The sequence below is a fragment of the Pelobates fuscus genome, chromosome 2 (assembly GCF_036172605.1).
Source record: "Pelobates fuscus isolate aPelFus1 chromosome 2, aPelFus1.pri, whole genome shotgun sequence".
Lineage (NCBI taxonomy): Eukaryota > Metazoa > Chordata > Amphibia > Anura > Pelobatidae > Pelobates > Pelobates fuscus.
The window spans coordinates 234,426,103-235,002,818 of NC_086318.1; the positions used below are offsets into that span (position 1 = coordinate 234,426,103).

Below are 576,716 nucleotides of genomic sequence, written 5' to 3' on the forward strand. Positions count from 1 at the left end.
ACATAGTTTATAACCAGAAAAGTAAAAAAAAAAAAAGATAAACATGTTCCCATTACATTTCTCAGAATCCACCAGTGTGATTCAATATTCCAAATAAACACAGATTAATTAAAAATTCCCTTTTTGGGGTTCTCATTTTTTGGATGTTCTGTTTTAGTATTTTTTATTTATGTTATTTTTTTTTTATTTTTTTTTTAAATAAAGCAAAAAACGTTGCCTGAGGGGATATGATAACATTATACAAATATATTCGGGGGCAATACAAACCATTGTGTGGAAATCTATTCACAAACTGGTCTTTACATAGGACACGAGGTCATGCGTTTAGACTGGAAGAAATAAGATTTTGTCTAAGGCAAAGGAAAGTTTTTTTACTGTAATAACAATAAGGATGTGGAATTCTCAGCCTGAATAAGTGGTTTTATAAAAGTCCATACAGATGTTCAAACAGCAACTAGATGCATACTTGCAAAAACAGAATATTTAAGGATATAATCTTTCAATGTAGGGTAATAGCTGCTTGATCCAAGCAGGGGCGTACCTAGAGCATTTGGCACCCGGGGCGGACCCTGAGTGTGGCCCCCATAATAAAAATGTAAGAAAACACACATTTGTAAACTGCTTGTAAAATTTGTAAAATGCGCCAGTTTTGTAGAAGGGGGAAGACCAGTGCTTTTGTAGAAAGGGGCTGGTGAGAACCTTCTAGAAAACTCCTGCCCTGCCCCTTTCTACAAAGCCCCTTGTCTCGCCCTTCATATAAAAACCCTGCACCCCGATCACATAAATGTCATACACTCCCTACACATAAAAACCCTGCACCCCAATCACATAAATTTCATTCACTCCCTACACATAAAAATCCTGCACACCCCCTTAATAAAAAAACCCTGCACACCCCCTTAATAAAAAAACAAAAACGTGCACAACCCCTCTTAATAACAAAAAACCTGCACACCCCCCTTATAAAAACCCTGTACACCCCCTTAACAAAAAAACAAAAATCTGCAGTGCACATCCTCCCTTAATAAATAGAATACTGCAACCCCCTTAATCAAAAAGAACCTGCACCCCCATTATTTAAACCTCCCCCTTTAATTCTTTAATCCACAGCCCCCTTTAATTAATCCACACCCCCCTTAATTAATCCACATACCCCTTAATACACCCCCCTTAATTAATCCACACCCCCCTTAATTAATACACCCCCCTCAATTAATACACACACCCCTTGATTAATCCTCACTGCCCCTTAATGAATACACCCCCCTTAATTAATACACCCCCCTTAATTAATACACCCCATTAATTAATACACCCCTTTAATTAATCCTCACTCCCCTTAATTAATACACCCCCTTAATTAATCCTCACTTTCCCTTAATTAATACACTCCCCTTAATTAATACACCCCCCCTTAATTAATACACCCCCCTTAATTAATCCACACCCCCCCTTAATTAATACACCCCCTTAATTAATCCTCACTGCCCCTTAATTAATCCACCCCCCTTAATTAATCCTCACTCCCCCTTAATTAATCCACCCCCCTTAATTAATCCTCACTCCCCCTTAATTAATACACCCCCCTTAATTAATCCACACCCCCCTTAATTAATACACCCCCTTAATTAATCCTCACACCCCCTTAATTAATCCACACCCCCTTAATACACCCCCTTAATTAATACTCACCCCCATTAATTAATACACCCCCTTAATTAATCCTCACATCCGCTTAATTAACACACACCCTTAATTAATCCTCACTCCCCTTAATTAATACCCCCCCTAAATTAATACACCCCCCTAAATTAATACACATCCCTTAATTAATCCTCACTCCCCCCTTAATTAATACAGCCCCCTTAATTAATCCACACACCCCTTAATTAATCCACCCCCTTAATTAATACACCCCCTTAATTAATCCTCACACCCCCCTTAATTAATCCACACCCCCTTAATACACCCCCTTAATTAATACTCACCCCCATAATTAATACACCCCCCTTAATTAATCCTCACTCCCCCTTAATTAATACACCCCCTTAATTAATCCACACACCCCTTAATTAATACACCCCCTTACTTAATCCTCACACCCCCCTTAATTAATCCACACACCCTTAATACACCCCCTTAATTAATACTCACCCCCATTAATTAATACACCCCCCTTAATTAATCCTCACTCCCCCCTTAATTAATACAGCCCCCTTAATTAATCCATACTCCCCTTAATTAATCCACCCCCCCTTAATTAATACACCCCCTTAATTAATCCTCACACACCCTTAATTAATCTACACCCCCTTAATACACCCCCTTAATTAATACTCACCCCCATTAATTAATACACCCCCCTTAATTAATCCTCACTCCCCCCTTAATTAATACACCCCCTTAATTAATACACCCCCTTAATTAATCCACACACCCCTTAATTAATACACCCCCTTAATTAATCCTCACACCCCCCTTAATTAATCCACACCCCCTTAATACACCCCCTTAATTAATACTCACCCCCATTAATTAATACACCCCCCTTAATTAATCCTCACTCCCCCCTTAATTAATACAGCCCCCTTAATTAATCCACACACCCCTTAATTAATCCACCCCCTTAATTAATACTCACCCCCATTAATTAATACACCCCCTTAATTAATCCACACCCCCCTTAATTAATCCACACCCCCTTAATACACCCCCTTAATTAATACTCACCCCCATTAATTAATACACCCCCCTTAATTAATCCTCACTCCCCCCTTAATTAATACAGCCCCCTTAATTAATCCACACACCCCTTAATTAATCCACCCCCTTAATTAATACTCACCCCCATTAATTAATACACCCCCCTTAATTAATCCACACCCCCCTTAATTAATCCACACCCCCCTTAATTAATACACCCCCTTAATTAGCCACACCCCCCTTAATTAATACACCCCCTTAATTAATACTCACACCCCCCTTAATTAATCCACCCCCCTTAATTAATCCACACCCCCCTTAATTAATCCACACCCCCCTTAATTAATCCACACCCCCCTTAATTAATACACCCCCTTAATTAGCCACACCCCCTTAATTAATACACCCCCTTAATTAATCCTCACACCCCCCTTAATTAATCCACACCCCCTTAACCCCTTAAGGACCAAACGTCTGGAATAAAAGGGAATCATGACGTGTCAGACATGTCATGTGTCCTTAAGGGGTTAATTAATACTCACCCCCATTAATTAATACACCCCCCTTAATTAATCCTCACCCCTTTAATTAAACCTCCCTCCCCTTCTTTAATTAATCCACTATCCACCCCCCTTTAATTAATTTAGCCCCATCACATAAAATGACTACTCACATTTTGATGATGCCTTGACCGCCTGAATATCCGTGAAGGCGGGCTGACGGCGCTGCGCACGACGTCATCATGTTGCGCGACGTCACGGCCCGGAACTCTCCTCCCCCTTCTCCTTGAATTAAGTCCCGCCGGGCGCAAAGGTGCTAGTTGAATTCCTCTCCACCTCCTCTATCTTCCCTTTCAAAATGCGCACTGCTAGGTGATACTGGGACCGAGAGTGTTCTGGTTAAAGTTTCAGCAGACCGCTCCAGAGATCCATAGTGTTTGGAGGTTGCTCCCGATCAATGATGCCGTGTCACTGGAGCCTCTCTGAGGGTCTGTAGTAGTCCTGGGGCTGCTAGGAAGGGAGGCACGGATGGGAGTGGGTGGTATAGTGAATATAGCTCTTTCTAGAGTAGGTGTCAGGATTACAATTGATGCAACACACAGTATTAGTATCACACTTAGGAATAAGGATAATGTCTAACCAGACCTTAGAATGGCTGGACTTAACCGTAACGGACCGTTTCAGCACACAAGGGGTTAAAATCCGTTTAGGCAATATTCCCCTTTCAGATATAAAGGCAGCTTCAGTAAACCACCAAACTCCCGAACTGAATACAAGGGAATGCTCCAAACTCCCGAACTGCATACAAACTAGCACTCCAAACTCCCGAACCGGAACCTCACGAATAGCTGCTAGCAGACGAATAGGAAAAGCATCCAAGCGGCTTACACTCCTAGCAATCAGTCTCTATCAGCATACAGTAAATCCCCCAAAGACGAGACAAAGCTCCGTGTTGAGGGTCAAGCAGTGATCTGGTTTATTGAGGGCTACTTGCCCAGTATTTATGCAGGTCTCCCACCTGGTGGACACTCCCCTAGGGGACCAGATGGGAGACTGTAACACAGACAGATTCAGACACACAGAAGTAAAACATCCCCACAATGCATCCTAATTTCCCTCCCTCTATCCTGGAGATAATTGGGAAGTAATCCAATTATCTCCCAGGACAGAGGCAAAACGCCATTATACACGTGGGGACACAAAGACAGTAAAATACTTTAAAATAGACAAAGTTACTTTTAATACATAAAATACAGACATGTCATATATCCCCAGATAGCTGGGATCTGAGCGCACATAACTACCGAATAGCGCTCAGATCCTATTCACACAGTTCAATTGCCATGGAGCCAAAGTCTTTAATTACACGAATAGGCTCCATGGCATAGCTATCTGGGTTAAAAGATTTACTGAAGTAAAGTGCCGATCAATTCAGCGTTCGGCTAAACAGCCACGAATAGAAGCAGGGAAGGCTGGAGACTCAGCAGTGCCTGCACGTAAAAGTGTCCGCTTTTAGTGCACTGATTCTGGGCTGAGCACTGCTGGCTGTGGGGAGCTCCATAACACCGCCACCTAGCGGCCGCTAAGTGTAACTGCGGCCACCCAGTAACAGTCAATTAAGCTGCGGTTAACCACAGCTACTGGGTGGTCAATTGACGGCACACGCTAGCTTCCCGGTGGTCGCGCCTTCGTGTGGCTTTCGGCAAGTTAACAGGGGAACACATAGGGACTGTACAGGCAGGGAAATAAACCGAACAACAGACGAATGAAGGGAAAATAAATGTAATCCATATACAGACAGTTCTGTTACATTAACGTACCAGAGAATAGTCAAAATACTAGCCGAGGTCAGGAACACAGAACAAAAAACAGTTGCAAGGAATAGCCAAAAGTCAGTGATACCAGAATTCAGGGAAGCCAGAACTAATTAAGGACAGAAGATAACCACTACTGCTAGCCTAATCACACATCAATCTCTAGATCGTTATAGATTGCACTTGACGTTTTGGTAAACTTTGTTATTACTATATATCTCTTCCTTATATACTCCACTATACTTAGGGGTTTATTCATTCTAAACCCAAACACAATCTATATCACAATTTCACTGCACTGGTATTTGTTACAGAGCGCGGATGGAGTGTGGCTTAAAAAGAAACCAAGAGGGCTGCACTCACCTGAACATGCATACATTATAGGGTGCTGCTGGGGCCAAAATATACAAAATACAGAATCCAGCACACTCGCTTATTAACTAAACAGTGAATATCAAATCTTAGAGATTATTACAGGTGCCTCATTCCAGGACCCTATTTAGCCTTGACTTGCAGAGAGTCCCAGTAAGGAAGTATTTCCCAAGTAAGTGGATTAATCTCATAAGAGCAAGCATTAGGCTGCTACTAGGATAGGACCTGCCGAATATGGGGTACTTTGACGTAGTTGGCAGGCTTATGCAATGTATGATCATATCATGTAACTAAACCCCCATTATTTTTTGCCTAGGTGAGGTGTTTTTAAATAAAACTATTACAATCTCTAAGATTTGAAATCACTGTTTAGTTAATAAGCGAGTGCGCTAGATTCTGTATTTTATATATATACCAAAAAATAGGGTGCACTCTAAGGCTTTTTTAATCAATGTAAATACAATCCAAAAAATAAAACCACAATAAATAAAATGAATTTGTGCAGGAATATATCAGTGTGTCTGTCTGTCAGAGTGTGTTAGTGTAATTGTCAGCGAGAGTGTGTCTGTCAGTGAATGTGTCTGTAATTGAGAGTGGGACTGTCAGTGAGTGTGTGTAGGTGTCAGTGTGTATCTGTGTGTGTTTCAGTGTGTATGTGCGCGGCAGTGTATGTGCACCCATCAATCCAACACCAACTGTGCATACAAACACATTCAAAAACAAACACTAAGCACAAGTACACCACTGCTTTCAAAAAGCAACAGTTTATACAAACATACAACTGCATTCAAATGCCAACACTACACACAAATACATATGTAACATACATACATTCAAATACACAAAACATGCTTACATTTGCCAGTTATTTTTTCATATTGCGTTAATAAGTGTTTACTCAAAAAAATTGCAATGCACTTTGTCATTGCTTACAAATACTTTATTAGATATACCAAAATATAGTACAATAACATACAAATACTAAATAAAGCGACCAAAACAAAAAAGCACATATACAAGAATAATACCACCAGTAATCAAGCCTGGGACAGAACACAAGTCACCAATTGGGAATGAAGAGGAATGAAGCTGAGCTAAACGGTGCTAGGGACCAGAGCCACACTTATTTATGCTGTACAAATACATCATGCATTTACACATAGAGTCTCCATACAAATATACACATGCAGTAAGACACCAACAAACTATTGCTTTCACACATACCAGCAATGCATACACTGAGACACTAATAAACACCTAAATTGACAAACTATGCTGCATTATAAAAAATTAATCCCTACGTTGGCACATAAATTCTAAAACTACACTCAGATCAGGGCCAGCCCAAGACATTGTCCTAGTCCAAAGATGAAATGCAGAAAAAACAGACTCACATCAATTAAAATGTGCAGTGTGTGCAGTGAATGTAGTGTGTGTAGCGAATGCTTTGTGTGTGTGTGTGTGTGTATGTGTGTATAGTGGATGAAGAGTGTGTGTAGTGGACAGGGCTGCCACCAGAAATTTTGGGGCCCCTAACTCAGCTCAGGGTCTGGGCCCCCTGGGGCCCGCCTTCAATCCCACCCACAGGGTCCGCCTCCAAATCCCGCCCACAGGAATACACACACAGACACAAAAACACACACTGATACAAAAGGACACAGATACACACAAACACACAAACATATACATACTAACAAACACACATACTGAAACAGACATACACACATATAGGCATACATACTGACACACACATACTGAGACATACACACATATACAGACACACAGGCATACATAGTGACAGATAGACATATACTAACATACATACAGACACACATGCATGAGGACATACACATACTTACACCGACATACATACATACACACAGACATACATTCATTCATACTGGCATACATACATATATACATACATACAGACATACTGACAGACATACATTCATACAGACAGACATACAGGCACTGACATCCATAGAAACATAGAATGTGACGGCAGATAAGAACCATTCAGCCCATCTAGTCAGCCCAATTTTCTAAATACTTTCATTAGTCCATCTTATAGTTAGGATAGCCTTATGCCTATCCCACGCATGCTTAAACTCCTTTACTGTGTTAACCTCTACCACCTCAGCTGGAAGGCTATTCCATGCATCCACTACCCTCTCAGTAAAGTAATACTTCCTGATATATTTTTTTTAAACCTTTGTCCCTCTAATTTAAGACTCTTGTTGTGGTAGTTTTTCTTCTTTTAAATATAGTCTCCTCCTTTATTGTGTTGATTCCCCCTTGTCTCGTCTTTCCTCCAAGCTATACATGTTAAGATCCTTTAACCTTTCCTGGTAAGTTTTGTCCTTCAATCCATGAACCAGTTGAGTAGCCCTTCTCTGAACTCTCTCTAAGGTATCAATATCCTTCTGAAGATATGGTCTCCAGTACTGCGTACAATACTCCAAGTGAGGTCTCACCAGTGTTCTGTACAATAGCATCAGGACCGGTGCTAGGATTTTTAGTTACACAGGCGAAGAGGCATTTTGGTGCCCCCCACCCTCGTTTAAAATAAGGTTCATACAAACACAGAAATAATCATACAGAGACAGACAGAGACATACATGCATATAAAGACATACATACAGAGGCATACCGTCATACAGACACATACATACTTACATAGACATACAGAAACATACATACAGAGACATCCAGGCATACAGACACATACATACATACATAGACATACAGAAACATACATACAGAGACATCCAGGCATACAGACACATACATACATACAGAGACATACAGGCATACAAAGACATACACGCATACAGAGACATACCGTCATACAGACACATACATATATACAGGTATACAGAGACATACAGGCATACAGACACATACGTACAAAGACATACAGGCATACAGATACATACATTTGTACATACAGAGACATACAGGCATACAGACACATACATTTGTACATACAGAGACATACAGGCATACGGACACATACATTTGTACATACAGAGACATACAGGCATACAGAAACATACAGACACATACATTTTGTACAGACATACAGGCATACAGAGACATACAGGCATACAGAAACATACATACAAAGCCATACAGGCATACAGAGGCCTACATACATACAGAGACATACATACATACAGAGACATACACAATTACATACTTACATCAGTTCAATCTTGTCCCCTGGATGCATGCTGTCTGGCTCCTTGGAGTCCTGTCCTGCAGCCCAGCCCCATCACTGGCCGCCAGCCGTGCTGTGTGGTACACAGGGAGCAGGGATATGATGTCATTCATATCCTCGCCCCCTCCACACAGCCTGCGGCAGACACCAGGGTAGGTGCTGTGGCGTACACATGACCCATGGGGCCCCAGTGCGCAAATTGATCCGTGCTCCCCCCCCCTCTCGCGCTTACTTTGCGCGGGCCGGGGCCGCAACACATGGCGGCGGGCACCTGGTCGCAGGGGTTGCAGGGCCGTGACCCCTGCGACCGCGGTATGTACGCCAGTGCATGCAGATGCACACACACTTAAAGGACCACTACAGACACCCAGATCACATCAGCTCAATGAAGTGGTCTGGGTGTCAGGTCCCTCTAGTTTTAACCCTGCAGCTGAAAACATAGCAGTTTCAGAGAAACTGCTATGTTTCACCGAGGGTTAATCCAGCCTCTAGTGGATGTCTCACTGACAGCCACTAGAGGAGCTTCCGCTATTCTAAAACACTGAACGTCCATAGGAAAGCATTGAGTAATGCTTTCCTATGGGCGGTTTGAATGCGTGCACGGCAAGGGCATTCGGAGCTGAGAGGCGGAGGAATCCCCAGCGCCAAGGGAGAAAGGCAAGTGCTGAAGACACACACTCTCACGAACAGATGCATACACACCAGCTAACGGACACACATTTACTGACAGACACACTCAGCGACAGACAGACATACACACTCACTGACAAACACACACTCACTAATACACACACAAACACACTCAGTAAGAGACACACAGTAACACAATCACTGACACTCACTAGCAGACACACTCACTGACACACTAGCAGACACACACTGACACTCACTAGCAGACACACTCACTGACACTAGCAGACACACTCACTGACACTAGCAGACACACTCACTGACACTAGCAGACACACTCACTGACACTAGCAGACACACTCACTGACACTAGCAGACACACTCACTGACACTCACTAGCAGACGCACACACTCACACTCACTAGCAGACGCACACACTCACACTCACTAGCAGACACACTCACTGACACTCACTAGCAGACACACACAATGACACTCACTAGCAGACACACTCACTGACGCTCACTAGCAGACACACTCACTGACGCTCACTAGCAGACACACACACTGACGCTCACTAGCAGACACACACACTGACGCTCACTAGCAGACACACACACTGACGCTCACTAGCAGACACACTCACTGACGCTCACTAGCAGACACACTCACTGACACTCACTAGCAGACACACTCACTGACACTCACTAGCAGACACACTCACTGACGCTCACTAGCAGACACACTCACTGACGCTCACTAGCAGACACACACACTGACGCTCACTAGCAGACACACTCACTGACGCTCACTAGCAGACACACTCACTGACACTCACTAGCAGACGCACACACTCACACTCACTAGCAGACGCACACACTCACACTCACTAGCAGACACACTCACTGACACTCACTAGCAGACACACACAATGACACTCACTAGCAGACACACTCACTGACGCTCACTAGCAGACACACTCACTGACGCTCACTAGCAGACACACACACTCACACTCACTAGCAGACACACTCACTGACGCTCACTAGCAGACACACACACTCACACTCACTAGCAGACACACTCACTGACACTCACTAGCAGACACACTCACTGACACTCACTAGCAGACACACTCACTGACACTCACTAGCAGACACACTCACTGACGCTCACTAGCAGACACACTCACTGACGCTCACTAGCAGACACACACACTGACGCTCACTAGCAGACACACTCACTGACGCTCTCTAGCAGACACACTCACTGACGCTCACTAGCAGACACACTCACTGACACTCACTAGCAGACACACACACTGACGCTCACTAGCAGACACACACACTGACGCTCACTAGCAGACACACACACTGACGCTCACTAGCAGACACACACACTGACGCTCACTAGCAGACACACACACTGACGCTCACTAGCAGACACACACACACACACTAACACTCACACTAACACATGTTTTTTTTTTTAATTTAATCCCCCAGCCTCCTTACCTTTTTGGAGTGCTGAAGGGATTCCCTGGGGTCCAGTGGTGCTGCTGGGCTCCTGGGCTCCTTGGCTGGCTCCCTGGCTCCCTTGGTGGCTGGCTGGCTGGCTCCCTTGGTGGCTGGCTGGCTCCCTGGCTCCCTTGGTGGCTGGCTGGCTCCCTGGCTCCCTTGGTGGCTGGCTGGCTGGCTCCCGGGCGGGCGCGAGGGAGCACTCTCCCATGTGGGCTTCCTCTTCAGCTCCCTCGCGCACCGCGTAGGGATGCCGGCGCCGGAAGATGACGTCCTCTTCCGGCTCCGGTATCAGTATACGGCGCGCGAGGGAGCTGAAGAGGAAGCACACATGGGAGAGTGCTCCCTCGCGCGCCCGCAAAACCGGGCGCTCGGCCACGCTACAACAGGTCGTCGGTTGGAGGGGAGCGCAGTGCGCTTCCCTCCTTCCGGTCAGCCTGATTTTGCGCCCCCAGGGCCGGTGCGCCCTAAGGCGGCCGCCTGGGCCGCCTTATGGTAGCGCCGGCCCTGAATAGCATGAGAACTTCCCTCTTTCTACTGCTAATACCTCTCCCTATACAACCACGCATTCTGCTAGCATTTCCTGCTGCTCTATTACATTGTCTGCCTACCTTTAAGACATCAGAAATAATTACCCCTAATTCCCTTTCCTTAGATGTTGAGGATAGGACTCTATCAAATATTCTGTACTCTGCCCTTGGGTTTTTACGTCCAAGATGCATTATCTTGCACTTATCCACATTAAATGTCAGTTGCCACAACTCTGACCATTTTTCTAGTTTTCTTTTCATTTGCTATTTGGCTTATCCCTCCTGGAACATCAACCCTGTTACATATCTTAGTATCATCAGCAAAAAGACATACCTTACCATCAAGACCTTCTGCAAAATCACTAATAAAAATATTAAAGAGAATGGGTCCAAGTACAGATCCCTGAGGTAGCCCACTGGTGACAAGCCCAAGCTTCGAATATACTCAATTGACTACAACCCTCTGTTGCCTGTCACTCAACCACTGCCTTACCCATCCAACAATATTGGAATCCAAACTTAAAGATTGCAGTTTATTGATAAGCCTTCTATGTGCGACAGTGTCAAAAGCCTTACTGAAATCTAGGTAAGCAATGTCTACGGCACCACCCTGATCTATAATTTTAGTTACCCAATCAAACAAATCAATAAGATTAGTTTGGCATGATCTCCCTGAAGTAAACCTATGTTGTCTTTGATCTTGAAATCCATGTGTTTTTAGATGTTCAACAATCATATCCTTTAACATGATTTCCATCACTTTGACCACTACTGAAGTAAGGCTTACTGGCCTATAGTTGCCTGACTCCTCCCTATTACCTTTCTTGTGAATGGGCACAACATTTGCTAACTTCCAATCTTCTGGGACTACTCCTGTTAACAACGATTGGTTAAATAAATCTGTTAATGGTTTTGCTAGTACACCACTAAGCTCTTTTAATAGCTTTGGGTGTATTCCATCAGGTCCCATTGACTTATTTGCCTTTACTTTTGACAGTTGAAATAGAACTTCATCTGTAAACTCACGTGTAATACAGGGAGTGCAGAATTATTAGGCAAGTTGTATTTTTGAGGATTAATTTTATTATTGAACAACAACCATGTTCTCAACGAACCCAAAAAACTCATTAATATCAAAGCGGAATATTTTTGGAAGTAGTTTTAGTTTGTTTTTAGTTATAGATATTTTAGGGGGATATCTGTGTGTGCAGGTGACTATTACTGTGCATAATTATTAGGCAACTTAACAAAAAACAAATATATACCCATTTCAATTATTTATTTTTACCAGTGAAACCAATATAACATCTCAACATTCACAAATATACATTTCTGACATTCAAAAACATAACAGAAACAAATCAGTGACCAATATAGCCACCTGTCTTTGCAAGGACACTCAAAAGCCTGCCATCCATGGATTCTGTCAGTGTTTTGATCTGTTCACCATCAACATTGCGTGCAGCAGCAACCACAGCCTCCCAGACACTGTTCAGAGAGGTGTACTGTTTTCCCTCCTTGTAAATCTCACATTTGATGATGGACCACAGGTTCTCAATGGGGTTCAGATCAGGTGAACAAGGAGGCCATGTCATTAGATTTTCTTCTTTTATACCCTTTCTTGCCAGCCACGCTGTGGAGTACTTGGACGCGTGTGATGGAGCATTGTCCTGCATGAAAATCATGTTTTTCTTGAAGGATGCAGACTTCTTCCTGTACCACTGCTTGAAGAAGGTGTCTTCCAGAAACTGGCAGTAGGACTGGGAGTTGAGCTTGACTCCATCCTCAACCCGAAAAGGCCCCACAAGCTCATCTTTGATGATACCAGCCCAAACTAGTACTTCACCTCCACCTTGCTGGCGTCTGAGTCGGACTGGAGCTCTCTGCCCTTTACCAATCCATCCATCTGGCCCATCAAGACTCACTCTCATTTCATCAGTCCATAAAACCTTAGAAAAATCAGTCTTGAGATATTTCTTGGCCCAGTCTTGACGTTTCAGCTTGTGTGTCTTGTTCAGTGGTGGTCGTCTTTCAGCCTTTCTTACCTTGGCCATGTCTCTGAGTATTGCACACCTTGTGCTTTTGGGCACTCCAGTGATGTTGCAGCTCTGAAATATGGCCAAACTGGTGGCAAGTGGCATCTTGGCAGCTGCACGCTTTACTTTTCTCAGTTCATGGGCAGTTATTTTGTGCCTTGGTTTCTCCACACGCTTCTTGCAACCCTGTTGACTATTTTGAATGAAACGCTTGATTGTTCGATGATCACGCTTCAGAAGCTTTGCAATTTTAAGAGTGCTGCATCCCTCTGCAAGATATCTCACTATTTTTTCTGAGCCTGTCAAGTCCTTCTTTTGACCCATTTTGCCAAAGGAAAGGAAGTTGCCTAATAATTATGCGCACCTGATATAGGGTGTTGATGTCATTAGACCACACCCCTTCTCATTACAGAGATGCACATCACCTAATATGCTTATTTGGTAGTAGGCTTTCGAGCCTATACAGCTTGGAGTAAGACAACATGCATAAAGAGGATGATGTGGTCAAAATACTCATTTGCCTAATAATTCTGCACTCCCTGTAAATTACTCATTTATCCTTTTTCTTAACTGAGCTCCCTTTCCTTCATTTTCATCTGTAAATACCGAACAAAAATAATCATTGAGGCAGTCAGCCAGACCTTTATCCTCTTCTACATACCTTCCATCTTTTGTTTTTTAATCTAACTAATCCTTGTTTTATTTTTCTTCTCTCATTTATGTATCTAAAAAAAGATTTGTCCCCCTTTTTTTACTGACTGTGCTATTTTCTCTTCTGTGTGTGATTTGGAAGCTTTTATAACTTGCTAAGCCTCTTTCTGCCTAATCTTATAGATCATTCTGTCTTCCTCGCTCTGTTTTTTTTTATAATTACTAAATGCTAACTTTTTGTTTTTTACTATTTTGGCCACATCTGCGGAGTACCACAGTGGTTTCTTAATTTTTTTATTTAACTGACAAGCCTAATGCAATTTTATGTTGCCTTCAGTAGTGCAACCTTTAAATAATCCCATTTCTCTTGGACTCCATTTAAATTGCTCCAGTCTGATTATGACTCCTTTACACATATTCTAATTTTAGAAAAGTCAGTTTGTTTATGTGTGGTGTGACTCAGTCACTGTTCTTATATTAAACCACACTGACTGGTGATCACTGGAACTTTCTAAACTTCCTAAACTTTCACCTACAGTAATATCTGATACCAAATCTCAATTTGTTAACACTAAATCTAATATGGCCTCTTTACGAGATGGCTCCTCAATGACTTGTTTTAGAGAGAATCCCAGTAGGGAGTTTAGAATATGTCTGCTCCTGGCACAAGCAGCTATTTTTGTTTTCCAATTCACATCAGGAAGATTAAAGTCACCCATGATGATAACTTCCCCCTTCATTGTCATTTTAGCTATTTCCTCAACTAGTAGATTATCTAACTCTTCGATTTGTCCTGGGGGCCTATAAATCACACCTACACGAGTTACTGTGTGATTACCAAATTCTAACGTAACCCAAACGGACTCTATGTTCACCTCACTAACTTTTATTAGGCTAGATTTTATGCTATCCTTCACATACAGGGCCGCCTTCCCTGTCTTTTCTATATAAAGAGTACCCTGGTATTGCTATGTCCCAGTCATTTTTCTCATTATTCCATGTCTCAGTAACAGCGACTAAATCTACACTATCAGTTGCCATTATTGCCACAAGTTCATGGATCTTATTCCCTAAACTGCTAGCATTTGTAGACATGACTCTAAGCTTATCATTTTTTAACACACTTGCTACAGGCACCTTCTGTCCTTGTTTTGGGGGACAATTGGATTGATGTTTTATCACCCTTTCCCCCCCCCCCCCCCTCCTAGTTTAAATACATCCTAGCAAAACCTCTGAACTGCTCACTGAGAAAATTTGTTGCCTTTTGAGAAAGATGCAAACCATCTTTTTGTACAGTTTATTTCCATTCCAAACAGAGCTACCATGATAAATAAAGCCAAATCCTTGCTCCCGACACCATTCACCAAGCCACAAGTTAAAGTCCCTAATACGCGTCCGCCTGTCGTGTGTTATGCACAGGCAGAACTTCAAAGAATGACAGTGTGGAAGCAACCTGCCGTATATCATTGGCAAAAACACTAAAAACTTCCTTAACCTCTGAAACCTCATTGCAAGCCAAGTCATTTGTCCCTAGATGGACAAGTACATCCAATTTCCTTTCCTGCTTTGCTCGCTTAACAATATTACAGATACGTCTCCTGTCTCTGCGAGCAGTAGTTCCGGGAGGACACCTCAAAAGATCACCATTGTCCATCTCCACACCTCTTATGATGGAATCCCCCAACAACAACTGCTTTTTATTAGGCCTCACCAAGCCTGTCTCCACAACACCACTACCCTCAGTGCCTGAGCCTGTCTCCATAACACCACTAGCCTCAGTGCCTGAGCCTGTCTCCACAGCACCACTAGCCTCAGTGCCCCTCTCCACAACACCACTAGCCTCAGTGCCTCTCTCGACAACACCACTACCCTCAGTGCCTTTTTCCACAACACCACTACCCTCAGTGCCTGTCTCCAAAACACCATTACACTCTGAAAGTGCAGAAAATGAATTATGTAGAGCAACAGACTGTGCAATATGCCTTTTTTTTTTTTTTTTTGTACTAAATCTTCATTGTTTAATGGAAAGTGTCAGCAAGTACAGAGCTTGGTTAATTTTTTTTTTTTTTTTTTTATTCTTTATTTTTGTTGTGCATATTATGACAAAAGAGCTTGCACAGCCACGACAGCATGGGCAAGTACAATAATGACATTAGGGAGAGACATCATCATGGCATACGTAAAAACAGCACAATTTTTTAAAGTTAAAGAAATCTAGATGTTAACAGTGTACGTTCACGTTTAGTTGAAGTAAGTTATACTTAAGAGGAAACAGGCTTGAAGAACCGGCGTATAGACAGGCGTAGAAAAACAAGCTTTGAAAACAGGCTTATTGATCAGGCTTGGGAAACAGGCTTATGGCTCAGGTATATGAGTCAGGTTTAGAGATCAGGTTTAGAGATCAGGTTTATAGATCAGGTTTAGAGATCAGGTTTAGAGATCAGATTTACAAATCGAGATTGGAAATCAGGCGTATAAGACAGGTTTAAAGATCACGCTTATAAAGCCGGCTCAAAGAGCAGGCGTAGAGAATGTGTCTCATAGCAGTTTAACAGTTTAAACAATAATACCTCATATTATCTCCAGTTTATCTCCAGAATATCTCCAACCACACACTTAGAAGCAGCACTCTCCAGAATATCTCCAACCACACACTTAGAAGCAGCACTCTCCAGAATATCTCCAACCACACACTTAGAAGCAGCACTTAGATGAAGCAACCAAGCTATATTAGCCAAGCTAATGACAACAACCCTTATATAAATCCTAAAATCACCACCCACTAGGAATGAATAACACCTGGGTAGGCCTCTGCTTATTTGCAAACAATAGCTAATTAAACAGCAATCAATAGAAAGTAGCTAACTAATCAAATCAAATGCCTTATAATTACCAACAGGAAATCAAACCTTGTGCAATCAGTAACCTTTTCCTACAGATGAATCTTACCTGTAACAGTAAAAAAGAAAACTCTTAGCACAAATCTTAGACAGTTGAAGCTTCTGTAAAACTCTGCAGAATATCTCCAACCACACACTTAGAAGCAGCACTTAGATGAAGCAACCAAGCTATAACACACATACATACATTCATAATGGCATACATTCATACTGGCATACATGCATATATACAGACATACTGACATACATACATACATACATTCATACATACTGACATACATGCATACTGACATCCATACACACATACACACAGACATACGTTCATAATGACATGCAGACATACATTCATACTGACATACATGCATACATACAGACATACATTCATAATGACATACATACATATATGCATATATACATAATGACAGGGGACCTCAAACTTTTTAAACAGGGGGCCAGTTCACGGTCCCTCAGACACTGTTGGGGGCCGGACAATAAACAATATGAACGAATTCCTATGCACACTGCACACACATGCATAAGGACATAAATACACACACACACACATACTGACATACATACATATATAAACAGACAGACACAGACATATACATATTGAAATACATACAGATACATACACACAGACAGACATGCATACATACACATACTGACTTACACACACAGACATACATACTGACATAGATACACACACACAAACATGCTGACATACATACTGACAGACACACATACATACATACACACATACATACTGACATACTGACACACATACATACATACTGACACACATACATAGATACATACTGACATACACACATACATACACACACATAGATACATACTGACATACACACATACATACACACACATAAATAGATACATACTGACATACACACATACATACACACACATAAATACTGACATACTTACACACACACATACATAAATACATACTGACATACACACATACATACTGACATACATACATAGATACATACTGACATACACACATACATACTTACCTTATTTTTGCAGGTGGAAGGCTGTGGCTGATGAGAGTCGGCGTGGCTCCCACGGCCTGGCTTTCTTCCCTCTCGCACGGTGCGGAGGGGAGGGAGCTGGGAGGAAGTGACGGCCACTTCCTCCCAGCAGAACTTTGCGGCTAGAATTTTTTTTAAAGGGGCCCGGTCGCGCTACTGCACGACCGCAGCGCTGACCAGGCCACTGAAGATATAGGGTCCATCGGGTGGCCCTAAGTGCGTGGGCCACCCGATAGGCCCCAACAGCGTGCGGGCCCCGGTGCAACTGCACCGGCGGCAGTTCTGCCGCTACACGTGGGGTTGTCACCCCCTGATGGCGGCCCTGGTAGTGGATGCAGTGTGTGTAGCGAATGCATTGTGTGTGTATAGTGGATGCAGAGTGTGTGTATGTGTGTATAGTGAATGAAGTGCTTGTGTAGAGGATGCAGTGTATGTGTGTAGTGGTTGCAAAGTGTGTGTTCATGTAGTGGCTGCAGTATCTGTATCTCTCTTATTTGGCTGCCGTTTTTACTGTAAGTAACTGTCAAAGTATTGTACAAGCGCTGAATTTCCCTCTGCTTTTATTCTGATGCAGTATTTGTGTTGTGGATGCAATGTGTGTAGTGGATGCCGTGTCTTTTTTTGTTGTGGATACATTGTGTGTAGTGGATGCAATGTCTGTTTTTGTGTAGTGCATGAAGTGTGTGTTTGTGTAGTGGAAACAGTGTATCTAGTGGATGCAGTGTCTGTGTAGTGCATGTAGTTTGTGTGTGTAGTGTAATGCAGTGTCTGTGTTTGCATAGTGCATGTTGTGGATGCAGTGTCTGCTGTAAATGCAGTGTATGTGTAGTGGATGTAGTATTTGTGTAGTGAATCTAATGTGTGTAGTGGCTGCAGTGTTTGCAGTTGATGAAGTGTCTGTGTTTGTGCAGTGCATGTAATGTGTTTTTATGATGTTGGATAATATTGGGCTTATTCCTGGGGATGTGCATGGGCAAAAAATGTGGTTCGCTTCAGTTTGGAAATTCGGGTAAGAAAAAAAAACTGTCCCTTTCGGCAATTCTGCACTTGTGAATTTCAGCACTTCAGAATTTGGAACATCTATAGGGCTCCCTACCCCTAACCCCTAACCCCAACCCTAACCCTACCACAACCCTAACCCTAACCCGGTCATCATTCACGTAATTATCCCTCCTTTTCTTGTTTTGCCACTTTTCAGAAATCCAAAGAACTTTGGCACTTCCGAAATTCAGCACTTCGGATATTTGGAAGCATCCAAATGTCCGAATTGCCCGGAATTCGGCCGAAATTACATTTGGAATGAAATGAATTGCACATGTCTACTTATTCCCTCTCACTGCCTCTTACCTGTGGCCAGGAAGTCTGGACACTAGATTCCCTGGTGGTCCGGTGGCACAATGGAGTTTACTGTTTAGGATACTGAAGATGGGGCTCTGGAGTCTCATCTTTCACCTCCAGCAGTAGGTCCTCTCCTGTCACGAGCTGCAAGAGTGTTGCCATGGCAATCTGCAGCAACACTCTTGCAGCTCATGAGAGGAGAGGACCTACTGCTGGAGGTGAGAGATGAGACTCCAGGGCCCCTCTTCATTGTACAAGCCAGCTGCATATATATATATATATATATATTTATAGTGTGTGGATATATATATCAGTACTCGCTACATATATATGCAAATAGGCATCCCGGGCCCCGTACAGCAGAATAGTTAAAGTGTACAGGTGCTGCAAAATGGCGCTTCTGACAAAGTGCCGCCTGGGGCGGGAACCATGCATTGGAAGGCCCTGATTCAGATACACCACTGCATTAACATTCTTGATGTACATCATTGTTACTTAACCTTTTATAGTATGGCGTTACTAGTTCAGCCCAAAAGGGGCAGCAAGTTAATGGCAGGTCAGGCTTGCATGAATGCCAACCAGGGGCCTTTCCATTATTCAGGCAGGCCCATTGAGGGGAGGACATGCAGGGAGCACTGTTTCAGGGTTCCATGGGGGTTCCTAGTGCACTGAGTGCATCCCATGACACACTTGTGCTGTGTTTGTTGGAAACAGTGCTCCCTGCATGTCCTCCCCTCAAGCGGGACACCGAGGAACTAATGTGGAACCCGAAATCGGGACAATAGGGAGCCATGAAAATATAATCTATAATAAGATAATTTCTTTACACAGACTGATTTCCAAACACATTTATTATAGTTTAAAGACATTACTGTGAGTATTATTGCTGTGGAGCTCTCTTACACACTCAGACACACCAATAATATGGAGCTATTAAAATAGAGGGTCCACGGGATGTGGACAGTTGAGAGGTGTGCCATTATATATACATAACCTCTATTACCTCTGCTTCTCCTTATTGTTTACTGTTTAATTTTCTCTATCTCTGTCTGTGAGCCTATAACTATCTGCCTAAATATCTTTCTGACTCTGTGGCCCCACCCTTTGGTTATTCACTAAAATGGGAGGTATGGAGAACTGACAATGGTATTTCAAAGTTAAAGACAAAATAAACCGAAAATCTTTTTCAATCGTATTTATTATGTTTGCCTAAAATGTGCAATTCCTCTGTCAGTTATCCTCAATTATATGTTTAGTGAATAACCCCCTTTAATAAAAATTATTATGTGTTTGCGCAAGGTCTTTAATTTAATGTGTTCCTTGACAATTAAAAATGTCACTCCTCATTACTATTTCAAATTCAGTCTTGAAAAAGTAATGCGAATAATGTTACAAAAAAACGTATTTAGGGATATGAAAACTATGTACTAACATTCACATTGGACTTGTTTCCAAGGATGTTGCAATCATTTACCAACAAGTCAGTAATCTTTAAAATGAACGTTAGCGACTACTGAAAAGTTTCATGTTACAAAATGGAACATTTTACGTGTAAGCAGCTGGTTATTAATGGCTGCTGAATGTTTTAGCCTGTCCCTCAGAAATAATAGGCCTTGTCAAATCCTAAATGTAAAGTGTAAAAGACAAACTAGTTCTTGGTTTTAAAAACAAACTAGCTACTGTAACCTAGCAATAAGTTTTAGTTGAGAAAAAGGCACATACTGTGATAAATGTGAGACTGGAGAAGTCATTACAATTTGGGGAAACCACTTAAAGCATTCGTTGTGTTGAGCTATTTCAATTGCGTTTGTTTGATTGGCTTATTGCAAACAGCTGAAAGTCTGTAAATATTGAAAATAAACCTGATTTCAATAGGGGTTGAATCATTTTGATTACAACTGTACATTGCATAAGCCTGCCACAACACTAATGTACCCTATTTTTGGCAGGTCCTATCCTAGCAAACTAGTGCCTGCTCTTATGAGATTAAATAGACACTAAAGTCACCCAGACCACTTTAGCTCATTGAAGTGGTCTGGGTACAGTGTTCCTATCGCCCTTAGTACTGCAATGTAAAACGTAGTTTTAGAGAAATGTTTACATTGCAACACTAAGACAGCCTCTTATGGCTGTCTACCAAACAGCCACTAGAGGCGCTTCCTGTTTGCTAGGTGACTTTAGGTCACCTCGCTGACACCGGATGTCCTCACGTTTTGCATAAGGACATCCAGTGTCAATTAAATCCCCATAGCATGACGCTGGAGAAGGAAGATGGAACGCCAACCCAGAGCCAAGGGACATGGGCACACACACACGTTTAACTTACCTTTTTTCTTCCTTCAGTGCTGCACATACAAACACAGATACCCACACCGGCACATACAAACACAGATACACACACTTTGACACACCGATACACACACCTTGACACACTCGGTGTGTCAAGATGTGTGTATCTGTGTGTCAGTGTGTGTATTTGTGTGCCACTATGTGCCAGTGTGTGTGTGTGTGTGTATCTGTGTGTCAGATACAAACACACACACACACACACACACACACACACACAGATACACACACTGGCACATACAAACACAGATACACACACCTTGACACACACTGGCACAAACAAAGACAGATACACACACTTTGACACACAGATACACACACTATGGCACACAGATACATACACACATAGATACACAGTGTGTGTTAAGGTGTGTGTATCTGTGTGCCACTATGTATCTGTGTGTCACTATGAGACACAGATACACACTTTGCCACACAGATACACACTGTGTGTTAAGGTGTGTGTATCTGTGTGTCAAGGAGTGTGTATCTGTGTGTCACTATGTGCCAGTGTGTATCTGTTTCACAATGACTCACTGACACACAGATACACACACTGACACGGCACACACAAACACAAATACACACCTTGATACACAGACACACACCAGCGCATACAAACACAGATACAGACACCTTGACACACAGATACATACATGCACACACACACAAATACACACTGTGTGTCAAGGTGTGTGTATCTGTGTGCCACTATGTGCCAGTGTGTGTGTGTATCACACTTGCACATACAAACACAGATACACACACCTTGACACACAGACACACACTAGCACATACAACGGCGCAAAACTGTTTCCTAGTTTGTTGGGTTTCAATAATTTCTAGGTATATATAGTACACATTTTACATGAACATGATGACTAATAAAATATTATTTGCTCTCATGAGCTTTAGAGTCAGAGTTTGGTTACGGCACACTGAAATTAGTTGTACTCATCGCCAGGTCTTACAGAGCTTACAGTCCTAGCATTTAATATGTTGGCTGCTCCTTCGAGCACAGGGTTAAATCTATTATAATAGGATACTAGCTTTTTGTATCTACTGAGATGAAAATTGCGACAAAACAGACATGTTTTTCATGATATTGTTTTCATATGTCGATGAGGCTTGGATATTGTTTGTTACTGACTAAATTTCTAGTAGTGGTTAATATTGCACTAACATGTCCTGTACCTACTTTAAGTAGACCTATCTGTTGCCTTAGAGATAATGTGATAATCCTAACGTCATTCTTCTGATTTTGTGATATCTGCTACTTAAAGGAACACTATAGTCACCTAAATTACTTTAGCTAAATAAAGCAGTTTTAGTGTATAGATCATTCCCCTGCAATTTCGCTGCTCAATTCACTGTCATTTAGGAGTTAAATCACTTTGTTTCTGTTTATGCAGCCCTAGCCACACCTCCCCTGGCTATGATTGACAGAGCCTGCATGAAAAATAAAAACTGGTTTCACTTTCAAACAGATGTGATTTACCTTAAATAGTTGTATCTCAATCTCTAAATTGAACTTTAATCACATACAGGAGGCTCTTGTAGGGTCTAGAAAGCCATTAACATAGCAGGGGGTAAGAAAATCTTAATTAAACAGAACTTGCAATAAAGAAAGCCTAAATAGGGCTCTCTTTACAGGAAGTGTTTATGGAAGGCTGTGCAAGTCACATGCAGGGAGGTGTGACTAGGGTTCATAAACAAAGGGATTTAACTCCTAGATGGCAGAGGATTGAGCAGTGAGGCTGCAGGGGTATGTTCTAAACACCAAAACTGCTTCATTAAGTTGTTCAGGTGACTATAGTGTCCCTTTAATGTTTTGCATTTATTTGCTAATGACAATTTGATGTCATACATCAATAGATGTATATTCAATGAACTTTGAATGACAAAAATAATGTATACTGTAATTACTTTATGTTGTTTATGTTATACTACATTTTGACTGTTATGTTTTATTGTTACATATACACTCTTCTATTCCTCTCAATTAGAGAAAATGTGCCACTGGATCAAGTGCCCTGGTACGATCATCTCAGCTTTGGTAGTCTACTGCCACCCACTGGTAATTGCTGGTATGAGTGAGAATTATTAACAATGCTGCAGCTGTCATGCCAAATTCAAATCCCCATGGGATACCCACAAAGAAAAATAATCAAGTTAGGTGTTTATTCAGACGAGGTGGGTTTAACTCAAATATACTTTTCTAAATTTTCTTTTAATCTTACATTAGTTACTCATATTAATGACTGTGACAAAATAGTCACTGTGTAGGTGTGCAATTTTACTCAACGCAACTCAGCTTGCTGGCATGTGGACTGCACAGCTGGTTTCATTTATTATTGCTTAACTTTGCTTAACTAATAAAATGAGGATCCTCTTTGTGAGCTTTACTGCTCTCCGAGGAAGCAGTTAAAGGACCATTAAAGTCACCCAGGCCACTTCACCTCAATGCTGACAGCGGTCCTGTCAGTTTAGTCAATCAAATTAAATATTTCTGTTTTACTTTGAAGGATTAAACACACCTTGCTTTCACTGCAATGGCCTACTAAAACGTGGTCATGTGATGTTGCATCCCGCAAAGTGAAGCATTGATTCAATGCTTCCCTCTGGGGAAGCTTGGATGCATGCACATTGTCGCGCATGAGCACCAGATCCCCAATGCTTCTTGATGAGGAGTATTGGATTGGAGCATTGCGGAGGATGCCATGCTTCCTCCATGACGTTGTGTGACGAAGAGAGGTAAGCAGCACTGAGAGAACCTCGGCACTGAAAAAAAGGGAAGTAGAAGGCTTTATTTTATTATTTTTATGGCACACACAGGTGTGTTGGGTAACTTCCTTTGCATTCCTAAAGTTTTAGTGTTCCTCTAAATACAAATCATAATATTTCCACATACAGGCAAATACCATGTGCATAAAATCATATGTTATGTTTGACAAAGGCAGAGTTATTTTATCATATACTATGGCACAAAAGGTGACAAACAAATGGAAAATGTCAAAATGCCCTTAATTTTTTTTTTTTTTACTTTTGTGGGAACAATCTTAAGTGGCGGGATGGTAAACTAATCCAAAAGAAACATGGTTCCAGTAATATTTAGAAACTGTAATATGAGTACTGTCTATATCCATGTTCACTTATAACAAGCAGAGCTCAAAAAAGGAAAATTAGATTACACCCAAAGTGTAAGCATCTTAGGAAGTCCATGTGGATAGCTGAAAAGCAGATTAGATTATCAAACCAAACTCCTAGTCTGGTGCAGTGGTGCTATAAGACCCATACTCACACCATCAGAATGTCCAGAGATGGTGACCAAGTCTTGGAATTAGGTTTATGGCGAACATCCAAATTCATCTCCACTTGGTGCTATAAGCCGATAGCCGATAGCCACTCACACTAGTGCTGATTTGTAGATGTGGCAAGATTTCCTCACAAACCGGAATGGCTGGTCTTCAATCCCCCCATGATGGACAATTAATCTATAATCTGCGAAGATGCTGCAGCCCTGGTTTGCTATGGTGATGACTGGGTAAGGGAATATTAGCCCCTAGAAACCAGAGGGTTAATACAGGGAGTGCAGAATTATTAGGCAAGTTGTATTTTTGAGGATTAATTTTATTATTGAACAACAACCATGTTCTCAATGAACCCAAAAAACTCATTAAAATCAAAGCTGAAGGGGGCGGAGCCTGACTGCTGATCGGATCAGACACACTCTGTCTGAGCTCCCGCATCAGAACTCGGAAAATCGGTGCCAACGGAAAGCCAAAAGCAGCCACTGACACACATTGGCAACCACATTGCTCCCCAGCTGCTGGTGCACACGGGGATAGCACACACGACCTGTTTGGACTTGAAGTAACCCGACAAAAGCCTGAGGCCTGATGGAGCTTGAGCTGGGACGAGACGGCTGCTCTCCCAGGTCTCCGACCGGCGACTCGCTGTCCCCCCCCCCCCTCTGGACCGGTGGGGGTTATCCCGGTCCCCACAAGCAGCTCCTACTACACTGAGCGGGGTCCGAACAGCCGCCCTGCCGTGGAGCGGTTCCCGGGTAGCTCCCCTCAAGATGGCCACCGTAGACCAGCCACGTGCTAACCTAATGAGCAAAGTAAGGCCGCGCACAGAGGGAGCCTTGCCGCAGCATCTAGCCACCATGACAGACAGCTCCTGGGACCAGGCAACTGCCATCCCTACGAAGCTACTGATAGAGCTTACCTGTAGCGAACAGAGAAAAGCGAGGCGGAAAAAGAGCGGGACCCATATGGACATTTTTCATCACACGGACACACAGCTGTACATGGAGGGCCTACTCAAGCGGAAGCACACCGGTGAGGAAAATCAGAAACCGAGACCTCCGACACGGCATAATTGTCACCGCGGAAGACGCCATCCTAACCGGACCCGCAACCGAACCCATCCAGGAGAAACCGCTGCCTCCTACGAGCGAGAAACATCTTGCTACCTCCATCAGCGGGAATCTGCATCGGCCCGGGGCTATGAGGAGGACTTGCCTGGACTCTGCCTCTCGTGGACATGCCGGCTTCCGAACCAGGGTATCGGATGAACTGGGGTATACTCCCCAGCACAACACGTTGGACTACCCCACTGATCCCCTACATACTTACCTGCACGCACAGTCTCACCGGCACAAAATAAAACAGAGCACACTCCTTCCACATGCAGACATCCACACGCTGGCACGGAACAACAAACCCTAACCTGCAGCACCTCACTACGCACAGGTCACAGAGTGAAACACACAGCATGACCTGACGCCCATGCAGACACATTTCAGCACCTACACTGATAGTTCAAACTGCTTAGTGAACACATGTACCTCCACACACTGCAGCTACCTAGCATAACACAAGTAACACTCATAGACTTGCATGTTCCTCTTTACGTTATATTGTGTAACCTGTACTATCTAACAGTGACATCTCAATGCTTTACTCAATCTATGGCGTGGATACTCAGGTCTGTTAATTTTGTGCAATTGTATGTGATTGTTCCTCCATGCGTTTCTGGGGTGTTATAACCCTATAATGTGTCTCAGTTACGCACTCTGCTTGTTGCCTATATAGGACATTTTGAACAGACGTGTTTGGTTTGGATTACTTGCTAGTTCCTACTATCTAACAATAGGTGCAGTGTATTTGACAGCTCACGTGTATTAACCGTACACAGCCGTATATTCCTTTATTGAAATGTATACACAAAGCGTGTAATTTTTACTCTGCACTGACACAACAAAGAATGTCAAACAACGCTAGATTGGGGCACTAAAGCACCAACCTCAGACCAAACCCAAGAAGTAATAGTGTACTGGCTGCCAACTTACCAAACAACCATAACAGCGTGGTTTAGGCTATTGCACTTTGGGCGCATGTTTTACTGCAAAGGTTCAACACCCTCGCTCTAGGCACCGAACCACAGAGCAACACAAATATCAGTTTAACCTACCCTGTACCGTAGTGCAGCTCCTACCTACTTGGGGCAACCCCAACACATGCCTCCATAGAATAATATTAAGCAACGTGCCAAAAACCCTGGGCTAATCACACCCATGCTGTAAGTGTAATCAAAGCTTCGCCTGCTACCATAGCATGCTTTTACTGTTATATGTTTTTCAAGTATTATTTTCACTATATGCCATAATTGTCGCTGGCCTGTTTCAACATATTAACAAAATGAGCATACATACACTGGTTCAGCCCTAGCAACACTAATCACGTAGGTTCAGGCGGTGTTCAACTCGCACATGCTCCTGGTTCAAAATGTTTCTTAAATTACTCGATAAACTTAAACGTGTACCACTCTTGTTTCATATAAAAAAATGTGTGCATTCATGTCAATATGCCTGTACTGTTAACTTCACTGTTTATTCTCATCTCGCTTATCCTGCTGTGGCATAGCGAGACCGCTTGTTACCCTCATGCACATCAAAAATAAAGAATTTAAAAAAAAAATCAAAGCTGAATATTTTTGGAAGTAGTTTTTAGTTTGTTTTTAGTTTTAGCTATTTTAGGGGGATATCTGTGTGTGCAGGTGACTATTACTGTGCATAATTATTAGGCAACTTAACAAAAAACAAATATATACCCATTTCAATTATTTATTTTTACCAGTGAAACCAATATAATGTCAGGGTACCTGTAGTCTCTACCCCTGAGACGGGTAGAGACTTAGACGTTTTTCCATCCAGACGGCATGATTCTCCCGTTCCTCGCGGTCCCCTCGCGCATGTAAACGCCGGCCGCGAGAGAGCTATGCCTTTTTGTAACGTGACGTTTAATAGTCGACGTCATGACGCTATTCTAGCCCGACCTGTCAGTCAAATCCCGGACACGAATCAGGTCTCGGCGGAGGCGTGATTAGTCTCTAGAACCAGGGTATTTAAGGGAGCTCTCAGCATTTGCTCATTGCCCTGTCGTGGTTCTAGCCAGCCTAGTCACACAGTGCTCTTGTATTCTCTTGTCTTTTGGTTCTGACCCGGCTTTGTTATTACTTACCTGTCTTCTCTGTTATCCTTGACCCGGCTTGTCTCTCGCTTACCTGTCTTCTCGTTCCCTCGACCTCGGCTTGTCCCTGACCATTCTATACGTAGTATTACGTTAAGTCCGGCCATTCTAAGGTCCGGTATACGTATCTGCTACTCTTTGTACTCTGCGTGTTGGATCCCTGTCCCGATCCTGACATATAACATCTCAACATTCACAAATATACATTTCTGCCATTCAAAAACAAAACAAAAACAAATCAGTGACCAATATAGCCACCTTTCTTTGCAAGGACACTCAAAAGCCTGCCATCCATGGATTCTGGCAGTGTTTTGATCTGTTCACCATCAACATTGCGTGCAAAAGCAACCACAGCCTCCCAGACACTGTTCAGAGAGGTGTACTGTTTTCCCTCCTTGTAAATCTCACATTTGATGATGGACCATAGGTTCTCAATGGGGTTCAGATCAGGTGAACAAGGAGGCCATGTCATTAGATTTTCTTCTTTTATACCCTTTCTTGCCAGCCACGCTGTGGAGTACTTGGACGCATGTGATGGAGCATTGTCCTGCATGAAAATCATGTTTTTCTTGAAGGATGCAGACTTCTTCCTGTACCACTGCTTGAAGAAGGTGTCTTCCAGAAACTGGCAGTAGGACTGGGAGTTGAGCTTGACTCCATCCTCAACCCGAAAAGGCCCCACAAGCTCATCTTTTATGATACCAGCCCAAACCAGTACTGCACCTCCACCTTGCTGGCGTCTGAGTCGGACTGGAGCTCTCTGCCCTTTACCAATCCAGCCACGGGCCCATCCATCTGGCCCATCAAGACTCACTCTCATTTCATCAGTCCATAAAACCTTAGAAAAATCAGTCTTGAGATATTTCTTGGCCCAGTCTTGACGTTTCAGCTTGTGTGTCTTGTTCGGTGGTGGTCGTCTTTCAGCCTTTCTTACCTTGGCCATGTCTCTGAGTATTGCACACCTTGTGCTTTTGGGCACTCCAGTGATGTTGCAGCTCTGAAATATGGCCAAACTGGTGGCAAGTGGCATCTTGGCAGCTGCACGCTTGACTTTTCTCAGTTCATGGGCAGTTATTTTGCGCCTTGGTTTTTTCACACGCTTCTTGCAACCCTGTTGACTATTTTGAATGAAACGCTTGATTGTTCGATGATCACGCTTCAGAAGCTTTGCAATTTTAAGAGTGCTGCATCCCTCTGCAAGATATCTCACTATTTTTGACTTTTCTGAGCCTGTCAAGTCCTTCTTTTGACCCATTTTGCCAAAGGAAAGGAAGTTGCCTAATAATTATGCACACCTGATATAGGGTGTTGATGTCATTAGACCACACCCCTTCTCATTACAGAGATGCACATCACCTAATTTGCTTAATTGGTAGTAGGCTTTCGAGCCTATACAGCTTGGAGTAAGACAACATGCATAAAGAGGATGATGTGGTCAAAATACTCATTTGCCTAATAATTCTGCACTCCCTGTACGTAATAAAAAAAAAAATCTACACACCATCAGAAGTCTTATTTGTTCTAATTCTTCTGTTCTTCAGCCCTCAGACTGCACTGCAATAATAAATAATCCATCTTCACTTGTTAAAGAGAATCATAGTAAACGGTGTCACATTGAGCTATTACACTGAATGTACATCCACTTATTCCTTATTTATTTCAGACCTTGCTTATAGCTGTACCAACATACGTACAAAGAAATTTCAATTACTTTTGAAATCCTATATCTGGACCAAAGCCATGACCCATACCAAGATATCACTTTCTCCACAGTGCTTCCTTTTGCATATGCTTCTTCCATTAGTCCGGGGTTCTACAAAACCTTTATTGCTTCACATCATTTTAGCATCTCAAGCAAATATAGAGAGGCACTGGAAATCGTCAGAAATTCCTCCAAATCCCCTTATCCTCCTGTCAGTTTAATCAACTAGAACACTAACACAACACACACACTACATTCACTGACACAACACACACTGCATACACTAACACAACACACACTCTGCATACACTGACACAACACACACACACTGTATACACTAACACAACACACACACACTGCATACACTAACACAACACACACACTGACACAACACACACTGCATACACTAATACAACACACACTGCATACACTAACACACACAGCATACACTAATACACACACTGCATACACTAACACACACACTGCATACACTAACACAACACACATACTGCATACACTAACAACACACACACACTGCATACACTAATACAACACTCACACTGCATACACTAACACACACACGGCATACACTAATACACACACTGCATACACTAACACACACACTGCATACACTAACACAACACACATACTGCATACACTAACACACACACACTGCATACACTAATACAACACTCACACTGCATACACTAACACACACAGTGCATACACTAATACACTAATACAATACACACACTGCATTCACTAATACAATATGCACTCTGCATACACTACACACTAACACACTCACCACATCCACTATACTGACACACACTCTGCATTCGCTACACATTAACACACTCTGCATCTGCTACACACTAACACACTCTCTGCATTCACTACACATTAACACTCGGCATTCACTACACTAACACACACTCTGCAAAAAAATCTCAAGCAAATATAGAGAGGCACTGGAAATCGTCAGAAATTCCTCCAAATCCCCTTATCCTCCTATCAGTTTAATCAACTAGAACACTAACACAACACACACACTACATACACTGACACAACACATACTGCATACACTAACACAACACACACACTGCATACACTAACACAACACACACACCGCATACACTAACACAACACACACACACTGCATACACTAACACAACACACACTACATACACTAACACAACACACACTCTGCATACACTGACACAACACACACTGCATACACTAATACAACACACACTGCATACACTAACACACACTGCATACACTAATACAAAACACGCTGCATACACTAACACACACACTGCATACACTAACACAACACACATACTGCATACACTAACACAACACACACACTGCATACACTAATACAACACTCACACTGCATACATTAACACACACAGTGCATACACTAATACACTAATACAATACACACACTGCATTCACTAATACAACATGCACTCTGCATACACTACACACTAACACACTCACCACATCCACTATACTGACACACACTATGCATTCGCTACACATTAACACACTCTGCATTCACTACACTAACACACACTCTGCATCCGCTACACACTAACACACTCTCTGCATTCACTACACATTAACACTCGGCATTCACTACACTAGCACACACTCTGCATCCGCTACACACTAACACACTCTCTGCATTCACTACACATTAACGCACTCTCTGCATTCACTACACTAACACACTCTCTGCATTCACTACACATTAGCACACACTCTGCATTCACTACAAATTTACACACACACTACGTTCATTACACTGACACACTCTGCATTCATTACACCCTAACACACACTCTGCATTTATTACACACTAACACACTCTCTGCATTTATTACACACTAACACACACTCTGCATTCACTAAACTATGCACACACTCTGGATTCACTATACTAACACACCCTCTGCATTCACTACACTAACATACACTCTGCATCAACTGTACACACAGCATCCACTACACAAACATCCTGTATTCACAGTACACACACTACATCCACCACAAATTGAAACACTCTGCATTCACTATACACAGACACTGCGTCTAATACACACACTACATCCACTACAGACACTGCATCCACTAAACACATTTAATCTAGTACATACAAACACTACATCCACTACACAAACACACACTACATCACTGTACACACACTACATCCACTACTCAAACACACTCTGCGTTCACTATACACACTGCATCCGCTACACAAACACACACTCTGCATTCACTGCACAAACAGTATCTAATACACACAAACACTACATCCATTACACACATTCTAATTCACTTCCACTATACACACCACATTCAGTCCCGCATCATTGTCAGCGGACTAGGTAGGGCGTGGGCGGGCCCGGGAGGGAGGGGGCGGGCCCAGACCTTGTGCTTTGTCAGGGGCCCCAAAATTTCTGATGGCAGCCCTGACTAGAAACAATGAGGAGATGGCGCACAGAATGCTGGGTTTCCAGGAGAAATTCTATACTATACGAAGACAGTCCATCATGCTCAGCTCTCCCTCATTGTCTCTCCTAATTTCCCCTCCCGCCCCATCTTCCTTTTTTGTTTCTTCACCTTCTTTTACTAGGGCAAGTGTATTCATTGTAATAGTTTGGCAAGCCATGTTGTATGCAATATTCTGTCTATAGGATAATCAAGCATAACACTGTATTACAACAAATAAAACTGTAAAACAGTAGGTGTATAGGAGCTTTACAATTCACTTGTTAGGGTGGTATGTTATTTTTAGATGTTTCCCCAATCACCTTAAAGTGCAAATAAGTAGCAAAAACAGCTATAGTTGATAAAAACAACCAATCACTTAAAGCAAATAATATTAATATAGAGGTATAACATAGGTGCACTACATAGTAATAAATTGTGCAATAACTTCGTATACAATAAGTATTCCCCATTAGACATAACATATCAAATTTGAAAAACATACAAAATAGAGAATATATATTGTAATACAATAGAAGTCAAATAAAGGCAATGATTAAGAATAACAAAGTCATTACACTGGCTGGCTTAGTAACTTACATTTTATATGAATGTATGTTACTTGATTGTTGTAAGTGTTGCAAATGCTTACAGCTGAATCCTGTCTATGTTTGTATACTTTTTATTTGAAATTGTGTAACATTCTTCTTCTTTCACTGGGTAAGTATATTCCTACTTAGGCAATACTGTGCTTCGGAACTTCGGCACTTTGACACCTCGGAACTTCGGCAACTTCGGAACTTCGGCACTTCGGCACTACTACACTTCGGAAATTCGGTAATTTCGGCACTTTGGGACTTCAGCAATTCGGCACTTCAGCAATTCAACTATTCGGACATTCGGAAGCACCCGAATATCTGAATTACCTGAAATTCGGCCGAATTTTAATTTGGACCGAAACGAATTGCACATGTCTACCTCTTACCACCCCCCCTCTTGTGACATCAGGCTCAAAGTCCCTAGCATGAAATTTGCTCCTAGGTTCCTTGGACCTTTTCGTGTCCTTCGTAGGATCAATCCTGGTGCGTACTCTCTGGCCCTTTTGGCCTCCTTGAAAATTGCTTATACCTTTGCTTATACCTTTCATGTGTCCTTGCTCAAACCTCTTGTTTGCAATAAGAGGAAGAGGAGAGTCTTGGGGAGAGGAAGAGGAGAGTCTGGGGCAGAGAAGGAGGAGGAGATGCTGAGGGGAGAAAGGAAGAGGAGAATCTGGGAGAGATGAAGAGGAGAATTTGGAGGAGAGTCTGGGGGGAGAATGGGAGAGAAGTAGGGGGAGATGCTGGAGGGGAGAAGGGGAGAGGAGGAGATGCTGGGAGGGGAGTAGGGGAGAGGAAGAGGAGAATCTGGGGAAGAGGAGGAGGAGAATCTAGGGGGAGAGGAGGAGATGTTGGGGGGGAGAAGGGTAGAGGAGGAGGAGGAGGACATGCTGGGGGAGAGGGAGATATGCTGTGTGTAGAGAAGGGAAGATGCTGGGGGGAGAGAAGAGGAGCATTAGTTTGGACAACTGAATGAGTTGTTTTTTCTAAACTTAAGCCTCAGTATTCAGGTTTAATTGCCGTGTTGGCACTTTGAAGAAAAAAAGTTGGTATGTATTGTGGTTTGGGTACTCAGGCTAGAAAAGGTTCAGCATCACTGGCCAAGAATGTCCCTTCTGAGTGAATACAGATCCAGAGTGATTATCCCCTCCTGCACAAAGTACCACTGTCTCACCCAAGCACTAGTCGAGAGCTAGTGAAGGGTGAAGAAGAACTGGTTTTATTGAGCAAGGCACACAGATTTATACCCAGATCACCAGCATGAGGTCTCCATTTATAGACGCCCATTCATCTCTGTGTCTTGGAGATAACCAGAGGGTCCATCACAGCTAGTTTTATGTTAAATTTAAAATTAACTCTGAATTCTATCTTTAGTGAATAACTGTTTGACATTTTTGTAGTGTTCTCTCCAGAGAAGCAATATTTTGCTCACACTATGTTATCTTTTGTTTTAGGTGCGAATAGTGCCTGTCTTCCAACAGGGCCTGCAGTTTTAAGCTCGAAGACCGGCCTGTAAAACTGTTCTATGAAGACGGGATAGTCGCAAAAAGCTCACCAGGACCAGACACTAATTTCATCGAACTCTGTGTCGGCCTGGTCTCATGCAGCTGCCCAGTGAAACTACAGCCGGTCTTACTCCATGAATTTAATAGTTACAAGAGTGCTTTTTGGAGGGGAGGTAGAAGAAAGAGAGAGATGCCTAATCACTACCTAGGAGCCACAGGGAGCCCTCCTTCTCCATGCTATAAACAGCTAATTTCAATGACAGGCCCTTAATAGTAGCAGCCTGCAACTCCGTGTCGGATCGCCTATAGCCGGTCAAACTTCATTGGACTATTTCTGGGGCTAGGCACATTGGAACTTTACTTGGGTAAAGATATAATCTTTATGAAATACTCATTTTGACTGTGTTGGAATTTAATTGAAATTGGAAATTCCAATTCAATTTCTTTGAAATTCTAACTCAGTCAAAAGGTATACAGAGACAAATTATAGACTTAGACTCAGGAGGGAGTCTGTGTGAATGCAGACAGTTGTCACCAATGACAGCTGCAGGGAATTGGCAGTGTCTATGGGGGCTGCGGGATGCTTCATAGACTTCAATTCTGTACACTTGCGCATGTGTGAGAGTACAGCAACGATGTTGGCTCTGGAGGAAAGTGGAAAATAGCCGCGCCTGTGAAGGACTGGTACAGGTAAGTCAATCTCACCTGTACCTGCCCCCCCAGCCACAAATTCGGCAAAGTCCCCAGAAAGTGAGAGAACTGCTTCAGAAAGGTCAAACTCTGTGATTCTCTCGCAAACAGGCAAGTCGAAGAGTTGCCGTGTGTTACCATGGCAATGCTCTGACACAGCGCTGTGCTTGTGGGAAGAAAAGAGTGAAGTTAGTCTGCAGCTCCTCCGGCTGCAGTGCATGCACCACCACAGCTCACAAACCCACACTGCACGCCTGTCAGGATTACAAGTTGATCCAGCACGCAGAATGGCCGGACTTAACATATCCTAGAATAGTAAAACTACTTGCCGAGGTCAGGAACACAGAATTAGACACAACGATTAAGGAAAGCCAAAGGTCAAGGATACCAGAATTCAGGGAAGTCAAAACGAAGCCAAAATCAAATACCAGAAAATCAAGATCAGGAACGCACTCTCTAATTACCATCAGGATGAAACCACAAAAGGCCAATGAGCAAAAGGAGAATTGAGTTTAAATACCCCTCCTGTGGATCCGATTGGCCGTAACCAGGTTTCCATGTGCATGATTGCTGCTCAGCACAAACCCTCCTGTGGATCTGATTGGCCATATCCGGCCTTTGACCCCAAAAGCAATTACAAGGTTTCCATGTGCATGATTGCTGCTCGGCACAACTTTTCCTGTCAGGACTTTAAATGCCATTAACCACATTTTTCTGTTCGGATGAATACGTGACAACACCTGACACACACTACACACCAGAGGCGGCTCTCTAATTAGGCGATTTAGGCGGCCGCCTAAGGCCTCGCGCAGTCAGGGGCCTCGCGGCCGCCTAAATCGCCTGAGGGCAGACTGACATGTCGGGTTCTCGGTCTATGACCGAGGACCCGACACAGGAGGGGGCCCGGCGGCTTGCTCTTAGTGCCGCCGGGTGCGAGGCCCCTCCTGTCAGGCCGCCTGGGGAGAGAGCCTGCCTCAGTCTGCAGCTCCGCCGGGTGTGAGCTGCAGACTGAGGTCTCGCGATCTCCAGCCAATCAGAGCGTTGCCGCGGGTTACCACGGCAACGCTCTGAATGGAAATCGCGAGACTTTCCCCATGTGGTCTGCAGCTCTGCATCCAGCGGAGCTGCAGACCGGAAATCCCACTGGACCACCAGGGAGCCATCCAGGACACTGGACCACCAGGGACAGATTGACCCCACCGGACCACCAGGGAAAAAGGTACATTTTGACCCCCCCCTCACCCTGTCATCCCACATGTCACCCCCCTCACCCCATCTCACCCTGTCACACCCCCACCCCATCTCACCTTATCACCCCCCCACCCCATCTCACACTGTCACCCCCCACCCCATCTGACCCTGTCACCCCCCACCCCATCTGACCCTGTCACCCCCCACCCCATCTCACCCTGTCACACCCCCACCCCATCTCACCCTATCACCCCCCACCCCATCTCACACTGTCACCCCCCCACCCCATCTCACCCTGTCACCCCCCACCCCATCTGACCCTGTCACCCCCCACCCCATCTCACCCTGTCACACCCCCACCCCATCTCACCCTGTCACACCCCCACCCCATCTCACCCTATCACCCCCCACCCCATCTCACACTGTCACCCCCCCACCCCATAACACCCTGTCACCCCCCACCCCATCTCACCCTGTCACCCCCCCACCCCATCTCACCCTATCATCCCCCACCCCATCTCACACTGTCACCCCCCCACCCCATCTCACCCTGTCACCCCCCACCCCATCTCACACTGTCACCCCTCCACCCCATCTCACCCTGTCACCCCCCCACCCCATCTCACCCTGTCACCCCCCACCCCATCTCACCCTGTCACCCCCCACCCCATCTCACCCTGTCACCCCCCCTCACCCCATCTCACCATCTCACCCCATCTCACCCTGTCACCCCATCTCACCCTGTCACCCCATCTCACCCTGTCACCCCATCTCACCCTGTCGCCACCCCATCTCACCCTGTCGCCACCCCATCTCACCCTGTCGCCCCCCCTCACCCCATCTCACCCTGTCACCCCCCCTCACCCCATCTCTCCCTGTCGCCCCCCTCACCCCATCTCACCCTGTCACCCCCCCTCACCCTGCCACACCACTTCTCACCACCTTACACCCTGCCACCTCACCCTGTCACCCCCTCACCCTGCCACACCACTTCTCACCACCTTACACCCTGCCACCTCACCCTGTCACCCCCTCACCCTGCCACTTCACCCTGTCATCCCTCTCTCACACTGCTACCCCACCTGTCACCCCGTCACCCTGCCACCCCACCTGTCACCCCCATCTCACCCTGCCACCCCACCTGTCACCCCCTTTCACCCTGTCACCCCCCTCTCACGCTGCCACCCCACCTGTCAGTCCCTGCCACCCCACCTGTCACCCCCTCTCACCCCACCTCTCACCCTGCCACCCCACCTGTCACCCCCTCTCACCCCACCTCTCACCCTGTAACCCTGTCACCCCACCTCTTACTCTGTCACCCACCCTGTGACCCCCACACTGTCACCCACCCTGTCAACCCCCTCATACTGTCACCCCCCTCATACTGTCACCCCCTCTCACCATGTCACCCCCTCTCACCCTGCCACCCCCTCACCCATCCTCCCCTCTCACCCCACATCTGACCCTGTCACTCACCCTGCCACCCCACCTGTCACCCTGCCACCCCACCTGTCACCCCCTCATACTGTCGCCCCCTCTCACCCTGTTACCCCCTCTCACCCTGCCACCCCACCTGTCACCCCCCTCACCCTGCCTCCCCTCTCACCCCACATCTGAACTGTCACTCACCCTGCCACCCCACCTGTCACCCCCTCTCACCCTGCCACCTCACCTGTCACCCCCTCTCACTCTGCCACCTCACCTGTCACCCCCTTTCACCCTGTCACCCCCCTCTCACACTGCCACCCCACCTGTCAGTCCCTGCCACCCCACCTGTCACCCCCTCTCACCCCACCTCTCACCCTGCCACCCCACCTCTCACCCTGCCACCCCACCTGTCACCCCCTCTCACCCCACCTCTCACCCTGTAACCCTGTCACCCCACCTCTTACTCTGTCACCCACCCTGTGACCCCCACACTGTCACCCACCCTGGCACTCCCCACACACTGTCACCCCCCTCTCACCATGTCACCCCCTTTCACCCTGCCACCCCTCACCCTTCCTCCCCTCTCACCCCACATCTGACCCTGTCACTCACCCTGCCACCCCACCTGTCACCCTGCCACCCCACCTGTCACCCCCTAATACTGTCGCCCCCTCTCACCCTGTTACCCCCTCTCACCCTGCCATCCCACCTGTCACCCCCTCACCCTGCCTCCCCTCTCACCCCACATCTGACCCTGTCACTTACCCTGCCACCCCACCTGTCACCCCCTCTCACCCTGCCACCTCACCTGTCACCCCCTTTCACTCTGCCACCTCACCTGTCACCCCACCTCTTACTCTGTCACCCACCCTGTGACCCCCCACACTATGTCACCCACCTTACTCTGTCAACTTACCCTGTCACTCCCCACACACCGTCACCCCACCTCACACTGTCACCCTCTCTCACCCCACATATGACCCTGTCACTCACCCTGCCACCCCACCTGTCACCCTGCCACCTCACCTGTCACCCCCTCTCACCCTGCCACCTCACCTGTCACCCCCTATGTCATTTTCCCACACACTCTGTCACCTCTCTCCACACACACTGTCACCTACCTCCACACACACTGTCACCTACCTCCATACACACTGTCACCTACCTCCATACACACTGTCACCTACCTCCATACACACTATCGCTCCCTCTAAACACATGGGCACCACTCTGCGCACTCTGGCACCCTCCTGCTCTTTTACACTCACCCTGCCACAGTTACTCCTTTACTCACCCTGTCACCCCCGAAAGGCAATCATTCTACACAGTACACACTGTCATAAAACATAGCGTCGCCATGAACTTAATGCCAAAGGCCAGTACACAAACATACACATGCTCAGGGAAACATACATACAAATACAAAGATACTCACTGCCAGACACACACTCTCAGGTACACACAGGTAAATGCACAATGCAACGATGTATACAAAGACTAGTTCTCTATATCCAGTACTGCAAGCTTCCTTTCAATATATCTACAGCTTCTTATATACACACACACAAGTCAACTGCAATTTTTTTCCAATAATGGTGTTAGTGGGGGCCTCATGTATGAATTTCGCCTAAGGCCTCGCCAAGTCTAGAGCCGCCACTGCTACACACCCTCACACATACCCTGCACCCCCTCACACACACTGCAAATAGCAACATCATCAATACCAGCTAACAACACCTCACCAAAGAGAAGCAGTTCCAGCCATCACATATGAGTGATACAATTAAATGTTTGACCAAATACAGCAGGCTAATTTTTAAGTTGATAATTTTGTATGGCCTGGGAATGATGTTATAAATATCCAAATGGCCCTTGGCAGATAAAAGGTTCCCCACGCAGCTAAAATGTTCCCCACCACTGCTCTAATGTATGACCAGAGATAAATCTTGTTTTGCACGTAAAGGTAACAATTTTAAGACTAAAGTGATACAGCATTTCAAGGAAAAAGACCAATTGAGAAATACAACTCTAGTCACAATCTGCACCCTGAATACCTGAATATATTATTTCTTTTATTTGACTTTAGAACAGTACCTAGGTTACAGTTAATTTCATGCAATGTTTTCAACTGATGCTGTGAAAATGAGCAACACACCACCTGATCAAACAGCCACTATAATTAAAAGCAAATATTTTTCTAAAGACTATGAGGACTACACGATTGTTTCTTAAGCTATGTACACTTCTATATTTTGTAAAGCATTGCAAAAAGCAAATAATAGCTATCTTACATGATTCCTTCAGCATTTGTACTGTAAGTCATCAGGCTGGGGTTTTCTGAAGGGATGTATTCCCTATGTGGAGAGATGATGTTCACTCCTCCCTTTCTGTGGAGTTTATTAGAGTAACACTCAAAGCACCATAACCAGGGCCGTCTTTAATATCGATTGGACCCTGGGCAAGCATTTACTTGGGCCCCCTGGACCTGGTCGCCCCACTCCGTGGCATGCAATCATGTCTTCCACATCAACCTAGTGGCAGAATTAATGTAGAGAGGGTCCTGGTGCAAGGAAATGTTTTTGCCCCCACACCCCCCCTCTAACACAAGAGCGGCAAAAAGATAGATACCCATCTTTCCCCAACTCGCACAATGCTATGTCAGTTGGGTACCTACCATTTGGTCATCCTTGCATGGTTGTATCTGTGAGCATTTTTTTGCATTTGAATATAACTAAATAATCCAAGAGAAAGCAGTAACCCACACTGGAACAAATCTATTAGTCTAAATCCTAATCAGGACAGGTGGCTAGACTGTTCCCTAACAGCATCTCTATTTTCAGCTGCTTTCTAGCTATGCCCTAATTATTTGCCAGCCAGCCACCAGTCCTGATGAAAAATCAAATAAACAAACTGCCTAATTGCAATGTGAGTCTACTTGCGCACCCGATGTACATTTCACCTGGTCAGTGATAACAGGATCATCAGGAGTGACAACATACTTGCATTGCTGGGGGTTTAGATCCCCCTTCTACCCCATTGGCAAGGGATTCTTTTGACTGTATTCATACAGGAACTCCCGAACCTGCTCCAATTTTTATGTAACTGTTTTGGGCTTCCACCTCATGGCTGTCCGGTCAGTAAGAACTTTACCCCGATGCCGATTCTCTTCTACCGAACGGATCTGAGCGCTATTTGGTCAACTTTGGCACTCGGATTTAGGCTATCCAGGGATACATTACCTCAGTCCTCAGGCCGTGCTGCCTGAATAAATATGGCTTACCTTTGGTCTTGTGAACGACCCTCTGCTGGTTCGGGGGATGAACTGCAGCCCCTATAAATAAATTATTAAACCATGACATCATAAGCTTAAATGGACCACGTCATTTAGGTGACCCAATGCTATTTGGGGTCGCAGAGATAAAGTGGACCAATGGGAACTCGTTTGAACCTATTTAAGGCTTGTTTTAGCCTCCATTCATTGCCCTATCGTAGTTTCTTGTTAGATCTTCATTTAGTGCTCCTAGAGATTTTCTTGTGATTTCCTGTGTTTGACCTCGGCTTCGTATTTGACTTGTGATTTCTGGTATCCTGACCCGGCTTTGTCTTGACTTGTGTATTTCTGTATCCCTGACCTTGATTTGTTCTTAACCTTAATTCTCACTAATTTAATATGTTAAGTTCGACCATTCTAAGGCTCGGTAATACGTCTTTCGAATACACCTTTTGTGGGTTTCCTATTTTCTGCATGTTGGGGTCCGACTCCCGTGACAATAATACATGTGGGGTTCTTGTGAATATTGGGGGTACTTTTGGGGGATTCTGAATACATTTAGTATGTTTCTCTGTAACTGAAAGATAATTGAGTTACAGTTTCCTGACTCAAATATCTCCCAGACACAGGGACGCCAAGGAGTGGCTTGCTATACAGGGAGTGCAGAATTATTAGGCAAATGAGTATTTTGACCACATCATCCTCTTTATGCATGTTGTCTTACTCCAAGCTGTATAGGCTCGAAAGCCTACTACCAATTAAGCATATTAGGTGATGTGCATCTCTGTAATGAGAAGGGGTGTGGTCTAATGACATCAACACCCTATATCAGGTGTGCATAATTATTAGGCAACTTCCTTTCCTTTGGCAAAATGGGTCAAAAGAAGGGCTTGACAGGCTCAGAAAAGTCAAAAATAGTGAGATATCTTGCAGAGGGATGCAGCACTCTTAAAATTGCAAAGCTTCTGAAGCGTGATCATCGAACAATCAAGCGTTTCATTCAAAATAGTCAACAGGGTCGCAAGAAGCGTGTGGAGAAACCAAGGCGCAAAATAACTGCCCATGAACTGAGAAAAGTCAAGCGTGCAACTGCCAAGATGCCACTTGCCACCAGTTTGGCCATATATCAGAGCTGCAACATCACTGGAGTGCCCAAAAGCACAAGGTGTGCAATACTCAGAGACATGGCCAAGGTAAGAAAGGCTGAAAGACGACCATCACTGAACAAGACACACAAGCTGAAACGTCAAGACTGGGCCAAGAAATATCTCAAGACTGATTTTTCTAAGGTTTTATGGACTGATGAAATGAGAGTGAGTCTTGATGGGCCAGATGGATGGGCCCGTGGCTGGATTGGTAAAGGGCAGAGAGCTCCAGTCCGACTCAGACGCCAGCAAGGTGGAGGTGGAGTACTGGTTTGGGCTGGTATCATCAAAGATGAGCTTGTGGGGCCTTTTCGTGTTGAGGATGGAGTCAAGCTCAACTCCCAGTCCTACTGCCAGTTTCTGGAAGACACCTTCTTCAAGCAGTGGTACAGGAAGAAGTCTGCATCCTTCAAGAAAAACATGATTTTCATGCAGGACAATGCTCCATCACACGCGTCCAAGTACTCCACAGCGTGGCTGGCAAGAAAGGGTATAAAAGAAGAAAATCTAATGACATGGCCTCCTTGTTCACCTGATCTGAACCCCATTGAGAACCTGTGGTCCATCATCAAATGTGAGATTTACAAGGAGGGAAAACAGTACACCTATCTGAACAGTGTCTGGGAGGCTGTGGTTGCTGCTGCACGCAATGTTGATGGTGAACAGATCAAAACACTGACAGAATCCATGGATGGCAGGCTTTTGAGTGTCTTTGCAAAGAAAGGTGGCTATATTGGTCACTGATTTGTTTTTGTTATGTTTTTGAATGTCAGAAATGTATATTTGTGAATGTTGAGATGTTATATTGGTTTCACTGGTAAAAATAAATAATTGAAATGGGTATATATTTGTTTTTTGTTAAGTTGCCTAATAATTATGCACAGTAATAGTGTTACGGACCGTTTCAGCATAAAAGGGGAAAAATCCGTTTAGGCGATAATCCCCTTTTCCCAAAAAGGCACAGCTACTGTAAAAGCACCAAAACTCACGAACTGGATATAGGTGAATAAGGTAGCACTCCGGCTGGAACCTCACGAATAGCTGCTAGCAGACAAACAGGAAAAGCAGACAACAGCTTACACTCCTAGCAGTCAATCTCCAGCAGCATACAGCGAATCCCCCCCAAGAACGAGACAAGGCTCCGTGTTGAGGGTCAAGCAGTGGTCTGAGGTGCTGGCACCCAGCCTGGTTTTTATTACATGAGTACACATACAGGCCACACCCAGGGGGAGGCATAAAATAACCAATAACATAGATGTTACCTCCCACACATCCCCTCCCCTTAGTGTGACACTTAATCCCATTATGTGTACAGTTCAAAATATACTTTCACACAACTTTCATAACTTTACAACCATACATCGTATCCACATAACAATCACATATTCAGACTCAGCATACTTTAAACATAACCACTCTCAAAAATCATACAAATCCCTCCAGTAAGTAAAAAGTTATACGAAAGTCCTTTTATGACCGACCGCAAGCACCTTTTCTTGCCCAAAACAGTTCCATGGATTTGGGCTGTGCGGTCGGTCACTTTCTAGCATAAAAACGGCTAAGTCCCGTTCGAAGTATGGCCGGTACTTCGACTTTAGTCGAAGTGTCGAAGTGAAGTCGATGGTACGGGTCGGTGGTGTTCGAGTTAAAATGGCCGCCGCCACGTGGTCCTTTGTCCGATGCCGGTCACTTCGACGACTTCGACAACTTCGGAACCTCCGGCACTTCGGTAACTTCGGCACTTCGGCTGCATCCGAAGTGCCCTATAAAAAGTGTCAATTCTTCTCCCCTAGTAATAAAAGGGCCGAACACTGTTTGTAAAGGGCCCAATCTCCCAGGGCCATAGTCCAAAGGCAGCAGGCAGGCAACCAGGCTCCTCCAATACAATGTGGCGAGATTGGTTTCGTCACAAATAGTCACCTGCACACACAGATATCCCCCTAAAATAGCTATAACTAAAAACAAACTAAAAACTACTTCCAAAAATATTCAGCTTTGATATTAATGAGTTTTTTGGGTTCATTGAGAACATGGTTGTTGTTCAATAATAAAATTAATCCTCAAAAATACAACTTGCCTAATAATTCTGCACTCCCTGTATTCTTGTATGGAGACCCCATGCTGGGAGTCTGTGTATAAATTGAGCATGTTGTGCCTGAATAAACCAGATGACTTTCAGAACTATGTCTCGTCTAGTTACTGGGGGGGATACGAGTTATAATCACACAAGATCACTCTCTGGCTGAGAGTGAAAATAGCAGAGGTAACTAGTCGTGTTACCCAAAGTCAGCTGCACACATACATACTTACACAGTGTCAGGATCGGGACAGGGATCCAACACGCAGAGTACAAACAGGTACAGGATACGTATACCGGACCTTAGAATGGCCGGACTAACGTACGGAGAATATAGAGAATGGTCAGAGACAAGCCGAGGTCGAGGGAACGAGAGGACAGGTAAGCGAGGAACAAGCCGGGTCAAGGATAACAGAGGTAAACAGAGTAAGTCAAACAAGCCGGGTCGGAACCAAAGGGATAACTGAAAACACCAGAGCACTGTGTGACTAGGCAGGCTAGAACCCCGACAGGGCAATGAGCAGATGAGAGAAGCAAGTTTATATACCCTGGCTCGGAAGGATAGACACGCCTCCGACGAGTCCTGATTGGTCTCTAAAGGATTGAGTGACAGGTCGTTCCGGATTGGAGTCATGACGTCGGCCTCCGGACGTCCTGCTATAAAAGGAAGTGACTCCCTCGCAGCCGGCGTTTATGTGACCGGGTGGACCGCGAGGAACAGAGGAAACAGACCGTCCGGAAGGATAGACGTCTAAGTCTCTACCTCTCTCGGAGGTAGAGACTTCAGGTACCCTGACAGTACCCCCCCTCTCAGATACGCCCACCGGGCGGAAGGAACTGGGACGAGATGGGAAGCGGGAGTGAAACGCCCTGCGGAGACGAGGAGCATGAACATCCTCTTGAGGAACCCAACTCCTCTCCTCAGGACCATATCCCTTCCAATCGACCAGATTTTGTACTCTCCCCCGGGAGATTCGAGAATCAATAATAGAGTTAACTTCATACTCCTCCTGACCCTCCACCTGAAGAGAGCGAGGAGGGGCTGTTGTGGAGGAAAATCTGTTACATACTAGTGGTTTCAGCAATGAAACATGAAATGAGTTAGGGATGCGTAAGGCAGTTGGAAGAGCTAGACGATACGCAACTGGATTGATTCGAGTCAACACCCTGTAAGGTCCAATATAACGAGGAGCGAACTTCATGGAAGGCACTTTTAAACGGATGTTTCTTGTGCTCAACCATACTCTATCACCTGGAACAAACACCGGAGCCGCCCTTCTACGTTTATCAGCGTGTCTTTTAACCAGCATAGAATTGTGCAGAAGAATTTGTCGAGTTTGATCCCACAACTTCCTCAAATTGGCAACATGAACATCAACCGACGGCACCCCCTGGGAAGGAGAAGCCGAAGGAAGAATAGATGGATGAAAGCCATAATTCATGAAGAAGGGGCTTGAATGAGTAGAATCGCAAACGAGATTGTTGTGTGCAAACTCCGCCCAAGGAATCAAACCGACCCAATCGTCCTGGTGTTCGGAAACAAAACAGCGTAAATATTGTTCAATTTTCTGGTTAGTACGTTCAGCAGCTCCGTTAGACTGAGGATGATAGGCAGAAGAAAAGTTCAATTTGATACCAAGTTGAGAACAGAAGGACCTCCAAAAATGGGAAATAAATTGGGAGCCTCTGTCAGATACAATTTGGGAGGGTATCCCATGTAGACGAAAAATCTCCCTTGCGAATATCTCTGCCAATTCAGGAGAAGATGGAAGTTTAGGCAGAGGAACGAAGTGAGCCATCTTGGTGAATCTGTCAACCACGGTGAGGATAACAGTCTGTTTTTTAGAGATAGGTAGATCGACAATAAAGTCCATGGCCAAACAAGACCATGGTTTCTCTGGAACCTCTAAGGGATGCAGGAATCCACATGGGAGCGTATGAGGTTGTTTGGTCTTAGTACAAACTCACATGCAGCGATGAAATCTTTAGTTTCCTTACGTAAAGCAGGCCACCAGAAGTCTTTAGAGATCAAAGCATACGTCTTGCGAATACCAGGATGTCCCGCCATCTTGCTGTTATGGAAACACTGCAACAGCTCCAGTTGAAGAGCAGGAGGAACGAAATGTCGACCCTCAGGAGTCTGTTTAGGTGCTAGTTGTTGCAGCTTAATGATCTCGGCCAGTAACGGGGAATGAATCCTGAGATTCGTATTAGCAACAATATTGCATTTCGGAACTATAGAAGAAAGAACCGGTTCAGATATAGTAGAAGGTTCATATTGGCGAGACAAAGCATCGGCTTTAGAGTTCTTAGAACCAGGTCTGTAAGTAAGCACATAATTGAAATGAGTCAGGAATAAGGACCAACGAGCTTGCCTAGAGGACAAACGCTTGGCCTCCCCAATATAGGACAAGTTCTTGTGGTCCGTCAAAATAGTAACCGGATGTAAGGTCCCCTCCAATAGATGTCTCCACTCTTTTAAGTCTTTAATGACCGCTAGCAGTTCCCTGTCTCCGATGTCATATCTGCTCTCAGGCCCAGAAAGTTTCTTGGAAAAAAAACCACAAGGATGTAACGGTTTATCCACCCCCAACCTTTGCGACAGAACGGCACCTACTCCTGTCTCAGAGGCATCGACCTCGAGTAGGAACGGCAAAGTCGTATCAGGATGGACTAATATTGGAGCAGAAGCAAAAAGTTCTTTGAGATTCTTGAAAGCAACGAGAGCTTCAGTAGACCAAGTCTTAGTATCAGCCCCTTGTTTGGTCATATTGGTAATGGGTGCAATAATAGAAGAGTAACCCTTAATGAAGCGCCTATAATAATTGGAGAAACCAATAAACCTCTGAATAGCCTTGAGTCCCTTAGGCAATGGCCAATCTAAAATAGACTGGAGTTTGTCAGGATCCATCTTAAAGCCTTCCCCAGAAATCACGTATCCAAGAAAGTCTATCTGGGTCTGGTCAAAACTGCATTTCTCCAATTTACAGTATAAACCGTGTTGCAGAAGTTTGTGTAATACCTTTCTGACTTGTCTATGGTGGGTCTCAATCTCTCTAGAGTGTATGAGTATGTCATCCAGGTACACAATAACACAATCATGTTGAAATTCCCTAAGAACTTCGTTAATCAGGTCCTGAAATACTGCCGGTGCGTTACAAAGACCAAAAGGCATGACTGTGTACTCATAATGCCCATAGCGGGTATTAAACGCTGTCTTCCACTCGTGACCTTGCTGGATTCTCACCAAGTTATATGCCCCTCTGAGGTCCAACTTGGTGAAAATCTTAGAGCCCTTTAGCCGATCAAAGAGCTCGGTAATCAAGGGGATCGGATAGGCATTTCTGATGGTTATTTTATTCAAACCTCGGTAATCGATACAAGGTCTGAGTGAACCATCCTTCTTTTTAACAAAAAAAAATCCAGCCCCGGCAGGAGAAGAGGATCTCCTAATGAATCCCTTGTCTAAATTCTCCCGAATATACTCCTCTAAAACAGAATTCTCTTTCGTGGATAGAGGATATACATTGCCCCTGGGAGGCATGGTGCCAGGCAATAGATTAATTTTACAATCAAAGGTCCTGTGTGGAGGTAGTGTATCAGCGTTCTTCTTGTCGAATACTGCTTTTAAGTCCAGGTACAGAGAGGGTATCTGTATCCCCGTAGACTGGGTAGAACTACCTGGTGTGTTAATTAAAGCCAATGGGGACACCCTGCGTAAACACCTCTCCTGACAACCCTGGCCCCATGAGAGTATCTCCCCTAACTCCCAATCGATAATAGGGTTATGTCTCTTTAACCATGGGTACCCCAGGACTATTGGAACAGAAGGAGACGAAATGAGCATAAGTGATAAGTTCTCCTCGTGTAAGATACCAACAGTTAAGTTAATGGGTATAGTCTCACGAGAGATAACAGGCTCAAGTAAAGGTCTACCATCTATGGCCTCAACGGCCAAGGGTGTATCCCTTAACTGGGATGGGATAGTGTGTTTAGTAGCAAAGGCTTGGTCGATAAAATTCTCAGCAGCTCCGGAATCTATCAAGGCCATGGTCTTTAGTACTCCCTTCTCCCACGTTAAAGAAACTGGTAGCAGAAGCCTGTGATCTTTATAATTATGAGTAGAGGACAAAATAGAAACACCCAAGGCCTGTCCTCTAGAGAAAATTAGGTGCGGGCGTTTCCCGAGCAAATAGGACAATTAAAGCGCAAGTGACCTCTGACTCCACAATACATACATAATCCCTCCCTTCTCCTGTACTGTCTCTCCTCTTCTGAGAGGCGAGTATTGCCTATCTGCATAGGTTCAGGAAACAGTGAGTTATTGGAATCAGGACTTTGAAATGCGGGGGCTAATTTAAAGGCAGGTCTAAGGTTCCTCTCTCGAGTGTTCTGTCTCTCTCTTAGACGCTCATCAATACGAGAAATGAACGAAATTAAATCTTCTAAATTCTCAGGGAGCTCCCTAGTAGCAACCTCGTCAAGGATAACATCTGATAACCCGTTCAAAAATACATCTATATAAGCCTGCTCATTCCACTTGACTTCTGCCGCCAGAGACCTGAACTCTAGTGCATAATCCACAAGTGTTCGGTTCTCCTGTCTCAGGCGCAACAGTAATCTGGCTGCATTGACCTTTCTACCAGGGGGGTCAAAAGTTCTTCTAAAGGCAGCTACAAAGGCATTATAATTATATACCAACGGGTTATCGTTCTCCCATAATGGGTTGGCCCATCTCAGAGCTTTCTCTATGAGTAAGGTGATAATAAATCCAACCTTTGCCCTATCTGTAGGATAGGAGCGAGGTTGCAATTCAAAGTGAATACTGATCTGGTTTAAAAAACCACGACACTTCTCAGGTGAACCACCATAACGTACTGGTGGGGTAATACGGGAAGAGGCACCTACAGTGGCTACCTCTAGGCCTGAACTTACAGAGGAAATAGAAGTAGTACGCGTCTCCTCTGGTGGATTATTAGCACGAGATAATAACGCCTGTAGTGCTAAGGCCATCTGATCCATTCTGTGTTCCATGGCGTCAAACCTGGAATCAGAGGGACCAACCTGACTGTTAGTACCTGCAGGATCCATTGGCCCTGTCGTAATGTCAGGATCGGGACAGGGATCCAACACGCAGAGTACAAACAGGTACAGGATACGTATACCGGACCTTAGAATGGCCGGACTAACGTACGGAGAATATAGAGAATGGTCAGAGACAAGCCGAGGTCGAGGGAACGAGAGGACAGGTAAGCGAGGAACAAGCCGGGTCAAGGATAACAGAGGTAAACAGAGTAAGTCAAACAAGCCGGGTCGGAACCAAAGGGATAACTGAAAACACCAGAGCACTGTGTGACTAGGCAGGCTAGAACCACGACAGGGCAATGAGCAGATGAGAGAAGCAAGTTTAAATACCCTGGCTCGGAAGGATAGACACGCCTCCGACGAGTCCTGATTGGTCTCTAAAGGATTGAGTGACAGGTCGTTCCGGATTGACGTCATGACGTCGGCCTCCGGACGTCCTGCTATAAAAGGAAGTGACTCCCTCGCGGCCGGCGTTTATGTGACCGGGTGGACCGCGAGGAACAGAGGAAACAGACCGTCCGGAAGGATAGACGTCTAAGTCTCTACCTCTCTCGGAGGTAGAGACTTCAGGTACCCTGACACACAGATATACATTAAAACATAGCTACACACGTAAACACACTGAACATGCACACACCTTGATAAACAGATACACACACTGACACATACATACACACTCAGATACACACTGACACCCAGATACACACACTGACACATGCACAAATACACACTTACACAGATTTACATACACATTAAAACACAGATACACATATACAGAGAGAGAAAAAAGCATTTGATCCCCTGCTGATTTTGAACATTTGCCCATTGAAAAATAAAAAAGATCAGTCTATAATTTTAATGGTAGGTGTTTTTTAACAGTGAGAGAGAGAATAAAAATTAAAAAAAAAGAATCCAGAAGAATGCATGTCACAAAAGTTAGAAATTGAATTGCACCTAAACAGATACATACAACCAGATACATACATATATACTCAGACCCAGCTACAACACATGTATTAGGATCAGTTTCCATAAATTTATTCACTCTCCTGTTTCCTTACCTTTTGGATGCAGAAGGGTGGCTTCCCTGACGTCCAGTGGGAGCTGTCTGACCAAGCCTGATGGAAGTGTGTGCTCCCGCTGCCTCTTCCCCACACGGGCGCCTTGTTAATTGTGATAAAGTGATCTGAACTCACTTCTTCCCAGCAGGCCACGAGAGAACAAGCAAAATAATAGGGGATCAGTCTGGAGCAGTATCAACATTGTGGCTCCAGGTGCCGCAGCCCACCTATTTAGGTGGGCCAGTTCACTTGTGGGCAGCGGGCCCACGGGAGTAACTGGGGCCAGGGCAGGTGCCCTGTTTGCCTTGCCTTGAAGATGGTCCTGACCATAACCACTACAGCCGCTTTAGTGGTTATGGTGCCAGGAGCTCCTGGTGTTCGCCCAATGTAAGCAGTCAAACAGTTACACTGCTCCCTGCCTCCCCGTAGTCCCCGAAGTTTACCGACTGAACTAAACTTGGCAGTGCAGTGCTTTGCTCATTCTCTAAGAGTGGATTTAGCTCAGGAGAGCTAATGGAAGACACATTTAAGACTAGGCTTGACAATTTTGCTTGGAATCTAGGGGCCAACTACAAAAGTTATTAGCCAGGTTTTTTTTTTTTTTTTAAACTAACAAAGATTAATTTTCAACGACAAAAATACAATTCTTAAAGTATCACTACAGGGAGTGCAGAATTATTAGGCAAGTTGTATTTTTGAGGATTAATTTTATTATTGAACAACAACCATGTTCTCAATGAACCCAAAAAACTCATTAATATCAAAGCTGAATATTTTTGGAAGTAGTTTTTAGTTTGTTTTTAGTTTTAGCTATTTTAGGGGGATATCTGTGTGTGCAGGTGACTATTACTGTGCATAATTATTAGGCAACTTAACAAAAAACAAATATATACCCATTTCAATTCTTTATTTTTACCAGTGAAACCAATATAACATCTCAACATTCACAAATATACATTTCTGACATTCAAAAACAAAACAAAAACAAATCAGTGACCAATATAGCCACCTTTCTTTGCAAGGACACTCAAAAGCCTGCCATCCATGGATTCTGTCAGTGTTTTGATCTGTTCACCATCAACATTGCGTGCAGAAGCAACCACAGCCTCCCAGACACTGTTCAGAGAGGTGTACTGTTTTCCCTCCTTGTAAATCTCACATTTGATGATGGACCACAGGTTCTCAATGGGGTTCAGATCAGGTGAACAAGGAGGCCATGTCATTAGATTTTCTTCTTTTATACCCTTTCTTGCCAGCCACGCTGTGGAGTACTTGGACGCGTGTGATGGAGCATTGTCCTGCATGAAAATCATGTTTTTCTTGAAGGATGCAGACTTCTTCCTGTACCACTGCTTGAAGAAGGTGTCTTCCAGAAACTGGCAGTAGGACTGGGAGTTGAGCTTGACTCCATCCTCAACCCGAAAAGGCCCCACAAGCTCATCTTTGATGATACCAGCCCAAACCAGTACTTCACCTCCACCTTGCTGGCGTCTGAGTCGGACTGGAGCTCTCTGCCCTTTACCAATCCACTCATGGGCCCATCCATCTGGCCCATCAAGACTCACTCTCATTTCATCAGTCCATAAAACCTTAGAAAAATCAGTCTTGAGATATTTCTTGGCCCAGTCTTTATTTTTTCTTGGCCCAGATCTAGGTCTGCTATCAAGTTGTTCAGTCTTTTCTTGGCCCAGTCAATTACTTAACTTCTGGAAGTAGAGGGATTGTGTCCCCAGCTCTCCTCAGAGGCGGTTGCTTCAGTGAATGGTTGCCGAGAGTGCTGGTAGTTGTCTGTGATGAAGAGAGATGTTGGGGACTTGAATATTCCTCCAGTCCGGTCTAGTAGCGAGTGGTCGTCTCACCGAGGTATGTGAGCCGGTGAGTTTGGCGCGGTACGCGTTTCAATAATCCAGCGTCTATCAGCTGGTGCAGTCGCATTAAATAGCCGACCGCGGCAATGGGGGTGTGGCTAAGCTCCGTCAAACCCGGAAGCATGAGGAGACATCGGGAGGCTTAAGGCCTGACAGTACCCCCACCCTAATGAGCAACCTCAGGGTGCTATCTCAACATGGTTTAGAAGGGTAGCGTCTATGAAAAGCAGAAATCAATTTATCAGCATGGATTCCAGAGGAGTTTTCCCAAGTATCTTCATCAAGTCCATATCCCTTCCATCTAATGAGGTATTGTAATGAGCCACGATGAATCCTTGAATCAAGAATTTTCTGAATCTTGTATTCTTCTTCATCCTGGACTAAAACAGGATCAGGAGAGGTAGTTACAGCTCCATGGAAAGGATGAGGATGATGAGTTTTAAGTAAGGATACATGGAAAACAGGATGAATTTTCAAAGTAGATGGAAGCTTCAATTCAACAACATTACAGTTGATTATTATCGGCTTATCTGAAGCTGTAAAGGATGAACTATCTAGAATAGAACTCCCTACTACTTTGAATGCTCTGATTCATCTATCGATCAGCATTGACAGAAGGCTTAGAGAAAGAAAGGCCGAAAAGGCTCTCTCAACTTCAACTGGGAAAAAATCATTTCATCCTCCAAAGCCTTCTGACAACCCATCCTTACCAATCGAACCTATGGAAATAGGGGTAATAAGAAGTCCCCTCACTCCTGAAGAGAAGAACCGAAGACGTCAATTAAACCTATGCATGTATTGTGCTTCTCAAGATCATTTGGTCTCTGATTGTCCTTTATTGAAACGGATAAAGGGCAGTAGGCAGACTCATGCCTCTTCCATCCTAAGTGCACTCCCCTCTACAGCAAATACTCAAATGTCCCCTATCATTCTCATATTACAGTGGGACAATAAAAGAATTATGACCAAGGCTGTCATCAATTCCGGTGCAAATGGAGTATTCATCGACTCAGCCTTTGTAACAAAGAATAAAATTCCTTGTATTCGTAAAAGAACTTCTGTTCCTGTTAGAGTGATTGACGGGTCCCTCATTTCATCGGGACCAATACTTCATGAAACCATCCCTCTAAAAGTAACCACCAATCATACTCATACTGAAAATCTTATATTTGATGTTATCTCATCACCTCTCTATCCCATCATAATAGGGATCAACTGGTTAAGGAACCACAACCCTCACATTTCTTGGTCTCCCTTCTCTCTAAACCTTTAACTCCCATTATTGTAAAGAAACATGTTTACAACAAATTCCCATTCTTCAGATCTCCAAAGAACCAACTATACCTTCTTGTTATTCAGACTTTTCAGACGTATTCAGTAAAAAAGAAGCTGAAACGCTCCCACCTCATCGTTCCTACGATTGTCCTATAGACCTCATACCTGGTGCCCCAGTACCTTTTGGGCACATCTACCCTCTCTCTGAGGCTGAATTGCAAATTCTCAAAGAATATCTGGATGAAAACCTACGGAAAGGGTTCATTAGACCCTCTAGTTCACCTGCAGCCTCAAGTATGTTTTTTGTGAGAAACAAAGACCAGACTATACGTCCTATCATTGATTACAGAGCTTTAAACAAAATAACAGTTAAAAATCGTTATCCTCTTCCCCTCATCAATGAACTTGTTGAACGATTAAAAACTGCTACCATCTACACTAAGCTTGACCTTCGCGGGGCATATAACCTCATCAGGATAAAAGCTAATGATGAATGGAAAACTGCTTTCCGAACAAGATATGGCCTCTTCGAATATCTGGTGATGCCTTTTGGCCTCTGCAACGCCCCTGCAACTTTTCAACATTTCATAAATGATATCTTTAGAGACCTATTGGACGTCTGTGTTATCATTTATTTAGATGATATTCTCATATACTCCAACACTCCTGATGAACATAGAAAACATGTCAGATGGGTGTTATCCAGACTCAGAACTCACAAACTATTCGCTAAACCCGAAAAATGTATTTTTCACGTCAAAGAAATAACCTTCTTAGGTTATGTTATTTCCCCTCATTCAATAAGTATGGATAATTCAAAAGTCGATTGTATCATCAACTGGCCTGTTCCCTCTACAGTAAAAGAATTACAGCGATTTCTAGGGTTCGCCAACTTCTACAGAAAATTTATTAAAAACTACTCTGAGATAGCTCACCCACTCAATAAACTTAACAGTAAAAAACATCCCTTCAATTGGAACGAGAAGGCTCAAACTGCCTTCAATGAATTAAAGAGAAAGTTTACAACAGCTCCTGTTCTTCAACTTCCAAATCCTTCATATCTTTATGTCCTTGAAACGGATGCTTCGGAAATTGCAATTGGAGCTGTCCTTTCTCAACATAAAACTCCTCAGGAACCTCTTCATCCTGTCGCCTTCTTCTCACGATCATTATCTCCTGCCGAAAAGAATTATCCTATAGGGGAAAAAGAATTATTAAGTATGAAAGTGGCTTTAGAAACCTGGAGACACCTTCTTGAAGGTGCTCAGAACTCTTTAATCGTATATACTGACCATAAAAATCTCGAATATCTTCACTCCAATAAAACACTGTCTGCCCGACAAGTAAGATGGAATCTCTTTTTTTCTCGGTTCAACTTCCAAATCGTCTTTAGACCTGGGTCTAGAAACAAAAAGGCAGATGCCCTTTCCAGGATCTACAAAGACACTATATTTGAACCTCCTCCGCCTACAGTCATTGGAATTTTATCTTCTCTTATTGACGACATTAAAGATCTCAGTGAAGATGCTCTTGAACTTCCTAAATCAATTAAATTATCCAAGAAAAACGGTCTCTACTATTTCAAAGACCGGATTTACGTACCTCCCTCTTTCAGAATTAAAGTACTCGAATTTATTCATGATTCTCCTCTGGCAGTTCATCCAGGTATAAAAAAGACCCTTGAATTGTCTAAAAGATACTATTGGTGGCCTCGTCAAGACCAAACTATTAAATCTTATGTCAAATCTTGTTCTATATGCCAAAGATCCAAACATGTCCATCATCAACCATTCGGTCAATTATTGAATTTACCGATTCCTGAACGACCTTGGCAATCCATTTCTATGGACTTCTTGGTGGAACTACCTCCTTCTCATCATCATACCACCATTTTAGTGGTAGTAGACCGCTTCACGAAAATGTCTCATTTTATTCCTTTAAAGAAGTTACCCTCATCCTCTGAACTTTCAAAAATATTCCTTGACAACATAGTTAAACTTCATGGACTGCCAGACGAAATCATTTCAGACCGAGGAACTCAATTTACCTCCAAATTCTGGAATGCATTATGTGCTACTCTTCATATCCAACGTAAACTATCATCTGCATATTATCCTCAAACAGATGGACAAACTGAAAGAGTCAACCAATGCTTAGAGCAATATCTACGATGTTATTGCTCTCACTTACAAGACGATTGGATAACATGGTTACCCATGGCAGAATTCGCATACAATAACTATTTTCATACCAGCAGCAAAATGACTCAATTTCTATCCAATTATGGATTTCATCCCTCCTCATTTCCTGCTCAGACAGTTTCTTCATCTAACCTCTCCGATTCGAATCAAATCTCTCATATGTCCTCTTTATTCAAGAAATTGCATGAAAATCTAGAATTGGCCTCCTCCAATCAAAAGAAGTTTTTCGACACAAAAAGACAACCGTCACCCTCTTATGAAATCGGTGATCTTGTCTGGCTTTCCTCAAGGAACATCTCTACAAACCGTCCATCAAAGAAATTAAGTTCCCTTTTTCTTGGTCCTTTTCCAATAATATCGGTTATCAACCGTAATGTTGTTAAATTGAAACTTCCACCTACTTTGAAGCTACATCCTGTTTTTCATGTGTCCTTGCTAAAGCCTCATCATCCTGACCCTTTCCAAAGAAATGTCACTACTTCTCCTGATCCCATATTGGTCCAGGGTGAAGAAGAATACGAAATTCAAAGTATACTGGATTCAAGGATCCATCGTGGCTCTTTACAATACCTCATCAGATGGAAAGGATATGGAATTGATGAAGATACATGGGAAAACTCCTCTGTCGTTCATGCTGACAAATTGATTTCCAAATTTCACAAGCGTTACCCTTCTAAACCAAGTCAATAGGACCCAGAGGTTGCTCATTAAGGAGAGGGTACTGTCATACCTTAACTATGGTATCCTCTTACTTCCTGGTTCCACGGAGCTTAGCCACACCCCTTTATGAGACGGTCTCCTTATTTAATCCGACCGCACCAGCTGATCGACGCTGGATTATTGAACTACGTTCCGTACTCACGAACCGGCTACAACATCGTTGTGAAAGCCCTCTGTTACCGGACCGGACGACTTCAAGTTCCCTTCACCTCTCCTCATCCACGACTAAAGCTGAACTCTCTCCATTCAGGATAACCGCCTCTGAGGAGATCTCGGGAACCAGTGTTCTATGTGCCGGAAGCTAAGTAAAACCTCTGTGATAAGCGTTGCATCTCAAAGCTGTTATTTCCTGTCTCCAAAGTCCTTCGATAAAACAAACCAATTACAGCTAACTTCAACTCATACTTTATATCAGTTAGCTGCATCTGTCTTGCTTCAGTTAAAGCCTATGGAACAGCTATTGTAACTTCTTATCACCTAATTCATTAACACTACTAAGAGACTCTTTCTGATTCAGTGTCTGCTAATTACTACCGTTTACTACTTAAAGCTACAGTGCCTGTAATTGTGGACTTCAGTTATCGTTTACTACTTAAAGCTACAGTGCCTGTAATTGTGGACTTCAGTTATCGTTTACTACTTAAAGCTACAGTGCCTGTAATTGTGGACTTCAGTTATCGTTTACTAATTAAAGCTACAGTGCCTGTAATTGTGGACTTCAGTTATCGTTTACTACTTAAAGCTACAGTGCCTGTAATTGTGGACTTCAGTTATCGTTTACTAATTAAAGCTACAGTGCCTGTAATTGTGGACTTCAGTTATCGTTTACTACTTAAAGCTACAGTGCCTGTAATTGTGGACTTCAGTTATCGTTTACTACTTAAAGCTACAGTGCCTGTAATTGTGGACTTCAGTTATCGTTTACTAATTAAAGCTACAGTACCTGTAAATTGGATTTAAAGTCAATACCTTTTACTTTTTATAATAAATATTCAAACTATAAGAAATCTGCAGTTGTGTTCCTTCATAACAAATGTTTAGACGTGACAACAGGTACAGCTGAACTTGAATAATACTTGATTTGAGGAAAGCTGTAGCAGGCTTGCTGGAGAACTTGATAGCAGACTTTAGTAAGTTGAAATAAAGCTTTAACATTGTTAGCTCTTAACTCAGAGACTGTAAATTACTTAACTTCTGGAAGTAGAGGGATTGTGTCCCCAGCTCTCCTCAGAGGCGGTTGCTTCAGTGAATGGTTGCCGAGAGTGCTGGTAGTTGTCTGTGATGAAGAGAGATGTTGGGGACTTGAATATTCCTCCAGTCCGGTCTAGTAGCGAGTGGTCGTCTCACCGAGGTATGTGAGCCGGTGAGTTTGGCGCGGTACGCGTTTCAATAATCCAGCGTCTATCAGCTGGTGCGGTCGCATTAAATAGCCGACCGCGGCAATGGGGGTGTGGCTAAGCTCCGTCAAACCCGGAAGCATGAGGAGACATCGGGAGGCTTAAGGCCTGACACTTTCTTACCTTGGCCAGGTCTCTGAGTATTGCACACCTTGTGCTTTTGGGCACTCCAGTGACTTTTCTGAGCCTGTCAAGTCCTTCTTTTGACCCATTTTGCCAAAGGAAAGAAAGTTGCCTAATAATTATGCACACCTGATATAGGGTGTTGATGTCATTAGACCGCACCCCTTCTCATTACAGAGATGCACATCACCTAATATGCTTAATTGGTAGTAGGCTTTCGAGCCTATACAGCTTGGAGTAAGACAACATGCATAAAGAGGATGATGTGGTCAAAATACTCATTTGCCTAATAATTCTGCACTCCCTGTATAGTCACCAGAACTACTACAGCTTAATGTAGTGGTTCTGGTGTTTATAACCTGTGCGTGTAGACTTTTCAATGTCAACACTGCCTTTTCAGATAAACTGCTGTGTTTACATTGCTGTCTAGTAACACCTCTAGTGACAGTCACATAGATGGCCACTAGAGGTGATTTCTAGTCCAGTGCTGCACCATGTGCATGCTCTCTGCATGGAGGTGCTGAATGTTTTCCATAGAGATTCACTGATTCAATGTTCCCCATAGAGATGAATTGGCATCCGTCAGCCGGCAACCTCCACACTCCCCGGGCTAACAAACACCCAGGCGGCAATCCAAAATTCCTAGTTGCCATGGTGACCTGGCACCTGGGATTTGTCAAGCCCTGATCTAGGAGTTTTCGAATCTCCATACCAGAACAGACGAGGCAAGGAGACGCTACTGGTGGGGACAGGTTATGGTGCTTGGAGTGTTCATTTAACAAAAATAATAAAGTTCAATTAATATAAATATGAATGGTTAAAATGAGCTATTTTCGCAGCTTGGTTATTTAAGCGTATGTTCTACCATTTAGATTTCAATATGCTACAGTTTGGAGTTTAGTGGATAAGCTTTGTAATATCGTCTGCATTGCACCACATTTGCATTACCTTGCTTTAATCCTGAATGTAAGTCACTTCAAAATAGTTCTCCCAAATGCTGTTGACAAAATGCCGAGATGTTTGCTGCTTGCACACAAAGTCAAATATAGATAGAACACCATTCACCCCAGCAGAAAAAGCAAGTACCCCCACGACTAGCATTGACATTAGTGCTGCTATAAGCATGAGAGGGAAGCTTGCTGGCAAAACAGTCCTATTTTCAAAGCAAGGTGTTCACAATGATATTGGTAGTTCCTTTGTTGTCCGTTTAGAGCAGGGGTGCCCAAAAGGTAGATTCCCTACATGTTTTAAAACTACATTATGTTTTTTTTGGGCACCTCTGATTTAGAGTAAGATTTTCAGTAACAAAAACCGGGTTCAATAAAAAACTTTCTTTGGTTTGTATAGTAATAGAAAAAGGAGTCGAACTAATGGTGGTAGCTGCTGTTAGCAGCAGATGCCACCTACCAATCTCAAACAGTCCAGGACATTATGACAGATCATAAAAAAAAAAAAGAAAAAGAAAAAAAATGAGACCAGAATTAGAAATTAGCCATTTTGCCCTCCCCTCAGTTTGTCCTCCATGCCCGCCCTTCCATTCCACCGAGGACTGCTGAGAGAATTTTGACTCAACAATGGAATGGAGGTAAGTTTATTATTCACAAATTTATATGATATATTTTTTTACGTTTGTGGGGGCATACTACCTGTAAGGCCTATTTCTGAATCTGAAGCTTCTTTGTCGGTATTTCATAGTATTAAGAAACACTTGCGACAAAAATGGGAATATACTCACCATAATTAACGCAGCCACGTCAATCCAAACTCGCTTGGCAGGCCATCGTTCTTAAACTGATGTATCTATGTCAGTTTTAATGCCCTCTGGTCAAAGTCAGTGCAGCGTTATTTTCAAAATGTTGTATTATTCTGGCTCCAAATTAACTTAATTGATGTTAGTTGTAATCTCAGCACCCTTTTACAGGATTTAGAGAGTGGAATCCGAATTTCATATTGTGTAAGCACAAAATTGATGCAAATGTGATGCATGGGTTCAGGTCTATTTCTACCCATGTTTGCTTACTCTCAGTCTTAGAAACTCTGAGTTCCTGGCTCTTTGCCTAATATTTTGATTTGGATTTCGATTGACCCTAGTTTGTCTTGGACTATGATTATTATATCCGGTATGCCTGACCTGGAAAGCCTTAGTTAAATTTAGTGCTGTTATTTCAGTTTCCTATCTAGCGTTAAGCCCCACCACCCTAAGTATTGGTAATACGCATTTCTATCCTTTCCTCCTGTGCGTTTGTTAGGTTGCTGTCTTGTATCTTGCTGAAGGATTTTCTGTTTCCTCACATCTCATCAGAAAGGGTTACTTTAACCAAAAACTATCTAAAGAATATTCCACTAAATTGTGAATGGTCGGGAATTCATAGGGAATTTAAAATATCAGATTCGGAAAATACTCAGACAGCTGATTTTGCTATACAGCTAATTTGGGTTAAAATTTAAAGTTCAAATGGGAATAAAAAAAATCACATTAGTCAATAGTCCTTATAGCGAAAGTGGCCAAAGTGCTAGGCCACGTAGTTGACTTAAAAAAAGGCTTTGAACATGTTTCATATATCCCAAAATTGGGAGGTATGCAGACTGGGATGGGTGGACGGTCCTGAGAGGTCGGAATCGCCAGTGACCGTTTTCCAACCGAAGAAGCCTGACTGGCCGACGCCTGACCTGCAGGACCTTGCAGAGAGTGATGTTGAAGCATCTAACAATGCGCTCACGCTATGCTGCCTGAGAACGACTATCAGGTGTCTCTAGATGTGAGACACCAGGGAACTAAAACTGGACTGTCCTGCAAAATCAGGACTGATTGAGGTCCTGGTGCTGAGGGAAGTATATCAAAAAACCTGCAAGTGAGTTCTGGGCAAAACCTTTCTCAAATGAAGATTTTTGGGTCACAATGCTTTGCATATATAAATATATGATAGTAAGACGTTAGATTCAAAATGGGAGAGAGTAGAGTAGAAGACATCAGAAAAGTCGAAGAACTGATCCTATTAGCAGAATATAGAAGCCAGGCCTACACGAAGACCTGGTTCCACTGGCTTCAATGGCTCTCGAGGCGAAACGCTATGGTAACGTGAAGGTCTAAAATCTGGGACCTGGCTGGGCGCCGGGGGGCAAGGCCCACCCTCACTCCTTATCTGACCCTCTGGTCACTACCCAACCTCCCTTTTTTTCCCTCTCTCTTTCTTCTTTCCTCCCCTCTCTTTCTCTCGCGTCTCCATCCATCTCCCTTATTCCCTACTTGGGAGGGCACCATTTACATGCCCAGTCACATATCTGAAACAGAGACCCCACATACAAAATGTATGGAACACTCACCCTGATTGCCTGAGAGCAACCCCCCCCCCCCCCCCCCTTAGGGGATGACAATCACAAACTCAACGTTACTCGATAAAGATGCTTTGAGCCATGCTTACAGAAATAACCCTTTAGAAGCAAACTCCAAGTCGACACAGAAAGCACGGGCGAGACAACTGTAGTTCACGTAACTTTAGCCATGATGTTGTCAGGGCCGTCTTTAATATCGATTAGAACATGGGCAAGCATTTGCTTGAGCCCCCTGTACCCTGCCCCCCCCCCCCCCTCTCCCAACCCCTCTCTCCTGCAATCACGGCCTCCACCCCAACCTACTGATGTAGAGAGGGGCTGTGGTGCAAGAATGTGTTTGGGTCTCCCCTATTGTGCAAGAGTGGAGAAAAGCTAGATACCCATCTGGCGTACAACTCCCACGATGCTATGCCAGCTGGGGATCTACCATTTGGCCATTCTTGTAGAGTTGTATATGTGAGCAGTGTTTGTGAATTTGAATTTAAGCATGTTTTTGTATAGAGTATGTGTGTGCATGTAGGGGTGTACTTGTATGTACTGTTACCATTACAGTGTACTTGTGTGTAGTGTTTGCGTTTGAATACAGGGGTGTGTGTTTGTATGTAGTATTGGCTTTTAAATGCAGTTGGGCTTTTTGTATTGAGTTGGTGTTTGTATATAATTTTAGTGTTTTAATAAAGGGGTGTGCTTGTATGTAACGTTTATAATTGCATGCAGGGGTGTGTTTGGATGTAGTGTTGTCTTTTAAATGCACAGGTACATTTGTATGTAGTATTGGTGAGTGAAGGGCGTGTTTGTTTGCCTGGATAGATACACACACTGGAAGATACACACACTCAGAAACATAGATACACACTGATACAGACACTGGTGCACACACACAGATACACACACTGGCACATCCACACAAAGGGATACACTGTCACAGATATGTACACACACTCAGATACACACAGGTTTACATGCAGGGGTGTTTTTGTGTGCAGTATTGGTGTTGGAATGCTGGGATGTATGCATTGCCACATACACAGATGCACACTTACACAAACACTGAGATACACACAAGAACGCAGACACACATGGAGGGGTGTATTTGTGTGCAGCGTTAGCGTATGTGTGTGCAGTGTTGGCATTGGAATGCTGGGATGAATACATAGACACAGACACACACACACACAGAGTCAGATATACACATATTGACACACACACAGTCAGATAAACACACTCATATAGCCAGATGCACTGACTCAGACCCAGGTCTACACATATATCAATTTACATTATATTTTAGCCACCCTCTTGTCTCCTTACCTTTTGGGTACAGAAGGGTGGCTTCCCTGGGGTCCAGTGGGAGCTGGAGGGCCAAGGCTGATGGGAGTCTGACTTCCTCAGTCCCTCTCCTCCAACTGTGTATGCCTCCTCCACCTCCCCATCGGCACTCTGATACTTGGGAGCAGGGCCGGCCTTAGGGGTGGGCGAGCTGCTCCCTGTGGCCGACAAAGCTCACACATGGCTGGCCTTTATTAAAAACAATAATAATAATTTGCGGAGCTTAACGTGCGGCGGGGAGGGGCTAAAGCGCCAGAAAACTGCTGCAGGGGAAGCAGGAAGGAGTCCCTGCTTCCCCACCAAACAGTCTCCAGGAGCTGCACTGCCTCCACAATGAACTCCACAGGTAACTGTGTGATTGTCAGTGTGAGTGTGACTGTCTGCCTGTGTGTCTGTGTGTGTGTCTGCCTGTGTGTATGACTGTGTGTGTGTGTGTGTGTGTGTATGACTGTCTGTCTGTGTGTATGTCTGTGTGTGTGTGTATGACTGCCTGTGTGTGTCTGTGTGTGTGTGTGTATGTGTGACTGTCTGCCTGTGTGTGTGTGTGTGTTTGACTGTCTGCCTCTGTGTGTCTGTGTGCATGACTATCTGCCTCTGTGTGTGTGTCTGTGTGTGTTTTCGAATGTCTGCCTCTGTGTCTGTGTGTGTGTGACTGTCTGCCTGTGTGTGTCTGTGTGTGTGTGTGACTGTCTGCCTGTGTGTGTGTGTGTGTGTGTGACTGTCTGCCTGTGTGTGTGTCTGTGTGCATGACTGTCTGCCTCTGTGTGTGTCTGTGTGCATGACTGTCTGCCTCTGTGTGTGTCTGTGTGCATGACTATCTGCCTCTGTGTGTGTGTGTGTGTGTGTGTGTGTGTGTGACTGTCTGCCTGTGTTTGTGTCTGTGTGTATGACTGCCTGCCTCTGTGTGTGTGTGTATGACTGTCTGCCTCTGTGTGTGTGTGTGTCTGTCTGCCTGTGTGTGTGTATGACTGTGTGTGTGTCTGTGTGCATGACTGTCTGCCTCTGTGTGTGTATGACTGCCTGTGTGTGTGCATGACTGCCTGTGTGTCTGTGTGCATGACTGTCTGTGTGTGTGCGCATGACTGTCTGCTTGTGTGTGTGTGCGTGACTGTCTGCCTGTGTGTGTGACTGTCTGCCTGTGTGTGTGTGTGACTGTCTGCCTGTGTGTGTGTGGATGTCTTCCTGTGTGTGTATGGCCGTCTGGCTGTGTGTGTGTGTGTGTGTGTATCACATACAACCAATACACGCATATCACACACTGTTAATACACCCATTACAAATATCGCACACAGCCAACACATAGCATACATATCACACACAGTCATCACACCTACTATCACATACACAGACAACACAAACATTAGATCATACATGGATGACGGGTGGGGGGCGCTGTGAAGATTTTTCGCACAGGGCATCTAAAGGCCTAAGGCCGGCCCTGCTTGGGAGGAAGTGATCTCACCTCACTTCCTCCCAGCAGGCAACATGAAAGGGGCCTAGGCCAGAGCACTCTTAATTAATTTCACTCTTAATTAATTGATTACATCAGGTGCTGCAGTCCACAGGATTTGGATGCCGGCAGGGGTCCCACGGAACAGCTACTTTGGGCCCCCCCAGGGGTAACTGGGGCCGAGGCAGCTGCCCCTTTTGCCCCCCTTTAAAGATGGCCCTGCATGTTGTACTCTGCCATTTATGTTCCTTTTGTAACTTCATGCATGCCTACTGTCACTGATTCAAACTTGTCAATAAAATCTCATCTTTGAAATAAAATAAAAAAAATAAAAAACACAAAATGTAAGAGAGGAATCTTTCTTGTATATGACAAGAACGGTCCTCCTTATCTAGTGTATTATCATGGCACTAGAAAGGTTCTTAAACACAGACTTGTAAAATGTATTACAAAGAAAGCTGTTGAAAACCAAACTCAAACGGATCTATTGCATGATGAAGAGAATTCCCAAAGAGAGCACTTCACCTTCTGTACTGAAAACTAATAATGCAAAGTAGTGTGCTCAGAAGAGATCCAAACCTCATATAGTGAGGAAAATGTTGAGACAAGGAATGATCATGGAACACGTTACCCTAAGAGAAATAGAAAAATTCTCTAGTACTTGGAAGACTATAGGGGTTATTAACTACACACCAGATTTTGTCCTAAAATTAAACAGAATTCTGACTACATTGACAATTTTCACATTTACTAATGCCAAATACGGTCAGAATTTAGTTCGGTTGAGTGAATCTGCAGCAATTGCCTGGATGCATTTGGTGACCTGGATCAAAGTTGGTACCCTAGCCACACCTGATTCAAAGATAATAAGCCCTTCATGGGAGAACATGGATTAACTTTAGTGCATTGAGTGTTTTATTTTTTTCCTGTGTATTAGTTTTATTCATCTCCCCCTTAGTATTCTTCAGTTGAAGGTGGTAGGTAGGGTGATTTCTTTTTAATACGGCTAGCTAGGGGATTGGGGACCCCTAGCCACCCTGTGGTGGGGGCAGGACATGCCACTATTGGGGGGTGGGCAATTGCATGTCTTCCCTGTATCTGCAGTGTTTCAAAGCAAAACTCAGACAGACTCCAAGCACCATGACTACTTCAAATCACTTTATATAGGATGAGGTAGAGGCAAAAAATGCCTACAAAATATAAACAAAAACAAGTTAGACCTGTGTTGCAGATAGTCCACACTGAAGTCCCAACAGTGTATATACAACCAAAAAACAAACAAGAGTCCTGCGCATCCAGTATAGGTGTGCACACCCAGGTGCTACCACAATTTATTTGAAGACAAAGTTAAAACAGCAAACGTTTCGAGCAGCAGCCCTTTCTCAATGCTAATGTCCTCAAATAAATTGTGGTAGCACCTGGGTGTGCACACCTATACTGGATGCGCAGGACTCTTGTTTGTTTTTTGGTTACTACTTCAAATCAAGTCATGGTGCTTGAAGTAATCCTTTAGCCCTTAGAGCACTTACATTTTGAAGTGTTTCAGGGGCCTGGAGTGTCCCTTTAACCCCTTCAGGACGCAGGACGGTTCAGGACCGTCCTCGGCATTTTTGCGTTGACGACCGAGGACGGTCCTGAACCGTCCTAACGGAAAACGGGCGGCAGGAGCGATCGGCGAAAACTTCCGCCAAAATCACGTTGTTACTATCTGCCTGGCATCCCAGGCAGATAGTAACAGCCAATTGCGGCATGTGAGCGATCCGCGATCGCTCACAATTGGCTGGTGTCAAAGTGGGTGTTACAAACACTCACTTTGACACTGATCTCTGCCTCTCTCCCCTCTGTAGCGTTTTGTGAGGCGAGAGAGACAGAGATCGTGATATATTGTTGCAGCAGGTGTTCCAGAGTTGTCAAAAGTATCTGTAGTGAAAAAAAAAAAATCCCTTTTTAACCCCTTCCCTGCCAGATCTGTTACAGAGTGCATTTGTACTGTCTGTATTTTTTTTTTGCCATTAAGGGTTAACTTTATTTTAAAGATCTGTGTCTTAGACTGTCTTAGACTGTCGTAGTCTGTCGTAGTCTGTCGTAGTCTGTCGTAGTCTGTCATAGTCTGTCATAGCCTGTCGTAGTCTGTCGTAGTCAGTCAGTTTCCTTCCCCCAAATCTCCATTAGATTTTTTAAACAGGAGTTAGTTTAGGGATTACTGTTTTAGTCTGTTTTAGTGTTAAAAAAAAAAAAAAAAAATATATATATAAAAAAAAAAATATAAAAAAAAAATTGTGTTTAGTATTTTGTTAGTTTAGTCTGTTAGTGTGAAACATGCAGCGCATGTACAGCTTGGAGGAGGCATATGCCTTCTTGGCGTCAGACTCTGACGCCACTGACACTGCGTCCGATTTTGACCCAGGTCAGTTTAGCAGCACGTCTAGTGACATGTCGTCATCTGTGTGTGAGCCAGCTGCTAAAAGAAGCTGTGCTCCCCCTGTTACGCCAAATGTGGAGGAGGACTGGGTACCTCCACAGTCAGCTGAGCCCAACATCCCCCCTTTTAGTGCCAACGCAGGCATTAATGTGAATGTGGTTGACTTCTCCCCTACACAATATATGGAGCTATTTTTAGGGGATACCATCTGGGAGGAGATTGTTTCCCAGACTAATTTATACGCTAGTCAATTTATTGAGACCAATCCAGGTAGCTATACAGTCAGGGAGCATGCTTGGCATCCCACAGATGTCCCTGAACTTAAAAAATTCTGGGCGCTTACCATGCTCATGGGGATAATAAAGAAGCCATCAATCCGCTCTTACTGGAGCAACAACCCAATTTGTTCGACTCCTATATTCTCCCAAACAATGCCTAGACCAAGATATGAGCTGCTGCTGAGATACTTACATTTCAACGACAACACGCTCTGTCACCCCAGAGATCACCCCCAATATGATAGGCTTCATAAAATTCGCCCTCTGGTAGACCATCTTCAGAACAGATTTTCTGAAGTTTATACCCCCCAACAAAATGTATCTATTGATGAGTCCCTAATGAAATATAAAGGGAGATTAGGGTTCAAACAGTATATCCCCTCAAAGTGGTCTAGGTATGGCATTAAAGTATACAAACTGTGCGAGAGCGAAAGTGGCTACACATTTGCCTTTCGTATATATGAGGGGAAAGATGCTCAACTGAACCCTCCTGGCTTTCCTGACTCTCTGGGGACAAGTGGGAAACTGGTTTGGGACCTACTGTTCCCCTTGTTCAATAAGGGTTACCCCCTTTATGTGGACAACTTTTACAGCAGTGTCCACTTGTTTAAAATTCTTTATAGTTTGCAGACACTGGCCTGCGGCACTGTAAGAAGAAATGCCAGGGATTTCCCCAGACCGCTCATAGAGGCCAAATTAAAAAAAGGTGAATGCAAATTCCTGCGCAAAGCTGAACTGCTTGCGCTAAAATTTAAGGACAGGAAGGATGTGCACATGCTGACAACCATACATAACGAAGGCATGTCAGACGTCACTGTCCGAGGCAGGGTACAGACAAAACCGGTTTGCATCAGGGCTTATAACAGGCACATGGGGGTTGTTGATTTGGCTGATCAGCTAATGCAGCCTTATCTTATCTTAAGAAAGACAAAAGCCTGGTATAAAAAGGTGGCTATTTACCTGTTGCAAGTAGCAACACATAATTCATTTTTACTCTTTAAAAAAATTAATCCAGGAAGAACCACCTTTCTCCAATTTCAGCTCAAGCTGATTTCCACAATAATTTATGGAGATGGTCAAGTACCAACAACGGTGCAAGAGGAGCCCAGACATTTTATTTTTAAGATACCGCCAACACAAAAAAAAAAGAAATCCCCAGAAACGTTGCCGGGTCTGTTATAAAAAAGGGAAAAGGACAGACACCCCTTTTCACTGTCCCGATTGCCCTACAAAACCTGGACTGTGTATCGGAGCATGTTTTAAGGTCTACCACACAGAAAATACATTTTTATAATACTTGTTCCTGATTTTTTTTGTATTTTTTTATTTTGAAAGTGGCAAATTTCTGTTAGTCAGTATCCTTCCCCCAAATCTCCAGTTAGATTCTTTTTGCAGGAGTTAGTTTACAGATTGCTGCTAACGGAAGTTTTAGTCTCATTTAGTTTGTTTTTATCAGTTTTAGTCTGTTTTTAGTATAAAAAAAAAAATTGTGTGTTAGTAACTGTGTTAGTCAGACTCTGACGCCACTGACACTGCATCCGATTTTGACCCAGGTCAGTTTTCTGACACATCTAGTGACATGTCATCTGTGTGTGAGCCAGCTGCAAAAAGAAGCTGTGCTTTCTCTGCTACGCCGAATGTGGAGGAGGAACGGGTTTCTCCACAGTCAGCTGAGCCCCAAATCCCCCCTTTTAGTGCCAACACAGGTATTAATGTCAATGTGGATGACTTCTCCCCTATGCAATATATGGAGCTATTTTTAGGGGATACCATCTGGGAGGAGATTGCTCCCCAGACTAATTTATATGCTACCCAATTTATTGATACCAATCCAGATAGCTATGCAGTCAGGGAGGAGCGTGCTTGGCATCCCACAGATGTCGCTGAACTTAAAAAATTCTGGGCTCTTACAATTCTCATGGGGATTATAAAGAAGCCATCTATTACTGGAGCACCAACCCAATCTGTTCTAGTCCAGTGTACTCTCAAACCATGTCTAGAACAAGATATGAGCTGCTGCTGAGATACTTACATTTCAATGAAAATACCCTCTGTCACCCCAGAGATCACACTCAATATGATAGGCTTCATAAAATACGCCCACTGGTAGACCATCTTCAGCACAAATTTACTGAAGTTTATACTCCACAAATTTTTTGATCTATTGATGAATCGTTAATGAAAAATAAAGGCAGATTAGGATACAAACAATACATCCTCTCAAAGCGCTTTAGGTATGGCGTAAAATTCTACAAACTGTGCGAGAGCGAAAGTGGCTATTCATTTGCCTTTCGTATATATGAGGGGAAATATGGTCAACTGGACCCTCCTGGCTGTACTGACTCTCTGGGGACAAGTGGGAAACTTGTTTTTGACTTACTGATCCCCTTGTTCAATAAGAGTTACCACCTTTATGTGGACAACTTTTATAGCATTGTCCGTTTGTTTCAAACTCTTTAGGGTTTCTAGATACTGGCCTGTGGCATTGTGAGAAGATATGCCAAGGATTTTCCCAGACCTTTTATAGAGGCCAAATAAAAAAAAAAGTGAATGTAAAGGTCTGCACAAAGCTAAAGTGCTTGCAATAAAATTTAAGGACAGGAAGGATGTTAATATACTAACCACCATCCATGACGAAAGCATGTCAGACGTCACTGTCCGAGGCAGAGTACAGACCAAACCTGTTTGCATCAGGGCTTATAAAATGCACATGGGGGTGTTTATTTGGCTGATTAGCTGACGCAGCCATATCTTATCTTAAGAAAGACAAAAACCTGGTATAAAAAGGTGGCTATCTACCTGATGCAAGTAGCGACACATAATTCATTTTTACTCTTTAAAAAAATAAATCCAGAAAGAAACACCTTTCTCCAATTTCAGTTCAAGCTGATTTCCACAATAATTTATGGAGATGGTTGGAGAAGTTTCAACAATGGTGCCAGAGGAGTCCAGACATTTTATTTTTAAGATACCGCCAACTGCAAAAAAACACAAATCCCCTGAAATGTTGCTGGGTCTGTTATAAAAAAGGGAAAACGACAGACACCCCTTTGCACAGTTTTTTTTTCTTTTGAAAGCAGCACATTATAGTTAGTCAGTTTCCTTCCCCCAAATCTCCACTTAGATTCTTTTTGCAGGAGTTAGTTTAGAGAATGCTGCTAAAGGTGCATTTGATACCTGCACATTTGGTTAAAAAAGTTTTATGGTAGTAACATATAACTGGCTGGCCAAAACCAGATGACGTGTGCATAAAAAGCAGAATTCAAAAATTACCACCATGCACGTTCTCTGAAATTTGTTTAGCACAATGGTTGGGGGAAGGATGTGAAAACACCTCATATACAATACCCTGGAATGTCTACTTTATAAAAATATTAACTTTCATGATGTTAACATTAACTGGGGGATGCAAAAATATGCCAAACTGAAGATAGGCCAAGCATACCTATATATGAAGTTGAAAAACTGATATGTACAAGTCTCGATTGTGGCCTTTTAGCCCCCAAACAACCCAGCAAACCTATGCATGGGTGATATCACTGTACTCAGGAGATGTTGCTGAACACATATTGGGGTGTTGTTTGGCAGTGATACATAACAGGACCTGTTAATACATGCCTAAAGTACAATGTATGTGTCAAAAAACACGAAGAAAATTACTACCCAAAAGTTTGCCAAAGGCTGGTGGTAGAATTATTGCATGAAAAGTATTAAACTACCACCATTCAAAATACCCTGAGTTGTCTACTTTTCAAAAATATATGGTTTGATGGGGGTAAAATAAATTGGCCCAAATAGGACAGGGGCGCCGGTTTACTACATGTCAAAATTCCAAGTTGGAAAATGGATATGCGCACCTGCCAGATTGGGCCTTTTAGCCCCCAAACAATCTGACAAGCCTATGCATGGGTGGTATCACTGTACTCAGGAGATGTTGCTGAACACATATTGGCGTGTTGTTTGGCAGTGACACATAACACGATCTGTTAATTCATGCCTAAAGTACAATGTGTGTGAAAAAAACACACAAAAAAGGACTACCTAAATGTTTGAAAAAGTCTGGTGGTAGAATTAGTGCATGGAAAGTGTTAAAAAAACACCATTTGAAATACCCTAGGGTGTCTACTTTCCAAAAATATATGGTTTGGTGGGGGTAAAATACATTGGCCGGCTTTACAAATGTCCCAAATAGGACATGTGCGCAGGTTGACTACTTGTCAAAATTCCAAGTTGAAAAATGGATATGCGCACCTGTCAGATTGGGCCTTTTAGCCCCCAAACAATCTGACAAGCCTATGCATGGGTGGTATCACTGTACTCAGGAGATGTTGCTGAACACATATTGGCGTGTTGTTTGGCAGTGACACATAACACGATCTGTTAATTCATGCCTAAAGTACAATGTGTGTGAAAAAAAACACACAAAAAAGGACTACCTAAATGTTTGAAAAAGTCTGGTGGTCGAATTAGTGCATGGAAAGTGTTAAAAAGCCACCATTTGAAATACCCTAGGGTGTCTACTTTCCAAAAATATATGGTTTGGTGGGGGTAAAATACATTGGCCGGCTTTACAAATGTCCCAAATAGGACATGTGCGCAGGTTGACTACATGTCAAAATTCCAAGTTGGAAAATGGATATGCGCACCTACCAAATTGGGCCTTTTAGCCCCCAAACAACTCAACAAGCCTATGCATGGGTGGTATCACTGTACTCGGGAGATGTTGCTGAACATATATTAGTGTGTTTTTTGGCAGCAAGACATAACAGGATCTGTAAGTTTATACCTGAATTGCAATGTATGTGAAAAAAAATAAAAAATACCTATGTGAAGTTTGGCATAGACTGGTGGTAAAATGGATGCATAGAAAGTGTCAAAATATACTTAGATAAATACCCTGGGTTGTCTACTTTAAAAAATATATATACATGTGGAGTGTTTTCCAGAGATTTATGACAGATAATAGTGTTACAATGTCACGAGTGATACATTTTTAAAATGTATGTTTTGAAACCGCCATATCCTACTTGTACCTATAGCCCTATAACTTGCAAAAAAAAAGCAAAAAATCATGTAAACACTGGGTATTTTTAAACTCAGGACAACATTTTGAATCTATTTAGCAGTTTTTTTTCATTCGCTTTTGTAGATGAGTAAAAGATTTTCCAAGTAAAAGTCAAAAAACACGTTTTTTTTCAATTTTTTATCATATTTTTTCATTTTTTTAAAATTAAATTACATGAGATTATATAAATAATGGTATGTAAAGAAAGCCCCTTTTGTCCTGAAAAAAACAATATATAATTTGTATGGGAGCAATAAATGAGAGAGTGGAAAATTACAGCTAAACACAAACACCACAAAAGTGTCAAAAAGATGCCTGTCGCAAATGTACAACATCGCAAAAAAAGTCCAGTCCTTAAGGGGTTAAACCTTGATTCTGTGCACAACTAAAACACAAACACAATTCGATAAAGGAGTTTAATTCACCAACACAATCTGACTGCCAAAAAGGAGTGTAATACTACATTTAGCCAAAGAACACTTAAACGGGAGGACAATTAAAAGAAACCTGTGGAGGTGAGAGAGTAAACACAAAATAAAATCTCTACAAGAAACAATAACATAAAAATAAACCAGATACTAGCTAGGTACATGAAAGCGAGGCTTGGAACGCAGCGTACTTTGCTCCTATCCTGGGAGTGTCCTTTACCCCACTCCTCTTCCTGCAACCTCTGGCAGTACTTTGTCCCCATCGCTAGAGGTCGCCCTTGGCCTGTAACCAGTGACCGCGCTCTCCTGGCAGTACCCAGTGTCAGGCTCCACCCCCTGCCCGCTCACAGGGTTCTGTCAGAGTAGCCGGTGTTGACGGCTCGGGCACGTCATTTCCCCAAAACCAAGCAGCATTTCCCTGCATTGGGCCCCAGTTGCCTGACTCCCAGACAGGTTGATATGCCCTGGTTGCTATGGCAGCAGGAGGTGGCATTACCCGGGCTATCCGGATCCCTGGCAGGCACGGCTATGCAGTGGAGTTCTCTCCGTACATCCCATCTCGCTTGGCATGTGCAGCCTCACAGAACTATGGCATCTCAGGTGAACGAGGACTGTCTAGCTGTGTTTAATATATGTAACTATTGCTATTAGTGAGCAGGTGGGGTCTGCTGCATGTGGAGTGTTCAGTGTGTGTGAGTATTGCATTTAGGAATCTGTGTCCGAAATAGAAATGTAGGAAATATATAAAAAAACAACAAAATACAAAAACCGAATATAATAAAAACAACCCCCCCCCCCAAAAACAAACAAAACAAAAATAAACTGAATCACAGTTACATCTGATCTCTCACCAAAGCAGGAAGTGACCGCTATTCACATAAAGGGACAGTCTAAGCAACCATACCAACTTTGCATTATTGTGCATAGTGTCTCACTGACACTGAGCAGTGTGTGCTCCTGCAGGGGTTGGCTGGATTAAAGATGTGAAAGGAGGAATGTGAACTTTTTCATCTGCCTTCCAAATGCATTTAAATTCTGCATGCAGCATGTGCTGCCTGGACAGATATCTCCCAGTTCCACTCTGGTTCTTGAAAAAGTCCAAGTGGTCAGTGACTTGAGAGATCACTACATGTGATCTGCATTTGTGAGTCTTGCTGTTTGTTTATACCAGGCTTCCCCAAACTACGACTCTCCAGATGTTGTTGAACTACAACTCCCATGATTCTATGAATGAAATGGGCTGAGCATCATGGGAGTTGTAGTTCAGCAACATCTGGAGGGCTGGAGTTTGGGGAAGCCTGGTTTATACATTGATAGCGGCTGCAATATGGCTTATATCTGCTTATTTAGCTTTTACATTTATTTTAACTACTAAGTGGAAGTGGATGTGGGGCTAAACATCCCTTACACCCCTACTGATCAGGCAGAATTTTACTTTATTATATTTCCTTATATCTCCAAAAAATCAGCACTGTTGCTGCTCAACAGCAGGATTTGAATCACCCCAGCCCCTTGCAATTACTGAAAGAAGATGTGGAGCACAGGGCTACAGAACCAAATCCTGGTCTGTATGCCAGTCATGAAGGGCTAACAGTGCATGTTTACACTTGAGGGAGTGAAATTCCTCATTATCTAGCCAGCATCACAGGGGAGACATTAGTTTATCTTCCCTTACACTTCTTAAAAATGGTTGAATAATAACAAGAGGTATGCACCTGTAGATTAATAGCACCAAAACCTTTGCATTAAGCTATAGTGGTTATGGTACATACAGTGTCTATATAGCAAAGCTGAACACTATATATAATACCAATAGTGCATTTTATAAATAGTAACGCATGATAGAAAGCACATGCTCTTGTGGCACAGATCTAAAAGGGGTTAAATTTAATAGGCATACTGGAAAAGATGAGACTTAAAGGATTACTCCAATGTCCATTACTGCTTCTGCTTTTTAAAGTGGTCATGGAGGAAGGAATCTGGCTATGCAGTGATTTAGTTTGAAGTGTTGCCCAACTAGATTAATTAAAGGGACACTCCAGGCACCCAGACCACTTCTGCCCATTGGAGTGGTCTGGGTGCCAACTCCCACTACCCTTAACCCTGCAACTGTAATTATTGCAGTATTCATAAACTGCAATAATTACATTGCAGGGTTACCTCCTCCTCTAGTGGCTGTCTACTAGACAGCCACAAGAGGGCTATCCGGGATTCTAGCACAGGTTTTCTGTGCTAGAGCGTTGCTGGACGTCCTCACGCTATGTGAGGACCTCCAGCGTCGCTAAAATCCCCATAGGAAAGCATTGAAAAGCATTTTCAATGCTTTCCTATGGAGAGGTCTAATGCGCGTGCAAGGCATTTCCGCGCATGTGCATTAGGTCTCCCCAGCCAGCGGGCGTGATTAGTCTCCCCGCCGGCTGACGTGATGAAGGGGAGGAGCGGCGGCGGAGGAAGAAGTAGCGATGAGGGACATTGTCGCTGCCTTTGGTAAGTGACTGAAGGGGTTTTCACCCCTTCAGCAACCAGGGATAGGAGGTGTGAGGGAGAGGGGACCTGCAGTGACAGGAAAACGGATTGTTTTCCTGGCACTGGAGAGTCTCTTTAACACTTGTGTGCCAGGGTGCTAGTGTTCGGCACACATCACATTGGAAGCCCAGAACTCTGTTCTGGACTGACTAACATCAGTTCTTAGCATATTGTAATGTCTATCATCAGTGTACGCTGCATACTGGCGACAGACGTCATGTGATGCTCCCTCTTGCATGCAGAGATTGATGTTTTCCTACCCACCTACCTCTTGATCGTCTCTGTTTAGTTTTCTTTCTTAATCACCCTCCCTTCCTCTTGCCGGGACACACACTGTGAGCCGGCTAAATGGTCCAATCAAATGCTTCTTTATGAGAAGCCTTTGATTGGACCGTGCGCCAGCTGCCGTGACGTCACAAGGGAGAGTTAAACGCAGTGCCGGGCTTCACCCAGCACTGGATTAAGATGAGTAAAATTTATTTTAAAATGTATATACCCTTTATTCACTGTAAATTACTCATTGGTTACTCCTACAGGGTTTCTCACTAAAGTGAGTATTCAAAGTGAATGTCAAATTTATGGTCAAAGTAGCCAAACTGAAAGCTTAGCTGGCTTAAAGAATTTTTCCAGCTCGGCTATTTTGACCGTATTTTTAAAATTTATCTTAAAATTCTCATTTTAATGAATGACCTTGCTAATGTTTCTCATTCAATTGTTTTTTGTCTTACTTACACATGACTATATGTTTTCCCTAAATCAGAGTGGTAATCCAAGCACATACCTCTTGCTCACTGTGCCTAGAGGGTTATCAGCTACATCTTAATAAGGATGCCTGACAAAGGCCAAATTATTGTATGGGGTTAAGTAGACCAGATCTGTCAGCATTTTGTTTGTAGTTTGTAGTTCAGACTGATATGCAAATAGTACAGCTTCCCTCAGTAGTGTAAAAGACCCGAGTGGGGACTAAACAAAAGGAAAAACAAGAGTTTTATAAATTCTTTTCTTGGTGCAAATCCTAATTTTATCCTTTATGAATTAAAGGAGCACTATGTATTCCTGACACTACAATTTGTAAACCGCCGTTTAGGTGACTACCCCCTGCCCCCTTGTTCTTGGTTAAAAAGGTATAAAACCTTTTTCCAGCGCCTCACTCTGCCCCGCCTCCTTGGCTTAGGTAATCAAACTTGATGATCTCAGCCAATCCAATGCTTTCCCCTTAGGATAACATTGAAAGGCTATTGCGCATGCGTGCCAAAATGTCACGCTGTGCGAATCAGCATCTTCTCATAGAGAAACGTTCAGCACCTCCTTGCAAAGCTGGCGTTGGAGACTGCCACTAGAGATGTTCCTAGGCAGTAATGTTAAACACTGCCTTTTCAGAGAAGAGGCAATGTTTACATTAAAAAGCTTGCAGGGACAGGCAGTAGAGACCAGAACCACTCCAGTAAGCTGTAGTTGTTTTGGTGACTATAGTATCCTTTTAAAATTCAGATTTTCTCAAGTTCTTTGCCTACTCTACCTATTGTGTTTAAAATTATTTTGTCTGTAAATTAATTGTATAACTTCTCTGTGTAACTGTAAAGTTCTACAGAATACATTGGTGCAATATAAATGCTAGTAATTATAATTTGATTTTACAATTAAAAAAAAATGTGTGTATGTATATGTGTGTGTTTTTTTTCCTATATTGAAAGAATGACCGTTATACAGCTGGAAATAACTTATTTTTAATCCTGTGCAGGTTGTGGAACTCTGATTGTTTTAGAACAAAATGACGCTGGACTTGTTATTATTAAAAGGTAATACTTTTTTAAAATTATATTACAAAATCAGTTATGCTATAACTGATAAAATACACTGTTTGAGACCAAATGCATGATGGTTTAATGTAATAATTAGCACTTTGGCTTAATTATTTCAATTTCTCCTATTTGATGTGTAATAGTAAGAACTAACATAATTATAGTAAAATAAATGAATTATTAAAGTCTGTCTGTCACTTTTCAGTATTTCAAAAAGATACAATGAAATACCGATTCTGACCTTGTTAAATTTCAACGCAATTCAAAGATTCCATAAGACAAAGTATAAACAATACAATTTTCTGGTAAATCTGAGGTTGACAAAAGGAAATTGACGGTTGTGGGATTTAGACATCAGTCTGTGGAGGCAAAGTGCCATGTGGGACCCTATATAAACACCAATCATAAACTCTAGCTCATGTGCGAGAGTACAGCACTGATGTGGCTCCTGACATTTGAAATGAGGAGGTCAAAATGATCTACACATAGATCTCTGCTACTGAATATGTTTTCTGCTACCGAAAGCTCTAATGGACACTGTATTTATTCTCTTTTGTTATATTTGGTATAGCTTTGATTGGACTGATGCTTTGTATGATGTGACATGGAGTGAAGTGAGTGAAAATATCCTGGTAACGTCAAGTGGAGATGGAAGTCTTCAATTATGGGACACTTCAAAGCCCCAGGGTCCACTGCAGATCTTTAAAGAACACACACAAGAGGTAAAGAGACACTTATAAAAACTATCAAATAAAACTTTAGAGACCCTTCAGTAATCAGCTGCTCTCTTGGTGACAAATCCAGTTTTCTGTCAAGAGATTATAGATTAGTTTGATCAAAAATAATGCTCTCCCTGGCACTAATAGCCGATAACCCCTGTGCAGCTTGACACAATTATACTTCCACGTTATATGAATTATCCTATCCAACATTGGGCAGCAATAGTAGGATGGGAGTGTTGGAGGGCAGGTTAGCTCACTGCTTCCAGCTTGTTATTGACTTGCATAATTGGGTGGATTTGTACAAATAATGCATATGTATTATATACTCATAATCCATCCGGATACAGTGTGGCCAAACTGTAGGTGCCTGTGAGAGGCTCTTTAAACCGGATTTGTCACTTTCAGAGGTTTTCTATATTTGGTGACAGATCCTGCTAGGGTCCGGTGGCGGCCGTGACATGCAGAGAAAGGCAAATTTTACTTATCTGAAGCTGTCCCTGTCTGCGACTGCCATTTTTTCTGGGGGACCTTCTTAAGTTCCTGTTATGTCACCTGCCAAGAGCTGTGTCAGTGCCGTACTCTTGTGCATAGAAAGGAAAATAATCACCATTTGCTCTTTGGTAAAAGTGTTCCCTTGGGACACTCAGCAAATATTAAAGATACAAAGAAAACCAAAAGGAAGAAAACTTGTGTAGATCACCAAAGGTGAAAAATAAAATGGTACAACCTGTATAGTAATCTGTGGAGTACACTATGAAAATGTATATCTAGGGGAGCAAAAAGAGAATCTAGTGCAATACAATCAGCACAAGAGAGGGGGTGGTAGAGAACTCACTAGATGTTAAAAAATTCAGGCATGTCTTCCTCAATAATGGGGTAAATCCGCTGGTGGAAAAGAACATCTTCCAAAGAAACAGACTTCTTCATACAGGTTTATATTCTTTTCTCAAAATAAGAAAGTAAAAGGAAAAGAGAGTGCAGATTGTATAAAAGTAACACATTTATTGATACAAATTGCATTTACAGGATGTCAAATGTCAGACAGCATGTCTCCACACAAGAGGTGGTATCCAGGTCTTCAACAGATTGCAGGAAAAAAATCTCAGGATTAAAAATGCAAAAAAAAAAAAAAAAAAAGAAAAATAAGGTTGATACACAATCCTTCTGGACTTCCTGTATAAATAGATATACATTTTCATAGCGTACTCCACCAATTTACTATACAGGTTGTACCATTTTATTTTTCACCTTTGGTGATCTACACACGTTTTCTTCCTTTTGGTTTTCTTTATATCTTTAGTATTCTTGTGCATGTGTGAGAATACAACACTGCGGTCTATGGAGGATCCTATGAGAGCTTCCATAGATTAATGCCTGCAACCCAGAGCCATCACTTGCTCTGCCGTTTGTCAACATTGTTTTTGACCTAGTTACATTTTAGATTATAATTTAAGCATATGATAAAGTCATTTGTCTATGCTTCTGTCTGTTGTTCCTTTTTTGTTGTTTGTACACAATTGTCAGCAACATCCATACTTCAAGGGCTCAACCACTAGATGGTGGTGGCTCTTAAAGGACCACTATAGTGCCAGTAAAACAAACTTGTTTTCCTGGCACTATGTAGTCCTAAGGTCCCCCCCCAACCTCATGGCCCCCTTCCCGCTGGGCTGAAGGGGTTGAAACCCCTTCAGCCACTTACCTTTCCTCATCCTGCCGACTTCAGCGTGCGCATTTAAATTGCCCATAGGAAAGCATTACTCAATGCTTTACTATGGACGTTAGCGTTTTCTCACTGTGATTTTCACAGTGAGAATTGCGGAAGCGGCCTCTAGTGGCTGTCAGTGAGACAGCCACTAGAGGCTGGATTAACCCTAAGTTAAACATAGTAGTTTATCTGAAACTGCTATGTTTTCAGCTGCAGGGTTAAAACTAGAGGGACCTGGCACCCAGACCACTTCATTGAGCTGAAGTGGTCTGGGTGCCTATAGTGGTCCATTACGTATTGCTATGCCCTTGCTATTTGTCAATATTTTCATGCCCATGGTGGGAAAGTGAACTTGAAATTGGAACAGTTCTTCTATATTAATGATGGTTAACTTGAGCACTTTCCTTTAGTACATTGTCTCTTTTAATCAAAAAGCTATTGTGGGATGTATTTAGGGTGCCATTACTGTTCCATATAAATCCAGTCATTCTGTTTTTTTTTTTCCTTTCCTTAAAGCAGCACTGTCATGCCGAATCCCATTTTTTTTTTTAACCCCACTCCCGCCTCCACTACATCCAATTGACCCCCTTGTCACCCCCAAATGCCCCTAAGCCCCCCACATTACCTATTTTTTATTCTTTATTTTCTGCCCCGATCTTTATTCAGGGCGCCGCCATCTTTGTGTGGGTAGATGAAGTCCCTGTGGGACACGTCATCTGCCCACACTAGATAGACTGTGAGATTCCCGCACATGCCCAGTGAAACACCTGGGCATGCGAACAGGAATTTCACCTATTCATTCATTCATCAGACAGACGAATGAATGAATAGAAAAATCAAACGAACAAACAAACATCAGTGTTAGTTTGTTCGTTCAGTTTATTACAAGGAGGGAGCTACCGGCTTGCAGCTCCCTCCTTGTAATATGTAAAGACAGAAGCGGCAGGGAGCAATGCTCCCCGCCACTTCATAAGCCCCTCAGTGCAATATGACCCCCTTAATAGCATAAGGGAGATTAAAATCTCCCCAATGCCCCTACTCGCTATACCGCGAGTAGGGGCATGTCCACTAAACAGTGAGCAGCCTGTGGCTGCTCACTGTAAAAAAAAATGGTAATGGGGGGGGGGGGGGGGGGACCTACTGTCCTCCCCCCCCGGCACTAAGTCAATTCCCCCACCCATCAAGGTGACTAGGGGTCCCCAAGCCCCTAGTCACCTAACCCCCACCCAAATAAAAATGCCCCTACCTACCCCCCTCACCCTAAAAAATAGTGAGGGGGGAATAAAATTGCTAACCTGTAAAGTAAAATTAAACTTACCATTCGACGTCTTCTTTTTTCTAAAATCTTCATTTTTCAGCCCCAAAAAAGGCCAAAAACCCGACGAAAAAGAAAAAATCAGAGCGCAAAAAAAATAATCCATCTTCACCCATGGAGGGCTCCGCGCAGACTGAGCTCCGCAGGGCGGGGGAAGGCTTATAAAGCCTTGCCCGGCCCTGCAATTAGGCTAAGAACATTCTGATTGGTGGGTTTAAGCTAATCAGAGTGCTCTTTGTCATTTTACACAGCGTGGGAAAATTCCAAAGAACTTTCCCATGCTGAGTAAAATGACACAGAGCACTGTGATTGGATGGATTTCAAGCCACCCAATCACAGTGCTCTGTGTCATTTTACAAGCGTGGGAAAATTCTTTGGAATTTTCCCACGCTGTGTAAAATGACACAGAGCACTCTGATTGGCTTAAATCAACCAATCAAAGTGTTCTAAGCCTAATTGCAGGGCGGGGCAAGGCTTTATAAGCCTTGACCCGCCCTGCGGAGCTCAGGATGCGGCGTGCCCTCGAAGGGCGAACATGGATTAATTTTTTTTTCCCCTCGTTTTTTTTTTTTTTTTTTTTAAAGTGCGACGGGTATGATGGATTTTTATTTGGCCTTTTTGGGGGCTGAAGAAAGAAGATTTTAGAAAAAAGAAGATGGCAAATGGTAAGTTTAATTTTTTTTTTTTTTTTTACAGGTTAGTTATTTTATTCCCCCCTCACTATTTTTAGGGTGAGGGGGTAGGTAGGGGATAGTTTGTTTTGGGTGGGGTGGGGGGGTGACTAGGGGCTTGGGACCCCTAGTCACCTTGATTGGGGGGGGAGTTTCATTTAGGGCCCCCACCCACCGCTCAGGGGTGGGGAGGACAGTAGGTCCCCCCCCTTATTGTTTTATTAGGGCCCCCACCCACCGCTCAGGGGTGGGGGCCGGGGGGGGGGAGGACAGTAGGTCCCCCTCTCTATCTTTATTTAGGGCTCCCACCCACCGCTCAGGGGTGGGGGCCGGGGGGGGGGAGGACAGTAGGTCCCCCTCTCTATCTTTATTTAGGGCTCCCACCCACCGCTCAGGAGTGGGGGCCGGGGGGGGAGGACAGTAGGTCCCCCTCTCTATCTTTATTTAGGGCCCCCACCCACCGCTCAGGGGTGGGGGCCATGGGGGAGGACAGTAAGCCCCCCCCCCTTATTCTTTTATTAGGGCCCCCACCCACCGCGCAGGGGTGGGGGCCAGGGGGGAGGACAGTAGGTCCCCCCCCTTATTGCTTTATTAGGGTCCCCACCCACCGCGCAGGGGTGGGGGCCAGGGGGGGAGGACAGTAGGTCCCCCCCTTATTCTTTTGTTAGGGCCCACACCCACTGCTCAGGGTTGGGGGCCAGGGGGGAGGACAGTAGGTCCCCCCCCCTTATTGTTTTATTAGTGCCCCCACCCACCGCGCAGGGTTGGGGGCCAGGGGGGGGAGGACAGTAGGTCCCCCCCTTATTGTTTTATTAGGGCCCCCACCCACCGCGCAGGGGTTGGGGGCCAGGGGGGGAGGACAGTAGGTCCCCCCCTTATTCTTTTGTTAGGGCCCCCACCCACTGCTCAGGGTTGGTGGCCAGGGGGGAGGACAGTAGGTCCCCCCCCTTATTGTTTTATTAGTGCCCCCACCCACCGCGCAGGGGTGGGGGCCAGGGGGGAGGACAGTAGGTCCCCCCCTTACTGTTTTATTAGGGCCCCCACACACCGCGCAGGGGTGTGGGCCAGGGGGGGAGGACAGTAGGTCCCTCCCCTTATTGTTTTATTAGGGCCCCCACCCACCGCGCAGGGGTGGGGGCCAGGGGGGGAGGACAGTAGGTCCCCCCCTTATTGTTTTATTAGCGCCCCCACCCACCGCGCAGGGGTGGGGGCCAGGGGGGGGAGGACAGTAGGTGGGGGTTATTAGGTTTTTTGTTTTTTACATTAAGCAGTTATAGGCTGCTCACTGCTTACTACACATTCCCCTACTCGCGATATAGCGAGTAGGGGCATATTATTTACTAATACTAAGTAATCTTTACTTAGTATTAGTAAATTTGGCTGAAAGACCAATTTAGGTCTTTCAGCCTTTTAGTAGATAGTAGATGCAGCCGCGGCAATGAATAGGATCGGAGTTTCATTCATTAGAATGAAATTCCGATACGAACAAAGTACCGAATTGCATCCTAACACGAATGGAGAAACTCTTCTCATTATGTTAGGATGCAATTCGGCAGTTTTGCCGGCGTTCTGTCTAAGTGACAGGACGTTCGGCAATACTGACAGGAAGCATTGTGGGAACAGGGAGGAAAGCTAGGGATCATGGGAAAATTGCTCTGACCAGCGGAAATGAAGCACACTTTGCTCCTCCGCTGGTCAAGCGGAGGAATCCTCCATAAGGCAAAGAGTCCCTACTTTGTCTTATGATTTTAAAGAAAACTAAAGAAGACAGGAAGAAAAGAATAACAGATCCCTAGAGAGGGGGAGAAGAGGAAGAGATTGAGGAAAGGTAAGTTCGGCATGACAGTGCCGCTTTAAAGGGGCAGTATAACCATTTCATCTCATTGAATTGGTTATAGTGCCTGGAGTCCTTTGGAGGTATTCCTTCATTCAGTGTTAAACATTTTCGAGCATAGATTACACATTTCCTTGAAGCCATACCAATGCATGCCTGCAAAGGGCACTGTGATAGGCTGAATACAGTCAGCCGACACCCTCAGCCAATTACAGCCGCCCTTTGCTGTTCATACTAATGCATCCACTTTAGCCCAAACAGCATTTGTTGCTGAATGGAAAGACCGCACCAGGGGACCACAGCAGGGGTAATTATCATTAACTCTGGACTGATCATATTAACTGATGTTATTAACACTAATCAGCCCTGACATAGTGCCACTGGGGAGGAGAATGGATTGTGTTACATTTTATTGTTACGAGCACCCCATGCAGGAGAATTCACATCTGAGGAGTATAAATATATATGATATGTGCTCAATTATGGTGTTCTGTTTTACCCTTACATTAAGCTTTGGCTAATAGTTGGGGGAAAGAACTATACTCTCTTCTGTGGATACTACAATAAGATTAAAAAAAAAAAAAAAAAAAAAAAAAATCCCTTTGTAGACTAATCAGAGCTCTCTCATTGGGAGATGGCAGCGTATCGGATGCTCTTGATAGCACAGAGGAAGCTGACCTGGCAGAGATACTTGTTCTGAGCACAGGGGCTACATCTCCCATAATCCTCTTACAGCCACAATGCTGGCAGGGAATCGGGAGAAAATTAGTCCACAACATCTGTAGTGCTCTGGAATACAACACTATAACTTGTTTTAACCTTTTTAACGAGATGTTCTGCCATATTTAAAAACAAATGGGGGCGCTATCTGCTAAACAGAGCCCTCATTAGGTATCCTTAAGTGTAGAAATCTCACATAAGGGTACAAATTTAAGGAGTTATCTACTAAACTGCTGACACATCAACATTAAGAAATGTTTACTGTCCTTTTGAGGGATTACTTTATTTATGGATACCAACTTATGTAGCTATCTACTATGCACATTTTCATGCACGCATAAATACACTTTCTGACAACACACAATAACATGCACACTATCGCAGACTTATACGGACACCCATGTATCGTCATGTGGGTAGGCAGGTGCCTACTGTGCAAAGAACTGTAAGCCTGTTCAATTAATACCCACCAGCACTGGCACTCTAGGGGGGGACATTCAGGGGAAGGAATAATCGGGTGGGGGAATTACCGCCCCTCACTCTCTTTAAGCAAAGCTATAGCAGTTCAGACAAAGCATGGCAAGCATTGCAGATGAGGAGCTGAAATAGTCATTGTTTCATTTCTCCTCTTTCTTGTATGCTTTTTCTTTGCTGACAGCCAGGTGCAAACAGGAAGCTGTGAAGGAGATGCCCAGTTGCAGATAAAGAGGTGTGGATTTCTACATTTAATTATATGTTTCACCTCTCAAATACTTATTTATTAAATATAGTGATAAGGAAACATTAAAGGGTTTCTCTAACCCTTTTTCGTTGTTATTAGAATAATGACGTATTGGCATTATTCTGTAGGTCTTCTCTAGGGATCGACCGATTATCGGTCTGGCCGATATTATCGGACGTTATTGTGTTTTTTCAGCAATAACAGTATCGGCCAATAAATATACCGATAATGCAGACTAGGGCCGCCATCAGGGTCCTGGTGGGCCCATGGCAGTCCTGGGGGGCCCAGCACACTCTTACTTACCTTTCCAGCAGCTCCCTTCAGCTCCCCTGTCTAACTCTCGCGAATCCCGCGGCTGTCAGAGTGTTGCCACGGGTTATCATGGCACTGCTCCGCACGGCACACAGGCCGAGAGAGTTAGACAGGGGAGCTAAAGGCAAGATAAGTAAGAGTGTGCTGGGCCCCCCAGGACCGCTGTGGGCCCCCCAGGGAATGCCGTATCCCCCTCCCCATTTTACATACATTACATACCTACACAAATACTCACTGCACAAACACACACTCTGCATTCATTATATACACACACTACACAAACACACTGCATTCACTATACACATACTACACAAACACACTGCATTCACTATACACAAACACACACACACACTGCGTTCACTATACAGACACTACACACACATACACTCTGCATTCATTATATACACACTACACAAAAACACACACTTTGCATTCATTATATACACACTACACAAACACACACACTCTGCTGCATTCATAATATACACACACTACACAAACACACTGTATTCACTATACACACACTACTCACTGCATTCACTATACACGCACTACACAAGCACACACTGCATTCACTATATGCACATTACACAAACACACACTGCATCCATTATATACACACTACACAAACACACACGGCATCCAGTATACACACATTACACAAACACACACTGCATCCACTTTACACACACTACACAAACACACTGTATTCACTATACACACACTACTCACTGCATTCACTATACACACACTACATACACACACTGCATTTACTATATACACATTACACAAACACACACGGCATCCAGTAAACACACATTACACAAACACACACTGCATCCACTTTACACACACTACACAAACACACTGCATTCACCATAGATGCATTATATACACACTACACTAACACACACTACATTCACTATACACACACTACACAAACACACACACTGCATTCACTAATTAAATACTCTCATATATTTTGTGCATTTACCTTAATTAAAAAATAATTAGCAAAAAAATAAATCAATAATAAACATGTTCAGTTAACAGTAGATTTGTGTAGAAATAGTTTATTTTTTCAAAATGGTAAATGTACAGAATATCGGTATTGGTAAGTTATCGGCTATCAGCCTGAAAGTTCACAGATTATCGGTATCGGCTCTAAAAAAATCAATATCGATCCCTAGTCTCCTCCAAAAGAAACGTTAAAGGAGCATTTTAAAACAAGGTTTTACTTACATTAATCCAGTGCCGGGTGAAGTTCCCAGCACTGAAACACTGCATATACATACCCCTACCACTATGACCACTTAAAAAAGCAGCAGTGGTCATGGTGGTTGGAGTAACCCTTTAAGTCAGTGTTCCACAGCTGGTGTGTACTGCAACACTGTGCTAAGTGCGCTGTCTGGTGCAGCATTTGGGGGTTAATCAGGTATCCCATACACTTAGGGAAAACCCGATAGGCAGACTGGTTTGATCAGAAGCCCTGTCGGGTGCTTTCGGCACCGCTTGGAAGCTGGGAGGCCCATAGAGGGTAGGAGGGAGAGCAGAAACATGTATTCCTGACCCTATAGTGTTAACACCACCATCTAGCCCACCTGGGCCCCTCATACCTCCATAAATATAGTAAAAATCTTACTGTATTCAAACCTGAAGCTGTAACTCTGCATGCTGTTAGACTCAGAAAAACAAGCAGCCTGCTGACATCATCAGAAGTGGTAGCCTGATCCAATCACAGTGCTTCCCCATAGGATTGCCAGAGACTGACAAAGAGGCAGATCAGGGGCAGAGCCAGCATGATTCAAACACAGCCCTGGTCAATCACCATCTCCTCATAGAGATGAATTGAATCAATGAATCTCTATGAGGAATGTTCAGTGACTGCATGCAGAGGCAGGAGACACTGAATGTTTGGATGCATTTTAGGCAGCCAAGACCCAGGAAGGATCTCTAACGGCTTTCTGAGGAGTGGCCAGTGAAGTTATCATTAGGCTGTAATGTAAACACTGCATTTTCTCTAAAAAGACAGTGTTTACAGCAAAAGGCCTGAAGGTAATGATTCTACTCACCAGAACAAATTCAATAAGCTGTAGTTGTTCTGGTGACTGTAGTGTCTCTTTAAATAGTGACCTTTATACAAGCTTCCACCTATATTAACACAGCTATTGCACAAGCCTGGAGCGTAAGTATGAATACATAGGCTTCTTGTGACCCTTGGTGTCAGTGGATAAAAAGGCATTTGGAAGTCATGCCAGATTAAATCTCACATTTCTTATTTCTGGGAACTGGTAGACAAACTCTATGAACCTATTCACATTAATCCCCCAGTAAGTTAATAGGAGCATGCACTCAAGTGATCATGTATCTTTGGTTAATATAGCTGTGTGAGAAGGATCATTACTTGCAGCATAGCTTGCATTTCTAGGAGTAGGAGGTTAAACACATATATATTAGTAGGAAAATAGGCACAGTAGTAATGAAGTATTATATCATATCTTACTTTGCATTCATAGTAATTACTGGGATATCTACATATTATAGCAGAAAACAGTTACATCTGGATACAGCATATGTACATAAAATAACTTGTAGAGCATGTTTTTAAATAGCATTGCGGAGAAGATAATTTCAATGCACCTGTCATACTGACTGGGAATAGCTCCTCGAAGCAAGTGGGAAATTACTGCCTTGATGATAATAATTAAAGATTATAGAAGAGAAATATGATGTGCCTTTCTATAGCTTTTTCTGCAGAGGTGTTACATTTTTCAATTCATCTGTTCTTAAAACAAAACTCTTTTCTTTTCTCTTCTCGCTAATGCTGAATTTGCATATAGAAGTCTATTACTTTTTAAGAAAACTCCATTGTGGAATACTTTTGGGAGAAGCACTGACATAAATATGTGGCTTGGGAAGCTGTAGTATAAAACATTTTAAGTTACAGATGCTACCATATGCACCCCACAATTATTTAAATGCATTCCCGCAGCCCAAACTTAGGCTTGTATTAAAAGAAGACTCTTGGCACTATGACTACTTCATCAAAATGCTCCCCATTCACAAAACGGCATGAGACGTATATCATTTTCTCAAGCCATTTTGAGAATGGGTATATATGGATTTGCTTAGAGCATCAGCTGACGCTTTAAGCGAATTAGTGGCACCCCTGTCTATAGCTTTCTGTTTTAAATATCAGAGAAAAATAGGAGAGGGGCATAGCTAAATAACACTGGATTCAAGACTTTGGGGTTAAACAGTAACCCCAAAAGGTAAGCCAGTTCCAGAACCACTTCCTCCAAATGAAGTGGTTATGGTGCTTGGAGATTCTCTTTAATGAGCATTATATTTATAGACTGTGCTAGCATTATTGCCAGCAAGTGTATAGATTTTAATTTAATGCCATGTTCAAAATATGGTACCTCTCCGACTTGTCATTCAATCCTTGGCATTAAACCTGTGTACTGGCAATACACAGGTCTAATGTCGAGGAGTGAGTGACAAGGACAGCAAAAGAACCCTCCCCTAGGCAGTTCTCATGCTCCCTGTCACACTGCTACTCCCAACGCAGATGTTCTCCACACTTTGTGGGGGATTATATAACATTGTGACGCCAATGCGCTGGCAGTGAAGCCAGCATGTCTACGTCATAGTGGAGGATTTCGTAAGTGAACCCAAGCAGGGCCAATCCCATCAGAATGGAGCCATTTACTCGTCAAGTGCAAAATACGGTAGTAGTAGTAATGTGTAAAAAAAAAAAAAAAAAAAAATCAAATATGAACTAGTAAATGACATAACTGTAAATCTTTTCACAAATTACAACTATTTTAGCCCTTTAGTTTATTGATCACATGTTAAAATTACATGTTTATAAGTTTCTTTTAACAGGTTGTTATTTGAAAGTTCTATATGTTGCGCCTTTTTATTACTGATCACAGAGGTGCAATTTGCTATCTTGGTTTGTGATGATTAAAGGGACACTCCTTGGAACCAATACAACTTGCATTTGAATGATTTATCCTCATTAATAATCTGTATTTTTTGCATGCTCAAACCTTTATAGTTTTTGCACAAAATAAATGTTTTGCAGAATGCTGCACCATAAGGCTACCTCCGTAGCCATGTACCTCATACTAGAACAACTTATTTTTCAAAGATATGCACACGGTCTCGGCCCCCAAAAGTACTGAGCAAGCTTCTTTTAATTCACAGACTAACTGCAGACAGTCAGAGAAACTGCCAAAAGATATATCCTTACTATATGTTCCCCCTCCAATCCTTCTAATGCAGTTTTTTGTTGTTGTTTAGATTATTCAATACTGTCAGTGGAGGGGGCGGGGCCGGGCCGCCGAGCGGCAACCATCCTTGCCGGCTCCGGCAACAAGGGACACAAAATGCACGCAAACGGGCACAAAACCTACCACAACACCCACGAAAAGACGAGCAATCAAGAGGTGAGGCACCCGGGAACAGAGAGCCGTGATACCAACCCGACAGGCAACGCCATCGGAGCACGGCAAGCCCCAGAAGCCTGAGACAAGCTACACGAGCAGGCAACAGGAAGAGGAGAAGCAGGAGAAACGGCCCGGTCCCGTTCCCCCCCCACCCGGCCGGGGGGGTGATCCCGGCCCAAGAGTCAATGCTTCCGAAACTGGAGATGGGGACATGCCAGACACACAAGGTATGCCCACATGGAGCTAAAATGGCCGACGGACGCTCCACGTTAATACAGTGAGGGGCAACCTGCGCGCACGTGACTGAGGCCCAGGCTGAGAACTCCCGGCCCCCAGAACGGAGAGTCCCGTGACTGAGCCCCAAGGGCGGCGCACCGGTCGGCACGGAGCTGGCTCTGACCTCTGGATTCGGGGGTGGTCCAGAGAATATGCCCCCACATCTGTGAGCCCTGTGGCGCTAGAGGGTGCGGACCCCTCGGCGGACCGGTGGCCGGAGGGACGCACACCGGCGCCATGTATGAGACGGGAGGCGGGAGAGGCAAGTCGGGACTGGAGCTCCAGGGGGGCTCTACTGCAGCTGGGGAGGTGCAGGAGGCTGGAGCCCTGGCTGATCCTACGGGGGGGGGAGAAGCTAGATAACTGTGGCCTCTGAGTGCCCACAGCGCGGTGGAGCTTACCGCGGGCACGGACGCAAGCCTTGGGGGGGAAGAAGGGGGACCTGCCGTGACAGGAGGAGCTGGGGGGACTCAGGCGGGAACAACTGACCCACTGAGCGCACACAAACCCCGTAATAACCTACGGTGCAGCCATACTGGAGAGTAGCCCGCGGACACACTAACTAAGCAGCTGGAAGCCTTGGACAGTCCTCTCACACAGGGCGCCAAAATCACCAGCCCCAGTGAAGCGACTCAAATTTTCCATTTTTTGTTTTCCTTCTTTTCTTATACCTGCATTGTTTAAGACGGCTCAGAGGATTGACAGGGCCACCTTGTATAGCTCATATATATATATATATATATTTTTTTATTCTAAAATTGCATTTACTTCCTAAGGGGTTAACATAACTATGCAAGAGATCAATATAAATATGCCGGTCCTTCATGAATGCAGGGAATAATATTCCAATCTCCACACTCATAAATGTTCATACATTGCATATGTTCTCTTCTAATCTATATAGATCTTTGTTAGAGATCAGACCGCGCAATAGAGTATGATCATTTCATTTAGAATTCATATGGCGGCTCGCCTAAGGAGAGTTTCTTGATGCATACTAGGATGTTCTGTCTATACACATTTTTAAATTCATGATTGCTGCGAAAATTTTCTTACTCTGTCATGTAGAAACTGTTTAAGTTGCCTAGTTGCCAGTGGAAATTGCACATTTGTTTTGCTTAAAAATGCAAAAATGCTCCTACAGGGGCTAATGTTACCATATGCGATTACCGTACCGCACACTGTATTGAATTTCATTAAATGCCTGTATATTCTGACGTATATGCCTCTGCGCAGGCAACCATATACTACATCTATCACCCGGTATTATGCCTGCTCATGCTTTTTTGTGACGTCAATAAAAATATTCAAAACAATACTGTCAGTGGAGTTGGATGCATTCCTTTTTGATACGGAAGTCTTTTTCTGGAGTGATGGGGCATGGCTAAAGAGGCAGGCTTCTGGTGCGGCGTTCTGCAAAGCTATTATTTTATGCAAAAACTATAAAGATTTGAACCAAAACCTATTAAATGCATTGACATATTGGTGCCCAGACTGTCTATTTAAGGCACAATTAAGTCAAAGCATTCCTAATGTTTTTTTTGTTTTGTTTTTTTCTTCCATTTTGACACAGTTTGCATTGTTTAGAGTTTATTTATGTATTGCAGCTAGTTATTGCATTCCTCCTTAGTGTAATCTGTGTATTACAAATAATTTTAAGGCACAGAGTTTACAGGACATTGTATTGGCTTGCCCATTGGGCAGCCATAACAAGTAGATTTGCTTAGGGTAAAACAGGTACTATTTGGTGGCAAAGCCTAAATAAGGTTTAATCACCATGGAAATCAATAGAACTTTCAGCATTTAGCCTTTTGCACCAAAAATAACATCTCTTTTGCTTCTTTAAATCGCCAATATGTCTAATTCTTTGTTATAACCCAGAGATACTGGCTTACATCTGAATTTGTTTTTTAGGTCTACACAGTTGATTGGAGTCAGACGCGAGGAGAGCAGTTGTTGGTATCTGGCTCCTGGGATCATACTGCTAAGCTGGTCAGTAAAGAATAAAAATTAATACAATGTTTGCGTAACTAGGCTTAGCGTTGAGTATTTATTAAACTGAGTTATGCTGAGTGTAGGACTGGCATACACAATTTAGGCCATAAGAGGTGAATTAAAGAACAAAATCTCAGCTTGGCTCTATTGGAGATTTTGAGTGTCTTACTTTATAATGAAGAGAAGTCTTCAAGAGAAGTCTGTACATTTATAAAGCTCAATCATTTGAATGCTCACTCAAACATAATTCTCCCATAGAATTATTTTTTTTTTTATTTTCCTTTTTTTTTGTAGGCAAGATTGGTCGATGTATTATTACTGTGCACGCCTCTGTTTATCAGGACTGTGGTCGGAAGGTGCCTTGCCATAGGCATAGGAGGGGTTTGGGTAGGGGAGCGGGTGTTGTATGCGCACTGTCAGACACCATGCTCTCCCCTTTATATAATAAGTATAAAATATAGTGAAAGGCTGGTTTTACAGGGGGTCCTTGGGCACTGGGTTGATAGTACTGTAGAGTTTTGGGTGTTCAAGGGCTACTTAGATAAGTGGTAAATACAGGTGGGAATTGTCAGGCCTCTTGAACAAGACCTTTCCTAAAATAACGACAACTAAAACTTAAAACATTTTTAAGACAAAACCTGTTCTAAGCAAGGCCTAGAACCATCTCGAACCAGAATTGAAGCTATGGAGTTTGTCCCATCTGTCACTTCCTTGGTTGTGTGATTAATACTTCCAAGTGTGTTGTTTCACAAATGTATCCCATATGTGTTTGGCTTCAACCGCTGTAGGATTTGGTTTGATATATTTGCTAGCTATACATTCATATTCATAATTCATTGAGATTTGGTTGAGTAGGGCTTGTTTCGTGGGTGAGTGTGGCTGTTTCCATGCTCTAGCAATAAGGGTAACTGCCGAGATGAGTACCTGAAATATCATTTGTCTCTCTGTTTTGGGTCTAGAGGTGATGTGTATAAAGAGGATTCCCTGTTTCGGTGTCAATGTGTATGGTTGTCGTAAAAGATTGGCAATCACCTCTTCCACCATTTCCCAATAAGATGCAAGGACAGGGCACTAACACCAAATGTGGTACATTGTCCCCCAGTCTGCACACCCTCTCCAGCATGTGCTCGGAGGCCCTGGGTACATCCTGGAAAGCCTGTCCAGAACCATGTACCAACTGTATTGGAGTTTTCTCATAATCTCAAGTGGGATGCAGTAGTAGTGCAGCACAGGCTATATTCCAAGTCAGCTCATCTATGGTGTGGCCCAGGTCTCTCTGCCAGGCCTTCCTAAATTTCGCGGGTGTGTCTGAGTTTTGTGTCACCAGGAGGGCGTATATCAGGGATAGGATTCTATTAGGCGGCCTGTCTGTGAGGCATAGTTATTCTAGGGTTCTAATATGGGGTGTTGTGGGTCTCATGTCTGTGGTTATGGTAGAGACAAAGGACTTCAGTTGAAGATATGAGAAGATTGCTCTGACAAGTAGTTCAAATTTGGTTTGCAGCTCAGGGAACGTTAGTATCCTATCTCCTTCGTACACATGCCGGAGTTGTGTACATCCCCCTGCCACCGTGAGGGTGTGGTCAAATGTTGGGATACCCACCGAAATGCTTTGTAGTGGCATATCCTGTTTAGTTGGCCCGACCATACTCATTGAGGCCCTGACCGTGTCACAAGTTTTTATTATCAAGATTGTTGTCGGCAGCATACCTGAGTATTTCGGTCTCAGCTTTTTTGATAGTCAATAGTGCTGCTCTATGGTATGATTTCACTTTTCGTAGGCTCAGACCCCCATCTTTTATCGGTTTTGGTAGGAGTCTTGTGGCCACCCTCACTTTGCGGTTTGCCCATATAAAGCAGACAAAAGTTTCTGTATAGTGTATAAATATGATCCAGGTAGTTGGATTGGTATAGTGCACAGTAGGTATTGTAGTTTGGGGAGTAATATCATATTTACTGCCCCTAGTCTACCCAACCACGAGAGATATTTGCCCTCCTATATCTGAAGCGTGTCCGTGAATATTTTTATTAATTTAATTTTAGAATTTAGTTTAACCCCTTAAGGACCAAACTTCTGGAATAAAAGGGAATCATGACATGTCACACGTCATGTGTCCTTAAGGGGTTAAACAGGTTGGACAAGTGGGGAAGTATTTGATGCCTAGAAAGGTGTGGTCTCGTCTCCAGTCAAACGGGAATGTTTCACCTGGGTGCGTCTGCATGGACTTGTAAGCCCATCGCTTGGGATTTTGTGACATTTCGTACATGAAGGCTGTGTTGGCATGTATGGGTATTCCGCTAGCATTCTTGAAAAGTATTATGGTCCTGTATTCCAAACCTGCAGCCAAAATATTCAACTCCGGGTTTCTGTCACGATCTTTTCAGATAACGAATGGTACCAGGCAGGGGTGCCCGTTATCTCCATTAATATTTATCCTGTGCATGGAACCTCTAATTAGACACATTAAAATTGAACACGTGATCGTGGGCCTGAAAACACCGATAGGGATCCAAAAAATAGCCCTTTTTGCGGATGATGTCCTCTTATTTTTAACACAACCGGAGGCAACAATACCGAAACTAATAGCATTGCTGGAGAGATACGGGAAGTTGTCGTATTATAAAAACAATGCCAAGAAAACACAAGCGTTAGCAATAGGGCTCGCTTCCCCCACACTTGCCCGCATGAAAACACAATACCCCTTTGATTGGAGAAAAAACTCTCTTTCCTACCTGGGCATTAAGCTGCCAGCAACACATTCGGCGATAATAAGGGAACATCACATCCCGCTCATAAACAAACTAAGGCATGGGAAGACAAAATAATGACGCTGCCACACATACTATATCTTTTTCGCACTCTGCCCATTTCAATCCCGAATCCTATTCTAAAGAAATTTCAGGCTTTAATTAACGCACACATTTGGAAACGGAAACCCCCAAGGATAGAACAAAGTTCACTGTGGTGTCCATTTACAAAAGGCGTATTAGGCATACCCAATATCAAATTATACTACAAAGCCTCAATAATGGCACAGGGACTCACAATCCTTGAGCGACCATCTCCTCCGGTATGGCTAGCGTTAGAAAATGCATGTATGCCCACGGGAACACTCCCACTAGCCCTCTGGGCAGGAACAAAGCTTCCCAAGTCCAACTCTGTGCTACCAATCACGGAAACATTGCTCCAAGTGTGGAAGCAGACTACCCCGTTATTTTTACAAGGGAATGACATGCTTCTTGCAGCACCATTACAAGCACTAACTGCCCGAACGACAAACCTGCAGATAGAACCTTGGCTACGACAGGGGGTTCACCATGTACGCTCCTTACTGACTAATACGGGTATCAAATCATTCCCGGATATAGCTTGGGAGTACCAATTACCGCTACGGGAACTGTTCCCCTACTTAAGAATTAGGAACATTGTACAGGAACGCAAGCTCAGATTACACGATACCAACCTATTACTACCGTTTCTCCATAAATGTATGGGGAAACTACCAAAGGTAAAAGCGCTGTCCTTATGTTATACCACACTCTCACTCCAAGACATAACATCAAAATCCTCGTATATGTCGAGATGGGAAATGGATATAGGGAAACAGTTCCTAGTAACCTCCTGGTACCAGGCTCAAAGAAAAACAAAACAGGCCTCCCATAGCCTCTCTCAGTGGGAATCATTTTGCAAATTAACCATGCGTTGGTATCTGGTCCCGTCCAGGCTAGCCCACATCTACCCAGGGACGAATAACTTATGCTGGAGATGTCACAGGCAAGAAGGAACCCTCTATCATATATTTTGGACGTGCCCAAAGATTGTTGTATTGTGGCAAGCTATAGCGAAGCTTCTCAGTAATAGTTTGGGGATCAAGGTACCAATGAGACCAGCATGCTTCATACTACATATTTTCCTGAACTCTCTTCCCGTAGATGAGATTTATTTATTGATTCACTGCCTAATGGCGACCAAAACTGCAATAGCCCACAGGTGGAAACCCGAACTAGCGCCCACAATGACAGAAACTCTAGATAGAATTGACTCGGCGTACACATATGAACGCATGGCAGGTCGACTAAATGGTAGTCAAAACAAACAAGTAACAAGGTGGCACAGATGGGTGGAATATAGGAAGGAGGAATAATAATAAAAAGAGGCCTAAGCTCTTCTAAGGTAATACAGGAGACCTCAAAATGTCTAAACCAAAGCATACCAATTGCTGTCCCCCTTTCCCTCCTCTCTCCCTAACCCCATCATTAAGTTAAAACTAGTTATCACAAGGCTAACGTCAGTAACTGTGAGCAAAGAATAAGCACTTAGATGAATCACTTGAATCGAGTTCTGATAGTTACATGACCACAAGCTACTGACAATGACTTATGTACAAAATGCTTAAAGGAACCTATGTGATGTAAGATGTGTTATGTACCAATGTCCCCCCCTTCCTTGTTCCCTTTTTCTTTTCTGTATCCCTTCATCCTTATTGAATAACTCCATGTAATCAAAAAATAAAATACATTGGAAAAAAAAAAGTTACCCATACATGCCTGAAACATGTGTTAAGGAATAGACACTCAGTCAGTTCAACTCTCCGCTACCCTTGTGGCTTGGACTGCGGTTCGATACCCCAGCTCCTGAGGTACTTGACTCCTTCCTCAGGCGTCTATATGGTTGTTGTCCTACCATTTCTCTGCACCACCTGCTTTACAGGGTAGCCCCATCTATATGGAAGGCATTGTTGTCTGAGTTATTCAGTAATCGCTGTGAAGGCCCTCCAGCACCTAAGTATGTATGCAGAGATATCTGCAGAGATATCTGCATAGATCGAGGTGACTTGGTAAGTGGGCGGTAGGTCTGTTTTGTTGTTAATCCTGTCCGACCTCATAATAGTTTCCTTGATGTGGAAGTAGTGTAGGTGCATGCATCAGGACATTGTGGGGTGTATCTGCCAGCAGGAAGGATGGTTTCGACACTCTGTGTGCCCTATCCATGAGCATGTCCTGGTATTTGTCTGGGATTAAAGCCTTGAACAGCCCCGTAAGATATGCTTGGAGGTCTGTCGGCACCACAGTTTCGGTGATGCTTTTGCTGAAGAGGTTATTATGCCGTCCCTTGTCCTCCATGTCGGCCACCTTTCCCTATTAGGCATCCATTCTGGCCAGGAGACCCTCCACTTTAGTTGCCAGGTCGTTATGGGCCACTGTATGTTGCGCATCTTGTCTTCTATTGTGGACGTTCTTTTGCCCAGTTCTCGAAGGTTGGTGTGCAGGCTTTCGAGGGAGTTGTGGAATGTTTGCTGGAGCTTGTTGGACATAGCAAAGAGGATGGTCTGGAGTATTCCCAGTATTTTGTGGAGATTGTCCCCTTTCTGGGTCACTATTTTCGCTGCGGTAAGGCTTGGTAGCACGGAGCTTCAGCTACATGCGACCTCTCTCTCTGAGATCCAGGACACGCCCCCAGAATTACTGATTTTAATACCTCTCCAGAGGAACATTGCCGGCAGATCACAGTGATTATAGTACACATGCTCACCCACCAAATACTTCTCTATTCTTCGGTGAAGTTGTTTAATCTCTATGTTTCTGGATGTCACTAGTGATCATCTCCCAGAGATGGAGAGGCTGTCTTGCTGTTAATTTTGTTTTATTTTAATTCATTCATTCATTTACAGGAACAGTGGATCCAGAAATCTGAAACTGATATTCAACACTCCAGAACTATTAACAAATGTATTTATTTATGTGTCCCTTTTAAATTTATTTTTTCCAAATCGGAATATGTGTATATGTATTATTTATATAATATGATGTCTAGATGACAAGGTCACCTTTAGTTAGAGATATATTACCATATATAACTATAAATCTGGTAAAGCATCATGGCAAGCATAATAAGGACCTACTGATGGCCACCTCTGTTGTAAAATGTAGATGAGATTAGAGAAAAGATGACATATTTTCAGTTAAAGGGATACTATAGTGCCAGTAATACAAAGCTGTATTCCTGGCATTATAGCGCCCTCTAATTATGTATTTTACTCAGTGCTGTCATGCCATTTCCTCATCACAAGTTCAGTTTAAAGTTATTGGTGGGTAAATGTAGTGACTATTTTTCTTTTAAAGGAACACTAAAGAATCAGGAATTCAAACTCGTATTCCTCACGCTTTAGTGTCCCTTGTTATTTAGCACCCCTTTAAACCTATAAACCTTTTTTTCCAGCTCTGAGGCTCCCTCAGCACCACTTAGCTCTCATCCACCCATGATGTTTGCGTTTACAGAGTCATTAAATCAGTGCTTTTCTATGGGAGGGGGGGGGGAGGGGAGTGCGGGGGCAGAGGGGTTCTGCGTCATGCCATGGCATGCCTCCATTGGCTGTCAATGTAACTGCCACTGGAAGTGTGTTTTAACCCTTCACAGTAAACCAGGTCAGCCAATAATCAAGTTACACATAAGATGTGAGGATACAAGTGAAACTTAAACACTGAAGGCTAGTTTACATTCTGAATGGATCTTGGCTTTTAGGAGAAAGATCAGATGATAAAAATCCTGTTTGTGTCTTCATAACTTTTGTTGGTGTAGTGATGTCCAGTATGACCAGTGGAGTGCCATTTGAAATTGAAAAGTGCTTTTATCCGCATAGTTTTTATTTAAATTGGTGGTCTTTTTACATAAGCCTGAGGTTTTGTTAACAAGTTGAAATGGGCCTGTCATCAGAATATTTTTCTATCCTCTACAGTGTAGCACTTTATAACTACTTCACAGCACGGCTTTTGTTGATCGTATTTAAATTCATTATTATTATTTTTTTTTAATACAAATGGAATAAAATCTTTCTTGTTCACTTGGAAATCCTTTGATCACCTTAATCAGATATTTCAAATTTGTTCCTCTTCCTTGCACTGTGCAATTTGTGAAGCTAATCCGTTCCACTATAGGAATAATATCACCAAATTATGTAACTAGGAATGATACTTTAGATGTATCATGTATCTTGGGGTCTAGATGCTTTTGGCTTTATTTTTGTACTTTCTTTTTCCCATGACTGTATATTGTTAGATATAATTATCATGAAACCACGATCAACAAAAACAAGTAGTATACATTTTTTTTTTAAAATTCTTTATTTTTGCGTGCATGAAAAAATAACAAGCGGGCTCGTCATGCCCCAACAGCTTGACAAGCATATAAACAAACATTTAGCCATTAGGTAGCATGGAGATTATTCTGCACAGTTTTTATATTAGTATTTGAGTAAACTATGAAACAGGGTGAATATGGACAAACGCAAATTTTTTGTACGTGAAAATAGAGTGCCCTGGTTTGATATAATGCACTTTGTAAAATAACAGTACACATAAGGGACAAACAAGTAATCGGTTAATAAGCAAGGTTATTGAGGCACGTACAAAGCTAGGGTACAAGAGTTATGGGAGACCACAGCGTTTTTGTCTACTGCACAGCAAGTAACTCATATAGGTGTGGGCCAGAAGGTGGTTCTGCAGTATAGAGGCTGCAGCCTTAGTAGGTAGATTATGCTTAGGCACATAACATATAGATAAACAGCGAATGGGCAAACAATGCGTGAGAAAACAGTGTATGGGCAAGTAGTGCATGGGCAAGTAGAGCACCCATTAAATAAACATATCAGATTAGAAGAGAAGGTATGGTTGTTGTTCTTGCCAGGTAAGTCCCACACCGTGAGCAAGCTGTCAGCTGGAACGCGGGTAGTTGCATCCCCTCATCCGATGCCATTAATATGCTTCAATAGGTAGTCTGTTTGATAGCCCGTTCTGGTGACTCCTTTCATCCTCCATCTGGTCTGCGCCAAGTGTCGGTCCTCTTTGTGGGTTTCCCAGCTTGGTTGATTGCCACTGCTGTACCTTAGGTGAGCTGCTTCCACTGCTCTATGTGAGGGATGACCCTGCCGGGCTCCAATTGCTAGTCGCTGCAGTTTGAGGCTTTTCATCTGTGATCCACGTCTGATCGCCGTGGGTTGCGCTCCCTAGCCTCTAGTTTCCTGTGGCCGATCTCGCTTTCCAAGGGGCCCTTGCCTGGGTGGGCTAGAAGGGCTCCACCATCTAATTGAGCGGGAGCAAGTTTGTGTGCTGTGTCTTTGGCGTTTAGGCGCCAGCCGCTTGCGTCTTCGCCTCCCTGGTGTCGAGTGGGGGATGCTTGGTGGAAGCCCAACTCTGCATCCCCTGTCCTTTATGCCTATCAGGGGGATCTTGGCTTGGCTTGTAAAGGTGGCAGGCAAGGTATGTTCTCGGGCAGATAGCTTTTCCCAGAATCGGGCAAATAGGGAGTCCAGAGCCTGCAGGAGCGGGTCCACGTGTGTCGGAGGAGGCTGAGGGAAGGCATCAGACCCCGGCGTGGCGGCCATCTTAAGAAGTAGGCCACAACCCTCCAGCTTTTCAGTAGTGTTACTGTGCCGTCGCTTTAGCCACCAGAGTGACCCGGTGGGGACCGGGATATCCCCTGCCGGTCCAAAAGGGGGGGGGGGGGGGGAGGAGTTCGGGGCTCTGATGTTCCACAATTCAAATAGCCCGGGCCCATAAAATTATTTTTTCTAAAAAAATATGCTTTTAACAAAACCTTTTTTGTTTTAATTTTTTTAATTTTTATATTTAACAATGTGACCATCTTTTCTAAAATATTAAAGTGTTACCTCAAACACCATGACCACTAGAGTGATTTGAAGTATTCATGGTGTATGGACAATGCATATACCGAGTTTAGGGTGACTATAGGCATCAAAACAACTTTAGTTTAATAAAGCAGTTTTAGTGTATAGATTATGCCCCTGCTGTCTCACTGCTCAATTTTCTGCCATTTAGAGTTTAAATCACTTTGTTTATACATCCCTAGTCTCATCTCCCTACGTGGAACTCACATAGCCTTAAATTGAATCAGTGCTTTCCCATGGGGATTTCACTGATGCAAAGCATGAGGATGTCCAGCATCAGTTAGGCGACCAAAAATCCAGTAAAATCCTGGAAGCCCCTCTAGTGCCCCTCTAGTTACACTAAGGAAAACAGGGACAGTGCACCCAGGCCACTTTGATGAGCTGAAGTGGTTTTGGTGCCTATAGTGTCCCTTTAACTCTGGCTCTCTTAATAACCTGCTAGACCCTGCTGGTGCCTCTTGTAAACAATTAAAGTTGGATTTACAGAGCAGAAGATAGCACAATTCTAAAGTTAGTAAGATCTGATTGAAAATAAAACTGTTTTTTTTTTTCTAATGCAGGCTGTGTGAGTCACAGCCAGGGGAGGTGTGGTTAGGGCTGAATGAACAGAAACAATAGTGATTTAACTCCGAAGTGGCAGGGAATTAGACAGTGAGATTGTGGGGGCATGATCTATACACCAAACTGCTTCATTAATTTAAAAGTTGTTTTGATGCCTTTAGTATCCCTTGAACCCACAGATGCCAGGTGTTATAGGGGCGCCATTACACATGCTCGAACAAATGTTCCAAGCTGGCCAATGTCAATTCTGAGCTATTTGTTATTGCACAGTATGCCATTTATTGGTTAAGAATTGTCAGATAGCATTCTGAGCCAATGAATGGCAACTCTGCAGAAGTCGGAAAAGCGTCACCTAGGAGAAGAGTGAGCCTCAGAGCCCAGCGCATACCCAGGTAAGATGGCACACTGTTGCTAAATGGTTTGCCCTATTATCAGGGAACTGAGCCAGGGTACTCCTCCATCACACAATGCTTCAAGTAACCCTTGAAGCCTAGTAGATTAATTGTTTATTCGTTTAGGAACAATATTAAATCCATGATTTTTGCATTTTCAAAGTTAAATTAAGACTGTTTTACAATTTAATGATTGAGTTCTGTAGGCCTTTTTAGTATGGGAAAGTCAGTGGATATGTGTTAAAGTAAAATTTGGCTTGACATCAACAATTTCTGACTCAAACATACCCCTTTAAAATGAGAGCATGTTATTCTCTGCCAGCGAGTGCTTGGTTCATAGAGCTGGAACCCTTGACGGTAACAAGGATGCCTTCAGGGCATTTAAAAGAATGTTGACAGAGCATAAACATAATAAATTTCTAGCCCTGATCATTTACACTCAATGATGTGGAAATCAAAACTAATGTAAGACTGCAGCATTGACCAAAACTTTAAAAAAGTTCTGATCATAAGAATTTCCACTTCAGGGAAAGCTGAAATAGGCAGAAGTCAACATAGCTGCCATCTCCAAGTCTCTAGGTACAGCCAAGCAAATGGCAAACAATGTCCTTATTTTTCTACATTGACTGTAAAAAGTCCATTTCATAAAGAACTTCCTGGCATTTAAAAGTAAAGTCTGTTTGACCTGAGTGATATCTTGAAGCACTACCTCCCATCTATTCTATATTCAGAATGACACTGACACTTTTTCCCCATGAAGTTGCAGAGGTCCCAAGTGGAGGTACTGCGGAATGTGCCCCTTTCAGGAATAATAAGACAAATAAGCTAAAATATATTATCAGGCGGTAGGAAAATGTTTGCATTATTAACATTACATTTTTAGCATGTACCTTACTCATTGAAGTGTGATGTAAGCTGTCTATCTTTCATTTGTCTTCCATTGCAGTGGGATCCCTCTGTTGCAAAGGCTCTGTGCACTTTCACTGGTCATGAAAACATCATCTACAGTACAATATGGTCTCCACATATACCTGGCTGCTTTGCTTCTGCCTCAGGTAGAACCCTCATCTTTTTCTTTCTGTTTTGTATTATTTTATTATTAAGATGTTGAAGAAAATGGATTTTCCCCTTTTACTATACAATAGAGGCATTTTTTTTCTCAAAACTTTGTTTATACTTATTGTGCAGTTTATTATTTACTAACATGAGAATCCAAAGAGAATTCCCAATGTAAAACCAGAGCAGCTGAGTTAAAGACATAGCTGACACAAAATGTTTCCTGTTCATCAATTTTGGCCTTAAATTTGAGATTCACATTTAATATTTTGCTCTAAGAACACTTACAGGGTTATTCACTAAGCTGAGTATTCAATGTTCTCATCCTTCTGAAAATTGAGAAGAAAATGTATCTGAAATGTATTTTCCCTTTAGTCCTTATTGTACAGGTTCTTCGTTAAAGGGACACTATATGCACCAAAACAACTTTAGCTTAATGAAGCAGTTTTGGTTTATAGATCATGCCGCTGCAGTCTCACTGCTGAAATCTGGGCTATTTATGCAGCCCTAGTCACACCACCCTGCATGTGACTTACACAGCCTTCCTACACACTTCCTGTAAAGAGAGATCTAATGTTTACATTCCCCTTTTTTTTGTGCAAATTCTGTTTAATTTAGAATTTCTTATCACCTGCTCTGATAATATCTTGCTAGACCCTGCAGGAGCCTCCTTTATGTTATTCAAGTTACAGAGCAGAAGATAAAAACTTGTTTGTATTCCTAGCACTATAGTGCCCATTTAAATATGCGCGATTCTCCTACTTGAGAGATACACTGTTATAATATGGGATTCATAACTCGTAACTGTTTTGCCTTGGGCAGTACAGTCCTGAATTTGAGGTCCTTTTCAGTTGTCTTATTTTTGGGGAGACCAGGTTCCCAGAAAGTATAGAATAAGCATATTATGACATGCGTCTCTACAAACTGCTCTCAGGGCATTCATGCCATGTTCTTTGTGCATGTCCAGGCCTGAGTGAGGCCCTCTATTAGTGACATCAACAGTGGAGTCCCTGACAAGCCCCCTTACAGGCTCAACGTCCTGTCTAAGATAAACAGGCAAATATGGTCAATTTGTCCGATTGTACAGCGCTCAGGAATTGTTCGTTCTTTATAAATAATAATAATTACAAAATTCAAACAAAAAAAGCCAAGCTGTGTTTGTCATGGATATGGAGAATTTTTATAAACTAGTTTGTTTTGCCTAAATGTTAAGTTAATTTTAAAATCCATCACAGTTCACTGTTAAAAAAAAAAATACTGTGATTTTAAATATCTTCTCCGTTTGCAGATTACTTAATCTGTCCACTAGGTGGTAGTACAATGTGTTTGAAATGATATGCTTGGTCTTAGACTGAAAAAAAAATGTTTGTCGAACAGAGTTTGGCTGACTTCATGAGAACATGGTGCACTAATCACCAAGATCCTGGTGGGCCCTATAATAATTTTAATTCTATTTGACATCTGCAGATGTTTTATTCTGTGATGGTTTATGTCACAGCAGCTTTCCATTTTGCATTTCTGTAAATATCATGTTGAGCAATGCTAAGGCTCTACATATTGCATATGGACCTATTGACCACAAACTTCTGAAGTGTACAATATTTGAAGTAGTATATTTTCACTTGTATACTGCTTCCTGCTTTCATATGCACAAAATGTCTTACTGGATATCTTTATATAAGAAACCGTTTGAGAATTCAACTTTGATTGACTATTTAAAATTGTTCAGAAATTACTACGAGCCTTAATTCTTGTTTATGGAGATCTTGCTTTGTACTGCTATGACTAACATACTTTGAATAAACAGGCAAATTAAATTCTTCATTTTTTAAGCCGATTAATTAAAATTTTGATTCCTCCCAATTTGTTAATGTTTACAAAACATTTTCGGAATTCATTTTCAAACAGGTTTTTGAGATAAGTAATTTGCACAGGTGTCTTCTTCATGCATCCGCTCCTGTTGATTTATTTAACTAACTTATTAAACTTTCTATATTTGCTTTGGAAAAAAATTATATTGAGATTATTTTGTAGATAACGACATTTATTGGCAGTATAAGAGAAAGAAGAGGTTTATTGTGAAGTGCAGTAGTAGTGCAGTTAATAAGTATATAATTGATGTTCACTGCTCCGTCTTTGATTTCATGCTACAGTTTAGCTTGATTTTATTATCGAATAACTAACACAGTTGTGAAGACTTAGAAATGTGACAGCGTTACCAAAGTCTTTTTTGCAACAACTAAATGTCTTTGGGAAGTTTGTTTCGGTTCTGTAATTCTGCCTTTTTTATTTTAGCAGTTGCTGAATTGTTGTAAATTTGAAATGCTATTAAGCTGTGAAACCAATGTAGATGGGCATCCAAGTCGGCAAAAATAAAACATTTCATAACTATATGTAATCAGTTATCAATAACTAGATTTTTTTTTTTTTAAACTGCTGTCCAATAGCTCTACACCTATAGCTCAAACTGCTAGTTCTTTTTTCTCAAGTTGTAAGGAGGTATGCTTTCTGAACACTTGCCTAATACCAATGTTGAGTCCTTACTATAAAATCTTCCTTGCAATTAACATTTACTTTGCCTGTACATGATTATACATTTCAATTTCTTGGTGCCCAAGTGCTACACAAATATACATGCAATATTGGCTGTGTTAATGCTGTGTGGGAGTTCTGTAGGTGCATACCTAATCAACACCATATATGTGCTCCAGTGCTACAATATACATACTGTAGACAATATCAAGGGATTCCCACAATTTCTACAGAATGGGTGTAGTGACACTGGCTGCATACCCTCAGATGTCTGATTGTGTGCACGTCGTGGCGTGTTAAAGAACTGACTATTTTGAAAAAGATAAGACTTTATTACGACATTAAAAACACAGTACGTTCTTTTTTCATTGGGCTTAATCATGAATTGTTTAATTTACCTCTTTGCAACTGACCCAATGGCACAATCACACATCCATGTTAAACAAAGAAAGAGGGCTGGATTTTCTAAGCAAAATCCAGATTTACTCTGCTTGCTGAATTGCAATTTTCCAACAGACTTCACTTGAAGTATTGTTATTAATAAGCAGAGTAAAACCTTACTCTTTTTAAAATAATCCAGCCCATAATCTCTAGCTAAGCAGGGCTGCCATCAGAAATTTTGGGGCCCCTGACACAGCTCAAGGTCTGGGCCCCCCGCGCCTGCACCCGAGTCCCCCCCCCCCCCCCCCCCGAGTCTGCCCACAGGGATGCAGTGTCTGAAGGGCCGGTGCAAGGATTTTTGCCGCCCTAGGCAAAAGTAAAGTTTGCCGCCCCCCCATGTGACATCACAGTGCCCCACCCATATGATCTGCCATGTTAACTAACACAGTGCTGCAGTGCCGCCGTGTTTACAATAAAAGGCCTGCAGGGACAGGCTATAGACACCAGAACCACTGCATTAAGCTGCAGTGGTTCTGGGGACTATAGTGTCCCTTTAATGTGAGGTAAATTAAAGATTAGTGCCACGAATAATATACTAGATTGCCTACTTACAACCAGATGAGGATGATGATGGGCTTCAGCTGCCGTCTGGCTCCACTGGTCTGGTGTAGAACAGGCTCTCTGGAGGCGGTTTGTAACTGTGGTCACAAAAATCAATGTTCTGGGAGAACGAGAAGCAGCTCCATTTTTTGAGGGCCCTTTACACAGCTCAAGGTCTGGGTCCAAGGGTCCACCTTCATGTTCCACCAATGAGTTTGTTCACAGGGGTGTGTGTGTGTGTGGGGGGGGATGTCCTGATGTGTGTAAGGAATGCATTGTGTGAATCTTTGTTTGTATGTGTAAGGGCTGCAAGGTGAGTTTGTGTATGTATGGGATGCAGTGTGTGTTTCTGTAAGGGATGCACTGAGTGTGTGGAAGGGGTGCATTGTGTGTTGCTGTGTGTAAGGGATGCATTGCTTGTGTATGTGTGTCTGTGTGTAATGCATTGTGTGTTTTTCTGTGTGCAAGGGGTGCATTGTGTGTGTGTATGTGATGGATGTCAATCTCTCCCCCTACCCCCGTCAATTTCCTTCTATTCCCCCCCTCCAATTTCCTTCTTCTCCCCCTCCCTCTCATTTCCTTCTTCTCCCCCTCCCTCTCATTTCCTTCTTCTCCCCCTCCCTCTCATTTCCTTCTTCTCCCCCTCCCTCTCATTTCCTTCTTCTCCCCCTCCCTCTCATTTCCTTCTTCTCCCCCTCCCTCTCATTTCCTTCTTCTCCCCCTCCCTCTCATTTCCTTCTTCTCCCCCTCCCTCTCATTTCCTTCTTCTCCCCCTCCCTCTCATTTCCTTCTTCTCCCCCTCCCTCTCATTTCCTTCTTCTCCCCCTCCCTCTCATTTCCTTCTTCTCCCCCTCCCTCTCATTTCCTTCTTCTCCCCCTCCCTCTCATTTCCTTCTCCCCCTCCCTCTCATTGCCTTCTCCCCCCTCCAATTTCCTTCCTTCTCCCCCCTCCAATTTCCTTCCTTCTCCCCCTCCAATTTCCTTCCTTCTCCCCCCTCCAATTTCCTTCCTTCTCCCCCCTCCAATTTCCTTATTCTCCCCCCTCCAATTTCCTTCCTTCTCCCCCCTCCAATTTCCTTCCTTCTCCCCCCTCCAATTTCCTTCCTTCTCCCCCCTCCAATTTCCTTCCTTCTCCCCCCCTCCAATTTCCTTCCTTCTCCCCCCCTCCAATTTCCTTCCTCTCCCCCCTTCAATTTCCTTCCTCCCTCCCCCTCCAATTTCCTTCCTCCCTCCCCCCTCCAATTTCCTTCCTCCCTCCCCCCTCAAATTTCCTTCCTCCCTCCCCCTCAAATTTCCTTCCTCTCCCCCCCTCAAATTTCCTTCCTCTCCCCCCTCCCTCAAATTTCCTTCCTCTCCCCCCTCCCTCAAATTTCCTTCCTCTCCCCCTCCCTCAAATTTCCTTCCTCCCCCCTCAAATGTCCTCCCTTCCTCTCCCCCCCTCAAATGTCCTCCCTTCCTCTCCCCCCTCAAATGTCCTCCCTTCCTCTCCCCCCTCCCTCAAATTTCCTTCCTCTCCCCCCTCAAATTTCCTCCCTTCCTCTCCTCCCCTCAAATGTCCTCCCTTCCTCTCCACCCTCAAATGTCCTCCCTTCCTCTCCCCCTCCCTCAAATTTCCTCCCTTCCTCTCCCCCTCCCTCAAATTTCCTCCCTTCCTCTCCCCCCTCCCTCAAATTTCCTCCCTTCCTCTCCCCCCTCCCTCAAATTTCCTCCCTTCCTCTCCCCCCTCAAATTCCTACCTCTCCCTCCCCTCCCTCAAATTTCCTTCCTCTCCCCCCCAAATTTCCTTCCTCTCCCCCCCAAATTTCCTTCCTCTCCCCCCCAAATTTCCTACCTTCCTCTCCCCCCCAAATTTCCTTCCTCTCCCCCCATCAAATTTCCTCCCTTCCTCTCCCCCCCAAATTTCCTCCCTCCCTCTCCCCCCCACTCCTCAAATTTCCTCCCTTCCCTCCCTCTCCCCCCACTCATTCAAATTTCCTCCCTCTCCCCCCACTCCCTCAAATTTCCTCCCTTCCCTCCCTCTCCCCCCCACTCATTCATATTTCCTCCCTCCCCCCTCCCTCAAATTTCCTGCCTTCCCTCTCCCCCCCACTCATTCAAATTCCCCCCCACCCCCACCCACTCAAATTTCCTCCCTTCCCTCCCTCTCCCCCCCACTCATTCATATTTCCTCCCTCCCCCCTCCCTCAAATTTCCTGCCTTCCCTCTCCCCCCCACTCATTCAAATCCCCCCCCCTCCCCCACCCACTCAAATTTCCTGACACCCGGTGACCCGGCCTGCGCGCGAGGGAGCACTCTCCTCTGAGTGCTTCCTCTTCAGCTCCCTCGCGCGCCGCGTACTGATGCCGGAGCCGGAAGATGACGTCATCTTCCGGCTCCGGCATCAGTACGGTGCGCGAGGGAGCTGAAGAGGAAGCACTCAGAGGAGAGTGCTCCCTCGCGCGCCCGCCGGGTGTCAGCAGGGCCAGCCTCTGGGGGGCCCTGAGGTGACCGGCTGCTGGGCCCCCCAGGAGAAGAGGCTGGCCCAGTGGGAACATACCGGGGTCGCAGGGCCCCCTGCGACCCGGTATGTTCCCACTGAATGTGGGGCCCGGACGACCTGAGCAGTCCGGGCCCCCCAGGACCGCCGGGCCCATGACAACCGTTGCGGTTGTCATGCCCTGATGGCGGCCCTGTAGCTAAGCATCTGCATCACCACACATTTAGGCCAATCCACATCTCTAAGCAAATATTCATATACCATACATGAAAACTGGACCTATTCAACAGTCTCAATGGAAGAAAATTCTCTGGAGCTCTGTGTGTCACATGTAGACATTTAGGTTGCTGTGTTTTGAGACTGTGTATGGTAAAATCACATCAATGAGGCTTGCACTCTACACTTCACTTAAGGTGTAGTTGTGGGTGCAGACACCAGGCAGCCTGCCCCAGGCTTATACACTCCAACATCAATGGAGATAAGGGCTACAACACCAGTCTCAAGTATTGAAGTGTTGCTTTATTTCACTATCACCAAACGTCACCAAGACCTAGCTGATCAAAAAGTTTCCGTGCCCACTTTTCTGATGGTGGGACAAAGTATCGATAGCTAAGACTGGTATTGAGGCTGTGTGGTGGACTTCTTCTAGTGAAGTGACGTCACCAGGGATTCCCTTTTCCCACCATGTAAGCCCCAGAGTGATTGTAGCCCTTATTCCAATTCATCAGCCGAGGTTTGATGCAGGGTAAAAAAAGGACTTTTTATACCACAATCTCCAACAGGAGGTCATCATGAACACAATACATTTAGCAATCCTGGCACCTTGGTGCCTGGGACATAACTTAATCAAATAAGATAATCAAGAAAATAGGTCGCCTAACAACAATGTTCCCCCAAAGCACACTTAACCCTTCAAGTATCCGCAAACTTCTCTTATCTGGCACAGAGTATTTAGGCTACTGTGTGGAAAGTTCCTATCACAAAAGATGACTGATGATGGCTAAAGGCTGGATACCTTGTCACCTCGCTGATTACCCTGCCAGATAGAGCCCTGTTTGGTTGTGCTGGAGCCAAGAGCTACAACAATGAAGTTGGACCGGACCACTGCAATCCCGAGATTTTCTCTACATTTTCATGAGATTCCTGAATAGCTCCCAGTCGGACGTGCTCTGCCTGCCAAAGCTTTTTGCCCTGAGGCTCTCTGGGTGGTTGCTGTAGCTCTCTTAGCAAAGAGGCGCAGCAGGAAGGTGTTGGCACTGTGAGTATAGTTGGTGGCGGGGAGTCCTGCACCAGTCCATAGTGACCATCACAAGCTGTTTTCACCATTAAATTTGAAAGAATGTATTTGCAAACTAGTAACTGGAGACCAGAAATAACTCTAGACAGGTAATAAAAGCCAAACCTTACTTGTCTACTAAACAATAATGGGCAAGATCGGAAACTAAGACCAACATAAACCAGGCAAACGCACCCAGAGCAAAATTAAAAAGGCCTGCCTAAGTGAACAAGCTTATACTTTAGAGAAGTTTGTGATGTCTCAGAGCTCCCATTTATTAAGAAAAACTAAGCCTTCGAAAGACCAAAAAGACTTTGTGCTCATGACCTTTGCTGAGAAACTAGTGAGAGAGAGAGAGAGAGAGAGAGAGGTAGGAGAGACACCCCTCTATACTTGGGAAGGGCTCCCAATAGCAAGCATTATTGGTGTTTACAAATTTCTAGTTATCAATGTACATAAAAAAATAAATGAAATAAATACATATACAAAATACCATAAAAAAGACCGCATTCCAGGTACTTCAGTAGCCGTTTAAAAATAAAACATAACTTTTATTTCATTGTATCCACTAAAATGTCAAAGTTTCAGTTTATTTGAAATACTCTAATCAGGACACTTTTCATCAGTTTGTCCTGATGAAAGTTTTTCAAGTAAACTGAAACATCGATATTTTAGTGGATACAATGAAATAAAAGTTATGTTTTATTTTTAAACTGCTATTGAAGTCCCTGGAGTGCGGTCTTTTTCTGGTAATTTGTGCCGACCAGCACCGGGCATTACACATTATACCCTGGAGTGCAGGTTTTTTGACTATGTGTACAAATTGGTTACTGTGTAGAGTGCGCTTATAAGTACAATTAAGTGTAAAGAAGCAGCTACACACTCTAATGGGTGCTCTCTTACCCCCACTAAATGCAATATGGAACCAGAGTGAATTTAGTGTAGTCTGGATAAAGTATCCAGATTATACTAGTCAAATGAGTGGAGCGCTGAAAATATACACTTACCCTAAAATAGGGTTTAAAATTCAGCTGTGCATTGGTACATACATAGGAAACAACGAAAATAAAACACAATATAGTGTGAATCCACAAATGATGGTGTATTATAGTGAGGTTTTAAATGGTTAAACTCACATGGATTAGAGCCTCAAAAGGACAGGCTCGAATCACTTGCACTTTTTGACTATGTGTATATGTGTATATACGTGCTTATATATAGCGTCTCTGCTGTTTGCATTTTTTGCTTAAAGTAAAAGTCGCTAACTACCTCTACTTCCAAACAAAATATGTAGGTTTGGTTGGTATAAGTCCTATATTATTGTTTAGTGTATTCAAATTTCTCAGCTTTTGATTTGCTATTGGTCTAAGGGGGGTATTGCGAAAGGAAAAAAAAAATCCCATTTTAGATAAGTACTTTCAGTATTTGTTTGTTTAAAAATAAAAAATAAAAGTCTAATTGTTTTGCCCATTTGTTTAGACGTGTATTACGATGTAGGGAAAAGTGTGTATTACTGTCGCACCTGTTAGTAATCAAAAGACTTATCGCAGACACTACCAAAGATCTATCCTCCTCTCAAACAAAAGCAAGTTAAGCAGTCTCTAAAAGATTTAGATCATTGGCTAATAATAAACAAGGCTCTTGATGATAATTTGGTACTTTTTATATGGCTCTAACAAAGCATTACATGAACAAACAAGAAGCAGGCGTGCTGACACCAAAACAAGATCTCTTTGTAGTGTGTGGGGACTAATTGGATGTAGTCCCTAATTTAAGTTGTCTGTTTCTAGGTTACTGATCTATGGTTTTACAAGGTACAAGACACTGTGACACGGCCTTAGCATATTGTAATTAATAGATAATTGCTACTTTTGTCTTTAAGAGAATAAAAATGTTTCACTGATAAAGTACAAGAAATATATATATATATATACATATATATTTTTTTTATTAAAGGGACACTATAGTCACCTGAACAACTTCAGCTTAATGAGGTTGTTCAGGTGAGTGCTACAGCTACCCGGAGCCTTTTTCTTGTAAGCACTGTATTTTCTGAGAAAATGCAGTGTTTACATTGGAAGCTTGGAACACCTCTTGTTGCAGTCAATCAGACGGCCACCAGAGGGACTTCCGAGTTCAGAGGCCCTAAAAAGGCCTCTCGTTCGATGCATTCTGGGTGAATGCATCAGACGGGCTATCAGCACACAAAGCACTGTGAACGCGCTTTGTGTGCTGACAGCCTGTCAGCACTGCTGTGGGCGTGGCTTCAGCTGACAGCTTCAGCTTCAGCTGACAGCTGAAGCCCGAACCCACAGGGACGCTTACGGTCCACAATAGTGGTTGAAGGGGGGGGGGGGGGAGACCTACTCTCCTTCCCCCCCCGGCCCCCCCCGCTGTGCGGCGGGTGGGGGCCCTAAAATTATCAATAAGGGGGGGGGACCTACTGTCCCCCCCCCCCCCCCCGCCCCCACCCCTGTGCGGCGGGTGGGGGCCCTAAAATTATCAATAAGGGGGGGACCTACTGTCCCCCCCCCCGGCCCCCACCCCTGTGCGGCGGGTGGGGGCCCTAAAATTATCAATAAGGGGGGGACCTATTGTCCCCCCCCGGCCCCCACCCCTGAGCGGTGGGTGGGGGCCCTAAAATTATCGATAAGGGGGGGACCTACTGTCCCCCCCGGCCCCCACCCCTGTGCGGCGGGTGGGGGCCCTAAAATTATCAATAAGGGGTGGACCTACTGTCCCCCCCCAGCCCCCACCCCTGTGCGGCGGGTGGGGGCCCTAAAATTATCAATAAGGGGGGGACCTACTGTCCCCCCCCGGCCCCCACCCCTGTGCGGTGGGTGGGGGCCCTAAAATTATCAATAAGGGGGGGACCTATTGTCCCCCCCCGGCCCCCACCCCTGAGCGGTGGGTGGGGGCCCTAAAATGATCAATAAGGGGGGGACCTACTGTCCCCCCCGGCCCCCACCCCTGAGCGGTGGGTGGGGGCCCTAAATACAAAGGGGGGGGGACCCTAGTTAACCCTCCCCCCCCCAAAAAAAAATTATCTCCCTACCTACCCCCCTCACCCTAAAAATAATGAGGGGGGGAACATTAACTAAAAACCTGTAAAAAAAAATAAAAATAAAAAGAGATAAAAAAAACTTACCATTCGATGTTTTCTTTCTTCTAAAATCTTCTTTCTTCAGCCCAAAAAAGGCCAAATAAAAATCCATAATAACCGACGCAATTAAAAAAAAAAAAAAAAAAAAAAACGAGCGCAAAAAAAATAATCCATCTTCACCCATGGAGGGCTCCGCGCAGACTGAGCTCCGCAGGGTGGGGAAGGCTTATAAAGCCTTGCCCCGCCTTGCAATTAGGCTAAGAACACTCTGATTGGTGGGTTTAAACCAATCAGAGTGCTCTTTGTCATCTTACAAGCGTGGGAAAGTTCTTTGGAATTTTCCCACGCTTGTAAAATGACACAAAGCACTGTGATTGGATGGATTTCAAGCCATCCAATCACAGTGCTCTGTGTCATTTTACAAGCGTGGGAAAGTTCTTTGGAATTTTCCCACGCTTGTAAAATGACATAGAGCCCTGTGCGGCGGGTGGGGGCCGGGGGGGGACAGTAGGTCCCCCCCTTATTGATAATTGTAGGGCCCCCACCCGCCGCTCAGGGGTGGGGGCCGGGGGGGACAGTAGGTCCCCCCCTCATTGATAATTTTAGGGCCCCCACCCGCCGCACAGGGGTGGGGGCCGGGGGGGGACAGTAGGTCCCCCCCTTATTGATAATTGTAGGGCCCCCACCCACCGCTCAGGGGTGGGGGCCGGGGGGGGACAGTAGGTCCCCCCCTCATTGATAATTTTAGGGCCCCCACCCGCCGCTCAGGGGTGGGGGCCGGGGGGGGGACAGTAGCCCCCCCCCTTATCGATAATTTTAGGGCCCCCACCCACCGCTCAGGGGTGGGGGCCGGGGGGGACAATAGGTCCCCCCCTTATTGATAATTTTAGGGCCCCCACCCGCCGCACAGGGGTGGGGGCCGGGGGGGACAGTAGGTCCCCCCCCTTATTGATAATTTTAGAAAGCGAGCTGAGCTGTCAGTCAGACAGCTCAGCTCGCGAACGCGCATTCCGCGCACATGCGCGGTAAAGCGCTCAGGTTCTTCATAGGGCGGCATTCAATGCCGCTCTATGAAGAACGCGATTGGTCCAGCGCGAAGCCGTCCCATTGGGCCCCGCGATTTCGTCATTTTGACGAAAAAGGGGGCGCGGCCTAGCGGGGAGCTCGGCGCTGGAACGGAGGTAAGTTTTTAATATAAAAACATCGGGGGGCGTGGCTTGGACACGGAGCGAGCTGGACGTGTTTGCCTAGAGCTCCGCTCCGCCGCACCGCTAACCAGCAAACATTAGCAATTATATTCGATCAAACGCAAATATAAGATATCCCATTTGCTCCCAGGGATGGACAGGAGGCAACAACAGAAGAAAACCCAAAAAAAGGGCCAGGAATCTGGTACATCCGTGGCAGAATTCTTCGCCACGCGAGCTGCGACCCCAGATCGCCAAGATGGCGGCGGTGGCGGGAAGGAGGGAGGTGAGGAGCCAGCGCTCGGGACCAATACTGCGGGTCCTCAGAGCACTCCGGACACAGCCCAAATTCTCACCTCGCTAGCCGAAGTGAAATCGTTCTTGGCCGGTGAGATCGACCGAGCCGTCAAGCTGCTGCGGGATGAAATCCAGACCCTGGGAGACCGCACCTCGAGACTGGAAACAAGGCTGGAAACTACGACGAAGGCCCATAATACGGCCGTCTCGCAGATTAACCAATTGACTGCCAGGATGGAGGCAGCAGAACTGACTATTGAGGACATGGCGAACAGATCACGCCGCAATAATATTCGACTGAGGGGCCTCCCAGAAAACGCGGGAGAGGGCCCTGTGGCGGCCATTGTCTCTGAAATCCTGAAACCCTTACTGCCTGACATCCCTGAACACCAATGGCATATTGACAGGGCCCACAGAGCTCTGCGAGCTAGAAGGCCGGATGCCAACTACCCCAGGGACATTATCATAAGGTTCCTGCATTACCAAACAAAAGAAGCCGTCCTTAAGAAGAGCAGGGAGGCCCGAATCACTTTCCAGGGGGCTGATTTATCTGTATTCCAAGACTTAGCGCCCACTACCCTACAGAGGAGAAGAGACTGGAGGCCCATTACGGAGGCGCTACGAGATGCGGGTATCCGGTACGCCTGGGGATACCCCTTCAAGCTGCTGGCGTTCAAAGAGGGGAGAACATATGTCCTTCACCCTGGATCGGATGCACGGGCCTTCTTCCAGGCAATGGAATTGCCGGCCCCTGAGGGAATCCCCAAGATGGCAACGGAGTCTGGAGCCCTACAGCCCCTACCGAGAGAATGGTATACCGTTGGAGAATGAGGTACTGGGGCACAACACATTTCACAGGATAGTGACTGTCCATGCACAGCTCAACGGGTGTTTGGATGGGGGGACTGAGCCGGCTGACTTGGGGGGGGTACGGGGAGCGGGACATTACATCCCAGCAAGGGGTGTGGGCGAACACTTCCATACGATCGGGGTCAGACTCTGAGCACTGGACATCCCGTATAATAATAATAATAATAAAAATGAAGCTGTTTGGGCGGGGGATGGGGGAAGGGGGATCTGAGACTTGCCGAGATGGGTGTTGGGGAACTAGTCTTTGATCGGGGCCCAGAATACTGAGTAGTATTGTATCCCATATACCATGTGTTTCTATGTCGATCCAATCCATAGCCATGCTGCCAGACCCCAGGCCCGGTCTCTCTCTTAAACTGTACGATCACGTAACAAATAAGAAAACTAAAAATAGGGGGAGAAAACAAAAAACAAAAAACAAAAAAAAAAAAAAAAAAAAAAAAAAAAAACACAAAAAACAAAGAACAAAAAATTAAAAAGGGGAGAAAAACAAAAAAAAAGGAAGGGGGACAAAAGAGGGGGGGTAAAATACGAGGTAGACTAGAGTACCTTCGACCCAGTTGGTCACAGAGCCCCCACTATTGCGTATTGCAGATTGTAGGTGAGGGGTCGCGCCCGGCCCGGGTGTATGGGAGGGGTTGGCCGGGAGGAACGGGTTTGGGGGAGACAATGTAAGCACCGTATTTTTGATTTTTGATGTATGTCTGTACTCGCTGACTAGGATTAGCATGCTTGAAAGCCACATGGTCCACAGACCTACCCTAGGTGCCTCAGTAGTGGCCAAACACTTCACCCAAGAGTTTTGAGAGGGTTGGCCCACGGGCCAGCGTAGACGACCCTGGGGGTGGGTTAAGGTTAAGGGTATCTCCCATCTTTTATTGCCTAACTTGGGTACCCAATGTTTAAATGATTATGCTGCAAGTACAGCGCTCCCCACATGGGTGACCCCACATGCTTATGGGTCGGCGCCCCGCTTCCCGCGGCGGCCCCCCCCCCCCGGGCCCTTGATCACGTGCAGGGAGTTCACCCTCCCCCTCCGCTCCATATTGTGCCCATGCACCCCACGAAAAGGGCGTCCCTCAGCTGAGCTCGGAACAACTATAGGGGTACCGAAGTGAACGAGCCTAGGAGTTAGCCCTATGACCCGGGGGAAGGGGTACTTGGGTGGTGTTGGAATGTGGATAATTATGTATGTACCGTACCTATGTTGAGTGCATGTACACGATATTTTTTGACCCACCCGCTTGTGAACCCACTGGATTGCCTCCTAGAACCCGCGGCCCAGCCCCACAGCAGCCATCTACCCCACCCGGAAGTGTTAGCAGGGATGGCCCACTGAGCCCCACACCTAACTACATAACTAGTTGGAAGTGCTTACATTGATAGTACAGTATTCCCCCACTGGATAAACATAATCGTTACCGCTAGATCACTGTCCCCCCCCCCCCCCCCCCGAGATGCGGCTCCTTGCCTTTCCGCCCTACAGAATCACATATCCGGACCCCTCCCTGGGACACATTTACATGTAAAAGAATTACAAACATCGAACTGACATACAGCTTTGGAAGCGGTGCGGTCCTGCCACGGCTTTGTAACCCGAAGTCCGTATGGTACCCGGCTGGGTACTATTTGTGGCCGCAAGGACGACACCCCACATGGAACTGGCGATTAGTAAGTCCAGTTTTTTTTATTTTTATTTTTCTTCCTTTCTCTTCCTTCTTCTTCTCTTCTCTATCTACCCTTGTCTCTCTCTCCCCCCCCTATGTACCCTCATTCCTGTCCCCCCCCCCCGGTATGCGATAGTCTCAGAGGCGGAGGTTCTCCTTATGACTCTAATGATCGATATATCCTATAGCGCTGGGGACGGTCGGATAGGGAACCCAGTACCAGGCTACGAGCGGCAATCACCGCAACAGATATGGCTCTAAAACTACTTTCCATAAATGTTAAAGGCTTGAACGCCCCTAGAAAGAGGCGCCTCATGCTTAGAGAGATCAAACGGCACAATCCTGACGTAGCTCTCATTCAAGAGACACATATTTCGCAAAACACGACGCTTCGCATTAGAGACAATACTTACCCTATATCCTACGAGGCTAGATCACACCGCAAACACAACGGGGTGGCTAGCTTGATACACAACAGGTGCCCGATCCAAATACACTCCACGGACATAGATACTGACGGCAGGTTCCTCATACTGTCGGGGACACTGTACTCTCATTCAATACACTTAATCAATGTGTATGCCCCTAACACGCCGGACGCAAAATTCTGGGAGACATTGACAGATAAAATTAAGGCCCTACCGTACGGCATGTTAATCATGGGGGGCGACTTTAATGCCACACCGTGCCCAGCAACAGACAGAAGCACCAAGACGGGCACCCAGAGGTCACAGGGCAGGGGGGGTCAGGACAGAATGCTGCATGGCTTTCTCCAAAACACCAACCTGATTGACGTGTGGCGGGCCCAGCATCCCGGAGAACTCGACTACACCTTTTATTCCGCTCCACACGGTACCTACTCGAGGATCGATTACTTCCTCGTTAACGATACAAGCATGGCAAAGGTAAAAGAGACCGCAATAGGTTCTATTACTTGGTCAGACCACGCCGAAGTCACCCTGACGCTGGACCACCTGTGCGCAGCAGCACCTTGGAACTGGAGGATGAGCCCACATCTGTTGCGCGACGAGGACTCCAAAGATGAAATACGCACCGACATACAAAACTACTTTCACGACAACGAAACGGAGGATGTGGCCTCCACCACGGTATGGGCGGCCCATAAAGCTGTGATCAGGGGCACATGCATCAAACTTGCAACGAGGAAGAAAGCTCACAAGGCCAAAGAGGTACACAGACTACTGGGGGAATTGAGGAAAGCAGAGCAGAGACATAAAACAGCTCCAACCCCCCAACTCACCGAGCAAGTGCAAAAGATCAGGCGATCCTTGACAACTGTACTAATGGATGACACCATAAAAGCCCTTAATTGGACCAAGAGAACATATTATGAACACTCGAACAAAATGGACACCTTATTAGCCAGAACCCTGAGACCAAGGCACAACCGGGCCCCAATCACTGCAATTAAACACAGAGACGGAACGTTGAAAAATACCCCAGCAGAGGTGGCACAGGTGTTCACCGACTATTATAAGAAGCTGTACAACCACACACCCCGGTCTCAAACGTCTCAGGCTGAAGCTGACAGGCAAATGCAAAATTTTGTGCGGGACCTAGACCTACCAAAACTCACGATGGCATCATCACAGCTCCTCGGAGAAGCTATAACAAGGGAGGAAGTAGAAAGGGCTATAGCAGGCCTGAAAGGTAACAAGGCACCGGGACCAGATGGCTTCGACGGGACGTACTACAAGTCCTTTAAAGAGGAATTGTCCCCACATCTAGCGCGAGTATTCAATGACCTCATGGAAGGCGGCAACACGGACAGCAGTATGTCGCTTGCTAACATAATTCTCCTCCAGAAACCGGGCAAGGATCCACTACTCCCAGATAACTACAGGCCCATTTCGCTGATTAATCAAGATATTAAAATCCTGGCGAAGATACTAGCGGACCGGTTGAACCCAGTGTTGAAAACTCTGATCCACCCTGACCAAGTAGGGTTCGTGCCAGACAGACAGCTATTTGAAAACACCCGGAGAAACATAAATTTAATATGGCGACAGAGGGCTTCTACCACCCCCACGCTACTGGTCTCGCTGGACGCAGAGAAGGCCTTTGATAGGGTCGAGTGGCCGTACCTCTTCGACCTACTGAAACACCTGAACTTCCCCGAACGCTACGTGACATCGATAAAGGCCATGTACAATCAGGCCTCTGCGCAGATTAGGATGACGGGAGCTGGACCTCAACCCTTTTTTCTGAAGAATGGAACCAGACAAGGCTGCCCCCTCTCCCCCCTCCTATTTGTGCTGTCGCTTGAGCCGCTCATGCAAGCCATGCGACAACACCCCCTGATTACAGGGATCGATGTAGGGGGCCAAGAGTTTCTCGCCTCCGCCTACGCAGATGACGTTTTGCTGACCCTCACGAACCCCATAGCATCCATGACGGCACTCAGAGGCCTCCTGACCCAGTTCGGGGCCTTCTCTGGCTACAAGGCGAACCTGGATAAATCAAGTGCCCTCCCGCTCGGCATGACACCAGAGGACATAAAGACCGTACAGGTAACTCACAACACTCCGATAGTACGTGACCATCTTAAGTACCTGGGAGTACGCCTACCTGCAGACCCAAAAGATTTACATCACCTGAACTATACCCAGCTGATCAAGACACTCATACATGACATGGACAATTGGCAAGACAAACCCATTTCCTGGATAGGGCGCATTCACACAGTAAAAATGAACATCCTACCAAGAATACTGTTTCTATTCCAGGCGTTACCTGTCAGACTACTCAAATCAGACCTGGCACACCTCCAGAAAGCAATCGGAGACTTCATCTGGCACAACCGCAGACACAGGATATCCAGGAATGTACTATATAGACAGAAACAGAGGGGAGGGCTGGGCCTGCCACACCTTTACTCCTACTACCTGGCAGCGCAATTGGCACAGACCGCTATGTGGCATTCTCCCCTGGGGGCCAGACGGTGGGTTGACCTGGAGTCGCTTATGACAGGGGCCGACCTCCCGCAGTATCATATGTGGGTGCGCAAAGAAGCCAGGCCTATCCTGAGGACGACCTGCCCAGCGATACTGAATTCCCTAACCCTATGGGACTCATATGCCCATAAATATAACTTGACATCTAGGCACTCACCCATGACCCCCATACTGAGGAACAGGGACTTCCCCCCGGGCATGGCGGCTAGGGATTTCGCTAACATAGAGACGGCAGGTATACAGAGAATCTGCCATATGTATGAACATAAGAAACTAGTCCCCTTTGACACACTTCAACAGCGAACACACCTCACCCCAGCAGACTTCTTCCGGTATTTACAGATCAGAGACTACGTCCAACGGACTGGCATTCGACAGGCGGCGACCACCCCTCTAACATTCTATGAAAGAATGTGTCTGACTGAGCATACACGAAAAGGTTTAATTACCACCATGTATGCACACATATGCTCGGAATCAAAAGAGTGGGGACCACTGACATATACGGAGGCATGGGAAAGAGACCTGGGAGAGGTACTAGAGGGGGAGGAATGGAGGGACATATGGGAAGCCAACCAAAAAGTATCCATAAGTGTCACACTGCAGGAGCAATCCTACAAAACAATGTTCAGGTGGTACACCACCCCTGTCACATTACACCGCATGGGCCAGACACCCACTGACGACTGTTGGAGGGATTGCGGACACAAGGGTACATACCTCCACATGTGGTGGGATTGCCCCAAAGCTCAGACATTCTGGACTAAAATCCATCACTTAGTCAATGGTATATTCCATAAGGCACCAGACCTCAACCCATGGACATATCTCCTGAACAGACCGGTAGACAATTGGACTAGAGTTGAACAAACATTACTGCATAAAATTACGCTGGCAGCCAGGAGATCGATGGCACAAACGTGGCTCCAAACAGACTTACCAACCACCCAGAGAGTAATAGGCAACATAAAAGAGGTACACCTAATGGATAGTCTGACGGCCAGATTGAAAGGCACCACACCGAAATTTGACAGAGTATGGGAACCATGGCACGGCTATGTACACCCGGTCACCGCCTAAAACACCACATGACGATATTAGTACGATAAAAAATACGATCATTGCCAAGCAGCTCTGAGACGTTGCATCCGAATATCCCCATCTACCCTGTGCCCCCCTCCCCCCCTCTCCTTCTTGCCCCCCCCCTTTTTTCTTTTCTTTTCTTCTCTATCCTCCTTTTTTCTTCCCTCTCCACTCTTAATCTCATATAGTTTTTTATACTTCCGATACACAGCAACAATGTATTACCACGCTACATGACCCAAATCGCACTTTACACTCATAGCGCACTACAAGATAGGCGCAAGGCTAGGTGCACTAAGGTAAACCCCCTCTACTAAGGGATGAGGCAACCCTATTTGGTTACAATGCACGAAGTTATGTATACTATGTTGTGTTACACGGTTGTTCCTTTCTCCGAATGGTATCTTCACCACGATAGCCTGCGGATTTATAAAAAGACAAAAACCCCTGGCGGACTGAGATAGTGATGACGTCAAGCCACAAGTGGCATTTTCTTCTTTAAAGTTTATGTACAGTAATTCCTGGCTGTTATTTCTACAAGTTTATATATACTTTATGGCTTCTGCGTAAGCCTGTGCATTGTTTTCATTTCTCTATGTCCGACAGGATGCAAAAATAAAGTATTTAAAAAAAAAAAAAAAAAATATATAAAAACATCGAATTTTTTTTTTTTTAATTAATGAAAGTTCATATAAAAACAAGAAGGAAGGCTGGGGGACCTGTCTTTCTTGCTTTTATATGGTGACTATAGAGTCCCTTTAAGCTTGGTATACATTTTGGAAAAAAGAGGCTTTGAAGCAGTTTCATATGTGAATTACAAGTACATAAAATTTATTTATCTATGGGTGTAATTGTTATACCCTCTGTTCATCTTCTGAAAAACAAACAGTGCTAGCCTTCACCAAACGTCTTCTTTAAAGGGTTTAAAACTATGTTGCAAATTGTGGATATGTTTCTAAAGTCTTCTGTCCGTTATGTTTAGCTACACAAACAGGGTTATACACTAAAGTGAGAATTGTCAGGAATTCAATGTGAATTTCAAATGTAAAACCATTCTCCCACTCAGCTATGCTTCCAGTTTGGTTAAATTTGGCCCTAAATTTAAATTGCAAAAAAAGGTCAAATATTGTAATAATGCAAGCGAATATTTATGAAAGGTACAAAAGATACAAAATGTCAGGGTCGCCTTTTTAATATCGAATTGAGCCCTTTTTTGCCACAGGGCAGGCTTGATCTGTTGAGGAAGTTGATTCAGTATGATGTGTAGAGTGTTTCTGAGTGACAGTGACTAATGTTGACACCAGTGCTTCACCAGGTTAGGTCAAGAGGAAGGCTGAACTTGATGGATGCAAGTCTCTTTTCAGCTATGTAACTATGTAAGACGACCAGAAGTGGATACCTAGTCAGAATCACTCATTCTATCTCCTCTTACAGATTATCACTTGCAGTGAGTTCTGGTGATTGGTCAGGACATTGTTACAAGCTAAATTATCTGACAAGTGAATTCATCCATTTATGGTCAATGCTGGCATGGAGTATTGCAGTGGTGTTCATATATTTATGACATCCAAACATGGTATTACTTTTCTCAATGAACCCAGTGTCAGTGCTTTGGATTTCTCCATACCTAAGTCCTTTGATCCATTCAACCTGCATGCACCATAATTTATTAGCACAGGCATCCAAAGAAAAGTTGTATTATGTTAGGTTGTTTACTGCCATGCTAAATGTGTGCCAAGGTACTACAATTTATACATGCTGCTATGGTTCTTTTTTTACACTGTTCTATTGGGAAGTCAGTTGACTGGTACTCATATGAAAGTTTGAAGCTCAAAAAAGAAACAGCCACATAGCAGTTTTTTGTCTGGCATATCTGCTGTAAAGGAAATTCAATGTTTGCCTTGCATGGATAACTATCAAATAGTTGAGAATATTTTTTTTTCTTTTTTTTGCTCCATTATGTAACAAGAAAAAAGACTACCTGTGTGTTTAGTTTTCAGCTAGTACATGGAATACTGCATTAGTAGTTAGTTTTAAACTTAAAACAAATCTTTTTTTATAGCAGCATGATAAAGTATTCACTGGTGAGTAGCAAGCATTAATTACCATGAATATTTTAAATAGATGGGGCGGGGCCTGACATCCAAGATGGCCAGACGTGCTTTCCACTAGCTCCTGGCACATGGTGCTATAAATCAATGACTAAAGCTGACATTCTGACACCAGACGACCCAAAAAGCACATAAGCGGCTATCTCGAACCGAGCATCTTGAAAAATCTGGCACAGGACACCCTGCTTACCAGCATTCACGTCCATCATCTTTGAGGCCTACTGGGCTGGCACACGGGCAACGTCGAGAGGCGGCCGATCTCCCGGGGCAGTGTGCAGGCTCTGTGGCAGCATCCAGGGGGTCCTGTTACCCACCACCCTCCCCCTCTGGACCGGCGGGGGATATCCCGCTCCCCACTGGGCAAACTTTATCCCGCTGAGCAGGAGACTCCAGCAGACTTACAAGCAGCGTGGCGCGACCAAGATGGTCACCATGCACAAACCTCAACCACACCAAGCGGGCCTGGAGTGGAAAGAACACTTCAACGCAAAATTTGAGGAGATATGCCAGAGGTTCTGGGAACGCCTGAAATACAGAGCTGGGGCCAACATGCATGGAACCGCAACTCAGAACGCCTGACCGCACTTGTACCCCACTCGGGGGGAAGCTCCGCGAAAGGGCACTCACCTCTGCTCCTGCTGACAGATCCGTGGCTCCCCGGAGCCGACCTGCTGCACATTGCTGCAAACGCAAGAATCGCACATGTGCTCCCCGAAAGGTGCCCAAAAGGAGATGGCGCAAAAAGCAGCTACGACGGACGGCTCCACTTCATCCACCAGTGTGTTCCCGCTATCACTCACCTCACCAGCAAGAGGATCTGCTCCCTCGCCTCCAGCACGACAAGCCTGAACGCAAGATCCTCAACTTATGCTGCTGGGAGTGCAGGTCTGCAGCTCTGCAACCGCAAACCCCAGCGGAAACCTGGGCTGACTGTGGGGGAAAGATCGGAACAGACTCTCCGGGAACTTTAGCTGCAAGTAGGGGCATTGGTTAGGAGGCATGTCAGTGTCTTGCAGGGCTGGGTTGTTAAAATGCTGTTCTCATAGTTCATAATGCCTGCTATCAATTAGTTGTCTCCCTCTTCTATAATGAGCTACTCACCCAGCTGCAGTAACAGCCCAATATATTTAACCAGTGGAATTTATCATTCTGTTGTTTTCTATTTATTTTATTAATCCTACAGTTACCTACTTTATAGCTTGATTGAGTATATACTGTATGACACATCTCATTGTCTGACATATCTAGCAAGCTCCTTGTCTCCGCTCACACAGGATAGCCATGTTCTAGGGATTAATATCTTAGTGGATGTGTTTTACTCTGTTTTCTTTGGTTGTTAAATCCTATGTTTATCTCATGACATAGCTCAGAACACTTCTAGACACACACCAAGAAATTATTAATTTCAACCTTAATTATTAATTTCAACCTGTATACTCATCTTATACCCACACTTACGCTACTTTGATGTTTTGTACTGAAGTCAAGCATGATTATTATAAAAAATTGTGCAGTCTTAATCTATGCCATATGTATGTTCACTATGAGACGCTGATACCAGCTATTGTGGCATTACCAGCATGTTTGTACCCTTTATGCACACAAAAATAAAGAATTCAAAAAAAGAAAATAATATTTTAAATATACTGCTGTGCAATCATAATATTTTTTTATTAATTTAAAAAAATAATTTCTTGTCTCCACACAGCAGCTCTGAAAGGTCACGTTTCAGCAATTTTCACATAATGCCAAGTATAACATGCCAATATGCACAGACCTCATTTCTGTGTGCTCCTTTCAAATAACATGCAGGTTTACAAGACAATGTACATGTTTTGAATGAACCAATGATCAGCTTCTGGCAGCCCTTTCTTTCTAGTGGAGCTCTTCAGCGCTACATTGGCTCTGCTTTAGTGTTTGGAATCTCTCTGACAGCATGAAGTGTTGAAATGCAATAAAACAACTGACGACTCTTAATTAAATTTACTGATGTGCAAAATCCTCACTGCCTAAAACAACATTAGAAAAATGTATTTATAGGGACACTATAAACTACTTTAGCTTAATGGAGTAGTTTGAGTGCATTGGTCATGCAACTGCAGTCTCACTGCTCAATTCTCTGCCATTCAGTAGTTACATCAATTTGCTTATACAGCCCAAGTAACACCTCCCTGCATGTGACTTATCTAGCCTTCCTAAACACTTCCTGTAAAGAGATCTAATTCCTGTATTGCATAGTCTGTTTAATCTTATTTGTAATTTCTTATATCCTGCTCTTTCATGTATGTGCGATTAAAGTTCAATTTATAGAGCAGGAGATAAAGACTTGTAAAGTAAAGTAAGCATGCAGTGTTGTCAAATCTGATTGATTGATTGAAAATGAACCCATTTTTCATGTTGACTATGTGAGTCAGAGTCAGAGGAGGTGTGGCTAGGGCTGTTTAAAGGATCACTATAGGTTCAGGAACACAAACATGTATTCCTGACCCTATAGTGAAAACCCACCATCAAGGTCACTTGACCCCACCTCAGTCATAGCTCATGAAAATGTGAGTGTAATACATTCTATTATTCTACCACTACTCATTTTAAACACTCTGCACGATTGGTCCTTTCCCTTTGTGTTTTCCATATCACGAGACGATTTGAAGTATCACAGACAGAGGATACACTCTACCAGTGGAACCTGTGGAACAGACATTTTATTCTCTGATATATATTGGGACTAATTTTTATTGTTTAAAATTTTTTATATATTTTTTATTTTTCTATTTTGTTTTAATTTTGGCGCAGCCTTTCTCTCTTCCTATTGGATAGTCATATTTTAATAACTATACATCCTACAGCGAAGAGCTTTATATTGTGAGAATCACAAGGCCCAGACCTACATTTTGATGCACAGTATGTCTCTGAAGTATTAAAAATGAAGGCACATTCATGCCACCCTCTGAAGTCCTGAGCGCACTACCGCGCATGCGCACGGTGTGCGCGGCCCCGAGCTGAGCTGACTGACAGCTCAGCTCAATGTCCTTGCTCGCCCCCTCCCCTCTGCTGACAGGCGTTATAGAGAAGGTGCGCACACAGTGCCTTCTCTCTCCTGCACACTGACGTGTACAAGGCCTTTTTAGGGCCCTACATGATAGGAAGTCCCTCTGGTTGCTGTCTGAGGGACGGCCACTGGAGGTATTCCTATCAATCAATTTAAACACTGTATTTTCTCTGAAAATACAGTGTTTACATTAGATTGCCTGCAGGGAGCTATAGATCTCACCTGAACAACTACATTAAGCTGCGCACAAGCATGCGCACAAGGGAGCAATGACGCTTCCAAATGGAAGCGTCTGATTGCTCCCTGCTCGCGCCCGCCTGTTTCGTCATTTTGACGAAATAGGGGGCGCTGCTTCACGAGGCTCCCGCCGCTGGAACCAGGTGAGTAAAATCCTCTGCCTGGAGAGTCCCTTTAACCACCAGCAAGATTAGAGTGTCATTTAAAAAACAAAAAAATATGTTTTTATTTTAAATCATATATTTGCATTGGAAACCTACAGAAAAATTGGGTGTAAATATACGAAAGTGGCATTGTTGTGTTCATGCAATTCTAGAAGTGTGCCCCCTGCAGTCACACTCCATTAAATTACTTTTGTTTCTGTTTAAAGGGACACTATAGTCACCAAAACAACTACAGCTTAATGTAGTTGCTCTTGTGAGTATAATAGCTCTCTTCAGTCATTTTCATGTAAACACTGCACAGAAAATTGCCCCTAGGGACACCTCCAAGTGGTCACTCCTTAGATGGCCACTAGAGGGGCTTCCTGGCTCAGGGCTGCACAGTAAGTTCAGCATGCCCACCCTCTGCATTTTCCTCAGCTTTAAGGTTAAAACAGACTTTGGATGTTGGTTCTTTGTATTTTGTGAAATGGTTTTCAAGAAGTGTGACAAAAAATCTTGTCACATCATTGTGCTACAGGTGTGTTTTTTGTTGTTAAACTTCTCAAACAGACTGGAATGAGGCAAAGTGGTTATGGTGTGTAGAAAGTTCCATTTAAGGAACAGCTTTTTAAGCTACTCAAGAGAAACTCAATGCGGCAAAGCCGCCTGCTGGCAAAATATAAATAAGTCTGTGCCCAGCAACAGATAAATGTTTTCATAGATGCATGATTTTCTACAACACTAAGGCAGACCACAGGAAACAATGGCACCCAAACGCCTAACATATAGAAAGTTCATTCATGGAACCATATATTCATCTTGGTGCTGGGCTCAATAATACTGAAATGACAAACCCAGCAGCCGCTTCCTTCCATGTGGATTCTGTTCATTTTCTTACTGCATGTTGGTAAGAACTTATTGTCAGTGCTGAATAAGACTAAATATTTTCTTTCCCTGCTTTACTGATAATATAAATGTTTAAAAGCAGCATTTATATATTAATTGGAATTTACATATACACTTTTTAATAGAGCTTAAGGATAACATATAACTAAAGGCTTTTTTTCCCCATTCTTATTTGTTCTATTTGTTGCTTTTTAATTATTTTATATAAAAGGATTTTGTAATCACAATATTACCTAATTGCTGGATGGATTAAGCATTGAGTGAGAAATAGTTTCTTACTAGTAATCTGTGCTGTGTATTTAGAATTGGAAATATAGGGTTTGTCGCTATAGTTTTTTTATTTTTTGAACATGTCATTTTCGGATGGCTCACTTCCTTAAACTTTACCTGTCCAAACCTAAACTTATGGTCTTACCTCCCTCAAGTTGCTACTTCCGTGTCTGTCTCCCTCCAAGTTAATGACTCTACCATCAGCTTTACCTCACAGGCTCGATGCCTAGGCATTCTCTTTGACTCCACAGTCTACAATGAATGCGGCTGCAAGGCTCATCTTCCTGTGTGCCCGTACCACCCACGCCTCCTCCCTCTGTCAGTCCCTATATTCACTTCCTGTAAGATATGGGGCTCAATTTAAAATTCTGGTACTTGCCTACAAATCTCTACATAATGTTGCTTCAACCTACTCTCCCTAATACTCAAATACGTCTAGGCATTTACGCTCTGCCTAAGACCTATGTCCATCCTCTGTTCATACTCCCATCTCTGACGCTCACCTTCACAATTTCTCTAGGGCTGCACCGTTCCTGTCGAACTCCCTTCCATTTTCCGTTAGATTTTCACCCAGTCTTCGTTCGGTCAAAAATTAATTGAAAACCCACTTCTTCAGGATAGCATTTCAATAAAACTGTTAATAGCTTTCCCTCCCCGCACTCTGATTCCTCTCCTTCAACTGTCATAAAAACAAAACAATACAATACAATACAATATAATACAAAAAACACTACGCCCTCAGGAAATACTCTTCTAGCACAGTATTTGACAAATTTGTTTGGAATCTAGAAGCCAGCTAAAAAAGTTAAGATCCAGTTTTTTTTTTTTTTTTTTTTAAACTAGCAAAGTTGCATTTTTAATTTTGAGAAATTGCAGGTGTTAAAGGGACACTAGTCACCAGAACCACTACAGATTAGTTTAGTTGTTTTGGTGCCTATAGTCTGTCCCTGTAGCCTTTTCAATGTAAATGCTGCATTTCCAGAGAAAAGGCAGTTTTGTACATTGCTGCCTACTAAGACCTCTAGTGAGAGTCTCTCAAACGGTCACTACAGTCCTGTGTCAGTGCTGCACAGTGTGTGCAGCATCTATGTTCGGCGACTCCATGCTCTGCACCCAGTGCAGTAAAATTGCTGCTAACACCCCTTTCTAATTCTTGCTCTTCTCATATTCATCTGTCTGAAACGGCTCTTCTCAGATTTCTGTTATTTTTTAAGACACAGCAGTTTCCTGCAGCCACAAGGTACACTGCCCTCCCAGGACACTATAGTGCCCATTTAATGTATTTAATAAGGAAGAGTTAATTGATTATAAGTGGTTCCTTGAGCCTAAAGAATATGACGTGCATGTCCTAATTAACGACACATTGAAGTATGAGGACAGAATTCTGACCCAGAGGTTAAAAATGACTAAACTTATATTGTTTATAATAATGTTGAACTTTTTCATATAACTGTGGCAGAGAGTGGCATTAAGTTTGTGTTCAGTGCTGCAGTATTAGATTCCTAGCCGCCAAAATGATCAAGGACGATATTTCTTTTACTGGTGTAGGGATAGGGGAATTTGAGGAATAAACCAGTTACAGCAGACACGGCCCAAGACAAACTCTCCCTAGTAGACAATTGGAAGCCATGGGAACTACACTATAAAAACTTCCTAGATAATACTACCACTGCTGATATTCGTAACAATACGGCACTAGATGTGCAATATTCCCCCCTAGCATGTAGCATGTAGGATACATGACATGTTATTTAAGACTAAATGCAATTGCTTATATATAAGGAATAATTGACGACAGGCCGTTGAATTATTAGAAAAATAATGCACACCCGAGGTGGTAATGCGGTCACGACGGGAAGCAGAGTGGCCGTTACACCTCGGGTGTGCATTATTTTTTCTAATAATTCAACGGCCTGGAGTCAATTATTCCGCTTATACTACAGTTACCACACCTCAAAACATTGTTCAGATGATGTATTTCAAGACGTTTGTCAAGTTTTTGTCATTAAAACCCTCTTGTATGTAGGACTAATTTCTTACGCAACTGTAATGCGGTCAAGACCTGTCTGGAACTACTTTATCCATGCGTCTCCCTGAAAATAATGCACACCTTAGAACATTCGTCAACCAATCAGATTGAAGCATTCAACGGCCCTGTAGTATAAGCAAGAATACTAGAGGTTTAGATGCTCATTAAAAACACATTCTTTAATTTTAGCTTTTGCTAAATTTGGCCTATTCTTGTTTTCATATATTATTAGTATTATTATATTAACAGAAGGGTTGATGGCCTTGCTGAATGAGCTTACATGCTACAGAGGGTGGGATATATTGACATAAAAGGAAACAGTAGAGAAGAAAATTAGATTGCCAGATTACAGGGCTCGACAAATCCCAGGCGCCAGGTCGCCATGGCAACTAGAAATTTCACCCCGGCGCCTGGGATTTGTCAGCCCTTTACCTAAAGCGGCCGGCTGGGCAAACAATGGAGCTACAGCTACCCCATAGCGCCGTATTACTGCCCATAGTCCTTCTTCTTCAGCATAGAGCAGCCAATAGTGTAATATGCTGCCTGTTGCCGACGACTGTCAGCTGTTGGGTGCACGGGGTTACTGCTGTGTAATCAGAGCTCCCAAGCAATAAACACAGCTTGTTGCAGGCAGGGGATGCCTGGGCTGGTATCTGGGCTGCCCCCCAGCCTGTTAATCGGACGTTCTCCAAAGAGTTCAGTGAGGAGCCTGTGCATCACATTGCAAGGCTCTCCTGCTCACCCTACACACCAGGGATATGAAGGACACTGGATCATAGCTTACACACGTTTTCTCCAGTAGGGTAGTTATTTTGTGTGTATGTACATTTTTTGCTACAGTATTTGTGACAGTGTGTGTAAGTGATAGTGTGTATTAAAGAGAGTGTGTGTCCATTCAGTGCAAGTCATCAGAACAAGGTAAAGCTCCTGGATATTGAAATCTATTGTGCTGTGGGTGTTTTGGGTGTATTGTTGAAATGTAACATCTTTTTTTAAAATTATTACATTAATTCAATATGAAGATAAATGCAGTAGTCCCAATAAGGATTTTAATGTATTTTATTTTGTTTTGTAAGAAAATGTGTGTGATTTTTAGTTGGTAGATCCTGTCGAGCTGGTTACTTGCGAATTAAATCACAACACAAAAAATTGTGTGGGCACCCCTCATATATTATATAGTACCCATAATGATATTATTGTGCACTATTTTTTGCATTATAATTCTGCTGACTACATGCTTATTTTAAACCTTTTTTTTATTGTTTAAAAATGAATTTTAATTGGCCCAATAGCCTTTATTAAACCAGTTGATATACTGATGTCACTAGCAATTTCAGGGCTGATAAGATAACACAGGAGCCTAAGAGGATGTCCTCCAGCTGCATTGAGTCTGATCAATGTCTTGCTAACAAAGAAACTGCTCATCTGGAAAATGTGATTAAAGAAATGACATAAATAACAATGGCCAAGTGCTTGAAAAGGATGTAATGAGTCATTGTAGTGCTGCTACTGAAGTTCATTTTACTACCTGGAAATCAGTGATTTGCTGCTCAGAATCTCAATGGAAAAGAACACACATGTATGTAATGTCAATATACATAGGGTATTGCAATGTTTCTTTTGTATTTAATACTCCTCAAACTCATTAGTGTATTGTATGCAATGTACTTGTTTAATTTTAGGGTACTCGACCTTTGGACGCACATGTTGTGCCTTTTATGTTTTGTGTCTCTTGGCTCCAGTGTGTGGAAATACCCAATAAATTGATCTGCTGTTTTAAAGTTTGGCACTAAAGCCATTTTCTTCTGTCTTCCATTTCCATTGAAGGTCAAAATGCCTTCCTAAAGAACTACAAATGACTGGATGTTGATGTGTTACATTTCTCTTAGTAAACTACTGCTTTTTCTGGTCTCAAAAATTGATGAAAATTACAATATATCAGATTTCAGTTATTTGTTTTGCATCATATGTATCAATTATACACACGGTTAGTGTCCCCAAACTGGTTGTTGAATTGTACAAAAAATGTTACAGTAACAAAATGGGCATTCCTTATGTGTCGTGCCCAATCATGAGGTATTGGATACTCAAAAAGCAAGAGGTACCTGCTGTACCAAGTAAAAAAAACAGTTGTCATCAACATTTTCACTTTATTTATTTTTTTAATTGTGTTTTATAAAATGTAATTTTTTTTGTAAATTTATGTATATTTGTTTTTTTGGAGAAAATTTCATTTTATTTTTTTTGTCTGGCTAAGCAGCCGTGTTGTGTCGTATTCTAATGTTCTCTGATCGCTGCTGAAATGCTGCTAGTAAGGGTGCACAGGGCAATGCTGTGATTGTTCTGTGTGAATCTGCAGTAGCAAAGCATGAGGACATCCAGCATCGTTTCACCGAATCAAATTCTGTGAAATTGTAGGAAGTGCCTTTAGTGGCTGTCTGTTAGACAGCCACTACAGGCAGTGTTATCACTGCAGTGTTTCTAAAATGGCAATGTTTTACATTGCAGAGTTAAGGGAATAGACCTCTTTAATGAGATGACGTGGTCTGGGTCCCTATCGTGTCTCCTTAACAGCCAAGGAAGTCGGCCCTTCCTTGAAAAGATTTATAGTGTGTAGAACTAAAATGGATGCCCCATTAGCAAAAGTACTATTCAAAGCCACAATGCATACCTCATACATTTCAAATTGACAAAGGTTAGTGGGGTGTGGCCAGGGAATGGATTGTTCTGAGAGATTGTTGGTGATTTAGTAATGGCAAATTATGCAGTTTAAATGTAATTTAGAACAAGCACAATGTATCTTATTTACACAAACTGATTTCTAAACACATTTATTGTAGTTTAAATACACATTACTGTGAGTATTATTGCTGTGCACTCTGTTATACACTCAGACACACCACCAATATAGAGCTTTTAGAAAAGAGGGGCATTAGGATAGAAAAGAGGGACACAATGACTTCCCGTCCTAAATAGGGACACTTGGAAGATACGCATAAGGTGTCATAAAATATTGCATTTGACAACTTTTGGTGTGGATTAAAGTGAGACATTTAAAACCATCTGCTGACATGTCCCCTATGTAGATATGACCAAGTGTTTACTATATGATAACATACTTTGTTTAGCTATTTTTACTTTTGTGCTTGAAATGTTTTACCTGTAATTGAACTGCTGTCTACTTGTTTATGAAATTACATGTTATGAAGTGTATTTCATGTTCGGTTGCAAGCAGGCAGCTATACGTTTTTGCATCTGCTAATGCTGGCATTTTCAAACATTTGGCTTGCATTGTAGCAACATCCTCATTGTACTCTAAAACTAGCTGTATCACAGTTGTTGAACACACTATATCTCTGCCTTAGTGGTTTGCCAGTCGGTTAACATAGGAGAACAGCCAATTTTATTTTAAAATTGTAAGCATAAGATCTTAATAACCATTATGCGGCTTTATTGTCCAGCTAATCTAAAATAGTATTGTAAGACACTATGCCCTTAAGAAAACTTCAGAAGTCTTAAATACTCTGCCTATAGCTTTATCTGCTAAACTGAGCAGGACGTTCCATGGAATTGCTTTATTTCAGCTTTGATCATGTTAGTAAATTATGGCTATTTCTCATTTCTCTAATTATATACAATTCACTAATTTCATAGCCGACTGACTTTGAAGATGGAAAAATTGTGAACTATTTTTGATTATTTCTGATATGAAATTCCACATTTACAGTGCTAAATAAGAGTGTGGCACATCTTCCACTTATGCAAGGTCTATAATGACACTGAGTTGTTGAAATCATCATTACTCCTGTGTTTGCAAAATCTCAACTATTTATGCATTCATAAAGAGTTTAGCAGGTTTGGATTTGAGCATTATTCTTGGGGAATTTATGAAGACTATGTGTGGGAATTTAGGGTTTATCGTTAAAGCAGAATTTTAATATTATTTCACAAACCTGGTAGCCAAGTGAAAGTTGGGGATGAAAGTTTTATTTATTTATTTTGTTTTACTTTTTTTTAAATTTACATTTTATGCCTAGCTATCATGGTACAGCCAGAGCATACCATGCATATATTCTTTTTAATTCCAGCATTATTTATCATGAATTCCTCCAAACCATCCTGATTTCTGTGGGGAAGTAATGTTTTTTTGTCTTCTGTCCTGCTGTCCTAACTTTGTTCCCTGGTGTCCCCAAAAAATGTAACACAAGCACATTATTACATCCTCTTCCGATGCACTCTAGGCACTGACACTCTCTACCTAATCTGCCCTCTGTTGGCTGGCCTGTTTGATTGGCAGACAACCTGGGCATTGTGATACTGGCATGCCCCTTTCCAATGGCCTGCTGCTCGTGATGTCAAAATTGGAGGGGGGTTAGGCCAATGAAGTAATACATGCTTGACCTTCCCTAAATCTTACCTTCTACATTATCTTACCCTACCAGGAAGGTACAGCTTGCCCTAGACTTGTTTTTTTGGTTACAGATATAAATGTTGTGTTTTGTAACTAAAACTAATTTACATTTCTGAAAGGCTGGAAACTACAGAGAAACTTTTTATTTTTTTGGTCCCAGGTACCATCACATGGGATGCTCCAGTTTATTAAATAACACTAAAGTTGCCAGTGTTTTGGCATCATTCATGATACACTTGGTAGTATGCTTTATTTATATAGAGAGTATTACAAATCTATAATGTCTATTATGCAGGACCTACTTGGAAATTATCGACCAAATAAATGTACCTTTGGTGGTTAAATGTTTTGATATCTTATAATATTATATCTTATTGTATCAATCAGATACTTATGAATGTTCTTACATTGAAGAAACCAAGAAATGGTTGAGATCCTCAGCCAGTCCCTTGTCTCACATTGCTTAAAATGCTAAACTAATGAACATCTACTTTCATGAGCGAAATAACTATATTACCATACAGGCATGCCTAAATGTGCTGCAAAGGAATATAAAAGCCAAACAAATACTGTTCACATAGGTTAACTGGAGCAAGCAGCTGTTTCCACTTGTTAAAATGGGTTGTCCATTGAAATGTTTAGGAAAATTGCTATACAGTTAAACCTGTCTCTTAGAATTCAGTCGTGAGTCTATTTTTTTGTAATTTTTTTTTGTAACCTTACATGTTTGGAACTGAAGTTGAATGGATGTTGCCAAAACGCTCTTATTCTTTCGATACTGTTCTTATAGTAGTTTGTGATTCTTTGAATATAACGGGAATTGTCTGTGAGCACAGGTATTTGATGAATTCTGAATATGAGAAATTGCATTCATTGTAAGACTTTCAGCTCACCGTGTAAAACAAGGCTTATAGTGGCTGCTGCTGATTGTCGGTCCTCTCTCGGCTTTCTATTTTTCTCACCCATCCAACATGAAGCACTTTGGGTAATTCAGAATCATTTTGTTCGGGGGCTCGTCTGAGCAGCTGCTGCAAAAGTATGAGGGAAAAAATAACAGGGCGCAAACAAGTTATGATTAGTAAGGCGTTATTTTTGCTGTGAGAATAATGCAACAATCAAGTTTTAAGGACAGATAAATATGTATGAGCGTTGGTTGTTGACACTATACAGTATTGAAAGATATTTACAAGAGTATACCATCATTGTTTCATGTGCTCATTACATGATATTCAGAACTCATTCTAGGGATCTTTTTTTGTGTTTGGCAGATATGGTAATTAAAGTCTTTATTCCCTTTCAAATGCCAATGATATTTATGTTATAAAAAAAAAAAAAAAAAAGTGAAAACAAAAGGGGATTACCCAGTGACATAATATTGTGCTTGGAACAAAATAAACTTTGCTTGATATAGAAAGTAATAACATGTGCTGTAAAGCCATATTGGACCTCAATGGCATTTCAGAATTGTCAAGATTTGGTCACTGGGTAATTTATATTTACATTTGTAAAGTAAAGCTTTTTTCAGTATATTTAGTGAATATAATATTTCTCAAATCTCCGCTATAAACAGTGAATTTGTACATTAACATTTTAATAAATATCTATAATTTATTTTTGCATAATAAGAAATGCTTTCCTTTCTTTTTCTCCCTGTGCATTACGTCCTCCATTGGCGTAATGGTGTGGGAGGAGGAGACTGATCCAATTCTCTATACATTTGTCTATATAGCCCTTGTCACAGCTCCTTGCATGTAACTTTCACTGCCTTCCTTAACACTTCCTGTATACAGAGATCTAATGTTTAAACTTCCTTTTTCGCACAGTACGTTTAAGGATTTTTTTTTTTTTTTTTTTTTTTTTTTTTATTCTTTATTTTGGTTGTGCAATAAAAATTAACATACAGTCCCGCAGAGCCACGACAGCAGCTGCAGGTGTGTCACAGTATACATTATCACGACATTTAGTTGCACAGTTTTTGTGTAGTGAGTAATCAGTTAATACTATTCTTGTCCCATTATGGGTATGTTTGTGGTCCGTCTTTGTGTCAAGTAGATTTAGTCAACTCGGCATTTCCGGTGGAGAGATGCTAGTGTGGGAAGACTTGGGGGGAAACACATCAGTGAATGTATTGCAAGGTATATCCCTTGTATGTGTCCATCCTGTGGTTTATGGGATATCTGTCCTGGGTCCCTGATGGGCCTCGGGTAGTGTGGTCTGATTGTGCCCTTACAGCTCACGGACGGAGAGTTTGGCTGGTGGGTAGGTTGTCTGTGTGCGTCTTTGTTGAGTCTCTGTTCGGGCAACGGTCTAACGGGTGGTTATACCAGGCCGACATCCCCTTCTATCTGGTTAGGCAGGAAAGTCTGTTAGTTAAGGAGCGTGTGAGCATATGTCGCCTATGAGGTGCCTCGGTCTGAGATCTCTTTGCGCGTTGTGTGCGCGCTGCAGTGTGGCCAGAGCCCTCACTGTCGTCCACCCAATTATGTCGTAGTGCCCTACGTCTCTTAGTTGCGTGTCTATATGGGGGGGGGGGGGGGTTGACTGATAGGTGTTCACTGTCTATGTGTCCCCTTGTGGCCGCCTATGTCCCTATTGGTGTTGGCCTAAAGAACAGCACAAATAACATAAAGTCTTAATAACGAGAAAACAAAAAAAGGAAAAGATTATTAAGTAATGAGTACAGTAATACTGGACCCATGTTCAGTGTCAGTGTCTCTGGCCTTGTCTGGTTCCGTAGCAATGATGACAGGGCAGTCTCGATGCGTGGTGTGGGGTGAGTATATATGTTGGGCCTGTGTGGTCCTGGGTACGCCTCAGAGCCTCCTGCCCCTCTGCTGGAGCCGGGAAGCCCTCGATCAAGAGAGTCTTATGGTGGGTCTTGCCGCCCTAGATGCTGTGCTTCTCCATTGTTTCTAGCTCTGCCTTTCTGTTTCGGGCCTGTGTCCACTGCCCTCGGGGTTGTCACTTGCTGTGTTGTGGTGCGCTGGTCCGTCAGCGGGAGGCTCCGTAGGAACTCCGTGTGGTCCTCGGAGGCCGTCAGCGTGTGTATCGTGTCTCCCAGTGACACCACCAAGGTACCCGACAGTCCCCATCGGTACCTGATTCCCCGGTCTCGCAGGATCCGGGTTACGGGTGTGAACTTGCGCCGGTTGAGGAGGATCGCAAAGGGTATGTCTTCATATATCGAGATCCTGCAGTTAGCTATTAGTAGGCTCGGTTTTTGCCTGGCACGGGCCATAATGGAGGTCTTCGCATTAATGTCTTTGGTCACGGCTATGATGTCCCGTGGCGCATCTACGGGTGCTGTAGGAGCCTTGCGTACTCTGAAAGCTGTGACAATAGTTGGTGTTCCGCCGTCCTCCTTGATCCCAAGTGCTTGTAGGATTTCGCGGGTGAAATCTTGCAAGGCTTCTGGGCCCACCGTTTCAGGCACCCCACGGATCCTAACATTCCTTTGTCGGTGCCGTGATTCCAGGGAGGTTACAGTGCGGGATAGGCTCTGTACTTGTTGGGTTAGTATGTCTATGCGGGTATTCGTGTCTTCTAGTGTTTTACCTCTTTCTTCGTCCTTGGTCTCTATGGCTCCCATGCGGTGTCTCAGGCCCCCGATCTCTTCTTGTACCCCAGCGAGGTCCGATTTCCACACCTCCCTTAAGTCTCGGAGGAGATTTTTTATGTCTCCTTTAGTAGAGGGGGATTTGTCAGAGTCTGAATCCGTCCTCTGGTACACTCTGCCGTAAGCCTGGGGTGCTTGGGCCGTCTCCTCATCTTGCGACGGCTCAGAGTCGCTGGAGCCGCGCGGATCTCCGGGCGCCATGTTTGGTCGGGCCTGTGAGGATGGCCTGGTAAAGGATAGGCGAATATCAGAGTGGCTGGCACCCTCTGCTTGTGTAATCTTCCTATTTCTTCGGCCCATCTCTCTCGGGGTAAGTTACCCGGGTGCTGTAATCGTCGTGGGTGATGCACTTTAGGGCGAAAAAGTTAATTTTTGTCTCTGTAGAGCGGGAGCTCTGCAAAAGCACGACCGCTCAGTAGCTCAGCTAACCACGCCCCAAGGATTTTTGACACCTTTTGTAAAGGCTGACTCTGAAGCCCATACAATACTGACACTTACAGAGTTATTCACTAAAACAGAATTTAAAATAAATTTAAAATTGTAAATAAATTTAAAATGTAAGCTGTAATTGTTCTAGTGACTATAATATCCCTTTAACCCCTTAAGGACACATGACATGTGTGACATGTCAAGATTCCCTTTTATTCCAGAAGTTTGGTCCTTAAGGGGTTAATCATTACTAACTGTATAAAGCTACTTGTTACATAGTTACATCGCTGACTTGCGGCCATCAAGTTCAGCCTTCCTCACATATGTTTTTCCTGTTGATCCAAAAGAAGGTAAAACCTAGTCTGAAGCGCTTCCAATTTTGCAACAAACTAGGAAAAAAATCCTTCATGACCCTGAAATAGCAGTCAAATGTCTCCTTGGATCAAGCAGCAATTGCCCCACTAATTAGAAATGATATCCCTGTATGTTATGTTTTTGCAAGTATTTATCCAATTGCAGTTTAAACATCTGTATGGACTCTGATAAAACCACCTCTTCAAGCAGAGAATTCCATATCCTTATTGCTCTTACTGTAAAAAACCTTTTCTTTGCCTTAGATGAAATCTCTTTTCTTCCAGCCTAAATGTGTGACCTTGTGTCCTATGTATAGCCCTGTTTATGAATAGATTTCCAGATAATGGTTTGTACTGGCCCCCGAATATATTTGTATAATGTTATCATATCCCCTCTCAGGTGCCGTTTTTTCCAAACTAAAGAGTTTTATATTTTTTAATCTTTCTTCGTAAATAAAATGCTCCATTCCTTTTATCAATTTTGTAGCTCATCTCTGCACTTTTTCTAGTGCCACGATATCCTTCTTTAGAACAGGTGCCCAAAATTGCAGAGCATATACAAGGAGTGGTCTTACCAACGATTTATAAAGAGGCAAAATTATATTTTCATCCTGATAACTTATGCCCCTATTTATACATGACAAAACCTTACTGGCCTTAGCAACTGCAGATTGACATTGCATATTGCTGCTTAGTTTGTTGTATATAACAATTCCCAAATCCTTCTCGTGTGTGGTTATCCCTAATTCACTACCATTTAGGTGCATTCTTGACCCTGAATTGCATAACCTTGCATTTCTCTACGTTAAATTTCATCTGCCATTTTAGTGCCCAGTCCCCCAATCTATCCAAATCCCTCTGCAGCAAAGCAATATCCTGCTTACATTTTATTACTTTACAAAGATTTTTGTCATCTGCAAATACTGATACATGGCTTTCAATGCCTATTTAAAGATCATTTATAAATATGTTAAATAGAAGCGGTCCCAAAACAGAACCCTGAGGGACACCACTTACCACTTTTGTCCAGCCTGAACATTTACCATTAATGACAACTCGTTGAACGCTATCCTTAAGCCAATATTTTAGACCAATTTCTTTTAGTTTGAAGACTAACATATTGTGAGGAACCGTATCAAATGCTTTGGCAAAATACAAGTAGATCACATCCACTGCAACACCCTGATCTATATTTCTACTTACTTTGTCATAGAATGCAATTAGGTTATTTTGACATGACCCATGTTTCATAAAACCATGCTGATTATTGCTAATAACAAAGTTCTTTCCAATGAATTCCTAAATATTATCCCTTAATAGCCGTTCAAATAATTTCCCAGTCACAGAAGTTAAGCTCACAGGTCTATAATTTCCAGGCAAGGATTTTGAACCCTTTTTAATATGGGAACACCTGCCTTCCTCCATAGTTACCATTGATATATAGTTAATCAATCTCCAGCTTCAGTTATTCTGTAGTGTGTTGCGTTTATATAGATACTATGTTTTAAATAATACATATCCTTTCTCTCCCTTCAGTGTAGCTATTTCTCCACCATTGTTTTCCATCATATTTAATGTCTCCCTTCATGTCAACATAATTGCCACTATGGATACCGCACTCTCCTGGATCCCAGGGTGCAACCGGGCCTAAGATTGGGCAATCCTCACGATGTGTTTGTAAGAATTGCCCAACCTCAGGCCCAGTTGGGCATTCCTCACAACTCATTGGACAATGTTTAAACCATGTTTTGGCCCACAACAGGGCCTTTGTCAAGCTTTGTTGTTTTCATTCTGCTGGCTTGACAAAGGCCGAAACGTTGTTTTGATTCTGCTCCAATAAATCTGTCCACTGGATTGAACTTGAGTGCCTGGACCATGATTACATTTTTGTAAATCCCTTCATGTCAACAACCTCTCTTTCCTCTCTACCTATATCCCCTATTATTCCAGTTCCTCTCACAGTTTACACAGGGTCCTTTATTAACATATCCACTATGTTTTCCTTTTATGTTTGTTACATCTGTTCATTTCATGTTCTTTACCCACTGTTTTTCATATTATATCATTATCATCTTATATCGTCTCTTCTTTCCTCCCATTCATTCAAGCTTCCCATATAAATGTAAGTTGGTTTATTAAGCGAGTGTGTGTCAGGTTGCTAAATACTGGGTGAGGGGTGGGAGGGGTAACTCCTAATTAAATAGAATAACCAAAGTAAATGAACAGTGGTAAAAAGGGGAAGAAGAGCCAAGTAAAACGGTTGGCTCTACACTAACCCTTCATACAATAAGACAACCCAAATATAAAACCTTAACTTTTATTAAGATCTATTAAATAGATAAAAATTAATAATCTTAATCATGACAAAAAATCTTAGTAAAGTAATAAAACCTCTGTGAAGTTGAAACTAAATATTGGTTATATAGTAACTATCCACCCATATCAAGTTAGAAAGCAAAAAACATACAAATGTAGCTACCATCTACAAATGTAACTACTATCTAAATACTTAGTATACAGAAGAGAAAAGACAAATATTGTACAGATAGAACTGCTATATGTCCTACATAACTGTCAAGTCCAAATATCTCGCCAAATATTTCCATAAGCTATATATATATAATTTTATTTATTTATTATTATTTATAACCCTGTGGTATATATTGACACTATTTAAATGCCTCTTTATCATGTTTTATTGTTATGTGTATATATACTGTACAATCATTTTAAATGGTTTCGAACACATTTTATGACAGAGAAAGCAGGTATGATGAACAAAAAATGGATGCTGCGTAAACATCTGTTTATTATCAGTAACAGAACAGCTAGCAATATATTTGCAATGTGAAACTGCAGTGGCATAGATTTAATGGCTTCACAAATAGAATTTTAAGTTATGGTTTGCTGTTATCATGTCTTCTGTAACATATTTCTAATTTCCAGCATGGAGAGATGTAATGCAAAGAAAATTTTCCTCAAAAGAGGAAGTGTGATACAAAAGCGCCCCACTGGCCAAATACAATTTTTTTTATTTATTTTTTTAAATCACTGTATAGTAGATACAAACAGCTACCTGGAATCAATTATGGACTACATGAGTACTAAATAAGTACCTATTCATTAAACATTACATAAAACAATAAACTGATATCGAGTAGTATTGCACTAACAAAAGTCCAGTCAGTAACTTTACCAAGATGCTAGGTATATATGGGGCTCTGAATCAGGTGAGCTTAACAAAATACTTGCACTGTTATTTCTACATATTACACTAGTTTGTTCTCCTCTCTATCTCCTTTGAGATTAAAAACTTCATGGTGTAGTGCTGCATAAAGAGCATGACTGCATAATAGATTGAGACATATATTTAGGCTTTCTGGTGTCCCACTTTTGGAATGCCGATATTGGGGAATATGAATGTTTTATATAGTTGGTGCTTGTTTTTAAACATTTCTTGATAATCCAATTAAAAGAACACTATAGTAACTCTATAGTAACCACTATTTTGTAGGGATCAACCGATTATCGGTCTGGCCAATACTATTGGCCGATATTCGGTATTTGCGGCAATATCGGTATTGGCCTATATAGATAGCGATGTTGCCGATAATGCAGACCAGGACCGCCTGGCCCATGACAAGCCCGGCGGTCTTGGAGTGCCCACAGCAATCCCTTACTTACCTTCCCAGCAGCTCCCTTCAGCTCCCCTGTCTAAATCTTGCGAGTCTCGCGGCCATCACAGCGTTGCCACAGGTTACCATGGCAATGCTCTGCGCGGCATACTGGCCGCGATAGTTAGACAGGGTAGCTGAAGGGAGCTGTTGGGAAGGTAAGGAGGAGCTTACTGCGGGCCCCCACTGCACAGTCCATGCCACCGGACCACCAGGGAATGCTATACCCACTCCCCCAATGCCCCCAGCCAAGTAAGAAGCAGGGAGGGGGGACTAAAAAAATTATATTATTATTTAAAAATAAATAAAAATAAAAATGCCCTCCCCATTTTACACACATTACATACCTACACAAACACACACACACACACACACACTCTGCATTATATAAACACACTACATTCACTATACACACTCTACAAACACACACACACACACACACTCTGCATTCATTATATACACCCTTCACAAACACACACTGCATTCACTATACACACAGTACACAAACACACACACACACTCTGCATTCATTATATACACACTACACAAAACACACACACACTCTGCATTAATTATATACATACACTACACAAACACACTACACACACATTCTGTATTCATTATACACACACACACACACACACTACACAAACACACTGCATTCACTATATACACAAACACACACACTCCACATTCATTATATACACACTACACAAACACACACTGCATTCACTATGCACACACTACACAAACACACACACACTCTGCCTTTATTATATACACACACTGCACAAACACACAGACACACACTCTGCATTCATTATATACACACTGGATTCACTATACACACTACACAAACACACACACACACTGCATTCATTATATACACACTACACAAACACACACTGCATCCACTATACACACACTGCATTCACTTTACGCACGCTACACACACTGCATTCACTTTACGCACGCTACACACACTGCATTCACTTTACTCACGCTACACACACTGCATTCACTTTACGCACGCTACATACACTGCATTCACTTTACGCATCCTACAAACACACAGCATTCACTTTACACACACTACACAAACACTTACTGCATTCACTATACACACTACACAAACACATACTGCATTCAATAATCAAATACTCTCACTGCATCCACTACACACACATATTCTTGAAAACATAAAAAACTCTGACTGGCATGTATATTTTGTGCATTTACCTTTATTAAAAAAAAAAAAAGATTTGCAAACAAATAAATAATAAACATGTTCAGTCAACAGTAGATTTGTGTAGAAATAGTTTTTTTCAAAATGGTAAATGTATAGAATATCGTTAAGTTATCAGCTATCTGCCTTGAAGGTTCACAGATTATCGGTATCGGCTCTAAAAAAATAAATCAATATTGGTCGATCCCTACTATATTGCTTATTCTGCAGCCAACAACATGAAATTGTGGTAACTAGGTTAAAAGGTTCTCTCTGAAGGTCTTCAACAGGTTCACTTTAAGCTGACATTTAACAATTGCTATTTCTAAAATAGTCCGTCCATCTTCGGTAGTCAAATACTAAAATGTTAACCCTTTACAGGTCTGTCCAGCCATGCATTCAAGTTAGAATTTATTGGTAGAAATGTCTACCACCCAGATCCTATTAGACAGTCGTGATTTGGGCCCTTGTCCCTCCATCCTATTTTCCCCAGAAATGGGCATTTTCATCCATACAAGAATCCTTTAGCTCCATTCAGCTATGGTTGAATAACCCGCAGAACTGTCTGTCTTGCTGGCAGAAATGTGCACCAGTCTAACACACCCATTTTACAGTCATAGGCATCAACAGTGACAACCCTCTTGCTGGCTCCACCATCTCATATTTATTATTATTTTTATTCTTATTACTACTGGTATTTATATAGCGCCAGCATATTCCGTAGCGCTTTACAATATAGTCAGAGGGGGAGATTTAACAATAAATGAAACAATTACAAAAACTTACAGGAACGATAGGTTGAAGAGGACCCTGCTCAAACAAGCTTACAGTCTAGAGGAGGTGGGTTTTATCTAGTTTCATACCCACCCAAGTGGCAGATATGTCACACAAAAGGTGCATGTTTATGTCTCAGATATACTTTAAACTGTCTTTTTTCTGGATAATTAATTTTTTGGATAATGACTAGCATAGTAGGAAGTAGTTTATTCAATTAGCAGAATACAATATCCTTTGCACATTTAAAAACTGTTTAAATGAACACCCAATGCACTGTGGTTATGATGCCATGAGTGCCCTTTTATTCCCCCGTTGTAAGTAATCAAATTTTTTCCTTGGCACAGCTCCCCACCTCCACTACAGCTTTCATAGATCTAGATGCTCCTGCTTTGGAGATTTCTACAGCTCTCCTGAGCTAAGCCCACCACTTGATCACTCAGCCATGAGTTAATCCCTGCACTGCCATGCTTGGGTGAGACAGAGAGCTTCTGGCTCTCTAAGGGGCATGAGGAGGTTGGCAGTTGTGTCCAGCAGATCCCAGGTAAGAAGTGAAACAGCTATAAAAGTTTAACTACATAGAAGGTAATAGGGAATCAAGGCACATTGTAGTTGTTATGGTCGCTTGGAATGTTCCTTTAAGATCAGCACAACTTTTTTTTTTTAACTTTAAATCAGTTTTCTTTAGTACAAGCAGGCTTCAGTGTTGGTTTTGTGACAAATACACGTTTCATCAAATAAAGTAGGCTTTCTAAATAAATTGCTTAGAGTAATGAGTTTCCCTTGGTAATATACCAGCAATGGTTTTAAAGGTAGCTATACAAGGACCTTCAAGATAACAAATACTTTTGTCTAATACAAACTTAATTTTTTATCCGCTCAGCATCTTAAACATTGCAGTGTTCATCAATCCTTAAGTATCTAATCTTTCTGAAACCATGGCTTCTGCACCTTAAGGCACCGCTTAACTTTGATTGTCTTAACCATTCCTGTACTTTTTCTTTTCTTTCTAAGTTAGTTGATCTTTTTCTCTGGCACATGTAATAATAGAAGCGCTACGCTTTTTATGTCGCATATTGTTTACTTTAAATACAAACTATTCCTGTTCTGTATTGCTGAGCTCAATCGTCAATTGTTTGAAGCATTTATAACTTTGAAATCATGTAATTACTCATAAATACCCTCATTGAAATGACTGCAGGGAACATCATATATATTTGTTGTGTATAGTTCGAGACTGTGTATATAAATATATCTGTCTGTCTGTCTCTCTATCTGCTGAAATAAAATGTTCCAAGTTTAATAAATAGCACTTTATTATGAAATTGGTACAAAGGAGATCTGACTTTTTTTTTTTTTTTTTTTTTAAAGATGGTTTGTTAATATGTATTGCTGAACACTTAACAGTAACTGTGTATGATAAGAGTTAAAAAAATGCATAGGGTTTAAACACGGTCCACCAACTGTATTTTTACAATATATGCTTGATGCCATTTTTAATTTTTTTTTTAAGAGAAAAACATTTGAGATGCATATTTATGAATACATCAGACTACACACACAAGCATTTTGTAAGGCAAACATGTCTGCCTACTGAACATATATACACTAAAACCGGGTTAGGCAACTGTCTGCACTCCAGATGATGTAAAATACATTTCCCCTTCTGGTCTGAGAGGGGTTAACATATGAGTTACTTTGCATATGGCCTTGTCAGGCCTAATTAAGCCTAGTCAGCAAGGTACAGTTGATAACCCTCTAGGCACAGTGAACAAAGAGTCTGTATTACCATTTTAGAGGTTGGTTGAGTTTTGTATCATGGACATTGGGTTTTAGTATTTTAAGAGGAGTTAAACCTAGGATTAAAGTAAAAGTTTTGTTTTCAGGTTTAGTATTTGAGTGCTTAGGTGTTGAACCGGGGAGGGGTTTGTTTAAATGTTTAGGAGAGTTTTAATTTAGGGTAAGGGGAAATGGGTGTTTATGGCATGTGGAGTTTGACGGGTTATTTACAAAGTACTCACTCTCTTATGTCTTCTGTAGTCCAGTCAGCATTCTATGATTAATACCAGAGACGCAAAAGCTGTTCTACAACGTGCATCACTCATTGCTGTCCATGCTCCTCCTGCACAGTGCTTCCTGTGTAAGAGGCTGTTTTTTCAAGCAATATTTTAAGACATTATTATTCCTTTTGGTTTCAGGTGACCAGACATTGAGGATATGGGATGTCAAATCGCCTGTGTCCAAAATAGTTATACCAGCCCACCAAGCAGAGGTTCTAACATGTGATTGGTGCAAATATGACCAGGTAAATACACTGCTCTGTTTTTTTGCTTTTTGTTTTATTAATTTTGAAACATGCATATGGATTGTTCAAGAGCCAATAATTAAAAAGGGTGAAAATCCACATAGAATGTATAGAGTTAACAAGCAGGAATGGGAGTGTACGGTCCTTTCCTGAGTATAGTCTAGGAAATTTTAGAAATTTGTGGGTTTAATCCATTTAGCTTTCTTGAATATGCCACAAAAAGGGCAATCCATCCCTTGCCCATGGTGCCTAGAGGGATATTGGCTATACCTCACTGATGATACCTTACAAGGTTGAAATGATCGTCTGGGGTTGCCGTATCTCTCGTGCAGAGGGAACATACTGGCATTTTGGATCTGGACTGCCCATAAGGGTGGGACTAGTCTGATATGCTTCAGATATGTTCTCTCTGTAATGGCACAAGTTGAGCTAAAACCAGCTTAGGATCTGAGCGGGGACCCACCGAAGGGCAGGCTAATTAAGCTGTTGTCCGTTCTCACCTCTCTTGCTACTTGTTTTTTCTTCTTAAGTTTAAAGGGCAATCCAGACGTGGATCCCTTGCTCACGGTGCCTAGAGGGATATTGGCTATACTTTGCTGATGATACCTTACAAGATTGAAACGATCGTCTGGGGTTGCCGGATCTCTCGTGCAGAGGGAACTTGCTGGCAATTCAGATCTGGACTGCCCATAAGGGTGGGACTAGTCTGATATGCTTCAGATATGTTCTCTCTGTAATGGCACAAGTCGAGCTAAAACCAGCTTGAGATCTGAGCGGGGACCCACCGAAGGGCAGGCTAATTAAGCTGTTGTCCGTTCTCACCTCTCTTGCTACTTGTTTTTTTCCTCCTGTTGTTTTTGTTTTTTTCCCCTGTTGATTTTTTTTCTCCTTTTGACTAATGCTATACCATACACTCAGAGTAGACCCCTTTATGAAGAAAAAGGGACAGTAACAGGTATTATTGAATCTTACTGTAGCTGGCTTAGTCAGAAAAAAGAAATGTCCGGGGTAGGTATGAAAATATATCTGCCAACAGGTAAATAGCATAAATGATGATAAACCAGCACAAGGGTACCTGAATGTTGTACTAAAATGCTAAAAACAGGAAACTACAGGGAGTGCAGAATTATTAGGCAAGTTGTATTTTTGAGGATTAATTTTATTATTGAACAACAACCATGTTCTCAATGAACCCAAAAAACTCATTAATATCAAATCTGAATATTTTTGGAAGTAGTTTTTAGTTTGTTTTTAGTTTTAGCTATTTTAGGGGGATATCTGTGTGTGCAGGTGACTATTACTGTGCATAATTATTAGGCAACTTAACAAAAAACAAATATATACCCATTTCAATTATTTATTTTTACCAGTGAAACCAATATAACATCTCAACATTCACAAATATACATTTCTGACATTCAAAAACATAACAAAAACAAATCAGTGACCAATATAGCCACCTTTCTTTGCAAGGACACTCAAAAGCCTGCCATCCATGGATTCTGTCAGTGTTTTGATCTGTTCACCATCAACATTGCGTGCAGAAGCAACCACAGCCTCACAGACACTGTTCAGAGAGGTGTACTGTTTTCCCTCCTTGTAAATCTCACATTTGATGATGGACCACAGGTTCTCAATGGGGTTCAGATCAGGTGAACAAGGAGGCCATGTCATTAGATTTTCTTCTTTTATACCCTTTCTTGCCAGCCACGCTGTGGAGTACTTGGACGCGTGTGATGGAGCATTGTCCTGCATGAAAATCATGTTTTTCTTGAAGGATGCAGACTTCTTCCTGTACCACTGCTTGAAGAAGGTGTCTTCCAGAAACTGGCAGTAGGACTGGGAGTTGAGCTTGACTCCATCCTCAACCCGAAAAGGCCCCACAAGCTCATCTTTGATGATACCAGCCCAAACCAGTACTCCACCTCCAGTCGGACTGGAGCTCTCTTCCCTTTACCAATCCAGCCACGGGCCCATCCATCTGGCCCATCAAGACTCACTCTCATTTCATCAGTCCATAAAACCTTAGAAAAATCAGTCTTGAGATATTTCTTGGCCCAGTCTTGACGTTTCAGCTTGTGTGTCTTGTTCAGTGGTGGTCGTCTTTCAGCCTTTCTTACCTTGGCCATGTCTCTGAGTATTGCACACCTTGTGCTTTTGGGCACTCCAGTGATGCTGCAGCTCTGAAATATGGCCAAACTGGTGGCAAGTGCCGCCCTCTGAAGTGCTGAGCGCACTACCGCGCATGCGCGTGGTGTGCGTGGCCGCGAGCTGAGCTGAGTGACAGCTCAGCTCGCGGTCTTTGCCCGCCCCCCTCCTCCGCTGACAGGCTGGAGAGAGAAGGCGCGCACACAGTGCCTTCTCTCTCCTGAACACGTTAGACGTATTTTAATACGTCTGACGTGTACAGGGCTTTTTTAGGGCCCTGTGTGATAGGAAGTCCCTCTAGTGGCCGTCTGAGTGACGGCCACTGGAGGTATTCCTATCAATCAATGTAAACACTATTTTCTCTGAAAATACAGTGTTTACATTAGATTGCCTGCAGGGAGCTATAGATAATACCTGAACAACTACATTAAGCTGTAGTTGTTCAGGTGACTATAGTGTCCCTTTAAGCTAAGCCAAAAGTGAATCCAGATAATTTGAAACTTGGGCTACTGCTTGGAATGACAGTAACTCACATTATGAGAGGTTTATACAGGGCTGTTACAGGTTTGCATCTTGAGTACATCTGTGACTGCAGGTAGACAATGTGCAGCCACAGAGCTGCCATAGAGTGTGCAACCATTTTATTCATTCTGGATGTAACACAGCACTGCTAAGCAATATGGTTTCTAGAAGGGCTCAGGTTGTGCGGCTGGTAACAGAACTGCTACCTAGCCACTCAGCAGCTGTAGTTTTGAAAATGAGGCGCGCAACCCCACTGGTGACAGAAGTGATGTGATATTTTAACTCTTCCTTCTTTATTTAAATATATATATGTATGTATACATCTCTCTTGAATTGAACGGATGGTAACGTCTCCTTGCAGTTATGTCCCGTAATGCACACTTTGAAGGGCACAGTGCAGTATGGGGACTGCTAATCTCAGGCAGCACTGGGAGATGTATACAACCATTTTAATAGTAATAGTGGCTGGTGCAAATAGCAGCTGTTGCTTGGTGGAACACCCATCAATCATGGGGAGACTGGGATATTCATGTACAGTATCTACTCTGAGATTAATGGAGCACTACTGTCACACTAACAAATCATTTATTTTAAAGGATACATAATGATGAAACATGTATTAGAAAAAAATAATAATGCCACCTTGGGGTTTTCAAAGCATTTATAAACTATACGACCTTCAGTCTCATGGTTTATTATGCTGTAGCCAGAATGCTTTGATAACATTAATTTTCCAACTACGTGTTTCACTGTTATTTATAGGTAGATAGCTAAATTAATGATGCCATTGAGTTAGCAATTAAAAAAAAAAAAAAAGTAGATTTATCCATATAATTGGAACACTCCCCAACCACCCACTCCTCCCCCCCCCCTCCCCCCCCCAAAAAAAAAAACCTTTAGGAGATTATAAGAAAACCTGTGAGAATTCCTGTAACCATTCTGCATGTCTTTAAGCACAGACACGTGCCTGGTACAATATTATAATTCCCATATATTATAATATTATAATATTGAGTGCAATCCATCCATTCCTCTTAAATTGGTATGCATAAGATAAAACCAGGAGCCATATTGAAAGAAAACAAAAATCTTAAAAACTTCTGACTTTGACCTTTACTTTATTGTCTATTGGGAAATTCTAAAAATTAAAAAGAAACGGCCTTATGATTCTGAGTTATATTATGCATTGCTAAAATCCTAGATTAGAAAGGCAATATTTGCTTTAATGATTAAGGAACCATCCGTAATAAAAATTTGATATTTGGTAATAACAAAAGGCAGTGCAAGCCCAATATTATTGAAAAGTACAGCGTTCACATTTAAAATACCCGAGGGCTACTTAATGTAATAATAATGGTGTCTGTTCCTATAGAAGATGTAAAATGAAATGGAAATAATTAACATGCGCAATCACAAACTGCCAATAATAGACTTATTGTTACATTTCCCAATGTGTGCTTATAATAAGGCTAATTCAGGCAAGAACACACTGTGCTGATTTTAAAAATACATTTATTACAGAGGAATGAATGTCCCCATAGATGCACAAAGCGCAATTTTATTATTTTTATTGTATTTTAAAAATGAACAAATACCAAATATCAAAATTACAAAAGGTTTTTTTTTTTTTTTTTTGTGCTGTTAATATGCAAACTCTGTTCTGGGGGGCACACAACTTGCATCTTATGGAAATTTGCAACACATTTAAGCATACTTTAGTTTTATTGCCTCATTCTTTGTTACATCTTTCAAATGAACATTAAATGTCTATGTGGCAACTAGAAATTCTTGACATTTTACATTTTCAAGTTCAGTATCTATTAAACAAATAAAATAAGAAAATGCATAATTATAATTATAATACGGTAGTAAACAATACTATGTTTCGTGTTTTTTTTTTAAATTTCACAAAACCAAATTTTTAGTTGAATACATTGTCTATACATATGCTTGCTGTATGTGTAAAATTGCCTTTATTATAAATTTCAGATCTAATTTGTAGCCATATGCAGTGCAATCACAATGATGAAGGATTTTTGGCTAATTAAAAATGTCTTCAGTTAATGTTCATTGTAATGACTATCAAGTCAGTAATCTATTTTCTATGTGTTGCTAGCAGATTCCAATGTATTATTGTCTCCTACACACTGCCATTCCTTTGGCAAATCTAAGGTCAGTGAGCTGCCTGTAGGGATATTCCTCCTAAATAGATTGAATGTGTTTTGGGTCAGTATAATTTCTTTTAACTGAATAAATGAAAGGATACAGATCTCACCAGATTCTGCATGGAACTTTGCAGTCAGCAATAACATGCGACATTAAAAATTTATAATTGAACATTAATTAAAAAGGACATTGAAACGACATTACAAAATGTAAAATTAACAGTTTGTTTGATAGAAATGTGCTCGTGATGCATTAAATTATCTTACATAAGGCTGTCACTTAATGAAATTATAAAAGCTTTTCATGCTTTATCATTGTCATGATTATATTTGTTACTGTGCACACAAATCTATCCCTTTTGCCATATTCATTTTAGCTCAAGTAATGAAACAGAACTTAAAGTGGCACTGTCACCTGAATATGTCTTTCCATAATTCACTTAAAAAAAATAATGCAAACAGATTCATGTTATTTTCATCTAAGCAAGCTATAGGTTAACTAGAATTACCACTTGATGATCTGTCAGTGTGATTATGGCAATCGCTGAATGATACTTTTCAATCCCTCAGTGACACTTATGGTTAAAATAACAAGGCTGCACTTCAAGCTCATTCTATGAGCCTCATTTATTATGTTATATTTGTAATATTTAGAAGCGCACTATCCGCTTGACATACTTTACAGTGGTTATAAGTAGTGCAGACATTTCACTGTGCATTGCTTTAACAAAAAATATCCCAAATATTTAAATAAATAAATGGAACTAAAACACAGAGCGTGTAATGTCATCAGCCATGCGATGATTTGTAAAGTAACCCTTAGCTTTCCACTGTTCAGGAAACAAGAACTGGGTCTTTGATCTGTGTCTGTGCCCAGAATTCCTAAGTTAAGTTTGAAATCTTTTATTGTCTTTCTCTAAATACAAGCTCCTGAACAGGTATAAAATGATCATGGCATCATGGACAGTTTTTTTTACTGTTATATGAGGGCACATCTTCAACCCTTAAGGACACATGACATGTGTGACATGTCATGATTCCCTTTTATTCCAGAAGTTTTGTCCTTAAGGGGTTAAAGATAAAATATTTTGCATTGGGTGAAAATATATTCACACAGCTTAAAAAAGTTAGTTATCTTATTTCTAGAGACTGGTCTCTAAACATATTTATTATAGTTTAGACTCATTAGTCATCGGTTTATTGCTGTGGAGCTCATTTATACACTCAGAAACACCAACAAGCTCCTAGAAAAGAGGGACATTAGGATAGGAAAAAGTGGCAGAGGGATTTGGGACCTAAATAAGGACACTTGGGAGGTATGCACAGTTTAAAGGGAAACTATAGTCACCAGAACAACTGAAAGTAGTTGGTCTGGTGAGTATAATCATTCCCTTCAAGCTTTTTGCGGTAAACACTGTCTTTTCAGAGAAAATACAATGTTTACTAGGGATACCTCTACTGGCCACTACTCAGATGCCTACGTGCTTCATGGGGCAGTGCTGCACACTGTGCATTCAGTGTCTCCACCCTCTTTATGCAGACACTGAACTTTCAAGGGGTATGATCTATACACCAAAACTGCTTCATTAAAGGAACATTATAGGGTAAGGAATACAAACGTGTATTCCTGACCCTTTAGTGTTAAAAACACTAATTTGCTGTTCTGCACTTCCTTACCCCCTTAAATAAGATAAAAACTCATCTTTATTCCAGCGACATGTGGATCTGTCGCCGCTGGCCCCATTTCTGTTCCGCCTGCTTAGCTGAGATCATTCGAATTGGCGATCTCAGCATTGTGCAGTACTGACCTAGGAAGCACCTCTAGTGGCTGTCTGAGTGATTGCCACTGGAGGTGTTAATAGGGAGCAATGTAAACACTACCTTTTATCTGAAAACAGGGCCGGCGCTACCATAAGGCGGCTGCCTTAGGGCGCACCGGCCCTGGGGGCGCGACATAAGGCTGACCGGAAGGAGGGAAGCGCACTGCGCACCCCTCCAGCCGTTTACTACTTGTAGCCTAGAGATTCCAGCCCACGGAGCCCAGCCTCTGCCCGCCCACCTCCTACCCTGGTGTCTGCCGCAGGCTGTGTGGAGGGGGCAGGGATATGAATTACATCATATCCCTGCTCCCTGTGTACCACACAGCGCGGCTGGCGCTCAGTGATGGGGCTGAGCTTCAGGACAGGACTCCACAGAGCCGGACAGCATGCACCCAGGGACAAGATTTAACAGATGTAAGTATGTAATTTTGTATGTATGTATGTCTCTGTATGTATGTATGTATGTCTCTGTATCCATGTATGTGTGCATCTGTCTGCATGTATGTATGTAACTAAATGTATGTTTGTCTCTGAATGTCTGTATATATGTCTCTGTATGCATGTGTGTAACTTTATGCCTTTATGTCTATGAATGTATGTGTCTGTGTGTCTCTGTATGCCTGTATGTCTTTGTATGCATGTTTCTGTATGTATGTATGTATGTGTCTGTATGACGGTTTGCCTCTGTATGTATTGTGATATAGTGAAGGCAGAGAGGCCTTCTAACCCCAGGGGAAGTATATGTAGTTTGTGTGTTGCACAACACAAAGCTTTGTTTAGTTATGGGCCCCTGGGGTGAAGCATTTGGAGAAAAGGGTGGGCCAATGCTCCACACCACAGTTTAGTGGTTTTCTTGGGAGACAAAGATCCAGGCCAGGGTTTGGACTGTCTCCAACCCACTGCTCAGCTGCAGGTAATCAGCTGTAGCAGTGGGAATAAACCACTCCCTGCTAGGCAGGTAAAGGGGGATTGCTGGCTTCCTCTCAGGAAGCAGGTAGGAGAGAGGGTGTTCTCTCCAGTAAGAGAGTCAAGGAGACTAGGCACTGGGAGTGCTGGCTTGGAGCACTAGGAGTGCGGAAGGAAGCAGTCAAGGCTGGCTTGAAGCACTGGAGTGCTGAGAGCGGACAAATACACTAGGTTGGTGAAACCCACAAATTTTGTTATAGTTTAACCCCTGATAGATAGGGAATCTGATGTGAGTTAGTGCTCAGATGAGCTAGGCTCTTTGTTGTAGGGATTTGTGTTACATCATTGCATTTATGTTTCGTTTGCTGCTGCCTGATGTGTAAATTTACAAATAAAGTTGCCGGGATTATAAGAAAATAAAAGGACTGTGCATGTTTTTGCCCTAGAGGACCGTGCTATCTACTAACAAGGATCACAATATGGTGGAGAATGCGGGCACAGTAGCACATTGAGGGTCTGTGGGTGTGCCAGTCATCCGTGGGTCTGCTTATTGAGGACTTTTATTTTGGCAGTCCTGCTAATCGAATAAAAAGCACTGTACCTTTAAGACTGTTACCTGCGTGGTGCTATAATGGAGGACCTGCTGAAGGCTCTGGTACAGGCAACTGCTGTACAACAGGAGAGCTGCAGAAAACAGTGCAGCCCTACAGCAACTGGTGCTGGCCCAGGCAGAGGGTGCTAAAGTCCTGGCCAAAACACAAATGGAGTGCACAGAGTCCTTGGTGAAACAGCTTGTTGTGACACAAGCAGAGATGTTTAAAGTAGCCCGTGAGGAGCAGAAGAATCAAAAGGGAGAACAAGACAAACTGATAACTGAAGTTGACAAGTGTTTATATGAGAATCAAAACATTGCAGCTTCACGTGAAAGCCTCAAACTTGCTCTGAGTGACATCACAACAGACGAAGTCTTAGAAAAAGAGTTGGAAACAAAAACATTTTCAAGCTCAGAAACTGAATCTTGCATGTTTCAAGAGAAAGCTGGAAAGACATTTGGAAACAGAAAGGTACTGATAAATCTTCCCAAGGCAACAAATTGAGAAAGAAAGACTGTGACTGAGGCCAGTAGTGTAAAGTCAGTTTGTGCTATAAAGAAAGAGATAAGTTAAAATACACCATGTAAAGGTGAAAAGACTAAAGCATGCAGAAACATCCTAAAGAAAACTGCAAAGATGAGAAAAAGATTTATGCAAGGCCGAATGTTGGTGGTAAGAAAAAAACACCCAGAAGGCGTAAGTAAAGCTAGTGTATACAGCCAGGGAAAGAAACATGAAGCAGAAGCCGCTGATGTACACCCAAGTGAACAAGTTAAAGCCATGAAAAGCAGACTGACTTGGGGAGTCAGAGAAGACAACAGCAAAGGAGCTGAGCTTAATAGAGAGAAGCAAGGCACCCCAGTTGAGTATAACAATGCTGTGCACTGTTTAGTAGCCGAGGCTACCCAAGAATGTCGACCAGCTGTTGAACAGTTGGGCAGAGAAGTAGTGGCAAAACAAAGGCACAATAAGAAAGGCAATGTAGCCGCTTCTGATCTAAGCCAAGAGAAAGCGACTGTTACAGAACCATGCTGTGATGAAAAAATGGGCACTTCCGCAGCTAAGCCAAACCAAGGCGAAAATGATATAGTAGATGACATTGGCGTAGCAGGACAAAATAATTCAGAGACACCTGGTAGTGCTACAAAGACTTTAAATGATTGTCCGGGAGCCGTAGAACTGGATCTGCTGGCAAAGGCTACTGCTACAAGGCCTGGGCGCACTGACTACCTGGAACAGCTGCCAGATTCTGGGAGCACAGCCATGGAATTAAAGGCGGAGCTCGGAATGCCTGACTGGCTGTTTGATACCAGGGCTGTCATGACCCAGCGAGAGGCCATGACTGCGTCTCTGCACACCCCCGAGGGAGCAGGGAGACCGCCAGACAGCCCAGAGGAAAGCATTGCCGACATTGGGAGGTGGCCACTCAAGGCCGAGCAAGCAGAGGGAAACCTAAAGGAAGAAAACTGCACTATAGTTTTACGCATCGCTCCTACATTCCTTAGATTTGGCTCTTTTGAAATATTCAAGAAAACTGATGAATTAACAGGCAGAAGGGGTCCTAGTGTCAACAGAAATGATGTTCGCATCCAAATGATTGATTATGTTATCAGTACGTTCTATCCAGACATTCAGAATACACATGCAGAGCACAAGATTGAACAAAATGCTGCTTTCTTCAAAGAGATAACCAGGAGGACTGCCAGGCTTGTTGCAGAGTGGCAGTGTGTTGGATTTTGCCATGGCGTCTTAAATACTGATAACATGAGCATTGTTGGGATTACTATTGATTATGGCCCATATGGATTCATGGACAGGTATGATCCAGATCACATTTGCAATGGGTCAGATAACATGGGTTGTATGCCTACAACAAGCAACCAGAATTCTGTAAGTGGAACTTGGGAAAGCTCGCTGAGTCGCTGGTACCAGAGCTCCCGGTAGAAATCAGTCAAAGTATAATTGATGAGGAGTATGATTCAGAGTTCCAGAGGTGGTATATGCAGAAGATGCGAAAGAAGCTTGGCCTGATTCAAGCAGAGCTCGAGGAGGACAGCAGTCTTATCTCAGACCTGTTGGAAACCATGAACAAAACGGGAGCAGATTTTACAAATACTTTCAGAGTGCTCAGCAAGTATGCTGGGAATTTCGTCAGCGCAGAGGATTTTCTAGATATTCTAACTGAGCAGTACGCTTCCTTGGACGAGTTAAAGGTGGTGTTCAAACCCAAAATGGATCCAAGACAACTGTCGGTGATGCTGATGTTAGCGCAGAGTAACCCTCAGTTATTTGCTTTGAATGGAACAAAAGCCAACATATATAAGGAGCTTGATCGTATCGAACGCTACAATAAACTGCAAGAGTACAGTGAAGACCAGCTACTGAGTAATAACCGTGCACTCTGGGAAGAATGGCTTCACAAGTACAGCACTCGGTTGTCAAAAGACCAAGCAACTACTGGGGATAATGATACATTTGTGGCTGAACGTGTGAAAATAATGGACTCTAACAATCCGGCATTTGTGCTCAGAAATTATATTGCTCAAAACGCAATTGATGCAGCTGAGAAGGGAGATTTCAGCGAGGTACAGCGGGTATTGAGAATGTTGGAAAATCCATACGATGTAGAAGTCTCTTTCCAACAATCACCTGATGAGGCAGGCGATGAAGATGATGAGCTTGAAGAACTGGATATATAGAAATGCTTTTGCAACACCAACAATATCTCTACAGGAAAGCACGGACTACCTGGAACGTGGACAAGTTGGAGCCACCTTCAGCAGGAAGGGTCCAAGCACTATACAGAAGATCAGAGAGGCCCTAAATTTGATGAGGAATCAGCATTTTGGGGTCCCCTTTATTGCATTCTACAGAAAAGAATATGTGGAACCAGAACTTAATATTAATGGCTTGTGTGGCAGTGGTATGAAAAGTGGACCCGGTTGAAGATTCAAAAGCAGAATCTTATCCGCCTTTTCCAGAAGATGCAGGCTTACCAATATGACCAAATATCTGCAGACCCTGACAAGCCTTTAGCTGATATAAAAAGACTAATTACACGCCAAGCCTTTGTAAAGTTTGCGCTTAAAAGTTACTCCGACGTTGAGAGATTATCAAATCAGAAGCTGCGGATGTGGAAGCAGATGATGATGATTGAGAGGAACTTGGCTGATAAGGAGCCACACCGTATTGATCTTCAGCCTAGATCCGCTAACAACCATATTAGCGGGAAACTGGAAAGAAAGGACAAAACCTGATACTGAGCCTGGGACAATATAAATATGATGGTAGAGTGTACCCAAAAGTCCCATTATGGCTACGAGACCAGACTGAGAAAAAGCTCAGATGCTTCAACTGCCACCTGCAAGGACATATTACATATAACAATCCTGAGAGTGAAGAGACAATACAATGTGACATAGTATTAAGGGCTCTGCATAGGATTGTATGGACCGGCTTAAAGATGTGTATGGTGACTGGTGGTGGTGTTACAGCACAGTTAAAAGTGGTGATGGTGGAAGGGAATTGTGCACAAGCACTAATTGATTCAGGGAGCGAGGATACTTTGAAAAGTGTTCTGCTTCAGCCAGAGAAATGTGATATAAGACAAATGTTTAATATTGTGTGTACACATGGTGACACCCGCACATACCCCAAGGCAGAGGTAGAGTTTGTCACTGAGGTTGTAAATGTTAAATGCCCTGTAGTTCATGCAGCTCAAACGCAAGAGCGTATAAGTAAGGCCAGGTATCTGAGTACCTTGGACCTGGTCATAAGGTATTGGCAGGTTCCCCTGACAGAGAAAGCAGAGGGAAGGACAGTGTTTTCTACTCCCACGGGGTTATGGCAACATAAAGTACTGCCATTCAGGTTGCATAGTGCACCAGCCCCCTTTCCGCATATAAATAGGATACTTTGGCCCCACAGAGAGAATGCAGCTGCCTACCTTGGTGGTGTGGCGATTCACAGGGTGGACTTGGAAGCACACCTGATGAAGGTCCAGTTAGTTGTGCATAATGTAAGGGCCGCCGGTTTGACCGCTAACAAGTGTTATCTAGGATTTGAGGAAGCTAACTATTTGGGTTATCCACTTGGGTGGAGGTTCCTTAAACTACAAGGGAGCAAGGTAGCAGCCATCTACAATAGGCCACTTCCTGTAACTGAGGAGCAAGTCAGGGCTGGTACAGCCCTAGGTGACGTGAATGTTCACGGTTTGTGTTCTAAGGCCGCTCGACCCGATGGGTCTGAGCTGGGGGGGAGGATATGTGATATAGTGAAGGCAGAGAGGCCTTCTAACCCCAGGGGAAGTATATGTAGTTTGTGTGTTGCACAACACAAAGCTTTGTTTAGTTATGGGCCCCTGGGGTGGAGCATTTGGAGAAAAGGGTGGGCCAATGCTCCACACCACAGTTTAGTGGTTTTCTTGGGAGACAAAGATCCAGGCCAGGGTTTGGACTGTCTCCAACCCACTGCTCAGCTGCAGGTAATCAGCTGTAGCAGTGGGAATAAACCACTCCCTGCTAGGCAGGTAAAGGGGGATTGCTGGCTTCCTCTCAGGAAGCAGATAGGAGAGAGGGTGTTCTCTCCAGTAAGAGAGTCAAGAAGACTAGGCACTGGGAGTGCTGGCTTGGAGCACTAGGAGTGCGGAAGGAAGCAGTCAAGGCTGGCTTGAAGCACTGGAGTGCTGAGAGAGGACAAATACACTAGGTTGGTGAAACCCACAAATTTTGTTATAGTTTAACCCCTGATAGATAGGGAATCTGATGTGAGTTAGTGCTCAGATGAGCTAGGCTTTTTGTTGTAGAGATTTGTGTTACATCATTGCATTTATGTTTCGTTTGCTGCTGCCTGATGTGTAAATTTACAAATAAAGTTGCCGGGATTATAAGAAAATAAAAGGACTGTGCATGTTTTTGCCCTAGAGGACCGCGCTATCTACTAACAAGGATCACAGTATTTATGTATGTTTGTATGTGTCTGTATGCCTGTATGTCTTTGTATGTATGTTTCTGGATGCCTGTATGTCTCTGTATGCCTGTATATATGTATGTGTTTGTATGGCAGTGTGTCTGTATGCCTGTATGTCTTTGTATGTATGTATGTATGTATGTGCCTGTATGTCTTTGTATGTATGTTTCTGTATGCCTGTATGTATGTCTCTGTATGCCTGTATGTATGCATGTCTTTATATGCCTTCATGTCTCTGTATGTATGCATGTCTTTATATGCCTTCATGTCTCTGTATGCATGTATGTCTTTGCCTATATGTCTGTATGTCTCTGACTGTATGTGTCTGTGTCTGTATGTCTCTGTATGATTATTTCTGTGTTTGTATGACAGTGTACCTGTATGACTTTGACTGTGTGACCGAAAAAATGATGCCTGTGGCTTGGGAGGAAATACATGATGCATTTTTTTTTTTTAAAGGAGAGTGAGGGGCGCCAAAATGCATCTTCGCCTGTGTAACCAAAAATCCTAGCACCGGCCCTGTCTGAAAAGGTAGTGTTTACATGAATATGCCTGCAGGGACTTACTATACACATTAAACTGTATATGTCTTGGTGACTACAGGCATACCTCGCTTTACATACACTCACTTTAAGTACACTCGCGAGTACAGACATTCCCGCGCCTCTTCTGTCCGCGAGTAAACAGGAAATGGAAGGTTCTATTCTCGCCTAGAGCAGCTCAGTTCAGTGTCTTTAGGGCAAAAACTTTTCACACCTTCTAACATGGCACAGGTTAATCATCTCAAATTTACAATGTGCCTATAGCAAGTGTGTTAAAAAATGATACGCTTAGAGTCATGTCTACAAATGCTCGCAGTTTAGGAAATAAGATCCATGAACTTGTGGCAATAATGGCAACTGATAATGTAGATTTAGTCGCTGTTACTGAGACATGGTATAATGAAAATAATGACTGGGACATAGCAATACCAGGGTACTCTTCATATAGAAAACACAGATAAGGCAAGAAAGGGGGAGGGGTGGCCCTGTATGTGAAGGATAGCATAAGATCTAGCCTAATAAAAGTTAGTGAGGTGAACATAGAGTGCGTTTGGGTTACGTTAGAATTTGGTAATCACACAGTAACTCGTGTAGGTGGGATTTATCGGCCCCCAGGACAAATAGAAGAGTTAGATAATCTACTAGTTGAGGAAATAGCTAAAATGACAATGAAGGGGGAAGTTATCATCATGGGTGACTTTAATCTTCCTGATGTGAATTGGAAAACAAAAATAGCTACTTGTGCCAGGAGCACACATATTTTAAACTCCCTACTGGTATTGTCTCTAAAACAAGTCGTTGAGGAGCCAACTCGTAAAGAGGCCATACTAGATTTAGTGTTAACAAATGGAGATTTGGTATCAGATATTACTGTAGGTGAAAGTTTAGGATCCAGTGATCATCAGTCAGTGTGGTTTAATATAAGAACAGTGACTGAGTCACACCACACAAAAACAAAAGTTAAAGACTTTAAAAAAAAACAGACTTTTCTAAAATTAGAATATGTGTGAAGGAGTCATTATCAGACTGGAACAATTTAAATGGAGTCCAAGAGAAATGGGATTATTTAAAAGGGTCACTGCTAAAGGCAACATAAAATTGCATTAGGCTTGTCAGTAAAAGCAAAACATTCTGTGGTTGTGGCGAAACCGACCTCGCCACGTGTCCTTGGAGGGGGCTGATTGCCCGCCTCTTGCCTTTGGACTATGGACCAGACTTTATGGGAATGTGAAAGACTCCAATTATACTGTGTGAGTAGGATCTGCGCGCTATTCGGTAGTTTTGTGCGTGAAGATCCCAGCTATCTGGGGATAGGTGAAATGTCTGTGTGTTATGTGTAAATATGACTTTATGTATTTTAAAGTGTTTTATGTCGTTTTGCAACCATGTGGTTAATGGAGTCTGCCTTTAGTCCTGGGTAATTGGATTACTTCTCCAATTAACTCCAGGGCAGAAGGGAGGAAACCAGGGTGCATTGTGGGGATGTTTTTCTGCCAGCCAGAAAGGAACAAAAGATACTTTTAGTAACTTTTGAACCCCTGGTCGGATTCATGCCATTTTTTAATATGTTGTTCCCCTGAATGGATTGATTGTGGATATGTATTTTTATGTGAATGTGATGTAGGGTTTTAAAGTTATGAAAGTTGTGTAAAAGTATATTTTACACTGTATGCATAATGGGATTATATGTCACACTAAGGGGAGGGGATGTGTGGGAGGTAACATCTATGTCATTGGTTCTTTTATGCCTCCCCCTGGGTGTGGCCTGTATGTGTGAGTTGGAAATTAAAGCCAGGCTGGATGTGCCAGTCCAGAGTTCCTGTTTTACCCTCAAAGTGATGTGTCGTCTCATTATTGGGGGGAAGGATTTATTGCATGCTGTTCCAGTTGACTGCTAGGAGTGTAAGCCTATTCGTATGGTTCCTATTCAACGGTCTACAGCATTCATATGCTAGAGAGGATTCCTATGCTTCTCTGATTCGGTGATTGTGGTGTCTGCCAGAGTGCTTGGAGTCCTCAGGAAGCGCTAGGAGCATCCATTAACGGAGGTACCAAGTCGGGGTGCCAGGTGATCCGTTACATTGGTGGCAAGCGGTGGGATGGCGTCCTAGTGCGAGGTAAAGCAGCTCGGAGACACAGTACGTTTGGATTTACAAATTGAGGGCGACGCTAGTGTGCCTACAGCGTCCCTGTCTACACAAAGATTTGGGAAAATGGGGTTCGTAGACCCCTGGGCAACACACACACCTGAGGAAGAGAGTGAATTAGAATGGAGAGATGATGCCCGGAAAGAATTATGGAACGATGCCCTGGAGGAAGTCCAGTATCAACGGCAGCAGCGCCTTCCTGGTGTCGCATACCAGTTGGAGGAACAAATGGCCTGGCGGATGCCACTTCTGGGAGACCAACCTGGAGGGCAGCGGGTAAGACAACTCGAGTACCTCGTGGAAAGGGAACTGAGCCTGGACGCCTCATACCGGGCACTGTGGTGGTGCACTGTCCAGCCAGAGACGTGGAGGGCAGTGGGCATCCAGCCAGAGGGGGAGAACTACACAAGCCCTGGCCTGTTGTGGAAAGCCTTAGTGGAGGATGTCGACTTCGGCAGTCCAGCAGAGTCACGGTACTGGGCTATCTTTCATTACCGAGGTGAGATGATACAGGGCCCGAGATCTATTGGACTGGGAGAAGACCTCCGCCGTTTCGCTGCCATGGAACGAGAGCTGGAGATGGACTATGTAGAACTATTAAATTCCTGCCAGCCGCAGAGCAGGGACGCAGACCGGGAAAACTGGGTGGCAGACCCAGACCTGCTAGCCTATAGCTGGGAAAACGCGGCAGAGGTACCCCCTGCTTCACTACCAGTTGCAGAAGTAGGGGACCTCATAGACTGGTCCTGGAGAGACCCATAGATGGCAGGTGGAGATGGGATCGAGGTCTCTCTACCAGCCCTACAGGGATGCTGGGCAGTCGGCCCAGATCCCCAGCGGCAGGTTACAGTTCAGAGAGAGGAGCTTGTTACACCCTCTCTCCAGCGGCAGCCTAACCCACCAAGGGGAGACCGTAAGCCCCACACCAGCGCAGATGGGACCGTGGTCTCTGCGCTCAAGTTACAGGGAGCTGAAGGAGCCGTCCTCCCTCCCCAGCGGCAGTGTGATTTGTTGGGAATTGGGAGCCCGGTCTCCATTCCCCAGCGGCAGAGTATCCAGCAGGGAATAGAGAGCCCAGCCCCCTTTCCCCCACAGCAGGACTCTGTGCTGGGAGGAGAGACAGTCGGTCTCCCTCCGCAGAGACGGGAAGTATGCATGGGAGAGGAGATTGTTACCACCTCTCCCCAGCGGCGGATCATTAATGTACAGGGAATAGAGAGCCCAGTCTCCATTCCCCAGCGGCAGAGTGTTCTAATGGGAGAGGAGCTGGTTACCACCTCTCCCCAGCGGCAGCTTAATGTACCAGGGGGAGACTGTAAGCCCCACACCTGTGCAGATGGGACCGTGGTCTCTGCACTTCCAGCACAGGGGGTAGGGACGGTCGGTCCTGCCCCCCCACAACAGGGCTGTTTAGCCAAAGGGGAGACAGTCTGTCTCCAGCAGCAGAGCTGTGTAACTAAAGGGGAGACAGTCGGTCTCCAGCAGCAGAGTTGTGTAACTCAAGGGGAGACAGTCGGTCTCCAGCAGCAGAGCGGTGTAACTCAAGGGGAGACAGTCGGTCTCCAGCAGCAGAGCGGTGTATTTAAAGGGGAGACAGTCTGTCTCCAGCAGCAGAGCTGTGTAACTAAAGGGGAGACAGTCGGTCTCCAGCAGCAGAGCTGTGTAACTCAAGGGGAGACAGTCGGTCTCCAGCAGCAGAGCGGTGTAACTCAAGGGGAGACAGTCGGTCTCCAGCAGCAGAGCGGTGTAACTCAAGGGGAGACAGTCGGTCTCCAGCAGCAGAGCGGTGTATTTAAAGGGGAGACAGTCGGTCTCCAGCAACCAGGCTCCAACCAGACTACTCCCGTGGTAGTGCTGGCAACAGGACAGAGTACCGCTGGTCTCTGCCCCCTCAGCAACCTACCAAGGCAGCCTACCAGTCCCCCACACAGCCGTGAGGCACCTGAACCTGGACAAGATTCTCCCTCACCCAGGTGTAGTAACTGTTTATTGTGGGTGGGCTGCTCTGCTGTTTCTGTCTTGTGGGTGGGCTGCTGGACTAACAAGGGCACTGACCGGCAGGAGGTCAAGTACCCTGTTAGTCTGGGGGGTAAAGGGGAGAAGTGTGGCGAAACCGACCTCGCCACGTGTCCTTGGAGGGGGCTGATTGCCCGCCTCTTGCCTTTGGACTATGGACCAGACTTTATGGGAATGTGATACCCCAGATAGCCATACCATGGAGCCTATTCATATAATGAAAGACTATGGGAAAGACTTTAGCTCCATGGCAATTGTACTGTGTGAGTAGGATCTGCGCGCTATTCGGTAGTTTTGTGCGTGCAGATCCCAGCTATCTGGGGATAGGTGAAATGTCTGTGTGTTATGTGTAAATGTGACTTTATGTATTTTAACCCCTTAAGGACCAAACTTCTGGAATAAAAGGGAATCATGACATGTCACACACGTCATGTGTCCTTAAGGGGTTAAAGTGTTTTATGTCGTTTTGCAACCATGTGGTTAATGGAGTCTGCCTTTAGTCCTGGGTAATTGGATTACTTCTCCAATTAACTCCAGGGCAGAAGGGAGGAAACCAGGGTGCATTGTGGGGATGTTTTTCTGCCAGCCAGAAAGGAACAAAAGATACTTTTAGTAACTTTTGAACCCCGGGTCGGATTCATGCCATTTTTTAATATGTTGTTCCCCTGAATGGATTGATTGTGGATATGTATTTTTATGTGAATGTGATGTATGGTTTTAAAGTTATGAAAGTTGTGTAAAAGTATATTTTACACTGTATGCATAATGGGATTATGTGTCACACTAAGGGGAGGGGATGTGTGGGAGGTAACATCTATGTCATTGGTTCTTTTATGCCTCCCCCTGGGTGTGGCCTGTATGTGTGAGTTGGAAATAAAAGCCAGGCTGGATGTGCCAGTCCAGAGTTCCTGTTTTACCCTCAAAGTGATGTGTCGTCTCATTATTGGGGGGAAGGATTTATTGCATGCTGTTCCAGTTGACTGCTAGGAGTGTAAGCCTATTTGTATGGTTCCTATTCAACGGTCTACAGCATTCATATGCTAGAGAGGATTCCTATGCTTCTCTGATTCGGTGATTGTGGTGTCTGCCAGAGTGCTTGGAGTCCTCAGGAAGCGCTAGGAGCATCCATTAACGGAGGTACCAAGTCGGGGTGCCAGGTGATCCGTTACAGTGGTACTCCGCAGATGTGGCCAAAATAGTAAAAAACAAAAAGTTAGCATTTAGTAATTATAAAAAAAAAAAACAGAGTGAGGAAGACAAAATGATCTATAAGATTAGGCAGAACGAGGCTAAGCAAGTTATAAGAGCTTCCAAATCACACACAGAAGAGAAAATAGCACAGTCAATAAAAAAAGGGGACAAAACTTTTTTTAGATACATAAATGAGAAAAGGAAAGTAAAACAAGGATTAGTTAGATGAAAAACAAAAGGAAGGTATGTAGAAGAGAATAAAGGTCTAGCTGACTGCCTCAATAATTATTTTTGTTCGGTATTTACAAATGAAAATGAAGGAAAGGGACCTCAGTTAAGAAAAAGGATAAGAGGTTCTATTACAACTGTCAAAAGTAAAGACAAATAAGTCAGTGGGACCTGATGGAATACACCCAAAGTTATTAAAAGAGCTTAGTGGTGTACTAGCAAAACCATTAACAGATTTATTTAACCAATCATTGTTAACAGGAGTAGTCCCAGAAGATTGGAAGTTAGCGAATGTTGTGCCCATTCACAAGAAAGGTAGTAGGGAGGAGTCGGGCAACTATAAGCCAGTAAGCCTTACTTCAGTAGTGGGGAAAATAATGGAAACCATGTTAAAGGATAGGATTGTTGAACATCTAAAAACACATGGATTTCAAGATCAGAGACAACATGGGTTTACTTCAGGGAGATCCTGCCAAACTAATCTTATTTTTTTTTTTTTTTTTTTTGGGTAACTAAAATAATAGACCAGGGTGGTGCAGTAGACATTGCTTACCTAGATTTCAGTAAGGCTTTTGACACTGTTGAACATAGAAGGCTTATCAATAAATTGCAATCTTTAAGTTTGGATTCCAATGTTGTTTAATGGGTAAGGCAGTGACTGAGTGACAGGCAACAGAGGGTTGTAGTCAATGGAGTATATTCGAAGCTTGGGCTTGTCACCAGTGGGGTACCTCAGGGATCTGTACTTGGACCCATTCTCTTTAATATTTTTATTAGTGATATTGCAGAAGGTCTTGATTGTAAGGTATGTCTCTTTGCTGATGATACTAAGATATGTAACAGGGTTGATGTTCCAGGAGGGATAAGCCAAATGGCAAATGATTTTGGTAAACTAGAAAAATGGTCAGAGTTGTGGCAACTGACATTTAATGTGGATAAATGCAAGATAATGCATCTTGGACGTAAAAACTCAAGGGCAGAGTACAGAATATTTGATAGAGTCCTAACCTCAACATCTAAGGAAAGGGATTTAGGGGTAATTATTTCTGATGACTTAAAGGTAGGCAGACAATGTAATAGAGCAGCAGGAAATGCTTGCAGAATGCTTGGTTGTATAGGAAGAGGCATTAGCAGTAGAAAGAGGGAAGTGCTCATGCCATTGTACAGAACACTGGTGAGACCTCACTTGGAGTATTGTACGCAGTACTGGAGGCCGTATCTTCAGAAGGATATTGATACTTTAGAGAGAGTTCAGAGAAGGGCTACTAAACTGGTTCATGGATTGCAGGATAAAACTTACCAGAAAAGGTTAAAGGATCTTAACATGTATAGCTTGGAGGAAGGACAAGACATATGATAGAAACATTTAAATACATAAAGGGAATCAACACAGTAAAGGAGAAGACCATATTTAAAAGAAGAAAAACTACCACAACAAGAGGACATAGTCCTAAATTATATGGGCAAAGGTTTAAAAATAATATCAGGAAGTATTACTTTACTGAGAGGGTAGTGGATGCATGGAATAGCCTTCCAGCTGAAGTGGTAGAGGTTAACACAGTAAAGGAGTTTAAGCATGCGTGGGATAGGCATAAGGCTATCCTAACTATAAGATAAGGTATTTAGAAAATTGGGCAGACTAGATGGCCCAAATGGTTCTTATCTGCCATCATATTTTATGTTTCTATACACACAGAGACCCATACACACACACTGACCCATGCTGACCCATACACAGACAGATACATACACACACACACTGACCCATGCACACCTATACATAAACACACACAGACCCATACATACACACACACATACCCATACATACACACACACACAATCCCATACATACACACACAGACCCAAGCAGACTGACATACACAAACATACTCACTGAAACATACTGACACACCTTCTATGAACACACTATTCATTCTATCTTACCTTCATTGCACTTTGCTCTTCATTCATGTCTTCTTAACTGTGCCCGGAGGCCGAGACTTTTTTCCCAAGCCCCATTTCCCGTTATTCTCCCGCCCTCTTGTCCCCAAGTACAGGGCAAGTGGCGGGAGCGAGTGAATGACGTACCTTTACGCTGCCGCCGTGCTTGACTGGGAGAGAGGTCCTGACTTAGCAGGTTGTGGTGAATGCCGGACCGAAGTTCTACCGGGCGCTAGTCTACAAGTAAGTGCTCCCTAGCGCCCTGTAATGCGGCCCTATCCCACTTGATAGGGAGGCGGCCAGACAATTAGTAAAGCCACTGCTGGCGCCCCCCCTAAGTAGGCTCCCTAGGTGGCTGCCTACTTAGCCTATAGGATGCGCAGGCCCTGTCTGTGGTTGCAGGGAGGCCATGCTCCGTCCCAATCTGAAAGCATTTTTTAGCTGTCTCTACTGGTTCCCGAGTATTGGTGTTGGCTGAAGCTGAAATCATTCACTAGGACTCGCCCCCTGCACCACTCTGATGTCTCCTCCTTGGCCACTATCTCGCATTCTCATGCCAAGACTTCTCAATCTATGTAGTTATTTTGTTTTGTGCCTATATTTTAGTTTATTTTATATTTTTATCTATAGCCTTTATGGGGCGGTTATGATTTAGAGAATCAATTCAAGGAATGAGCGGATATATGGGGTTTCAGTGGTCTATAAACCCGGTCACTTTAGCCTGTTTTGCCATATTTTTCGTATGCATGTGACTTCACTCTTGCCTTACCTTACTATTTAGCATAGCACCATCTACTACTTATACTATCTAACAATTCATCACACTGACCACGTCTTTTCAGTCATTCCTATCTAGACATGTGAGCATGTGAGCATAGCGTGTATCTAGCTAATGCTGTACTCTGAATTTGCAATTGAAAATAATAAAAGCTGCATGTACCTTTTTTTTCTGATTCAATGCGCTGTTATCAATATTATTTATTTTTTATATTTTTTTATGTATTTTCTGTTTTTGAAATGACGTAATACAATTACAAACCGTGAATAGACAATACATTCGTACACAAATATGCAGATTTTAAAGCAACAAATCTGGGCAATCAGACTGTGCAGTGGACTTGTGGGAAATATTTGGGAAATGTATTTCAGTCTCTTTTACTAAGTGTCTAAAAAGTGTTTGTTCCTAAATGACTACCTTCACACTGGAAAGCTGTCAACAGGTCAAGTATCTAACTTACAGTTACTATGGATAAGAATTTTGTGAATATTCTTTTAAACTAATTTATAGACTTTTTAACATTATAATGCTGTATAACAATCGTCGTGCAAATTAGTTTTTTTTATTTTTCTAAGAAATAAATTACATTCCATACACTATTGTATAACATCCACACAATATCAAATAGCAGTTTAAAGTAGGTATATCGGATGTTAATGCTGCTGCTTGTTTTTTCTGTTGTAAATATTTCTGTAATTAACTATATCAACACATATTTTTCTGTAAACTTTGTTGGCCATATGTTTCAGGCTTCATTTATAGGAACTTCAAAATATGTTAATGTTAGTTGATGAGTAAGCAGATTGGCATTAGCTAAATACAACCTAAAAATTAACAGGAATGTCAGATGCTGTATTTGATATATATTTTTGTAAATAATTGCTTGTATTTTTTCCTATGTTCTAGAACTTACTTGTGACTGGAGCAGTTGACTGCAGTTTGAGGGGTTGGGACTTGCGCGCTGTACGTCAGCCAGTCTTTGACCTCCATGATCATACCTATGCTATTCGACGGGTGAAGGTAAGTTTTCATGAATAGTTTACATGTTTAAACAATATATACTAGATGCTTAATTCTTAAAGGAACACTATCGTGTCAGGAATACAAACATGTACTTTGACACTATAGTTGTAAAAGCGCTGCTTAGGTGACCCGCCTCCCTTGCCTGCCTTTAGAAAAGTAATTTACTCAACTTATTTCCAGCACCACGCTGGTCTTGTAGCAGCTGGCCGCACCCCACTCTGCCTCCTTGGCTGAGTTCATCAAATTTAATCATCTTAGGCAATTCAATGCTTTTACACCAATCAGCATCTCCTCATTTAATCAAATGCAACTCTATGGTGAATCAAATTGAATCAAATGCAACTCTATGGTGAACATTCAGCGTTCCATGCAGAGCGTGGAGATGCTGACCTAGGAAACACCTCTACCTCTAGTGGCCGTCTGAGTGTCTGCCATTATAGGTGTTCATAAACAGCAATGTAAACACTGCCTATTTCATGAAAAGACAGTGTTTACATGGAAATGCCTGCAGTGACACACTGTAGACACCAGAACAACTACATTAAAGGGACACTATAGTCACCACAACAACCAGTGTCAATTGAGACCAAAAGAAAATGAGCCTCTAATATGTACAAAGATACATGCTGGTAGCAAAAAAAGGGTGGTAACCCCTAAACTGTGAACAACAAGTTTTGAAAAAACAGAAGAAAATAGAAAAGAAGTCTACCAACAATGATTTCTTACTGAGAGAGTTTTAAAACGTCAATTGAGACCAAAAGAAAATGAGCCTCTAATATCTACAAAGATACATGCTGGTAGCAAAAAAAGAGTGGTAACCCCTAAACTGTGAACAACAAGTTTTGAAAAAACAGAAGAAAATAGAAAAGAAGTCTACCAACAATGATTTCTTACTGAGAGAGTTTTAAAACGTCAATTGAGACCAAAAGAAAATGAGCCTCTAATATCTACAAAGATACATGCTGGTAGCAAAAAAAGAGTGGTAACCCCTAAACTGTGAACAACAAGTTTTGAAAAAACAGAAGAAAATAGAAAAGAAGTCTACCAACAAGGATTTCTTACTGGGAGAGTATTAAAACGTAACTTTTAATCTATATCAATAGTGTAATAAAATATATATATATATGCAAAACAACCAAAATGATAAAGGATAATAAATAAAATCAAAAACAAAAATAAAATGGAAGAAACAGTACTCTATTACGGGCAATTGGATGGCAGGAAAAAAAAAAAAAATCCTTGAGATGATCAAGGTACATTAATTTTTTGTTTATAGCGGCTTGTAGGTTATGGAGAAAAGGGAATAATGTCCCTAAAGTATATCTCTCTTAAAGATTCTAATGTGCCTTCGAGGGCACCCCTTAAAAAATCCTACTCTGTTATACCGCCTCCCACCGCGGCTCCTGTAGTCAGGGATTTAGATTGTAACCAAAGTTATTTGAGGACTGTGCGACCATATACGAACAAGGAAGCTACGCTCACGTATATCTATCTCCAGAATGATAGTAGACGTTAACACCAGTCTTGAGTTGTCTGCTATCTGTAATGGAATTATTAGTGGATGTTAACACCAAGAGTATAGAGAGTGAGCCTCCTGAGCCCTGACACAAGCGTTTTGCCAGAGTAGCTCATCAGAGGGAAACCAGACACAGGTAAGTGCCCGGTATTTTGAACGTAAAGGTTGTCGGCGATTGGTCAAAGCATTGTGTGTTAACCAATGGTAGGGGGGGGGACATATCCAAAATGACGTTGTGATGAATGTTTTAACCCCTACTTCACAGCTGGAGGGGATATTTGAAGGTATTTTTATACAAAGATAGAGGAAAATAATAAGAATGTAAAAGTTATAGAAAAATAAAATAAATAATAAATAAGTACTCTCACGTTAGTGTTTGTAGGATTAGGATCATGAAGGATGAGTTATGGCTATTTTTATATATAGTTTTGGCCTTTTGAATTATGGTTAGTGTATTGGTAGGTCTGATTAGTCCACTAAGATGGCATATATTTAGTAGAGATCTTGAGAATACCGGATCATTCATTGGTATTGGGATCTCGGACTTTGTGTGTTATGTTAGGGGTATCTACTGATACTTATTTTGCCATTTTATAGTTAGAATCAGTTAATGTAGAATGAGATTCCATATTAGTACGGATAGTACCGGAATGGTCATGAGTTAAAGTGAATGGCATATGAAGTATTTTTTTGCAATGTGCAACATGATTGGAATCAATAAAAAAAAAAAGGTAATAACTAAACAGGGAAATTGATAAAGATAATGTAACGGCTACCAAATAACAAGTGATTATATATTTATGATGGCAGAAGTTTGGGCAACCTGAAATTGCTTGTGTGGTGCCTTTATTACCACATTGTGTTGGGTTCATATCCACATTTGAGTGGGTAATGGTGAGGATTAGATGCCGCATTATGAATTATTGTATTTTGGAAAACCCATGTTGATTATGTGTTGTCTTTATTACGGGATATAATCATTACTTATCCTTATGTAAGTGGGTAATAGTGATTGTTGTATCCCACGTTGGCTTATTAGCTAATGGGGTACATTGTGATAATATCATCCAGAAACAATATTTCGGAGTGGTCTATTCCAAATCTAAGAGACTATATTGAATGAATGCAACATTATGTCAAATAAATGTGCAAATAAATGTCCAGCGGAGGTTTAGTCTGGGATTGTGACGGATGCCTCCTTCATGGATTGCACCCTGTAAACTTTTCTGTGTAATTCGAAATATTTATGCCTTGCATCATTCGGTATATGAACTAATCGAACACTTAAAACCTATCCAGTTCGTATACCGAACAAACTGTCGAACCAACCGACCACCCAGGACCGTCGTATGCCGCTAGTTAACCCCCTTGACCTTCCTAACACCTTCACTAACTGCAATCCCTGAACATTCTAAGTGGTCGGCTGGGTGGCCGCCATTTGTTTTGACAAACACGAGGTGGCGGCCATCTTGTTTTGACGAACGTTTCCAGCGGGGTGTGGTCATCTAGTGCATGGAACTATTATCGGACACTCGACGGCCTGAACACTGCTGAGACTTCCATCCCCACTTATGTTTGTTCCCATTCATCTGACGAAAGCGGCGTTCGGTAAAACCAAACTCCCGAACGAGGGATACACAACTAGCCTGCTCACAAACGGTTCCTTTCGGTATTGTGTTATGTTTGGAGCTCCCGAAAGAGACCGACCGCACAGCCTGGATCTCGGGAACTAATTTGGGCAGGAGCCTTGTATGCGTTCGGTCAGAAACAAGATTCCCATAAAACTTTCAAACCCCTGAACAGATCTGGGTTATTTTTACATATGTTGTTCCCCCAGATCGGGGCTATCGGGAGATATAATTTATGTGGGGTTTATGTGAGTTTTTGGGATACTTTCAGGTTACCTGCAAATTGTGTTCTTTTTCACCTAGATATAATTGAGTTAGTACAGTATCTGGCTCAATTATCTCTCAGGCAAAAGGGAGGGATTGTATGATTGTAATGGGAGTGTCATACATCTTAACATCATTGTCATTGGTCTATGTCTTTATCTTGTAAGTTCCCCACAAGGTTGCATGGGGAAATGCATAAAAGGCCAGTGTGGCACCATTAAAATAATTTTCCTTGCTTACCCACGGTTCAGGCGGTGAAACCCCTCATCCTCTCGGTGTAGCCGCCACAGGGATCTAATGTGATTTTTACTTCTTTCCAGAAATAAAATTGGTTTTGTTAATTGTGGATGAACAGGGTAAAGTTAAATTCTTCGTTCAGTGCGTGTGGTGTCAGTGTTTTTAAGTTGTGTATCCATCTTGATTCCTTTTTTAGTAGCATTAGAAAGCAATTTCCCTTTCTTTACCCTGTTACTACCGCAAGTACTGCCAGAGTACAGCGCCCTGGCCATGCCTCTCACAGACCTAATCAAGAAGTCCCTTCCCAGACAGGTAACCTGGTCCCAGGAGTGTGCGGCAGCATTCCAGAAACTCAAATCAAAGCAGCGCTGAGCGAGGCACCTTTGTTGGCTGCCCCAAACCATACTAAAATGTTTCTTGTCCACACAGATGCCTCCATGTTTAGGCTGGGAGCTGTGTTGAGTCAGGTGGAGGATGACGGGATGGAGCACCCGGTGGCATATCTCAGCCGGAAACAATTACCCAGAGAGGTCAGCTATGCCACCGTGGAGAAGGAATGCCTGGCTCTGATATGGGCATTTAACCCCTTAAGGACCAAACTTCTGGAATAAAAGGGAATCATGACATGTCACACATGTCATGTGTCCTTAAGGGGTTAAATAAATTACAACCCTATCTCTACGGCAGTCCCTTTGCCTTAATGACAGATCATGCTCCCTCATCGGGTTAAACAGGGTTGCTGGAGGCTATCCCCGTTTGTTACACTGGAGTCTGGCCCTACAACCCTACAATTTCACCATGCAGTACAGGCCAGGCAAACAGAACGGCAATGCGGATAGTCTATCCCTGCAAACGGAGTTGGAACCTTTACTGACTTTCCCGTCCATTCCCAAGCCAACCCGGCAGGGTGTAGATGGGTATGCCGACCCATGGAACAAGGGAGCAATGTGTAGAAACTACCCTGTTTGGTTTGTTGAATTGTATTTTTTTCGTTCGATAGATAAAACTATTGAACACCGACCACCCCTCCCCCCCCCCCCCCCCGGCTCATTATCTACAAACAAAACCGCAGGATTAAGTGCTCTCCCTGTGTGGCCACTGTTCATATAGACGAACGCCACGTGTTGGAGAAAACAGCGGCCATTTTGTTCGCATGCAAAGAGGCAGCGGGACTTGGTCGTCGAGTGTCTTGAACTAAAATCGGACACTCAATCGGACCCACGAATTAAGGAAACAAACGCTACCTATGAGCCAGGGGAACATTTCGTGAATTTGTTTGGTTTTTAGACTTCCCAAAATAGACCGACCGCTACCTCTGAAACTGTGGAACTAAGTCTGGTGTCCGTGAGGATAATTACCTTCCTGGCATTGGTGGAGATGCTGGTCGGCGGCTATGTGCTGGTGTATCTGGCCCCTGCGGCATTCTTAAAGACGCCAGCCACTGCGGTTCCATACCAATTTGTAGTCCCAAGTCCACCCGCGCGCACGCACGTTCTGGGGACATAGGCTGGGTACGGCCAATCGGATTTAAAGGAAACTTATTTAAACTCCTTTCTTGCCTTCCCTCATTGCCCTGTCGTGGTTTCCCTTAGTGGTTGTCAGAGAGTGTGTTTCTGAGCGTTTATTTCTGGTTATTGACTTTGACTTCCCTGTATTCTGGTATCCTTGACTTTTGGCTTTCCCTCATCGTTGTCTATTTCCGTGTCACCGACCTCGGCAAGTACTCTGACTATTCTCTGGTAAGTTATATCCGGCCAATCTGAGGCCCGGTAAGACGTTACCTTTAGTCCTAGGTGTGATACCGTTCTCCATGCTGGATCAACTAATAATACTTACTGACACCATGCATGCAAATTGTGACTTCCAAGAAATTCGGGAACCCCTGAACCGATCTGGGTGATTTTTGGATATGTTGGTCACCCAGATCGGGGCTATCAAGGGATGTAAAGTTTGTGGGAATTTTGCAAAAATATGTGTTTTTTTGTGCCTGACTCAATTATCTCCTAGACACAGGAGAGGAATTTTCTTGTTTTGTAAAGGACTGTCCTGGACCTGAGAGCCAATGCAATCACATAACTGTTTGTACTGTGGTTTTCTCTCAGGTACAGGGGGGCGTGCCCCTTGCATGGCAGGCATATAAGGCCAGTTGCCCTGAATAAAATCATTCCTGTTCTACCCTTCATCTAGTTGAGGCTGATGTTTGGGTATGTGTCTGCTTACTGGGAGAAATTACTGAATGCTGCATTGCTTTCTGGAGAACGTCGAGCTATAATCACTAAGCCTTTAGCAGTTCGGGAGAAAGCGGAAGCGAACGGGTATCTGACATACCAGCGTTCGTAACAAACATCTACTACTATTCTGGAGATAGATATATGTGAGCGTAGCTTCCTTGTTTGTCTATGGTCGCACAGTCCTCAAATAACTTTGTAACACTTTGGTTACAATCTAAATCCCTGACTACAGGAGCTGCAGTGGGAGGCGGTATAACAGAGTAGGATTTTTTTTAAGGGGTGCCCTCGAAGGCACATTAGAATCTTTAAGAGAGATATACTTTAGGGACATTATCCCCCTTTTCTCCATAACCTACAAGCCGCTATAAACTAGAAATTAATGTACCTTGATCATCTCAAGGATCCTGGTTATATGTTCCTGCCGTCCAATTGCCCGTAATAGAGATGACTGTTTCTTCCATTTTGTTTTTGATTTTATTTATTATCCTTTATCATTTTAGTTGTTTTTGCATATATATTTTATTACACTCTTGATATAGATTAAAAGTTAAGTTTTAATACTCTGCCATTAAGAAATTATTGTTGGTAGACTTCTTTTTTTTTTCCAGTTTTTTTCTTTTGTGTTCTCTATATACAATTTCAGGGTTCAAGCCCTTATTTGGTGGAGCTGGTACCACCATCCTGACCAACTTCCCTAGTTTTTGATCCAATTTATTGTTGGTTGAAGACGAAGGGAAACTTTCTGTTTTATTACAGACAGGAATATTCCTCATAGAGATGCATTGATTCAATGCATCTCTATGAGGAGGTGCTGATTGGCCAAAACGGTGTTTGGCCGCCCCCTTGCCGATTTTTGGCAATCGTATGGGCTAAAAATCGGGGATTCTGATGATGTCACCAAGGGGACGGGGCCAGCTCCAGCAGACCCGCGCAGCGCTGGAAATAAGGTGGGTTTTATTAACTTTTGAGAGGGGGGAGGGGAGGCACTATAGGGCCAGTAACACATAACAGGAACTGAGAATCCATGCCTAAAGTACAATGTGAGAGAAAAATAACACAAAAAAATGACTACCCAAAAGTTTGACAAAGACTGGTGGTAGAATTAGTGCTTGGAAAATGTTAAAATACTACCCTTTGAAATACCCTAGGGTGTCTACTTTAAAAAAATGTATGGTTTGATGGGGGTAAATTACATTGTCCGGCTTCAAAAATGTCCCAAACATGACATGGGTGCATGATTACCAGCTATGAAAATTCCAAGTTGGAACTGGAATGCGCACCCTCCAAATAAGGTATTTTAGCCCCCAGAGAACCCAACATACCTGTACATGGGGGTATCACTGTACTCAGGAGATGTTGCTGAACACATATTTGGGTGTTCTTTTGTTCTTTGGCAGTAACCCTTAAAGTTCTCCGTACATGTATTTTTAAATTGCTATGTGTTTCAAAATAATTACCAATTATTATTATTTTTTTAATTTGGCATAGATTGGTGGTAAAATGGTTGCATGAAAAGAGTCAAAATACCCCAAGTTTAATACCTTAGGTTGTCTTATTCAGGGATTCCTGGCGGATATCAGTGTTTCAATGTAACTTGCATTAATTTTGAAAGAAAATGGTTTGTAAATAGCAAAGTCCTACTTGTACTTATTGCCTTAAAACTTTCCAAAAAAGTTAAGAACATGTTAACATTGGGTATTTCTAAACTCAGGACAAAACTATTTTGCATGTTTTTTGGCGGTTGTAGATGCGTAACAGATTTTGGTGGTCAATGTTACAAAAAGTGTGGGTTATTTTTAAATTTTTTCATCCTATTTTTAAATTTTTGTATAGTAAATTATATGGTATGATGAAAATAATGGTATCTTTAGAAAAATAATTTAATGGCGAGAAAAACGGTGTAAAATATGCTTGGGTGCAGTAAATGAGTAAGAGTAAAATTTCAGCTAAACACATACACTGCAGAAATGTAAAAATATAAAAGGAGCCCTGGTCCTTAATGGAAAATTTGAAAACCGGTCTGGTCACTAAGGGGTTAATGTATGTAGTGATTTATCTTGGTTACATAAGAACATACATTTTTCTGATCAAACCTTTACATCATGCTTAAGAAATGATTTAGAGTAGAAAATATATTTAATAGCATTTTTACAACCACTTCCTCTGTCTGCATTGTCCATTTGATCAAAGTGCGATTTTTAATGCATCATTCTGCTGCCATCTTTACACACTGTATCACTCTGGACATCACTCTGGCTAAATGTGTTGCCCTTGCCAACTGATTTTGGTGGCCATTTAAAATCATCTCTTTGTCTTGTTACTGATTAACTCAAAAGTGAATTGTGTTTTGATTTTTTTTCCCGGGTTAATATTTTGTTTAGTTTTTTTCTGTAAACTATAACCTGCATTCCCAATACTGACTTGTTATGCCACAAAGTTCTATTTTATGCTCCTGAATTTCGCTTATTTGCTATCTACAACTACCTGCTTGAAGGTGCTCTGTTTTTTCATCTTCTGGGTATTCTTTAAGCCTGTTGACCTCTAAGTACCTGTTTAATTTTTCCAGTATTTACTTGTAAATTCTGACCTGTATTACCCAATTTATGGCTGTTAGGAACTTCTACCTTTAGTGGCATGCTGTTTGTTATGCTTGTTAATTAATGTGAATAAGATGAGATATTTAAACCCTGGATTGCATGTCTCCTCCGAGGGAGACCATCAATGATGCCATCTCTGCCAGGGCAGCGCATATGCAAACCGTAGTTGAAGTCCACATAAGAAGAAATGTTCTGTGCTGGCATTGTGCGCCACGAGTATTTTAAATAATATGCCTGCTGTGGTCCCACTTCTAGGGACACTATGGGGAAAAAACCTTCAGTAAAATGACAGAACTCCAAAATTGGCAAAGTCCTGCTTGTTGTGGCACTGTTGAGAGATTTAGATTGATTCTGAAATACGCAGGTGACAAAGCTGGTGACGTTTATTTTTCCCTGTCATTTTTTTAATGTGTAATTCCTCATATTATTAGAACAAGCTTTTGATGTGTGGACGTGTGCAAATGCACATCATAATTGATATAATCTTATCAATTCTCTTTATACTCAGATGGAGGCAGGCCGTTTTAGATTAAGTGTCCGGTGTTGCTGACGTATGTCACTCTGCAATATGTGTGATTTGCCAATAGAGGGAGCAGTGTTACATTTCTCCTGTCTGCAGTGAAAATATATCATAGAACTCTGTCCTCAGCAGACCTCTGTAAGAGTCCTATTATAAACAAGACAACAAACAAAACTTCACATTTACAAGTAATGTTTCATTTAACTAGTTATTACATTAAAGCAGGGCTTGACAAATTTGTTTGGAATCTAGGAGCCAGCTAAAAAAGTTAGGAGCCATTTTTTTTTAAAACTGGCGAAGTTTAATTTACGAGAAATATACAATTCTTATAGGGACACTATAGTAACCAGAACCACTAGAGCTTAATGTAGTTGTTCTGGTGCCTGTAGCCTGTCCCTGTAGCCTGTCCCTGTAGCCTTTTCAATGTAAATGCTGCCTTTTCAGAGAAAAGTGTGCAGCACCTTTGTTCAGCGTCTCCACGCTCTGCATGAAGGTGCTGAATATTACCCATAGAGAACAGGCGCTATATCTTCCCAATGCTTTCCTATTGGAAAGCATGGATTTAGCTGAGATCTTAAAGATTGATTATCTCCGCCATGAAGGCAGGACAAGCCATGGAAAACTGGCACGGCGCGGGAAAGAAGGTGAGTAAAACTCTCATGAACGTAGGGGTGGGTGCGTGCAGGTACCCACACTGACAGAGACACACACACACACATACACACACTGACATACATACACATGAATTGACATACATACATACATACACACGCACACGCACACACAAATTGACATTTTCCATTTTAATCCACCCATCCTCCCTACCTTTGGGAGAGCTGAGTGGACTTTCCCTGGGGTCCAGTGGGGCTGCTATTCCTGTGTGTGAGGGAGCAGTGATCTTCCTGCAGCTCCTCTCTGCTCCCTCGCACAGTCTGCAGTGATGCCAGGGCCGGAATGGCGTCATATTCCAGCTCCCGGCATCATTACACAGCGCGAGGGAGCAGACAGGAGCTGCAGGAAGATCACTGCTCCCTCGCGCGTTGCCCCAGCCTGCCGCCTCCATGATCCCCAGGGTTGCCGGCCGGCTTCATTGTTCCCCCATACTACCTTTAGTTAAATGACTTTAAATCCCAGGTGCCAGGGCAAAAATTCTAGTCGCCATGGCGACCTGGCGCCTGGTATTTGTCGAGTCCTGCATTCAACAAGGACAAGACTTACCAAGTTCATCTTGTGTCCAATATAATACATACTCTTACTCCAGTAATATAGTGAGATGTTGGATGTCTGCTCCTAATTACATTTAAAACCAGTTTTATCTTTGTAGCATTGAACTTGAGGCACATCACATAAGATTAAAGACACACTGGACCAGTGAGTGAGAGAGGAAGAGGAATAACAGAGAGAGCAATTGTTGAATTACTTTTTCCCCCTTTTTTCTTCTCTCTTCGTTTTTCTCTAATAGAAATATGATTACACCTTGAATGGATCCTATAGTATAGTGCCAGGAAAACAAAGCTGTCATGCTCCACTCACGCTCTTCCCCCACCGAAGTCAGCCAGCGGGGGAGACATAATGTTCATGTGCGACAACAGCCGTGCGCGCTTTAGACCTCGCCATAGGAAAGCATTATTCAATGCTTTCCTGTGGGGAAAATCTGATGCTGGAGGTCCTCATGCAGAGTGTGAGGACGTCCAGCGTCAGATAATGGACCAAAGTTCAGTTTCCCTTCTGGAAGCACCCCCAGTGGCTGTCTACTAGACTGCCACTGAGGGCAGACTTAGAGCTGCACTAAGTGCAATAGGGACACAACCCCCAGACAACTTTAATTAGCTGAATTGGTCTGGGTGCCTGGAGTGTCCCTTTAACGATTTTTCCATTGGAACTGTCAGATTTATAGTTACTTATGTTGTTCTATTTTTACGCTTGTTACATTTTTAAAAATCTACATAAATATTTCCGTACTAGAATAATTTATATTTCTTCTTGATATTCTAAGATATGTTTGAGGATAATCAATTTAAAGTAAAGTTTAAGGTAAAAGTGTGGTGGAATCTCGGTAAAAATAAATTTAGTAGGCCGAGATTACCACGTGGCATGTGTACGTGCATATGCTGACGTATCGATCAGTTGGTTGCACGAGGCAAGATACGATCAGTAGTGTACGGAGCATGTGCAAGAATACAGGATGTAGTATTCCCCCTCCTCCATTGTGCTGGACAAGCCATGCGGTCAAGCAGGAAGTTAATTCTTATTTGTATTGATTGGTCAAGAGAATGTGCGGGTGGAGCTTAATATGGGAGGAGTTATGTGCCTATATAAGGAGCCTGCACTATTGTCCGGGACTCAGAACTTGCTGTATTTTGGTGACGCTAGTCCCTCTGAGTCCCGATCGGTGATCCAATAAAGAATCTCTTCCTTCCTGAAGAAACCTGTGTCCATCTCTCTGTGCTTCGCTTCCGTCAGTTTCTCCGGTATCATTTGGTGCATTGGCCAGGAAGCTCATCGTTCAACGGTAGCTGAGAGGCAGAGGCGTGAGACGGTCTATCTTTGCCCACGTTCTCTACGGCTGCACCCCTGAACTTCTGCGTGGACCTCCCTTTGTCTCGGCGCCACTGGTCTGTTGTCCAGGAGATCATCGGCCTCTACGTGAGAAGTGCTGGGGTGTCCCCGTCGATGAGTGTGAACTCAGGTTCAGGAACGAGGAGGTAAGACAACTGCTGTTTTAGACGGCAGGACCCACTAGGGGTATACCGATTGTGCGGTAGGCCCAAAGGGGTTTGAATCTGTGTATCTGCCCCCTCTGTCGGAGGGAAGGAGCGAAGGCGCACCGCTCGATCGAACGCTCTTTAGTCAGACCGTTTGATTTTGTTAGTCAGGCGGGGTCCTGGTGTAAATAGCCCTAGCCGGACACCGGTGTCTTGTCTAGACTAGCGTTCTAGGGTGTATATTACGTTCGCTAGGTCGGAGGGACCGGGAGACTAAGCGGCGCCTGTGTAAATTCGGTTCGCTAGCTCTCAACCTATCTGGGCTAAGTGGGAAGGCGTGTAAGTTTGGAACCCACTAGACTTTTGATAGTGCGACTAAGAGGCGCCTGTGTAAATTCGGTTCTCTAGCTCGCTATATGTGGTGATTGGGCAGTGTGGCTAACCAAAATGGGTGTATATAGTTTTAGGTAGTCCATCAAGGTACTGGCCAATAGTTTAGTTGGGAATTGTAAATGTGTTAACGATTGTTTTAGTAAAGTGTATATCTTGTTAGATAGCGCGAGCTCAGCCGTCTAGCGAGAGTGTTAATAGTGTGTTGCTGTATTATAGTGCACGGTACCATAACCCTGTATATTTACTGACACTGTATATAAGTATTAATCACTGTCGTCCATTGCATGTTTTAACACCATAACCACTAATAATTGTATTGTGACCTTAACTTGTGCTTTGACCTATGCTAACCGTACTGTAACCGCTATTTGTAAAAGACGATGTTACTGGGGTGTGTTATAGACGGGTAATTCGTATATAGAGAATTATAGCGTGGGTGACTGTATAGTTACGCCAAAGGGCATAATATTGATTATATAGTGACTGGTGTAACAGCTGTGTGTGTACGGGAATTCCCTGAGTGTTTATTGTTATTGTGTACGTTTCACTTGGTAACCGTACCACGTGGTGCTGTTGCCAGAGGAAACGGGTGTGACTGTTGAATAGTACGCGTGTATAGTATTCGTTGTCGACGACGTTCCATTGTTAAGTATGGGTGCGTCGCAGTCAACGATTCCGGATCCCTTAGGTTGTATGGTGAAGAATTTTAAAAAGGGATTCAAAACTTGTGATTTTGGGGTTAAGATGTCTCCTGTACGTTTAGTTACTTTGTGCACTAGGGAGTGGCCTACTTTGGTTGCGGCATGGCCGCCACGTGGCAGTTTGGATCCAACTCTGGTACAGCGCTTACACGTGGCTGTATCGGGTAGGCCTGAACTTTACGGCCAGTTTCCTTATATTGATTGTTGGAGACAGGCCGTAAATGACTCGCCAAAATGGCTCCAGACATGCCACGAGGAGCAGTGTCGCCTCATGGTAGCTAGGACTTGTTTGTCCACTAGGACTGGTGTTAGGCCCATTTTGGACACGCCCCCTGAGTCCGGGATCCCTTTGCCGCCCCCTTACTTTTCGTTAAGAGGAAGTGACGCAAATGCAGGAAGTCCTGCAACCCTCCCCTCATTACCCTCATCCACTTCCGCTTCCTCCTCCAGTACAGGATCCACCCCCCCCTCGTACTAAATCTCCCCTTCCGGAATCAGAACCAACCCCCATTAAAAACGAATATCCTGATTTGGCGCCACTTCAGACTTCCGGTCAAGCTTCATCTAGCTCGACTCGAAGTGTTTTATTTACAACCTTTTCCCAAAACCAAGCTCCCACATCCCCATACCCTATTTCTCCCCGACTGGAACCTATGACTGACGCCCCTCCACGTAGCCCCATACAGACCCGACAGTTGACCGGTGCCCAACAATTAAAACACTATCAGATGCCTCTTCGTCTGAATCCTGGGCCAGCCTATATCGATGCCGCAGGCCAAATGGCACATGCTGACCCAGTCTTTGTATATGTCCCATTCACGACAACCGATCTCTTAAATTGGAAGACCCACAATTCCTCGTATACTGAGAAACCACAAGCTATGACTGATCTGTTCACCTCAATAGTACAGACACATAACCCGACATGGGCTGATTGCCAGCAGTTATTAATGACTTTATTCAACAATGAGGAAAGGACAAGAATAAATCAAGCGGCTATTAAAGCGCTAGAGGATAAAGCCCGTACTTTGAACCAAGCTAATCCAGCAGCATGGGCCGCAACACATTATCCCAATACCGATCCCGACTGGAATGTAAACGGTGCTGATATGGTTCAACTCAGAGCCTATAGAGACGCTATAATTGCTGGCATGAAAGCCGGAGGAAAGAAAGCCATTAACATGTCGAAGACAGTTGAGGTGATTCAGAAAAGTGATGAAGCGCCCAGTGTCTTTTATGACCGATTATTGGAGGCATACCGCTTGTATACCCCCTTTAATCCGGAAGACGCAGATAATTCCCGAATGGTGAACTCCGCCTTTGTCAGCCAAGCTTACGGAGATATTAAGCGCAAGCTACAAAAGTTAGAAGGGTTTGCAGGTATGTCAATCACCCAACTAATGGAGGTAGCGAATAAGGTTTATATGAATAGGGAAACAGAAAGTAAGAAAGAGGAAGAGCGCAAGATGCGTAAAAAGGCTGATATGCTAGCGGTAGCGATCGCAGGCGTAGATAGACGGGGCCCAGATAGAGGCGATAGTAGATGGAATAGGGAGCCTTTGAGTAGGAATCAGTGCGCGTATTGCAAGGAAGAAGGGCATTGGAGGAACGAATGTCCGCAAAGAGAGCAGTACGAGAGAGACCTACCCAGGGCAGGCTACGGAAACTTTAGAGGCAGAGCGAGAGGTAGAGGAGGCCCCGGAGGGAGTAATGGTAATAGAGGGAGCAATGGGAACAGAGGAAGTGTTAGGGAAGATAGGTATTTCCCAGCAGCGCAAAGGTCCCGCGATAGAGAAGGCAGGGACTTTGGAGGATTGGCTGACACGGTCATGGAGGACTATTGATACCGACCGGGCTCCATCCCCCTTGGTCGAGCGGAGCCTATGGTCGATGTATCAATAGGGGGAAAAAGGAGTGCGTTCATGATCGACACTGGTGCTGAACATTCAGTGGTGACTAATCTAGTTGCTCCTCCATCTGGAAGGACTATTACTGTGATAGGAGCAACTGGAAGAAGTGCTGAAAAACCGGTTCTTAAAAGTCGACTCTGTACATTGGGAGGCCACGTAGTAAAACATCAATTCCTTTATATGCCTGAATGTCCAGTCCAATTGCTGGGACGTGATATGCTATCTAAGTTACAAGCGCAGATTACGTTCCTACCAAATGGAACAACATCTTTAAAGTTTAATGGACCTTCAGGTATCATGACATTATCCGTACCAAAGGAAGAAGAGTGGCGACTTTATACAGCGTTGACTAGCCAAAACCCTAGGAGTGATGAGACATTATTTAACATACCAGGAGTTTGGGCAGAGAACAACCCACCAGGACTGGCCCGCAATATTCCACATATAAAAATTGAACTAAAACTTGGGGTTTATCCAGTGAGCCTAAGACAATACCACATCCCGCAGAAGGCTAAGAAGAACATCCAATCCTATCTGGATAAGTTCATACGGTATGGTATCCTAAAATTCTGTACTTCCCCCTGGAACACCCCATTGCTGCCTGTTCAAAAGCCCGGTACAGATGAGTATCGACCTGTGCAGGACTTGAGAGCAGTCAATGATGCGGTTGTTAGTATACATCCAGTTGTACCCAATCCATATAACCTGCTTGCTTTAATTCCGGGCGGGGCTACTTACTTTACAGTCCTAGACCTCAAAGATGCCTTCTTTTGCCTCCGAATTGCCGCAGAAAGTCAATGTATTTTCGCTTTCCAATGGGAGAATGCTGTAACGGGCTCAAAACGCCAAATGACTTGGACAAGACTGCCCCAAGGGTTTAAAAATTCACCTACCCTATTTGGTTCAGCCCTAAGTCAAGATCTACTGGATTTCGAGTCCATCCCAGGAGAGTGTGTATTGTTACAATATGTAGATGACTTGTTGATAGCAGCAGTTACAAAAGAAATCTGTCAGCAAGCAACGCACGATCTACTACACATTCTATGGAAGGCAGGATACAAGGTGTCTAGAAAGAAGGCTCAGTTGTGTTTGCCAACTGTCAAATATCTGGGATTCCATATCTCTGAAGGTCAAAGAATTATGGGGCCAGAGAGAAAAGAAGCTGTCTGCCAAATACCAATACCCAAGAATAGAAGACAAGTGCGAGAATTCTTGGGGGCAGCAGGCTTCTGTAGGATATGGATTCCCAGCTATGCGATACTGGCAAAACCTCTGTACGCAGCTATAAAAGGTACAGAGCACGACTCCTTCTTATGGACCCAAGAACAGCAAACGGCATTTGAAGATGTGAAGAAGGCTTTGATGAGTGCCCCAGCATTAGGTCTACCTGATCACACACGACCATTCTACCTGTATGTACATGAGCAAAGAAGAATGGCTGTGGGAGTATTGACACAGTACTTGGGATCATGGCAAAGACCTGTTGCCTACATGTCTAAGCAATTGGATGCAGTGGCCAGCGGACTTCCACCTTGTCTAAGAGCCGTAGCTGCAGCCGCCCTGCTAGTAGCTGAAGCCGATAAACTCACTCTGGGTCAATTAACTTTATGTACGAGTCCCACATGCAGTACAGACGTTGTTGGATTACAAAGGAAATCATTGGTTTAGTAACAGCCGTATGACCAAGTATCAAGCAATGTTGTGTGAAAACCCCAGAGTGCATTTAGAGACTGTAAACACCTTAAATCCAGCTACCCTTTTGCCACAACCTACTGAAAGTCAACATGATTGTTTGGAAGTAATGGATGAAGTATTCTCAAGTAGACCAGATCTTCGTGATTTTCCCATCCAGAACCCCGATGTTCAATATTATACCGACGGCAGTAGTTATGTGAAAGAAGGGATCCGCTATGCAGGATATGCAGTAACAACAATAGACAAGGTGATAGAAGCTCGGCCACTGGCGAAAGGAACATCAGCACAAAAGGCAGAATTGATAGCACTAACACGAGCGTTACAATTGGCTGAAGGTTTAAGAGTGAACATCTACACGGACTCCAAATATGCGTTTCTAACCACTCATGCCCACGGAGCTTTGTATAAAGAAAGAGGACTACTGAATTCAGAAGGCAAAGAAATCAAATACGCAGCTGAAATCCTACAACTATTGGAAGCAGTGTGGGAGCCGAAAGAAGTCGGTATCATACATTGTCGAGCGCATCTGAGAGGAGATGGTGATGTAACTAAGGGAAATCGGATGGCAGATAGTGCAGCCAAGCGTGCTGCTGAATCAGGAAGACAGGAGTATGTGGGGCATATAGCTGCTCTTATACCAACTCCACTGTCCCAATGGACTCCAGTTTATACAGCTCAAGAAGAGGAGTGGTTAAAGACTGAACCAGGAAAGTATTTGGAGAACAAGTGGTATCAGCTAGAAGATGGAAGAATAGTCATACCAGCATCACTAGCGGTAGAAATCTTCCAAAATTATCATAACGGGACACATTCTGGGAGAGACAGTACTGAAGAATCTCTCAGAAAACATTTCTACATACCAAGATTGTCCAACTTGACTCAGGCCATTGTACGAAGATGTGTAACGTGTGCTAAAAATAATGCAAGACAAGGACCAGTAAAGCCACCAGGAGTCCAGTTTATGGGGGGACTCCCCATGTCCGATTTACAAATTGACTTTACAGTGATGCCTAAATCGGGTGGACATCGTTACCTGCTGGTAATTGTGTGCACCTATTCAGGCTGGGTAGAAGCATGTCCTACTCGTACAGAGAAAGCAGGAGAAGTTGTGAGATTCCTGCTACGAGAAATAATACCCCGATATGGACTACCCTGTTCTATAGGATCGGACAATGGTCCAGCTTTTGTTCATCAGTGCCTACAACAACTGACTCATATGCTTGGTATAAAGTGGAGGCTTCATACTGCATATAGACCCCAGAGCTCTGGCAAGGTAGAGAGAATGAATAGAACTATTAAGAACCAGTTGGCTAAAATGTGTCAGGAAACCCAACTTAAGTGGAACGTTCTCTTACCCATAGCTCTATTGCGAATCCGCAGTACCCCTACCAGAAGGATGGGCCTCTCTCCTTTTGAAATCATGTATGGGCGACCACCTCCCGTACTTGGTAACTTAAGGGGGGATTTGAGTCAGTTGGGAGAAGGAATTACCCGGCAGCAGGTTGTAGAGTTGGGTAAGACTATGGAGGAGGTACAGAAATGGGTACAAGATAGATTACCTGTGAATATTTATCCCCCTGTTCATAGTTATCATCCAGGAGATCAAGTGTGGATTAAAGAGTGGAATAATGTACCGTTAGGGCCCAAGTGGAGAGGTCCTTATGTTGTTCTTTTGTCTACCCCTACAGCGATAAAAGTAGCCGAAGTGACTCCGTGGATACATCACTCCAGGGTTAAACCAGCAGCAGTCGATTCTTGGCAAGTTACAGCAGATCCAGAGAATCCCTGCAAGATCCGGTTAAAACGCACTACTCAGTCGGAGTAACGAGGAACTATTGTGGATTACAAATTTTATTGTTACAGGGATTTGGTGCGTGAGTGAGAAGGCCATAATAAAGCCTGTCCGCCCACCGACGTATAGTTTATAAGCCAGGAAAAGTCTCGAAGGGACTCCTGTGAAGACGAGCAGAACTCCATTCCCTGCAGCCCTCACATCCTGGAAGCTGAGGTTCCTTCGCACGGACGAAGACTGAGGATGACGGCGAAAGATGTGTTTTTGATAGTGTTTATTTATGTGTGTTTTTATATTCAGGAAGGTAGAGGTACCGACACTCCTAGATGTGAGGTATGCATTAAGACTACGAGAACAGGTAACCATATTTCCCAAACCCTAATTTGGCACTCACAATACGAGTGTAAAGGAGATGTATTGAGATGTAGATACTTAAATATAGATTATAGTGTGTACCATTTAGGAGTAGGAGAACCTAAGTGCTTCAGTCCGGAGTATCAACCCCGTACAATTTGGTTGACTCTCAGGAATGGAGATCCTCAGGGGACCCTAATTAATAAGACGGTGTTAGAATCCGTACATTCTTCGGGTGTACTGCTATTTGATGCGTGTAAGGCGATATCAAGTGGTAGAAAGCCGTGGAATGTATGTGGGGATCTTAGATGGGAGAGGACGTATGGGTCTAATGATAAATATATTTGTCCCAGTAGTAAAAATAAATATGTGAGTCCTAGATGCCCAAATAAAGACTATAACTTTTGCCCGTATTGGTCTTGTGTGGGGTGGGCGACTTGGGGACAGACAGTAGACAAAGACATGATAGTGACTAAGTTGCCTACAAGCCCATATTGTAAGTCTATGGAATGTAATCCCATCCATATACTTATAAATAACCCCGATAAGTTCTTAGACAAATATGGCAATTTATTTGGGTTTCAAATATACGGGACGGGTTTAGATCCTGGGACAGTATTGTTTATAGGGATAGAGACTGATACGGTATCCTCCCAAACTCATCAAGTATACCATTCCTTTTATGAAGAGATGAGTATAGATAATAAGATCCCCCATAATGCTAAAAACCTGTTTATTGATTTAGCCGAAAGTATTGCCGGTAGTCTTAATGTTACCAACTGCTATGTGTGTGGAGGTACTAACATGGGAGACCAATGGCCTTGGGAAGCAAAGGAGGTAATGTCCGGTTCTGAGGCAGTTGACCAACTAATATCTACACAAGCCGATTATCATATGAGTGTTAGAGGTAAATCTGAGTGGAGATTAAAGACCTCCATCATAGGTTATGTTTGCATAGCAAGGAAAGGAATAATGTATAACACTTCTGTAGGAGAATTAACTTGTCTAGGGCAAAAAGCTTATGATGTTGATACAAAGAATACAACTTGGTGGTCGGCTTCAAATGTCTCAGAACCATCTAACCCGTTTGCTAGATACGCCAATTTAAAGGATGTGTGGTTTGACCTATCCATCACATCTACCTGGAGAGCCCCAGCAAATTTGTACTGGATCTGTGGTAAGAAAGCCTATTCGGAGTTGCCACAGGACTGGGAAGGGGCATGTGTGTTGGGTATGCTCAAACCATCCTTCTTCTTGTTACCGATTGAAACAGGTGAGACTTTAGGTGTTAAAGTGTATGATGTGAATCATAGGAAGAAAAGGGGACCCATAGAGATAGGCGCCTGGGAAGATGATGAATGGCCTCCCCAGCGTATCATAGATTATTATGGGCCAGCCACGTGGGCAGAGGATGGTACCTTTGGTTATAGAACCCCTATTTATATGCTCAACCGAATTATAAGATTACAGGCGGTGGTTGAGATTATCACCAACGAGACATCACAAGCGCTCAATCTTCTAGCGAAGCATAACACCAGGATGAGGACAGCAGTCTACCAAAATAGATTAGCCTTGGATTACCTTTTGGCAGTAGAGGGAGGTGTATGTGGGAAGTTTAACCTGAGCAATTGCTGTCTTCAAATAGATGACGAAGGGCAAGCAATAGCTGAGCTTACTAGCCATATGGTTAAACTAGCGCATGTGCCTACTCAGGTATGGAAAGGGTATAATCCAAGTAGTTGGTTTGGTAGCTGGTATGAGTGGTTTGGAGGGCTTAAGGCAGTGGTAGGTGGAGTCCTACTGATTTTAATGTTGTGTCTACTCCTGCCGTGTCTTATACCCTTAGTAGTTAGGTCTGTGCAAAGCCTAATAGAAAATATAGCAGAGAGGAAGGCTGCTGCACAGATAATGGCGATTTATAAGTATAAGGCTCTAGATCAGGGAGAACCAATGCAGGAAGATGAGTGTTAAAAGATTCACATCATAAGATAAGTCTGGTCTGGTTCAAGGTAACTTGCGGTGTATGCAAACCAAGGTTAAGTGATGCCTCAAGTAATTGTGAAATATCAAGAGGCATCAAAGGGGGGAATGTGGTGGAATCTCGGTAAAAATAAATTTAGTAGGCCGAGATTACCACGTGGCATGTGTACGTGCATATGCTGACGTATCGATCAGTTGGTTGCACGAGGCAAGATACGATCAGTAGTGTACGGAGCATGTGCAAGAATACAGGATGTAGTATTCCCCCTCCTCCATTGTGCTGGACAAGCCATGCGGTCAAGCAGGAAGTTAATTCTTATTTGTATTGATTGGTCAAGAGAATGTGCGGGTGGAGCTTAATATGGGAGGAGTTATGTGCCTATATAAGGAGCCTGCACTATTGTCCAGGACTCAGAACTTGCTGTATTTTGGTGACGCTAGTCCCTCTGAGTCCCGATCGGTGATCCAATAAAGAATCTCTTCCTTCCTGAAGAAACCTGTGTCCATCTCTCTGTGCTTCGCTTCCGTCAGTTTCTCCGGTATCAAAAGGACTTATAATGCTCATTGTGCATGATTGGATGTATCCAGGTTTGTATTAAAAAAAAAAAAAAAAAAAGTAATCTGCTGAATTTCGTTTTTCCTGTTTCTATAGGCTTCAGGAAATGGACTACTGAAAGCATTGCAGAGACCATATAATTTGCATGAGTAATGCCATTGTGAGAGTTTGCATCAAAGTCAATCATTTACTTTTGGCAGTACATAGTATGGCCAAGTACTTACCCTGAGATAGTATTTATGTAGCATGCATTGTGCATGTAACAGCATAAGGATCATGTGTGTAAGATCACATGCATCATTTATCCTCTCATATAAATCTTGGGAGTATGTTAGATATGTACCTAATCTGTGTATTGTTTTGTTAGTTCATATTACTGCATTGCATTGGCCTATGCCTATATAGCTTTAGAGGAATGGTAACTGTAACTAGAAAAAAATTTGTGTACAGGTTATTTCTACCTCGTTTAATAAACTAGGTAATTAACAATTATTTACAGTTCATTATTGCGAAAAGTTCTGAAGAGGAGATAATGCTGCAGCAAATTGATTGACAATAACACGATATCCAAAACAATTTGCTTCTTTTTTTTACTTAATATAATTGCAGTTGTAACAGATTCAAGTAAATTACTTAAAAATCTATTTTACAAACATTGGTAGTTAAACAGCCATACTGAAAAAGACAGTGCAGTCTTAAATAAACTGTGTTAGGCAGGCTATTCTTCTTCATTGTTGTAAAATACAAAGACCTTTTGGTTTGGCTTGGAAGGAGTTCTCATCATTTAATGACGGCCCATTTACTTATGACTCAGAGGTGTTTCAAACCTTTTGTATAGCACGAAAAGAAATTCTTTTTTGGAGATAATTGGGTAATTGGCAGGGAATGAGATGCGCCATGAGTACAATTTTTTTCCACGATCAAAGGTACCCGTAAGCACATTTCGACTTCCTGACTCGCATGTTGCATCGCAAACTAAGAATGGCACTGCATTCACAACCTCAGAATGTAATATTTTACACTAGAGTCTCAGAAGCATGATATAATGTGCCATCAACAAGAGTCTGTATTATTGTAAATATTAATTACCTACACATTGTTAACATGAGTGGTACTCATGCTGTTAAGCCGGCAAACATTCTGGTGCATTTTTATTGAATCATTTTATAGAGAAGTGATGAAATACAATTAAATCTATATTGAGAAAGCAGAAACCTATCCCCGTTCAGTAATCCACAAAAATACCTCCTCCACTTTAAAGTTCCTGTTTCTGTTGAATATTTTCAGGCACGCTGCTGCAGCAAAGAACCTCTCTTGGAACAAAAAAACAACCAATATGGAGCCTATGGAGTAAGCAGATAATGCAGCTGCTGTCAACTTGTTAACAGCCTTAATAAAAATGTTATGAATGGGTCATAAAAAATATACACCTCATACACCTGATCGGCTAACAGCACTTGTGCGCAGCTAGGTTTTTGTCTCTCTGACAAAGAAGTAGAAACTTGTACCACATGCACCCAGTGGTGTATCCTGGTTTTGTGCTGCCCTAGGCAGGACAAAACTCAGGCGCCCCCCCTTTCCCCCCCCCCCCCCGCGCCACCCCCACCCAACCTTTCCCCCCGCCCCGCATTCTAAATACACACACACACACATTCACTGACAGATACGCATACACTAGCTAACAGAAACACACACTCGCTAACAGAAACACACACACACTAACAGACACACTCACACTCAGTAACAGACAAACACACACTAACAGACACACACACTCACTAACATACACACACACTCACAGGCAAACACACACACTAACAGACACACACAGTCAGACACACACACACACAGACACTAACAGACACAGACACTAACAGACACAGACACTAACAGACACAGACACACACTCACCCACCCACAGTAACACATTTTTTAAATTTATTTTTAACACATTTTTTTTTAATTTATTTTTAACACATTTTTTTTATTTATTTTTAACACTTTTTTTAATTTATTATTAACACGTTTTTTTAAATTTATTTTTAACACATTTTTTTAAATTTTTTTTTAATACATTTTTTTTATTTATTATTAACATGTTTTTTTTTACATTTATTTTTAACACATTTTTTTAAAATTTAACACCCCCCTCCCCCAGCCTCCTTACCTTTGGGAATGGTGGGGGGGTGGGGGGTGTCTGTTCCTCCCTTGTGGTCCAGTGGCTGCTGGGCGATCGGGCGACACTGCCTGGCGGGCGGGCGGCCGGCGAGGGAGCTCTTCCCCTGAGCTGTCTGCTCAGCTCCCTCGCCAGCCGCAGAGTGAGGCTGGGAGCCGGAATATGACGTCATATTCCGGCTCCGCCTCCCAGCCTCACTCTGCGGCTGGCGAGGGAGCTGAGCAGACAGCTCAGGGGAAGAGCTCCCTCGCCGGCCGCCCGCCCGCCAGCGCCGCCCGACCGCCGGCATGTCAGTTAGCCGCAAGGCTAACAAGACATTTGCCTTGGGCATTTGGGGGCGGTGTTTTTTGCCGCCCCCTGGAAAATGCCGCCCAAGGCAAATGCCTTCTTTGCCTCGCGGCTAATACGCCCCTGCATGCACCCATGTAGCAAATGTCACTGAACAAATGTCCGTTCCTTTAAACTTATCAGGAAGTATTACTTTACTGAAAGGGAAGAGGATGCATGGAATAGCCTTCCAGCTGAAGGAGTTTAAGCATGCGTCTGATAGGTATAAGGCTATCCTAGATATAAGATAAGGCCAGTGACTAATGAAAGTATTTAGAAAATTGGGCAGACTTCTATGTTTCTATGTTATGGTGTAACCCTGTCACGACTACATGACATATTTTGACGCTTCTGGGAGAGACTACAGGCACGCATGCAGACTACCAAGCCACAGCGGCAGAGGGCCTGTGCAGGAGACATGTCGCTAAGATGTAGAAAACTCCTGCAGAGTGATTCTAGCCAGCATGCGCCTATTACCCCAGCTGCGAACCGACCTCGGTCGGGAGCCCTGCCGGGCACAGCCTTACTGCCTCAGACACGATGGTGGAAGATTGCCCGCTGCAAGCTGCACCCACCAACCAGACCCACACCTCGCCCCAGATGGGGGAAAGACTCTGTCCTTGGGATTGGGACTGACTGGATACGCGGATTGAAGAAGATCCCGCTCTGGAGCTGCTTCACAGAGACCCACTTGGAATTACCTGGACACTCACTACCTCTGCTGATATGGACATAGGGCCCGATATCTGGGTGCTAGATAAATACTCAGCTTTCTGATTTCTGGATCCTGCTCCTCTATTGCTCCTCTATCTATTCAACAATGTGAAGTGCAGTGGGCTATTGATTTAATTACCAGCGGTTAATTCCCCTGTTGGTTATGTACAGTATATAAGCTTGGCTTCCCTCATGTTTGTACCATAATATGCCCATGTTATGCCCTTTACATAACCAGCCAATCCCATGATGTATGATTCTAGCTTGTTAAAGCCCTTAATAGCCTTTTCATACTGCTAAACATAAAAAATGCTCACCATATCTAGTGCCTACTCTTAATTCTATGTACCCTACCTATCTGAAGCAAGTAACCGTGCTCTTCTAGCCTGTTAACACCAACTAATGCTGTATAGTCTGACTACTTACAGTGCCTTGCAAAAGTATTCACCCCCCTTGGCATTTTTCGTGTTTTGTTGCCTCACAAACCTGGAATTAACATGGATTGTTTGAGGATTTGCATCATTTAATTTGAAGATTTTTTATTTTTAATGTGAAGCAAACAACAAATAGGACAAAATAAAACGTCAATGTGCATAACTATTCACCCCCCTAAAATCAATACTTTGTAGAGCCACCTTTTGCGGCAATCACAGCTCAAATCACTTTGGATTGAGGTATGGTCTTTGACTTGGCCATTCCAACACATTTACATGTTTCCCCTTAAACTACTCAAGTGTTGCTTTAGCAGTGTGTTTGGGGTCATTGTCTTGCTGGAAGGTGATCGTCTGTCTTAGCCTCAAATCACGCACAGAGTTGTACAGGTTTTGCTCAACTCTGACAAGTTTCCCAGTCCCGACTGCTGAAAAACATCCTCACATCATGATGCTGCCACCACCATGTTTCACTGTGGGGATGGTGTTCTTTGGGTGATGTGATGTCCTGGGTTTGCGCCAGACATAGCATTTTCTTTGATTGCCGTAAAGTTAAATTTCAGTCTCATCAGACCAGAGCACCTCCTCCATACATTTTGGGAGTCTCGCACATGTCTTTTCGCAAACTCAAAACGTGCCATTTTGTTTTTTAATGAAAGTAATTTCTTTCTTCTGGCCACTCTTCCATAAAGCCCTACTCTATGGAACGTACGGCTTATTGTCGTCCTATGTACAGATACTCCAGTCTCTGCTGTTGAACTCTGCAGCTCCTCCAGGGTTACCTTAGGTCTCTGTGCTGCCTCTCTGATTAATGCCCTCCTTGCCCGGTCCATGAGTTTTGGTGGGCGGCCGTCTCTTGGCAGGTTTGCTGTTGTGCCGTGTTCTTTCCATTTGGTTATGATAGATTTGATGGTGCTCCTAGGGATCATCAAAGATTTGGATATTTTTTTTATAACCTAACCCTGACTTGTACTTCTCAACAACATTGTCCCTTACTTGTTTGGAGAGTTCCTTGGTCTTCATGGCAATGTTTGGTTAGTGGTGCCTCTTGCTTAGGTGTTGCAGCCTCTGGGGTCTTTCAAAAAAGGTGTGTTTATGTAATGACAGATCATGTGACACTTAGATTGCACACAGGTGGACATCATTTCACTAATTATGTGACTTTTGAAGGTAATTGGTTGCAGCAGAGCTTTTTATGGGCTTCATAACAAAGGGGATGAATAAATACGCAAATGACAATTTTCTGTTTTCCATTTCTAAAAAATCTTTTTATGTATATATTTTTCTCATTTCACTTCACCAACTTAGACTATTGTGTTCTAATCCATCACATAAAATTCAGATTAATAAAACATTGAACTTAAGGCTGTAATGTAACAAAATAGGTAAAAAGTCATGGGGGTGAATACTTTTGCAAGGCACTGTATTGGCTAAAGCACCACAGTCTAACATTTGACCTATACTGACAAGGTAGCACAGAGTGGAAATGTTAAACTACCTACCGTATATACTCGAGTATAAGCCAAGTTTTTCAGCCCATTTTTTGGGCTGAAAAACCCCAACTCGGCTTATACTCGAGTCAGAGTGTGTATTATGGCAATTTGCATTGCCATAATACAGACTGGGGGGAGAGGGGGGCTGGCAGAGCTGTACTTACCTTTCCTGCAGCTCCTGTCAGCTCTCTCCTCCTCCGCGCCGTCCGTTCAGCACCTCGGTCAGCTCCCAGTGTAAGTCTCGCGAGAGCCGCGGCTCTCGCGAGATTTACACTGGGAGCTGACAGAAGAACAGAACGGACGGCGCAGAGGAGGAGAGAGCTGACAGGAGCTGCAGGAAAGGTAAGTTACAGCTCTGCCAGCCCCCCTCTCCCCCCCACTGAACTGCCACTGGACCACCAGGGAAGGAGAGCCCCCCTCCCTGCCATATATCAAGCAGGGAGGGGGGACGAAAAAAATAAAAAAAAATAAAATAAGAAATAAAATAATAAAAAAAAAAATTAATAATAAAAAAAAAGGGGTATAAGGACCACTATGGGAGGGGGGGGGGTATAAGGACCACTATGGGAGGGAGGGGGTGGGTTAAGGACCACTATGGGAGGGAGGGGGGTATAAGGACCGCTATGGGAGGGAGGGGGGGGGGTAAGGACCACTATGGGAGGGAGGGGGGGGATAAGGACCACTATGGGAGGGAGGGGGGTATAAGGACCACTATGGGAGGGAGGGGGGTATAAGGACCACTATGGGAGGGAGGGGGGGTATAAGGACCACTATGGGAGGGAGGGGGGGTATAAGGACCACTATGGGAGGGAGGGGGGTATAAGGACCACTATGGGAGGGAGGGGGGATAAGGACCACTATGGGAGGGAGGGAGGGGAGTATAAGGACCACTATTGGAGGGAGGGGGGTATAAGGACCACTATGGGAGGGAGGGGGGGTATAAGGACCACTATGGGAGGGGGTGGGATAAGGACCACTATGGGAGGGAGGGGGGGTATAAGGACCATTATGGGAGGGAGGGGGGGTATATGGACCACTATGGGAGGGATGGGGGGGATAAGGAACACTATGGGAGGGAGAAGGGGGATAAGGACCACTATGAGAGGGAGGGGGTGGGATAAGGACCACTATGGGAGGGGAGGGGGAAGTAAGGACCACTAGGGGAGGGGAGGGTAAGGACCACTAGGGGAGGGGTGAGTCAGGACCACTGGGGGGGGGGAGTGAAGGAACACGGGGGTGGGGAGGTAAGGACCACTGAGGGAGGAGGAGGGGAAGTCAGGACATATGGGGGGGAGGGGGCGGCAAAATTTTTTTTGCCTACGGCGGCAAATATCCTTGCACCGGCCCTGCACACACTGCATTCACACACTGCATTCATGCACACACACACTGCATTCATGCACACACACACTGCATTCATGCACACACACACTGCACTCATACACACACTGCACTCATACACACACTGCACTCATACACACACGCTGCACTCATACACACACACATACGCACACACTGCATTCATTATACACACACTGTAAATAAATATTCAATTAATATATTTTTTTTAGGATCTAATTTTATTTAGAAATTTACCAGTAGCTGCTGCATTTCCCACCCTAGTCTTATACTCGAGTCAATACGTTTTCCCAGTTTTTTGGGATAAAATTAGGGGCCTCGGCTTATATTCGGGTCGGCTTATACTCGAGTATATACGGTATATTATTTTTGTTTCTCTTATTCTTATACTCTACCTGCTATTTCGCCAGTCCTGTAACTATGAAAATTGTGCATGTTTCTTTAAATGCCCTACATCATAGAAACCTATGTTTCCGCTGTTGGGGCATGACAAGCTTGTTTGTAATCTAATGCACAGCAAAAAAAAAAAATGGTTTAATGCTAAATTGAAGAGCAACACTATAGTACTCCTGAAACTATAACCAATTCAATTAGATGAAGCATTTATAGTGCCTGTATTGTCCCTTTAAAAACAACATTTTCCAACATAGTAAAACAATACAGTATATACAACAAAACAAGATACATTATATAGGCAGGGCCGGCCATAGGCCTTTAGGCGCCCTGTGCGAAACATCTTCGCATTGCCCCTCCCCTCCCTCCCATGTCATCCATGTATAGTGTGTGTATAGAAGTGTATTGATTGTATAGGGGATTTATTAAATAAATATTAATTTAAAAATAAATATTCATTGCACACACATACACACACAGAGTTACAGGCAGACAATTACAAACACACACAGGTACAGATGGACAGTCACGTACATACAGCCAGCCAGTGTAACACACACACCGTTACATGCAGACAGTCACACACACACACAGGCAGACAGCCACACACACACACAGGCAGACAGCCACACACAGACGCACACAGGCAGTCAGTCACACACACTGAGGCAGACAGGAACACACACAGGCAAACAGTCACACACAGGCTAACAGTCACACACACACACACACACACACACACAAGCAAACAGTCACTCACACATTCAGACAAGCACACACTGTTACCTCTATTCATTATGGAGGTGGAAGTACTGCAGCTCCTGGATTCTGCTTGCTGGGGAAGCAGGAACTCCTTCCTGCTTCGCATGCAGCAATTGCCCGGTCCGGCACTTCTAGCCCCGCCCCCGCCGTCATTTAGCTTCACCCCTGCAGCACGCTAAGCCCCGCCTCTGCCGCAATGCTTTTTTTTTTTTTTTTTTTTTTAAATCCCGGTTGGAGAATAATAAAATCCTCCACCCGGGCAGCTGGCAATGTGTGAGCTGTGTCGGTCGCAGGGCGCCCCCTGCTCCAAGGTGCCCTGTGCGGCTGCACAGCTTTCACACCCCTAAGGCCGGCCCTGTATATGGGAAGACACAATTTGTAATGGGCATCACCATAGGGAATAATTATTTTGTTCACTTGCAAACAAAACTTAAAAGGGATCACTAAGCCAGCTAGACAGCAAAAATCACACAGTTTGTATAACCGTAATATCTTATGGTTATATACAAAATGACTATTTCTGAATAGTTAGGTGTGACTTTTGTTTTCAGTATCATTGTTGACAAATGGATCTAGCCCTGGTTATTCTATCAAAATATATAACACAACATATACAATAATTATTATTATAATAATTTTCATTTTTTAATTATATATTTTCTGTTTTAGCATATTGGCATATTAACTCTTCTAGATGTGCTTTTGTCCAATAGAGATTCAGTTGGTTATTATTTGGGTGTTAGGAGATAGAATAATAGGACTTTAAAGTATGATAAAAACCTGATTTAAATCATTGGTATTTCTACCTAATGTTCTATGATGAAACATTTTTGTGCAATATTTGTAGATGCTAGCCATATTTAGTATTTTGCATAAAAAAACTGAGAGAAAACAAAAATGATTGGAAAATAAGTTCATATTTTGGATGTGTGTATTTAAAGTTTGAATACTTAGCACATTTAAGAGATTTTCACACATTTGAATGAAAAATGTGCTGCAAAAATTAGCATCATTGTGGGAACTGCAGTATTAGCACATTTTGTGCTTACATATAAAGATGAAATTGCAAACATTGCTTTATTTATTAAACTGTTGCGTAAAAGCTCCTATACATTTCTCACTGCACTTTTAAATGAACATGTATCAGTGATTTGTAAGGTCTTCTCCCATTTAACTACTGTTCAAATGCATGAACAAATCCATTTTAGTTAACAGACATAGATGAGCCCTAAATCATGGTCAGTGTGCATTGCCCAAATCACAGATCCCGAGAATAGCATACTAGGAGGGATTCTATAGGGTGCTTAAGGCACAGCAGCTGTCAGCATGTTACATTCATCTAATATTGGTTTGCACTGTTTGTTGTTTGCAGGGCATACGGGTGCTGGAAAAAAACATAACAGATTTCCTGATTCTTTAATTATTATTATATTTTTTATCTGCTATTGTTTTACCTGGGATATCTTAGATTTCACTTGTATTTTTTTTTTTTTTATCATGCAGCAAATTGAAAATATATAACTTGTAGGCAAATTGCACTTAACAGTGTACCTCATACATTGTATTTTTCATGTTTATGTTACTCACTTCCTCTTGGTTTCAATTTCATTACAATTTTGTATGATGAAACCAGATTCACTCCTTCTATTAAGTGCATTTCAAAACAAGTTGACACTATCACATACCTTGCTTACATGGCATGTGGGGAAGGATATGTTTTAGCATCCCCAACCCGCATGAGCTGTAAAAAAAATCAATGTCTCCTACTGTACCACCCCAGCCCTTTTTTGTTAGGGGAATTGCATGTTCATATTGACAGCCACTTTTATGTAAAATACACATTCATATTTACCCATACATTCATGTACACATATACATTCACACACATGGACTTTTAAATACAGACACACAAGTAGATATACATACACACATTAATCAACACTGGAAAATTTAAAAAGAAGACGAGATGTTGAAAGTATTCTCCCAGGCAAATAAGAAGTCTTTTTACAGGTGCCCCTAATTTCATGACATTTTTAACCAGAAATTACACTAAGAAAAAAACAACTGTTAATAATTAATTTCTAGACTAAAAAAAAAGTAGTTTTTAAAAATGCAAATCTTGTATGTCATGCAAGTTCACAGATAAGATAAATACACACATATATACATTTAAATATAAACAAAACCAAAAAATGTATGGCAAAATTTTTTATTACTTCCAATTCATGTAATGTAATATATTTATTGGAATACCCATGTGGCCTAAAGTATCTGGTAATAACAACTAGAAACCTAAAAGCCAAAATAGCCAAGCAATGTAGAAGTATTTCTAAAGGTTTTATTAATCATATTGTGTCAAAACACCTTTTAACCCACAATATAGACCTTAAACTTATACAATTTTGTGCAATAGAAACAAATCAGTCCTTCGTGGCAAGGTGGTAATACTACAAAAAAATCTGTGGAAAAGGGAAATTCAATGGGTATTTAAAGGAGCACTATAGGGTCAGCAACATAAACATGTATTCCTGACCCTATAGGGTTAAAACCACCATCTAGTCCCCCTGAGCCCTTCATGTCTCCCTAAAAATAGCAAAATCTTACTTGTATTCAAGCCTGGAGCTGCTTGCTCTAGCTCTGTCTCCTTTAGACCTGCCCACTGCCTGCTGACATCATCAGAAGTGGTAGCCTGATCCAACCACAATGCTTCCCTATAGGATGGGCTGAAACTGGCAAAGAGGCAGATCAGGGACAGAGCCAGCACAATTCAAACACAATTCAAAACAAATAAAGGTACAAAAGGAAGTTGAACAAAAAAAAAAAACACAAGGTGATAATCGGTATATTGAAACCAACTATTCTGTACTTTTTGAAAAGTCCTAATAATTTACAGATGATAATGGTAATTTCTAGGTTGCTATATTTTATTCATCTTTAGATGAGCAGAATGTAGTTAACAGATTTGTGTTTGTAAATTGTCTGTCTGTTTTTCTGTCTCATTTGGGTTGAATGTTTAGCTGTGGTTTTACCGTGTACTAATTTTGGTTTGTGAATTGCTTACATTTTCAAACCCAAAATAATGTCATTACATGTTTTGTTTTGTCCCATTAACAACACTATAGCTCCTCTTCTGGATATTTTCTTATACAAATTTACATATTTCTTTGGTCTCTTAGCATTATTATTTCAATTCTACATAAAATACAATAAAAGTAAAGCATAGTGCGTAGACGAGTTAAAGAAGGCAAATGTGAAGTACATTTTAAATCAATAATGATTTATTAATGTCTTCCCTGGGAAATCTACTCTCCAGAACTCAAACACAATAGTTTAGATGAGGCCTTACCTACTGACCTGAAAGGCATTTTGCATCTGCTTATACCTCTTCCTATTCTTTCATTGCTTTGCATTTGACATGTGCGTCTCAGTACTTTATTATGTTTATTACTTTCTATGTTTATTAAGATCTGCTTTGTGAGTGTGTGTATGCACATACATATATTACATGTACATATTAAATACAGTCATGCTATGACTCTCCACTCTTACAGGATTGGAGTTGTAGCCTCAGTCTCTGCTATAACTATGTGCTAAGATGGACCTGTTGCACCTGGCATCATTTATAGAGTCAAATGATAGTCCACCTCCAGGAAGAGTCCATCCTTGTGAACTGGAAATCACTATAATAGCTCAGTCCAGTGCTTGGTTATTCTAAGCTTTAGTTAAAGGATCACTAAAGGGTCAGGAACACAAACACGTATTCCTGACCCTATAGTGTTAAAACCACCATCTAGCCCCCCTGGGCCCCTCATGCCTCCCTAAATATAGAACGTTTACTCTATTCAAACCTGAAGCTGTAACTCTGCATGCTGTTTGCCTAAAAAAAAAAAAACAACAAGCTGTCTGCTGACATCATCAGAAGTGGTAGCCTAATCCAATCACAATGCTTTGCCATAGGATTGGCTGAGACTGACACAAAGGCAGATCAGGGACAGAGCCAGCATGATTCAAACACAGCCCTGGCCAATCAGCATCTCCTCATAGAGATGAATTAAATCAATTAATCTCTATGAGGAAAGTTCAGTGTCTGCATGCAGAGGGAGGAGACACTGAATGTTTGGTTAACCAAAAACTTCAAATTAAGTTTGTCCATTTTCAAAAAAATCTTGCTATTTTGAATATTGCCTAGTGTGTCCATCACTGTTTGACAATATCACATGCCAGTTTGTACAAATCTAATCGTGTATTTCATTTTTAAAATCTTTTTCAGTTTTCACCATTTCACGCAAGCATCTTGGCGTCATGCTCCTATGACTTTACTGTGAGGTATGGTTTTCTGTGCTTTAATCAATATTGTATATTTAAAAAAAAATCCATTACAGTAATTAAACCAATATTTTAATCTTCACTGCTTAAGGAAAGTAAAATGTTTATTTTTGTACATATCATTTGCCTGTTCCTGTCCCATCTCTGTGTATAATTAATTTGATGCAAAAGGATAACCAAACCGCTTATTTGAATGAAATCTATGCGGACAGGTGCTGCTGTAAATAGTTTCCCACAGTATCACTGAATAACTTGTTAGACCTGCAGTGTGCAAACTCCCAGCTGTGTGTAACTAGAACTCACCACACATTCTGGCCAGTTGTAGGTGATGGGAGTGGGAGTCCAAAACCACACAGTCATGGTACACCCAAATACACCCTCTTTGAATTATATGGATTTATTTATTTATCAGGACATAAAGACAATCATCTGTTCCTTAGCATGTCTTAAAATTAGGTAAATACAACCTTACATGCGCAAATTCACATGACATATTACATTATGTATTTAACAAACAATAAAGCCCAAATGAAGAAGCCAGGTGTACAAAACAAGGTACACTTTATGGCTCAATAGCTTGTAGATCCACCTATTGCAGCAATAACTTGAAGTAATTGTTTTCTGTATGACTATCAGTCTCTCACATTGTTGTGGAGGAATGTTGTCCCACTCTTCTTTACAATGTTGCTTCAGTTCATTGAGGTTTGCTGGCATTTGTTTATGCACAGCTCTTGTAAGGTCTCGCCACAGCATTTCAATTGGTTGAGGTCTTAACTTTGACTGGGCCATTGTAAAATCTCGATTCTTTTCTTTTTCAGCTAATCTTTTTTGCATAATCTTTCTCACTGTAGAATGATGGACTTTGACTTTTTGGAAATGGCCTTATAACCTTTCTCAATTTGATCGGCAGCAGCAATTGCTTCTCTAAGATCATGACTGATGTATTTTCTCCATGGCATTGTGTTGACACACACCTGAATGCTCCAGACGAGCAAACTGCTAAAACTTTAGTTTTTGTAGAGGTAGTCATACTGCTGATGATCAGTTAATCAAGGGCATTTGATTATCATCACCTATCTATCAGACCAGTCTATCACACATGGTTGCTACGTTTTGGCTTTTTTGTTGTTGTTAAATAAATCATGACACAGTGTGAGGTTGTATTTACCTAATTGTAAGACCTGCTAAGAAACAGATTATTATGTCCTGACATATAAAAACATAGAATTCAAAGAGGGTGTTGTGACAAACGCTCCTTCCCATGTACATTTGCCACGGACTTCTGGAGGAGTGTAGAAGCCTCTCTCCTGCCCACCGACTATGATCCAGGTCTGGGACACCGTTTGGGAGTTACTCTGCCCCGCCGCCATTAACCGCTTTCCCTGGATGCCCCGGGATAGGCACTTTCCCTTCATACGAATGGAACTGAACGCATCACTCTAGTTATACTGCACCCTGAGATATTATATGTAGAACATAAGAAAATAACTGATTAAAGGGACTCTATAGTCAACATATAAAAGCAAGAAAGACAGGTCCCCCAGCCTTCCATCTTGCTTTTATATGAACTTACATTTAATAAAAAAAAAATTCGAGGTGTTTTTATATTAAAAACTTACCTCCGTTCCAGCGCCGAGCTCCCAGCCATGCCGCGCCCCCTTTTTCGTCAAAATGACGAAATTGCGGGGCCCAATAGGACGCTTCTCTAAGAGAAGCGTCATGGCGATGTGGTGCGCATGCACGGCTTCGCGCTGCACCAATCGCGTTCTTCATAGAGCGGCATTGACAGCCGCCCTATGAAGAACCTGAGCGCTTTACCGCGCATGTGCGCGGAATGCGCGTTCGCGAGCTGAGCTGTCTGACTGCTGTGCGGCGGGTGGGGGCCCTAAAATTATCAATAAGGGGGGACCTATTGTCCCCCCCGGCCCCCACCCCTGTGCGGCGGGTGGGGGCTCTAAAATAAAAAATAAGGGGGGGACCTACTGCCCCCCCCCGGCCCCCACCCCTGAGCGGTGGGTGGGGGCCCTAAAATTCACAAAAGGGGGGGACCTACTGCCCCCCCCCGGCCCCCACCCCTGAGCGGTGGGTGGGGGCCCTAAAATTCACAATAGGGAGGGACCTATAGTCCCCCCCGGCCCCCACCCCTGAGCGGTGGGTGGGGGCCCTAAATACAAAGGGGGGGGCCCTAGTTAACCCTCCCCCCCCCCAAAAAAAAAATATCTCCCTACCTACCCCCCTCACCCTAAAAATAATGAGGGGGGACCCTTTAACTAAAAACCTGTAAAGAAAAAAAATAAGATAAAAACAACTTACCATTCGATGTTTTCTTTCTTCTAAAATCTTCTTTCTTCAGCCCAAAAAAAGGCTAAATAAAAAGCCATAATAACCGACGCAATAAAAAAAAAAAAAAAAAACCAGAGCACAAAAAAAATAATCCATCTTCACCCATGGAGGGCTCCGCGCAGACTGAGCTCCGCAGGGCGGGGGAAGGCTTATAAAGCCTTGCCCCGCCCTGCAATTAGGCTAAGAACACTCTGATTGGTGGGTTTAAGCCAATCAGAGTGCTCTGTGTCATTTTACAAGCGTGGGAAAGTTCTTTGGAATTTTCCCACGCTTGTAAAATGACACAGAGCACTGTGATTGGATGGATTTCAAGCCATCCAATCACAGTGCTCTTTGTCATTTTACAAGCGTGGGAAAGTTCTTTGGAATTTTCCCACGCTTGTAAAATGACACAGAGCACTGTGATTGGATGGATTTCAAGCCATCCAATCACAGTGCTCTGTGTCATTTTACAAGCGTGGGAAAGTTCTTTGGAATTTTCCCACGCTTGTAAAATGACACAGAGCACTGTGATTGGATGGATTTCAAGCCATCCAATCACAGTGCTCTGTGTCATTTTACAAGCGTGGGAAAATTCCAAAGAACTTTCCCACGCTTGTAAAATGACAAAGAGCACTCTGATTGGCTTAAACCCACCAATCAGAGTGTTCTTAGCCTAATTGCAGGGCGGGGCAAGGCTTTATAAGCCTTCCCCCGCCCTGCGGAGCTCAGTCTGCGCGGAGCCCTCCATGGGTGAAGATGGATTATTTTTTTTGCGCTCGGGTTTTTTTTTTTTTTTTTATTGCGTGGCTTTTTATTTGGCCTTTTTTGGGGCTGAAGAAAGAAGATTTTAGAAGAAAGAAAACATCGAATGGTAAGTTGTATTTATCTTATTTTTTTTTCTTTACAGGTTTTTAGTTAAAGGGTCCCCCCTCATTATTTTTAGGGTGAGGGAGGTAGGTAGGGAGATAAGTTTTTTTTTGGGGGGGAGGGTTAACTAGGCCCCCCCCTTTGTATTTAGGGCCCCCACCCACCGCTCAGGGGTGGGGGCCAGGGGGGACAATAGGTCCCCCCCTTATTGATAATTTTAGGGCCCCCACCCGCCGCTCAGGGGTGGGGGCCGGGGGGGGCAGTAGGCCCCCCCCCTTATTGATAATTTTAGGGCCCCCACCCGCCGCACAGTGGTGGGGGCCGGGGGGGCAGTGTGTGCCCCCCTTATTTTTAATTATAGGGCCCCCACCCGCCGCACAGGCGTGGGGGCCGGGGGGGACAGTAGGTCCCCCCCCCCCTTATTTTTAATTTTAGAGCCCCCACCCACCGCCCAGGGGTGGGGGCCGGGGGGGGGGAGGAGAGTAGGTCGTCGTCCCCCCCCCTTCAACCACTATTGTGGCCAGACAGCATCCCTGTGGGTTCGGGCATCAGCTGTCAGCTGAAGCCACGCCCACAGCAGTGCTGACAGGCTATCAGCACACAAAGCGCGTTCACAGTGCTTTGTGTGCTGATAGCCCGTCTGATGCATTCACCCAGAATGCATCGGACGAGAGGATTTTTTAGGGCCTCTGAACTCGGAAGTCCCTCTGGTGGCCGTCTGATTGCAACTGGAGGTGTTCCAAGCTTCCAATGTAAACACTGCATTTTCTCAGAAAATACAGTGCTTACAAGAAAAAGGCTCCGGGTAGCTGTAGCACTCACCTAAACAACCTCATTAAGCTGAAGTTGTTCAGGTGACTATAGTGTCCCTTTAAGTACACTTAAAGTAAACATATAAATAAGGAACATATCATGCCTATGCGAGCTGGGTATCCCTGGTCTGTTGTCTTAAGGCCGCGATTATCACCGTTGTTCCTGGTGACTAAGGGCTCTGAATCTAGTACCTATAGGATTGTTGGGATGCCCCCATTACAGAGGGCACCTTGGGTAGAGGCTCCCAGCTCGGTATCTCAGGTAGACAGCAGGAGTTCACACAGGGTACATCTTGTCAACTTGCAGGTCAGGCTCCGCCCCGTTATTTAAATAAAAAAATTTTTTTACTGTTCAACTCACAATAATAACCAGTCAAGCTCGACATGGCAAGATTGAGTAACTCATAAGTTATATCCAATTTTAAGTCTATACTGTTTTCTGACTTCAGTACCTTTCCTTTCCTATGCTCACTTTTTCTCCAGTTTATTTTCTCTCCTATATCCACTTTTCAATTTCTTTATGCTCCTATATCTACTTCCTGGTTTCATTTCCTCTCCTATGCCCACTTCCCACTCATTTGACTAGACCTGTTGTTTAGTCTGCCACTGGTTTCTTTTACCTTTGCAGTGGTTTTTGTTTGACTTTTTTTTTTTTTTTTATTATATATATTATTTTTTTAGATAGAAAAATTACATTTATTGCCTCGTCTCCTACTTAACTTTGATCATGAAGAGGGCTATGATTTGATTCCCAGGTAGTCTGGTGGGGTTGTGATACTGCTCTCTGGTGTCGTTGTGGATGGAGCTGGTGCTCTGCACCTCCGGTGAGTGAAGATAATGTGAGCACTCCTAGTCCAGGTCTGTGAAGGAGCACTAACTGAAATCTGCATCTGCCCAAGGTTCAGACCACAATATCCACTCCACTTGCTATTGTGATGTGGCACAGGGAACATTCAGGAGATCTTTTGATTTTCTTCTTGTTTCATGGAGCCCCAAATCGCTCACTTATACTTAGAGCTCCAGATTAATGCTTTATCTACTTGGCCATCTCCACCGCTGGTAAAGGAAGTGCTGCTGCAGTAAACCATTTATGCAGTTTTCTGGTTTTGATAAACAAAATGTTACTGTGCAAACCAATGGGGTTTCACCTGAAAAGTAGAAAAACTCAATTTTTGGTCCCGACCTAGTGGTTAAGAACCATTACACTAAAATGGACCTTTTTACAGACGTGGTATTTTTTCCATATGTGTTCCAAATCTCTTTAGGTAAACAGAATATCAACATAAATAGGATCTTTAACTTCTGCCAACGTAAGGAGACGCTGATTTGTTATTTCTCTTTAAAGTGCATTTGCCCGTTTAAATTTGGTGTCTGTGAATGACGACTTGCGTCTCTCACACAACTCAATCTTTCTGCACATTGTTGACATTCGGTGCTAAATAAAATAATTAGTCTGAGTGACTTAATCATTCAGCCGAGGAATGTCAGCGTTTCTTACTAATTGCCAGAGTGCAGAAATAACATTTGTCATTTAGTGATTTTTTTCTTCCTGAGCAGCAGGATACCTCCATTAAAACAATTAGTTGTTTAAGCATCGAATGCTGTGCAATGCACTGAATCTTCGCCTATCATTGATTGTTCAATACTGGGCAAAATAAGATCGTTTCTAGCAGTCCTGTTCGAGGAACCAAGGAAACCTATTAGCTTATTTACAGTGCATATTTTCTTCTGGATTGTGCAAAGCTTTTTCCACTGATTGTATTGCTGGCACACGAAAAACCCTTTATGCAGTATCTTTTCATTAGATATATGTCTTTTGGGCGATGAAAATTAGCATAGAGAGGCAATGTGAAGATTTATTTTCACTAATCAGTTAAATGGTAAAGATTGATGATAAAAGACTTTTTTTTCCTGTTAAACTTATAATTAATTTTAAGGAATGTGAATTGTATGAATTACTTGTTTATGAGTCAGATTTCTGGCTCACTTTCTGTTTCTTGACACACATTCCAGGAAAGACATTTACGATGAGGATTTTTTCGCTTATGATTAAGGAATTCTATTAAAGATCAGGTTCATTTTGCAAGCAGTTATGATTTTAATGGAACACTCTAAGCATCACGACCACTATAGCCCATTGTTTATGGACACTGCCCTCAATTATTATTATTATTATTTTTATCAAACTTTTTTGGAGCAGTTTTACAAAAAAGTGGTATTTTTTCCCCCTCTTCACTCCCATTGATAATGTGGAAACTACATAATTCCAAAATGTCAAGTGTCAATACATCAAATCTTGACCTGAAGTGAAAGGCTGAGATAGTTGTGTCTTTTCATCATCTTATTTACTTTGCAAAGTTTCTCAGTTTAATGTTTTCCATTCTCAAGGTTTCTGAGAAATGCCCATAGATCTTGTTTTTTCTTCTTCCATGCTGTGTCTCATTGTGTGCAGCTGGAATTGCTGGCATTATACAAGGAAGCTATGGACTTGTTTGGCCATTTCCATCACCGGGTATTATTCTTCCTGTTTGTGTTAATCACTTAGATAAGGTTTGTTCTTAAACCAGTTGGCAAAATGTTACTTGTTTTACTAAAATAAAGACATTTGTATTTACTTTTAGATAAGCAACATTGAGTAACAACACTGGTAACTCACACAGAGACACTAGTACTTTTATAGACACGACTTGGTGTGTGAGTGGTACGAGTGGCAATTTTTTTCTCTAGGAATAGGAAGGAACTCTCCAGAAGAACTTCGTTTTGGCTACTTCTGCATTGTTGTAGTAGACAATTACAATGCATCATGGAATGAGTATTGTTCTTGTGAAGTTTGCTCATAAAGCCTATAATGATTTCAATGCTCTTGCTTTAAGGTAATTCCTTATTTTTGTATGTCATTTAATGGCGAGCAGACGTTTTAACCAGTGCTAACGTCCAATGGAGTATGTGAATTCCAGACCTAAATTTCTATTTGAGAAAACCGCTCGACCTGCTGTTGCCAAACATAGATGTCCCTGTTACTTTTAAAAGACAATTTAAAATTTCTGCGGTGCAAGAAATGTACATTGCTGCTTCCTGATGTAAAATGTTTTAATTTTTCAGTGATAAGATCCCCGAATGATGGATATTATACAGTTTACCCTGTTTGAAAAAACGAACCTGAAATCTTTCTGTGTCATTATCAAGATGCACTGCTTGCCACAATTATGCATTACTAATTCTGGAATAGATCTCTAGGTTGTTTTCTGTTATTTACACCAGGAGCAAGAAGTCATCCAGCAAACTATCAACGATGCAGGAACTAGAAGCACATACCAAATTTGATCTCTTCAGCTATAGTAGTAGCAAATATAAACGCACATTATTAAAACAATAATTTTAGAATATTGGAGAGATCTGCATTCATTCTTTTTAAACATTTGCATATGCTCCTTCTGGATTCAAAAACTGTAAACCTCATCTCCCAACATATGAAAGCAAGAGTTATCATTGCCTCACATGCACCTGCTATTCCGTACTCACGAAAATAAAGTGCATACAAAATGATCTAAGTCAGAGCTAAACTAGTTTATTATGAAGATCTTTTTTTAGAATATGAGCTTTTTACAGAGAGCCTGTAAGAAGATTAGTACCTCATTCTGTTTCATTGTATTGATTCACCAAGTCAAGTGCTGAACAGCGTGTGCTTCCCCATTTCCTTTACCCTCCTACTCTATCTCTGCTTCCTACGTTTAAATCTCATTGTTATTCCTAGCTCTGGTGAACTGGAAGGATCTATCACTTTGCTAATTGCTCCTTTCAGGTAGCGATAGCCAGAAACCCAATTGTGGTCTGTTTAAGTGCAGCACGATCAAGAGCTTAACCTCTGCCAATGCTGAGTCAGCTTTCTGTCTGCAATAAATTGTTTAATTTTTATTTATATCTAAAACATGCTTCTAATAGGATACAGCAGAGTGCAGGAGGACACATTATTTATGTGATCCTACTTAATTTCCTTTTCTGGTTTTGTGCCAGCTACCAGGCAATATAAAAAACAGTAATTTTCCAAGCACAGTTTGAGAGGGGGGGGAAAAAAGAAATAAATAGATAAATTTGTTGACGCGATCTCAGTAGGCCATTTATAAAACATTGGCAATAATAAATCAGTAGAGTGTGTAGAGTTTTTACTTTAGATTTCTACAAGGGTTGTTTTATGTTCCCACGTCTGCAGGATCAGTATTGCAGAAAAGTAGAATGTGATTCTTCAGGTGTAATACTCATTTGAGTAGTAGAGGAGATGGCAGTCTTCTCCAGACCTCAAAGTGTTAATTGTTTTCTCACTGGAAATAGATCCATGTAAATTATACTTAATTTCATTAGTAGCTGCAACAAAAAAAGTGCCCGAGGAAATAATTAATCCAACACTGGCAGTTGTTCAGTTACCTGCTCTAAAACGTACGTTGTGCCTTGTCTAGCTTTCACAGGTCATTTAAACAACCCCCACTCACAACAAATCCAAAAACAGTAATAAAAACCTAGGGTTATATATATATATATATATATATATATATATATATATATATATATATATATATATATAAAAATTTAAATTAATATATTAAAGGAACTCTATAGGGTCAGGAACACAAACATGTATTCCTGACCCTATAGTGTTAAAATCGCTATCTAACCCCTCCGTGCCTCCTAATTATAGTAAAATCTTACTTTTATTCTACTCTGCTGGTGCTGGCTCTGAACCTGCCTGCTTTGCTGACATCATCAGAAGTGATGATCTGAGGAAATGACAATGCTTTCCCATAGGAAAGCCTTGGATTGGCTGAGATTGCCAAGGAGGTGGGGAAAGGCATAGCCAAATGCCACCATGGCCAATCATCATCTCCTCATATAGATTCATTGAATCAATGCTTCTCTATGAGGAAAGTTCAGTGTCTCTATGCAGAGGGTTCACACACTGATTGTCAATGCAGCGCGGCTGCAGGAAGCACTTCTAGTAGCCATCTGAGGAGTGGCCACTGAAGGTGTCCCTAGGCTGTAATGTAAACACTGCCTTTTCAGTCAGTGTTTACTGTAGGGGCTTACTATACTCACAAAAACACCTACATTAAGCTGTAGTTTTTCTGGTAACTATAGTGTCCCTTAACTAGTAAATTTGGCTGAAAGACTAATTTTGGTCTTTCAACCTTTTAGTTTTAGTTTAGTTAGATTCCCACGCTATTTGGGAGCTATCTACTTGAATTTAATTTGAATGAAATTCCAATCTGAAAAAAAAGTACTGAATTTCGTCCTAACACAAATTGACAAACTGTACCCATTCTGTTAGTACCAAATGTGGTAGTTTCACCGGCAAACTGCCATTCGAACTGTAAATGAAGCAACACGAAAACACAGAAGGAGAGTTGAGTACTGTGGTAACATTTCTTTGACCACAGGAAATGGAGCTGAATTAAGCTCCACCTTGAGTCAAAGCTTGTCAAGTATAGGAAAAATACATAAGAAATAAAGGTCCCTACTTTGTCTTATGTTTTAACGTAAACTAGATCAGATATGAAAAAAGGAGGAACAGATCCTGAGAGAGGAAGAGAAGAGGAAGTGATTGGGGAAAGGTAAGTTCGACATGACAGTGCCGCATTAATTATGCGTTTTTGTCATTGGTGGTATATCTAAATATTTTGACTCTTGTCTGCAGTCTTTGTAAGCCCTTTTGTAAGTAGTGTTAATTTCAATTTAGTTTTAGTCATAGTCTTTTGACTAAAAAGTCATTTTAGTTTTAGTCGTATTTTAGTTATCTGAATTGTTTTAGTTATAGTCTAATTTTAGTCGACTTAATCTCCAGTAGATTTTAGTCGACTACATCTCTAGTAGATTCTAGTCGACTAAATCTACTGGAGATTTTAGTCAACACGAATAGGTTTATATAAAGCCTCTATTTGTCTTTTTTACCCATTCCCCAGTCCCTCTGTGTCTCTTTGTGTCCTCCCAAGCCCTGGTCTGTCTTTTTTGCCCCTTCCACAGCCCCTCTGTGCAATGTTAATTTTGGCGCACTATGAGTAAAACTAAATTTCAGTCTAGTTTTAGTCATCGTCTTTTGACTAAAATGCAATTTTAGTTTTAGTTGTATTTTAGTCATCTGAATTGTTTTAGTGTTGGTCTAATTTTAGTCGAATAAATTATAAAATCTCAAAACAATTTGTCGACTAAAATTGTTAGTTGACAAAATGAACACTGTTTGTAAGCCCTCCCCTTCTAACTTTGTCCATTCTTTCTCTAACTGTCAAATAACAGATTTCCCAATGTATCTCAATAAGAGGTCTTTGCAAGGTAGGTACTCTGGGCAATTGCTGTCTCTTGAGTTTTGTTCCACTAAGCTAATCAAACCAGGAAGTAACAGGAGCAGTTATCTGATTGAAAGACAGGTGGGTGTAACCAGGTTCATTTATAAAAGTGTACATTTCTATTGAAATCTCCACTTTTTGCAAAATGAAAATAAGAGGAAACACTCTTTACACAAATCTTTTCAGCAAGCTAAAGTGATTTAGATGTCCGGAGTGTACCTTTAAGTTTCTTATGTGAACATTGAAGAGCATAAAGTTGTATTCTCAGTGTGGGGTTAATACTGTCAACCCATGCAGTCTTCTGTGTTTTTTATTTTATACATTTTTTTCCAGATTTCATCCAACAAAGTCATCTGCATGACTTTGTTGTGTAAGTTCTTGACTTCATTGTAGTTCATCAAGCCTTTGTTGCAGTGTGGTTGATTTACAGTTTTTTTAAAATGGCAGCAGATACCAGACCTGCCAGTCATGGGTTTAACTTGTACCCAAGTTCAGATCTGGTGACTTCCCGCATAGAGCTATTACCAACATTTATGCTTTCTTTTTCAGTTCATTTAGTGTCTTGCATATAAAAAAAAGATTCCTATACTGGCTGCCTACCAGCTTAATAGCTTAATATAATTCATCATTGTCTGTGAATATGGCTGCCATTAGATTGCTGTAAATTAATGTATGTATAGTAAATGAAGGAATGGAATACAGAATTGAGATTGTGTAAAGTCCTGCAAAGCAGTGATAATGTGCTATGAAGGAGATTACGCAGAATGTTTTGCACACTGTATGCTACATTGAATAAGCTCTGGAGGATTTGTGTCACAGAGTTCTCTATACAGTAGAGGGTTGTTATCACAGTTTTACCAACCATAACTGCTCCTGAGTATGGCTTGAACATGCTAAGCACAAAATAATCAGAGCCTGTGAAAACACAGTTGTGTCTATCAGAAAGTTGTTCTTTACACACAATATAGTTTGTTATAATTGAAATTCATGGGAAATGCAAATGTTTCAAACCTGGTACAATGGCCACTCGTTTGAACAGCCAACTGTTGATTATTCAACCTGTTTTAGGCAATGCTGTTCTGTGGATTACATTTTTTGCTACGTTTCTGTTTTTTGAGAAAAATTATCTTTAAATAGGAGGAAAAAATAGAAAATTGAGATTTGCTCAATTTGCTAAACAGACTTGCGGAAAGCTGACAGGGCAATTGCACATTTTAGACAAACCCATATCTCCCAATAGTCCTAAATTCAGGCTTGTGTTCCAATCATTCTTGTTTTGTTTCTTTTAGGGCTATTCTATAATAAAGTCTCAATAGCCCTTTGTCAAACAGGGCTAAACCATTCAAGAGCATTCTGATCCACTCAAACTGCAAAAATCCAGACATTGTTGACATTATTTAACAATGTCTGGATTTTGCACGTGAGGCTTCAAATGAACCTGTATTTCAGCTAGAGTCTAGACTGAACACCATTACAAAAATTCTGTAATGCGCTAAAATTAACCATAGATCGCCACAGTACCGATAATATTGGAGTTAGTGCTGTTGCTGGGTACCTTGGTGAAAATCCTGATGTCCCAGTATGTAGGATTGCTGTGACAGCCAGACACAGTGCTCTGTGGACATATGATACTCTTCCCTCTTCCTCTCACTGAGTTGTGAAGTGGAGAGAGATGTATCGCCTGTTATAGTGCATCCATGTAAAGTAAAACCTGTTTCAAACTATTTTAAAGTCCTCTTTCCCTGCCTTTGAACACTGCTTGCATAGAATGTGATGGCAGATAAGAACCATTCGGCCCATCTAGTCTACCCAATTTTCTAAATACTCTCATTAGGTCCCTCGCCTTATCTTATAGCTAGGACAGCCTTATGCCTATCCTACGCATGCTTAAACTCCTTCACTGTGTTAACCTCTACCACTTCAGCTGGAAGGCTATTCCATGCATCCACTTCCCTCTCATTAAACTAATACTTCCTGATATTATTTGTAAACCTTTGCCCCTCTAATTTAAAGGACCACTCTAGTGCCAGGAAAGCATACTCGTTTTCCTGGCACTAGAGTGCCCTGAGGGTGCCCCCACCCTCAGGGACCCACTCCCGCCCGGCTCTGGAAAGGGGTAAAAACTTACCTTTTTCCACTGCTGGGCGGGGAGCTCTCCTCCTCCTCTCCGCCTCCGTTCCTCCCCGTCGGCTGAATGCGCACGCGCGGCAAGAGCTGCGCGCGCATTCAGCCGGTCACATAGGAAAGCATTCATAATGCTTTCCTATGGACGCTTGCTTGCTCTCACTGTGATTTTCACAGTGAGAATCACGCAAGCGCCTCTAGCGGCTGTCAGTGAGACAGCCACTAGAGAATTAGGGGGAAGGCTTAACTAATTGATAAACATAGCAGTTTCTCTGAAACTGCTATGTTTATAAAACAATTAGTTAACCCTAGCTGGACCTGGCACCCAGACCACTTCATTAAGCTGAAGTGGTCTGGGTGCCTGTCAGGGTACCTGTTGTCTCTACCTCTGTGGAGGTGAGACACTTGGACGTTCTTCCTCGCAAAAGGGTTGAATCACTCGTTCTTCGCGGTTCCCTCGGTCGTTTACACGCCGGCCGCGAGGGATCCACTTCCTTTTATGACGCGGCGTTCAGTAGCCGACGTCATGACGACAACCCAACCCGATCTGTCAATCAAGCCCCAAGCACGAATGAGGATTCGTCGGGGGCGTGATTACCTGTTTGGAACCAGGGTATATAATAGGGCTTTCTACATTTGTTCATTGCCCTGTCGTGGTTCTAGCTTGTCTAGTCACTCAGTGCTCTTGTATTCTGTTAGTTTCTTTGGTTTTGACCCGGCTTGTCTGTTCTACCTCGTTTACCTCTATTACCCTTTGACTCGGCTTGTCTCTCGCTTACCTGCTCTCTCGTTCCCTCGACCTCGGCTTGTCTCTAGACCATTCTTTACTTACTACTTACGTAAGTCCGGCCATTCTAAGGTCCGGTATACGTACCCTGTACCTGTTTGTACTCTGCGTGTTGGATCCCTGTCCCGATCCTGACATTACGACAGGGCCAATGGATCCTGCAGGTACAAACACTCAGGTTGGTCCTTCCGATTCTAGATTTGATGCCATGGATCACAGAATGGACCAGATGGCTCTAGCGCTGCAAGCTTTATTATCTCGATCTAGTAATCCACCGGAAGAGATGCGAGCCACGTCCATCTCCTCTGTAAGTTCAGGTCTAGAAGTAGCCACTGTAGGTGCTTCTTCCCGTATTACACCTCCTGTACGTTATGGTGGTTCTCCGGAGAAGTGCCGTGGTTTCTTAAACCAAATTGGTATTCATTTTGAATTACAACCTCGCTCTTACCCTACAGATAGGGCAAAGGTTGGATTCATTATCACACTCCTCATTGATAAGGCTCTGAGATGGGCCAATCCTCTGTGGGAGAATGATAACCCGTTAGTCTATAATTATAATGCCTTTGTCGCTGCTTTTAGAAGAACTTTTGACCCTCCAGGTAGAAAGGTCAATGCAGCTAGATTACTATTGCACCTTAGACAAGATAACCAAACCCTTGTGGATTATGCACTAGAGTTCAGGTCTTTGGCGGCAGAAGTTAAGTGGAATGAACAGGCCTATATAGACGTATTTGTAAACGGATTATCTGATGTAATTCTAGACGAGGTGGCTACTATAGAGCTTCTTGAAAATTTCTTTTATTTCTCGTTTTGACGAACGTTTAAGAGAGAGACAGAACACTCGAGATAATATTCGTAGACCTTCCTTTAAACTAGCTCCTTTATTTCAAAGTCCTCAAACCACTATCCCAGTTTTTTCTGAACCTATGCAGATAGGCAATACTCGCCTCTCAGAAGAAGAGAGACAGTACAGGAGAAAGGAGGGGTTGTGTATGTATTGTGGAGTAAGAGGGCACCTTCGCCTAAATTGTCCTAATCGTCCGGGAAACGCTCGCACCTAAGTTTCTCTAGAGGACAGGCCTTGGGTGTTTCTATTTTGTCCTCTATACACAATTATAAAGATCACAGGCTTCTGCTACCTGTTTCTTTAGCATGGGAGAAGGGAGTAATAAAGACTATGGCATTGATAGACTCCGGGGCTGCTGAGAGCTTTATTGACCAAGTTTTTGTTTCTAAACACTCTATCCCATCTCAGCTAAGAGACACCCCCTTGGCCGTTGAGGCCATAGATGGTAGACCATTATCTAAACCTGTGATTTCTCATGAGACTATACCTGTTATTTTGACTGTTGGTATCTTACACGAGGAGGGTATATCCCTTATGCTTATCTCTTCCCCTTCTGTTCCTATAGTTCTGGGGTATCCATGGTTAAAGAAACATAACCCTATTATTGATTGGGAGCTAGGGGAGATAACTTCATGGGGTCAGGGTTGCCAGGACAGGTGTTTACAGAAAGTCTCACCACTTTGCGTAGGTAATACACCGGTTAACTCCACCCAGTCTACAGACTTACAAATACCGTCTCGGTATATAGATTTAAAGGCAGTCTTTGACAAGAAGAATGCTGATACTTTACCTCCACACAGGTCCTTTGATTGCAAGATTAATCTCCTACCTGGTACTATGCCTCCGAGGGGCAATGTATATCCTTTATCCACTAAGGAGAACTTAGTCTTAGAGGAGTATATCCGTGAGAATCTAGACAAGGGATTCATTAGGAGATCATCCTCGCCTGCCGGGGCCGTTTTTTTTTTTGTGAATAAGAAGGATGGCACGTTAAGGCCTTGCATTGATTACCGAGGTTTGAATAAAATAACTATCAGAAATGCATACCCAATCCCTTTGATTACTGAGCTCTTTGATCGTTTAAAGGGTTCCAAGATTTTCACCAAGTTAGATCTCAGAGGGGCGTATAACTTGGTGAGAATTCAGCAGGGAGACGAGTGGAAAACAGCGTTCAATACTCGATATGGGCACTATGAGTACACGGTAATGCCTTTTGGGCTCTGTAATGCACCGGCAGTATTTCAGGATCTGATCAATTAAGTTCTTAGGGAATTTCAACAGGATTGTGTTATTGTATATTTGGATGATATACTAATACACTCTAGAGAAATTGAGACCCACCACAGACAAGTCAGAAGGGTATTGCGCAAACTCCTACAACATGGGTTGTACTGCAAATTGGAGAAATGTAGTTTTGACCAATCTCAGATAAACTTTCTTGGTTACGTGATTTCTGGGGAAGGCTTTAAAATGGATCTGGATAAACTCCAGTCTATTTTAGATTGGCCATTACCCAGGGGTCTCAAGGCCATTCAGAGGTTTATTGGATTCTCCAATTATTATAGGCGCTTCATTAAAGGATACTCTTCCATTTTTGCTCCTATTACCAATATGACCAGACAGGGGGCTGACACTAAGACTTGGTCTACTGAAGCTCTCGTTGCCTTCAAGGCACTTAAGGAACTTTTTGCTTCTGCACCAATTTTAGTTCACCCCGATACAACTTTACCTTTCCTACTCGAGGTAGACGCCTCAGAGACAGGTATAGGTGCCATCTTGTCTCAAAGGTTAGGCGTGGATAAACCATTACATCCATGTGGTTTTTTTTCCAAGAAACTATCTGGGACTGAAAGCAGATATGATATTGGGGACAGGGAACTACTAGCTGTTATCATGGCTTTAAAGGAGTGGAGACATTTATTGGAGGGGACCTTGCATCCTGTTACTATTCTGACGGATCACAAGAACTTGTCTTATATTGGGGAGGCCAAGTGCTTATCCGCCAGACAAGCTCGTTGGTCCTTGTTCCTCACCCATTTCAATTACGTACTCACTTATAGACCTGGTTCTAAGAACTCTAAGGCCGATGCTTTGTCTCGCCAACATGAACCTTCTACTATATCTGAGACGGTTTTCTCTTCTATAGTTCCCAAGTGCAATATTATCGCCAACACTAGCCTCAGGATTCATTCTCCGTTGCTTGCCGAGATTATGAAGCTACAACATCTGGCTCCTAGACAGAGTCCTGAGTCACGGTATTTTGTTCCTGCTGAACTCCAACTAGAACTGCTACAATGCTTTCACAATAGTAAGGTGGCTGGGCATCCTGGCATTCGTAAGACATGCTCCTTAATAGCCAAAGATTTCTGGTGGCCCTCCTTACGTAAAGATATTAGGGAGTTCGTCGAAGCATGTGAGGTCTGTATGAAGACTAAACGACCGCAGACGCTTCCATGTGGGCTTTTGCATCCCTTGGAAATTCCCGAGAAACCATGGACCTGTTTGGCTATGGACTTCATTGTCGATTTACCTGTTTCTAAAAAACAGACTGTGATTCTCACGGTGGTTGACAGGTTTACTAAGATGGCTCATTTCGTGCCCTTACCTAAACTTCCATCTTCTCCTGAATTGGCTGAGATATTCGCTAAAGAGATATTTCGTTTACATGGGATACCTTCCGAAATTGTTTCTGATAGAGGTTCCCGATTTGTTTCCCGTTTTTGGAAGTCATTCTGCTCTCAAATGGGTATCAAATTGAATTTCTCTTCTGCCTATCATCCCCAGTCTAACGGAGCTGCTGAACGCACTAATCAAAAGATCGAACAATATTTGCGTTGTTTCGTTTCCGAACACCAGGACGATTGGGTTGGTCTGATTCCTTGGGCAGAGTTCGCACACAACAATCTCGTTTGTGATTCTACTCGTTCTAGCCCCTTTTTCATGAATTATGGCTTTCATCCATCCATTCTTCCCTCGGTTTCTCCTTTTCAAGGAGTACCGTCGGTTGATGTTCATGTTGCCAATTTGAGGAAGTTGTGGGATTAGACTCGACAAATTCTATTGCATAATTCCATGTTGTTCAAGAAACACGCTGATAAACATAGAAGGGCGGCTCCAGTCTTTGTTCCAGGGGACAGGGTATGGTTGAGTACCAAAAACATTCGCTTGAAGGTTCCTTCTATGAAATTCGCTCCTCGTTACATTGGACCTTACAAGGTCCTGACTCGAATTAACCCAGTTGCGTATCGTCTGGCTCTTCCATCTGCCTTACGCATTCCTAACTCCTTTCATGTTTCCTAGTTAAAACCCCTAATATGTAACAAGTTTTCCTCCACTGCATCCTCTCCTCGCTCTGTTCAGGTTGAGGGACAAGAGGAGTATGAAATCAATTCCATCATCGATTCTCGTATCTCCCGGGGGAAGTTACAATATCTGGTTGATTGGAAGGGATATGGTCCTGAGGAGAGGTCTTGGATACCTCAGGAGGATGTGCATGCGCCTAGCCTCCGCAGGGCTTTTCACTCCCGTTTTCCATCTCGTCCCGGTTCCTTCCGCCCGGTGGGCGTTTCTGAGGGGGGGGGGGGGTACTGTCAGGGTACCTGTTGTCTCTACCTCTGTGGAGGTGAGACACTTGGACGTTCTTCCTCGCAAAAGGGTTGAATCACTCGTTCTTCGCGGTTCCCTCGGTCGTTTACACGCCGGCCGCGAGGGATCCACTTCCTTTTATGACGCGGCGTTCAGTAGCCGACGTCATGACGACAACCCAACCCGATCTGTCAATCAAGCCCCAAGCACGAATGAGGATTCGTCGGGGGCGTGATTACCTGTTTGGAACCAGGGTATATAATAGGGCTTTCTACATTTGTTCATTGCCCTGTCGTGGTTCTAGCTTGTCTAGTCACTCAGTGCTCTTGTATTCTGTTAGTTTCTTTGGTTTTGACCCGGCTTGTCTGTTCTACCTCGTTTACCTCTATTACCCTTTGACTCGGCTTGTCTCTCGCTTACCTGCTCTCTCGTTCCCTCGACCTCGGCTTGTCTCTAGACCATTCTTTACTTACTACTTACGTTAGTCCGGCCATTCTAAGGTCCGGTATACGTACTGTAACGGATCGCCTGGCACCCCGACTTGGTACCTCCGTTAATGGATGCTCCTAGTGCTTCCTGAGGACTCCAAGCACTCTGGCAGACACCACAATCACCGAATCCGAGAACCCTTTTAAATTCTCCCAAGCATATGAATGCTGTAGACCATTGAATAGGAACCATACGAATAGGCTTGTACTCCTAGCAGTCAACTGGAACAGCATGCAATAAATCCTTCCCCCAATAATGAGACGACACTTCACTTTCAGGGCAAAACAGGAACTCTGGACTGGCTCATCCAGCCTGGCTTTTATTTCCAACTCACACATACAGGCCACACCCAGGGGGAGGCATAAAAGAACCAATGACATAGATGTTACCTCCCACACATCCCCTCCCCTTAGTGTGACACATAATCCCATTATGCATACAGTGTAAAATATACTTTTACACAACTTTCATAACTTTAAAACCATACATCACATTCACATAAAAATACATATCCACAATCAATCCATTCAGGGGAACAACATATTAAAAAATGGCATGAATCCGACCAGGGGTTCAAAAGTTACTAAAAGTATCTTTTGTTCCTTTCTGGCTGGCAGAAAAACATCCCCACAATGCACCCTGGTTTCCTCCCTTCTGCCCTGGAGTTAATTGGAGAAGTAATCCAATTACCCAGGACTAAAGGCAGACTCCATTAACCACATGGTTGCAAAACGACATAAAACACTTTAAAATACATAAAGTCACATTTACACATAACACACAGACATTTCATCTATCCACAGATAGCTGGGATCTGCACGCACAAAACTACCGAATAGCGCGCAGATCCTACTCCCACAGTACAATTGCCATGGAGCTAAAGTCTTTCCCATAGTCTTTCATTATATGAATAGGCTCCATGGTATGGCTATCTGGGGTATCACATTCCCATAAAGTCTGGTCCATAGTCCAAAGGCAAGAGGCGGGCAATCAGCCCCCTTCAAGGACACGTGGCGAGGTCGGTTTCGCCACACGTACCCTGTACCTGTTTGTACTCTGCGTGTTGGATCCCTGTCCCGATCCTGACAGTGCCTAGAGTGGTCCTTTAAGACTATGTCCTCTTGTTGTGGTAGTTTTCCTTCTTTTAAATATAGTCTCCACCTTTACTGTGTTGATTCCCTTTATGTATTTAAATGTTTCTATCATATTCCCCCTGTAACGGATCACCTGGCACCCCGACTTGGTACCTCCGTTAATGGATGCTCCTAGCGCTTCCTGAGGACTCCAAGCACTCTGGCAGACACCATAATCACCGAATCCGAGAAACCTTTAAATTCTCCCAAATGTATGAATGCTGTAGACCATTGAATAGGAACCATATGAATAGGCTTGTACTCCTAGCAGTCAACTGGAACAGCATACATTAAATCCTTCCCCCAATAATGAGACGACACATCACTTTGAGGGTAAAACAGGAACTCTGGACTGGCTCATCCAGCCTGGCTTTTATTACACTAATCCACATACAGGCCACACCCAGGGGGAGGCATAAAATAACCAATCACATACATGGTTCAGCCCACACATCCCCTCCCCTCAGATAACATTAAACCCAATTATCCGGTACACTTTTTCCACCAAGTTCTGGATGTACCCCAAAACCCGGGGGTACACCTTTAAATCCAGCATCGCTGGATAGCCCTTATTCAGGGGGACAACATATTCAAAATTCAAGTAATTCGGATGAATGGTTCGTGAGATATGGGGTTCCAAAGATTTGACCGACCGCATGGGTAAAGTATCCGAAAACAGTTCCATGCATTTTGGCCCTGCGGTCGGTCACAAACAAGGGAATGAAAACAGGCGAATTGCCTGTGTTATAGAGCCTGGAGAGGGTTTGAATGAATTCCCTTGTTTATGGGGCTCTTTCTACCGAACGGCGGGTCATTCGGTAGTTTCCATACGAATTTCTGGAAGTATGGAGGTCTCAGCGGTGTTTGCCTAGTCAAGTGTCCGATTTTAGTTCCAGACACTCGACGGCAAAACACCGCTGTTCGGTAGTTTAAGATGGCCGCCGCCACGTGTTTGTTTCCCGAATGGCGGCCACCCAGAGGACAAAGACCACACTGCACTGATTGCCAATTACCTGTTTGCAACATTGTTGCAAACGGTAATTGGAGGCACACTCATTCCTGGGTGGTCTGGTTGTTCGGTAGTTTCACTCAATATACTGAATGGAGTGATTCTACCGAACAATCAGAATGCTGCATACAAATCACCCAGGATAAACTTAACACATCTATAAATACATATATAATATTACAGGCAGTACACTCGAATATGCTTCACAGTCTTAAAGGGACAGTAGTCCCAAAAGTCCCAATATGTCCATAGATGCTGTTAAAAGGGCCAGTAGCAGCAATATACAGTACAATATGCCCAAAATAACCCAGGGGCCATAGTCAGTAGGTAGGAGGCTAGCAAACAGGCTTCTCCAGGGCCCAGTGGCGAGGTTGGTTTCGCCACACCCCCGTCTCGTCTTCCCTCCAAACTATACATGTTAAAGCGGCACGGTCATGCCGAACTTACTTTCCCCAATCAATTCCTCTTCTCTCCCTCTGTTAGGATCTGTTCTTCATTTCTTCCTGTCTGCTCTAGTTTTTTTTTTTTTTTAAACATAAGACAAAGTAACGACTATTTTCTCACGCCTGACCATCTATGACCAGCGAAGGAGCAAAGTGTGCTCCGTTTCCTGTGGTCAGAGAAATTTTCCCACAATTCTTACTTTTCCTCTGTGATCTTGCGATGCTTCCTGTCAGTATTCCCGAACGTCCTGTCATTTTTTGACAGAATGCTGGTGAAATTACCGAATTTCGCCAAAACAGAATGAGAACAGTTTCTCCATTCGTGTTAGGACGTAATTCGGGACCTTGTTTGGATTGGAATTTAAGTCGAATGAATGAAATTCCGATCTATTCGTGCCGCTGCACACGTTATTGGGGATCTATTGACCAAATTTTTGGTCTTTCAGCCAAATTTACTAAATTACATATAGTAGACCTGCCCCTACTACTATAATGCGAGTAGGGGCATGTCTACTAAACAGTGAGCAACCAATCACAGTGTCATGAGTCAAATTACACAGCATGGGAAAATTCCTAAGAACTTTCCTACTCTGTGTAAAATGACACAGAACACTCTGATTGGTTGGATTCCAAGCCAACCAATCAGAGTGCTGTGACAGGTAAATGTAGAGACTTACCTGTCAGTCTCTTCATTTACCCGTCAGAGCACTCTGGTTGGCTTGGAATCAAGTCTCTAAGTCAAATTGCAGGGTATGGGAAGGCTTTATAAGCCTTTCCCCGCCCTGTGGAGCTCAGTCTGCCAGGTGCCCTCGCTGGGTGAAGATGGATTACTTTTTTAGGGTCGTTTTATTTATTTAATTTTTTTGTCGGGTTTTTTATTTTAATTTAACAGTTGCAATGGGTATTTTGGATTTTTATTTGGCCCTTTTTGGGGCTAAAAAAAAGATTTTAGAAAAAAGAAGACATCAAATGGTAAGTATTTTTTTATTTACAGGTGTTTAGTTTTCTTGCCCCCCCCCCAGTATTTTTAGGGTAAGAGTGGTAGGTAGGTCTTTATTATTATTTTTTGGGTGGGGATGGATGATTAGGGGTTTGGGAACCATCTCACCTGGGATGGTGGGAGAAATCCGTGGTCTTTTTCAGGGAGCTTACCCATCTCACCAAATATTTTTACATGTGGAAACGTTACATCGATGACGTGTTGGTGATATGTACCGGCTCCATGCATATGTTTGATGAATTTGTGGACCTTTTAAATGACAATGAGATGAATCTCAAGTTCACCAAAGAGGTGGGCGAACAGTCTCCGAACTTCCTAGACCTTACAATAAAAGTTGATGAAAACAACTATCTCCTAACTACACTGTTTAGGAAACCTACAACTACAAATAGTCTGCTGCAATGGGAGAGTCACCATCCCAAACCCCTTAAAAAAGATATACAGATAGGACAATACCTCAGAGTACGCAGGAATTGTTCCACTCTGGAGGATTTTAAGCTAAAAGCAAAAGAGCTTGGCATACACTTTAAAGAACAAGGATATCCCAATCGATGCCTTAAAAGAGCACACAAAAGGGCTCTGGACATGGATAGGGAGACTATGCTCATAGATGCCCCAAAAGATCCAGAAAACCTGCAAATTATATGCATTGCGGGTTTCGATCTAGGGTGGTAACCAGCAAAATCAATTTTGAATTGGTTCTGGACAATACTCACACAGGACATAAATCTCCACTATGTACTGACCCCCCAGACAGCACTAACAGCCAGGAGGGGGAAAACATCTACGTGACCTCCTGTTACCCAGTCATCTTCCGGGCATAAAATCTCCATACACCTGGTTAAAAAACACACTAAGAGGAACCTACCAATGTGGCAAATGCAGGGCCTGTAGATTCATCTCAAGAGATTCTAAAATGATTGAGGACACTACAAAGAATAACAAAATCCAAGTTAGGGATTTCTTCAATTGTAAAACCACAGGAGTCGTGTACCTTCTTAGTTGCTCCTGTGGTAAGAAATATGTGAGTAAAACCTTTAGACAATTTAAATTACGTATCCTAGAACATGTTTGGTCAGTACGATATAGAAATGATACACCCGTTTCAAGACATTTATGGGAATATCATGCAGGTCGCTCACATGATCTACGCTTTGCAGGAATTGAACATGTGAAACTAGACCAAAGAGGAGGAAATTTAGACCGGCTCCATAACCCCTTAAGGTCCAAACTTCTGAAATAAAAGGGAATCATGACATGTCACACATGTCATGTGTCCTTAAGGGGTTAAACAAAGGGAGTCTTTTTGGATCTACAAATTAAAAACACTAGCACCGTTGGGTTTGAATGAAAGGTTTACATATACCCCATTCCTACAATAAGTATTGGTACTTGTAATCCTGTCCCCAATAATCAAAAAAAAAATTTATTTGAAATTCTAATAAGTATCCAACTAGTCTATTATGACATCATTTAATACAACTAATATGTATAGAGTAAATTATATTGAGTTATTTATTAAGTTCTGCTTTTTCTATTAGACTATTTATTATTTATGTAAACAGCTTGTCTCCCTGTTTTGAGGGGGGGTGGGTCTTAAATCCCCTTTAAGATTCAAATAGCAGCCATGTGTTCACTTAGAACAAAATAAGTTCATTAACCTATTAACAAGTTAATAAATATACCCTCTGGAACAGAGATACCCTTATTGCTATTCTTTATGAGAATTGATATTATAAGAATTGAAATGGGGTGAATAAGTTCTTTATTGGGTTGAGGTTTTACATTTGTCTACTCCTTTAACTGCTAGAAAGAGCATTGTGTTACCATAACGTATGTACATTGTAGAGTTTATAACTACCCTTATGAAAAACTTTTGGTCATTGTGGGCATTACACATATATTTCAGTCAACAGCTATGTAGACTCATGATACATTATTTCTGCATTTCGCTAGAGGAGGTGACTACCCCTGACATGCACATCTCACTGGGACACGCCCCATCCACTGGGATTGGTCAAGTTCCCTGAAAGGGGCGGGTTAAGTATTGGCGCAGACCTTTTAAAGATGGAAACCAGGGAGGCAACTCTCTATAGCCCCAGATGAAGGCCCAATACAGTAGCGCCGAAACGCGCATCAGGCTTTTTTTCTCATTTGTCTTTTTATTGAATCATAATAAAGTTCAGACATTGTGCAGCGCAGTGCAACGTTTTAATACAATACCATCACAGTCGCAGCTGTGGACTCAACTCCTGCATGAGGCTTGGCTAGCATCTTTACATATAAGTTATAGTCCCTTCGACAACTTTCCACCGGTTTTACTCTCGGATTTCACATATACAATTGGACATATTGAATGGTATGCTTCATATTCTACCTGTGTTACATGCGTTCTATCACAATGTGAATGGTAACCTATCTTGGTGCACGTCTGGTAATCATTTGTATTGCTATTAAATTTTAAACATTTAACTTGTGGGACGGGGAGGGTACAGAAAGAAAAGGGGCAAGGGAGGGAGGGGGGGGGGGGGGTACCCTAGTCAACACATTTTACATTAGTGAATTTGACTCTCTCCATGCCACTGGCATGTTTGCTCCTGCTCCACCCTAAACCTTTTGCTTTGTAACACCTATGGCGTCATGGCATCTGTGCGCCTGTCTAACACATAGCTGGCCAGCTGCCCCAATCTTTTTTGTATCTCTCACTACAACCGTTTACCCTGCTTGCCATCCTTTCGTATGCACTAATAGTGTCCATTTTGTTAATAATGATATCTATTGTTGGAATTTTGTTGCTCTTCCAACTGCCTGCCAGCACGATTTCCGCTACTGTGAGTACGTTAATGATCACCTTTTTATGAGGATGGGTGGCAATACCGGGTATAATGTGGAGAATGTAGTGTTCTGGTTTCACAGGGAGAGTTGTACCAGTCCTGCGCAGTAGGAAGGAGTAGACCGTTTCCCAATATTTTACTAGCGAGGGGCATGCCCAGAAGATGTGATGTATAGTCCCTTCATTAGTCTTGCACCTCCAGCATTTCCCGGATGTTCCCGGGTACATGCGTGCCAGTCTATGTGGTACCAAGTACCATCTCATTAGGACTTTGCAGTAAGCCTCCCAAAGGGCGAGGCTTTGCGATGCTCTTTTTGTGGTTGCTAGGGCCATATGCCAGTCTGTTGTGGGAATCTGGAGTCCCAGGTCCTCCTCCCATTGAATCATGTATGCCGGCTTATCATTTGCTGTTTTGGTGACAAGCGCGTTATAACATGCTGACATCGGTTTTATGTGCCCGTGGGAGAGTGCCTGCTTTAGCGTTAGGTGGGGTTTGGTAGGGTGGTCAATGCTATGTTGGATATGTGAGTGTACTATGTTTCTTATACGGAGATATAGGAATATATCTTTCGCCGGTAGCCTTAGATCGTTGTGCAGGACGGGGAACTGCTTTATTTTTTCCCCCTCTAGTATGTCCTGGACCTTGCCCGCTCCTCCCTCCCTCCCTCCAATGGTTCACTTGCAGGTCAGGAGAGAATATTTCTAGTGTTTCCAGAGGAGCCGCGTAAAAGAGGGATTTGGTGTCTACTATGTGTGGGCTCCAGCTTTTCCAGGCCCCTAGCAAAAATTTCGAGCATTGCAGCATCTTTCCTACTGCAGCTTGGGAGTATCCCCCTGCCCACAGGTGCCTCGTCATATCTTGTGTACCCAGGCATGCACTTTACATTGCTAACCAGATGGGTTTTTGTTGCATGTTTGTGGGGCGTAATAGCCTTAGTCCCTGCGCCAGGGCAGATGCCTTGTAGTATGCATTATTGTCAGGCATACCCAGTCCCCCACTAGTGCATGGGAGCCCCAGAGTTCCCCTTGCCACTCTCGGGGGTTTCCTTTTCCACACATGTGCGTTTATTGGATTTTGTAGCAGTTTGATTAGTTTGTTAGGGAGGGCAATAGGTAAAGTTCTGAACAGGTACAGTATATGCGGCAGTGCCATCATCTTTACTAGCCTAGCCAGGACACCTCTAGTCTTTCCCATTTCTCGAGTGTGGCCTTGAGTTTGTGTATGACAGGATAATGGTTTTCCTGTGCTAGGGACTGGATGGATTTTGTGAGCTTGATCCCCAGATACTGCAGGGAGGTTTTCCGCCAGTCAAAGGTGTGTTGTGCTTGTAGTGTCGTGACGATAGTTCTTGGTAGGTTGATAGGTAGTGCCTGTGTTTTCAGAGTGTTATTCCTGTAATAAGATACCTGCCTATATGTATCCAGTCTATGCAGTAGGTGTGGAAGTGAGGTTTCCGGATGCGTTATAAATAACAGAACATCATCCGCAAATAATGCCAGTTTTTTAGTACCCCCTGGTGTATGGAGTCCCTGTATGGCTGGGTCATGTTTGATAAGGCGCATAAGGGGTTCCAGGCTTAGTATGAATATGAGGGGTGAAAGGGGACATCCCTGCCGTGTACCGTTCCTGATCTCTATCTGGTCCGAGATGAACCCTGTACTGAACACCCTGGCAGTTGGTTTCTGGTAAAGGGCTAGAATGCTTGACAGTATTGCTGGGGAGAATCCCATTTTGGTTAGTGTTTGTGACATATAATCCCAATGCAGGCGATCAAAAGCCTTTTCGGCGTCTAGTGCCAAAATTAGGCCGTTTTGGGATGATGTTGTCGCCCAGTCTATTAGATTTAGGAAGTGCCTGGTATTGTCCCCCACCTGTCTCCCTGGAACGAACCCTGCCTGTTCTTCGGAAATGAGATCCGGAAGTATTGTTTTGAGTCTCGTTGCTATCAGTTTGGCGTATAGCTTAGTGTCCGCGTTAAGAAGGGATATTGGTCGCAGATTGGCGCAGTGGGTGGGGGGTTTGTTAGGCTTGGGCAACGTCACAATGAATGCTTCCAGCATTTCCTTGGGCATTTCCCCCGATGCTTTAATGTTGTTAAAAAGTTTGGTTAAAGGAGCGGTCAAGTGATGTGCTAGCTTGATGTAATAATAATTTGACAGCCCATCCGGGCCAGGTGCTTTATGTTTAGGTAGGGACTTGATGGCCCCTTCTATTTCCTCCTCTGAGAAGGGTTCCTCTAGAAAGGAGCATTGTGTGCGGGACAAGCATGACATGTCTACTTGCTCAATAAACTGTGCTATCTCCTGTTTAGTCGGTTGGTGAGTCCCAATATCCCTGTCTAATTGGTATAGGGACGCATAGTACCGTGCTAGCTCGTTGACTATATCCTGGGGGTTGTACAGTTTCACCCCTCGGTCCGAGGTAATATAGAGTAGTTTTGATTGTAGTTTTCTTTGGTGGACCTTCTTTGCTGGGAGCTTACCCGCCTTGTTTCCCATGGAGTAATATGATTGTTTGAGGAATCACAACTTTTTTTTCTGTTTCTATTAGTTGTAGGGACCTACGTTTTGATCTGAGCTCTACTAATTTTTTGTGCGTGCTGTTTGTGGGTTTGCGTTTGTGTGCCTCTTCATGTCTGATTATTTCTTGTTCTAGTCGTGTTTTCTCAGAGGTATACTAGTTTTTAGCCCTCGCTCCTATCTGGATTATATCTCCCCTTATAACTGCCTTGTGGGCTAACCATTGGGTAGTTATTGACGTCTGGCAGTTTGCATGATTCTCGAAATAGGCTTTTACCTAGGCTTGTATTTGCCGTAGGTGTCCCGGGGTATCTAAGAGGCCCTCATTGAGGCGCCATGTACCTCGCCCTCTAGCTGGGTACGGGATTTTGATCGTTATAATTTGTGGGGCATGGTCGGACCACGCGATCGATCCTATGCGGATGTTTGATGCAAATGGTAGTGTTCTGGTGTCAAGGAGGCATAAGTCTATTCTGGTGTAGGTCATGTGCATGGGCGAATAGTAGGTGAAGTCTCTCTCTTGGGGGTACAGGTTCCTCCACGTGTCAAAGTAATCATGCTCATTCATGAGGGTACTCAAGTGGTGACCTAAGGCCAGGGAGGCTGACTTTGGCGGTTCATCGTTCGCCCTGCGGATATCCAGGGAGGGGTCGGAAGTACAATTAAAGTCCCCACAGATTATGGTGTGGCCCTGTTTATGTCGTGAGATTGTGCGGAAGGCCATACTTAGAAAGGATTTCTGCGAGTCATTTGGGGCATATAGTGACACTACCGTCAATTGTAGTCCGTTTAACGAACCCACCAAAATCAGTAGCCTCCCATCCCGCCTAGCGTATTGTTTGGAGAGGGAGAACGCCCAATCATTATGGACGTATAAGGCAACGCCCCTGGATTTAGTTGGAGAAAAGGCATGATAGTTCTGGGCATATTGTTCTACTGTAAATTTAGGAGGGTTTCGGATACAGAAGTGCGTCTCCTGCAGGCAGACTATTTCGACTCTAGCACTGACCATTTCTTGCGCTGCCATTCTGCGCTTATGGGGGCTATTGAGACCTTTCACGTTTAGGGTTAGGATTTTTAGTGTGTCATCCATTCTGTCCTGTGCAGATTTGCTTATGTGGAGCGTATATGTTTGGATGGTTATGTAATGTACGTAAGGTCGGTGCTGTCCAGGTGGAATAGGTTGTGGGAAAAACTCAGGGAAATAACACTAAAAACTGCAATAAAATTAGGTATATACATAGCGCCATATTCGACTTCAGCGCTCTTCTGAAGTTATGCATGAGTCGGGAGATCTTCCCCTTCCTCGCGCACACCCTAGGGGTCTGACTGACGATGAGAACCGTGTTCATGACCTCATATGTAGTTAGTTTGCCGCCCTCTATCCCTGAGTACCCTACCCTGGAGGGGGTTGGCAACCCTTCTACAGAGCCCTGTAGGTAGGTGTGAGTACTTGCATGATCTGTGTATCGTGCCTGTGCTCGGTGCTGCTTTGTATCTCGTATAGCCTTACAAACTGGGGATCAAGGTCTCCCCTTACCCTTAAGTTCCCGGCTCCCATTTGTTACTCATCCCTTTCTTCGTGAATTTTTTTTTTTTTTTTAGCCTCTCAACGAGTCCCTGCCTTGAGTGTGTGGTGCTTAGGTTGTGATGTGCAATTCCTGTGCAAATGTGCATATGCATACATACTCACAACCAGAGGCATACATACCAGGGTCGCAGGGGTCGCGGCTGCGACCGGGCCCGACCCAGGTATGTATGTCACTGGGCCAGCCTCTTCTCCTGGGGGGCCCAGGAGCCGGCCACCTCAGGGCCCCTCGAGGCTGGCCTTGCTGTCACCCGGCTGGCCGGTCCTGCGGGCGCGCGAGGGAGCACTGTCTCCTGAGTGCTTCCTCTTCAGCTCCCTCGCGCACCGCACTGATACCGGAGCCGGAAGATGACGTCATCTTCCGGCTCCGGCATCAGTACGCGACGCGCAAGGGAGCTGAAGAGGAAGCACTCAGGAGACAGTGCTCCCTCGCGCGCCCGCAGGACCGGCCAGCCAGGTGACAGCAAGGCCAGCAACACCACTGGACCCCAGGGAATCTCCTCAGCTCTCCCACAGGTAAGGAGGCTGGGGGGATTAAAAAAAATGTGTTGGTGTGTGTGAGTGTATGTTAGTGTGTGTTAGAGTGTGTGTGTGTGTGTTAGTATTAGAGTGTGTGTGTGTATGTTAATTTGTGAGTGTGTGTTAGTCTCAGAGTGTGTGTGTGTGTGTGTGTGTGTGTGTGTGTGTGTTAGTCTTAGAGTGTGTGTGTGTGTATGTTAATGTGTGAGTGTGTTAGTGTGTGTGTGTGTGTGTGTGTGTGTGTGTGAGTGTATGTTAGTGTGTGTGAGTGTGTTAGTCTTAGAGTGTGTGTGTGTATGTTAATGTGTGAGTGTGTGTGTGTGTGTTAGTCTTAGAGTGTGTGTTAGTGTGTTAGTGTGTGTGAGTGTATGTTAGTGTGTGTTAGAGTGTGTGTGTGTATGTTAGTGTGTGTTAGAGTGTGTGTGTGTGTTAGTCTTAGAGTGTGTGTGTGTGTTAGTCTTAGAGTGTGTGTGTATGTTAATGTGTGAGTGTGTGTTAGTGAGTGTGTGTGTTGGAGTGTGTGTCTGTTACTGAGTATGTTTGTGTGCGTCTGTTAGTGAGTGTGTATGTATGTCTGTCACTGAGTGTGTGTCTGCCAGTAAATGTGTGCGTCTGTTCATGAGAGAGTGTGTGTGTGTCTTAAGCACTTACCTTTCTCCAGCGCCGGACTCCCTTGGCGCTGGGAATCTCTACGTCCCGATCCGCCTCTCAGCTCCGAATGCGCATTCGTGGCAAGAGCCACGCGCGCATTCAAACCGCCCATAGGAAAGCATTACTCAATTACTCAATGCTTTCCTATGGACGTTCAGCGTCTTCTCACTGTAATTTTCACAGTGAGAATCGCAGAAAATCCTCTAGCGGCTGTCAATGAGACAGCCACTAGAGGCTGGATTAACCCTCAGTGAAACATAGCAGTTTCTCTGAAACTGCTATGTTTTCAGCTGCAGGGTTAAAACTAGAGACCTGGCACCCAGACCACTTCATTGAGCTGATGTGATCTGGGTGTCTGTAGTGGTCCTTTAAGTGTATGTGTATATGCATGCACTGGCGTACATACCGCGGTCGCACAGGTTGCAGCCCTGCGACCTGGTGCCCGCCGCCATGTGTTGCGGCCCCAGCCCGCGCAGAGTAAGCGCGCGCGCGGGGGGGCCCACGGATCAGTTTTCGCACCGGGGCCCCATGGGTTGTGTGTACGCCACTGCTCACAACATTGTCAGTTCATTTGTCTGATGGCTATCGGAACAGTCACTGTACGGCATATGGCAATGCCTGGTTGAGAGGGTCCATTAAGAAGCATTAAGTCAGGGTGGGTGAGCCAGCCATCTGCCACTCTCTCTGCGGGCGTTTCGGCGACCCTGCCGGTGCTTTATCTGGAGACCCGACTGGGAATAGACCCCATTCTTTTAGTAGCCGCATGCCCACCTCCGGTTCGTGTACTGTATGAGCTCTTCCATTTCTCCAGACGATGATCTTGGTTGGGTATCCCCAGCGATATTGGAGGTTGTTGTTTCTGAACGTCTTCATGACTGTCACAAATTCTTGCCTCCTGCTCATGGTCAGAGCCGAAAGATCTGCATACAGTTGGACTTTTTCATAGGGTGCAGGCAGGGTCGACGCTTTCCTGGACGCTGCTAGTACAGCATCCTTAGCTTTAAAATAATGGAACCGCACCACTGTGTCACGTGGTGTATCTTGCGCAAGTCTCTGGGGCCTTGGCAGTCGATGCGCCCGGTTCATAAGGCACTCCTGTGCTGGTATTGTCGGCACCAGGGTCTTGCATAGTGACAATATGTATTCCACGAGGCTGTCATTTGACACGGATTCCGGGATCCCGCGGAATCTGACGTTATTCCGCCTTGAGCGGTCCTCCATATCAGCCAGTTTTATTTTTAAGGACATGTGCTCTTCACTTAGTTGCTGTACAGTCGCTGCCAGCATATCATGCGCTGAACACATGTCATCCTGTCTAACTTCCAAGCTGTTCGTCCTCACCCCCAGCTCTGCTATTTCCCTTTTGATGTCATTAGTAGCCTGGCGGAGGTCCTTCTGCAAAGTGACCCTGAAGTCTTGCAGCATTGTGAAGAGTTTCCTTTCTGTGACCGGGGCATCAGTATAGGGGTTTACCTCAGTCTCAGGCTCTTGTGCTGGGTCCGAGGCTTGTGAGAGCGCGGGTCCTTCGCCGCCATCTTGGGCGGCCCGTGTCCTGTCTTTTTTTTGCGGGCGGATCGGGTCCGTGAGCTTCGTTTGCTTGGCAGGAGCCATGGCGGCAAGTTGGTAGGGGAATTGCCCACTATAGATTATATTTGGGACAGTTTGCTTCGTGGTTTCAAGCTTTGAGGTCCTGTACGGCCGGGAGCTCTCACACCATGCGACCGCTCTCCTCGGCCGCCAGCCACGCCCCCCTCCGCGTCAGACTTTTTAACGCTTTCTTTCTTTTTTTCACTTATTTATTTAGGGCTTTAAGGTGATGGGAATTTGAGTGTCTTAGTTTATTTTTAGTTTAACAGTGGAGTGCGGTAGTAAGAAGAGTCGGTTCGAATTTAGGGTATTGCATGTTTTTGAGCTCCCTCCCTTTAGACTTTGGTGAGTCAACATTGAGGTCTATGCACTAGGAAGTTTGCAAGGCATTGTATCCTGTTTACTTTAGCGTTTATGTATTAGGCAGTTTGCTGAGGGAGTCTTCGGTATTACCGTTATTGAGGTTCATATCTACTGTTAAGATTCGGGTCCCAGAATCTATACTGATGTCTATTACTAGGCACATGATTGAGGGAACCTGGGGCTGTGATAATCGTTACTAATATCAGGGCTTCAAAGGGCTTCACAGATACAAGTCTGATACTTTGTTGCTAGTAGCGTGTTTTTTGTTTCACTGACAGTTTGAATGTACAGGATAGAATCACTGTGGCAAACCTAGCCACTTTAGATCATATTGCTGTACCTTTAAAGGTTGTCTGTAAAAATCCGCTGGAATTCTGTGTTTAGAGCATTCGTATGCTGTTCATGAAACAAATAAAGTACCGAACGGGAGCCCACACACAGAGGGTCGTGTGGCTCCCATTAGCCGATGGCAACATTGTAGCAATCGGCGGTTAATTGCTTTCCTGGATGGCCGTCGTTCGGCTACCGACCACGCGGTGGTCGGCCATCTTGGATCCTTTGTTAACCCAGTTTGGTCGTCGAGTGCCTGGAACTAAAATCGGCTATTCGACAGCGCGAACACCGCTGGGCTTCCAGGCCGTTCGGGAGCTCTGGGCTTTCAATATTGTGTTTACCAATCGGTGTTCGGTACTTTTAGGAGAATGTGAGATAATGTATGTTTTCGTGCGCCGTTCGGTTATTTATGCTGGGATCTGAGCTGTACTCGCAAGAAGTATGCGCTCAGACCGCAGCTATCTACCGAACGGCCATTTATTATAATCACACGAATAATGCTAAAGTTATGGATTTTTATGTTAAAACCCGGTTCTGCTGTACGGAGGGATAATCCACTTAACAGGATATTCTAGTGGGAGTATTCCTCTTGTACAGCAGTGCCTGGTGGGAGAAATGCTCTGTATTTTCAGTTCCCTATGTAGTCCTCTACTGTAATACCCCTGTAATGTGACTAAGGAAACCCCTTGCATGGGGAACCACATAAGTAATGAAGCTTGTGAATAAAAACCTCAGTTGACTCCCAGAACTGTGTTTTGTCGGGTTACTGGGGGATTTGGGATATTGCCTTCTTTTCCAGCGCTTTACTTTGGATTACTTTCTATACCAGCGGAGATCGTGGGATTTAATATTGCAGCTCCGCTACAATCACCTTTACGGCATCTACAATCCCTAGAGACTCCAGCCCTTTATCTCCTTTGCCATAAGACATAACATATTTTGCTTTTTAGAGGTGGGCTGTATACCATTTTTTTTGTTATAGTGCTTGTCGGTTTTGCTTAAATATTGGAAGCTAAACAAATATGGTCATTCTAAGATACAGATTATATAGTAACTCCTAGTGGAGACAACAGTAAGACATCTTGAGAATACCTATTTCAAGCCTGCACATAAGGGTTGTTTTAACCCCTCTTTAGCAGTGATACTTCCCATTACATGCTACAGATTCTATAATAACTCCTAGTGGAGGTAACTGCGAGACATCTTCAAGAAGAGCTAATCTTTAAGCCGCTATATAAGTGTCTCTGAGGATTCTTTTGATCCTTCTTTAGCAGTGTTGTTCTTCCATTTTACGCTATTTTCCACTCTTTTTTTTTTCTTCTAATTTTTAATATTTAGTAAACATACCACGCAATGTAAGCAATAATAAAGGAATTCCTCACAATTAAGCATTTGGTTTTGCTAATATAGTATTTTTTATACTCTTTTCACAACACTTTAATTTCTGCACATTTATTTAATGTGGGACTTTATTTAATTGTTTTTCTACTCCATTCATGAGTGTCATTCCAATACTTTGGTTTCTTTAGGGAACATTTACTATTTTGACCCCAAGTCACCTGGGGGGGGTTACATTTAGCCCCCACCCACCACTAATAGGTGGGGGCCGGGGGAGAGGACAATAGGCCCCCCATTTTCATTTAGGTCCCCAACCCACAGCTCATGGGTGGGGGACGCTAGGTCCTCCCTTCAGTTTAATAGCCCCCACTCACAGCAGCCGCTACCTGCTCACTGTTTAGTAGACTTGCCCCTACTCGCCGCATAGCGAATAGGGGCATCTGGAGATTTTAATCGCCTTTATGCTATTAAGGGGGGTCATATTGACCCCCATAGAGTGAGGGAGGACATGGGGGTCTTAGGAAGTGGCCAGAAGCACTGCTCCCTGCCGCTTCAATTTTTACATATTGTGCACCGGTAGCTCCCACCTTGTAATAAACCAAACAAACGAACGAAGAGGTCTTTGTTCATTCGTTTGAAATTTCTATTCATTTATTCGTCTTTCTGACGAATGAATGAATAGATGAAATTCCCGCTGGAATTTTACAGGGCTATCTAGTGTGGGCAGATGACGTGTCACACAGGGACTTCATCTACCCACACAAAGATGGCGGCGCCAACTACCTAGGTCCGGGCACGAAGTAAAGATGCAAAAATAGGTAAGATGGGAGGCTTAGGGGCATTTGCGGGTGACTAGGGGGACAATTAGATGTAGTGGAGTCGGGAGTGGGGTTAAAAAAACAAAACGGGATTTGGCCATGACAGTGCTGCTTTAAGATCCTTTAACCTTTAAGTTTTATCCTGTAATCCATGAACCAGTTTAGTAGCCCTTCTCTGAACTCTCTCTAAAGTATCAATATCCTTCTCGAGATACGGTTTCCAGTACTGCGTACAATACTCCAAGTGAGGTCTCATCAGTGTTCTGTACTGCAGTGATTAAAGTACAATTCACAGTAGTTTGTGATCTACTTACTATCTGCAACTATTTTCCAGATACTGTTTGGCCCACAGAGGAAATTGATGACTGGGTACCTCCTAATAATTGTACCTTTGAGATCCCTGCATTGACTGCAACTCCTGGCAAAAAGGCCGACATGTCCAGTTGTAGCTCACTGGAATATATACAGTTACATCTGGGGTATGATATTTAGTGGAGATTGTTAAGCAAACCAATATTTATGCAGAGCAGTATCTTGCCGGCAACCTGCATGATGTATTACCTCAAAAGCAATATGGTACCCCATCAGTGTACACAATGTACCCAACACTGGTAAAAAAAATAAGAATTTGATGTTTAGTACCCCAATTTTTTCCCAAACAATGGAGAGACACAGATGTGATATGTTACTACGGTTCATGGACTTTAATGATAACACTAAATGCCTGCAAAAAAGTAAGCCACATATAATAATCTATTTAAAATGTGCAACCTAATTTCCCCCTTCAATCAAAAGTTAGCAAGTCTTTATATCTTCATCTCTCCCCCTCTCCCCCCCCCCCCCAAAGAATTAGAAATAAAAAATAAAATCTGCATTGACGAGTGCCTAATGAGATACAGGGAACAGTTTATACCATCCAAAATATCTAGATATGGTGTTAAAGGGTAACTCCACTCACCATGACCACTTCTGCTTTTAGCCATCACCCATCTCATGGTTAATCTCATTATCACAGGCAGAGGAATACAGTTTTTACACAATATTTATAACTTCTAAAATATACATGTCACAAACATAAAACATACATTTTCATAATCAATCCATTCAGGGGAACAACATATTAAAAAATGGCACGAATCAGACCAGGGGTTCAAAAGTCAGCAAAAGTATTTTTAAAACCCACTGCCAGCATGGCTTTCCGTCCCAAACCAGTTTCACAAGAGTCTGGCAGTGTCCCTGGGACAACACCCTGCTGGAGAACAATGGATCCGGGGGAGGGGAAGAGGAAGTGTCCAAAAAGTTTCAGTATTTCCCTTCACTGTTGTTAAAAGGCCAGCACAGTACAATAAAGTACAATATGTCCAAATGCAGTTCTTTAAAGGGTCCCATCTTCCCGGGGCCATAATCACTGGGCAGGAGGCGAGCAAGCAGTCCCCTCCAGGAAACTGGGGCAGACTCTGGTGCAGGGTCCAGTCCGCTACATTTCTCCCCTTTACCAAATAGACTATCCAGACTCCAGACCTTCAATCGTCTGGGGCTCTGATAGTCGGTCGGCCTTTCTCACCCTTTGTAGCTGTCCCAGTGTTCTCCTGCCACATGTGCCCAGTTTGAAATCCATAGTCTGGTGGAAAAGTAACCATGGTGCTCTCTCTCCTGGTTGGACAAAGCGGTTGCTGGGGAGAAGGGGTAACCGGCTCCTCTCCCTGCGACGTCCTTTCTTGTAGTAGGGGAAAACACACTGCCTCCTCTTCCAATACATTGTCAGACTGTCCATATCTCCAGTGGTGCAGGTGCAGAGACTACGGTCCCATCTGCCCTGTTGTGGGGTTTACTGTGTCTCCTTGGTGGGCCAGGCTGCCGCTGGAGAGAGGGGGTAACAAACTCCTCTCCCTTACACACTTCCAGCCGCTGGGGAGCGGGCTGACCATCCGTACTCCCTGTAGCTTTGGCGCAGAGACCACGGTCCCATCTGCACTGGTGAGGGGCTTAGTGTCTCTCCTTGGTGGGCTAGGCTGCCGTTGGGGAGAGGGGGTAACAAACTCCTCTCCCTTACACACTTCCAGCCGCTGGGGAGCAGGGCTGACCCTCCGAACTCCCTGTAGCTTGGGCGCAGAGACCACGGTCCCATTTGCGCTGTTGTGGGGCTTAATGTCTCCCCTTGGTGGGCTACGCTGCCGCTGGAGAGAGGGGGTAACAAACTCCTCTCACCTTACACACTTCCAGCTGCTGGGGAGCAGGGTTGACCCTCCGAACTCCCTGTAGCTTGGGCGCAGAGACCACGGTCCCATCTGCGCTGTTGTGGGGCTTAGTGTCTCCCCTTGGTGGGCTACGCTGCCGCTGGAGAGAGGGGGTAACAAACTCCTCTCCCTTACACACTTTCACCCGCTGGGGAGAGGGGGTCACAGGCTCCTCTCCCTGACACTCTCTCTTTTTCGCCAGCTGGAATTCTCGGCCCAGCCTTGTGTTTCGCTCGGCCATGACCTGGTTCCAGATCACCAGGCGTGTCTCCATGGGTACATCATCCCCATACTGGGCCACTCGCTGCCTTACTTCGGCCAGCCAATTATCTCCAGAGCCTTCCATACTCGTCTGCTGGTGAAGAGGGGGACCAACTGTCTCCCCTTTCAATATATTGTCCTGCTGCTGGGGAGGAAGGATGGCACCTTCAGCTCCCTGTAACACACTCTGTCGCTGGGGAGGAAGGACGGCACCTTCAGCTCCCTGCAACACACACTGCCGCTGGGGAGGAAGGACGACACGCTTCTCTCCCTGAACTGTATCCGGTTGCTGGGGCGTGGGTAACCCACCCCGAGCCTTCCTATTGTCCTGTTCTGCTATGCGCAGCAGGAACTCGATCAGTAGATTCCTCGAGAATTCCCCATTTTTCTCAGTTGGGTTGGGTCCGAAGTAAGCCAGTCGCTCCTTCAGCATCTCGTCAAACTTTGCCTCAGTGCAATTGAGTGCCATGCTTGTTTTGCCGAAAGTTAGTCCCTTTGAAGATAGGGCCGCTGTACGCATACTAGCGTTACCCTCCATTTGTAGCTCCAAACGTTACCAGTGTCTCTGAGCTGCTTCTCCTCGCACTAGGACGCCATCCCACCGCTTGCCACCAATGTAACGGATCGCCTGGCACCCCGACTGGGTACCTCCATTAAAGGATGCTCCTAGCATTTCCTGAGGACTCCAAGCACTCTGGCAGACACCACAATCACCGAACCGAAGAAGCATATAAATCTTCTCAAGCATATGAATGCTGTAGACAGTGGAATAGGAAACCATACGAATAGGTTTACACTCCTAGCAGTCAAACTGGAACAGCATACAATAAATCCTCCCCCAAGAATGAGACGACACTTCACTTTGAGGGTTAAAACAGGAACTCCCTGTCCTGGCCCACACAGCCTCTTTTATTCCCAATCCCCAAACACAGTACAGCCCACAGGGTTTTACAGAACAACCAATCAATCAATCCATACAATACACACAGGCACTCCCACACAAAAGCCTCCCCTCTGCCTGTGATATGATTACTGAACACAATGGTTAATCTCATTATCACAGGCAGAGGAATACAGTTTTTACACAATATTTATAACTTCTAAAATATACATGTCACAAACATAAAACATACATTTTCATAATCAATCCATTCAGGGGAACAACATATTAAAAAATGGCACGAATCAGACCAGGGGTTCAAAAGTCAGCAAAAGTATTTTTAAAACCCACTGCCAGCATGGCTTTCCGGCCCAAACCAGTTTCACAAGAGTCTGGCAGTGTCTCTGGGACAACACCCTGCTGGAGAACAATGGATCCGGGGGAGGGGAAGAGGAAGTGCCCAAAAAGTTTCAGTATTTCCCTTCACTGTTGTTAAAAGGCCAGCACAGTACAATTAAGTACAATATGTCCAAATGCAGTTCTTTAAAGGGTCCCATCTTCCCGGGACCATAATCACTGGGCAGGAGGCGAGCAAGCAGTCCCCTCCAGGAAACTGGGGCAGTCTCTGGTGCAGGGTCCAGTCCGCTACACAGGCATTCGTCAAAGTTCAGCTGTGTTCGGGAGTTTCCGTGTCAGATTTTAGTTCCATGCGATCGACGCCCAAACACCGCTGCCTGTATTCTTGCGAACAATATGGCCACCAACCCAGTTCCCACGTGTTTGTGCATACGACCGGCGGCCACCCAGCCGCACAATTAGAATACATGGTAAATGAAGTGTCAGTAGAGGTTACCAGAGGTGGTCCGCAGTTTGTGAGTTTGTTCGGTTTCCGAACAGTTCAAATAAATCCCACGAACCCAGTCTTTTTACCTGCCTTTCTTTGCCCCATAGTCAGTGGGCAGGAGGCTAGCCTCCACACTCCTCCAGGAGCCCGTGGCGAACGTCCACGCAAGGCGGCATTCGTCACATAACATGACATTTCATTGTAACGGTATTAGTGAGCTATTTCAAGTGTGAGACCTCCCGAAGGGGTGACCGAGATAAAGAATTCATTGTAATGTGGCTCTCCTGAGTTTTAATAATTATTACAGTTTTGGATTTAAAAACAATTTGCTCTTGGTGTTTGCAACTGACCATTATTTTACAAATGTATGTAGATTCTAAATTACTGTTGTTAGCAATATAAACAGCTCCATGGCCAGAAATTGCATTGCAATATTTGTAAATGTTTTTTATTCATTTATTTTTTCATTTTATTGACTTAATTTAGAATAACTTTTAGATTTAGTTTTTTTTTTTTAATTTTTCAAATAAGTTGGTTGGGTATAACAGTTAAAAGGATGTTTGTTATAATGTAATTGCTTCATGAGACTTTCCAGGCACCAAGGCAACGGTGGTATATCTGATAGAGCATCATGAAATTGTTTAGATTTTTTTTCATGAAGATAATTATATATTCATTGCAGAACAATGCAATTGTTCCTCCCTAGAATCCCAGGCAGCTCTTCTCTTCATGACAGGAATTCAGTCATCCTAATACAAAACATACAGACAACCTGACCTGTGACCCATTCTTCCTTGGGAGCAAAATAAGCAGAGTGCTGTATGCTGAAATTTTACTTTAGTTAGTGTGAAAGTATTTTAATAGATTTATTGGACATTGTATTTACTGGGTTACTGTATGCTGCTCATGACATGGAGAGAGAGATGACAACAAAACACTAATACAATGATATAAGACTGTATTGCGTTACAACTCATTGAATACCCCTGATTGGATGACTACCCTTTTGTCACCCTAATAAATGTGGCCTTTTCTTATTTTTGATTATTTCCAGTAGTCTGACATGGACATGATCCATCGGTCATGATCTTGTGATATTGGTAGGCAGCAATCAATAACTTGAATGAATTCTAAAGTCCCATATTAGGATTATTCCTGTGGATCCTGGGTGGTGTGTTACATGGACAAAATACTTACTATATTGGAGCATTCAAATATAATATTGATTTCTATTGTGGGTGCTTCAAGAGCAGTAGTTTTCTAAAGAAATGCTCTACTTTTCCTTTAATGCTCCCTTATTTTACCTTTTGGAACATACTTGATATTCCCTGTTACCTTCATATTAGCCCCTAACATAACATGACATTCAGGCTACTAATGGTTCTGTTGATGGTAGCAGTGAGGCGTTGTGGCGTGCCTGTGTCTATTTTTTATTATTTCTTGCTGGTATTGATGCATGCCTATTGTGGATGCATTTATTTGCCCTTGGTCTCCTGTCTCTTTCTTTACAGCTGTATAATTTCCCATTCACCACTACGATTCACATATAATGTATTATATTGATTTATTACTTTATTTGTCTTGTACTGCTATCTACTCTGTTCATTTTAAGTTTATTAGTGTTTTACCTATTTCTTAGATGTATTTTATCCTCATTCTATATTACCATTGACAGATTATGACCCATGGTTCACTTTCTCTGTCCATTATTGCTATTTTATGTATTGTATTTTTCTGTTCTGGTTTTATGTGGATCCAGTAATATTTTCTTATTTTGAATGTGACCTGGGTCTGGGATTTTGTTCATTTTTGTGAAAGTTCCTTCCTGCTGCTTGTGTTATTCAGAGATATATTATACAAGCTTCAGCAATTACAACAAACAATACAATCAGGTGGAATCAGCCTAGATTATCATTGGCCTCTGGGTCAAGACAGGCTAGGTTATGATCATTAATACAAAAGTAATAAGTACATGGGCGTCTGCAAGGGGGGGCACTTGCCTCCCCCCCTCCCCCCTGCATTTTTCAGCTTGTTCTGCTATTTTTTGTGTGTGAGATTGAAAATGCAAACCAGTAGGTGGCGCTGTTTATGTAGAGAGACAGGGATAGGAAGCTACATCTTATCCCAGCTTCTCTCTCCTGACTGAATCCGCAGGGGAGCAGCACATGCAGCCAGAGACAGCCTACAGATCAATTAAGTGAGGCATGGGGCAATGTGCGATGGGGGGGAGAGCCTATAGATTAGGGAAGTGAGGCATGGGGGGGCAGCCTATAGATCAGGGAAGTGAGGCATAGGGGGGATCCTATAGATCAGGGAAGTGAGGCATAGGGGGGCAGCCTATAGGTCAGGGAAGTGAGGCATGGGGGGGCAACCTATAGATCAGGGAAGTAAGGCATGGGGGCAGCCTATAGATCAGGGAAGTAAGGCATGGGGGGCAGTCTATAGATCAGGAAGTAAGGCATAGGGGGGCAGCCTGTAGATCAGGGATGTGCGGCATAGGGGGGACAGCCTATAGATCAGTCAAGTGAGGCATGGGGGGCAGCCTATAGATCAGGGAAGTCAGGCATTGGGAGGCTGCCTATAGATCAGCAAAGTGAGGCATTGGGGGGCAGCCTATAGATCAGAGAAGTGAGGCATGGGGGGCAGCCTATAGATCAGGAAAGTGAGGCATGGGGGGCAGCCTATAGATCAGGGAAGTGAGGCATAGGGAGGGGGCAGCCTATAGATCAGGGAAGTGAGGCATGGAGGGGGCAGCCCATAGATCAGGGAAATGAGGAATGGGGGGATCCACCTACAGATCAGGTGAGGGATGGGGGAAGGCAGCCTATAGATCAGGTAAGCGAGGGATGGGGGGGAGGCAGCCTACAGGAAGGGTCAGCAAGGAGCAGGAAGGTAAAGTAAGAGAAAGAGCAGAAATGAGCAGAATGGGACATCAAGGAGCAGAAAGGGGCAGCAAAGAGCTGGAAGGGACAGCAAGGAGCACAAAAGGTAAAGTAGAAGAAGGAGCACAAAGGAACAGAAATGAGCAGCAACAAGCAGGAAGGGGCAGAAAGGGTCAGCAAGGAGCTGGAAAGGGCAGCAAGGAGCAGGAAGGGACAGAAGGAGCACAAAGGTAAAGTAGGAGTAGGAACAGAAATGAGCTGGAAGGGGCAGAAGGAGCACAAACGTAAAGTAGGAGAAGGAGCAGAAATTAGCAGGAAGGGTCTGCAAGGAACAGAAAGGGGCAGCAAGGAGCAGGAAGGGTCTGTAATGGGCTGCAAGGAGCAGGAAGGGTCTGTAAGGAGAAGCAAGGGTCTGCAAGGAGCTGGAATAATCAGAAGTTGCACAAAGGTAAAGTAGGAGAAGGAGCAGAAAGGGGGCAGGAAGGGGCAGCAAAGAGCAGAAAGGGACAGAAGGAGCACAAAGGTAAAGTAGGAGAAAGTGCAGAAAGGGTCAGCAAGGAACTGGAAAGGGTCAGCAAGGAGCTGGAAGGGGCCGAAGGAGCACAATGGTAAAGTAGGAGAAGGAGCAGAAAGGAACAGAAATGAGCAGGAAGTGTCTGCAGAAGGGAGCAAAAGTAGCAGAAAGGGATCAGAAAGCGAAAGGAGCAGAAGGGCACAAAAGAAGCTTAAAGATAAAGGAGCAGAAGAAGCCAAGGAGAAGAGAAGACAGTGTCAGAAAAAAGAAGACTGTGTCAAATGAAGGAGAAGAAAAGAAGACTGTAGCAGGAAGGACAAGTGAAGTGATCCCTCCACTTCATTCTGGACACCACATCACAAGACTTTGGTCCTGGGCCTGGCAGGAACACTTTGGACCTTCCCATCTCCCCAAGTAAAAAAAAATATCAGTGTTAATGTGTTCACTTTTATTTACTGAGTGTCAGGAAGCACAGAGTGCCGCTGGGTAGGGGTGTCGCTGATTGGCTAGAGTGGTCAGCTGGCACTCTTAGCCAATCAGTAGCTCCCCATTCATAAAAAAGTAAAACAGTTTTATGAACCGGGAACTAGTGATTGGCTTAGAGCGTCAATTGACCACTCTAGCCAATCTGCAGCACCCATGTCTGACGTCAATCTGCACTTCCTGACACTCCGTTTCAGAAGCCGAATACCACTGAGCGACCTGGAGATCTGGAGCTGGAGGAAGCCTTTGGGGTTAAACCATTTGAGAGCAGTTTAATCCCTTAAAGGAAAGAGAGCACCCAGGGGCTTCCTGGCATCATAGCATTTTCATTTAGATGAAGTTGTTATGGTGACCAGAATTTTCCTTTAATTTGCTTAAAGGAACACTATAGTGTCAGGAATACAAACATGTATTCCTGACACCATAGTTGTGAAAACGCTATTCACCCTGGCTTTATGTGATAATGACTATGCCACTTCCCTTTTGTGACACTGTCAAAAAGGGACCAAGCATGGATGTCATTAAAATTATACCCACCCCCCGTAAAAATTCCTGCGGACGTCCATGAATAAGTAGGAAATACCTGGAGAAAGCATTGATTCTGACTAGTTGCACAGAAAGGATCTGCTTAGTCGGAGGTCAATTTGAGTCAAGAAACTGAATTATCTGAAGAAGGTGAAGGAAAGTATTTATGAATAGGAGGGTTTTCAGGGTTGTACAATTTCTAAGCGCAGAGAGCCATGGTGCGTAAGGTTTCCTGCTGACACCTAACCTTATTTAGATAGTTAAGGTATTGACATTAACCTTGTGTTTGGAGATGCATTAGATTATCAAGAAATAGTAACAATGATCTATTTGTGCACCAAGATGATATATACATTAATGAGAGAACATGGTGTCATAAATCTAAACACCATGGAAAAGTATTTGAAAGGTTATTAGGGGTAATCAAGAATTTCTTGAGAAGAACGTGGTTATCAGCAACAACAATTGCATGGTTTTATGAAGGACAGGTCATGTCAAACTAACTTGATTGCATTTTATGAAGAAGTAAGTAGATGTATAAATCAGGGTGTTGCAGTGGATGTGATCTATTTGGATTAGTGTGAAATCAGTCTAAATAAAAATTATTGTTCGTGGGTAGAACATTGGCTTAAAAATAGAGTACAAAGAGTTGTCATTAATGGTAAATTTTCAAGCTGTACAGAGGTGGCAAGTGGTGTTCCTCATGGTTCTGTTTTGGGACCCCTTCTATTTAACATGTTTATAAATGATCTTGAAAAAAGCATTGAAAGTCATGTTTCAGTGTTTGCAGATGACACAAAACTCTGTAAAGTAATACAATGTGAGCAAGATACTACAGGGAGTGCAGAATTATTAGGCAAGTTGTATTTTTGAGGATTAATTTTATTATTGAACAACAACCATGTTCTCAATGAACCCAAAAAACTCATTAATATCAAATCTGAATATTTTTGGAAGTAGTTTTTAGTTTGTTTTTAGTTATAGCTATTTTAGGGGGAAATCTGTGTGTGCAGGTGACTATTACTGTGCATAATTATTAGGCAACTTAACAAAAAACAAATATATACCCATTTCAATTATTTATTTTTACCAGTGAAACCAATATAACATCTCAACATTCACAAATATACATTTTTGACATTCAAAAACATAACAAAAACAAATCAGTGACCAATATAGCCACCTTTCTTTGCAAGGACACTCAAACGCCTGCCATCCATGGATTCTGTCAGTGTTTTGATCTGTTCACCATCAACATTGCGTGCAGCAGCAACCACAGCCTCCCAGACACTGTTCAGAGAGGTGTACTGTTTTCCCTCCTTGTAAATCTCACATTTGATGATGGACCACAGGTTCTCAATGGGGTTCAGATCAGGTGAACAAGGAGGCCATGTCATTAGATTTTCTTCTTTTATACCCTTTCTTGCCAGCCACGCTGTGGAGTACTTGGACGCGTGTGATGGAGCATTGTCCTGCATGAAAATCATGTTTTTCTTGAAGGATGCAGACTTCTTCCTGTACCACTGCTTGAAGAAGGTGTCTTCCAGAAACTGGCAGTAGGACTGGGAGTTGAGCTTGACTCCATCCTCAACCCGAAAAGGCCCCACAAGCTCATCTTTGATGATACCAGCCCAAACCAGTACTCCACCTCCACCTTGCTGGCGTCTGAGTCGGACTGGAGCTCTCTGCCCTTTACCAATCCATCCATCTGGCCCATCAAGACTCACTCTCATTTCATCAGTCCATAAAACCTTAGAAAAATCAGTCTTGAGATATTTCTTGGCCCAGTCTTGACGTTTCAGCTTGTGTGTCTTGTTCAGTGGTGGTCGTCTTTCAGCCTTTCTTACCTTGGCCATGTCTCTGAGTATTGCACACCTTGTGCTTTTGGCCACTCCAGTGATGTTGCAGCTCTGAAATATGGCCAAACTGGTGGCAAGTGGCATCTTGGCAGCTGCACGCTTGACTTTTCTCAGTTCATGGGCAGTTATTTTGCGCCTTGGTTTCTCCACACGCTTCTTGCGACCCTGTTGACTATTTTGAATGAAACGCTTGATTGTTCGATGATCACGCTTCAGAAGCTTTGCAATTTTAAGAGTGCTGCATCCCTCTGCAAGATATCTCACTATTTTTGACTTTTCTGAGCCTGTCAAGTCCTTCTTTTGACCCATTTTTCCAAAGGAAAGGAAGTTGCCTAATAATTATGCACACCTGATATAGGGTGTTGATGTCATTAGACCACGCCCCTTCTCATTACAGAGATGCACATCACCTAATATGCTTAATTGGTAGTAGGCTTTCGAGCCTATACAGCTTGGAGTAAGACAACATTCATAAAGAGGATGATGTGGTCAAAATACTCATTTGCCTAATAATTCTGCACTCCCTGTACTTTGCTGCAGAGGGATTTAGATAGACTGGGGGACTGGGCACTCAAATGGCAGATACAATTAAATGTTGAAAAATGCAAGGTTATGCACTTCGGTGCAAAGAATGCACAAGCGAATTAGCGATAACAGCACAAGAAAAGGACTTGGGAATTGTTATAGACCACAAACTATGCAACAATGTGCAATGTCAATCAGCAGTGGCTAAGGCCAGTAAGGTATTGTCATGCATTAATTCACGGGATGAGAATATCATTTTGCCTCTTGATAAATCACTGGTAAGACCACATCTTGAATTTGCTGTGCAATTTTTGGCACCTGTTCTAAAGAACTATATTATGGCACTAAAAAAAAGTGCAGAGGCTGGCTACAAAATTAATAAAAGGAATGTAACATTTCAGATATGAAGAAAGGTTAACAAATTTAAACCTCTTTAGTTTAGAAAAACGTTGCCTCAGAGGCGATATGATAACATTATACAAATATATCTAAGGCCAATACAAACCATTGTGTGGAAATCTATTCACAAACCAGACTTTACATAGGACACAACGTCATGTGTTTAGACTGGAAGAAAGAAGATTTTGTCCAAGGCAAAAAAAAGTTTTTTTTTTTGTTAGTTTGTTTTTTTTACTGTAAGAACAATAAGGATGTGGAATTCTCTGCCTGAAGAAGTGGTTTTATCAGTCCGTACAGATGTTCAAAGAGCAACTAGATGCTTACTTGCAAAAACAGAATATTCAAGGATATAATTTTTCAATGTAAATATTCTTGATCCAAGGATTAATCTGCCATTCTGGGGTCAAGAAGGATTTTTTTTTGCCTAGTTTGTTGCAACATTGAAAGTGCTTCAAACTGTTTTTTTTTTTTTGCCTTCTTTTGGATCAACAGCAAAAAAACAAATGTGAGGATAGCTGAACTTGATGGACACAAGTCTGTTTTCAGCTATGTAACTATGTAGCATTAGGTATCTCCGAATCTTATAAACAAGCTGGGAGACATGGACTTGAAAATAGTGTTGCTTTTGTTTTTGGTACAGGTTAAGCTACCTTGACAGTAGATGGGAGTCTCCTGTGTCTGCTTTTTGTTGCCCTACCTATTCCCATTCTAAATAATGGTTGGTTTGGGGGGAGAGAGGTTGCAAAGCTAGTGCAGTTTTCTTTTATGATGTGTAAGTGAAGTAATCTGTTATGGTTGTCTAGTGAAGTTATCAATTTATGATTCCCTAGCTGAGTCATCGATTGTGATTCCTTAGCTGAGTCATCGTTTATGATTCCCAAGCTAAGTTATCGGTTGTTATTCCCGAGGTGAGTCACCGATTGTAATTCCTTAGCTGAGTCACCGATTGTGATTCCCTAGCTGAGTCACTGATTGTGATTCCCTAGCTGGGTCACTGATTGTGATTCCCTAGCTGAGTCACTGATTGTGATTCACTAGCTGAGTCACCGATTGTGATTCCCTATCTGAGTCATTGATTGTGATTCCCTAGCTGAGTCATCGAATGTGATTCCCTAGCTGAGTCGTTGATTGTGATTCCCTGACTGAGTCGTTGATTGTGATTCCCTGACTGAGTCATCGTTTATGATTCCGTGGCTGAGTCATCGATTGTGATTCTCTCCCGGAATTATTCATTATGATTCACAGTTATCTGTTATGACTCAGAAATCATAAAGTTCACTTTCATAAGTATATTTTCTAGGCATCATCAACATATACTGATATCCTGTTAATGCAGTGGTCATACTTTTATTTAATTTTTCTGTTGGCCTCTGCTAAATTTTGTATCTCTGATCTCTCGTTCCTGGTTTTACTACCAGGGATATTGCTGTACTAATGTATTAATAATTGATGTTTAGATAATCATTAAGACACTTCAGCAGATGTTTGTCATTGCAGGATCTTTGTTACCGTATATACTCGAGTATAAGCAGAGTTTTTCAGCACATTTTTAGTGCTGAAAAACCCCAACTCGGCTTATACTCGAGTCACTGTCTGTATTATGGCAATTTACATTGCCATAATACAGACTGGGGGCTGTGTGCGGTTACTTACCTCTCCTGCAGCTCCCTCCTCCTCCACGGCGGTCCGTTCAGCACCTCTGTCAGCTCCCAGTGTAAGTCTCGCGAGCCGGGGGGTGATAGTGCGGCTCTCGCAAGACTTACAGTGTGAGCTGACAGAGGTGCTGAACGGACCGGCGCGGAGGAAGAGGGAGCTGACAGGAGCTGCAGGAGAGCTAAGTGCTCTCAGCCAGCCCCCCCCCCCCACTGAACTGCCAATGCCACTGGACCACCAGGGAAGGAGATCCCCCCTCCCTGCCATGTATCAAGCAGGGGGGACGGGACGAAAAAAAATAATAATAATAAAATAATAATAAAAATAAATAAATAATAATATAACATTTTTTTTTTTAAAATAATAATAATAATAAAAATATTAAAAATGCCCACCTCCCACCAAGGCTCTGCATCACACACACACACACACACACACACACACACAAACACTGCATTCATACACACACACACTGCACTCATACACACACTGCATTCATACACACACACACTGCACTCATACATACACACTGCACTCATACACACACACTGCACTCATACATACACACTGTGTAACGGATCGCCTGGCACCCCGACTTGGTACCTCCGTTAATGGATGCTCCTAGTGCTTCCTGAGGACTCCAAGCACTCTGGCAGACACCACAATCACCGAACCGATGCAGCATATGAACCTTCTCAAGCATAGGAATGCTGTAGACCGTTGAATAGGAACCATACGAATAGGCTTGCACTCCTAGCAGTCAACTGGAACAGCATGCAATAAATCCTCCCCCCCAATAATGAGACGACACATCACTTTGAGGGTAAAAACAGGAACTCTGGACTGGCTCATCCAGCCTGGCTTTTATTTCCAACTCACACATACAGGCCACACCCAGGGGGAGGCATAAAAGAACCAATGACATAGATGTTACCTCCCACACATCCCCTCCCCTTAGTGTGACACATAATCCCATTATTCATACAGTTTAAAATATACTTTTTACACAATATTTATAACTTCAAAACCATACATCACATTCACACAAAATTACATATCCACAATCAATCCATTCAGGGGAACAACATATTAAAAAATGGCATGGATCAGACCAGGGGTTCAAAAGTTACTAAAAGTATCTTTTAAAACCCCTAGCTTTCCAGGGCCTTCTCTGTGCTGGAGAAGTAATCCAATTATCTCCCAGCACAGAGACAGACTCCATTAAGCACATGGGGACACAAAGACAGTAAAACACTTTAAAATACATAAATTCACCTTTTACACATAACACACAGACATTTCACCTATCCCCAGATAGCTGGGATCTGCGCGCACAAAACTACCGAATAGCGCGCAGATCCTACTCACACAGTACAATTGCCATGGAGCTAAAGTCTTTCCCATAGTCTTTCATTATGAATAGGCTCCATGGTATAGCTATCTGGGGTATCACATTCCCATAAAGTCTGGTCCATAGTCCAAAGGCAAGAGGCGGGCAATCGGCCCCCTCCAAGGACACGTGGCGAGGTCGGTTTCGCCACAATCCCAAAAAGTCCCAATATGTCCATCGATGATTTTAAAAGGGCCAGTTTCAGCAATATAAAGTACAATATGCCCCAAATAACCCAGGGGCCATAGTCAGCAGGTAGGAGGCTAGCAAACAGGCTTCTACAGGGCCCAGTGGCGAGGTTGGTTTCGCCACACACTGCATTCATACATACACACACTGCACTCATACATACACACTGCACTCATACACACACACTGCACTCATACATACACACTGCATTCATACACTCATACACACACTGCATTCATACACACTGCACTCATACACACACACTGCACTCATACACACACACTGCACTCATACACACACACTGCACTCATACACACACACTGCATTCATACACATACAGTGCACTCATACACACACTGCATTCATACACACACACTGCATTCATACACACACACTGCACTCATACACACACACTGCACTCATACACACTGCACTCATACACACACACTGCACTCATACACACACACTGCACTCATACACACACACTGCATTTAGATACACACACACTGCATTCATATACACACACACTGCATTCATACACACACACACTGCATTCATTATATACACACACTGTAAATAAATATTCAATTAATATAATTTTTTTAGGATCTAATTTTATTTAGAAATTTACCAGTAGCTGCTGCATTTCCCACCCTAGTCTTATACTCGAGTCAATAAGTTTTCCCAGTTTTTTGGGGTAAAATTAGGGGCCTCTGCTTATATTCGGGTCGGCTTATACTTGAGTTACTTCGAGTTACTTACCTCTTCCTCAGCTCCTGTCAGCTCCCTCCTCCTCCGCGGCGGTCCGTTCAGCACCTCTGTCAGCTCCCAGTGTAAGTCTCGCGAGCCGGGGGGTGATAGTGCGGCTCTCGCAAGACTTACAGTGTGAGCTGACAGAGGTGCTGAACGGACCGGCGCAGAGGAGGAGGGAGCTGACAGGAGCTGCAGGAGAGCTAAGTGCTCTCAGCCAGCCCCCTCCCCCCCCACTGAACTGCTAATGCCACTGGACCACCAGGGAAGGAGAGCCCCCCTCCCTGCCATGTATCAAGCGGGGGGGGGGGTAAGAAAAAAAAATTAATAATAAAATAATAATAATAAATAAATAATAATATAACAAAAAAATGTAAAATAATAATAATAAAAAAAATATTAAAAATGCCCACCTCCCACCAAGGCTCTGCATCACACACACACACACACACACACACACACACACACTGCACTCATACACACTGCATTCATACACACACACACTGCACTCATACATACACACTGCACACACTGCACTCACACACACACACTGCACTCATACACACACTGCACTCATACACACACTGCACTCATACACACACTGCATTCATACATACACACTGCACTCATACATACACACTGCACTCATACATACACACTGCACTCATACATACACACTGCACTCATACATACACACTGCACTCATACATACACACTGCACTCACACACACACTGCAGTCATACACTCACTGCACTCATACACACTGCACTCATACACACACACTGCATTCATACACACTGCACTCATACACACACACTGCACTCATACACACACACTGCATTCATACTCATACAGTGCACTCATACACACACTGCACTCATACACACACACTGCACTCATACACACACACTGCATTCATTATATACACACACTGTAAATAAATATTCAATTAATATAATTTTTTTAGGATCTAATTTTATTTAGAAATTTACCAGTAGCTGCTGCATTACCCACCCTAGTCTTATACTCGAGTCAATAAGTTTTCCCAGTTTTTTTGGGGTAAAATTAGGGGCCTCTGCTTATATTCGGGTCGGCTTATACTCGAGTATATACGGTAACCCTTTAATGAATACAGTTAGGGCATAAACAGGCCATCTGGTATGTCTGTACATCTATACATACTAGATAATTTGATCCTAATTATTTAAAACGAAACATGTAAACATGCATTTGCCCTCATAGGGTAGGTAGTGTCCATGGTCATGATCATATTGACATTTTCTATAAATGGTGTTCTCTTTGACCTACAAGAGACTTGACTTGCTATATTTTTAGACTCTGCAGTTTGTATGCCATCTTCTCCTATTCAAATTGTTCTAACACATATTGCTTTCTTAGTGCGTCCTCTATTGGATACAGTATGTTTGTTTTAGAGTTTTAACTATATTTCAGTCTAACTGATGTCCCTGCTTTGGTATTCTGTCTCATATTATATGGTATTGTGTTGAGTTTTATATCTATGTGTGGTCTTTAAACACAGTAATTGGTATAATTGCCATTGATTGTAGTTTTCAGCCCTCAGGTATCTCATGCGCCTGTTGGTTCTCTGGGGATGTTGGTAACAAGTGATGACTGGAGATTTAATGTAACAGACTTCTAATTTTCCAATCAGGACAAGTATGATTACTGGACTTCCAATGTCGGGATCAGTATCATTATTCCTTGATACTAGAAACTTGAGAAAGTCTTTATAATCTAATTCAGAAGTCGTTATTTAGAGAGCGAGATTGTCTTAAGGATTTTTGTTGTTGTGACATATGATTGTGACTTCAGAACACACCATGACACATTGATGTCATCACAATATTATTTCTACCTCCTGTGCGTTACTGATTTAAGATTACTGCGTTAAGTACATCCTGCTTCGTTCAGGTGGCCAGATTTGTGTTCAGTCAGAAAAAGTTTATATGTTTAAATATATTTAAAAAAATATTCATTGTACCTACAAAGAAATACTGTATGCTTTGAGAATTCTTACAAAAGAGAAGAAAGAATGGTACAGTATGGCGCTATAATGATCAATCAGATAGTGCTGCTAAAACCACTGAGCTGTAAGCCATAATCATCGCAATTATGACAAATCACGGCTTGAACTATCTTGCTTTGCATGTAATGCGTCTATCTCATATATTAGTTTCCCCTTTTACGTTGCATTACTGAAATAAGTTAACTTTTGCACGATATTCTAATTTTTCGAGTAGCACATATTATAGAAAATTTTCTCCATACTTACCGTAATTTTCTTTTCCTGGCTATAATTCATGGCAGCATCACTAATGGGTTAGCTCCGCCCCTAACAGGACCAGGACAGGAAACAATTAATCAATTAATCAACCAACCAGACTATAGGTATAAAAGGTCCCTCCTCCTTCCAACCCACAGTCTAGTATAAAGCTAAAAAAAAAAATTATTGGGAGGGTTGCTGATGCTGCCATGAATTATAGCCAGGAAAAGAAAATTACGGTAAGTATGGAGAAAATTTTCTATATTCCTGGCCGGTCATGGCAGCATCACTAATGGGTAATACCCAAGCTCCGTAATCAAGGGAGGGTGAATAAAATCGAGACTCCAATATTATGCTGCAAAGGAGATTTATTCATGAGAGATTCACTGAGGACAAAACCCCTCTACCAAAGGATGATGAGGAAGAGACCACATCCAGTTTGTAATGTTTGATGAAGGTTATAGGTGACGACCAGGTGGCTGCCCTGCATATGTTGTCAGAAGGAACCTCTGCCCAATTAGCCCAGGAGGTGGCCAATGCTCTCGTAGAATGCGTCTTTATCTTTTCCGGAGGAGATATTTTCTTGAGTTTATATGCCATTTTGATGGTATTAGAAACCCAACGCCTTAAAGTAGCTGTAGATGCCGCCTCCCCTTGTCTGTATCCTGACGGGATAATAAACAATTGCTCCGATTTTCTAAACCTGTTTGAGACCTCAATATATTTCATGACACATTCCCTCACATCCAACTGATGGAGTTTAACTTCTTCAGCAGAAGAGGGGTTCTGGTAAAAGGAAGGTAGAACCACGTGTTGAGCCAAATGAAAACTAGAAACTACCTTTGGTAGGAATTCCATTCTAGGTCTTAGGATAATTCTATCATGGAAAACCTGAACGTGGCCAGGATCACTGGAGAAGGCTTGAATCTCAGACATTCTTTTTGCTGTAGTGATTGCCACCAAGAACAAGGTCTTGTACGTCAGATTAATAATACCCAACTCATCCAACAGAGCAAAGGGGGTTTCTGACAACACATCCAGTACCAAAGGAAGATCTCAAGGAGGAGCATAGTTTCTAGAAGGAGGTCTTATGCGTATAGCTGCCTTAAAGAACCTCGCAATGATAGGGTCTAATGCCCAGGAGGTGTTACACAGGGCTGATAGAGCTGATGACTGCACCTTCAGAGTGCTTAAGCTTAAGCCCTTTTCTAGACCTTTGTTTAGGAACTCCAGAACATCTAAATTTGAAGGCTGTAGGAAATTCTTGGACTTCTCATTCGCCCATAATCGAAACACATCCCATATCCTATGGTAACATGCAGAGGTGGAACTTTTTCTGGATTTCAGCAGAGTATTCACCACTGGCTCTGGTACTCCTTGTTCTAAAAGTCTCTGCTTTTCAAGAGCCAGGCCGCCAATTTCCATTGGTTCGGATTGGGATGCACCGCTGAACCTTGTATTAACAGGTCCATTCTTAGAGGAAGAGGCCATGGAGAACCCATGCACATTTTGTTCAGGAGGGGGAACCACGGTCTTCTCGGCCAACTCGGAAGTATAGCAATCACCGTCTTCTTTTCCTTCCGAATTTTCCTCAACAACCTGTGAATCATAGGCAGGGGAGGGAATGCATACCCCAGATCGAAGTCCCAATGACGGGAAAAGGCATCTTGTCCTGCTGACTGATATTCTGCCTTGAGAGAAAAAACTTCGGGACTTGAGCATTCCGATACAAAGCCATCAAATCGACCTGGGGTGTGCCCCACCTTGACGCTATCTGTTGAAAAACCTCTGGGTTTAATTGCCATTCTCCCGATATAATTTTTGTTCTGCTCAAATGGTCTGCCAGAACATTTTCTTTCCCTGGGAGATATACTGCTTTCAGGCCCTGTAGTTTGTCTTGAGCAAATTCCATCAATGGAAATATTTCTCGTAATAGAGCCTTGCTTTTGGTTCCGCCTTGTCTGTTTACATATGAGGCCACCGCTCTGTTGTCCGTCTGGATCCTCACCCAAGAATTCGATATCGCTTGTTGAAAACCTTGCAGGGCATATAATATTGCTCTCAGTTCCCTTAGGTTTGAGTATAACTTGCTCTCTCTCTGTGTCCAAGATCCTTGAATCCAATCCATTTCCAAGTGTGCACCCCAACCACATATACTTGCGTCTGTAGTTACCATTATCCAAGTTGGATCCTCCAGGGGAAACCCCACGGAAAGGTTCTTGGTATTCTCCCACCAAGTCAGCTCGTCTATTCTTCTTTGAGAAATAGGAATGTTTCGATCCCAGTTGTCCTCTTGTGTCTTGAATTCTTGTAGAAACTGCAACTGGATCGGGCGCATCTTCCACTGGGCCCATTTCACCAGGCCTATAGTTGATGTAAGGCAACCAATAAGGCTCATAAATTCCCGTGCCGTAATGCATCTCTTGTAGTGAAGATTCCTTATCTTTGTCTGAATCCTCTCCATTCTTTCCACTGAAAGATTCACTTGTCCGATTACTGTATCTATGGTAGCCCCCAGGAATATAATCTTCTGAGAGGGAACCATCATACTCTTCTCCATGTTTAGTTTCCAACCATGCTTCACGAGGATATTCACGACCCACTTGGTGTGGAGTGCTACCCTCTGGCTGGATGGTCCTATAATCAGAAAATCGTCCAAGTAATGGTATATCTCTATCCCTTTCTTTCTGATTACCGCGACTAATGCGATAAGCACCTTTGAGAATGTTCTCGGAGCCAGGCTTAATCCAAATGGGAGTCCCCGGAACTGGTAGTGACTTCCAAAAACACAAAACCTGAGGAACTTTCGGTGCCCCATGTTGATTGGGATCTGGTGGTATGCATCTTTTAAATCGATTGACGTCATCCAATCCCCCACACTGATGTTTGGAATAATCGTTGAAATAGATTCCATCTTGAATGATTTTCTTTTTAGTTTTAAATTCAACTTCTTCAAGTCCAGGATAAGTCTCCACTTCTTTTGTGGTTTTGGGTCTAGAAAAACAGTAGAATAGTGACCCTTCTTCTGTTCTCTTTTTGGAACGTATTCTATTACATGATCTTTCAGGAGTTTTGAGATGCAATCTTTCATAGCTTTCTCTTTTTCTCCTTTTGCTACCCGAGACTGGGTAAACAAATTTTTTGTTGGAATGGTCTCGAATTCTAACCTGTATCCTTCTTCCAATATTGATAGGACCCAGGCGTCTGTTCTGACCCAGACAGGATAGAAAAGATGTAGTCTTCCCCCTGTAATTCCTGGCTGGGCCGGCACACATTCAGAAATTTTTACCTTGTCTAGCTCCCCTTCCTCTGGAAGATTTTTGCTGGGTGTTTCTCCAGTTTGGTCTGAAATATTCTTTCCCAGGTTTATATGCCCTGCTTTCCCGAAAGGCACGGTCTTTATATCGCCTATCTTTCCATGTTGTAGAGCCGTATTTTCTGACTTGAGGAAGAAACGCTTTTTTCCCATCTGCAGCTTTATGTATAGCTTCATGCAACACCTTCCCAAATAGGAGATCACCTTGAAAAGGAGGTGCGCACAGGGATGCTTTTGAAGCGTAGTCTGCCCCCAAGAGTGTAGCCATAAAGCTCTTCTTGCTGCTATAGAGAGGCCCATGCTTTTAGCCACCATTCTGGCTGAACTTTATCTGGTAGGAACCCATGGTACACATGGGAAGGTGGCCTCAAAAATAAAATGTATAGGTATAATTCCTGTTTGTCCTGCTAAGGACAGAAAAAAAGACTGTGGGTTGGAAGGAGGAGGGAGCTTTTATACCTATAGTCTGGTTGATTAATTGATTGTTTCCTGTCCTGGTCCTGTTAGGGGCGGAGCTAACCCATTAGTGATGCTGCCATGAATGGCCAGGAAATATATATATACATATATATATTATATTTACAGTGTGGGTATTATACAGATTGTATTGCCCTATGTGAGCTTTTCTCTTTTTAGAAATAGCTCTGGATACAGCTCCCTAATAAGTGTATGTATGTTTTGTTACTACTCTTTTATACACTGTGCACATACGTGTTGTCACATTTTGTGTAAATGCGCTATCCACTCATTATTTGGTTTTAGATTTGAGAATTTTGCCTTTATGGATCCTGGATTCTTAATGTATGAGGGAATCAGTTTTAGCGTTGTAACCCTTACAGGGGAGCTAATTTTAAGAAAGTATCTTTTGTGTGGAATAGATATCAGTAGCAGAAATGCTGCAGCTCTTCGACTGATAATTTTTGCCAGAGTTGGTTTCACATATTGTATCCAGTGCTAGGGAAGGTAAAATGTAAAAAAATTAAATTCATCTACAGAATGTTTTGGAAGTATTGTTTTAATTGAAACTATTCTGAAGGGAGAAACAATATACTTAGTTGTGCTTTATTTATTTATTTTTAAATCGGGTATTCTTCATATTAGAGTGAAAGCTTAAAATATATATTTTTAAATCCTTATTTTTTTTTTATTTATTTGTCTAAATGGAAAATTCTTCCTGCTTTCCTAGGTTTCAAACTCCTATCTTTTTCTATTCAGTATACACTATTGTGTTCATGTAGTCTAATTTGCCACTTTGTGTACTTTGTATATAACCTAATTAATATAAATTATTGATTTGTTTTGCTACACAGTATTTCTGATCTTTTCCTATTTACCAGTCCCTTCATTATGCTTCTTTTAATGTATTATGGGGTTATTCATATTATTCTCAGAAGATTGTTCTTTACGTATAATAATGTATTTTTGTTTCTCTGAATGTTTTGCCATTATTAATTACTGTCTTCTTTAAACACAATTAGGTAATTCATTTTTCATGTATTAGTTTTTCTTGATAGTTTACTATGTTTTTAATTTAATTTTATCTTTTTAGATTTATTTTATTTTTATCTTTCAAATTTTCCTCTCTGTTAACCAGAAGTCAGTTATTTTTATTATTAGAGATGATACGCTTGTTTGAACAGGTCCCTCTTCACCTTTATGCTCACATTAATTTGTTTGTCATTTATTTGCTGTTTTTTATGATAGTTGTAAATTGTAAAGCACAAATGCTATAAATAATAATAAAAATCTGTTATGTCGATAGGAGTAGATCTGTTCATATAAAATAATTCTATAATACAAGGGATCAACTAAATGAAATATATTTAGTTGATCCCTTGTATTATAGAATTATTTTACTATACTAGATTTGTCTAAATAAGTGACGTATGAATGGATTCTCCTTGTGCTTGCTTTTTTGAGGAACAAATGATGGTATTGCATTAGTAAAATCTGGTGTGAATCACATGACACTATATTATTGGATATACAATCTCACAATGTGTGTGAGATGGGTCAGTGCTACCATTTACAAACCTTATCAAGAATTATGCTTATCTTTCCACCTATGAATACCAAAAATCTGTTGTAGTTTTCATTGCAAAGTCAATGAAACACACATTACCCCTTGGTGAAAAATTACGAAATCATTCTGTCATGATGGAATAATTCCATCATGCGCAAATTTGCCAGCAGGGAAACTGGGGAATCCCAGTTGGAGCAGAACTAGTGGCCCAACATTGCCCAATGAGCTGTACACATTAAATACACATTAAAGCCTTTTACATTTCTGTGGCTGATCTTTCAGGTTTACCCATGGTCCTGCTGATGTAATTTCTGGCGTCACTGTGGATTCCCTCTGACACCCGTGGACACCCGTGAAGTCTAAAGGAGACCCTTATTGGGTCTCCATACAAGCACCCTGTGACTTGATAACCGCTGGGCTATGCATGCTGCACAAATCTGATCAGTTTGAGTGATTGTGGCTGCAGGGGGCATTTACATTGTATGGTGCCTTGCAATAATATGATTTAACAGCAGAGGGGGAAATAATCTATCTCATGTGTGGTGAAAGTAGCCTCGCCACTGGCTTTTGGAGGAGCCTGTTTGCCAGCCTCCTACCCTGTGACTTAGTCCCCTGCAATAGACCTGGATAAAATACTTTAACCCCTTAAGGACCAAACTTCTGGAATAAAAGGGAATCATGACATGTCACACATGTCATGTGTCCTTAAGGGGTTAAACAGATTCTAATAGTGCCTGCTTGGCTATTCTATTCGGTAGTTGCATATTTTAACGTTGTCCCGTTCGACTACCGAACAACTGCACGAACAGAGACCACCCTGGAGCTTGTTAACACCTATTAAGAACTTGGAACGTTTCTCACCACAGTGTTCTAATTTTGTCTGGGTGGCCGCAATTTCTATGGACAACCACGAGGTGGCGACAATCTTGTTCGCATGAACACAGGCAGCTGTGTTTGGGCATGAATCTCATGGAACTAAAATCGGATATGGAAGCTCCTGAACACCGCTGGACTTGCATCATCACCTGCGTTTGATTCTATTCAACTTAGAAGGGCAGTGTTCGGTGAGATCATTCGTCTGGATGAAGGGAACAAACTCCAGGGTATGACTATTGACTCTGTTCGGTAGTTTGTCCGTTTTCAAACTACAGAACTAGACCGACCGCAGGCCCTGATTCTCTGGAACTGTTTTGGGCATGGGACCATGCCTGCGGTCGGTCAAAAATGTGACTTCAAGGAAATTCCTGAACCCCTGAACTGATCTGGGTGATTTTTGGATATGTTGGTCACCCATATCAGGGCATATCACACATACACGGTCTACGTGTATTTTAATATTAATATATATATAATTACAAATATATAGTAATATCAAAATACACGTACAATGATATTGATTAAATATATATAGAATTTTCATTATCATATATATTGATATCAAAATACATGTAGAACAAAATAATATATCTATATACATAAGTATATACGTATATATCACATTATTATTATATACATTTATATACATATATATATATATATATATATATATATATACACACGATACCAGTAGAGAGCACTCAGGAGTCTTTCAAGGTAAATTTCATCTGTTGCTTTATTGAGCAATTACAAATTCACACAACGTTCACATATATATATATATATATATTATAATTCTACGTATATATTTATGTAATAATTTTACATAATTAGGTAATTTTATTAATTACAATTAGCAGGACCAGCCTGACAACCCAGGCCAAAAGGAATTTAATTTGCTAGCACTATATTTAACCCTGTAACTTTCCAAGACACCATAAAACCTGTACATGGGGGGTACTGTTTTACTCGGAAGACTTCGCTGAACACAAATATTAGTGTTTCAAAACAGTAACATGTATTACAACAACGATATTGTCAGTGAAAGTGAAAATGTTTGCATTTTTCACACCCAAATGGCACTTACACGGACAATATAATTGTTGTGATACTTTTTACGGTTTTGAAAGACTAATATTTGTTTTCAGTGAAGTCTCCCGAGTATAACAGTACCTTTCATGTACAGGTTTTATGGTGTTTTCAAAAGGTAGAGAGTCAAATATAAGGCTTGCGTTCCAGTTTTTTTCACATTGAAATTCGCCAGATTGGTTACGTTGCCTTTGAGACCGTACGGTAGCCCAGGAATGAGAATTACCCCCATAATGGCATACAATTTGCAAAAGTAGACAACCCAAAGTATTGCAAATGGGGTATGTCCAGTCTTTTTTAGTTGCCACTTGGTCACAAACACTGGCCAAAATTGACGTTCAAATTAGTTTTTTGCATTTTCAAATATTAACACTAAACTTGGCCAGTGTTTGTGACCAAGTGGCTACTAAAAAAGACTGGGCATACCCCATTTGCAATACCTTGGGTTGTCTACTTTTGCAAATGGTATGCCATCATGGGGGTAATTCTCATTCCTGGGCTATTATACGGTCTCAAAGGCAACGTAACCAATCTGGCGAATTTCAATGTGAAAAAACAGAAAAATGTAACATGCTAGATTTGACCCTGTAACTTCGCAAAACATCATAAAACCTGATCATAGAGGGTACTGTTTTACACGTGAGACATCGATGAATACAAATATGTGTATTTTATTGCAGTAAAATCAAACAGGATTATGACATTCACAGTTAGAATGTCACGTAATTTTTTATTTTTAAATCTTATTTTCTCCCATTTTTTTACATTGTATTCATATTAAATTGTCTTTTATACCTAAATATTTGATGTTAAATGAAAGCCCTGTTTCCCCTGAATAAAATGATATATAATAAGTCTGGGTGCACATAATATAAAAGAGGTGAATTACGCCTGAACAGACATAAAGCGCAAATTCAAGTTTTTGTTTGTTTTGTTTTGATCACAACGTGTACATTTGGCTGGACTGGACTGTTTTTGCGATGTTGTACATTTGCGACCAGGCCTCTTTGTACACTTTTGTGGTGTTTGTGTTTAGCTCTAATTTTCCACGCTCTCATTTACTGTTCCTATACAATTTATATATTGTTTTTTTCAGGACAAAAAAGGCTTTCTTTACATACCATTATTTATATAATCTCATGTAATTTAATTTAAAAATAAATAAAAAATATGATGAAAAATTGAAAAAAAATACATGTTTTTTTACTTTTACTTGAAAAATCTTTTACTCATCTACAAAAGCGAATAAAAAAAATGCTAAATAGATTCAAAATTTTGTCCTGAGTTTTGAAATACCCAGTGTTTACATGCTTTTTTGCTTTTTTTGCAAGTTATTGGGCTATAGGTACAAGTAGGATATTGCGGTTTCAAAACATAATTTTTTTTCAAATTTATCAATAGTGACATTGTAACACTATTATCTGTCATAAATCTCTGAAAAAGACGCCGCATGTACATATTTTTTTTTAAAGTAGACAACCCAGGGTATTCAATATGGGCTATGTCCAGTTTTTTTTAGTAGCCCCCTAGTCGCAAACACTGGCCAAAGTTAGCGTTCATATTTGTTTGTGTGTGAAAAAAGTAAAAAACTAAAATAAATGCTAATTTTGGCCAGTGTTTGTGATTAAGTGGCTACTAAAAAAGACTGGACATACCCCATTTGCAATACCTTGGGTTGTCTTCTTTTGCAAATGGTATGCCATCATGGGGGTAATTCTCATTCCTGGGCTACCATACGCTCTCAAATGCAACGTAACCAACCTGGCCATTTTCAATTTAAAAATATTTGACCCTGTAACTTTCAAAAACGCTATAAAATCTGTACATGGGGGGTACTGTTATACTCTGGAGACTTTGCTGAACACAAATACCGTATTTATTCGAGTATAACGCGCAAAATTTTGTACCGATTTTTAATTTAAAATTAGGGGTGCGCGTTATACTCGAATAAATATTCGAGTGGGTGCTCCGATTATACCTCCCAGGACCGCCGGGCTCATTACAAGCCCGGCGGTCTTGGGGGGGCGGGCAGCAAGCGTAAAAAACATAGCAATAATACAATGTGAATTTAAACAATATAAAAATGCTACAAAGATAATTGGGGGAATGACGTAAAAATTCTTAATATATCATGTGTTCTTACATCACGTAGCGTTTTTATGGAGTAGTTTTAATATATTGGCTACTAAAATGCCACAAAATGCACCATCTTCACTTTGCCATTTAAAAAAAAAAAAAAAAAAAAAAAGTCTGCAGTGAGTAGGTTATTAATTCAGACCTGTACTTTCACAAAAATTTTGACAAGGATATGCAAATTGGGTACCCAGTAGCAATATATACCTGAAAACAATTAAGTGATTTTATTACAGTAGCGTACATCAAGTTTATAAAATAAACGGCTAAATTTCAATGTTCATATAAATATAAAAAAAACACACAAATGTAAACAGTGGCTGTACAATTTACCATAAATCAACATATACCATATGACATACCCTATGTTGTCCACTTTTGCAAATGGTATGCATTTATGGGGTCAAATTCTAACTGTAAAATTTACAATGGTCAGGTCTACTATACAGCACTGTAATGTCACAATGTCAACAGTGATGTGACTTCAAGGTTTGAAAGGAACTGGGAGTGGTTGTAATAATCTGGCTGATCTGGTGTTGATCCCTTTAGCTTGAGCACAAATTGGAGAATTTCAGGGTGTGTTGATTCAGATACACATTTTTGTTGTGTGCAGTAGAATAACCAGTTGGAAGTACAGCAAAGCATGCTGCTTTGTGGATATCCTTGAGGAGATGCGTTGTAAATCCAAGGAAATTATGCTTTTGAAGAAGTTATATGAAAGTAGAACCTGGAGAAAAATAAAGACTATAGGGTTTGATGGTCAGATGCAGGTAGCAGCCACTGGCTCTGGAGTCGATCATTGTGTTGCAGCTACCGCTGTTCTTGCTCCACTGCAAAAGACTGATAAAGGAGGGGTGTTTTATATGGTAAGTCCACTCACTCTTCTGATTTTGCTCTCTCTGGGCAGGTTCTAATCAAGTGATTGGGGCACCCACAATACAGGCAAAGATTATTGTTCCTTTATATCTCTTTAGGCGGATAGATGACCTTGAGCTATATCAACTTGCATAGATTATTTTCATGAAGATGAGGGAATGGTAGCCAGTCCAACTTAAATAGTATTTGCAGCTTTAGGGGCTAGTATTAGGAGATCTCAATTTCATCATTCTCTTAGCCTCGATCCAGCAGTACAGTTTGTTGTGTAAAAGATTCTAAGGTTTCAGCAATTCTGATGTGAGCAAATACGTCCTTCAGTGCTTCAGAAAGTTCCAATCTGAATTGGATAATGAAGCAAATCTCATTTTATTCCATTTAATGCTATAATATTGTACACCACAGGTCTGCGGCCTTTTCGTAGAGCCTTGATAGCAATTTGGTCCATCTCCTCTTTTAGGATCATCGTGCATAGAGGACATAGCGATGAGCATGTCTCAGAAATGGACAACCAGATCATTGGTATGCAATCATAGAATGTGACAGCAGATAACAGTTTGGCCCATCTAATCTTTCCAATTTTCTAAATACTTTCATTAGTTCCTGACCTTATTTTAAAGTGCTTGACTTGTACTTGTGGAGGTCCTGACTAGCACATCCATTTTCAAGCCATATGGAAGGAGCAGTATTTAGCCCAGTCCCTAGAGAACCGTTCGGGTGATGGGACTTGTAGTTCTGGGGTTTCAGTTTGTTCTACAGGCAGGGAAACAGAGTGGACAGCTGGGAATTGAGAGGTTACATTTGTCAAGGGAGCAGCAGCTTGGGTTTGCATTTCTTGCTTGTCTTGTGTGAGGGCACTTGTCTAGTGAGGACATTGAGCTGGAAGAGGGTCAGCAATGAGCTGGAAGGGACAGGAGGAGCACAAAGGTAAAAGAGCAGAACTAATCAGAAGGAGCAGAAAGGGTCAGCAAGGATCAGCAAGGAGCAGGAATGGACAGAAGAAGCACAAAGGTAAAAGAGCAGAAAGAATCAGAAGTTGCACAAAGGTAAAGTAGGAGAAGGGTCAGCAAGGAGCAGAAAGGGACAGAAGAAGCAGAAAGAATCAGAAGTTGCACAAAGGTAAAGAAGAAGAAGGAGCAGAAAGGGACAGAAAAAGCACAAAGGTAAAGTAGGAGAAGGCACATAAAGGGGCAGCAAGGAGCTGGGAGGGGCAGAAGGAGCACAAAGGTAAAGTAGGAGAAGGAGCAGAAAGGAACAGAAATGAACAGGAAAGGTCTGCAAGCAGCAGGAATGGTCAGCAAGGAGCAGGAAGGGCCATAGAGAGGAGAAGGGAGCAAAAGTAGCAGAAAGGGATCAGAAAGAGAAAGGAGCAGAAGAAGCCAAGGAGAAGAGAAGACAATGTTAGAATAAAAAGAAGACTGTGCCAAATTAAGGAGAAGAAAAGAAGATTGGAGGAGGAAGGACAAGTGAAGTGATCCCTCCACTTCATTCTGGACACCACATCACAAGACTTTGGTCCCTGGGCCTGGCAAGAAAACTTTGGACCTTCTCTTCTCCCCAGGTAAAAAAAAATATCAGTGTTAATGTGTTCACTTTTATTTACTGAGTGTCAGAAAGCACAGAGTGCCGCTGGTAGGGGTGCCACAGATTGGTCAGCTGGCACTCTAAGCCAATCATTAGATCCCCATTCATAATAAAGTAAAACATTTTTATGAAGCTAGGAACTAGTTATTAACTTAGTGCATCAGCTGACCACTGTAGCCAATCAGCGGCACCCATGCCTCACGTCAATCTGCACTTCCTGACACTCCGTTTCAGAAGCTGAATACCACTGAGCGACCTGGAGCAGGAGGAAGCCTTTGGGTCTAAACCATGTGAGAGTGGTTTAATCCCTAAATGGAAAGAGAGCACCCAGGGGCCTTCTGGCATCATAGCATTTTCATTTAGATGAAGTTGTTATGGTAACCAGAATGTTCCTTTAATTTGCTTAAAGGAACACTTTAGTGTCAGGAATACAAACATGTATTCCTGAGACCATAGTTGTGAAAACGCTATTTACGTATACTGCCCCACCCCAATGGGTGTCCTGGTTTTTTATTTCCAAAATCTTGTCACCCTGGCTTTATGTGATAATGACTATGCCCTCTGTCAAAAAGGGGCCAAGCATGGATATCATTACAATTATGCCCCCCTGTGTAAAACTTCCTGCGGACGCCCATGGGTCCAGGTGTGCTTGAGCTGAAACACTTACCTGAAACACTTACTTACCTAATACCTGAACTGACTAGAGGTTTGTTGAATGTCATGTTAGAAATATAGCTAAGTCAAATGAATGGTCCTCAAAGTTAAGAGAAGAGATCATTGCCCTTCACAAACAAAGAACAGGATAGAAAAAGATAACGAAGGCACTGAATGTTCTTAGATACACCGTTAGAAGCATAGTTCTCATGTTCAAAGTTGAAGTAACCGAGAAGGAGAAGGAAGCTATCAATGGCTGCAACCAGATTTCTTAGAAGGCAGGTTGTGAAAAACACATCCTCTCTTTTTGTTGCAAAGCATTAACTTGACTCTTCCCAAGTTCAAAAGGGTAATCTAGACGTGGACCCCATGCTCACTGTGTCTAGAGGGGTATCAACTACACCTCACTGACGAGGCCCTGACAAGGCCCAAACAATCGTCCAGGGTTACTGTATATCTCGTACAGAGAGAACATGCCTGCATTTTGGTTCTAGACTGCCCTTATGGGTGGGATTAGTCTGATAAGCCTTGGAACAATTTTAGCATCAACCTGGGACAATTCAGTTGTAGTGTCTCTTTGGCCAAGATGTTGTTTGCTGAAGTTATCTTTATTTTGTACAGCACAACCATGAAAACAAAGTGAAGTAAACATTTATCTAGGTCATGGGTCGTCAACCTGGTCCCTACCACGCACTAGTGGGCGTTTCAGGATTCCAGGTGGACGGTAGGGGTTTCGTCGGCTAAATCCTCTTTTTGAGAGGATTTCTCCTTTTTAGAGTGGGCGGGCGCGCGAGCGGCTTGGGGGCCTTCTGGACCCCCCAAGGCGGCAGAGTTCTAATCTGAGGCGGCGAGGGAGCTCTAACCTCTCTGCTCCCTCGCGCGATGTTTGCTTATGACGTCTTATTCCGGCTCCTGGCATCAGTAGCCCGCGAGGGAGCAGAGAGGTTAGAGCTCTCTCGCCGCCTCGGATTAGAACTCTACTGCCCGCCAAAGTGAAGCCCCACTGGACCCCAGGGACAGATCCACACTAGCTCTCCAGATAGGGAGGCTGGGTGGACATTTAATATTAATAATTTGTGTGTCTGTAAGTGTATGTGTGAGTGTGTGTCTGTAAGTGTATGTGTGAGTGTGTGTCTGTAAGTGTATGTGTGTGTGTGTATGTTTGTGTGAATGTGTTTCTCTGTGAGTGTGTGTGTCTGTAAGTGTATGTGTGTGTTTGTCTGTGTGTGTGTGTGTGTAAGTGTGTGTGTCTGTAAGTGTATGTGTGTGTTTGTCTGTGAGTGTGTGTCTGTAAGTGTATGTCTGTAAGTGTGTGTAAGTGTATGTGTGTGTGTGTGTCTGTAAGTGTATGTGTGTGTGTGTGTGTGTGTCTGTAAGTGTATGTGTGTGTGTGTGTGTCTGTAAGTGTATGTGTCTGTAAGTGTATGTGTGAGTGTGTTTATGTGTTTGTCTGTGAGCAGAGTACTTGTAGAATAGAAGAAAGAAGGAGCAGAGTATTTGTAGAATAGGAGAAAGAAAGAGCAGAGTACTTGTAGAATAGGAGAAAGAAAGAGCAGAGTACTTGTAGAATAGGAGAAAGAAGGAGTAGAGTACTTGTAAAAAAGGAGAAAAAAGGAAAAGGAGAGAATTGTTGTTGGCTAATAATAGTAAGTGGGCTACCTAGCTCAGCTTTCCTACTCGCCATTGCTATAAGGAAGGTTAGAAAATAGGAAAAAGGAGGAAAAAAAGGTGGGGAGGGGAATTGAGGAGGGAAAGGAGGGGAGCTGATGCACAGATGAGAAATCATATTATGAGCAAACAGAGAAATCGTCTGAATATCACAGAAAGAGGAGACCTTCGTTTGTTCGTTACGAAAATCGAACCAGATATCAAATATTTAGTCTTGCAGCATCAACATCAAGGATCTCAGTAATCACTAGTAAAGGTAATTTAAATTTACTTTGTTTTCTTGATAAACTTTATAAAGTTAAAAACATTATAAACATGCATAAAGTAGAAATAAAAAGATAAATATACGTACATTTATTTTTTTAAATCACCCTCCTTTCTAAAAAATATTCTACACTTGCGCGAAAACTGGTGGGCAGTAAGGACATTTGTCCATCAAGAAAGATGCATTAGTGGGCGGTAGGTAGAAAAAGGTTGACTACCACTGATCTAAATCAACACTGTGCAACAACAAACTAGTGTAACCTTTGCAAAGTAAAGCAGAGAAATAGCAATTTGTGACACATAGTCCTGAAGATTTTACGTGATGTTTCATTGAGACATGGTATCTAAATGCATATCCCCATGTTTAGGCTGCTACATTTTAGGTCAAGTAGTTTCATGCTATATATAAATATTTGTATAGAGCAGCAAATTATTCTTGCTTTGTAAAATAAGTATTTTATTTGGTGGATCAGTGGGGGGGAAGTGGGAACTACCTGACTACCATGTTTTCAGTCACACAGGAGCAATGGATCATCAGGAAGTTGGTCAGGGAGATCTTTTGATCTTCCTACCAGTGAATGGAGCTGTAGAACAACCCCTCTGCATCAACGCTCTAGGCAAATGCCTAATTCACCTTCTGGAAGGACCCAGTGCTTTGTGAATACAACTGGCTACTTAGTATTTAGCAGTCATACATACATCATTTTAGGGGTGGTTTAAAGCCCAGAAATAATTTATGATTGTCTGCAAGATTAAAGAAAAATGAGCAATTTCATTGACCTATTAATATTTCAGTATGTTTGATGATTGTGTCTGTATTCAATTGGATAATTGCTAAAAATACGACACAGGCCATACTTTGTCCATTGAGCAAAATAATATACTAGGCTCAAAAGCAGCAATTTAAATCTAGTCTACGGACGCCTCTGTTTAACCGATCCTGATATTTTTGTTTGCCGAAGTGACTCAGTGATGCTTTGTGTTCACGGATAATTGCTTCCTTTCAAAGATTATGCTTCAAATCCCAGCTATGCTTTACCATTGAAGTGGGTCATGTAGAAATAGTCTACTGTACTTCATGTTTGTCATTTTAAATATTAACTAACATGAATGATAAACCAAAGTGCGAAGAAATAAAAGGAAGGAAGCAGATAAGCATTTATCTTTAATCCACCTGGCAAATTAAGTAAATCATTTCAATTTCAGGCTTACTTGCCTTATTCCCACTGTATTTGTTTAAGTAAGCGGTGTATCTCTGCTCCCTGGTTTATAATTAATGGTAATTACAGCTGAGTTATTAATACTTTGTAAATAGCTGGTAGAAATGTTGCAGTGATCAGATGCTGAGTTACATCTCTTTTGTAACAGCAAATGTCTTACAATACAGATTAAAAATCAGATTTTGCCCTTAAACTGCACCTACTTTAAGAAAATGACTCATAGTTACATAGGCTGAAAAGAGACATGAGTCCATCAATTTCAGCCCTTCTCATATCTGTTTTTGCTGTTCATCCAAAAGAAGGCAAAAAAAAAACAGTTTGAAGTGCTTTCCAATTTTGTAACAAACTGAAGTGAAGTGCTTTATGGGTGTTGAGTGGTCCCTTAAGCATTTTGGTATAAATTCTGTGATTTACAGCGTACAAGATAAATATTGTCAGTTTGAAAAAGACAAAAAAAGACCTTAAATATAATGTAAATATCATGTCATGGACAAAGGAAAAAATAAGATTAATGGTAACAATGAAATATGTATAATATATTTTACGTTTGAGTTTAGAATATATATATCTAGAATATAAAGTAAATTCCCTCTCATTATTATGTCTATTGCTGAAATAATACATTTTATATTATCAATATCTGTGTTCTGCTCTTAGGGGAAGGATATACCACTGCGCGTATCCCACCAAAATTGTTAGTTATAAAAAAAATCCAAAGACCGTTAAATGTAAATTCTCTCCGGGAATTTTTAAAATGTTGTCTAAGTCACCCTCCTGTTTCCTACCTTTTAGGTACAGGAGGATGACTTTTTTTGAGGTCCAGTGTTTGTTTAGGTTGATGGGAGTCAGAGTTCCCACTTGGACTCCCTCCTGCGAGGTCTCTGTGTATGTTGGGAGGAGTGACCGGGGCAGTCACTTCCTCCCTGAGTGTGATCTCATCACAGGGGGCCAGGTCACGCTGTTAAAGCGCCGCAGCGCTGACCGGACCCCCTGAAAATCCATCTCCATTGAGTGGCCCTAACAGCATGGACCACGCGATGGACCCCTTAAACGGCGGCCTCGGCGATTTGGCGCAAAACATGGTGGCTGGTACCCAGTCACAGGGGTCCGGAGGTTGGCTGGGTCCCCTGGAGTGACGGGCCCGGTCGCCGCTGCGACCCCTATATGTACGCCACTGTCTACACCAATGTATTTTCATGTTTCCTGAAACTAAGTACTTCAAACTTGGTTCACTGGTCAGTTATTGTTATGATAATAAGCATTGAGGGACCAATGTGTATGTACTGCTATCTCCACAATCTGCCAATCCAGTGCTTCCCTACAGAAAGTAATGAATTCAGTTTTTTTTTTTTTTTTAGAGAGAAGCATTAGATGTACAACCAGCGTGCAGCATCAGCTTACTTTGCATGCTGACACTGGATGGCAAACAAATTCAATAACTGTAATGGCTGTCTGACAGCAACTAGAGGTGTGGCAATTACAAAATGTAAGACAAGGCCAATTCTCAGAAACTGCACTGCTTTCATTCGCATGGCTGGAAGGACCAGATCAATCTATGCCCCAAAATCACTTCATTAAATAAAGACACTGATACCGGAGAAACTGACGGAAGCCAAGCACAGAGAGATGGACACAGGTTTTTTCAGGAAGGAAGAGATTCTTTATTGGATCACCGATCGGGACTCAGAGGGACTAGCGTCACCAAAATACCACAAGTTCTGAGCCCCGGACAATAGTGCAGGCTCCTTATATAGGCATATAACTCCTCCCATATTAAGCTCCACCCGCACATTCTCTTAACCAATCAACACAAATAAGAATTAACTTCCTGTTTGACCGCATGGCTTGTCCAGCATAATGGAGGAGGGGAATACTATATCCTGTATTCTTGCACATGCTCCGTACACTACTGATCGTATCTTGCCTCGTGCAACCAACTGATCGATACGTCAGCATATGCACGTACACATGCCACGTGGTAATCTCGGCCTACTAAATTTATTTTTACCGAGATTCCACCACATTCCCCCCTTTGATGCCTCTTGATATTTCACAATTACTTGAGGCATCACATAACCTTAGTTTTGCTTACACCGCAAGTTACCTTGAACCAGACCAGACTTATCTTATGATGTGAATCTTCAACATTCATCTTCCTGCATTGGTTCTCCTTGATCTAGAGCCTTATACTTATAAATCGCCATTATCTGTGCAGCAGCCTTCCTCTCTGCTATATTTTCTATCAGGCTTTGCACAGACCTAACTACTAAGGGTATAAGACACGGTAGGAGTAGACACAACAGTAAAATCAGTAGGACTCCACCTACCACTGCCTTAAGCCCTCCAAACCACTCATACCAGCTACCAAACCAACTACTTGGATTATACCCTTTCCATACCTGAGTAGGCACATGCGCTAGTTTAACCATATGGCTAGTAAGCTCAGCTATTGCTTGCCCTTCGTCATCTATTTGAAGACAGCAATTGCTTAGGTTAAACTTCCCACATACACCTCCCTCTACTGCCAAAAGGTAATCCAAGGCTAATCTATTCTGGTATACTGCTGTCCTCATCCTGGTATTATGTTTCACTAGGAGATTGAGCGCTTGTGATGTTTCGTTAGTGATAATCTCAACCACCGCCTGTAATCTTATAATGCGGTTGAGCATATAAATAGGGGTTCTATAACCAAAGGTACCATCTTCTGCCCACGTGGCTGGCCCATAATAATCTATGATACGCTGGGGAGGCCATTCATTATCTTCCCAGGTGCCTATCTCTAAGGGTCCCCTTTTCTTCCTATGATTCACATCATACACTTTAACACCTAAAGTCTCACCTGTTTCAATCGGTAACAAGAAGAAGGATGGTTTGAGCATACCCAACACACATGCCCCTTCCCAGTCCTGTGGCAGCTCCGAATAGGCTTTCTTACCACAGATCCAGTACAAATTTGCTGGGGCTCTCCAGGTAGATGTGATAGATAGATCAAACCACACATCCTTTAAACTGGCATATCTGGCAAACGGGTTAGATGGTTCTGAGACATTTGAAGCCGACCACCAAGTTGTATTTTTAGTATCATCATCATAAGCTTTTTGCCCTAGACAAGTTAATTCTCCTACAGAAGTATTATACATTATTCCTTTCCTTGCTATGCAAACATAACCTATGATGGAGGTCTTTAATCTCCACTCAGATTTACCTCTAACACTCAAATGATAATCGGCTTGTGTAGATATTAGTTGGTCAACTGCCTCAGAACCGGACATTACCTCCTTTGCTTCCCAAGGCCATTGGTCTCCCATGTTAGTACCTCCACACACATAGCAGTTGGTAACATTAAGACTACCGGCAATACTCTCAGCTAGGTCAATGAACAGGTTTTTAGCGTTATGGGGGATCTTATTATCTATACTCATCTCTTCATAAAAGGAATGGTATACTTGATGAGTCTGGGAGGATACCGTATCAGTCTCTATTCCTATAAACAATAATGTCCCAGGATCTAAACCCGTCCCGTATATCTGAAACCCAAATAAATTGCCATACTTATCTAAGAACTTGTCGGGGTTATTTATAAGTATATGGACTGGGTTGCATTCCATAGACTTACAATAAGGGCTAGTCGGCAACTTAGTCACTATCATGTCTTTATCTACGGTCTGTCCCCAAGTCGCCCACCCCACACAAGACCAATATGGGCAAAAGTTATAGTCTTTATTTGGGCATCTAGGACTCACATATTTATTTTTACTACTGGGACAAATATATTTATCGTTAGATCCATACGTCCTCTCCCATCTAAGATCCCCACATACATTCCACGGCTTTCTACCACTTGATATCGCCTTACATGCATCAAATAGCAGAACACCCGAAGAATATACGGATTCTAACACCGTCTTATTAATTAGGGTCCCCTGAGGATCTCCATTCCTGAGAGTCAACCAAATTGTACGAGGTTGATACTCTGGACTGAAGCACTTAGGTTCTCCTACTCCTAAATGGCACACACTATAGTCTATATTTAGGTATCTACATCTTGATACCTCTCCTTTACACTCGTACTGTGAATGCCAAATTAGGGTTTGGGAAATATGGTTACCTGTTCTCGTAGTCTTAATGCATACCTCACAGCTAGGAGTGTCGGTACCTCTACCTTCCTGAATATAAAAACACATATAAATAAACACAATCAAAAGCACATCTTTCGCCGTCATCCTCAGTCTTCGTCCGTGCGATGGAACCTCAGCTTCCAGGATGTGAGGGCTGCAGGGAATGGAGTTCTGCTCGTCTTCACAGGTGTCCCTTCGAGACTTTCCTGGCTTATACACTATGTGTTGGTAAGCGGACAGGCTTTATTATGGCCTTCTCACTCACACCTGTAACAATAAAATTTGTAATCCACACGATTCCTCGTTACTCCGACTGAGTAGTGCGTTTTAACCGGATCTTGCAGGGATTCTCTGGATCTGCTGTAACTTGCCAAGAATCGACTGCTGCTGGTTTAACCCTGGAGTGATGTATCCACGGAGTCACTTCGGCTACTTTTATCGCTGTAGGGGTAGACAAAAGAACAACATAAGGACCTCTCCACTTGGGCCCTAACGGTACATTATTCCACTCTTTAATCCACACTTGATCTCCTGGATGATAGCTATGAACAGGGGGATAAATATTCACAGGTAATCTATCTTGTACCCATTTCTGTACCTCCTCCATAGTCTTACCCAACTCTACAACCTGCTGCCGGGTAATTCCTTCTCCCAACTGACTCAAATCCCCCCTTAAGTTACCAAGTACGGGAGGTGGTCGCCCATACATAATTTCAAAAGGAGAGAGGCCCATCCTTCTGGTAGGGGTACTGCGGATTCGCAATAGAGCTATAGGTAAGAGAACGTTCCACTTAAGTTGGGTTTCCTGACACATTTTAGCCAACTGGTTCTTAATAGTTCTATTCATTCTCTCTACCTTACCAGAACTCTGGGGTCTATATGCAGTATGAAGCCTCCACTTTATACCAAGCATATGAGTCAGTTGTTGTAGGCACTGGTGAACAAAAGCTGGACCATTGTCCGATCCTATAGAACAGGGTAGTCCATATCGGGGTATTATTTCTCGTAGCAGGAATCTCACAACTTCTCCTGCTTTCTCTGTACGAGTAGGACATGCTTCTACCCAGCCTGAATAGGTGCACACAATTACCAACAGGTAACGATGTCCACCCGATTTAGGCATCACTGTAAAGTCTATTTGTAGATCGGACATGGGGAGTCCCCCCATAAACTGGACTCCTGGTGGCTTTACTGGTCCTTGTCTTGCATTATTTTTAGCACACGTTACACATCTACGTACAATGGCCTGAGTCAAGTTGGACAATCTTGGTATGTAGAAATGTTTCCTGAGAGATTCTTCTGTACTGTCTCTCCCAGAATGTGTCCCGTTATGATAGTTCTGGACAATTTCTACTGCTAGTGATGCTGGTATGACTATTCTTCCATCTTCTAGCTGATACCACTTGTTCTCCAAATACTTTCCCGGTTCAGTCTTTAACCACTCCTCTTCTTGAGCTGTATAAACTGGAGTCCATTGGGACAGTGGAGTTGGTATTAGAGCAGCTATATGCCCCACATACTCCTGTCTTCCTGATTCAGCAGCACGCTTAGCTGCACTATCTGCCATCCGATTTCCTTTGGTTACATCACCATCTCCTCTCAGATGCGCTCGACAATGTATAATACCGACTTCTTTCGGCTCCCACACTGCTTCCAATAGTTGTAGGATTTCAGCTGCGTATTTAATTTCTTTGCCTTCTGAATTCAGTAGTCCTCTTTCTTTATACAAAGCTCCGTGGGCATGAGTGGTTAAAAACGCATACTTAGAGTCCGTATAGATATTTACTCTTAAACCTTCAGCCAATTGTAACGCTCGTGTTAGTGCTATCAATTCTGCCTTTTGTGCTGATGTTCCTTTTGCCAGTGGCCGAGCTTCTATCACCTTGTCTATTGTTGTTACTGCATATCCTGCATAGCGGATCCCTTCTTTCACATAACTACTGCCGTCGGTGTAATATTGAACATCGGGGTTCTGGATGGGAAAATCACGAAGATCTGGTCTACTTGAAAATACTTCATCCATTACTTCCAAACAATCATGTTGACTTTCAGTAGGTTGTGGCAAAAGGGTAGCTGGATTTAAGGTGTTTACAGTCTCTAAATGCACTCTTGGGTTTTCACACAACATTGCTTGATACTTGGTCATACGGCTGTTACTAAACCAATGATTTCCTTTGTAATCCAACAACGTCTGTACTGCATGTGGGACTCGTACATAAAGTTCTTGACCCAGAGTGAGTTTATCGGCTTCAGCTACTAGCAGGGCGGCTGCAGCTACGGCTCTTAGACAAGGTGGAAGTCCGCTGGCCACTGCATCCAGCTGCTTAGACATGTAGGCAACAGGTCTTTGCCATGATCCCAAGTACTGTGTCAATACTCCCACAGCCATTCTTCTTTGCTCATGTACATACAGGTAGAATGGTCGTGTGTGATCAGGTAGACCTAATGCTGGGGCACTCATCAAAGCCTTCTTCACATCTTCAAATGCCGTTTGCTGTTCTTGAGTCCATAAGAAGGGGTCGTGCTCTGTACCTTTGATGGCTGCGTACAGAGGTTTTGCCAGTATCGCATAGCTGGGAATCCATATCCTACAGAAGCCTGCTGCCCCCAAGAATTCTCGCACTTGTCTTCTATTCTTGGGTATTGGTATTTGGCAGACAGCCTCTTTTCTCTCTGGCCCCATAATTCTTTGACCTTCAGAGATATGGAATCCCAGATACTTGACAGTTGGCAAACACAACTGAGCCTTCTTTCTGGACACCTTGTATCCTGCCTTCCAGAGAATGTGTAGTAGATCGTGCGTTGCTTGCTGACATTTTTCTTTTGTAACTGCTGCTATCAACAAGTCATCTACATACTGTAACAATACACACTCTCCTGGGATAGACTCGAAATCCAGTAGATCTTGACTTAGAGCTGAACCAAATAGGGTAGGTGAATTTTTAAACCCTTGGGGCAGTCTTGTCCAGGTCATTTGGCGTTTTGAGCCCGTTACAGCGTTCTCCCATTGGAAAGCGAAAATACATTGACTTTCTGCGGCAATTCGGAGGCAAAAGAAGGCATCTTTGAGATCTAAGACTGTGAAGTAAGTAGCCCCGCCCGGAATTAAAGCAAGCAGGTTGTATGGATTGGGTACGACTGGATGTATACTAACAACCGCATCATTGACTGCTCTCAAGTCCTGCACAGGTCGATACTCATCTGTACCGGGCTTTTGAACAGGCAGCAATGGGGTGTTCCAGGGGGAAGTACAGAATTTTAGGATACCATACCGTATGAACTTATCCAGATAGGATTGAATGTTCTTCTTAGCCTTCTGCGGGATGTGGTATTGTCTTAGGCTCACTGGATAAACCCCAAGTTTCAGTTCAATTTTTATAGGTGGAATATTGCGGGCCAGTCCTGGTGGGTTGTTCTCTGCCCAAACTCCTGGTATGTTAAACAATGTCTCATCACTCCTAGGGTTTTGGCTAGTCAACACTGTATAAAGTCGCCACTCTTCTTCCTTTGGTACGGATAAAGTCATAATACCTGAAGGTCCATTAAACTTTAAGGATGTTGTTCCATTTGGTAGGAACGTAATATGCGCTTGTAATTTTGATAGCATATCACGTCCCAGCAATTGGACTGGACATTCAGGCATATAAAGGAATTGGTGTTTTACTACGTGGCCTCCCAATGTACAGAGTCGACTTTTAAGAACCGGTTTTTCAGCACTTCTTCCAGTTGCTCCTATCACAGTAATAGTCCTTCCAGATGGAGGAGCAACTAGATTAGTCACCACTGAATGTTCAGCACCAGTGTCGATCATGAACGCACTCCTTTTTCCCCCTATTGATACATCGACCATAGGCTCCGCTCGACCAAGGGGGATGGAGCCCGGTCGGTATCAATAGTCCTCCATGACCGTGTCAGCCAATCCTACAAAGTCCCTACCTTCTCTATCGCGGGACCTTTGCGCTGCTGGAATATACCTGTCTTCCCTAACACTTCCTCTGTTCCCATTACTCCCTCTATAACCATTACTCCCTCCGGGGCCTCCTCTACCTCTCGCTCTGCCTCTAAAGTTTCCGTAACCTGACCTAGGTCTGTCTCTCTCAGACTGTTCTCTTCGCGGACACTCATTTCTCCAATGCCCTTCTTCCTTACAGTAAGCGCACTGATTTCTACTTAGAGGTTCCTCATTCCACTTACTATCGCCTCTATCTGGGCCCCGTCTATCTACGCCTGCGATCGCTACCGCTAGCATATCAGCCTTTTTACGCATCTTGCGCTCTTCCTCTTTCTTACTTTCTGTATCCCTGTTCATATAAACCTTATTTGCTACCTCCATTAGTTGGGTGATGGACATACCTGCAAACCCTTCTAACTTTTGTAGCTTGCGCTTAATATCTCCGTAAGCTTGGCTGACAAAGGCGGAGTTAACCATTCGGGAATTGTCTGCGTCTTCCGGATTAAAGGGGGTATACAAACGGTATGCCTCCAATAATCGGTCATAAAAGACACTGGGCGCTTCATCGCTTTTCTGGATCACCTCAACTGTCTTCGACATGTTAATGGCTTTCTTTCCTCCTGCTTTCATGCCAGCAATTATAGCGTCTCTATAGGCTCTGAGTTGAACCATGTCAGCACCATTTACGTTCCAATCAGGATCAGTGTTGGGATAATGTGTTGCGGCCCATGCTGCTGGATTGTCTTGGTTCAAAGCACGGGCTCTATCCTCTAGTGCTTTTATGGCTGCTTGATTTATTCTTGTCCTTTCCTCATTGTTAAATAAAGTCATTAGTAACTGCTGGCAATCAGCCCATGTCGGATTATGCGTCTGTACTATTGAGGTGAACAGATCAGTCATAGCTTGTGGTTTCTCAGTATACGAGGAATTATGGGTCTTCCAGTTTAAAAGGTCGGTTGTGGTAAATGGGACATATACGAAGACTGGGTCAGCGTGTGCCATTTGACCTGCGGCATCGATATAAGCTGACCCAGGATTCAGACGAAGAGGCATCTGATAGTGCTTTAATTGTTGGGCACCAGTCAACTGTCGGGTTTGGATGGGGCTACGTAGAGAGGCGTCAGTCATGGGTTCCGGTCGGGGAGAGATAGGGTATGGGGATGTGGGAGGTTGGCTTTGGGAAAAGGTTGTAAATAAAACACTTCGAGTCGAGCTAGATGAAGCTTGACCGGAAGTCTGAAGTGGCGCCAAATCAGGATATTCGTTTCTAATGGGGGTGGGTTCTGGTTCCGGAAGGGGAGATTTAGTACGAGGGGGGGTGGATCCTGTACTGGAGGAGGAAGCGGAAGTGGATGAGGGTAATGAGGGGAGGGGTGCAGGACTTCCTGCGTTTGCGTCACTTCCTCTTAACGGAAAGTAAGGGGGCGGCAAAGGGATCTCGGACTCAGGGGGCGTGTCCAAAATGGGCCTAACACCAGTCCTAGTGGACGAACAAGTCCTAGCTACCATGAGGCGACACTGCTCCTCGTGGCATGTCTGGAGCCATTTTGGCGAGTCATTTACGGCCTGTCTCCAACAGTCAATATAAGGAAACTGGCCGTAAAGTTCAGGCCTACCTGATACAGCCACGTGTAAGCGCTGTACCAGAGTTGGATCCAAACTGCCACGTGGCGGCCATGCCGCAACCAAAGTAGGCCACTCCCTAGTGCACAAAGTAACTAAACGTACAGGAGACATCTTAACCCCAAAATCACAAGTTTTGAATCCCTTTTTAAAATTCTTCACCATACAACCTAAGGGATCCGGAATCGTTGACTGCGACGCACCCATACTTAACAATGGAACGTCGTCGACAACGAATACTATACACGCGTACTATTCAACAGTCACACCCGTTTCCTCTGGCAACAGCACCACGTGGTACGGTTACCAAGTGAAACGTACACAATAACAATAAACACTCAGGGAATTCCCGTACACACACAGCTGTTACACCAGTCACTATATAATCAATATTATGCCCTTTGGCGTAACTATACAGTCACCCACGCTATAATTCTCTATATACGAATTACCCGTCTATAACACACCCCAGTAACATCGTCTTTTACAAATAGCGGTTACAGTACGGTTAGCATAGGTCAAAGCACAAGTTAAGGTCACAATACAATTATTAGTGGTTATGGTGTTAAAACATGCAATGGACGACAGTGATTAATACTTATATACAGTGTCAGTAAATATACAGGGTTATGGTACCGTGCACTATAATACAGCAACACACTATTAACACTCTCGCTAGACGGCTGAGCTCGCGCTATCTAACAAGATATACACTTTACTAAAACAATCGTTAACACATTTACAATTCCCAACTAAACTATTGGCCAGTACCTTGATGGACTACCTAAAAACAATCTACATACGTTTTGGTTAGCCACACTGCCCAATCACCACATATATAGCGAGCTAGAGGACCGAATTTACACAGACGCCTCTTAGTCGCACTATCAAAAGTCTAGTGGGTTCCAAATTTACACGCCTTCCCACTTAGCCCAGATAGGATGAGAACTAGCGAACCGAATTTACACAGACGCCGCTTAGTCTCCCGGTCTCTCCGACCTAGCGAACAAAATGTACACCCTAGAACGCTAGTCTAGACAAGACACCGGTGTCCGGCTAGGGCTATTTACACCAGAGCCCCGCCTGACTAACAGAATCAAACGGTCTGACTAAAGAGCGTTCGATCGAGCGGTGCGCCTTCGCTCCTTCCCTCCGACAGAGGGGGCAGATACACAGATTCAAAACCCCTTTGGGCCTACCGCACAATCGGTATACCCCTAGTGGGTCCTGCCGTCTAAAACAGCAGTTGTCTTACCTCCTCGTTCCTGAACCTGAGTTCACACTCATCGACGGGGACACCCCAGCACTTCTCACGTAGAGGCCGATGATCTCCTGGACAACGGCCCAGTGGCGCCGAGACGAAGGGAGGTCCACGCAGAAGTTCAGGGGTGCAGCCGTAGAGAACGTGGGCAAAGATAGACCGTCTCACGCCTCTGCCTCTCAGCTACCGTTGAACGATGAGCTTCCCGGCCAACGCACCAAATGATACCGGAGAAACTGACGGAAGCCAAGCACAGAGAGATGGACACAGGTTTCTTCAGGAAGGAAGAGATTCTTTATTGGATCACCGATCGGGACTCAGAGGGACTAGCGTCACCAAAATACCACAAGTTCTGAGCCCCGGACAATAGTGCAGGCTCCTTATATAGGCATATAACTCCTCCCATATTAAGCTCCACCCGCACATTCTCTTAACCAATCAACACAAATAAGAATTAACTTCCTGTTTGACCGCATGGCTTGTCCAGCATAATGGAGGAGGGGAATACTATATCCTGTATTCTTGCACATGCTCCGTACACTACTGATCGTATCTTGCCTCGTGCAACCAACTGATCGATACGTCAGCATATGCACGTACACATGCCACGTGGTAATCTCGGCCTACTAAATTTATTTTTCCCGAGATTCCACCACAACACTTTTTCAAAGACTGAATAAAAAAAAAAATACTTTCAAGTAGTTATATCATATCAAATATCATAGTAGGCATAACAGTTTTTGAATCAGAAGTAAAGAAAATGTTAAACTTGATGTACTAACTGGACACTTTTCTTTCTTAAATTACTCTTTATTATAATTATAAATAAATTCAACACTGTTTTAATTAATATCAAATTAATTTATGTATTATTTATATTAATGAATTGAAGATCTGAGTGACAAAAAGTATTTTTTTTTGGGGGGGGGGGGGTGTTGTTTTTTTATCCTCAATTACAGCATGTAATCATATTACTAGACACAAAATAAAGTGTACACCTTAAGCACAGGAACATAAGATATAAATACCTATTCCTGTGTTGCGAATAAACAGGAAAATCTAAAACATAGAAAAATTGCTTTCTGTAGATACAGGGGAAAAACAGAATCAAATAGTGGAATATAACTCACAAAGTATAGAGCTGTGTCATGCTCGAGTCTATATAATGCGCTCCAGGGTGCCTATGCAGGCTTAAAGATGTATATTTTTCTTCCCTCTGTGGTGGAAATACTGGAGATGGAGGCTCCAAGTCAATGTAAAAAACTTTATTATGGTCAAAAAGTAAATATGGGTAATAACAATATCAGGACAAAAAAAGCAGTGAATAAATAACAAATATAAATCACTGCAAAAATAAATGTTTAAAAGTCCCAAGAGATGGTCAGCAGATGCGTTTCGACTCCTCCTGGAGTCCTCCTCAGTGCTGATCAATGCCTGCATCCTTTCTGAATATATACATGTGTAATTCATGTCCATTATGTGCACCTGGCTTCCGTGTAGCATCACTTCCGGCGGGTGAATAGTAAGTCATCATTCTGGGCATTCAGACATGAAGCATGGTATTTACATCACTTACGGTTTATGAATAAGTCCGGCGGAATGGCGTAAGTAGTCCAGGCGCCATTTTACTTAAGGAAGAAATTCTCAAACAAAGTGATATGCAGATGTTAACATAATATATATATATATATATATATATATATATATATATATATATATATATATAAAAACAAGTTTGAAACATGCTAAGATTAACAAATATAAAGAATTAAAAGATCATAGTGGGTGATATAAAACACAGTTGTAAAATAAGATATCCATAAAAAACTTTAAATACAATAGGAGTTTGTCTAGAATTACCCAATAATTTATAGAAAATTAACCAATTCAAAATCTATATTTAGACTCTTTGGGGCCAAGGTGTCTAATGTAAAAACCCATCTGCTTTCTATTTTGCTAAGTTCTTTAGAGTTGTCCTCTCCTCTCCAATTGGGAACTTTCTTATAAATAGCGATAAAATTCGAAAGTGATGGATCCTTATTATGAAACTTAGAAAAATATGCAGATACACTGTGCTTTTCATACCCACTCTGGATACTTCCCATGTGTTCTGAAATACATGTTTTTAAGTTTCTAGTAGTAATACCAACGTATTGCAGTCCACACGGGCACCAGAGGAGATATATAACATTTGAGGAATGACAGGTTAAAATGTCTCTTACATAAAAAGTTTTTCCTGATACTGATGACCTAAATGATATGATGGGCACCTTTTTAAAATTCGTTTTTTTACAACCAGGACATAATTTACAGTGGTAGAAACCAGGTTTCTGATTAAATGTATTAGTAACCTTATGGGGTTTAATAAAACTCTGTACTAAATATTTTTTTATATTCTTGGCACCTTGTAAATAATATTGGGTCTATCTCCAATAAACTCTGAAAGATCGCTATCTGTTTTTAAAATATGCCAACATTTCTTAAAAACCTTGATTGATTATTAAAATCTAAAATAATAGGAACACCTTTTAGTTCATTCCTATTATCTAATTTTATTTTATCCCCTTTGTCTTTTATAATCTCGTCTCTTTTTAAAATTTTTACGTTCTCCAATTGTTGATTTAAAACCACCGGGTTATAGTTATTCTTTAAAAATTGTTGTTTAATAAAATCAGCTTGTTGATTAAAAACTTCCCGTCACTACAATTTCTAAAAATACAACCAAACTGTCCTCTAGGGACATTTCCAAGCCAAGGTTCAAAGTGGCAACTGGTGGTGTCAATAAAACTGTTCACGTACACTAAAAAGGTTTTAGTCTTAATAATAGAGTTTTCAATGTAAACTTAAAGATCTAAAAATTGGACACTATTTTGGTTAAAATTGGTGGTAAGAACAATATTATAGTCATTACTGTTTAAAAATTAAAAAAAAAAATCGTTTTGAGGGAATCATGGTCTCCCCTCCAGATATAAAAATATATCATCAATGTATCTGCGATAGAGGACCAGGTTGCTACCCCAGCCATCCATGTCGGAAAGAAAGGATTGCTCCCAATAGGACATAAAAAGGTTAGCGTTGCTGGGTGCAAACCTGGTCCCCATTGCACTGCCAACTAATTGGAGGAAGTATGATCTCTCGAACCAAAAATAAAAATAATTATTGGTTAAAATAAACTGAATACTCTCCCAAATAAAACTAATTTGGATGTCCGGAAAGCCGTATGAATGAAGAAAATGATCTACAGCTTTACATCCTGATGAATAGGAAATAATAGTATATAAACTTCCCATGTTGCAGGTAACTAGAAATCAATCATCCCCCCACGTAATGGTCATCAAGTCTCTGATGAGTTGGGAGGAATCTTTCAGATACGCGGGTTGTAACAGCCTATCCACGTATTCTGACAGACGGCTAGTGATGGAGTTGATCCCTGCGACTATGGGTCCCCCAGGAGGATTTTGAATCTTATGAATCTTAGGGAGAGCATAAAAAACAGGGATTTTATAAATACTAATGTCCAAAAATGTAAATTCCTTCTCAATTCCTTTTTTTGTCCCGATATTGTTATTATCCATATTTACTTTTTGACCATAATAAAGTTTTTTACATTCACTTGGAGCCTCCATCTCCAGTATTTCCACCACTGAGGGAAGAAAAATATACATCTTTATACGGCTCTATATTTTGTGAGTTATATTCCACTATTTGATTTTTTTTCCCCCCTGAATATACAGATATTTTTCTATGTTTTAGATTTTCCTGTTTATTCGCAACACAGGTGTTGCGGACCGTTTCAGCATAAAAGGGGAAAAATCAGTTTAGGCGATAATCCCCTTTTCCATAGACCAGCAGCTACTATAAGCACCAACTTCCCGAACTCCCAAACTGCACGAATTCACCAACTCTCGAACAGCAGACACACAAACCCTGGAAGCAGCCGAACAGGAAAAGCAATACGAACAGCTTACACTCCTGGCAGTCGGCATACAGTCCCCTTTCCCCCCAAGAAAGAGACACACTCCAGCTTCAGGGTTAAACAGCAACAACAACGATTTATTCACACACAGGCTTATATGAGATTCTCCCATGCAAGGGAGGGGTTTACAGTACACCAATCCAGTTTAAGGTACAACCCACACATCTCCTCCCTCCAACATATCTGTTAACACAATTAACAGGGACATAGTTTTACCCAAGTTTTGGATGTACCCTAAATACTATATCTCCAGATAGCCCTAGTCTGGAGGAACAACATATGTTAAAATCAGCCCATTCGGATAAAGCGTTCGGGAGTTATGAGCAGGCAAAGTTTTGACCGACCGCATGGGTAAAGTATCCGAAAACAGTTCCATGCATTTTGGCCCTGCGGTCGGTCACAGAAAAGGGAACGAAACAGACGAATTGCCTGGGTTATGGAGCCTAAGGGGGATTCGCATGAATCCCTTAGTTCGTGAGTTTCTTTCTACCGAACGGCGGGCCGTTCGGTAGTTTCCCCACGAAATCCTGGAAGTCTGGAGGTCTCAGCGGTGTTTGCCTAGTCGAGTGTCCGTTTTCAGTTCCAGACGCTCGACGGCAAAACACCGCTGTTCGGTAGTTTAAGATGGCCGCCGCCACGTGTTCGTTTCCCGAATGGCGGCCACCCAGAGGACAAAGACCACACTACACTGATTGCCAATTACCCGTTTGCAACATTGTTGCAAACGGTAATTGGAGGCACACTTAGTCCTGGGTGGTCTGGTTGTTCGGTAGTTTCCTCAATACAATGAATGGAGTGATTCTACCGAACAATCAGATGAATGCTGCATATATATAACCCAGGTTAACTGAACACATAAATGCATACATGACATTAAAGTATTAAAGGCAGGATTACTGTAATACGCTCCACAGTCTTAAAGGTACAGTATCCCAACAGTCCCAATAGATCCACGGATGGCCCTTAAAGGCCCAGTAGCAGTAATATACATTATTACATGCCCAAATATAGTTTTTACAGTACAATATGTCCAGGGGCCATAGTCGCAGGGCAGGAGGCTAGCAACCAGGCTTCTCCAGTTCACAGTGGCGAAGTTGGTTTCGCCACAACAGGGTATTTATATCTTATGTTCCTGTGCTTAAGGTGTACACTTTATTTTGTGTCTATTACTATTACATGATGAAGGGGATACACGAGTAGTACACCTTGGATTGTGTTTTTTATTCACTGTGAAGCACCTACACACCTTGCTGCTGCTATTTCTCGGGATGTAATCATGTTACACCATTTTTGATTTTGTGTCTAGTAATGTATTATTTATATATTTATTTATTTTGAATGCGCATAGTATTTTCTTGTATGGGGTTTGCATTACATTTTGATTATTTTCTCTCCATAGATTGTGGGATTTCTCCAAGCCTTCTGTGCTGCTTGACAAGATAGAACACCATACGGAGTTTACTTGTGGCCTTGATTTTAGCATTCTTCTACCTGGCCAGGTAATCGATTTCTGCACCATTACCGTTTCTGGAGTTACAGTCTGCAGGCACTCTTACCAATGATTCCTCAGAAACTGTTAAATTGGTTGATGATCTAGTTTAGCAGATCGTCAGAACAATGAGCCCTGTTCATTTATTTAGAAAACTGTGGATGACACCACTAATAAAATGCCTTTGTGTTGCATGAGTAATGCAGAAGCAATCATTTTCAGGTTCACTGTTTTAGTCACTATTCTTTCTTTGGTGTTTTTCTTTAATTCATTTTTTATGTGAGCACATCATAATGAATTACATAATGGAAACGCACCAGAGCAGGAAATCCCTCTAATCTATGTTCGGGGGAAATTACCCGAACATAGATTTGAGGGATTCCCTGCTCTGCTGTGCTTGTCTATGTTTGGGAAAATTTCTCCGAACATAGACCTGCACGCATCCTCACTTACCGATCAGTTCATTTTACGACCAGGTCGTAAGAACGGAACCCGGTCGGTAAGTGAGGAGTATCTATATAGAAATATAAGCATTTTTAAAGTTAGTAATTATGCTGATATACTTGGATTAATAATTTTAAAAGCTTCTTTAGAAACATGCACAATTTACTGCAAATGTGACTCATTGTGAACTGTACATAACCTAGCTATGTGTCACTTTGTGCCATCCAGGAATGAGGAAAGATAGTTAACATTTTAATCTCTAAGCAATTTATGATTTAGCCATTAACTGGCTTAATTAAACAGTTTAAGGCAATTGAATTTGTAACATTTATGAACGAGGTTATTTCATGGCCTGAATCTGGTCAATTGTTATTTGTTTATTTTTATTCCTTTACAGTATATACTTTTTATTGAAATAGATCTTTTGCTGTTTTATTGGAATAAAGCTCTGCTGTGCCAAGAAGAAGAAGCTGAATGATTTGGACCAAGCGCAAGCTGGTTGTGACTAACATAGCTTAGTATCACTTTATAGAGCATAAAATCTATACACTGTGCAAGCCGTATCTGCTATGATTTGTATGGCGTGCCAATATTCTGTAAAAACGACTGACCTCCGACCACACTGGCAATTCTCACATTTACTAAAGCCTAAAGAAATTTGGAAGTAAACTATTCTAAGTACTATTTGCCCACTTGCAGCACTAGCAGCCAAAGGATAAATGATTAAAAAAAACTCTGTGGTGCCACATTTCAAAAAAAAAAAAAAAAATAGAAATAAAAACAGAAGCTTGTGGTTGTCAATAAGGTCCCCTGTCTAACTATTCAGAGATTATAAACTTTTCACATGCCTACACCTTCCATGCCATGGGTTGGAACATGTATATCACAGAACTGCTGCAGCTATCAGCAAAGAGGGCAAATACCGTATATACTAGAGTATAAGCCGAGTTTTTCAGCACATTTTTTGTGCTAAAAAAACCCAACTCGGCTTATACTCGAGTCAATAGTCTGTATTATGGCACTTTGCATTGCCATAATACAGACAGGGGCTGTGGGGGCTGTCAGAGATCTTACTTACCTCTCCTGCAGCTCCTGCCAGCTCTCTCCTCCTCCGCGCCGTCCGTTCAGCACCTCGGTCAGCTTCCAGTGTAAGTGGCTCTCGCGAGACTTACACTGGGAGCTGCATGGACGGCGCGGAGGAGAGAGCTGACAGGAGTTGCAGGACAGGTAAGTTACAGCTCTGCCAGCCCCCACTCCCCCCACTGAACTGCCAATGCTGGACCACCAGCGAGGGAGCCCCCCTCCCTGCCATGTATCAAGCAGGGAGGGGGGACGAAAAAAAAAAAATTAATAATAAAAAAAATAATAATAATTAAATAAGAAATAATAATACAAAAATAATAATAATGAAATTAAATAAAAAATAAATAATAATTAAAAAAAATGTAAAATAATAAAAAAATGTAAAAAAAATTGCCCACCCCCCACCAAGGCTCTGCAACACACACACACTGCACTCATACACACACTGCACTCATGCACACACACTGCACTCATACACACACTGCACTTATACACACACTGCACTCATACACACACACTGCACTCATACACACACACTGCACTCATACACACACACTGCACTCATACACACACACTGCACTCATACACACACGCTGCACTCATACACACACACTGCACTCATACACACACGCTGCACTCATACACACATGCTGCACTCATACACACACGCTGCACTCATACACACACACTGCATTCATTATACACACACTGCATTCATTATACACACACTGTAAATAAATATTCAATTAATATATTTTTTTTAGGATCTAATTTTATTTAGAAATTTACCAGTAGCTGCTGCATTTCTCGCCCTAGTCTTATACTCGAGTCAATACGTTTTCCCAGTTTTTTGTGGTAAAATTAGGGGCCTCGGCTTATATTCGGGTCGGCTTATACTCGAGTATATACGGTAGTTTGCTTTTAAAATTCAAGCCTAGATTTTAAGCATCTGGATATAAATTTCAGCCAAAAAGGCTTCAGGCACTCACTGAGCTCAATATCAGGCATATTTATTGGAGAATCATTTGTACAGCGGCAACGTTTCGACCAACAAATGTCATTGTCAACATGCAGCTTTTGGTCTTGCAGAAATCTGGACCAAATCCTGATTCATTAAGAGCATGCATTGCTAAATTGTGTGTATTAATAAGTGAAAAAAGTCCAGCACTCACAAATTTCCAACTTGTATAATTTTATTGGAAACACACAGCCATGTTTCAGCGACCCGGGGGCTTTTCTCATGCCTGGCTTGAGAAAAGCCCATGTGAGGACTGAGATGTTGCTGTGTGTTTCCATCAGTACTTCACAAGTTGGAAATTCAAGAGTGCTGGACTTTTTCTTTTTACTCAATACTTCAGTTCTGCGGAGTTTGCTGCTCTTGTGTCTGCTGCACCACATGAGCGTGCACTGCATGCTCTTTGCCCACCAATAAGTGGTGAGTGCTGTTCTTTTTTTTCTTACTTTTTAACCTTGTGATCCTGTTTGAATGGCCCTATATGGCTGCACACTGCTTCCCCTATCTCGTACGAGGCTATTCAGACGTTTGTTAATAACCCTGCCAGGGTGTACTCACATAAAAGGAATTCTGCATCTATCATCTGTGGTCCTGTGCAGCCACAATAGTTTGTGAAGAGGAACATCTTCGTGTCTGTAAAGCTTGTAATCTGTACATTTCCTAGATTGTGTTGTCATTTTATTCATATCAAAATGCTTCTAATCCAAATCTACAAAACAAACTGTTTCGTAACCGTTATATAACATGTCGCAGAATTTTAGTTGTGTTGTGGAAAGCGATTTTATCCTCATGTTGTCAAAATGTCTTCAGACCACCATTGTACAGAATTATTCTAAACCCAGAACACATGCTGTGTCTATAAGTGGCATGATTGCCTGCTCATAGCTTTCCTTGGTAGTGGGAGTTTATATTTGCATGTTAGGTTTTTTTCCCCTCATTATTTACAACAAGAACTGTTTAGTTTGTTCCCCGTGGTTCATCATACGCTTCCTTAGACAGTAGACTCTCATAATAGAAAATTGCAATTAGAAAATTAATAAAGAGAAGGAGAGTTACAGCGCTCATTCAAATGGCAGCATATTCTGTTAATTGGATACCCTAACAATCCAAGGGAAAACAAACAATAGGTAGAAAACAAGTGTGTATATATATATATATTATGTGTGTGCGTGTGTGTGTGTGCAGTAAAACCAAATAGTGATAGAAATAACTTAGATATACTTAAAAACTCCCAGAGTAATAAAACAATGGTCTTGTTTCTATAAGCCTTTGAGGAGGTGATGCTTTAGTGTAGTTTAGCCAAAAGTCCTCCTTGGTGTTCAAATATATGTTTGTTTGAGGTAGGGAGTTCTGTTATTGGCATCTCATGTAAAATATAAGCAGAAAAGACAAAACAATAGTATGTTCAATATCTCAATAATGCGAAGAAAAATAATACACTCACAAAGATAGAGCCTCCAATCAGCTCTTAGATAAGGCTCTCAGTGGTATAATCACCACTCAGGGATGAAACTGGAATTTCTGTCTTTGAGTGGAAGCAGCATAGGAAAGAATAAAAACAGGATATAGTGCTCACTGTTTCAAACCAATAAAAGTGGTTGGAAAAGTATGAAAATTACTCACAATTTTAAGAGCACCTAATGCTCAATGATATCAGCTTAGGTGCAGTGAGCCCTATTGAGGATATATATGAGTGAGTAGAGGTAGATGTTGTGATGGTCCCTGGAGAGGCTCCTTTAACCCCTTAACGACGAGTGACGGACGAAGTCCGTCACTCAGGGGATTGCCATAACGACGAGTGACGGACCTCGTCCGTCACCCGTTAAAATTAATCCCAGATCGCCGCGATCGCGGGGTTAATGGTGCTCTGGTCAGAGGCAGATCGGGAGCACCGACTTGCACTGTCCCAGCACATATGCCCGCTCTGACAGCATGTCAGAGCGAGCACATGTGCTGTGTATACTTACCTTCCGCCTCCCTGCACTTCCGGGTTCACTGTGAAGTGCAGGGAGATGGATCATCAGTGATCCTGCCCCCTGTTGAAAAAAATATTAAATTAAAGTTAAATTAAAATCTTAAAAAGTTAAATTAAATCAAAAATTTAAAAAGTTAAATTAAAATCCCACCCCCTTTACCCATTTTAATAAAAAATTAACCCCTTCCCTGCCAATTGATCACCCCTCAGGGGTTACATTTATTTTATTAATTAATTTAAATATTTAAAAATTATAAATTTAGCTAGCTGGGGAGGGTGGAAGTTAATGGGCAATTGGGGGATTTAGTGCTAGGCTAACTAGGGGTTAACGTTAAAAAAAGTTTTAAAATAAGCTTTAAAAAGTTAAAAAATTAAGTTAAAAAAAGTTTTAATAACGTTTAAGTAAAAAATAAAAAAATAAATAAACTCTTTACCCAGTCCAAATAAAAATTAACCCCTTCCCTGCCAGTCGATCACTGCCTACAGTGATCAAAATACAGATCACAGTGTTATACTGTGATCTAATTTTTTTTTAACCCCTGACGATTAACTTTTATTTATTTTTTAACCCTCAGTGGTTACATTTATTTAATTAACTAATTTAAATATTGTATAATTAAATATTTAGCTAATTGGGGTGGGTGGGAGTTATGGGAAAATGAGGAATTTACTGTTAGTGCTGCTTACTGCTAGTTATGGGTTAACGGTTAAAAAAAAGCTTCGAAAAATGTTAAATCTGTAAAAAAAAGTTTTACAAAAGTTTAGGAAACTTTAAAAAAATTAATAAGCAAAACAAAAGTTGAAAAAATAGTTTTAAAAAGTAAAAAAAAGTTTTAAAAAGTTAAAAAATACATATTTAAAACGCTCATTACCACTACACCTGGAACAAACTAGAGAAAAAATGATCCAATGTTCAAAATATGCCTTTTGAATTACCCCAGGGTGTATTCTTTAATAAATAGTATGTGTTTGTGGGGAAGTTTCAAAAACCAATCATCTAAACTACTCCAAATTGGAACATGGACACAGCATAAAACTGTTAGAAAAAAACTGAATGGCTGCGTCTCAAATGTGCCCCTTCAACATCCACATATACCTGGCAAAGGTACATACGGAGGTATTGCTGTACTCAGACCACATAGCTGAGCAACATATTAAGTTTTATACAGTGGTAGCACACATAAGGTTTGCAAAATATACTGTGCAAACTCAGTGTGTCAAAAAGGCAGAAAAAACGCTTATTACCACTACACCTGGTACAAGCTAGCGGAAAAATGATCCCACACTAAGGTTCAAAATATGCCTTTTGAAATACCCTGGGATGTCTTCTTTAAGAAATGGTATGGCTTTATGGGGTATTTGGATTATATAGCCTGGTAAAATACTCTAAAATGGGACATGGGCACAGCGTAAAAATTTAACGTTTGAAAAAAAATTGAATGGCTGTGTCCCAAATGTGCCCCTCCGATGTCCACATATACCTGGCAAAGGTACATACGGGGGTATTTTTGTACTCAGCAGACATAGCTGAGCAACATATGAAGTATTATACAGTGGTAGTACACATAAGGTTTGCAAAATATACTGTGCAAACTCACTTTGTGTGTCAAAAATGCAGAAAAAAACGCTTATTACCACTACACTTGGTACACGCTAGCGGAAAAATGATCCCACGCTAAGGTTCAAAATATGCCTTTTGAAATACCCTGGAGTGTCTACTTTAAGAAATGGTAGGCCTTTGTGGGGTAGTTTGAATTTAAAACCTGCGAATATTCTTGGAAATTGCACATAGGCCCAGCGTCACAATTCAAAGTTCGGTAATAACTGATATGGCTTGGTCTCCTATATGGCACTGTAGCTTCACGAAATAGTGCCAAAGACATTCATTGGGGGTGTCTTTTTACTCAGAAGACTTAGCTGAGCATAATTTAGGGGTTTTGAACTTAGTGGCACATATGAAATATACAAAATGCCCAGGAAAAATGCAATCCGTATGTAAAAAAAAAAACCAAAATAATTTTTTACCACATACTTTGGCATATATTGGTGGGAAAAATGGGGGCATGCTAAGGCACAATATGCACCTTATGAGATACCCTGGAGTGTCTACTTTTACAAATGGTAGGCCTTTGTGGGGGGTTTTTGAACAGTCAAACTGTTATAATACCCCAAATGGAAGCATAGGCTCATTAAATCCGTCTCTCAAAACTCTACTGTGAATACTGAAAAGGGCAGGTCTCTTGTATGGCACTGTAGCTTCACGAAATAGTGCCAAAGACATACAATGGGGGTGTCCTTTTACTCAGAAGACTTAGCTGAGCATAATTTGGGGGGTTTGAACTTAGTGGCACATATGAAATATACAAAATGCCCAGCAAAAATGCAATCCGTATGTAAAAAATGCACAAAATTATTTTTTACCACATACTTTGTCATATATTGGTGAAATAATGGGGGGCATGTTAAGGCACAATATGCACCTTATGACATACCCTGGAGTGTCTACTTTTACAAATGGTAGGCCTTTGTGGTTTTTTTTTTTGAACAGGCAAACTACTATAATACCCCAAATGGAAGCATAGGCTCATCAAATCCGTCTCACAAAATTCGACTGTGAATACTGAAAAGGACAGGTCTCCTATATGGCACTGTAGCTTCACAAAATAGTGCCAAAGACATACAATGGGGGTGTCATTTTACTCAGCAGATGTAACTGAATACAAAATAAAACTTTGTACAGGAATAGCACACACCAACTTTACAAAATACACATGAGAAGTTCTTTGTTATAATTTTGTGTGCCAAAGCCCCCCAAAAAATACAATTTTACTCCAATATTTAGCTTGGCTTGAGGTTGGCGGTGAAATGGCTACGTAGAAAGTGTCAAAACAACCTTAGGTAAATAGCCTGTGGTGTCTACTTTATATAAATGTATACTTTTGTGTGGCAATTTTTTCTTTTATGGCTATTAAGCTTACAAGACAAACATACCAAATTCTAAAATCGCTCCATATTAAAAGTTTATTTTACTCCTTGTGCTTTGTGACCTGTAACTACCAAAAAAAAAATTAAATCCCAGACACATTATATATTCTGTAAATCAGAACTAAATGAATTTCTTTTTAATTACTTTCCTTAACCTGCACTAATTGTGCACACATTATTATTGCAAAAACTGTAAAAAAAAAAAACAACAACAATTTTTTTAATTTTTTTTTTGCATTTTTCTGTATTTTTTTATAATAAATAAGCATTTATGTACATATATGTTACATCAAATTAAAGCTCTTTCTGTCCTTTAAAAACGGTATATAATATGCGTCGGTGCAATAAATTAGTAAAATGCAAATTGCTGTTGAACGCAAACAGCAAAAAATGCCGTTGTCATTAAGTGAAAGACAAGCTTCTGAAGCTCTGTCCTTAAGGGGTTAAGATGATAAAATAAAAGCAGGATAGAAAAATTAAATTTTGAGAGTAGAGGGGCGGGGCCTGCTCGCCATGCTGCATGTTCGCACAAAACAACAGCTCCAATGACTTTCTGACTTTTTAAGCCTAAAAGAGTAACTCCTGAACACGCCTGACGACCAAAAGTTATGGACTTACACCCATCGGAGCTCCGGTCCTCAGGAGAGGCTAGCAGCAACTGTTTTAGATCTCACTGGATGAGGCCTACTCGGGCGGTGAGCGGGGCGGACGGCCGCTGCCCCGCTGTCCTGCACAGTGGTATAAAGCGGGACTCACCTAACCGTATGTACCAGGCCCCGTTCCCCCCCTTTGGGCCGGCGAGGTTGATCCCGGCCCACGCCCTGTAGCCGCTACCGAGGAGGAGATTGTGGAACCCCACAGAACTGCCAACCCACAGCCCACGCCGCAAGCCACGTCTAAAATGGCGGCAGCCACACACTCACCACCTCGCACTGAGGAAACTGCTAGCTGCTACACTTTGAGGGATACAACTACAGCAAATCCCAGGTGGGCCCTAAATACATGCAGAGGGCAACCAGACCGACGGGAACACAAATACTCACCGCATCGCCACCAGCCCGACTAATGTTCCCGAAAAGCCTGGGGCAACACGCAAAATGGATGCCGGGGAGGAGGTGAGCAGCCGCTAACAGCTTTGATCCAGCTCACACTAACCGGACCCAGCAGATATACCTTCAGGTTGGTCCAGGCTGCAGGCAAGCGGTGCACAGCAACGCTCCCTCTCCTGGATCTGACCCGCAGCACGTTCATTGCGGCACCGCAGGGATTGACGGCTAAATCGCAACAAGACGGTCCTAACAGTTGGAGAATATTGGATGATGCAAACATTATGCCAAATGGGAACTCTCCAGCCTTCTGCCTCCATAACATGGACTCTATGTAGCACCTTCAGCCTTATTACATGTGAAACGCATTAAACATCAATTGGGGTACTGGTAGATAACCACATTTTCTAGTAGCACCCTCAGCCTTATTACATGTGAAACGCATTAAACATCAATTGGGATACTGGTAGTTAACCACATTTTCTAGTAGCACCTTCAGCCTTATTACATATGAAACGCATTAAACATCAATTGGGATACTGGTAGTTAACCACCTGCGGTGGGGGTCCTGGGGCGTTCACTCACGATAAGCAAAAATGTATACATAGCATCTCTCAGCATTTATACTATCGTACTGCTTAAGCTAGACATATACCCTCAGCCCGTGAAGCGCAACACATAGTTAGAAACGTTTTATCTTGTTTAAATCGACTACTCAGCGACATTTGTTTTTTCTGCATGTATAATCTTACTTGTACACCACACAAAAAAAAGCGCACAACATCTTGACCTTTTCAGCATATACTTGTGATTATACTTCTTGTTAAATGCCTATGTCATATTTTGAGCATGTACTTAACATTGCACTTCCAAAAATAAAGAATAAAAAAAAAAAAAAAAAAACTATTTTGAGAGTAAACAAACTAAATGAAATAAAGGGAATTAAAAAGTCCTTCTGAATAGTCAAAACCGGTTTCGCCCTTGGGCTTTCTTAAGTAATCTAGAAAGGTCATCTTAAATCCGTATTTATGTCAGTGAGGACAGGTCATCCCTGACCTGTGCTGCCACTAGATCTGAAAAATTCCTTTTAGGAAGCAACAATGAGTGACAATTACCGTATTTATCGGCGTATAACACGCACCGGCGTATAACACGCACCTCATTTTTAGAAAGAAATTCCAGGAAATTTCCCCCCCTCCCATAGTATTCTCCCCCCCTCCCCTCCCATAGTGTACTTTCCTCCCCCTCCCTCCCCTCCCATAGTGTACTTTCCTCCCCCTCCCTCCCCTCCCATAGTGTACTTTCCTCCCATAGTGTACTTTCCTCCCCCTCCCCTCCCCTCCCGTAGTGTACTTTCCTCCCCCTCCCCTCCCATAGTGTACTTTCCTCCCCCTCCCCTCCCATCCCATAGTGTACTTTCCTCCCCCTCCCCTCCCATCCCATAGTGTACTTTCCTCCCCCTCCCCTCCCATCCCATAGTGTACTTTCCTCCCCCTCCCCTCCCATCCCATAGTGTACTTTCCTCCCCCTCCCCTCCCATAGTGTACTTTCCTCCCCCTCCCCTCCCATCCCATAGTGTACTTTCCTCCCCCTCCCCTCCCCTCCCATAGTGTACTTTCCTCCCCCTCCCCTCCCATAGTGTACTTTCCTCCCCCTCCCCTCCCATCCCATAGTGTACTTTCCTCCCCCTCCCCTCCCATCCCATAGTGTACTTTCCTCCCCCTCCCCTCCCATAGTGTACTTTCCTCCCCCTCCCTCCCCTCCCATAGTGTACTTTCCTCCCCCTCCCTCCCATAGTGTACTTTCCTCCCATAGTGTACTTTCCTCCCCCTCCCCTCCCCTCCCGTAGTGTACTTTCCTCCCCCTCCCCTCCCATAGTGTACTTTCCTCCCCCTCCCCTCCCATCCCATAGTGTACTTTCCTCCCCCTCCCCTCCCATCCCATAGTGTACTTTCCTCCCCCTCCCCTCCCATCCCATAGTGTACTTTCCTCCCCCTCCCCTCCCATCCCATAGTGTACTTTCCTCCCCCTCCCCTCCCATAGTGTACTTTCCTCCCCCTCCCCTCCCATCCCATAGTGTACTTTCCTCCCCCTCCCCTCCCATCCCATAGTGTACTTTCCTCCCCCTCCCCTCCCATCCCATAGTGTACTTTCCTCCCCCTCCCCTCCCATCCCATAGTGTACTTTCCTCCCCCTCCCCTCCCATCCCATAGTGTACTTTCCTCCCCCTCCCCTCCCATCCCATAGTGTACTTTCCTCCCCCTCCCCTCCCATAGTGTACTTTCCTCCCCCTCCCTTCCCATAGTGTACTTTCCTCCCCCTCCCCTCCCATAGTGTACTTCCCCCCCATAGTGTACTTCCCCCCCCCCCATAGTGTACTTCCCCCCTCCCCTCCCATAGTGTACTTTCCCCCCCTCCCCTCCCATAGTGTACTTCCCCCCCCTCCCCTCCCATAGTGTACTTTCCCCCCCTCCCATAGTGTACTTTCCCCCCTCCCCTCCCATAGTGCACTTCCCCCCCCTCCCCTCCCATAGTGTACTTCCCCCCCTCCCCTCCCATAGTGTACTTTCCCCCCCCTCCCATAGTGTACTTTCCCCCCCTCCCCTCCCATAGTGTACTTTCCTCCCCCCTCCCCTCCCATAGTGTACTTTCCTCCCCCCTCCCCTCCCATAGTGTACTTTCCTCCCCCTCCCCTCCCATAGTGTACTTTCCTCCCCCTCCCCTCCCATCCCATAGTGTACTTTCCTCCCCCTCCCCTCCCATCCCATAGTGTACTTTCCTCCCCCTCCCCTCCCATAGTGTACTTTCCTCCCCCCTCCCCTCCCATAGTGTACTTTCCTCCCCCTCCCCTCCCATAGTGTACTTTCCTCCCCCTCCCCTCCCATAGTGTACTTTCCTCCCCCTCCCCTCCCATAGTGTACTTTCCTCCCCCTCCCCTCCCATCCCATAGTGTACTTTCCTCCCCCTCCCCTCCCCTCCCATCCCATAGTGTACTTTCCTCCCCCTCCCCTCCCATCCCATAGTGTACTTTCCTCCCCCTCCCCTCCCATAGTGTACTTTCCTCCCCCTCCCCTCCCATAGTGTACTTCCCCCCCTCCCCTCCCATAGTGTACTCCCCCCCTCCCCTCCCATAGTGTACTTCCCCCCCCTCCCCTCCCATAGTGTACTTCCCCCCCTCCCATAGTGTACTTCCCCCCCTCCCCTCCCATAGTGTACTTTCCCCCCCTCCCATAGTGTACTTTCCCCCCCTCCCATAGTGTACTTTCCCCCCCTCCCATAGTGTACTTTCCCCCCTCCCCTCCCATAGTGTACTTCCCCCCCTCCCCTCCCATAGTGTACTTTCCCCCCCTCCCCTCCCATAGTGTACTTTCCTCCCCCCTCCCCTCCCATAGTGTACTTTCCTCCCCCCTCCCCTCCCATAGTGTACTTTCCTCCCCCTCCCCTCCCATAGTGTACTTTCCTCCCCCTCCCCTCCCATAGTGTACTTTCCTCCCCTATTGTGCACACTTCCTTTCAGTCCCGCCGGAAACCGGAACCTGAAATTAAAGTTCCTGTACCGCGGTGCACGCTGTGAAGCCGGCCCATGCTTCAGGACAGGTAAGTAATTATGGGATATCGGCGTATAACACGCACCCACGATTTTCCCCCTATTTTCAGGGGGAAAAAGTGCGTGTTATACGCCGATAAATACGGTAATTTCACATGATGTGCAAATGGGATAGACAACAGGTGGAAATTAGAGGCAATCAGCAAGACACCCCCAATAAAGGAGTGGTTCTGCAGGTGGTTACCACAGACCACTTCTCAGTTCCTATGCTTCCTGGCTGATGTTTTAGTCACTTTTAAATGCTGGCGGTGCTTTCACTCTAGTGGTAGCATGAGACGGAGTCTACAACCCACACAAGTGGCTCAGGTAGTGCAGCTCATACAGCAAGAAGGTTTGCTGTGTCTGTCAGCGTAGTGTCCAGAGCACGGAGGCGCTACCAGGCCAGTACATCAGGAGGCGTGGAGGAGGCCGTAGGAGGGCAACAACCCAGCAGCAGGACCGCTACCTCCGCCTTTGTGCAAGGAGGAACAGGAGGAGCACTGCCAGAGCCCTGCAAAATGATCTCCAGCAGGCCACAAATGTGCATGTATCTGCTCAAACAGTCAAAAACAGACTCCATGAGGGTGGTATGAGGGCCCGACATCCACAGGTGGGGGTTGTGCTTACAGCACAACACCGTGCAGGACGTTTGGCATTTGCCAGAGAACACCAAGATTGGCCAATTCGCCACTGGTGCCCTGTGCTCTTCACAGATGAAAGCAGGTTCACACTGAGCACATGTGACCGACGTGACAGAGTCTGGAGACGCCGTGGAGAATGTTCTGCTGCCTGCAACATCCTCCAGCATGACCGGTTTGGCAGTGGGTCAGTAATGGTGTGGGGTGGCATTTCTTTGGGGGGCCGAACAGCCCTCCATGTGCTCACCAGAGGTAGCCTGACTGCCATTAGGTACCGAGATGAGATCCTCAGACCCCTTGTGAGACCATGTGCTGGTGCGGTTGGCCCTGGGTTCCTCCTAATGCAAAACAATGCTAGACCTCATGTGGCTGGAGTGTGTCAGCAGTTCCTGCAAGACGAAGGCATTAATGCTATGGACTGGCCCGCCCGTTCCCCAGACCTGAATCCAATTGAGCACATTTGGGACATCATGTCTCGCTCCATCTACCATCCACCACAGACTGTCCAAGAGTTGGCAGATGCTTTAGTCCAGGTCTGGGAGGAGATCCCTCAGGAGACTATCCGCCACCTCATCAGGAGCATGCACAGGCGTTGTAGGGAGGTCATACAGGCACGTGGAGGCCACACACACTACTGAGCCTCATTTTGACTTGTTTTAAGGACATTACATCAAAGTTGGATCAGCCTGTAGTGTGTTTTTCTACTTTAATTTTGAGTGTGACTCAATACCCAGACCTCCATGGGTTGAAAGATTTGATTTCCATTTTTTTATTTTTGTGTGATTTTGTTGTCAGCGCATTCAACTATGTAAAGAACAAAGTATTTCAGAAGAATATTTAATTCATTCGGATCTAGGATGTGTTATTTTTGTGTTCCCTTTATTTTTTTGAGCATTGTATTCAGCCGCTTCAGTGCATCCTATTATTTTTAAATTATTAGAGGACATTTATAATGTTTTGTCTATGTCTTAGACAATATGTTGCCTATAGCTCTTTTCTTAGTCTTTCATAAAGGATAACGTTTCTAAAACATAAAAAAAAGATTAATAACACAGTCAAATAAAAGTGGTGAAATGCCTTCCAGAAAAGGGGAAAATCATCCAGAAATGTGGGATGAACATACCTAAAAATAGGGGAGCCTGTGCATTTTTTTTTTTAAAACCGATCTTTGAGGTATTTTTGTTTTTTTGCACAGATCAGACAATTCAGCTAGATTAAGGTTCGAATGCATTGCGATGTGGACATGGCAAAGCCGCTGGAAATTCAACAAAGGGACACTCTAGACCTGCAGGGAAATCTTTCTGGGGATCCCTTTTTCTGGGTACACTTGGGGAGCTTACGGTGGTTTATTTACGAGACTGGGCATGTCTTTGGTAGTTAACATGCTCTAAGAGTTGGCACATGGCAAAATAAATACTTCAAAAAGTAAATGGTGTCTTTGCTGGTTGGTAGCCTAAAAGTCCCGTTCACTTATTTCTTGTTGCGATTTTCCTGACTTCAGCTGACCTTGCCTGCATTATTTCTACCCAAGTTAAATCAATTCACATCTTTGTAGTTGTCCATGCAACACAAAATACAGACTTTAGGGAATAGATTAACCAATTGACCTTAAGGCTATGTTTTGGGGATAGTCAAGTTGCTATACTTGTAAGTTAGACAGCTCTTTTTCTTTACCTACACCTTCATTTCTTTCAGTTATTATGGGGGACTTTAGACTTTATCAGTGTTGGTGAATAATAGGATTGGATATTTTCTAAGTTCTAAGTTCATTATTACAGACTTTGCAGAAGTCTACATTTGGACCTTTTTAGATAAAAGCTGTAATATTTTACGGTATGCAGCCTTAAAAGCAAGCTATTTCTCCAACGATAATATAATGATAAGCAAAGTATGAAAATGTATATGTAAAGTAAAGATCCTTTTTTTGAAATTTGTTATGTGGAGGCTGATGCTGGAAATGCCCAAGACAAAATCCCACTCATACTCTGTCAACCATTCCAATTAGAATCCCACCCCTCATTGATCACTAATTATGTTGGGTTCCAGATCATTGAAATAGAACTTTTCCAAGTAATTATATAATGCTTGTATTCTCTCTGGAAAAACCTCCCTGTGTACGGATTAGTGATTTGCGCAGAGGGCAAAGATCACTTTGTCAGCAGAAAACTATAATTTTCTCATTGATACAGCAAGTGATCATATTATTTGTAATCTAAGCCAAGACACGTAATATGGTCCTTTCAACTGCGCCAGGATTCATCTTTCATAATCCTTTTCTAGCATCAGATAGATTGTATATACATTTATACTGGTTTGTATACAAACCAATCTGGCCCCCTCTGTTTGGTTAGATTATATTTAGCAGCTAGTCAAACATCTGATTTTGTCAGATTTAGCCCTTTTATGCCCAGACATGTTGATACCTTTATGAAAAGTAGGGCTGTTTATGATCCTTACCCTTTCAGACCAGTGGTCAGTCACAATGGCAAAATAGGGTGAGCTAAATACTGACACAATTAGAAACAAGATGTACTAGAAACAGTTCTGGATACATTTGCTAGCCCTTAGTGAAGGGTACCAGTATAGGAAATAATAAGAGACACTATAGGCACCAAAACAATCTGAACTAAACAGTTGTGATATATATAGATCATGCCCCTAGTCTCCCTACTCAATTTTCTGCCATTTAAGAGTTAAATCACTTTATTGAACTATACACTAATAAACTAATAACCCATGAACAACAAACTAGATTGTTTTGTAAAAGTAGACTTATTGTCAGACCATCCTTAAAAATCAGCATGTAGCATTTAGCCCAGGGGTAATGGATTTATTTTCTCTTTTAGAGTAATGTTCTGAAACAACCCTCACAAACATCTTTAAAATAATATCAAACTTGCATAAAAATTATTTTATCAGGAAGGTTGTATTGAGAGTTTGTTTTGAATCTGTCCTGGGATAACCTTTGCTGATGCAACTAAATTGTACTATAGTTTATCTATTGATTGATACCTGGGTCTCTCTGGTGTTAGCAGAGATTTAACTCTGCTGTTGTACCATTGTTGGATTTAAATCACTTTAAGCGCTGCATGAGCTCAATACCCAATATTAAAATAACTAGAGGGCTTCAAAGCGCTGCTTCAAGTCACACCTCCAAGCCCACTGGGCATGAGAGTCTGGATTCTTACTTCCCGACTCGCATAACGTAACATATCATGACCGCACATGCAGTGCAGTCGCCATCGCTATAGAGAATCTTTGAGTATATTAATTCTCTATGGAAGAATTATAGGCGCTTCGTCTGCATTGGATTGGTCCGTCATCTGCATGGGATTGGTCCGTCAGCCTGGAGGTATACCTCTAGGATGATGTGACCTGAGAAGGAGGTTGTGGCAGTGCTGAAGAAAAGGTGAGTAATTTCTTTCTTTTTTCTTTTTAAATAGTTGAGGGTACCTAATTGACACGGGGCAACAGGGCTGTAGCATTAGTACTACACATATGTATTCTCAACACTACAGTGCTACTTTAAGAATACCTGAGGTTCCCCTGTTACCACCAGAGAAACAGTTCCTGATGGTAAAATCCCAAGTGACTGAATTATTCCATCATGGGATCTTAAGGGAAGGACATCCATTGCAGAATAATTCCATCGTGCATCATTAAGGGGCTAATACACAAATATAAAGACATGATAATAGGACCTGTTCACCCTCCCAAGCACCCACTCACCCTCATACATCCAAGCCATCACACCTGGAAACACACTTACCTATCATATAGGTTGGGGGTTACCAGAGGTACACAGTACACAGTTATTGGTCTAATTTTAGCCTCTACTGACAGAGGGCAGCTCCATTACTCCATTGGATTTCCACATTCTAGCTGGTTGGAAATCTGCATGGCAGGATTACTGCATCATGATTTACGAAGTCCCAGATTACCATGAAATCGAATGCGTACATTAAGGGGTTAAGTTGAAATTGTCTCTGTTTATTTGTTTATTTAATTTTAAAAGTGAAGATATTTACTGGTGATGTCAATTTTTGTAAAGGTATAAATAGTGCCCCTCACAGGTCCAATCTATGACATATAAAATCCCAATATAATACAACATAGAAATTATATTTTTATTATTATTATTATGATTATTATTATTGACATGTAATAGGCCTTCTCATTAGTTACATTTAATATAAGCAGACAAGGCCTGAAAGTAACAGTTTGATTCTGCATTGCTCATATTCAGGCAACAGAAAGGCGCAAGAGGTGGAGCAAACCTCTGGAAGCACTGAGAGATACCGCTGTGCGGTGTAGGAGGAGATTCATACTGCTCCAGAGGTAGCAAAATGGGAATGCATTTTAAATTCACTTTGAATTCTCACTTTAGTTAATAACCCTATTAGTGTAAAGTGTGTTGGATCCCTCACAGTTAGTAATTGATTTTGAAACTCCCTTATTTATTTTAGCTAACTACCTGCTGACTGTTGCACGGGGCTGTACAACTTCCTGCCATTGCAGCCATTGAGCTGCCGAGGGCTGGGGGAACGCAACTGTGGCCAGCAAGTATAAGGGAGATCCGGTGCCCTGTTTACTGGACATTGGAGCTAACATGTAAACGCCCCTAGTGGAGAACATTTCCATAAAGTGTTAAATGCAAGTGAATTCTATCGGCACCATGTGTCTCGGATTGTTTCAGTATGTCACAGCAGCAGAACATGTTTACACTTCCTGAATAGATAATAATAATTAAGTTTCTTTTTTTGCCTGCACCAAAGTTGTATGAAAGAAATCTTGTCAGTGCGTATGGGTACATGATATTATATTATGTGTCTCTTGTTCTCATTAAAATAATGTGTTCTAGTAGAGTCGATCTATTATATGAACTCATGCAGTATGTGAATGATGACTCTAGTGCTGTTCATATGACAGCTCTGGACTGCGCTTGCCAGCAGAAAAACAGGAAATTGATATATGTGGGTCACTCTGATGACAAACTTGCTATGTATATTTGTTATACAAACACATCAGCTTTATAGCAAGTTGAATTTGATAATATAATATGTTGCATATATCATCATTTGTATGGTGTGTGATTGAAATGCAGGCTTGTCCATTATATTTTTTAATTTGTATTGAGGTCTTTCTGTGTGGCAAAAGAACAAGAGAGCACTGAAGTCTGTTCTATGAGTTATCCCCTAAACCGTGAATTGATGGAAATTCACCAAGGAATTGCAAATGTTTCAATATAGTAAAAAATATAGTTGACAATATGAGCACACATAAATAAATGAAAAACATTAGGACAAGTGCATGCAGCTTTGCATTATGGGATTGAAAGTATTCTAAAAAAAAGAATTGGCAAAGGAATATACATTTTAGCAATTTAAAATCACTGCAATGATCTTTGCAAATTGCTGCAGTTATAAGCTACTTTGTAAACAGAGATTGAGACAAGGGATCCTTTTGCACCTAGTCATGTAAAAATTGGACAGATCACATCAACAAAAATATAGGATTAAAGTGATACAATCGCCACACAGACCACTTCATTTAATTGAAGTGGTCTGGGTGCAGTGTCCCTCTCCCCTTTGCCCTGCAATGCAAACCATTGCAGTTTTGCATGAAGATGTCCAGCATCTTCAAAATCCCTATAGGAAATCATTGTTTGAATGCTTTCCTATGGTGTAGTACTAAGTCCTAGCTCCTCCCCATTGCCGACTTTGGAGAAGGTGGAGAAAGAAGTAAGTAAAAATGTTTTTGTGTTTTTTGTTGTTTTTCTTTTATAACCCTTTCAACACCAGGGGGGAGCGATATACAATAATTTTTATTCCGAACACTTTAGTGTTCCTTTAAAGGGATGTTCAAAGCACCAAAACAATGTTTGCTTAAGGCAGCAGTTTTGCTGTAGAGGTCTGCGGTGCCACCACTCAATTCTTTGTGGTTTAGAAGTTTTCATGGGGAGAAAAGGTTTAATTTTAGAGCATAGTGTGTTTATTTTAGAAGTTCTTATAATCAACTCTATTAATTGAACTTTGATCACATACAGGAGGCTGCTGTATGCTGTAGCAGGCAATTAAGAGAACAGGAGATTTGAAATAAGGGAAAATAGATCATTTAATTTTTTTTCTGTAAGTGTGTAGGGAGGTGTGGCTAGGACTGCATAAACAAAGTGATTTAATTTCTTAATGATCAATAATTAAGAATTCACACTGTGGGGGGCATTATTTTCATTAAAGGGAAACTCCAGTGCCAGAAAAACGATCCGTTTTTCTGGCACTGGAGGGTCCCTCTCCCTCCCACCCACCAATCCCCGGTTACTGAAGGGGTGAAAACCCCTTCAGTCACTTACCTGGGACAGCGGCGATGTCCCTCGCCGCTGTCTCCGCCTCCGCGACGCTCCTCCTAATAATTACGTCGGCCGGTGGGCGAGAAATGCCGCGCATGCGCATTACGTCTCCCCATAGGAAAGCATTGAAAAATCATTTCAATGCTTTCCTATGGGGTTTTGAGCGACGCTGGAGGTCCTCACACAGCGTGAGGACGTCCAGCGACGCTCTAGCACAGGAAACCTGTGCTAGAACCCAGGAAGTGACCTCTAGTGGCTGTCTAATAGACAGCCACTAGAGGTGGAGTTAACACTGCAATGTAAATATTGCAGTTTATGAAAAACTGCAATAATTACACTTGCAGGGTTAAGGGTAGTGGGAGTTGGCACCCAGACCACTCCAATGAGCAGAAGTGGTCTGGGTGCCTGGAGTGTCCCTTTAAGCTAAAGTTGTTTTAGTGCTTAGTGTATCTCCTTAGCATGTTTAACACCTAAAAGGTGCTTTCTCATATACTAATATTGTTAAATTAGGCAGCTAAGTTATACATTAAGTAAATGCAGCAATATAGAGGAATTTGATGTCTTTTCTATTGCTCAATAGAGGAAAGGTGTGCGAGATATAAAGTGCACGCAGTGGCCTCTTGGTTTATTAGCCCTTTGAATTTCAAAGCTGTTCCCAATGCAGTGCATTGCTCAAATGGTTAACCACTCCTAATCAGGGTCGTGGTTGGACCCTGAGCTTCATGGTGGTGTATGAGAACAGTTTATTTGTGGAAAGCTTAACAAGCAACACTTTTCAGTGCTAACACACACACTTCTGGCCCACTCATACATGGCACAGGGCAAAAAAAGCTGCGACAGTAAAGACAAGTATGTGTTTTTGCAATCAGAAAGCCACGCAGGAAGCACAAGAGGGCGCCAACGGAGATGGAGCATAAAACCCAGCGCAATCTCCGAGGTCACCTGAAAACGAACTAGTTATTTTCTGCAAAATGTGTTGGACGCAATGTCCAATATGCTTTAAACCACATAACAAGCTGCAATTAGGGAGATTCGCAAGAGTTGGATGCTCACACATCTCACCTAGAGTCCAAGATGGAGGACTTCTCTAAGGGCCCACAACAACCTAGCCAATAAAATGGAACTAATGGAGGCTCAGCTGTAGAAATTTGAAGATAAGATAATAGACCTAGAAGACAGGTCTCACCAGAACAACCTCTGTCTGCAGGGTGTCCAGAGGCAATAACAAATACATCTTTAACTTCTTACATGAATGGCCTGTTCCAAGCTACGGCCCCAGGTATTCTAACAGACAGGGCGCATAGAGGGATGAAGCTGAAACACCTACCCAACTTTGTGCCCAGAGATATGCTGGTGTGCCTACATTACCAACGTGCAAAAATGAAGCTACTGAAATCCAGCAGGGCTAAAATGAGCCTCAAGGATGCCTACAAAAAAATCTCTGTGTACACAGACATTTTTGTGGCAACATTACAAAGACGCAAGACCTTCAAAGAAGCAACAGAGGCACTGCGATCCCACCAACTCCGGTATAGATTGAGTTTTCCACAAAACCCTTGGTGTGCCTATGTTCTTGCCAGGGGACAGGTTGAGAAAAATGACTACCTGGGGACTGAAACACACCTCACCTGCCAAAAGTCCATTGCGGAATTCCAAAATACCACCCAAATGTTAAAAAGGGTTGATCCTGAGAAAGATACTATGGACCTGATTTCTAATCCAAGCTTGGATTTTTAAAGCTTTTAGAGGATACAGAGTATTTGGTTTACCTAATTTAGTTGATAGTTGTATATGGGCCTATACTTGGTCTTACGTAACCCTTTATAAGTGTTATTACACAAATGATTTAAATGATAGCATGGCACACAGTTAAGTTTTCAGTATCAGTAAATGATTATTGACAAAGTAACCCACTAAAGGGTTAATAGCCCTTTATTTGCTTATCTGATTACTGTCCCAATGTCCTTCGGGGCTGGTCCGTGATTTTAGAAATCTAATGCTTGAATGCCAAGTGCGCATTAGGCCTTACCCATATGAAACCAATGCTTTCCTATAGGATTTTTCAAGACATTGGTTGTCCTCATGTAAAGCGAGACTGAAAGTCTCTTCCAGGCGAAAAGGGGATGGCTTGCAAAGGCTGCAGTCATAAGAACTACAGCTTTGTAATCTCTTTTAGACTATACAGGTATTTCTCACTTTATAAAAAAAGAAAGGTTGCGCCAAAGAATAAATAAATAAAATGAATAAAAATAATAATAAAAATGTATAAAAATACAAAAATGTTTAAAAATAATAATGGATACGTTCCTATGGATATCAGGAGATAAGATAAATATAGTCACTGATTCCGCTGTGGGGGTGATTCCTCTTGTTTGTAGTAGTTCACACCGTCTCGTGATATATACTGAAATATACTCATAAGTAAAGTGCAGGTCACACTGCACTTTAGGAATAGCGTTAGTGGTATAATCCCCACTTCCGGATATGTAGAATAAAATGCCAGGAAAAAAGTAAAATAGTAATAATTATAATAGTGGTGCAAATGTCTAACCAAAAAAATCATTTTTTTTTTTATAAATAACCATAACACGTTTCACCGCTGGGGCTTTATCAAAATGGTATAACATATAACCTGGCACTTTAAAAGTATATATAGGTACACTAGTACTTTAAAAAATGGCGCCAAAATGACATAATTATTTGGTAGCCAATAAGAATCACACATTGTACATTTAGAAAATCGAATTTAAAATTTAAGATAAAACATTAAAACAAAAGTATGTTTCTTTAATAGACCATATGGGTTATTATTTTAGAGATAACAAAAGAAAAAGAAGAGATTTAGGATGTAAGGTGAGTCACATCTAAATCTCGGCGAGGTTACAGGGAGTAGTAGGGGCTTAACCCCGGGTAGACAAAATAGACAGAAGGAAAGAAAATGGGAAAAAGGAGAACCGCCCACTAAAAATGGGTGGAGTCCATTCCCACTTCTAACTACTCCCTTAGGTAGAGGGTCACATAAATATGGTAATAAACCTTTATTAATAGTAATTGGTAAGCAAGTTTACCTGACAAAAAATAAATATTAAATTTTAATAGTAAATGTACCCTAGCAAAAGTGTTCAAGTAATTGGTAAACAAATTCGCCCAAAAAAATTTAAAAATAATAAATAATATTGAACACACCCTAACAAAAGTGTTTAAAGTGAAAAATGCAAAACCACCTATTAAAAACCTGGAAATGTTCCCATATAGGTACCCATATATGTTATAGGGAGCAGGGATGGATAGGAGTGCAGAGACCTAAAAAAAAAGGATCAAAATGACCAGCATCCACCTCCCCTAAATAGGGTAAAGCTAATAGTCAAATCAGATTCTAGCAAGACAGAGCAGCAAAGATAATAAAGAGTGGATATTTGCTGCAAAAGCAGCGGTAAAGGTATATGGAGCTGGTAATTATCGTGGTTACTTAGCATAAATGTACAGAGAAGTATAGGTAAAGCTTTCTCACGGTCTGTTCAGCTGTTAATTTATATCGGATCTGTTCAACTATTCCTCCGTGTAATAGGTGACACCATGGGGGAGTGAACAGTCCTATCAGCATAGACTGTAGTGAAAAGTACCTCTGTATAAATGTCCTTAACCAAAGTATCCAGCTCACATCCAAAAACAGCTGCTGCTTCAAGGCAGCCTATTTCTATCCCTCAAAACTTAAGTAATGGAACCAGCGGATAGCGGCAGATAGAGAGTAGCAGAGAGGTAAATGCAGTCGTTACTAGTATGGACGTATAGGAGAGTTCAAATCCCAGCGGATACAAAGTAACATGCCTATAAACACGCCCTGAACTAACTGACTACCTTGTAGCAAACTCAACTGCTGCTTCGAGGCAGCCTAATGGTATCCAAAACGCGCGTCGAGCTTGCGGGCTTACTCTTTGCCGATGCATTCACTCTGAAGTTTATACTTACCTGGGCTCCCACTATGTCTGTGCCGGTTCTAGTATGTAACTTTGAGGGATACCATTAGGCTGCCTCGAAGCAGCAGTTGAGTTTGCTACAAGGTAGTCAGTTAGTTCAGGGCGTGTTTATAGGCATGTTACTTTGTATCCGCTGGGATTTGAACTCTCCTATACGTCCATACTAGTAACGACTGCATTTACCTCTCTGCTACTCTCTATCTGCCGCTATCCGCTGGTTCCATTACTTAAGTTTTGAGGGATAGAAATAGGCTGCCTTGAAGCAGCAGCTGTTTTTGGATGTGAGCTGGATACTTTGGTTAAGGACATTTATACAGAGGTACTTTTCACTACAGTCTATGCTGATAGGACTGTTCACTCCCCCATGGTGTCACCTATTACACGGAGGAATAGTTGAACAGATCCGATATAAATTAACAGCTGAACAGACCGTGAGAAAGCTTTACCTATACTTCTCTGTACATTTATGCTAAGTAACCACGATAATTACCAGCTCCATATACCTTTACCGCTGCTTTTGCAGCAAATATCCACTCTTTATTATCTTTGCTGCTCTGTCTTGCTAGAATCTGATTTGACTATTAGCTTTACCCTATTTAGGGGAGGTGGATGCTGGTCATTTTGATCCTTTTTTTTAGGTCTCTGCACTCCTATCCATCCCTGCTCCCTATAACATATATGGGTACCTATATGGGAACATTTCCAGGTTTTTAATAGGTGGTTTTGCATTTTTCACTTTAAACACTTTTGTTAGGGTGTGTTCAATATTATTTATTATTTTTTAATTTTTTTGGGCGAATTTGTTTACCAATTACTTGAACACTTTTGCTAGGGTACATTTACTATTAAAATGTAATATTTATTTTTTGTCAGGTAAACTTGCTTACCAATTACTATTAATAAAGGTTTATTACCATATTTATGTGACCCTCTACCTAAGGGAGTAGTTAGAAGTGGGAATGGACTCCACCCATTTTTAGTGGGCGGTTCTCCTTTTTCCCATTTTCTTTCCTTCTGTCTATTATTTTAGAGATGATTGTATTCTAAAACGAAGTTTCAAACCTTGATTAGAATAGATTTTAAATATGACGCGTCACGTGACTCGCACGGCACCTTGGGAAATGTAGTGTGCGAGTCACGTGATCGGCATGTATAGGATGAATGGGGAGAGATAGGGAGGGATGGCCAGTAAGATCGTGCAGCCGTCCTATTGGTGGGCGGCATGCACGTATACTACAGACGGATCTGAGTATAGCACGTGACCTGCGGCCAATAGGGAGGTGGTACGCGGGTCACGTGATCGGCAGATCGGCGAAAGGGCGCTTGGGGAATGTAGTTTAAAGCGCCCTTTCGTCTGAAACTAAATGTAACCGGCAAAATAGGTTTTGATGTGCAAAGTACACTCACATATCACATATATACATATTGTGATATGGATAAAAGGAGACAGAACAAATAAATAACTTAGTAACTTAGCCACATTTAAACCACGGAGAGTTCCTTACTATACTTCTATGCACCAAGATTCCCGTTCCAATTACCGTATTTTTCGCTCCATAAGACGCACTTTTTTTCCCCTCAAAAGTGAGGGGAAATGTCTGTGCGTCTTATGGAGCGAATATGAAGTTTTACTTACCTGTCTTGTAGCGTTTCTCGGCAGCACAGGGTGCACCGCGGTACTGGAACTTGAATTTCATGTTCCGGTTTCCGGCGGGACTGAAAGGAAGTGCGCACTCAGCTTTCAGTCCCGCCGGAAACCGGAACATGAAATTCAAGTTCCAGTACCGCGGTGCGCCCTGTGCTGCCGAGAAACGCTACAAGACAGGTAAGTAATTATGGGACAAGGGGAGGGGGACAGTATGGGAGAGATGAGAAGACTATGGGGAGGGGAGGGGGGATGAAGACTATGGGAGGGGAGGGAGGATGAAGATTATGGGGAGGGGAGGGGGGATGAAGACTATGGGGAGGGGAGGGGGGATGAAGAAGGAGGGGAGGGGAGGAGGGATGAAGACGGAGGGGAGGGGAGGGTGGATGAAGACGGAGGGGAGGGGGGATGAAGACTATGGGGAGGGGAGGGGGGATGAAGACGGAGGGGAGGGGGGATGAAGACTATGGGGAGGGGAGGGGGGATGAAGACTATGGGGAGGGGAGGGGGGATGAAGACTATGGGGAGGGGAGGGGGGATGAAGACTATGGGGAGGGGAGGGGGGATGAAGACTATGGGGAGGGGAGGGGGGATGAAGACTATGGGGAGGGGAGGGGGGATGAAGACTATGGGGAGGGGAGGGGGGATGAAGACTATGGGGAGGGGAGGGGGGATGAAGACTATGGGGAGGGGAGGGGGGATGAAGACTATGGGGAGGGGAGGGGGATGAAGACTATGGGGAGGGGAGGGGGATGAAGACTATGGGGAGGGGAGGGGGGATGAAGACTATGGGGAGGGGAGGGGGGATGAAGACTATGGGGAGGGGACAGGAGGGGAGGGGGGATGAAGACTATGGGGAGGGGAGGGGGGTGAAGACTATGGGGAGGGGAGGGGGGATGAAGACTATGGGGAGGGGGGATGAAGACTGAGGGGAGGGGAGGGGGGATGAAGACGGAGGGGAGGGGAGGGGGGATGAAGACGGAGGGGAGGGGAGGGGGGATGAAGACGGAGGGGAGGGGGATGAAGACGGAGGGGAGGGGAGGGGGATGAAGACTATGGGGAGGGGAGGGGAGGGGGATGAAGACTATGGGGAGGGGAGGGGGGATGAAGACTATGGGAGGGGGGACACTATGGGACAGGGGAGAAAAAAAATATTCTGAACAAACTGTCCCATAGTAAGAAACACTATGGGACAGTTTGTTCAGAATATATTGTTTTCTGGGTTTCTTCCTCTAAAAACTAGGTGCGTCTTATGGTGAGGTGCGTCTTATGGAGCGAAAAATACGGTACTACAATGCACGAAGTCCGGATACTTACAAACATTCACCTAAAACCCAAAGACCTAGTCATTACTACAAAAATCACAGTGAAACCCCCATTGCACATACCAATAGGTACCAACTATTATCTATGGACTCCGAAATTGAAAACGAGGATAATTTTTTAGAAATTCAGACACACCCCAACACTTTTTTAAACACACCATACCCAACAAGAGCAAAGAAAAGAACTCTAAGCCCAGAGGTAAACGGAGCGGCAGAAGACAGCAAAAAAGAGAGACTAGAAAGACAATAATTGCTCCCAATGAGTCAGACGCCGGTATTTTTAACTTATCACAAAAAGTTTTAAATGCAGCACAGATTTCAGTTTTAAGCAAAGGACTTAAATATGCTCCAACGAATTCTTTTAAACCTTTTGAAGCATTTTTAGACGTCAATAAATTTGTACGGAAAGCTACACTAAAAATATTTTTTTAAAGCACAAAATTCAGATATTAATCCTCCAAACCCCGCATCTCTCCCCCCTCCAAACTCCACTGACCAACCTTTTTTTATTAACACTGACCTCAAACCTAAATCCACTTTTTATCCTTATCATTTTAAATCAGCTCCACTTGTGATGTTCGAGAAGTCTGTACTAAGAGATTTCAATAAAATTAAGTACAATAAGTATGACACACAAAACCTAAATACGTTAGAAAAAAGAGCTATTAAACAATTGCAAGAAGACAAAGACATTGTCATCAAACCTGCTGACAAGGGTGGAGGTCTAGTTATACAATCTAGTTCAATGTATGTTACAGAGGCCTATAAGCAATTGAACGATACTGCTGTACATGAGAAATTATCTAGGGACCCCACATCCTCTATACAACAAAGAGTAAGTACTTTTTTACAAAAAGGACTAGATGAAAATATCCTAAACACAAAAGAATTCGATTATCTATTTATAAAAAATCCTCAAATTCCGGTAATTTATTTCTTACCGAAAATACATAAAGACGCCAAACACCCCCCCCCCGGCAGACCCATTGTGTCCGGGATCAACTCTCCGCTGTGTCATTTATCCCAATATATAGATACCTTACTACAACCAGCAGTAAAACTTATGAAATCTTATTTGAAGGACTCAATGTCACTATTGAGATTTTTAAATAGTTTTTGTTGGGAACCAGATCTTATACTCGTTACATGTGATGTCACTTCTTTATATACCATTATCCCTCATCAACTAGGATGCAATGCTGTCAAAACTATGTTATCCAACGAAAAAAGAATTCCAGATACTCAGATTGATTTTATTGTAGAAGGTATAGACATTATTTTAACTAATAACTATTTTTGGTTTTATGACTCCTTTTATCTTCAAAAGAGGGGGACAGCTATGGGGACCAGGTTTGCTCCCAGCTACGCCAACCTCTTTATGGCTGACTGGGAATCCAGCACCATTTGGGGACGGCATGCCTGGGAGCATAACCTGGTCTCCTATTTTAGATATAGCGATGATTTGTGTTTTATATGGAAAGGCTCGGAGGACTCACTTAATTATTTTATATTACACCTCAATTCCAACAACAGAGGGATTGTTTTAACATGCGAATATAGTAAAGAAATAATCAATTTTTTAGATTTAAGTATTTTTATCAAGGAAGGTAAAATACATACTAAAACATTTTTTTTTTAAAAGTATGTACCAACACTGCAATAGATCATACTATTTATCACTACAAGCCATGGCTTGAGAGTGTACCTAAAAGTCAGTTCTTACGAATACGTCGAAATTGTTCCCATATTGATGATTTTAACGAACAATCATTGTTTTTAAAAAAACAATTTACGGAAAAGAACTATTCACCCACAAAATTGAATAATACCATAGAAACAGTAAAAGATAAATCTAGAGAGAGCCTCCTTACCTACAAGGATAAAAATAATACAGAAGCTCCCACCCTCCCTATAATTTTTAACTATAATAACAAAAGTGGTTTTATTAAAAAAACAATTAAAAAACATTGGCATCTTTTAAGACAAGATGATCTCCTGAAAGAAATTTTACCAGTACAACCCAAAATTGTTTTTAGAGGTGCACCTAATTTTAGATCCATCTTAACCAATAATTACACTAGAGAAATCAAAAACACCCAACATACCTTTTTAGATAGAGCTATAGGATTTTACAAATGCAAAAGATGCATTGTATGTAAGAGCACCGACCCCTCTACACACTCTAAAGTTACAAGTTTTAAATCTAATATTACCAATAAAAACTATACTATCAAAGATTTTATCGGATGTGATACCACCAACGTTATCTAATTATTGGAATGCCCTTGTGGCCTCCAATATGTGGGTATGACCACCAGATGTCTTAAAACTAGATTAGCAGAACATTGCAGAAATATAAAGAACGAATATCCCAATCATTCTGTGTCCAAGCACTTTGTTAAACATAACCGGGACCCTAAATTTCTTAAATGCATAGGAATCAAAAAATGTAAAGTGCCATGGAGAGGTGGTAATATAAAAAAATATCTTAGGGAGGTTAGAAATGGAGTGGGTGTTTAATCTACAAACTTTAACCCCACAAGGCTTAAACGTTGATTTTGATTTATTTAATTTTTGATGACAATATCTCTGTTTTTAAAAGTTATTTTATTTCTTTTAAGCTTTTAGCTGTCGGTTTGGGGCTATCCCATTCATAGTTGTTACCTACGGCATTATAGTCTGGGATACCCCCAACCCGACCGCACTGCTATAATTATGTGTAGCATAAATATATATGTTAATATGGGCTTATTTTATGCATTTAGCTGCAGTTTGCTCATGGAAGCCTATTAGATATAAAGCTTCTATTATCATTATTTTATACAGCTTTTCCACACTTATATATGATGTGTAATCTTTTATTACTGTAAATTTCCCCCATCAATTATTGATTTCTCTTTTAAGGTCCTTTAAATGTTTCTATATATTTTTTATTACTTTTAAGTATTCTTATGACTATTTTGCATAACTTAAGATTTTATATACCAATCTGGATCCCCTTATTTGTACTATCATACTCAGTTTCTCACATATGCATATATATGATGTGTCTAACTTAATAGTGTATACTGTATCTAACTATAGACTCAGTTATTTATTTGTTCTGTCTCCTTTTATCCATATCACAATATGTATATATGTGATATGTGAGTGTACTTTGCACATCAAAACCTATTTTGCCGGTTACATTTAGTTTCAGACGAAAGGGCGCTTTAAACTACATTCCCCAAGCGCCCTTTCGCCGATCTGCCGATCACGTGACCCGCGTACCACCTCCCTATTGGCCACGGGTCACGTGCTATACTCAGATCCGTCTGTAGTATACGTGCATGCCGCCCACCAATAGGACGGCTGCACGATCTTACTGAACATCCCTCCCTATCTCTCCCCATTCATCCTATACATGCCGATCACGTGACTCGCGCACTACATTTCCCAAGGTGCTGTGCGAGTCACGTGACGCGTCATATTTAAAATCTATTCTAATCAAGGTTTGAAACTTCGTTTTAGAATACAATCATCTCTAAAATAATAACCCATATGGTCTATTAAAGAAACATACTTTTGTTTTAATGTTTTATCTTAAATTTTAAATTCGATTTTCTAAATGTACAATGTGTGATTCTTATTGGCTACCAAATAATTATGTCATTTTGGCGCCATTTTTTAAAGTACTAGTGTACCTATATATACTTTTAAAGTGCCAGGTTATATGTTATACCATTTTGATAAAGCCCCAGCGGTGAAACGCGTTATGGTTATTTATATTGTGTTATTTATAAAATAAATGATTTTTTTGGTTAGAAATTTGCACCACTATCATTTTTAGCACACTTTTATAATTATTACTATTTTACTTTTTTCCTGGCATTTTATACTACATATCCGGAAGTGGGGATTATACCACTAACGCTATTCCTAAAGTGCAGTGTGACCTGCACTTTACTTGTGAGTATATTTTATTTTATTTTACTCATCACCTTATATATATTATCAGAGAGCACTATCTGCTGTTTTTATCTTCCCCTTCTCCTGAGAGTTGGACCCTGAAGGACAAGCACCAACATATCCTGTAAGCGGGGATTATCCCGCTATATGCCTAAAAATCCTGAGCTGGCTATAGCTCACCTAAATGTGAGTGCAATATATATGTTTTAAATACTGCCACACAAATTGTATACACTCTGCACGATTGGTCCTTTCTTCTTGTGTTTTCCATATCACGAGACGGTGTGAACTACTACAAACAAGAGGAATCACCCCCACAACGGAATCAGTGACTATATTTATCTTATCTCCTGATATCCATTGGAACTTATCCATTATTATTTTTAAATTTTTTTGTATTTTTATATATTTTTATTATTTTTATTTTTATTCATTTTATTTATTTATTCTTTGGCGCAACCTTTCTTTTTCTTTACTGTGTATTTCTTATATAGAGGGTTAGAGGGTTACCCTCTATAAGGTTGCTGCCTGTCCATTATATTATTAGCGCTAACCTAACACCCTTTTTTCTGGACTATATTTCTCACTTTATGAACTCTCACTTTATGAACTCCCGCCTTTATGAACTTTTTTCTGGATGCACTGCCATTTTGTTTCACCGCCATTTTGTGTCAGTGGTCCACGGATCAGGACAGAGGAGAGTGCTTTGGAGCACAAACAAGAAGAGAAGAAGAAAAAATTGTGGTCCTGAGTAGACAAGAAGAGAGATGAGGCTCAGGAACACAGTTCCTGAAGATAAAGGGAAGTCTGAAAAAAGGTTTAGATTGCACTGTATTCTCTTTGTGCTTTCATGGGCATACATTGTAGATCCTGTAATATTATTGCACTGTGTGCTATTGAGTAGAGATTTGACTTGATTTGTCTGTGTGTGTCTGACATAGCTGTCTGTGTGTATGTGTGTTTGCCATTCTGCCATGGTTTGGCAGGCAGCAATAGTAGGGAGCAGGAAGAGGGCTGAAAAAGGGGAAAAGGGAGAACGTTTGAGAGCTGTAAAAATAAAAGGAGTAACAGAAAAGTGCTAAAAGAGAGGGGGGAGCTGATAATGAAGAAAATTAATAAGTATGAGGGTTTAAGAGAGGTTCCCCATTCAACAAGTGCAGCATGTCTCTTCATTGAATAGTATGAGGATTGATGATAATTTAACCCCTTAAAGACCAAACTTCTGGAATAAAAGGGAATCATGACATGTCACACATGTCATGTGTCCTTAAGGGGTTAAAGAAGATTTCAATATGGTATGCATGCCTTTAAAATTCCTGCAACATACATGTATTTGCTATGCTTTCATGTTGTATTTGTACTTAATGATTTAGGTTTTCAATGGTAACATTTGTTGGTCAGGAACAGAACCCGTGTTTATTACATTGTGTCTATGGGAAATTAGTAATCACTTTATGAACTAGGCTTCGGAACTAATTAGTTCATAAAGTCGGGAACTACCTGTACTCCAAATGAATACTTGCATAAAAATATGCCTGCCTGCATTCATTGGGGATATATCTACTAAACTGTGAGTTTTTTTTTTAAAGTGTGGAGTTGTCCTTTAAGCAAGAGTAACAAAAAGAGGATTATTCCATGGGCCTGGAGCTGCAGCTCCATCAGCATCTGTGTTATTCCAGCCCTGACTCCAACCAAAGAAATTTGATACAACGTTTAATATCCCACATCACTCCGATTTAACAAGGCATAGTACCAGGGCCGAATTAACAAGGGGGCTGATGTGGCTGCAGCTCCAGGCCCTTGCCTACGCAATAGTCCCATTTCTTAAACAAAAATGTTTGTATTTTTTTTTATACATCTCTTTACATGCTCTTGCTTAAGTATGGAAACAAAACTGGTGTCGACTGGCTGGCAATAATATTAGGTAAAGTAAACCTGACGTTGAAGCAGGAAGAGCATTTGCATAGTGCGCAGTCTCTCTAACACTGTGGCATGCTCCCTTTCTTCTACACTCACTACATATGCCTTTTCTCTGTCCCAGACTGTATAACAGGAGCTGCTGTCCTTAGAAAGCGTGGAACTAGCGCATCGTTAGATACATTTATTCCAAGCTCAGGGTACTGTCTGCACAGAATGCCCTTGGTTGGTCATCCTGAATGCTTGGCAGGCAGCCTGATGTGCGTTCACGCCGGGCGGACCATCTTCGTGCAGACATGCCCACTTTTGGTCATGTTTGTCCCTTTGAGCGCCCTGGTTACGTGGTTCACATCAGTGGCCCACCCTTTTACCCTGCCCACCGAAATCCTGCTTCACCGTACACTGCGTTAGGGGGCATGGATTTACTTGAAAGATGAAAGTGAGAGATTAGCATAGGGTATGTGTTTTCTAAAGGCTAAATCCTGTGGGTTTCCCTCCACCACCACCGCCACCGGATACATGACGCTTAGGAGGTATGACTGTTTTAGTGTTTTCTGTCGATAAGATTCTGGTATTAAGCCGAACATAATTGTCAGCACCAGGCTCAATCTTAATCTTGCCCTGCATAGTACAACATATTGTGGCAATTTTACCCACATGTTTGACCCCCTGTATAATAGCTTATAAGCTCCCACCTCTAACAGGTTTAAATCACTAAGGAGACAATTAAAGGCACTGTTTAAACTCATGCATACACACAATCTCTATGATGTCTGGTGCATTCTCCATCTGCAACAAAAATAATTTTCCTACGACTCCAACATTCACAATTCTTGTTATAGAATTTATGGGTTCCTAACAGATAGTTCTCATTTGATTTTAATACAAGACTGTCAGGCTTACAGCCATGGTTGATTCACAACCCAGTGACCCTAACCTTGAGCAACAGATATGACTACAGAGGACATAGCACCAGGAGGCAGAACAAAAGTCTACTGGGTGATTCATTGTTTGCACAGGAACTAGGGCCTGCGATCATTCAGTGCAATCGATTGAACAACTTTTCATACACCAATCCACATACACTCTGGACTAATCAGTATCAGACTAATCAGTAGCTTGAGAGATCTTAATTAGATGAGCTTTATACTTGAAAAAGCAAGAAAACATGCAATTATTGACCTGGCGTAGGTAATTAAACAGAGAAAATTAGGTAACTCCTTCCCCTACCATGAGATCATGGATATCAGATATCCAGCGTTGGTTATATGACGTTTAAGGTACACTATATTCACCAGAACAACTACAGCTTAATGTAGTTGTCCTGTTGTCTACAGCCTGTTCCTGCAGATATTTTAATGTAAACACTGCCTTTTCAGAGATTTACATTACTGCCTAGGAACACATCGAGTGTCAGTCACACGCTGAACGCTTCCCATAGAGATGCATTTATTTAAGGTCATTCTATGAGGAGATGCTAAATGATGCAGCATAACATTTTGCAGCACATGTGCTATAGTCTCCCAATGCTTTTCTATGAAAAGGCATTGGATTGGCTGAGATTGCGAAATTTGATGATCTCAGCCAAGCAGGCAAAGCAGGTCGGGGTCAGCCGCGATGAGTTTGGCATTAGAAAAAAGGTGAGTCAAAACATCTCTATAATTGGGTACAAGCGGGGCAAGTCACCTAAACAGCATATTTACAACTATAGTGGCAGGAATACATGTTTGTATGTATGTCCAGGGTAATACGTACCAGGAAACTTCTAGGCTCAAAGAACTGATGATGACCAGGTGGGTTTCGTGAAAAAAAGACAAGGGGCTGACAATACTAGAGAGGTATTAAATATTTTATATACAGGGCCGGACTGGAAATTCAAAGCAGCCCTGGGGAAAAAAAAATGTATGCCAGCCCCATAAGTCCTTGTGCCACGTTATGTGTTTGTGTGTGTGTATATATATTACGCACATACATATATATATATACGGCTCAATCTTGCCTTGCACTCCTGCTTTCATATAATCACTTAGGGTGATTATATCTCCTTAGGGTAGACTGGGTAGGGTCCTCGGTTAGTGACCGAGGACCCAGCACCAGGAGGGGGCCTGGTGGCTTGCTCTGTATGCCACCGGGTGCGAGGCCACTCCAGTCTGCCCGTCCAGAGAGCGCCAATCGCAGACACAGGCCTGCAGCTCTGCAGAACATGTGTCTCGTGAGAGATCTGGCCGATCGAGAGTTGCTGAGGGTTACACTGTCTGGATCTCGCAAGATACATGGTCTGCACCTCTGTGGAGCTGCAGACCGGATATTATGGCCACCGGACCACCAAGGAGCTTAAAAAGGTATTTAACCCCGTAAGGACACATGACGGAAATATTCCTCCATGATTCCCTTTTATTCCAGAAGTTGTGTCCTTAAGGGGTTAATCCCTTACCATCACCCCCCCTTACTCAGTCAATACCCAATCAATACACCCCCTCCCTCACACCATCAATACCCTTCTCCCTCACACCATCAATACCCCCCCCTCACACCATCAATACCCCCCCCCCTCACACCATCATCACCCCACTCACTCCATCAATACCTCCTCCCTCACACCATCAAGACACCCCACTCCATCAATAACCCCACTTCATCAATACCCCCTCCCTCACACCATCAATAACCCCCTCTTTCACACCATTATCATCATCCCCCCTGACTCCATCAATACCCCCCTCCCTCACACATCAATACCCCCTCCTTCACACCATCATCACCCCCCTACTCCATCAATACCCCCTCTCCCTTACACCATCATCACTCCCCCCTCACACCATCATCGCTCCCCCCCTCACACCATCATCGCTCCCCCTTCACTCCATCAATACCCCCCTCCCTCACTCCATCAATACCCTCCTCCCTCACTCCATCAATACCCTCCTCCCTCACACCATCAATACCCTCCTCCCTCACACCATCAATACCCTCCTCCTTCACTCCATCAATACCCCCTCCCTCACACCATCATCACCCCCCTCACTCCATCAATACCCCCCACTCCATCAATACCCCCCCCCCCCCCCACCTTCACACTATCGCCCAATTACTATAATCCCTGAGACCTTATGCAAACTCAACTTCCCTCTAGCTAGCATATAGGTGTTGTATTGCATTCCATCAGCCACAATTCTCAACACCGGCTTTATCTCTGAACCATTTTACAAATCATTGTATGTATGTAGCACAGGAACCACTGGCTGTATGGCAATAAGATCAGACATGAACATATACAGTGTCCGCATAGACACATAGAATGCAAAATTAATCTGTTTGCAGGTAATGTCCTTCTTACACAACCTTTAACATCCCTACCCAACCTTAAAAATATGCTGGAAAACTATAGCAAGCAATCATATTATAAACAAAATATCTCCAAGACCTAAGCAATGGGATTAGATGAATCTGTACTGTCCTAAATAAAATACACTTTCAATTTTGTTTGGCGAACAGACTTCTTGACCTTTTTGGGCATGGAAAAATACACGAAACCTCACTTGAACTAAAAATTACTAATAGAGATGACGCAGACTTTAACAAGGTGGGACAGCAAGTTCCTATCATGGGTCAAGCGAATAGCAGCCATAAAGATGATGTTGCTACCAAAATTGCAGTACCTGCTTACAACATTATACATACCCCTCCAGGCAAAATTTCTAAAACAAGTGCATCCCCTATTTTTCTAATTTGTATGGGATAACAAGAGACCGTGTGTAGCTGCGCATATCTTGTCAAGACCTGTAAACGAGGAGAATTGGGATTTCCAGTTGTCAAAGCTTACCATAGAGCAGCCATTTTAACAAATGTAGTCACCACACACTTTGCCGATAGCTCCCTACAATGGATACAGATTGAACCATGGTCGGCAAACACATCAAGCACGTATTCTGGATCCCAAGTTCTGACAGATTTATTCCAGATACCAAACTTCCTACGACTAATCTAATGTCATAGGTGAAAACATTCCAACTCACATTCAATCTACCTTCAGCAGCACTGTATTACTATCTTCAACTGAAATCATTATTAGCAAAGGTACAAGATGTCCTAGGAGCAATTCAAAGAGACTTTGCTTAGTTATGCATGCAAGTAGCTCCAGTGACAAAGATTTTCAGTGTGTTATGCTTTTATACAACAGGCAATGCCAGAGACCAACTGGGGATTTGTCCAGGCTTGGCATGCAGATCTGGGTCACACTTTAGCATCAAATCAAGTTAGTTGCCCTTATGGTTCAGGGCATGTAATATACATAAAAGACTTACAACATATAGAATATCTTTATCTGGTTCCAGTGAAACTAGCACGCATATACCCAATGTCTAGCGATTGGTTCTGGCAATGCCCAAGCCTCAGGGCTCGAGTCCTGCAGGAACGCGTGGGATCGGCGTTCCTGCACTTTTTCCACAGCAGGAACGCCGTTCCCATTACTAGTCCTGCAGGACCCAGGGCTGGCACAAGCGCTGCCAGAGCAGGGGGAGCACAAATCCGAATCCCCTGCCTCTGACTGGGGACTCGGATTTTTAAACTCACCTCTCCCCCTGCAGTCAGTGGAGTCGTCCGGCCTCTCCTGATGATGTCAGTAGGAGGGGGCGTGACTTTCTCTGCTCTTCTCACAGGACCGCTGGGGAGCAGAGGAAGTCACGCCCCCTCCTCCTGTCCCACCCCTCCTGGCCCAAGGTAAGCCTCAGGGAGGGGGGAAGGCACTTTAGTTTTTTTTTGTTTGTTTTTAATCCCTTTCCTGAGTCCCTGTCCATCTCCCCAGTCCCTGTCCATCTCCCCAGTCCCTGTCCATCTCCTCAGTCCCTGTCTCCCTCCCCAGTCCCTGTCCCCCTCCCCAGTCCCTGTCCCCCTCCCCAGTCCCTGTCCCCCTCCCCAGTCCCTGTCCCCCTCCCCAGTCCCTGTCCCCCTCCCCAGTCCCTGTCCCCCTCCCCAGTCTCTGTCCCCCTCCCCAGTCCCTGTCCCCCTCCCCAGTCCCTGTCCCCCTCCCCAGTCCCTGTCCCCCTCCCCAGTCCCTGTCCCCCTCCCCAGTCCCTGTCCCCCTCCCCAGTCCCTGTCCCCCTCCCCAGTCCCTGTCCCCCTCCCCAGTCCCTGTCCCCCTCCCCAGTCCCTGTCCCCCTCCCCAGTCTCTGTCCCCCTCCCCAGTCTCTGTCCCCCTCCCCAGTCTCTGTCCCCCTCCCCAGTCCCTGTCCCCCTCCCCAGTCCCTGTCCCCCTCCCCAGTCCCTGTCCCCCTCCCCAGTCCCTGTCCCCCTCCCCAGTCCCTGTCCCCCTCCCCAGTCCCTGTCCCCCTCCCCAGTCCCTGTCCCCCTCCCCAGTCCCTGCCCCCCTCCCCAGTCCCTGCCCCCCTCCTCAGTCCCTGCCCCCCTCCTCAGTCCCTGCCCCCCTCCTCAGTCCCTGCCCCCCTCCTCAGTCCCTGTCCCCCTCCTCAGTCCCTGTCCCCCTCCTCAGTCCCTGTCCCCCTCCTCAGTCCCTGTCCCCCTCCTCAAGTCCTGTCTTCTTACTCAGGCCCTGTTCCCCTCCTCAGCCCCTGCTTCCTTCATCAGCCCCTGCTCCCTTCATCTGCCCCTGCTCCCTTCATCAGCCCCTGTCCTCTTGCTCAGCCCATGCCCCCTTCCTCAGCCCATGCCCCCCCCCTCCTCCTAAGCTCCTGTCCCTCTTCCTCAGCCCTGCCACCTTACTCAGCTCATGGCCCCTTCCTCAACCCATGTCCCCCTCCTCCTAAGCTCCTGTCCCTTTTCCACAGCACTGTCAACTTACTTAGCCCCTGTCCACCTTACTCAGCCCCTGTCCACCTTACTCATCCCCTGTCCACCTTACTCATCCCAGTGCTCTTACTCAGCCCCTGCATACGAGCACCAGCCCCTGTCCCTCTTCCTCAGCCCCTGTCCCTCTTCCTCAGCCCCTGTCCCCCTCCTCAGCCCCGTGCCCTTACTCAGCCCCTGCATACAAGCGTATCATTTTTTCTTGGGGGGGGGAGTGGATCTTGGGTGAGTTCCTGCACTTTTTTACCCAGGACTTGACCCCTGCCAAGCTTGGTGGACTTGCCCAAAGATTGCAATCTTATCGTAGCCGCATTAAAGGTACACTCCTTTATCTAGATGAAGTTGTTTTGGTGCCAGGAGGCCTTTGAAGGTACTCTTACTTTAAGGGGTTAAACCATTCACAAATGTTTTAACCCCAGAGCTGATCTCATGGCCCCTCAGGCATCAGACTTATGAATCTTAGTTACAGAAAGCGTGTATTGCTGTCGGGCAGTTTCTTTCTTTTATAAATGGAGAGCTGCTGATTGGCTTAGAGTGTCAGCTGACCACTCTAGCCAACCAGTGACACCTCTGCTCGACTGCACTCCGCACTTCCTGTAACTGAGATTCAGAAGCAGGATGCAGCCTGGGGCACCTAGAGATCGGCACTGGAGGCAACTTTTGGGTTTAAACCGTTTGATGGTTTAACTCTTTAAGGTGTGGTGCCAGGGTCCTCCTGGCACCATAGCATCTTCATTTATATTAAGTTGTTATGGTGACTGGAGGCTCCCTTTAATTTCGCTAGCATCAGGTGTTCCTTTAAAACTTACCATTGAAATGTTCTTATTCTTTATTTTGCCCGAGAAACTACCCAAAACTATAATAAAACTAATCTTAGCAGCTGTAACTTTGCTAACTGTTGCACAGTTGTGACACACCATTCGTGAATGAGATCCAAGAGATCATTGAACATACATAAAGTCCACCCAAGATATTGTATATGGAGATAATATATTCGGACTTGCTATACCTTGCCCATAATAAGTATTCCCTGCCAATACCCAGTTTAGTATTAAGTCACACATTCTGGTTCTTTTTTTTTTTGTATTTCTACTTTTTTTTGTGTTACTTGTGCTTTATCTTTCCTTGTATATCTAACACAAAAATATAGAGAGTTCTTGTTAACAGATGTGTTTACATGTAAACTATTTTGTTCAGCATTTTCTCTCTTTGTATTGTAAATGTTTGGTGTGTATGCATAATTAAAAGCAGAATAAACAATACAAATGTAAAATAAAGGGTTAACCACTCCTATACAACAGGTGATAGAGAAGCAAACACTTACTTTCCTCTGTTATTGAGCACACCCTGGTGCAATATTTAAACTAATATGGCTATGTTTCATTTTTTTCTGTTTATATACTTTTAAGCAGCTGAACTATACAGGATTTTAGTGCTGAACCTGTTGTCTTGATGCAGTGTTTATTGCTTGTAGATGCAGAAATTATTTTTTTTTTATCTCCTAGTTGCTTCTATGTTTTGATTTGTGTGATTAATCGGTTCAGTGCAAGAATCACTGGTCTGCTAGTAAAGGAAGACCATATAGCTATTATCCTGAAAGGGCGTAGTTTTAAACATTTGTAAAAGCAGATGGGGTGTTTGCCATAATAAATTACTCATGGACAACTTTTGAAGCTTAATCTGATAAGAATATCAACTACCATTACACTTATACAGGGCATATGTAATTAGAATGAAGCATACACATCTTAACCTCTTAATGCAGGTCATTTAGATATATGCCACACACCACTGTGTCTGATGAATATTCTGAAGCAAGTCTTTGCTGGTCCAAGCTACAAACTTTCTCAGTTATTTCAGCCCTGTAAATTTCTCAAGGTATTTACCCTGGTAGAGGAAGAAGTTGATATGGTCACCAACCTTGCAAAGGGATTTAGATAGACTGGTGAACTGGGCACTCAAATGACAGATTAAATTTAATGTAGAAAAATGCAAAGTGATGCACTTCGGCGTCAAGAATGCACAAGCAACTAATACACTTAAAGGAACTGAATTAGATATGACCACACACGAGAAGGACTTAGGAATTGATATAGACAACAAACTATGCTACAATGTGCAGTGTCAATCAGCAGTGGCTAAGGCCAGTAAGGTATTGTCAAGCAAGAAAAAGGGGCATTAAAGGACCACTCTAGGCACCCAGACCACTTCAGCTTAATGAAGTGGTCTGGGTGCCAGGTCCAGCTAGGGTTAACCCATTTTTTTTTTTTAATAAACATAGCAGTTTCAGAGAAACTGCTATGTTTATAAATGGGTTAAGCCTTCCCCCAAATCCTCTATTGGCTGTCTCATTGACAGCCGCTAGAGGCGCTTGCGTGATTCTCACTGTGAAAATCACAGTGAGAGCACGCAAGCGTCCATAGGAAAGCATTGTAAATGCTTTCCTATGCGACTGGCTGAATGCGTGCGCAGCTCTTGCCGCGCGTGCGCATTCAGCCGACGGGTCGGAACAGAGGAGGATCGGAGGCAGAGAGCTCCCCGCCCAGCGCTGGAAAAAGGTACGTTTTACCCCTTTTCCCCTTTCCAGAGCCGGGCGGGAGGGGGACCCTGAGGGTGGGGGAAACGAGTATGTTTTCCTGGCACTATAGTGGTCCTTTAATTCTCAGGATGAGAATATCATTTTGCCTCTTTATAAATCCCTGGTAAGACCACATCTTGAATATGTTGTGCAATTTTGGGCACCTGTTCTAAAGAAGGATATTATGGCACTAGAAAGAGTGCAGAGGAGGGCTACAAAATTAATAAAAGGAATGGAACATTTTAGCTTTAAAGAAAGGTTAACAAATGTAAACCTCTTTAGTTTAGAAAAAACGTAAGAACAATAAGGATGTGGAATTCTCTGCCTGAAGAAGTGGTTTTATCAGAGTCCGTACAGATGTTCAAACAGCTACTAGATGCATACTTGCAAAAACAGAATATTCAAGGATATAATTTTTCAATGTAGGGTAGTAGCTTCTTGATTCAAGGTTTAATCTGTCTGCCATTTTGGGGTCAAGAGGGAATTTTTTTCCTAGTTTGGTGAAAAATTTCAAGTGCTTCAAACTGTTTTTTGTTTTTTTTTGCCTTCTTTTGGATCAACAACAAAAAACAACAATGAGGGAGGCTGAACTTGAAGGAAACATGTCTCTTTTCAGCCTATGTGTAACTATGTAACCTTCAAGTGACAGCATCAACCACTGTGATTTACATGGTGAATAAGCACTGTTTGTCAGAGACTGCTGTTTCACGAACTGCAATGTTAAAGAAACACCCTATACCCCTAAAGACTTAAACTTGCTAAAGTGCTTTAAGAGATAAAGGGACACTATTGGCTGAAGTGGATTTGGTGCATATTCCCAGTTCCCTTAAAAGAGCACTATAGTGCCAGGAAAAAAAACTTGTTTTCCTGGCACTATAGGGTCATTAGGTCCTCCCCACCCTCAGGGCCCCCCTCTCGCCGGGCTGAAGGGGTTAAAACCCCTTCAGCCACTTACCTTTCTCCAGCGCCGGGCTCCCTCTGTGTTGGGGAACTGTCCACCCCCTGCCGACGTCAGATCCGAATGCGCATGCGCGGCAAGATCCGCACGCGCATTCAAACAGCCCATAGGAAAGCATTACTCAATGCTTTCCTATGGATGTCCAGTGTCTTATCACTGTGATTTTTACAGTAAGAATTGCGGAAGCGCCTCAAGCGGCTGTCAGTGAGACAGCCACTAGAGGCTGGATTAACCCTCAGTGAAACATAGCAGTTTCTCTGAAACTGCTATGTTTTCAGCTGCAGGGTTAAAACTAGAGGGACCTGGCACCCAGACCACTTCATTGAGCCAGGGCTTGACATAGGAAGCTATACAAAACTTTATTTTCCTGGCACTATAGTTTCCATTTATGAGCATACCACTGACAGATTTAAAGAAAATAAATTGTTATTTTTATGAATTAATAATGTTACACACTTCCTACTGTCAGTAAGACAGCTGGGAGTATTTCTTCCTCACACACTCAGCATTTGTTCTTAACAGAGAGAAGCCTTTTATTGGAATGCATGAGCCCTGTGTCCAAATGCTTCTCTATGTGAAGCATTGGGAAGGACAAGGAAATCATTCTAAGGACAGAGAGAACTCTACCTGGATTAGATAAAGAATGTAATTTTCTTTTGTTTTTTTGTTTTTTACAGACGTAGCAGGCTTCAACATCTTAACTTACAAAGGAACACTCCAACCTTCGAAATAAATATGTTCCTTTAATGGTGAACGCATACTTGCCATTATCTAGTCTGATTCTGATGTTTATTACATTTTTATTTTCTTAGTTATATAATGGTGAATGTGTAGAGGAAGATGACATTTATGTTCCATAATGTGTTGTTTAAATACCCAGTGTTACAGTTTGGATTGTCCAGTTTTTAACATTGTGTGAACAATATTTTCTACTCTTCTACTCTTCTTTCATGACCATGTAAAATTTTGTTTGCAGAGATGAATTGTGAACCACTGTCCATTAAATTAAATTGGGGGGGGGGGGGGGAGGGGGCAGAGCTTGGCCGCCATCCCGAGCAGTAGCATTAGACTCGAGATCCGCAAACAGTTGATTTAAACGTCAGAAATTGTAATATCCTGAGGGGGTGGGGCCTGACCAGCATGGCTGAGAGACGTGTGTGTGATAAGCTCCTCACACAAACTAAGCTAAACCGGGCACAAACCGAGATGCTACCCCTAAAACAGCGACAAACGAGATTGCACACTGTAAATAACCGCTGGGGAGCACTATTAACCGACTCCGGAGACTCGCCCGTCGTTCTGAAGCCAAACGCCACATTTGAGGCCTACTCACATGGAGGGAACCACCGGGGGGAGGAAAGGGCCGATCCTCCAACCTGGGACCACCGGGCAAACGCAAGCGACCCGTCCCCACCCCCGCTTCCCGCTCATGGGCCGCAACCAACATGGCCGACGGAGTAGGGGAGTACACTGAACCGACATGGGAAACCAAGTTTAATGCTGCCTTTGACGAGATATGTGCAGCGTTCTGGAGACGGATTGCAGCCCGGACAGGGCAAACGCAGCCACTTATCACCCACACCGCACAGCTCCAGACGAAAGCTTTATCAGCGACCAGCTCCACTGAACTTACAAGCCCAGCCATGCACATGGATAACGCTGCAGTCTCCGCCACATGCCCTTCTTATGGGCTGGGTACTCACATGGAGGTACCTCTCCAACGCCAGCCATACACTCGGGGAGACACCTGAGAAAACCCTACAAAACGGGATTGATGGCACGACGACGCGAGTTCCCTTCAAGGCCTCAGGTCGAAGACAGGTGGCACGCAGACTCCACAAGCCCATGGGCAGCTGGATACAACCCACGCCCAGGCCTGCCAAAAGACCTCCTGCCAAGGAAGAGCTAGTTAGAGAAGCACGGCTGAACCCTACTCGTGAGTGGAACGGACAGGGCCCCCAACCGCGGCCTGATGACCTGGCCTCCCAAGACCACCACGCTATCCCAGGGCCGGCCTTAGGTGTTTAGGCGCCCTGTGCGAGCCAATCTTGTGGCGCCCCCCCCCCCCCCCCCCCCGCCATCTTTGTTTGACCCACTCTAGACAATTTCAGGCACATTCACAATCTGTTGCCTGCACCCCCTTCAACATAACCCTACCCCCTTTCATCAGTACCCCTTCCCCTTTATCACTAGCCCCCTGCCTCCCTTTATCACTAGCCCCCCTTCACCAGCCCTCTGCCCCCTTTATCACTAGCCCCCTACCCCACTTTATCACCAGCCCCCTACCCCCCTATCACTAGCCCCCTGCCCGCTTCAATAAAATGCAATCGTTATATTAAAAAAAAAGCAATAAGGACAAACACTTACATTAAAGGCTGCTGCTCCCTGTATCCAGCTGTCAGTTTTTCCCACTCCGCTGACTCGCCGACTGAAGAGCACCTGCCAACCTGACACCCACTGAGCGGATTATTCCGATGTCACACACAGGCAGACACTGTTACAGACTGTCACACACAGGCAGACAGTCACACACACAGTACAGTCTCACATACACACACAGGCAGACAGTCACACACAGTGTACAGTCTCTCACACACACACACACGTGCACACACGCAGACAGTCAGACACTGTTACAGTCACACACAGAGTAGTCTCACACATGCAAGCAGACAGTCACACACAGAATACAGTCTCACACACACACACACACACACACACACAGGCCGACAGTCAGACACTGTTACGGTCACACAAAGAGTACAGTCTCTCTCTCAGACACACACACACACAGTACAGTCACAATTACCTATTTCCCTTATGGCTGTCTTTTCTGTGCAGTACAGCTTCAGTGCGTTTTAGCCCTGCCTACTCCATGCGGTAAGCTCCGCCCCTGCCGTTCGGTAAGCCCCGCCCACTTTTCATAGTCCCGGGTGGGAAATAATGAATCTTGCACCCGGGGACTACCTTTAGATCCCCCTGCACTCACCCGGCCATGTGCGAACTGTGTCGCCCCCTGCTGCATGGCGCCCTGTGCAGCCGCACAGCTCGCACACCCCTAAGGCCGGCCCTGCGCTATCCCACCATGCGGAGTGGGTTGAAGACACTCACCAACGCTCTCGTCTAGACCTGCACAGAGACACGCACTCTACCCAATAACCTGCTCAGACCTGGTGACTTTACTCGCAGCATGTATCTTAACATAGCACTGTAAAGCCTTTAATTCATGCCCTAAAAGTGCCTTACCTACTACCCAGGCACTATAGTCATAGAGAAACTAGATAAGCTTTGCATGTATGAGATACCCATCCAGCGCGCTATTTAATCCACTGTTTTCCCTTACCCATCTGTCTGCCCGATGGCTCTTAAATGTAAAAGCGAAGCGGTATTCACCAAAGTCTAATCTCTAAACCCAGCAGATCTTTCACTATGCATATATATGTGTTACAATCTAAGTCATGTTTAAGCCTAATAACCACTGAATACTGTATATGTTTACCATCTAGCACACAGGGTAGAATAGAATCTTATGTTAAGCCTGATTTATATCTTGACATGTTAACCTTGCTAACTACCTTACTCAACACACTTACCTACCTAACCTGTGACCTACTTCTCTAGCCTGTAATTTTTCAAGATTTCCAGTTTCTTTAACCCATAAAAAAGTGCAACTATACCTCATGTCATGACACTGTATGCAAATGTTTGACCACATTAAGCTTGTTGATGCTGTCGTGGCTATGCAAGCCTGTATGTTATTCCTTTGTTGCACACCAAAATAAAGATTAAAAAAAACAAAAAAACTGCTAAATTGACTGGAACTTATGTTTGGAGGTGTCTAGTCGATGCTGGGCACCCTTTTGAGGCTCCCTCAAGTTTGCTGCGGCAGTGTACTGACCAGTGGCGGATCCAGGGGGGGGGCAACGGGGCAATTGCCCCCCCCGAGATTCTCCCCCCGCCGGCTAGTGCAGGGCTGGCATTGCACAAGTGCCAGCCCTGCAATGTGCCTGCGGACCGGGGAGATCAGAGATCTCCCTCCCCGGTCCGCAGGCACTCTGCTGACAGCCGGCAGGGGAGGGAGAGAGGACCCGGGAGCTCAGCCAGCAGCTCCTCCGGGTCCTCCTCTCGCGAGATTTGGAGCGTTGCCGCGGTTACCACGGCAACGCTCCAAATCTCGCGAGAGTGAACTCTAGCCCTGGAGCGCGGGCTAGAGTTCACTCCTACCACTGGGACCACCAATGAATCCCCACTGGGACCACCAGGGAAAGCAAGATGTCCCCCCTCCTCACAGTAAAGGTAAGAAGGGAGGGGGGACATAAATATATTTATTTTAATTACATAAAAAAAAACACACATATTATAAGCCCCCCCATCCTTCTTATCATACACACACATTGCCCCTTCCCCCCCATACACACACACATTGCCCCTGCCCCCCCATACACACACACATTGCCCCTGCCCCCCATACACACACACATTACCCCTGCCCCCCCCATAAACACACACACATTGCCCCTGCCCCTCATACACACACACACATTGCCCCTGCCCCCCATACACACACACACATGGCCCCTGCCCCCCATACACACACACACACATTGCCCCTGCCCCCCATACACACACACACACATTGCCCCTGCCCCCCATACACACACACATTGCCCCTGCCCCCCATACACACACACACACACATTGCCCCTGCCCCCCATACACACACACACATTGTCTCTGCCCCCATACACACACATTGCCCCTGCCCCCCCATACACACACACATTGCCCCTGCCCCACCATACACACATTGCCCCTGCCCCACCATACACACACACATTGCCCCTGCCCCCCATACACACACACATTGCCCCTGCCCCCCCAAACACACACACATTGCCCCTGCCCCCCCAAACACACACACATTGCCCCTGCCACCCCATACACACACATTGCCCCTGCCCCCATACACACACACATTGCCCCTGCCCCCCATAAACACATTGCCCCCACACACATACATTGCCCCCACACATACACAAACATTGCCCCCACATACACACACACTGCCCCCCATAAACACATTGCCCCCACACACATACATTGCCCCCACACATACACTGCCCCCCATACACACATACACTGCAATACACACACACACTGTAACTGTCACACACATACTGACCCACACACACACTGCACCCCTGACATATACTGCCGCCCTCACTTACACACTGCAACCTTCACACACACACTGCTAACACACTGTCCCCCTCACACACACACACACTGCACCCCTCACACATTACACCACTCACACATACCACTGCTCCTCTGCCCTACTACAGCCCCATTTCCCAGAGGACCTCAGGTAAGTTGTCAAACTGTTCTTAAACAGTTTGACTACTTACTCTGGGAGGGGATCTCGGCACTATTGGCACAATAACCACTACACTGAGCTGTAGTGGTTATTGTGTCTGGATTATTTATTTAAATAATGTACAAGTGCCCCTCCCGAGATCAGGCTCTGGATCCACCACTGGTACTGACCTCATTTGATCTGCGGCCTAGCATTAGTCCGCAGAGACCGAGCCCTGTATCTCCCCCCCCCCCCCCCCCTTTGGACCGGTGGGGGTTATCCCGGTGCACACCACTATGGCTCCAGGTACTTACCACAGTGTCTGGGCAGTTTTGCAGCTTGACGCGGAGTCTCCTCACACTCTTGGCGATTCCTGTGAAAGTGGCTCCCTCATGGTCCTCTTAAAATGGCTGGCAGTGGCAGAGCACTGAAGCAGGGCACAAACTTTAGCCAGAATAGAGGAAGCATTTAAAGCCATCTGCTGGCAGTTCTGGAGGATCCTTCAGCCCAGATGGAGCAATCTACAATGCCTACCCCAGGGGCGCAGCTTAAAGGCAAAGCTGGGAACTCTGCTTGGATGCTAGGTGCCTGATTTGAGTTGGCTACACTATCTGGCTATCTACTGTTTGGCTATCTATTGTCCTTCATAGGCTCTCCTCTCCTATGCTCTTTCGGCTAATACATGTGCTGTGACGGGCTGTTTGTTGGTGGTTCTATTTTTTATATGTTGCCCATGTGCAATCAGTAAGATTATTCTATAAATCTCATGAATAGTTTGTTCCTGACCTGACTCAAATGAATCTTACTTGTCCAAGTAATATAAAATGTGCAGTATATGACATTTTATGCTACCATCATACCCTTTCATGCTATACATGCCAATGCCAAAAACGTCTATGCAAGCTTTGTATGTGAACTCATGCACACATAAAGAATGTAAATAAATAAAAAACTAATTTGGAGGGATCACCTTCTCTTAACAAACCACTGGAACGTGGAGTTCCATTCTGCCTGAGGTTTTAGCCTTTTCCAGACTCTGTTGAATCTCCACGCCACCAGATCTCCTTCCTGTACTTTTACAGCCTGATAACACCTTGGACTTTATTGTGGATCTATCACCCGCCAAATGGCACAACATGATTGATAGATTCAAGAATTCAGCCTATTCAGGTTTTTTTTTTTTATTCACTGGATGCCTAGTTTTTTCATCTGTTGCAGGGGATTCAAATTATTGTATCACATCTAGAAGCAGTTCTCGCAAAGGATTGAACATCAACCAACAGTCAGACAGAACCTGCGTTACCACCTGCCCACAGGATGAGCGGTTGTCACTCCTACCCACCACCTAGATCGCTTGCAACAGCTAGGAAACCAGTAAAGTGGTATATTTCTTTTGTATGTGAACTTCAGTTACCACCCTGACATCCTCCCTGCAACACCAGACACTTGTCACGATGGAAGGTGCAGAAAAATGAGATGTGGGACAAGAGACCCTTCACTTATGTGATGCATGGGTAAGCTTGAGTAATAGTGGGTATGGTCCCACACAGCATAACTGGGAAATCAGCTTGGAATATCACACGATCATTAGTCAAGATCAGAGTTGCTGGGACTCCATCGTACCTCACTTCATGCGTAGGTGTCTTTCTGGCCATTTCAAGCATTTATTCTATAAATTCAGAAGAACTGCAAAGTAAGAAATTAATTTAACTTATTTTTCAGTGTGTAGAGTTTAAATTCGTAAAATTTATTTTATAAATGTATGCTCTAGACCAGGGGTAGGCAACCTACGGCACTAGTGCCATGCACGGCACTCGAGGTGTCTTTGCACGGCACTCAAGGCTGCTAGAGCCAAACAGGCTCTGGCCTATCAGGAGTCCTAGTAAAACTTCAGATATCTGCTAATCCGAAAAGGTGGTGAAGGACAATCCTCAGTTTATGCATTGCAGCACATAGAGGAAGGGACCTCAGATCACCTCCTCACAGCACTTGTGAATAGGAAGCCACACTGTAGTAGAGCAGCTCGCAGTTGCTGTTGCAGCTCCTGTCCTTGACATGTACCTGGCTGGCCTAGTCTCCACTGGAAGCCACACACACTGCTAGATATACACAGAAATGCAGAATAACCCTCCCCTCATACAAATAATACGGACAGCCCACACACAAACACAACACACAATCCGCACAAACGTAACCCGCTAACAATCCACATACATACACACAACCCCAAATGCAATACCCCAAACAGCCCCCACACACTACCAAACACACACTGTGACATATCCATACACACACACACACAATACCACAAGCAGCACCCATACACAGCCCACATTCATATGTATCATACACAATACCATAAACTACTCATGAACATATACAATATAATAGCTCATATACGCAGGGCCGTCTTTAACGCGGGGCAAACTGGCCAGCTGCTCCGTGAGCTCTGCTGGCCTCAACTATTTCCAACCCTCTGGCCGGTAATCCGCACACTAAGGAGGCCCACCGGGTGGCCCATGCACAAAGGACCACCCGGTGGGCTTCTGTCAGCAGGGGCCCGGTTGCACACTGAGGCACTTTAACAGCGCAAGCGGGCCCTTTGCTTTTCGGCAGCAGGCTGGGAGGAAGTGATGGCCGCGCATCACTTCCTCCCACAAAGAGAGGAGCACGCGGGAAAGAAGAGTAGGCAGATTGGAGGGGGGTTTGCCAAGAGCGCTAGACCCCAACTCCCAACACCTTCAGCCACCAGCAGGAAAGGTAGGAAACTGGAGGGTGGGTTTTAAAGTGTATGTCTGTGTCAGTATGTCTGTCAGTGTGTGTGTCATCTGTGTGTGTCAGTATGTCTTTGTGTGTGTCAGTATATCTTTGTATATGTCAGCATGTCTGTGTGTGTGTGTCAGTATGTCTGTGTGTGTATCTGTGTGTAAATTTCAGTGTGTATATATCTCTGTGTGTGTGTATATGTGCATACATCTCAGCATTCACACACTAACACTACACACAAATACACCCCTGCATTCAAATTTCAACACTATGTACAAACAGATGTCTGTGTTACACACCAGAATTATATGTAAATACACCCCTGCATTCAAAAACCAACACTACGCAAATACATGCTTGCAATCACGCCAACACCACATACAAACATATTCCATACAAAAACCTGTTTACATTAAAACACACACAAACTGCTTAGTGCTAAATACAGACCTGCAAACATGGGTAAATGATAGAGCCCCAGCTGTCAATGCATTTGGAGTTGCACGACAGATGGGGATCTACCTTTTTAATCACCCGGGCAACAGGGAGACCCCTAAAAATTCTTGCACCTCTCTACTTTAGGTCCGCCACTGCGTTGAGGTGGAGGATGTGATTGCACGCCTGGGGAGGGAGGACAAGGTCCAGGGGGCCCCAAGCAAATGCTTTGCCCAGGGTCCAGTTACTATTAAAGACGGCCCTGCATATACGCACAAATACAACGATACAAAGCCATTACAGTAAAAATAACACAAGCAGAATACGGCAGCATACACACCTCAATTAAAAAAAAATAATAAGACCGGCACGCTACGGGACATCACATTCCTATATCGGCACAGTGCTGCTAAAAGGTTGCCTACCCCTGCTCTAGACATAGGAAAGAGCAATTAAAACTTAAGAGTAAACTATACTTGTAGTTTCTATCACTATGCCAAGCATAATCTTGATCTACGATTGCTATTTAATTCCATGTTTTCCCATTAAGTTTACAGTAATTTAATATAAATCTCAAATTTCAGAAAAGAGACAGTACATTGTACATATGGCAGCTTATTCAGATCACCACAAGGCATAAATGCAACAATTTATCTCAGTTCAATGGAAACCACCCAGCTAGCTAGTAACGTCTGTACGGAATACATTTGCAGAGGGCTGAAGTCTGTGTTTTTGTTGTAGAAAGGGACAAAAGGACAGTTTGATTTTATGTATATATTTATATTCTCATAAAGTCCTAATACCCCTTATTTTTTTCCCATATTTTTATGTTGCAGCCTTATGCTATAATTGTTTTTTTCCCCCACATACTTCTGCAATCAATACCTCATTATGACAAAGCAAACCCCATATTTGTGACACAGTTGCAAATATGTTAAACAAAAATAAACTAAATGACACATTAATGTAAATATTGAAACCCTTAAAGAGATACTGTAATGCAGGAATACAAAGCTGTATTCCTGGCTCTACTGCTCCCCGTACCTTGCGCCCCCTCCCTAGTAAATAAAGATTTAAAACCCCTTTACTTACTTACCTTTTCCCAACGCCGATGTCCCCCGGAGCTGGCTCAACGCTCCGGCCCACTCCTCTGCCTTGCCATGAGCGGGATCTAGTGCGCATGAACGGGAAATGCAGCGCGCGCATTAGAACTTTCTATTGGAAAGCATTGAATCAATGCTTTCCTATGGGGAAAAATCTGACGCTGGAGGTACTCATGCAAAGCATTAGGACATCAAGCATCAGATACCGGACCAAAGGTCAGTTTCAATTCAGGAAGCCCTCTAGTGGCTGTCTGGTAGACAACCACTGAGGGCAGACTTGGAGCTGCAGTGTAAATATTGCAGTTTCTATGGCACTGCAATGTTCTACATTGCAGCACTAAGTGCAAAAGGGACACTACACCCAGACCACTTCAATTAGCTAAAGTGGTCTGGGTGCCTACAGTGTCCCTTTAACTCAATTATTTTTGGTTACAATGTGACATGGTTTGCTTGCCTGGATCTGGGTAGCTTCTGCCATTAATCTCTTGGTTGGATGGGGACAGTCAGTGGACTGTAGGGACAGCCATTTTCAGATGTCTCCAGAGACGTTCGGTTGGGTTCAAATCTAGGCTCTGGCTGGGTCACTGAAGGATATTCACAGAGTTGCCCTCTTGGAAGATAAACCTTTGGCACAGTCTGAAATCCTGAGCACTCTGGACCAGTTTTGCATTAAGGATATCTCTGTATTTTGCTGCATTCAGTTTTCCATCAAGCCATGACCATTCCTTAGTCTGCCCCTGACCACCTCAAAACATGGTGCTACCAAAAGCATGCTTCATCACTGGGATGGTATTGTGCAGGTGTTGAGCGGTGCCTGGATTCCTCCTGGATTCATCCTGAATTGAGGACAAGCAGTTCAATCTTCGTTTAAGCATAGAATCTTGTTCCTTACATTCTGAGAGACCTTGAGGTGCTCTTTTTGCAAATTGCAAAAGTTAGAATAGAAAAATGTGCTTTTGCCCACATTACCATGGGAATGCCTAATTCTTCTTTTTACTGAAAGATGCAACTTCATGGAATCTGGGTTTACTAGAAGACCTACGAATTGGATACTATTTGTGGGTGACGGAGAAGATTTTTTTCCAGTTTAGAAATCCATAGATATTGAAGATAGAAACTTTAAAATGGTTTCCAAGAGGAGACTTTTAATAACCAGTTGTTTAAATACGGTATTACAACAATGTATTTTCTTCTTAGGATAGCCATGGTGGCAATCAGAACTTTCGTAAAGACTCAGGGAGGCCTAGGATAGACGAAAAGGGAAGACTTTGAACTTGTAGTGCTGTTGTTTTTCTCTAAAATAAAAGGCAAATCGGAGGAACTTTCAGTTATGTTTTAGCAATTGGAATATGTAGTTATGTGTCATTCTTTTGATCAATTTATGCCATGTAATCTCCTTTTAACACAATACTTGTGGCCAGAAGAATTAACTCTAAACTTTTTTGTTTTAACATTTACAAACTTTAAATCTGGAATAGATCCTGCTGAGCTATGTTTTTGTTTTTGTTTGTTTTTTACCAGAAAAAGTCTGCAATAGTTTCCTGATCCCCATTCAAGTTTAGAAGTCTCATACTTTCTTTGTTAACCTTTGTTTGTTTGAAGGTAGTTTGAGTACATATCTGAAAATATCATTTTTATAGGAGGGATGTTAGTAAACTCTATCCTGTAACCTCTGTAAACCGTTTTCTGGACCTATAAATCTGAAGTAGATTTTATCCAGAATTCTGTAAAAAATTTCCTGCATGCCCTGTACATTTAATTTTTTTTTTATTATTTTTTTGGGGGATCCTTTTAAGCTAGCATTCTATCTGCCTCCCCTGTCTCCATATCCCTGCTTATAGGGTCTGAATCTAATCTAGCAAAATTAAAACTTTTGACATTCTTAGAAGGTGAATCTATCTACCATGATTTTAGCCATAACATTCTGTGAGCCACAGTTGATAAAGCCATAGACCTAGAGGCTAACCTTTGATCATCCAATGAGGCATCACAAAGAAAACCATTAATAAAGCAAATGCTTTAATCAATTTTTTACATATTTTTATTATTTTTGATGTGCAATTCAGCATTGAACGCCAATTGTTATATATATGTCTTAATAGTGAATAGGTAGTCAGGAGTAGAGAGACATGTGTACAAGGTTCTTTGTATAGATGAAATATATCTAAAGCATGGCATAAGCAGACTGAAATAAAGACATAGCTACAGGGCCATCTTTAATATTGATTGGGCCCTGGGCAAGCATTTGATAGGGTCCCCTGACCCCCACTCCAGACCCCCTCTCCCTGACATGCAATCACGCTCTCCACTTCCCAACGCAGTAGCGGAGCCATTTTCTCTTGATTGCACACACACATAGAGATTTTCTGACACACACAGAGACATACTGACACACAGACATAGTGAAACACAGACACCCTGACAGACATAATGATACACACACAGAGACAGACATACTAAAACACACACAGACGCACTGACATACTGATAAACACGCAGACATACTACCACACTGTCAGACATACTGACACGCACAGACATACTCACACACATACTAAGACACACAAAGACATACTGACACACACAAATACATACTGACACACATGCAAAATTTACCTTTTTAAAGCCACCCTCCAGCCCTACCTTATGGGTTCAGGAGGGAGGCTACCCCAGGGTCCAGTGGCAGGCTGAGGTAGTTGGAAGTGTGACGCTCTGACAGCCCCCTCCTGACTGCCTCCTTCTCCTTCCTCCCGCGCGACTTCACTCTATCTGGGAGGAAGTGACTCATGGCAGTCACTTCCTCCCAGCCTGCTGCCGTAAAACAAGGGGGCCCGGTCGCGCATTTAAGGGGCCACAATGCCCGACCGGGCCCTCTTAGCGTCTGGGCTCCCGGTGCAGTTGGGCCCATGGGACAAATAAAACATTTTTTGCGGACAGCGGGGCCATGGGGTAGCTGCTTTGGGCCCCTCAGGAGTAACTGGGCCCGGGGCAGATGCCCCGTTTGCCCCAATTTAAAGACTGCCCTCCATAGCTATTAGGATAGCAGGTTGACATGCTAGAAAGGTATTTAAGGGATGAAAGCTCCCTGTAAGAAAGTCCCTGTGTAAGGTTGCAGAGTGGATCCCTGGTGTTGCTCTCCTCCAGCTCCAGAGCTTCACAGGAGCCGTCTCCAACTCTCCATGGGCTCGGAGGTTCATGATGACCAGCTCCCTCCACCGGGGGTAACACCTGGGTCTGGGCAAAGGCTGCCGCTTTCGGCGGGTAGTCTTCCGCACCTGAGCACGCTGTGAGGAAGTAAGGCTTCCAGTGCCACTTGGTCAATGTCGACGAATAGGACGTTGGGTGCGTGATTTCTGTAGCTTTTCTCGCTTTTTGTTTCTCAGCTTCTTTCCGGAGTAAGAACTGAGCAGCCTCTGCATGCTGTTGGAGTTGTTTCCAGAAGCGCCAGAAAATATCCTCTAGACATAGTATGCAGAGGTCTGTGTTGCTACTATGAGCCGTATATTTTATGCTCAGCTCCTTTGTGCCTAGCAGGGTGACAGCCATCTTAGGTTGTCGTGATTTGTGTCACTGATGGCTGGAGGCGAGAGGTAGGTAAGGCTAGGTCAATATGTAGCTGTGCAGTGAAGACTGGGATAACCCCCACCGGTACGGAGGGAGGGGGTGACAGGAGATCAACAGGGACGCACTGAAAAGCTAGGAGAGGGAAGAGCGGCCACCTCCTCCCAGCTTCATGTCCAGTAGGCCGCAGCTAAGTGTCTTCGGCTCCAGGAGGCTGCAAAACTCAGGTGAGGTCTCAATCGAGTCTCCAGAACACTTCCAACGTGGGTAGTGCACTTTGGTGTGTCAGCTCTGTGTTCGGGATAATTTCCCCAAGATTAACTGAGTAGATGGGAGCTTCGTATGTATGCGTCTAGACAGCTCCAGGGTCAGGCTCTGCTCACCCACCCCCCCTCCCCCCACCCCCCTTTAATCAATTTAATAGTATCAGCATTATATTCTTTTCTAAATAAATCCTCCAACTCTGACAACCAGATGCGCTGGGCTTTTTCAACAGGGAAAACGCAGGACTTTTCCAAATAAAAAGGCAGGTTTTACATTAAAAAGCCTGCAGGAACTGACTATACTTACCATAACTACTACATTAAGCTGTAGTTGTTCTGGTGACTATAGCATCTCTTTAATATCATTCCAGTTACTGCAATTCAAAGTGAAAAGGGGGTGGTCCCTCCAGTCCAATTTAGTTTGACAATCTTTATTAAAGTTTTGAAAAGGGTTTTACAAAACAAAATCTGAATCAAACCATGCAAATACAGTACAGGTTGTGCAGGTTCAAGGTACTGTGGTCTAGAAGATGCATCAGAAAAATTGCTGTCACAATTAAACATTGCAAATCTTTCATGTTAATCATATTATCATTTGTGGTACACAATAGTATCAAAATAATATAAGTGCCCAAAATAGAATTATTATTATTATGTCACGTTTCTCGTGGCAGCTCTGTTTGATATATTCTCTATCCAAGGATACCATAGGGTATTGTGTTTATCACTGGTGTTATTAAGTGAGTCTATAAATGCTTTTGCAAATTTAATTTCATCCACCTTACTGAGCCACTGCTGTTGTGTTGGGTTTTCCCAGAGAACATGGATCCAGGGCTTTTGATGCATTCAATAAGTATATTAGGATTGAGTTCTTTATATATTTGGAAATTGTGGTTGGTGTGAGATGGAGGAGCACATTTTCAGCCTCAAAGAGGGGAGAGGCTGAGAGTGAGAGTGTTCTGCACCATACACTAGAACAGTCCCATCAGATATGTTTAGCCAAGCTTACATCTCCAACAGGATGAGAAACTAATGGAACAATGTTATAAATGGATTTAAGGGTGCGATAGCATAATGACAAAGTGTACAGTTTGCCTTGAGGTACTTTGCACCCCTCAGACCTTGGAAATTCAAATTAAGAATTTTCTCCCATTTTTATTTTTTAAAACATTTTGCTCAAGACTGATTCTCACCTCCTCCAATAAACAAGACCCTATACACAATCTCTGACAGTAATATTTGACATACGTAATTCTGAAATAATTGTTTTCTGTCCTTTGCCTCTTACACATAGATCCTCAATAGTGTTTGTGTCTTATCTGTGTATACTGGAACATTCCTAGAATCGAGGAGCATATACCAACCATTATTTTGTCTAGAGTATGTAAACCAGTGGTAGTCAACCTTTTTTTACCTACCGCCCACTAATGCATCTTTTTGGTTGAAAAAATTTCCTTACCGCCCACCAGTTTTCGCGCAAATGCAGAATATTTTTTAGAAAGGAGGGTGTTTTACAAAAAATAAATGTACGTACATTTATCTTTTTATTTCTACTTAATGCAGATTTATAAGGTTTTTAACTTTATAAAGTTTAATGAGAAAACAATAAAGTAAATTGAAATTACCTTTACTAGTGATTAATGAGATCCTTGAGGTTGATGCTGCGAGACTAAATATTTGATATCTGGTTCGATTTTCGTAAGGAACAAACGAAGGTCTCTTTCAGTGATATTCAGACGACTTCTCTGTTTGCGCACAATATGATTTCTCATTTGTGCGTCAGCTCATGTCCTCTCCCTCCTCAATTCCCCTCCCCACCTTTTTTTCCCTTTTTTCTATTTTTTAAACTTCCTTGTAGCAATGCCCAGTAGGAAGGCTGAGCTAGGTAGCCCACTTACTATATAGTCCACTATAACAGACAGACACACGTACAAGACACACATACAGACACACGTACAAGACACACATACAGACACACATACAGACACATACATACACACACACACACACACACGACACATACACAAATACAGACACATACATACACACACACACGACACATACATACACACACACGACACACATACAGACACACACACATACAGACACACATACAGACACACACACAAATACAGACACAGATACACACACACACACACGACACATACATACACACACACAACACATACAGACACACACACGACACACATACATACACACACACACATACACAAGACACACACGACACATACAGGAACACAGATAGACACACATACACACAAGACACATACATACAGACACACACAAGACACACATACACACAGACAGTCACACATACATACACACACACAAGACACACATATATACAGACACACACACACACACAAGACATACATACAAAGACACACACACACATTATATTTAAGTCACCCTCCTGTTTCCTACCTTTTAGATTCAGGAGGGTGACTTTCCCTGGGGTCCAGTGGTGGCTCAGGTGGATGGGAGTCAGAGTTCCCACTCTGACTCCCTGGTCTTCCTCCCGCGCGGCTCTCAGGGTTAGCTGGGAGTAGTGACGTGCAGTCACTTCCTCCCAGCTCTGATGTCATCACAGGGGGCCCGGTTGCGCTGTTAAAGCGCCCAGCACTGACCGGGCCCCCTCCCAATCCACATCCATCGGGTGGCCCTGACAGCATGGGCCACCCGATGGACCCCTCCATATGCGGCCCCGGCGGTTTGCCGCGCGGGCCGGGGCCGCAAATTGTCACGGCGGTACCCAGTCGCAAGGGTACCGCCAGCTCGCATCCGCCCGGTCGTCCGTCCGCCCGGTCGTCAAAACCTGGAAATCCCTACCGCCCACCTGAAATCCTAAAACGCCCACTAGTGGGCGGTAGGGACCAGGTTGACGACCCATGATGTAAACCATCCACCAACAGGACTTTTTGCAAATGGATGAACTTGCACTTTCCGATAATTTGTAAGGATCTGGCTCCTACCAGTTACTTATTGTTATTCAGTGGTAATAATGGGCTGGGGGATGGGGACAGGTGATTGTTCCTCATTCTAAATCAGTCACTTAGAGTATGGTGACCCAGTGGGATCATCAGATGGCATGGGTTCCTGGTTAGTTCAAAACTGGTGCTGGTAGTTGGCCAGTTTTGAGGATATGTAGAAATTGTTGTATGATTATCATCATATATGCATTGTGGCGAAACCAACCTCGCCACTGGGCCCTGGAGAAGCCTGTTTGCTAGCCTCCTACCTACTGACTATGGCCCCTGGGTTATTTGGGGCATATTGTACTGTATATTGCTGCTACTGGCCCTTTTAACAGCATTCATACGCTTGGGAGAATTTAAAGGGTTTCTTGGATTCGGTGATTATGGTGTCTGCCAGAGTGCTTGGAGTCCTCAGGAAGCACTAGGAGCATCCTTTAACGGAGGTACCAAGTCGGGGTGCCAGGTGATCCGTTACATTGGTGGCAGCGGTGGGATGGCGTCCTAGTGCGAGGTAAAGCAGCTCGGAGACACAGTTCGTTTGGATTACAAATTGAGGGCAACGCTAGCAGTCGTGCAGCGCCCCTGGGAGCAGACAAGTATGGAAGGTTCTGGCTCTGGAGATGATTGGCTGGCCGAGGTGAGGCAGCGAGTGGCCGAGTATGGGGATGATATACCCATGGAGACACGCCGGGTGATCTGGAACCAGGTCATGGCTGAGCGAAACACAAGGCTGGACCGAGAATTCCGGTTGGCAAAAGAGAGGAAGTATGCTCAGCAGCAGGAGCGGTACAGCAGCCGAGTAGAGGCTGCATCCGAGGAGGTTAGCCGTCTTTCCCTGAGGCGGCGGGAGGAACCCGAAGTGGGGGTCCTCATAGACTGGTCCTGTGAGGAACCACAACAGGCAGGTAGAGATGGGACCAAGGTCTCTCCACCGGGCCCTTACTCACAAATGTTGCGGGGCCTCACGGATTGGTCCTGGGAAGACCCACAGATGGCAGGTGGAGATGGGACTGCGGTCTCTCTACCGGCCCTACAGGGATGCTGGGCAGTCGGCCCAGATCCCCAGCGGCAGTGTGCGTTACAGGGAGCTGAAAGTGCCGTTCTTGCTCCCCAGCGGCAGTGTGATTTGTTGGGAATTGGGAGCCCAGTCTCCATTCCCCAGCGGCAGTGTGAATTGCAGGGAATTGGGAGCCCAGTCTCCATTCCCCAGTGGCAGGCTGAGTTACAGGGGACAGAGGTAGTTGGTCCTACCCCCCAGCAGCAGAGTGATATGCCGGGAAGGCAGTGTGAAGTGCAGGGAGAGGAGAGCAGCGTCCTCCCTCCCCAGCGACAGGCTGAGTTGCAGGGGGCAGAGGTAGTTGGTCCTACCCCCCAGCAGCAGCGTGATTTTTTGGGAATAGAGAGCCCAGTCTCCGTTCCCCAGCAGCAGGACACTGAATTGGGAGGAGAGACAGTCGGTCTCCCTCCACAAAGACTGAAAGTAGGCATGGGAGAGGAGATTGTTACCTCCTCTCCCCAGCGGCAGATCATCAATGGGCAGAGTGTTCTAATGGGAGAGGAGATTGTTACCACCTCTCCCCAGCGGCGGATCATCAATGGGCAGAGTGTTCTAATGGGAGAGGAGCTGGTTACCACCTCTCCCCAGCGGCAGCTTAATGTACCAGGGGGAGACTGTAAGCCCCACACCTGTGCAGATGGGACCGTGGTCTCTGCACTTCCAGCACAGGGGGTAGGGACGGTCGGTCCTGCCCCCCCACAACAGGGCTGTTTAGCCAAAGGGGAGACAGTCTGTCTCCAGCAGCAGAGCTGTGTAACTAAAGGGGAGACAGTCGGTCTCCAGCAGCAGAGCTGTGTAACTCAAGGGGAGACAGTCGGTCTCCAGCAGCAGAGCGGTGTAACTCAAGGGGAGACAGTCGGTCTCCAGCAGCAGAGCTGCGCAGCTAAAGGGGAGACAGTCGGTCTCCAGCAACCAGGCTCCAACCAGACTACTCCTGTAGTAGTGCTGGCACCAGGGCAGAGTACCGCTGGTCTCTGCCCACTCAGCAACCCACCAAAACAGCCTACCAGTCCCCCACACAGCCGGGGTGAGGCACCTGGACCTGGACAAGTTTTTCCATTACTCAGGTGTAGTAACCATTCATTGTGGGTGGACTGTACTGCTGTTTCTGTTTTGTGGGTGGGCTGCTGGACTAACAAGGGCACTGACCGGCAAGAGGTCAGGTACCCTGTTAGTATGTTTGGAAAAGGGGAGAAATGTGGCGAAACCAACCTCGCCACTGGGCCCTGGAGAAGCCTGTTTGCTAGCCTCCTACCTACTGACTATGGCCCCTGGGTTATTTGGGGCATATTGTACTGTATATTGCTGCTACTGGCCCTTTTAACAGCATTCATACGCTTGGGAGAATTTAAAGGGTTTCTTGGATTCGGTGATTATGGTGTCTGCCAGAGTGCTTGGAGTCCTCAGGAAGCACTAGGAGCATCCTTTAACGGAGGTACCAAGTCGGGGTGCCAGGTGATCCGTTACATGCATTTTTAACCTTAGGCCATTGTATTTTGCTGATGAGATCTCTACAGATCTACGTATGTGTGTTTTTGTGTACTTTTAATGTTTTTTTGCTTAGGGTTCAGATATATTTGTAGGTGATTAGTGTAATATCTTCTTCAACATACCCACTTTTCCATTATAGTTAGAGCATGTCTGGAACCCAAAGCAAAGGCTACTTACCAATGTATTGGCATGCTTTTGGTCTCTTCACTTGAAAATGTGTGTGTGTGTTTTTTATTTTACAATTTGTTTATTTTTACCCTACAGTGAGCAGCTAGAACATTGCATAGTATCCATTTACCCACCACACATTCATCACTGCTCACTCATGGTTGCTTTGTAGTTAGAATTGTAGTTATCAATTTGCAGGTCAAGATGTGATAGCTCTGTGTTTGGTACTAATCAAGCGTTAGCAATTTCAGATGCATGTAATGGCCAAATGCACACCACAGCTACAGATGAGGAAATAAGTAAAACTACACACATTTGCATGGATCTGGGAACCTTCTTCACCAATTTAAAGGAACACTCCAGCAATATAAAAAAAAATGCAACCAATCCAATACTTCTCATAGATAAAGCACTTTTATAAAATAAGAAATAGGACATACCACAACGCTTTTTCTGCCCCTGGAAGATTATCACCAGTGATGATCTCCTTTCCAATATAATACTCCTCATAGAGAGGAATAGGGACATGATGTTGACCTCTACAGCACTTCGGTAAGCCAAAATGCTTTAGGAGTGTGAAGTGTTCCTTTAAGTGAACACCAGAATGTTTCCAATGGGGTTTCATTTTGAGTTATTTAAACTCCATAGGTCATCTGACTAGCAATGAAAGGCAAGTAGAAATTGTATCCTTAATATTTTTTTCAATGCCATTTCTGCTATAACATGTTAAACGCGCAAACATATTGCTCAGTCCTCCCGGCACTAAAAAGATTTATGTAAGCTCTAATTTTAGTCCGTACTTGGAATAGTGAAGAAAAGGGTCATTGATTACAGTTTATTAAACGTTACACCTAATGTACCCTCATGTTTTTTTTATGCAAATACTTTTGGCAGCATGGACAAAAATCATTCACAGTGACTAAGTTATGCGCTCACTACGCTATGCATCACTACATACAAGCACTGATTAGTTATTCCCTAATAGCAGTCTGAATTAAACGGTTGTATTGCATCTAAATAATACATCGACATATGGTTTTACTATAGACTTGAAATTTGCTTCAACTAAGCTAAGGACCACCATGCACTTAAATATTTTGCATTAAATGACTCTGCCAACTATTTTGTTTCTTCTCATATCTTAAGCTTTGGGTTTTATCATGTGCATAGGAAACAATAAGAGTGGGGAGTACAATCCCCAGGGAATTCTTCACTGGGATTGAAAGGAAAAATATGCACGGTAGTAGAGTTAAATGGGGAGACAGGGTGATTGCTAATGCGTGTGCCAACTTATTGACTGGCTCCAGCACTAACAATGGGAGCTTGCAACATTATTTGTCTTTATAACATGAGTAAGTGAACAATGATGAAAACATTGCATTGGTTTGTGCCTATTGAGTGGCAATGTGCTAATTTTTTTAAATCATGCAAAGTACTGCTTTGTGTTGGTGATACTGATGAGTAAAATCAAAGACAAATACTGGTTTTTTTTTCTTCACATTCACTATTTGGCATTGACCGTGCAAAAGAATAGTACTATGTTGTATTACTGTATGTTAGTTTTTTTTACCCATGATCCCTGAGAAGCCTTCATGCATTGCTGCATGATAGGTTTGAAAATGCTGTACTACGGTACGCTGTTTGGGGCATTTTCTTTTGAAGGTTTCAATTTAAATCATTGGATTAGCATTCTAAATGATCAGAATGTGTTCGAAAAACAGTTACCGTATATACTCGAGTAGAAGTCGAGTTTTTCGGCACATTTTTTGTGCTGAAAAATCCCAACTCGACTTATGCTCGAGTCAATGTCTGTATTATGGCAACTTACATTGCCATAATGCAGACAGGGGGCTGTGTAGGAGGGGTCTGGCAGGAAGCTCTTACTTACCTCTCCTGCAGCTCCTGTCAGCTCCCTTCTCCTCCGCGCCGGTCCGGTCAGCTCCCCTGTCAGAGGGAGCTGACCGGACCGGCGCGGCGGAGAAGGGAGCTGACAGGAGCTGCAGGAGAGGTAAGTAAACACTCTCTGCCAGCCCCCTCCACTGAACTGCCAATGCCACTGGACCACCAGGGAGTGAGAGCCCCCCTCCCTGCCATGTATCAAGCAGGGAGGGGGGACGAAAAAAATATTAATAAAATAAAATAATAATATTTATAAAATAAAAATAATAATAAAAAAAAATTAAAATAATAATTACAAAATAATAATAATAAAAATGCCCACCCCCCACCAAGGCTCTGCAACACATACACAAACACACACTGCATCACTCACACTGCATTCATACACACACTGAATTCATACACACACACTGCACTCATATACACACTGCACTCATATACACACTGCACTCATATACACACTGCACTCATACATACACACACTGCACTCATACATACACACTCTGCACTCATACACACTGCATTCATACACACACACTCTGCATTCATACACACACACACACTGCATTCATTATATACACACACTGTAAATAAATATTCAACTAATATATTTTTTTTAGGATCTAATTTTATTTAGAAATTTACCAGTAGCTGCTGCATTTCCCACCCTAGTCTTATACTCGAGTCAATACGTTTTCCCAGTTTTTTGGGGTAAAATTAGGGGCCTCGGCTTATATTCGGGTCGGCTTATACTCGAGTATATACGGTAAAATGCTTTGTCTACAGAAATCACTATTAAAATGTTAGGGGAATTTTTGGAGATCATTATTTGGAAAGTTTTTCTAACAGGTTGTGATAATTTAAAATGCTTATTCAAACAAATGAAATCAAAGCCAAAATGTCATGTGCGTGCATCAACATATCTCAAAGCATGAGAAAGATTAGTAAAAAGAACGCAAAAGGCAAGAACAAAAGTTGTAAAATACATTTTTATTTAAGTCAAGTGTATGTGTTCGTCAATTGAACAATTTACAGAAATTAACCTCGAAAGTTAAGAAAGAAACAAAGATTAACAGAGCCATTAGATATATGTACTTGACATAGTAAAACAAATAAAAAAACAAATCAGTTTAATACATATTGCAAACACTGCCAGTTTCTTTGTGTAGCACAAGTGAAGTGTCTATGTCCAGGTTGAGCCTTTTTATTATCTTATGGTTGCTATGATGTGACAAAAGAAAAGTATGTGATTTAGTTCCTTATGCCCGTGAAGGGATGTTGGAAGATCTTGCCCAGGTTATGTTCCCAAAAGTGACGCATCCCAAGCTTTTGACTGAACATTCATATATAGTACAGAATCCATGTAGCATTATGTAGGATCACTTTCTAGAAGAATATCTCTTAAATTTGCATTCTTTCAGTAGAACAAAATACGCGGTTTACACATTGTTTCAGGAAGAGAGTGGTTTCTGGCTATGAAAGGACAATTGTTAAATAGAGCTTTTATTATCCGAGGACTGTGAATGCAAAGTTTGTTTAAAAAAACTTGTCATTTTCTGTTGCAGAATCTGAAAAATATATTTAAAAAAAAGAGCCCCACCATGTTTTTAAAGGAAAGAGAATATTAGAAAGGTTTGCCTTCTTACCTGTGGCCTCCACTCATCAGCCAAGAGAGCTGTAAGCTCCTGCCTTTAATTAGCTCTTCTGAACAAAGTCCTGCTGTGCATAAAAGAGAGCAAAAACAAATTAGTCCAGAGTAGAAACAATTAAGATATGGAAATTGAATTGGATTAAGAAGAAATTGATGATGAGGAAGAAGTGGACTTAATTTACAGGAACCCCAATCAGCATCTCCTCATAGAGATTCATTGAATCAATGCATCTCAACGAGGAACGTTCAGAGCCTCCATGCGGAACGTGGATATGCTGAACAGCAGCACTTGACTAGGAGTTACCTCTAGTGGCCATCTAAGTGACTAGGCAACAATGTAAACACTGTATTTTCTCTGACACCAGAGAGAATAGACTATAGATACCACAGGCTATAGAAACCACAACCACTACATTAACCTCCCTGGCGGTATGATTATGTCAGGAATTTTGTACCAAAAGCGGTACCATTTTTTTGCATTTGAATTACCCGCCCAGTTCCACCCCCATGTCAGGTATGTCAATCAAATTTTAATTAATCAAATCACATAATTACGTTAAAAGATTATTTAAATATACATGTAGAATTTTAATATATATTCATTTATAGGTATTTAAATTCTACGTGTATACTAATGTAATCTTTTATGTAATTATATGTATTTATCTATATATATATTTGCGGTTATTTGTATTTTATATATATAGATATATATAGAATGTCATTCTAAGTGTATTTTGTTACCGATATATATATATTAATAACAAAATACAGTTAGAATGAAATTACATATGCATATATAATTTATATAAAATTTTGTTTCAATATTTTATTTATTTATTTTATTATTTTATTTATTTATTATTTTAATTATACGTATTTATATATAATATATATGTACATCTATTATATATAATATATATATACATATTATATATATGTAACGTCATTCTAAGTGTATTTTAATATTAATATATATACTTATATTAATATTAAAATACACTTTGTATGACGTTACATATATATAATATGTATATATATTATATATATAATATATATACATATTATATATATATATAAAAAAATATTGAATTTATTTTTACACTTGTCTTTTTTTTTTTTTTTTATACTTCCCACCAGCAGGGGGACTGTCTGATATTTCAAACAGTCCCCCTGCTGGCAGATCCACAGCCAGCTATAGAGGGCCATGTGATCGCTCTTTGAGAGCGATCACATGGCCCCCGGGGGCCTGATTTGCCGTGGGAGGGCTGCCTGGGCTGTGAGGCAGTCCTCCCGAAGCGGATCGCGGCAGAGGTAAGTACATCTTACCTCCGGGGGCTCTGTTATCTACCCCGAGCGTGACTCGGGGTTACTGCTTCTGGCAGCGAAAATTAACCCCGAGTCACGCTCGGGAATACCGCCAGGGAGGTTAAGCTGTAGTGGTTCTGGTGACTATAGTGCTCCTTTAAGTTGTGTTTTAAACCTTCTAATAGATAATATTAAAACTTGTTTCTTAGTGTACATGATGCTTCTCTAATCCACCTGTGTATATATTATTCACTAATGATGCTAGTTCTAGATCGGATTAGCTTTAGATATTAAGACCTTGATCACAATCTATCATTTGATCATTTTTGACGTATTAAAGACTGCTGATATGTAAAACAAAAATGTAAGTCAATTATTACAGAAAGGAGTGATACAATAGGGAAGATCCCTACAAAGGTTATTTATTTAGTAAAAACTTTTCAGAGTTTATTGGGTATCACACTTTAACATAGACAAGCAATAAATAGAAGTGTTATTAACAACTATATGCAGGCTAAAGGGCAAATGAAAGGCCTGAAGCAAAGACAGAGGCCCCTCCAAACAACTATCCCTACTAACCAGCCTGCCACCATTGGCAGATTGGTGGCAGGCTGGTTAGTAGGGATAGTTGTTTGGAGGGGCCTCTCCTTACATCCTCATCCCTATGTGCCCAACATAAATTAAGTGAAAAATAGAAAAGGAAATATCAAAATTCCCAACACTGTAGCCCCTTCGTTTGGTGCTCCAGTGATAGCAGGTGTAGTTGTTCGTAGGGGCCTCGGTCCCCATAGTGGCAACTAACTGACTGAACAATTTTTGAAAACTCTGGAATGTATTCAGTCAGGGCTCCAAAATGAACATTTCTTTTGGTATCAGGCATGTTGGAACACACTGTGGGTATTGGCCATGAGCATGTGGAGTTGTGTGAAGGACACGGAGCTTTGCCACTCATATATTGTGTGTGCCTAGAGAGTTTTGCCCCTTATATACTCTGTGCAGTGCTTTGCCAGTCAGTGATATGCTCCCTGCCTAACCATCCTGCTCTTTTAATCAAAGCTGTAGAGCTCTAGATGGGACTGCTACTCCTTTTAAAGCAGACTTGGGGGGACCAAGTACCGACACACAAGGAGCAGAAGCGCACAAGCAGTTAAGGCTGCATATCTCACATGGGCGGCTCCTCAATGTTCAGAGGGCCACATTTGACCCGCTGGCTGCATTTTGAACGCCCTTGCCATATGGGATTATGTCAGCTGGGAAGGATTTCGTAGCAGCTGGTCAGGCTTTATTTAGTAGCAGCTGGTCAGGAGTTCTCATTTATAAATCCATCAGGTTGTAACCTTTATGTATTATGAGGTATACTTTCCCTCCTACGATGTATGTGATGGCTCAATTGCAGATTTAGGTGCACAAATGTTCTGTACTTAGCAATTAGGGTTTTGATATAATGTTTCCAATTACATTCTCTAGGAGGACATGATTTATCATTGTATACACACACTAGTCCTATTACATTCCACCACCTATTGGAGCCACAGTTTTACATTCTTTCTCCAATACAGAACTTTTACGACAAGCATGTCAAACTCGCGGCCTGCGGCCCACAATGGACATCTTTGCGGCCCGGCGAGCTGCGAATACATGCTCAGTGTTCCAAGCAGAGTAGGCACCTGCTTTCCCCACATTGCAGGCACCTACTCTGCTAACATTTTCCCAGCCGGAGGAGAGTAAGGTCAGATGCAGCCAGGGAGCTCAGCCTTCCTGCTCCCTCGCGCGCACTGTCTGTAGTGATGCCGGGCGCCGGAATATGACGTCATATTCCGGCACCCGGCATTACTAAACTGCACGCGAGGGAGCAATGTGGACCAGGAAGGCTGAGCTCCAGATATAAGATCCCAACTGGACACCAGGGATAAATACAATAATGTGAGTGTGTGCAAGAATGTGTAAATGTGTGTGTGTGTTTGTCAGAGTGTGTGTGTCCATCTGTCATTGTGTGTGTGTCTGTCAGTGAGTGTGTGTGTGTTGGTCAGTGTTGCGATGGTCGCGGCTGGACAGTGGAGGATCTGGAGGTGCACGGAGGCACGCAACGCCACGTCACATTCCAACGTGACTTCCACCGCTTTGGCACAGGATGCGGACGGCGCTATTTGGGGTATACCAGAGGCTGGACTCCGGAGTCGCATACTGGCAGCGGCAATGTGAGTAGAGTCTGCTTGTTGGCAAGAGGGAGGACTGGGATTTAGTAGAGGGGGGGACTGGGATTTAGTAGAGGGAATGCTGGTTTTTTTTTATACTGTACTTTTCAAAATAAACCTACATTTCTATGAAAGTTTATGTTTTTTTGGAGGGGGTGTGGGAGGATTGCGGCCCACATAAACTTAAACCTTGTTTATTTGGCCCTTGCTAGACTTTGAGTTTGACATGCATATTTTAGGTGATTCTTTGCCATAAGAGTTTGCGTTGTAGCAATCTCTCTGTATACATACATGGAAGTGTTATTATATGAAGGTAGAGTCTGTTGGGTAGTACATGGGTTTATCTTGTTTTCTTTTTCCAACATATGTTTTTCCAACATAGATTTTTATGTGGCTACTGCTTTAACATGATAATGCCTTTTTTTTTTTTATGTTTACATAGACTCAAACCCCTAAGCATACAACAGAGGAGTTTATTACATACATAGCACAAGAGTATCTATTTCTTCAAACCTTTCATTTTCCCTTTGGGCTGTATACTGCTGTTAATAACACTTATATTTATGTTTTGTCTATGTTCAAGTTGATACCCAATAATATTTGATAAGCTATAAATAAATAAATATATAACCTTTGGAGGGTCATTCCCCTTTGTAGTACTCCCTTTTTTTTAATTTTTTTTTATTTATCAAAATGTAATCCTGTACAAAATCTTCATATAAAACATTACAAGATATCTCATATATGAATAGGGACATTTTCAATATTATCATATTTCACCAAACAATTAAAAACATATATCGACTTTAACATCAATACAGAAAAAGAAAAATATATATACATAAATACCATGGCAGATGTTGAGGCTTGCTATGATTTATTGATCTTAAGGTAATAAGGAAGGTGCTAGGGAAAAATAATCCAGCATATTATTGCCAAATATCCCTTTTCCTGTTTCCTATTCATTTCCCTTGCCCTTCTATATTCTTTCTCTTTTACCATACATTTTCTCCTTCTAATAAATCTTCTTTTTGATCCTTCTAAGCATTTTGTCTCAGAATTCATATTTTTGAAAAATGTTTAACCAATACCTCCATAACTCTTGGTCTTTTTTTGTTCCAATTTGTTTGGTAAGATATTCCTTTCTCCATTTCTAATTGTATAATTGTTTGATTCTTAATTTCTTGCCAAGTTGGAATTTCTTCCAATTGAAAGTTTTTGTTTTTTTATGAATAAGATTTTTATTTATCGTAAAGGAAAGCATCCAATGTAACACTCGTGGACACGCAGGTCCATATCAGCAACTATTCATAGGTCGCGAAGGACCAACATAACCAACTTACAAGGACGTGCAGATCCATTGCAATCAGTTTAAGTATTTCTAGTATAATGTAACTAGTATAATGTAACTGTGTAATCAATTTCATCCATCCATGTTTCAGGAGCTAAGTTGTACTGGTTAGTAATAAGCTTAGATAGTTTGAGCGCACCACCCTCCCTCCATCCCCTCGCCAGTCCATCCTGATCTGGTAGGAACATGTCGCTATACCACCCTTGGGCCTGCCTGAGAGGGGCATCAGGAATCGGACCGTGGTCGGCAACAAAACCTTCTCAAGGAAGGTGTCTCAACATGAGGGGCGAGAGGTCAGAGGCAGGGAAGAGAATCGTACCCCAAGTTCTGCTAAGACAACCTCTACGCTCACAGCCGGTGACCGAAGACCCCACAACGCGGCAACCCCCTCCAAAGTTTTTAACCACACTGTCTGAATCTTTGTGCATTACCACCATACATGCATATAATCAGCATATTGATCCCCACATCTCCAGCAATTATGTAGAGCATTTGGGTATATTCTAGTAATACTTTTGGGGGCTCTATACCAACGATTAACCAATATATATACTGTGTTTCATTAAGGTTCAGACAGTGTATCGATCTATAACATATTTAATGCCTTATTCCATTCTTCTTCATTAATTTGGATCTGTAAATCCTCCTTCCATCTTATTATAGCAGTAATTAGGACATCTTTTTTTTTTTACATATTTAATGATTTCAAGACATTTTGTGATTAAATGTTTATAATAATTTTGTTTAAACATTTTGTTAAAAATTTCGACTATTTGAGAATTATCATTAATATACAATGTATCATTTAGAAAACCTTTAATTCTGAAATATTTAAATATTTCGTGATCACTAAGATTAAATTCTGTTTGGAGTGCAGCAAAGGATTTTATTTTCTTTCACTCTACTAAATTATGAATGTGACGAAGTGCCCTTCGCCACTTGGTCCTGGAGAGGCCTGCTTGCCAGCCTCCTCCCATGTGACTATGACTCTTTGATGAATTTGGCTTTAAAGCCCCTATTCTACCTTCAGATAGACTATTTATGTAGGTTGCTTTATTTCTATTATGTTTTAGTCACCCTGTACCCATTATAGGTGCAGGGTGTGTGTAATGTAATTGTTTATAGTGTGTGTGTGTGTGTGTGTGTGTACTGTGAAATGTATTGCCTGCTCTCCTGTACTGCTGAGGATTGCTACCAACTAGGTGGATTTGGCTATGGAGCTTATGTAGTGTCCTCTGTTGGTAGCAACAGTAATATGCACTACCTGAATAGCAAGACTGGTAATTTGCATATTCGGGTAGATTTGCCTATCGCTAATTCTGCATGCAGGAGAGAGATTTTGTGTTAATTATGGTCTTCCCCACCCATTTATAAATATGTAATTATGTTATAATAAGTCACTGTATGTTGCCTGCTATGATTTGACTGTTTGTAATTTTATTGAGTTTTCACAGCAATGTTAATGTTATGACCATGTGGGCTAGTCCCAAGTAAAATAAAGTTTTAGACAGTTCTTCTTGATCCCTCAAAACGTAGCCTTGTCTCGTTATTGGAGGGAGCTGTTATAATCACACTTGGGATTACTATGCTCTGCGTACTCCCCTGAGCTTGAATCACTTAGCTCTTTTAAGAGCTGTTCCTGTTACGCTCTCCTTGGAGGAGAGTTCTTCCCCACACAGTCCTGGAGGACAGAAGCCGATCCAGGGTGGAAGGAAGACGGCGAGACTCCAGTCAAGCTACGGCGGTTGTGGAGTCTGCGGTGGTTGTGGTGTCCGGTGCGGTGCTTGTGGTCCGTTACAATGAATTTCTATGATTCCTTTATTTATCCATAGTTGAAGGTCTATATTTTTCATCAAGCCACTTGTAAATTTTAAAGGTAGACAAGGTAAAACTTTGTCTTTTATCTTAGCTTTATTTTTCAATGTATACTAATTTGCCAGAATATGATTTAAAGCTATATTTCCTTCAATTATGTTTGAAGATTTCACAAAATTCTGTGATTTCCAGAATTGGGTCAACAAGTCTTGAGATTTAAAATCTTTCATCTCTATCAGATACCAACTCTCAGATGAATCTCTATTTATTTGTGACATCACCGCATGTGCTATTAAAGCTGCAGCTGCATATTCTTGAATAATTGATATTCCTCCTATGTAGTTTTTTATTTTATTTTTTTTTTTTTTTTTTTTTAGCAAGTAGTTGTAAATTTAATCTGGGTTTCTTACCAGCCCATATAAATCTAGAAAATGCGGTCTGGATCATATTTAGCCATGTAATTGGAATTTTTAGAGATACCATTCTGAATATATACATAAACTTGGGGAGCATATATGCCTTCACGGTGTTTATTTTCCCACACCAGGAAATTTTTAACATTCTCCATTCTTTAAATGATCTATTCATATCCTTTATTAGAGGGAGTACATTTATTTCCATCCTTTCATTAGGTTTAGTTGATATTTAAAACCCAAATATGTAAATTGATTATTTTCCTATTTAATATTATATTTATCTTTTTCAGATAAATTATTTGAGTTCTAGACATATTTAAGTGGTTCGCTATAGCTTTTGTTTCATTTAATTTATAATTTGATAATAAAGAATATTATTTTATACAATCCATAATTCCGTCTATTGATTTACAAGGATCTTCAACAGTCAATAGGATGTCATCTGCATATAATTTAATTATCTGTGTATTCATTTTATTAAATCCTAGAATTTTAGGATGGGTTCTAATTTTCCTGGCTAAAGGTTACAATGTGAGGACAAACAACAAGGGTGATAAAGGACACGCCTGTTGTGTTCCATTCATTGAAGAAAACCATGGTTATACGATACCAGATCCTATTACTCGACCTCTCGGTCTAGTGTATAATTCCATTATTGCTTGAAATATTCTTTCCCTTAATCCATATGCCTTCAACGATTCCACCATATATCCCCAGCCGACCCTGTTGAATTCCTTTTTAGCATCCAATGAAAGAGTCAGCTGGGGCACGCCATTTAATCGGGATCGATTTACATATATATATATATATATATATATATATATATATATATATATATATATATATATATATATATACACACACACACGCACATATATTTATGAGTGATCTCATGTGTCCAGTTGGAGATCTTCCTGGGACAAATCCTACTTGGTTATTATGAATCAACGTATCTAATATAGTTTTTAATCTCTCTGCTATTTCGGCTGGATATATTTTTACATCTGAATTTAGAAGAGAGATTGGTCGGTAGCTTGTGATTTCTTCTGGGGTTTTCCTTGCAGTATTTCTTTAGGTATGGCTTCTTAATCAGCTAAATCGTTGAAAGCATCAACCAGATATGGGGCCAGTTATTTTGTAAATAGTTTATAGAACGAAACATCAAAAACATCTGGACTTTGGACATTGTCTTTTCACAAATGATTTCGATCAGTAGATCATTTTTTATTTTATTTGTTTTTTTTATAATAAATTGATTTGTTTACTTCTACTATTGGAGTCTTCCTGTCCATCCCTGCTAACTAATTTAGGTGTGCAGGAGGTGAGAAGGAGACATACGAGGGCTGTGGATCTCCCCTAAAGATCCCAAAGTGCTACACACTAGAGCCAGGTGATCGATTGGCTCTATACCTGTGAGTTGAAAATTGTTATACCTATGCTCACCTAATATTATATATAAACCATCTGCACTATGAATGTGTCATATATTGTTCACAGATCTCTGTAAAATAATACAATTAGTGCATTCATCTTCATATTAGATTATTCAGGTATTTTAGAGCTCCACTTATACCCTTTATTTTTGTGTGTTAGTTTATAGAAAGAAACATCAAAACCATCTGGTCCTGTGGCTTTCCCAGATTTCTGTTTTCTTATAGTTTGGGATACCTCTTCTATAAAAGGTCTATTTGGCTGCTCCAATATCCCACTAGATGGATTTGGTAAATCCATATTTTTAAAATGTTCCCCAATTTTATTTCCTGTTGTCCTTTGTTGTAAATTATAAATTGACATAATATTTACAAATGTTTTACCTATTTGGTTTGGTGCTAGATATGTTTTACCTTCATGTACAATGTTAGAGAGCGTTTTTTTATTTATTTTTTTGTATTGGATAAAATTCTATCGGCTTTATTCCCCTTGTATTACCATAGGGTTTTTAAAGAATATAACGTTTTATTGGTTTTCTCCATTAGCAAATTGTTTATCTTTTTTTTTAAGATCTTGTATTTCATTAGATAGGGACAACGATATCCGTTTCTTATTTAATTCTACATTTTGAAATAGTTTTATATACAAATCAGTTAATCTTATTGCTGCATTTTTTTATAGCTTGTGCTCCACGTTTTATGAGATGTCCTCTAATAACTGACTTATATGCACACTACATCACTGACAGTGTCACCTCATCCGTTTGATTTTCTGAGTAATAAAACTCTGTAGTTTTTTTTAGATATTCTATATTCTGTGATTGTTTTAGGAGATTTTGGTTCAATCTCCAATCTGATTTAATTCTTTCACATTTATCCTTCAATTCTAATATAACTGAATTATGATCTGACCATGGTATTTCTTGGATAAAAAAAAACATTTTGTTGATATTCTAAACCTGTATCACTTATGATCAAAACAATTTGTGAATACGAGCAATGTACATTAGAAAAATAAGTAAAATCCTGTTCTGTTGTATGAAAAACACGCCAAATATCTAATAAAGAATACCTATCCAAATCCGATTGTAATCTCCCTGCTTGTGAGGTAGCGTTCCCATTCTTCACCTTCCCTGTTAATGTTTTCTTATCAATTTGAGGGTTTATTCCCCACTGAAGTCCTATTATAATTAACGAACCTTGTTTCATTTTTTTAAATCTCTTGAAATAAACTGGGCAGATGCTTTTTTGTGGGCATATATATTGATTAAAGTCATAGTTTTGTTATTAAATTCTCCTACAACAATAATACATCTGCCTTCAGAGTCTTCTTCTTTATATTTAATTTTAACATCTAGATTGCTGGAAAATAGGAACGCCACTCCTTCCTTTTTCTTCCCTTTCAAGGAAGCCGAGATCACCAATGGGTACCTCAAAGAATTAACTCTTATTTTGTCCTCCAGTTTCCAATGAGTCTCCTGTAGTGCACAAATATCTATATTTTCCTTATATAAATTAGAAAACAAAATAGATCTTTTCTGAGGAGTATTCATACCTCGTACATTCAACGTTAGAAATTTACCCATCATATTTACAGTACCATTTCTTATCCCTCACAACAAGCCCCAAATCTGCCCAAAAAATCCATAAATACATCATTAGACAATACATAGGCATAAATTACATACAAATAACATACTACATGGAAGCAGCACAACCCATTTGTGCATTTTCACCTCCACATATTCTCACCCAATAAAATGTGGAACCCGATTGCCATACTATATATGGCGATAGAGCTGGGGCAGTACTAACCAGTTTCTCATCTCCTTTTTTCTCTTCTTCTGTTATTATATCTCTATTTTTATTTAATTACTTTCAAGAGAAATAAAGGATTCCTACTTGTGACCTAGAAGAGATTTTCCTTTTTTTTTTCTTTTTTATCTCTTCCTCCCCTTTCCCCCCTTTTTTTATTTTCTATTGTAACCCATATTACCCCTTAGATGTGAAGAGCAAAAAGATCCTATAAAATAATATTCTTATGTTACAAAAACAAGAGAGGGAGAAAAAAAAAACTTCCCCCTCTTTTTTTTTCTTTCTTCTTTCCCTCCCTCTCTCCCTTCTGAACTAATTTACTTGACAATTTTTAATTACCACTTTCATTCTTTTACTGCCATTACAAAGTAAAATTTTACCAAATATTTATTTGAATCCTGAATGGGTCCCTTTTCCATACAATTGCTTTTATAGATTAATTATTTATTTATTTATTTCCATCTAAATGTGTTATTCATTTCTAATATCTATTCCCTAATTCTAATACATTACTTCTTTTTTTCAGTGAAGTTACGTGTAATTTAATTATCATTAGTGTATTAAAGGGAAACTCCAGTGCCAGAAAAACGATCCGTTTTTCTGGCACTGGAGGGTCCCTCTCCCTCCCACCCACCAATCCCCGGTTACTGAAGGGGTAAAAACCCCTTCAGTCACTTACCTGGGACAGCGGCGATGTCCCTCGCCGCTGTCTCCGCCTCCGCGACGCTCCTCCTAGTGCTTACGTCGGCCGGTGGGCGAGACTAATCTCGCTCACCGGCCGAGGAGACCTAATGCGCATGCGCGGAAATGCCGCGCATGCGCATTACGTCTCCCCATAGGAAAGCATTGAAAAATCATTTCAATGCTTTCCTATGGGGTTTTGAGCGATGCTGGAGGTCCTCACACAGCGTGAGGACGTCCAGCGACGCTCTAGCACAGGAAACCTGTGCTAGAAACAAGGAAGTGACCTCTAGTGGCTGTCTAATAGACAGCCACTAGAGGTGGAGTTAACCCTGCAATGTAAATATTGCAGTTTATGAAAAACTGCAATAATTACAGTTGCAGGGTTAAGGGTAGTGGGAGTTGGCACCCAGACCACTCCAATGAGCAGAAGTGGTCTGGGTGCCTGGAGTGTCCCTTTAAGTCCAGTTATAACTTTGTGAAGAAAAAAAAGCACCTCCCTTTTATTTTTCCTTTATCAACATTTTTCTCACGTTCCTTGTGTTATCTATATATAACTTTTGTGTAACTACTTTTCATATTGCATTCACTTCTAATTTGATTTAGTGTCTTATTCAGTGAAATACAGCCAATTTTTTTGTGTGAATCATATTTAATTCTTATTACCCATATTCTTATAAATTCTCATATTGTTGTGTGTGTCTAAATAATTTTAAAAATATAAATTCCCATTTACAATTTACATATAAGATCAGGAAAAAAAACAACGCATTCATCATCCATTATATATGATCTATTATTTTGTTACATAATGCCCATATTCTTAATCTGATTAGTATGATTTACATTCATATGTGAGAATTACCTTTACTGGGTTCCCCCACTTATATCTAATGTTCTTTTTTTGGAGTATTTCTGATATTGTTGCAAATGAACGTCTCTTGATTCTTGTAAAAAAAAAAAAAAAAAGTCCGGTAAAATTATAATTCCGTGGTATGGTTCTAATAATACAGTTGTCTTTTTTGCTTTTAATATTTTCTCCTTCATCCGGAACAAGGATAAAGATAAAAGAACGTCTCTAGGTGGATCATCTGCTGAACCAGGTGGCTTTCCTGTTCTATGGCATCTCTCCCATAACATAAATGCGCATGGCCTTCTTTTTTTTAATCAATTTATGTTTTATTGAAAATTTTAGATAGTGTAACATCATTATCTGTCTTATGCGTTACATAGATTCGTATGTGACAAGTAATGTAAAACAACTAGTATACATATGGTTAGTATATAGGTGTAGGACCATTAATGTCAAACAATTAGTAGATATATGGATAATATATAGGTGGGTATGTATGTGGGGAGTAAACTCGTTATTTTAGCAGCAGTCCTGGGTAGTAGACACAATTTCAATACATTTAATAGTGAGTCACTTAGCGAATCTGCGTTCTGGCTCCCCTTTGGCTGCAGATATCAGTCTCTTTATGGTCACATTGCCCGGTGCCTTGTTTTGCTTTTGCTTGTGGTAGAGACAGTGCTCCGGTTCCACTAGTGCATCTTCGGGCAGAGGGGTCCCTTGCTGTTGCCTTGTCGTCAGTCCTGCGAGTTGTAGGAAGCTGTCAGGGTCATCTGTTGAGGTAAGTGTGCGGCTTTCACCTGCGATGACAGTGGTGAGGGATCCATCCATGCCCTAACGGTATCTCAGGTTAGCGTCTCTTAGTTTCTTGGCCACAGGCGCCAGTTTCCGCTTTTCTGTTAGCGCTGAAAACGGTGTATCAGGGTACACTGCTACTCTGTGGCCTTCGTGGGTTATTGTGCCTAGTTCCCTTGATCGGGTCATTATTGCGGCCCGCACGGAGATGTCCCTGGTGACAATGATGACGTCTCTAGGCGCTTCTTTGAGAGATACTTGATGTATCTCTCATTCTTCATAGTCTCAACACTTTACACCTTGGCGGTCAGATCCTATCTTTGTCTGTTTCTCAGATACCATCTTTTGGTTATTACCTATTTTAAGTTTTTTGATAAATATAATGAATTATTTTCTCTCCTTCATTGATTGTATACCATATTTGACATATATTTAGTATTATGCTGTATATATGTATATAGACCTCCACAGTACATCATTTCACTCACTTCACACTTTCATTCATTTGTTTCACATTCCCTTTATATGTCACCATTTTCCACCCGTATTTCACATTTCAGTAAGTTGCTATACACGTTTTTTCACTGTTATTTATATTATATCTCTCTCTTTTTCCACATTTTCTGTCACACACTCATCTCTACATCTCGGTATGTCTACTCTCTTTTCTATCTTCCCATTTACCCCCCCCCCCCCTCCACACCACATCTCCCATCCACTGCTCACACACTTCACTCTCCAGTCTTCATCTACCTATCGGCACTCCAGTCCTTTGGTCTCATACATTGTACTAGCTTTATATTCTCATCTCTCCAGTATTGCAGATGTTTATTCTATTCAGATTCATTTTATCCTCCGTTTGATTTGTTTTTATGGACCCTTCACATCTTTTCATATCATCATCTAGTCTCTTTATTTTTATTACGCGTCACTATGGTTACTAGACGCGAACACGATCATTTACATATCCTTCATGTCATCACGCACGTCTTTCACGCATGCGCGGTCCACACAGTGTCCTGAGCATGGATCTATTGGGCACACCGGCACTAGGGTAAGTGATTATTTGTTTATGGTTTACCCTTTATATAAACTGCATTTTCCTATTTGTACACATCTTGATAAAGACCTTTTGGGTCGAAATGTCGATTGTTCATCTCATCACCAATACACGTTAAAAAAAATCCATTGAGTGCTCTCTTCATTCAGTTTATATATATATATATATATATATATATAAACATATTTTCTTTTAGATCAGGTTATGGCTGAATGTGTGTGTCTCACATACCTGGGAAAGAAATGACAGCATGATGTACTATGGGTAGAAGACAGGCCGTTGGAGGCAGTGTTTTCCTCAAAGCAATGTTCTGCTGGGAAACCTTGGTTACTGGCATTCACATGGATATAACTTTGACATGTACCACCTACCTAGAGATTGTTGCAGACCACGTACAACCCTTAATAGCATAGTGTTCCCTGATAGCGGTAGCATCTCTCAGCAAGATAATGCACCCTGCCACACTGCAAAAATTGTTCCGGAATGCTTTAAGAAACATGACAAAGAGTTTAAGGTGTTGCCTTGGCTTCCGAATTCCACAGATTTCAATCCAATTAAGCTTCTGTGGGATGTTCTGGAACAACAAATCCGATCTATGGAGGCCCCATCTCACACTTTGCAGGACGTAAAGGATCTACTGCTAATGTCTTTGTGCAATAACCACAGGACATGTTCAGAGTTCTTGTGGAGTTAATTCCTTGACGCATTAGAGCTGTTTTGGCAGCACAAGGGGGAACTACACAATATTAGACAGGTGGTTTTAATGTTTGGTTGATCAGTGTCTGTGTTAATATGTGTAGAAATATATATATATATATATATATATATATATATATATATATATATATATATATATATATATATATATTACACAATATCCTATTTGCACAAGTTCTTGTTAAGATATTTTGGATTACAATTTTACAAAAATACAGACTTAGAAAACATTAAACATTTCTGCTACAATTTGTCTTTACCAAAATTAGTAGCAAAGTAAATGGATAGAAGTGCATTATCTCTTTGTTTACATATACCTCTCTATGCTTAATTTAACACACATTTGCTGAATGTGGTTCAATTTCTCCCTATGGGTCTAACAAGAAGGGCAAAAAAATTCAATTTGAGATGTCATGAAATTACAGGAAAAAAGCAGCATGATACTGGCAATCAATCATGCCTTTCCTTAAAAGCTCAGTTCCACTTATCATTGCATATGGACATTGTAGCAGGAGCAAACCACTCAGTCATTTATATTACTTTTTTTATTATTATAGCTGCTTCATAATTTACTGTGTACATTTAACAGCTGTTAGTGAAATATATTATAATTGTGAAATGTGTATGTACAATTTTGCTTTAAAAAAATCTGTGGCCCCCAAGTACAACTTTTAGACACTCCTGCCTTTTATATTCTTATCACTTCTGTTTTTTGCTTGATTTCTTTCCAAATCTTTAAAGGACAGGATACATACAGTGTAATAATATGATGTTTGGAAAATATAAGGTGTGCAGCATGCTCATCCAATTTTTTTTAACAGGTTTTAGCCAATGTTTGTTTGGTGTCCTAAGAGATTTTATCAAAATAACATTTGGAAAAGATACGGGAATCTTTCTATATACTGAGACAATAAGAACGTTCATGGAAATTATTTGTTAGAAAATCTTCTATTTGTTGCCAGTATGTGACCATAACTGGACAATTGCACCACATATGGATATGTGTTCATCTATGCCCACAATCACTCAAAGGTGTTATTTGTGTATTTGCATCCCACTTTATCAGTTATCCCTTAGTATTATGTTCCTTTCCTGTTTGTGTATGTGTGTACAAGTTTAACCTTTAGACTTATCTTTGAAATATTATGTTAGTCCAATAAAAAAAAGGTATCATTGCATACTGCAATACTCTGGTATTTTGCCATTTTATATATATATATATATATATATATATATATATATATATATATATATATATATATATATATATGACTCCCAAGTTGGGGGAGTGGCTTCAACAGATTCCAGGTGTGACATCTTAGATCGCTGTCCAGAAGAGTGCAGTTTTAGGAACAGCTACTGCCCAAACCCTCAAACTTCCAGGCCTCTGGTAGAGGACCCATGAATGAGGAATAAACATACCACCCAGGAGGGGGTGAGAAAATAAGACAATTCTTTTTTTTTTTAAATATATATGTGTATATATAAAGCCAAAATACCAGAGTATTACAGTATGAAATTATACATTTTTTTTTATTGGACTAACATAATATATACCGTATATATATTATAAGCCGAGTTTTTCAGCACATTTTTTATGCTGAAAAATCCCCCCTCGGCTTATACTCGAGTGAGGGTCTACATTGGGAACCTACATTGCCATAATACAGACCAGGACCGCCGGGCTCATGACAAGCCTGGCAATCTTGTCTAAATCTCGTGAGTCCCGCGGACGTCAGAGCGTTGCTATGGGTTACCATGGCAACGCTCCGCACGGCACGCAGGCCGCGAGATTTATACAGGGGAGCTGCTGGGAAGGTAAGTAAGAGCTTCTGCGGGCCCCCACTGCACAGCCCATGCCACCGGACCACCAGGGATTGACATATCCCCCCTCCTTGGCCAAGGGAGCAGGGATGGGGGGACTAAAAAAAAGTTAAAAATGGTAATATTTAATTAATAAATAAAAATATTAAAATAATAAAAATGCCCTTCCCCCACCCAGTTTACACACACTACAAACATACACACACTGCATTTACACAAACACACACTCTGCATTATATACACACACACAGTCTGCATTATATACACACACACTGCATTCATTATATACACACATTCTGCATTCATTATATACACACTACACAAACACACACACTCTGCATTCATTATATACACACACTATACACATACATTCTGAATTCATTATATACACACACTACACACACACTCTGCATTAATTATATACACACACACACACACTCTGCATTCATTTTATACACACACACACACACATTCTGCATTCATTATATATATATATATATATATATACACACACACACACATTCTGCATTCATTATATATATATATAAATATATACACACACACACACACACATTATGCATTCATTATATACACACTACACACACACACACTGCATTCATTATATACACACTACACACACACACACTGTATTCATTATATACACACACACACTGCATTCATTATATACACACTACACAAACACACACACACTGCATTCATTATATACACACACTGTAAATAAATATCCAAAAACATTTAACCTACTGATGCCTCAATTAATGTAAATTTATTGGTTTCTATTTTTATTTTGAAATTTACCAGTAGCTGCTGCATTTCCCACCCTAGGCTTATACTTGAGTCAGTAAGTTTTCCCAGTTTGTTGTGGTAAAATTAGGTATATACGGTATATAAATCATATATAGTATGTATGCATATGTGTGTGTGTGTGTGTATGTATATATATATATATACATTAAATGATATTTAGCAAAGTGTTTAGAAACATGACAGTTACATTCTGCCATTATTTTGATCATATATATTAAAGTGTTCTAAAAGTAAATTCAGCCAGAAGCCAAATTTAGAGTGGCAGGTAAAAAAGTGAAATAGAACACTTTTCTGTAGTAAAAAGATCAGAAGATGATAAACCCATTGCATAGACGAAAAAGTGTCCTAAATTAAAAATAACTGGAAGTAAAAGAAGCTGCAAAAATATGTACAAATTACATAAATTATGCCAAAATGTGTGCAAATTGGACATAAAGGTGTTGGTGACAGTTTGATAACACAATTATTAGTATTATTATTATCATTATTATTATTGCCATTTATATAGCGCCAACAGATTCCGTAGCGCTTTACAATATTATGATAGCTATAGGCCCAGCCGAGACAGTGGGGAGAGCGTGGAAGTGACAGGGTTAATGACACCAGACCCCTGGTTACCTGTTGCTAGTCCCAGCAACCACTCAATTAACCCCTGCAATCCCTTCTACACTAACCCCCTAGTACACACTTTACTGCCACCACCAAGACTTTTAAACCCGGGCGTCTTAGGTTACCCCACACACCGGAGAATTATAGAATCACAGTTCTACTTTTACTGATCAAACACATATAATTAACCCTTTTTGGTATCGTGTCCTCTGGAGAGTGAAGCTCTTATAGAACAGAGACACAAGCTGATTAAGTAAATATTTAATCTGACAATAAAAGATTCACAGTGCTGAGTACAAAATACAGAAATAAATGACATACAGATAACAAATTGCAAAACAGTACATAAAATAAAATAGGAGAAAACACAAGAAATTCCTTACATAAATTTACCCCATATAGAATTCTTGTGGGAGTCTGAGATGGTATTGATCTCCTAGAAGTTACTGACAAAAGAAAAATTAATAACAGAACTCTCTGGATAGTCCAGCACCCTCATTATATATCTAAACTAGTTGTTTCTCAGTGGGCAGACCCCTGGGGGGGATCAGAGGGGGTTGGTCTGGCAGTCTATTGCCCACTCTATGAAGTTCCTTGTGTCCAGCTCTGGTGATGGCTATCTAGATGTTTTATGGTCTAGGCCTGGTGCAAGATCAAAGACCACAATAAATGTCATCCCAAGGTTTACAAAAAAACAGCTCTTAACATATCTAAACACACATCAAACACCAACTCATGCTTTTGGCATGACACCTTAAGATGGTGGACAGAAAAATTCAGCCACAGGCTGATTTATCGGTTTACCATTAACCCTCTAGTTGCAGAGACAGGCCATCTGCATTCCCATGAACAACTACAGAAACCCTCTGAACAGGGCCAGAGGAATTTAGGGGCCATTGAAGCTGGTGCTCCTGCCCCATGCTTTGCATTATGCCCATGATTCCTGGGATTGTTTGTTTTTTGTGAGCTGCTAATGTGGCCTGAAACATTTGGTGCCTCTGTCATAGCATGTGACCAGAGAGGCCCAGTTATCTTCCTCAGTCTGGTCGAGCATCATGGGAAGCACAGTCTCTAAAATGTAAATTGTCAACATGAGCTATTGCATTGTATATACTGAATGTCTTGTTGCTAATAGAATGGACTCCCTGTGCTGGATAACCCACAGGGCTCTACACCCGTGAAGCCCCTAATCCAGTACTGCCTCTGATACTACATCCATCTACATTAGCCCAGCACATCTGTAAAACACGTTCACAGCTTTGCAAAGTAAATGACCCAATAAATTGAGACTCTTCTAGGAAAGAAATAAATTGGTGCAATCACTATTAGGTGTTAAGCTAAACAAAGGTAATTGATTCACTTAACAGTGATTAGTCTTAAGGAATATTCATTTATGCCTAAATCTTTTAAGTTATGTAATTCACTATCACATTGGTGATTTTTTTTTTTTACTTAAAATGTATCTAGTTCTCTCTTGTGCACAATTCAATTACAGTATTAGCTACTAGATATCAGATGTTTCATTGATATATCATTGTTTCAGTCACACTTCAGATTTGTATTTTGGGGTTAAAAGCATATTTTCGCAACTACTGGCTTTTCCATTTTTGCTTTCTTTTTGTTAAATAAATCATGACACAGTGTAAAATGTGATGTGTGTTTCATGTGAGGTTGTATTTACCTCTAAGGACCTGTTAAGGAACAGATGAATATTATGTCCTGATATGTAAAATCATAGCATTCAAAGATTCATACTTTCTTTTTCCCATGACTGTATACATGAATGTGTTTTATTATTGGCATTTATGAAGCAACAACTTATTTTGCAGTGCTTTACAATATTATAAAGGGGTGTTCACAACAAATTAGACACACTATTACAGGTTTTGACCCTGCATGAACAAGCTTACAATCGAGAGGAGGTTAAGTATAGATTTACAAGAGGAAGCAGGGGCATAACAACAAACTGAGATGGTGGGGAAAGCAACAGAATTTGAAAGAAAAAGAAATGGAAGGTGAGAGTAAAGTGGAGTGCTAATTAGGTTGAGGGAGTCTGATTAGGTAGGGGAGAGTCTGATGGAGGAAGACAGGCTTTGTCCCATAGGAATGGAGCAGCTCACGAGAAGAACTGTAAACATGAGTTAGCAGTACAAGCACTGGGCAGGAGAAGATAACTGGCAGAGCCGAGTGACAGAGAAAAATATAGTGGGGGTAGAGTTGTTCTTTTCTTTGTAGGTGCATGTTAATATTTTGAACTGAATCCTAAATTGTACAGGGAATTAATGTGACAATTGGCAAAGGGATAATGTGAAGATTTGTCATGAGAGAAGTCTGGCAGCAGCATTCATTATGGACTGTACAGAGACATACGGTTAATGAAGAGACCAATCACAGACATCCCAAGTCTCCCGGTAGTGCCAGAAACCTGCAAATCATACACAATATCACAGAAATCACACACACAATATGATGTGTGTGTGATTTCCATTATATGGTGTATGATTTGCACCCCATACTACCCATTAACCCCTTCCTGACCTCGGACGTATCAAGTTTTTAAATAATTAAGTAATTTTATTGGTTGCAATTTGGGGGACCTGTCTGACAGCCCAGGCCAAAAGTTCAGATAATTTAATTTGCTAGCACTATATTTAACCCTGTAACTTTCCAAGACACCCTAAAAACCTATACATGGGGAGTACTGTTTTACTCGGTAGACTTCGCTGAACACAAATATTAGTGTTTCAAAACAGTAAAACATATCACAGCGATGATATTGTCAGTGAAAGTGATGTTTTTTGCATTTATCACACACAAACGGCACTTTCACTGATGATATAATTGTTGTAATATGTTTTACTGTTTTGAAACACTAATATTTCTGTTCAGCAAAGTCTTCCGAGTAAAACAGTACCCCCCATTACAGTTTTTTTTAGTGTTTTTGAAAGTTACAGGATCAAATATAAGGACCTTTTTTCACATTAAAATTTGCCAGATTGGTTATGTTGCCTTTGAGAGTGTATGGTAGCCCAGGAATGAGAATTACCCCATGATGGCATACCCTTTGCAAAAGAAGACAACCCAAGGTATTGCAAATGGGGTATGTTCAGTCTTTTTAGTAGCCACTTATTCACAAACACTGGCCAAAATTAGCGTTCATAATTGTTTTTTGCATTTTTACCACACAAACAAATATAAATGCCAACTTTGGCCAGTGATTGTAACTAAGTGGCTCTAAAAAGACTAGACATACCCCAGAATGGTGGGAAAGAGATTGGGGACGAGAAGATATATCTGGGTGTCACTGACATATAGGTGGTACTGAAATCCAAAAGAATAAATACCTTTGCCAAGGGAGGCAGTATAAAGAAAAAACAGAAAGAGAGCAAAGATAGAGCCTTTGAGAACTCCAGTTGAGACCAGGAAAGGAGGAGACACTGTACGATCATTGTGAGAGATAGGATGAAAACCAAGAAAGGAATGTGTCTTGAATGCAGAGGGTGCAAAGGGTTTGAAAAAGGAGTGTGATCAACAGTGTAAAAAAGCAGCAGAGAGGTCTAGTAGGATTAGTATAATTAGTACAGAATAGTGAACCTTTGGATTTGGCTGTGATGAGATCATTGAAAAGATGAGTTTTAACGCACTTCTTAAAATGCATGGGGAGAGTCTGGGATCTTTTTTTATATATAACCATTGCATCAGTTTGCATTGAGGACAGATGTCATATATACACAGAATTGATATTAGGCAGCCCGAAACAGAGCTGATATGGTTATTAGGATGTTAGGCACAGAATTTATATCAGACAACCTAAGTCACATGTGCCCGTGGTGCAACTTACCATTGGCACAAAAGTGCAGATTTCTCTGTATGTGCAGAGTTTCAAGCAGAAATGCCGCATATAAAGACTCCTACCACTATAACCACTTCTAAAAGCAGAAGTGGTCATGGTGGTTGAAGTAACACTTTAATTAATTGGTGGCAGACAATAACAAACCGAGACTTTACTAAAAGACTTTACTAGAACAATAGAGAAATGGCCTATTGACAAGAAGAAGCGGTTGATGTACATAATATGTATAATATATCTTATCTTTTGTAAAAACACACACTGGGGATGATGAACATAACACAGTAGCATAACATGTGTTGTCATTTATAATAACAGAACTTAGTCATCACCGAAAACTTTTCCTGCCAGAGCTAGTTCAAGTTTAAAAAAAAAAAAAAAAAGAGGTTGTCTGTTGCCTCTAGTAAGGAGGCCGCCAACAGCCCCTCTGCAAGACTTATTAGACTGTAAACAACTATTACAGATTATGGTAGCTGTCATTGGCAGCATGCCACAAGATGCGCCAGGGGACTCCATAAAAGGGAGAGGAACTTCTGCATTGTATATTAACAGTGCTGATGAATTTGTCAACAAAATCATATAAAATGATGACCTATCCGGATGCCTCTTTTCTTTCTTTTAATTTCTTTCATTCAGAAGTATATCAGTATTTATGCTACAGGGCCGTTGAATGCTTGAATCTGATAGGTTGACGAACGTTCTAAGGTGTGCATTATTTTTAGGGAGACGCATGGCTAAAGTAGTTCCAGACAGGTCTTGAATGCATTGCAGTTCCATATCACTTTGCGTAGTCAACTGTAATAACGGAAAATTAGTCCTACATACAAGAGCGTTTTAATGACAAAAACTTGACAAACGTCTTGAAATACATCATCTGAACAATGTTTTGAGGTGTGGTAACTGTAGTATAAGCGGAATAATTGACTCCAGGCCGTTGAATTATTAGAAAAAATAATGCACATCTGAGGTGTAACGGCCACTCTGCTTCCCGTCGTGACCGCATTACCACCTCGGGTGTGCATTATTTTTCTAGTAATACAATGGCCTGTCATCAATTATTCTTTACATACATTATATAAACTAATGATATTTGAATATTTGTTTTGTCATGACATTCCCTTCAAATTAGAAAAGCTCCCTGTTATTTGTGGGTAGTGATCTTGTCATTGCATTTGTAGCCCAGTAATTCAGAATACTGGTGCTGCTCAATTCCTTTATTTCTTCCAAATTAATCACCCTCCAGTGAGAAAGCAAATAATAGATGTGACACATTCTACTCTATTTTACAAGAATTCATTAACTGTAGACATTTACCTCCATTCATAAAATAATGACATGTTACCCTTGATGGGTTAGAAAGAGGGTTATTATTTCTGCTTCATACATTTGGGGATTTAATCTGCAGACCAGTCTATGTGATTAGCCTGCTGTCTTATCCTAGATAATATGGACCCTCAATTTAATGTCAAGAGGTATATTTACTAAACATTGGGGTGTAATAGTTGATAACTGACTCAGAGAAATGTAATAAATGTAATCAACTTTGGATATACTTGTAATGTACTGAACCATATGACATTTTTGAATCTAAGTTACTTAACCATAATGGTTGAAGAAGAAAGGCTTTTTGAGTAGAAGGACTATGTCCTGTCCTTTGCTCCTTTCCATAACTACTGCCTCCAGGCATCCTTGTTTCTCAACAAATGTGGAATCTGCTTTCATTCTTTTTCCGTTTTTTCATGTTTTAATACCATTCTGCATCTGGTGAAAGGTGTCACAACCTCATCATCCCAAGTGTTCAATGGGAAAAGCAATGGAATATTTTTTCCCCTGTCGTTAATATTTCCATTCATTCTGCTACGCTGGTCTTACATATTTAATATTAAAGGCACATATAGCATTTTATCATATACAACTGCTGGTGCACAAAGAGAGATATCCAGGACTTTGATGAATTGACAGTAATTGTCTTTCACGTTGATGTTCATGTGTGAGGAGTTTTATATTTTTATCTATTTCTATCTAAAATATAAAAAGTAAACAATTGTTTTTAATTTATCTCCATTTATCTAATAAGGTACTTCTTTTTATTTTCCAGGTGGCAGACTGCTCATGGGATGAGACTGTGAAAATATATTCCCCTTCTTGTCTTTCACTACCTCCATCCTAGCCATCTTCCCGATTCATCAGTACAAAGGAGAAAATGGGAAATGTCTTTGCAGTTAAATAAAAATCATTATTACGTTCTGACCTTTTTTGACATCACTGATTTGTTTAAATTTGATTATTGATGATGGGAAAAAAAATAACAGTATAGACAGAACAGAATGCAATAAAAAAAAATGACATCAAATTCATACAAACTGTATATGATGTAGATCAGTGTTCAGTCCTGTAAAATAAACACAAATGCATGTGCAACTGTGGGAATGAACTTAAAAGACACGTGTACTCATGCTGTGAATTCATTTTATTCATATAGTGCACAAGCATAGATAGTTATTTTAAAATTATACTGCCTCTCTTAAAAACATTGCATATACTAAGAGGAGAAAATGACAAAAGATGTTTATGAATACAGTGTTTGTGTAAAAAAAAAATCTTTTTAGATGCTTTTATATACCTTGCAAGTGTCCATCTTTGGCGACTAAATCACTCTGGTCCCCATTTCTATGCTAGTGCCTTTGGTTTAGTAAGCAGAGGGGATGGGGGAGACTAATCCACTGCCAGTAAACCAGGTGGGGATGAGATCCCCCCAGTCACGATGATGCAGCTTTTTAAAATCAAATATTTATTTTACTGTTATAGAAAGATGAGGATAATAAAATATATTTTAAAGGAGTTAACAGAAGTTGTAAAACAATTGCATTTCAACAAAAACAAATACAAAATATCATATCATATACACAAATCTGAAATTTACATTTTTTTGTTGTTGCATATTTCTATAAATTAAAAGGTAAGATTGGGTAGCTTATTTAGGACGATTTCCTCCCTTTCTGCTAGTAGCCTCCACAGTGATGGTGTATCATATTGCATTGACACATGCCATGTAGCCATGGATTACCTTAGTACAGATTTCTTATGCATTTTCCCAATTTTCTTTAGTTCCTACGATGGAGCTAATCATGTAGGATGTGGATGACTGTATGAAGATGCAGCAGCAATAATAGCAAGAACTTTTGTTCAAGCTACAGCAAATGTGGTTTTGCATATAAATAACGGTGCCATCTCCAAGCATGATCTATTTAGTCATAGTTTACCACTGTGTCTGTATGTTTTGTGTAAAGATCTTAAGATAGGCTTTAAAATCACAACAAAATAGGGCATATTTGCAACTTTTTGTTCTTACATTTCTGACTATCATTTATCATTTGAATATATAAAATATACAGTATAGATAATGGTAAATACAACATGGCAGAAAACTGTAATGTAAGAAACTATTTTTTATATAATCTGCTATAAATGAACTAATTAATAATTATGGAATTTTCCTATTCTGCCATAGTTTTCACACAGGGACTTTTCTGGCAGCAACCTTTTCATACATATGCACAGACTCTAATTGTGTTATAATTGCACCACTTTTCATAAGGAAACTCTTGTTTATATTAACTATATTATTAACCCTGTGCCTAACTTTCTGTGACTTGCTCAGTCCCGTTGGACTAATATTCGTGGGGAAAAGGAATGCCCCATGGTTGCACACATTGAAAGACACACCTATAGCAAAGCTGCTTATTTTGATCAATTAAGATGTGTAGAGGTATGTTATCTTATGACATCACTTGATGACTTGTACCACGTGAGTTATCATTTGAAAGAGGGATGGAAAAGAAGGTTTAATAGACCTTCAGAGAAATATTTAAGAGGTTGGAGCATAACTTGTTTATATTGAATATCAGTCTATGTAGAAGCAATGCCAAGGTATAAGAATAATGTTTACATTTTGTGGATTTTTAGTAAGTGAGCAGGTAGGACATGCCTTTAAACTGCAATGTTGTGTTTTAAACCCTAATAAACGAAGTATTCATAAATAGCTGTATTAATGTGTGCCTTTTTTTTGGGGTGGGTGTTTAATATGATGATGGACAGAAAATGTAATTCATTTTAATGAGCTACTTCCTCTGACCTTTTATTCTTTGTACATTTATTTTACCAGTTATAAAGATAGACTGGCATTTTGACAGACATTATACTGTATTTTGTAGTATAATTGTAATGATATCAGAATATGCTTGATTAACCTAAATTCTATTAATATGATTAGGCTTTTATATTACTTTGGCATATTTACGGGACCTAATTGTGAGTCAGAATTTCAAAGTTAAGTAGATAGTGTTTCGGGATTTATTTTTTTGTGGTTACTTATTTAAAATGTATACTGTATTTATAATACATATTTACAATGAAGTGTTTATAGCCAGGTAAGTCAAAGGCTTAATTTTAGTTTAAAATAGTTGCCACCACATCTAAGATAATTATACTTCTATATGCTTCTTAATGTTCAGCTATACTTCTAAGAACCATATAAAAGTATAATTATCATAGATGTGGTGGCAACTATTTTAAACTAAAATTAAGCATTTGACTTACCTGCCTATAAACACTTCATTGTAAATATGTATTGTAAAGACAGACACATTTACTGACAAACATTCTTACACTGACAGACACACATACTCACAGACAGACACACATTCATTGACAGACATACACACTCACAGGAGGGAGCAGAGCAGGAAGATCACATGTTCAATTAACTTGTATTAAAGGAATGAATTTACCAAAAATGTAAATATTACACAAATATACAGTCTTGTGCTTCATAACTTATCTGTATTTCATGCTTAATAACCGTTGGACTATAATGTATCTTAAAGTGAACCTGTTGTGACAGATATAGTTTGGGAAGAACAGCCATGGTTCCCATAACAGGTTTAAAGTGCCTAATTATTTATGTTGGCTTTATGGTATGTAAATAAAACGTATGTGTTCTCCCTCTGTCTCCTTTCTCAGATTACTTGTCCAAAGCTCCTGCAATAAATCATCCATAGTTACATATAGTTACATAGTTACATAGCTGAAAAGAGACTTGTGTCCATCAAGTTCAGCCTTCCTCACATTTGTTTTTTGCTGTTGATCCAAAAGAAGGCAAAAAAAAAAACAGTTTGAAGCACTTCCAATTTTGCAACAAGCTAGGAAAAAAAATCCTTCTTGACCCCAGAATGGCAGTCATATTTATCCTTTATTACATTGAAAGATTATATCCTTGAATATTCAGTTTTTGCAAGTATGCATCTAGTAGCTGTTTGAACATCTGTATGGACTGTGATAAAACCACTTTTTCAGGCAGAGAATTCACATCCTGATTGTTCTTACAGTAAAAAAAACCTTTCCTTTGCCTTAGACGAAATCTTCTTTCTTCTAGTCTAAACGCATGACCTCGTGTCCTATGTAAAGTCCGGTTTGTGAATAGATTTCCACACAATGGTTTGTATTGGCCTCGAATATATTTGTATAATGTTATCATATCCCCTCTTAGGCGACGTTTTTCTAAACTAAATAGGTTTAAATTTGTTAACCTTTCTTCATAGCTGATATGTTCCATTCCTTTTATTAATTTTGTAGCCCGCCTCTGCACTTTCTCTAGTGCCATAATATCCTTCTTTAGAACAGGTGCCCAAAATTGCACAGCATATTCAATGTGTGGTCTTACCAGTGATTTATAAAGAGGCAAAATGATATTCTCGTCCCGAGAATGAATGCCCTTTTTCATGCATGACAATACCCTACTGGCCTTGGCCACTGCTGATTGACATTGCACACTGTTGCATAGTTTGTTGTCTATAACAATTCCAAAGTCCTTTTCGTGTGTTGTTATCCCTAATTCGCTTCCATTAAGGGTATACGTTGCTTGTGTATTCTTTACGCCGAAGTGCATAACTTTGCATTTTTCAACATTAAATTTAATCTGTCATTTGAGTGCCCAGTCCTCCAGTCTATCTAAATCCCTCTGCAGCAAAGTAATATCTTGCTCATATTGTATTATTTTACAAAGTTTTGTGTCATCTGCAAACACTGAAACATGACTTTCAATGCTGTCTTCAAGATCATTTATAAACATGTTAAATAGAAGGGGTCCCAGAACAGACCCCTGAGGGACACCACTTGCCACCTCTGTCCAGCTTGAAAATTTGCCATTAACGACAACTCTTTGTACTCTGTTTTTAAGCCAATGTTCTACCCAAGAACAAGCATTTTCATCTAGACCGATTTCCTTGAGTTTGAACACTAATCTTCTGTGTTGAACTGTATCAAATGCCTTGGCAAAGTCCAAATAGATCACATCCACTGCAACACCCTGATCTATACTTCTACTTACTTCTTCGTAGAATGCAATCAAGTTAGTTTGACACGACCTGTGCTTCATAAAACCGTGCTGATTTTTGCTGATAACCATGTTCTTCTCAAGGAATTCTTGACTATAATCCCTTAATAACCTTTCAAATATTTTACCAGCCACAGAAGTTAAGCTCACAGGTCTATAATTTCCAGGCAAGGATTTTGAACCCTTTTTGAATATAGGAACCACATCTGCCTTCCTCCAATCCTCCGGAACACTTCCTGAAAGAAAAGAATCTTGAAAGATTAAAAACAGAGGTTCACTTATTTCTACACTTAGTTCCTTAAGTACACGTGGATGGATACCGTCAGGCCCTGGAGCTTTGTTTATATTAACTTTCTTTAGTTGCTGCAGCACCTTGTCTTAAATTAACCAATTACAATTATTCTGCAAGTTTTTAGTAGCAATCATTTGCACATCTATTGCCATGGGTTCTTCCTTAATATATACAGAGGAGAAATAGTTATTTAAAATTCCTGCCTTTTCCTGGTCTTCATTGACTAACACCCTAGTTTCAGTTTTTAGTGTACCTACACTTTCATTTTGGGTTTTTTTAGAATTTATGTACTTAAAAAATGCTTTAGGGTTGGTTTTGCTCTCTTTAGCTATCATTTTTTCATTTTGAAGTTTAGCAAGTCTAATTGCCTTTTTGCACGCATTATTTGCTTCCTTATATCTTTTATAAGATGCATCTGATTTGTCCGATTTAAATGCTTTAAATGCCCTTTTCTTATTTTTAATAACTCTTTCTCTCCATGCTACTGCTAATGCTTTGACATAGTACCTGCCTCTCCTCCCTCCTTCACGGCATTGCTTTCACTTAACCTAAAGGCAAGCTGGAGATATGCCCAAAAGAGAACTTCCCTGGTTATTATTATTATTTTATTATTTACATAGTGCCAGCAAAATTTTGTAGCGCTATACAATGGGATAATAGAGAAATTCTGGTAGCATAATGTAGAGATGAAATCTGATTCTCTGACAAGATTACGTTGTATTTGTCATGACAGGTACCCTTTAAATGGAAAATATCTTTAGAAAGATAAAAAAAAATCTCCAAAATCATTTTATTACAAAAAAAAATGATATAAATGAGAATTTTTTCAATTTATTTATTTATTTTAAATCTATTTTTATCTACCTTTATAGTGAGTAGCATTTTGTTTAGGCTATTTGCTAACTGTAGCTGAAAATGAAACGTTTACTTTTATTAAGTCAGTTTTTTGTATGCAAATATTGTGTGTAAAATAAACCTTCTATTGTTGTGTATGTAGCTGTAAAACCCAGTAGTGTATATGATTTTACAGGAATGAATCACTGGCAAAGCTTAAAGAAATGTTTATTTTATAGTTCTAAGTAAAATGTACCTGTGCTGCTATTTGAACAATCCCATGATATTTATCCAGCTTTTAAGTCAATGCAAATCACAGTTGATTGAGTTGTTTATGTCTACTTCTTCCAGCCAATACTGACTGGTGTACAGGGATTACAGTCTTGAACAAAGTTTATTCAAAGTAACCTAAACGTGTTAACCATTTAGATGTCTAATACCTCAATTCTTCTCATTCCATTTCAAACCAAGTACCACTATTGGCATATTTTTTTCACCAATGATTCCATTGATATGGTATTATTCATCTGAATTGCACAGGTAACATTTTAAGTATTTTAACTATTACAGTATGAGAGCCGCTCCCTCTGCTTTGTGGCAAATTGCATTATCAATTGAACATTCTTACAACCATGAATAGTATAGTGGCCCAGCATTCTCAGATTATCATTACCTTTTAAGTCTGGATGGATCGGCTTCACATATAATAAAGAAATGCAGCTTGGATGTTATTTCAAAAGTAGAGGTCCCAGGGTGTGGGTGCTTTGTGGAGACCCATTTTTTTTATCAAGCTGTTCCTAGTGGTTTGATTGATTTGAAAAACAAGTAACGACACCCACAGACTCATAGCAACATAACTAAAATGAGCTGTAGTGGTTTCAGTATATTGTTTACAGAGCCCCTTTGAGTTATACAGATACAGTTAGTGGGTTAAGACTGTTGATTGTGCAGTGAGATGAAGAAAGGACCCATGAAGGTCTCTCTGTTGGATTTGACTACATTTTTGCATGCAGCTTAGATCTTGTATTTGAACATGTCGTTTTATTTGCTTTATAAACATCATAACACAAGTTTACACTGTACATCATATTTTTTTCTCTACATATGGATCTAAGTTTGGGAAATTGAGTAAGATGCCTCTACACACATGGTAATTTCCCAGTACTCTCTTGCACCTTGTTTTTTTGCTCTCCATAAGTTAAAAGGGTAACCCAGACATGGACCCTTTGCTCATGATGCCTAGAGGGATATCCGCTATACCTCACTGACGAGGCCTAACAAGGCTGAAGCGATTGTCTGGGGTTGCAGTGTCTCTCATGAAGAGAGAGCAGTCCTGTGTTTTGAATCTGTTCCGCCCTTTTGGGTGTGATCAGTCTAATATGCAAATTGCCTGGTTCTTTTTGTAATGGCACAAGATGAGCAAAAAACAGCTTGAGATCTGAGCAGGGACACACCGAAGGGCAGGCTTTTTGAGATGTCCATTCTCAGTACTCTCTTGCACCTTGTTTTTTGTAATTACCCTCTCTGCCTGTAGACCTGAATGAAAATGTGTTTGTCATATCTCGTGATCATTTCCTATAATATGTTTATCAATTATTCCCAGCAGCACCCTTATAATTTAGTGTATGCGTGCATAAATGAGTGCAACATTACTGGTATGTATACTTAGGAGTCCATGCACTCCTCCCTGTCACAGTTGCCTCATTCCAGGGGAGTATTTAATGTTGCACATCAGAGAGTCCCAGGAGGATAGATTTCCCAAGGAAGTGGTATATAAATGTTTGGTCATGTAAAATGTAAACATCTACATTTTAACCTGGCCAAGAACCCCATCTACTTCACTATTCATCTGGTTTGATGGAACATTCCTTCTATCTTGCAATTCCATAAAGCAGCAAATGTGAGAATCAAGAACAAAAAGTATATTGACAGATTCATTAAAATCTAACTTGTGAATAGGATAGCGCAAGGTAATATATCCACAGATGGTAAATAAAGTGAGCATCGTTTTCAAACATGATTTACAAATCATTGATGGCATTTGCTATCTGTATGGATATTACAGGGTTAATGTAAAGTTGGCTCTTGGATAGAAGTCTACTGTAAGTGTTAACCCCTAAATGCTATAAAGTGAGGTGTGGTGGAGGAAATTATCAATCTCTGGTGTTCATCACGAAGTGAGATGTGTAAGTATATTACATTGACTGTTAGAGCAGCCCACTGGGAGAAATAGAAGCAATCTAGAATTCCTCCCCAGGGACCTGATCTAAGTGGTTGATAATCTAAAGAGATTTGTTTAGTACACATTTAATCAAGAGCCGCAAATCTTATTACTCAAAACAACAACCATGCTTCATGTTCTTAAACATGCAACTAAGGCTTAATTAAATATATAGATGCAAGAAAAGGTTTGTGAACCCTTTGGATTTACCAGGATTTCTGCACTGATAACAAATAAAATGTGGTTTGATCTTTGCCTGTCACAATTATAGACAAATACAATTGACTAAACTAATAACATACAAGCAGTTGTACTTTCAAAGTTTTTATTGAAGATGTTCCATAATTATCTACAGTGGAAGCAAAAAAAAAAAAAAAAAGCCATGAACTCTTCTATTAACTTGTACAGCCTCATTTAGCAGCAACTACCTCCACAATGACTGTAGCTGCTTAGACTTAGACTGTAGACTTGCACAACCTGATGATTTTTGATCCATTCCATCCTACAATTCTGCTTTAGTTCATCAATATTTCTGGGTGGTCTTGATTGCACAACCCTTCTTAGGTCATGCCACAATGTCTCTATTTAAGATCAGGACTCTGACCTGGCCATTCCAAAATACAAATCTTCTTCCTTTTCAGACATTTGTTTTAGTTTGTTTACTGATGTACTTTGGATTGTCTTGTTGCATCACCCAACCTCTCTTAAGCTTAAGGAACACTCAACTGACCCCCCAACCCTCTTTTTTTTTATAAATAGAAACTGCTGTTTAGTAGACCAAATGAAACCTTGTATGCCTTAAATTATACAATTATGGATTTATTTTTCGTTGATATACTTTTGAAGTCAATAATTGCAAAGCATCCCGGCCCAGAGACAGCACAAGCAGCCCCAAACCTTGCTTCACAGTTGATTTAGGTGGTTGTTTGCAATGCCTTTTTATCTCCATACATAGCATGCATTTTTGACAGAAGCAAGCATCGGGAATCATTCAGGTGGTGTTGTGCCAACCTGACACATGCAACAACTTTTTTTCTTTACACAGCAATGTTTTTTATTTTTTGGTGATATCCTTTCAAGGATGTCATTTTTGTTCAGTAATTTTCTGAACGTGGCCACATGAACATTTGTAGAGTTTTCTGGAGATTTTATGTTTTTATCCTCGGGTTCTTTCTCACCTCTATCAGGACTTACATTTGAGCTCTAGCAGTGATCTTTGCAGGGTGCCTTCTCCTAGGGAGAGTAGCAACTCTCGATTTATTTTTTCAATTTGTAGACAATTTGTCTTACATTGAATTGATAAACACGCAGATATTTAGGCCTCACTTACCTTTTTCCAGCCTACACCGTGAATGATGACTCAATGGCTTCAATACAAATTTGAAAAGTACATCTGTTTGTGTGTTATTAGTTTAGCCAGATTGTGTTTGTCTATAACTGTGACATAGATGAAGATCAGAACTAATTTTCTGAGTAATTAATGCAGAATCCCTGGTAATTCCTAAGGGTTCACAAGCCTTTTCTTGCAACTGTGTGTTTTCTGATACCCATGTGGCTCGTTTGGCTTTTGAAGTTTATTTTTGCATTGTTTTGTTTTATATTAAAACAATATTACATATTCCCTTTTTTTTCCCTCGGTAACACTACATTAACTCTTTCAAAACCAGAAGTATGCCACGCACATTGCTTTGCTATATGCAAATAACACTGACACAAATGGTTAAACTGCAGTTCAGACCTTGCATACACCATTGCAAATGCCCATGTGCACATTTTAATAAATTAGGTTTACTACTACTGTGTGGGCTTAGGTTACCCATCAACAGCAAAGCTAACCTCATAGGTGAGTCCCAGCCTTTCTACCTTACCCTGCATTCACCTCAAAGATTGCTATGATATTGTTAAGGTAGCTTACACTTTATAGCCATACAGGGGTATTAAAACCTCTCTGAAGTGTACATTAGGAGTTCATCAGAATGCTATGTGCACGAACAGTGCTGTAGAGTTTTATTGAAGGACTAAGTAAAAGAACAAACGTTTTGGGTTACACCCGGTGGACGAAATTAATTGTGAAAGGGTGTTACCCAAAATGTGTTGTAATTTTACTTGGAGTCCACAGCAGCGCCGAAGGAGTGCTGGAGAGAAGGTGAGTAATTTTTTTTTTTTTGGTTTAACATGGGGGGAGGCGCATAAAATTAAGGTGGGACTTTAAAACAGATATATATATATATTCCTAATGCTAGTGTTCCTTTAATCTATTAGTAACTGGTAGAATCCTGTGAATTTAAGTTTATGCTAGCGTACTAATAATCTTAATTTTAAAAATGACAGGAGGCAAGTATTTTGCATTAACTTCCTTTAATAGAAAAAGGAACCAATCAAAAACAGGCAGATAGAATAACCGGCCCCTCCCATTGAGGAACTTCCTTTTGATAATAGCGACATCAGAAGTCACAAGTAAAGTTAAGAAACATAAGTAATGAGAGAAAGAGTCCAAACCTCAGGAACGATGAATAAGCCTTCGTAAAATCCATGGGAACTGTGAACCATGATGAGACTGTGGGTGCTTGACTCCGACGGACTTGCTGTGATGCATTAAGCTGAAAGAGACCAAGAAGGTTTTAGTGTTATGTAATATAACGTGACAAATACTAGCAACCATAGACATGAAGAGACTTGACAATTCCAACTATTACCATTAGTTGTGAATATATAAACGAGAAGTGCAACTATAGGTGAAGACGTCCATAAATACATACCAAGGACACAGTACAAGCACAACCCCGATTTTATTACAGGACAGGAGACTTCACATTTTGCAGTTTTAACGCTATGATATGAGTGAGAAGACGGGCGGAAGTAAAACATTTGAAAGGTGGTTTCCTGTGACCAGCCTGCCGCAAGTAAAATGCCTGATACGGAGCCCCCTGCCACAAGGGCGGAAGAGGCAGCTTCATCCCGGACCGAGAGAGCACAGAATGAAGGGACAAACCTGGCTAGGGATTGTGGTAACCGATACTGGCCCATGTGGTCTAACATAAGACACCAACAGTTGTCTGGATGAAGAAGTTCAAAGTGTGGCTGTGATGTGGGATTATTAAAAATCTTTATTGTACTTGTATTGAATTATTGTACTAACTCCATTTTAACTTTATACTGTGACAATCCTCCATTTTGTCCTCCTAACCTGACTTCTTCAATCCTCCATTTTGTCCTCATGACTTAACTTGTTCATTTTAAAACTACCTTACGTGACTGAATTTCTCAACCCAATTAGTATAGTAGACAAAGACTGTATTTCCTGCAAAGACACAGGAGTTGCCGACTACTCCCTAAACTTGTAAGATAGTATAGTTTGAAGGCCACAAGAACACAGTAGTAATGAAATGTTCTATTCATAAGAGACCTTGCACCTGGACATGAGGCCTGATATCACTGACAGTGTAAAATGACGCTCAAGACCCCCTTATCCCCACCCGTGTCTAGAACAATCCCACCTCTGGTGGGTGGGCACGGGACTAACCTCTTAATTTTTTGAACCAATAAGTAAGACACTAACCCCGACACTTAACAATTAATCCAATTGATGATGTTTATTTGCTGATATTCTAATAATCAATGATGACGCAAAATGCCTCTTAAAAGGGCCTGCGCGCCCGCTTTTTCTTCACTTGCCAATAAACTTTCTCGAAGTTATTTTAACCTGAACCTTGTGTGTCAGACTTAATTACTTCAGCGTATATGCGCAATTCAATTTTATTAATTTGGACAGGAACAGATAGACATTTAAACATTTTGGTTTACTTTTAAAAAGTACCATAACAACTTGGCGCCCAACGTGGGGCATCGGGCTATGTCCGGCCGGTGAGCCGTCCTAAGGAAGACAAGGGTGGACGGAGGAATCCAGGGGGAAGGAAAGGAGATTGATCACCTCCAGGTACACGGTAGAGACTTCTGCAGAGCCACCGGTATGTTCCGGCCCCTTTGATTGACCCGTCCACGTGTCTGTGACTGCTTCCCGGGAGGACATCAAAGACAGGTAATATCTTGCCCGGTGTCTCGTTACTCACTTGTTTACCTGCATTTTAGTCTATCTGTTGCCTGGGTGTGTTTGAATTGTTTGCCTGTTTCCCCATTTTGAGATAAAGGGGGGTGGACCTGAGGGGTTTTGCCTGGGGTTCTCTGTTTTGCTTGTTTTCCCCTTTTTGGGATAAAGGGGGGTGGACCTGAGGGGATTTGCCTGGGTCTTCAGTGTGTCTGTCTGTTTGTATTTTACCCCTTTTGGGATAAAGGGGGGTGGACCTGTGGATGCGTTCCTGGGGGTCTTCTGTTGCCTGTTTTACTCCTTTTAGGAACCACGGTGCTGTGGTTGTAAGGAAAAAGGGGGGTTGACCTGTGGATGCGTTCCTGGGGGTCTTCTTTGCCTGTTTACCTCTTTTAGGAGCCTCGTGGCTGTGGCTGTAAGGAAAAAGAGGATTGTTGGAACTGTGGATTTTGTGTAGACTCATAATTTCCTGTGATCCTTCTTGTGTCACTTTGAGAGCCTAGCTAGCTTCTTTGTGCACGTGGTAACCCGCAGCTTCAAGTGTGAAGGCTGAGGGAATTCCAGTTTTCTTTTGGTAACCACAACCCCGAGCGCTGGGGCTGGTGGAATTCCAGTTTTCTGTTTATTTGTGGTAGGGGACTTAGTCTTGTGGCAGGGGACTCTGTTTCCTGGGGGGATTCAAGTAGGCATTGCTTGTTTTCCGCATCACGTATGTAAAATCACTGTACCAACAGGTGGAAGATTGCAACCAGAAAGTTGGCGTAGGTTACTGACAGAAAAGAAAGGCAAGCTTACAGATAATGGTTTATTAAAGACTGCTGAAGCATGGTACAGAGTAGCGAAGGCTATTCAGCTAGAAGGTTGGGTTGAGGAAGAAATAAATCACAAAGGTGTGAAATTGTTTGTGTATCATAATAATTGTGTTACTGGGGTTTACCCTCAGCCAGCGCCCAAAAATGGCGCCCAGGGAATGTCTATCCCCAAGGTTCAGTCAGCAATAGGTGATAGCCAGCTGACTATGTTCCCCACTCCCAATCCTCCTAACGCCCATCCCATCACCTCCCCTGTCTGCCCGGTCCTGAATTCTGATGGATCTTTCTTTTCCCCTTCCCCGTCTCTAACATTCCCATCATCCTCATCCATCCCTACGCTACCTGCTGTACCTCCTCCTAACATCTCATCTGCCATTCCTTCCCTACATTCTCTCTCCGTTAATGATCCCCTCCCCTCTTCATCCGCCCAGCTAACCACCTCCTCCACCCTTGCTCCGGCTCTTCCCTCTACACCCACCTCTACCAATCCCTCTCCGTCCCCTCCCATCTCCACCCCAGTCCAATACCCCACCTCCTTCCCCTCCCCAGCCTGGCCCTACCCCTACCCATATCCCATGGCCCTGCCCTATCCCGGGTATCCACTACCCCTTCCCCAAGCCACTCCCCAGGTTCCGGTCATGCCCAGTCCGGCACAGTCTGCCCCGGATGTGCCCACATCCAACATGCCGCCACTTCTTCCCTTAATCCTAATGCAGTACCTTTTCCGGCCACCAATATGGCGGCCCCCAGTACAGCCCTGATGCCGGTAATTCCCGGTGACTACCTATCCCCAGGTTATGACTCGCTAGCCACCCCTGCATCTGGGACCCCCGCTCATCCTCCGGTCCTGTCACCTCACCCGGGCCCTGCACGCAAGAGAGCCCAGATCATAGAATTAGATGAGGGAGAGGAGGATAGGCTGTCCCAGGACTCATTGGAGGCTGCAGGAGCCGCTACAGGAGCCTCAGCTCATCGTTCTATCGATGATCCCTTTGGACACAAGGGTCGGGGAGAACGGACCCCTCCTAAGTATGTTGCTTTTAACCCCACTCAAGCTAGTGCATTAATGAAATCGCTCCCTGACCCAGAAAAACAGCCTATGCCTTTTTACCGGGGGATAGTTCAAATTCAAAAGACTTATTCCGCCGCATGGCGTGATTTACTGAGCATTTGTGCTATTAAAGCAGGGGATGCATATTGGCCGAGCATGGCCCGTCACCTCAGTACAGATCTGCTTTCCAGTGATGTTGATTACCCCTCCGGGGTAACCTTTTGCACCCAATTAAGAGAATGGGCTAAGGACAAACTTGCAGATCAGGCTGCTGGCCTTACTGATGTTATTCAAGATAAAGGAGAATCAGTGGAAAGGTTTCATGCAAGACTGTATCAAATGTTTACAGATTTGGGATTTGATCTTACTGACAAAATTCATTCACAAATGCTGTCAGGTGCGTTTGTCCAAGGTGTTAAAGACTCTATACGCAAGGGAATCATTGCTGCACGCCCTGAATATAAGGTTGTTCCCCTGGATACCCTGCTTTTAGTTGCTAGAGGTTTGGAATCTGTTCAGACCCCAAGAAGACCCGCTTCAGCTCCTCTCATGGTATCCCGCTCCACTCCAGTCCCAAGAGGTACCAGACCGGAGGAGGGGGGACATTGCTTTAATTGTGGAGCAAAAGGGCACTTTAGAAGTGACTGTCCAGAACCAAAAAAGGAGCAAAGGGAACCCAGAAAGCCACCCAAGCCTGCCCCGGCTCCCAAAGCCACCAAACAGGTTCCAATAGTTGAGGAACCCGATGACTAGGAGATTGGCAAGCCTGTGTCCGTAACCCCTGTCATGGCAGTGTCTACAGGGGATAAGGGGGGGCCACTTGCCACAGTGACTTTACCCATTGAAGGCCACCCTACCACATTTCTAGTTGACACAGGTGCAGCCCGTAGTGTTCTGCGAGAACAAGACCTGCCAGACCCATCCTTCCTGTCCAATATTGATGTCTCTTATGTTGGAGTGGATGGCCAGCCAAGACATAGCCCTTTAACAACTCCACTACGAGTTGGCTCTAGCCTGCTTGCTCGCTTTGTGGTATCCTCCACATGCCCAATTAACCTGTTAGGTGCTGATGTTCTCTCACGCCTGCAAGCATCCATCACCTTCACCCCAGACGGGCAGGTAGAAATGTTTACACCTCTATCTGTATCAGACACCTCAGCCCTGTGCTCCTTGCCTCTGATGCTGCATTTAGAAAAGCCCCGTGAGGAAGCAGCAGAATTAAGGTCCAATTTCCCAGAGGAATTAAAAACACAGGTGCCCGCCAAGTTATGGTCCTCAGGCCCAGAGGACATAGGTCACCTAAATGTTCCCCCTGTGGTGGTAAAGCTTATTCCAGGAGCTAAGTTACCAAGAAAGCCACAATATCCATTAAAACCAGCACAGTCTGCTGCCATTTCTATCCACATCAAGGCACTCTTAGAGAAGGGTGCCCTGGTAAAATGTAAATCTGAATGCAACACCCCATTATTTCCTGTGAAAAAGAAAACTCCAAAAGGTGAGCCAGAGAAGTACAGGATGGTCCAGGATCTCCGTGCTGTCAATGAAGCTACCGTCCTGGACACCCCTCTTGTACCAAATCCCCATACTCTGCTCTCTGGAGTCCCACCATCTGCAAAATTCTTCACAGTCATTGACCTGGCCAATGCCTTTTTCAGTGTCCCACTGGACCCATCCTGTCAATACCTGTTTGCTTTCACTCATGAGATGCAACAGTATACCTGGACTGTCATGCCCCAAGGGGCACAAAATTCTCCAAGTCAATTTGCAAAGGCCATGGGTACCATCCTTGACCCATGGCAAGCTGAGCACCCAGAAGTTGTCTTGCTTCAGTATGTGGATGATCTACTGCTCTGTGGAGATGATATACCCACTACTGAAAGGTGTTCAATTAGTCTTCTTTCCTATTTGGCAGAACAGGGATGCAAAGCTTCACTCATCAAGCTGCAATTCTGCCAATCTTCAGTGATTTTCCTTGGACATTGCCTATCCCAAGGCACCAGACACCTTACTCGGGACCGGGTAAGAGCTGTACTAGACATTCCACCTCCAAGGACTTCAAAGTCTCTTCATGCCTTCCTAGGCCTCATTTCCTACTGCAGAGCATGGATCCCAGAAGCCTCCCTGCTTATGCAACCTCTCTATGATGCACTTAAGTCTGACCCATTCTGTCTGACCAATGAAGCTCTGGACAATTTCAATGCTCTCAAACGTGCCATTGCTTCTGCTCCTGCCTTGGGCCTACCTGACTACACCAAACCCTTCAAATTATTTGTCTCTGAAAGACAAGGCCATGCAACAGGAGTTCTCACCCAAACTAATGACTTAAGAGGCCGCCAGAGGCCTATTGGATATTTCTCATGTCAACTGGACATTGTGGCCAGAGGGACCCCTTTCTGCCTCAGGGCCGTTTTTGCTGCAAGAGAGCTCATAGAAAGAACCTCAGACCTGGTCCTTGGCCACCCTCTGGTTGTTTTGGCCCCTCATGACATTTCTGCCATCATCAACCAAGTCCAGCTCAAGCACGTGTCTCCAGCAAGACACCTGCGCCTACAGTGTCATCTTCTTTTACCTGACAACATTTCCATCCAGAGATGTCAAGTGCTTAATCCATCCACTCTTCTTCCACTCCCTGAGGGGGGTATCTACTATGGATTCATCACGGATGAGACCTACATTTACCTGCTCTGCGGGTGTATCAAGAAGATCATGCACCCACATTTGACATTTCAAGAAAATGGGAATCCTCTCTGTGAAGGCCCAGATTACGCCTTCTGTACCATGTGGTACAAACCAAACATTTCTCCCGAACCTTGCTATGAAGATGAGCTTTACCACCGGACTGATGTGAAGCTCACTGCTCAAGACTTCTATTGTGATTCTGAAGGCAATAGCATGGTCTTGGTCCAGCTACCTCAACAACTTAACTACCTTTACCGCCATTGGGATACCGCTATCCCACATATTCCTGTTACCAAGTTGAAGACAAGGTCATGGAATGATCTTGGGCCCATGGCAAAACTATGGGCCACCATGAATGAAGAACAGCTACAGGAAAATGGTATTGCCAAATACCCAACAACTGACCTTCTAGAAGCATGGCCACGCCATTTCCTGGAAAAGGAATTTCAAGATCTGGTCATAAAGAATGATTATGACCCAGAAACACCTCATGACTGTTTCGAACAGATGAAAATGGAAACAGTGTGTTATGGGCAAATGCAAATATTACAAGTTTTAGAATGAAATGTTGTATTTCTTAAACTGTGTACTTTGTCTTTAAGAGATATTGCAAACTGACAAGGTGTTAGAAATGGAACATATTGTTTTTCATAGATGTTTCTTTAAGCAATAACCTCAGTGCATAATATGTTTGCGCCATTTTGTCCCAAACGAATTACAATAACGCATAAACAAGTTTCAAGGCTATACTACGACTCTTTCAGTACACAATATACTGTGGTAACCCCAGGTTAATGGAACTTCCCCAAATCCGGGAATCTCCCACGACTGTGCACTTACGTCTTAGTATAAACAACAGATAAGCTATTCAGACTTTAAGATGCCATCTTGAACTAAGTCAGGAAAATTTCCATGACGTATGCACCCTTTAGTTATGGCCTTGTATCTTTGCCAAATTAAGGGAGGTCCTAAATTGATTTAAAGTAGACAAGTTACTTTTTCATATATGAACTATGGTGACTCTAAAATGACGACACTTAAGGTATAAATAAGTGTACTTTTAAATGTTAAGAAACAGAGGAGAGACTTGGAGACAGACGCTGCTCCATCTTAAAATGACTGAGAGGCTGACATGATGACATGTTCAGAAGGGTATGTTAACCTATTAATGATATTTGCAAGCATTTAATTTCATCTTATAAACTCTGCTATAATGGATTTTATATTTATATTTTTATATAATAAATATCTAAAAGACAAAACTATTGCTTCCAAGACAATCCTTATTTTATATTGTATTCTCAATTATTTACATATGTTAAATAGAGGATCTCTTACTAACTATATAACATTATGGCTAAGATATCTGTATGGTTAGCCCTGCTAAGTTCTATACTTTAAGACATTATAGAGGTAAATAAGGGAACCGCCCACGGTTACAATTGGCGACCATGAAGGGACCAATTGAAAGCCTGGCATTGTAATACGTGTACGGACATGCTTATAACAAAGCATGGGCCCTCTCCTCATATAGTTGGCCGTCAACAGGCACTTTGATGCAATGTGTCTGTGGTCACTGGATCACAAAAGCATACCCTATCTCTCAGTCATGATGCAGAGTTTATGCTTGCAAGGATATCCAGACCTTATCCACCTGGTATCCACATAAATACTCCTATCGTTTAGAGGGGTTAATTACATAATAACCATTGAAGGTAATATGTTGGTTGTTCTTCCTATAGAGGAAAGATAGACTTGCCCAAAAGCTTTTTCATGGCTAGGACAAGCTCTTATAGAGAGAGGTAATGTACTTCTGACTCCTGAAAAGGAATATTGGTGGTCCAATATGGGAAATACTGTAATTCATGTGTTTAGTAATCATAAGCATTTGCTTATTGCCACATTACTGATGTACTGTTTATTGAAATAATAATATCGAACGTACTTTTTGAATTACTATACATTGGAAGTTATCAACATCTCATGGTTATGAATATGCTTTTGTATGTGTTGATGCATGTACCAGGTTTACTTGGATATATCCTGTGCGAAGTGCAACCTCTGATGCCACGTTTTCTAGTCTCACTTCCTTAGTATGCATTTGATAATCACAGGACCATCCTTTTGAATGGTGGTCCTGCAGTTACTGCAAAGGAAACCTAAAACTGGGCAACCACATTTGGGTTACTTTGGGATTTCAGTGCCCCAACCACCCCCAAAGTAGTGGGGTTGTGGTCTGGGAAAATGCTGAGGTTAAATGATTATTAACCAAGTTACCAGTTGCTTGCCCCACACAGTGGTATCTATTTATTCCTATGGTACAGATAAGCATTCACAACATACCTGATGATACAAATGGTGAGACACCATATGAAATGTTACATGTTTTTCACTGACAAACATATTTCTGCACCAGGGAGAGCTTAGAACCATTGGTTCTATTAGAGAAATTTAGGGAATTTTTTTTTTTCAGCCCATCTCACCATGCACCACCAACTTTTTCTTACTGTTGGCCAGTTTGTCCTGGAGAGGGTGACTCCGAGAACTTTTACTACAGAGAACAATCGGAGCCAACAGAGAACAGTAAGTTTTGATATTTTACTAACAGGACGTTCACAGAACCACTGACTGACACAGTGAATGCTGTTAAAGATGACAAGATAAAACAAACAGAGGATGACAGAAATGCCACCAGAACACAGCCACCAGAATCATAGCCACATAACAGACTGAATCATGATCTGACATCTGAACCTGCAAATGTGAAGGAGAAAGGATGAACAGACAGGCGTGATACATTCACAGTTAACATGGAATGAATGAAAAATGAATCATCAACATCGTTATAAGAAAGACTCTGGAGAAAACAGAGACTGAACCTGAATTATCTTATACAGTAAGAAAGAAATGCAAAGATGGAAGCAAAAGGATGCTAGAAAATTGGTTATGGTGTCTCCTTCTTACAATCTGCAGCATTATCATAACATCAACCCTAGCTGTCGTTTTAAAACTGCATTGGGATTATGTTAACAAGCAGGAAGCACCTGAACTGAATTGGACTGCACACTATACAAGTTCTTTGATCGTGAGGACTACCTCCAAGAACCATCTCAAAAGGAGAGACACAGCTCACAGTGAAATGAATACACTGGTATTTCACAAGGAACCTATTGAGATCATTCCAAAAACCGATTATACATGAGAGAGATGTGATTGGACTATTTCAAATCCTAATAATGGACTCAACAATGATGGCAAAGCATGCTGAAAACAGAAAAAGATGGGACAGATGCTTGTGAAAGACTTTGGATGCACCTATGAAGGTGATGTAAGAAAAGACTATGCAATATAGTTTATCATTGAATGACTACCGCAAACAGCCTTCTTATGCTGAAAAGAAGTGCTATGTTAATTCTGGACATTGCTATTATCCAGACAGAAAATGACCGGAAAAATAAATAAAGGCTGATAATTGTCAACACCCAGCTGTTTCTCAAGATGGAACATGGTACTGAGGAAACCTGATTGACTATCAAAGCGCCTCACAGTACAAGACACAGATTGTTGCCTACAACTCAGAAAACGTGGTTAATAGGAAGGAGCAGAAGAAGAGGAATATAGATTTCCTACTGGAGTGAAAACCATGCTGGAACAATATTCTGTAACAATGAACTTTACAATGACATTTGGTGGCATATGAATTTGAATTCGGAAGAAACATATCAATTAACGAAAGAAACCTTGATGCAATTAATAAATAATAACAACACAGGCCTACTAAGAGCAGATGCCCTGCCAAGAGAATGGAATATAAAAGATCAGCAAAATCTATCAGAAACCTGACATCATGGGACACTTGTACTAACGCACGATTTGCAGCTTTTCTTAAACTCTACATATTATCTACATACCTGCAAAGCAAGGAACTCCTGTAAACATAAACACAGAGAAACATTGATACAACAAGGAATCTGTAACGGTTCTGTTGCAGATGTGATCTGCCAATGTACTCTTTGCTCTTTTGGTATAACTATACCAATCAAAACGTTAAATGGCTCCATAGAATCAAATGACAAAGGATTCTGCTATATTCTGGACTTTCAGAAATGTGGTGCATGGACAGAAAAATTATAATTACTAAAGCAATAATGCTATTTTTTTTCCCTGTATCAGAAATGTGTCAGTGACGATGTGTAATATAATAGAGATACTATAATTAATAGTATAAAATAAACACATAATGTGTTAATTACAAAGGTGGATAGACTTTGAGAATATCTGAAACGCAATTGAATATGCAGCTGCAGTCTGGCCTACAAACAAATATATTAGACATAAAGTATAAGAGCATAACAACTGATTACCCAGATGAATAATTGAATCATGATAGTTAAAGATCATATGATTACAATAACAACTGCAATAACGTTTAAACTTTAGAAGAAAATGTGAACTGTTCTTATTAAATCAGAAACTACTCGATATCCGTATAAGTTTGCAGAGTGGTATAATTAATATAAGTGAAGTACTTCAACAGTTAAAATTTAACTGAAAGACAGGCAGAAACTTTACTTCCCTTATCACAAACCTATATTTACAATGATAAACATATTCAGTCTGCCATAGCTAAGGCCAGTCAATGGATAGTCAAAGAGTATTATGGATTAACCCGTCCAGGTGATATACATGATGATTTTGGAAATTGATCATTTAGGTCACCAATTGCAAACTGGTGAAAAGATGTCAAAGATATAAATTCAACATCCATACCACTCTATGTATATATATTAAAATACACGTAATGAAATATTTTATCGGTTTTTCAAATACCAAGAAAATGTTATTTGGTTTGTGATGGTTAAAGGTACATAACGCCACCTATACAAAGGTAGAGTTAAAATATAAATACCTTCAATATTGCATCTAAGTGCTTTCTTAACTCACTTTTAGAAATAATAAAAAAATCCAAATCATCTTAAGTTACACCCAACAGCCGCTGGTAAATATATTTAAAAAATTAAGATTCTCATTGTTAAGCATCCAATCTTACGAATGTGACTTTCCACAATGGCTGTCAGATCTTGGTAAAAAAAATAAAAATAAAAAAAAAATTCAATATTTGGGTGTTTCTGGTATTTTAAGCCACTAATAACTATAGTTATTATATTTACTAATTGTAACTTAGGGAATAGGTTGTCTTCTACCTAACAGGACCAAGAAAGATAATTAACGTCATATTTCCAATTAGCAACTATTCCAAATATATAGAGAAATTTTGAATAAAGGAGTATTTTTAACATTTAAAGAGATTGTAATTTTACATACCATTGTGAACAAAGGCGGTAAATACGTTGCTGCTTCGAATTATCCTTATATCTCTAAATCATATACAAGGGTGTTTATCTTTAAAACAAAACACTAGAAAGATTAACTATGTTACTATTTCATCTATCATTATTATACAAAGTATAACAACAAATGTAAAGATTTTTCCACAGATTTTACCTGTTAACATTTTTAGCACAACAGCACCTGATGTCATTGAGATGTCTATCACTGAGATGTTACAAAGATTCCAGTACAGCAAAAAGAGGCGTTCTTGAGAATCCACTTCGATTGCTGTATCAACATAACATTTACTATAATGGGATCCATGTCACTTAAGACAATGTCTTGGAAATGCGGTCAATTAATTTATTCCGTAAAAGAATATCGGAGAGTATCCAATCTATACACATCATAATCGGTGTAAAGATATTTCATGAAAAAAACAAAACAAAAAAAGCAAAGACAAATACCAACACCATCACCACGGTGATAACAGATGATGCCGATTCAATATCTGCAACCAATTCTAGCCAAATATTTGGAAAGCTGGACTCTACAACCTATACTCTACAACAAATACCCGGGTATTCTACAAACACAACCTCCAGCAATGTATTTAAGGAATGTAAACTTCTACAGGCCTTTACAGACTTTGGATTACAAATACAATTAATACTTTTAATTTTGGATTAAAATTCGTATCTGGATCCATCCAAGAATATCTCACTCTGGAACTTGGCGTTCTTTTCAATTCTTTCCCAGACAAAAGCTTTGCTCATTTTAATCAACCACCTTTACAGGAAAAGATCACACTACGGATATTTTACTGTTACAACAATGATCAAAGATGCTGGGAGCACAAAAAACCTAAAGACTGTTGGAGAACTTTGGTTCACTAATTTAAGGAAGAAATGCTCTACAATGCCCACAGTTTAATGGAGAGGGTGTTATGGGCAAATGCAAATATTACAAGTTTTAGAATGAAATGTTGTATTTCTTAAACTGTGTACTTTGTCTTTAAGAGATATTGCAAACTGACAAGGTGTTAGAAATGGAACATATTGTTTTTCATAGATGTTTCTTTAAGCAATAACCTCAGTGCATAATATGTTTGCGCCATTTTGTCCCAAACGAATTACAATAACGCATAAACAAGTTTCAAGGCTATACTACGACTCTTTCAGTACACAATATACTGTGGTAACCCCAGGTTAATGGAACTTCCCCAAATCCGGGAATCTCCCACGACTGTGCACTTACGTCTTAGTATAAACAACAGATAAGCTATTCAGACTTTAAGATGCCATCTTGAACTAAGTCAGGAAAATTTCCATGACGTATGCACCCTTTAGTTATGGCCTTGTATCTTTGCCAAATTAAGGGAGGTCCTAAATTGATTTAAAGTAGACAAGTTACTTTTTCATATATGAACTATGGTGACTCTAAAATGACGACACTTAAGGTATAAATAAGTGTACTTTTAAATGTTAAGAAACAGAGGAGAGACTTGGAGACAGACGCTGCTCCATCTTAAAATGACTGAGAGGCTGACATGATGACATGTTCAGAAGGGTATGTTAACCTATTAATGATATTTGCAAGCATTTAATTTCATCTTATAAACTCTGCTATAATGGATTTTATATTTATATTTTTATATAATAAATATCTAAAAGACAAAACTATTGCTTCCAAGACAATCCTTATTTTATATTGTATTCTCAATTATTTACATATGTTAAATAGAGGATCTCTTACTAACTATATAACATTATGGCTAAGATATCTGTATGGTTAGCCCTGCTAAGTTCTATACTTTAAGACATTATAGAGGTAAATAAGGGAACCGCCCACGGTTACAAGTGCACTTACCAACTGTGCATGAGAATCCATTACCAGATCCGGATCTTACCCTGTTTGTGGACGGTTCAAGATATGCTGATGAAGAAGGGAGATACCATACAGGATATGCCGTAACCACAACAGATGAAGTTATCAAATCATCATCTTTACCACCAGCAATGTCTGCGCAAGAAGCTGAATTACAGGCTCTGACTTCAGCATGCAAAATTTCCGAAGGAAAACGTGCCAACATCTATACAGATTCAAGATATGCTTTGGGTGTGGCACATGACTTCGGCCTAATTTGGAAGACAAGAGGATTCCTTACCACCGCCGGTACACCAGTCAAACACAGCACTGCAATCAAGGAGCTAATGGATGCCCTCCTACTCCCCAAAGAAGTGGCCGTTTTGAAAGTCAAGGCCCATGGGAAATTGGATACAGATGAAGCAAAGGGCAACCACTTAGCTGATCAGGCTGCTAAGCTAGCGGCCAGGGATCTGCAGGAAGTGGACGAAGAAGTGTCCGGACAAGAAGAAGAAGAAGTTCCTATTTTTGCTCTACAAACTCTTCCTACTGATTTGCGAATTTTGCGAGAACAGCAAGCTGCAGTCACTCCTGAAGAAATCCAGAAATGGAAAAAGAAAGGAGCTGTCCAAAAGGACGGAATATATTACAACAACTTCAAATTTTGTCTTCCCAGAAATTTGTATCCAGCAGTTGTCCAATGGGCACATGGGCCTGCACACCTGTCAAAAGAATTGATGGCCACCCTCATACAGAAGTATTATGAAGCACCTGGAATTACAACATTGATCAGTAGCTTTTGCAAGGCCTGTGTCATTTGTGCAAAGTGCAATCCAGGAAAACCAATCAAGGTGCCTGCAAAACACCTGGCAAAGCCCATGTACCCCTTCCAGCGAATTCAAATTGACCACATCCAAATGCCCAAGAGTGGGCCCCATGAATATGCACTAGTCATAGTGGACATGTTCTCAGGCTGGCCAGAAGCCTACCCAGTGGCCAATATCACTGCAAAAACAACCGCAAAGCGCCTACTTACAGATATTGTATGTAGATTCGGACTCCCAGAAGTCATTGAGAGTGATCAAGGCCCAGCCTTTACAGCAACAGTGACTAAAGAAATTTGGACTGCTCTAGGGGTGACTCTAGCCTTCCACACCCCTTACCACCCACAAAGTAGTGGTAAAGTGGAGCGCATGAATGGCACTCTAAAAACCAGAATGTTAAAAATGTCACAAGAAACAAAGATGCCCTGGCCAGAAAGACTGCCAATAGCTTTATTTAGTGTTAGGCACACACCTAGAGGGAGGCATTCACTGTCCCCATATGAGGTTCTATTTGGGACAGCACCCAGACTAGGTTGTTATTATCCGCAGCAGTTGCAGCTCCAATCAGATGCTTTAGTAGACTATGTAACTGAACTTGCAAGTGTTTTAAACAAAATACATGCCCAAGTTTTCTCTTCAATTCCAGATCCCGAATTGGATACAGGTACCCATAACCTGCTTCCCGGAGATTGGGTCCTGGTCAAGAAGTTTGTGCGGAAAAATACCCATGAACCAAGATTTGACGGTCCATTCCAAGTTCTCCTGATTACCGCAACCTCCGTCAAACTGGCCGGTAGGCCAAATTGGATCCACGCTTCCCACTGCAAGAAATCTCCTGCCCCAGAGGAAGCGAATACCGCACAAACATGTATCTCTGGTACACCTTCTCCCTAATTAGCCTTATAAAGGCCCAGCAAGTAGCCATTACCAAAGATATTAGTGGGTACACCTTCTGGTATAATTCATCGTGCACCCAGGTGGCTACTTATACCTTTGACTACTGTGATATTGTAGAATGCCCATTTCCCACACCACAAATCCAGAGCATCTATAGAGATATCCCTCATTCGAAAGACCCATATGTTTGTGTAGTTGACAAGCAATGGGGGCACAATTGTGACCATTGGGGGGCGGCGGGATGGAATGCCGGGCCTGCCTGGGGTTACAAACCAAAAAGTGCCGTATCTAAAGTAGATGATCATGGTAGATCCCTTCTCCAGAGAATGACTTTGAGAAAGCCTGGGGGGAGTACACCAATGAAACTAATCCTTAACATTGAGCATCCAAGCCCAACAGATGCAGACCAGTATGTGATGGGAATGTATTGGAAAAAGGGTTCCTACCGTAAATTAGGGCATTTCTACCTCAAAGATATGTGCAACTCTTCTGAGTGGCAAGGGGCCACCCATATGGTCCCTAACCCATTAAAACCTCATATCCAGACCTTTCAAGACATGATGGCCATTGCTAACCCCACCTTTGAAGATACCATGGCCGCTGAAACAGGTTTTAATGATGTAAATCTATGGTTAGAATGGATGAAATATAATGCTAATAAGCATAATAGGACTGCATGCTATGTGTGTGGCGGTGCCCGGCCTCACCTGGGTACTGTGCCTTTAATCCTGCCAGTAGATATAGAAGAATGTGTTTTAAGCTTTTTTGCCTATCACTATAATTTTAACAGGTCCATATGTATTGCATGGACAAAAGAGTATCCTCTCCTAACCCAGGATGTCAAACCCCCAGATGGTATTACCGTGTATAAAGGTAATTACACTTGTTATGCTAATTACGATGGAATAGGTAAATTCTTGGGTAACTTCTCTAAGGGGTATTGTGCTACCTACAGAAATGTCTCTATGGACTTGTTGCAGTTTCACACCAGGTAATTAGGGGATATTTACTGGTTGTGTGGGGATTTACAGCTAAGATCCAGAATGGACAAGCAGTGGTGGGGGGAGTGTACTCTGGCTAAAGCCATTATGCCTATACATATCATCTCTGACACACACCTCGTCACCCATGGGTCCAAGCACACTAAGGTTAAGCGTGACGCCCCAGTGAAAGGAAGTTTTGATCCTCATGTGTATATTGATGCCATTGGAGTGCCTAGGGGGGTGCCCAATGAGTTTAAAGCAAGGGATGAAGTTGCTGCAGGATTTGAATCAATTTTTACCATAGTTACCGCAAACAAGAATTTAAATTGGATAAATTACATTTATTATAATCAACAACGTTTTGTTAATTATACCAGAGACGCCCTCCAGGGGTTGGCCGAACAGCTGCAGGCCACATCCCAAATGGCTTTCCAGAATAGAATGGCCCTAGATATGATCTTAGCCGAAAAAGGAGGGGTTTGTAAAATTTTGCCCGACACCATGACATGTTGTACCTATATCCCAGAAAACACAGGCCCTAATGGTAAAGTTACATTAGCCATAGAGAAATTAAATGACCTGTCTGAAGAATTAAAAAGGAATTCTGGGATAAAAGATCCCTGGGAAAGATGGTTTGGTTGGATGACAGGATGGCAAAAAGCTTTAATGCATATTGGTATGGCTATACTAATTTTCTTTTTTATCTTTGCTCTTCTCTTTTGTTGTATCCTCCCATGTCTGAGAAAATCCCTCATGAAGACTGTTGACCAAGCGGCACCCACTTTCACCCATCTCGAAGTTGATGACCAAGAATTCCAAGACATCAACTCACCCTGTCTGCCGCTGCAAACAATCCCTTTTGTTGATAAAGTGCAGGAATTCTAGGAAGGGACTAGCTTAGGGACAGCATCTGTCAGTGAATGGTAAAGGCCCCGTGTGGAGAAGTGGTGGGTTAGCTGCCATGGGACACCCATGGGTGTGAAGTGTTCGAGAGCCATACTGACGGATGAGTTAGCCTATTAGGGTCAGCTCTAGGGACAGACTTGCACTTTGCATTAACACCTAGCTAGCGGCCACGGGGTTTCTGTGCCTTTGGGTTAACACGTCTTCTGATACTAACAAATAAAGTTTTTATCTCTTAGAATCTAACATTTCATAGGGGGGACTGATGTGGGATTATTAAAAATCTTTATTGTACTTGTATTGAATTATTGTACTAACTCCATTTTAACTTTATACTGTGACAATCCTCCATTTTGTCCTCCTAACCTGACTTCTTCAATCCTCCATTTTGTCCTCATGACTTAACTTGTTCATTTTAAAACTACCTTACGTGACTGAATTTCTCAACCCAATTAGTATAGTAGACAAAGACTGTATTTCCTGCAAAGACACAGGAGTTGCCGACTACTCCCTAAACTTGTAAGATAGTATAGTTTGAAGGCCACAAGAACACAGTAGTAATGAAATGTTCTATTCATAAGAGACCTTGCACCTGGACATGAGGCCTGATATCACTGACAGTGTAAAATGACGCTCAAGACCCCCTTATCCCCACCCGTGTCTAGAACAATCCCACCTCTGGTGGGTGGGCACGGGACTAACCTCTTAATTTTTTGAACCAATAAGTAAGACACTAACCCCGACACTTAACAATTAATCCAATTGATGATGTTTATTTGCTGATATTCTAATAATCAATGATGACGCAAAATGCCTCTTAAAAGGGCCTGCGCGCCCGCTTTTTCTTCACTTGCCAATAAACTTTCTCGAAGTTATTTTAACCTGAACCTTGTGTGTCAGACTTAATTACTTCAGCGTATATGCGCAATTCAATTTTATTAATTTGGACAGGAACAGATAGACATTTAAACATTTTGGTTTACTTTTAAAAAGTACCATAACAGCTGTAGCTGTCATGTAGGCATGTAGTCTCTAGATCACACAAAGTTGGGGTTCCGACGGAAAAAACGGCAAGAAAATCACAGTTGAATTCGACTTGGTATGTCGAGATACTTGAAAATTGACCCTTTCTGGAGGAAACGAGAAATCATCTACATCAAAGGCTCGAACATCCGAAATCCGACAGAAAGAAACTAAACACAAAAGGAGTGTAAACTTCGCTGTTAATTGTCGTAATGACAACTTATTATTGGAAGGCCACTCCTTTATGAAACAAAGAACCTGGGTCACATCCCAAAGGGAGGAGTACTTTAGGGCTGGGGGTCTATGCACCTTAATGCCCCAAAGTTGTCTACAAACCAAGGGATTCTGACCTATCGGTTTCCCTTGGATTGGGATGTGAGCCGCCGATATCGCAGAATGCACCATGTTAATGGTTCAGTAAGACTTAACTTCCGAAAACAGAGATACTAGAAAGTTTAATATGGAGGGTAGAGATGCCATAAAGGGATCGGTATTCCGACCTACACACTAATCATTCAAAGAATTCCAGGCAGAGAGATAACATTTCCTTGTTCCTGAGGCCCAGGAGTCCCAGAGGATATCTCTAGCTGTTGACAATAGGTTGATGGTACGCCAAGCACCCCTGAAAGACTCCAAGCTATTAAAGAGAGGTGTCCATCTTGTAGCATGGGGTGAGGATTCCCCATGGGATCTGTGAGCAGCATCTGACGTCTGGCAGTAGGAGAGTATCTTTGGACAACAGTGCTAGGAGATCCGGGAACCAGGGTTGACACGGACACTGGGATGTCACCAGGAGGATCGTCACTTCTTGCAATCTGATGTGATGGATCACTCTCGCAATCATTGCGAATGGCAGAAATGCATATGCCCCTTGGGTGGCTAGTTTTGCAGGAATGCATCTACCGCCGAACTCTCCGGGTCTGGCAGCCAACTGTAGAAAATCGGTAGTTGTCAGTTGGTGCGAGACATAAAGAGATCGATTCTGAGCGGGCCCCTTGACCGGTTCAGCGTTGCAAATATGTGTGGATCCAGTTGCCAATTGCTGCTGTCTTTCCAGTGTTAGGAGAACCAGTCCGCTGTCAGGTTGGTTTCTTCTGGCAGGTGTTCCGCCATCAATGTGATATTGCGTGGGAGGCAATACTTGAAGATTTCCTTTGTGAGTTCTGCCAGCGTCTGTGAGCGAGTGCCACCAAGATGGTTGATGTATCGAACTGCGGAGACGTTGACCATGCGCAGTAGGACAAGTTGGTCGTACGTGGGGTTACTCCTGAGGAAACAAGCTTTAAGGCGTTGCATGGCCCGATAGTGCTGCGGGCCTGGGAAAATCGCCTGGATGGAGTCGGATAAAAGTCCTACTATGCGTGCCAGCATTCGGAGTGGGATCGCATGGGATGCATTATTTTTTATTTTTTTAAGTTTTTATTTTTGCAAAATAGACATTACAAGTAAAAAGGCAAGGATGGGGGCGGGCCTGGCCACCGGTCGGATCAGACACGCTTTGTCTAAGCTCCTGCCTCGGAGCTGGGAAATTCGGAGCTAACCGCGGGCCATGAGCAAACACCAGCCTGAAAATACGACCACAACATCTCCCAGGCGATGGCGATTCAGGGGATACCCAATAGGACCCCCAAAGGCACCAAAGTCACCCGATCGAGGCCTGAGGCCTGCGGGCTTGAGCTCGGGTGGGACGGCCGCTCACCCAGTTCTCTGGCCGGCGGTCTGCCATCCCCTCCCCTTCCCGTCTGGGCCGGCGGGGTCATCCCGGTCCCCATGGGCGACCACCACCGCACACTGCAACATCCCCACTCCGGCCGAGCATTGCGGAACGGACGGAGTGCACCAAAATGGCCGACCAACAGCTACACAATATAACCGCCGAGCAGCGCACAAGTGAATCTGGCTGTTACCTTGTAGCAAAGAACTGCTGCGGCTCCATCACCAAGCCATGCACCCACCTGGTGACACCCGTGCTAAAGGCGGAGGGGAGCGCGGAGACAGAGGTAGAGCGGGGGAAAGTCGGGACCTCCCTGGGCACTCTTTCTCAGGCAACGATGCTGGCACACATAATGGGCCCACCTGGGCTGAAGACCGCCGAGGGTGGAATCCCAGAGCACCGACCGCCTATGCTGGAAATCACCCACAGCAGCCCCCCACAAGGGAAGAACTCTGCCTCCCACGTGAGTTACCCGGTTCGCGGACCTGAGGTTCAGGCCTTCACGCAAGCCCGGGTTTATAGGGGGGACATGACAGGACCCTGCCCCGCATCCCTGCACTTTCCCACACACCCGAACCCGAGATGAGGCACGGGCTGGGCCAGGACTTTACGCCCCAAAAGCACAGCAAGATGGCGGGTCTGCCCACACGCTGGACTCATTTGAACTGTACGGCCAAGCTGTCTTCCGGCTCCGGCGTGTGTGGCTGCATGGAGAGCTCCGCTCATTTAATTGCTATGATAAGCACCCAGCGAGTTTTAGCAGCTTAATCACTCCCATCAGAGCTAGCCTGCAGTCTAACTTTGCCACACACACTCCACATAGCCTGCACAAAGCCAGTTAGACAAGCCAGACACTTTGCATGCTATTTTAAGATATAAAACTGTGTTTCAACTCCCGTATTATCTAAGTGTGCCGCAGCTATAGATCCTGTAGTCAAATGTCTATGCATGTTGCCCACCCATCTAAGCGTGAAACCTAAGCCTGAATCACTCACCCTTACTCTAACGCATGTGGTAACCAACACACAGCTTCACTAGCTCTTGCCACTGCAAAATAATCACATGCCTAGAAAGTTAAGCGATATCACTCTATGTTATGTAACGCAAATGTCTAAACAAAGTAAAGCTATACCGTTTCTATCGTTATATATAGAAAAAGGTGCTTGATCTACCTTGTACCCTTATGTTCAACTGTCCGTATTGTGCTAGAGGACTGCCTTTGGGGTACCTCACAAGCAACTGTCATTTGCCTACGCACTACAAAAAAAATAAAATTAAAAAAAAGGCAAGGATTGTAAGGAAATATACAGAAATATGCATTAAATAATCAACATGACCGTTACATCTCAACATACAAAATACTTCACAAAAGTCAATACAGAGGCATCTACAGTGTTATGGAGGGGTCATAGTTTCCTTAAAATGCTTGATCATGATAGCAAGGCTGTCACTCCTTAAGCTATAGTCACTGCACACCTGTCACCAGGGCACTTTCTGTGTGCTGTGGGCCTGGCCCTGGTTCCAGGACATGTTTCAATAACTAAAAAGGATGAGAGCTATCAAATCCTATCCCCTCATTACTTTACGGTATGGGAGGTACCACCATGACCTATAGCGCTAATATGCGGCTAAGCTTCTATACTGTGGTTCAAGGCTTATTCAGCGCATATTGCCTCCCATATGTACCAGTCTAAAGGGACTGTAGTGTTGCAACGTATACATGTAGGCATGTGAGAGGGGTGGTGGGCAAACTAGTCGAACAAAACCGCTATTTACATGTTAGGTCGAGTATGGAATAGATCAATGCAAACTTGTACATTCTCATTGTTAAGCGGTAAGTCCCAAATGGGGGTTCTGTCATAGTTACCTGTCTGTCACAAGAGGTCCAAACCCGTTGGGCTGTAGTCGTTGGGCTTCTGTATCTCAGCACCGGTGGGGTGGGGGGCAAGGGGCTGCCTGTGATGCAGCACTCGTAGGTACTCTAGGCAGTCTCATACTGTGTCATACATTTTATCCAGGGTTCCCAGATTGCCAGTTATCGCGGGTATGAGTGTGTCAATGAGAAATTCAGCCCCGCGAGGATTCGAATGGATTAGACTTTCTGAATCCAGATCTTTATTGGAGGCACCAATGTGTTTTTCCAGTGTAGGGGAATCAGTATGCTAGCTGGTGATAGAAGGTGGTTACTGAGTATGCGCCTGTTTGTCGGGAGTGGTGAGGAATATAAAAGGAAAAAAGTTGTTTTCGGGATTCACTGTAATGTCCAGTAATAGCCTGTAAATTGGATATTATCCATTTCCAATATGCTTGTATCACCTCACATGACCACCAAATGTGACCTGTTGTGCCCCTGCCCTGCTGACATCTCCAGCATTGCGCTGAGGTTTAAGGGAACAGATGTTGTAGGCGTGAGGGAGTGTAGTGCCACCATGCTACTCTTTTGTAATTGCTCTCTTGCATAGAGTTGCTAATGTCAAATGCCTGTTAGGCATCTATGCAGAGTAGGAGACAGGGCGTTCGGGGTGTTTGGATAGATGGATGAGGTTTATCATTTTGACAGTGTTGTTTTTTGCCTCGCGACCATGCACGAAGCCCGCCTGTTCAGGCCCAATGCATTATTTTGCGTATCTCCTTGCGAATTGTTGGTAGTTTGGTAGTTGGAAGTTGGCGTGTACATGACATCGAATTGGTGTTGAATCCCAGAAATTGAATACATTGAGTTGGAATCAGTGCTGATTTCGTCTGATTTACCAGGAAACCGAGGGATTCTAGCATGGTCACCGTGTACTTCGACTCTGGTCGAAGACCAGAATGTTGTCCAGGTAAATCAAACAACATATGTCGTGTCCTCACAAGTGGGCAATTACTGGTCTCAGGACTTTCGTAAAGCACAATGATGCTGAGTTGAGTCCGAAGGGTAGGCAGGTGAATTGCCATGTAGTCCCGTCCCAGAGGAATCATAAGAAGGGATGACTGTCGGTGTGTATTGGCACAGACATATAGTCGTCTTTCAGATCCAGGCGGGTAAACCAATCTTTCTCCTGAAGTAGATCTTTCAGTAAATGGATATCTTCCATTTTGAAATGGTGATATGAAATGTGTGCGTTGAGATCTTGTAGAATCGGGCAGAATTCTCCTGTCTTCTTCCTTACAAGGAAAATGTTGCTGAAGAAACCTCCGGAAGTCGATGCCGTTTCGTTGGCTCCTTTTGACCAGCGGTCCCGATGTTCCTGTTCCACGAGCCAGGCGTCTGCGGTCCTGAAATGCAGTAGACGTGGAGGATGAAATTGCACTGGAGTGGTCATGAACTCAATCCGATAACCGCGAGTGGTTTGTAGAACCCAGGAATCTGATGAAAGTTCTACCCACTTCAGGAAAAAATTATAGAAGCAGCCTGCAGGGGGTGCCGCGGTTATTACAAAAGACATAAAGTTATCCAATAGTGGCTTATCTGATGTGAAACTTGCACGGGCCCATCCATGGAGCCTCGGGAATATTGGAAGTGTTGTTGGCTGCCCACTTCTGGATAGAATGGAGGACATGAGTATCTGGGGCCTGATGGCCAGAAGCGGCTACTGGCATGATGCCGACCAGCCCGTCAAAAAACACACTCTGTGTAATGATGTCTGCGCTTTATTCAGAGATGTAAACACATTAACATGTTTATTCCGTTCATTCATGAACTGATCTTCAAATAATTGACCTCGAGCTTGGGGGCCGAGCTCCACCAATTTGCCATCAATTCGAAATAGAGCTCAATAGCTATAAAGTGACAAAAGACCATAACAGACCTAAGAACCTGTCTACCTGTAAGAAATCCCCCCACTGCTGCTTCGAGGCAGCCTAACTCTTAGAGCCCCATAGTAAGTGAACAGACTTAGACGGCAACCAACAGCCTGCCCCCCATCAGGCAGATCTCCAGTTATTAAAATAAAGTAAGTAATCTCGTCAAATAAGATGCATCGGCATATTCTAAAGCCCAACTTTCGAATGTGGTGTAGCACTTTTCACTTTACCACTTTTTTAAGTTTGCAGTGACTTCACACATATGGTTTTGATTTTTTTGTTTGTTTATCTCTTTGATCTAATAAAGGTTTATACCATGAATATGGCATTTTAACTTGAGGAGGTTTCCCTTGAATGAGAGTGGGTTCCACACACTTTTAGTGAGTGGTTATCCCACCCCATTTACCTTTTTTTCTTTGCCTTATACTATTGATTACCTTCTATTCTCTATTTTTACTTGCCCTTTGACCTTCCTACATTGTTATCAATCTTATTTTTTGGTTTTATGACTCTTGCCTGCCTGTCTGTTCCATACCTGGACTGGGTATTCCGGTAAGGTGTCCACCTCTTTATTCCCAGTTTTCCTGGTACTATAGGTTCTTACAGTGCCCCCCCCCCCACTTGCATTTCTCCCCCCCACTTTGAAATCCCAGCATTTATCACTTTAGTGAAAAGCACTGTTTGTGTCATGAAGCACATATCTAATTTTGTCTTACATAAGTCCTACATAAGTAGCTCACTGTTAAAGAAAGAAGTATTTGCTTAAAATACCATGTGAAACGTAATCAAAGTACTTCCTTAATCCCGTATACATTCTTATCAAGGACTGAATCATAAACATAACAGAGGTATCTGATGGGATTTAAAGGAATATTATAACCTAACGCGGTCGGACGCAACTGCAGAGAGCTCTGTGTACCGGCCGCAATAAACAGTAAACCGCGGGATATCCTGCGGCCATCGGAGCACCGGACAGCACTCACCAGATCCAGGAGGGGGTGAGCTACAGGCCCATGCCTTTTCTGTACCCGAAATCGAGCGGGAAAGCTCGCCGCAAGTCCGGGGCCTATCAGGGGTACAAGACCACGCGGTCAGCCGCACGAGAATTGGAGGCTGAACTGGAAGAGCTCTACAGCTCCACCTGGCTACCTGACTACGCCGCACAACGCACAGACAACATGGGGCGCAGAAACCAGAAAGCTCAGGCTGGCCCCAGCAGGGACTCCCAAGATATAGGGGAGCTGCTACAATGCCCAATGGCACCCAAGATGGCGGTCCAACCGGACACGGGTGCGCAAAGAGCTAAACCTGCAACCAATGCTCACATAACCGGTGACGCTGAAACCCCTACAACCTTCCTAGAGGCACTGTCGGAACAAGATCCGCAAGCCCCCGCCACAAAACAAGACATCGCCAACCTCTTAGGGGAACTGCGACAAATGTTGGCGGCCGACATAGACACGGTCCGCACCGATGTAAAGGCGGTGGAGGCTCGCACACAAGCCACAGAAAACACAGTTCTGGAGCTCCAACGTGAGGTACGAGACCTGAGAGGCAAAATTAACATCCTACATACCTCCCTGACACAGCGGGTCGACATCTCCGAAGACCGCAATAGACTCCCTAACATCAAGGCCCGAGGTGTCCCGGATTCAATCAGCCAGGCGGAACTGCCGCACTATATACGACGACTGGTAGAAACGATCCTTCCACACTCACAAACTAAGAAACTCCAGCTTGACGGCTGCTACAGGATCAACAAATCCAGACAGGCCCCTAGTGAATCCACGCACAACATAATAGTACGCTGCCACTCCGTGTCAGACAGGAACCGGCTTCTGGCAGCCGTGAAAGGCAAAACCCCCATGGACTTTGAATCATCCAAACTGACATTTTTCCAAGACCTTTCCAGGAATACCCTGCAATGGTGGAAATCACTAGGCGCAATCACAAGCCACCTATGGGCAGCCAGAGTGGTATACCATTGGCTATTGCCGAGAGCTCTCACAGCCACAACAGCGGATGGTAGGATCCTAAGACTCACCTCCACAACCGACGCATCAGCTTTCCTCCAAACATTGGGACTAAGCACGCACTCGGAGGCACCTAATGACCCCACCGACAAGCAACCTGGACACCGGCTAGACGGACGCTTCGCACGTTTGACGAGGGAGAGAAACCAGACGAGACCTGAGCCCCTATGAAACCTACAGCTGTTACTATCTTTCTCTAAAGTTTATTTTCAACACTGTTTACCTTTACAACAGTAGATTCACCACACCAAAGCCTTATCAAAACACCACACACACTGTGGAACATCATCTGACTACATAAACCTCAGCTAATCCCACAGTCACTACCCACATAGATGACCCCCCCAACACTAAAACGCCCAAACATACACAGCTAAGCCCCTTCCCCCCCCCGTATGCTCCCTTGGTTAGGGGCATGGCACCAACTAGTCAAAACAACTGGTACCACACATGCTGACCTGACGATAGTGTCACTCACTACAATACCAACCTACATGTACCGAAGCACAACGAACACAAGGGTCCGATACCTCACAGAACCACAGCGACAATTATCACAACATACTATCCACCCCGGAGGTACCCACACACACCACGACTATACATTACCAATCATACCATACATCCCCACTGACACACACAGAGAACATTTTGTTAATGAGGCATTTTAAAGTTGAATGTTTTATCTTGCAACTCTGTTACCTCACAGTTTACGCATTAAACAATGCATGTGTTAACCAATTTGTCTCAATAAAACAAAGATTGACAAAAAAAACACAAAAAAAAACAACTTTAGCTTAATGAAGCAGGTTGAGTGTATAGCTCATGCTCCTGCGGTCTCACTGCTCAATTGTGTTGCAATTTGCATGCCATTTACACAGTCTACATGAAACAATGGTTTCATTTCCAGTTGTATTTGACGAGCTAAAGTTGTTTTGGTGCTTATAGTGTCCCTTTAAAGTCCAGAGCAGATCCTGGAAAAACAGTGATTTTGGATGTAATGTAATGTAATCAACCCTCTGTGAATACATATTAGCACCACACCTAGCATGGCTATGAGCTGAGTGTGAGAGAGTGGCTAATTGTCTGTGTTTTGCTATATAATGGAAATTAGACAGCAGATAAATAACCTATGCACCAAAACCACTCCATAAAGCTAACGTTGTTTTGGTGTCCCTTGTGTCCCTTTATGTGGAAAGAAATCCAAATCTGATATATAGAACTCCACCTATACCTGCTCTAGACCTGTGTAAAGCAAATTTTGAAAAGTGGAGCAATAACCAATCTTATGCTACTGCTGATTGCTTTGCAGATTCTCTCTTTACAGAAGACCAATGCCTGTAATACAGAAACATACAGTAGAATATGTGACTGATAAGGACTAATGGGTCTATCTTCTATTTTGAAATCTCATCCCTTTCATACACATTGTGTGCATAACTCTCTGTGTGTCCATACTAGCTTTCTGCAGCTACACTCTGTGATTTACTAGACTTTTTTTTCAACATCCATAATATTGGGCCATTTATAATGTTCTCTTTGTCATTTTTCCTGACTCCAGTGATTTTGCTTTTAATTTCCACAATGTCTGCTGACAAAAGCTATTTACACCAATGCTCCTTCTGCAGGAGATTTTCCATATGAAGTCCACACGTATTTCTGCACTAAACGGTCATATCTCTGAGCACAGTGCTTTCACACCAATTCATGGAATAGCCATATGTCATCGAGAGCATTGAAACAGCCAGCAATCTATTCTCACAGGGTGCCCACAGTTCGGTAAATGTATTTGTAGAATTATGAGCAATAGCTGTGAGCTTATTTATTAGATAGTTGTCAGCAATTCTATGCCAGATTTTGGCCAAAGTAGGGCCTGTCGGTTGCAACCACCAGAGCTTTTATTGCTGCAAGCGTTATTTTATTGATTCATTCTTGGAGTCTGATGGTTGGACAGGAGGAAGACCTATGGATCCAAGTCAAACGGTCTGTAAAATATTTGAGAAAATAGGCCCTGGACTCCATCCCAATGTGGAGTGACACAAGAACACTCCCACCACGTGTGTTTGTATGGGCCTTTCAATCCACAATATCTCTTACACAGATCTGTCTGGATCTTTCCCATTTATGTAATTTGACCAGGGTGTTATGTCACCTCATAAAAATTTTGAACATTGCTCTTGGAGCTCCATGCGTATGGAAACCTTTCTAACTGTCTCCAACATATATTCCCAGTTACTTCCTTCTATCCTATCTTCCACTGCTTCTGGTATATCAAATCAGCCCAAATCTTAGAATTCAAGCAAATATATTAGAACAATAAGGCCCTTATTACCCTGTTCCTTTTCACATAAGATTTCAAAACAGGTATACCCTCTTACAGCAGTCTGTTTAATATTTTCTTAATTGGCATAGTCACTGATCTGAATATCACAGAAGAAATCTTTTGTCTTGATACTAAGGGATCTTGCTATTTCCTCAAATGGTATTAGTGAGGAATCTCTATAAAGGTAGTATAAATGTATAATCGTTGATACCTTTCTTTTTCCAAAGTGGCAAAGTTCCTGGTCACCATACCGGGGGGAATGCTATCTTGCTCAGTCAGGGCCATTGGTGAAGGGCAGCTCAATAGCATATTTCTCCCTTACTCTGTCCCATAGAAGCTAAAGGTTAATATGCTTACACGAAATCTCCCTTGCTGATACCACCATCTTCTTTCTTCAGCCATGTTGCTTCATCTTCTAGAAGTCCATGTCATTTCATGAAAGTGCAACACAGAGGTGAAAGGATAAACCCTCTGAAACTGTGACCTCCTCCATAGACCAACTCTTAGAATACTTGAGAATATGTCTATTTCTTATGGTCATTGCTAGCAATGGCTGTGATAATTCACAAACATTGACAGTGGAATCTGTCTTTTTGAACATCTTTTGTCAACCTGGACTTTGCCTGAAGACAGAGTAATCACCTAAAATATATTTTGATTATGGGATTGTGTTGGTATTTCAATGAAATTCCACCACTGTCAATATGAGGGTCAGAAAGATTTTATTTATATGAAATACTCATAAAGTGACCAGAGGTGACAGACCCACTTTAAATGGAACATATGTTTACCTAACATAAAAACACATTCACAATAATTTTACAAAATGTTTTTTTTTACAACACAACAACAAAGATATTGTTGTATTTTTTTACATATGTAATTGACTCAAATAATGTAATGAAATAGTAGTTATCCGATATGTATTATTTCAAAATATAGAATTTAATTACTACATTTTAGAATATAACAATGTATAGTTAGGGATATATCTACCATACTGTACAGTGTTGGGCAGATCACTTGGCTAGTCTCTCATATCATTGAATTAAATGGTATAGTGACATTTTGTTCTGATATAGTGACATTGTATGATATTTCATGTTAGCATTATAATCCCTCTCATTTGGCAGTGAGTTATTATCTTACATTATATTTTTTTTAAATATTCTTGTTTTTTCCATTTATTTATCCTAACCTCTATTTTTCTTTTGTATGTGAAGTCAACATTTTATCTATCACCAAAAAACAAACAAGAGTCCTGCACATCCAGTATAGGTGTGCACACAATTTATATGAGGACAAAGTTAAAGCAGCAAACATTTCGGGCAGCAGCCCTTTCTCAATGCTAATGTTGTCATCTATCATGTTTAGTATAATATTAATAACCGTGCAGTATACAGCATATCTGTCACGTATTCATCCGCAGATAAAAATGTGGTTAATGGCATTTACTGTCCTGACAGGAAAAGTTATGTCGAGCAACATTACCGTCCTGACAGGAAAAGTTGTGCCGAGCAGCAATCATGCACATGGAAACCTGGTAATTACTTTCGGGTCAAAGGCCGGTCATGGCCAATCATATCCACAGGAGGGTTTGTGCTGAGCAGCAATAATGCATATTGAAACCTGGTAATTGCCTTTGGGGTCAAAGGCCGGTTACAGCCAATCGGACTCACAGGAAGGGGTATTTAAACCCAATTCTCCTCTTGCTCAATGCCCTGTCGTGGTTTCATGCCTATGGTTATCCGAGAGTGCGTTCCTGATCTCGATTTTCTGGTATTTGACTTTGGTTTTGTTTTGACTTCCCTGGTATCTGGTATCCTTGACTTTTGGCCTTCCCTGATCTTTGTGTCTGAATATGTGTAATTGACCTCGGCAAGTATTTTGACTATCATTGGAGACGTTAAGTCCAGCCATTCTAAGGTTATCCTTAGTCCTAGGTGTGACACAGTACTGCGTGCTGGATCAACTTGTAATCCTGGCAATCTCACCCATATGGGGTCCTTAACCTGCTATACAGTAATCACTTAATATTGCTATTGGTACTTATCTTTGGGCAGTGATTCAGTTGATTGGTTGAGAGTGGTCAGCTGATGCTGCCAATCCGTGACTTCCTATTCAAAAACTGGCTTAAAAAAGGTATGTCTCTTTTTAAGCCAGTTTTATGAATGGGTAGTCACTGACTAGCGGCTCCTTTGCCCGATTCTGCAAAAGCATTCCTGTGATGGATCACCTGGCACCCCAACTGGGCACCTCCGCCAACAGATGCTTCCTAGCTGACGCTGAGGACCGTAAGCACCGCACCGGACACCACAAGCACCACAGACTCCACAACCGCCGCAGCTTAGCTGGGATCTCACTGTCTTCCTCCCACCCTGGAGCAACCTCTGATATCCAGGACTGTGTGGGAAAGACCTCTCGTCCAGGAGAGTATAGCTGTATAGCTCTTATAAGAGCTAGTGATATATCAGTATAGCAGTTCCCCTCCAATCACAAAACCAAGCTATGTGTTGAGGGTTAAGCAGGACTTAATTTTAATGGTGCCACACTGGCCTTTTATGACAATCCCCAAGGAAGGTGTACGCCCACATGGACCTTGTTGGGGACAGGGACACAAACGTATACACTAATCACAATAGAGTTACAATCTAAAGCACTCCCCCATATAATACAATTTACTTAGGAGATAATTAAGTCAAGTACTATACTAAACTCAATTATCTCCAAACACAATTTTTTACAAAACCCCCAAAAGACCTTAAAACACATAAAATCCACACAAATGTTACATCACCTGATAGCCCTGATCTGGGTGACCTACATATCCAAAAATCACCCAGATCAGTTCAGGGGTTCAGAAATTTTATGGAAGTCATGTATTTGACCGACCGCAGGCATGGTCCCATGCCCAAAACAGTTCCAGAGAATCAGGGCTTGCGGCCGGTCTAGTTTGGTAGTTTGCAAACGAACAAACTACCGAACACAGTCAATAGTCTTACCCTGGAGCTTGTTCCCTTCATCCAGACGAATGATCTCACAGAACAGTGCCCTTCTAAGCTGAATAGAAACGAACACAGGCGGTGTTCAGGGGTTTCTGTATCCGATTTTAGTTCCAGGAGACTCATGCCCAAACACCGCTGCCTGCGTTCATGCGAAAATGATGGCCGCCACCTCGTGGTTGTCTATAGGAATTGCAGCCACTCAGACGAACAATTAGAACACTGTGGTGAGAAACGTTCCAAGTTGTTAATAGGTGTTAACAAGCTCCAGGGTGGTCTCTGTTCGTGCGGTTGTTCGGTAAACTAACCAGAGCCTGTTTGAAGTATTTTAGCCAGGTCTAATGCAGGGGCCGTAGTCACAGAGTAAAAGGCTGGCGAGTAGTCCCCTCCAACCCCCAGTGTCGAAGTGGCTTTTGCCACAATTCCTTTTTCACAATTTTGAAAAAACAGAATCGTAGCGAGGCAGGGAGATTCAGTATAGGAAAACAGACTCAAGGATTACAGCATTTGAGAATGGTTTAACCCCTTTAAGGTGAGCCAACGCCAGGGACCTCCTGGCACTATAGCAACTTCATTTTGACGGTGCCCAGAGTGTTCTTTTAATAAAAAAATAAATATGCTTAGTTTCATGACTACATATATATATATATATATATATATATATATATATATATATATATATATGTATATATATATATGGCACCCACTCCCCTAAAAAAATAATTTTTTTAAAACTACTTTTAAAATCCTAATGTCTGAAATATTTCCATAACATTATTTGCCTTTAAATAATTGCTTTTGCATGCCTATTGTTTTAATGATGCATTGTGATATTGTAAAGTAGCAATTACTGCTTGATGGAACTACTGAATATGTACTATATGTGTGTTAGTCTGCCCCCACAGACTGTTTATAGATAATGTGTTCCAGCTATTGTACTTAGACCAACTTAATGTGTTTGCGTCTTGGACAGAATATGCAGTATATTAAACTGCTAAAGCATTTTTGTGGTTTTGCATAACAGATTACATTGCCTAATTAAATGCCAATCAATTTGCAGCACGTTAACAAAAATATATCAATGGACAAATGTTATACTGTTATGTTGTTTTCACCAAGAATGTTAGATTTTTTTTCTGTCAAGCTGCTTCTGGAGGCTAAAAACTGTTATTAGTAATCTGGGTTATTTGCATGGCAGGTAACAAATAGTGAAATGAAAACCGTTGGCAGTGTGAGAGTTAGGAAATGTTGCAGACTCTCCAGTAGGTGGAGCTTTGAAATAATAAAAAAAAATGTTAGGTCTGCTACTAGCACCCCCTAGGCCAGTGATGGTGAACCTTTTTGAGCCCGAGTGCCCAAACCGCAATGCATGCCAACTTTTTTCCTCAAAGTGCCAACACGGCAATTAAACCTGAATACTGAGGTTTAAGTTTAGAAAAAAAACAACTTATACAGTTGTCCGAACTAATTAACATCTTTTGTTTTAAAAGAAGAACACAACAGAGAGTTCAATGATACAAATTTTAAATAATGATATAAATAGATAAAATGAAGCTTATTTTTATTAGTATCTCCAACAAATGCAATACATACACACAGACTGCTATTATAATTATTATTATTGCAATTTATATAGCGCCAACAGATTCCGTAGCGCTTTACAATATTATGAGAGGGGATTTAACTATAAATAGGACAATTACAAATAAACTTACAGGAACAATAGGTTGAAGAGGACCCTGCTCGATCGAGCTTACATTCTATAGATTCTGCTGAACACATTCACACACCGACTGTTTAATGCATACACACACCGACATACACACAAGCTGCTAAATACACACACATTCCGCTGAATACATACACACAGTCCTCTGAATACACTGTGATCCTTGTTTGTAGATAGCACGGTCCTCTAGGGTAAACAACAGGCACAGTCCTTTGGCTTTCATATAATCCAGGCAACTTTATTTGTAAGTCCACACAGGAGACAGCAGTAAATGAAAACATAAATCCCTTTAAACAAAAACCTAGCTCGTCTGAGCACAGCCTAATATTAGGTTTCCTATCTCTCAGGGGTTAAACTAAACAAAACAATATTGGTTTCACCAACCTAGAGTCTTTGTCCACTCTCAGCACTCCCAGTGCTCCAAGCCAGCCATGACTGCTTCACTTTCTGCACTCCCGGTGCTCCAAGCCAGCCTTGACTGCTTCCCTTTCTGCACTCCCAGTGCTCCAAGCCAGCCTTGACTGCTTCACTTTCTGCACTCCCAGTGCACACAGTCTCCTTGACTCTCTCTCACACTGGAGAGAACAGCCTCTCTCCTACCTGCTTCCTGGGAGGAAGCCAGCAATCCCCCCTGTACCTGCCTAGCAGGGAGGGGTTTATTCCCACTGCTACAGCTGATTATCTGCAGCTGAGCAGTGAGTTGGAGACAGTCCAAAAAACCCTGGCCTGGATCTATGTCTCGCAATAAAACCACTAAACTGTGGAGTGGAGCATTGGCCCACCCTTCTCTCCAAATGCTCCACCCCAGGGGCCCATAACTAAACAAAGCTTTGTGTTGTGCAATACACAAACTACATATACTCCCCCTGGGGTTAAATGGCTTCTCTGCCTTCACTTTATCACAACACACACAGAAACATACACACAGACTGCTGAGTTCACACAGACTGCTGAATACACACACAGTCTGCTGAATACACTCACACACAGACTGCTGAATACACACACACATACTGCATTGAAGGGTGCAGTGTGTGTGTGAGGGGCGCTGTGTGTGTGTGTGAGTGAAGGGTGCTGTGTGTGGGGGAGGAGTGCTGTGTGGGATGGAGGAGTGCTGTGTGGGGGGTGCTGTATGTGGGAGGTAAGGGTGCTGTGTGTGTGGGAGGTAAGGGTGCTGTGTGTGGGGGACACAGCCATCCCTGATGGTCTGGTGGTGGTAAGTATATGTCTGAGAAGCAGCTCTCCTGTCCTCCTGCGCTATACTGTGTGGAGCGTTGCCATGGTAACGCTCGGCAACGCTCCACATCGTGCTCGTGAGAGGACAGAAGAGCTGCTTCCTAGATCCCTCCCCCTGCTTCCGGGTCCTCCCCATATGAAAGCAGAGTAGGCGCCTGCCGTTTTGGGCAGGCAGGTGCCTACTCTGCATTGCTGCCGGCAGCAAGTGGCCCCCTCCCCCGGCGACCTATGGCCGCATGCCCACAGAGAGGGCCTGGCGTGCCACAGGTTCGCCATCACTGCCCTAAGTGACAACCTTCAGCACTACAGACTACATCTCCCACAATACTCTTACAGCCATAATGCTGGCAAAGCATCATAAAAGGTGTACTCCAAAACATCTGTGGTGCTGAATGTGGCGGGACCGCTGCCTGTTCATGCATTGCCTTGTTATAAGTTGTGTGTTTCCCTGCTGTTTCGTATAAATGTGCTTGCTCCCCATTTGGGAGGTTTTCCTCAAAGGGAATTCATTCACCTCTCGAACTGGGACCACCCTGATACCTCATTTAGAATGTTTGTTTAGAACTTTCGCACCTCGTAACAAGGTGTCAAAACCACACACAGCAAGGAAAACCTCGGCGCGTCCCACCCCTGGGTAGCAGCCATTTAGTATATACGAACTCCATCCAGGGGGAGTATTCATGGATTGCTTTCTACCTTGTTCGGTTCCTAAACGAGTACCTCCCCCGTGCCAAATGGAATGTTTGCACCAATCAATTAGAACGTTCACAACTCGCAACATAAGTGTGAAACCGCAAGGGAAGTAATTAATGCGTGCTTCCCTGGGTGGCCGCCATTCGTATAGATGAACGCCAACCAGGGGGAGCAGTCGTACCCCGAAAGGAGATGCGTCCCTTGCCTGGTTTCACACAGTTTCACACAGTTTCACACAGGGACCCCGCGAATGGAGGCTGTGCGAGGCAGGTACCATTACGGGGGTCCCTGGAGATTGATGTGGTCATCCTTTAGGGGACAATGGGGGATTTGGTGGGCTATCTGTACCTGGGGAACAAAGAGGCAGGGGGTTTCCCGCGCTGTGCTTCCCAGGTACAGAGGCTCATGGGAGGAAGACACTTAGTGGCGGGCTTTCTAAGCCTGAGAGACAAAGGGCCAACTACCCCCCTCCCCCTTCTCTCGTGCTTTGGCTCCCAGACATGAAGGATCCTTGGAAGAAGACCCCCTGTTACTAGATGTGGGAAACCCTGTGGCGGGAACAAGGGACAAGGGACCAGAGTTCCTGTCCTGCGCTGGGACCCCTGGGAGGGGGAGGATCCTGGGAGGGGACAATGTTCTTGTGTGGTGTCCACTCCTTGCATGGGGAAAAGTATTAAGCAGTTCAGACAGACAAAGGTTAATTAAGGAAATCCAGGAAGCAAACAGTATTACCAGAGTCCAGGCAGGCAGGGGTTAATTCAGGGAATCCAGGCAGGTGAGGGTAATCAGATAACTTCAGGCAGGATCTGGCTCTGTACTCTAGGGAGACAACAAAACAACTGAGCACAGACCCTAGGGTGGACTTTGCTTGAATAGGGTAGAGGTAATGGCAGCTCTTGTACAAGCAGGGGTCTCAGGGTCTATATACCTGGAAGGCTCCTGTGGGTGAGTAGGTGTCTACACCCCCCTATGTGCATAGGACGCTATGTCTATTTGTTTATTTAACTGAAACCTACTGTTCACCACACTGCTCTCAGGAAAACCAGAATTAGTCCCCCAGGGTTCTGACAGCCTGAGGGGGTCCTGGGATAGTGTGGGGGACATGGCATGCATGCCACTTAATCTGTCCACCAGAGGGGAGGCACACCGATGGATGGGCAGAGTCTGCCTTCCTCCCCTTGCATGCTGCAACCCACGTGGTGCGGCCGAGGCAACCGGAGAAGGAGCGACATGCCTTCTCAGCCGAGGAGTAGAGAAGACAGCCAGCAAATGGGGGGTAGGTGAAGCGCATCTCTCACTCCCGGGACGCCAAGAAACGTGGCATCCGGGGAGTAAATGCTTGTAAGATTGCTTACTTGTTCATTTTCTTTCTGTAATTTTCACTCAATATTCATATACTTTTTGTTTCATTCTTGTCATTGTCTTATTTGTCCTACAATAGGTATGTAGCACCCTTTGGGTCTTTGAACATTGAAGTATTTTAATGATAATTAACGCCTTAAGGACACAGCTTCAGTAGTAAATGCCAGTATGACGGTAAAGTTCGGTAATGTGTCCTTAAGGGATTGAATATTATCAGGTAGAATAATTAACTAAAACAGTTTCTAAAATAAACTTGCACCGGGATCTCTGTCCCCTAAACACATCTATCATCTACGGATAACGGTCAGTCGTCTATCGGTAACCTCGATCATACCTGAAGGGAGCTATAGTGGCCTATATTGAATGGCCTTAAAACCAGGTGGTATGCACCATGTACCATATGTGGTGGACATGCCCCTTAATTAAACCAATTGGTCAATGGTTGGAGACATAACTTCCGAGCTATTACACATTAACTCTTGTAACCTTACCAGAGTGGTGGCTCTCTTTTTTATGTAGCAAGTGGAAATGACTAAAATTGATTTGAAAAACTTATTTTAAAGGGACACTATAGTCACCAGAAAAATTACAGCTTATTGTATTTGTTCTGGTGAGTAGAATCATTCCCTTCATGTTTTTGCAGTAAACACTTTTCACAGAAAATGCAATGTTTACATTACAGCCTATGGATACCTCCACTAGCCACTTCTCAGATGACTACTTCAGGTGCTTTATGGGACAGTGTTGCACAGTGTGCAGCACTGCCATTCAGTGTCTTCACCCTCTGCATGGAGAAACTAAACTTTCCTCATAGAGATGCAGTGACTCATTGTATCTCTCTGATGAGATGCTGATTGGCCAGGGCTGCGTTAGGCTTGTGCTGGCTCTGACCCTGATCTGCCTCCTTGACAAGCTCAGCAAATCCAATGTGAAAACATTGTTATTGGCTCAGAACACAACTTCTGATGATGTCAGCCAAGCAGGCAGATCCAGCAGGTAAGATTTTTCTATATTGAGGGGCAGGGGGGGCTAGATTGTGGTTTAAACACTGTAGGGTGAGTAATACATGTTTGTGTTCCTGACCCTATATGGTTCCTTTAAGTTTTAATAGCAATTGATTCTTTGATAGTGAACACATTTAAATCACTCCATTCTCTATTAAGTACACTCATAAATCAAATCACATTAAATCGGTCTTAAGAAGAGATGGACACATGGACTTTCAAGGGATTATCCCTTTACAAAACAGGGCACTAAATGCTAGGATATGTGTTTTGTTGAATATAATGCCCCCCCCCCCCCCCTCCACCCTTCCTTCCCAGTTACCCACTCATTTAAATAATCTAGTTACTGATGCATTAGGTTAAATAAAAAAACAGTTATTAGTCAGTGGCCGAGTCACACAATATAGTCTCTGGGGAGCAGAGCTTGATTTTATGATTTAGTTCCTTACATTTTAAGAATTTGCTCTATATTGTGTACAGTGTGTCAAACACCAGTTAGGAAATAAAACGTACGAAGTCAGGCATGCTTAAACAAATCTAGTTGAATAGCAATTACTTAGATGAATAGGTGAATGTATGGAAGGCCAATTGTATCAATGTGTTTTCTGTATGGTTTTGCATGCCAATTGCCAGTTCATGTGTATAGTTTGTGTTATTGAAAACTATGACGTATACCCAATTGTGATGTTAGTGTTTGAGAAATGCAGCTGCTTAATCTGTAACCTATTTCTGCCTCAAGGCGACTACAAACAAAAATACAAATTGTCAAATTAAAAAAATAAAATAAATAAACATAGAAAAGGGGAGTAGTCCCCTGCTTTCTGTGGTGTTTACTTGATTTTTGGTATTTTATTCCATTCATTACCACAGAATACTTTGATAAACCTGGGATTTTCGGTATTAACCACAAACAAATTCTGTACAGGTACAGTAGTTTATGGATATAGTTTTTATGTATTTTCAATGTGAGGTCTCCACAACTGGACAAAATATTCTACAAATTGCGGCCTTGTTTTAATATTATCGGATACGTTTTTCAAATTATTTAAGATTTTTAAATGAACTTTGAAAATTACTTTGTCAAGATATTACAATATCAAAATATATATCATATATAAATACCGTATTTATTGGCATATAACACGCACTTTTTCTCCGTGAAAATAGGGGGCAAATGATGTGTGCGTGTTATACGCCGATATACATATTTTTTGCTCCATAAGACGCACTTTGTTTCCCCTCAAAAGTGAGGGGAAATGTCTGTGCGTCTTATGGAGCGAATGTGAAAGTTTACTTACCTGTCTTGAAGCGTGGGCCGGTGTTCAGCGCGCACCGCGGTACTGGAACTTCAATTTCAGGTTCCGGTTTCGGGCGGGACTGAAAGGAAGTGCGCACTCAGTGTGCACACTTCCTTTCAGTCCCGCCGAAAACCGGAACATGAAATTGAAGTTCCTGTACCGCGGTGCGCGCTGTGAAGCCAGCCCACGCTTCAAGACAGGGAAGTAATTATGGGACAAGGGGAGGGAAAGTGCACTATGGGACAAGGGGAGGGGGGGACACTATGGGAGGGGGGGGAGAACACTATGGGATGAGGGGGGGAACACTATGGGAGGGGGTGGAAAATACTATGGGGGGGGAGAATACTATGGAAAGGGGGGGACACTATGGGATGAGGGTGGGGGAACACTATGGGAGGGGGGGGAATACTATGTGAGGGGGGGGAATTTCCTTCTTAAAATGAGGTGCGTGTTATACGCCGATAAATACGGTATATATCAATATATAAAAAAATAAGATATTTTTCAAAATAATAAATCATTTAAAAATATTAAATCAAGGCTCTAGTAATTAGGTGGTCAATTAGTGTGCAGGGATCATTTGATCAAAATCCTGGAAATAACCAGGAATAACCATTTGAGGATTAATGTGTAGTGTTCTACTATAAGATGTTTCTATAAGACACTGCTATAAGTTGTATACTGCAATTTATCATCAATCGTAAAAAAAACAAAAAAAAAAAAAAACAGGTTCTCTATACAATTTGGTATTAAAAAATGTATTTATAGTTTAATGGAAAAAAACTCACAGTATTTTGTAGTTTGAGGCTAGGAACTCTGGATAACATTGTCCTTACTTGAATGACTTTATTTACTGAACAAAACTGTATGTATTCTCCTAGTACAACTATATTGATCACGCTTTGCCAAATGAGTAGGTTTCCAGAGAGTTGTAAAAATTAATTGCTGGTATAAAGTCTTCACACTCTTCAAAGAAAAAAAATGGTCTTCAGTGTATTTTTGTATTAGCTTCATAATCTATAATTAGGTATCAACACCAACTTTTTAAACCACAAATCGCCATACACCTATTGGCTTTTATTAGTTTTTGCTAAAAAATTAAATTTACTTAAAGGACCACTATAGGCACCCAGACCACTTCAGCTTAATGGTTGCCTGATCCAGCTAGGGTTAACCCTTTTTTTTTTTTTTTTTTATAAACAATGCAGTATGTTATATCCTTATGGGATTTTATTCTTATAATGCAGTATTGTGATAATCCTTATAGGATTTTTTCTTATAATGCAGTTTGTTATATCCTTATGGGATTTTATTCCTATAATGCAGTTTGTTATATCCTTATGGGATTTTATTCTTATAATGTAGTTTGTTATATCCTTATGGGATTTTATTCTTATAATGCAGTTTGTTCTATCCTTATGGGATTTTATTCTTATAATGCAGTATGTTATATCCTTATGGGATTTTATTCCTATAATGCAGTTTGTTATATCCTTATGGGGTTTTATTCTTATAATGCAGTTTGTTATATCCTTATGGGATTTTATTCTTATAATGCAGTTTGTTATATCCTTATGGGATTTTATTCCTATAATGCAGTTTGTTATATCCTTATGGGATTTTATTCCTATAATGCAGTTTGTTATATCCTTATGGGATTTTATTCTTATAATGCAGTTTGTTATATCCTTATGGGATTTTATTCCTATAATGCAGTATGTTATATCCTTATGGGATTTTATTCCTATAATGCAGTTTGTTATATCCTTATGGGGTTTTATTCTTATAATGCAGTTTGTTATATCCTTATGGGATTTTATTCCTATAATGCAGTTTGTTATATCCTTATGGGATTTTATTCCTATAATGCAGTTTGTTATATCCTTATGGGATTTTATTCTTATAATGTAGTTTGTTATATCCTTATGGGATTTTATCCTTATAATGCAGTTTGTTATATCCTTATGGGATTTTATTCTTATAATGCAGTTTGTTCTATCCTTATGGGATTTTATTCTTATAATGCAGTATGTTATATCCTTATGGGATTTTATTCCTATAATGCAGTTTGTTATATCCTTATGGGGTTTTATTCTTATAATGCAGTTTGTTATATCCTTATGGGATTTTATTCTTATAATGCAGTTTGTTATATCCTTATGGGATTTTATTCCTATAATGGAGTTTGTTATTGTCAGGATCCCGCGGACGGCTGCGAGGGGAGGCTGCAGTCCGCTCGCGGCACTCACCGTCCAGCCGTCCGCGGTCCCCTTCCTGCCATGTGTTCGGCGGGCGGCATCCTCCCAGCCACGGATGCCGCCCGCGTCTTCCTCCAAGTCCCCCAGCAGCAGCATGCATGACGCTGCACGCTGGGAGACCGCCCAATTTGTTACACGCCGGGGTCAGTCATCTGACCCGGCGTTAAAGACACAGTGCCTCAATCACAGTGGGAGGTTTAGATATCTCCCACGTGTGATTGTTAATTCTGATTGAAAATTATCCAATCAGAATTAACCTTCTGGTTTAAATACTTACCTTTCCTGTTCCTCCCTGCCCTGTTGTGGTCTTTGCTTTATAGTATTGATACTGAACGTGTGCTTTCTGGTTACGTACTCTCTGGCTTGTTATACTGACTTTGTGACTTTCTCCTACCCTTTGACCTCGGCTTGTTTCTCGTTATTCTGTTTTCTGGTTCCCCTTACTCGGCTTGTCTCCTGACTATTCTGTGTGTGCTTAGCCCGGCCACTCTAAGGTCCCGTACTGCACACTTTCTATGTGTGTGTCTGTGTGTGTGTGTTAGCGTGTTGGGTTCCCCAAATCGTGACAGTTATATCCTTATGGGATTTTATTCCTATAATGCAGTTTGTTATATCCTTATGGGATTTTATTCTTATAATGCAGTTTGTTATATCCTTATGGGGTTTTATTCTTATAATGCAGTTTGTTATATCCTTATGGGATTTTATTCCTATAATGCAGTTTGTTCTATCCTTATGGGATTTTATTCTTATAATGCAGTATGTTATATCCTTATGGGATTTTATTCCTATAATGCAGTTTGTTATATCCTTATGGGGTTTTATTCTTATAATGCAGTTTGTTATATCCTTATGGGATTTTATTCTTATAATGCAGTTTGTTATATCCTTATGGGATTTTATTCCTATAATGCAGTTTGTTCTATCCTTATGGGATTTTATTCTTATAATGCAGTATGTTATATCCTTATGGGATTTTATTCTTATAATGCAGTTTGTTATATCCTTATGGGATTTTATTCCTATAATGCAGTTTGTTCTATCCTTATGGGATTTTATTCTTATAATGCAGTATGTTATATCCTTATGGGATTTTATTCCTATAATGCAGTTTGTTATATCCTTATGGGATTTTATTCTTATAATGCAGTTTGTTATATCCTTATGGGATTTTATTCTTATAATGTAGTTTGTTATATCCTTATGGGATTTTATCCTTATAATGCAGTTTGTTATATCCTTATGGGATTTTATTCCTATAATGCAGTTTGTTATATCCTTATGGGATTTTATTCTTATATTGCAGTTTGTTATATCCTTATAGGATTTTATTCTTATAATGCAGTTTGTTATATCCTTATGGGATTTTATTCCTATAATGCAGTTTGTTCTATCCTTATGGGATTTTATTCCTATAATGCAGTTTGTTATATCCTTATGGGATTTTATTTTTATAATGCAGTTTGTTATATCCTTATGGGATTGTATTCCTATAATGCAGTTTGTTATATCCTTATGGGATTTTATTTTTATAATGCAGTATGTTATATCCTTATGGGATTTTATTTTTATAATGCAGTTTGTTATATCCTTATGGGATTTTATTCTTATAATGCAGTTTGTTATATCCTTATGGGATTTTATTCTTATAATGCAGTTTGTTATATCCTTATGGGATTTTATTCCTATAATGCAGTTTGTTATATCCTTATGGGATTTTATTCTTATAATGCAGTTTGTTATATCCTTATGGGATTTTATTCCTATAATGCAGTTTGTTATATCCTTATGGGATTTTATTCTTATAATGCAGTTTGTTATACCCTTATGGGATTTTATTCCTATAATGCAGTTTGTTATATCCTTATGGGATTTTATTTTTATAATGCAGTATGTTATATCCTTATGGGATTTTATTTTTATAATGCAGTTTGTTATATCCTTATGGGATTTTATTCTTATAATGCAGTTTGTTATACCCTCATGGGATTTTATTCCTATAATGCAGTTTGTTATATCCTTATGGGATTTTATTCTTATAATGCAGTTTGTTATATCCTTATGGGATTTTATTCCTATAATGCAGTTTGTTATATCCTTATGGGATTTTATTCTTATAATGCAGTTTGTTATATCCTTATGGGATTTTATTCCTATAATGCAGTTTGTTATATCCTTATGGGATTTTATTCTTATAATGCAGTTTGTTATACCCTTATGGGATTGTATTCCTATAATGCAGTTTGTTATATCCTTATGGGATTTTATTTTTATAATGCAGTTTGTTATATACTTATGGGATTTTATTCTTATAATGCAGTTTGTTATACCCTCATGGGATTTTATTCCTATAATGCAGTTTGTTATATCCTTATGGGATTTTATTCTTATAATGCAGTTTGTTATATCCTTATGGGATTTTATTCTTATAATGCAGTTTGTTATATCCTTATGGGATTTTATTCCTATAATGCAGTTTGTTATATCCTTATGGGATTTTATTCTTATAATGCAGTTTGTTATATCCTTATGGGATTTTATTCCTATAATGCAGTTTGTTATATCCTTATGGGATTTTATTCTTATAATGCAGTTTGTTATACCCTTATGGGATTTTATTCCTATAATGCAGTTTGTTATATCCTTATGGGATTTTATTTTTATAATGCAGTATGTTATATACTTATGGGATTTTATTTTTATAATGCAGTTTGTTATATCCTTATGGGATTTTATTCTTATAATGCAGTTTGTTATACCCTTATGGGATTTTATTCCTATAATGCAGTTTGTTATATCCTTATGGGATTTTATTCTTATAATGCAGTATGTTATATCCTTATGGGATTTTATTCCTATAATGCAGTTTGTTATATCCTTATGGGATTTTATTCCTATAATGCAGTATGTTATATCCTTATGGGATTGTATTCCTATAATGCAGTATGTTATATCCTTATGGGATTTTATTTTTATAATGCAGTTTGTTATATCCTTATGGGATTTTATTCTTATAATGCAGTTTGTTATATCCTTATGGGATTTTATTCTTATAATGTAGTTTGTTATATCCTTATGGGATTTTATTCCTATAATGCAGTTTGTTATATCCTTATGGGATTTTATCCTTATAATGCAGTTTGTTCTATCCTTATGGGATGTTATTCCTATAATGCAGTTTGTTATATCCTTATGGGATTTTATTCTTATAATGCAGTATGTTATATCCTTATGGGATTTTATTCCTATAATGCTGTTTGTTATATCCTTATGGGATTTTATTCATATAATGTAGTTTGTTATATCCGTATGGGATTTTATTCTTATAATGTAGTTTGTTATATCCTTATGGGATTTTATTCATATAATGTAGTTTGTTATATCCGTATGGGATTTTATTCTTATAATGTAGTTTGTTATATCCTTATGGGATTTTATTCATGTAAATGCAATACTGTTATATCCTTATGGAATTTTATTCATGCAAATGCAGTATGTTATAGTCCTTGTGGGATTTTCTTAAGTGCCTGTACTTCAGATCATCACTGTTTCTTCATCTATAATTGTTGGCCTCTATCCCCTTGATCTTGCCTCCCTGTCCGTTTTTCCCACTCTGTATATTTCCGTTTCTAATGTGTTATCCTAATGTGTTGGATTACAAGAGGGTGCGGCCCCCATCACGTTGATCTGAGAATGATATTATATTTTCAAGAACTGAGAGCGAACCCCTCTCATATATGGAACCGGACACTGATTTGTTATTAGAGGGCGCGGCCCTCCCTCAACCTCAGCCAATACTGAGTTGGATACAGAGGACATGTTTTGAGTGACACATTCTCGTAGAGGGAACCGGTCATGGATGTAGACTCTGTTATTTGGCTATTAACGGGTGCAGCCCGCTCAGACTATCAGCCGGAAGCTGACACAGAGTTCAGGTAGTATTATTAGAGGGCGCGGCTCTCTCATACACTCAACGCACTACGGTGCCGTCCATTTGTTAATCACACAAGCTTGTACCTGTACAGGACCACAATGACTGCATAGAGGGGCGTCCCTCCTGCATTCAATTAGTCCCAACGACCGTGCTACCGTTTTCAATATAGATCATGCAGGATATACATATTTAGACTGGATCCCTCTTTTTCACCTCCTGTAATGGATCTACTGGATCCGGACCACTGTACCACACGCGAGAAATAATCACAGAGGTATATTGGGGGTGACTCCCGCTTATTTACAAACATTCCTGGAGACAGTACGGCTAACAGATGAGCCTCAGGTATTACAAGAGTGCAGGTTTTGGTATATTCTGCGCTATATAAAACAGACAATTGCTTTCTGTTTTAGATATCCAGGCCATTGTGAACAAACTGCACAGACAGTTTTTCCCATATCTAGATGACATGATACTGAGACCTTCATGGAGCAAACGGGCACTGCCTTGCTCAGTGACAAAACTCTGGAAGGTCCGCTACCCGGTCTGCAGGTACACCGTATGCATGGATCGCATGGAAAGACCGGAAACCCCAGTTGACTTGAGTTCCCTGGTCATTACAATCTTGGGATAAGATGACAGGACTGCCCCTACTCCTCTGAATACATATCTGGAGCACATGGTTCGGAGAGAGAGGGCCCTCCGTCTATACTCTATATCCCTCATGGGAGCCATCTTGGTTTGGGTTCTCGCTAACCCACCTTTTCAACTACCATCAAGGAGACCTACGAGACTCTATGGAGGAACCCGGTGTGCTCTGACTCCTACACGAACGTCAAAGTCGGGTTGCAACCTACCGCTGGAGTACGGCTCAGGATGTGTAGCAGACTCAGATAGGGCTGCCGACATTCTCAAACGGGACAACACATGATTTGGATGGTTGAAGCTAGACCCTTGTTTTTTGTTATATCTGCTCTCTGGAGTCACGTGTCATGAGCGAAGGGACCTTACGCCTTGCCTGCGTATTGGAGAGCGCTGTGTGTTCGCGGGACTCCAAGCTAAGAAGGGAGGTATCCCTCTATAGGGAGACCTTGACTTTGGTTATCAATTCACATTCCTGGGTCTCTTGACCTAGGGCCTACTCTGTGAGATATGTACCCGGACAGTCAGTTTTGTAGGTGGCGTTTAGACCAGGAACCCCTACACAAATTTTGACAGGTCGGGCATGGAACAAGATCGTACTATGGGTAATCAGATTATTTCACTCTCTCACTACAGCACGTGAGGACTCTTCGTGATTATGCAGGTCCCAATCACCATTGGATCCGTGCTTCTTATCACTCTTAGACGATGACATATCTGGATGGGAATCTCAACTCCGGTTTCCGTTTCCCATCCCTTTGAATATTTCAGGGATTCACTATTCCCAGAATAGTCGACCACCATTCCACCACACAAGTTCAGTTTGGGACCCTGACTGGAAGTCCTTTTGTAGTCTTTTCTCTATCGCAGGATTGCACAGTCCATTTGGAATATTGGAATCACTTAGGATACGGCTAGTTTAACCACACTCTTGCCTGCATAATAAATTTACTCTTGGACGAGACATCTCACTGAAACGAAAGATCCTACTCGGTTCTATTATGGAAGTGGTGGTGGACTTAGGCGCATTCCTTGAGATTGGAGATCTACCTGCAAGGCCACATCGCCGGATGACCCTGGCACAATCGGAGGAACCACATCAAGAGTTGAGACATGATGGCAGTTCCTTCTCACGGCCCTAAGTCCGCAAATGACCTTCAATTTTACAACTACAGGAAAATGGCTAATAGGTCAGCTTGGCAGCTCATGGACCGACTGCTAGGAAACAGGCCGCAACCCCACGTACAATGGATCTATCAGCGGATGGTGTTTTTACCATATTTGGGATGCTTCGTCAACTGGCATTTTCATCAATCCGTCTACTGTCGTTTATCGCATTTGGAAAGTCCATTTAGGATTGCTCTGATATCTCCAGGAATAGGTACCAGCGAAACAAACAGCATTGGATTTGTTGAATGAGCGTTAAAACAGCAAATATGAAGCCTCCTGTCATGTTATAAAATTGTAGATTATGCTAGCTTTAGTGTACCTATAATCTTAATTTTATTAATGACAGGAGGCGAGTATTTCCCACCCATTCTTATCCCTCCCTTGTTTAATGTTAATAGTTTGGATTAATCAGGTACGTATGCAACTCTGCTTGTTGTCTCTGCTACCTGTCACTTGTTTCTTATGTCTGTTTTTCATAAGTAAGGTTGGGATATATACATATTAAGGTAATTTTGGTTGCTACATGTTTATTCAGAATACATTTGGATAATCAACCTGTTCGATTCTGTTTTTCTTTAGTTTTAGTTTACAGTCCATAAACGCTATCTGGTGTGGCAGTTCTTGTCGGAGGATGGGCATTGTTGTATTCATCATATTTAGGACTTTGTTTCTTCCCCATTGTGTTTTTCTGCCTTTATTCTGTTTTTGTTGCAGCTTGAAATAGGAAATGATGCATGGGGAGGGGAGTTTTATAGTACTTAACTTTTTTCTGATTGGTTGTTTTTCTGTGCTGCTGTGGAGTTCTAGTAAAGAGAGACTTAAGCAAATACTCGCCTCCTGTCACTAATAAAATTAAGATTATAAATACACTAAAGCTAGCATAATCTACAATTACAGCATATTATTCTTAATACAGTTACATTGAGGGTCTATTGCCTTGACATAATATTAAAGTGACTTGAGAACTAACAAATTTAAAGCCAATATATCAGAGTTAAAAATACTAAATTCATCTGCATGTAAGATGTTCTGCAAATCCATTTATATTTTCATTATGTTTGCAAGTTATATACATTAAAATTACTTGGATAGTAGCCTCATTTAGGATGTCTAAAGTGGAGTTCCACCACATGCTGACATCCTGTTGTAGACAGTGTGTGGGTAGCCCTCTTTTCTCTTGTTCCAGCATTAAAAATTGGCTAGCAATCACACTAAAGTGGAAATGCCAGCAATCCTCCTGTAATGCTCAAATCTGATTTACACCACCGTGTTGGCTTCTTGCATTATAGAGCACACCTACAAAGGAACCATCTTAACAAGCTTTGACCATGTTAGAAACTCCATAGGTGACCACAAAGCAAAAGTGCAGATTGGTGCCTGCCGCCAGCAATATATTTGCTGACGTGTGCTTTTCACCCGTCACTTTAGCATGTAAACAGAGCGATTGATAGCCATGACATTCACTCCAAGCCTGACATGCTTCTAAGGTTGAGCCTCGTCCACTCCACCACAATGCCCAGGTAGAGTGGGCTGCCACCAGTTTGCCCTCAAGGAAAGGAAAGCATGCTGGACACTATGAGCACCCTGTAAATCTGTGGTCCATCCACTAATCTACAGCCTTAACCAGCTGCTCCTTCAATAGTAGTACGCAGCTATGGTACAGTAATAGGGCTATCTTCCTGCCGATTATTAATCGTGACCAAAGTACATATTGTGAAAAAAGGGCCTGAATCAGCTGCTTAAAGGGACTTTCTTATATCATTTAAAAGGAAGCTCCCAATACAGTGATCAGTTGTTAGTCTGCTGTTGTTTTGACATGCCCTGGCATGAGATCAAACAAATATTCATGAGTAGACTGGTGGACTCTGGGATAATGTGGACTTGGAATCTGTCTGTCCCTGTCACCTAGTGGCATTATGTTCAGTATATCCCCTTTTATGCCTTAAGGGTGGTAGTTGGTTGCACAGAATCAGATACAGCACCAGTAGACCTGCTGCCTTCCATGGTACCTTCTGTTTTTGCTTGTTCGCTCAATAATACAGACTTGTGGTGTCTTTGCAGATGTTGGACAGACTTGAACAAATGTAGGTGTGGTGGGAAAAAGAGCGATGCCAACATCACTAGATTCTTCACCGTCATCACCAAGAACCTTACTACTTCTTCAGTAAAGAGTGGCATTGGTGACCCTGATAAGGTCTCTGATGAGCTCTCATTAAGTGGCTTCTTGAGGGGACTACAAGAAATAGGGGGTAAACCAGGCAGTAGCAAGAAATCCACTAATTTCACCTATCCCTTGCTCTGAGTGCCATAAACCACAGAAGCTGTAATGTATGAACTAGCTGTGATAGGAGCTGTAGTGCCAGTGGAAGTAGCAGCTGAAGTTATTGCAACATAAAAAGACTGTGCTCCAATAGCCTCCTATAGCATTCTGAGTGGTGAGTTGAACGTAATGGACATGTTGCTAATCCCACTATCCTGAGACTACTAATGGCGGTGGCAGAGGCAGCAGTGGAGGAGGTATCAGCAGTCCTTATGGCTGAGCAAGGGGTGTTTAGACTCTCTAATGGCCATGGTACTACTCCCGATGGTGAATTGAGGAACACAACCTGTTACCCTTAATTTCATTTTAGGATTAGGACGTAACATTGATGATGGTGGATTTGTATTTCTTATTACAATAAATTAGGTATATGAATGATTGTGTAAACTCACACTACTTTATTCAGCAAAAACAGGTGTTCATGTTGCAAAATGGGTTGGTGGTTGGAAGTTGGTGAATTTAATACTGTAACACTATTGTAACTATTGTGTTTGGCTTTAGGAAACACTGCACCGTGCTCCACACTGGACTTAAAGGACCACTATAGGCACCCAGACCACTTCAGCTTAATGAAGTGGTCTGGGTGCCTGGTCCATCTAGGTTTAACCCTTTTGTCTATAAACATAGCAGTTTCAGAGAAACTGCTATGTTTGTAATAGGGTTAATCCAGCCTCTAGTGGCTGTCTCAATGACATCCGCTAGAGGGCTTCCGCGCTTCTCACTGTGATTTTCACAGTGAGAAGACGCCAGCATCCATAGGAAAGCATTGTGAATGCTTTCATATGGACTGGCTGAATGCGCGCGCGGCTCCTGCCGCGCATGCGCATTCAGCCGAGGAGGAGGAGGGGAGGAGGAGGAGGAGGAGGAGAGTTCCCCACCTGGCGCTGGAGAAAGAGGTAAGTTTAACCCCTTCCTCACCCCAGAGCCCAGCAGGAGGGGGACACTGAGGGTGGGAGCACCCTCTGGGCACTATAGTGCCAGGAAAACGAGTATGTTTTACTGGCACTATAGTGGTTCTTTAACAATCTTTTGTCTCTCACTCAAAGTAGTTTCAAGTGTAGATATCTAGCTAAACACAGTAACAAGTTAAGCTTGATCTCACACTAAAATCAATGACCCAGGCTAGGCAGGGGCGTATTAGCCGCGAGGCAAACAAGGCATTTGCCTTGGGCGGCATTTTCCAGGGGGCGGCAAAAAAAGCCGCCCCCAAATGCCCAAGGCAAATGTCTTGTTAGCCTTGCGGCTAACAGACATGCCGGCGGGCTGCTGGGCGATCGGGCGGCACTGCCTGGCGGGCGGGCGGGCGGGCGGGCGGCCGGCCGGCCGGCGAGGGAGCACTTCCCCTGAGCTGTCTGCTCAGCTCCCTCGCCAGCCGCAGAGTGAGGCTGGGAGGCGGAGCCGGAATATGACGTCATATTCCGGCTCCCAGCCTCACTCTGAGGCTGGCGAGGGAGCTGAGCAGACAGTTCAGGGGAAGTGCTCCCTCGCCGGCCAGCCGCCCGCCCGCCAGGCAGTGCCGCCCGATCACCCAGCAGCCACTGGACCACCAGGGAGGAAGAGACCCCCCCCTCCCCAGCATTCCCAAAGGTAAGGAGGCTGGGGGGGGGGGGGGTTAAATTAAAAAAAAAATGTGTTAAAAATTAATTTTAAAAAAGTGTTAGAAATAAATTTAAAAAAAAGTGTTAAAAAAAATTGAAAAAAATGTGTTAAAAAAAATAAAAATGTGTTAAAAAAAATAAAAAAAAAGGGTTAATGTGGGTGGGTGAGTGTGTGTCTGTGTCTGTTAGTGTGTGTGTCTGTTAGTGTGTGTCTGTGTCTGTTAGTGTGTGTGTGTGTCAGTGTTTGTGTCTGTTAGTGTGTGTGTGTGTGTGTCTGTTAGTGTGTCTGTTAGTGTGTGTGTGTCAGTGTGTGTGTCTGTTAGTGTTTGTGTCTGTTAGTGTGTGTGTGTGTGTGTCTGTTAGTGTGTGTGTCTGTTAGTGTGTGTGTCTGTTAGTGTGTGTTTGCCTGTGAGTGTGTGTGTATGTTAGTTTGTGTCTGCTAGTGAGTGAGTGTGTTTGTCTGTTAGTGAGTGTGAGTGTGTCTGTTAGTGTATGTGTGTTTCTGTTAGCGAGTGTGTGTGTGTGTATTTAGAATGTGGGGCGGGGGGAAAGGTTGGGTGGGGGTGGCGCGTGGGGAGGGGGGGCGCCTGAGTTTTGTCCTGCCTAGGGCAGCACAAAACCAAGATACACCACTGAGGCTAGGCAAGAGGAACTATGATATCTCCTTTTTGGATGTATAGATTGTTTTACTGCTCCTCCTTTTATTTTCCCTCTATTGATTACTTATAACTTGGTCTGTGAATAAAATCAACATTTACTGACTGTCCCTAATGATTAATCTCTCTTTTTTTATACCTGTTGAATGGGCAGGAGGTGCAGCATACATGATTGGGCAGACTTTTTGTAACTAAGCTGCTTATTTGCCCACACCAAAAAAAAAATCCACCTTTTCTCTATGCCATCCCCATTTTTTCTGGTTCCAGGACTGTGACGAAACGCCTTTCGTCACTGGATTTTTAGGTAACAAGCTGCCCTTTTCCCCTGGCTGTTGGAGGAGCCTGATTGCCAGCCTCCTGCCTCATGACTATGGCCCTGGGTTGTATGACCCTTTACAAACCTTATTTGGGCTAATGGATTTTTATTATGTTGCTGCTGGCCCTTTAAGAACTATGGGGAAGGATTGGTACTTTTTATATGGCACTTTAGATGCAGCCGAAGTTGCCGAAGTCGTCAAAGTCGTCGAAGTGGCCGCCATTCGACAAAGGAACACGTGGCGGCGGCCATTTTAATTTAGTCGAACGCGGTCAGCGGTGTAAGCTAAAGAATCTATGAAACTAAAATCGGCTGTGCAAATATACGAACACCGCTGACCCTTACCGTCACCTCCACTTTGACACTTCGGTAAAAGTCAAAGTACGTTCGACAATTCGAACAGCCGGTTGCAATGTGCTATTTGCACGAACGGACCCGTTCGTGCATTCGAAGGGGAGTTAGACGTTTTTCTGTAGGAAATTGACCGACTGCACAGCCCAAATCTATGGAACTGTTTTGGGCAGGGAAATGTGCTTGCGGTCGGTCATAAAGGACTTCCACTTAACTTTTTATGTACTGGGGGGATTTGTCTGATTTTTGGTTATGTCTGTATTTAAAGTATGCTGATTCCGAATATGTATGTTTTATGTGAATATGATGCATATTTTTAAAGTTATAATATATGTATAAAAAGTATATTTTTCCTGCCTGTGATAAATTACATTAACCCATTGTGTTCAGTAATTATATCACAGGCAGAGGGGAGGATTTTATGTGTTTGTGCTGGGTGTGTTTTATGTTTTACTGTACGGGATTGGTTACATGTTGTCCCTCCCTGTGGGATGTCCCCTTGCATGGGGACTTGCATAAAAGTCTGTGTGTGTTAATTAAAGTCAGATCATCTTGGACCTTCATGAAGTTTCGGCTCATGTTTGGGGGATTGGAGAACTACACTCTGGGGATTGCTATAATCACTACCCAACCAAGCTGCGGCGGTTCGTGGGGTCTGCAGTGGTTATGGTGTCAGGCAGGGTGCCAGCGGTTCCGTTACAAGGACAAACACTGCAAATGAACAACTGAAGTGAGGATGCTTGGGCTTGGGTGAATTGGTTCCCCTGAGATTCTAGCACATGGCGGCTTGAAAATTAGAATTTTAGACGATCACTCGATCACCCTGAATTTAGCCATATTGCAGCTTGGCCCGAAATGAATCTTTAGGTCTAGAATTCCACAAAATCATTTGAACATGAAATATCTTCCGCTTTCCACTATATAAAAAGTATATTGCAATCTATATTGAAGCAAAGCATATAGAATGTTGACCGATTCTATGTAATACAGTTTACAATATTAATTTTATGTATCACAATGTAGTGATTTTAGGTGATTTTATGTTGGCTAGTTAAAATATTAAATGGCTACATGGTTTATTAGATTTCCTTATTTTTCATTAGAGGCAAGTGTATTTATGTAGCTTTAAAGCATATCTGCCATCTGCAAAATGTATCTAGGACAAGTTCAGCTTCAGGTAAATGTTATAATCCGTATATCACACCAAGAAAATTACAAGCAACTGCTAGTTTTGCCTTCATGTTTAAAGCATAGAGGGACATAGTAAATATATCTAGCAATAAAATATCATCTTCACATTTTGGGGGGATTGGAATAATGCTAGGGTTGAATTAAAGTTAATATTTTGGTCTACAGTTAAGGTGGGATATAAAAGTGAAACTTTGAGCAAGGGTGGGTATCCTTTAGTGCTCCAGATGTTGTGGACTACATCTCCCTGAAGCTTCACCAGCATAATGGCTCTAAGAGCATTTATGGGAACTGTAGTCCATAATTACCCGGCATTCCAAAGGTTGCCTAACCCAGCTTTAGAACTGTTCTAAGACGCATATCTAGACGCATCTCATTTTCATATCTCCTGCTGGCAATGGGGGTCTAATCTCCCCATTTTCTCCTCACCCCTCCACCCTATACTTTAATTTATCTTGTTCTAGCTCAGTAACCTAGGTGGTTACACACTATGACCTTTCTACCTTGAATAGAGGCATGTATCCTTTCTTGCCACTAAGCAGCTCACAATTTCATCACAGCCATTCGAATTAGGGGTGCAAGGTTCCGTTACTTCCCGGGTTATTATTTCTTAACCTTTAATATTGCTTTATCGTATAACTCTCAATTCTTCCAATTAGACTTTTGATACTTATGACATATCACAGCTGTCTTATATGTTGCCTTTGCTAGCTGTTTTCATGTATCATGGCTGAATAAAAAAACCCTGGTTAGTAACAATTCCTCCTTAAAAGTGATTTCCATCATATTCTGTGGTTTGCTCCATGGTTGGTTGTTATATATATGTTTTAACTGATAAACCACTCTCAGACAAATGTGTCTATATTTGACAATGATAACTTGATATCTTAGTGCCTTGTTGCATGTAAGTTAGAATATCTGCTTCTCTCAGATCTTATGTCTGTCTTGCACAAGAAACCACTGAAAATCATATGTTGCTGTGGAGGCTTACATTTGCCATTTAATTCTATTAGTCAAATAAGATCTCTGACGAATTTAATGTGTGATTATTAAAGTATTATTTGACCCAAGGCATTAGAATGGCTTAGACATTGATGCCAACGTTCTTTTAAAGTCCATAAATATTCACACATCTCAAGACAAAATCACAACTCAAAAGCCCGAGAAATTAAAAATTCTGTGCATAATTGGCCCAGTTACATGTCACAACATGAATTTTGTTGTCTATTAGAACTCACAGGTTTAGCACAGAAAATGCATATTGCTACATATGCAACGATACCAAAGCACTCACTATAATGTCAAAACAAAGTATAGATGAGCATATTAAAAGATCTGACATGAAAACATAGCTCAGCTAGATAGGGAGAGGTTTAACCCCAAATGTGCCAACCCATATAAATTGGAGTCTGATCATCTGGATTTAATTAGGCATGCACTTTTTCATATTCTATGACATGGATCAAAGCTTGTTGAATACTGATAATTAGATTTCTGCAAGTATATTAGTAATCTGTGTTATAATGCAGAAGCACAAAAATAGGGACCGAGTTGGTTTGCTAAACTAGTTAATGACTTAACCTCTGTATGAATACAAGTCGAGTGTGTATGTGTATATTTATACATAAATGCTAGCTTATATGTTTTAACTTGTAAATCCGACATTTTATTTATATTCTTGCAGCAGGTGTAAATCTAGAACACAGTTAGTATGTGTTTTTATGATTTTTAACCTGTAGTATTGCTATTGTTAATAAGTTGGATAGGGATATCAGAGTGATAATACTGTATGTAGATGTATGTGCCCCTTAGTGTGATAATAACTGTGTATGTAGGCATATGTGAAACATAGAAACATAGAATGTGACGGCAGATAAGAACCATTCGGCCCATCTAGTCTGCCCAATTTTCTAAATACTTTCATTAGTCTCTGGCCTTATCTTATAGTTAGGATAGCCTTATGCCTATCCCACGCATGCTTAAACTCCTTTACTGTGTTAACCTCTACTACTTCAGCTGGAAGGCTATTCCATGCATCGACTACCCTCTCAGTAAAGTAATACTTCCTGATATTATTTTTAAACCTTTGTCCCTCTAATTTAAGACTAATTCCTCTTGTTGTGGTAGTTTTTCTTCCTTTAAATATAGTCTCCTCGTTTACTGTGTTGATTCCCTTTATGTATTTAAATGTTTCTATCATATCCCCCTGTCTCGTCTTTCCTCCAAGCTATACATGTTAAGATCCTTTAACCTTTCCTGGTAAGTTTTATCCTGCAATCCATGAACCAGTTTAGTAGCCCTTCTCTGAACTCTCTCTAAGGTATCAATATCCTTCTGAAGATACGGTCTCCAGTACTGCGTACAAAACTCCAAGTGAGGTCTCACCAGTGTTCTGTACAATGGCATGAGCACTACCCTCTTTCTACTGCTAATACCTCTCCCTATACAACCAAGCATTCTGCTATCATTTCCTGCTGCTATGTTACATTGTCTGCCTACCTTTAAGTCATCAGAAATAATCACCCCTAAATCCCCTTCCTCAGATGTTGAGTGTCACGATTCGGGGAACCCAACACGCTAACACACACACAGACACACACACAGAAAGTGTGCAGTACCGGTCCTTAGAGTGGCCGGGTTGAGCACACACAGAATAGTCAGGAGACAAGCCGAGTAAGGGGAACCAGAAAACAGAATAACGAGAAACAAGCCGAGGTCAAAGGGTAGGAGAAAGTCACAAAGTCAGTATAACAAGCCAGAGAGTACGTAACCAGAAAGCACACGTTCAGAATCAATACTATAAAGCAAAGACCACAACAGGGCAGGGAGGAACAGGAAAGGTAAGTATTTAAACCAGAAGGTTAATTCGGATTGGATAATTTCAAATCAGAATTAACAATCACACGTGGGAGATATCTAAACCTCCCACTGTGATTGAGGCACTGTGCCTTTAATGCCGGGTCAGGTGACTGACCCCGGCGTGTAACAAATTGGGCGGTCTCCCAGCGTGCAGCGTCATGCATGCTGCCGCTGGGGGACTTGGAGGAAGACGCGGGCGGCATCCGTGGCTGGGAGGATGCCGCCCGCCGAACACATGGCAGGAAGGGGACCGCGGACGGCTGGAGGGTGAGTGCCGCGAGCGAACTGCACCCTCCCCTCGCAGCCGTCCGCGGGATCCTGACATTGAGGTTAGGACTCTATCAAATATTCTGTACTCTGCCCTTGGGTTTTTACGTCCAAGATGCATTATCTTGCACTTATCCACATTAAATGTCAGTTGCCACAACTCTGACCATTTTTCTAGTTTACCTAAATCATTAGCCATTTGGCTTATCCCTCTGTAATAAGTGGGGGGATGTGATTAACAGCCAATCTGTATGCCAATGAAGTGTTATTGTGTTCTAATACAGGGATTCAAACCCCCATTCTACCCTTAGGCAATAATGGAGTCCTCTGTGAAGCACATGGCCTTTCACCAGGCAAAATCAGTTGGGTTGTTGATAAACTCCTCCTCCATTCCCTTCCAGTGCAACCCCCCTTCCCCCAGGAGGCACTCTGGTTCTGTTACATCCTAAGGGATTGACTAAGGGAGGTGTGTCCAGCAGAAGGAGGGGCTAACCTGTTTAAAGCCCTGTGGATAGCACATTTTCTGTCTCTTTTTGGAATTACCTCTCTTTGAATTCACCCTCCTCACCTTTTCTCTCTCTCTCCCCTCTCCCCACTATACACACCCTCTCTCTCTTACTCTCTCAGCTGACGATCAATGGAGTGGTAACTGTATCACGTGTCTATGCCTGTTTTGTTATGTTAATTTAGCCTACTTTCCATTGAGTCAATGATTAGTTTTTAGTAGCAACATATACTAGCCTATTTCAAATGTATATGTATTGTTTATTTGTTTAATTAGCCTCTCTTAATAAATATTATTGAATTGCCGAAAGCAAGGAGTGTGGACTCTGACTTTACACTCGGTTTTTAAGTTATTATTTTAAGTTATTATTTTTAGTTATTAATGTTATTATTAATTCCAAGTTTATTCCAACTTGCGAGTTAAACGCTTATTACACCCTCCTAGAACATCAACCCTATTACATATCTTAGTATCATCAGCAAAAAGACATACCTTACCATCAAGACCTTCTGCAATATCACTAATAAAAATATTAAAGAGAATGGGTCCAAGTACAGATCCCTGAGGTACCCCACTGGTGACAAGCCCAAGCTTCGAATATACTCCATTGACTACAACCCTCTGTTGCCTGTCACTCAGCCACTGCCTCACCCATTCAACAATATTGGTATCCAAACTTAAAGATTGCAGTTTATTGATAAGCCTTCTATGTGCAACAGTGTCAAAAACCTTACTGAAATCTAGGTAAGCAATGTCTACTGCACCACCCTGATCTATAATTTTAGTTACCCAATCAAACAAATCAATAAGATTAGTTTGGCATGATCTCCCTGAAGTAAACCCATGTTGTCTCTGATCTTGAAATCCATGTGTTTTTAGATGTTCAACAATCCTATCCTTTAACATGGTTTCCATCACTTTCCCCACTACTGAAGTAAGGCTTACTGGCCTATAGTTGCCCGACTCCTCCTTATTACCTTTCTTGTGAATGGGCACAACATTTGCCAACTTCCAATCTTCTGGGACTACTCCTGTTATCAATGATTGGTTAAATAAATCTGTTAATGGTTTTGCTAGTACACCACTAAGCTCTTTTAATAGCTTTGTGTGTATTCCATCAGGTCCCATTGACTTATTTGTCTTTACTTTTGACAGTTGAAATAGAACCTCTTCATCTGTAAACTCACGTGTAATAAATAACTAATTTATCCTTTTTCTTAACTGAGGTCCCTCTCCTTCATTTTCATCTGTAAATACTGAACAGAAATATTCATTGAGGCAGTCAGCTAGACCTTTATCCTCTTCTACATACCTTCCTTCTTTTGTTTTTAATCTAACTAATCCTTGTTTTACTTTTCTTTTCTCATTTATGTATCTAAAAAAAGTTTTGTCCTCTTTTTTTACTGACTGTGCTATTTTCTCTTCTGTGTGTGATTTGGAAGCTCTTATAACTTGCTTAGCCTCTTTCTGCCTAATCTTATAGATCATTCTGTCTTCCTCACTCTGGTTTTTTTTATAATTACTAAATGCTAACTTTTTGTTTTTTTACTATTTTAGCCACATCTGCGGAGTACCACAGTGGTTTCTTGAATTTTTTGCTTTTACTGACAAGCTTAATGCAATTTTCTGTTGCCTTCAGTAGTGCAACTTTTAAATAATCCCATTTCTCTTGGACGCCATTTAAATCGCTCCAGTCTGATAATGACTCCTTTACACATGTTCTAATTTTAGAAAAGTCTGTTTTTCTAAAGTCTAAAACTTTTGTTTTTGTGTGGTGTGACTCAGTCACTATTCTTATATTAAACCACACTGACTGATGATCACTGGATCCTAAACTTTCACCTACAGTAATATCGGATACCAAATCTCCATTTGTTAACACTAAATCTAGTATGGCCTCTTTACGAGTTGGCTCCTCAATGACTTGTTTTAGAGACAATCCCAGTAGGGAGTTTAGAATATGTGTGCTCCTGGCACAAGCAGCCATTTTTGTTTTCCAATTCACATCAGGAAGATTAAAGTCACCCATGACGATAACTTCCCCCTTCATTGTCATTTTAGCTATTTCCTCAACTAGTAGATTATCTAACTCTTTGATTTGTCCTGGGGGCCTATAAATCACACCTACACGAATTACTGTGTGATTACCAAATTCTAACGTAACCCAAACGGACTCTATGCTCACCTCACTAACTTTTATTAGGCTAGATTTTATGCTATCCTTCACATACAGGGCCACCCCTCCCCCTTTCCTGCCTTCCCTATCTTTTCTATATAAAGAGTACCCTGGTATTGCTATGTCCCAGTCATTTTTCTCATTATACCATGTCTCAGTAACAGCGACTAAATCTACACTATCAGTTGCCATTATTGCCACAAGTTCATGGATCTTATTCCCTAAACTGCGAGCCTTTGTAGATATGACTCTAAGCTTATCATTTTTTAACCCACTTGCTACAGGCACCTTCTGTCCTTGTTTTGGGGGATAATTGGATCGATGTTTTATCACCCTTTTGCCACCCCCTCCTAGTTTAAATACATCCTAGCAAAACCTCTGAACTGCTCACTGAGAACAATTGTTCCCTTTTGAGAAAGATGCAAACCATTTTTTTTTATTCTTTATTTTTGTTGTGCGTGGTATAACAAAAGGCTTGTTCAGCCACAATAGCAGTCACAAGCAGTAATACATCAAACAGTTGGAACATAACGTGGCATATGAATATACAGCACATTTTTAGTGTTATGAGAGAACCTAATAGGGTCCAACGCTTCAACAGTGTACTAAGGATTAGACAGTTTAAACCTTGGCATGAGTAGGTGCACATCGCTTAGTTTTGATTTAAGGAAAGAAAAACAAAGAAAAAAGAAAAAGACAATAGGCTTAGTTTAGCTAGTGAGTTTCAAGCACTAGTTCTAGCATACTTGTGTATCAGTGATGTAGTACCAGATGGCGTCTTATGTTATACAGGCGGGGTGTGGGAAGGTACCCGAGGTGTTAGCTGGTTGACGGGTAGCCACCTATGCTTATTCGTTTGAAGAGTTTAGGTAAGTTTAACAGCCATGCAATGAGACCACCAGGCTATATAGTGTGTGTTGACAGTTGGTACCTGTCAACTAAGAATATGTTGGATATTATGCAGCATTCAGTGAGAGAGCACCCTTACGGGGTATGCTAGGGGCAGCGGGTAACATGCTGTGCAGACAGCAAAACAAAGATCTGGTAGTGGAGCAGTCTATGCTGCAAAGGTCGCGTGTGTGAGAGGGGCTAGGCTAGACATGTCTACAACAGCAGGAGTGGAGTTTAAGGTTGTGGTTGTTTGGCGTTGCATTTTCAAGAGATTAAACCTTCATACAGCTTTATACTGGTTAGCCTCGTATTGTGTGGGTGTGCTGTGTTTGCCTAATAGCGTGGCTGTACATTTTTAGTGAGATGGTTTCAAACGGGCTTGTACATGCACTTCTATTTACTGCGCTCATAGGTGGCCGATTGGTTAGGGTTCATAGTGTAAGTAACTAGCGAGGTAATAGCATGTACAACGTGATATATCACTGGATTTATATCTTAACACAAAAAGAAAAAAAAAAAAGGAAAAAAGAGAAAAAAATATATATATAACATTACAAGTGAGGGTGAATGTTGGCTTGGGATTACATATATTGATTACATGTCGAGCTAGAATGAAAAAGTGAAAGCCCGTAAAGGTCAACTCTGTAACATCTATGTTGTCACGTTCAAACAATTGTAGATTATGCTAACGTAGTGTACCTATAATCTTAATTTTAATAATGACAGGAGGCGAGTATTTTGCATAACTTTCTTTACTTATGCCTCCAGCAGCACAAGACAATCAATCAAAACTTTTAACCAATCATAGGCCAACATAGCCTGTATATAAGTCCTTGATGGGCGTGTTTATCCCTCTTTCTTTGATGTTAAATCCTGTAACGTCAGGCTTGAATGAACTTTGTAAACTGGCGCTCCGTTAACTTGAAGACTGTAACTTGGATCGAAGCTTGAAAGGATCCTAGTCATCCGACTTTTGAATTAATTTATGCTGAAAAAAAACAGAGATAGGTGAAAGGTGGTGGAAGTGAACTGTTGTCCGCATGTAACATATAGACAATTTATTTATTCAATATCTTGTTGTGATAGGCTATCCCTTCAGGATGCATATTATGTTACTAAATTGAAGCTTATTTCTTACTGTCTATCTAACTTACATTCAACAATATGCGATTATTGTCCATAATACTACAGTATATAACTATATGTAAACCCTAACTGTAAACCTTAATGTTCCCCCTTACCAATGATATAACATTATCGAAAATATATATGCTTGAAATCTGCGAGTATTAGGGAGGGATCAACCGAACATTTATGGGGGGGGAAAATACTCGCCTCCTGTCATTATTAAAATTAAGATTATAGGTACACTACGTTGCTGAAGAAGCCCGTATCGTCCAGGGCAATCTCCACAGCCCCTTTGTCGAACAGGGCTTGGATCTCTCTGTCTATGATTTTGGTGTGTAGTGACGACGCTCTTATAGGCGGTGGGCGACTGTTCTGTACCGGGGTGCCCGAGAACTCGATCTCGTAACCAGCCACCGTACGAAGGATCCAGGTGTCCGAGGATATCTTTCCCCATTCCTGTGAAAAGAGAGACAGTCTGCCTGCAGTCATATGAGAATACAAAGAGGTCGTTTTGGGGTTGCTCACCTGCATTGAAGCGTCCGCGTCCGCGGGTGCCTCTGGAACGAAATGATCCCCGAGGGAAGTTGGTCCTCGTTGCTGGGAAGAACGTTTGAGGTGTTTGAGTTCTGGGGCCTGTTGGGGCCTTCTCTATCCCTTTCCGTGGGTCTCGGCCCGCGCGGGACATGAATAGTGACACGGTAGTGTCAAATTCTGGGGTCTGTGCAATTTTGTCCGGTAGCGTGGGTCTTGGGCATTCTGCCCGTAGTCTCGCCCTTACTTCCTTTTCCATCGGCTTTCTCAGCCAGAAATGGATAAACTGGGCCAGGTGTTCCAGCAAGCCCCATTCTGTCGATCTCGGATGTCTGATCGTGCGGGGGGTCGAACATGGCCACCCCTTGGGAGTCGAGGAAGGTACCCTCCTCACGGTGGTCTCGTGAGTGGTGGGACCCCTCCTGTGTAAGGTATGTGTCCTGGTCGTATTCTGTCTTGTCCCGTGGGATGTCTTGCCACTCTTCGTTTTCTGAGTGTAAAGCCTCCGCTTTCCACTCGTCCATAATTTCCAGCGATGGCGGGGGGTTGTGGTCATCGTCCTCCGAGGATGGAGAGTACGGAGGGGATGGTTCCCTTCTGACTGCTTGACGGCTCCTCTTCAGTGGAGCTTTGCCTTTTTGTTTCCGGGTGCCTGAGTCGGTGTCCTTCCGTTGCCGCTTTATGGCGGGGAAGTCGTCGGTGAAGGTAGGCTCTTTTGTTTCCGTGGTTGTTTTCGGCGGCTATCCATTTTTGGGTTCTGTCCATTATCCATTTTTGGGTTCTGCACTAGTAGTTTGGCAATAGCCTTTTCCACGGAGGCAGCCACCGCCGAGTTGATCAGCGACTGTAAGTCCGCTGGTGGTGAATTTGGTGAGTCACTCATCCTGATGCAGTTGGGGAGTCTCAACAATATGCGATTATTGTCCATAATACTACAGTATATAACTATATGTAAACCCTAACTGTAAACCTTAATGTTCCCCCTTACCAATGATATAACATTATCGAAAATATATATGCTTGAAATCTGCGAGTATTAGGGAGGGATCAACCGAACATTTATGGGGGGGGAAAATACTCGCCTCCTGTCATTATTAAAATTAAGATTATAGGTACACTACGTTAGCATAATCTACAATTTTATCACATGACAGGAGGCTTCCTATTTTGCATTTTTAACGCTGCGGTAACAACGAAAAAGATGCGTGTGATGACTGTCTAAAGTAAAAAACCCTGAAGGTATTCTCTCTAGTCCAGTCTGCGGAGCGTAGAATGTCCGCTAACGATGCTCCCGCTGAATACGCGTGTGAAGCCGCCGCCCCGCGTACCGAGTGGGCCCCGAATTTTGGGTCTACCCCTGCCAGGGATAGGAGCCAACGTACCCATCTAGCCAACGTTGTGGTAGTAACGGGTTTGTACGGTTTGGTGTATGATACCAGTAGCTGACCCGATCGGGAAAAACGGAGAGGTTCGGTTACTTCCACGTACCGTAGAAGTGTGCTTACTACGCATAGACGAGGAACCGTCGGAAAAAAGGGCTAGGACACGGACGTAGAGTCCGTCTTGGTCCTGCGAGACACCGTGAAGGTAACCCCTTCTGGTGTCACCGTGAAACCGTCCACGTCGAAAGCTCTAACGTCCGAGACTCTTCGAAACGAAACTAAGCATAACAGGAGAGTCAACTTGGCTGTTAGTTGTCTCAGTGATAAGGTGTCGTTGTCAGGCCAACTGTTTATAAGTTGGATTACTATATCTACATCCCATAGACTGTTATACTTCGGGGTCGGTGGTCTGGACAGTTTGATACCCCGAAGTAGACGGCATATCAAAGCGTCCTGACCCACTGGTGTTCCGTTTATCGGAACGTGGGCTGCCGAGATGGCGGATCGGGTGACATTAATCGACCGGTATGCTCTTCCTTCCGAGAAAAGGCTTGACAGAAAATTCAGAATGTAGGGAATAGGTGCTGTAAAGGGATTGAGGTCCCTCGCCATGCACCAGCGTAGTTGCGTCTGGTGCCCGGTGCCCATGAGTCCCATAGTAGGTCCCTAGTCGTCTGCGATAGGCCTGAGACATTCCAGGATCCCCGGAAAGACTCCAGACTACTAGCTCCAGGCGTTCCTGTGTTATTAGAGGGTGAGGTTCCCCTTCCGAGTTCGTTAGGAGGAGTGGAAACACTGGTAGGATTAGTGGGTGGTCCTGTGACAGCGCTAGTAGGTCCGGGAACCATGCTTGGCTCTTCCACAATGGAGTGATCAGTATCAGTGATGTCCCCAATCCACATAGGTGATGGAGGACTCGTGCTAACATTGAGAACGGTGGGAACGCGTATGCTCCTGTCGGTGGCCATTTCTGTAGAAACGCATCCACCGCTTCGCTCTGTGGATCCGGGAGCCAGCTGTAGTATCTCGGTAGTTGTGTGTTTGTCCGTGATGCAAAGAGGTCTATGTGGAGGGGACCTCTTACCGTTCTTATCCTGTGGAAGATGGTGGTGTTCAGGCGCCAATCGCTGCTGTCTCTCCAATGTCGAGAGAACCAGTCTGCCGTGAGGTTGTTGACTCCCGGTAGGTATTCCGCCTTGATTGTGATGTTGCGGGGTAGACAGAACCGATAGATGTCCCTCATTGCTTCTGTTAGGTCTCGTGATCTGGCTCCGCCTAGATGGTTTATGCACTGGACGGCTGATACGTTGTCCATGCGTAAGAGTATACAGCAGTTGGACATGTGTTTGGCCAGACTGCGTATCGCAAAGGATCCCACTATCAACTCCAGGCAGTTGATGTGTAGGAGCTTCTCTTCCTGTGACCACGGGCCTCCGGTGGAAGCTCGTGCGCAGTGTGCTCCCCAGCCCCATAGGCTGGCATCCGACTCCAGGATGAAGTCTGGGTTCGGTCTGAATATGGCTCTGCCATTCCATGCCTCCATGTTGAGAAGCCACCATCGAAGTTCCGTCCGTACTTCTGTTGACACCGGAATCCAGTGGTCGTATGTATGCCCTCGTCTCAAGTGGTGAGCCTTGGCCCGTTGCATGGCTCGGTAGTGTAGTGGTCCCGGGAAGATCGCCTGTATGGAAGATGATAATAGGCCCACCATTCTGGCCAGTAGATGGAGTGGTATTGAATCCTTTCGGAGTACTCGTCGTATTTCTTTCCGTATCGTCGCGATTTTTGTTGTGGGTAGCCGCAGGGTGCAGGTTCTTGAGTCGATTTCGAATCCTAGGAACTGTACCACCTTGGCTGGTTGGAGTGATGATTTCTCTCTGTTTACGATGAATCCCAAAGACTCCAGTAAGTGCACTATGGATCTTGTTTGAGAACAGAGTCTGGATGCGGTCTCGCAGAAAATTAGGATGTCATCCAGATATATTAGGCAACGGATGCCCTGCTCCCTTAGGTAAGCCATGACCGGCTTCATGAGCTTTGTAAAGCACCATGGTGCTGAGCTGAGGCCGAATGGGAAACAAGTAAATTGGCATGTGAGGTTTTTCCAGGTGAATTGGAGGAAGGGTCGGCTGACGTGGGCTATCGGTACGGAGAGATAGGCGTCTTTTAAGTCTAGCCGGGTGAACCAGTCGTGTTTTTGTAGTAGGTCTCTGAGAAGGTGGATCCCTTCCATTTTGAAATGCCTGTAAGCGACAAATCCGTTTAGTTGACGCAGGTTGATGACCGGTCTGTATTCTCCTGTTTTCTTCAGGACCACGAAGATGTTGCTGAAGAAGCCCGTATCGTCCAGGGCAATCTCCACAGCCCCTTTGTCGAACAGGGCTTGGATCTCTCTGTCTATGATTTTGGTGTGTAGTGACGACGCTCTTATAGGCGGTGGGCGACTGTTCTGTACCGGGGTGCCCGAGAACTCGATCTCGTAACCAGCCACCGTACGAAGGATCCAGGTGTCCGAGGATATCTTTCCCCATTCCTGTGAAAAGAGAGACAGTCTGCCTGCAGTCATATGAGAATACAAAGAGGTCGTTTTGGGGTTGCTCACCTGCATTGAAGCGTCCGCGTCCGCGGGTGCCTCTGGAACGAAATGATCCCCGAGGGAAGTTGGTCCTCGTTGCTGGGAAGAACGTTTGAGGTGTTTGAGTTCTGGGGCCTGTTGGGGCCTTCTCTATCCCTTTCCGTGGGTCTCGGCCCGCGCGGGACATGAATAGTGACACGGTAGTGTCAAATTCTGGGGTCTGTGCAATTTTGTCCGGTAGCGTGGGTCTTGGGCATTCTGCCCGTAGTCTCGCCCTTACTTCCTTTTCCATCGGCTTTCTCAGCCAGAAATGGATAAACTGGGCCAGGTGTTCCAGCAAGCCCCATTCTGTCGATCTCGGATGTCTGATCGTGCGGGGGGTCGAACATGGCCACCCCTTGGGAGTCGAGGAAGGTACCCTCCTCACGGTGGTCTCGTGAGTGGTGGGACCCCTCCTGTGTAAGGTATGTGTCCTGGTCGTATTCTGTCTTGTCCCGTGGGATGTCTTGCCACTCTTCGTTTTCTGAGTGTAAAGCCTCCGCTTTCCACTCGTCCATAATTTCCAGCGATGGCGGGGGGTTGTGGTCATCGTCCTCCGAGGATGGAGAGTACGGAGGGGATGGTTCCCTTCTGACTGCTTGACGGCTCCTCTTCAGTGGAGCTTTGCCTTTTTGTTTCCGGGTGCCTGAGTCGGTGTCCTTCCGTTGCCGCTTTATGGCGGGGAAGTCGCCGGTGAAGGTAGGCTCTTTTGTTTCCGTGGTTGTTTCGGCGGCTATCCATTTTTGGGTTCTGTCCATTATCCATTTTTGGGTTCTGCACTAGTAGTTTGGCAATAGCCTTTTCCACGGAGGCAGCCACCGCCGAGTTGATCAGCGACTGTAAGTCCGCTGGTGGTGAATTTGGTGAGTCACTCATCCTGATGCAGTTGGGGAGTCTGTCTGTGGAAGACAGGAGAGTGTTAGGTACCGAAGTACGTGCACTGCAGTCTAATTGGCTTCCACTTACGACTGGGGGTCAACCAGCGTTGTTTGACCCGAGTGGATTGGGGGAGGGGTTTACCCTCTGTGCGACCGGGGTGAGCGGTCGTATAACCAGTGGAGCCTGAGATTGTCAGATTTTACCCCATCCCTTAGTGGAGGGTATGGATCACCCCAGTCGTAATGTGGGTACCATATACTGTCACAGATATATATAGGTATGGCGGTGTCGCAGGGCGAACTTGTGTGCGCTGCGCATCTGAGGGGTTGAAGCAGGGGGTGAGCCTGCTTGCCCTGTGACTTTAATAATATATAGCAGGGGATGAGCCTGCTTGTACTGTGACTCGTGGTTGTATAGCAGGGGTTAGCCTGCTTGCATTGAGACCCTTAATAATATAGCAGAGGTGAGCTTGCGTGCAACGTAATGCTGAATGAAATGGCAGGGGGTGAGCCTGCCTGTACTGCGGCTTGGATTGTACGGCAGGGGATGAGCCTGCATGTACTGTGACTTTAATTGTATGGCAGGGAATAAGCCTGCATGTACTGTGACTTTAATTGCACGGCAGGGGATGAGCCTGCTTGTGTTGTGACTCCAGTTGCAAAGCAGGGGATGAGCCTGCTCTCATTGTGCTTCTGAGCATATAGCAGGGGTGAGCCTGCTGTATTGTGACACTCTGTGTAATGTGGGTGCGCTTGGGGCCACCCAGTGTGAGGGGTCAAACTTGGGGTTCACACAATGACAGTAGTGGGGTCCCCTTGGAAGAGGAGTGTCCTTTATTATACACACAATAAGTAATTGTAGAAGGTGGTACAGACACCTTTGTATTTCTAAGGTGGCACAGACACCATCAAGTAATGCAGCTCAATTTGTGGGGGAAAAAGCACTAAAACCATTTGGGTGTGTGGATGATGTTGGGCGGATCGTGTGAATCACGATCGCCAGGGGCGCAAAACGGCCAGCGTGGGTCTTGCGGTGCGAGATCCAAGATGGCCGCCGTTCGCGGCCAAAATGACAGCGCGGTCCGCGATGGCGATCGCGGACCGCTGTCACTGAAAGGGGGCCACTCAGTAAGGCTCCCGGCGGCCAAAACAAACCTTCCCTAACCCGCCCCCACCTCCCAGAGAACCCCAGTGTTCCCCAAATTGCCGCGCAGTCGCAGAAAAAACGCCGCGATGTGAGAGTGCAAACAGTATAAAAGGGGAAACCGTACAGGGTGGAGAGGTAGAGTGGGTAGAGGGAGATAGAAAATAAACAATGAGTCAGTAATAAATACACAATAAAAGATAATCAGATATTGAAGTGAACTCAGTACTCTGACCTGTGCCTGTCTGGAAGCAGCAAAGAAAGAGGGATAAACACGCCCATCAAGGACTTATATACAGGCTATGTTGGCCTATGATTGGTTAAAAGTTTTGATTGATTGTCTTGTGCTGCTGGAGGCATAAGTAAAGAAAGTTATGCAAAATAGGAAGCCTCCTGTCATGTGATAAAATTTACAGTTGTGTCCCAAAAAAAAAAGAGGCAAATATCTAATTGACTCCTCAAATATAGCAGAGCTTCTCCAAGGGGCACAAGTGATTATTAGGTAATGCCCATGGTACTGGTTGCCTCATGGCAGAATCAACTAACAGGTTAATTTTCACCAATGGCCTAATAGCCCACAAAAGGTTTCAATCGTGCGATGCAGACATTTTGAAAGCTGAACATGAATTGAAAAATAAAATAATAATAGAACATTAATAATAAACACAAATGTAGAGCCCAAGCTCTTTTTTTTCAATGTCTCATCCGTCTTAAATTCAGTGATGGCTTACTGTGATCACAGGCAGGGACAGGTACGGTTTTTGCAGAGTATAGCAAGGGTAAGTCAGGTAGTTACTTGGAGCTCCTTCCCCCGGACAGAAAATGAAAGGGTATGCGGCAGGTTACTTCTGCAGGTAAGTGGCTTGCGGTCTTAGGTTGTAACCGCGGCATATGCGTCAGGTGTGGAGTGCTGGGAGATGAATGGAGTGATCCGTTCTGGATTCCAGGAGTGGGTGCAGGCTGGGGAGTTGTTATTGATGCCTGCTGGTCCTTCTGGGAGTAACGAGTCCTGGGACAGGTTCAAGGATTTCAGCATGGCCGGAGCGTCCTGGATGTCTCGGATGGTATATATGTTCGATCCTCGTTGGACCGTCAGTGCTCTGGAGGGGTGCCAGCGGTACTCTATCCCGTGGATGCGGAGTTCTGAGGTGAGTGGTTTGAGTGATCTTCTCCAGGCCAGGGTGCCATTGGACAGATGTTCGTAGAACGAGAGATCCATGCTCTCGAAGCGGTAGGGGGTTCTGCCGCGAAGGGAGGCCATGATCGCCGCCTTGTCCCTGCCGCTGCGGAGGGTGACAATGACGTCCCTCGTGACTGTGGACGGTGCGCCTTTCGATTTGGGGACTCTGAAGACCTCTTCTGGGGTGGTCATGGTGGCCTGTCTGTTTGGCATGATTGTCAATAGTAGGCGCCCCATTAGTGTCGGCAGTTCGGTCCCTGGGATGTCCTCAGGGACTCCCCTGATTTTGATGTTAGGGCTCCGCCTGGCATCCTCCAGTTCAGCGAGGCGGTGTTCGCATTGTTGGGTTAGCTGTTTCAGGTCTAGCATATTGTGTTGCAGTGTGGCGATGGTTTGGGCCTGCGTTTGTGAGGAGCCCTCCAGTTTAGTGATGCGGCCTGTCAGGCCTCTGAGGTCTGCACGGAGCGCTGTGACATCGTCATGGAAGCTTTTCTTCAGATCCTCTAGCAATGTTTTCATGATCGCTGTGGTAATCGGTTCTGAGACTGCCTACAGTCCTTGGTGTTTCACCTTCCGTGGTGGGTAAGAGGGCTGTGGGTGCACCTCCTCCGCGTCGTCAGACATCTCCTCCGAGAAGTCTGAGCACCCGCCATGTAACGCCACCATGCTTGTTTCAGTGACTCCTCGTGTTTGCCTCCACATCTCCCCGATCGTGAGACCCGGGGTGGGCTTGTTTGGTACCATTTTTTCCCCCCCTTTCTCCCCATGTGGTCCTGGGGTGTTTGCCTTTCGGGTGGGTTATGAGGGAGGTTATTCTAAATGTTTTTCCCAGTGTGAGCCTCGGAGCTCGCCTTGCTTGCGACCGTTCTCTTCGGCGTTCAGGCTCCGCCCCGCAAACCATCTTTTTTGTACAGTTTATTTTCATTCCAAACAGAGCTACCATAAAAATAAAGCCAAATCCTTGCTCCTGACACCATTCACCAAGCCACAAGTTAAAGTCCCTAATACGCATCTGCCTGTCGTTCTGAGTGTTATACACAGGCAGAACTTCAGAGAATGACAGTGTGGAAGCAACCTGCCGTATATCATTGGCAAAAACACTTAAAACTTCCTTAACCTCTGAAACCTCATTGCAAGCCAAGTCATTTGTCCCTAGATGGACAAGTACATCCAATTCCCCTTCCTGCTTTGCTCGCTTAACAATATTACAGATACGTCTCCTGTCTCTGTGAGCAGCAGCTCCGGGAAGACACCTCACAAGACCACCATTGTCCATCTCCACACCTCTTATGATGGAATCCCCTAACAACAACTGCTTTCTATTAGGCCTCACCATAGTCTCCAAGCCTCTCCCCACAATATCACTAGCCTCAGTGCCTCTCTCCACAACACCACTAGCCTCAGTTCCTCTCTCCACAACACCACTAGCCTCAGTTCCTCTCTCCACAACACCACTAGCCTCAGTGCCTCTCTCCACAACACCACTAGCCTCAGTTCCTCTCTCCATAACACCACTAGCCTCAGTGCCTCTCTCCACAACACCACTAGCCTCAGTACCTCTCTCCACAACACCACTAGCCTCAGTTCCTCTCTCCACAACACCACTAGCCTCAGTTCCTCTCTCCACAACACCACTAGCCTCAGTTCCTCTATCCACAACACCACTAGCCTCAGTGCCTCTCTCCACAACACCACTAGCCTCAGTTCCTCTCTCCACAACACCACTAGCCTCGGTGCCTGTCTCCATAACACCATTACACTCTGAAAGTGCAGAAAATGAATTATGTAGAGCAACAGACTGTGCAATATGCCTTTTATCCACAACTCTAAGTCTACCAGATCCTACAGTGATCCATCTGCCATTCCTAGTATGTCTCTGCGGCAGTGGCTTTGCAGCACTTCCAGCCTGAGTTTGTTTACCAGAAAATTTACAAATCTCAGACTTCAAAAATACAATCTCCTGCCGCAAGATAGAGAACTGTCTACAGATTAGACAACAACCAAACCTCCAAAAAGTGGAACGTGAAACAAATGCATAGCAACTATTACACTGAACTAAGTTTGCCATTCCAATAAGGCGAATAATTTAAATCAAACAAATCTTAACTTTTTATTTATCCTCCTGAATACCTCAGATTACCTCCAATTTTTCGCCAGAATATCTCCAACCACACACACTTAGAAGCAACACTCTCCAGAATATCTCCAACCACACACTTAGAAGCAACACTCTCCAGAATATCTCCAACCACACACACTTAGAAGCAACACTTAGATGAAGCAACCAAGCTATATTAGCCAAGCTAATGACAACAACCCTTATATACTCCTAAAATCACCACCCACTAGGAATGTTTAACACCTGGGTAGGCCTCTGCTTATTTGCAAACAATAGCTAATTTAAACCGCAATCAAGAGCAAGTAGCTAACTAATCAAATCAAATGCCTTATAATTACCAACAGGAAATCAAACCTTGTGCAATCAGTAACCTTTTCCTACAGATGAATCTTACATGTAACAGTAAAAAAGAAAACTCTTAGCACAAATCTTAGACAGTTGAAGCTTCTGTAAAACTCTCCAGAATATCTCCACACACTTAGAAGCAACACTTAGATGAAGCAACCAAGCTATATTAGCCAAGCTAATGTCAACAACCCTTATATACTCCTAAAATCACCACCCACTAGGAATGTTTAACACCTGGGTAGGCCTCTGCCCCTTAATGTAAGAATAATAATACTGTATGTAGGTGTATGTTCCCCTTAGTGTGATAATATGAGTATTTAGGTGTATGTGCCCCTTAGTGTGAGAATAATAATAGTATATTTAGGTGTGTGTGCCCCTTAGTGTGATAATAATAACAGTGTATGTAGGCATATGTGCCCCTTAATTTAAGAATAATAATACTGTATTTAGGTGTATGTGCCCCTTAGTGTGATAATAATAGTGTATTTAGGTGTATGTGCCCCTTAGTGTGATTATAATAATAGTGTATTTAGGTGTATGTGCCCATTAGTGTGATGATAATAATAACAGTGTATGTAGGCATATGTGCCCCGTAGTGTGATAATAATAATAATACTGTATGTAGGTGTATGTGCCCTTAGTGTGATAATAATAATAGTGTGTTTAGGTGTATGTGCCACTTAGTGTGATAATAACAGTGTATGTAGGTGTATGTGCCCCTTAGTGTGATAATAATAATAGTGTATTTAGTTGTATGTGCCCCTTAGTGTGATAATAATAACAGTGTATGTAGGCATATGTGCCCCTTAATGTAAGAATAATAACACTGTATTTAGGTGTATGTGCCCCTTAGTGTGATAATAACAGTGCATGTAGGCATATGTGCCCCTTAATGTAAGAATAATAATACTGTATGTAGGTGTATGTGCCCCTTAGTGTGATAATAATAGTGCATTTAGGTGTATGTGCCCCTTAGTGTGATTATAATAATAGTGTATTTAGGTGTATGTGCCCATTAGTGTGATGATAATAATAACAGTGTATGTAGGCATATGTGCCCCGTAGTGTGATAATAATAATAATACTGTATGTAGGTGTATGTGCCCCTTAGTGTGATAATAATAATAGTGTGTTTAGGTGTATGTGCCACTTAGTGTGATAATAACAGTGTATGTAGGTGTATGTGCCCCTTAGTGTGATAATAATAATAGTGTATTTAGGTGTATGTGCCCCTTAGTGTGATAATAACAGTGCATGTAGGCATATGTGCCCCTTAATGTAAGAATAATAATACTGTATGTAGGTGTATGTGCCCCATAGTGTGATAATAACAGTGTATTTAGTTGTATGTGCCCCTTAGTGTGATAATAATAACAGTGTATGTAGGCATATGTGCCCCTAAGTGTGATAATAATAGTGTATGTAGGTGTATGTGCCCCTTAATGTAAGAATAATAACACTGTATTTAGGTGTATGTGCCCCTTAGTGTGATAATAACAGTGCATGTAGGCATATGTGCCCCTTAATGTAAGAATAATAATACTGTATGTAGGTGTATGTGCCCCTTAGTGTGATAATAATAGTGCATTTAGGTGTATGTGCCCCATAGTGTGATAATAATAGTGTATTTAGGTGTATGTGCCACTTAGTGTGATAATAACAGTGTATGTAGGTGTATGTGCCCCTTAGTGTGATAATAATAATAGTGTATTTAGGTGTATGTGCCCCATAGTGTGATAGTGATAATAGTGTATTTAAGTGTATGTGCCCATTAGTGTGATAATAATAACAGTGTATGTAGGCATATGTGCCCCTAAGTGTGATAATAATAATACTATATGTAGGTGTATGTGCCCCTTAGTGTGATAATAATAGTGTATGTAGGTGTATGTGCCCCTTAGCGTGATAGTGCTAATAATATATTTAGGTGTACATGTCCCTGTTTCTTGCACTGGCCTAGCCTTGCCGCAGTGCTTGGAGACCGTCCTGGGGCCGGAGCTGTTCTTCAGCACCATGGCAGCACGCCTTGTACTGTACTCACCAAGGACAGAGTCAGCATTACACTGAATAATATGGAGCCGCCAGGAGCATGGTGCATGGATAGTGTCAGATAGGGGACACACACTGACAGCCTGACACAGGTACTCAGACTGCATATTGACTGACACACATATTAAATGGGTAAATAATGCCACGGAGATTAACGAGATGAATGTGATCTACACACAGATACAACAGCAGTTAATATGGGTTCATCCATCCTGGTCTAGGGGTTACGAATAGCCTAGTATATGGGGACAGTTTCAGCATGTCATCTGTCATAAAGCTCAGTGATAATCAGCAAAATTCTACCAGCGTTATGTGTCAGGATAGATTCAATTATAGCACGGGGCATATTTACTAAAGAGTGAGTTGGGGAGAGTTAGGAAACCACCTGTCCAAATTTTACCCAAACAGCTATTTTATCCTTCAGTTTGTGCTAAACTCACTACCCTCACTGTATTGATATAAAAATGTGCCTTTATATAATAAACTGCATGACATGCCACAATAGTACCAGATACACCTCCCAATAAAACAAATATTGTTCTGCAATAAAGTAAAACGATGTGATTTAAAAAAAATATTTAGCACAATTTAATGTAAGCAAGATTGTTTTAAATTATACAAAATCCGGTTATTTTCTTCATTGGGCATATACTGATTTCTCTCTCTCTCTCTCTCTCTCCATATACATGTGATTATATATAATGTATTTTGCTGCCTCACTTGATCTCTTTTTACGTTTTATCTCTGACACGCTATTTGTATCACAGTATCCAGTCATTCCACTTTATTGTCTCGTTGCCAGGGTCATTCAATACACAAATGTATTTCTGCTTTGAATCAATATAGGAAATTTGGCATTAGGATTCAAGTGTTGCAGGCAAAATGCCAATCATAGGATGACGTTAAACAAACACAATGACAGCCCCCCGCCCCCCCCCCCCCAAATTCCATCTTTACTGCCCCACTCATTCCCCCACCCTACCGCCTCTCCTCCCCAACTCCACCCTCCCATCCCCCCCCCTTTTACATATTTGGGAGTCAGTGACAGGTTTAAAAGTTCAAGACTTTTAACCCATTGAGTAACAGGTGAACCAACAGATCATGAATTGCCTTAATTAAGCAATTAAATGATCAATAAATCACAGAAACAATAAAGCACCTACCTACCTTTTTAAAATAGGAATCATGGTATTTCTCATTTACTTATCTTAACACACCAGCTTTTCAAATCTACAAACGGGTTAATTCCTTCCATGGTCACTCTCTATGCTATCAGTGAGTGTGCTTCTTATTGCCAATTACCAGAAATGTATTTGACTAGCAGACGAGTCAATGACCCCCCGGACCTTTTTTTGTCACTGGAATAAGTGGAATAGATTTATAGATTTATTGAGATCTTTCACAAACTCCCAGGATACTTTATTGGGGGGGGGGGGGGGGGGGGGGGGGGGGGGGGGGTAGTTGTGGTTCTTGTTTCAGTAGAAAGTAAAACATATGGGGAACATTAGCTAAAATTATCATAATAATATTTATTTTTTTGTTAAAAAGAACACTTTTGGGAAAAATAAAAAAAGGACTTTTCCGCTAATTTTGTAAAAGTCCCTCTGCTCCCCATTTAATCCCAGTGATTCATTAGGTCAAAAGAAAATTTTGCAAAATCAACAAACTGTTCACATATAATTAGACAAATGGAAAGTGTATATGTACTCTGGTCCAAATGCGTCAGTAACTCTGGATCAGTGTGTGGGAGGGGGATACAATTCTCCAGAGATGATTTCCTGCTCACAGATTGTCCCCCATTGATCACTTTCATCCAGGGCTATAGTTTTATCTCATTCAACGACTGGGTGCTGCTATCAACCAGCTGAACATCTACCCACAGGCAGGACATACAATAGGCACTGGCAAACAAGGGTTAACACTGGGCACTCCCAACACTACAAGGCAGGGTGCTCTGCATGCTGGAAGCATTTGCAGGTAGAGGGTAGTATTCTGAGCACCAGCAGAGGATACACTTCTAATGTAGACAGTAGCACACTAGAAAGCAAGGGGTATACAGGGTGGTCTAACTTCTATCAGGTAGGAGATACACTGGGTGGTGCAAACAATAGCCAGGCAAGGATTTACCTGATATACTAAGCACTAGCAAGCAAGGGACACATTGAACTCATTCAGTTCTAAAAAAAAACAGGAACACTGGATGCAATGAGCACACTGAGGCTAGGGATGCACAGGATACTATGGGTGCACTGAGCGTCAACAGGCAAGGGATACTTTGCATACACTAGCAGGCAGGGAATACGCTTGCAGTTAGGATACACATTGGGTAATTGAGGTTAGTGCATACGTTGAGTTACTTGCAGCCAGGAGATACATTTAGAACTTGGAGTCAGATGATACTCGGTATACTAGTAGTCAGGGAACACACTGTATACTAGCAGTCGGGGGATACACTGTATGCTAGCAGTCAGGGAATACACAGTATACTTGCAGTCAGGGGATACACTGTATACTTGCAGTCAGGGGATACACTGTATGCTAGCAGTCAGGGGATACACTGTTAACTTGCAGTCAGGGGATACACTGTATACTAGCAGTCAGGGGATACACTGTATACTAGCAGTCAGGGAATACACTGTATAAGCAGTCAGGGGATACACTGTATACTAGCAGTCAGGGAATACACAGTATAAGAAATCAGGGGATACACTGTATGCTAGCAGTCAGGGGATACACTGTATAGCAGTCAGGGGATACACTGGACATTTGCTGATGTACTGAGTCACACAGACTGTCTACCACCAGGGGATTCCCCTCTGAAACTCACACAGTACAGTCAGGCTGTCCCTTGGTGTCAGGATGCAGGTCTGCAGGGGGCGGATGCTGGGTATATCTGTGGCCATAGCACACGGGGTGTTCTCGGGTTCTCTGAACATTCTACTGAAGTTCATGATCTCCAGGTTCCATTTCTCTTTCCTGACCCTGGTGCAATGTACCACCAGCTCCACCGCCGCCCTCACCCTGGAGATCCTCCGGCGCTGGGGCAAGATCTCTGTGCCCCCCTTCGGACTGGGCTTAGCTCGCATGTTCATCGGGGTCACCATCCTGTCAACCCTGCAGTCCACCCTGACACTGTGGTCCCTGCGGGGGCTCAGTCTGCCCATGTACGTGGTGTTCAAGCGCTGCCTGCCCCTGGTCACCCTGATGATAGGAGTGCTGGTCCTGAGGAATGGGATGCCATCTGCAGGGGTCATCATCGCCGTATTTATCACCACCTGCGGAGCTGCGCTAGCAGGTAAGCAACCTGTAACCTCGATCTAGCCCCAGCATGTCTTATAGGCAGCATGTCTTATGGGGACCTGGAGTTACTGATATTAAGTAAAAAAAAATATTGTATCCAGGGTACCCAGGGTGACCCATAGCACACTTACTGTCACTTTAACACCTGCCAGGTCGATTTAATGTCTGTAGTGATGGGTATCTGTACCAGGATGGGGAAGAAGCTGTTAAAGGAGCCATTCTGGCAAACTTACAGCAATGACAGGTCATTACATAATGCAGGGCTGGGCTGGGGTCTCTTAAATAAATGTCATGGCTCTGTCTCAGGATAATTGACTGCAAACACCTTAAGACAAAACTTTATGAACATATACAGAACTTGCAAGATGTACTAAAGTCTGCAGTCTCCTCTGTTAGGGATGGGAACCTGTAATAAAATCTTATTTATAGGCATGTTTTTTTTTTGTTTGTGTTTTTAATATAATTTATAGGCTCTTTCAGTACACTGTCATGATTTAGGTAGGAGTGATATTCAGTAAATTAGTTATGTGTTCCTTACATTATAAAGTCTTGTTCAATCATTAGTGCTTTTCACGGTTACGTTTAAAAAAAAAAAAAAAGATTTTATACAACACTCTGTCCTGTTTACACTGCACTTTGCCGAAAACGACATGTTTATTGAGAACATTGTAATCAGAGGCAGCTAAATGTGGGGGGTCCCTGTTCAGACCGTGGAAAGCCCATCTATGAACGTAGTCTGCTCCAGTGCTGCAAGGAGGGGTTTAGCCCAAGCACAACTTCTCAATGCAAGGCATTAATCACATCGCTGGTGTGAAAGCTGTTCTGAATGTTACATTATTACTATCATTAAAAAAAAAGGTATATTTCAGTATAAGGGTACAATACATTGCAAAAGAGTACGTTTGAGAATTAAATAAAAAAAAGATATAACATATATAACTATTTTGCTTTACTTATTTGCACAGAGTTTTAATACCAAAATATTTTAGTGCCATTAACAATTCTACATGGCAAACCCCTACTAAAGTAGTAGCTTTTATACGATTAAATTGCAGACCCTCTAGGTGTGTAGGTTGATACACATCTTTAGGACCCAATTGTAAGGGTTTATTTACTAAACACTCAATTGTGGTGAATTCTCCCTCCCCCCCTATCTTTCAGCAAACCACCTTTTAATTCACCACAAGTGACTGCTTTGGGAACAGAACCATGAAAGGCCACTGGTGACTTCAAGTGTTTGCTGTGATTCAGCAGCTGTGCTGTCCATATCCAAGTGGCTGATTTACAGTCATTTTTGCACTTGCTGTATGCACACGGTGTGCTTTGAGGCTTGGATTTAGGACTGCTGAAGGATCCACAAGGGTTAATACCTTGGAGCAAGTAATAAACAGGTTTCAAATTAGATAATTGTCTGGGAGAAATCTTAGAAATCATCTAGATCTTAGAAAATCTAAACAAAAATCAGCACTCTATTATTTTACTTAGTTTGCTATGCTTTAGAATCTGTTGGACATTTGTATTTATTTGCACTCTCTCTGTTCATCAAATCTAACCATTTGTCCATTCTTAAACTCAGTTTAACATTAAATCGGTTTGTACTTAACCAGGTTTCTGTTATTTTCTGTATGCCACTGTACAACAATATTACAGTTCAAATTTGTGTGGAAACCGTGCAAATATTTACCAAAATATATTAATGATGTTTAATAGCGTCTAATTTCCTTCTCTATGCTTGCCAACATCAACACTGACAGACAAAAGAGAAGAAACAGCCTTGCCTGTGTTAAAAACAGATCCAACATTATCTAAAAAGCACCTTAAAAAAAAAACTCTCCCTGATTGGATGCCTTGAAAATAAAATAATATCCAAAATGAGAATGCACTTCAGCTATAGAAATTATTTATATTTTGAAAAGGAATATATATATTTAATTTGAAGTTCTATTTTAACTTCTAAGAGATTATTGAAACGTTTACTTTCTCATTAGTTCAGCTGACATGTCCGCATGATATCCAACATCCACTCAGACACCTTCTTCCCATAATGCCTTGGGTACATACCTGCTAGGCTTCCTTATATTAGTTCACTGTCCGGTATGCACTGCATCATGGGATACTATTATTGTACCCTGTCTCTCAGGCTATAGCTTGACTGTCTGTCTATCTATCTATCTATCTATCATTCTTTTTTTTTTTTTAAAGTAGCAAGAATGTGAAGAAAAGAAGGGGGAAACGTGTAGCTAGCTAGTGGGTTGTGCAAAGATATCATAGGTGTCAGTTCCTATTTAAACTATTACTCATTAATGACTTATACACTAGAATTGCAGAATTTAGGCTGTATTTGTCAAGTCCTTGTGAGTCCGAATACCTATATTCCATTATTTGCATACTAAACAGCAATCTTTGCTTGCCAAATAAGCTACAGGGGGCTTTCTAAAAACCTTTACAAGTGCCCTTGGACCAGCTGTTAGAATGAGAACTTGGAAAACATATTTGGCATTTGGACAAATGCTTCACCCAACCTCATCCAATGTGAGTTTTTTAGGTATGAAGATTGACATTGTCAGTGATATCATGGTGTTACTGAGTATAGTCAGGGATTTTACACCCTGAAGTGTTAACTATAGCATCAGAACTTATTATGTTTTACAGGTTGAGATAGTTGATGGCTGATGGTGAGATGGTAAGACTTGAGACTCAATAATGATTAATCAAATGGCAATAAGAAAATGAGTTATTGTTTAGCAATATGGCAACTAACATTGAAGAATAGGAGTGAACCCCAGGTGTTCATCAGCTAGAGGTTGAGGACTTCCTGCTCTGTCAGTTTCCTAGGTCGATTGGTTAAATGGTGCTGAGGGTGGCTGTTGAGGTGCTTCTATGACAATGTGAATAATGTAACGGACAGGTAGAATATGTACAATAATGCAAATGGTGTCCAGGTGGGTTATCAGCTGAGGATCCAAGGTTTCTAAGGTTACCCTTGGAAGCAAACTAGGCATCGCCAGATGACCTATATTAGAATATACTAATACAGAAATATAGTAGAAATTCTATCCATGAAGAAGGAGAAGCAGAAAACAGCTAAGTTAATTGTATTTATAGGAAACCTCTCAATAGAAAAGTTTTAACCTTTCAACACGTACATTCTACTCACACTTGATAATATCTAGTTTGGATCAAAGAGATTATAGTATGCAAATCCCTACTTCCCATTAGCACTTAAATAGAGTAACAGTACCCCTAGGGTAACTGTCAGAGACAGAAAACCCTAAGGACCTGCTCTTTATCTGCAAATAGTTAGGTAGTTTGCAAGTCTACTTGAGCAGCTGGTGCTTTGGGTAGAATGGGAGCTATAACTCATATGAGGCTGGTCAAAAGTAAATGCAAGTGATTAAAGGGTGTTAAATAAAATAAATAAACATTTACAAAAAGATATGGCGCTATCCGACTGGGAGTGTGTTGAACACTGCATTATACCCTTAAAATAAGATAGAAGAAGAGCACAAGTAGTTTAACAGGTTGGTACATATATTGGGCAATGTCTGTAGATAAACCACTTACTTGCCCTGATTCTTACATATAGGGGTTTGATAATACCCCATATTTAAGACATGTCTAGATTGTGCTGGTTCGATACACTGATGAAAATCCACCAAGGAGTTATGCTGCAGTAAAAACCATGTCAGATTTGCTTGCCTAATTTTATTCAAATGAATGTACAGTATGGCAAAATGTGCACTACTGCATTATTGCAATGATTGTCCATAGCACCACCTACTCAATAAACCATACATACTATTTGCTGATTCTGATTAGAATCCAGAATTTGAGGTTATTAGCCTTCTGTATGAGGGATTTCCAAGTGGTGGAGATTTTTCTACCATCAACGTTTCTCACCTATACTCAGTAAATTGGGTGTAGGGTACCAGATTTTTACCAGATTAACTGATATATTATTTGGCGCTTGTAAGGCTAATTCCATTATTCTCTGTTCTTTTCAAAACAATGTAAAGTGTATCTCAATTTTAAGAAGAGATCGGAGGAGAAAATAATTGTAGATTTATATTACTGTGAAATATTACATTGCACGACCTTTATCAATGCTGTATTTAAAGGGACACTATAGTCACCTGAACAACTTAAGCTTAATGAAGCAGTTTTGGTGTATAGAACATGCCCCTGCAGCCTCACTGCTCAATCCTCTGCCATTTAGGAGTTAAATCCCTTTGTTTATGAACCCTAGTCACACCTTACTGCATGTGACTTGCACAGCCTTCCATAAACACTTCCTGTAAAGAGAGCCCTATTTAGGCTTTCTTTATTGCAAGTTCTGTTTAATTAAGATTTTCTTATCCCCTGCTATGTCAATAGCTTGCTAGACCCTGCAAGAGCCTCATGTATGTGATTAAAGTTCAATTTAGAGATTGAGATACAATTATTTAAGGTAAATTACATCTGTTTGAAAGTGAAACCAGTTTTTGTTTTCGTGCAGGCTCTGTCAATCATAGCCAGGGGAGGTGTGGCTAGGGCTGCATAAACAGAAACAAAGTGATTTAACTCCTAAATGACAGTGAATTGAGCAGTGAAATTGCAGGGGAATTATCTATACATGAAAACTACTTTATTTAGCTAAAGTAATTTAGGTGACTATAGTGTTCCTTTAAATATGTTTATGGGAAAAGTCAGGTTATTTTTTAAGTACCATAACATATCCAGGAAAATGTTGTGAATATACTAGGTTAAAATTTTTACAATGCATGTGTATATCGCATTTTCAGTTTAGCTGACACTAGCATCACAATGGTAATTATGGCTTTGCTGGTTTAATTAGTAATAAGTAAATGTCTAATAAAAATCAATAAGCCTGGTTCAACAGCGAAGACATAAACAATGTTTTTCTCTTTATGTAAGGATTACAGTTGTGCGTTCCAAACTACAAGAGATAACACAGCTTTCTTTAATTAAAATGCACATCTCAAGTAAGGTACCACATAATAAGTGAATTCTAATTTTAATTTACATATGCTAATAACATGCATATTTATTCTTTAAGGTGTCTGGTAGTTCCTTCTAACTGCAGTGAATAGTCTTTAGCCAGCCTTTTTGTAGCACAACTGCTACTATATAGAATATGGCGTTTTAATTAGTGGAATGGTTCCAACCCACAGGTCAGGCATGGCCTGATACTATTGGAGATTGGTCTACTTTTATTGCCATAATTATTCTAATATAGCTTTATACAAAATCACAAAAACACAACAGACAGTCAATCAGAGTATGCTGTGTGAGGTGTATATCTGTGACTCATCCACCCAAGTCGAGTTCATGAATCCTACACTATCACTCAGGCACAACTAAGATAGGATGGTGAGGGCATGGGGTATGTTGCACAGTACTATGAACGAAAGAAGACAATTATTTTAAAGAAAGATGGTGGAAAAGGAAATGATCAAGGGAAAATCTGAAACAGGGAGGTCTATAAACATTGAGCAAGATTAAGGCTCAAGGAGGAAGCAAAAATAAAAATATATAGAAATAAGGAAGAGGTATCATTTTTGGGAATATTCAGTAAACCAGTAACTGGAGAGAATTGAAAGAAAGTGAGAATTTTAAGTAGCTGAACTGGAAAAATGATCAAACTCATGGGTGTAGAAAGCAATAGGAGCACCGAATAGGACCCAGATATATTGTTAAACTGTACTAAATTGTTTGACTACTTACCCTAAAGACTGCTGAAGTGATTTTGGTATTGTGAGTGTTCCAAGTAATCGTACCTGCAGTGTCATTTTTATTTATAGTTATAAGTGCTAAGGAAACAACTGGCTAGACTTAGGCAGCAAACACTGGGTATAGGGGATACCCTCAAGAAAACAGGTTGCTCCAAAAGGTGTAAAACAATAAAATAATGTAATATTTGGTTTTAATTCACTTTGTTGTGATAGACCATTTATTACACTTTTTATGCAATTTTAAATTTTATTTGTTCCTGGCACACCTCACTTCAGATCTGGACAACTATTTACCAACATATCCCTGGTGGGGATTATACCATCCATGCGCTGATATTTGAGTGTCTTAACGCTCTATCAAATGTGAGTATAATACATTTTTGTACTGCATCACATATTTATGTTTACAGTGAGCACTATTGGATATTTTCTTTTTTTTATATACCTACCTGCATATCGAGATATTCACCTCATAAGTTATATCCACCAGTGGGGATTGTACTGCTGCAAGCAATCTTACTGAGAGCTAGTTTAAGCTCCATAACATGTGAGTGCTACCTCATATACCACTGTTGTGAGTCCTATTTTACTGCTAAAACAGTCTGCACTATTATTTGTCTCCCTACACATATTTGCAAGCACCTTAACCAAGAACCAACATTCCCCAAGAATCCAGAAACAGTTGGGATTGCGATATTTGGACTGTGAAGATTTTGACTTTTTTTAATATATTTTTTTATTATTATATTTTTGGCGCAACCTGTTTTCTTGTATTTTATGCTGTCATTTTTATTTATGCTCTTTTGAAAGAGCATGCAATTTCATGCATACATTGTACTAGTAATTAAGCTAGTAAATGTATAGATAGGGAGAAAAATCTATTTAAAAATAGGTTTTTCTCCCAACTCTCGGTCAATGTCTGCAGATATTGAATGCTGAGGCGTTGAATGACAAAGGAGAGCATAAAAGACCTCCCACAGGTTATCATTTTGTTCTTCTAAGCAAAACAAAACCCCAGCGCACAACTAGGGAGGATAATAACAGAGTGACGTGACGCCACTCTATTCCGATGCCAGCGCGCTGGCAATGAAGCCAATGTTCCAGTGTCATGGAGTATGTTTGCCCTGCTTGGGCATGTGTCCAAACAGGGGAAATCAAAGAGGACAGCAGGTGGACCAGAGGTTTAGTGGAGGACAGCTCGGAGGTGGGTGTTACACAAAGAGCACTCAAACGAAGGAGAGGTAAGTAAATCTCTATAATTTAAACTAAACACATAATGTATCTTTGTGATATATGGTGTATTCAATGTATATGGGAGCATTGAAGGTAAGTCCAATGTTTCACTACAGGTTCACTAAAAAGGACCAGTAACCTAAAGCAATTCAGCTTGCTTAAGGACTTTAGAGTGAGCTTCAAATCCCTGCATACTTACTTAAAACAAGTGATGATTTCAAGAGAAAATCCTGTTAGCAACAGCTCTGGGCTGTCAAGTAGTGATGTCGCGAACATAACATTTTCCGTTCGCGAATGGCGAACGCGAACTTCCGCAAATGTTCGCGAACGGGCGAACCGGGCGAACCGCCATAGACTTCAATAGGCAGGCGAATTTTAAAACCCACAGGGACTCTTTCTGGCCACAATAGTGATGGAAAAGTTGTTTCAAGGGGACTAACACCTGGACTGTGGCATGCCGGAGGGGGATCCATGGCAAAACTCCCATGGAAAATTACATAGTTGATGCAGAGTCTGGTTCTAATCCATAGAGGGCATAAATCACCTAACATTCCTAAATTTTTGGAATAACGTGCTTTAAAACATCAGGTATGATGTTGTATCGATCAGGTAGTGTAAGGGTTAGGCCCGCTTCACAGTGACAGACCATACTCCCCGTTTAACGCACCGCAAACAACCGCAAACAGTCCATTTGCACAACCACAAACTCCCCATTTGCACAAGGTTGGATACCAAGCTAGCCATGTCCCGTTCCTTGTCCTCACTGATGTCATTGAAGGTCTCTTCCTCCACCCAGCCACGTACAACACCAAGGGTCCCCAAAAGGTGACAACAAGCCCCCTGTATTTTTTTTTAAATGTACACTACTGTTACACCAGATATGAGTTGCACTGGTGTGACACTGTGCCCTGGCAGGCCCTGAAACGCACACGTGTGAAGGAAATTGACTGCTATTATATTACAGTCAAATTTCTAGTTTTTTTTTTTTTAAAGGCAAGCTATTGTGACACCAGATATGAGTGGTGGCACTGGGCAAGTGGGCACAGTATACGCTGTGAGCCTGACACACACGCTGGCAGGCAGGCAACTGCAATTAGATTACACAGAAAAAAAAAAAAAGCAGACTCAAAAAGCCCTAAAAAGGGCTTTTTGGGGTGCTGTCCTTACAGCAGAGATCAGATGAGTCCTTCAGGACTGTAGTGGACACTGAATACACTAGCCTAGCTATCGATTTCCCTATTAAATCAGCAGCAGCTACACTGTCCTTCCTCTCACTAAGAATGCAGCTTCCGGGGGGCGGGGCCTAGCTGTCATGGAGGAAAGACGCACTTCGTGTGAGCTCCCTCAATATCTCACTTTAAGCAGCTATTAACAAGCGAATTTCATCCCGGAAGGGGATGACCCAGCAATGTTGCTCCTACCTGACCGACCCGACATGCTTAATAGCGTTCAGCAACTCAACACAGAGTCTTACTTACCTCCGCGTGGCAAGTGTGGCCTGGTGCTCACCGGGCGGGAGAGGCGGCCGATCTCCCGATCCTGGGATGCCCAGGAGCAGCTACTTCCCGGCAGGAGCTCCGTTGTCCCCCCCTCGGACCGGTGGGGGTTATCCCGGTCCACCCCTGAGAGGCTGTCTGGAGCTAATGGACGCAAAGAGCACAGCCGCCCAGGCTGACATACTCATCTGCGACTCTCCCAATATGGTGGCAGCCGCGTGTCCTCCTGGTACCAGCAAAGCATGGCAGGATATTGAGTCTAAGCTGGACAGACTCTTTAATCAATTTTGGAAGCAAATAACAAGCAGACAGCCCCAACAAGCTCCACCACAGCTAAGCGAAGCAGTCCCCATTAAAATCCACCAACGCAAAAGGCGTCGAAGACGGGACCGGAGGCACAAACAGAAATGCAGAGCCTGCCCCACGTCAAGCACTCGCCTCCACCTTAAGCCACCACAATCCCGCACCGGACGTGAAGCACCACCGGGACAGATCCGACCACCCGACAAAACAAGCTTCCACCACCTCAAGCCGCGAACCCGGCACTCAGCCAGAGACTTGCCTTTGTTGTTCCAGGTATCAGGGACTCCCAGGGTCTGCACCTGGCGCCCAGAAGGGATCGGATGAGCACACGCAGTAAACAGCAGCCTGCCAAGCATGTCCCACTATAGCCGATCCTCCACACCATGCCTTTGATCACATGAACTGCTCTCTGCACATTAAGTAATCGTAAAGTAGCAAGCGTTTAAACATATCATTATTTCACCTCCTAAAGAGTTTATTGTCGTAGTTCCTTACATGCCTTTACCTTAACCGTTCATGTATTATGTTATTCACTAGTCTCATCTCATGGGGCGACTCACACTTGATTTATAACTAGTGGTGGAGCTGCTGATATAAATACACAGTTGATAACGTGCAAGCAACACCCTAAACATGACAGCCATCTTTCACAACAATGTACTGCTATATACTCATACCCTCAGTGCAACTAGCCATGATATACACACGTTCAGCCTAGCATGCTCAAATATAACACACTTCTGTCTAAAAAAAAAAAAAAAAAAATTATAAAAAAAAGTGCAGCTTCAGAATTAATCTAAATTGTATGCTGTCTAGGAGGTGGGAGGGTCTGGGAGGGAGGGTCTGCTGCTGATTGGCTGGAATGTGTCTGCTGACTGTGAGGTACAGGGTCACAGTTTACTCAATGATGACGAATAGGGGGCGGACCGAACATTGCATATGTTCGCCGTCTGTGGCGAACGCGAACAAGCTATGTTCGCCAGGAACTATTCGCCAGCGAACTGTTCGGGACATCACTACTGTCAAGCAGACAGCCAGAGGGTTTCCTGACTCATTCACTTGGAACTATAACTATCAAAGCGGAAGTTAATGGTTTTTATACAGAAGCACTATTTTTAATGCCTCTCCATCAAGGTTGTTCACTAAAAAGAGAATTTAAAAGGAATTTCAAATTTGAGGTCAAAATAGCCAAACGTGAAAAATAAGCTAAGTTCAGCTACTGTTACCTCAAATTTGAAATTCCTGTTGAATTCACTTTGTATCCTCACATTAGTAAATAACCCTGCATGAGAAACATAGTTGGTGTGTCCCTGTGCTTCCCTATGAGAAGCATCTGATTGGAGACAAGCCACCAGTATTGAATTCACAGGAGGCGGATCGGAGCTGCAGGGAAGAGACGTCATTGTAAGATGTCAACCCTGCTGCTCCCCGACTCCACAACCAACAACAGGCAGCTATTGCTAGCGGGGGCTATTATTTACTATCTTAATGTACTTGTCCTGTATGCGGTGGTAGTGGAGGCAGGGAGCTGCACCCAGTGAACTCCAGGTAAGAATATAATGGTGGTGCACCAGGGAACTACTGGCAACATAACCAGAATAGTGAACTTACACAGTCAATCCCTGGTTTGAATAGTTTTTTTTCAATTAAGAAAATATTTTACACCTGGAAAATATTTAACAGACTATACAAAGCAGATAAGTATGAAGACAGCAAGAATATATTGTAACGGACCGTTTCACTTACAAGAGGATAAAACCCAGTTTAGGCGATATGCCCCTTTTCCATAGACCAGCAGCTACTGCAAGCACCAATCTCCCGGACTGCAAACTGTACAAATCTTCCAACTCCCGAACTGGAAACACACGAACCCTGGAATAGCTGAACAGGAAAAGCATACGATCCGCTTACACTCCTGGCAGTCAGCATACAATCCAATTCCCCCAAAAACGAGACGACACATCGGTTTGAGGGTCAAGCAGAATCTCAGGTCTGGAACACCCAGCCTGGTTTTTATTACAGTTGTGCACATACAGGACCCACCCAGGGGGAGGCATAAAACAACCAATCAAGCAACAGTACAACCCACACATCCCCTCCCCTCAGATAAGCAATGAACATAATTATTACATACAGTAAAAATACAGTTTCCACACATACTCTGTAACTTTAAAACCATACATCACATTCACATAAAAATATATATCCACAATCAATCCATTCAGGGGAACAACATATTAAAAATGGCATGAATCAAAAGTTAGTAAAAGTATCTTTTGTTCCCCCTGGCTGGCAGTATTTTAATCTGCTCAAACAGGAAAAGTAAAACATCCCCACAATGCATCCTGCTTTCCTCCCTTCTGCCCTGGAGATAATTGGAGAAGTAATCCAATTATCTCCCAGGTCAAAGACAAAACTCCATTACACATGTGGGGACCTAAATACAGGATTATGTTTTAAAATATATAAAGTTACTTTTTATACATTAAACACAGACATGTAACATATCCCCAGATAGCTCAGGTCTGCGTGCACATTATTAGGTGAATGGCACGCAGACCACACAAATACAGTTTAATTGCCATGGAGCCAAAGTCTTTCCCATAGTCTTTCATTATATGAATAGGCTCCACGGCATAGCTATCTGGGGGTATCACTGCTCACACAGGGCAAGTACCGAATGGCCCCACTGTGTTTAAAGGGCCAGAATGAGTGACATGCACTCTGTTAGGGCCAAATACGTTTTGTAAAAGGGCCCAATCTCCCAGGGCCATAGTCCAAAGGCAAGAGGCGGGCAAGCAGCCCCCTCCAAGCACACGTGGCGAGGTCGGTTTCGCCACACTTCTCCCCTTTGCCCCCCCAGACTAACAGGGTATCTGACCTCCTGCCGGTCAGTGCCCTGGTTAGTCCAGCAACCCACAGAAACAGCAGTACAGCCCACCCACAATAACTGGTTACTACACCTGGGTAGAGGAGAACTTTGTCCAGGTCCAGGTGTCTCACCACAGCTGTGTGGGGGACTGGTAGTCTGCCTTGGGGGTTGCTGAGTGGGCAGAGACCAGCGGTACTCTGCCCTGGTGCCAGTACTACCGCGGAAGTAGCCTGGTTGGAGCCTGGTTGTGGGAGGGAGAGACCGACTGTCTCCCCTCTGGCTACACTGCTCTGTGGCTGGGGGACAGGACCGACCGTCCCTACCCCTTGGGCTGTAAGTGCAGAGACTACGGTCCCATCTGCACAGTTGTGGGGCTCAACATCTCCCCTTGGTGGGTTAGGCTGCTGCTGGAGAGAGGGTGTAACAAGCTCCTCTCTCTGGACTGTCAACTGCCGCTGGGGAAAGGGGTTAACAGGCTCCTCTCCCTGACACTCTCTCTGCTGGTGGAGAGGGGGACCAGCTGTCTCCCCTTTCATTATTTTGTCCTGCTGCTGGGGTGTGAGACTGACGGTCTCTGCTCCCTGCAGGACACACTGCCGCTGGGGAGGAAGGACGACATCTTCAGCTCCCTGGGGTACACACTGTCGCTGGGGAGGAAGGATTGCACCCTCAGCTCCCTGGGGTACATACTGCTGCCGGGGAGGAAGGATTGCACCCTCAGCTCCCTGGGGTACACACTGCCGCTGGGGAGGAAGGATTGCACCTTCAGCTCCCTGGAGTACACACTGCCACTGGGGAGGAAGGACGACACCTTCGGCTCCCTGGGTTACACACTGCCGCTGGGGAGGACGGACGACACCATCAGCTCCATGGGGTACACACTGCCGCTGGGGAGGAAGGACGGCACCTTCAGCTCCCTGGGATACACACTGCCGCTGGGGAGGAAGGATTGCACCTTCAGCTCCCTGGGCTACACACTGCCGCTGGGGAGGAAGGACGGCACCTTCAGCTCCCTGGGATACACACTGCCGCTGGGGAGGAAGGATTGCACCTTTAGCTCCCTGGGGTACACACTGCCGCTGGGGAGGAAGGACGACACCTTCAGCTCCCTTGGATACACACTGCCGCTGGGGAAGAAGGACGGCACCTTCAGCTCCCTGGGATACACACTGCCGCTGGGGAGGAAGGATTGCACCTTCAGCTCCCTGGGGTACACACTGCCGCTGGGGAGGAAGGACGACACCTTCAGCTCCCTGGGGTACACACTGCTGCTGGGGAGGAAGGACGGCACCTTCAGCTCCCTGGGGTACACACTGCCGCTGGGGAGGAAGGACGGCACCTTCAGCTCCCTGGGATACACACTGCCGCTGGGGAGGAAGGATTGCACCTTCAGCTCCCTGGGGTACACACTGCCGCTGGGGAGGAAGGACGGCACCTTCAGCTCCCTGGGATACACACTGCCGCTGGGGAGGAAGGATTGCACCTTTAGCTCCCTGGGGTACACACTGCCGCTGGGGAGGAAGGACGACACCTTCAGCTCCCTTGGATACACACTGCCGCTGGGGAAGAAGGACGGCACCTTCAGCTCCCTGGGATACACACTGCCGCTGGGGAGGAAGGATTGCACCTTCAGCTCCCTGGGGTACACACTGCCGCTGGGGAGGAAGGACGACACCTTCAGCTCCCTGGGATACACACTGCCGCTGGGGAAGAAGGACGGCACCTTCAGCTCCCTGGGATACACACTGCCGCTGGGGAGGAAGGATTGCACCTTCAGCTCCCTGGGGTACACACTGCCGCTGGGGAGGAAGGACGGCACCTTCAGCTCCCTGGGATACACACTGCCGCTGGGGAGGAAGGATTGCACCTTTAGCTCCCTGGGGTACACACTGCCGCTGGGGAGGAAGGACAACACCTTCAGCTCCCTGGGATACACACTGCCGCTGGGGAGGAAGGATTGCACCTTTAGCTCCCTGGGGTACACACTGCCGCTGGGGAGGAAGGACGACACCTTCAGCTCCCTGGGATACACACTGCCGCTGGGGAAGAAGGACGGCACCTTCAGCTCCCTGGGATACACACTGCCGCTGGGGAGGAAGGATTGCACCTTCAGCTCCCTGGGGTACACACTGCCGCTGGGGAGGAAGGACGGCACCTTCAGCTCCCTGAGATACAATCTGCCGCTGGGGAGGAAGGACGACACCTTCAGCTCCCTGTGATACAATCTGCCGCTGGGGAGGAAGGACGGAACCTTTAGCTCCCTGAGTTACACACTGCCGCCTCAGGGGAAGACGGCTAACCTCCTCGGATGCAGCCTCTACTCTGCTGCTGTAACACTCTTTCCGCTGAGCATACTCTCCGTCCATCCTTGAGTTTCGCTTAGCCATGACCTGGTTCCAGATCCCCTGGAATATCTCCATGGATACATAACCCCCATACTGGGCCACTCGCTGCCTCACCTCGGCCAGCCCATAATCTTCAGCGTCAGAGCCTTCCATACTTGTCTGCTCCAAGTCGCTGGATACCTCTGCTGCCAGGGGCGCTGCACGAGTGCTAACGTTGCCCTCAATTTGTAACTCCAAGGAATTGGTGTTCTGTAGCTGTCCTTCTGGCTGTAGGAACGATCCCGCCGTTTGCCACCAATTGTAACGGACCGTTTCACTTACAAGAGGATAAAACCCAGTTTAGGCGATATGCCCCTTTTCCATAGACCAGCAGCTACTGCAAGCACCAATCTCCCGGACTGCAAACTGTACAAATCTTCCAACTCCCGAACTGGAAACACACGAACCCTGGAATAGCTGAACAGGAAAAGCATACGATCCGCTTACACTCCTGGCAGTCAGCATACAATCCAATTCCCCCAAAAACGAGACGACACATCGGTTTGAGGGTCAAGCAGAATCTCAGGTCTGGAACACCCAGCCTGGTTTTTATTACAGTTGTGCACATACAGGACACACCCAGGGGGAGGCATAAAACAACCAATCAAGCAACAGTACAACCCACACATCCCCTCCCCTCAGATAAGCAATTAACATAATTATTACATACAGTAAAAATACAGTTTCCACACATACTCTGTAACTTTAAAACCATACATCACATTCACATAAAAATACATATCCACAATCAATCCATTCAGGGGAACAACATATTAAAAAATGGCATGAATCAGTTAGTAAAAGTATCTTTTGTTCCCCCTGGCTGGCAGTATTTTAATCTGCTCAAACAGGAAAAGTAAAACATCCCCACAATGCATCCTGCTTCCCTCCCTTCTGCCCTGGAGATAATTGGAGAAGTAATCCAATTATCTCCCAGGTCAAAGACAAAACTCCATTACACATGTGGGGACCTAAATACAGGATTATGTTTTAAAATATATAAAGTTACTTTTTATACATTAAACACAGACATGTAACATATCCCCAGATAGCTCAGGTCTGCGTGCACATTATTAGGTGAATGGCACGCAGACCACACAAATACAGTTTAATTGCCATGGAGCCAAAGTCTTTCCCATAGTCTTTCATTATATGAATAGGCTCCACGGCATAGCTATCTGGGGGTATCACTGCTCACACAGGGCAAGTACCGAATGGCCCCACTGTGTTTAAAGGGCCAGAATGAGTGACATGCACTCTGTTAGGGCCGAATACGTTTTGTAAAAGGGCCCAATCTCCCAGGGCCATAGTCCAAAGGCAAGAGGCGGGCAAGCAGCCCCCTCCAAGCACACGTGGCGAGGTCGGTTTCACCACATTTATAGTCTCCCAAATACAACAAAACTTATAATTTTTCAAACAAAAATGTTTTACACAAATACCATGCAGTATTCTGGGTAATAGCTGGCTCCATGAATTTTACTCAATATGGGATTTAAATGGTTCTCTCTAAAGCATTGCTTTTAAAATAATTTACCTGTAGAGAAGGTGTTTATCTGTTCGAAACATGTTGGATTCCATGAACCATCTGCCTTAACTGCTTCCTCCTGTTCCACTTTTCTTGGCTCGTAGAATCACAGTTTCTAACATAAACACATGGTCTGTTAAACATTTTGTATTATTCTAAGGACCATTTTTCTTTGCAGCTTACAAAATAATAACACCAAAGCCATGAAAAGAAAAACTTCACAGAATTGCAGATTTTGTTTTGGCACTTGTGGCCTACATTTTGGACGTCTTCATAATTTCTGTTTTACTGAATATTTGCAGGTACATTTCATATACTTCACAATTAGTGTCCCAGTGGCTTTCATGTCAAAACCTTGTGTTGTTTGAGTAAATAAATGTAGAGTGGTGTCTTAAGAAAATAAAGGAACAAGGTAGGCACTGAAACCACCTTCACAAGTTAGGTTGTGTGTCTGCCAAGCAAGAAACATGATTATTGTAACCCCTAAGCACCATAAGCACAATAGCATGCTGTAGTGGTTATGGTGTCAGGATTTTTCTGGAGCCTTCCTAAGATTAGTAAGCAAACTGTTTGCAAATTGTTTGACAACCCATCTGGGGTCCAGGTAAGTTGCCTGGTGTCCTGGTTGCCAGTCACCTCCTCCAGCTGAAACCGTTTAGATCAGAGGTCCAGGGCTTAGCTCATAGGCTTAAATCGCTTTGCTGACTCTCTCCGTCATTATTCCAGTTCTACACTACAGGGTTTAATTCAGAGAAGCCAACAGAATTTGAATGAGTGTTGTGGCACCCAGAGACACCAGGTAAGTTGTCAAACTGTTTGTAAATGGTTTGACTACTTACCCTAAGAGAGTGCCAGTGCGTTGTAGTGTTTATGGTCCTTTAACCGTTTCACTGCCATTGGTGATGATTATTCCTTTTTGACTATTCAGATATAGATAACTTTTTTGTGTGTGTGCTGTTTCTTAATCTACACTTAGTATGTATTTTTGTCTTTACAGCGGCACCACTACTTAGAAATGCATGTTCCGGATGTGCCCTGTTTATTTTTCACTTACTTGTTCTTCCCTTATAAAGATATTTTGGAAATTAAAATCTACAGTGTCCTTTAACTTACACAGTTTTCACATACAGTAGATGTAACAAAAATAGATAAATAAAAATGGCTAAATACCTTGCTTATAGTTATTCACAAAAATTAAAGGACTAGTTTGGGCACCATAACAACATCATGCAAATGCTCTTGCAGCATTAGGCAGCGGTGCTGATGATTGACTGAGAGCAAAAAATGTGAAAAGGAATGTGAAATGGAAGCCAGGACCAGGGACTTTCTGGCACCATAACAACTTCATTTAGATAAACTTGTTATGGTGCCCAAAGGAGCACAGTTTAACACCAAAGTCTCCAGTCAGTCGCCTATCAGCTCTGTCCCTCCACTTCCATCTGAGTCTGATGCTTCAAGTAGGAAGCCTCAGAATAACCGCTGCTGATAGTCTGATCACTAACTCACATTCAGAAAACAGAGTCTAAAAGTATGCATCTTTAAATAAATGATCAGCCGATGCTCTGAGACTAACGGCGGTGCCCAGTCCAAGGGTTACTAATTGATTGGAAGTGAAGTGCAGAGCTGGTAGGGGCTGGACTGATGACTTTTTAAAGTTAAACTGTTAATATAAGCGGTTTTACCCCTAAAGGTAAGACAGACAGCGCCCAGAACCTCCTCGTACTATAACAACCTTGTTCAGATTAAGTTGTTTTGGTGAATAAAGTGTTCCATTAATCTTGTTTCTAAAAAACAAATATTTACTCATAATTAAGATATTAAAAATATCTCTTCATAGACTACACCAAACCTTCATTTGTTTTCTGTGCTATCAGTGTCAGGGTTGCTGGTCATCAGTTACCTGGTGGTTGATTTTCAAATTAACTTTAAGACACTGAGACATAAGAAAGACAGTAATGATTCTTAAAGGTTTACTCCAAGCATCATAACCACTTCAGTGATTTGGATTTAATTTGGTTATGGTGCTTGGAGTCTGAATGTTCAACATTTCACTATGAAATGCTGCAAATGCAGAGATCTTGCACTTTGCTGCCAGAGGTGTAACTTCAGCTCTAGCAGTTTCCTTATGGCATCATTAGGTAGCCCAGAACAGGTTGGATAATAGGATCTCAGTGCATCCCAAACAGCATACTAGTGACCGGTGACCAATGGCAGCATGTTACCCCTCTCTATGCTGTCCAAATTCTCCCCTTATAACATTTGTTCCTCCCCTTCCAGCTATTATTATTAATATTATTATTATTATTTTGGCATTTATATAGCACCAACAGATTCCGTGGCGCTTTACAATATTATGAGAGGGGAGATTTAACTATAAATAGGACAATTACAAGAAAACTTACAGGAACGATAGGTTGAAGTGCACCCTGCTCAAATGAGCTTGCAGTCTATGGGAGGTGGGGTATAAAACACATTAGGACAGGAAATAGCAATCAAATAAGGTGGGAGTGAGGCAGAGCTGGAGGAAATAATAGATTGCTCCCCTTTAGGAGAGAGCAAGAGATAGGTATGTGAGGTAGAGGTTACTCTGGGGGCATACACACATGGGGCCCCGGTGCGAAACTGATCAGTGGGACCCCTCTTCCTCCCACTCCCTCCCCCGACAGACACACACACACACATAGAGACACGCAAACATAGACACATACAGACAGACAGATACATACACACACACACACAAGACACACATACATACAAACAGACAGACAGGCACACATACAGACAGACAGACACACACATAGACACAAACATACAGCCTGACACACACACAGACACATACATACAAACAGACAGGCACACATACATACATGCAGACACACATACACAGACACACACACACACACACACACACAAGACACACATACATACAAAGACAAATACATACAGTCACACAGACAGACACATACACACACACATACAGACAGACACCCACACATACACACATACATACAAAGACACATACATACAAACAGACAGGCACACATACATACAGACACACACACAGACACATACATACAGACAGACAGACAGACACACACATACACACAAGACACACACACATACATACAAAGACACATACATACAAACACACAGGCACATATACAGACAGACACACACACACAGACACATACAGACAGACAGACAGACACACACACACACACACACACAAGACACACATACATGCAAAGACACATACATACAAACAGACACACACACATACATACAGACAGACACACACACACACACACACACACACAAATACACATACAAACAAACACACACACATAATGTTTAAGTCACCCTTCTGTTTCCTACCTTTTAGGTGCAGGAGGGTGACTTTCCCTAGGGTCCAGTGGTGGCTCAGCCTGATGGGAGTCAGAGTTCTCCCACGCGGGCTTTGTCTATGCTGGGAGGAGTGACCGGTGCAGTCACCTCCTCCTAGCATGTGTGTCATGCTGTTAAAGCACCCAGCGCTAACCGGGCCCCCTGATAATCCATCTCCATCGGGTGGCCCTAACAGCATGGGCCACCCAATGGACCCCTTGGACGGCGGCCCCGGCGGTTTGCCGCACGGGCCAGGGCCGCAAAAGATGGAGGTGGGACCCGCGGTTGCAGGGGTTCACAGGGCGGCTGGTGCTCTGGGAGGCCATAAGCATTCCTAAAGAGATGGGTTTTAAGACACTTCTTAAACGATTGAAGACTAGGGGAGAGTTTGATGGCGGTAGGCAGGCTATTCCATAGGAAGGGAGCTGCCCGCGAGAAGTCCTGCAAGCATGAGTTGGCCGTACGGGTGTGAGCAGCGGACAGGAGAAGGTCATAGGCAGAGCGGAGAGACCAAGAAGGGACATACCTATGGATCGGTGAAGAGATATAAGATGGGCTAAAATTATTCAGTGCTTTATAGGTATGGGTTAGCACTTTGAATTGACTCTCCTATAGGATACCGGAAGCCAATGGAATGACTGACAGAGGGGTGATGTGTGAGAGGTAGGGGTAGTAAAGTCACATGAGGAGGATCAGTTTGCAAGGAGAACTTAGCTTTGAAATTGGAAAGGAGTTAAGTTTTAACTTAATTTTTTTAAATTTTTTTTAGTAAGTAAGGGTTAATTAAACTAAAATGTTTTTTTTGGTTGGGAGTAAGTCTTTAACGGCATAAATCTCATACATTATATTTTGTTGAATACTTTGGGATCATGGAGCCTTCTGATTCTCACTTTATAGATAGGGTTATGGGGAAAGGCATTATTAGTCAGTGGTTGTCAACCCACCACAGACACTTGCACACAAAGGCTTGCACTCAAGCACACAGATGCATGCAGCCTCAAACACGCACATATATTTGCACACTGAGCTTTATTTAATAAACTCTGAAAAGCAGCAAACCGAATTCCTAATAGAAAAAATATGCAAAACTTGATCTGGAAACATTCTCCAACTCAGCTTGATATGGTTTGTCTCTTTTATCCTTAAAGGACCACTCTAGGCACCCAGACCACTTCAGCTTAATGAAGTGGTATGGGTGCCAGGTCCAGCTAGGGTTAACTAATTTTTTTATAAACATAGCAGTTTCAGAGAAACTGCTATGTTTATCAATTAGTTAAGCCTTCCCCTTTTTCCTCTAGTGGCTGTCTCACTGACAGCCGCTAGAGGCGCTTGCGTGATTCTCACTGTGAAAATCACAGTGAGAGCACGCAAGCGTCCATAGGAAAGCATTATGAATGCTTTCCTATGCGACCGGCTGAATGCGCGCGCAGCTCTTGCCGCGCGTGCGCATTCAGCCGACGGGGAGGAACGGAGGCGGAGAGGAGGAGGAGAGCTCCCCGCCCAGCGCTGGAAAAAGGTAAGTTTTAACCCTTTTCCCCTTTCCAGAGCCAGGCGGGAGGGGGTCCCTGAGGGTGGGGGCACCCTCAGGGCACTCTAGTGCCAGGAAAACAAGTATGCTTTCCTGGCACTAGAGTGGTCCTTTAACTCAGATATTCTAATTGGAATTTGTTACAACTGGTGCTTAATTGAATAACAGGTGGTTGCAGTCATTCAGACCCTCTCATTCACGCTTAGCTAAGAACTTATCATTTATAATTTGCTCAATAACTTTATTCTGGCTCCCATTGTCAGGGAAGGAGAGAAGGAGGTTCTGTGCCGTGGCTAGTGCTCAGTCTCCTTGGTTCTCAGCACATAAGACAGGCAGCAGATATGACATCACAGTTTGGCACCAAGTATGTATTTTAATGTTACTGTGCTGCAGATGGAGATACTGCACACCCTGCTCTGCAGTCTCTAGTGACGGGCAGAGCTTGGCAACCATCCAGAGATATAAGCACGAGAGACCTTCCGTCACAGCTATCTCACCTACCAGACCCCCATTGGCATAAGGATCTGTTTGGCCATTGAGTTAAGGATTCCAAAGTTAGGGAAATAATACGGAAACAGCCAGTACTGTGGAATTTACACTATGGAATAAAATATGGAAAATCACCTCTTACCCGTGGTAACCTTCTTTTCATGAAATGCACCGTTTTCTTTTAAATATATGTTAAATATTTAGCAAATGCCACAATAATCCAGTTCAGACAAGGCAAAGCCAGGGCAAACTTTAGAAATGAAGAGAATAGGAACACTGTTTAATTCTCCTACTTCTGCATACTTTCTCTATGCTGGCTGCCAGGTACAAAGGACAAAGTTTATAACTATGATTGACTAGGAGCTCATATAGAGGCACCCAATTCAAGGATAGAAATGTAAAAGGGTTACTCCAACCACCATGACCACTTCTGCTTTTAGAAGTGGTCATGGTGCTAGGAATATTTATGTGCAGCATTTCTGCATGAAACACTGCACATACATCTGTCAGTTCACACACACACTCACTGACAGACACACACAGACACTGACAGACAGACACACACAGACACTGACAGACAGACACACACACACACTCACAGACATACACTCACAGACAGACACTCACAGACAGACAGACACAAACAGACAGACATAAACATTCACAAACAGACAGACACAAACATTTTTGAGATTGGCAGCCTTCAAAAGTGATTTGGGGCATATCTGGTAAGCCGTGACGTAACAATGGGCCAATATCTGCGTCTCTATAATCTGTTGATATTCAACTGGTTCCTTAGTGGTCTGTATCATATCTTTACCTGATATTTTTAGTTGAGTATTGTTTTGGTTAATATTTCCATTTTTTATTTTTTCTACCAATTCTAGAAAACCCTGTGAGTATATCCTTTGGTGTTGGTGTCTTTAGGGTTTTTTATCGATTTTATTTTTCTCCTTATCCTTTTGTTTATTATGTCTTTCATTAGTAATTAGGGTAAACCTATTTTTATTTCTGGATTTTAAATAGGTCCTTTTTCTCAGATGTTGAGGATAATCCTTTTCCAGGAATCTATTAATTAGAACCTTAGAGATGTATGTACAATTTTGTCTAAGAAGAAGGAATTGGCCATACTATGTATTATTTATCCATTGGGGATGGTGGACACTGCTGAAATGTAAATAACCATTAATGTCTATTGTCTTCTCATAAGTGTTTGTAATTACATTATCATTTTCACCTCTCAATAGGAGATCCAGGAATTCAATTTTACCATCTGTTCCTATATTATGGGTGAACGAGAGGCCAAAGTGATTAGTGTTAATCCAAATTAAAGAATCATTGATACTTTCATAATCCCCATCATAAACTATGAAAATGTCATCAATGAGGCAGCGATAGAATTGCCAGGTTGAACCTCCATGGGTTATTTTGCCATATATAACATTCCACAAAATAACCCATAAATAAATTGGCACAGAAGGGTATAAAACTGGCCCCCATTGCCACTCCTTGTGTTTGCAGATAAAATTGTTTGTCAAAACAAAGATAACTATAAAGAAGGGCAAACTGAATAAAATCTATGAAAGTGATGTAGTGCATCTCATCTCATCTCATAGATACCCTCATAGGAATAATATAAAATAGGTCACATAAAGAGAGAGTCGCTCCAAAAGAGGGCGTTTGGATTGTAGATTAGCTTGCATACTTAACTTAATAGGAGTTGCCGTCTTGGCATGCCCTGCATGATATTGCCCTTTATTAATATCCACTTTATTTAATGTCAACAAGCCCTTATAGGTCCAGGAGTAGGCATGGGGAGAGTAGGGATGATTTCATGATGGTAGTGATTTGCAAAAGAAAAAGCAGTTTAAAAAAAAAAAAAAAATAATGAAAGAATTTAACAAATGCACATGGAGAAGGTTATTTTTCCAAGATAAATAGTTATATCTCTAAAATTTTAAAGTGACTGAAATATCAAAACACAAATTAAATTTAAGGGGCAATTATGGCAACAGGACAATCAGGGCAACAAATAATGCATTTAATATGTTTTGGCCTTATTAATATGCTGCAGTTTTCGCATGTTCAAATCTTTATGATGTTTGTATAAAAAATATAATGTTTTGCAGAATACTGCATCATATCCTGTATGCTTAGCCTTGCCCTATCATGCAAGAAAGACTTCCTTAAGGACCAAACTTCTGGAATAAAAGGGAATTATGACATGTCACACATGTCATGTGTCCTTAAGGGGTTAAAGGAACACTATAGTCACCTAAACAACTTTAGCTTAATGAAGCCGTTTTAGTGTATATATCATGCTTCTCAGGTTTCACTGCTCAATTCACTGTCATTTAGGAGTTAAATCACTTTGTTTCTGTTTATGCAGCCATTGCCATCCCCCCCCACCCCCCCCTGGCTATGATTGACAGAGCCTGCATGAAAAAACAAAACTGGTTTCACTTTCAATCAGATGTAATTTACCTTAAACAATGTTAGCTTTTGCTCTGTAAATTAAACTTTAATCACATACAGGAGGCTACCATAGCAGGGGATAAGAAAATCTAAATTAAACAGACCTTGCAATAAAGGAAGGATAAACATTAGATGATTCTTTACAGGAAGTGTTTATGAAGGCTGTGTAAGTCACATGCAGGGAGGTGTGACTAGGGTTCATAAACAAAGTTATTTAACTTCTAAATGGCAGAGAATTGAGCAGACAGACTGCAGGGGCATGATATATACACCAAAACTGCTTAATTAAGCTGAAGTTGTTTCGGTGACTATAGTGTCCCTTTAACCAATGAATGCACACAGTCTTAGCTCCAACATCACTGAGTGAGCTGTTTTTAATTCCCAATTTGGCTGCAGACAGTCAGAGAAACTGCAAACAGGTAGTGATATCCTTACTATATGTCTCCCTGGGCACCCTCTCCAAAAATACAGCATATTAATGGGGCCAACATTTCTCAAACGCATATTGGAGCTCAGAGTGCCCCTTTAATAAAAATGAAAATCTCAAAAGAGATATGCCCAGTCCAGGGCCGGACTGGGAATAAAAAGCAGCCCTGGAATTTTTTTACACCAGCCCCAACATTAATTGTGCCAACTGTGACAGACATACAGGTGGAAAAACACAAAAGATTGAAAATTATTTACCCAACGTTTCATCCCCAAAACTTGAAGTCATTGACTGATAGCTGCTGCATGTCTAATTTAAATTAATCTTATAAGATTAAGTTTGTGTGTGTGTGTGCGCGCACGTGTATACACACACACACACACACACACACACACACACAGGGTTTGACAAATTAGTTTGGAATCTAGCAGCCAGCCTGAAAAGTTAGGAGCCAGAGAAATCAACGTCAAAAATACAATTCTTAAAGGGACACTATAATCACCAGAATCACTACAGCTTAATGTAGTTGTTCATAAGTCTATAACCTGTCCCTGAACGCTTTTAAATGTAAACACTGACTTTTCAGACAAAAGGCAGTGTTTACATTGCTGCCTGGTGACACCTCTAGCGACAGTCACTCAGACGGCCTCTAGAGGTGCTTCCTGGGTCAGTGCTTCACACTGTGCAGCAACTACGTTAATGTTCCCAATATGGATGCATTGATTCAATGCATCTCTATAAGAAGTTAAATTAGCGCTTTGGCATTTTTCCGTGCATGCGCAATAGTCTCCCAATGCTTTGCTATGAGGAAGCATTGGATTGACTGGGGTCATCAAGATTGAAAATTTCAGCCATGGAGGTTGGGCCAGCCACAGCGTGGAAAAAAAGTGAGTAAAAAGAAAAAAAAACAAAACCCTTTCCCATGTAATTGGAGGGAACACACACACTTACTGACTGACTCAGACTCACTCACAGACAGACAGACACAGAGACAGACACTCTGACAGGCACACACTCACAGACATACTCACAAACACACTCAGACACACACACACAGACAGACGCACAAACTCAGACACACTCACTCACAAGTAATTACTTTTTTATTTAGATTTAAATCCACCCAGCCTCCCTACCCTTAGAGAGCTGGAGTGGATATGTTTTCCCTGGGGTCCAGTAGGGCTGCTGTCATCTCCCTACTCAGCTCCCTCTCGTGCACTGTTTAGTGAGCCGGGAGCCGGACATCATAACCCAGCTCCGAGCATTACTGCAACCGCACAAGGGAGCAGAGCAGGGAGATTACAGCTCCTTCGCCGTGGCACTAAGTCAGCGGCCTGCCTCCCTCTGCTCTCAATTACCCAGCTGCTCCCCTATGTCAGCTGCCCACCTTTTCTACCACAGCTCTCCATGGGCTGGCCACCCCTCTCCCTCCCTCTGCAATAAATTAGCCGCCCGCCCAATTCCCCCTGTCAGCCGCCTGCCTTACTCCCACAGCTCTCCATGAGCCAGCCGTCCCCGCCCTCCTTCAGCAGCCTGCTTGCCTCAGTCCTCAGTGATCCCACTGCCTGCCTCTGCTCTCAGGCAGCCAGTCACCGTGGCTGCTGAACATATAAATATATATATTTTGATATAATACACATATATTAATATACATTTGTGCAAATATATAGATGCATAATACTCCCACAAATCACCAAATCACAAAGATAAAGCAAAATTATATATATATATATATATATATATTTTATTTTTTTCAATTTATTTTAAATAAATAAAAAATAAAAAAACAGACACATGGATTTTTAATTAATGAATACGCACATGCACACACACAGGCGTGTAGTCACTGATGCCCACACGCACTGACATATTCTCATCAACAGACACTGGCACACAATCACTAATGCATACACACTCCCTGACATACACACACATTGATCCATACTGACACACACACACATCGATCCATACTGACACACACACACACACACACACACTGATCCATACTGACACACACACACACAGACATTGATCCATACTGACACACACATTGATCCATACTGACACACACACACACACATTGATCCATACTGAGACACACACCCACACACCCACATTGATCCATACTGACACACACACACACACACACACACATTGATCCATACTGACACACACACACACTGATCCATACTGACACACATTGATCCATACTGACACACACACACATTTATCCATACTGACACACACACACACACACATGCATCCACACACATGATCCATACTGACACACACTGATCCATACTGACACACATTGATCCATACTGACACACACACTGATCCATACTGACACACACTGATCCATACTGACACACACACACATTGATCCATACTGACACACACACACACACATGCATCCATACTGACACACACTGATCCATACTGACACACACACTGATCCATACTGACACACACTGATCCATACTGACACACATTGATCCATACTGACACACATTGATCCATACTGACACACATTGATCCATACTGACACACACATTGATCCATACTGACACACACACTGATCCATACTGACACACACTGATCCATACTGACACACACACTTCAAAAATACACACCAAACACACTCACAACTACACCCTCAAATATAAACACTCTAAGAATCGGTACAATTAAAGGACCACTCTAGTGCCAGGAAAACATACTCGTTTTCCTGGCACTAGAGTGCCCTGAGGGTGCCCCCACCCTCAGGGACCCCCTCCCGCCCGGCTCTGGAAAGGGGAAAGGGGTTAAATCTTACCTTTTTCCAGCGCTGGGCGGAGAGCTCTCCTCCTGCTCTCCTCCTCCGATCCGCCTCTTCTCCTCCCCGTCGGCTGAATGCGCACGCGCGGCAAGAGCTGCGCGCGCATTCAGCCGGTCACATAGGAAAGCATTCATAATGCTTTCCTATGGACGCTGGCGTGCTCTCACTGTGAAAATCACAGTGAGAAGCACGCAAGCGCCTCTAGCGGCTGTCAATGAGACAGCCACTAGAGGACATAGGGGGAAGGCTTAACCCATTCATAAACATAGCAGTTTCTCTGAAACTGCTATGTTTATGAAAAAATGGGTTAACCCTAGAAGGACCTGGCACCCAGACCACCTCATTAAGCTGAAGTGGTCTGGGTGCCTAGAGTGGTCCTTTAACATGAAATGCCTGGGTACCTCTGCTCACTGAGCCTACCTTGCTCCTTCCCAGCAGCTTCCCTCCAGCTCTCTCACAGGACTCCCTGCCTGGCAGCACTTTACACACAGGAAGCAAGACTTCAGAAGACCGTGTGGGCTGCCCTGCTCTGCCTGATTGCCAGGTCACATGCTTCCTGTGTGTGAAGGCTGTAAGGCAGGGACAGAGACTTCCATCTTTCCTGCGGGTACTCCAGGCTCCTGCCGGCTGTCTGCTCATTATGTCTCACTCGCGAGCAGCATTGGAAGTTCTATTTACTGCACCTGCTGCTCGCAAGTGGATAAGGAAAGCCTCTTCTAGAGGTAAGAGGAGACCTCTGCTCCCCAATACCCCTAATGTGAGTGTGTGTACTGGGTGGGGAGAGGAAGGGCTGCTGCACTGTGCGGCCCCAAGTGCCATGGCCCACCGGGAAATCTCCCGGTATCCCGGTGGGCCAGTCCGGCCCTGGCCCAGTCTATGAAATGAATCTGTTTAATATTGATTACAGATTAAAACGGTGATTACAGATTAAAGTAATTATTATCTCTGTATTACAATGTTACTGCATCCAATATTGGATCCATAGTTGTATCAGATCATGCACCAGTATTCATTAAGGTTAAGCTAAAAGGTGGTCTTAGACCAAGGACAAGGTGGAGACTTAACGAAAGCCTCTTGAAATCAGAGTGCAACATTGACCTTTTGTCATCCGAAATTGAAAACTTTTTGATTACCAACGATAATGGGGAAGTTTCTACGGCAATGGTATGGTGTACCCTTAAAAGCTATATAAGGGGACTATTGATTAAACTTGGCTCTGAATCTAAAAGGAAGAAGGCAGAATCTCTGCAAGAGTTAAGAATAAACTTGGCAAATCAGGAACGTCTAAATAAAGATATGATGAATAAAGACTTAATCAAAGAAATAGCTAAATTAAGGGAAACTATTAAAGAGAGAATTTACGATATGGTCAATAAAAATATACTATTCCTTAAACAAAGATGGTACCATAACAATAACAAAATAAACAAAGACCTTTCTAATAAAATTAAAAATAACCTCAAAGATAAATCTATAAAAAAAATTGTCTTAGGTGATAAACATTTAGTGTCACCAAAGGATATTGTAAATGCATTTGCGGAATTTTACAAATCCTTATATAACCTGGAGGAGGTAGGGAAGAGCAGAGAGGAAATGGATACATTTCTGAGTAGTATTAGATTACCAAAAATTAACCATAGGAAGTTGGAAATGCTGAATGCCCCATTTTCACTATCAGAAATAACCGAAGCAATAGGTAAGTTAAAATTGAACAAGGCCCCAGGCCCAGACGGCTTTTCAACAATGTTTTATAAAACCTTTTCTAGACTCATTTCCCCTATCCTTTTAGAGATGTTTACGAAGGTGTCCACGGATACCCCCTTCCCAAATGAGATGTTATTGGCTTCAATTATTCCCATACCCAAAATAGGGAAAGACCCAACACTTATTACTAACTATAGACCTATATCTCTTATTAATTTGGATATAAAGTTATTCTCTCAAATTTTGTCCAATCGATTTTTAAGAGGTAATTGGAGAACTGATTGATGTTGATCAGTCTGGATTTGTGCGAGGGAGAGGTACTACAGATAATACACGTAGAATATTTAATTTAATACATAGAATAAATGAGCATAAATGGGGATCTGTCATTATGGCCCTCGATGCTGAGAAGGCCTTTGACAGAGTCAATTGGAGATTCCTCGACTCTGTCATGGGCCAATTCGGCTTAGAGGGTCAGTTTAGACAAAAAACTATGTTGTTATATAGGAGCTCTACAGCTAAAATAATTAATTCTTTCGTTGAGTCTGACCATTTTGAGGTCAAAAATGGTACTGGACAGGGTTGCCCTTTGGCTCCCCTGCTATATATTCTTACAATTGAACCCTTGGCCACCTTAATCAGACAGGATAATAATATAAGGGGGGTTAAGTCTCTTAATGGGGAAACCAAGGTTTCCCTTTTTGCAGATGATGTACTCCTTACCTTGACGGATCCGATGGTCTCAATTCCATCGGTATTGGATGTTATATCCATCTATAGTAGTTTCTCAAACTATAAGGTCAATATGAAAAAAACTCAAATCTTAGCCTCTTTTTTATCTGAGGCTCAGAAAGATCATCTGACTGCACATTTCCAAATCTTATGGGCAAAAGACACTATTGGTTATTTGGGGATTAAAATATCTTTTGATATAGAGAGGACGATACAAACAAATTACGATAAATTACTAAGAGATTTGCAACAATTGGTAGACAAATGGAGGAAGATTGAGTCCTCATGGATAGGAAGATTAAATATGATCAAGGCATTCCTGATACCTAAACTCGTTTATTATCTTAGGGCAATTCCTTATAGACTGGGGAAAGGTATCCTTAACCGTTTTCAAATCATGATTTCCAAATGTATTTGGGCAAATAAACCACCTAGGATAGCTTTTGACACTCTTCGAAGGAGCTATCAGAAGGGAGGAATAGCATTTCCAGATGTAGATAAAATCCATGAAGCATGTATGGCGACTCATCTTTTACAGTGGCTAGACATGGAACAGGGATATAAATCGTGGCTTACTTTAGAACAGGAGGATAGCCCTAGATATAAACTGTTCGTTCTCTTTTGGATGGGTATGTTGAATTTGGGTGATCTGGATACCAAGTATCTTTCGAATCGTATATTGATAGATATGATCAATACCTCCAAAATCCTAAATAAAAAATTGAAGCTAGAAGATAAATTATTATATAGGGTTCCATTAGTGGTCCTACAGTATACAATGGATAATATAAATGTCCAATCTTGGACACACCTAGGTATAGTGAAGATCTCGGATTTGTGGGATGGACTTAAACCCATCCCATTTACACAATTGCAAGAAAAGTATAATCTTCCCCCTAGAGATCTCTTTCAATATCTAAGGATTAAGAATTTGCTATTATCTAGGACCATACTTAAGGACCACAATGTTAATCCCCTTATTGTATTATATAAAAAGAAGGGAGGGATCTCTAGATTTACTAAATTGCTAGAATCAATGGAACAAGATTCTCATGCTACCTCCTTTGTTAAATGGGAACAAGATATTGGGGAATCCTTTCCACTTTTGGAATGGACCAGTGCTACACTCCTAGTTAAGCGTTGTATACATAGCGTCTCTCTCTATGAAACACACTTAAAGATAATATATAGGTGGTATATGGCACCGGCTAGATTATATAAAATATCATCTGTATATTCTAGGAACTGTTGGAGATGTGGAAACGAGGAGGGTACTATATATCACATATGGTGGGAGTGTCGGGGTCTTAATAATATAAAAACTCAAATGCTTGGCTTTATTAATTCTATTTTTAGGGAGATAAAAGAAATTAGCCCTCAACTCTTTCTCTTTAATATTGGTTTCCCTTCGCAAGATAAATATCAAAAATATCTTTTGACCCATATATTTTTTGCCATTAAAATATGTATAGCTAGGGCCTGGAAATCCTCTATCCCATTAATATGGCACAATATTATGGAGCAAATAGATTATCAGTACAGGATGGAATCAAACCCCTTTTTTGGTACTAGAGATGTGGCCAAACTATGGTCACCCTGGACAAATAAACAGAATATATGATAACGGATTGTGCTTCCCCCATATCGAGTCTCAGAGAATGTAATTTATTCGTAGTATAAACTATTATTTATTTATTTATTTATTTATTTATTTTTTTTGTGTGTTTATCAATATAACAGCTATACCATGGAAATTCTTGGTGCGAATTCCATCAGATAGCGGTTGGCAGTGGATAAATGTAGCGCGATTGCAATATACATATGTGTATGATGGTTTTCAATGGAAACACTGCACTTTCTTTGTGGAAACCTTCGGTGTTTAATTCTACATAGTGTCTATATTACAATATATTGCCAGCATATGTATGCCTTCAATAGTCATGGTGTGTCTTTTTTGTTATAATTTATTTTTTATTTTTTGCTTGTTTAATATGTCGTGTTTTAACATATATCTTTGTGTCTGGCTGTTTCAATGTGCTGGAGGATTGCCTTTGGGGTACCTCACATGCAATTGTTAAAACTTTTATACAATAAAAAGAAAAGAAATAAAAAAAAAAAAACAATGTTACTGCATGATGGTGAGAGCAAACATCTCAATGTACTATCTTGAATGATTTCCATAATTGTCCCTGTTCATTAAGTTTTTCTTCCAGATCAAAGGCTAACACGGGCCAAATAAACAAGGTTTAAATTTATGTGGGCCGCAAAAAAACTAAAACTTCAGTTTTCATAGAAACAAGGTTTATTTAGAAAAGTACAGTATAAAAAAAAAGTTGGCTAACTGACACTGGATGTCTTAACGCTCGTAGGGCTTCAAAGTAAACAAAAGAGCGAATTTATTAGAAGGAGACCTGCATTTGCATATAACTAATGTTTCAGTCCAACTACCTTGACATATTGAGAAAAGTTTGGTAATAGGACTGAAATGATGAATGTATGCTTTTGCACAACTGTGAAAAAACAAATGCCGTTATCGTGTTGATTTTGAAGTCCTATGAGTGTGTTCTACGCTTTGGCTGAGCTCATCGAACTTAATGATCTCAGCCAATCCAATGCTTTCCCATAGGAAAGCATTGGAAGGCTATTGTGCATGTGTGGCAAAAAGATGCACAACCAGTCAGCATCTCCATGAGGAGAGTTCAGCGTCTCCATGCAGACCCAATTTAATACACTGCCCCCTCCCCCCATTCTAATACACTGCCCCCTTCCTCCACTCTAATACACTGTCCACAAATCCAATACACTGCTCCCTCCACCGAATCTAATACACTGCCCCTTAATCTAATACACTTCACCCCCCAACTTAACACACTGCCCACCTACCACCACTGTAATACTCTGTCCCTCCCCCAAATTAATACACTGCCCTCCCCCAATTTAACACATTACCCCCCTCCCATCATTTTAAAACACTGGCTGCCTCTCCCACAACTCCAATACACTGCTCACTACCTCACCCAATTTAATAATCTTCTCCCCTCCCTCCCACTACAGTGGTTATGATGTCTGGACTACCCTTGTGCCCTCCCCTGGTAAGTAGTAAAAGCATTTTGAATGGTTTGACAATTTACCTGGGGTCCACCGGGGTCCACCAGGCTCCGGTCACCTCTTGTTGTGCACAGCACCAGGGTTGCCATCAAATTTTTGGGTTCTCACACAGCTCAAGGCCTGGGCTCTTGGTGGCCCGCCTACGTCTGCCCACAGGCTCACCTCCCATACCACCACCATCTTGGAGGCACTTCAAACTGTAATAGGCAATTGAGTGGGTGTTTTTAGAGGATGTAAGGTGTATTTTTAGGGAATGTAGTGTATGTGTATAAGGAATTCAGTGTGTGTAGGGGATGTAATGTGTGCATAGTGGATACAATGTATGTATTGATGCAGTGTGTGTGTGTTTGTATAGTGGATGCTATGTGTGTGTAAAAAATGCAGTGTGTGTAGTTAGAGCAGTGTGTGTTTATAGTGGATGCAGTGAGTGTATATAGTGGATGGATGTAGTATGTTTGCGTATAGTGTGTGGTGGATGAAATATGGGTATGTATATTGAATGCATTATATGTGTTTAAGGGATAGTGTGTGTATGTGTGTAGTGGATTCAGTGTGTGTATATATCTATTTTTTATTTTATTTATTTATGCAATATTGTTCCCTCTTCCCTGCCTCTTACCTCTGACCAGAGAAGGGGGACACTACATTCCCTGTTGGTCCAGTGGTACTGAAAGGCTGTCTGCTCCTGATGTTCCCAGACTCTTTTTGCATGCTCCATCAGAAAGTAGCATTAGAACATTGCCGTGGTAACCTGGAACAACACTGACAGCAGGGGCTCATGAGAGAGTGAGAACCTGGTTGAGGAGAAGGCAGACAGCCTTTATATATATATATATATATATATATATATATATATATATATATATATATATATATATATATATTTGCAATATGCCTCCCCATTTTGCCTGTACCCTCTGATGGCAGCACTGCTTAACACATTGGCAGAGAGCAATCGACTGATGCTCTCATCCAATCAGCCAGCCCTACAACATGGCATAGCTTACCTCAGTGAAACTAAGAGAAGCTCCTTGCATGGGTCTGATAATAAAGTGTTTTTTATGCAGAAACATGTTCTAGAATAAGATATTATTTGATGCATTTAAAAGAATATTTTCCACTTCTACTAAGCCTGCACTGTTGTGGATAAGATGTTCAACTGATAATTTTTATTGTTTACAGAGTCCACAACATCTAACTATTTTTTGAACCTTTTTATTGAGTGTTTTCAATAAAGAACACAAAAGAGAAAACATATGAGTACAGGAATCATAGACAATTAATTTAAGTGACCAGATATAATGCAGGGATTCCATATGATCGTGTGTAATACATTATAGTACAGAGAACTGTACCTTATCCATAATATATCTGTATTAATTATACCAGGTTTTCACATTTATTTATTGGAATAATTCTAATGTTTTGTTAACAATTTCTGTGTATATACAATTTAAGATCCTGAGTATTTCTTTTTTTCTGTTCCAAATAGGGGCTGGAGATCTGAGCGGTGAGCCAATAGGATACATAACCGGAGTACTGGCCGTTATAGTACACTCTGCCTATCTGGTAATTATTCAAAAGACAAGTATCGATAGTGAGCACGGACCCCTTACTGCACAGTATATCATAGCTGTTACAGCAACCCCTGTGCTTATCATCTGCTCTTTTGCCAGTATGGACCTCATCAATGCTTGGTCTTTCCCAGGCTGGAAGGACCCTTCCATGGTGTGCACTTTTATCGCATGTACCCTTATTGGCTGTGCCATGAACTTTACCACGCTTCACTGCACCTATCTAAACTCCGCAGTCACTACCAGCTTCGTTGGTGTGGTGAAGAGCATTGCCACTATCACAGTTGGCATGTTGGCTTTTAGTGATGTGGAGCCTACTTCCCTATTCATTGCTGGAGTAGTTGTGAATACATTTGGTTCTGTAGTCTACTGTGTAGCCAAGTACTTAGAGACCAGAAGACAAATCAATTATGAAGATCTGGAAAAGGAGGCTATCAAGGAGGACAAGATAGAGCAGAATGGAGAACAACCACCATTTGTAATGGAAGAGATTTTACAAGATAACAATGTTGAAGGTCAAGCAGACGAAAAGTCATCTACAGATACTACAAAGACTGACCAAATAAAAGAAGATCAGCAGACTGGGAGTACATTAGGAGCATACCTGCAGTCAAGCGGCCAAGTAGGGCCTGAGACTGATGGTGATAATAGGAGTAGTTTAAGGGAATCATATCTTGGTATATGGAGAATGGTGAGAGGTGTTAGGTTTTTAAAGAAAGATTATCTCATAGAAAATGAGGAACTGCCAAGTCCATAATTAGAAAACATAAAAAATCTATGGGTAATGAGGATAACTCCATTTTGTATGCTGGGACATGAGAAAATTAATCACTCATAAGAACTATATTAATTTATAAACATATTTTTTTTTATTTAAAATGTCTTTTTATGAGCTGTTATAAGGATCCTTATCTCACACATTTCCTTTGCTATAAATTTTTATCAAGTGGTGCTTGACAGAAAAGTAAGAATTTGCAAACAAATTAATTTTCTTTTCCTACATAGATAGAAATAGATCTTAAAGTTCTGGTTTACTTTTGCAACAGTTTACTTTAACAGCAGGAGATGGGTCATTTGTTTAATCATAAAGAATAATTGTCACAACAATTTATTTGACCTAATTAAGACCTCGTGAGAATCCAAAAGTTTGTTAAATTCACTTCTACTTTAGATTTCATTTAACTATTAAATATGAATAGTAATTTATAATAATTTTAAATTCCACTTTAAGAGTGTTGGAAGCATTAATTGCATTTACTGTATTTGCATCGACTCACAGATGGAATATTTAAGTGATCATTTGGCCGGATGGAATTTGAGGAGTGGATTGTAGCAGGGGGAATTAAACATAGCTATTAAAAGTAATGAAGCGAACATTGAGGATGATAGAAAAGGTGAAGGCAGGAGAAATGCACTATACCATAGAAAATGTAGTAGATAAATTAAATGGAAGAACATGATTCACGGGTTAGGTGATAGGTGATAAAATGTTATAGCGCTATACAGAAAAACGCAAAACCATGATTTAATTCTATGCGACTGTTAAAAGAGATATAAGATATATTGCAGGGATGTTGGATAAAAATAAAAGGAGGCACAGGGAGATTAAAGAAGAATGTGGAAGACATTTAAAAGAAGACATTTACTAACTTAATCATTATTTCTGCTCAGGTTTCACAGTTAGATAAGTAGTTTAAATGTGAATAGACCTCCAAAAGTCATCTTTCCATTTCTAGAAACTCAATTTCTACAAAAAACATTAACCAATTTGTTAACCAAGAGCAATTTTTGGTACTCAATGTCTATGATTACAATTATAAAATATAGACTTTAAATCCATAACATATATAATTGTAAAGGTACAGGAGAATGATGATATGAGATCTTAAAATGTATGAAGAGACAGGACAACTATAGTGAAGCAATACTGACAAAAGGCTTAACCTGAACTGTTAGGCTCTCTCATTGGCAGTTGGGGACCAATACAAAAAAAATGTTATCACCGTTGACGAACATGCTGAACTTTTGAATAATATATGCTATTCTTAGTTCCTATGTGGCTAACCACGTTGCAAAAGGCTACAAGCATTTATAGATGTATGTTTCAATGACTATAGTTGTACACTTCACAGTAGGAATTTAATAAAAAAGTAACAAATATGGAGTACACTTAAATATATACATAATATTATACAATACAATATCAATATATTAAAAGCCTTAAAGTTATATGTGTTCTTAAGTAGGAGTAAATGACTCTCAACATTTGGTTAGTTATTCGTGTAGAAAATGGCTCTCAATGGGTTTTTTGATAACTGCCACCAACAGGGGCACAGCTATTGTTGTAGGCAACACAAATCAAAGGAATTAAGAGATTTACTGCATATTGCTCGAGTTTGATGTGCAGAAATTTCAGTTTTTGCACATAGCCTTGATTTAATATTGTAGAATAAGCTTTTCAAATGACTCAATATTTTTGGATAAACTTTTAAAATTACAATATAAAAAAAAATTATCATATATACAAGATATATTAATATATAAAAAAATATAAAAATATTTATTTAATAATATATATATTTTTTTTCATAATATTAAATGATTTTAAAAGTTTATCCAAAATTGTTTATCATTTGATAAGCTTATCCAAAAAATGAATTGCAGTTAATCATTTTCTTTTCATGTATCTGCAATCATGCACTATAATACTATAATACTAATAACAATGCCATGCTTTGCTACAAACAAGAGGCCATGCAAGGTGCTCTCCATATACCCTAAAAATATTTTTTTTTAAACTATACAATAATTTAAAAAATATAAAAATAACTAGGAACAAATACATTAACAACTCTCCAAACACTATAATTATTACAGCCCACTGTACTGTACAGGAGTGCCCTGGTACATCCCGATTAAAAGTAGCCGAACCATTTTAGAATGGTTGGACTCCAAAACTGGGTCTGCTGAGTGCTACTCCCTGCTCAGTGCTACTCAGCAGCCAATGAACTGCATGGCCAGACCTATATCTAAGCTGAGATATTCTGTTTAGAGAAGAGGCAGGGAGCGGCAGATAAGAAGTCAAACCATTCTAAAACAGCTTGACTACTTACAATATGTAGGACGCCTGGGCACTCCTCGCACCATAATCACTACAGCGCACTGTAGGTTTCTATGGTGCTTGGAGTGTTAATGATTTTTCCATATTTCAAAAATGCCCTGGGTGTCACACAGTGTCAAATATTTATTTTAATTTATGTAGAAAGCAATTAGACATTAAATGTAACTACAAATGCTGTAGGACTGAAGACACAGAGGGAGAAGACTTCACTCATTTCTAGAAGGCTATTCCACATTGGCTTAAGCTCTGTAGGAGAGGGCTGACTAGACCATTTTGTGTTTTTTTTTTTATGTAGTGGGAAGGAAATTAATATTCTGGTGGAAAACCAAAGGTTATAGGTGGTGGAAACATAATGAGCATATTATGTTATCTGTACATATATAACACAAAGTTTTTATCTTTTGCAACACAGGCCTGGACCTACATTTAGGTACACTCTTAGAAACAAGTACTTAAGATCTTCCTCATTCTCTTGTCAAAAGAAGAAAATGAATATATAAAACAGTACAGGATTTGGTCAGAACTGGTTAGTGTATTGGTGAACACACAAATTCAAGGATAAAAGTCGTATTAGACATGCCGCTCAGCTTAAAGTGGACCTGTCACCTGCCATTTTGTAATTAATTAAAATGTATTTATTGTTTTTGTTTTATTGCTGCAGTTATTCCGTTATTCTAAAGGGACATAGTACCAAAATTATCATGATAATAGAAACATGTTTTTTTCAAAACAACAAAACCAAAAAACTTACACCCTAGCTCCAACCTATTCTTTTTCAAAAGGAACCGAAGAGACAACTAAAGAAAAGTGAAAAAAAAAATACAAAATATATGTGCAAAAATGATATAAACACAAAAAAACACTTGTGTATATATTCTCCTCCATTCCATCAACAGAAAATGCTAAAAGCTAAAGAAATATAAGATAAAAGTGTGGTTTGTTTATCAAACACTGTAGCATTACCTATTTGCTTCGAAGGACAGCAGTATATCATTGTATATACCAAAAAAAAAAAAAAAAAAGAAGAAGAAATTATACAGAACATAGTGTATACTGGTTAACAAGTGAATATAGTGAAAAAAGTTATAAATGTGCAGATTCACACTTTTCAGAGCCAATTGAATCTGTCTCTGAATACAGCAGCAGTTGGTGTCTATGAGGTTACACTACATCTTTCTATGGTATGATCTCCGCTTTTTATTTTAGAAATAAATAAATAAATAGAAGAGTAGCAAAAAACTGCGATGGATATGTTGTCCCAACATTACAATTGGATGCTCAGTATTAGTCACAGTGAATTTTGCCTCACTTATTTTAAACAATGAGAGCACCAAGTTTTCACATTTCTATAAATTACTTTTATAATGGATAAAAAGGTGGTTGAGTGAAACTGCAAGGAGTTGTTGGAAAAAGGTTGCACTACCGAGAATACCACACTTGTCAATGCCATCAGGACAAGAATTAACCAACTATTAATTTTTCTAGAGATAATATTGTGGACACTCATATGTCAATGTCACTGGCCTAAAAAAAACAACAAAAAAAAAAACAACAACAAAAAAAAAAAACAACAACAAAAAAAAACGCCAACAAAATACGAGTGACAAGTCTTTTAAAAAAATATATTTGTAGAACACAAAAAGGACAAAATAAGAAACATGACATTGCAGATATGCATTACACTATTTTTCTACCAAGCTAGATCCATAGATAGTTTACATACGATGTTGTGTCATTGAAATTGTAGCTCAAATACGGGATTCAAACATTATTTCCAAATGTTTTCCCTAAAACATTAGTTAGTGTTAAACAATGATGTAATATTGACCAACCACTTAAAGAAAGTGGCTTTGGTCTCTTTGTCTAAAATGCACTAATATAATTGAGCTTTTTTAATGGAATCCAATGTAAAGAATTGTCTACTTTTCTTAAGCTGTAAATACATCAATTCTATTTATTGTTTGTACCATTGAGTTACAGTAAATGTGTTGATCTAAGCAGGATTGTCTTATTTATTCGAGCAACCACAATTCTATACAAAACATTGCATAAGTGCAATAATAGTGTTATATTAACTATAGCTTTCAAAGCCAATATACAAAACAATTATTTAACCATATGCAAGACTTAATATGTATTGTTTTAAAAAACCATGCTACAAAATATTATTTTTCAATCATTTGTATATACATATGAATAGATATATACATAATATTTCATTAAATATTTTCATATCATTATTTAAATTTGTAATTCATTATGATTAATTACACAGAATATTTGCTGTTAAAGTTCATACGTAATTATTCCTGCTATAAACAGAATCCTATAGGGTGTATGCAGTACGTGTATATGCTCAAATGTACACAAATGAAAAGATTAATTAATATTTAAAAATTTTATGAAAAGACTGAATATATTTGGTAACACTTTGGGTTGACTTGGTACAAAATTTCCATTTATTTGCTTACCTGAGAAAGCACTGCTTTGTTATTTTTTTGTTTATCTATCTATCTACCAATATATGTCTTAAGTTATGTACTTTGTGTACTCTGATAAAACTTTTATCAAGGGTATATACTATTTGGTATATGTTCGAAATAAATAGTTTTTTTTCTATTGGCACAATCAAAGACATGATGATTTTATTACCTCAATTATTGTTATACACACACTATATATAATTTTGTGTGTGTATGTATGTACACACACCTATATAAAGGCATTCTTTATGCAAAGTATAAACTTACAAGTCTAATAAATACACATGGCAATTTCTATGGAATTCTTTTCATTTTATTTATTATTTCAATCTGGAATACACCATTTTTCTTGAATACGTCTACAACAATGCCCTACTTAATGTAGCAGTAAATGACAAACACAAAGATAATCCATCAGTGTAGAAGTCCTCCTATGTAAGTCTGCCATTCTGCTAATGCTCACATGGCATTCACTGTTAAAACAACCGTTCTGTGTTTTCTGGGAGCTGCACATGGACAAACTGTAAGAGATGCAGTATTTTGCCAATTGGCTGAAATTGGTAAATGCTTTCGTTACTGGCTTTACATTGTGAATTACAAGTGGGTCCATCTAATTTGTGGCAATCTTCATCAGGCAAACAGTAGCAGAATTCCATGTAATTGTCAATCTTTGTTTCAGTATGTTAGGTCTTGGCTATTACAGATTCTAAATTACCTCTTTGACTTTCCAGCTCTGTTTAATTTTAATCTGGCAAACCATTTATACAGCAAAACTGACGAAGGGAACAAAAGTCCTTCAAAACATTGCTTCTTTGTGTGAGCTATTTAGGGTTATATTATTAGAAGCAGATGGGGATCACAAGCCAATCATATCTCTTGGCTTAACATTCAGATGCCTTTTTAAGGAAAATGAGATGATAATTCTGGCAGTGAGTTCTGCTTCATTCCATTGTGTTGGTATAATACCAATCTGTTGCAATTCGGAAAGTTAAAAAATAGAAAGTTAGAGTATGCTCAGTGAATATGATATTCTTTTGAAAATTTCGAGTTGTTTTATTTTATTTCTGAAATTCATAATGTTCAGTTTTATTTTCAAACATTTATTCAAATTAATGGTTTATGTCTTTACCCCTTTCAAAAGTTTATTTAGATGCAATGATACAGACAGCAATATTTGTCTCTATAAAAAAAAAAAAAAACCTAGGCCTAAATGGAACAACATATGGCTTCCATACCGCATTTGGTACTTAAATGCCTTTTTATGTCTTACAACTCATTTTTGGATGTCTTCTGACATCAATTCAATTACACACCAGGGAATGCTAATTTTAGCTTCTGAAGAATAGTCCCTAAGGTAAAGTAATCCATATATTTATACAGTAACTAGAAGACAGAACATATAATAAAATAAAAACATCAGATGTGCAGAATTGGCAGATTTTTATTTTTAGGGAAAACAAATTTTTCCATATTTTGCAATATATCACAGGTTGCAGCAAGCTTGTACTAGAAAAAGATAAGATTATCTACAAACAGATTAATAAGGCAAAAAATTAGCTGTTAACCAGTAGTAGAATTAAACCTCAATCCATAAATATAATAATTATCGATGGGGAAGCCTCTCTATTCAACGTGTCCAAGGCATTGAAAGATTTTGAAGTGTAAATTTTACAAGAAAATGATGGCCTATAATCATACATACATATGCCATTATTAAGGTAAATAATACATACACAAGGGGGCTGTCATTCCTAAGAAGCATGATTCATTGTTTCACTGTAGAAATGATGTTAATACGTGTACTCTGCGTAGGGGATACACGAGGTGGTATAGCTGATTGCAGCACTAGAAGGGTTAATTTGACTGCTAGATGAATATACCATTTATCTAATCACAGGCGGTTAGCAAATTAGGCCTCCTCATTTTCAGCCAAATATCCAGCTGTGTCCATCTGACCAGGTGTAAGACTTTGCACCCAAAAGACATTAATGGAGTTGCTGGAAGTAGTCTTTTGCAAAGTAGCCTATTTTTAAGTAGGAGCTAAAACCAGGAGATTTCTTTGGAATTTTGCAGGGCTGTGAAGAATGGTTTGTGGATTCTTTTCAATCTGCTTTGACTTGAAAAGGGCTAAAAAGCAATATTTTTCTGTACACACCTGCCAAGTTAATTAAGTGTTAATTTTGTGTGGTTTTGTATAGCTACCAAAACACATAGCTAACTCACTGAACTTGGTCACTTGGAGTTGCTGGAAGAAGTCTATTGTAAAGTAGGAGAATTTTAAGTAGGAATAAGAAAACAGGAGTTTTCCTTGGAGTTCTGTGAGGCTGTGAAGAGCGGTTTGTATTTTCAATTTAGCTCAAGCAGCTTTAAAGGAACACTATAGCATTAGGAATACACTATAATTACTGGAGATTTAATTACCCGGACATAAACTGGGATAGAGGGACTATTAGCTCAGCTAGGCGAATCAGGTTCCTTGAACTTGTTAAATAACACCTTCATGTCACAATGTGTAGAAGCACTAACTAGAACGGATGCTTGTCTGCATCTGATCTGGTTATAGAAATACTTGGAATCCAGGGAGCTAATGCCACTATGCCATGAAGATGAATGTGAAAAGGGCCTGAGGAACAAACAGGAAAATGGGGAAATACACCCCCACTTACCCCTATAGGACTCAGGATGCCAGACGCAGGAGTTCCAAATCTCCATTAAAAAAATGCCAAAACAAGCGCTTCAAATCCAAAGACAGAAGTTTAATCTACTTGGTGCAGAAAATAGACAAACGGGAAAAATGTAACACCTAAGTGTTTATCAGTGGCGGATCCGGGGGGGGGGACAACGGGGCAATTGCCAGCCCTGCAATGTGCCTGTGGACCGGAGGGGAGATCAGAGATCTCCCTCCCCGGTCAGCAGGCACTATGCTGACAACCGTCAGGGGAGGGAGGGAGAGAGGACACGGGAGCTCTGCCTGCAGCTCCTCCGGGTCCTCCTCTCGCGAGCATGGAGCGTTGCCACGGTAACCATGGCAACGCTCCAAATCTCGCGAGAGTGAACTCTAGCCCTGGAGCTATGGGCTAGAGTACACTCTCCCCACTGGGCCACCAGGGAATCCAACTGGGACCACCAGGGATCAAGAAATGTCCCCCCTCCTCCCAGTAAAGGTAAGAAGGGAGGGGGTACATAAATATTTTTTTTAATTAAATAAAAAAATATATATATATATATATATATATATATTATAAAAAAAAGCCCCCCTACCCTTATCACACACACACACTGTACACACATACACTGCCCACCATACACACACACTGCCCCCCATACTGCCTCCATACACACACATTGCCCCCCATACTGCCCCCATACACACACACACTGCCCCCCATACTGCCCCCATACACACACACTGCCCCCCATACACACATACTGCCCCATACACACACACTGCCCCCATACACACACATACTGCCCCATACACACACATACTGCCTCCATACACACACACTGCCCCCATACTGCCCCCCAAACACACACACTGCCCCCCATACACACACACTGCCCCCATACATACACACTGCCCCCATACACACACACTGCCCCCCATACACACATACTGCCCCATACACATACTGCCCCATACACACACACTGCCCCATACTGGCCCCCCATACACACACACTGCCCCCATACTGCCCCCATTCACACATACTGCCCCCCATACACACACATTGCCCCCATACACACACACTGCCCCCATACACATACTGCCCCCCATACACATACACTGCTCCCCATACACATACACTGCTCCCCATACACATACTGCTCCCCATACACACACACACTGCCCCCCATACACACATACCGATCCCCCATACACACATACCGATCCCACACACTCTACACACATACACTACCCCCATACACACACACACTGCCCCCATACACTGCCGCCTCATACACACACACAGTCCCCCATACACACACACACTGCTCCCCATACACACACATTGCCCCCCATACTGCCCCCATACACACACACTGCCCCCCATATACATACTGCCCCCCATACACATACACTGCTCCCCATACACCTTCTGCCCCCCCCATACACACACATTGCCCCCCTACTGCCCCATACACACACACTGCCCCCATACTGCCCTCATACACACACACACACTGCCCCCCATACACACACTCTACACACATACACTACCCCCATACACACACACACACTGCCCCCATACACTGCCGCCTCATACACACACACAGTCCCCCATACACACACACACTGCTCCCCGTACACATACTGCCCCCATACACACATTGCCCCCCATACTGCCCCCATACACACACACACACTGCCCCCATACACATACACTGCTCCCCATACACCTTCTGCCCCCCCATACACACACATTGCCCCCCATACTGCCCCATACACACACACTGCCCCCCATACTGCCCTCATACACACACACACTGCCCCCCATACACATACTGCCCCCATACACATACACTGCTCCCCATACACACATATTGCCCCCCATACTGCCCCCATACACACACACTGCCCCCCATACTGCCCACATACACACACACACTGCCCCATCCACATACTGCCCCCATACACACATACTGCCCCCCATACTGCCCCCATACACATACACTGCTCCCCATACACACATATTGCCCCCCATACTGCCCCCATACACACACACTGCCCCCCATACTGCCCACATACACACACACTGCCCCCATACACACATACTGCCCCCATACACACACATTGCCCCCCATACTTCCCCCATACACACACACACTGCCCCCCATACACATACTGCCCCCATACACACATACTGTCCCCAATACACACACACTGCCCCCATACACACATACTGCCCCCATACACACATACTGCCCCCCATACACACACACTGCCCCCAATACACACAAATTGCCCCCCATTCACACACACTGCCCCCCCATACACACAAACTGCCCCCATACTGCCCCCCATACACACATACTGCCCCCCCATACACACACACTGCCCCATACACACACACTGCCCCCCCTACACACACACTGCCCCCATACTGGCCCCCCATACACACACACTGCCCCCATACTGCCCCCATACACACATACTGCCCCCCCCATACACACACATTGCCCCCATTCAAACACACTGCCCCCCATACACACACACTGCCCCCATACTGCCCCCCCATACACACACACTGCCCCCATACTGCCCCCCATACACACACACTGCCCCCATACACACACACTGCCCCCATACTGGTCCCCCATACACACACACTGCCCCCATACTGCCCCCCATACACACACTGTTGTCAGTAATCAGGTTTTAGCTCCCCAAATTGGGCTCAAGATGCAGGAGCACAGATTCCCCATGTCTGCTCTATTCAGTAGCTAGGCTCCACCCCTATTTTGTAGGTTTTTAAACCTGATTTGGTGGGGTAAAGTAAGGTACCGCATTTATAAATTACTTTGGTGGTGGCAGTTTTTGATATTGGAGTTAAGTGTGGATGGTGTTAAGGGGAATACTTGTTATCATTATTTTGGGTCTTATGTAGTCAAAGAGTGATTTTGAAATCATTCATCCCCCAGAACCAAGTTGCAGGCACTCTTGGAATACCGGTGTCCGTGATAGGGACTACATGCACAATTATAATCAATGTAAACCACCCTGCTGGTATGAATATGACAAGCTGATGGGTAGGTTCTGTAGTGCAGGTTAAACCGGCTAAGAAAAGCCCTGCAGGTAAAATTAAGCAATATCTTTTTCTATAGTATATTCAATGGGCAGTAAGGTAAAAAGAGACACTGAATAACAATTTATCCAGATTGCTAAACAGCTTTCCTGTTGTTCCTGATGAACAATTGTAGCTCTATCAATGTACAATAATAATGGTGAGAAGGCTAGACTCACTTGTTACCAACACTCAGAGATGAGTGTTTTTTTTTTTACAAAATGCCTACTTGTCCCTATAGGTTGTCCCTTGTCATAGAGAGTTTTAGAGTACCACTCACCACTCACCCTTATCACACACACACACTGTACACACATACACTGCCCCCCATACACACACACTGCCCCCCATACTGCCTCCATACACACACATTGCCCCCCATACTGCCCCCATACACACACACACTGCCCCCCATACTGCCCCCATACACACACACTGCCCCCCATACACACATACTGCCCCATACACACACACTGCCCCCATACACACACATACTGCCCCATACACACACATACTGCCTCCATACACACACACTGCCCCCATACTGCCCCCCAAACACACACACTGCCCCCCATACACACACACTGCCCCCATACACACACACTGCCCCCATACACACACACTGCCCCCCATACACACACACTGCCCCCCATACACACATACTGCCCCATACACATACTGCCCCATACACACACACTGCCCCCATACACACACACTGCCCCATACTGGCCCCCCATACACACACACTGCCCCCATACTGCCCCCATTCACACATACTGCCCCCCATACACACACATTGCCCCCATACACACACACTGCCCCCATACACATACTGCCCCCCATACACATACACTGCTCCCCATACACATACACTGCTCCCCATACACATACTGCTCCCCATACACACACACACTGCCCCCCATACACACATACCGATCCCCCATACACACATACCGATCCCCCATACACACACTCTACACACATACACTACCCCCATACACACACACACTGCCCCCATACACTGCCGCCTCATACACACACACAGTCCCCCATACACACACACTGCTCCCCATACACACACATTGCCCCCCCATACTGCCCCCATACACACACACTGCCCCCCATATACATACTGCCCCCCATACACATACACTGCTCCCCATACACCTTCTGCCCCCCCCATACACACACATTGCCCCCCCTACTGCCCCATACACACACACTGCCCCCATACTGCCCTCATACACACACTCTACACACATACACTACCCCCATACACACACACACACTGCCCCCATACACTGCCGCCTCATACACACACACAGTCCCCCATACACACACACACTGCTCCCCGTACACATACTGCCCCCATACACACATTGCCCCCCATACTGCCCCCATACACACACACACTGCCCCCATACACATACACTGCTCCCCATACACCTTCTGCCCCCCCATACACACACATTGCCCCCCATACTGCCCCATACACACACACTGCCCCCCATACTGCCCTCATACACACACACACTGCCCCCATACACATACTGCCCCCATACACATACACTGCTCCCCATACACACATATTGCCCCCCATACTGCCCCCATACACACACACTGCCCCCCATACTGCCCACATACACACACACTGCCCCATCCACATACTGCCCCCATACACACATACTGCCCCCCATACTGCCCCCATACACATACACTGCTCCCCATACACACATATTGCCCCCCATACTGCCCCCATACACACACACTGCCCCCCATACTGCCCACATACACACACACACTGCCCCCATACACACACACTGCCCCCCATACTGCCCACATACACACACACACTGCCCCCATACACACACACTGCCCCCATACACACATACTGCCCCCCATACTGCCCCCATACACACACATTGCCCCCCATACTTCCCCCATACACACACACACTGCCCCCCATACACATACTGCCCCCATACACACATACTGCCCCCCATACACACACACTGCCCCCATACACACATACTGCCCCATACACATACTGCCCCCATACACACACACTGCCCCCAATACACACAAATTGCCCCCCATTCACACACACTGCCCCCATACTGCCCCCCATACACACAAACTGCCCCCATACTGCCCCCCATACACACATACTGCCCCCCATACACACACACTGCCCCCATACACAAACACTGCCCCCCCTACAAACACACACTGCCCCCATACTGGCCCCCCATACACACACACTGCCCCCATACTGCCCCCATACACACATACTGCCCCCCCATACACACACATTGCCCCCATTCAAACACACTGCCCCCCATACACACACACTGCCCCCATACTGCCCCCCATACACACACACTGCCCCCATACTGCCCCCCATACACACACACTGCCCCCATACACACACACTGCCCCCCATACACACACACTGCCCCCCATACACACACACTGCCCCCCATACACACACACTGCCCCCATACACACACACTGCCCCCATACTGGTCCCCCATACACACACACTGCCCCCATACTGCCCCCCATACACACACTGTTGTCAGTAATCAGGTTTTAGCTCCCCAAATTGGGCTCAAAATGCAGGAGCACAGATTCCCCATGTCTGCTCTATTCAGTAGCTAGGCTCCACCCCTATTTTGTAGGTTTTTAAACCTGATTTGGTGGGGTAAAGTAAGGTACCGCATTTATAAATTACTTTGGTGGTGGCAGTTTTTGATATTGGAGTTAAGTGTGGATGGTGTTAAGGGGAATACTTGTTATCATTATTTTGGGTCTTATGTAGTCAAAGAGTGATTTTGAAATCATTCATCCCCCAGAACCAAGTTGCAGGCACTCTTGGAATACTGGTGTCCGTGATAGGGACTACATGCACAATTATAATCAATGTAAACCACCCTGCTGGTATGAATATGACAAGCTGATGGGTAGGTTCTGTAGTGCAGGTTAAACCGGCTAAGAAAAGCCCTGCAGGTAAAATTAAGCAATATCTTTTTCTATAGTATATTCAATGGGCAGTAAGGTAAAAAGAGACACTGAATAACAATTTATCCAGATTGCTAAACAGCTTTCCTGTTGTTCCTGATGAACAATTGTAGCTCTATCAATGTACAATAATAATGGTGAGAAGGCTAGACTCACTTGTTACGAACACTCAGAGATGAGTGTTTTTTTTTTTACAAAATGCCTACTTGTCCCTATAGGTTGTCCCTTGTCATATAGAGTTTTAGAGTACCACTCACCACTCACCCTTATCACACACACACACTGTACACACATACACTGCCCCCCATACACACACACTGCCCCCCATACTGCCTCCATACACACACATTGCCCCCCATACTGCCCCCATACACACACACACTGCCCCCCATACTGCCCCCATACACACACACTGCCCCCCATACTGCCCCCATACACACACACTGCCCCCATACACACATACTGCCCCATACACACACACTGCCCCCATACACACACATACTGCCCCCATACACACACATACTGCCTCCATACACACACACTGCCCCCATACTGCCCCCCAAACACACACACTGCCCCCCATACACACACACTGCCCCCCATACACACACACTGCCCCCCATACACACATACTGCCCCATACACACACACACTGCCCCATACTGGCCCCCCATACACACACACTGCCCCCATACTGCCCCCATTCACACATACTGTCCCCCATACACACACATTGCCCCCATACACACACACTGCCCCATACACATACTGCCCCCCATACACATACACTGCTCCCCATACACATACTGCTCCCCATACACACACACACTGCCCACCATACACACATACCGATCCCCCATACACACATACCGATCCCCCATACACACACTCTACACACATACACTACCCCCATACACACACACACTGCCCCCATACACTGCCGCCTCATACACACACACAGTCCCCCATACACACACACTGCTCCCCATACACATACTGCCCCCATACACACACATTGCCCCCCATACTGCCCCCATACACACACACTGCCCCCCATATACATACTGCCCCCCATACACACACACTGCCCCCCATCCACATACTGCCCCCATACACACATACTGCCCCCATACTGCCCCCATACACACACATTGCCCCCCATACTGCCCCCATACACACACATTGCCCCCCATACTTCCCCCATACACACACACACTGCCCCCCATACACATACTGCCCCCATACACACATACTGCCCCCCATACACACACACTGCCCCCCATACACACACACTGCCCCCCATACACACACACTGCCCCCATACTGGCCCCCCATACACACACACTGCCCCCATACTGCCCCCATACACACATACTGCCCCCCCCCATACACACACATTGCCCCCATTCAAACACACTGCCCCCCATACACACACACTGCCCCCATACTGCCCCCCCATACACACACACTGCCCCCATACTGCCCCCCATACACACACACTGCCCCCATACACACACTGCCCCCCATACACACACTGCCCCCCATACACACACACTGCCCCCATACTTGTCCCCCATACACACACACTGCCCCCATCCTGCCCCCCATACACACACTGTTGTCAGTAATCAGGTTTTAGCTCCCCAAATTGGGATCAAAATGCAGGAGCACAGATTCCCCATGTCTGCTCTATTCAGTAGCTAGGCTCCACCTATTTTGTAGGTTTTTAAACCTGATTTGGTGGGGTAAACTAAGGTACCGCATTAATAAATTACTTTGGTGGTGGCAGTTTTTGATATTGGAGTTAAGTGTGGATGGTGTTAAGGGGAATACTTGTTATCATTATTTTGGGTCTTATGTAGTCAAAGAGTGATTTTGAAATCATTCATCCCCCAGAACCAAGTTGCAGGCACTCTTGGAATACTGGTGTCCGTGATAGGGACTACATGCACAATTATAATCAATGTAAACCACCCTGCTGGTATGAATATGACAAGCTGATGGGTAGGTTCTGTAGTGCAGGTTAAACCGGCTAAGAAAAGCCCTGCAGGTAAAATTAAGCAATATCTTTTTCTATAGTATATTCAATGGGCAGTAAGGTAAAAATAGACACTGAATAACAATTTATCCAGATTGCTAAACAGCTTTCCTGTTGTTCCTGATGAACAATTGTAGCTCTATCAATGTACAATAATAATGGTGAGAAGGCTAGACTCACTTGTTACCAACACTCAGAGATGAGTGTTTTTTTTTTTACAAAATGCCTACTTGTCCCTATAGGTTGTCCCTTGTCATATAGAGTTTTAGAGTACCACTCACCACTCACCCTTATCACACACACACACTGTACACACATACACTGCCCCCATACACACACACTGCCCCCCATACTGCCTCCATACACACACATTGTCCACCATACTGCCCCCATACACACACACACTGCCCCCCATACTGCCCCCATACACACACACTGCCCCCCATACTGCCCCCATACACACACACTGCCCCCATACACACATACTGCCCCATACACACACACTGCCCCCATACACACACATACTGCCCCCATACACACACATACTGCCTCCATACACACACACTGCCCCCCAAACACACACAATGCCCCCCATACACACACACTGCCCCCATACACACACACTGCCCCCATACACACATACTGCCCCATACACACACACTGCCCCCCATACACACACACTGCCCCCCATACACACACACTGCCCCCCATACACACACACTGCCCCCATACACACACACTGCCCCATACTGGCCCCCCATACACACACACAGCCCCCATACTGCCCCCATTCACACATACTGCCCCCCATACACACACATTGCCCCATACACACACACTGCCCCCATACACATACAGCCCCCCATACACATACACTGCTCCCCATACACATACACTGCTCCCCATACACATACTGCTCCCCATACACACACACACTGCCCCCCATACACACATACCGATCCCCCATACACACATACCGATCCCCCATACACACACTCTACACACATACACTACCCCCATACACACACACTGCCCCATACACTGCCGCCTCATACACACACACAGTCCCCCATACACACACACTGCTCCCCATACACATACTGCCCCCATACACACACATTGCCCCCCATACTGCCCCCATACACACACACTGCCCCCATATACATACTGCCCCCATACACATACACTGCTCCCCATACACCTTCTGCCCCCCCCATACACACACATTGCCCCCCCTACTGCCCCATACACACACACTGCCCCCATACTGCCCTCATACACACACACACTGCCCCCCATACACACACTCTACACACATACACTACCCCCATACACACACACACTGCCCCCATACACTGCCGCCTCATACACACACACAGTCCCCCATACACACACACACTGCTCCCCGTACACATACTGCCCCCATACACACACATTGCCCCCCATACTGCCCCCATACACACACACACTGCCCCCATACACATACACTGCTCCCCATACACCTTCTGCCCCCCATACACACACATTGCCCCCCATACTGCCCCATACACACACACTGCCCCCCATACTGCCCTCATACACACACACACTGCCCCCATACACATACTGCCCCCATACACATACACTGCTCCCCATACACACATATTGCCCCCCATACTGCCCCCATACACACACACTGCCCTATCCACATACTGCCCCCATACACACATACTGCCCCCCATACTGCCCCCATACACATACACTGCTCCCCATACACACATATTGCCCCCCATACTGCCCCCATACACACACACTGCCCCCCATACTGCCCACATACACACACACTGCCCCCCATCCACATACTGCCCCCATACACACATACTGCCCCCCATACACACACATTGCCCCCCATACTTCCCCCATACACACACACACTGCCCCCCATACACATACTGCCCCCATACACACATACTGCCCCCCATACACACACACTGCCCCCATACACACATACTGCCCCATACACATACTGCCCCCCATACACACACACTGCCCCCAATACACACAAATTGCCCCCCATTCACACACACTGCCCCCATACTGCCCCCCCCCCATACACACAAACTGCCCCCATACTGCCCCCCATACACACATACTGCCCCCCATACACACACTGCCCCCATACACACACACTGCCCCCCCTACACACACACTGCCCCCATACTGGCCCCCCATACTGCCCCCATACACACATACTGCCCCCCCATACACACACATTGCCCCCATTCAAACACACTGCCCCCCCATACACACACACTGCCCCCATACTGCCCCCCATACACACACACTGCCCCCATACACACACACTGCCCCCCATACACACACACTGCCCCCCATACACACACACTGCCCCCATACACACACACTGCCCCCATACTGGTCCCCCATACACACACACTGCCCCCATCCTGCCCCCCATACACACACTGTTGTCAGTAATCAGGTTTTAGCTCCCCAAATTGGGATCAAAATGCAGGAGCACAGATTCCCCATGTCTGCTCTATTCAGTAGCTAGGCTCCACCCCTATTTTGTAGGTTTTTAAACCTGATTTGGTGGGGTAAAGTAAGGTACCGCATTTATAAATTACTTTGGTGGTGGCAGTTTTTGATATTGGAGTTAAGTGTGGATGGTGTTAAGGGGAATACTTGTTATCATTATTTTGGGTCTTATGTAGTCAAAGAGTGATTTTGAAATCATTCATCCCCCAGAACCAAGTTGCAGGCACTCTTGGAATACTGGTGTCCGTGATAGGGACTACATGCACAATTATAATCAATGTAAACCACCCTGCTGGTATGAATATGACAAGCTGATGGGTAGGTTCTGTAGTGCAGGTTAAACCGGCTAAGAAAAGCCCTGCAGGTAAAATTAAGCAATATCTTTTTCTATAGTATATTCAATGGGCAGTAAGGTAAAAAGAGACACTGAATAACAATTTATCCAGATTGCTAAACAGCTTTCCTGTTGTTCCTGATGAACAATTGTAGCTCTATCAATGTACAATAATAATGGTGAGAAGGCTAGACTCACTTGTTAACAACACTCAGAGATGAGTGGTTTTTTTTTTTACAAAATGCCTACTTGTCCCTATAGGTTGTCCCTTGTCATATAGAGTTTTAGAACACCACTCACACTTCATAAATAGAGCAGTTGACTTCAGGGGAGGGCTGGCAGCGTTAGGCCTGGGGGGCAAATCCAGTCAAGTGGCCCATCGCACCAAGAGGAAAGTAAAAACACGTTTTCCATGTGATTGAAAGGGGGGCAGTCACCTAAACAGACACACTCACTGACAGGCACACACACTTGCTGATTTGACAAACACTAACAAACACACACTCACTGACAGGCACACGCACACTCACTGACAGACACACTGTCACAGGCATACTGACTCACACAGCCATACAAATTGACACACACACATACAGGCATACTGGCTAACAGACACAGACAAACTGGCACACACACAGAGACATACATACTTGCACACACACACACATACTTGCACACACACGCAGACCTACTGACACACACACAGACCTACTGACACACACACACTTTACACTTTTTTTTTTTTAAACATCAGATAATGGTATTTGATACATATTAGATTGTTATGGTGGAGTGCTTAATATCAGATACCCTATCATCATTTGTTAACCAGTTTTATCTTTTCATTCTTTTTATTATTAGCAATTATATAATTGTACGTGGTGACGTAGCAGCAATTCACCTCAACTTCACGTCTTTCATCACATTCATCCATTCTTGAGCGATATCGGGGGGAGGGGGGGCAGCCTTCTAGGCCACCCCTGAGTTATCCAAAACCATCTCCCAAGGATTCCATATACTATGATACTCCTGTTTTTTCCCTAAATTAGCGTACACTGCTTTTTCCATTGTTTTTTGGAAGTTTATCTGTGCTTGTATCTCCTTCCATGATGGAATTATACTTGTTTTCCATCTCCTAGCTAGGCATATCTTTGCTGCCATTAATATATGTATCGTCAATCTATTAGAGTAGTTATTACTATCTGGTAGCTCCAAATGAAATAGGAATGAGTGAGACGTTAATCTAATATTCATTCCATAGATTCTACCCAGTACTAAGTCCAGTTTGTTTTTCACTGGTTGTAACTTTGGGCAGTCCCACCAGATATGTAAATGTGTACCCGTGGTCCCATTACATCGCCAACATATATCACTAGCGCCATTTTGGAATTTAAAGAGTTTTGCTGGTACCATGTACCACCGGTGTAAAATCTTAATATAATTCTCATAAATAATAATGTTGTGTATTGTTTTTTTGGTTAGAGTAAGTGCCTTTGCCCATTCTTCTACACTGAACTCTTTATTTATTTCTAGTTCCCAAGTACTGATTTTATTCATTTTATTCCTGGGTATATATTCATATAATATTTTGTTTATTTTTGATATTAACTTATCTTTCCCATTTATAGAAACAATTTTGTCAAAGAGATCTTCTTCAACTCGTTTATTTTTCAAAATGTTTCTTATTTTCTGGTACGTTAGAAACTCGGGTTTTAAAAGAGAGTTTACTTCATAAATTTCTTGAAAGGTCTTTATGTTATTATCCATGAAAAAATCACCTATGACTTTGTATCCTTCCTGTTTCCATTTACTCAGATCTATATCATTTATATATCCCTTCAATACTTCTATTGGGGCGGAAGCGGAGATATTATTTTCGATTTTATATCTTTTTTTTTAGGTAGTTCATATAGTTATATAGTTCTGTCAGAATATTATTTTGTACATTTAATTTCTTAAAAGCAGTTTTATCCAGCCAGATTAGAGCAATTGGATCTAAATTTTTCGGTATTCTTTCAATATTTACCCAGGGATTCTGTTCCAAGTCTTTATGCTTTGAGTTAATTAGATGCATAATCATAATTGCGTCATGTCTCATTATTAAATCTGGAAAAGATACCCCTCCCTCATTTTGTGTCCTACATAACGTCTTATATGATGTTCTTGGCTTTTTAGATCCCCAAACGAATTTCAGGAAGGTTTCGTGAAACTCAATCAATATTTTTTTTTGGTATCCTCATTGGGATCGATCTCATTAAATATTCGAGTTTAGGTAGTATATAATCTTTGATAACACTTATTCTTCCCATCCATGAGATATATAAAGGTTTCCATATGGATAAAATGTTTTTTATATCCTGAAGAAGAGGTAGATAATTTATCTCAATAATTTTATTCCATTTAAATCCCAATCTGACTCCCAAATATTCAATATGTTCAGTTGACCATTTAAATTTATACTTCTCTTTTAAAGTGATAAGATCTGATTCTGAGATGCTATTGTGCAAAACAAGAGATTTGGTCAAGTTAATTTTATAATTTGAAAAAAGGCTATATTGTTCGATACATGAAATAACTGGGGGGATAGATGTGTTAGGTGAAGATAATGTGAGGATTACATCATCCGCATAAAGAGAGATTTTATGCTCTAAAGCTGCAATATTAATTCCCTGTATCTCTTTTGTTTGTCTAATCATTGCAGCCAATGGTTCAATAGAGAGAATATATAGCATTGGGGCCAGTGGGCATCCCTGTCTCGTCCCGTTATTTATCATAAATCCTTTGGAGTTCAGTCCCCCCCCCACACACTTTTGCCGATGGTGATTTATATAGGCTCATTATTCGATCGTGGAAAATATCTTGTATACCTAGAGTTATTAAAACTTCCGACATAAATTCCCATCTTACTCTATCGAAAGCCTTCTCGGCGTCTAAGGCAGCAAAAACTGCAGGGACTTTGGTTCTACTTGTTTTTTGAAATAAGTTCATTATTTTACGTATGTTATCGCTTCCGCTCCTTTTAGGCACGAAGCCTGTTTGATCTAAATGAATTAAAGTATGTATAACATATTTCAGTCTTTCCGCCAGAATCTTTGAATATATCTTAATATCGATATTTATTAACGAGATCGGACGGTAGTTGCTAACATAATTCGGGTCCTTACCAGCCTTAGGAATTGGAATTATATTAGTTTGTAACATTTCTTTAGGAAAATTCGTATTATTAGAGATACCATTGAATAGTTTATTTAATATATTAAGAACCGATCCCCCAAATTTCCTAAAAAACAAAGGGGTAAACCCATCTGGGCCTGGAGCTTTCCCTGTTTTTAATTCTTTAATATTCTTCTCTATCTCTTCGTTAGTTATGGGAGCGTTCAACTCTTCTAGAATTATATTATCCACCTTTGGGAGTTTAATATTCTTCAGAAAGTCTCTGATATCAGATGTAGATACCTTAGGAGTATTCAGATTATATAATGATTTATAATATTCTTCAAAGGCATCACTGATTGATTCAGGAGACAGACAAACCTTATCTCCTACCACTATTTTCTTTATTAGAGATAGGTTTTTCTTAGGTTTTAATTTATTTGAAAAAACTTTCCCAACTCTATTGTCTGTGTAATACCATGTTTGATTTAATTTCAATATAGCATTAGATGTTTTAATTTCTATTCTCTTTTTTATTTCTTCTTGGAGATCATTTATTTTTTGTGTATTATATTCTGTTACCTTCTGTTTGTTCTCCTTTTCTAGTAGTGCCAAGGAAATATATAAATCTTGTAATGGTTTACCCATCTTACGCTTTTGTCTAATCCCCATTTAGATTAAGACTCCTCTTATATAACATTTGAAGGTGCACCATAGAGTACCCGTATTTACCTCCCCATTGTCATTATTTCTAAAAAATTCGTCGATTTTGGATTGCAAGAATTTATTATTCTCTTCAGATTTCAATATACCTTCATCTAATCTCCATTGAGGTCTATTTACCCATTTGTTTTCCTCAGTTATCTCCAAGGTTATTGGGGCATGATCTGACCATGTAATAACTTCTATCTTAGAATTTACAAACGTTCTTAAATTATATGCATCTGTGATAAATAAATCAATTCTAGAATAAACCTTGTGAACCTTTGAAAAATATGAATAGTCTCTTTCTCTGGGGTGATGCACCCTCCATATGTCATAGTAATTAAATTCTGACATAAGAGCTTGGAATTTTTTAATTTTCTTCCTATCCCCTTGGTTTTTGTTATTTATTATCTGGTTTTTTGTTCTGTCTAGTTTATCATCTGGGGCCACATTCATATCACCCGCTATTATCAATCTTCCTTTTTGAATTTTAAGAATTCTTGAAAAAACCTTCCTGAAAATTTTTGGGGAGTATACGTTTGGGGCGTAGATATTTACTAATGTATACTGTATGTCATTAATCTTACAGATAATTATGATATATCTGCCTTCAATATCCTTTTGTTCTAGTATCAATTCAAATTTTAAACGTGCAGCAATCATTATAGCGACCCCTCTCTTCTTATTTTTATCTAGTCTGGAGTCGAAAACAAGTGGAAATTTTGCAAATCTCCATCTTTGTTTGTCTCCCTCTTTCCAGTGTGTCTCTTGTGTAAAACAGATATCTATCTTTCCTTTTATTAATGAGTTATACAGACAACCCCTTTTCTGTGGTGAATTTAAGCCCTGGGAGTTTATTGAGAGCACCTTAATCGTCATGAATTACGATAGGTGCTATGTTCTTATCAGGAGCGACCCAGGCCGCCACCCCACTCCCGAACCGACATCGCTCAATCATACATTCTAACACTTTCATACCATTTGAATCCATGCCTAGACTAATGCTAAGCAAATTCCTAGCTAAAGAAAAATATGAATCCAAACTAAAATATCCAAAAATAAAAAAACAAATTACTTAGCTAGATACTGTTGCTGGCGCGGTGAGGGACCTAGAGCGAGTGAGAGAACATATTATATTTTATCCCCAGTCCTTCCTGCGTAGAATTGGGACAACTCACGTAATTTCCTCCCTTATCCTACTATGATATTATTAATAGTCATCTTCCTCTACCCCCTCCCTTTATGCTTATGTGAACAGGTCTTTTCAGTCATCTCTATTTCTTTAGATGTGTTTTTTTTTTTTTTTTTTTTTTTTTTTTAGGATGAACGGTATTCTTGCCCCCTTCTTATTTGGCGGGGACTAATATTCAATTTTAATCTCTCCTACCTATATAAGACTGTAAAGGAATAACCATATATAAAAAAGATTCCCCCTACCCTAATCTTTACAACCCCAAGTGAGTGGTTTATTTTAGTGTATAATCGTTTTTAAATCATTCTATGGTGAGTATTCCTATTTCTGATATCATTTTATCCTGTCATCTCTTTCGATGCTTTTTAGTGTGTAAATTTCTCAAATATATATACATTTCCTCTCTGCATTCATTTATATTGTGAGTTGTATCTACTGATTGTATATTTTATTAGTGCTTATAACTTTAGATTTTTATTGTTTGTGTGTATATATTTTTTTTTTTTTTCTTTTTCTTTTTTTTTTCCACCCCACCCTTCCCTGCCCCTAGCTACCTTAATTATTATTATGTCCCCTCTATAGTTACGAGAAATTATCTCCCGGATTCCCCTTTAAAATTCTTATCCCATATTTCTTTAACCGGGATAGTTCTCTACGTATTAGATTGGGGTCTGATGGAGGCGTACCAAATAATGGGTTAGCAATCTTCCGTATGTCCATCAGTCCTGCTATAAGGAGGTATAAATAACTCCTGCGAATTTTGCTTATTACACATCTATTTCCTTGGGAGGGGGATATGTTTGTTGTTTTAATTCTCATATTCTATTAAATTCCCCTTAGTACCCGCTTTCCTCTTTAAACTCCTCATCCCATTGTGCCTTGCCCATGATGGTTCTCTGAATATTGAGATGATATCTTGGTGGGAGACATCCCTCTTTATGGGATAGCAATTTTCCATTTGTTAATCTTCCCAGATATGAGGAGGTATATAGTGTCTCCTTCCATTCTTATTGTACAGCTATTTCCTTAGTAGGAGGATATAATTGTTAATTTATTTCACATTTAATGTGGAGGTCACTGTGATACCCGCTTTTCATAGTAGGAGGGAATGATTGTTAGTTTATTTCTCATTTACTGTGGAAGTCACTTTGGTACCCGCTTTCCAGAGTAGGAGGATATAATTGTTAATTTATTTCTCATATACTGTGGAAGTCACTTTGGTACCCGCTTTTCAGAGATTTGAGGGGGTTCATAATGGGTCTTCTTAGAATCATCTTATATTTTCAGTTCTTCACTAGTCTGGGTTTACAGTTGTATCAAAGTGCTTCATACATGTTAAATTTTTTTTTATTTTTTTTCCCTTATTTACATATCTGTACATAGTCCAATCTGGATACCCAATTTATCTAACTCCTCTGTTGGGTTCTTAGACACGATTATTTTCTCCTTATACGTAATAAGAAGCTTAGTGGGGAACCCCCACCTATAGGGAATATTATGATTCCTCAATGTAGTGGTCATATCCCTAAATCGTTTGCGGTTGTTCCTAGTGGCTTGTGACAGGTCTGGAAATATTACTATATTCATGTATTTTCCTTCTTGAAGTTTTTTATATCGGACTTTCTTCATCAGGGAATCTTTAATTGCACAATTTAAAAATCGTACTATAACATCCCTTGGTTCTGTTGATTTTATGTTAGGAGGTTTTTGAATTCTGTGTATTCGCTCAAATGGTGCTTCTCCTATTTCGTGGGTTTCCATATATTGAGCCATGTAATCTTTTAGGTAATCCTCCATTTTGTCTGATTTAATTTCTTCGGGGACTCCTCTGAATCTCAGGTTATTCCTTCTTGACCTATCTTCAATATCCGTGGTCCTACTTTCTAGTACACTCACTTGTTCTTTTAATATATTATTTTGTGTTTGAAGAAGATGTATTTCTTGTCTTGTTTCTTTAATATGTTCGTCTTGTTCTCTCACTTTCTGCTTTAATTCCGTTACTTCCGACTTTAATTCGAAAATGAGTTCTTTGAAGTCTTTGCTAATTTTCCCGTAAAGATTGTCTAGAGCTTCCACCAAGCTTTCTTGAGAAACCGTTTTGCCTTTGACAATATTCTGTTTATCTGTCTGTCCTGAGTCTATAGAGGGGTTCATTAACTCATGCTGCTCTGGAGATATTGATCGTCTTTGATCTTTCCGAGAAGGGACGTTTATTTTTGGTGAAAAGAGGGTATTTATATTTGATGTTTTATTTTTCTCCAGTTCCGTTATTTTCTCTTTTTTTGGACCCATTTTCAGGGGATTTTTTTTTTTCCCCCTACACTTTTAAAGACAGTTTCCTACCTTTGCTGGTACCTTTCCTGAGGTCCAGTGTGCTGGCTAGGGTGCTTGGGAGTTGGGGTCTAGCTCTTCTTGCTGTGTATGGGCCACCCGGTGGTCCCCCTTAGTGTGTGGGCCCCAGTTCAACCAAACTACCAGCACCGCGGGCCCATGGGGGGCAACAAGGGGCATAACTGGGGGCCACTGGGCCCCTGTGCAATAATTAAAGTAGGGCCCCCTTGTCACTCTACCTGGTGCATATTTTCACTCCTCGTCGCTCCCCACTAAGCAATACACATGGTTGACATGTGTGTGGTTTCTTTGTGTGATTGTACTGTTGCTGAGTGAGTGTTACATGTATGTGTGTAGTTGGATGAGTGTGATTGTGTGGGTGTGAGAGCTGGCTAAGTGTGATTGTATTTGTGGCTGTTTGAGAGAGAGACAAAGAAACAGAGAGGGAGATAGAGTGCCAGAGAAGACAGATAGGGAGGGAGAGACTGAGACAGAGAGCCAAAGGGAGACAGAGCTACACATGTAAAGAGATGGAGAGACAGAGAGTGACACAAGGAAAGGAGAGCCAGAGACAGCTAGAAATCCATAGAGAGACAGAGATTGACACAAGGAAAGGAGAGACTGAGACAGCTAGAAAACCATAGAGAGACAGAGAGTGACACAAGGAAAGGAGAGTCAGAGACAGCTAGAAAACCATAGAGAGACAGAGAGTGACACAAGGAAAGGAGAGCCAGAGATAGCTAGAAAACCATAGAGAGACAGAGAGTGACACAAGGAAAGGAGAGCCAGAGACAGCTAGAAAACCATAGAGAGACAGAGAGTGACACAAGGAAAGGAGCGCCAGAGACAGCTAGAAAACCATAGAGAGACAGAGAGTGACACAAGGAAAGGAGAGCCAGAGACAGCTAGAAAACCATAAGACAGTTAAAAAACTAGAGAGAGACAGAGAGTGACACAAGAAAAGGAGAGCCTAAGACAGTTAAAAAACTAGAGAGACAGAAAGGAAGTGAGACACACAGAAAGAAGTAGAGCCAGGAAGAGACAGCCTCCTATGTGTGCAGGGAGAGGTGAGGTAGAGTATTTCACTCACCTTGATCCTGTGTGCCACTGCTGCAAGCTGGGACAGGGAATCCTGGGGGCCTGAGGGCTGCTGGGCTTGCTCGGAGCTCCCCTGTGCAGTCCCACTGCTGCAAGCTGGGACAGGGATCTCTTGGGGGCCTGAGGGCTGCTGGGCTTGCTCGGAGCTCCCCTGTGCAGTCCCACTGCTGGCATCCTGGGAAGAGAGGGAGGGGCCTGCAGGCAGGATATGGAGGCAGCTCTGCCAGAACTCCACCCAGGAAGAGGTGAGGGTAGGCATTGAGTTCCGGTGTGCCTCCGCGGCACACACAAACAATGAATGCAGCGGGACCTCCATCTGCACCCCACTCTGCCCCTTACTGAGGTTACTGGCCGATCGGCCAATCAGTGAGGTAAGATAATTTCTATTTAGTATATTGCCGAATTAGCAATATACTAAATAGCAGTTTTGCAAGGGGAGTCAGTCCTGCAGCAGGGGTCCACAGAGCAGCCAGGCCCCCTGGTGTGATGGGCCTGGACACAGGTCCGACCCAGTAGTTCAGCCACTGGGGGGAACTTTTTTTTTATTTTGGATGTGGGCGGCCCGGATTTAGGGCGGCCTGGGGGGCAATTGCCACCCTGCCCCCCGGCCCAGCCCGCCCCTGGTTGACTTTCTCTTAAAACTGTGTGTCGGGTTTTTATTACAACTTTTTCACCAATTCATACAGAGCACTATATGGTGTTCCCTTTTGATTTATTTGGTCCTTATGGCCATTGATCCTAATGCTTAAATCCTCGTGAAGACATTTATATAACCATCGGTGGGGATTCATGCCACTATACGCTATATAAATTGGAGCTGGTCTTAAGCTTCATGCCACATTAGTTGGTAATCATACTTCTTTGTATCATGTCTGTCCAGTTCTGTAAAGACATGATGTACCATTGGGTCCTTCTTGAATTTGTTTTTTTATGTACCAATGGATTCAAACTTGTAAAAAGGAAGTGATCTCCTATCCCTTCAGGAAGAAGGAAAATCATACCTGGGACTGTTGGCTATTTTTGCAATATCATTTTTGTTGTTTGATTATTGCACTTTGTATTTGGTATACTATTTCTTTAAGGGTCTTTGAAGGAGTCCCCTTATTTTAGGTTTGATGCCACTTGTTCCTTTTTTGTTTCAGTTGTCTAGTGCTCACCCATTTCTTGTTTTATTATATATAAAACATACTCAATATTATAGCAGATCCAGGGGTGGAGCACCCGGTTTGATTGAGATTTGAGTCATTATTATTTAAAAAGATGATACACCATACCGTGTAGAAATGGGATATAGTCATTGAACTTAAACCACTCATAAATAATTGAACAGTATATTCAGAGTAATGAGACTACAGGGGCATGATCTATACAGCAAAACTGCTTCATTAATCTAAAGTTGGTTTGGTATCATCCCTCAATCGCAATCATCATGTCACAGTCACCATTTGCAAAGAGAGAAAAAAACTAACAGCACTCCAATCACATGATCCGGGTGCTAAACTGGACCAAGGGCCAGCTCCAGGGCCGGACTGGCCCACCGGGATACCGGGAATTTTCCCGGTGGGCCGCAGCACCTGGGGCCGGCAGGAAGCCCTAATGTTTTATTTAAATAATTTTTCCCTCGGACTGTAACAGCTTCTGTCAGTCCGAGGGAATTCAGGAGGCAGGTGCTGGGGGCTGGGGGCTGGTGCCAGACGCAGGGAGCACTGAGTCTCCCTTACCAGCACCTTTCTTAGCACTTACCGGCCCAGCATGGTAGCTCCACCCCCACGTTGTAGCTCCGCCCCCGCATGGAAGCCCCGCCTCCTGCACACAAGCAGTGGACCTTGCTGCAGGAACAGGCATAAGAGTGTGGCCTCCCAGAGAATACTCCAGTGCCAGGTAAGGATTAAATACTGTGAGTGTGTCTGTCTGTAGTGAGTGTTGGTAGTAAGTGTGTGTGTACATACAGACACACACACACAGACACACAGACACACAGACACACATACATACAAACAGACAGGCACACATACATAAATACAGACAGACACATACATACATATATACATACAAACACACATAATATTTAAGTCACCCTCCTGTTTCCTACCTTTTAAGTGCAGGAGGGTGACTTTCCCTGGGTTCCTACTCTGACTCCCTCTGCTTCCTCCCGTGCGGGCTCTCAGTGATAGCTGGGATGAGTGACGGGGAGCCACTTCCTCCCAGCTTGTGATCTCAAAACGATGCAGCGCTGACCGGGCCACCTGAAAATCCATACCCATCATAAGGTGCCCATCGGGTGGCCCATGCTATAAGGGCCACTCGATGGGCACCTTAAAATGCGGCCGCGGCGGTTTGCCGCGCGGGCTGGAGCCGCAAATGATGATGGCGGGCACCTGGTAGCGGGGGTCTGCAGAGCGGCCGGGCCCCCTGGAGTGACAGGCCCGGTCACAGGTGCGACCCCTGCGACCGCTATATGTACGCCAGTGTACACATACACATTACGTGGCACAAGAACTTATGGGGCTGGCATACATTTTTTTCCAGGGCTGCTTTGAATTCCCAGTCCGGCCCTGGCCAGCTCCTGCCCCAGGGAGTAGATATCAGTGGTATAATGAGGATCCAGGCACTCCAAGTATCTTCAATTGTATTTATTAGGATAAGTGAGAAACCGCAAGGTTTCGAGCCCTGAAAGGGTCTTTGTCAAGCTACATCACAACATAAATGACAAACATTAATAGGCAAAAGCACAGTGAAAGTGTAAAACAAACTCATTAATTAATTAACAATCTATAATTAGACATTGGTATGATCAAATCAGTCTATGTTGGTACTCACCATTACCCAGAGTTCCCAGAGCAAAAAAAAAATAAAAATAAACTAATCAAACAACACTGCAGTTCTGATCACATGGATCCAAACACTTACTTCCTAGATCAGGTGGGACTTCAGAGCCATTCCCCTCCCATTGGTCGTGTATACGTGTGATGACGTTATCACGCATACGTGTGGTCGTGGCTTCAGCTTACTAGAGAGGGCAGGACATACCAACTAGCCCCATAAAACTACAGAACCTCCTACAGGGAGGGGAGGGTAAAAATTGCATTGCATAGTGCTTTTGCCTATAAATGGTTGTTTTTTCTGATGTGATGTAGCTTGACAAAGACCCTTTCAGGGGTCAAAACATTGCGTTGTCTCACTTATCCTAATAGATATAACTGAATACTTGGTGTGCCTGGATCCTCTTTCTACCACAGTTAGTCACCATGTCACAGTCACCTAACACACTAACTCCTTACACGCAGTAACCATGTCACAGTCACCCAAACACCATCCCCTCACACACAATCACCATGTCACAGTTACTCCCCACACTTACCCCTCACGCACAGTCAGATTGCCAAAGTCACCCTCTCACACTCACTCTTTTACAGACACCGTGTCACATTCACTGTCACATCCACCCACTCACAGTCACCCTCAGAAACACAGATACACCATTAGGTAGAGTCACCACCCCACAGACAGCAGCCCTCATACTCACACACTAACCCCTCATACACAGAACTGAGCCCCACCATAAGGACTACACACACAGCAAGATCACAAGCAGTTTTGCCCCCAAACACACAACACGCTGCAAGCAGCTCCCTCCACACATACACTCCTAGGCACACACATACACAGATTTGTATGAAATGCAGGCACAGTAATGGATACACAGATATACACTAACAGGTGCACAAAGATACTGAAATTCAGACACACACTCTCAGGCACATAAACGCTACACAATCCCAGACCTGCGCACACAGGTACCAATACACACTGCCAGACACACACTGTGATTGTGTTACAGTATGTATGAATCTATGTGTGCATGTGTCTGTGTATCTGGATACATAATGTGTGTGTATATCCATCTATCTATCTATATATATATATATATATATATATATATATATATATATATATATATATATATATAGAGAGAGAGAGAGAGAGAGAGAGAGAGAGAGAGAGAGAACCAAGAACCACCCACAGCAGAGCCTGAAAAGTACTAGAAGAACATCTGGGAGAAGCATCACATAAACGCAAGGCACAGTGGCTACGAGACCTGAAAGCACATTACTGCATGCTGCCACAACAGGAAGTAGTCATCATCACAGTGGGAGATATCAAGCAAAGAGCAGCCCACAGGCCACCAGGATATGACATGATCCACACCTACTGGATAAACAAATTAACAATGCTGCATGACTGGCTACCACAAGGCAGAACAAAACTTATCATGAAGGACATGATTTAACATCAACTAACTACCAACCAATCACCTGCCTCCCCACAACATGGAAGGTCCTGTAAGGCATCAGAGCCTCCAAAATCAATGGGCACATGAGTCAGTACATGAGCAATGTTCAAAAGGGGATTGGAAACAACTCCAGAGCATCAAAACACCAACTACTAGTAGACCAAGCAGTCATGCAGTAATCCAAGGCCAGACAGAGAAGTCTGTGCACAGCCTGGATTGACTACAAGAAATCCTATGACACAATGCCACACACATGGATACGGGAATGCTTGGCGCTATACAATGTGAACAAGACAATAAGAGCATTCATCAAGAACTTGAAGGGCAAGTAAAGATAATTCCTAGACAACAACACAAGTGAATATCAAATGTTGCATATATCAAGAAGATGTGCTATCCCCAATGCTGTTCTGCATAGACCTTAACCCCTTAGCCAGATCAGGAGCCCTGTAAACTACTCACTATGAATGGAGGATTCCGCACCAAAATCCAGCACCCAGAGACTGTACACACGCCGGAAGAAAGGAGGTGGGGGACTGATGAGTTTCAAGGATGATACACAGTGCATTCACAAGTACAGATGAACTTCTAAGGGGATGCCTGAAACTTCAACAGATAGAGGATGCAGAAAAGGAGGAAGTTCCAAACATCTGCATGGCATCTACCATGGCAGATAGTGAATGTGGCTTGCATGGCAAAATCCTACCAGAAAAGGCAAGACTGAAAGATAGCACTGAGCATTAATTCTAGCAGTGAGGGAACAAGAACTCAGCACCAGATCAATAGAAGCGGGGGTCTACCACATACATACACAACTGATAACTAAGTGCATATTGAACAATGTATAGGTGAGAGGCCATGTGAGAAAAAAGGCTATTTTACAATTTAGAAATGTGATTTATTTACAATTCTGTTTTTCTACCTGTAGCCTCATTAATTGGTAAATTCTTTTTTCAAAGCTTTTCTGCAAAGGCAAAACATTTTTTTAATGAAATAATGCTCTATCTTGGCAACCTGAAACCAAAAATACCTTAACCTTTACTTTCCAGGACACCAAAAATACTCTTGAGGTGGTTTTCTGCAAACCGCTTGGTAGTGAAAGGAATAAATGGCGTTTTCTGACTAATGTATCCCTAGGCCCAAGACCTTGGATTCAGGCAGCAAAATGTAAACATATGCTGTCAGTTTGTCCATGAACATGATTTTTTTGTCTTTAATTTTTTGTTAATAGTGTCTTGCAGCCATGTAGCTGTCACTGCTCTTTTGGCTGACAGACAAATAAGTGATCTTATTTTTGGCTAAAGCTACTTCCTAGAGAAGCCAATCTAGGATTTTTTTCCCCCAGAAACCTGTATTTTGTGGGATGTGCATTTGGAAAGAGGTCCCTTTGCAATTACAGCAGCGCCAGTAGAAGTCAAAAGTAGTATGCCCCATCGGTCACAAAAACAGTGATGTTATTCAATTGTATTAACCCCTGGCACCTGAGAGTCAAATAAGGGAGCAATAAGTACAATCGATCTCTTTCTTTTTCTTATCTCTTATAAATAATCTACATGTATTATTTGAAATTCCTTATGTCATTTCTAATATACTGTGAAAACTAATATTATTCATAAAATAAAGCAATAGGTTTATGCGTTATATAATATTAGTTTAGATAACCCAATCCATTATGGGGGCTTTATTATATATATAAAATAAGACATCTTATGCATGTAGCGCTTTATGTTTCAATCTTATTTCTGCACAACTTTATTAATTATAACTGCCTTCATGTAGTGTTCATTTATGTTTCCTTCCATCCCTATAATTCAAGCTCTATAATTCAGACAGCTAGGCCTACAGCTGACTGATCGTTCAATTTACGATATATGCACAGCAGCTAAAATGTTGTTAATCATCTGCTTCTTAAAACATTTACAGTGTTGTTATGTGACACCGATACCAAATAAAAATGATATGGTAAGTAATGTCATCAGTAAAGAACAATACGTTGATTACAGAAGCCTCATATTTCATGACATACTGTAAATCATTAAAAATATGTGATACCATAATGCCACCCTCTAAATTTTCAGCTGCGGAGAGACAACATTGTCACGTTCCTTGCAGTCGTTAAAAACAAACAAACAGAAAAACATAACATTTTCATCTTCTCTCATGATTTATACAGAAGAAAAACACTTTCAAATAAACTGCAACGAAACATCTACAAAAAAGGCCATAGACACAGTTTGTGCTTCCACAAGTTTCACATAGTGCCAAGAAGTATACAATAACCCTAGTCAGCCGTCATTTATTCAGATTTCAGACATCCATTTCTTTAAATATTCCATTTGCAGTTTCCAGTTAAAAAATAAAATACAGGGTGCTGCCCAAAAGCGTGAATCCAATACCACAGTGTGAATTTATTCCAGCATTCAAAAACAAACAAAAAGAAAACCTTTTGTCTGACAAAATATACTACTTTTTTTTTTTTTAAATCCATCACTCTCATTGATAAAAGTAAAAAATATGATAGTACAGACTGAAAATCAAACATTCGCATAATTTGCTATGATATGGAAGAAAATACAAGTATCCAGGTACACCTGAAGTTTCTTCTAAAAGGCAGTCTTTTATCAGGAACAAAAAAACAAATTTTAGGCTCCTCTCTGAGCCTCTATCCAAATTTGGTATGACTACCATTTACTTTAATTACTGCTTTAACTCTTACATTGATTCTACAAGTTCGTGTGGAATGTTACAATCCATTAGAGCATCTCAGAGAGTGTCTACCAGTGTTTATTTTGACATCAGATTTTGATTTAGTTTTAATCATATACACACATAGAAAGTAAAAACAAACTTTAATTGAAACTTATTTTTGATTTTTAAAAAAAAAACAACTTACATAATTAGGGCGATTCTCATATGCAACAAATAAATATAAAATTGCACATATAAATATCGAGCAAAGACGCAATATAAAACCGGTTAAATACCCTGGATGTAATACCATTATATAAAAAGCAACACTACAATGCAAACAGTAATAATACCAGACAAATTGATTATAATGTGTTATAGCAAAAGTAACAGTAAAACAACAAAATACAAACTCAAAGCACCCAAACAGAGCAAATTTAAGTGACTAGTTAAATAAATAGAATTTAACTAGAATAATGCAATTTATCCAGGGATCAAACTAAGGATTTCAAAGCAAAGTGTAATAAAGGCGATGAAGGAGTCCAAACAAACGTGATGCATACAGTAGGATGAAAAATATATATATATAATTATGAATATAGCAAGCTGGAAACTGGGGGGCCCCCACCGTAAAAAATAAATCATCCAGTGGTCTGCAAAGTCCCAAAAAATAAACTCTGGTGAGTATAGCAATACGAGATTAGCATCCATTGTGATACTCGGCTAGCGTAATCTGTGGCATCTTCTTTGAACTTCAATAGTGCACCAAAAAATACATGATAACGTAATCTGAAAACCCACAGTCTATGCATTTTGACTCCCCAAGAGATTCTATCAAGACATGGGTGTAAAACAAAAGACTGTCTCATATAACCCCATTCTATGTGTATTATGGGGAAAATATAAAACATGAATTGTACATTTGCTATAACATACACTTTTTCTTGTCACGAATATCATGACAATTGCACTAATCAGAATGCAAGTGAAAACGAAAATAAAATAATTGTATTCATATTTGTAAAAATAAACATATTATTTCCAAATAATTAGTCCCATAATTACATGTGAATAATTATTAAATACACATGTATTTATAAAATCACGTTATATTAAGATAATCAACCTGACTTACCTTTATTATAAAAAATTTGAAAGAAGAGTTTACAATTCAAATATATGTAAGGTCTATCGCCTCATTTAGGCCATGGAGGTTGAAGGACCACTCTAGTGACAGGAAAACATACTCGTTTTCCTGGCACTAGAGTACCCTGAGGGTGCCCCCACCCTCAGGGTCCCCCTCCCGCCCGGCTCTGGAAAGGGGAAAAGGGGTAAAACTTACCTTTTTCCAGCGCTGGGTGCGGAGCTCTCCTCCTCCTCTCCGCCTCCGTTCCGCCCCGTCGGCTGAATGCGCACGCGCGGCAAGAGCTGTGCGCGCATTCAGCCGGTCGCATAGGAAAGCATTTACAATGCTTTCCTATGGACGCTTGCGTGCTCTCACTGTGATTTTCACAGTGAGAATCACGCAAGCGCCTCTAGCGGCTGTCAGTGAGACAGCCACTAGAGGCTTTGGGGGAAGGCTTAACCCATTAATAAACATAGCAGTTTCTCTGAAACTGCTATGTTTATAAAAAAAAATGGGTTAACCCTAGCTGGACCTGGCACCCAGACCACTTCATTAAGCTGAAGTGGTCTGGGTGCCTAGAGTGGTCCTTTGAGTGTGTTCAACTTCAAAATCCAATTGGAGTCTGCTGTAATCAAAACTCTCTTTATTTTTGCTGCATCTCTTTTTGAAAGAATCCACTCAATCTGCATAACCAAAATGAAGGAGGCAAAAACTAAAGTAACACACAACAGGAGCTTTTCTGTCATTGTGGAAAATTGCTAAATGATGTTCCCTAAATCTGGACTTGGATTCCCCAAATCTGGATCTAGAGGTCTGCCCAATATACTGCAACCCACAGGAACATCAGTAGATTAACTATGAAAGAAGTGTTACAGTTAAGCCTGTGGGTCAGCATATCTAACATCCCCCATTGAAGATCCAAAGTCCAGACTCCCATGACACATAAAACCACATGAAAACAACGAGTATATCCACAAGGAAAATTCCTTATATGGGTAATACCAAAAACTCCAGAGGCCATAAGTTTATATGGTGCCATTATTTTATTTAAATTAAAGCTTCTTTTGAATGTAACCCTAAGGGTTCCAAGGATGTTAAAACCAAGTCAAGGATCTAGCTTTAAAATGCACCAGTGTTTATGAAGAATATCAATAATTTGCTATATAACATGTCCCTAGTGCTAATATGGTACCTAGTGAAATATATTTAATGAACTTTAAATATCTGAATATTATAAGTCTTTCATTCAAACTACTTCCAGACACAAGAACTGAAAGGACCTACCTAGGCTTATATTAACAGACTTTTATTGTATATCAATGATCACCACATATGGTTCTTGTTAAGATAGATTGATGAAGGCCTGTTGATATTAACATTTGACCCAGCTTTGCAAGCCAGACTCCCTGTGTATTAGGAAGGTTCAAGTTTCTGAAGGCATTCATTTAATCATGTATATAGCACAACGTCCTTTGTGTCATTTATATTTTACCGCCCAAATATAACGTATGGCTTTAATCATACATTGGACAGAATGGTTAAGCCACAACCCACATATTTTATCCAATAACCTTATGCTAATGGGTACGCCTCTAAGCCTCTGAATTTTAGACATATAAAAACGTTTGCAGCTAGAATTTCTTTACCAATACTTTTAACATAAACAATGGATACTATCTTGAAGTGCTTTCACATTGCTATTGTATTGGTCCAAATGTGTGCAAAGACTTGTTTTTCGGATGGTGTGTATGTTTGAATAAATATACATTTTTGTCTGCAAGACCATCTGATTCGTTTATTGAAACTCTGGTGTGAAAAACAAACATCTCAGGAACTGCTAATTCCTACACCTAGATTTACTCCAACTCTGAACTTTCATAGATGACTATAGCAAGTCCAAAATATAATAATAATAATAATAATAATAATCAGAATATATAACTGTTGATGTTAAAAGCCTCTTTATACCTTAACTCTCCAGAAGGGTAAATTAAATTATCTCTATTAGTTTCACTTGTCCTAATTTACACACATTTTATGGACTCTGGAGGATAAACAGTATCAAGAAAATTATGTGTCAGGGTAAAAGCTTCTTCTTCAAAATATTTTAAAAGGGAGCAGTTTCTATGAAGACTAATAAACTGCTGATGTCCACGAAAGGGATGAAGAAAACCGTTAACATCAACCTTTTTTGATTTTGATTCTAATACCATCAGGATTGCCCATAAGGATAAGATATAGAAATTCTACGGCAGTCTTCTGTTTATTGATGGTAAAGGATAAGCCCATCCACTGTTGTCCATTTAAGATACAAAAGAGTAAATCTCAGTGACCGTTCCAGACAATCAAAATATCGTCTATAAAACGGCGATAAAAGGCGAGTCTCCCCCTCCAATGACAATTGTCAAAAATATGGGTATGTTCCCAAAAACCCATAAATAAATTAGCACAGTAGGGGGCAAAACTAGCCCCCATTGTTTTATCATTTACAGTAAAAAGAATTTACTTGTTCACATGGGAGAAGAGGGTTGTTAAAAAGAATGTACTGAAATGATTATAATCGCAACTGATGGTTAATATTAGAGTAAAGTGTTGTCCCATCTATAGTAACCCAGCTAAATTCCTTCTGCGAAACCAGCTCCTTCATCAAAGATACAATATGACCAGTGTCTCTAACAAATGATAGTAAGCTAGGAACATAATGTTGGAAATGGAAATCCACCGATTTAGACACGTGAGAAGTTATTGAAACAATAGATTAAATAATAGGTTGTCCAAGAAAATAAATGAGAAAATTAGAATATGGGGACTTCTCCCGAACTTGTTTTCTCAGCTGATAAGAGAAGACATATTTTCCTTCTAAATGCTAACTCCACAAGAGTTTGTAATTTGCCAGCAAATAGTACAAATTGATCTTAATCAAACTCCTTATAATACATGTGATCTCTCAAGCTTTCCCCATAGAACCCTCCCTATTTAATATATCTAGTCCACCCCCTTGTCTGCACTCTTTATAACAGGGGATTGTTCTGAAGACAATTTAGAGCAGATAATTCACTTTTATTAAGGTTCAATCTAGTTTTTAAAACCCCTGTTTTATGGACTTACAAGATAAAAAATAATGGAAAAAAATGCCATTTATCCTCCAGTGGGTATTAAGTAGAAGGAGCCCTAAGGCCCATATACATGTTTCTATTTACAATCTGTACAGCATCAGTATTGGGCTGATCTATTTCTTGCACGTTTAATTGAGACAATAAATAACTCAATATAATTATATCTTTGGAATTATCTAAGGCTTTTGGAACATACTCCAAGCTATTGGCTTCATTAATATTAAAGGACTTTATAATGTTAACTTTCTCACAAAGTAGTTTAAATCTTTGAAAAGGATGTCTAGTAGGGACAAAAGTTAGGCCCTTATTGAGTAAAGAAATATCACCCATTTTTAAAACATAAGAAAAGAGAAGTTGTCTTTCACTGAAGGCATCCCAACTTGCTCAGGCTCTCTCTTTTCCTCTCCCCCTTGTTCCTCTATAAAGAGATTACTCTTTCTGGAGGCAGGTTTCATGAACTTAATCTACCCCTGATTCACAGTATCACCCGAGTTAGTAACGAACTCACTTTTACATGGAACTGATACTTTTCTGTAATTGTTAATGCTTTTCCTCAGTGGAAATAATCCTAATATTTATGGGGTAATAAATATAGTTGAGCGGACACCTGGATGTTTGGGTCCGGCGGGTTCGGCCAAACTTTGAAAAAGTTTGATGTCAATGGGGACCCGAACTTTTGGGCACAAAAATGGCTCTAAATAAGTCCTGGAAAGCACTAAAGGGCTGCAAAAGGAAGTAAAATGGGTGTAAGAGTAAGACAAGTGCCCTGCAAACAAATGTGGATAGGGAAATCACTTAAAATAACATAAAATACATAAAATAAGCAGCCGCTTAGTAGGTAACTCCCTAATTCCCGCAAAAGGCTGAAAGACCTAAATTGGACCTAAACAGTAGTTCAGTAATGTTTTCAGTTCGGGTTCGCTCAACTCGTAATAAATAATACAATTAATAATGTATAAAAATTATCAAAAATTAATGTAATATTTTTTTTATATAAAAAAATGTATATTGGCACTGTTCCCCTTGATTCATTTAAAGCAAAGCGTTACCTGCTATTTTAACTCTTATAGACCCTGGAGTACGTTTATTTGAGAATTTGTATTTAATATATTAATCACAAACTGATTATAAAAATATAGTTTATTGTGACAAATAATTAATAATAATAATAATAATAATAATATGCAACATGCATGACAATATTCAATGAATATTTAGGTATAACATAAGTATATAATATGGCAGCATTTATGACACAATTATAGATAGCTCAAAAGCAACAAATGTTAACTTAATTCTAAAGACGTTACATTCATAATTACAAATACTTCCTCTAGAATTCAATCAACAGTTATATCCACATTAATGATAAGATTTACTACGGAGAACTTTCAGCTTTGAAATTCCTTTACACAAAACACAGATCACAGCATCACACAGCAGCACATCTTACAGCCATAACTTTTGCTGTCAGTTTGAATCACACTGAGTTAGCTCACTCACTGCTGGCTACAATTCTCACATGAAACACTCCTTTAATATTGCAATTACCAAATACAATATTTCTTACACCAGAATCAGTTTAACTATTTTCTTCCATCCAGTAACCAATAAGAATAATCCAACCAAAATTTTACAATGCAGATGATTAACTTTTCTGATTAAAGATTAACTATCCCTAATTTCAGATTGGTCAATATCTCTGGATAATAGCTTGATATGCTATACTTGTTAAATTACCAGTAAATATATTATTCATTTATTCCACCTGCAGGAATGGAATGTGGAACCATATATTTCCTCAGCTAATTATGATTTCAAAGGTTTAAAATCTGACCAGCCTTATCCAGGTATATCTCTGCGTAGAATTAAAATTAAATTAAATTAAATTAAATTACACGAAACCAGCATATTTACCAGCTTTCTTTGTAGAAATTCTTTAGGCTTGGAGATATATTCCATAAATGGAGTATGCAAGTATGAGATAGAGAATTGTGGAAATATGAAAGTGTAGCGGAGCTCCAATACCACACATAGGTATCTCCGCTATTCCTTTCTCGAAGCTGAAAGAAGCAATGTAATAATCCAAGACCCGTTCCCCCCAGCAACTAGACGACACATAGTTCTGGGAGTTAACTGAGTTTATTTTGGCCACACAAGGCTTTTATGCACTGACCCCTAGCATGGGGTCTCCGCATCAACATTTCCTCCCAGGAGTCTCTCTTTCTGAGAGAATATCGAGTGAGAAAACTATAACTCAATTATCTCTCAGATACAGGAAAACATACACAATATTACAATTTCTCATAAAAATACATTTTAATAACATATAAACCCCATAAAAGTAATATCACCGAATAGCTTGCGTCTGAGCACCCACTTTTGTCGAAATAGCACTCAGATCCCGTAGGTGGTTTGGGAACGCTATTTAAATTAAGTTTTGACCGGTCAGCCACAAGGCGATGCCCCAAAACAGTTTGATAGAAAACAAGGCAATGACCAGTCATCTTTCGGGGGTTCTCCCACAAACACCGACGAATGCTCCCCCTGGCTGTTAGGGAGCAAAATCTCCCTCTGTTTGGTAGTTCATGCCTCCCAAACGCCGTTCTCATAACTGTTCGGGAAGTTGGATGGGCAGCGATACAAGTTTTCCGGGTGTACGTGGGGTCGCGTATCAGAGATATAGTTCCATGTCGTCGACAACCATTTACCGCTGCCTGCGTTCAGGAGACAAAATGGTCACAAAATGGTCACCAATTCTTGGAGCACGTGTGTTCGATTATATGAACGGCGCCAACACAGGGGAAACACTTGCACTAATGGTCAATTTGTTGATAACAGCCAGGGGTGGTCAGTGATTAGAAGGTGCAAACAAGGGGATTACACAGAGTTGGTTCGGTAAACGAACGGGGGTGTACGGACAGCCGAACGAAAGGGCATCCATTCTGCCACAGAAAGTTATCAGAGTTCTGATTATTAAAGAATTCCAGATTCAGTTGGAAAATCAGTTAGTTTTTTAAAGTTACAGAATTTAGTTGGAAAAGATACAGAGAGTTAGCTGTGTCCAGCTTTTGGTTAATGATGAAAGACCTCCTTGTCTCTGGCTTTCCTCAATTTTTAAGGAAGAGCTTCTCTTAACTTTCTTTACATCACTAATTTAAAGTGACCAATGGAGCCAGGTGGGTGTATATTCTACTAATTGCCATATGGACTTTGATCAATAGGTGGCATTGTAACACCACAAGAAATTCTCATCAAGAATTAAAACTACCACTTTTCTATATAAAGGGTTATTTAAATTTCGTGATGCATTTGACGTCACAGTTGTCTTATCTTTAAGGTCCATTTGCAAATATCTGTCAATCTTCAAAAAGACTTCTCAGACTGTGTGGAGGGACCGCTGCCTGTCTGTGAATTGCCTTTCTGATATTATGTATGTTTCCTCATTTCTTCGTATATTGTGCCTGCTCCCTGTTCGGGAGTGCCTTCACAAAGGGAATTCATTTGCCTCCCAAACGGGGAACACCCCGATACCTCATTTAGAATGCTAGTTAAGAACCTTCACACCTTGCAATATAAGTGTCAATCCGCAAACTGCAAGGGAAACAATTAATGAGCGCTCCCCTGGGTGGCCGACATTCGTACATTGTTTCGAGCATTCGTGGATTGTTTCCTGACTCGTTTGTTTCCCGAATGAGGACCTCTTCAGTGCCCCATTAGAACGTTCACACCAAATAATCAGAACGTTCTCACTTGAAACCTAAGTGTGAAACTGCAAGGGAAGTAATTGATGAATGCTCCCCTGGGTGGCCGCCATTTTGTATGCTGTCCAGGGGGAGCATTCATGTCCCGAATTGAGAAGCTTCCCTTGCAGGATTTCACACAGGGACCTCGCGAGCGGAGACCGGTCGAGGGAGGTACAGCTGTGAGGGTCCCTGAGATTGGTGTGGGAACTGCTGTGGCACCAGCGAGTTGGGCGGGCTTTTGGTGCCTGCAGGGACAAAGAGATCAGCTCTTTTTCCTGTGGTTGGGCTTTCTGTGCCTGTGAGACAAAGGGCTCCCAGGCACAGAGGCTCCTAGGAAGAAGATCCCCTGGCGGCGGGCGTGGAAAACCCTATACCTTTAGTGGTGGGAGTTGGGGACAAAGGGAAAAGAGTCCTTTCCAATGCTGGGGACCCAGGGAGGGGGAGGATCCTGGAAGCGAACCCTGGGTGATACACACCTTGCATGGGGTATGTATGAAATCCGTGTGTTGCCAATAAAGTAGTCGTTGTAGCTCCAGGACTGTGTCGTCCAGTTATTGGGGAAAGATGGGTCTCTTTGTATTTTAAATGGTTCCTGGACTGAAGGAAGGGAATCAGTGGCAGTAACCGGTCGGGTTACCCGTGGTCTGCTACAGACTGACCGTCTGATTTTTGGGCCCCAAAGTATGATTTTGCAAAAGTGATATTAGGACTCACTCCCAGAAGACACCCGGTGCTCTGGAGCAGGAACCTGGATAATTTCTAGTGTTGCCATAAAGTATGGTTTTGACGCATTTGGCCTCTCTTTCACCTTATCTAATACAATGGAACCTCGTATCAATCCATCAAATTAAAAAGTAAAATTAATTACTTCAGTATTATCTCTTCTGGTAATCCTGTATCTGTTTTTTTTAGTTACGCAGTCTTATTGTGTAAAACTATGTGTATTACTTGGTAATGTGACAGCATGTGATATATACATGGTTTTTTAACACACATTCAGCTAATATTAGTTAAATAATAATGAATTTTCTTCATTGGGGCTCTATCCATGAATATTCAATATTATAGTATATCTCATCTATATCATATATATATGATTAAACATAATTAAAGTTAGTATCTATGGATATATGTACATATCTAATATATATGTGTCTGGGCCCTTTCTATCCCCCTTGCAGACATAAGTTCTTGTAGAGAAACCTTAGCTCTTACATTGTTTATGTTAGCTGAATTCCTTTGCTCATTGACTAGAGTTAGAGAGAAACAAAAATGTATGAGCATTTTGTTACAAAATTGAGTCATATCTGCTAACTGGTGATTTACAGTATACAGTTCTAATATCTATCTTAACACAAGATTTCTGCCAGAATATCTGACTGAGGAAATGAAGTCTCCTAGTGATATGTTTCTTAACATGAGTTAAAGACATAACCAAAGGATATATAAATCTATTTGTATTATTGTATTGTGACAATTGTATATATAGGACAAAAATTGTTAAGAGGTAATCACTTACCCAGTGCAGGTGTGCAGCCCCAGATCCGTGTGTGGACGCAGTGTGGTGCTCAGGTGATCGCGTGTGGGATTAACGAAGACATGATGACGACATATTAATGCGACCAGGAAAGGTCGTGAAAAAGCGTCTAGTTGCTATGGTGACGCTGTATTGAAATAATATAAGTGATCGTGAATCGTGCGTTAGGTAAATAATGAAATAAAACCAACTAGGAGGATATGTATGAAATACATAAATAGTAAAGAGTGGATACACATGTAGATAAGTATATAATATATAATAAGGGAATAATATGTAGCCCAGATCAATGGAAAGCAGATGGACGGGTGAAGAAGGAGTGAATATTGTGCGTAAGTGAAGTGCAGAAGATAAAATAAATGAGAAGTGAAACTATATAAAGAAGACCAAACAATTGAGCGTGGAAAAGAGGGAAAAGTAAAGAGTGAACATAGAAGTCAAATGTCACAATGCAGTGGGATACAATGAAGGATAAGAGAAAAATTGAGATAATAAGTGAATGTGAGGAAGGTTAAATAAAATGTGTGACGTGAAGAACATGTTAGAAAAGTGTGGGCTATATACAAATCAGTATACAAATATATACAAGAATATACAAAAAAGTATCAACCAGCAATATGCATGATAAACCCTATAATAGAGAATGACATATCAGAATTACTGATACCTTGGCAGAAGAACAATCAAAGCAGAAGGATAAATATATCAAAGGAAATAATAAAGATTTAAGCCATAATCAATCACACTTATCACAAGGAATTTTTTGTTACAAGGATTTTTTGTTAAAGGACAGAGGGACAGCCTGGAGATGGACTGGGTAAAAATAAACAAATAAAAAAAATGAATAGAATGTAGTAAATATAGAATGCAGTAAATATAGAAAGAAATAAAATAAAATAAAATAAAATAAAAACATAAATAAATAAACAATGATGAAGAGGAAAATAATAATAATGAAAAATAAAGAAATGACAAAAATGAAAAAATAAATAAATAAAATAAAATAAAATAAAAATAAAGTAAAAGATAAAAAGAATGAAAAAATAGATAAATAAAAATAAACGTAAAAATAAAAATAAATATAAAAATAAAAATAAAGATAAAATAAATAAATAAAATAAAAAATAAATAAAAGTGAAAATAAATATAAACATAGAAATAAAAAAATAAAGAAATAAAAAAAATGAAAAATGAGTACATGAATAAATAAAAATAAAAATGTGAAAAAACTATGAGAAAACTGTGAAAAAAATGGGAAAACTAATTAAACATAAAAATTCCAGATCATCGTGTATCCAAGAACGAATGAAAAGAGACATATTCGTTAAGGCCCTTCGGGTGTATCGTATCCAATGTTCTAATCCAATAGGCTTCACGTTGAAGGAGTATTTTGGATCGTTCTCCTCCTCTGGATAGTGGAGGAATATGATCGATGGCTATGAATTTTAGAGTTGGAAGCCGATGATTTGCTTCTAAAAAATGTTTGGCTACCGGTTTGTCAGTTCTGCCATCTCTAAAGGCCGTCATAATCCCAGATCGATGGCCTCACATCCTATCGATGGCCACTCTATCCTAGAGTGAGATCAGTTTTCCCCACATAGTGCAGCCCACAGGGCCATGATATTAGATAGACCACATGGTCGGTTAAACAAGTGATGTGATGTTTAATAAAATAGCATCTTCCTGAATGTGGGTGGGCGAAGGACGGGCCTGTAAGCCTATGTCCGTAGGTAATGCAGAACAACCTGTTTTGATATGGGTTTTTTTTTTGTCTCATATTGATGAGAAAAGTCACTTTTGACCAAAATGTCTCTCAAATTCCGATTGCGACTGAAGGCGATCCGAGGAGGGCGAGAAAAACCAGAATGTAATGTAGGGTCAGAAGATAAGAGATCCCATCTTTTACGAAGGATGGTTGCTATTTTATCACTTGCTGTGTGGTATAGAAAAGGTAATGTGATAACCATAGGTTCCATGGAGGAGGTGGTTACTTGAGTGCAAGGTTTATCATATATATCCAAAGCTCTTTGTAAGGAGCGTTTAAGTATAGGTTTAGAGTAACCTCTCATCTGGAAAGCATGTTGCATAGATGTAATCTGAGCCTCTGTATTTTGTGGGTCAGAATTGTTTCTCAGCACTCTGAGAAACTGTGAGATAGGAAGAGATTTCTTGAGAGCACCGGGATGGAAACTGGTGGCGTGCAGTAAAGTGTTACGATCAGAGTTTTTTTTATACAAAGTGTATCCAATTGTATTGTGTACACGGTATATTTGTACATCAAGAAATTGAATCTTTCTCGATTCTGGGGGGTTGCTGCGGGTTGTGTGTGTGCTCCCGTGAGGAAGGATTTCAGTTGTAGGTAGTGGAATATGGCTCTGGTTGGTAGTTGGTATTTAGTTTGAAGGGCCGGGAAGGGCATCAACTCCCCTGCTTGGTACAGATGGTCGATTGTGGTGCAACCTCCCTCCCTCCAGGGGGCAGGGTCAAAGGTCGGTATTCCGGCTGCCAAGAGAGATATTGGGGCGTCCCTGGGGATAGCCTCTGGGGTCCCCCCCTTTTCTTTGACCTCATCCCATATTTTTAGTGTGAGGGTCGTGGTCGGGAGGGGGTCCATGTGTGGAGGACGTAGGTGTCTGGGGATCCAAAACAGGTTATGTAGGTTTTGTTTCCCCGCCCAGTGGGCTTCCAGACGGGTCCACTGTGGAGCGTCCCCGTCAGCCGTGGTGACTTTGACTGCCATCAATTGCGCCGCTCTGTAGTAGGCGTGCAGGTTGGGTACCCCTAGGCCCCCAGTTCGAACGGGCTGTTGAAGGAGTGTCATTGCGACCCTGGGTCTCTTTTTTTCCCATATGAATCTAGCCACTAAGCTTTGCATGGACTTGAGGAAGGATGTCGGCAGGGGTATCGGTAGGGTACGCAGGAGGTATTGGAATTTAGGGAGTAGAATCGAGAAATAGAACACATGTGCCTGACCCCCAAACCCCCCACAAAAATACTCTCACGCATATACAGCGCACTTCATAACAACGAACTGAAAGAAGTTGTGACACACCAAGAGGCATGGCACAAAGAACTAGGGCATACGTTCACACAGGACCAATGGACAAGGGCCTACAACATACACAAGGGCAATACACTGTGCACCACACACTTTGAAATCATCAGAAAACTCCAATACAGGTGGTACCTGGTCCCAGAGAGGCTGGCACGTGTGTTTCCGGGCTCACCTAACGTATGCTGGAGATGTGGTAGACAAGGGGGGTCTATGACCCACATTTGGTGGTCATGCAGCGCCCTAAGACCATTCTGGAATGGGGCCCAGGCCATGATACAAAGGCTGCTCGGAAGGGCATGGACCATACAGGTGGAGCATTGTGTCCTTTTTATGTTACCCCCGTCCTTAGGCAAAATAGAGGAGCGACTACTGTTCCACCTAATAATCTCATCAGTAACACTCATAGCCAGAGCCTGGAAGTCCCAGGTGATTCCTTCACTAAGCAATCTGAACACGCAAATTTCCCTGAACTGGAAATACGAACTCATGGCCAACAAACATCTCATCCCAAGACAACACACGTACCTAGCCGGAGAAAGATGGGAGAAATTTAGAAACCGGGAGGCAGATGGTGACACAGAGGGGTAATGGCGGGAGGTCCTCATTAACACTCATTAACATGGTGCACTGATAGGGACGGCCACCATAGCTCGGTCACATCCTGGTGTTGGAAACACCGCAGCCAACAGATAGCAGGTAGCAGGGGGGAGGTGAAGATAGGAAATCAAGCAAATGGATGTCGCCCTAATCCCTTAGCAGACGGCACAGAAAGATGTTTAGGATGCTTGTCTAAGGTGAATGTCTCAGGTGAACTGTACAAATGATCTATGATTGTTAGGCATGTGCAACACCCTAATATGTACTCACTGTACCTGCAATTTCCCCCTTTTCTTTTCTGTATCCTGGCGAGTAGGCGCCAACCAATTGATATGGCAAAATAAAAACACCTTCAAATTGAAAAAAAAAGAAATTGAATCTTGTTGATGTCACTACAGTGGCTAAGGCGCACAGGAGAGTCTATGGTATTTAAGTAATGAATCATGGTATCAAAAGACGAGTGGGGACCGGACCATAGCATAAGGATATCATCCACATATCTAAGATATAGTATGAGATTAGATTGATATTTCGATGTGTAATAAGCGTTTAACTCGCAAGTTGGAATAAACTTGGAATTAATAATAACATTAATAACTAAACATAATAACTTAAAATAATAACTTAAAAACTGAGTGTAAAGTCAGAGTCCACACTCCTTGCTTTCGGCAATTCAATAATATTTATTAAGAGAGGCTAATTAAACAAATAAACAATACATATACATTTGAAATAGGCTAGTATATGTTGCTACTAAAAACTAATCATTGACTCAATGGAAAGTAGGCTAAATTAACATAACAAAACAGGCATAGACACGTGATACAGTTACCACTCCATTGATCGTCAGCTGAGAGAGTAAGAGAGAGAGTGATGGTGTATATAGTGGGGGAGAGGGGAGAGAGAGAGAAAAGGTGAGGGTGAAGAGAGGTAATTCCAAAGAGAGACAGAAAATGTGCTATTCACAGGGCTTTAACCCCTTAAGGACTGGACTTTTTTTGCGATGTTGTACATTTGCGACCAGGCATCTTTTTACACTTTTGTGGTGTTTGTGTTTAGCTGTAATTTTCCGCTCTCTCATTTACTGTTCATATACAAATTATATATTGTTTTTTTCAGGACAAAAGGGGCTTTCTTTACATACCATTATTTATATAATCTCATGTAATTTAATTTTTAAAAAATGAAAAAATATGATGAAAAATTTAAAAAAAATACATGTTTTTTGACTTTTATGTGAAAAATCTTTTATTCATCTACAAAAGCGAATGAAAAAAACTGCTAAATAGATTCAAAATTTTGTCCTGAGTTTAAAAATACCCAGTGTTTACATGCTTTTTGCTATTTTTTTGCATGTTATAGGGCTATAAGTACAAGTAGGATATTGCGGTTTCAAAACATATATTTTTAAAATTTATCAATAGTGACATTGTAACACTATTATCTGTCATAAATCGCTGAATAACACCCCACATGTACATATTTTTTTTAAAGTAGACAACCCAGGGTATTCAATATGGGGTATGTCCAGACTTTTTTAGTAGCCACTTAGTCGCAAACACTGGCCAAAGTTAGCGTTCATATTTGTTTGTGTGTGAAAAAAGTAAAAAACTAAATTGAACGCTAATTTTGGCCAGTGTTTGTGACCAAGTGGTTACTAAAAAAGACTGGTCATACCCCATTTGCAATACCTTGGGTTGTCTTCTTTCGCAAATGGTATGCCATCATGGGGGTAATTCTCATTCCTGGGCTACCATACGCTCTCAAAGGCAACGTAACCAACCTGGTCATTTTCAATGTAAAAATATTTGACCCATATATTTGACCCTGTAACTTTCAAAAACACTATAAAACCTGTACATGGGGGGTACTGTTATACTCAGGAGACTTTGCTGAACACAAATATTAGTGTTTCAAAACTGGAAAATGTATCACAACAATTATATCATCAGTAAACGTGCTGTTTATGTGTGAAAAATGCAAAAAAAGTCACTTTCACTGACAATATCATCGCTGTGATACGTTTTACTGTTTTGAATCACTAATATTTGTGTTCAGCAAAGTCTCCCGAGTAAAACAGTACCCCCCATGTACAGGTTTTAGGGTGTCGTAGAACGTTACAGGGTAAAATACAGTGCTAGCAAATTAAATTCTCTAGACTTTTGGCCTGGGTTGGCAGGCAGGTCCCTTAAATTGCAATCAATAAAATAACTTAATTATGTAAAAATATTACATAAATATGCACGTAGAATTTAAATATATATGCATATTTATATATTTGAAGTCTACGTGTATATTTATATAATTATTTATGTCATTTTGTATATGGACATATGAATAGTTTGTATTCTTTTTATTTATTTATATATACATAGATATATATACAATTTCATTCTAAGTGTATTTTGATATAAATATATATATATTAATATCAAAATACAGTTAGAATAACATTTCGTATAGATATATATTTTTTTTTTAATTTTTATTATTATTTTTAATTTTTTTAATTTAATTTAAATTATTTATTATTCGTATTTTATAATAATATATATATACAATATATATATAGTTATTATATATATTATATATATACGTGTGTAAATTAATTATAAGTGTATTTTTATATTAATATATGTACATATTAATATAAAAATACACTTAGCATGACATTATATATATGATATATAGACATATATTATATAGGTATAATATATGTCTATATATCATATATATACACATATATAATAATATTTTTTTTTTATTCACTATAACTTTAATTTTTTTTGGATTTTACACTGGCAGGGAGACTGCCTGTCAGCACAGACAGTCCCCCTGCAGGCAGAGTCTAGGACACCTATTGTGACCATGTGGTCGCCCTGTTGGGCGATCACATAGCCACAGGGGTCCTAATCCGCCATGGGGAGACTGTCTGGGCTGCAGGCAGTCTCCCCACAACGGGAGCAACGCCGATCGCCGCCGGGGGAACGACGGCGATCGGGTAAGTACCTCTTAAATTTAGGACGGTTCAGGACCGTCGTCGGTCGGCAACGCAAAAATGCCGATGACGGTCCTGAACCGTCCCGCGTCCTTAAGGGGTTAAACAGGTTAGCCCCTCCTTCTGCTGGACACACCTCCCTTAGTCAATCCCTTAGGATGTAACAGAACCAGAGTGCCTCCTGGGGGAAGGGGGATTGCACTGGAAGGGAATGGGGGAGGAGTTTATCAACAACCCAACTGATTTTGCCTGTGAAAGGCCATGTGCTTCACAGAGGACTCCATTATTGCCTAAGGGTAGAATGGGGGCTTGAATCCCTGTATTAGAACACAATAACAATTCATTGGCATACAGTTTGGCTGTTAATCACATCCCCCCACTTATTACATCCCTCCTATTGGCAATGAATTGGATGAGACACTTAGACTCTATAAAACCCATCAGAGAGAGAGAGAGAGAGAGAGAGAGAGAGAGAGAGAATGCATCCTGCAGTGTATCTATTTATGCGAATGCACAACCCATTGTCTCAATAGAGCTCTTACCATTTACATATCATATTGGAGATTATATACTCTGGCAATCAATGACTTCAAGTAACAACACATACCAACCTGATTAACAATGCATACTACACAAAACACACAATACAATAAGAAATAGGTGAATTAATACATTTTCCACGGCAGTACCCCATGATGATTGGTTCAGAAATGAGTTGTTGTTGTTTTTTTATTTCTTCCACCAGGTAGTACGAGCCATGTCAGTAAATAAATGTTCAGTTAGTTCAAGTTCTTGTTGGTGAAATAACTCATTATGCAATTATATTTACAAAACCCAACCCAGTGTCCACACCTCCCAGAACAGTACCCAAGACAACCCTCCTATTCCTAGTTCTACTTCTTGAAACCCATCTGACTAAAGCCTTATTAATAGTGGATGTGACCCTAGAACAGTTCTGAAAGTGTGATGAAACTAGGTCTCAGTGAATTACCACTAGAGACCACTCTAATCTCCTGACACTCAGGTCTGCTCCTATTATCCATTAGTGAAGGAGTTGTATGAATATAGATGAAAGGAGGAGTCAGGGTTGTAGGCTCTATCTCTTCCTCTACATTCAACAAGACCTTCACTTCCCCACCCCTATTGTGTCCTACTGTTTCCCAATGTATTCCCTTTACCATTAATGTATCCATTATAATTAGTGTTATATGATACTCTCTAAGATTGCTAACATTATAAATAGGGTTAGTAACATTTCATAACACTTCATTTGATATTAATACTTCCTCCCTCTAGATCTACAACCCATATTCCCCATCCAGTCCATGTTCATTCCCATTTTCCTTAACCAGTTCATATACATTCCAATGTTCTTAATTTCCCATATTGTCTTTTCCAAAATCCCTTGAAAGAATCACGTTGCTTTAGCCAAACGATCTTGACCACCCACCCAAAATTAAATGTCACATCTACATATGGAACTTGTAGATTGCCACTGCTGTCTTCTGTTAAGTCTTTGGTAAATAGAGCTGCATTTGCATAGATACAGCTATTGTTGCTTTGGCCTGTGACAAGCTGTTCCTTCAATTTCCAGGTGAGTTTTAGCATGTGGAGTGACATCCTCGGTAATTTTGGAAAAATCTGTAAGAGATCAAGAAGAAGCATCAATTCTTAGCAGATAACTCTGCATCTGGGGAACAAGCCCCTTTTTTATATTTTACATTGGTCTGCATGTACCCACTTATATCCCGGCTGCCTTCTGGCCTTTTTGGGGTTAGACCTTTGCACTTTTAAAACAGTTGTGCCCAATGTGTCAATGATTACATAGGGCTCTTCCCAATTTGCATCCCAGGGATAATTTTGCTAAAATTTGTTACTCTTTATTAAGCCTACCCCCCTTTCTCAAACAGAGTTTGAGGAGAAGATAAAATTTTACAAATTGTTGGGGCCATATATGAGACCCCCCTTGGACAGTGCAAGTGCATCTATTAAATCATTAATAGATCATAAATCATTAACTTCCAGGGGCTGTCTGCAACTGGCACTCTCTGATGCATAGGCCTTTGTTGCTTAGGGCATGGATATACTTTAAAATAACAACCCTTCTTTTATGGAATAACCACTTTGAAGTGTTTGATGGTTCTGTAATAAAAGACAAAGATTAGGATTCCTATTCAGTTCTACTTTTAAATTTGGCACTTCTGAACCTTGATCAACAATCTTGGCTATCAGTAATTAGTTATTTGCATGTGAAGTGCTCCTCCCATGCTTGTTGTATCTCAGGGTCTTTTACATGTAAATGTCATTGATCTCCATCTAACACAGGCTCCTTTGCTAACAAATTCAATTGTACGTTGCACCTTTACAACTGCTAACTGGAGGGGTGCTTTAGTCCCCATCCAACCGGTTTCCCAAGATTCCATAGGGACAGATAGTTTGATCTGGTGGCACAAGCAATGTCACTATGGATACAAATAGGGCGTGTGCCAAATTCCTTTGAAAAATTTACAAGTTCTAAAAACTTTTTCAAGGATTGCTTTTTAACAGGTCTGGGGTAAGATAGCTATCACTCTTTCTTTAATTAGGCAGCTGTGATAGCTACTCCCAAAAATGTTACCTTTTGTGTGAGCAACCTTTGGAGTGTTTAGCTTGACTCCCGGATTATGCAATTAAGTAAAAAAAAAAATTCCCTTAATAAATTCATATGCTGTTGTTTTGCCCCAGAAGGGGGACTTAGTGACCGGTCAGTAAGTGTCATTGAAGCTCATGTGTAAGTACAAATCTTAGTCTGTTGTCTTGCCATAATTACATTCACGTAAGGGCGTCCTGCATGGTCATCCAGTGATAGTTATTCCAAAAATGAAATCAGAGGAACCTCACCCTCTTCATTCATTTTAGAATTGCTAGTCACTGTTCCCTGTACAGTCATCATTCTCAGAGCCTTCTGCGCAGGACCATATAGATTGGTCTTAGGCAGGGGGTGAGAATGGCGTCCCTGACCTGTTTTATCTGGGGGTTTATTTCGGTCAATCTTTTCACATACATTTTGAACTATTCTTTCTTTGAAAGGCCCAGAGGGATAAGCATACAATCCCTTAGTCACCCTTTGGTCTATCTTTGCCTTTCTACACTCTTTCTGTCTATGACCACTTTTGTTGCAATAATAACAAGTCCCTCTGAATGGAATCTCTGGAAGAGCTTGCCTCCCTTCATTAGTAGCCATAATGGCCACCTTGTGGTGTAATGTAACACCTTTCCTAATTAAATTTTGTCTAACTTTTCCTATAATAGTTAGAACTCCTTCCAAAGTGTCTTTTTCCTCTGCTATCATTTGCACTCCGGGATCTAAATAAGTGAATTTTTTTTATCAGGTATTGCAGTAAATCAGGAGGGGTTTGGTCTTGTGGTATACGGTGGGTTAGTCGGTACACTTGTTCAAATTTAGACGCAAAAACCCAAGGATCATCCTGTAAGTGTACCTTCATTGCAGCGAGTGAATGACTGTCTAAATCTCTTTCTCCGGTTATCAATTTGGAGATTGCTCTAAGCCTGTCTCCTTCTGTCCCCCATTTGTCCTCTTTGAACCAATCTTGATCCCGATTAATGGGCCCATTTATGGGTGAATTAAATCTGCATGCAAGGCTGCTTGGTGCCCACATTTTAAGCATAATACATGCCTCTTTAGGAGAGAGCATATATTGTTTGACTGCAGATTCAAAGTTGGACATGTTTGAAATTACATCTATTTTGCAGTCATATAGGGGGAAAAGGGATCTTAACTTAACAAGCTGTTTCATTACTTTATCCCTATCTTGCTGCTGTAGAATTTTAGCAGTCTGCAGGGTGGTAGATGCCCTGCTTTTAACACTTGGTGTAATGGACAAAGGGTCCCTAAAAGGTGATGTTGTTGGCTTAGTTATATGGGGGGTTAATACTGGAATACCACTGATATCAAACCCATCCAGTACAAGGTTTCCCCTGTTTACCCCATGGTCCTCATTTTCTGCAATACCAGATGCCTGTTCTTCATCTGCACACATATCCCCGTGGCCACATACAGCAACTGGGGTTTGTGCAGCTAAACCTGTTCTAAGCGAAGAAATTAGCTCTCCTCTCGCTTCATAATTGTCCTCTAATGTACTTACATATTCTGCATTTAAGCCACATGTTGGACAATCACTATATTTCTGATTACTTACACAGGCCACAGTAGTGTGCCCCAAAAGAATCCTATTTAACTGGTTTCTTAATAACAACAACAATTTCATGCAATTTTGGATTTTCTGTTTATCCTTATTCAAACACCACTTTTTGTTATCTACTCTGATGTTCTCTTTTTCGCATTGTAACCACATGCTATGCATTTTCTTAAATTCATTTTCATTTTCAAACATGAATGGATCAAAACTGCTAGATGCTGCATACTCTGCTACAATTTCCATTCTTACTTAAAATAAAGTTAAAAGTACTTACACGATTTGTGTCTTCAGACTGCAGGCAAATCAAATGGTGTGCACCCCACTTTGAATCCTTGGTCTGGCTATCTCCGATCCTCCAGAAGTGTCTCACTCTGGTTGCCTCTGTAGGATCCCGCACGTCCTGGCCCTGGACGTATTGCCGAAAACGCTCACAAAAAATAAAACAAAAATCGGTTCGGTTATTTTGTCCCCTTTTATAGCACACATGTATCTGGAGAAGACTGGATTGTCCCCGCTTTGCAAGTGAGCTTAAAAGGTGGTAGAAAATAATAACATGGCTCGCCACTTGTAATAAGCGTTTAACTCGCAAGTTGGAATAAACTTGGAATTAATAATAACATTAATAACTAAACATAATAACTTAAAATAATAACTTAAAAACTGAGTGTAAAGTCAGAGTCCACACTCCTTGCTTTCGGCAATTCAATAATATTTATTAAGAGAGGCTAATTAAACAAATAAACAATACATATACATTTGAAATAGGCTAGTATATGTTGCTACTAAAAACTAATCATTGACTCAATGGAAAGTAGGCTAAATTAACATAACAAAACAGGCATAGACACGTGATACAGTTACCACTCCATTGATCGTCAGCTGAGAGAGTAAGAGAGAGAATGATGGTGTGTATAGTGGGGGAGAGGGGAGAGAGAGAGAGAAAAGGTGAGGGTGAAGAGAGGTAATTCCAAAGAGAGACAGAAAATGTGCTATTCACAGGGCTTTAAACAGGTTACCCCCTCCTTCTGCTGGACACACCTCCCTTAGTCAATCCCTTAAGATGTAACAGAACCAGAGTGCCTCCTGGGGGAAGGGGGATTGCACTGGAAGGGAATGGAGGAGGAGTTTATCAACAACCCAACTGATTTTGCCTGGTGAAAGGCCATGTGCTTCACAGAGGACTCCATTATTGCCTAAGGGTAGAATGGGGGCTTGAATCCCTGTATTAGAACACAATAACAATTCATTGGCATACAGTTTGGCTGTTAATAACATCCCCCCACTTATTACAGATAGGATATGTTTTTGTTCATAAGAATACATGTAGCAGTTAGCATAGTTAGGAGCTATGGCCGATCCCATCGCCGTCCCAGTTTGCTGAAGATAAAATAATTTCTCAAAACGAAAATAATTATTTGTCAAGGTGAATTCAAGACATTCGAGAAGATATTCAATTGGTGGTCCGTTGTATTGATCTGACTGTGATAGAACCTGTCGCATAGCTTCTATGCCAACCGTGTGTGGTATAATAGTGTAAAGGTTTATATATAAAGGCAGCAAAACAAATAGAGTGACTAAACAGTAAAACACTATAAAAATGGAAAATGGGTACGGCAAAAAACAAATTGTATATACACATAAAAAGTAAAAACAATCAACTTTAAGTGAAACTTGTTGTAGATACAAAAAAAAAGCCACATGTAATAAATATAAAATTGCACATATAAATATCAAGCAAAGATGCAATATAAAGTTGGTTAAGTAACTTGGATGCAATACCACTTGTGAGCGTAAAAGTGGCATTGTGGTTGATGGAAGATACATCAGGCCTGATTTGCTAAACTGCAACCTGAGAATTTTCAGTTAAATGCCCCAGGGAAGATGTTAGTGTTTGCAATCTACATTGCTGAGGTTCTGCAAAACATGGTATGGGTCCCTGGGGCGGAGTATTTGGAGAGTAGGATGGGCCAATGCTCCAACAGCACTAGTTGCTGTGTAACAAACCACAATTTAGATCTGACTTAAGAGTTAACTAATTGACACTCACCTGTAGCTAGTCAATTAGTAGACAGGCCTTTAAATGAAGAGGGCAGCCTGCTGCAGTGTGAGGGAGAAAAAGACGGCTAGGAGAGTGAATGACAACTGTGTTCATTGCAAAGACATGTCTTTTGTTTGGAAAATTGGTAAGTGGGAAAGCCACCCAATTGCAGATAGCAATTTCCTGTCTAGTAAGAGCTCAAGTAAGAGCAAGGGATTTTGTTTGTTTTTGTTATTATTTAACCCCTTCAGGACCGCTGACGGTTCAGGACCGTCAGCGGTAAAACGTGCGTTTGGACCGCTGACGGTCCTGAACCGTCATAACGGTTTTGGGCTACTTACCTGATCGCCGTCGGTCCCACGGCGGCGATCAGCTCTCCTCCCGGTCCAGGGGGACTGCCTGTCTGCCCGGGCAGTCCCCCCTCGGCAGATCAGGACCCCACGGCCATGTGATCACTCGATCACATGACCGCAATAGGGGTCTTTGTATCTGCCTGCAGGGGGACTGTCTGTGCTGACAGGCAGTCTCCCTGCAAGTGTAAAATCATAAAATAAAGTAAAAAAAAAAAACAATCAGTGTAAAAAAAATTATAATATGTGTATATATATATGATATATATACATGTATTATATCTATATATATAATATATGTATATGTATCATATATATAATGTCACACTAAGTGTATTTTTATATTTATATATACGTATATTAATATAAAAATACACTTATATTTAAATTACACACGAATATATACAATATATATAATAACTATATATATGGTATATATATATTATTATAAAATACAAATAATATGTTAATAAAAATAAATAACAAAAAATAAAAATAATTTTTAATAATTAAAAAAAAATTATATATATATATTCAATTTTATTCTAACAGTATTTTGATATTGATATATATATATTTATATCAAAATACACTTAGAATGTAATGATATATATATCTATGTATAAATAAATAAATAAAAATAATACGAAATATACATATGTCCACATACAAAATTACATTAATAATTTCATAAATATACACGTAGACGTCAAATATATAAATATGTATATATATTAAAATTCTACGTGCATATTTATGTAATATTTTTACCTAATTAAGTAATTTTAATGATTGCACTTTGAGGGACCTGCCTGCCAACCCAGGCCAAAAGTCCAGATAATTTAATTTGCTAGCACTGTGCTTAACCCTGTAACTTTCTATGACACCCTAAATCCTGTACATGGGGGTACTGTTTTACTCGGGAGACTTCGCTGAACACAAATATTAGTGTTTCAAAACAGTAAAACATATCACAGCGATGATATTGTCAGTGAAAGTGAAGTTTTTTGCATTTTTCACACACAAACAGCTCTTTCACTGAGGATATTATTGCTGTGATATATTTTACTGTTCTGATACACTAATATTTGTGTTCAGCGAAGTCTCCTGAGTATAACAGTACCCCACATGTAGAGGTTTTATAGTGTTTGTGAAAGTTACAGGGTCAAATATAAGGCTTGATTTTACTTTTTTTTTTTTATTGAAATTTGTCAGATTGGTTAGGTTGCCTTTGACAGCGTATGGTAGCCAAGGAATGAGAATTAGCCCCATGATGGCATACCATTTACAAAAGAAGACAACCCAAGGTATTGCAAATGGGGTATGTTCAGCCTTTTTTAGTAGCCACTTAGTCACAAACACCGGCCAAAGTTAGCGGTTTTTGCATTTTTAACACACAAACAAATATAAATGCTAACTTTGGCCAGTGTTTGTGACTAGGTGGCTACTAAAAAAGACTGGACATACCCCATTTTAAATACCCTGGGTTGTCTACTTTAAAAAATATGTACATGTTAGGTGTGTTTCGGGGATTTATGACAGATAACGGTGTAACAATGTCACTACTGATACATTTAAAATATATATATATTGAAACAGCAATTTCCTACTTGTATTTATAGGCCTATAACTTGCAAAAAAAAGCAATAAAGCATGTAAACACTGGGTGTTTTTAAACTCGGGACAAAATTTTGAATCTATTTAGCAGTTTTTTTCATTAGCTTTTGTAGATAAGTAAAAGATTTTTCAAGTAAAAGTCCAAAAACATGTTTTTTTTTTTATTTTTCACCATATTTCATTATTTTTTTTAAATACAATATATGACATAATATAAATACTGGTATGTAAAGAAAGCCCTTCTTGTCGTGAAAAAAACAATATATAACTTGTATGGGAACCGTAAATGAGAGAGCGGAAAATTACAGCTAAACACAAACACCACAAAAGTGTTAAAACTGCTCTGGTCCTTAACGTACAAACATCGCAAAAACAGGCCGGTCCTGAAGGGGTTAAAGAACCTGTTTTCTTATTGAATAAAAAAAGGAAAACCGAGCTGACTGTGTCCTGGACTTTATATACCCTAGAAGGCGGTGGTTTCTGCAAGATCTGTGACAACCCTACCTGTAAAAGAGGTGGTTTGTTACACACTATATAAAAAGTAATTTCTGAATTTCTGAAAAGTATTCTGAATGAGACAATCATCTAGCAAGAAGTTCATGTCTCTTTAACAAAATAACTGTTAATATTTCTATATTCAGGTTCAGGTTCAGATAAAATTTTACAGCCAATACAGTTTTTCTTTGAATTAATATTTTAGAGTTGCACTTCAGCTTGATAGAATTAGTGTTAATTTTGACAGCACATTTTGATTTAGTCATAGTCTTTTGACTAAAAGGTCATTAATTTACATCAGTTTTCATCATAATCACTTTATTTGTTATTAAGATATGGTAACATTTCAACCACTAAAAGCATGGTTCTGATGAAAACTAAGATGAGAAATTAAAACAGTGTGTTTAGCTTTCATGTTTTTAAACATTTTTATAATTGTCAAAAGGTAACAGGGTCTGATTTGAGAAAGGAAAGCCAGGCAAATAAGTAATTTCTTCTGTTCCCTGGTTTTCAGATATGTCTGGTACAGTTGTAGTGTGTTTATATTTTTTTTACACAACAGTAAGCCAGATGAGAAGGCATGCTACTGCAAAATAGTGTGTTACATCTTTGTTCAATAATAATAATAATAATAATAACTAGTATTTATTCCAGTGGGACTCAAAGCACTTTTCAGCACATGCTCTCAGAATTAACCAAATCGGCAGCTGAATAGCAATAGATGTTATTATTACCCAATTGATGGTACTCATTTTATTGACCTAGGAAGGATGAATGGCACAGTATAATTCATCTTGTATAAACCACAGTGTTACTGGTTTAGCTTGACTTGAATTGTGGATGCAAATACTGTTCTTTTATGTAGTGATTTAGTTTTATATACCGCTATTCTGATGGTGTGGCCACTTTACATCTACCCGGTCTTGCTTTGGATGAAAATGATTTGGTTTTCTAAAATGTCTTCAGTGTGTGTTGCACTAAGTCTTAGAAATATTCAGCTTAGCTGCAATTTGGCACTGGTTGGCACTGAGGAGAACTTGAACTTAATTGCTTCACTAAGCTCCTTTGACCTGATTACAAAGTATTTCAAATAATATTCTCCTTGAAAGGCCCAAACAGGTGCACTTACAGGGGTGCTAGTATAAAGATTTAAAGGGGACTTTAATCACTTCCCAAGATTTTTAATACAATGTTCAGTTAGTTTAGTTAGTTACAAATATATATTGTAAGTTCCGAAAAATAAAATTAAATGCAGAAGGCGTATACAATTCTACAGTGCCCATCACAGTCACCTGACTTGAACCTCATAGAAAATCTCTGGTGGGATTTTAAGAAGGCGGTTGTAGCATGCAAACCTAAGAATATTACTGAACTGGAGGCCAGTGCTCATTAGCAATGGGCTAAGATTCCACAGGAATGCTGCCAGAAGCTGCTGTCTGGCTATGCATCTACGTTGCAGCAGGTCATAAAAGGGTGCTCTACTAAGTACTAAAGAAGCTTGCCATAAAGGGGCTGAATAAGTTTGAGACTGGAGAAGTCATTATAAGTTGCATTTTGAGTTGAATTTGGGGAAACCACTAGAAGCATTCATTGTGCTGAGCTATTTCAATTGCTTTTGTTTGATTTGTTCATTGCAAACAACTGAAAGTCTGTCAATTTTGATGGAGAACAGATCCGAAATGTTGATGCTACACTAATAAATTAGCTATTTTTTTTCCACTAAACAAGACCTGCGAGTGCCCACTTTTCTATGCTGAAATATTTGGGTATGTATGTATATGTATGTATGTATGTATATATATATATATATATATATATATGTGTATTAGTTCTACATAATAATGTAAATGTATGAATTATAATTTGAGGGACCTATTTGAAAACCCAGGAAGAAATAATTTCATTTGCCGCCTTATCTGTAACCATGTAACTTTCCAAAACACCATAAAACCTGTTCATGGGGAGACTTCACTGAACACTATCTTTGGGCAGGGTTTGTTGCTAAGTGGCTACTAATAAAGACTGGACATACCTCATTTTGAATACCTTGTGTTGTCTACTTTTGCTAATGGTATGTAATTCTCATTCTGGGCTGCCATATGGTCTTGAAGGCATCATAATCAATCTGGAAAACGTAATTGTGTAAAAACTGAAATGGGTAATGCCCTATATTTACCCTGCAACCTTACAAAAAACACTAAAACCTGTACATGGGGGGTATTTTTGTACTTGTGAGGTATTGCTGAACACACATATGTGTATGTTATTGCAGTAGAAGCTAACAGTATACCGTATATACTCGAGTATAAGCCGACCCGAATATAAGCCGAGGCCCCTAATTTTGCCCCAAAAAACTGGGAAAACTTATTGACTCGAGTATAAGACTAGGGTGGGAAATGCAGCAGCTACTGGTAAATTTCTAAATAAAATTAGATCCTAAAAAAAATATATTAATTGAATATTTATTTACAGTGTGTGTATAATGAGTGCAGCGTGTGTGTGTATGAGTGCAGCGTGTGTGTGTATGAGTGCAGCGTGTGTGTGTATGAGTGCAGCGTGTGTGTGTATGAGTGCAGCGTGTGTGTGTATGAGTGCAGCGTGTGTGTGTATGAGTGCAGCGTGTGTGTGTATGAGTGCAGCGTGTGTGTGTATGAGTGCAGCGTGTGTATGAATGCAGTGTGTGTATGAATGCAGTGTATGAATGCAGTGTGTGCGGGCCGGTGCAAGGATATTTGCCCCCCCATATGTCCTGACCTCCCCTCCTCCTCCCTCAGTGGTCCTTACCTCCCCACCCCGTGTTCCTTCACCCCCCTCCCCGAGTGGTCCTGACTCACCCCTCCCCTAGTGGTCCTTACCCTCCCCTCCCCTAGTGGTCCTTACTTCCCCCTCCCCTCCCCTAGTGGTCCTTACTTCCCCCTCCCCTCCCCTAGTGGTCCTTATCCCCCCCTCCCCTCCCCTAGTGGTCCTTATCCCCCCCTCCCTCCCCTAGTGGTCCTTACCCCCCCCCTCCCTCCCTCCCTCCCTCCCATAGTGGTCCTTATCCCCCCCTCCCTCCCATAGTGTTCCTTTTCTCCCCCCTCCCTCCCATAGTGGTCCTTATCCCACCCCCCTCCCTCCGATAGTGGTCCTTATCCCCCCTCCCTTCCATAGTGGTCCTTATCCCCCCCCCTCCCTCCCATAGTGGTCCTTATCCCCCCCTCCCTCCCATAGTGGTCCTTATCCTCCCCCTCCCTCCTATAGCGGTGTAGCGGAACCCTATTGTGGCTGTCCTCCCTGTATTATGGATTGCCCTCATCTACCCTGTTAGTCTGGGGGCAAAGGGGAGAAGTGTGGCGAAACCGACCTCGCCACGTGTCCTTGGAGGGGGCTGCTTGCCCGCCTCTTGCCTTTGGACTATGGCCCTGCAGGTTAAACTGTTTATTTTCCCTGCAGAAAGGCTTATTCGTGTGATCTGAGTGCCATTCATCTAATAATGTGCAGTCAGATCAAAGCTATCTGGGGATATGTAGAAATGTGTGTTTTATGTACTAAATGTATCAGTATGTAATTTTATGTCTTTTTGTCTGCCATGTGGGTAATGGAGTTTGGCTCTGTCTTTGGAGATAATTGGATTCCTTCTCCAATTATCTCCAGGGCAGAAGGGAGGAAGCCAGGATGCATTGTGGGGATGGTTTTACTTTTACTGTTTGAGCCAGATTAAAATACAATCAGCCAGGGGGAACAAAAGATACTTTTACTAACTTTTAAACCCCTGGTCTGATTCATGCCATTTTTTTATATGTTATTCCCCTGAATGGATTGATTGTGAATATGTATTTTTTATGCGAATGTGATGAATATTATAGAAGTTATGAATATGGTGTAAAAGTTATGTTTGAAACTGTACAATAATGGGATTATGTGTCACACTAAGGGGAGGGGATGTGTGGGTTGTACCCAAGATACCATTGGTTGTTTTATGCCTCCCCCTGGGTGTGGCTTGTCTGTGTACAGTTGTAATAAAAGGCAGGCTGGATGTACCAGCCAGCAGTTCTGTTCCTGAAACTGTGTGTCGTCCAGTTATTGGGATTGCTGTGGGGATATCGCTGTGTTACTTTGCCTGCTGGAAACTCTGCCTATGGATCTACTATTGCCTTGTTCCTGAGCCTTCCTGGGATCGTCAGTGGAGAATAGCTGTGGGATATCAGCTCTCCGCTACAAGCGGTCCTTATCCCACCCCCTCCCTCCAATAGTGGTCCTTATCCCCCCTCCCTCCCATAGCGGTCCTTATACCCCCCCTCCCTCCCATAGTGGTCCTTATCCCACCCCCTCCCTCCCATAGTGGTCCTTATACCCCCCCTCCCTCCCATAGTGGTCCTTATACCCCCCCCCTCCCACAGTGGTCCTTATACCCCCTTTTTTTTTTTTTTTTATTATTATTTTGTATTATTATTTCTTATATTTATATTTTTATTTATTTTTCGTCCCCCCTCCCTGCTTGATACATGGCAGGGAGGGGGGCTCTCCTTCCCTGGTGGTCCAGTGGCAGTTCAGTGGGGGGGAGAGGGGGGCTGGCAGAGCTGTAACTTACCTGTTCTGCAGCTCCTGTCAGCTCTCTCCTCCTCTGCGCCGTCCGTGCAGCTCCTTCTATCAGCTCACACTGTAAGTCTCGCGAGAGCCGCGGCTCTCGCGAGATTTACACTGGGAGCTGACCGAGGTGCTGACCGGACGGCGCGGAGGAGGAGAGAGCTGACAGGAGCTGCAGAACAGGTAAGTTACAGCTCTGCCAGCCCCCCTCTCCCCCCAGTCTGTATTATGGCAATGCAAATTGCCATAATACAGACCTTGACTCGAGTATAAGCCGAGTTGGGGTTTTTCAGCCCAAAAAATGGGCTGAAAAACTCGGCTTATACTCGAGTATATACGGTAACATTCACAGTTAAAATGCCATGCAGAACTTATATATAATAACATTACACAAGCTCTGTTTCTCTTGAACAAAATTGTATATAATAAGTGTTGGTATAAGAGGTAGATTATGGTTGAATAGAAATATAGCTCAAATTCTAGATTTTGTTTTGATCAGAACTCATACAATTGCCCTCGTCATTAAGGGAGTGGAGGTGTCCTACAGTGCATTTGATGATGAAGTTGTGAAAGTTCATGTGTTTCAAAAACGTATAAGGTTGAAAGAGAATAGTGATAAGTGAATAATTATTTAAAGGAACACTATAGCGTCAGGAACACAACCATGTATTCATGACCATATTGTGTTAAACCCACCATTTAGGTGGCTTGCCCCCCCCTCAGTCCCTTTAAAAGGAATTATGGGCAAGCCGCTGGGCCCCGTCCTGTGTGGGGTCCCTGGTCACAGACTGAGGAACCGACATGTCAGTCTGCCCTAAGGCAATTTCGGTGGCCATGAGGCCCCAGTATGCACGGAGAGAGCCGCCTCTGTTAGAGAGCCGCCTCTGTTAGAGAGCCGCCTCTGTTAGAGAGCCGCCTCTGTTAGAGAGCCGCCTCTGTTAGAGAGCCGCCTCTGTTCTGGGGTGTTGGGAAATTGTATGCTTTTCTGTACCTGGATATAATTAAGTTTGTACAGTTCCTGACTCCATTATCTCTCAGGCACAGGGGAGGAGTTTACTGTATGTCTAAATTCTGTGACTGTGCCTGCATGAAACAGTTGACTCCCAGAACTATGTGTCATCTAGTTACTGGGAGGGGAAAGGGCTAATAATTACTGTTCCAACCTAATCACATTGTTCCAACTCTTGGATGATTTGGCGGGGAAGGTCCTTGTAAGGACTAGAGCTCCCAGGACTGAATGTCATCCCGTCCCTGGGAGGCAATAGAGTTAGTCCCCTATCCTGTTCCAGCTAGCCCAGGTGGTTAGGAGCAGTCCTGGGAGGATATAGTGCATGTCTAACAATGCTATGCAAATACTTACTAGAGGAAAATGAAGCCAGGCGCGTCTCCAGTGAGACAGGAGGTGAACCTGCTGCCCTACTCTCCGTGGAGACAGCATCTCCTGCAGTTCCTGATGCCTCTTCCTGGGATTGAGGGGCTTGCACTGATGATATAGAAAACACAAATTGGATGGTTAACACATGAAAACTGATATATGTACATTTTGACTAACAAATATTAACAACGTACCTTCAGATGTTTCAGCGCCAGCTGTCCCCTCAATCCCAACAAGGCTGTCTCTTCCCAGGAACTGCAGAAGCTCCTCTTCATAGGGCAGCAGGTCCGGTTCTTGTTGTTGCGAACCGCCTCTTGTCTTCCTGGAGGTGGCTGCTGCCTTGTTCACCTTCCTCTTCACCATCCACCTATTGTCGTAGTACCTGCAGCGACACGTGTAATTAATGAATTGCTTATGTTAATTATCTTAATATGTTTCTATATACAGGTGATACTCGAAAAATTTTAATATTGTGCAAATGTTCATTTATTTCAGTAATGCAAAGTAAAAGGGGAAACTAATATATGAGATAGAAGCATTACATGCAAAGCAAGATAGTTCAAGCCGTGATTTGTCATAAGTGCGATCATTATGGCTTACAGCTCATGAAAACCCCAAATCCACAATCTCAGTAAATTAGAATATTACATGCAATCAATAAATAAGAAGTGTACATAGAACAATATATGGACTCAGTACTTGGTTTGTGCCCCTTTTGCAGCAATTACTGCCTCAATGCGGCGTGGCATGGGAGCTATCTGCCTGTGGCACTGCTGAGGTGCCATGGAAGACCAGGATGCTTTAATAGCGGCCTTCAGCTCTTCTGCATTGTTCGGTCTCATGTCTCTCATCTTTCTCTTGGCAATGCCCCATAGATTCTCTATGGGGTACAGGTCAGGCGAGTTTGCTGGCCAATCAAGCACAGTAATCCCATGGTCATTGAACCAGGCTTCAGTGCTTTTGGCAGTGTGGGCAGGTGCCAAGTCGTGCTGGAAAATGAAGTCAGCATCCCCATAAAGCTTGTATGTGGAAGGAAGCATGAAGTGCTCCGAAATCTCCTGGTAGACTGCTGCGTTGACCCTGGATTTAATGAAGCACAGTGGACCAACACCAGCAGATGACATGGCTCCCCAAATAAATACAGACTGTGGAAACTTCACACTGGACTTCAAGCATCTTGCAGTGTGTGCCTCTCCATTCTTCCTCCAGACTCTGCATCTGTTTTGGGCATAGGACCATGTGCACGTCAGTCAAAACTATGACTTCTAGGAAATTCCTGAACCCCTGAACTGATCTTGAACCGATCGTGATTTTTGGATATATTGTTTACCCAGATCAGGGCTATCAGGGGATGTAACTTTTATGGGGTTTTATGTGTTTTTAAGGTACTTTTGGGGTTTTCATAAAATTGCATGTTTTTCGGTGCTTGGAGATAATTGGGTTAGATTAGTACAGTTCCTGATTCAATTATCTCCCAAGCACAGAGGAGAGATTCATGTTTTTATTCACTTTGTATCCCTGTGCCCAACAAGGTCCACCTAGGTGTCACCCTTGTTGGGAAACTTGCATAAAAGGCCAGCTGTGGCTTCCATTAAACAGAATGCTTTACCCCTTCATGAAGTCTTGGCTCATGTTTGGGGGATTGGAGAACTATATACACTCTGGGGATTGCTATATCACAATACTCCCCTCAGTATAATCACTAGCTCTTATAAGAGCTGTTCCTGCTACGCTCTCTGGACTAGGAGAGGCCTACCCAATGGAAGCTGGATCCTGGTCTTGGGTCCAGGGTGGGTGGAGGACGGCGAGACCCCAACCAAGCTGCAGCAGTTTGTGGGGTTTACAGTGGTTATGGTGTTCCAGTACAGTGCTTATGGTGCTCGCAAGTACTAGGAAGCGGCGATTGACGGAGGCAGCCGGTCTGGGTGCCATGCGGTCCATCACAGTGGTGATAATTCAGGTGATAAGAATTCTGTTTCCTGCACCACTGCAGACATAGCACTTTTACCTGTTGCTCAGTAACTACTGAACTACTGAGCAAGAGTCGAGAGGACTGGTAAGAGCCCAGTATTTTTCTCCTCCATCATGTACACCATCTTCAAGTCAATCTGCATCTACTATAGAATAGCCTCATCCAACAGAGACATTTCTGACAACAGTAGCTCACCCACTGTCAATGTTATCATCACCACCACTACCACCAGCAATACCATCAACATCACCTGTACCGGCACCACCAACATTTATTATCGTTAATCAACCAAATGCCACCCCTGCACATCCACCTGCATCTTCAGCAGATGAAAGCCAAAGGGCAGGGGGTTGTAACACACCAATGAAGACATTCGGACACACACACACACATACAGACATATGGACAAACACACATATACTGACAGACATACTGACACACACATGCACACACACACACACACACACACACACTGACAGACATGCTAACACATGGACACATATACTGACACACATACTAACAGACATACTGACACATACACACACACTGACAGACATACTGATACACACAGAAACAAACTTATGAAATATCTTTACATGAGCAGAATATGATAAGAAAAGATTAAGATAGAGAGGAAGGGGATTTCAAAATGATGCAGAGAAGTGGGTAACGTGACCTGTAGGTCAGCACTCAAAAGGTGCCAAAGAGAATATATGATATGGGAGGCAGCTGATCAACTCAATAAAAGGTGAGTGGTTTTAATAGTCCTTAATTTCTTCATCTGCATAGCTTTTCTTGACGTTCTCTTTGCTGATCAGGTATTACGCAAGTTCCATAGTTGTTTGTTCCATAGTTGTTTCTCCAATAAGGAAAAGTCTCCGGGAACACTAAAGGATGGAAACCATATGAGATATAAGAAAACTAATGTGTAGCCTTATAATGAACAAATTCAGCCCAAGGGAGCAGGTCAGTCCAATTATCATGGTGATCCAAGGTTAAACATCTAAGGTATGGTTTCAGGATCTGATGAGTATGTTCAGCAGCACCACTGGTTTGTGGGTTATAGGTGGAACAGAATGCCAAGGTTATGCCCATTTTGGTCCATAAGGCTCTCCAGAATTTGTAAAATTGGCCACTTCCTAAGAGGTAGTTAACTGTTGTAAAGGAATAAAATGTGCCATTTTTGTGAATAGGTCAATGACCACCATTATTACTGTATTTCCTTTAGAGGAAGTTCAACTACAAATATCCATTCCATGGAAACACAAGCCCATGTCTGGTATGGGAAGGGTTGAAGTAGACCACACGGTTCATGGATTCTTGACTTGAGCATAGACCGAGTAGGCTGAACATACTCTCGCACATAGGATTGGTATGAAAGCCACAAAAAATATCTAACTTCAGCTGAAAGGGTCCTGTTGATGCTTGGATGGCCAGCCATTTTACTAGAAGGTCACTGAAATAACAATTCTCCCTGATAATATTGTGACATAAGTAACTTTTAGGGCAGCTTGGTCTTTGTAGCTTGTGACCTATAGGAATGGAAACTGGTTCATCAGTTTCAAGAGGCTAAAACTGTCTAGAGCAGGGTTGCCCAATAGGTAGATCCCCAGGTATTGTAAAACTACAACATCATGGAAGTTGTAGTTCTACAACATCTATGGCTCTACCTATTGGTCACCCCTGATCTAGAGCAACCATCATCCTTAACCTTTTTAATGCATGATTAGTAAGAAATAATGAAATTGTATTACTTCTAAAAATTGTCACATTGCAAAATGAAATAATGAAATTGAATCTAGACAAGAACAATGACCAGTATGCTTGTTTTGAAATCAACCTCTTGGCCTTCCTTAAATAAAAAAAGGTGTTATTTGTTGGTGAGGAACATGATGGGAATAAGAGAGCTTTCAAGCAAATGTCTCCATTCCTTCAGATCAAATATAATGAGTTCTCTGTCACCAAACAAATGCTGTGTTCATGTTAGTAGCCACATACTGTATATACTCGAGTATAAGACGAGTTTTTCAGCACATTTTTTGTGCTGAAAAACCCCAACTCGTCTTATACTCGAGTCACTGTCTGTAATTTACATTGCCATAATACAGACGGGGTGCTGGCAGCGCGCGCTTACCTTGAAAGAGAGCAGCCCAAGTCTTAGAAGTGTCAATCTCTAGAATACAAGGTTTAGAAGGGTCTGGATGTGCCAGAATAGGAGCCACAGAGAGGATTTATTTAGTTGTTTGAAAGCAAAAAGAGCATAAAAGGACCACATTTTTGTGTCAGACCTTTTCTTTATCTTGGCCCTAATAGGAGCCAATATGGATGAAAAGTTCTTAATATAATTTAATAATTTGGGAAAAAAACAATGAATTTTTCTATGGCTTTGAGGCTGAGACACAGGCCATTCCAATTTCTTGGAATTCACAAGAAATCCTGAATTGGATATTTGTTACCACAGAAATTGTATATGTGACTGGTCAAATAGATATTTTTCTATTTTTCAATAAATCCCATTCTGAAGAAGTGTGTTTAACACTATCTGAACATGTAAATGATGGGTTTTCAGGCCAGGTGAATAAATTAAGTTATTGTCCACATACACTATATTAAGTGAGTGTATATAGTCCCTTTAGACATTATTTATCACAGGAGCATCATCTACACTTGTAATTCTAGGTCTAGCTATTTAGCTGGCCGATCAGGATAACATTTTGTTGTCAGGTTGGACAACAGGGGTAAGGGGTCAAAGGAACTGTAGAAAGAATGGTTTAGTTTTGTATATCCTGATGTGCAGTGAAAAAAAAAACTACTGCTTACATCAAGAAGAAGCTGATTTGTCTCTTTCTTTGCTGTAACTATTTAAAAACTGCTATAATGCGATCGCTTATCAGAAAATCGCTAGCATTTTTTGGTAAGATAGAATATCCTGCAATACCCAGAGCAACTGTGCAGTATATCCTGCATTGCCAGTGGATACGCTACCAAACCTGTATCCTAGCATTTAGTGAAGCAGTTAGTGGTGCAGGTTAGGCAAAGAAACTCATGGACGATATCAGGCCTGAACTGGTAGACCTTTGGTGCCAGATACGCCATGGCCATATCGTCACACATCACGTAACCGAAAAAGCATAGCAATATTAAATTCTGTCTTTCACTCATCTCCCTCCTTGATTCTGACTAGATTATACAATCCTTATGGTCAAGCTTAGTAAAAACCTTAGAACAACACAGTCTGTCAAACAATTTGGTTATGAGGAGAATAGGTTATTCATTCTTGAAGGTTATTATATTCAACTGTCTGTAATTGATACTAGGTCTGAGATCCCAATTTTGTTGGAGACAAAAAAAGAGAAGCCAAAAAGTTGTTGAGCTAATACAATAATGAGTAAGAAACAAACTATATTACAAATTGGAAAGAGAGAGGAAAAGTTGGATTTTAGTAAATAATCAAACAGAAAAAAAGGGTTAAAATGTTACTTTTATTAAAATATTAAAATAAAGTCTATGCTAGGCCACCAAGGTTGTTTTTTAAACAATATATATCTTGTTGATACAAAATTCCACAAAGCTAAGAAAGTAATAATAATATAAAGTGTCACCTCCAACAGAGTCTCAGTTTGATTAAGGGTTTTGCAACTGTCTGAAATATAGTTGCCAATAGTATTTCATACTTAGACATTATGTCCACCATCTAGGAATCTTACGTCACAAACATCAATAATACATAAATAAATAAATACATACATTGATATCCCAGGTATAATCAAAAACTATTTGCTGCTAAACAAAATAGCAAACGATACCCTAATGCACACACACCCTGAATTCTCTCTATCGTGCCTCCGAGGGCACTTATCTACTAAAAGCTGAATAAAATAAAATGACTAAAAATCCATAACAACAATCTCATTGTGGAAAAGAAGTTTCAGTAAAATAAAAATCAATACTAAGGAGAAAACAAATAATGTCAATTATTCCCAAACGCTGCTGTAATGAGAATATAAATCTGAATTTGTCCCATTTCGAGTAAGCGAACTAACAGTGAGCTCCTGACGTAAGCCTTTCACCAAATGAGGCTCATCAGATAAGCGAATGTCCCCGAATGGGATGCATGACACAAAATTAGAGAAGAACATGATATAGCTTCTCTGCAGAGGGATTTGGATAAACTGTGGCCTAGGCAGTCAAGTGACAGATGAAATTTAATACAGATAAAATGCAAGTCATGCATTTTGGAATAAGGAACTCAAAAGCCACTTACACATTTAGTGGGATTGAAGTAAATGAAAAGGACCTGGGAACAATTATAGAAAATAAACTAGGCAACAGTATGCAATGCTAGTTTGACATTGCAAAACCTAGTAAGGTGCTCTCATGTATGAAAAGCAATATTATTTAATGTGATCAAAATACAATTTAAATAAATATAATGTTCAATGGTAAGACCCCACCTTGAATATGCAGTGCAACATTGCCATCAGTTTTAAACAAGGATATTGCAGAACTACAAAAAGTGAAAAGGTGAGCTACAAAATTAATAAGGGGGATAAAAAACATCAATTATGAAGAAAAAAGGAGCATCAGAAGGGATTTATTTTTTTTGTGGCATGTATTTTTGTTGTGGTGCGTGTTTCATTTTTTTTATTCTGGATGTTTGTGATTTAGTACTTTTTTTATTTTCAATAGCATCAGGATATACTGGATTTTTCTTTAACCCTTTTTGGGGCTGAAAAACAGAAGAATTTAGAAGAAAAGAGACTTCTGAAGTATATATTTTTTATTTTACATGTATTATAATTATCGCATCCCTCCCACAACTTTTATTAAAGAGGTAGACCATTTTTTTATTAGGGGGACAGTTATGTCCTTGGGGTCTAATATCTACCAGGTGGAGATGTAACTGGGGCAGGAAATTTGCATGTCCACCATCCCCTTATTTACATTAACCTCCCCCCTTCCCTGACGGACAGTGCAATGCCCACTCCTGAAACCTATGGATGGGGCCTGGGGGATATTAGTATGTGACCCCTTTTTTTTTTTTTTTTTTACAATCGTCCCACTCACTGGTCCACCCCCCCTGTCCACCCTCCCTTTATTTACTTTTAAGCTTCCACCTGATTCTTAAGTGTGGAGGCATGGGGGGACCTGATATAGGTCCCCCTTGTTATTTTACAGGCCCCGTACCCATTGGTTGGTAATTTCTTGACATTGGGCTGCCCAGTCACTAGATTTTAGTTACTGTGAGCTTGCTCTGTCATATTTGCTGCTTGCTTCCATTACCATGTGGGTCACGTGGGAAGCTGTAACTCTCACAAGAGTTAAGAAATTAGAAGGAAATGGCTCCAGATCAGAGGAGATGCCAATACTGTGTGGGGAGGGCAGTTTTTACACTTTTCTTGATAATTAAGGGTGAATGCACTTTTGCTATTAAGAGCATTTGTAAAACGTAACAATACTTTTGTGTACCAATATGTCGGTGTTTTCTAAACGATAAATCTTTTTGCGCCAATGGACCAGATATTGTCCATTTAAACTTTTGATTGTTTTGCTCTGATTTGTTATGCTTGGACAAACACAAAGTACACATTCTAGGTATTGTTCGTGTTGTAAAGTTAGACAATTGCCGTAGTCTTTGAAGGGTTAAAAATGAGTTAATTTCTCCTGAACACCATCTAGAATGTAATGGATTAGAAGTATTTTCCAGGAGATCAATTAAATCTTACATGTTAGCAGGGTACGAATCTGCCTACAATTACATTTGATGAGTACATATAAATATATTTTTTAATTAACAATTTTTTGCACAAATATTTTGGTGGCTTTTATTGACTTATTAACCATTTATGTGGAAGTGAACATGATTGCTTAGTTTAATTTAAAAAAATGTACTAGTGGTATTAAATTACAGATTCAATTATCAATTGATAAAGGCATAAATGTAAACTGTGGTTTCTTTCTTTCATACAAAGGTGTGAATTACAGTTTTCTGTTGTCATAGATACAGTTGAGTCTTAACACATTTTAATAGGTAATGAAATAAGCACTAAGTGGGTGTAGGAAATCTAGTAGAAGACACTTGGTTAGATATCTTCTTGACTAGTTTGTTGCTCAGCAACAAGAACATGGTCTTATGAGACATTTAAGGTATGTCATAGCTACATCAAAGGATCATTAATGGATTTCTTCCAGATCATTGGCTTACATCTTTGTAGTTAAGTCCAATTTCCATCAATAAAACCATAGTATTCTTTGTGTCTTTCATCTAAATTACTTATGACAATATATGTTGCATTCACATTCTTCTATATTTGGTGGATCATTTCTTTTACATCATACTTTGTTTTTGTCCAATTTACTTTCATGTTTTGGTGTTTCATGTTACTATTCATTTTCTGTATCTTTAACAAACTTTATATGCGGCAGTTTGTTTATTTCTGGCTTTGTGATACGCATCAAAATGTTGAGGCTTAGTTAGCATCAGAACAAGCAATTGTAACAGGATTGCACTGTGCCTTAACTGTATAGTGTGTGAAGTTTTTTTTATAGATTAAATATATTTATAACTGTATCAAAGACATTCCAATACATATCAGACAGACACCTATTCTCTAAATCAACTTTAGGACTAGCTAGCCAAGCTGGAACAGTTTTACATTTTAGTTATTTTGACCCAATATATGGGACTCCCTTGTCAATTCTTTACAGTTGCTATTTGGGTGGATAAACAATGCAGAGTTATTTGGGTATAGATCGCAGTACGCTAAGCTCTAAGACTCGTATAACTATGAAATGGTAGCTTTTGTCAATTGTTAACATTAGATATAGCTTTATTGGATTTAGATCATGAACAGAAACAAATAATTGAACTGAAGACTGATAGAAACATATCCACCACTGTCACCCCACACTATCACACTCATATCCTGCCTCATACTGTCATCCTCGCATCCTGCCCCTCACACTGTCACCCTCACATCGTGCACCCACACTGTCATTACCACCCTAACATATTGCCTCCCACCACTGTCACGGTCACACTCACATCCTGCCCTTCACCACTGTCACCCTCTCATCCTGCCTCCCCATTGTCACCCCCACACCCTGCTATCCACCACTGTCACCCCACACTTTCACTGTCACTCCCACATCCTGCCCCTCACACTGTCACCCTCACATCGTGCACCCACACTGTCATTACCACCCTAACATATTGCCTCCCACCACTGTCACGGTCACACTCACATCCTGCCCTTCACCACTGTCACCCTCTCATCCTGCCTCCCCATTGTCACCCCCACACCCTGCTATCCACCACTGTCACCCCACACTTTCACTGTCACTCCCACATCCTGCCCCCATACTGTCATCCTCACATCCTGCCACCCTCCACTGTCACCATCACATCCTGCTCCCCCACTGTTACCCTGACACTGTCACCCTCATATCCTGCCCCCCCCACTGTCACCCTGACCCCCACCACTGTCACACTCCCAACCTGCCCCTCACCACTGTCACCATCACAACCTGCCCCTCCATTGTCACCCCACAACCTGCCATACACCACTGTCTCCCTCACATCCTGCCCTTATACTGTCACCCTCACATCCTGCCCCTCCACTGTCACCCTCACAACCTGTCTCACGTCACTGTCACATTCACAGTCATCCTCACACCCTGCCCCCATACAGTCATCCCCACACTGTCATACTACCTCCCACTGCTGTCACTGTCACACTTACATCCTTCCCCTTTCCACTGTCACCCTTACATCCTGCCACTGTCACCCTTACATCCTTCCCCCCCCATTGTCAGCCTCACACCCTGCCATCCACCACTGTCACCCCCACCCACCACTGTTACCCTCGCCTCCTGCCCCCCACTGTTACTGTGATACTGTCACCCTAACACCTTGCACCCCACCACTGTCACCCTCACATACTGCCCCCCACTCTCACCCTCACACCCTGTCCCATGTCACTGTCACCTTCACATCCTGCCCCTCCACTGTCACCCTCACAACCTGTCTCACATCACTGTCACATTCACATCCTGCCCCCATTGTCACCCCCACACCGTCCCATCCACCACTGTCACCCACACATCCTGCCCCCCACTGTCATTCTCACACCCTGCCCCACATCACTGTCACCCTCACATCCTGCCCCCTATTGTCACCCTCACACCTTGCCATCCACCACTGTCACCCACACACTTCCCCCCACACACTGCCCCCATACTTTCATCCTCACACCCTGCCCCCATACAGTCATCCCCACACTGTCATACTACCTCTCACTGCTGTCACTGTCGCACTTACATCCTTCCCCTTTCCACTGTCACCCTTACATCCTGCCCCCCCCATTGTCAGCCTCACACCCTGCCATCCACCACTGTCACCCCCACCCACCACTGTTACCCTCGCCTCCTGCCCACCACTGTTACTGTGATACTGTCACCCTAACACCTTGCACCCCACCACTGTCACCCTCACATACTGCCCCCCACTCTCACCCTTACACCCTGTCCCATGTCACTGTCACCTTCACATCCTGCCCCCACCACTGTCACACTCACATTCTCCCCCCCCATTGTCACCCCACACCCTGCCATCCACCACTGTCATCCCCACACTGTCACCCTCACATACTGCCCCAATACTGTCATCCTCACATCCTCCCATACACCACTGCCACCCTCACATCAATACACACACTGCATAACATAATGGATGTTGGTGTGCTTTTGGTGCAGGGGGAGGGCAGCATTTCATCCTTGGACCCAGGCAACACAATGTCTTGGGCAAATCCTGCATTTTAACAGAGCATGTAGCTAGCATATGTTTTTGTGGCAGCACGGGGCTAGCTTTAGCTCTCTGTGTGTATGAATGATAAGGTAGCTTATTAGGTATATGTGTAAGAGTGGCTAGTTGGGTATATACACGTGTGTGCATGTGAGATGTATGCAAGAGATTGTGTCTAGTCATGTATGTATGTATGTATGTATGTGTGATTATTTAGGTATATATAGGTGTGAAAGTGGGGCTAGTTAGGTAACTATGGGTAAGAGTATGTGGATTATTTAGTTAGTTAGATATGCATGTGTAAGTATGACTAGTTAAGTATGTGCAAGTGGGACTGTGATTTATTGGAATGTATGTGCACTTGCTGAACATGTGGTAGCAGGTTGTTGGGAAGATCCAGATGCATTGTGGTGTTCCTTGGCAGATGACTTGGCTTGTAAAAGTTTATATTTTGATTTTTATCTTTATCTGTAGAACTGATTCCTTTGCCCTCACTTATGTTTATTCATAGTTTCCTGATTTTCTCTTCTGTTTCTAGCAGTAAGCTCACTCAGAAACATAACAGACTATCAGCTGTTCATAAATTAACTTATATGTTCATGCTTGACAAGTTGGCCGCAAGATATTGGAAAGCTGTTCAATTAAAGAGCACTAATTTCTGCTATTGCCTGAAATGTATGCCATCGTTATATCATTTGTGCTTCTAAAAAGACGTACTTTGAAAACTGTAGAGTCTACATCTGGAAATAAGTTATCTCGATAGATACAGCAGTTTATGTTTGCTTGATAAGAGATATAGAAATTACAGATTTCAGTAACACTTTCAAGAACATTTTGTGTTTGAAGGTCAAAATATTTTTTAAAATTATACTAATTACAATAATGCATAAAGTACACGTTTATAGAAACATGTTCTTTAAAATTTGTAACAGCTGTGCTGGCCACTAAACATAATGCTTGACTAGATAGAATTACAGATATTTTCTTTGTATAATTACTTGAAAATTATGTTTATCGTGGTAGATATTTTTCTTCTATGATTAAATGGCCATAAACAAGAAATGCATGTGGATGAATGCACCACTCAACAGAATATTGGTGACAATGTTATATACAAATATGCTCTCTGGTCTGTTGCATTTCACAACCTGGGGCATAGAGAACAGCTTAAGCACCATCATATCGTTTTTAGGAGAAACAGGGTTAAACCTTGTTATCAATCTGCCTAAAAGTAAAATGTTGACACAAAATGTGAAAAGGCACTCCAAATATAAAGAAATTGCAAAGAGAAATATACTGTGGACAAAGATAAATAAATAAGTGAAAATAATTAACATTTCCATAAAATGAACCAGTAAGAGTGTTTTGGCAAAATAGAAATAATGAATGAAATATTCAAAACTTAAAAAAAAATTCAAAAGGCACTTTTAGAAAAAATAAAATAACAATAGTTTGCTTAACTCCAAGTTACTGTTATTACCATTGTTTACCAATAATGAAAGCCGACGTCAAGCTCTTTTGACATCACACAGGAACAAGTCTTCTCCAATCCAATGTTTATCATTCAAGATAAACTTAAGCTTAGGTAGACTTTTCGATTATCAATATTTGATAATATTGGATAGAGGGCTTTTCACATAGGTCATTTTTTGGTGATTCATTAATTTCAAACATGAATGGAAATTGAAATGATGAGAATATTGCAAGCGAATGAAAGCTATCTGAATCTTATGTTTAATATTATCCATTAAAAAATGTGTACATGAAAATTCACAATACAGTTAAAAGGTTGTTTTGTGCTAAAGTTCACATTGCTATAAAAAGCATATTGAGGCCTGAAATTTCTATAGCTAATGGTATGGAGCCAATTGGAGACTTTAACTCACATAATGGGATATCATATGTAACTTACAGCAATCCAAAAATATCCTGGATGAAAATAGTTCAACATTTTCAATAATCAAATCATCTCCACAAAAATGCTTCCATCCATTTAAGTCTTGAATTGTTTTAACTTCATAAAGGTTGATGCCATATCAATATAATAATTCATAAATTACATTATGCCTTACCATTTTCAGCCAATCAATGAACAGTACCAATCCAAATAGCCACCGGTAATACATCCACCATTCTTTTATAGACATCTTGCTGCTTAGGTGAGACAGAATAACTACTTATGTAGCTGAAGAACAGAGGAAGCTTTAGACTTTGCAAGGCCTTAGGTGAAACTCGAACATGAGGCCCTCACTGACACTCATACCCCCTGATAGATTGCAGGTCCCTTTTATTACAATAATAATAATGATAATAAATGTTTCTATGAACTCCTTTTATTTCAAAATGTCTGCTCTATATGGGAATGCTTGAATAGTAAAGGGACTATTCCCTTAAAAGTGAATCAAGGTGAATTGGCAATGGAATTACAATATACAGGCCAACATAGTTGATATGAAAAGAGTTGAATTGGATACTTTTTTCAGGTCAACTGTTTTGGTTAGGTTAGTCCTTACTTTTGTTTTGGATCAAACTGCAATTTAGCCAAATTTGTGTTTATTGGGTGTTCAGCAGAATTTTCAAATTCCAGGCTGAAATACATCCTAATTATGGATCACCATGCATGGCCAAACTTGTTTAAGGGTGGTCAATATTCTGTTCATGGGTCAAAGTAAAGTGATAATTGATGGGGAAAAAAAGATGATTGATTACAAAGAGGCAGTCACTAAATGTTGATTTAATTCACAAATTGTGACACACTTACCTGCTGCATGATGAGCTACTCGCCTGTTCGAACCGCCTGTAGCCGAACACTCCATGCGGTCAGGTTTCTCTATTCCTCAGGTCATATGAACAAAATGCTCTACGTGGCTGTGTGACCTGAAAAGGAAAATACCGAATTGCAAGTTAATATCATAAATAACAGACATGACAATTATGACCAGGAGAATAAAAGAGTATGCATGTATGAACTAACATGGTAACCATATTCATGGTTAAAAAAAGACAAAGAGCAACAAACAAATTCTTGCGGGGGGATGAATGGGGAGGAGTAGGGAATGCCCATTTAAGATTAGAGAAAGGATTGAGGCACAAATTATGCATTTATTCGTCAGGGGCCAGAGTCCCAAATCACAATATCTCAATGCGTTCCAGTCAACCTTTAAACTCAGCATATGAGGACCTAGATATGCCCATTTCCATTTTACTTTTGAAAATGAGCTGTTCTCTAACGGCCAGGTAGGAGCTGTTAAACTGATCTGATTAAATACCTTAGTAAAGTTCCTTTTAATATTGTTTGCTAATGACGAATAAAAAAAATACTAAAGCCGTCTGGTCCAGGTGATTTATTTGCTTTGAGATTTCTTATGGCGGTATCGACTTCATTTAGAGTAATATCTTCATTAAGTTTGGTCAGTTGCTCTGCAGAAATTTTAGGTAACTTATGTTTATATAAAAATTGTGAGAAATGAACAGGGGACTGTCTCTCTGGCAAGTTACACAAGGCCAAGAAGAAATCCTTAAAGACTTCACCAATTGTTTCTATATTTAGGAGAGTGTTACTGCCATGAATAATCTTAGAAACTATTTTCTTTGCTCTATCATTTTTTTATCTATTAGATAGTAGTTTATCAGCTTTGTTACCTTTATAATACCATGTTCTCTTAAGGTGCTCAACAGTATAGTTTGGTTTCCGAATTAAAATATTATTATTCTGGTTCCTAATGGCCATCAATCTGTCTCTCTTTTCCTTTGATGGACTCCTCCTGTTTTTCCTCTCAAAACAGTCTAAGTTTATATACATTTCAGACAGATTCATATTATTTTGTTGTTTTTCTTGACTGCCCAGTTTGATAAGGTGACCTCTAATACTACATTTTAAGAGATCTGTAGCTTCCTTAATTAGATCCAAACTCTGTTTATTTTTCAAAATGTGTTCATTTAATCCCCAATTGAAGCTTGTTTTTACAGATTTGTCATTAAGCACCATAATAATTGCGCTGTGGACCAGGGAATATTGAAAATCAAGGCTTGTTTGATCATTTTAGTCGTATCTCTCTCTGCCAAAATATAATCTATTCTAGAATAAACGTTATTGGAAGATGAAAAACAGGAGTAGTCCCTTTCCTGGGATGCCAAACACACCATATGTCCAAAAGATCATTATTCCACAGAATTTCATTAAATCTTCTAGCAAGATTCACTCTATAGCTCTGCCTATCCTTTTTATTAAAACTATTCCTGTCTAGGGTAGGCTCCGATAAACAGTTGAATTCTCCTAAGTAAATTATTCTACTTATTCTATCAACCCAAGAGACAATCCTCTGTATAAACCTGGTGGGGTAGTGATTAGGAGCGTAAAGGTTTACTATGGTAAAAATGTGATTGTTTATTCCACATATAAGAGTATGGTATCTACCTTCAGTATCCGATTCTTGATGTATCATCTTAAAAGCTAGTCTACTTGAGATTAAAGTGGCTTTTTGTAATTAATTTTTTTTAAATTTTTATTTGACACTGAGGATTTAAACACATGGGGGAAGTCTTTAGACGTAATCCACTCTTTATCTGTGGATAACCAATATGTTTCTTGTAAACCGCAGATATGTATTAACTCTTTTCTTAAAAATTCCAAACACATAACTTTCCTTTGTGGGGAGTTCAACCCACTGAAATTAAGAGAAGCAAACTTAATGATCCTGATCTATTATGGGCCTCACCCCACCACAATATTTCACCCCACAGGATGTACAATAAATATAACATAGAATTGTGGGGATATTTATGGGATGATAATATTAAACAGTCGAGAATTGACCACTATTTCAATTCTCTTAGATCTTAGAGATCGTTATCATGTAAGTAAAATGTATTCCATACAAATAAAATCACAATTTGTTTTAAAAATAGATATAATTTATTGTGACAAATAAAATAATAATAATATTAGGCAGCATGCATGATAATAATCAGTGAATATTTAGTATAACATAAATATGCAATACAATGGCAATGTTAAAACAATCCAATGGCTAACAGCATCAACTGTCAAGATACGATTTATGGGGTACTTCACAGACAGAAAGTTAAACTTCACACAGTCCAGCGAAAAGTCATAAAACCTTGGCTAACAGTTAGATCAACTGAGTAACCCTTTCAATGCTGGCTAGATCCTCCTAGGCATATAATATCCTATTCTCATGTAATTTTCAATTAAAATAACATTCAAACCAGCTCATTAATCATTTCCTGGAACCATCCAATAAGAATAATCTACCAGATTCTATAAGCCGAATTTCAATTTGCCTAAAAAGATATCTTATCTTATTTAGAGCAAATCAATACACCTGGATAAAAACAGCGGTATGCTAACACGTGATAATATCACATTAATATATAATTATTCTTAATTCCACCTGCAGAATGGAATGTTTATAACTATATATTCTTTAGTTAACTAAGATTTCTAAATTTTGAAATCTGACTGTGATTTATCCAGTCATATATCATGCTATTAGATTTTTAATTAATTTAGATTAATTAAATAAAACCAGCATAATTACCAGTTAAGTAGATATTCTCATCAGATGAGTAGGTATTCCCAGGAACTTGAATGCAAGTATGATTGGTTGTATGGAGGTGTGTAAGTAATAGAAAAAATAGTGTTGGTTAGAAAGTAAGAGTAAAATTCTAAGTGTCCAGGAGTGTTTCTTGAATGTTAGTCCCAGAGTGAATATCTGTCCTGCATCTCTCTGAATGTCCGAATCTGAAAGCCCAAACTCTCCTCTCTCTTCCCTTTGTTCTAACTTTTTAACGGGAAAGATTCTCTGTACGTCATCAGTTGGTATAACCAATAGGATACTGAAGGTGTGGTCAACCTGCAGATTGCAATTTAGGTATTGGGTCCATAGAGGGTGCAATTGCCTAATTAAACTTTCCTATTCAGGAAACAGTTAACTTTTCCTGATGACGAATTTGACGTCATTTGGCTTATCTAAAATGACTACAATAACTTAAATTTGCTGTCAGTTCAAAGCGTTTGCCTCAGTCTTTGTGGCAGCGACTTTGATCGTAATTTCTAATATTTACATGTCTAAACTCAATTTCACCCCTTACTTACAATGGGACCTTGTAAAATTTAGAAAGTAAAATTAATGACTTAGTCTTCTCTGTCACTAGTGTCTGTGTTTAAAATTATTTCTATTCCATTAACATTTAAACAGAGCATTCCATCCCCCTGCTTCATTGCTTATCACTTGGCTTGTTTATATAATGCATTCCTTAGCTCAGGCTAGTGGCTAGAGTTACTGAAAGCAAGAAAAAATTGTGTCTTTCTTGCCTGAAATAAAAAATGGAGTCCGCTCTGTTCTGGCAATATACACTTTTAATTTCTATCTCAGCACAACATGTCTGCCGATATAAATATCCTGACAGAATACAATGCACGCAAACATTAAACATAGATGTCCCCAAACCCTTAGACCCGAAGGATCTAACAAAAAAAGTCAGCTGTCCGCAGTGGTAATGCAGAAAAAAAAAGTCAGGACCTTATCATAATTTAAGGGCAATTCCGGCGGACGAGAACACTACCGGAGCAGAGGTAATCATGTAAGTCATTATTATAGCTCCGTAAGTAAGCATATCCTATAAAATGAACAGCACTGTATATTTTAGAACAAATAAAAATATATATATTTATATGTA

General features: G+C 42.1%; 2 protein-coding genes and 1 pseudogene across 2 annotated transcripts; all 3 read left to right on the top strand.

The window, feature by feature from the left end:
• The first annotated feature begins 72,638 nt into the window (after positions 1–72,638).
• PEX7 (peroxisomal biogenesis factor 7) lies at positions 72,639–376,066 on the top strand. The gene is made up of 10 exons (XM_063441196.1): positions 72,639–72,893; positions 76,561–76,618; positions 77,193–77,343; positions 91,266–91,343; positions 101,930–102,038; positions 145,912–146,018; positions 168,890–169,003; positions 202,011–202,066; positions 286,075–286,174; positions 373,821–376,066. The coding sequence occupies exons 1-10, from the start codon at positions 72,767–72,769 to the stop codon at positions 373,890–373,892; spliced, it is 972 nt and encodes a 323-aa protein (XP_063297266.1). The 5' UTR covers positions 72,639–72,766; the 3' UTR covers positions 373,893–376,066.
• On the top strand, positions 148,846–156,871 carry LOC134585343 (protein adenylyltransferase SelO, mitochondrial-like; annotated as a pseudogene).
• Positions 376,067–459,095: 83,029 nt separating the features above from the next.
• SLC35D3 (solute carrier family 35 member D3) lies at positions 459,096–494,402 on the top strand. Its single transcript, XM_063441197.1, has 2 exons — positions 459,096–459,856; positions 493,564–494,402. The coding sequence occupies exons 1-2, from the start codon at positions 459,421–459,423 to the stop codon at positions 494,400–494,402; spliced, it is 1,275 nt and encodes a 424-aa protein (XP_063297267.1). The 5' UTR covers positions 459,096–459,420.
• Positions 494,403–576,716: the final 82,314 nt, after the last annotated feature.

Bases quoted from the DNA above. Each gene is read 5' to 3' on its own strand.
- SLC35D3 (XM_063441197.1), top strand. From the start codon at position 459,421: ATGCAGGTCTGCAGGGGGCGGATGCTGGGTATATCTGTGGCCATAGCA. The intron at 459,857-493,563 runs GTAAGCAACCTG...TGTTCCAAATAG, and splicing joins CTGCGGAGCTGCGCTAGCAG to GGGCTGGAGATCTGAGCGGT.
- PEX7 (XM_063441196.1), top strand. From the start codon at position 72,767: ATGGCAGCAGGAGGTGGCATTACCCGGGCTATCCGGATCCCTGGCAGG. The intron at 76,619-77,192 runs GTAATACTTTTT...TATTTGGTATAG, and splicing joins GGACTTGTTATTATTAAAAG to CTTTGATTGGACTGATGCTT. The intron at 91,344-101,929 runs GTCAGTAAAGAA...CTTCCATTGCAG, and splicing joins GGGATCATACTGCTAAGCTG to TGGGATCCCTCTGTTGCAAA.